This window comes from Nomascus leucogenys, chromosome 4 (assembly GCF_006542625.1).
Source record: "Nomascus leucogenys isolate Asia chromosome 4, Asia_NLE_v1, whole genome shotgun sequence".
Classification (NCBI taxonomy): domain Eukaryota; kingdom Metazoa; phylum Chordata; class Mammalia; order Primates; family Hylobatidae; genus Nomascus; species Nomascus leucogenys.
In genome coordinates this window covers 97,827,785-98,403,583 of record NC_044384.1, presented here as the reverse complement: position 1 = coordinate 98,403,583, position 575,799 = coordinate 97,827,785, and the positions used below count along the sequence as shown (strand labels likewise).

At 43.9% G+C, this 575,799-nt stretch overlaps 5 protein-coding genes, 1 non-coding gene and 1 pseudogene across 21 annotated transcripts; 2 read left to right on the top strand and 5 right to left on the bottom strand.

Annotated features, from left to right (window-relative positions):
• Nucleotides 1-31,487: 31,487 nt before the first annotated feature.
• Nucleotides 31,488-31,611, bottom strand: LOC115834966. The gene has a single exon (XR_004029948.1). It is a non-coding gene; the product is annotated as a small nucleolar RNA SNORA26 (small nucleolar RNA).
• Nucleotides 31,612-126,472: 94,861 nt separating this feature from the next.
• On the bottom strand, nucleotides 126,473-126,857 carry LOC100591698 (annotated as a pseudogene).
• An 18,689-nt stretch (nucleotides 126,858-145,546) lies between these two features.
• Nucleotides 145,547-467,966, top strand: CACNA1D (calcium voltage-gated channel subunit alpha1 D). Of its 10 annotated transcripts, none has more exons than XM_030811596.1 (49): nucleotides 145,547-146,175; nucleotides 148,089-148,398; nucleotides 152,484-152,589; nucleotides 306,285-306,424; nucleotides 315,316-315,458; nucleotides 320,838-320,990; nucleotides 321,516-321,712; nucleotides 328,902-329,005; nucleotides 357,881-358,050; nucleotides 372,767-372,854; nucleotides 373,144-373,203; nucleotides 374,217-374,243; nucleotides 376,767-376,927; nucleotides 377,887-378,112; nucleotides 378,245-378,452; nucleotides 381,349-381,469; nucleotides 384,915-385,029; nucleotides 385,549-385,618; nucleotides 386,486-386,552; nucleotides 387,285-387,432; nucleotides 389,836-389,965; nucleotides 394,720-394,779; nucleotides 397,449-397,555; nucleotides 399,043-399,130; nucleotides 399,903-400,010; nucleotides 400,102-400,154; nucleotides 401,573-401,719; nucleotides 403,550-403,751; nucleotides 406,031-406,189; nucleotides 407,844-407,954; nucleotides 416,273-416,356; nucleotides 424,267-424,311; nucleotides 424,718-424,846; nucleotides 427,118-427,183; nucleotides 429,218-429,309; nucleotides 430,522-430,681; nucleotides 431,239-431,366; nucleotides 431,499-431,595; nucleotides 434,649-434,751; nucleotides 436,189-436,290; nucleotides 441,427-441,557; nucleotides 454,826-454,942; nucleotides 455,636-456,003; nucleotides 456,727-456,753; nucleotides 458,010-458,159; nucleotides 459,580-459,743; nucleotides 463,324-463,445; nucleotides 464,662-464,982; nucleotides 465,787-467,966. In XM_030811596.1, the coding sequence occupies exons 1-49, from the start codon at nucleotides 146,109-146,111 to the stop codon at nucleotides 466,078-466,080; spliced, it is 6,546 nt and encodes a 2,181-aa protein (XP_030667456.1). In that variant the 5' UTR covers nucleotides 145,547-146,108; the 3' UTR covers nucleotides 466,081-467,966. The 10 variants fall into 10 exon arrangements, with proteins under 10 accessions (XP_030667456.1, XP_030667459.1, XP_030667457.1 ...); XM_030811597.1 differs by lacking the exons at nucleotides 328,902-329,005; nucleotides 416,273-416,356 and adding exons at nucleotides 328,213-328,316; nucleotides 416,826-416,909 and having other exon boundaries at nucleotides 145,599-146,175; nucleotides 465,787-466,182; XM_030811599.1 differs by lacking the exons at nucleotides 328,902-329,005; nucleotides 373,144-373,203 and adding an exon at nucleotides 328,213-328,316.
• CHDH (choline dehydrogenase) lies at nucleotides 467,741-501,396 on the bottom strand. Of its 2 annotated transcripts, none has more exons than XM_030811607.1 (9): nucleotides 501,009-501,396; nucleotides 495,857-495,927; nucleotides 477,912-478,673; nucleotides 477,112-477,263; nucleotides 476,294-476,423; nucleotides 475,120-475,254; nucleotides 474,178-474,320; nucleotides 473,592-473,694; nucleotides 467,741-472,854 (listed from the first exon to the last, which is right to left on the bottom strand). In XM_030811607.1, the coding sequence occupies exons 3-9, from the start codon at nucleotides 478,612-478,614 to the stop codon at nucleotides 472,436-472,438; spliced, it is 1,785 nt and encodes a 594-aa protein (XP_030667467.1). In that variant the 5' UTR covers nucleotides 478,615-478,673; nucleotides 495,857-495,927; nucleotides 501,009-501,396; the 3' UTR covers nucleotides 467,741-472,435. The 2 variants fall into 2 exon arrangements, with proteins under 2 accessions (XP_030667467.1, XP_030667468.1); XM_030811608.1 differs by lacking the exon at nucleotides 501,009-501,396 and adding an exon at nucleotides 500,748-500,793 and having other exon boundaries at nucleotides 471,028-472,854.
• Nucleotides 501,397-501,481: 85 nt separating this feature from the next.
• On the top strand, nucleotides 501,482-520,787 carry IL17RB (interleukin 17 receptor B). Of its 2 annotated transcripts, XM_003257199.4 has the most exons (11): nucleotides 501,482-501,574; nucleotides 503,613-503,637; nucleotides 504,682-504,822; nucleotides 507,006-507,133; nucleotides 507,878-508,004; nucleotides 510,301-510,348; nucleotides 511,851-511,993; nucleotides 512,621-512,695; nucleotides 513,716-513,815; nucleotides 515,129-515,227; nucleotides 519,736-520,787. In XM_003257199.4, exons 1-11 carry the CDS (start codon nucleotides 501,515-501,517, stop codon nucleotides 520,293-520,295), a joined length of 1,506 nt encoding a protein of 501 aa, XP_003257247.2. In that variant the 5' UTR covers nucleotides 501,482-501,514; the 3' UTR covers nucleotides 520,296-520,787. The 2 variants fall into 2 exon arrangements, with proteins under 2 accessions (XP_003257247.2, XP_012354094.2); XM_012498640.2 differs by lacking the exon at nucleotides 510,301-510,348.
• Nucleotides 519,918-537,188, bottom strand: ACTR8 (actin related protein 8). Of its 4 annotated transcripts, none has more exons than XM_030811591.1 (14): nucleotides 536,960-537,188; nucleotides 534,919-535,089; nucleotides 533,340-533,450; nucleotides 532,631-532,735; nucleotides 532,201-532,374; nucleotides 531,609-531,702; nucleotides 530,939-531,071; nucleotides 529,217-529,370; nucleotides 528,046-528,141; nucleotides 527,399-527,539; nucleotides 526,249-526,513; nucleotides 524,999-525,162; nucleotides 523,672-523,860; nucleotides 519,918-520,006 (listed from the first exon to the last, which is right to left on the bottom strand). In XM_030811591.1, the coding sequence occupies exons 1-13, from the start codon at nucleotides 537,080-537,082 to the stop codon at nucleotides 523,717-523,719; spliced, it is 1,875 nt and encodes a 624-aa protein (XP_030667451.1). In that variant the 5' UTR covers nucleotides 537,083-537,188; the 3' UTR covers nucleotides 519,918-520,006; nucleotides 523,672-523,716. The 4 variants fall into 4 exon arrangements, with proteins under 4 accessions (XP_030667451.1, XP_030667454.1, XP_030667453.1 ...); XM_030811594.1 differs by having other exon boundaries at nucleotides 534,919-535,052; nucleotides 536,960-537,133; XM_030811593.1 differs by lacking the exon at nucleotides 536,960-537,188 and adding an exon at nucleotides 536,697-536,747.
• A 2,748-nt stretch (nucleotides 537,189-539,936) lies between these two features.
• SELENOK (selenoprotein K) lies at nucleotides 539,937-546,924 on the bottom strand. Of its 2 annotated transcripts, XM_003257200.4 has the most exons (5): nucleotides 546,679-546,924; nucleotides 543,323-543,413; nucleotides 541,790-541,873; nucleotides 540,778-540,864; nucleotides 539,937-540,516 (listed from the first exon to the last, which is right to left on the bottom strand). In XM_003257200.4, the coding sequence occupies exons 1-4, from the start codon at nucleotides 546,695-546,697 to the stop codon at nucleotides 540,783-540,785; spliced, it is 276 nt and encodes a 91-aa protein (XP_003257248.1). In that variant the 5' UTR covers nucleotides 546,698-546,924; the 3' UTR covers nucleotides 539,937-540,516; nucleotides 540,778-540,782. The 2 variants fall into 2 exon arrangements, with proteins under 2 accessions (XP_003257248.1, XP_030667450.1); XM_030811590.1 differs by lacking the exon at nucleotides 539,937-540,516 and having other exon boundaries at nucleotides 540,774-540,864.
• Between the last annotated feature and the right edge of the window lie 28,875 nt (nucleotides 546,925-575,799).

The window sequence follows — 575,799 nt, the reverse complement described above, 5'->3', positions numbered from 1 at the left end:
AGATTTTCTTTTAGGGAAGGAAAATTAGCATTATAATGATATGTTCATGATCTAAAGGCACCCAGAGTTTGCCAGTTCCCGTTTGCGCTGGTTTTGTGGCGTCTTATCTTCCTCTGGCATCTGGTCAGGGATCAAGAAGCTCTGGCGCCATCTGGTTTCTTTAAGCAGCAGTGCCTATAGATAAAGGGACCAAAGAAAAACAGTAAGAAAAAGGAACTTTCCCAGTTATTTCATCAGGGCTGTCCTGGTTAACAAAAATGCTGAGATTACAGGCTTGAGCCACCGTGCCCAGCCCCCCTGTTTGTTAATGTAAAGAGAAATTTAGATTCTTTGCAGAATCATATAAGTATGTACAAATGTGGACAAAGACACAGGTATCATTCATTCACTCTTAAGTCAGTATTTATTGAACTCCTAATTGTGAGCTGGTGGCCCCTTGGGACCATCTCACTCTGTTTAAGACATTCCTGGCTCTGGGGGAAAAAAGAAAGTAGGACAGTGCAAGGAAACAGGGATGATGCTAGAGACATTTCTTTTTGAAATCCAGAGGACAGAGCTGCTAACTTAACTGCCTGGGAAAGTCTAGGAGGGCTTCCTGAAGGAGATGATGTTCAAACTGGTGTTCCAGGGATGACTGGGAGTTCAGGGAAAAAAAGTAAGGCCTGTGGTTCATTTCACAGCTCAGTGGTGAGGTAGAGAAGATGTGGTCATCCTCATTTGACAGATGATTTAATTGAGACCTGTGGGGAGAAATCACTGGCTCAAAATCCCACACTAGTCACAGAGGATCCAGTATTAGAATCTAGGGACTCCTATCTTCTACCCTGGGATCCTTTCCTACACGCCCCAGATGCCTTTCTTCCTTCCAGTGGCTGGAGGTAAGAGCCTTATTCCTCTCTACTTACCTTCAATCTGTTTTAAAAATCCACACCCTAATTTTTAAAAATCTGCACTTTAATGTTTAAAAAACATACATTCATCTGGTACAAAATTCAAAAGGCACACCTGAAACTGAATTTAGTTTTTTTTTCTTACATAGATTTCCTAAAATAATCAAAGACATTTCATTTTAATTTACTATTTTTGATTGAGCAGGGCCAGGCTAGTAAAGAACACCAAGTTATTTTAGGGAGTTTTCATATTTGGAATAGAAAATCACTCTGGGCCGGGCGCGGAGGCTCATGCCTGTAGTCCCAGAACTTTGGGAGGCCGAGGTGGGCGGATCACGAGGTCAGGAGATCGAGACCATCCTGGCTAACACAGTGAAACTCCGTCTCTACTAAAAATACAAAAAATTAGGCAGGCATGGTGGCGGGCGCTTCTAGTCCCAGCTACTAGGAAGGCTGAGGCAGGAGAATGGCGTGAACTCAGGGGGCGAAGCTTGCAGCAAGCCAAGATCGTGCCACTGCACTCCAGCCTGGGCGACAGAGTGAGACTCTATCTCAAAACAAACAAACAAACAAAAAAAGAAAATCACTCTGAAATACATATTTGCGTGCCTCTAAACATGCTCTGATGCCCCATATAGCTCTTAGGACATATTAAAGATAATGTGAATATTTTGGACTTGAAATTCATCTTCATTTATCCTGAGGCCTAATTTTGCCTTATATTTGTGAGTCAAACCTTAAGACCTTTCTTGTGTCTTCAGACAATAGACTCTGAGAGGGCAGAGATGGCATCTTAGTCTTATTAGGTCCCCAGTACCGAGCTAGCCCAGCTCCTGGCATAGAGTAGACTGTCAATAAATATTGGTGATTGAATGTCCTCTTGAAACCCAACTACTTCAAGGCCACACAAAAGACTACTAGGAAGGAGGGGAGGAAGCTGAGTGACAGAGGTGGGAAGGAAGCTCTATTCTACACACAATAACCTATAGTCACTTTGTAATCGCCCGATGTGTTCTTCCTGCCTGCTGCACAGACAAAACCAATTTACTGAGACCAGGGTATTACAGTAGAGAAAGAGTTGCTTTTTTTTTGAGATGGAGTCTCGCTCTGTTGCCCAGGCTGGAGTGCAGTGGCATGATCTCGGCTCACTGTAACCTCTGTCTCCCGGGTTCAGGCAATTCTTTTGCCTCAGCCTCCCAGGTAGCTGGGACTAATGTGCCACCACACCCAACTAATTTTTGTATTTTTAGTTGAGACAGGGTTTCACCATATTGGCCAGGCTGGTCTCAAACTCCTAACCTTGTGATCCGCCCTCCTGGGCCTCCCAAAGTGCTGGGATTACAGGCGTGAGCCACCACGTCCGGCTGAGAAAGAATTTTATAAATGCAGAGCTAGCCAAATGGAAGGATTAATTATTCAAATTAGTCTTCCTGAGAACTCAGAGGTTAGGGTTTTTATGGATAATTTGGTGGGTAGTGGGCTAGGGAATGCGTGCTACTGATTGGTTGGTGATGAAATCATAGGGGTGTGGAAAACTGTCCTCTTGCACTGAGTCTGCCTCTGAGTGGGGGCCATAGGACTAGTTGAGTCATGAGTCAGGGGTCCAGGTGGGGTCACTCAGTTGCCAGAATGCAAAGTCTGAAAAAATATCTCAAAAGACCAATCTTAGGGTCTATGATAGTGATGTTATTTATAGGAGCAATGGAGGAAGTTACAAATCTTGTGACCTCTGGCCACATGACTCCTGAGCAGTAAGGGATTATAGAAACTATGCCTGCATCTTAGAATTCAGGCCCCTCCCCTAAATCCTAATCTCATGGCCTTTCGTTAGTTTTACAAAGGCGGTTTCAGTCCCTGAGCAAGGAGGGGGTTGGTTTTAGGGAGAGATTATCATCATGTCTGCTTCCAAGTTAAACTATAAACTAAATTCCTCTCATTGTTAGCTCGGTCTGTGTCCAGAAATGAGCAAGAACAGCCAGCCTGTGAGGCCAGAAGGAAGATGGGGTTAGCCATGCTAGACTTTTCAAAGTGTCAGAAATTTGCAATGGTGGTTTCAACTTTTTTTTTTTTTTTTTGAGACGGAGTCTTGCTGTGTCGCCCAGGCTGGAGTGTAGTGGCATGATCTCCGCTCACTGCAAGCTCCGCCTCCCGGGTTCACGCCATTCTCCTGCCTCATCCTCCTGAGTAGCTGGGACTACAGGCGCCCGCCACCACGCCTGGCTAATTTTTTGTATTTTTAGAAGAGACAGGGTTTCACCGTGTTAGCCAGGATGGTCTCAATCTCCTGACCTCGTGATCCGCCCACCTCGGCCTCCCAGAATGTTAGGATTACAGGCATGAGCCACCGCGCCCGGCCGGTTTCAACTTTTGAGGTGTGTTCCATGTATGTCAACTTGTGTGTGTGTGTGTGTGTGTGTGTGTGTGTGTGAAATTGTGTCTCACTGTATTTCCCAGGCTGGCCTCAAACTTCTGGGCTCAAGCATTTCTCCCGCCTCAGCCTCCCGAGTAGCTGGGGGTACAGGTGCATACCACCATGCCTGGCCTATTTTTTTTTTTTTTTTTGAGATGGAGTTTTGCTCTTGTTGCCCAGGCTGGAGTGCAATGGCATGATCTCAGTTCACAGCAACCTCTGCCTCCCAGGTTCAAGTGATTCTCCTGCCTCAGCCTCCCGAGTAGCTGGGATTACAGGCATGCACCACCATGCCTGGCTAATTTTGTATTTTTAGTGGAGACAGGGTTTCTCTATGTTGGTCAGGCTGGTCTCGAACTCCTGACCTCAGGTGATCTGCCTGCCTTGGCCTCCCAAAGTGCTGGGATTACAGGCGTGAGCCACCATGTCTGACCTGGCCTATTTTTTAAAAAATTAAAAATAATTTAAAAAAATGAAAACCTAAAACCCAATCAGTCCAATCCCTCCCCTCCCCCAGTTGGAGTGGCTTTGTAGTAAAAAATCAAACTTGCCACTTTACGTCGTGCGACCTAAGGGAAAGGACACTGGAATTCAAGTCGGGAAATCAGTCCTTTAGTTCCTAACCTACCAGCTGTGTAACTTTTTCCATTAGTCGCAGGCTTTCCATTTCTTCAGTGTAAAATCCAAAGCCTTTAGTGGGTCCAGGGGATACTGTTTGGTCTGCCCTCCTGCTGTCTTTCCATTTCTGTTTTCTATGAATTTTCCTCTTAATTATTTCACACTAGCCCACTGGCCACCTTGCTGTTCTGTATATTACAAAAGAAAAAAATTACAACAAATTTAGTTTAAAGATCAAATTGGCTTTCATTTGTCTTTCTTGAATTGGGTATATAAAATAGAATGAGTATTCCAATGAGCTGATCAGAGGAAGTTGGCTTTACAGGCAGAGAAGGGCTGAAGAAAGCTGAAACAGGAAACAAAAAGCAGATTGGTCACTTCAAAGTTACTTTCCTTATAGGGTTAGAACAGAGAAACTTCCTTATGCCAGCTCAGGTAAACTAGGGCCCTTCTGATTGGTTGCTGTGAATCTCCTGTTTTTGGAAAACGGGCCTTTTTCAGAGTTCAGTTGGATTATGTCACTTAGCACAAGTGACTCCATTATGGTTTTGTCTGGTCTGCTGGGGCCGAGTGCAGGAGGCTAGTCCAAAGTAATGGCCTCCCATACACTTTGCTTAACAATGCCAAAGCAGTCTTGTGTCAGGTCCTTTGTACTTGCTGTTCCCCTTTTCTGAAACATTCTTCTTTCTGTTAGTTCTTAGATAGCCTCATGACTCATTCCCTTCACTTTCTTCATAGCACTTATCTGCAAGTTGTAGTTATTTATGTGTGGTCTGTCTCATTCATTTGATGAAGATAGGAATCATGTCTGTCTCTTTGACCATCACATTCCCAGTACCTGGCAGAGGCAAGGCCTAACATACGTATCTCTTGAATTAATTGGAATGTTAGGATGCTCTCTCTTCATCTATTGCATAAATCTTACAGAAGGGATGGTGGCTTCAACTCCACCTCTAACAAAGCATTTGTTTTTCATGAGTGCTAATTAAATAATAATGCCTGATTTACTTGTATTAATATATTCTCATTCTGAGGCTTTATGTTTCCTGAAGCAAACATACTGTTTTTAGTGTAGCCCAGAACAATCTTCAGCACCTTTTCAATCTTACAAGTTTTTCCACTTCCATTCTTTTCTTCTCTCCCCGCATTTCCCCTCTTCCCTGCCCTCCTTTACCTCTCCCCCTCCCCACTCTTTCCCTTTCCTCTCTCTCTCCCTCTCTCTTATTTATTTATTTATTTATTTTTTTTGGGACGGAGTCTTGCTCTATCACCCAGGCTGGAGTGCAGTGGCCCGATCTCGGCTCACTGCAACCTCTGCCTCCCCAGTTCACGCCATTCTCCTGCCTCATCCTCCCGAGTAGCTGGGACTACAGGCGCCTGCCACCACGCCTGGGTAATTTTTTGTATTTTTGGTAGAGACGGAGTTTCACTGTGTTAGCCAGGATGGTCTCGATTGCCTGACCTCATGATCTTCCCGCCTCAGCTTCCCAAAGTGTTGGGATTACAGGCATGAGCCACTGCGCCCGGCCTCTCTGTCTGATTTTTAAAATTTATTCTGGAAGTATCCGTTTATTCCTGTTTGCCTTTTTGGGCCAGGAAACCAAAGCTAACTAATTTTCTCAGGGTCATATAATGATTCATCTGCTGAGTTAAGATTAGCATCTTCTAGCCTTGGCTTCCAGGTAGATCACGTATCTTGCTACCACGCTGCCTGGCAGGCTCTTAAATTACACTGGCTACACGTGAGTGAAACTTGTTATCCTTGTGCTGCTGTTTCACCACTGATATTAATTTTTCATGATTGATCCAAAAGATTGTGGACTTACTATAAAATTAATTCCAGGTCCTTACCAGATATTTGGGACAGTAATGCTTTCTTTCGGTTTCTCAGAAAGGACTCAGAACTTTGTATTTTAAAATGATACTTTATAAAAGTATTTTTAAAGGTGCTTGATGTTCTCTAGAATTACACTTCTGAAATGTGAACTAGTTTAGTCTGTCAGTTCTGGAGCAGAAATGCTTTCAATCAGAAAGGAAGAAATAGCTGTTCCATTTGGAGTAATGCACCTAGAATATAAGAAGGTAGGACTAGACAGCCTTTAGATCATCCCTTTATTACCAGGCAAGACTGTATGTAACATAGTGTTCTTATGATGTTCTTAGGTAGAAAGTATTATGTTTTTTTTTTTTTGGTGTATATTTTAATGTATGCCTCTTTTTTTTTTATTATACTTTAGGTTTTAGGGTACATGTGCACAATGTGCAGGTTTGTTACATATGTATCCATGTGCCATGTTGATTTCCTGCACCCATTAACTCGTCATTTAGCATTAGGTATATCTCCTAATGCTGTCCCTCCCCCCTCCCGCCACCCCACAACAGTCCCTGGAATGTGATGTTCCCCTTCCTGTGTCCATGAGTTCTCATTGTTCAATTCCCACCTATGAGTGAGAACATGCGGTGTTTGGTTTTTTGTCCTTGCGATAGTTTACTGAGTTTTTTTACTGTTACTTAACCCAATGTAATGTTTCAAATAGCAATAGCACAGCAGTGGCATAAACAATAGCAATATAGTCAATGGATACACTGCTTATCCATGGAGCTCAAAGTACTTCCTAGGTGTACCTATTCACAAGCTCTCAAAATAGATATTGGATGTACATAAATTGTTGCCCATTTGCAGATGAAGGAGTTCAGAGGTAGGAGGAGATTAGCTGACTTGACTGTGGCAGAGCTCTTTTGGGTTCACCAACAATCCTTTGATCCTTTCCCATTGCATTGGGCACACAGCTAGGCTTCATTTCCCAAGCTCCTTTGCATTAGGCATGGCTCTATGACCCAATTCTGGTCAGCAGAATATTAGTGGAAAAGCTGTGTGTCATCTCCAGGCCCAGGCTTGAAGGAGCATGTTGCCCCTCCACACTTTCTTATCCCCTTTCTGTTGACTGGGTGCGGCAATGGTGAGACCGTAAGGAATGGCAGAGCCAGGATTGGAAAGAGCTTGGACCTTGAATCACCATACTGAGGAGTGTTACCTGATGACCAGACTATCCTTCTCAGACTGTTATGTGAATGAGAAGCATAGCCTGTTGACTTTAAGAGATGATGAACTTTGGGGTCTCTTTGTTACCTCAGTGAAGCCTATCTCACTTAATTACACCGCTCCAGATAGTTTAGAAAGTCAGCAATAAAACTTCAGCCTTCAGAAATAGAATTAAAATTAAGCACATGATTTACCAGAACACACTGCTTAGTGCTTTGACAATAAGTCAAAATTTTAAAAGAACTCCAGGCATAGCTCTGCATTTACAGTCAGTTAGAGGCACAAATTTGCAGAGTCACAAAGTGGCTAAAGACCAAAAATGTTTTTGTCTATACCATTAGGCAATTGATTTTGCAATTGCATCATGAAGTAATCTGCTAAGCCCAAATGGGAGGTTGTCATTTAAAATGCACTTTTCTTTTATTTTTTTATTTTATTTTATTTTATTTTTTTTTTTTTTTGAGACGGAGTCTCGCTCTGTCACCCAGGCTGGAGTGCAGTGGCGCAATCTCGGCTCACTGCAAGCTCCGCCTCCCGGGTTCACGCCATTCTCCTGCCTCAGCCTCTCCGAGTAGCTGGGACTACAGGCGCCCGCCACTACGCCCGGCTAATTTTTTTGTATTTTTAGTAGAGACGGGGTTTCACCGTGGTCTCGATCTTCTGACCTCGTGATCCGCCCGCCTCGGCCTCCCAAAGTGCTGGGATTACAAGCGTGAGCCACCGCGCCCAGCCTTAAAATGCACTTTTCCATGAGAGTTCCACAAATATGCTCAGAGTTCCTTTAATCCTGCCTTTCTTTTCCCCTCAGGCATACGAAAATACAAGTATTTCTTAAACCAACAAAATAAGAAGAGTTTGATTAAAGGCATCTGTCCACTTTTTCAATTCTGAACACTGCAAGCTTCTTTGTTGTTTCTGCAGAAGTACCAACAGAACCTATAGACTCTTTCTGTTCCTGGATGCTTTCTGTATCTTCCCAGTTTCAGTTCTAGGGTGCCTCTAATCTTATACTACCATTATTCATCCACAAATATTTATTTATCTGGCAAAATTAACGTAGTAATAATAATAATAGTTCTTTTTAGAGATGGGGGTCTTGCTATGTTGCCCAGGCTGGAGTGCAGTGGCGATTCACAGGTGTGATCAGAGAGCACTGCAGCCTCCAACTCCTGGGCTCAAGTGATCCTCCTGCCTCAGACTCCCAAGTAGGTAGAAATACAGGTGTGTGCCAGCATGCCTGGTTCATAATGATTTTTACATATGCATTTAATTCATTTAATAAGTTGTTTTTCTTTTTTTTTTTTGAGATGGAGTCTCACTCTGTTGCTGAGGCTGGAGTGCAGTGGCACCGTGTTGGCTCACTGTAACCTCCATCTCCTGGGTTCAAGCAATTCTCCTGCCTCAGCCTCCTGAGTAGGTGGGATTACAGGCACCCACCATCATGCCTGGCTAGTTTTTATATTTTTAGTAGAGACAGGGTTTCACCATGTTGGCCAGGCTGGTCTTGAACTCCTGACCTCAGGTGATCCACCTACCTTGGCCTCCCAAAGTGCTGGGATTACAGGCGTGACCACCGCGCCCAGTCTTATTTAATAAGTTTTAGTTCCCTTGGATCTGAAATTTGATTGTTCGATGACCAGGGCATACTGATAAGCTGTTGAACTCCTATGGATCAAATTTGCACAGAAACACCCAGAGGAATGAATTATTTATCTTCATTGTATCCTCCCACTTTGAGGTAAAACCACAGTGTTACATAGTTAAAGGGTTCAGTTGCTTCCTATTTTTTCAATTGCATGCTATCTTAATTTAGGTCTCCAACATGTGGTCTACTTGGGGCAAAACCGATACAGGATTCATTGGGAGTCTTTCTTATGTAAACCACTCATTATATGATTTGTGGAATAATGAACACAGTCCAGATATTGGACTACATTTATGTTATTTTTGGTAAACTTAAATTCATTTATCCTGAGGGCTCAAGTGTTGAAAACATTGGGTCTTTTCCCACTCCATTGCACTTATAGAAATTAATGTTACACAAGATATATTGAAAATCACTCCGAATTACTGAAATGCTATAATTTAATGAAGATTAACTGTCACAATATGAAAAACCATTCACTCATCTGTATGTTGCCTGCAGCCTTGAATTTAAGGAATATTACCTGTAGCGGGCCTTGAAGGAGATCTTAATGTTCATTATCTAAAGAGAAGGGCATAAATTATGCTTTGCTATTAAATAAGCATCAAGATAATAGAATAACCAATTTTTCTTGCATAATAAAATTGTTGCCACTACTGTGATAAAAGAGGTTGAACTGGGTGAGGAGTGGTCCTTTTCACATTGCTCAAGAACACTAGAAGAATTAAAAATTTATGAATTACCTCCTAGAAACAATGATCTGGGACAGAAATGTAATAAAACACCCACTCTCCTGTGTCCTCCTAAGCTGCTCCATGCTGCTTCATTTTGTGACTGTATTAGTGTGGCAACTTTCTGAAGCTCTAGAAACTGTCTTTTGGCAAAGATGAAGATTTACAAACCAAAAGATGTCTTATTGAAAATCCAGAGGCAGTTGGTGTAGAAAGGTAATGTTGAAATGTGACCCAAATAGAATCTCAGTATGTATGTTCTGTATATTTGTAATTTTATTTTCTTTGGATCACTGATAAGTAGAAGCAAAAAAAAAAAAAAGTGAAATAAGAAGATATGGCATCAAAATCTCATACAATTAAATGTCTTCCTGGGTAAAATTGCATGAGAAATACGATATGGTTATTTTTGTTTGAAATCTTCTAGTAGCATAAGCTGCCAACATTACTTCTTAAAAAAGCTACCTCTAGTTTTGAAAAGTCGTTTGTTAATGTTCCTTTGACCTCTCAGATACTTCTTTGTTTTTTTTTTGTTGTTTTTTTTTTTGTTTTTTTGAGACGGAGTTTCACTCTGGTTGCCCAGGCTGGAGTGCAATGGTGCGATCTCGGCTCACCGCAACCTCCGCCTCCCAGGTTCAAGCAATTCTCCTGCCTTAGCCTCCCGAGTAGCTGGGATTACAGGCATGCATCACCACGCCCGGCTAATTTTGTATTTTTAGTAGAGACAGGGTTTCTCCATTTTGAGGTTGGTCTCGAACTCCTGACCTTAGGTGATCCGCCCACCTTGGCCTCCCAAAGTGCTGGGATTATAGGCGTGAGCAACCACGCCCGGCTGTTTTTGTTCTCTTAAGAGCATGTTAAAGCACATGTATTTGTGTAATATTTAATATTGGAAAACAGTCTAAATGAGACTGGTGATAGATGTAACTTAGTTTTAAGGGATGTTGGGAGGAAATTGGGGCTTTTAAATTGTAAATGGCTACAAATTGTCTGTTTCTTAGGTATTGGTGACTTAAATGGATGTTTTCATATAGAAAAGTTTTTGTTTTCTTATCTAGTGACCCCTTTCCTATTATTGTTTTCCACGGATGGCCTTTCATTCTTCAATAATGAAACACAGGAGAACATACACAATTTCAAACTTTCCATTGGTCTGTTTTTGAGCTAGATTGATGTCTAGTTTAGTAAAGGTAATGCAAGTACGATTGCTCAGGTGAGACATTACCACGTCGGCATTTTCTGCTTTCTAAAAATTCCTGCATTTAAAGTAATTTACTGAAAACTAAGCTTGGGAGGAAAAAATGCCCAACCACAGTTTATACTAATAGAATATATGTGAATAGAATTTCTAACTTTTTAGTCAGTGAATCCCTGAGTATTGACATACATCATCTATAGAAAGCAGCCAACAGATCTGTTGAAAGACACATGAAGGAAACAGTGCCTTGTAGCTTGTAATTGTTAGAAATATGTCAGCTGCATCAAACTGACAGGTAATCTTAATTTTTTTTTTTTGGAGACGGAGTCTTGCTCCGCCTCCCAGGCTGGAGTGCAGTGGTGCAATCTCAGCTTACTGCAACCTCCACCTCCCGGATTCAAGCTATTCTCTTGCCTTAGCCTCCAGAGTAGCTGGGACTACAGGTGTTCACTACCACGCCCAGCTAATTTTTGTATTTTTAGTAGAGACGGGGTTTCACCATGTTGGCCAGGATGGTCTTGATCTCTTGACCTCGTGATCCACCCTCCTCGGCCTCCCAAAGTGCTGGGATTACAGGGGTGAGCCACTGCGCCCGGCCAAACTGATGGGTAATCTTAATGCCATATTTTGTTGTGCTTTCTCAGAACGAGCAAGGAGTCTTTTCTTCCCCTCAAATAAGTCAACAGATTTTTAATTAATTCATTAATTTATTTATTTTTATGCAATCCTCTTCCAGGTAAGCAACTGATTTTGAAAGTTACAATAGCATAGATCTTTTCTGATGTGGGTCAAATGATCTTTTTAAAAGGTATCCATAAAGGGTATCACTGACCATAAAAAAAGAGCAGTCTTTGGATTTTGTCCTTTCAAACCAGAGACTGGTCATGCAAAATAGGTTTCAGAGGCAAAGCCAATGAGTTTACATTATTAAGTCTGGTGGAGGGTCAACATGTTAACGTTGTGAAAAAAAGAGGACTGACCTTTTCTAAAAATATGAGTCAGGCCCTGTCTTAGTCCATCTGAGTTGCTATAACAAAATACCTTAGACTATTATAAAGAACATAAATGAATAGTTCACAGTTCTGGGGGCTGGCACCAGGATCATGGTGACAGTAGAGTCAGTGTCTGGTGAGGGCTCTCTGCTTTACAGATAGCACCTTCTTGCCGCATCCTCACGTAACAGAAAGGCAAACAGGCTCCCCCAAGTCTCTTTTATTTTACTTATTCATTTATTTTTTCTGAGATGGAGTTTCTCTCTTGTCACTCAGGCTGGAACACAATGGCGCTATTTCAGCTCACTGCAACCTCTGCCTCCCGGGTTCAAGCAATTCTCCTGCCTCAGCCTCCTGAGTAGATGGAATTACAGGCACCCACCACAACACCCAGCTAATTTTTATATTTTTAGTAGAGATGGGGTTTCACTGTGTTGGCCAGGCTGGTCTCAAACTCCTGACCTCAGGTGATCCACCAGCCTCGGCCTCCCAAAGTGTTGGGATTACAGGCATGAGCCACCGTGCCTGGCCCAAGTATCTTTAAGAAGGGCATTAATCCCATTCATCAAGGTGGAACCCTCATGACCTAATCACCTTCCAGATGTCCACCCTTCCAACGTCACTGCACTGGGGATTAAGTTTCAACATATGAATTTGGTGGGGACACAACTCTGCAGGCCATAGCAGGCCCACATCCATTAGACTTACTCACTTTGTAGGACTGAGCGAGCAAAGCGAACTGCTGACTGTGTGACCTCAAGATGTGGCCATGGTGACTGCTTCTTCATCACTTCTGCTTTGCGGTCACCTGTCCTCTAAGATGCAGATAAGGAGAAAATGAAATGTTAAAAGCTAAGGGAGAAAACACAGACTTGGCTTTCCTATCAATTTCTACTTAATTTATTTATTTATTTTTAAAGCCAGGGTCTCGCTCTGTCACTTAGGCTGGAGTGCAGTGGTGTGATCATGGTTCACCGCAGCCTCAACCTCCTGGGCTCCAGTGATCCTCTCACCCCAGCCTCCCAAGTAGCTGGGACCACAGGCATGCACCACCATGCCTGGCTTATTTTTTAACTTTTTTTGTGGAATCGGGGTCTCACTCTGTTGCCCAGGCTGGTCTCAAACTCCTGGCCTCAAGTGATCCTCCCGCCTTGGCCTCCCAAAGTGATTATAGGCATGAGACACCACTGCCCTGACTGAATCAGTTTTATTTAAAGCCATCACCATCAGATGTATGTATGGTGCACTAAAATACTTTTTTTTTTTTGAGACCGGGTCTCGCTCTGTTGCCCAGGCTGGAGTGCAGTGGCGCGATCTCAGCTCACTGCAGCCTCCGCCTTCCTGGTTCAAGCAATTCTCCCACCTCGGCTGGGATTACAGGGGCACGCACCATGCCCAGCTAATTTTTACATTTTTAGTAGAGTCGGGGTTTCACCATGTTGGCCAGGCTGGTCTCAAACTCCCAACCTCAGGTGATCCATCTGCTTTGGCCTCCCAAAGTGCTGGGATTACAGGTATGAGCCACCGTCCCTGGCCAATATTTTTAACTTAAAACCAAAAACATAGTCAATATACTTTTGAGTACTCAGTAGTGTTTCTTCCAATAAACATTTATGCATTTCAATTTTTGATCACATCTATGGTAGATTTATTAGAAATTATTTTGATTCTTTGGAAAAGTATTTATAGAAGTATGGAAAATAATAAAGAGGCCAAAGTTTACATGATTAACACATTAGGTAGTTCAATTTTGAATAGACAAAACAATCTTGGGCCTACAGTTCCAGGATAATAATACTGATAAACTATATCAGAGCTCTGCCACGATGAACAAAGCACCATGCTTTTGGTACTTTGATCTTCGATATATTCCCTGCCATATTAACCCATTATGTAGAATGTCCATATATATTATCTCCTTTATCTCAATCCGGGACAGGGCAAGGACGATTACCCTTGTTTTATTTAGGGAAAAATGGGCAGTTCGATACACGAAATGACAGCCTGTGTGCATAGAGGTGGAGCCAGCATTTGCCATCACAGCATTCATCCCACAAGCTTGTTCTTCCTCACGACTCATCTGGGATCTTAACCCTTTGGCTTCCAAGAAATCACTTAGCAAAACCCATAAACAAATGCTAATGGACTCATGGTGGTCTAGAGGGCCATTCCCAGGTATTATGTATTTTACCTGATCTATCCTACTAGTGGCTTTTATAGTGGATGTTTCACCAAAGCATGAAAGATAGTTTTTTGCTAGCAAGATAATAAAACTGAGCTGTGAAGCAAGAAAGGAGAAATCCAAACTCTTAATTTTGTGACTGGAGCTGGCCTTGCTTTGGAGCTAGCCACAGGTTTCCTTGTCTCCTGCCTCCTCAGTGCTGAGTAACTCAGTGCATTCACTCCCACAGAACTGGACTTTGGAAGGTCTGTTTTTGGCTTTGCCTCCTCTGCAGATGGGGTGCAACCAAGTCAAGATGCTTCTTCTGGAATGGAGTTAATTCTGGATATCTTAGGAACATATCTGGATTCCAATCTGTGGAATGTCCATGATTTTTCTTTTTTTTTCTTCCTCTTACCGTTTATCTTCTCATTAAAATTTCCATGGTGGCATATGCCTGTAATCCCAGCAGTTGGGGATGCTAATGTGGGAGGATTGCTTGGGACTAGGAGTTCCAGGCTGCAGTGAGCCATGATTGTGCCACTGCACTCCAGCCCAGGCAACAGAGCGAGACCCTATCTCAAACAACAAACAAACAAAAAGTTTTCATCAGGTGATTAGGAGTTGGAAAGAGAAGTTAGAAGAGGGGGTAACTAGCAATATAAAGCAGTATATGGTCCTGATATCTAGGGCTGGGTGTCCGGATGAAGAGTGCTCAGAGAAGCTATTATAGAAAAGGCAGTAACGCAAGTGAGCCTTGGTGAATGGATAGGGTTAGGATAGCCTGAGAGGACAGGAGAAGATGCCACATCCAATTGTTTTTCTTTCATTTTTTTTTTCTTTTTAAGACAGAGTCTCACTCTGTTGGCCAGGCTGGAGTGCAGTGGCATGACCTTGGCTCACTGCAACCTCCGTCCCCCTGGCTCAAGCAATTCTCCTGCCTCAGTCTCCCGAGTAGCTGGGATTATGGGCGTGTGCCACCATGCCTGGCTAATTTTTGCAGTTTTAGTAGAGATGGGGTTTCACCATGTTGGCCAGGCTGGTCTCGAACTCCTGACCTCAGGTGATCTGCCCGCCTCGGCCTCCCAAAGTGCTGGGATTACAGGCGTGAGCCACCACACCTGGCTTCTTTCTTTTTTTTAAGAGACAGGGTCTCACTCTGTCACCCAAGCTTGTGTGTTCAGTGGTGTGATCATGGCTCACTGTAACTTCCAACTGTTGGTCTCAAGTGATCCTCCTGTCTCAGCTTCCCAAGTAGCTGGAACTACAGGCACACATCACAACACCTGGCTGATTTTTGATTTTTTCTTCTAGAGATGGGGTCTTGCCATGTTGCCCAGGCTGGGCTTGAACTCCTGGGCTCAAGTGATCCTCTCACCTCAGCCTTCTGATTTGCTGGGATTACAGGTGTGAACCACTGCACCTGGCCAATTCTTTTTGTTGTTTTTGTTTCAGAGAAAATCATATGAATTCTCTTTTTGGTTACACTCTTTTGGACTATGTCTTGGGCAGAACTTTTTCTTTTTTCCTATTTGCTATGATATGTTTGATATGTTAAAGCAGTGTCTCACTGAAAGCTTTAAGACACCTAGCATCTGAGCATTCTAAATGAGAAAGTCAAATAATCTTGGCTTTCCCATCTGATGGCTGGCCCCTTGGAAGAAGTCATTTAACTTGTCCGGATCTGTTTTCTCATCCGAAAAAATAGGGTTGATATTACCTTCTTCCCAGGCTTACAGAAATTGAGAAATTTGACCACGTTGTGAGAAACGTGGGCCTTCCACTTAGTAAAGAGCTCAGTCAAGAACAAGATTCTCTTCCCGCTTCACAGGCCATAAATGATAGATTCGTTTTACAAGTACGGGACAGCCAGCACGACTCCTGGCAGCATGCATTAAGAATGTGGTAACTCCGCTGAAATGCTTGGCTCTGGAATTTGAGTCAGACTTCCTGGAAACTCAAGCCTGACCTTTCACTGGTGGCTGCTCGGAGACCCCTCATCCTTGTCTGGGAAATGGATAGTGGCACCACAGTTCACATTTCCCAGTACATTGCCATCCACAACCCTCTAGATCCCTTAAACACATGCTAGTTGTCAAGAGAAGTAAAGGACAATAGAATTTAGGACTGAAAAGTGCTGAGTCCAGGCATCTATGTTAACAAGTGAGGACATTTGTTAGCCAAGGACAAATGCATATTGTTAGGCAATCATAAGTTTTCCACTGAGCTGGTCCAGCACAGAGCTATAGCAATTTTTCTTATGTATATTTTCCTGAATGACTTTCAAAAGGCCTACAGCAGTGCAATCAGACGAAGGAGACTCACTAGTTAAGCCCACTGTCTACCAGGAGAAAGAGGGAGAGATGGCTTTCTATAATTAAGGCCACTATGACGGGGAGAACCCGGATCTGATTTTGGAGCTTGTGCTAAGCCTAGAAAGCAAAGAAAAGCCCTCTAGCAAGCAAAATAACATCTCTTTAAAAGCTAAATGTAATTTCAGAGTGCATCAGGTACACACCTATAAGTCCTGTGTCCCTGTGCTCCAGGGTTTCTGTTGAAAGAATAACAAAAACAAGTGACAAGTAATTCTAGTCAGAGAAACAGAACTAAGGCAAAAAAAGAAAAGAAAACAAACAAACAAACAAACAACAACAACAAAAACCAAGCAAACCCCCAAAACAAAACCTCCCAAACAAAGAAACCCTCCCCTTGGCCGGGCGTGGTGGCTCACAGCTATAATTCCAGCACTTTGAGAGGCCCAGGCGGACGGATCACGAGGTCAAGAAATCGAGACCATCCTGGCCAACATGGTGAAACTGTCTGTACTAAAAATACAAAAATTAGCCGGGCGTGTGGCTCGCGCCTGTAATCCTAGCTACTCGGGAGGCTGAGGCGGGAGAATCGCTTGAACTCGGGAGTCGGAGTTTGCAGTGAACTGAGATCGCACCACTGCACTCCAGCCTGGCGACAGAGCACGACTCCGTCTCAAAAAACAAAAAACAAAGGAAAAAAACCCCTCCCTTAAACTTCCTAACATCTCCTCCTAACACTGGAAGGCGGGAACTTCTGTGAATTTGCTTCAGCTGCATAACTAGGCTCTTAATGCGCAGCAGGGTCGCCATCTTGCCAGTCTGCAAAAGCCTCAGTTCTCTGCTTCTTGCTCTAACATTCAGTGACTCAGCAGAGACGGGGGCTCATGCTGAAGAAGGTGTTTATTCTCTGAGTGATGAGGTTAGCGTTGGTGTTGGGTAGAGGGAAGAGAAGGTCTTAGAGGTGAGAAAATGATGTTACAGTTACTATCTTCTGTCCCTCTTTTCTTCGCCTTTCATTAAATAGTGCAGAAAAAGAGTCAGCTTTTGGAAGTGTTTGAAAATAGCCTTAATTTAATGTTTTAGGCAGCTGACTAAACTCTTGTTCAGAGCGGACTTTGGACCAGAAAATGGAATCATCACCTGGGGAAAAGGGAAATTAAAGGCTGTTTTAATTATGTGAAGAAAAACATCGATACAGTACTTTGCTGTTACTTAATGATAATGCTATTTGCAGACTCCCTTTCAATGAGGAAATCAGCCTTCTTAGGAAGGAAGAGGCTTTTTTTTTTTGAGACGGAGTCTCACTCTTGAAGCCCAGGCTGGACTGCAGTGGTGCCATCTCGGCTCACTGCAACCTCCGCCTCCTGAGTTCAAGTGATCCTCCCGCCTCAGCCTCCCAAGTAGCTGGGATTACAGATGCCCACCACCACGCCTGGCTAATTTTTGTATTTTTAGTCGAGATGGGATTTTGCCATGTTGGCCAGGTGGGTCTTGAACTCCTGGCCTCAAGTGATCTGCCTGCGTTGACCTCCCAAAGTGCTGGGATTATAGGTGTGAGCCACTGTATCTGGCCAGAAGATGATTCTTAAGGCACCTCAGGAAAGGATACCCTAATTAGAATGGAAGATTTGAAAGATGGTAGAATAAAGGATTTTCTATAGGGAGTGTTTTTTGCCCACCCCAAAGCCACAGGGTAAATTTTATCTGCTCCTAAGGTTGATTATTTTTCTGAAAGAAGTGATTAGTTGATGAGATGAATCCTGTATCCCCTCCACCACTCTCCACCGTATCCAAGTCTGGACTTCCCTTTGGTTTGGTTTTGTTTTCAGTGTAAGATGAGTGTCAAGTATCATTGTATGATATAAGTCAAATCTTAATTTAAATGTCTTTTTGTGGATCAGCCTTGTCAATGGAAAAGTTAATTCTTTAAAAAAAACTGAAAGAAAATATTTCAGGGTTTTCAGATTGTCTGTGCTAATTGAACTTATACTGATATACCCACAAATAGCCAACTTAGCTGAGATTTGGCATATATGTTAAAAGTAAGAATGAATTAAAAGCATGTTGTGACACTGCTGGTAATGTAGATACACTTGGTATAGCAAAATTGGGGGACTAAATCATTATTGCAATGCTTTTTAACCTGGGGCCTGTGGATGGTCCTTAGAAGTTCTAATGAATGCCTTGGTATTAAAGGCAAGATTTTAGGTGTCTGTGCTTTTGTCACAGGAGAGGATTGGTAGCTTTCATCAGATTCTCAACAAAAGGGTCCGTGTCTCACCAAAAAGTTAAGAACCACAGACATTTGAATATACTCTGTACATTGGACTTAAAAAAAATTGATGAAAAGTAACTTACCCTGGCATCCATATCTTCTCTTTCCACTCTGAAAAGCTTAGAATATTAGATATTATAAGATATACAACTTAACTTTCTGTTTAGAATTTTAAATCCCAATGCCATGGCTATAAAAATTATTTCATGAATAAAGAAAGTCTATAAAAACGAGACACAGTGGGGCCCGGCGCCGTGGCTCACGCCTGTAATCCCAACACTTTGGGATGCCAATGCAGGCCGACCACTTGAGGTCAGGGGTTTGAGACCAGCCTGGCCAGCATGGTGAAACCCTGTCTCTACTAAAAATACAAAAATTAACTGGGAATGGTGGCATGCGCCTGTAGTCCCAGCTACTCGGGAGGCTGAGGCAGGAGAATTGCTTGAACCCAGGAGGGAGAGGTTGCAATGAGCTGGGATCATGCCACTGCACTCCAGCCTGGGCGACAGAGCGAGACTCCATCTAAAAAAAAAAAAAAAAAGAGACGTATTGCTTTTGACTATGAGATGGTCTTAATAATGCAGATGAAAATTTTCCTCAGATCTGGTGGACTATGTGGAGGAAGAGGGTGTGTTGGATGGCCCCAGTAGTGCTGTGGGTGAAAAAATGTCACCTGGACGCCACTGGGGGGCGCTGTGGTACAGGGAGTGACAGGAACCCGGTGTCTACTATTGCCTCAGCTTCCGACTCCCGGGAGTCCTTGGACAGGTCACTTAATGGTCACTCTGGGTCAATTTTGTTGTCTGCAAAATAAAGAATTCTTTTCTCAATGTGTTTTGATGAGACTAAGATATGATAAATGGCAAAGCGCTTTTTTGTTTTGTTTTGTTTTTTGAGACGGAGTTTTGCTCTGTCGCCCAGGCTGGAGTGCAGTGGCGTGATCTTGGCTCACCACAACCTCTGCCTCCCGGGTTCAAGCGATTCTCTTGCCTCAGCCTCCCGAGTAGCTGGGATTACAGGTGCGCACCACCACACCTGGCTAATTTTTGTATTTTTAGTAGAGACGGGGTTTCACCATGTTGGTCAGGCTGGTTTCAAACTCCTGACCTCAGATAATCTGCCTGCCTCGGCCTCCCAAAGTGCTGGGATTACAGGCATGAGCCACCTGCACGGCCTGGCAAAGCACTTTTTAAAACGTGCACCGTGACCATTAAAATAAATATGTAGATAAAAATTGCCGAGATATATTAAGACTAAGGTGCAGAGTAGTAATTTATAGCATGATGGGTTTTGTGTATGAATTTTTACTCAAACATATAGGTGATATATGCAATTTTTTTCTAGAAAAATAAAGAGCTGTGGTTATCTTTACGGAATAGACTAGGACAGGGGAGGGAGGCTTTACTCTTCATTTTATTATTTTTATTAAAAATATTAACGGGGCCAGTGCTGTGGTTCCTGCCTGTAGTCCCCAGCCACTTGGGAGGCTGAGGTGGGAGGAGCTCAGGAGTTTGAGGCTGCAGTGAGCTGTGATGGTGACACTGCACTCCAGCCTGGGCAACACAGTAAGATCCTGTCTTAAAAATATATATATAAGCCAGGCACAGTGGCTCACACCTGTAATCTCAGCACTTTGGGAGGCTGAGGAGGGCAGATCTCCTGAGTCCAGGAGTTGGAGACCAGCCTGGCCAACATGGTGAAACCCTGTCTCTACAAAAAATACAAAAATTAGCCAAGTGTGGTGGTGTGAGCCTGTAATTCCAGCTACTCAGGAGGCTGAGACACGAGAATCACTTGAGCCCGGGAGGTGGAGGTTGCAGTGAGCCAAGATTGTCACTGCACTCCAGCCTGGGCGACAGAGTGAGACCCTACCACAAACACACACAAAAAATTAAAAAAAACATATATATGAAGTATATAAAAATATATACTATATAAAAATATAACTATAAAAATGTACTTATATATAATATATATTTTATGTAATATATAATATACATTGAAATATATTATATATTTATATATTTTTATATATTAATGTATATCTGTACAGCAGGATTATATTTTGTTTTCTCTGTTATTTCCTCTTGAAAAACTAAAAATAATTTTAAAAATTGAAAGACTTGGGAAGAGGGTGCTGTGTAGTTGTTAGGTGGGACTGTTATTAATGAAGAATAATCATAGCTGATTTAAGGCCTGATCATAGGAGAGCGTTTACAGGAAGATACTGCCCAAGGATGAGGACGCATCCCAGATTCATTCTCTGGGTCCCTTAAATAGAACAAACCCAGTGACAGTTTTCCTCTCCTAAGAAATCTGTGTCCCTGGCATGCTGTCCTGTGAGACCATGCTGCTGGATTTATTTGCAGCTAACTGCTTCATGCCAGCACCGCTGGAGAGCATTGCCCCAGCAACTGTTCCCTCTCCCATTTTTCTCCTCTTTCCACTGGATCATTCTCTCCTCTCATGTAGGCCTTCCCTAATTCTTGCCTTTCTCGTAGAAGTCTTTGCTTTTGCCTCTGTAAGTTGGGGTAATAATGATGTCTAGGGAGCCTGGTGTACAGTAAGTGACTCTAAAAATAAAAGCACTTATTACTGTTGTGCAGTTGAAGTTAAAGGAGAGGTTTCTGGGTTCAGCTCCACAGTAGTACCCTCGAAGGGGCGACTGAGGCCTCTGATTCTTGGTAGGACAGGCACTGCTGGTGAGCTTGGGTGCCTAGCTCCTGCAAACACAGGTTTCCGCAGAAGCCTCATTTTCAGAAAACCCTCTGTTGACCCTACCTTCTTTGTCTTTTTGCTTTCTTTCATTCACTGGGTTCTCTAAAGAGGATTCTGTACTGTACTGTCTCTCTCCAGGTCCTCTCCCCCCATTCTCTCTTTCAGCTTTGTTTTTTTGAGACAGAGTCTTGCTCTGTCACCCAGGCTGGAGTGATTGGCATGATCTCGGCTCACTGCAACCTCCACCTCCTGGGTTCAAGTGATTCTCCTGCCTCAGCCTCCCGAGTAGCTGGGATTGCAGGTGTGTGCCACCACACCCAGTTAATTTTTTTGTATTTTTAGTAGAGACAGGGTATTGCCACATTGGCCAGTCTGGTCTTGAACTCCTGGCCTCAAGTGATCCACCCACCTCAGCTTCCCAAGTTCTGGGATTGCAGGCGAGGGCCCCTGCACCTGGCCCTTCCTGCTATCTTAATGCCCCAGGGCTGGGGCATCTCTGCTCTTCTTCACACTCATTCTCCAGGGGCCTTCTTCCAGTCTCAGGGGCGTAAACCTCATACACATATATGGCATCAACTCCTAAATTTGGACCTTTCCTCTGATTCCAGAGCTATCTATTCATCTCCTCTTGGATGTCTAATATGCAATACAAAATCAACACGACCAGAACGACTCCCGAATCACCACATCTTCCTGTCCTTCAACTTGCTCATCCCATAGCCTTCCCTCTAGTTGCTCAGACCAAGCATTTTGTAGTCATGCTTTACTTCTCTGTTTTTCTCACCCCCTATATTGCATATATCAGCAAATCCTCTTGGCCCTCCCTTCAAAATATATCCAGAATCTGACCCCTTCTCATGATCACAGCTACCCCCTTGTCTAAGCCCTTTAGCTCTTGTCTGGGTAATTGCAATAAACTCCTAATTGGTGTCCATGCTACCATCCCATAACAGAGTATTCTGAGCAGCTCAAGAGATCACTTTATTTTTATTTTTTGATTTGTAGTCATTCCATTTAACTTTAATTTAATTTTTATTTTGTTTTAGATATGAGGTCTCACTTGTTGTCCAGATGGGGCTGGAACTCCTGGCCTCAAGTGATCTTCTTGTCTTGGCCTCCCAAAGTGCTGGGATTAGAGGCGTGAGCCACCATGCCCGGCCCATATGCAGGTTTCCTACAAGCGTGTATTGTGCTGAGGTTTGGGCTTCTACTGATCCTGTCACCCACACAGTCAACATAGTACCCAAAAGGAAGTTTTTTAGCCCTTGCCCCCTGTCTCCCTCCCTCCCTCCTTTTGAAGTCCCCGGTGTCTACTGTTCTTGTCTTTATGTCTGCATGTACCCAGGGCTTAGCTCCCACTTATATGTGAGAACCTGTAATATTTTGTTTTGTGTTTCTGGGTTGGTTTGCATAGAAAAATGGTCTCCAGCTGCATCCACATTGCTGGAAAGGACATACTTTTGTTCTTTTTAATGGCTGCATAGTATTCTATAGAGTATATGCACCACATTTTCTTTATCCAATCCACTGTTGATGGGCACCTGGGTTGATTCCATTTTTTTGCTATTGTGAATAGCACGGCAATGAACATACAAGTGCATGTCTTTTATTTTTAGTAGAGACGGGGTTTCACCGTGTTAGCCAGGATGGTCTCGATCTCCTGACCTCGTGATCGGCCCGCCTCGGCCTCCCAAAGTGCTGGGATTACAGGCTTGAGCCACCGTGCCTGGCCTAAGTGCATGTCTTTTAAAAAATATTCCCTAAAACTAAGCAGAACATGTGTCTTTTTGGTAGAACAATCTATTTTCCTTTGGATATATACCCAGTAATGGGATTGCAAGGTCAAGTGGTAGTTCTGTTGTTAGTTCTTTGAAAAATCTCCAAACTACTTTCCACAGGGGCTAAATTAATTTACATTCCCACTAACCATGTGTGAGCACTCCCTTCAAAGAGATCATTTTGAAACATAAGTCAGATCATGTCTCTCTTCTGCTTGAAATCCTTCAATGGATCCCCATGTTGTTGAGAATAAAAGCCCAAGTCCTAAAGCCCTACATGATGTACCCTCTTCTCGCTCTGTCACACTCACTTCCTCTGCTCTCTGCCTTGATGTCTCTGATTTGGCCACGCTGGCCTCCTTGCTATTCCTTATAGATGACACATGTGTTCTCAGCCCAAGGCCATTGCACTTACTGTTCTTTCTGCCTAGAATGCTCTTCCTCCAGGTCTCAGCTTCTTGTCTTCGAGTTTTGTGTTTATATGCCACCTAATCCATGAAGCTTGCTCTGACAACCCCATTTACAATAGCAATGAACACTCAACTTCTTCCCCCCACATTCCCTATGCCACTTTCTCTGTTTTACCTTTTCCTAAAGTGCTTACCATCTGACACATACATACATAAGTAGATGCATGCACATATGCATACATGTATGCACACGTGTATATACACATGTATGTACAGCTACTTGCTTGTCTGTTGTCTGTCTTCCTCATGAGTGTGTCAGCTTCATGAATATGGGAGCTTTATTTTGTTCTGTGCTGTATTCCTGGTGCCTAGAATAGTGGCACGTTATAGGCTGTCAAAACATATTCACTGAATGAGTGAATGAGTGAATTAACTGTCTAAATACTTCTTTCCCCCCAAGGCAAGTGGCACGAGCAGAAATTTTAAAGCATTATTTTGTTTGCCTTCTGCTTGATGTGAGCTGGCCAGCTGGTTACCCTGTGAAAAGGGAGGAGCCTTCTGATTCCTTTCCAAAACTTAGGCTGGTCAGGGACCACACAGTTCCTCCAAGTTATGGGCTCACAGGGATTCTCATGGGACATTTAGTCGGCACATCTTCCCCTTTGATCTCCCACAGCATACTTGGGGAGTCAACATTTATGCCTATCTGTGAGCCTGGCCCACAGCCCGCCTTCCCTTCAGATGTATCAATGTTTGGCTTTTGGGTAGAGATGCCAAACAAGGAAAAGAAGATTGTTATTTGGGCTAGGAATTACTTCCAAAAGCCAAATGTGAGAGAAGTGCTACCGCAAAGGTTAGCACACACAAATAGCCTGAAAACTGGCTGGAACAATTCTGCTTGCTACAAATAGAGATGAAAAGACATTTCTAAATGTAGTCCCAAACAATCAGACTGCCAGAATTGGAAGGGCATTCCTTTCCCTCCCTCCTTTTTTCCCTCCCTTCCTTCCTTTCTTCCTCTCTCAAAGAGGGCACCAAGGGCCAATGAAACGAGACAAATCTCAGGGTCATAGAGTTAGTGGCAGAGTCAGAGCCAAAACTCAGGTTTCCTAATTCTTACTCTTTACAATATACTATTGTGGTGCCTTCCCAGTAAGCAGGGGAATAGTAAGAAAAAATTTCAGTTAAATATACTGGAGAAGTTAATTGCTTAGTTCTCAAAAAGCTCAGTGCTAGTGAACAACTAGCCAGAGTGTCACCCAAGAGATGGAAAAATGGACATTTCCAGCTGGGCGCGGTGGCTCATATCTGTAATCCCAGCACTTTGGGAGGCTGAGGTGGGCGGATCGCTTGAGCTCAGGAGCTCGAGACCAGCTTGGGCAACATGGTGAAACCCTGTCTCTGCAAAAAATACAAAAATTATCTACAAAAATTACAAAAATTAGCCGGGCGTGGTGGCATATGCCTATAGTCCCAGCTACTTGGGAGGCTGAGTTGGAAGGATGGCTTGAGCCTGGGAGGCGGATGTTACAGTGAGCTGAGATGGCACCACTCCACTCCAGCCTGGGTGACAGAGCCAGACCCTGTCTCAAAAAAAAAAAAAAAAGTTTTTAATGGTATAACAATATATCTATATTTATATATATCTTTGTAATAGATAAATATATAGAATACACATAAAATTTGGAATACTCATTCTCAGTCAGGATACACAGATTCTCCAAAGAAGCTACTTAGACATGGTGCCTAGAAGTCCTGGAAGTCAAATTCATGATTTGACTCCAATGACTACATTCTGCACCATCATGTGATAGAACATAAGACTAAAATACATTTTTTGTATTTTCTTTATTTTTTTGTGACCTTTCTAACCAGGGATCTTTGGCATGATAGTCATCTTAAATAAATCAAAACATGATTTAATAAAAATGCCATTTTACAAAACTATAAAACTCTTAGCAGGAAACATAGGTGTAAATCTTCATGACGTTGGAGTAGGCAACAGTTCCTTAAACATGACACCAAAGACATAAGCAACAAAAGAAAAAACAGGTCAATTAAACTTTATCAAAATAAAAAACTTCTGTGCATAAAAGGGCTATCAAGAAGGCAAGAAGCCTGGGCATGGTGGCTCATCCCTGTAATCCCAGCACTTTGGGATCCTGAGGTGAGAGGATCACATGAAGCCAGGAGTTTGAAACCAATGTGGGTAATTTAGTGAAACCTCATCTCTGCAAAACATTTTTTTAAGTTTAAAAATTAGCCAGGCATGGTAGTGTGTCTGTAGTCCCAGCTACTCAGGAGGCTGAGGTGGGAGGATCACTTGAGCCCGGGAGGTTGAGGCTGCAGTGAGTCGTGATCACACCACCTCTGCACTGCAGCCTGGGGACCCTGTCTCAAAAAAAAAAAAGAGACAACTCACAGAATGGGAGAAAACATTTGTAAATAAAATATTTGTAAATCTTATCTCTGATTAGGATCTAGTATACAAAATATATTTAAACAACTCACAAAAGAATAAAAAGACAACTGTATTTAAAAATGGGCAAAGAATCTGAACAGACATTTCTCCAAAGCAGATATACAAATGGCCAATAAGAACATAAAAGGGTGCTCAACATCATTAGTCATTAGGGAAATAAATCAAAACCACAGTGAGATACCACTTCACACCCACTGGGATGGCTATGATTAAAAAAAAAAAGAAACACCAGAAAATAAGTGTTAGCAAGGATGTTGAGAAATTAGAACACTCATAACATCGCTGGTGGGAAGGGAAAATCCTCAGCCACTTTAGGAAACAGTCTGGCACTTCCTTATAAGGTTAAACAGTTACCTTATAACCCAGAAATTCCATTCCTAAGTATATACCCAAGACAACCGAAAACATACATTCACACAAGAACTTGTGCATGAATGCTCATAACAGCATTACTCATAACAGCATTACTCATGAATGCTCATAACAGCATTACTCACAATAGTCAAAAGAAGGAAACAACCCAAATGGCCACCAGCTGATGAATGGAGAAACAAAATGTGGCACACAGTGGAATATTATTTAGCCATAAAAAGAAACGAAGTACGGATGCATGCTAGAACGTGAATGAACCTTGAAAACATTATGCTAATCTAGAGAAGCCAGACAGAAAGGGCCACATACTGTATGATTAAATTTATAGGAAATATCCAGAATAGGCAAATCCAGAGAGACAAAGTAGATTAGTGATTGCCGGGGGATGGGTGGAGGGAGGAATTGGGAGCGCCTGCTAACAGGAATAGGGTTTATTCTTGGTGTGATAGAAATGTTCTGGAGTTAGACAGTGGTGATGGTTGTATGACTCCATGAATTTGCCACTGAATTATACATTTCAAAATGGTTAAAATGGTGAAAATTTTTTCTCAATAAAAATGGTATTCTACGAGCTTTAAGTGGTACATATATTTGAATCATCTAATTTAAATTAAGTTTCTGTGTTCTGTTTTGTTTTTAAAGAGATGGGGTCTTGCTCCATTGCCCAGGCTGCAGTGCAGTGGCACAATTATAGCTCACTGCAGCCTCGAACTCCTGGACTTAAGCAATCTTCCTGCCTCAGCCTCCCAAGTAGCTCAGACTACAAGCATGTGCCACAACAACTGACTAATTCTGAAAAATTTTTTGTAGTGATAGGGTCTCACTATGTTCCCTAGGCTTATTTCAAAATCCTGGGCTCAAGCTATCCTCCTGCCTCGGCCTCCCAAAGTATTGAGATTACAGGTGCAAGCCACCGCACACAGCGTTCTGTGTTCTTTATTGCAAGCAAGCTTTGTTTCTTTTTTATATTCTGTCAGGGTTTGATTTTGAGGCAACTCCAGGTTGGGGTTTGGGCATATGCTTGTTGAATTTTATGTGGTTGTTATACCTTACCTCCTGCCCAGCTAGTTTATAGTCTCACTTTCAGAATATAGTAAGGAAATCTGGCCATCACTAAAATCATGTCTACCTAATGGCAAAACATTTGCTGAATTTCATTTAAAAAATCGAGCTGCAAAAACTAGACTCTAAGAAGTCAAGATTGTGGTTGCTGTTGGTGGGGGGATGCAGATAATAATAATTTGTAAAGAAACATGAGGGAAGTTTCTGCAGTGCTAGGGATATTCTATTTTTGGATCTGGATGCTGGTTACAGGGGTGTGTTTGATTTGTGAAAATTCATCTTCTGGTACAGTTACACAATGTGCACTGTTCTGCATGTTTGTTATACTTCAATACCAAGTTCATAATTCAATTCAACCTCCAGATAGGTATGTATGATATCAACAAATTGATGTAATTAACTGGGTACCAGAGTTCACTGATTTGGCCTGCTGCCTTAGAGATGACACCCAGCCATGGCCATGGATTCCAAAAGGTTTTGTTTCCATGGACAAATGCATAGGTCAGAGCTCTGCATCAGGGCCTTGTCATCCTCACCATCTCCTAACAATGGATTTCAACAGCAAGGCCATGGCTCAGCTGTGCCTCCTATGTATTGGGGCTGCTGGAATGTAAACGCCCTGGAGGAGGCGATGCTCTGAGTCAGGAGTAGCACTACCAGGCAGGTGTGCCCCACTCCCTGCTCTGCCACTGGTGCCAGACCCCCAGAAGCTACCATGGAGCTTGCCCTTTCCACCTGGACCCAGAGATGCCATGGTGGTCACCCATGACAAACTGATCCAACTGGCATTCTAGTGGGCTCAGGCCCACAATACTAGATCTAAAATATTCCATGCTAAATGTATTTCAGCATTAAGGTATTCTTGAATTTTAGAAAGGTGATACATTGCATTTAGTATATGTTATACCATACTGCCAACATGGTCTGGGGTAGCTTTCTGTAATCAGACAGTGATGAATTTTTCCACTAAATAGAATAAAGACTACAAATAGTTTCATTTCAATTCAGTCCAATGTGTGCTACCAAATGAGTTTGTGTCAAACTTCAAAAAGTTTTTTAGGCTGGGCGCAGTAGGTCATGCCTTAATCCCAGCACTTTGGGAGGTGGAGGTGGGCGGATTGCTTGAGTCCAGGAGTTCAAGACCAGTCTGGGCAACATGGTGAAACCCCATCTCTACAAAAAAATACAAAAAAAATTAGCTGGATGTGATGGCATGTAGTCCTAGCTATTCGGGAGGCTGAGATGGGAGGATCACCTGAGCCCAGGAGGTCAAGTCTGCAGTGAACTGTGTGATTGTACCACTGCACTCCAGCCTGAGTGACAGGGCGAAACTTTGTCTCAAAAAAAAGTTTTTTGGTATTCAGAGTTTGGGGATTTTGGAATTGCTCATGAGAGAGAACATAAGTCTGTCTCAGTCAATTTCACCACTAAATAAATGAGTTTCAGTTCTTTCTTGACAGAGGTTCATGGGCAGAGGTGCTGAGTGGCGCCTCTGGGGAAAGGTTTACTATGGGGAGGAATCTCACAATTAGCTCAGGTTCCGGCTGTGCCTCTAGGTCGGTTAATGTAGGTGGATGAGTGGCAAGATGATAACCTTGAAGGGACAGAGATGCCTGGGTTGCACAATCCTTTTTTGGATTCTACTCTCCTCTGTAGCACCTGCTAAGCTGTCAATGCTTGTTAACATTTCATTGATTTCTGTAGCACATTAGGGCCTTCCTGGAGTGTTCAACCATAGCCAAGTTTATAATGTAAAATTTCTGGAGACTAATATTTATCTAAATTAAGTTAATTATAGGGATGATAAAGCTCACTTAGACATGTGTTTTGAAGAGATTAGAGTTGAATTTCCTAAACAAGAAACAAGGGAAACCTTTCCTAGAAAATTGATTTGCCATCCTTCGTGCTGATCATTTATGGGACATAAGTTCACTGTGGGAATGGCTTCTAAATGCCTCTGTTCAGAACCCTCTATTGGAGTGAGAGGGGAATAGAGACAAATTTCAGTTCACACTGGGAAAATGTTCCCCTGCAGTCCCAAACGTAAATCTTGGTGTAAACTCTTTAAAAGGAGCAGTAAAGTAGGTGATGGTAAGAGCTCATATATGTGTGTCTAGGGATGAAAGATGGTAGCCAAAGGGTGGGAGTAGTTTGTAAGCTGATTCCAGTTGTAGTTGATAATTACATTTTACTGTGTTGTCATTTTTTGTTTTTGTTTTTGAGACAGAGTCTTGCTCTGTCGCCGAAGCTGGAGTGCAGTGGTGCGATCTCGGCTCACTGCAACCTCTGCCTCCCGGGTGCAAGCTATTCTCTTGCTTCAGCCTGCCGAGTAGCTGGGAGTACAGGCACCCACTACCACGCCTGGCTAGTTTTTGTATTTTTAGTAGGGACGGAGTTTCACCATGTTGGCCAGGCTGGTCTTGAATTCCTGACCTCAAGTGATCCGCCCGCCTCAGCCTCCCAAAGTGCTGGGATTACATGCATGAGCCACCACGCCCAGCCTGTGTTGTCATTTTTATGGGTTGTAACAGCCTCAGAAATCTTCCTGCCTTCCCCTTGTCACTACCACCATCTTCTTCCTATCATTAAATTTCATTTTGACTCATTTAATAGATGTTTACTGCATGATTTTCATCGTGCTGAAGGCGCCACAAAAATGGTAGGTGTTAGAGCAATGAAACTATTAAGACCTGGTCTTTGCTCTTTGTATCAGTCCGTTCTTGCACCACTATAAGGAAGTACCTGAGACTGGGTAATTTGTAAAGAAAAGAGGTTTAATTGGCTCATGGTTCTGCAGGCTGTATAGGAAGCATGATGCTGGCATCTGCTTGGTTTTTGGAGAGATCTCAGGAAACTTACAATCATGGCAGAAGGCAAAGGGGAAGTCAACATTTCACATGGCTAGAACAGGAGAAAGAGAAAGAAAGAAGAGGAGGTGCTGCACACTTTTAAATGACCAGATCTCATGAGAACTCACTATCACGAGAACAACACCAAGAGGAAAATCCACCTGATCCAATCACCTCCAGCATTGGGAATTACAATTGACATGAGATTTGGGCAGGGACACCCATCCAAACCATTTCCTCTCTAAAGTTTATAGTCTGGTGAGGTAGACAAATAAATTCAGTAGTTATGTATGTACAGTGAGATAAGTTTCTAAATCTTGGGATAGAAGTATCCATAAAGTATTATGGGAGCACAGAGGGGATATCCAAATCAGCCCGAGTTAGAGGTAGGGAGAGCTTCTAATGAAAAATAATGCTTCCTCTTTTTTTTTTTTTTTTTTGAGATGGAGTCTTGCTCTGTTGCCCAGACTGGAGTGCAGTGGTGCGATCTTGGCTCACTGCAACTTCTGCTTCCTGGGTTCAAGCACTTCTGCTGCCTCAACCTCCCGAGTGGCTGGGATTATAGGCACCTGCCACTATGCCCATCTAATTTTTGTATTTTTACTAGACATGGGGTTTTGCCATGTTGGCCAGGCTGGTCTTGAACTCCTGACCTCAGATGATCCACCTCCTTGGCCTCTGAAATTGCTGGGATTACAGGTGTGAGTCATTGCACCCAGCAAAAATGATGCTTTTGAATTGACTTTTGAATCTTGTTGCCTAACATTTTAAAAATTTAAATAAAATGCACAGATTGTGATATAGCTCAATGAATTTTGACAAATGTATACATCCATATTGACACCACCTCAATGGAGATATAAATCATAATCATTTTCATCAATACAGAAAGTTCCTTTGTACTTCTTTCCAGCCAGTATCGCACCCCCAGCCACCTCCTCAGAGGCCACCAGATGAACTGCCTTTGCCCCAGGCATTTACAATTGGAAGGAGTGGTGGAAGGGCAGGTCCATGGAGGGAGCAGTGTACAAAGGCATGGATGTGTGAGGGATTGTGGCACATGCGAGAGACCTCCAGCCCTCTGATCTCATCTTGTTGGGCTGAGGGCAAGTCGTCTTTGTTAAATGAATGTTTGACAGAGATGAGGCTAAGTGCCAGGTCACCAAGGGATGGGACATCAAGCAACTTGACTTTCATCCTGTAAGACAAAGGGGGCTGTGGAAGGGTTTCAGGCAGGGTAGTGGTCTTCATGGTATACTAAGACATTGATTTAATTAATTAATTAATTATTTTAGAGACAGGGTCTTGCTCTGTCACCCAATCTGGAGTGCAGTGGTGCAATCGTAGCTCACTGAAGTCTTTAACTCCTAAGGCTCAAGTGATTCTCCCACCTCCCAAGTAGCTTGGACTACAGGTGTGCACCATCATGCTCAGCTTAAATGACCTTTTAAGCAGAGAAAACTTAAATGTCTCACTTGTTCTATGAACTATATAAAATTATCAGAAAGGTGCTTAAATCGTGATAAATTTTTTTCTGGTTGAGCTGTGACTCCAGACAGGATCTACAGAGGAGTTTTACAATCTCGTCTCTAGGTTTTATGGAGAATTACTTTAGCTTTCTGTGTTAGTCTCTTAAAGAACTATGAACTTGCATTTTAAAGTTCAAATGGTTAAAACATTTTGAGGGAAAAGTTCTATTTTATTGGTAGGAAATTGTTAAATTCATTCTTCTGTAAAAGGTAGTAATCAGTCCTTTTATGTGAGGAGGGACAAATATTTAATTAAAAAATACTGCTTGACATCAAACAATTGATCAAATATTTCAATGAAGACAGAGTTTTATGCTCAGTGATAGTGTTGGATGGCGTCTGCATTTAAAATGCTCTTTCATATTAATTCAATATGTCATTGATCTCTGTCTTTGATTTACACAAAGGGGTCAGAGATGATTCTTTTCTGTAGGGAGAATCTCAAAAGCAGAAGCTGAACTGACACTACAGAAGAAATGAAATAAGACTCATTAGGACTTTTTGAGAGAGTGTTGTTTGGTGCAGTGTCTTCTGACTGAATTGATAGTTCATTTGCTTTTGAGATATAAAAGGAAAAAACAGTTACCTGAAAGAAACTCCCAGTCTCTGCAGCAAGGTGGCCTACCTTTGGAAGTTTGTAGTCTAATGTTGACTGGTTGGTTTTGGGAATTGCTTCTGCTACCTTTCACCAAAGGAAACATTAGAATGCAAATTTGTTTTTAAAATTACATTGTTTTTCATACTTTGAAAAGTGAACTTGGATGAGTAACACTGGGTCTCAGTATTTTTATGCAAAAATTAAGGGAGTATAGACAATGAAAGCAACCCAGAAAGACATATTGAAAAAGAACAGTTAAATACAGTGACATACTATCTGAAAAGAACTAAAAGATGTTAAGAAAGTGGTAAAAGACATGAAAGAGCATTATTCATCAGAATTAGAAAATCTTACAAATACGGTGACAGAATTCAAGAAATAACTAGAAATGAAAAGAAAAAAAATCATTTTAAAAATCACAATCAAACCAGAAGAAACGCTAGAGCAAATAGACACAAGAGAAGGCAAAAAGAAATATAAGTTCAAATAAATGAAGGAACAAAAAACATTGAAGAAAAGTGACAAATATAGATCAGAAAGATCTGAAATATGGATAGTTAGAGTCCTTGAAGTGAAAGAAGACCAAAGAAAGGGAACAGAATGAGTACTACAACTGAAAGTCAAGAAAACTTGTCTGGCTGGGGCAATGGCTCACACCTGTAATCCCAGCACTTTTGGAGGCTGAGGCATGAGACGAGTGCATCATTTGAGCCCAGGAGTTTGAGACTAGCTTGGGCAACACAGTGAGACCCTGTCTCTACAAAAAATTTAAAAATTAAAAAAAAAATTACCTGGGCGTGGTGGTGTGTGCCTGTAGCCCCAGCTACTCAGGAGGCTGAGGTGGAAGGATGGCTTGAGCCTGGGAGGTCGAGGCTGCAGTGAGTGGAGATTGCACCACTGCACTCCAGCCTGAGCAACAGAGCCAGACCCTGTCTCAAAAAGAAGAAAAAAAAAGAAAGAAAAAGAAAAAAACACTTTCCTGAAATATTTCCGGAAGTATTTTGAAATACAGATTGAAAAAGCACACCATGTACCTAAACGTATTGACCCAGGGCTATTCTAGAAAATATTCTAGGACATGTTCCAGAAAAATTATTGGACTTTAAAGGAAAATAAACTTTTCTCTTCTTTAGCAATATATTTGGCTTTCAAAAACTGTCTATAAGCATTTAGACACAAATAGCATGTGACTTATGAAGAAAAGAAAATTAGATTATCATCAGACTTTTTGACAGAATAGCTTTGTGCCAAAATAAAATGGGGTAACATACTTAAGATACCCAAGGATATCAAGTGTGAGGGAAAGACCTTCTGTCCAGTGAGATTGACACAAACTGTGATCAACATGCAAGAACTCAGGAACTCTTGTTCTCATGGGCTTTTATTAAAGCATCTACTCGAGATCAAGGCCACCAAAACAAATAGAGAAACATTGACACAAGAACTGGTGGTGAGCATGAAATACATGGATGCTTATAGAACTAAGACTAAATGAGAGTTAAAAGAGGAAATTATTATATGTAAAGATTTTACAGCCTGTCCAGATAGATCTACCATGACCATTAAAAAGGGGGAGAGAATGAAGTTAGCCTGAGAAAAATATTTTTAAACTGTTTAGTCAAAATATATGGTGGTAGTATTGTTATTGTTGTTCTGAAATTGCCTTATGATCCTTATAGGTTAGCACAAATGATGGGATATTCCAATCCTGTCATCCTCTGGGTCCTTGAGAACCAGGATTCTTGGTATGAAAGTGCCTAGTAACAATGGGCAAGCAGCCATAGTGCCTAGATTATGGTCCTGAAATACCATGTTCTGCTAAAGCAAACCTGGGCTGCTTGGAGAAATGGCTAATTCCAAATCTGGAATAGGAAATGTAGGAGATGAACTGGAATATCTTGACCTACCACACAGTAGAGAAGTTATCAAAGACTACTAGAGTCGTGGGCAGAAGATTCTTAAAATTTTTTTGAAGAGAGAGGGTCTCCCTATGTTGCCCAGGCTGATCTCAAACTCTTGGGCTCAAGTGATGTTCCCACCTTGGCCTCCCAAAGTGTTGGGACTACAGGTGTGAGCTCTGCATCTGGCCTTTCAGGGGCCATTTTGAAGAGCCTCCCACAGGTTAAAAAGGAAACAATTTCTGCCTTAATGAGGATAATGTTTAAATATTTTTAAATCCATGAGTTCATAATAATCTTTATTTTATTTTATTATTATTTTTCTTTTTATTTATTTATTTTTTTGAGATGGAGTTTTGCTCTTGTTTCCCCAGCTGGAGTGCAATGGCACGACCTTGGGTCGTTGCAACCTCTGCTTCCCGGGTTCAAGCGATTCTCCTGCCTCAGCCTCCCGAGTAGCTGGGATTACAGGCATGAGCCACCACACCTGGCTAATTTTATATTTTTAGTAGAGAAGGAGTTTCACCATGTTGGCCAGGCTGGTCTTGAACTCCTGACCTCAGGTGATCTGCCCACCTTGGCCTCCTAAAGTGCTGGGATTACAGGCATGAGCCAGCGTGCCTGGCCTATGTTTTGTTTTTCTATTGCCCAGGCTGGAGTGCAACCTCTGCCTCCCAGGTCCAAGCAATTCTCCTGCCTCAACCACCCAAGTAGCTGGGATTACAGGCGTGTGCCACCATGCTCAGCTAATTTTTGTATTATTAATACAAAATTGTATTAATTTTGTATTATTAGTAGAGACTAAGTTTCACCATGTTGGCCAGGCTGGCCTCGAACTCCTAGCCTCAAGTGATCTGCCCATCTTGTCCTCCCAAAGTGTTGGGATTACAGGCGTGAGCCACCTTGTCCGGCCCATAATAATCTTTAAAAAGAAAATGAATTGGATCATTCCAAGATGGCCAAATAGGAACAGCTCCAGTCTGCAGCTCCCAGTGTGATCCACACAGAAGTCGTATGATTTCTGCATTTCCAACTGAGGTACCTGGTTCATCTCACCGGGACTGGTTGCACAGTGGGTGCAGCCCACAGAGGGTGAGCTGAAACAGGGTGGGATGTCACCTCACCCAGGAAGAGCAAGGGGTCAGGGGATTTCCTTTTCTTAGGCAAGGGAAGCTGTGACAGACCTGGAAAATCAGGACACTCTCGCCTTAATACGGCACTTTTCCAATGGTCTTAGGAAATGGCACACCAGGAGATTATATCCCTCACCTGGCTCGGCAGGTCCCACGCCCACAGACCCTTGCTCACTGCTAGTTCAGCAGTCCGAGATTGAACTGCCAGGCGGAAGCCTGGGCTGGGGGAGGGGCATCTGCCATTGCTGAGGCTTGAGTAGGTAAACAAAGCCGCCTGGAAGCTCGAACTGGGTGGAGCCCACCGCAGCTCAAGGAGGCCTGCCTGCCTCTGTAGACTCCACCTCTTGGGGCAGGGCATAGCTGAACAAAAGGCAGCAGAAACTTCTGCAGACTTAAACCTCCCTGTCTGACAGCTCTGAAGAGAGCAGTGATTCTCCCAGCATGGAGTTTGAGCTCTGAGAATGGACAGACTGCCTCCTCAAGTGGGTCCCTGACCCCTGTGTAGCCTAACTGGGAGACACCTGCCAGTAGGGACTGACTGACACCTCATACAGCCAGGTGCCCCTCTGAGACAAAGCTTCCAGAGGAAGGATCAGGCAGCAATATTTGCTGTTCTGCAGCCTCCGCTGGTGATACCCAGGCAAACAGGGCCTGGAGTGGACTCCAGCAAACTCCAACAGACCTGCAGCTGAGGGTCCTGACTATTAGATGGGAAACTAACAAACAGAAAGGAATAGCATCAACATCAACAAAAAGGACATCCACACCAAAACCCCATCTGTAGTTCACTATCATCAAAGACCAAAGGTAGATAAAACCACAAAGATGGGGAGAAATCAGAGAAGAAAAGCTGAAAATTCTAAAAACCAGAGCACCTCCTCTCCTCCAAAGGGTTGCAGCTCCTCACCAGCAATGGAACAAAGCTGGATGGACTATGACTTTGACGAGTTGACAGAAGTAGGCTTCAGAAGGTCAGTAATTACAAACTTCTCCGATCTAAAGGAGGATGTTCGAACCCATCATAAGGAAGCTAAAAACCTTGAAAAAAGATTAGATGAATGGCTAACTAGAATAAACAGTGCAGAGAGACCTTAAATGACCTGATGGAGCTGAAAACCATGGCACAAGAACTATGTGACACATGCACAAGCTTCAGTAGCTAATTCAATCAAGTGGAAGAAAGAATATCAGTGATTGAAGATCAAATGAATAAAATGAAGCAAGAAGAGAAGTTTAGAGAAAAAAAGAGTAAAAAGAAATGAACAAAGCCTCCAAGAAATATGGGATTATGTGAAACGACCAAATCTACATCTGATTGGTGTACCTGAAAGTGACAGGGAGAATGGAGCCAAGTTGGAAAACACTCTTCAGGATACTATCCAGGAGAACTTCCCCAACCTAGCAAGGCAGGCCAACATTCAAATTCAGGAAATACAGAGAACACCACAAAGATACTCCTCGAGAAGAGTAACCCCAAGACACATAATTGTCAGATTCACCAAGGTTGAAATGAAGGAAAAAATTCTAAGGGCAGCCAGAGAGAAAGGTCAGGTTACCCACAAAGGGAAGCCCATCAGACTAACAGCTGATCTCTTGGCAGAAATGCTACAAGCCAGAAGACAGTGGGGGCCAATATTCAACATTCTTAAAAGAACTTTCAACCCAGAATTTCATATCCAGCCAAAGTAAGCTTCATAAGTGAAGGAGAAATAAAATCCTTTACAGACAAGCAAATGCTGAGAGATTTTGTCACCACCAGGCCTGCCTTACAAGAGCTCCTGAAGGAAGCACTAAACATGGAAAGGAATAACCAGTAGCAGCCACTGCAAAAACATGCCAAATTGTAAAGACCATCGATGCTAGGAAGAAACTGCATCAACTAACGAGCAAAATAACCAGCTAACATCATAATGACAGGATCAAATTCACACATAACAGTATTAACCTTAAATGTAAGTGGGCTAAATGCACCAATTAAAAGATACAGACTGGCAAACTGGATAAAGAGTCAAGACCCATCAGTGTGCTGTATTCAGGAGACCCATCTCATGTGCAGAGACACACATAGGTTCAAAATAAAGGGATGGAGGAAGATCTACCAAGCAAATGGAAAGCAAAACAAAAAAAAGCAGGGGTTGCAATCCTCGTCTCTGATAAAACAGACTTTAAACCAACAAAGATCAAAAGAGATAAAGAAGGCCATTACATAATGGTAAAGGGATCAATTCAACAAGAAGAGCTAACTCTCCTAAATATATATGCACCCAATACAGGAGCACCCAGATTCATAAGGCAAGTCCTTAGAGACCTACAAAGAGACTTAGACTCTCACACAGTAATAATGGGAGACTTTAACACTCCACTGTCAATATTAGACAGATCAATGAAACAGAAGGTTAACAAGGATATCCAGAACTCGAGCTCAGCTCTGCACCAAGCAGACCTAATAGACATCTACAGAACTCTCCACCACAAATCAAGAGAATATACATTCTTCTCAGCACCACATCACACTTATTCCAAAATTGACCACATAGTTGGAAGTAAAGCACTCCTCAGCAAATGTAAGAGAATAGAAATCACAACAAACTATCTCTCAGACCACAGTGCAATCAAATTAGAACTCAGGATTAAGAAACTCACTCAAAACCTCACAACTACATGGAAACTGAACAACTTGATCCTGAATGACTACTGGGTAAAGAACGAAATGAAGGCAGAGATAAAGATGTTCTTAGAAACCAATGAGAACAAAGACACAACATATCAGAATCTCTGGGACACATTTAAAGCAGTGTGTAGAGGGAAATTTATAGCACTAAATGCCCACAAGAGAAAGCAGGAAAGATCTAAAATTGACACCCTAACATCACAATTAAAAGAACTAGAGAAGCAAGAGCAAATGAATTTGAAAGCTAGTAGAAGGCAAGAAATAACTAAGATCAGAGCAGTACTGAAAGAGATAGAGACACAAAAAACCCTTCAAAAAATCAATTAATCCAGAAGTTGGTTTTTTGAAAAGATCAACAAAACAGATAGACCACTAGCAAAACTAATAAAGAAGAAAAGAGAGAAAAATCAAATAGGTGCAATGAAAAATGATAAAGGGGATATCACCACCAATCCCACAGAAATACAAATTACCATCAGAGAATGCTATTAACACCTCTATGCAAATAAACTAGAAACTCTAGAAGAAATGGATAAATTCCTGGACACATACACCCTCCTAAGACTAAACCAGGTAGAAACTGAATCCCTGAATAGACCAATAACAGACTCTGAAATTGAGGCAATAATTAATAGCATACCAACCACAAAAAGTCCAGGATCAGACGGATTCACAGCCGAATTCTGCCAGAGGTACAAAAAGGAGCTAGTACCATTCCTTCTGAAACTATTCCAATCAACAGAAAAAGAGAGAATCCTCTCTAACTCATTTTATGAGGCCAGCATCATCCTGATATCAAAGCCTGGCAGAGACATAACAAAAAAAGAGAATTTTAGACCAATATCCCTGATGAGCATCGATGCAAAAATCCTCAATAAAATACTGGCATGCCTAATCCAGCAGCACTTCAGAAAGCTTAGCCACCATGATCAAGTTGGCTTCATCCCTGGGATGCAAGGCTGGTTCAACAGACGCAAATCAGTAAACATAATCCTCACATAAACAGAACCAAAGACAAAAACCACAAGATTAGCTCAATAGTTGCAGAAAAGGCCTTTGACAAAATTCAACAGCCCTTCATGCTAAAAACTCTCAATAAACTAGGTATTGATGGGACGTATCTCAAACTAATAAGAGCTATTTATGACAAACTCACAGCCAATATCATACTGAATGGGCAAAAACTGGAAGCATTCCCTTTGAAAATCAGCACAAGACAGGGATGCCCTCTCTCACCACTCCTATTCAACATAGTGTTGGAAGTTCTGGTCAGGGCAGTCAGGCAGGAGAAAGAAATAAACGGTATTCAATTAGGAAAAGAGGAAGTCAAATTGTCCCTGTTTGCAGATGACATGATTATATATTTAGAAAACCCCATCGTCTCAACCCAAAATCTCCTTAAGCTGATAAGCAACTTCAGCAAAATCTCAGGATACAAAATCAATGTGCAAAAATCACAAGCATTACTATACCCCAATAACAGACAAACAGAGAGCCAAATCATGAGTGAACTCCCATTCACAATTGCTTCAAAGAGAATAAAACATCTAGGAATCCAACTTACAAGAGATGTGAAGGACCTCTTCAAGGAGAACTACAAACCACTGCTCAACAAAATAAGAGGACACAACAAATGGAAGAACATTTCATGCTCATGTATAGGAAGAATAAATATCGTGAAAATGGCCATACTGCCCAAGGTAATTTATAGATTCAATGCAATCCCCATCAAGCTACCAATGACTTTCTTCACAGAATTGGAAAAAACTACTTTAAAATTCATATGAAACCAAAAAAGAGCCCGCATTGCCAAGACAATCCTAAGCCAAAAGAACAAAGCTGGAGGCATCAGCTACCTGACTTCAAACTATACTACAAGGCTACAGTAACCAAAGCAGCATGGTACTGGTACCAAAACAGAGATATAGACAAATGGAACAGAACAGAGGCCTCAGAAATAACACCACACATCTACAACCATCTGATTTTTGAAAAACCTGACAAAAACAAGAAATGGGGAAAGGATTCCTATTTAATAAATGGTGCTGGGAAAACTGGCTAGCTATATGTAGAAAGCTGAAACTGTATCCCTTCCTTACATCTTATATGAAAATTAATTCAAGATGGATTAAAGACTTAAATATTAGACCTAAAACCATAAAAACCCTAGAAGAAAACCCAGGCAACACCATTCAGGACATAGGCATGGGCAAGGACTTCATGACTAAAACACCAAAAGCAATGTCAACAAAAGCCAAAATAGACAAATGGGATCTAACTAAACTAACGAGCTTCTGCACGGCAAAAGAAACTACCATCAGAGTGAACAGGCAACCTACAGAATGGGAGAAAATTTTTGCAATCTACCCATCGGAAAGGGCTAATATCCAGAATCAACAAAGAAACAAATTTACAAGAAAAAATCAAACAACCCCGTCAAAAAGTGGGCAAAGGATATGAACAGACACTTCTCAAAAGAAGACATTTATGCAGGCAACAGACACATGAAAAAATGCTCATCATCACTGGTAATCAGAGAAATGCAAATCAAAACCACAATGAGATACTATCTCACACCAGTTAGAATGGTGATCATTAAAAAGTCAGGAAACAACAGGTGCTGGAGAAGATGTGGAGAAATATGAATGCTTTTACACTATTGATGGAAGTGTAAACTAGTTCAACCACTGTGGAAGACAGTGTGGCAATTCCTCAAGGATCTAGAACTAGAAATACCATTTGACCCAGCCATCCCATTACTAGGTATATGCCCAAAGGATTATAAATCATGCTACTATAAAGACACATGCACACGTATGTTTATTGTGGCACTATTCACAATAGCAAAGACTTGGAACCAACCCAAATATCCATCGATGATAGACTGGATGAAGAAAATGTGGCACATATACACCATGGAATACTATGCAGCCATGAAAAGGATGAGTTCATGTCTTTTGTAGGGACATGGGTGAAGCTGGAAACCATCATTCTGAGCAAACTATCACAAGGACAGAAAACCAAACACCACATGTTCTCACTCATAGGTGGGAATTGAACAATGAGAACACTTGGACACAGGGTGGGGAACATCACACACCAGGGCCTGTTGTGGGGTGGGTGGGATTGGGGAGATAGCATTAGGAGAAATCCCTAATGTAGATGATGAGTTAATGGGTGCAGCACACCAACATGGCACATGTGTACATATGTAACAAACCTGCATGTTGTGCATATGTACTGTAGAACTTTTAAGTATAATAATAAAAAAAAGTGAAAATAAAGATCAAATAAGAAAGTGAATTGATTGCATTCTGAAGATGACAGATAAATGATTCATTATTGTGGAAATGGTGTAAATAAAAACAACCAACCAATGATTTACCTTGCCTTTTTTCTTTCTTTTTTTTTTTTTATACTTTAAGTTCTAGGGTACATGTGCACAATGTGCAGGTTTGTTACATATCTATACATGTGCCATGTTGGTGTGCTGCACCCATTAACTCGTCATTTACATTAGGGATTTCTCCTAATGCTATCCCTCCTCCCTTCCCCCACCCCACGACAGGCCCTGGTGTGTGATGTTCCCCACCCTGTGTCCAAGTGTTCTCATTGTTCAATTCCCACCTGTGAATGAGAACATGTGGTGTTTGATTTTCTGTCCTTGCGATAGATTGCTCAGAATGATGGTTTCTAGCTTCACCCATGTCCCTACAAAGGACATGAACTCATCCTTTTTATGGCTGCATAGTATTCCATGGTGTATATATGCCACATTTTCTTCATCCAGTCTATCATTGATGGACATTTGGATTGGTTCCAAGTCTTTGCTATTGTGAATAGTGCCACAATAAACATACGTGTGCATGTGTCTTTATAGTAGCATGATTTATAATCCTTTGGGTATATACTCAGTAATGGGATGGCTGGGTCAGATGGTATTTCTAGTTCTAGATCCTTGAGGAATCGCCACACTGTCTTCCACAATGGTTGAACTAGTTTACATTCCCACCAACAGTGTAAAAGTGTTCCTATTTCTCCACATCTTCTCCAGCACCTGTTGTTTCCTGACTTTTTAATGATCACCATTCTAACTGGTGTAAGATGGTACCTCATTGTGGTTTTGTTTTGCATTTCTCAGATGGCCAGTGATGATGAGCATTTTTTCATGTGTCTTTTGGCTGCATAGATGTCTTCTTTTGAGAAGTATCTGTTCATGTCCTTCACCCACTTTTTGATGGGGTTGTTTGATTTTTTCTTGTAAATTTGTTTAACTTCTTTGTAGATTCTGGATATTAGCCCTTTGTCAGATGGGTAGATTGTAAAAATTTTCTCCGATTCTGTAGGTTGCCTGTTCACTCTGATGGTAGTTTCTTTTGCCATGCAGAAGCTCTTTAGTTTAATTAGATCCCAAACCATAAAAACCCTAGAAGAAAACCTAGGCAATACCATTCAGGACAAAGGCATGGGCAAGGACTTCATGTCTAAAACACCAAAAACAATGGCAACAAAAGCCAAATTACCTTGCCTTTTCTTTATGAACTGTACAACTGGGTAATCAAATAGTAGATGAGGGGAAGCATCTCTTTGTAAAATTATTCCAGATAAAAATAAAAACTGTAGGATAGAATTAGAATGACACCACCCTAACTATCCCAAATGGATCAGTGAACCTAGGCATTGAGGTGACATAAAAAAAAAGTAAGTGAAAAGCTGGTATGATGTACCTCCTGATGAAAGAACACACTACCACTTAATTTTGCCAAAGGAATTGAATCTAAGGCTCATCAATCCTTTGGATTTAGCTGCCAATTTTCAGGAAATACAGAGGATAGAGGAACATGCTGAACTGTGCCATGCGTATGCAGTCATTGAAGCCCAGACTGCAGGAAACTCTGTATATAATACAGCCTCCATCCTTCAATACATATGTTGTAAGGGAAAGAAAGAGACTGACGGGGATATACCGAGTTAAAAAAAGGGAGCAAATGAAATGCACACTTCGGTGATAAAACAATAAAGTAGCTTAAGAAAAGTGATTAATGTGCTTTTGGAGGGCTGGGAAAGGCTGTGGTTAGTATGGGGTACATAGCAGAGTTTCTTGGGTTGCTGGCTAAACTCTATTTCTTGACCTGGGTAGTGATTATAGAAATGTTTACCAACATTTTATCATTAATATATTACTATATTTGCTTTTCTGCATATCTCATATGTAGCCATCTATCCATCCCTCCATCCATCTATTAATCCATCTTATTTTTGGATGCATTTAAAAGTAAATGACAGATATTTGTATACCTCCCCCTCAGTACTTCTGTACTCTAATACCATTAACTAGAGTTCAATATTGAGTTTTTCTTTTCTCTTTTCTTTTCTTTTCTTTTCCTTTCTTTCTTTTGACAGGGTTTTCTTTCGCCCAGGCTGAAGTGCAGTGGAGCTGTCATGGCTCACTGCAGCATCTACCTCCTGGGCTCAAGTGATCCACCCACCTCAGCCTCCCAAGTAGCTAGGACCACAGGTGTGCACCACCACAGCTGGGCAATTTTTGTATATTTTGTAGAGATGTGGTTTTGCTATGTTGCCCAGGCTAGTCTCAAACTCCTGAGCTCAAGCGATCCTCCTGCCTTGGCCTCCCAAAGTGCTAGGATTACAGGTGTGAGCCACCCTGTCTGGCCTGTTGTTTTCTTTTGATGTAAAACTTACATAAAATGAAATAAACATATTTGAAATGTATACTCACTGAGTTTTGACAATGCATACACCCATGTAACTCAAACTCCTATCAAGATATACATTACCATCGATCGCCCCCAAAATTTCCTCTTTTTTTTTTTGAGACAGAGTCTTGCTCTGTTGCCAGGCTGGAGTATAGTGGCGTGATCTTTGTTCACTGCAACCTCCGCCTCCTGGGTTCAAACTATTCTCCTGCCTTAGCCTTCTGAGTAAGCTGGGACTACAGGCGTGCGCCACCATGCCCAGCTAATTTTTGTATTTTTAGTAGAAATGGGGTTTCACCATGTTGGCTAGGATAGTCTTGATCTCTTGACCTCGTGATCTACCTGCCTTGGCCTCCCAAAGTGCTGGGATTACAGGTGTGAGCCACCGTGCCTGGCCTTCCCTCATTTTTTTAAGTCTCTAAAATCTGAATGTATTTTTCCTCAAATTCAAACATGAAATCAATTGTCTTTCGAGTAAAATTTTAAAAATGGCATGTTTTACTTCTCTTGCTCCTCTTTCTTTCTTTCTCTCTCTCTCTCTTTCTCTCTCTGCCTCTCTCTCTTACTCTCTTTCTTTCTTGACGGGGTCTAGCTCTGTTGCCCAGGGTGGAGTGCAATATGTCCTGATCACAGCTCACTGCATCCTCGAACTCTGGGGCTCAAGCAATCGTTCCACTTTAGCCTCCCAAGCAGCTAGGACTACAGGCATGTGCCACAATACCAGCTAATTTTTTATATTTTTTGTAGAGATGAGGTCTCACTATGTTTCCCAGGCTGGTCTCACACTCCTGGCCTCAAGTGATCCTCCTGCTTTGGCCTCCCAAAGTGCTGGGATTACAGGTGTAAGCCACCACACCTGAGCCCTGGCATTCTCAATTTTGTAGATACACTCCAGGAATCTCACTTTGGATTATTATTAGTAATAGTACCAAGAGGCAGTGTAGAATGGTGGTTAAGATTCTGGCGGCAGACTGCCCAGGTTTGAATCTCGGCTCCTTCCCTTATCAACGGGGTGACCTTGGTAATTGACTTCTCTGCCTCAGTTTTGTCCTTTGAAGGATGGAGTTAACAATAATACCTTCATCAAAAGGTGGTTGTGAGGATTAAGTGAGGACATATATGTAAAGCACTTAGAGTAGTGCTTGGCATTTAGTGAACAATATAGAAGTGCTCAATTTTTTTTATCATTTTTCAATTACCATTTTACATTGCATATTATTTCTTTCAAAACTATTTTGACATTTGCCTTCAGATATAGAATTGTATTAGCAAAAATTAAATTAACAGTAACTATTTAGACTTAGATTTGCGTGTCGATTGGAAGCATCCCGTGACTTAACTATGGATCATCCATGTAATCTGGAACCATAGTTCTAGCATCCTCCAGAACCCATCTGTTTGGTATAGGTCCCATGTGGTCGCCAGGAAGCCATGTCCCTTCTCTCTTCAGTTTCCTCTTCTATGAAATATAAGGGATACCACAGACTCATACAGGAGATTCCTTAGACTCCTCATAGGAACTACTTGGTTATAAATGAGATTATTCACATGAGAACCTGTAGAAGTCTCAAGGAAATCAATTCTCTGCAAATGCCTGTGATTGTTGCTATTTATTATTCTCCTGGTGAGTCAGTCCTTTTCATCACCCAGGCATACTAACTTTAGCAGATGGGGTCAGCCTGCAGAAGATCAATTACTGGTCTCCTTATTTCTTTTTCTTTGTCATCTTCCCCAAGGATCAGCCCCCCAATCTCAACCACCACCTCCCAGTCATATCTTTTGTATAACATGGTCAGCAGTCATTATGACAGCTCCAGGCCATCCAGGACTTCTTAGGGGTTGGATATACACTTTTTCTGTGAGACAGCAGGAAGACTTCTGCCATTTCTTTGAAATAGCCTTGCAGCTTTGGAATTTAGGGCAGTCATTTGGAATTCTGTTTGATTTTTACCTTGTGTATCTTTACTCCTATGTGGTCAGACCTCTGGGATTTACTGACAGAAGGTACAGCAAATACTTTATTTCATCAAGATGAATTTTTTAATATGTTAAGCTAACTTGTTTCTGTTTTCTGTCTTTCAAGGCTTTCCATAATGTCTCCTTTCTTTCAGACAAGAGAACCTACCTTTAAAGTTAAAAAACACATAAAATCTGTCATATCTATTGTCTTATTAATGAGTAAGACTGAATTTTAAGTTTTATTTTACATTTTATATGTCCTCTACATCTATGATAAAACCCTGTCAAAATCATGTGAAAATTTCAAAGATTTACTCGACTCTTCTATATATGGTTACATTAAAATTTTAAGCTGGGCGTGTTGCCCAGGCTGGTCTTGGACTCCTGGGCTCAAGCGATCTTCCTGTTTGGGCCTCCCAAAGTGCTGGGATTACAGGTGTGAGCCACCACACTTGGCCCTATAAGTTCTTTACATAATTGAGAGGTGATATCTTGATTTGATAATACTAATTTATTAACATTGATTTGTGCTGCTGGTTCTGAAACAAGATGGAATAGACTTACTTTTCACTACTTTTCCCCTCTAAATACAACAAAACCCCTTGGAAATATTGGAACAGACAGTGATAAAAGGTCTCTGAAAGCTAGAAAGATGATAGAGTAGTAGGAAACCCCAGGATATGAGGAATGACAACGTGCTGAGTTTTCTGGGTTTTCTTTTTGTCTCGCATATGCCCCTGGCCTGGATGCCAGAGAGGCCTATAGTCTGGAACTACCCACAGGCATAGACATAGAACCTAAGGAAAGCCTGCTCTCTCTGGCCAAAGAACCAGGAGAGGGGAAGCCCAACAGAGACCTAGTGAGGAACTAAAACCCCTGTTTCACACCACAGGCCAGTAGACAGTACAATCTGTTGGCAACGGTGGTGGCAGCAAAATCCCAAGCTATCCAAGACACTGCTCCACAACCAGGGCATTGGCAGGCAGTCCGATATGTCCACATTGGCAGAGACGGTGAATCCTTGTGTCCCCCTGCTCTCTACCCACTGGTATAAGGAGACCCAAGCCTAGTGGCTTTTCCTACAACCCCTACTCCCAGAAAATCACCACGCACTAGCAGGTGGCTAAAAGAAGCACCTTCAGCCCCTGCAGATGGCTTCAGCAGGAATAAGCAGGAATCCTCTCGGCACCAGAAGAACAAAACAGACCAGAATAACATTGCAAGGGCTCTCAAAACTCGACTGTCATTGGAACAAAAAAGCCCACAAAGTAGGCCAGAACTTGTAGGCTAAATCTAAGCAGAGTGGCAGTCTACTAAAATATAATATTTAAATATAATCGAGAGTCTTCTAGCATAATAATCAAAATGTCCAGTGATAAAAACAAATCATTAATTCTACCAGGAGCCAGGAAAACCACAGTTTGAATGAGGAAAGACAATTAACTGATGCCGATGACAAGATGAATCAGATGTTGGAATTATTTGACAAGGATTTTAAAGTAGCCATCATAAAAATGCTTCAACAATCAATTTCAAATTCTCTTGAAACAAGTGCAAAATAGAAAATATCAGTAAAGAAATAAAAGTTATAAAAAGAGACAAATGGAAATTATGAAATTGAAAATCCAATAATTGAAATAAAAAACTTACTGGATAAACTCAGTAGTGGAGTGCAGATAACTGAGGACAGAATCAGTAAATCTGAAGATGGATCAATAGAATCTACTCTGTCTGAGCAACAGAAAGAAAATAGACTGAAAAAAAATGGGCCGGGTGCATTGGCTCACACCTGTAATCCCAGCACTTTGGGAGGCTGAAATGGGAAGATCACCCGAAGTCAGGAGTTCGAGACCAGCCTGGTCAACATGGTGAAACCCCATCTCTACTAAAGTACAAAAATTAGCCGAGTGTGGTGGTGGGCACCTGTAATCCTAGCTACTTGGGAGGCTGAGGCAGGAGAATTGCTTGAACCTGGGAGGCGGAGGTTGTAGTGAGCTGAGATGGCACCACTGCTCTCTAGACTGGGCGACAGAGCAAGACTCCATCTCCAAACAAACAAACAAACAAACAAACAAAACCCCAGAGCCTTAGAGATCTGTGGGACAATAACAAAAGAATGAATGTGTATCACCAGAGTTCCATAAGGAGAGGAGAAAGAGAATAGTGCTGAAAGAGTATTTGGGAGGAATAATGGCTACGAACGTCCCAAATTTGATGAGTAAACCCCAAATAAGATAAGCACAGAGAAACCTGCACCAAGACACATAATTAAACTTCTAAAAACTAAATAAAAAACACATTAAAAACAGCCAAAAAGTAATGACATATTTCCAATGGAGAACACGGATTTATTTATTTAATTTTTTTGTTTTACTTTAAGTTCCAGGATACGTGTGCAGAATGTGTAGGTTTGTTAATAGGTATACATGTGCCATGGTGGTTTGCCGCAGCTATCAACCTGTCATCTAGGTTTTAAGCCCCACATGCATTGGGTATTTGTCCTAATGCTCTCCCTCTCCTTGCTCCCCAGCCCCCCACAGGCCTTGGTGTGTGTGAGAACACTGATTTAAATGACAGCAGTTTTCTCACCTGAAACCATGGGGGTTATGAGGAAGTGGCACAACAGTTTTCAAGTGCTGAAAGGAAAGAATCATTAACCCCAAATTCCATATTTGAAGAGATTATCCTTCAGGAATAAAGACATTCTCAAACAAGGGAAAACTAAGAGAATTTGTTGCTAGCGGACCTACCCTTAAAGAGTGGCTATAGGAAGCTCTACAATAAAAGTAACAAACCTGCATGTTGTGCACATGTACCCTAGAACTTATAATAAAAAAAATAAATAAATTGAGAGCATTTAAGTTTCAAAAAAATAATAACAGAAGGCTGGGACATCAGAAAGGATAGAAGAACAACGAAATGAGTAAAAATAGATGTAAACATAATAGAGCAAGTTTAACACCATATGATATGGCACTCAGTGTATGTAGAGGAAATAATTTATATTTTAAAACAGTGAGGGGAAGGAGACCTAAATGAAAGTAAGTTTTCTATATTTCACTTGACTCGAAAATGTCAACACCAGAAAGAAGACTGTGATAAATGACACACTCACCAATAAGAAGGTTTACAAAGCAATGTACTAAAAACATTATAAATAAATAAAAATGAAACTCTAAAAATTGTTCATGTGGTCCACAAGAAGCAAGAGTAAAGAAACAGAGTAACAGGAAACAGAGGAAGCCAGGCACAGTGGCTCATGCCTGTACTTTCAGAGGCCAAGGCAGGAGGACCACTTGAGCCCAGAAGTTTGAGACCAGCCTGGGCAAGATAGTGAGACCCTGTCTCTACAAATAATTTGAAAGTTAGCTGGGCACAGTGGCACACGCCTATAATCCCAGCTACTCAGGAGGCTGAGGTGGGAGGAGGGAGGATTGCTTGAGTCCAGGAGGTCAAGACTGCAGTGAGCTATGATTGCACCATTGAGCTCCAACCTGGATGACAGAATGAAACCCTGTCTCAAAAAAAAAGAAAGAAAGAAAGAAAAGAAAGAGAAAGAAAGAAAGAAAGAAAACAGAAGGAACAAACAGAAAACAAATAATAAAATGACAGACTTAAGCCTCAAAATATCAATAATTATTTTAAATGTAAGTGGTCCAAGTACAACAATTAAAAGGCAGAGATTGACAGAGTGTAGTGTATAAATGATCTAACTGTATTCTGTGTACAAGAAACTAACTTCAAACATAACATAGGTTGAAAGCAGGTTGAAAGTAAAAGGATTAAAAAAGATGTATCATGCAAGGATTAACAACAACTACAACAAAAAGCAAGAATGGCTGTATCAGTATTTGATAACGTAACCTTCAGAGCAAAGAAAGTTACTATGGACAAAGAGGGACATCACATAATGATAAAAGCCTCTATCCCCAACTATACATAGCAATTCTAAATGTGCATGAAACAAACAACATAGCTTCAAAACACATAAAGTAAAACTTGATAGATTTGGTGCTGGGCCAAATGGGCCAAATGCAAGAAAGTGAAATTGAACCCTTACTTAATACCATGTACTAAAAATAACTTGAAATGACCTAAATTTAACATCAAAAACCTAAATTTCAGAAATAAACTATATAACTCTTAGAAGAAAACAGAGGGATAAATCTTCATGACCTTAGATTTGGCAACAGTTTCTTAAATATGACATCAAAAGCACAGGTGACAAAAGAAAAAAGATAACTTGGACTTTACTAAATTTAAAAACTTTTATCCTTCAAAGGACAAAGGACAAGCTGGGCATGGTGGTGTGCACTTGTAATCCCAACTAGTCAGGAGGCTGAGACAGGAGGATTGCTTGAACCCAGGACTTAAAGTCCAACCTGAGAAATATAGTGCCCATATCTAAAACAAACAAAGAAACAAACAAAAAAACTAAAAAATGACAAAGGATGAAGGATACCATCAAGAGAGTGAAAACATGACCCACAAAATGGAATAAAATGTTTGCAAATTATATCTCTGATTGATAAGGGGTTAATATTCAGAATATATATAAGGAACTCCTACAACACATTAAAAAGCTCAGTTAACAATAGGCAAAGTACTTGAATAGACATTTCTCCAAAGAAGTTATACAAATGCCCAATAAACTTATGAAAACATGCTCAACATCATAGTCATTTGGGAAATGCAAATCAAAACCTAATGAGGGAAAATATTATGGCAATTTCTCAATAAATTAAACATAGAATTACCAAATGATCTAGCAATTCCACCTCTGGGTATATATCCAAAATAATTAAGACTAGGGACTTGAATAGATATTTTTACACTAATGTTCACAGCATTATTCATAATAGCCAAAAGGTAGAAAACCTGTTACTAGTAATGGATGAATGGATAAATAAAATCTGTTACATACATACCATAGAATATCACTGAGCCTTAAAAAGGAGGGAAATGCTGACATATGCTACAACATGGATGAACCTTGGAGATACACTAAGTGAAATAAGCCATTCACAAAAGCATAAATATGTGATTCCACTTTTTTTTTTTTTTGAGCCAGGGTCTCACTCTGTCATCCAGGCTGGAGTGCAGTGGCACAATCATGGCTCACTGCAGCTTTGACCTCCCGGGCTCAAGTGATTTTCCCACCTCAGCCTCCTGAGTAGCTGGGACTACAGGTGTGTGCCGCCATACACACCTCTAAAAGTAGAGATGGTTTCTCACCTTGTTGCCCAGGCTGATCTTGAACTCCTGAGCTCAAGTGATCTGCCCACCTTGGCCTCCCAAAGTGCTGGGATTACAGGCGTGAGTCACTGTGCCCTTAATTCCACTTATATGAGTCCCTAAAGTAGTCAAATTCCTAGAGACAGACAGTGGAGCAGTGGTTAGAACACAGAGAAGGGAGTATGGGCTGTTATTGCTTAATGGTTACAGAGTTTCAGTTTGAGATGATGAAAGATTTTGGAAATAGATAGTGGTGATGATTATACAACATTGTGACTGCAATTGATGCCACTAAGTGATGTACTTAACATGATAAATGGTAAATTTTATGTTATATATATTTTACCACAATGAAAACAATATATTTGAAATGTGCAGCCCCTATAGGCCACTGGCAGGGACTGGTAAGGGGGAAGAAACAGATAATCGACTAGAGTCCTCTACTGGTCTGTAGTAGAGGAAGTGTGCACCAGGCAGGTCTCTTGAGCAGCCTGTGTTTGTGGTACCTTAGCAATTAAGACAAGGCATGTAAAGGAGAGCTACTTTCTCAACTGTCAGATTCGAGGATCTTTAAGTAGAACTTCAATTCTCAGCCATGAAATCTGAACCTTATGTAACAGGTGAATGAGGAGAAATTTGCATCACTTATTTTCCCTCTCGTGTTTTTCAAATACAAATTATATTGTCAGCTGTGGAGTGACAAAGTAGATGTGCTGATCTAGAGAAGAGAGAAAGAGCTCAGTGTTTCCCCAGAGCTACTGGAAATCCTCATGTGATGTTATATCAGAATCCCTTGTGCTCTTGCCTTTGTTAAGTCTAAGTCCTTTAGCCATCTGCCATCTCAGGAAAGTGAAATGCTCAGGCTTGACTTCACCATGGGGTCAGAGTGTCACATCCTAAGCAACTGGTAACATCAGAGAAGTGGCCCAATGCATGAGGTGCATTCCTTCACTAAGACCCAGGTTTCCAAGGTCCCTTAAGTCTCACAAAGAAGGCTGTTTTGATGAACTTTTCGCTGAGTTATCCCTGAAATTTGGCTGTTGAAAGATTAATTTGACCTTCATCTAATTAAAAAAAAACACAGAAAGAGAACATTAATATTACTCATGAGACATTAAATACATCGTTTTCAAGAACAAGGTACTTTTTTTTTCTTTTTTTGAGATCGAGTCTCACTCTGACACCCAGGCTGGAGTGCAGTGGTGCAATCTTGGCTCACTGCAACCTCTGCTTCCCGGGCTCAAGCGATTCTCCTGCCTCAGCCTCCCAAGTAGCTGAGATTACAGGTGCGTGCCGCCATGCTCGGCTAATTTTTGTATTTTTAGTAGAGACGGGGTTTCACCATATTGGCCACGCTCGTCTCTAACTCTTGACCTCAAGTGATCCACTCGCCTCGGCCTCTCAAAGTGTTGGGATTACAGGCATGAGCCACCATGCCCTGCCCAAGATACTTTATATAAACATTTGCTGTACATTTTGCATATGTTTATGTTGAGCTATTAAATATCTCAAGTTCTTAGATATTACTTATGGTTTAATATATCTGGGTGTTTTGCACTCCCATGCAATTTGTATTAAAGGATGCACCGAACACTATATTGCTGGCTGGAGATCATTCGTTCATTCGTTAAGCATTTAATCAGTCAGTATGTGCAAGGTACTCTGTTATACCTTGCATCCCGATCTAAAAGCACTCTCCCCGTCATCCCTACTGCCATCAACATGCGAGGGACAGGGACTAACCTGGGAGCCTTGCACAAAAGCTGCACAAAAGCTGCTCTAGCAAAGCCTAGGGTTGCTTTGCTGATTCCCAGGAATTTAGAGAACAAGGTGACAAGGTGTTGGTGTTTGGTGTCATCTCCTTTAAAAAAATCATATCAATAAAGAGTTTTATTAATTTTCCATGTCACCAATCATTTTTCTCCCAAATATCCCTTGAAAGCAGATGGACTTTATCTCTCTCTACAGAATGGAACCTCAAGTATAGATATGCATTGGTCTGCTCAGGATCATCCAGCGAGTTACTGACAGATTTGGGGATGCCAAGCGCCAGTAAAGAAAGGAATTTCCTCTCCTTTTATGACACCTTCCTTCACCTTCCCAGTCAGTCCTGATCTCTCCTATCACCTCTGTTTTACAGAACTCACTCTCCAGGCTCTCATGGCACGTAGTTTTGTACCTTGTCATTACCACTGCTAGATTGCAGGCTCTTTGAGTCTCTCTAGCAGAGGATAGTACATGATGGCCGTCCATGGCAATACTTTTGTATCTTTCCATCTTTTGTCTCTTTCTGTCTTCTCTTCTGCTTCCACAGTGTATCTGTGCCTTTCTATGTATCATCTCCTAAGGGAGAGCGATTTTCTCAAAACGGATTTTGCCTATATTGTATTTATGATTGGGACCAGCCTGAGGTTGTTGTGGTAATGAGGGTCTTCTTGGGATAAAGTTTTCTGTTTGTGTTTTCCAATTTAAAGGAGCAATTCTCTTTTCAGGGACTTGAAATACCTAAGGGAAAGACAGAAATAAGGTCTAGCTAGGAAACATGGTTTTCTTTTCTTTTAAAATAATTATTGGCCGGATGGGGTGGCTCATACCTGTAATCCTAACACTTTGGGAGGCCAAGGCAGGAGGATGGCTTGAGCCCAGGAATTTGGGACCAGCCTGGGCAACATAGTGACAACCCACCTCTACCAAAAAAAAAAAATAATAATTAGTTGGGCATTGTGGCATGTGCCTGTAGTCCCAGCTACTCAGGAGCTGAAGTGAGAGGATTGCTTGAGCCCAGGAGTTCGAGGCTGCAGTGAGCCATGTTCAAACTATTGCACTCCAGTCTGAGTGACAGAGCAAGACCCTATCTCAAATTTAAAAACAGAGAAACATAAATAAAACAATTATTATAAAATATTTGATACATACATATATTATTAACCCATATAACACATATATTTATGTGTAAATATATAAACATATGTAAGTTATAAAAGTTAATAATAAAATGAATACCAGAGAAGCAAAATCCAACTTAAAAATAAAACATCACCAATACTGTTGAAGCTACCTTTACATTTCTCCTTAATTTCATCTCTCTGCTTTCTCTCCACCCGCTCCACTGAGACACTATCGTGAATTTTGTATTTGTCATTTTCTTACTTTTTAAATAGATTTTTTTTCTTTTTTTCTTTTTTCTCACACCTCTCAGGGATAAATTTTCTTTATAGATTTAATACATAGGTATTGATCACAAAACAATGTATTATTTAGTTTTGCATTTTTGAATTTCAGATAAATATAATGCAATGTATTTTTGGTATTTTGCTTTTTTAAACTTAGCATTATATTAGAGTCAAATGTTATTTTATGTATAGTTATAGTCCATTTGTTCTCACTGCTATGCAGTACTCTATTATGTGAATATTCCACAGTATTTTTTTTTTTTTTTTTGACATGGAGTTTTACTCTTGTTGCCCAGGCTGGAGTGCAATGGCATGATCTTGGCTCACTGCAACCTCTGCCTTCCGGGTTCAGGTGATTCTCCTGCCTCAGCCTCCCAAGTAGCTGGGATTACAAGCATGTGCCACCATGTCCGGCTAATTTTGTATTTTTAGTAGAGACAGGGTTTCTCCATGTCGGTCAGGCTGGTCTTGAACTCTCGACCTCAGGTAATCCGCCTGCCTCAGAAGTGCTGGATTACAGGCGCGAGCCACCATGCCTGGCCATTCCACAGTATTTTTAATCATTCTCCTGTTGCTGGAAACTTTGGCTGTTTCTGCTTTTTTTTTTTTTTTTTTTTTTTGAGACAGGGTCTCATTGTGTCACTCAGGCTGGAGTGCAGTAACGTGATCTTGGTTCACTGCAGCCTCGACCTCCTGGGCTCAGGTGATCCTCTCATCTTAGCCTTCCCGGTAGCTGGGACTACAGGGATGTGCCACCGTGCCTGGCTACTTTTTAGAATTTTTTATAGAGACAGAGTCTCACTATGTTGCCCAGGCTGGTCTCGAACTCGTGGACTCAGGCAATCCTCCTGCCTTGGCCTCCCACAGTGCTGGGATTATAGGTGTGAGCCACCACACCTGGCTGGTTGTTTCTGGCTTTTTTTTTTTTTTTTTTTTTCTGTTACTAACAATGCTGCTAGAAGATTCTTTCTGAGTCTCCTAGTCCAGACATGTGAGGGTTTCTGTAAGGTATTTGGCAGTTCTTGGTTTGGTTTACTCTCAGATCCATTTCTCGCCCTTCTGCTGCTCTGCTTTGTATACAGAAGGCGGACCCCCAAAGGCTGTGTGTTTCAGGGTTTTGTGTCAGCTGGGTTGGTGTGTGGGAGGCACCCGAGAGGGAGATTGGAGAGCACAAAGAAGAAAGAAGCCAGGTATTTGTCCCCGTCTCTCTGTCTTGAACGGTCTTTCCGTGAGTAGCAGTGGCTGAGTGTCTTCCTGGCTCTAGGACACGTCCTAGGACACGTCCACTGTGGTTCTAGCTTCTGCCAGGTGATTATTGTCCATGCATTTCTATAACATTGCTTCCTTTGTCTTGCTAGTCTAGGGGTCATCAAACTTTTTTTGTAATGGAGCAGAGAGTAAAATATTTTCGTCTTTATAGGTCATACAGTCTCTATCGCACTCAACTCTGTGAGTGGGTCTGTCTGTGTTCTAATAAAACTTTATTTCCAAAAACTAACAGTGAGCTGGATTTGGGTTGCAGGCTATTGTTGGCTGCCTCCTGCCTAGCCTAAGAGTTGTAGTAGCTGCCTGCTGTTGCTAAATTTTCCATTGCTTCATTAACCTGTTTGGTTTTTCAGGTGTTTCATCACATCACAGTTTCCTTCATTCATTACCCTATGTCACAAATTCTTAGGCGTTTGCAGATTTTCTGGTAGGACTCTGGCTGATTCAAGGTTATACTAAGGATTAGAATTGCTGGGTTGTAAGTTATGTACATTTTCAGCCCTAACAAGATGTCAGATTATTTTCTAAAATTCATTGTACCAATTTCCAGTTCTTCCAGATATATGAAAGAGCTCTCTTTGATTCCTATCTTTGCTAACACTTGGTGTTATCAGACCTCTTAATTTTGGCTAACCTGGTGGGTTAAAAATGGCATATTAAACCATTGGCATATTATCATGGTATTAAATTTCATTTACTGGCCAGGCGTGGTGGCTCATGCCTGTAATCTCAGCACTTTGGGAGGCCGAGGCAAGAGGATTTCTTGAGACCAGCCTAGGCAACATCATAAGTGAGACCCCATCTCTACAGAAAATTAAAAAATTTGCTGGGCATAGTGGCATGTGCCTGTGGTCTCAGTTACTCCTAGGAGGCTGAGCAGGGGTGCTCACTTGAGCTGGGGAGATCAAGGCTGCGCTGAACCATGTTCTTATCACTGCTCTACAGCCTGAGCAACACGGTCAGACCCTGTCTCAAAAAAAAAAAATCATTCACCCACTTGCTATATTTATTCACTGTTCATGTTTCTTTTTCTGTGAAATCTCTGTTCCCAGGGATAAAACTCAAAATATTTTTAAAACATGTTAAACAATATGGCAGGTTTTTCACACTCAGTATTTCAAAGTTGTGCTACTGGATGAGTATCAACCTCATCTATTCCATTCTTTGTTCATTTGGTTGTCTTATTTCTCCCCTTTCAGTGATAATTCTTTCTGTTATTTATTTTAATGGTTGTTCCAGGACTAACACTATAAATTCTTAGCCTATCAAAATATTTATACTGAATATTGTACCACTTCACACTTCAGGTGTCCCACCTGATACTTTCCACATCTGATAACCTTAAAATGGCACAATTCCATTAACGTGCCACCCCATTCTTTGTGCTATTATTGTCATATCTTTTATTTCTATGTACATGATAAATGCCACCTTACAATATTATTTTTTTCTTTAAGCAGTCAGTTGTCATTGAAAGGAATTAGAAGATGAAAAAGTTTTTAAAATTTACCCTCTTATTTACCAATTCTGGCACTCTTCATTTTTTTTCTGTAGTTCCAGATTTCCATCTGGTATTATTTTTCTTTATCCTGAAGAATATCCTTCAGCATTTCTTGTAAAGCAGGTCTACTGGTGCCAAATTCTCTTGGCTTTTGTTTATCTGAAAAAGTCTTCATTCATCCCTGTTTTGGAAGGATACTTTTGTTAGATACGGAATTATGGGGTGTCAGCTTGTTTTTCTCTTTCAGCACTCTAAATATATCATTCCAATGTCTTATAGCCCTCATTATTAGTAATGAGAAGTCAGCTGTTATTCATATCATTGTTTCCTGTATGTAATGTGGCTCTTTCTCTCTTTTTTCTTTTTCTTTTTTTTATTTTATTTTATTATTATACTTTAGGTTTTAGGGTACATGTGCACAATGTGCAGGTTTGTTACATATGTATCCATGTGCCATGTTGGTTTGCTGCACCCATTAACTCATCATTTTCTCTCTCTTTTTTCACTGTAGGCTTTCAAGATTTTTCTCTTTATCTTTAGGTAAAGATGTACCAGTGGTGTGCCCAAGTGTGTGTGGTTTTTTTTTTTTAATTTAGCCTATCTTTATTTATCTGTAAGTCAAGTTTTACATTTAAATTTGGAAAACTTTTGGCCATTCCTTCCTCGTACAACTATCTGTTCCACTTTCATCCTCCCTCTGGGACTCCTTTTAATGTATGTGAGACTGGTAATTTTTATAAATTCCTGAGGCCCAGTTCGCTTTCTCCTTCCTTCCTTCCTTCCTTCCTTCCTTCCTTCCTTCCTTCCTTCCTTCCTTCCTTCCTTCTTCTCTCTTTCTTTTTTTTGAGATGCAGTCTCATTTTGTTGCTCAGGAGGTCTCAAACGTTTCTTGAATTTTGTTCTTTCTCTTTTTAAGATTGGATACTTTTTATTGCCCTGTCTTCAAGTTTGCTAACCCTTTCTTCTGTCAAGCCCATACAGTAAATTTTTCATGTCAGTTATTGTTCTTTTCAATTCTACAATTTCCACTTGGATGTTTAAAAAATTTTTGGGGGGATGCTGAGCATGGTGGCTTATGCTTGTAATTCCAGCACTTTGGGAGGCTGAGGCAGGAGGATCACTTGAGGCTACGAGTTTGGGACCAGCCTGCAAAACATAGCAAGACAAATGTCTACAAAAAAATGAAAGAATTAGCCAGGCATGATGACATTAGCATGTAGTCCCAGCTATTAGGGAGGCTGAGGTGGGAGGATTGCTTGAGCCTAGGAGTTTGAGGTTGCAGTGGGCTGTGATCATACCACTACCTCCAGCCCGGGTGACAGAGTGAGACCCTGTCTCAAAAAATAAAAAATAAAATAAAACAAATCTTCTTTTTCACTGCTGATCATCCCTATCTTTTTGCTTATTAATGCCATATGCTTCTTTAAGTCCTGACCATACTTATAGCTGCTTAAAGTTGTTTGCTAAATCATATATAAGTGTGTCATATCAAGGTCACATTTTTCTGTTTTTTGTTTTTTCTCTCGTATAATAGTCTTAAATTGCATGCTGGAAATCGGTGCTGATATTTAATACATTGTAGAGACCTTGAGTTTTATTTTCTTCCTCCAAAGGATGGTGATTTTTGTTCTAGCAGGCAGTTCAATTACTGGCTGATCACTTTGAATTTGTGTAGAATTACTTTTAGGCTTTGTTAGGCTAGATTTGGGGAAGGCCCATATTTGTGGCAAGCCCCTCCCAACAACCCCTGTAAATTGGCAGGACTCAAAACTCCAAAACTCTCTCTCCCCTGCAGATCTTGTCAAGGCTGTTGAGCCGTCTTTTTCTTATTATTGTTTATATATCCTGGATACAAATTCTTTGTTACTTAGATGCGTTGAAAATACTTTCAGTTTATGACTTGCCTTTTCACTTCTTTATGATATCTTGATGAACAGAGGTTATTTATTTTAATGTAGTAAAAGTTTTCAGGCTTTTTAATTTTTTTGAGACAGGATCTTTGTAACCCAGGCTGGAGTGCAGTGGTGCAATCATGGCTCACTGCAGCCTTGACCTTCTGGGCTCAAGCGATCCTCCCACCTCAGCCTCCCAAGTAACTGGGTCTACAGATATGCCCCACTGTGCCTAGCTAATTTAAAATTTTTTTTATAGAGCTGGGGGCCTCACTATGTTGCCCAGGCTGATCTTGAACTTCTGGGATCAAAGAATTCTCCTGCCTTGGCGTCCCAAAGCTTTGGGACTACTGGCATGTGCCACTGCGTTCAGCCTTTTTTCTTTCTTTTTTTAATGTTAGTGTTTTTTCCATCTTTTTCAGGAAACTTTTCTGTACTCTCAAGTCATAAAGATAATCTCTTCTAAATATTTAAGTGTGCCTTTCCCAGTTAAATTTTTAGTCCATCTGGAATTGATTTTTATACATGGTTTGGGGTAGAAATCCAGTTTAATTTTTTCCATATAGGTAACCAGTTGTCTCAGTGCCATTTCTAGTCCATCTTTCCCCTGTGTGGTATATATATATGTTATTTTTGAGATACCTTACATTTCTTTTTCTTTTTCTTCTCTTCTCTTTTCTTTTTTCTTTTCTTTTCTTTCCTCTCTTTCTTTTCTTTTCTGGCCGGGTCTGGCTCTGTTACCCGGGCTGAAGTGCGGTGGCATGATCATTGCTCCCTTCAGCCTCGACTTCCTGGGCTCAAGCAATCCTCCCACCTCAGCCTCCCGAGTATCTGGGATTACAGGCACCCACCACCACACCTGGCTAATTTTTGTATTTTTTCTAGGGATAGGGTTTCATCATGTTGCCCAGGCTGGTCTCAAACTCCTGGACTCAAGTGATCTGCCTGTCTTGGCCTCCCAAAGTGCCGGGATTACAGACATGAGCCACCACACCAGGCAGAGATACCTTATATTTCTATATATGCATGCTACTGCTTCAGATTGTCTTTATTCTCTTCCACTGGTCACTTTGTCCATCTGTGTGTCAATAAACATTACCTTAATTACTACAACTTTCTAAGTCTTGGTATCTGGTGAGCAAGTCTCCTCAACTTATTATTATTCTGTTTCAGGAGTATCTTGGCTATCCTTTGGCCTTTGCTCTTCCATATATATTTTATTCTATTTTATTAATTTATTTTTTGAGATGGAATCTTGCTCAGTCGCCCAGGCTGGAGAGCAGCGGTGCCATCTCGGCTCACTGCAACCTCCGCCTCCCAGGTTCCAGTGATCCTTCTGCCTCAGCCTCCCGAGTAGCTGGGATTACAGGTGCATGCCACCACACCCGGCTAATTTTTGTATTTTTAGTAGAGATGGGGTTTCACCATGTTGGCCAGGTTGGCCTCGAACTGCTGACCTCAAGTGATCTGCCCGCCTCGGCCCCCTAAAGTGCTGGGATTACAGGTGTGAGCCACTGTGCCTGGGCCCTTCCATGTATATTTTAGAATCTTGTCAAGTTCCTGTTTATTGGGAACCTATCATGTATCCAGCGAAAGAAGAGAAGTTTTAGAATACAACATGGTCGGCCGGGCACGGTGGCTCACGCTTGTAATCCCAGCACTTTGGGAGGCCGAGGCGGGCAGATCACGAGGTCAGGAGATCGAGACCACGGTGAAACCCCGTCTCTACTAAAAATACAAAAAAATTAGCCGGGCGTGGTGGCGGGCGCCTGTAGTCCCAGCTACTCGGAGAGGCTGAGGCAGGAGAATGGCGTGAACCCGGGAGGCAGAGCTTGCAGTGAGCCGAGATTGCGCCACTGCACTCCAGCCTGGGCGACAGAGCGAGACTCCGTCTCAAAAAAAAAAAAAAAAAAAAAAAAAAGAATATAACATGGTCTTTGTTTATAATGCGCCTATATTCAAATTGCAGAGAAGACTAATATATATGAAACAGTGAATAGAATAAGATGTTTTGTAAAGTGCAGAAATGTGTGGAATATGTTAGACAGGTGGGAGAAACCCACAGGGAAGCTGGAGAAAGAGGACTTTAAGGGATAAAGGGATTAGAGAAATCTCAAAGAGGGTGGGAAGCCTTGAAAGGTGAGATGAAGAGGGGAAGGAGAGGTATGCTCAGAGGTGATTAAAATAAAACTTACCTGAGTATGAATGCATCCCAGTTTACAAAGTACTTTCACATATATTATCTCACTTGGTCCTCAAAGAATATGACTGGGTAAGACAGGTAGTAGTCTCACTTTAGGGGAAGTATAGGTAAAGTGGTTTGCCTGAGAATCCAGTTTGTAAATGTTAGGCTGAGACTTCAAAGCAGATCTACTTCTGGTTCAGAATTCTTTACATTGCATCCCCTTTTCTCTCCATGTATGGGAATAGGTGCTGAAGGAAGCTAGGAGTCCTGGAACTGAGGTGTGTGTGATGCATGTGCCTTCTTCCTTAGGCAGAGCATGCCAGGAATTAGGAGAGGCCCCCTGACCAGAGACACTGAGTAATGCTTTTAGCATCCAGGCCCATTCAGCTAGGGGCCCTGAAGAGGAGATCATCGGGAGCAAATAAAATAAGAGCGGCAGATAACAATCACATGGCCTCGAAAAGATCTTGCACACTTCTTAGGAAATTAAATTTAATATAGAATCAGTTATGTTAATATGTGGCTCTGTTGTAACGGGCTTGTTGTTTTTCCTTAAAAAATAATATCACGAATCGTGTATTTCTATCAGGCAAAATTTGGGATTACTATCATTTGCTGGGAACTTGTATTTGGCACAACATTGGTTTGGGCACAGAGCTGGTCTTCCAATGCAAAATAGTGGGAGCTGGTAACATTTAAATGCATTTCAAGCAAGTTCCCTTTTCTTCATCTATCCCCAATCCATTAAGCGCTGAGTTCCATCTGGTATCCAGTGCCCCACTGATGATTCTTCCTCATTTCTAAGTAACACCACCATCCAAGATTGAATGTCAACCGATCATGCCACGGGAAACTGATGTATGTTAAGTTATTCTGATATCTTTCAGGAGTATCTTCATTCAAAAGCCCTGGTTCGGTGGTTCATGCCTGTAATCTCAGCACTTTGGGAGGCTGAGGCTGGCGGATCACCTGAGGTCAGGAGTTTGAGACCAGCCTGGCCAACATGGTGAAACTCCGTCTCTATTAAAAATAAAAAAAGATTATCTGGGCGTGGTGGCGCGTGCCTGTAGTCCCAGCTACTCAGGAGGCTGAGGCAGGAGAATTGCTTGAACCTGGGAGGCGGAGATTGTAGTGAGCTGAGATTGTGCCACTGCACTCCAGCCTGGGCAACACAGTGAGACTCCATCTCAAAAAAAAAAAAAAAAGAGGAAAGTTAGTGGGATGAACCACAGTCTTTGCTGCTGCAGCTGCACCTGGTTCTGGGGTTTTAAGTGACACTCATCGTCTTCCCCTACTCTTCCCCATCCAGACTCCCCTCACCTTCAGCCAACATCTTTGCCAGGGGGATGACCTAGCCATGCCCACAATCTCTGAGGAGTCTGAGCTTCTGTCAACCATGCCCTTCTCAGGCTATGGCTGCTGCACCTCTGCATTCACCACCAAAATAGAACAAGACAACACCAAGAGGTGCCTAAGTGAATTTCCTGGGTGTCCAAAGTTCCCCACCCCACCACCCCCTCTGCCAGCAACTGTAGCTTACAGTTCAGTGGGACTCTCACTGCATCCCCTAGAGTGAGCATTCCCCTTTGGGAATCAGGACCTCTAACTGACAGAGCGCAGAATTATGGGGATGAGAAGTACAAATTCTCCTAGTGGGTCAGTGGAAGTGATGGTAAGTGGGGTCATTTTTGTCTAAATGAATTGTTACCTATGTTAGGTGGAAGGTAGCCAATGTGACTTGCCACCAAGTACTGCCACCACATTTGCACCAAGTGGCCAGTGGGTCTACTTAAGGGATAAAGCTATATTCTGCACTCAGAGTTGGTCTTTGTCACCGGCAGTGGCAGTAGCTAGATCAGCCTCAGTAAATGGGACCCTATGTTGTTGTTTCCAGGCGTAACCAACATTGTTGTCATTACGGTACTCTGTTTGTATGTACCCATGTGCCAGCACTGGGGTGACTGGTGTCAACTGGCTGTCAACTGAACTATACCCTGAGACTTAGTTCCTCTTCCTGGTGGATGCTCTGTGGTGGGCATGAACATGCAACACAACTGTCTATATACTTTGTGTCCACTCCAATAAGTTATAGACTCAGATTTCTTGTCCCTGATATACCATTATTTCTCCTTCTTGTTCCCTGACAATCTGGCCAAGCCATTTTACACTGCCATGAATTGGTGTATATTCTAACCTCAGGTCATTTCTCTTTCCATATCACTATTTCAAATCCACCTCTGAGTCAGGTGGAAATAGAGTCCCTTTCTGATATGCATTCATATCTTAAATTGACCCATCCAAAAACCAAGCTTGGCCCATTCGTCAGTTCACCATAACATACTTCCCCTGTCCCCCATATGAAACCATAGAGCACAGGGACAGGTACTGGTGCAATGGTGTCGTATGATATGGGGGTCTGTGATACCTGCTCATGCAGCTTGCTTGTAACCTCTGGTCCTGCTTGTGCTCGTTCTTGGATGTACCACTTCCATCTTTCAGCAGATTGCTGCTGGGCCTGCCAACCTTATAATTTGGTGGGCCTTATAGGACCCAGTTCATGATGGGTTGTTCTAGATGCATGGTGTCCCATTATTGGGCACTCCATTTCCACCACACCAGGTGCTGATTTTTGATAGGTGTATGCTTCTCTGCTGCAGATCGTATGGCCTTGTTTCAGAACTCTAGGGTTTTGTTGTTGTTGTTGTTGGTTTTTGGGACACGGTCTTGCTCTCTCACCCAGGCTGGAGTGCTGTGGCTCAATTATGGCTCACGGCAGCCTCGACCTCCCACTTCAGCCTCCCAAATAGCTGGGACTACAGGAGTGCACCACCTTATCTGGCTAATTTTTGTATTTTTTGTAGAGACAGAGTTTTGCCATGTTGCCCAAGCTGGTCTGGAACTTCTGGGCTTCAGTGAACTGCCCGCCTCAACCTCTCAAAGTTTTGGGATTACAGGTGTGAACCACCATGCCTGGCAAACTTTAGGGTTTTCTAGTGTAATTTTCCCACTGGGGCTTTCAAGAAAATCCTCATGTCTTTTCTCAACATTGATACCGCTAATACCCTGGGGCCTGCTGTGATGTATGGACTAAGTGGGAGGGTCACTTCCATTGCCACCTGGACTCACTGCAGAGTCCTTTCCTGCTCTGAATCCCACTCAAAGCAGGCAGCTTTTCATGTAACTCAGTACATGGGTTAGAGTAGTGTTTCCTGGTGTGAAATATGCTGCCTTTAGAATCTGAAGAGGCCTATCAGGCACTGTGTTTCCTTCTTTTTAGTGGGATGCAATAATTTGTCCTTAACTTTGGAGGGGATTTCCTGGCATGCACCAGATCACTGATTTTATTGATGTGGAAGACCCCAACTGTTTGCAGGGTTTATCTCCCATTCTCTGGAAAGTATACTTGCCTTAACAAGTCCCTTAATGTGCTAGCTACTTTCTGTCCATCTAGATGGCATAATCATCATCTATATAGAAAATCAGTATGATATTCTATGGGATTTTCAGCCAGACCAGATCTCTCCAAAGGGTAGGAGAGTTACTATAGCTCTGGGACAAGACTATAAATGTATACTGTTGTTTCTTCTAAGTGAATGTAAACTGTACCTGATAATCTTTTCTGAAAGAGATAGAACACAATTATCAGATCATACCACATACCTGAGACCATCCAGATCTTTTCTACCAAAGATAGCATGTCTGACACAGCAGCTGCAACTGTGGTTACTACTTGGTTAAATTTGCAGTAGTCTACTTTCATTGCCCAAAATTTGTCTCATTTTCTCCAGGCGCCAGACTGATGAATTAAATGAAGACATGATGGAAACCACTATCTCTGCATCCTTTCAATCAGGATGCACTAATTTTTCCATTTCCCCTGAATGCAATATTGCTTTGCGTTTCCTATCTTGGCTTGCTTGTAAGCCAAGGAGTAGGGGGCAGTTTCACAGGTTTTCACTTGGCCTTTCCACTATGAAAGCTTTTACCCTATAGGCCAAGGTACCAGTGTGGTGGTTCTACCAAATACTAAGTATGTCCTTCCAGTTACACATTAGAAAATCAGAGAGATGACTACTGTATGGATTGCAGACCTACTTGACATTTCTGTGACCAGGACTTGGGCCAGGACTCCAGTTTTTACCTAAACTCCATATGATCCACTGGGGGGACTTCGTGCTTATTTAGGACTCTGGAAATTAACGTCGACTTGGACCCTGTGTCCACTAGGGTCCTTTTATTCAGTCCCCTTTCCTTAGTGTATGGTTACCCAAATAAATAACGGTAGGCCCATTTGTGGAGGAAACATAGGGAAACACTACCATGTACACCTACCACAGCGTTACAGGATCCTTCCATTTGGGAGTCTGGCATCTCCTTTAGGCAATTATTTGGGTCTAAAACCTGGCCCAGGTTCAGAAGGTGCTGCATTATCTTCAAGCAAGAGGGCAATACTAGCCCCCAGTTGGCAGGAGTGGGCCACTCCTACACAATCACAAGGTTCAGGGAAATATAGTCAACATTTTCGAGTGGGTCAAACCAAATGTCTCACAGCTAAGCTAACAAGAGGGCTTTGGCTTTAAACCCTGTGTCAATGAGTCATTGGATAAAGGCTGCCCTGGAAAGAGGCCATGACCTTGACATTTTCTTAGGGACAATGGCCCTCAGCCTCCTCAGTATCCATCCTTGATTTATTTTGGTTTTACAATTTGAGTAATATCCTTGTTGGCATCCCACTTATTTTGTTTCTAGAGATCCTGTATTCTTTTTTTTTCTTCTTCTTCTTCCTCTTCTTTTTCCTCTTCCTCTTCCTCTTCTTCTTCTTCTTCTTTCTTCTTTCTTCTTTTTTTTTCCTGAAACAGGGTCTCACTCCATTGCCCAGGCAAGAGTGCAGTGGCACAATCTTAGCTCACTGTAATCTTGAATTCCTGGGCTCAAATGATCCTCCCAAAGTGCTGGACTGTGTTCTATTAATCATCTCCATAACTCTGTGTCTCAGCCCCCCTGGCTGCCCCTCCAACCTTGCCTCTCACTGTGATAATGACATCCATCTGCCATCTGACAGTTAAGCATTACCATAGGGTGCAGGATGGAGGGTCCTGTCATCCTCATCCTAGTTGCTATCAATGAGTCCATTCCTATAATGGCATCTCTACCATCAGCCCTGGCCCGTAGAAGACAGCCACCGTTAAACCTCTTCATAAAGCTGGTGTATGTTATTACTTTGGTAAGTGGTGTATCCTCTGATGGGTTTTCCGACCTTTTATAGTATCCACCTAGCACCCTACCTCCCATCCTTTTAATCCTTTCCTCCATCATTTGCCAGGAACACTTCTTGTATTTCTACTTCACGGAGCATGGCCCACTGCCTTTGCTGTGTTTCTAGGAGCCATCCTAGTAACATGTTCACACCGCCTCCTGGGATTCTTGCCAGATTATATTATGGATCCCAGGAGAGCATTCCCAAAGCTATAAACTCTTCGTTATTCAACCTTATGTTTGCCCTCCTTGCTCCAGCACCCTGAGAATACAGTCCCATGTGTCCCCTCCTGACTCCTGCTGCTACGTGCTGGCCAGGCCCTGGGGTGTAGTCTCCATCCTCCCTGGCAGGCTGCAAGTCAGGTCCTACTTTTCTCACTTCCCTACCAGGTTGCGTGGACTTAAGGAGCATTTAGTCTTTATTATTTGCTATTGCATCGCTTGATTGTGTTGTGCCTTAAACCTCATTGTTGGCCTAGTGACCAGGAGGAAGATGAGGGCGAGCCATGGGGGCACATATAATTTTCCTGGGAAGAAGCTTTTGCATCATCTTTGAGCAAGAGGGGAGTGCCAGCCCCTAATCAGCAGGAGTGGCCTGCTTCTTCATGATTAAAAGGTTCAGGGAAGTATAGAGATTCAACATTTTCAAGTGGATCAACCCAGATGTCTTCATCCCATGGGTAATGGTCCCATTCTTTCCCAAGCAGGGCCCTGTCCTTGGCATAGCAAACCTACCTTGGTTGACAAACTCAGCTGCTCTGAAGTCCTCAGCCTAACCTTTGGCTTTTTCTGTCCTCTCATCACAGGTGATCAGAGCCTCTTCAAATGCTATGAAAGGGGCCATCTGGCTTTCACATTTAGCTTTTAATTGATGATTAATCACTATCAGCTTTCCATTATCTTTTTCCACAGTGTTGATTGTGTGTTAGCAATAGCTATCCATTTTCATTGTTTTTATTGTTACTATTTTGCCTGTACTTCTCCAATGCATGATATGTCATGCCAGCCAATGCCTTCCTTTCCATCAGCATACCATCCCAATGGTAACCTTCCCAATGGTACCATCCCAATGTGTCCCACCACAGGTAAAAGTTTAAACTATTGCCCTGCTACCTTGGGCCACCTACCACCAGTGATGGGATCCTCATTGCCAGCTGGGTGATCCCCTTTCAAAATTCTAACCTAGTGTCTGCTTTTTAGACTACTGGAATTATCTAAGAGTCAGTTGAAGATCAGCATGCAGGAGATTTATTAGGAATTGCTCTTGGGATCAAAAACTGTGGAAGAGAAGGGAAGAAATTGAGCTGTAATGCAGTCTCAATGGAGGCCTCAGCTGACCCTATGGGGAGTTCAGAATCTGGGATAAGGTGACCCTTGGTGCTTGTCCCTAATGGGGGTAAGAGGACTTAGCCTTTAAACCCCCATGGCAATGAGTCATTGGATTCAGGCTGCCCTGGTAAAGGATCATGACTTTGGCAATGTGGTTGTCTTTCCAGGATGATTCCTGTAAAGGCTGACAGCTAAGGGCCTTCTGTTGGCAGTACTGCTAGTAGCTGGGAGTGACTCTTCCATTCCTGAAGGGAGGTCAGGGTGGGGCATCACAGCATCCAATACAATCATTAGTCATGATTTTTAAACCAATACAATCACTCGTCATGATTTTTAAAAATCTTGAATGTGACATCTCCTGATCTCATCCACCTTGGTCGATGAAATAGATGTGATTGTCTTGGTAGTCAAGAGTACTAGTTAACCAAAAGACTATATGCTCTTTAAGTTTAGGCAAGCTAGTAAGGAAGTGAGAAAAGCAAGACCTGAACTTTGATCTGGAGCAAATCACTTTACCTTTGAAACTTTTTCCCTCTCTGTACAATGAAATGGCAATCCCTGCCCTGCTTGCCTTCTGTTGTTTTGGATGGCTTCATTAGCCATTAGACAACATATTTGAAAGTAATCTCTGATTTTATTTTTTATTTATTTTTAATATTTTTTTTCAACTAGGGGCATACCAAAATATCTCTGATTTTAAATCTTCAGCCAACCTAATACTGTTTCTGGTGGACAGTAGATGCCTATTAACAAGTCATAGGTGGTGGGAGGATCCCTGCACCTAAAAATTTCATTTCACTGGAAATTTTCTCAGAGTGCTAAACACTTGAGGGATTCACCATATTAAGTTGCTATCACTCATTCACATATATGGAGATGCCTCTAGATGTGAACAGAGCAGTCCCAGGAAGGAGATATGTGAGAGTGTTAAAAATATGCCGCCCAGCCGTGGCTTTCCCATCAATGCTTGCTTCATTGGGTAGTTTAGCAAGAACGAGAGGGTGTTGCTCACTGGTTTGCTCTGATGGGAAGCTTGGCATTCTCCTGCAGCAACAAGGGGGCCTGTCTATTTTTCTAGTTAGGTCCCAAATCACCAATGTGTCATTCAAGTCCACTGAATCCCACAAAACCAGCAGTCCCTCAGTGGTCTCCAAATCCCAGCACTCCTGACCGTGTGTGTAAGGAACTGTGCAGGTTTTGGCACTTCTCATGTCTATTCAGTAGAAATTGAGCAGATAAAGAGAATTGATAAGACACAGTTTCAAAATTTACCTCATTCATCATTTTTAGTGTTTTAGATGATAGTGAGTACATTCCACTTAATCACTCCTCAACTCCTGGCAGGAGGTAATAAAGACACCTATTTGGGGCAGAGTGGGTAATGATAAAAATTCTATGCACCCAAAAGCACCTTGTTCATAGAACTATTCTCCACTTACAGAGCCCAACTAAAATGCAGCCTCTGCTATATCAAGTTCACCAAGAAACAGACTTCTAGATAGGATAAAACATGAAGGGATTTCTTGGGGGAGGGAGCTGGAGAAGGCAAAGACCATGATGCAGGTCCGACATCTGTGCAGGGAGGAAGGGAAGGAAGCAGGATTGGGTAAGAAGAGTCTTGGACTACAGCACGGCTCCAAAAAGAGGTTCAGCCAGGTCAGTGGGAAGTCCTCAAGCCAGTTTCACATTGGAGGAGTCCTGTGTCTTGCTGGAATGAGCCTACCTTAATACCCTGCTATGCCTAATCATTGGCTGGACTATCAGTCAATTGCATGCCCCACAGGAGGAGATCTGAGCTGTCCATTTTCATGGCCACCACTGTCCACTGTTCATCCCTTGCACTTCTCTACACAGGTTCAGGGAACAGCTTGTGCATAATTCCCATCAGCCTCTCTTCCTGAGGGAAACTTAGAAGAGGTTAGTGGGATGAATGACAGGACTCATTGTTGCAGTTAGGTCAGAGTCACAACTGGTATTCATCCTCTCCGTCCTCCACTATCCATTCTAAATTTCCTTCATCTTCAGCCACCACCTTGGCAGGTTGTGCTAACTTACTGGTATTTTGACCCAAACCTTCATCTCCAGGGATCTGAGCCCTTGGCAATCATCCCCTTCCCCAGGTGTTGTTGCTATACACATCTGTTTACAGTTACAATGAAGCAAGGAAGTCCCAGGAGGCACTACCACATATCTCCCTCCAGGCCCCTGAGTAGATGGCCAGGCCATTGGCTGCAGCTCAGGAATCTTCTTTTTTTTTGAGACAGAATCTTGCTGTGTCGCCCAGGCTGGAGTGCAGTGGCGCGATCTCGGCTCACTGCAAGCTCCGCCTCCCGGGTTCACACCATTCTCCTGCCTCAGCCTCCCGAGTAGCTGGGACCACAGGCGCCTGCCACCACGCCTGGCTAATTTTTTTGTATTTTTAGTAGAGACGGGGTTTCACCGTGTTAGCCAGGATGGTCTCGATCTCCTGACCTCGTGATCCGCCCATCTTGGCCTCCCAAAGGGCTGGGATTACAGGCGTGAGCCACCGCGCCCGGCCAGGAATCTTTAAAGAGTCTCACTTCATGCCACATCTCCATCTGTGCAAAGTGGATGACCAAGTGTGATCCCCATAACTCTACCCATTGGGAAAATATTCCCTCTCCTCTGTCTTTCAAGGCCAATTCTGAATGTGGCTGTAATGCAGCCACTGTCCGCTTGTGTAATTCAGCTGGTATCCACATACAGCTTGTGCCCAACATTTAAAAAACTGATATATAATTCACATACCACACAGGTTTGTAGGCCAAACTTGGCCCTTTTCCTGCTCCTATAGTTGGTTGTGTAGCACCCCCCATATGGCCACAGGTGTAAGCTGGGAGAGAGGTACTGTTGCAGCTGTGGTCGGTGATGTGGAGGCTGATGTGGAGGTGATGTGGAGCTACCTGCTCATGCTGGCTCAATTGCAGATGTACCATTTCCATCTTATAATGATCTACTGCTGGGCCTGTCCCACTTTATAACTTGGCAGAGTCAACAGAATCCATCTCTGAATGAATAGTTGCAGATGTATGGTCACTTGATTACTTGAGGGTCAAGCATTCTGTCTATCAGGACCCAGTTAACATACCAGGAACTGTTTTTCTAAAGGCATAAAATTCTCCATTGCAGATGGCATGGCCTTGCTCCAGAATCCCAGGGGCCTGCATTGAGATTCTCACACTGGGGCTTGCCATAGTCTCCACAGTACATCTTTTTTTCCACCACTAATATTCCCTAAGCCTTAGGATCTGCTGGATTTTATGGCCCAAGTGGCACGACAGGTCCACTGGACCTGCTGGGTAGCCTTTTCCTGCTCTGGGTTCCGTTCAAAGTTGCTGGCCTTCCATGTCACCTGGTATGGGCAGGAGGAGTATCCCTAGGTGTGGAATGTGTTGCCTCTAGAACCCAAAGAGGTCTATCAGGAACTGTGTTTCCTTCTTTGTGGTAGGGAATGCAAGATACAGCAATTTGTTTTTTGCTTTGGAAGGGATATTCTGGCATGTCCCTGACCATTGGACCTTTAAAAGCTTCACTGAAGTGGCAGGTTTCTGAAGTTTCATAAGGATTATCTTCCACCTCTGCAGCACATGTATTTTACCATGGCTCCAGCTTATTAGCCACCTTTTGTGTAAATGACTGTTGTTGTTGCTGTCATGTGAATGCAGAATGGAAAAGAATGCATTAGCCAAATCATTGGCCACATATCCTATACATGAGGCCTTATTAATCTGCTGCAGTATTCATTCTGTGTCCAGCATAGCAGCTACAGTTGGGACTGCTACTTGATGGAGCTTGTGGTTCCATCCAGTTTCTGCAAGGGACAGATTGGTGAAATGAGTGGAAATATGATAGGTCTCGGCATCCTTTAGATCTTTAATGATGGCACTCATCTCCACCCCCCACCTCCAAGTGATATCAGGTTGTTGTTGTTGGGTATTTTTTTCACCATTGATCAGAAGGGCAGTAATATCATTTTTGATTTACTATCTCGGCTTGTAGGGGCTCAGTTTCAGAGTTCCTACATGGCTATCGACACTATGATAGCTCTTACTCCACAAGCCAAGGACCCAATGTGGGGATTATGTCATTTACCAAGGACATCCATTCCAGTTATACATGCAGTGGGGAAATGACCACTAGGTGGGCCCATGGACCGAGGCTCCCTGTGAACTGGACCATAACCAGGACTCAATTTATGGCCTCCACATAAGGTAATAATGGAAGACCTGTGATGAGGCTTTGGGTTTCCAGGTATCTGTGTTAGCTCAGATTCTGTGTCCAATCATTCTCAAAAAGTCTGGAAATTTCTCTATTTTTTTCTATATAATCACATGAGTAAATGGTTCTAGATCCTTGGAAGAAGAACTGGGAGAATCATTATAGTATAACTTGCTGTGTTGTTAAAGGACTTGGCCACCTCACCTCCTTTAGGCAGTGGGTTCCAGATCTAAAAGTTGCCTTGGGCTGGGAACAGAGTGAGGGAAAGAGAAAGCAAGCTTTTTTTTTTTTTTTTTTTTTTTTTTATGATCACCCTCAAGCTCCATTCTTCCATTTTGCGTGTGTGTGTGTGTGTGTGTGTGTGTGTGTGTGTGTGTGTTGCTTGCAGATGTTAAGTAGCACCCTTGATGGCTGCCCATCTATTTTGCCCCAGGAACATTATATGCTCTATTCACCATCTCTAAACTCTGTGTGTTAAGTCCCTTTCCCTGCCACAAGCCTCTATGTCTTTGGGCCCCATAGTATACATGAATATTAAGGAGCCCAGCTCTGATTGCCTTTCCAATCATGAGCTCTGGCCTGCAGAGAAGAACCATCACTAAACTTCTTGGTGGTGCCAGATGGATGGGGAGTCCTCAAGCTAAAATTTCCTGTTGGAGGACTCTGTGTCTTGCTAGAATAAACCTGCATTAGTACCCTTGCTGTGGCCAGCCATTGGTTGAGAGCAGCCCGTGGAAGCCTGGTACAAATGTGTGGCAAATCCAGAGGAGTAGCAGCTGGGGCCATCAGTCAGTGATTCTCCTGCAGTAGGGGGCCTGAGCAGTGTGTTTTATTTATTTATTTATTTATGTATTTATTTATTTTTCTCTTTTTTATTTTTTTTTATTTTTTATTATTATACTTTAGGTTTTAGGGTACATGTGCACAATGTGCAGGTTTGTTACATATGTATCCATGTGCCATGTTGTTTTGCTGCACCCATTAACTCGTCATTTAGCATTAGGTATATCTCCTAATGCTGTCCCTCCCCCCTCCCCCCACCCCACAACAGTCCCCGGAGTGTGATGTTCCCCTTCCTGTGTCCATGAGTTCTCATTGTTCAGTTCCCACCTATGAGTGAGAACAGGTGGTGTTTGTTTTTTTGTCCTTGCGATAGTTTATTGAGAATGATGTTTTCCAGTTTCATCCATGTCCCTACAAAGGACATGAACTCATCATTTTTTATGGCTGCATAGTATTCCATGGTGTATATGTGCCACATTTTCTTAATCCAGTCTATCATTGTTGGCCACTTGGGTTGGTTCCAACTCTGCTATTGTGAATAGTGCTGCAATAAACATATGTGTGCATGTGTCTTTATAGCAGCATGATTTATAGTCCTTTGGGTATATACCCAGTAATGGGATGGCTGGGTCAAATGGTATTTCTAGTTCTAGATCCCTGAGGAATCGCCACACTGACTTCCACAATGGTTGAACTAGTTTACAGTCCCACCAACAGTGTAAAAGTGTTCCTATTTCTCCACATCCTCTCCAGCACCTGTTGTTTCCTGACTTGTTAATGATGGCCATTCTAACTGGTGTGAGATGGTATCTCACTGTGGTTTTGATTTGCATCTCTCTGATGGCCAGTGATGATGAGCATTTTTTCATGTGTTTTTTGGCTGCATAACTGTCTTCTTTTGAGAAGTGTCTGTTCATGTCCTTTGCCCACTTTTTGATGGGGTTGTTTGTTTTTTTCTTGTAAATTTGTTTGAGTTCATTTTAGATTCTGGATATTAGCCCTTTGTCAGATGAGTAGGTTGTGAAAATTTTCTCCCATTCTGTAGGTTGCCTGTTCACTCACTCTGATGGTAGTTTCTTTTGCTGTGCAGAAGCTCTTTAGTTTAATGAGATCCCATTTGTCAATTTTGGCTTTTGTTGCCATTGCTTTTGGTGTTTTACACATGAAGTCCTTGCCCACGCCTATGTCCTGAATGGTATTGCCTAGGTTTTCTTGTAAGATTTTAATGGTTTTAGGTCTAACATTTAAATCTTTAATCCATCTTGAATTAATTTTTGTATAAGGTGTAAGGAAGGGATCCAGTTTCAGCTTTCTACATATGGCTAGCCAGTTTTCCCAGCACCATTTATTAAATAGGGAATCCTTTCCCCATTTCTTGTTTTTGTCAGGTTTGTCAAAGATCAGATAGTTGTAGATATGCGGCATCATTTCTGAGGGCTCTGTTCTGTTCCATTGATCTATATCTCTGTTTTGGTACCAGTACCATGCTGTTTTGGTTACTGTAGCCTTGTAGTATAGTTTGAAGTCAGGTAGCGTGATGCCTCCAGCTTTGTTCTTTTGGCTTAGGATTGACTTGGCAATGTGGGCTCTTTTTTGGTTCCATATGAACTTTAAAGTAGTTTTTTCCAATTCTGTGAAGAAAGTCATTGGTAGCTTGATGGGGATGGCATTGAATCTATAAATTACCTTGGGCAGTATGGCCATTTTCATGATATTGATTCTTCCAACCCATGAGCATGGAATGTTCTTCCATTTGTTTGTGTCCTCTTTTATTTCATTGAGCAGTGGTTTGTAGTTCTCCTTGAAGAGGTCCTTCACATCCCTTGTAAGTTGGATTCCTAGGTATTTTATTCTCTTTGAAGCAATTGTGAATGGGAGTTCACTCATGATTTGGCTCTCTGTTTTTCTGTGATTGGTGTACAAGAATGCTTGTGATTTTTGTACATTGATTTTGTATCCTGAGACTTTGCTGAAGTTGCTAATCAGCTTAAGGAGATTTTGGGCTGAGGAGATGGGGTTTTCTAGATATACAATCATGTCATCTGTAAACAGGGACAATTTGACTTCCTCTTTTCCTAATTGAATACCCTTTATTTCCTTCTCCTGCCTCATTGCCCTGGCCAGAACTTCCAGCACTATGTTGAATAGGAGTGGTGAGAGAGGGCATCCCTGTCTTGTGCCAGTTTTCAAAGGGAATGCTTCCAGTTTTTGCCCATTCAGTATGATATTGGCTGTGGGTTTGTCATAGATAGCTCTTATTATTTTGAGATACGGCCCATCAATATCTAATTTATTGAGAGTTTTTAGCATGAAGGGTTGTTGAATTTTGTCAAAGGCCTTTTCTTCATCTATTGAGATAATCATGTGGTTTTTGTCTTTGGTTCTGTTTATATGCTGGATTACATTTATTGATTTGCATATGTTAAACCAGCCTTGCATCCCAGGGATGAAGCCCACTTGATCATGGTGTATAAGCTTTTTGATGTGTTGCTGGATTCGGTTTGCCAGGATTTTATTGAGGATTTTTGCATCAATGTTCATCAAGGATATTGGTCTGAAATTCTCTTTTTTGGTTATGTCTCTGCCAGGCTTTGGTATCAGGACAATGCTGGCTTCATAAAATGTGTTAGGGGGGACTCCCCCTTTTTCTATCGATTGGAATAGTTTCAGAAGGAATGGTACCAGTTCCTCCTTGTACCTCTGGTAGAATTTGGCTGTGAATCCATCAGGTCCTGGATTCTTTTTGGTTGGTAAGCTATTGATTATTGCCACAATTTCAGAACCTGTTATTGGTCTATTCAGAGATTCAACTTCTTCCTGGTTTAGTCTTGGGAGGGTGTATTTGTCAAGGAATTTATCCATTTCTTCTAGATTTTCTGGTTTATTTGCATAGAGGTGTTTATAGTATTCTCTGATGGTAGATTGTATTTCTGTGGGATCGGTGGTGATATCCCCTTTTTCATTTTTTATTGCATCTATTTGATTCTTCTCTCTTTTCTTCTTTATTAATCTTGCTAGCGGTCTATCAATTTTGTTGATCTTTTCAAAAAACCAGCTCCTGGATTCATTGATTTTCTGAAGGGTTTTTTGTGTCTCTATTTCCTTCAGTTCTGCTCTGATTTTAGTTATTTCTAGCCTTCTGCTAGCTTTTGAATGTGTTTGCTCTTGCTTTTCTAGTTCTTTTAATTGTGATGTTAGGGTGTCAATTTTGGATCTTTCCTGCTTTCTCTTGTGGGCATTTAGTGCTATAAATTTCCCTCTACACACTGCTTTGATTGTGTCCCAGAGATTCTGGTATGTTGTGTCTTTGTTCTTGTTGGTTTCAAAGAACATCTTTATTTCTGCCTTCATTTTGTTATGTACCCAGTAGTCATTCAGGAGCAGGTTGTTCAGTTTCCATGTAGTTGAGCGGTTTTGAGTGAGTTCCTTAATCCTGAGTTGTAGTTTGATTGCACTGTGGTCTGAGAGACAGTTTGTTATAATTTCTGTTCTTTTACATTTGCTGAGGAGTGCTTTACTTCCAACTATGTGGTCAATTTTGGAATAGGTGTGATGTGGTGCTGAAAAAAATGTATATTCTGTTGATTTGGGGTGCAGAGTTCTGTAGATGTCTATTAGGTCCACTTTGTGCAGAGCTGAGTTCAATTCCTGGATATACTTGTTAACTTTCTGTCTCATTGATCTGTCTAATGTTGACAGTGATGTGTTAAAATCTCCCATTATTATTGTGTGGGAGTTTAAGTCCCTTTGTAGGTCACTCAGGACTTGCTTTATGAATCTGGGTGCTCCTGTGTTGGGTGCATATATATTTAGGATAGTTAGCTCTTCTTGTTGAATTGATCCCTTTACCATTATGTAATGGCCTTCTTTGTCTCTTTTGATCTTTGTTGGTTTAAAGTCTATTTTATCAGAGACTAGGATTGCAACCCCTGCCTTTTTTTGTTTTCCATTTGCTTGATAGATCTTCCTCCATCCCTTTATTTTGAGTCTATGTGTGTCTCTGCATGTGAGATGGGTTTCCTGAATACAGCACACTGATGGGTCTTGACTCCTTATCCAGTTTGCCAGTCTGTGTCTTTTAATTGGAGCATTTAGCCCATTTACATTTAAAGTTAATATTGTTATGTGTGAATGTGATCCTGTCATTATGATGTTAGTTGGTTATTTTGCTCGTTAGTTGATGCAGTTTCTTCTTAGCCTCAATGGTCTTTACAATTTGGCATGTTTTTGCAGTGACTAGTACCAGTTGTTCCTTTCCATGTTTAGTGCTTCCTTCAGGAGCTCTTTTAGGGCAGGCCTGGTGGTGACAAAATCACTCAGCATTTGCTTGTCTGTAAAGTATTTTATTTCTCCTTCACTTATGAAGCTTAGTTTGGCTGGATATGAAATTCTGGGTTGAAAATTCTTTTCTTTAAGAATGTTGAATATTGGTCCCCACTCTCTTCTGGCTTGTAGAGTTTCTGCCGAGAGATCAGCTGTTAGTCTGATGGGCTTCCCTTTGTGGGTTACCCGACCTTTCTCTCTGGCTGCCCTTAACATTTTTTCCTTCATTTCAACTTTGGTGAATCTGACAATTATGTGTCTTGGAGTTGCTCTTCTCGAGGAGTATCTTTGTGGTGTTCTCTGTATTTCCTGAATCTGAATGTTGGCCTGCCTTGCTAGATTGGGGAAGTTCTCCTGGATAATATCTTGCAGAGTGTTTTCCAACTTGGTTCCATTCTCCCCGTCATTTTCAGGTACACCAATCAGACATAGGTTTGGTCTTTTCACATAGTCCCAAATTTCTTGGAGGCTTTGTTCATTTCTTTTTATTCTTTTTTCTCTAAACTTCCCTTCTCGCTTCATTTCATTCATTTCATCTTCCATCACTGATACCCTTTCTTCCAGTTGATCGCATCAGCTACCGAGGCTTCTGCAATCTTTGCGTAGCTCTCAAAACTTGGCTTTCAGCTCCATCAGCTCCTTTAAGCCCTTCTCTTCATTGGTTATTCTAGTTATCCATTTGTCTAATTTTTTTCAAAGTTTTTAACTTCTTTGCTATTGTTTTGAATTTCCTCCCGTAGCTCGGAGTAGTTTGATCGTCTGAAGTCTTCTTCTCTCAACTCGTCAAAGTCATTCTCTGTCCAGCTTTGTTCCGTTGCTGGTGAAGAACTGCATTCCTTTGGAGGAGGAGAGGTCCTCTGCTTTTTAGAATTTCCAGTTTTTCTGCTCTGTTTTTTCCCCATCTTTGTGGTTATATCTACTTTTGGTCTGTGATGATGGTGATGTACAGATGGGTTTTTTGTGTGGATGTCCTTTCTGTTTGTTAGTTTTCCTTCTACCAGACAGGACCTTCAGCTGCAGGTCTGTTGGAGTTTGCTAGAGGTCCATTCCAGACCCTGTTTGGCTGGGTGTCAGCAGCAGTGGCTGCAGAACAGTGGATTTTCGTGAGACCACAAATTCAGCTGTCTGATAGTTCCTCTGGAAGTTTTGTCTCAGAGGAGTACCTGGCCAAGTGAGATGTCAGTCTGTCCCTACTGGGGGGTGCCTCCCAGTTAGGCTGCTCGGGGATGAGGGACCCACTTTAGGAGGCAGTCTGACCGTTCTCAGATCTCCAGCTGCGTGCTGGGAGAACCACTACTCTCCTCAAAGCTGTCAGTCAGACAGGGACGTTTAAGTCTGTAAAGGTTCCTGCTGAATTTTTGTTTGTCTGTGCCCTGCCCCCAGAGGTGGAGCCTACAGAGGCAGGCAGGCCGCCTTTAGCTGTGGTGGGCTCTACCCAGTTCGAGCTTCCTGGCTGCTTTGTTTACCTAAGCAAGCCTGGGCAATGGCGGGCGCCCCTCCCCCAGCCTCGCTGCCACCTTGCAGTTTGATCTCAGACTGCTGTGCTAGCAATCAGCGAGACTGGCATAGGACCCTCCGAGCCAGGTGCGGGACACAATCTCCTAGTGTGCCGTTTTCCAAGCCCGTTGGAAACGTGCAGTATTAGGGTGGGACTGACCCGATTTTCCAGGTGCCGTCTGTTACCCCTTTCTTTGACTAGGAAAGGGAACTCCCTGACCCCTTGCGCTTCCCAAGTGAGGCAATGCCTCACCCTGCTTCGGCTCGTGCACAGTGCGCTTCACTGACTGTCCTGCACCCACTGTTTGGCACTCCCTAGTGAGATGAAACCGGTACCTCAAACAGAAATGCAGAAATCACCCATCTTCTGTGTCGCTCAGGCTGGGAGCTGTAGACCGGAGCTGTTCCTATTCGGCCATCTTGGCTCCACCCCCGAGCAGTGTGTTTTCATGGCTGCTACACATCCTCTCTCAGGTAAGAGTCCAGGAGTGGAGAAGGCCTCTAGCTCACAATGTGGTAACAGGAAGGAATGATTGTACCAAAGACAGGTAGGCATAGTTTCTGGGGTTTCTTTCCCTAAATTATCTTTGGAAACTTTGCTTTCACTTGTTTTTCTATGTGCCCAACATTAAAAAAATTGAGATATAATTCACAAACCATAAAATTTTCATATTTTAAGTGTACGACTCAGTGGTTTTTTAGTATAGTCACAAAGTTGTACAAACATCACCACTATCTAATTTCAGAACATTTTTATATCCGCAAAAGAAATCTTGTACCCATTAGCGGTGACCCTCTGTTCCTCCACCTGCATTTCTGGTGACCAGTAATCAACTTTCAGTCTCTATGGATTTGCCCATTATGGACATTTTATGTAAATGGAATCATACTATATATGGCTTTTTATGTCCGACTTCTTTCTTTTTTCTTTTTTTTGAGACAGAGTCTCTCTCTGTCACCTAGGCTGGAGTACAGTGGCAAGATCTCAGCTCACTGCAACCTCTGCCTCCTGGGTTCAAGCAATTTTCCTGCCTCTGCCTCCCGAGTAGCTGGGATTACAGGTGCCCACCACCACATCTGGCTAATTTTTGTATTTTTAGTAGAGATGGGGTTTCACCATGTTGGCCAGGCTGGTCTTGCACTTCTGACCTCAAGTGATCCGCCCACCTCTGCCTCCCAAAGTGTTGGGATTACAGGCTGAGCCACTGCACGTGACTGGCTTCTCTCATTGAGCATAATGTTTTCAAGGTTCATCCATGGTAGCATGTATCAGTACTTCATTCATTTTGGGGTTGAATAATATTCCATTGTGTGAATATACCATATTTGGTTTATCCGTTCATCAGTTGATGGACATTTGGGCTGTTTCCACTTCTTGGCTATTATAAATAATGCTTCTCTGAACATTTGTGTATAAGTTTTTCATATGTTTATGTATGTTTTCACTTCTCTTGGGTATAAGATTAGACTACTGGGTCATATGGTCACTGTATGTTTAATTGTTTGCGGAACTGCTAAACTGTTTGCCAAAGCATGTACCCAACATTCTTTTTTACTTATTAATTTTTTAGAGATGAGGTCTTACTATATTGTCCAGGCTGATCTCAAACTTCTGGGCTCAAGTAATCCTCCCATGTTGGCCCAACATTTTTTATAGGCATTTTGGGAGACACAAAAGTGAAACTAATCCCTCATCCCAAAGAGCATACAAGTTAGAGTAGATGGAAGATGAAATTAACATGTATACATTTAAAATATAAGCATAGTACAGCTAATAATGAAGGGCTAATCTGTGTATCTCCAAATTAAAAGTACATCTACACTCATATACTCTGAGAGCTAGAAGGGGAGAGAAGAGGAGGGAATGACAAATGTGCAGTAGTTAGGGTGTGCCCCTCAAAACTTCCATTTCCACGATCTTCTTCAACAAGACCAGGATGGGACTACTCAGGACAAGGGAAGAGCAACTGCTTGAGACTCTGGAAAGCCTGCCCAGTGGCAGGGAGGGGATGGTCTCTGACTGCTTTGTTTTACATGATATTTTTAGATAAAAATCTGATACAGTAGACTAACCATCTGTAGAACCTATGGTTTAGATGTTTCTTCCAAAAGTGAACATAAACTTGAGTAGAGCTACTTCTATTCTCTGAACTGGTGTCCTTGTGATAGATGGTACGAATTTGCTGACTAATTTGTTGAAGTTACAGTTAAAATATGTGACCAGGAGCAGAGAGAAAGCAATGAATCTATAGAGGAAATGGACACTGAACTGTGCATTCTAGGCTATAGGAAGAATATCTTGTATTATCTTCTATTTTATGCCAAAATGACATTATTGCATTAGTATTCTGCCTCTCTTCTTCCTTCAGTGGGCTTCTTAATGGATGGAGTCAAATAGTTTTCATTTTCTATCCATTTATCTTTCAGTGACCATATAAATGATAGGATGGACATTATTCCCACTGACTTATTCTGAAATACTTCTTAAATAAAACTAGCATCACCTTTGGTCCATGTCATTTTGATATTTGCAGGTGACTTGCTACTCTGGAAATTCCATAACTTCTCCTCTTAGTATCCAGACCTCATTGCCCTTCAGTCATCACTGATAACCGTGGAAGACTGCTCACCATACACTCTCACCTGACAATGCTCACCCAATCTGTCCTTCACAAGGAGATTTGTTCTGGGCTCTACACACCGTCTTTTCTGAGCTTCCTCACCTTCTTGCAAGGCTGACATTAATTCTGAATTTTAAGCAAGAAAATATGGGGAGTGAGGGAGAAGAAGCCTTTTCTGTTTGTGCACTAAAAAGCATGTTCTGTTTCCCTCTTTGAAGGAGGGAAACAGAAACAGTCCACTTGATAAAGGACTGGTTCCCTCCACTTGTTAAAATTCTCATCTTTTAGCATAGAAAAAAACCAAATTGCATGGTAAAGCTGTCTTTATTTTCTCCGTGACTAAACACTGCATTTCTCAGCACTTAACAAGTCATTGTTCTGAAAAATTGGTTTCAAATCAGACCCTGCTTCCTAATGAGGCAGTGATTTAGTTGGTAATACATTTTTTTTTTTCTGGACTCTAAACAGTAGCAGGCAGGAAAAAGGGAACAAAAGACGGATGGGAAATAAAATTGCGCCATTGCCCATTTCCAGTGGGGTCTGTCTGTGAGTAATAAAGCATTGATCGAAGAGCTGGGTCTTTGATTGGAATTCTATTAATCAGCAAGTACTAATTAAACAGCTACTGCATTACCAGCTTTGGGCATTTGTTGGTTGAGGACCCAAGGAAAAGGAGGGTTGCTGCAATCTAATTTGGGAGGCAAGATTTTAATCTTTTTTTTTTTTTGAGACAGAGTCTCACTCTGTCGCCCAGGCTGGAGTACAGTGGTGCAATCTCAGCTCACTGCAACCCCGCCTCCTGGGTTCACGCCATTCTCCTGCCTCAGCCTCCCGAGTAGCTGGGACTACAGGCACCCACCACCACGCCCGGCCAATTTTTTTGTATTTTTAGTAGTGACGGGGTTTCACCGTGTTAGCTAGGATGGTCTCGATCTCCTGACCTTGTGATCCGCCCACCTCGGCCTCCCAAAGTGCTGGGATTACAGGCATGAGCCACCATGCCCGGCCAAGATTTTAATCTTGCTATTTCTGGGCTTCCTGTCTCTATCACATCAAGTCTGAATCCTTCCTTTTTCTTGGAGGATCTTCCAAAAGCTGTGATTCACCTGCTCTTACTTTACTTGCCATTTTATTCCCCAAAAGGAACTCTTCTTAAATCTGTCTGGTCTCATGTGCCATTTTCATTGGCTTCATTCACTGCTTTCCCATCTCCCTTATTCCAAACCCAAAACTTCCACCTTTCAGAGTCTAATTCAAGTTCCATTTTTTTTGAAGTTTCTCAATTGCTGTAGCATTTGCTGATCATTTTACTTGATTTCTTCAACTTTAGAGCACAAATCTATGTTAAATAATTTGGTTCTTGCTTATAAATTATTCTGTATTTTTCACTAACTCCAAGTGTTCCATGAAATTTTCCTTCAGAGTTGAGAAATACATTGTTTCTCCCAGAGTACTTTTTAAGCATCCTTCCATCAAATCAACAATATTTATTAAGTGCTTATTTTGCACCAGCACAGTTCCAAGGCACTGGAGAGATACAACAAGATGAGACAAAGCTCCTGCCCACATGGAATTAAACTCTAGAGAGAGAGGCAGACAATAAACAGACCAAACAAATAGATGATCTAATACCAGAGAGTGGTAAGTGATGAGCACAGTCTTGAATACATGTACGTTCTTATTTTAAGAAATCACTGTTTGGAGAATCAGTGCAGACTAATTAGAGAATAATATAATTAAAAACCTCGTGCAAATTATTTGTGCACATTACAGTGGAACTATGGTATCATCTTGGGTGTTTAACTTTGCGATGCTTCAGTTTCTTCATTTCTAAATTGTCTATCATGTTACTGTCCATCAAACCATCAACCCAGCTACTGGGAAGCTGCACCACATCATGGCTATAGGCAGTGCTGCTGCTTGAAGAGAATCCTCACGCTCACGTTCCCTAATGCATAAGTACAGAATCACATCAAAAACAATATTACCCCCTCCCACACTCCAGTGATCACACTTAGTTACTTGCATAATTCTCCGGTCTTCCAATTGTTCGAAACCAAGCCTCTAATAATTATTCTCAGTTTTGATTCATATTGAGTTAAAGGGACTTTAGAATCACCTAATCCACGACCTCACATTACATGTGGAGAAATCAAGGCTAAAAATATAGAGGCCAATAAGTTACTATAATCGTATTTGGGCATGACATACCCGATCGTAGCTCACTGCAGCCTAGACCTCCCAGGCTGCAGGTCGAGGCTGCAGTGACCTATAGTTGGGAATGTCATGCCTGAATACAATATAGTAACTTGTTGGCAAAATCAGGACTAAATCCTAGACTGCTGATGCTCCCTTCCACCCCCAGCTATAATTTCATTATTTTGTTCCATCTAATCTGGAATGGCTTTCTTTGACCCTTACAGCTGCCAAGGCTGGCGTTAGAGCTTATTGTATTCTCTGCTGTGGGACTATTTCCCCAGCAAATACTAAGCTCTGAAAGCCCACCTGCTTATGGCCCTGTCCCTGCTGTATACTCTACTGCCTGGCACATGGGTGCACCCAGTAAATGTTGGTTGAATGATGGCATTATTAGTGAATAATTTAAGTGCATCTTACTTTTGCAAGAAATCCATTTCTAAAGAGTGATGTGTGAAATGAATGTTAGTAAATAGAATATGACTTTCTTCTTTTTTTTTCCCATTCAGAAAAGATGACTATCTTTATTTTGGATTTGCCTTTGATTGGCAGTATTTCCTTGCATTTTATGCTTTATGTTTCTTCCCCCAGTTCAGGGACTTTGTAAAGCAGTTCATAGTGTGTAAACTGACACTCGAGTATACTAAAGGAACAACTATTTAAACTCACTGTGATTAACTTTTAGTATGTTGAAGAATGGTTTATTCTGTCTGTTTCCTCAACCTATTACAGATCTACTTACCACTCCTGGATTTCACATGTTGATTTTTCTCATTCCATGTTGGAATGTTAAGAACCGAAACCAAGTTTGGAGTGGTCCTAGAGTGAGGAGGAAGCATAAGCAACATCATAGAACAGTCAGTGTTGTAAAAGACTAGCAAGTGAGGCTGGGCATGGTGGCTCGTGCCTGCAATCCCAGCACTTTGGGAGGCCAAGATGGGTGGGTGGCTTGAGCCCAGCAGTTTGAGATCAGTCTGAGCAACATGGTGAAACCCCATCTCTACCAAAAATGCAAAATAGATTAGCCAGGCATGGTGGTGTGCGCCTGTAGTTCCAACTACTCAGGAGGCTGAGGCTGGAGGATAGCTTGAGGCTGGGAGGTCAAGGCTGCAGTGAGCCATGATCACATGACTGCACTCCAGCCTGGGCAACAGAGTGAGACCCTGACTCAAAAGAGAGAGAGAGAGAAAAAAAAGACTAGCAAGTGAGAAAAGACTAGGGGGTAGACTGAGAGACTGAGCCGTGTTGTACAGTCTTGAGTGTCAGGATGAGGAAACTGTATTTAACTTGGTACGTCTTTGAAGATTTGATTCATTCAGACCTCTTAGCTATAATCCAGCCAGATCCCTTACCCAATACATTGAAAATTTCCCCTTTGAAGGGTTTTTAGCAGAGCCTTTCACGTTCTTCTTGATCTGCCCTTGACTTGTCATTCTGGCCTCATTCCTTATATATCCACCAACCGAAATGATGAGCTACTTGCAGTTTACTGAGCACTCCTTGTTCTATTGCCTCTGGATCTTCACCTCCCCTCATAGCTCTGTATTGATGGTGAACTCTAACTCATTTGTATTTGTAAACATTGTCATCCTGCATTTATTCATTCATTTAGCAAACCATTTGAATGCTTACTATGTGCAGGGTGTGGTGTACATGACTTAAGGAAATTTAGTAATAAACAAAATCTTCCCAAGTAAAAATTTGACTTTGGCTTAAATAAACGTGTACATAAGTATTACTTCTTCTTCTTCTTTTTTTTTTGAGTTGGAGTTTTGCTCTGTTGCCCAGGCTGGAGTGCAGTGGCATGATTTCAGCTCACTGCAACTTCTGCCTCTTAGGTTTAAGAAATTCTCCTGCCTCAACTTCCCTAGTAGCTGGGACCACAGGCACTGCTACCACACCCAGCTAATTTTTGTATTTTTAGTAGAGATGGGTTTCACCATATTGGTCAGGCTGGTCTCGAACTCCTGATCTCAAGTGATCCACTTGCCTCAGCCTCCCAAAGAACTGGGATTATAGGTGTGAGCCACTGCACCCAGCCTCTTTTTAAAATTTTATTTCAATGGCTTTTGGGGAACAGGTGGTTTTTGGTTACATAGATAAGTTCTTTAGCAGTTATTTCTGAGATTTTGATGCACCCATCAGTATTACTTCTTATTAAAATAAAAAATGAATGTACACTTGGAACGAAGAGGGAGTTTTTGGTATACTGGGTAAGGGATTTGGCTAGATGACATCTAAGGAGTCTGCATAATCTGAGTCACAATTCTATAACACATTTCATAAATGAAACATTGAACTCTAACTTACTCTTGAGGGTTCACCTATCGTTTCTTCCAGGAGACTTTCCTGTCCCCCACCAACTGAGTTGGACACTGGTCCTGCCCACTCCTTCCCCATGGCGACCCTGTCATACCACCTATCACTCTGAGTTCTGATTGCTTGCTGAATTGTCTGTATCCATCTCCAGATAGTAAGATCTTTGGGAAGGGACTCTGACATGTTCACCACTGTATTCCCATTGCCTGGCACACAATGGCATGAGTATTTGATGCATGAATAAAGGAAATAATGAGCAAATAAATGCATGGGTGGAATGAAGTAATTGGTGCTACTCTTTAGGAATGTAACTGGAAAGAGAGAGAGAGTAGGTGGTGGTTCTGATAGTAATCCAGGTAAAATAGGAAGGGGCTTAAACCAGGTAGCAGAAAGAGTACAAACAGGGCCCAGACAAAATATGAGGAAATTTAGTGACTGATTGAATATACAGAGTGAGGAATGAGGAATGGTCTAAACATGGAGGTTTTGAGTTTATAAGAATGGTGGCAAGGTGCATGGAAACAGGGAAGTCAGAACGAGATGGTTTGGGGTGGTTAGTGGTAGGGGGAAATGAGTTTGGCTTTAGACATGTTTTTTTAGGATACTACAGGATACCAGAGTCATGCATGTTTAATATCATCTACTTAAGATAATTTTATGGTTCATTTTCCTGATTCATGAAAATGTATCAGAATTGAGTTATTCATGTTTGAAGGGCAGATCTGGCCTCTTTTTTATCCTCACTGTTAATCCTTGGATTGTTTGAAAGATCCCACCTTCTTTCCTTAATGTGGATATCTGGCTTGCTTGGGAAAGTCAGCTGTTTTTTTGCACTTCAATCCAGGCAAGATCTTGTATGCCCAGGAAATTAATATTTTGAGCCTGAACTAAGGTAGTTAGAATTGAGCTCATTTCTGTGAGATTCCTCTCGAATGCCATGGCAAGGGAAAGTAATCTAGGACAGTCCCTATAAATTGTGATACTACCTTCTCTGCTTGCATCGTGGGTCACACATGCACTGAGACTCTGCAAAGGTGGAATGCTTTGGTCATGGCAAAGCCACTGCCAGGTCAGATGGCAAAAGAAATGTCCTCTCATAAGGTTACTCTCAGGGTTAACATAAGAAAAGAGTGATGCAGAGGAAGTTTGTCTTTGGCATTTTTGTTTGTTGCTGCTCTTCTCATCCTTTTTTACTAGACCCTCCCCACTTTACACTCTTCCCAGTGTCTGATCTAGGCAGGAATCTTCCCTTGACATCCTGGGCCATTTTAAAAGAATAAGATAATGCCATTCAAACTTAGGTGTTAGGCTGGGCACAGTGGCTCACACCTATAATCCTAGCACTTTGGGAGGCCGAGGTGGGCAGATTGCTTGAGTTCAGGAGTTTGAGACCAGCCTGGCCAACATGGTGAAACCGCGCCTCTACTAAACATAGAAAAATTAGCTGGGTGTGGTGGTGCATGTCTGTAATCCCAGCTACTCAGGGGACTAAGGCAGGAGAATCACTTGAACCCGGGAGGTGGAGGTTGCAGTGAACTGATATTGCGCCACTGAGCTCCAACCTGGGTGACAGAGCAAGACTGTCTCAAGAAAAACAAAAACAAAAACAAAAAACAACTTAGGTATTAATGTTGAACCGTAATTTATTTTACTTAGTTATCTGTGGTAGACCTAAATTTTTTTTTTTTCTTAGGGACAGGGTCTCACCCTGTCACCCAGGCTGGAGTGTGGTGGCATGATCATAGCTCACTGGAGCCTTGAACTCCTGGGATCAAACTATCCTCCTGCCTCAGCCTCCCAAGTAGTTGGGATTACAGGCACAAGCCACTGTGGGCAGTGGTATTCCTATTTTAATAAGGATAAGTTTCTTTGTAATAGCTGAGGATGCTGGAAAATTTGTTGGCCCCATGGTATGGCTTCTGAAGGCAAAGGGAGAGGCCCGGGGGTCTGCTCCTTGCACTGTTATTGACAGACTTTGTACTTGGACAAACTGAATGAACAGAGCCTCAGTTTCTTTGTCTATGAAACAGGCAGTTAAACTTAATCAGTGGTTTTCAGCTATTTATTTATTTATTTGAAACTCCCTTGTTACTATCCTGAAATGAAATTCAGAGATGATATGTTACTTATATACATAATTAAAAAATCAATATAGTATCTTAACTGTAACATAAAAAAGAAATAAATGGATTTTATATAAAACAGTATGTATTCCAGTATGTAAATGCTCAGGCCCACCTACACCAAAGATATACTAAAATAGTTAGATGCTTGCAGCTGTATGTGGAATCACCATGACTGTGATAGCAGCTACAAATGCCACACCCATGAGTATGTAATATTGGCCTTTGTTTATTATTTTTATTGGCCATCAAATACAACTATAGTAGCATTGCTGTTAGTGATGTGATTTTCCAAAATGGTGAACAATTCTTGGTAAGGTTCCAAACAGAATAAAGTATAATCTTCCCTTCTTTGTTGCTCTCCTAAAAAAAAAAAAAAATCAGTGTATATTTAAACTGCAAAAAACCCCCCCAAGAAACAAACAAACAAAAACAAATCACATGCTTATATGTTCTAGGCTCGGGTAATTGCAAATATGTTTATCACCCATGTGATTGACAGACTGGCATTTGGAAAGTCAAAGTGGAAGTGAGATCGTTCAATGTGGGTGGGACTCTTCTCCACATTGCAGTGTCCAGCATCCCTCATCACCTCCACTAAATGCTAGGAGATTCTCTCCAAATTATTGGGAGTGCAACAAAAACTCCCACCACAATTTATAAAATGTGCCATGGGAGGGAGGCACTACTATTTCCCTCGAGAATTATGGAATTAAATGATATTCTAAGTCTGTAGAGGCACTGCCAAGGGCAGATCCAGTTATCGTGGGCTCCAAAGCTTATTCAATTTGGGAGCCCTCTCTTTAAACAAAGAATCAAAATTATAAATACAATATTAGGTATGAACATGAGCATTTATCTATAATGGGAATAGAAATTGCAACAAAATACACAATCTTAAAAAACTGATGAATACCATAAACATCACAAACACCTAGTACAGGGGTGTCCAATCTTTTGGCTTCCCTGGGCCACACTGGAAGAACAAGAATTGTCTTGGGTCACACATAAAATACACTAACACTACTGATAGCTGATGAGCTAAAAAAAAAAAAAAAAAATCTCATAACGTTTTAAGAAAGTCTGCCAATTTATATTGGGCCGTATTCAAACCTGTCCTGGGCCACATGCAGCCCGTGGGCCACAATTGGACAAGCTTGACCTAGTATTTTAAAAAAATCAGTTGACTTGGGAGGCCGAGGTGGGCAGATCACGAGGTCAGGAGATCGAGACCATCCTGGCTAACACGGTGAAACCCTATCTCTACTAAAAATACAAAAAATTAGCTGGGTGTGGTGGTGGGCATCTGTAGTCCCAGCTACTAGGGAGGCTGAGGCAGGAGAATGGCGTGAACCTGGGAGGCGGAGTTTGCAGTGAGCCGAGATAGTGCCTCTGCACTCCAGCCTGGGCGACAGAGCGAGTCTCCATCTCAAAAAAAAAAAAAAAAAAATAAGTTGACTTGGGCCAGGCATGGTGGCTCACATCTATAGTCTCAGCACTTTGGGAGGCTGAGGCAGGAGAATTGCTTGAGCCCAGGAGTTAGAGACCAGCCTAGGCAACATAGTGAGACCCCGTGTCTACAAAAAATAAAAATATTAACCAGGCATGGTGGTATGCGTCCGTTGTCCCAGCTACTTGAGAGGCTAAGGCGGGAGGATTGCTTGAGCCTGGGAGGTTGAGGCTGCAGTGAGCTGTAATCGCACCACTGCATTCCAGCCTGGGTGACAGAGTGAGACCCTGTCTCAGAAAAAATAAATAAATAGAATAAAAATAAAAATTAAAAAAATAAAGAAGTGAAAACAAAAACTTAACTCTATACAAAAGTGACTGTGAGCTATATAAATATTTCCCACTAAAGCAAAACTAAATGTATCTACAATTTGACCTCCTCTTATCCAGATTCCAAAAATAACTTCTATTCTAATGGTACTCAACCCTAGATGTGTGATGGAAGGGAAGTCAGAGTGGACAGACAAAATTCTTAACAATTTTGGTTGAAAACACTTTATGTTTGCAAATTACCTGTTTTAATGTGTGTGTGTGTGAGTGTGTGTGTATGTGTGTCTGTGTGTTGGAATTGTGAGTATAAGTGTATTTCTATATGAATACACTGTGGAGAGGAGAGACCCTTCCAGGGCTTTGAAAGGGGCCTGTGCAAGCTTAAGTTCCAGTAGCTTCATGGTGAATTGGACACTGTCTAACACTATAATTTTATGAATTAATCCCTAATGTTGAGGATGAGAGGAGTTGGGGTGGGAGCCTTCCCTAAACCTCTAACATTATATAACACATAGCACTTCCTCTGTTTCTAATAAGGCAGGATTTTCTCCTCTAATTATATGTCCTGTTGCATTTTTTCTTCTTGTGATGCCAAATTCTGGGTGATAAACCACTTAAAAAATTGTAAACAAGTTTTTACTACTGGCAAAATAATAAATTCACATATTTTAGAGATTCAAGTAAGGCTGATAAAAATCAGCAGTTCCATAGCCTCTCCCAATCCCACAGTCAACCACCTTCATCCAACTTTTTAAGATTATTTCAGGTTTTAAAAATATTTTAAAAATTATTTATATACTATCGTCTCTCAGGTCATTCTTTTAGACATTATTGCCTCTATTATAACCTATGCAAAATTTAGCTTTCAGCTTTATTGTTTTCTTTCCTGGAGCCATCCCTTCGGAGCCTCCTACCGCTCCCTTCAGATCTGGACCCATCATTCTCCAGGACGCTCATATGGTTGTTTTCCTAGGGCTTCCCTTTGCCAGCACTCTGAGATATTGAGAAAGTCCTTTCATCTCTGTCCTGTGTAGTATTTCTGATTCCTGGCTCTCATATCCTTCTTTTTTCTTGGTTTACTCCTCTATTTTGATGAAATATATCTTACAGTAGCTTTCTGAAAAAGAATATATAGGAGGCAAGTCTTTAGAAACTGCAAATTAAAAAAAAATCCTATATATTTTTCACTCTTAGGTCAAAAGTAATTTCCCATCACATCAGAATTCCGAAGGCATTGTTCCAATGTTTTCCATCTTCAGTCTTGTTGATAAGTCAAATACAATTTGACTTCCACTTCTTTGTAGGTAACCTGTTTCTTCTCTTTGGAAGTTTTCAGCATTTTTTTTTTTTTTGAGACAGAGTCACACTCTGTCACCCAAGCTGGAGTGCAGTGGCGTGATCTGCTCACTGCAACCTCTACCTCCCCTGTTCAAACAATTCTCATGCCTCAGCCTCTGAGCAGCTGAGATTACAGGTGTGTACCACCATGCCCACCTAATTTTTAAAATTTTTTAGTAGAGACAGGGTTTTGCCATATTGCTCAGTCTGGTCTTGAACTCCTGGCCTCAAGCGATCTGCCAGTCTTGGCCTCCCAAAATGCTGGGAATATAGGCGTGAGCCACTGCACCTGGCCTGGATGTTTTTAGGATCTTTCATTTAACCCTGGTATTCTGAAAATTTATAATAATTTGCCCAGTGCGTGTTGTTTTTTAGTCACTGGGTTGGACACTTGGTGGGTGGACTTTTTTAGTCTGGAGGATCATGTCCTTTGGATCTGGGAAATTTTCATCCATTTCTTTAAGTTTAAAAAATAATATTCTCCCTACTGTTTGCTTTGTTTTTGTGTTCTGGAACTATTATTTAGAAGTTGGATTTCCTGGAATGTTTCTTTTTTTTTTTTTTTTTTGAGACGGAGTCTCGCTCTGTCTCCCAGGCTGGAGTGCAGTGGCGCAATCTCGGCTCACTGCAAGCTCTGCCTCCCGGGTTCACGCCATTCTCCTGCCTCAGCCTCTCCGAGTAGCTGGGACTACAGGCGCCCGCCACCACGCCCGGCTAATTTTTTTGTATTTTCAGTAGAGACGGGGTTTCACCGTGGTCTCCATCTCCTGACCTCGTGATCTGCCCGCCTCGGCCTCCCAAAGTGCTGGGATTACAAGCGTGAGCCACCGCGCCCGGCCTCCTGGAATGTTTCTAATTCCTGTTTCTTTTTATTATTATTGTCAATTTTTTGGTCTTTTTTTGTTCTACTTCTTCTACCTTTTAGGAAGTTTTCATGGATTTAAAATTTTTATGTATTTTTAATTTTGAAGAACTTTTTTTCTTCTTAGATTATTACTCTAAAACTTTTATAAAGTATCCTGCTACTATTTCAAGGATGGAATATCTTTATTATTTCTCTGAGTCCTTTTTTTTTTTTGAGATGGAGTCTTACTCTGTGGCCCAGGCTGGAATGCAGTGGTGGGATCTCGGCTCACTGCAACCTCCTGGGTTCAAGCAATTCTCCTGCCTCAGCCCCCTGAGTAGCTGGGACCACAGGTGTGCACCACCACGCTCAGCTAATTTTTGTATTTTTAGTAGAGATGGGGTTTCACCATGTTGGCTAAGCTGGTCTCGAACTTCTGGTCTCGGGTGATCTGCCCACCACAGCCTCCCAGAGTGCTGGGATTACAGGCATGAGCCACTGCGCCCAGCCATTTCTCTGAGTTCTTTATTATTATTGTTATTATTATACTTTAGGTTCTAGGGTACATGTGCACAACGTGCAGGTTTGTTACATATGTATACATGTGCCATGTTGGTGTGCTGCACCCATTAACTCGTAATTTACATTAGGTATATCTCCTAATGCTATCCCTCCCCCCTCTCCCCACCCCACGACAGAACCCGGTGAGTGATGTTCCCTGCCCTGTGTCCAAGTGTTCTCATTGTTCATTCCCACCTATGAGTGAGAACATGTGGTGTTTGGTTTTTTGTCCTTGGAATAGTTTGCTCAGAATGATGGTTTCCAGCTTCACCCATGTCCCTGCAAAGGACATGAACTCATCCTTTTTTATGGCTATATAGTATTCCATGGTGTATATGTGCCACATTTTCTTAATCCAGTCTGTCATTGTTGGATATTTGGGTTGGTTCCAAGTCTTTGCTATTGTGAATAGTGCCGCAATAAATATACATGTGCATGTGTCTTTATAGATGCATGATTTATAATCCTTTGGGTATATACCCAGTAATGGGATGGCTGGGTCAAATGGTATTTCTAGTTCTAGATCCTTGAGGAATCGCCACACTGTCTTCCACAATGGTTGAACTAATTTACACTCCCATCAACAGTGTAAAAGTGTTCCTATTACTCCACATCTTCTCCAGCACCTGTTGTTTCCTGACTTTTTAATGATCGCCATTCTAACTGGTGTGAGATGGTATCTCATTGTGGTTTTGATTTGCATTTCTCTGATGGCCAGTGATGATGGGCATTTTTTCATGTGTCTTTTGGCTGCATAGATGTCTTCTTTTGAGAAGTGTCTGTTCATATCCTTTGCTCACTTTTTGATGGAGTTGTTTGATTTTTTCTTATAAATTTGTTTAAGTTCATTGTAGATTCTGGATATTAGCCCTTTGTCAGATGGGTAGATTGTAAAAATTTTCTTCGATTCTGTAGGTTGCCTCTTCACTCTGATGGTAGTTTCTTTTGCTGTGCAGAAGCTCTTTAGTTTAATTAGATCCCATTTGTCAATTTTGGCTTTTGTTGCCATTGCTTTTGGTGTTTTAGTCATGAAGTCCTTGCCCATGCCTATGTCCTGAATGGTATTGCCTAGGTTTTTCTTCTAGGGTTTTTATGGTTTTTAGGTCTAACATTTAAGTCTTTAATCCATCTTGAATTAATTTTTGTATAAGGTGTAAGGAAAGGATCCAGTTTCAGCTTTCTACATATGGCTAGCCAGTTTTCCCAGCACCATTTATTAAATAGGGAATCCTTTCCCCATTTCTTGTTTCTGTCAGGTTTGTCAAAGATCAGATGGTTGTAGATGTGTGGTATTATTTCTGAGGGCTCTGTTCTATTCTCTTGGTCTATATCTCTGTTTTGGTACCAGTACCATGCTGTTTTGGTTACTGTAGCCTTGTAGTATAGTCTGAAGTCAGGTAGCGTGATGCCTCCAGCTTTGTTCTTTTGGCTTAGGATTGTCTTGGCAATGTGGGCTCTTTTTTGGTTCCATATGAACTTTAAAGTAGTTTTTTCCAATTCTGTGAAGAAAGTCATTGGTAGCTTGATGGGGATGGCATTGAATCTATAAATTACCTTGGGCAGTATGGCCATTTTCATGATATTGATTCTTCCTATCCAAGAGCATGGAATGTTCTTCCATTTGTTTGTGTCCTCTTTTATTGTGTTGAGCAGTGGTTGGTAGTTCTCCTTGAAGACGTCCTTCACCTCCCTTGTAATTTGGATTCCTAGGTATTTTATTCTCTTTGAAGCAATTGTGAGTGGGAGTTCACTCATGATTTGGCTCTCTGTCTGTCTGTTATTGGCGTATAGGAATGCTTGTGATTTTTGCACATTGATTTTGTGTCCTGAGACTTTGCTGAAATTGCTTATCAGCTTAAGGAGATTTTGGGCTGAGAGTATGGGGTTTTCTAAATATACAATCATGTCATCTGTAAACAGGGACAATTTGGCTTCCTCTTTTCCTAATTGAATACATTTTATTTCTTTCTCCTGCCTGATTGCCCTGACCAGAACTTCCAATACTATGTTGAATAGGAGTGGTGAGAGAGGGCATCCCTGTCTTGTTCCAGTTTTCTAAGGGAATGCTTCCAGTTTTTGTCCATTCAATATGATATTGACTGTGGGTTTGTCATAAATAGCTCTTATTATTTTGAGATACGTCCCATCAATACCTAGTTTATTGAGAGTTTTTAGCATGAAGCGTTGTTGAATTTTGTCTAAAGCCTTTTCTGCATCTATTGAGATAATCATGTGGTTTTTGTCTTTGGTTCTGTTTATATCATGGATTACATTTATTGATTTGCATATGTTGAACCAGCCTTGCATCCTGGGGATGAAGCCAATTTGATCATGGTGGATAAGTTTTTTGATGTGCTGCTGGATTCGGTTTGCCAGCATTTTATTGAGGATTTTTGCATCGATGTTCATCAAGGATATTGGTCTAAAATTCTCTTTTTTTGTTGTGTCTCTGCCAGGCTTTGGTATCAGGATGATGCTGGCCTCACAAAATGAGCTAGGGAGGATTCACTCTTTTTCTTTTGATTGGAATAGTTTCAGAAGGAATGGTACCAGCTGCTTTTTGTACCTCTGGTAGAATTCGGCTGTGAATCTGTCTGGTCCTGGACTTTTTTTGGTTCGTAGGCCATTAATTATTGCCTCAATTTCAAAGCCCGTTATTGGTCTATTCAGGGATTCAACTTCTTCCTGGTTTAGTCTTGGGAGGGTGTATGTGTCCAGGAATTTATCCACATCTTCTAGATATTCTAGTTTATTTGTGTAGAGGTGTTTATACTATTCTCTGATGGTAGTTTGTATTTCTGTGGAATCGGTGGTGATATCCCCTTTATCATTTTTTATTGCGTCTATTGGATTCTTCTCTCTTTTCTTCTTTATTAGTCTTGCTAACGGTCTATCAATTTTGTTGATCTTTTCAAAAAACCAACTCCTGGATTCATTGATTTTTTGAAGGGTTTTTGTGTCTCTATCTCCTTCAATTCTGCTCTAATCTTAGTTATTTCTTGTCTTCTGCTAGCTTTTGAATGTGTTTGCTCTCACTTCTCTAGTACTTTAAATTGTGATGTTAGGGTGTCAATTGTAGATCTTTCCTGCTTTCTCTTGTGGGCATTTAGTGCTATAAATTTCCCTCTATACAGTGCTTTAAATGTGTCCCAGAGATTCTGATATGTTGTGTCTTTGTTCTCATTGGTTTCAAAGAACATCTTTATATCTGCCTTCATTTTGGTATGTACCCAGTAGTCATTCAGGAGCAGGTTGTTCAGTTTCCATGTAGTTGAGCGGTTTTGAGTGAGTTTCTTAATCCTGAGTTGTAGTTTGATTGCACTGTGGTCTGAGAGACTGTTATAATTTCTGTTCTTTTACATTTGCTGAGGAGTGCTTTACTTCCAACTATGTGGTCAATTTTGGAATAAGTGTGATGTGGTGCTGAGAAGAATGTATATTCTGTTGATTTGGGGTGGAGAGTTCTGTAGATGTCTATTAGGTCTGCTTGTTGCAGAGATGAGTTCAATTCCTGGATATCCTTGTTAACTTTCTGTCTCGTTGATCTGTCTAATGTTGACAGTGGAGTGTTAAAGTCTCCCATTATTATTGTGTGGGAGTCTAAGCCTCTTTGTAGGTCTCTAAGGACTTGCCTTATGAATCTGGGTGCTCCTGTATTGGGTGCATATATATTTGGGATAGTTAGCTCTTTTTGTTGAATTGATCCATTTACCATTATGTAATGGCCTTCTTTGTCTCTTTTGATCTTTGTTGTTTTAAAGGCTGTTTTATCAGAGACTAGGATTGCAACTCCTGCTTTTTTTTTTGTTTTCCATTTGCTTGGTAGATCTTCCTCCATCCGTTTATTTTGAGCCTATGTGTGTCTCTGCATGTGAGATGGGTTTCCTGAATACAGCACACTGGTATGTCTTGACTCTTTATCTAATTTGCCAGTCTGTGTGTTTTAATTGGTCCATTTAGCCCATTTATATTTAAGGTTAATATTGTTATGTGTGAATTTGATCCTGTCATTATGATGTTAGTTGGTTATTTTGCTTGCTAGTTGATGCAGTTTCTTCCTAGCCTCGATGGTCATGGTCTTTACAATTTGGCATATTTTTGCAGTGGCTGGTACAGGTTGTTCATTTCCATGTTTAGTGCTTCCTTCAGGAGCTCTTGTAAGGCAGGCCTGGTGGTGACAAAATCTCTCAGCATTTGCTTGTCTGTAAAGGATTTTATTTCTCCTTCACTTATGAAGCTTAGTTTGGCTGGATATGAAATTCTGGGTTGAAAATTCTTTTCTTTAAGAATGTTGAATGTCAGCCCCCACTCTCTTCTGGCTTGTAGAGTTTCTGCCAAGAGATCCGCTGTTAGTCTGATGGGCTTCCCTTTGTGGGTAACCCGACCCTCCTCTCTGGCTGCCCTTAATGTTTTTTCCTTCATTTCAACTTTGGTGAATCTGATAATTATGTGTCTTGGAGTTGCTCTTCTCAAGGAGTATCTTTGTGGCGCTCTCTGTATTTCCTGAATTTGAATGTTTACCTGCCTTGCTAGGTTGGGGAAGTTCTCCTGGATAATATCCTGCAGAGTGTTTTCCAACTTGATTCCATTCTCCCCGTCACTTTCAGGCACACTAATTAGACTTAGATTTGGTCTTTTCACATAGTCCCATATTTCTTGGAGGCTTTGTTCATTTCTTTTTACTCTTTTTTCTCTAAACTTCTCTTCTCGCTTCATTTCATTCATTTGATCTTCAATCACTGATACCCTTTCTTCCACTTGATTGAATCGGCTACTGAAGCTTGTGCATGTGTCACGTAGTTCTCGTGCCATGGTTTTCAGCTCCATGAGGTCATTTAAGGTCTTCTCTGTGCTGTTTATTCTAGTTATCCATCGTCTAATCTTTTTTCAAGGTTTTTAGCTCTTTGCGATGGGTTTGAACATCCTCCTTTAGCTTGGAGAAGTCTGTTATTGCCGATTGTCTGAAGCCTTCTTCTCTCAATTCGTCAAAGTCATTCTCCATCCAGCTTTTTTCTGTTGCTGGAGAGGAGCTCGTTCCTTTGGAGGAGAAGAGGCACTCTGATTTTTAGAATTTTCAGCTTTTCTGCTCTGGTTTCTCCACATCTTTGTGGTTTTATCTACCTTTGGTCTTTGATGTTGGTGACGTACAGATGGGGTTTTGGTGTGGATGTCCTTTCTGTTTGTTGGTTTTCCTTCTAACAGTCAGGACCCTCAGCTGCAGGTCTGCTGGAGTTTGCTGGAGGTCCACTCCAGACCCTGTTTGCCTGGGTATCACCAGCAGAGGCTGCAGAACAGCAGACATTGCAGAACGGCAAATGTTGCTGCCTGATCCTTCCTCTGGAAGCTTCGTCTCAGAGGGGCACCCGGCTGTATGAGGTGTCTGTAAGCCCTTATTGGGAGGTGTCTCCCAGTTAGCCTGCCTTGGGGTCAGGGTCCCACTTGACGAGGCAGTCTGTCCGTTCTCAGATCTCAAACTCCATGCTGGGAGAACCACTACTCTCTTCAAAGCTGTCAACAGGGACGTTTAAGTCTGCAGAAGTTTCTGCTGCCTTTTGTTCAGCTATGCCCTGCCCCCAGAGGTGGAGTCTACAGAGGCAGGCAGGCCTCCTTGAGCTGCAGTGGGCTCCACCCAGTTCGAGCTTCCTGGCTGCTTTGTTTACCTACTCAAGCCTCTGCAATGGTGGACGCCCTTCCCCCAGCCTCACTGCCGCCTTGCAGTTCGATCTCAGACTGCTGTGCTAGCAGTGAGCAAGGCTCCCTGGGGGTGGGACCCTCTGAGCCAGGCGCGGGATATAATCTCCTGCTGTGCCGTTTGCTAAGACCATCGGAAAAGCGCAGTATTAGGGGGTGGGAGTGTCCCGATTTTCCAGATACCATCTGTCTCGGCTTCCCTTGGCTAGGAAAGGGAATTCCCCGACCTCTTGCACTTCCTGGGTGTGGCGATGCCTCACCCTGCTTCAGCTCACACTCCATGGACTGCACCCACTGTCCAACAAGCCCCAGTGCTAGCCAACAAGCCCCAGTGAGATGAACCCGGTACCTCAGTTGGAAATGCAGAAATCACCTGTCTTCTGTGTCACTCAGCTGGGAGCTGTAGACTGGAGCTGTTCCTATTCAGCCATCTTTCTCAAAAGCTCCATTTCTCTGAGTTCTGAATGACTTTTCTTCTGCTCCTTGGGTTGTATCTGTTTTCTCTCAAGTGTTTGTTTTGTTTTGTTTTGTTTCATTTATTTTATCCCAGTATATTAGAAATATTTCTAATATTTCTCAAATGTCTCACATTTCTAATATTTGTCAAATGTCTGGTGGTCTTAGGTTGTCTATTCATATTTAAGGATAAAGTCTAAAGAGCTGTTTGTGTATCTAAAATATATCTAGAATCCTTCCACTTCTCACCACCTTCATCTGTACTACCTTGGTCACAACCACCATCAACTCTTGCCTAGATATTGCAATAGTCTCCTAATTGATCTTCCTACTTCCATACCTATGCCTTACAGACTATTCTCAATAGAAGCTAAAATATAAGTCATATTACATCACTTCTGTTTTTTTTTTTTTTTTTTTTTGAGACAAAGTCTCGTTCTGTGGCCCAGGCTGGAGTGCAGTGGCGTGATCTCGGCTCACTGCAACCTCTGCCTCCCAGGTTCAAGTGATTCTTCTGCCTTAGCCTCCCAACTAGCTGGGATTCCAGGCGCAGGCCAGCACATCCAGCTAATTTTTGTATTTTAGTGGAGACGGGGTTTCGCCACATTGGCTAAGCTGGTCTTGTACTCCTGACTTCAGGTGATCTGCCTGCCTTGGCCTGCCAAAGTGCTGGGATTACAGGCATGAGCCACCACGCTTGGCCCATAAATATATTTTAAATGAATGAATGTGTATGTGCAGGACTTGTTGTCTGATAGGCTTAACAACAAGACAATTGGATTGGTGGATGGTTGGCTTTTTTTGTTGGAGATCCCCAAATATCAGCATCTATAGGTCTTTGCCCATCTGCCATTCAGTTTCTCCAAGAAAGAAACTTACAGAATATGCCCCAATCTATTCATCCACATTACATCCATATTACATCCTATTCATGCAATCTTCCACTTGAGGTGTCTAAGAAGCCAGCTGCCATCATCTTATAGCTATGCAGTGGAAAGGACTGAGGTTCTCATATTCAGTCTGCAGATTTTCCCTTTATCTCCCAGTTTTCAGTTCTTTTCCTCAACAACTCTCTAGTCCCTAGGCCTATTGTCCTCTGATTTGGTCTTTTCTGATTCAATTTCTGTCTCCTGTGAGAAGGGGAGTCAGTTGAATATGCCAGGGGTTCGGATCCTGGGGGACTTACCTGCTGCCACTGGCATCCATCTGGTACTTACATTTCCTGGTTTGATTCGTCTAGATTTTTTTTTTTTTTTTTTGTTTTGGAGAGACAGGGTTTTGCTCTGTTGTCCAGGCTGGAGTGCAGTGGTGTGATCATAGCTCACCACGGCCTCAGATTCCTGGGCTTTATCTATCCTCCTGCCTCAATCTCTCAAGTATCTGGGATTACAGGCATGTCCCACCATGCCTGGCTGATTCTTCTAGAATTCTTGAGGATGAATTAGCATTTCTTTCACTGTTATCTTCTTTTGTATGTGCTCGGGTTTAACCTTTCTCTGTTCTGTTAAGTCATTTATCCTTTCTCTATCCATTTTCTGACTTTATATGGAGTTTCTCTTTGTTCTCTTCCTCATCTTGGAGAGAGTTTTGAGAGGAAAAGAATGCCATGTTGATACTGAAAATCCAAAAGAAAAAAAATTCATCCAGATGTGTAACCTCTCTTTGGGGATAAGCTTAAAGTGTAACAATATTGATGACAAATGGAAAGTCTTATTAGAGGAAGCTTAATTCTGTACTAACGGTGAACATTAGGAAAAGGCTTCCAGACAACTCAAGTGTTAAATAGGATTGGAGGAGGATGAGGTGAGAGGTACCATCTACAGTCAATGATTCCGATAGTTCATACCTTTTGGCCCTGTAATTGCCACTCTATGACTATGTCTTAAGGAACAACCAGAAACTTGGGCTAATAAATGTGCAATTGTGTTCATTGTTACTAGACATATGGTCTAAATTAGCGAAGCCATGGCAAAATAAAATATGATATACCCATTGATATATTAATATAGACATTAAAATATATTTTTAAAGGTATTTTTTAAAAGTTAAAAAAGGTACTTTTTGACTGTTTAATGACACGAGAAAGTGTTCACAATCTATTAAATATATTAAATGAGAAAACAAGATAAGTACATATTACTTTTATTGTAAGAAAGCTTTTTAAAGGCACAACTAAATTAGGGTGCCATTTAATTTATTTTAAACCATTTAAAAAGATTCCTAAAAGGTACACAAAGTGAGTGTTATATAAACCAGAAGTACCAAATCATACCAAATTATGGTTTATAAATTAGTTTAAAAGAAAGTATTGGTTTCCTTTCTGAGGTACCCTTTTCTCCTATGGGTAGGCATGAAAGGGAATAAAGCGGTCATACTCCTTCTCAAGGAAACCAATTACCTTTCCTTCAGACTGTTTGGTAAACTTATAAGCCTTCGCTTTCCAGCTTCCCAAAATAATCTTTGAATGTACTTTAAAAGAACAGCTTTTCCCAATAGTCTGCCAAGCTTTTAAAAAAAGAACTACTCTTGACCAAGTTTGGAAAAGTGCGTAAGTGTTCACTCCACATAAAACCAGTGTGTTCATTTCGTTGAAAAATGCTCAGTATGTAAGACATTTTAGAGCATGCACATGGCCTGTGCTCTAATATTAGTTATTAATACTGAAAGCATTTTATTTAGGGAAAAATGATTTCCTTAGTGAAGATGTCAGTTTTTGTACCTAAACCCTTCACTACATAAAATGGATGTTGGGAAACATCATGGCTGAGGAGATTAGCATCATCGTGAACCTTTGTGCTTAGCCTGCATTCATTTACTCGATTCACAGGGACAGAAACTGTATAGCTTCTAGGAGGGTACATCTAGCCTTTGGGCAAAGCAAGAGTTAGGATGACGAGCAAAAGTTAAATGAGGGTGTGTGTCCTTATCTGTTTTCCTTTCTCTTATTCTTTGTGTTCTTTCTTTCCTCCCTGCCCCACCCCCAATTTCCATTAGAAATGGAGAGGATAAGTATTTATATTTGCTGTTCTACACTCACAAACACTCACAAACTGATACCGACTATACAATTATGCATTTCTACCCTTCCTTTCTCATATGCATTTACTGAGCATTTTATTCTGTAAGGCATTATGTGAGACATGTGGCCTTAAGGAATTTATGATCGAGCTAATGATTCAAGGTAGTTCAGTCTATACCATGTATGGTATAGGTAGACAGGAAGGAAATCATTGTGGGCAGATGTCATAAGGAATAGCTTTTGTTCTAGGTGTTTAGCTTTCTGGAATGGGGGCTTTTTCTCTTGTGATAGTTTGAATTTCATTATTAGAGCTAGGCATTTTTATATATACCCTGAAGCTATGTATATTGGACGTAGGCTTAGGAAATAGCCTTCTCTGCCCAAGAAAGCTTGGAGTTAATGGCTGCAAATTTAAAGAGGTGAACTTTCCCTGGGTTTCTACAGAATTGGAGGATTTGTTTGGTAGAAATGTTAGACACAGATACCTGAACTAAAAATAAAGAAGCTGGACTAGTTAAAAATAGGCTAATATTCTCAGTTTTTATATATTTCAAAAACTTTAGGTGTTTTTGTTGAGAAAATTTTACTGAGCAGAGTCAAATTTCTGAATCAGTCACTTTATTTTATTTTATATTTATTTATTTTTTGAGACAGGGTCTCGCTATGTCACCCAGGCTAGAGTTCAGTGGTTCAATTATGGCTCACTGCAGCCTTGACCTCCTAGGTTCAGGTGATCCTCCCACCTCAGCCTCATGAATAGCTGGGACTACAGGCGTGCACCACCACACCTGGCTAATTTTCTGTAGAAACGGGGTTTTGTTATGTTGCCAGGCTGGTCTCAAACTCCTGGACTCAAGCGATCCACAAGTGTTGGCCTCTCAAAGTGTTGGGATTATAGGCATGAGCCGCTGTGCCCAGCCTGATTCAGTCACTTTAGAGCAAGCTTGTCCAACCCATGGCCTATGGGCTGCATGCAGCCTAGGACAGCTTTGAATGTGGCCCAACACAAATTTATAAACTTTCTTACAACATTATGAGGTTTTTTGTGATTTTTATTTTAGCTCATCACCTGTCATTCGTGTTAGTGTATTTTATGTGTGGCTCAAGACAATTCTTCTTCTTCCAAAGTGGCCCTGAGAAGCCAAAAGATTGGACAGCTCTGCTTTAGAGCTTCCATATTTTAGACCTTTTAATTCTATGACTTGCTTTGGTGGATCTGATGTCTCCTTAATAGTCTTAGATCCATGTGGCAGAAGTTGTAGTGTTTTCTGTTTGTTGAAGAGAGAGGTCTGGGATGACAGTAGCATTTCTGTAGTTCCATTATTAAATCTTATTCACTAGTCTTTAAATATAAAACAAATCATCCTAGCACCCTACTGCAACACTCAGAGTTGTGGTGATGAATTCAATATTGATGAATTAGTCTGTCTGGGACCTTCACAAGGGGATTTAATCATTGAAAGACACTTTACTCAACACTAAGCCCATAAAGAGTTTAATATTAATACATAGTGATTCCTCAACTCATGAATCTTTTGGGAGCAATGCTGTTATATATTTTATTCTATTAACTTATTTTTACAGAGACAGGGTCTCGCTCTGTCACCCAGGCTGGAGTGCAGTGGCACAATCATAGCTCACTGCAACCTTGAACTTCTGGCCTCAAGTGATCCTCTCACCTCAGCCTCCCCAAGTGCTGGGATTACAGGTGTGAGCTACCACACCCATCCCTGTTATATATTGTAACATTTTTCATATGTATCATGTAAAGCAGTGATCTTTTTGAACAATTTGTACAGCTACACAGGACCAATAAGCTATAGCTAAAAGCAAAGAGGGCCTACGTACCCCACTCTACAAGGGAAAAGAAAGGATATCTGGACACGTTTCAGAATCCAGCTTAATCCCATGAAGCTTTGTCTGTCTACTGGACTGCTCATTGCCTTCCCTTGGCTTTCAGATCTTACAGCCTCTGCACACAACTATTCACTCCATTCACACCAACAACTGCTACAGCTATGTTTTGGTAACTGCTTCATGCCAGGCTCTGTACTAGATACTAGGTGAGCGAAGCAGGCAGTGGTTTCTGCCCTCCTGGATGTTACAAAGCCATGGGAGAGGAGATAAACAGGTAACAATAAACAGTGCATTGAGTATTCTTGATTCATTTGGATATAAACTTGCAACAGCTTTTATTTTTTCCCAGTGACTGCTTTCAACCTTGTTCACCCAATTTCTCATCTCTTAGTGAATGTTTGGCAGATCTATTAATATAACTTTCCAGTCAATTTGAGTGATTAAAATACAGTCCAGACAAGCTTAAAATTCACCCTGACGTCTGATTCAAAGTGAACCCCTTCCTCACTACGTGCTGAACTTCTGTTCACCTAATCTGCAGAGAGATCCTCAAGGATTCCGGTCATTCTTTTTTTCCCGGGAAAACATATAAGATAAAAGTTTGTGGGATGAGATGCGTCTCAGCTGCAGTTAGCCTCAAGGCTACAAGTGGTACTCAGCATCCTTTCTTTATACTCCCTCTAAATTCCTGTCACTCTTGGCTAGTACATCTACTGGCTTAGGTGCTAACCTTATGTGGTGAGGACTGAACCCCTGGTCATTCCTGAGATATCCAAGATCCAAGTCTACTGTACGTGTCCTTGTATCATCAAATCGGGCAGGGGAATACCAAGAGAAGTGCCAGTAGGTCACCCGGGTGCCATACACATTCTTCCCTGTCTCTTGTGTAGTGCAGCCCTATCTTCTGCTGATGAACAAGACCAATGACCTCTGCCAGTATGGTAGTGCCTCTCTTTGCCTTCTTGGCTTTTGGAACAAGGAGCTCAAAGTAACTTACTTAAAGTTTAATGGGACTCATGTATCCTCTGATAGAACTGCTATTCCTGTGAGAAATAGGATCTCAAGACATGCAGAGTCTGAAGTTTCAGGGAAAAGAAGCACAGATTCCCCTGGTGGGTCACTGGAGGTGACAGTAAAGTGAAGGCACTCCTTTTTTTTTTACTCCTTGGTTCCCAGGCCTATGCATTCTACCTACTGGGGGCACAATACAACATAATGGTTATTGATTTAGGTGTAAACCATGTGTATATCCTGTGAGTATCATCTCTAAGGTGACATCTAAGCTGCACCTGCAGCAGGCTATTCTATCACTCTATCAATGTAGCATCTTCTGGAGAGGTGCAGAATATGAAATGACCAGTGGATCTCATGGCCATGTGCCACCCTGCTTTGCCTCCTTTGCTGTAAATGGGTCCCTTTCTCTAGTACAGTTTTGTGCAGGATCCTGTGCTAGTGGGCTGAATGCTTCATGGATAACATCTTGGATAATGGTGCTGGCAAAGGCCTTGTAGGCATGAAAGACAAAGGTAAACTGTCAAATCCCAACAGGTGAATTGCTGCTCCTTTCAGGCAGAAGGGGTCCAATGTAATCAACTTAGTGTTTGGTCTCCTCAAGAATGATGCTCTGTTGGGCCCTCGGATTTGTTCTCTGTTGCTGGCAGGTTAGCTCTTTGCCAGTGGCAGTAGAAAGATCAGCCTCAGTGAATGAAAGCCCATGCCGTTGGACCCATGCGTATCCTCCAGCCCTGAACCGTGGCTACTCCATTCATGAGCCTATTGTGCTAGCACTAGGGTAGCCAGTGGCAGAGGCTGGCTGATGTCAACTGGCCACATCATGGTGTCTACTTGGTTTTTAAATACCTTTTCTGTGGTGGATGCTATCTGGTGAACATTACTATGTGATAGAAAAATCTTCACATCTTGTTTTTTTTTTTGTTTGATGGAGTCTCGCTCTGTTGCCCAAGCTGGAGTGCAGTGGTGTGATCTCAGCTCACTGCAACCTCCACCTCCCAGGTTCAAGCAATTCTCCTGCCTCAGCCTCCTGAGTAGCAGGGATTGCAGGTGCCGGCCACCACACCTGGCTAGTTTTTGTATTTTTAGTAGAGATGGGGTTTCACCCTGTTGCCCAGGCTTATCTTGAACTCCTGACCTCAGGTGATCTGCCTGCCTCAGCCTCCCAAAGTGCTGGGATTACAGGCGTGAGCCATTGCGCCCGGCCCACATCTTGTGTTTCTTCCCATAGATCCATCCGTAGGCCTCTTCCCCAAACCTCCTTGTCCTTGATCATCCAAACTTTTTCCTTCCATGCCCCTGGTCAACCAGTCAAGCCATTCACTTGTGCCCATGAGTCTACGTATAGTCTTACTTTAGGCCGCTTCTTCCACATAAAGTGGAGGACCAAGTGCAAAACACATAGCTGCTGCTGTTCAGTGTCACCCCAGAGTGCAGCAGCAGTACATTATTGGCGTGTACCTGCATATCAAGTCACTCTATCCATGAACCATGTTCTGCCTTTTTTCCTCTTCTGTCAGCTATTCAGAGTTCTACCCAGCTGGCCAGATGCGTGAATTGAGGGAGAAGTGTCTGTGACACCATGGAGGATGTGGAAGTCTGCTTCATGCAGCTTCTTTGTGCCCTCTGTCCCTACTCATGCTCTGTCCTAGATGTACTACTTCAGTCTCATGATGGAGCTGTTGGGCTCATCCTATTTTATGACTTGCTGGGTCTGAGAGAACCCAGTTCATGATGCACAACTTTGGCCACATGGTCACTTGATGCCTTGTGATCAGACATTCCATCTCTCTCACAACCCAGTAGCACACTGGAAGATGTTTTTTTAAAATGAAATAATTATCTGCTGCAGATATCATGGTCTTTTTCTGGAACCCTTGGGGTTTATGTTGTCATTCTCTTGCAGAAGTTTAACATAAACTCCCCATAGCATTTTCCCCCCAACAAATATACCTTGAGAATCATACATTCTGCTAGGTCAGATATTACAAGTTACAGAGTTGAATACATCATTGCTCGGACTTGGTATAGAGCCCTTTCCTACTCAGGACCCACTAAAAACTTGCATCTTTTAATGCCACTTAACAAATGAGCTTGAACAGTATTCTCAGATATAGAATATTCTGCATCCAGAGCTCAAAGATTTCCACTAGCTCTTATGCTTCCTTCTCTAAATGGAACTATCAAGTAGGCAGTTGACATACATCGTTAGAGTCAGAAGGGAGGTCTGGACTATAGATGTAAATTTATGAGTTGCCAGTAGATTAATGATCTTTAAAGCAATAGGGCAGTATATTAGTTTGGATTATATTTGATTGCATATTTCAGAAAACCAAAAATAGCAGTGGTTTAAACAAGATATAATTTTTTTCCCTCTCTACTGTAAGAGTCTGGGTGGATCGTCCAGTGCTAATATGGTAGCTTCTCAATCATCAGGAAATCAGGCTTCTTCCACCATGTTGTCTGGGCACATAACCGTCCTCATTATACAGTTCCACTTCATGGTTCTGGAGGGCCACTCCAACTCAATCTCTGGCTCCTCCATCATATCTTCAACATATCTGCTTTCCATGCAACAGAATGGAGAAAAGAAAAGAAGACCATGTCCCCACCTTTATTTAAAGGCAATTCCCAGGAGTTTCAGACACCACTTCCATTTATTTCTTGCTGTCAGAGCTTAATCACCTGGCCACATCTAACTGAAAACAAGGCTGGGAAATGCACAATTTTTTTTTCCAGATAACGATGCAACCAGCTGCAAATGGGAAGTTCTCTTATTGTAGGAGGAGACAGAATAGATAATTGGGAGTCACCTAGCAGTTTTCAGCTACAGATAGATTGAGAGCACCTAGAAAGTATAACTGAGGAAGAAAAAAGATCCAGGACTGAGTCTTGAGACAAACCAAGATTCAGAGATCAGGTAGAAGAGGAGGAAAATAAATGAGGTTTAAATGGAACAGGCAAAAGGTAAACCAGCTGAGAATGTTATCTTGAAGTCAAGAAAGAAGAGCATTTTGATCACCTGCATCAATTGCTGCTTGGATGTTGACTGAGATGAGGACAGGAAAGTGTCACGGGGCTTACCTCTGTGCAAGCCTTTGAGCAGGCTCGGTGTTGGGAAAAGAATTACCTTGGAGTGGGATGATGGGTAAATGGGAGAAAGTGAAAACAGGATGTGTAGACCAGTTTTTGTAGGTTAGTCTGTGAAAGGGGGCAGAGAAATAGGATGGTATTAAATTGGAATGTGGTTTCAAGGAAAATTTTTTTTTTTTGCTTGATGGCGTTTGTTTGTTTGTTTGGTTTTAGAATGTCAGTACTACAGTTTTTTAAAAATGCTGCTGGAATAACCCACTAACAAAGGAGAGCCTAGTGATGGATAATGGGGGATAACCAATGGAACTTATGTGATGGGTCAAGTAGAAAAGATACTTCCTCCACTCTAACTGTAAAAATTAGGAAAATATGGGTTCAGCAGTGGAGAAGCTAGTGGATTTGGTCGTGGAGTGGTGAAAGAACTCTCATCAGATGGCCTTTGGTTTCTCAGCTTAGAAGGCAGGAAGGGTGAGAGTGAGAAAGAGGGACAGGAGATGGTGTGGGGGCAGGAGATGGTATGAAATATTCCTCTTATAGAGTGTAAGGTCAGTATTAATACAGAAATGTAATAGGATTTCCACAGTATTGAGAGCCTATTTAAGGACTGAGATCGTGAATTTAAATTGAAACCAGTCTGCATGTTTGTGGAGTTTCTTAGTAACCTTCAGTTACTCGGGAAGACCTGATGAAGGAAGATGCCTAAATATATCTAAACAGGGTTGACGTTTTATCAGGGGAATACAAGCATGGAAAGAAGGAGGGGCAAGAATTGTGAGTCTTTGCAAAGAGGTAGTTATAAAAATGGAACATGGACTCCAAAGAGAATAAGGGGGGAAGGAGATAGAGATTTTGATAGATGTGAGGAAGTGCATTGTAGTTCCAAAGTGATATTGAAGAATTGCTGTAATTGGGATTCTTGAGCCACAGAGCAAACAAATAGGAGGCTGGGAGGCTGGAGCTGGAGTTTGAAACTGAAAAAAAAAAAAAAAAAAAAAAAAAAGAAGTGGTGTCTGTTTCTCTGTGTGTGTGTGAGATAAGGTCCATGGTGTCATCATGAGGGTTGGTAGGTTGCTGCAATAGAGTGGGGGAAAGAGATACTTGAAATTAGAAGGAGAGTTCAGTCCAGTCTTCTGTATTGTTTGTGGTTTGTTTCATGAAGGTGTGTGTCCTCCCAACAAGACTCAAAGCTCTTACAGTATTTGGCATCTGATACAGTGCTGAGCTGGTAGTGGAGATTCAATATATACATGAGAGGAAGAGCCTTATCATGTTACATATGGAAAGAAAAATATGAAGTTCCAGACTGAAGAGCTAGAGCCATGTATACCTTTATACCTGTGAGCAGATATAATGTTATAAGGAGGCCAGAAAGTCAGTAATGGAGAATAGATTTGCATTTTTCTTTTTGAGATAGAGTCTCACTCTGTTGCCCAGGGTGGAGTGCAGCAGTGTGATCTCAGCTCACTGCAAACCCCTCCTCCCAGGTTCAAGGAATTCTCATGCCTCTGCCTTCCAAGTAGCTGGGTTTATAGGTGCATGGCACCATGCCTGGCTAATTGTTGTATTTTTAGTAGCGATGAGGTTTCACCTGGCCTCAAACTCCTAACCTCAAGTGATTCACTCACCTTGGCCTATATTTGCCTATTTTTGATGTTTGCATTTAGCAGGGTGACTGGGGAACAGTGGGAATGACCAGAACACAGGATCATTTCTGAGATTTTGTTGCGTATTATTTCCAAACTTACTTCATTTCTTGTATATCATTGTCTGGTTCATTATTTTTAATGACGGGGGGGTGCTGTATAGATACCTCTTTTTCCCTTATGTTATGAAGTTGTGTTACTTTTTTCTCTTCTTCCGAAGTGGAGATGGCTTTGGTTTTAGGGACATTGAGAAGCTTTTTTAGCTGGGATATGTTTCTTTTGAGGGAATCAAACTTTCCTTAGAGTGACTGGCTAATGCTGAAAATTCCTTTCACTAATTTAGTGTATTTCTTCCATTAAAGAAAAACCTTAAAATGCAAACTCCTGGCGGGAAGATAAGATAAAGCGTTACATATGTGCTAGGTTGCAAATCACTAAGACTGGAGTCTTTTTGGAGAGAAAAGTATACTGAGGATGGGGGCCAGAATACGGTGATGGGTGGAGTGGAGAGAAATTGCTCTACGGTGATGGAAAAAGGAAGCTTTTTGCCCAGTGCTGGCTCCACCACCAGGGAGCCTCTGGGTTGCAGGGTTTCATGGTGAATATCACTTGTGAGAGCCAAAGTCATGGCAGCGCTTCAGACTTCGAGAGGAAATACAGGACTGCACTCACGTTCCTGGTCCTTTAGGAACTCATCTGGCTTATCAAATTTATATTTCCTCAAATGCATGAGAATCCTATCTCTACCTAGTTTTCCTCTCTATGTGTTCCAATTCATTCTTCCAACTGTTTCATATGGCCCATGTATGTAGAAATGAGGTTTTAAAAATTTTTTTTATTATACTTTAAGTTCTAGGGTACATGTGCATAATATGCAGGTTTGTTACATATGTATGCATGTGCCATGTTGGTGTGCTGCACCCATTAACTCATCATTTACATTAGGTATATCTCCTAATGCTATATCTCCCCCCTCCCCCCACCTCACAACAGGCCCCAGTGTGTGATGTTCCCCTTCCTGTGTCCAAGTGTTCTAATTGTTCAATTCCCACCTATGAGTGAGAACATGCGGCGTTTGGTTTTCTGTCCTTGGGATAGTTTGCTCAGAATGGTGGTTTCCAGCTTCATCCATGTCCCTACAAAAGACATGAACTCATCATTTTTTATGGCTGCATAGTATTCCATGGTGTATATGTGCCACATTTTCTTAATCCAGTCTATCATTGATGGACATTTGGGTTGGTTCCAAGTCTTTGCTATTGTGAATAGTGCCGCAACAAACATACGTGTGCATGTGTCTTTATGGCAGCATGATTTATAATCCTTTGGGTATATACCCAGTAATGGGATGGCTGGGTCAAATGGTATTTCTACTTCTAGATCCCTGAGGAATCACCACACTGTCTTTTTTATTTTATTTTATTATTATACTTTAGGTTTTAGGGTACATGTGCACAATGTGCAGGTTTGTTACATATGTATCCATGTGCCATGTTGGTGTGCTGCACCCATTAACTCATCATTTACATTAGGTATATCTCCTAATGCTATATCTCCCCCCTCCCCCCACCCCACAACAGGCCCCAGTGTGTGATGTTCCCCTTCCTGTGTCCAAGTGTTCTCACTGTTCAATTCCCACCTATGAGTGAGAACATGTGGTGTTTGGTTTTTTGTCCTTGCGACAGTTTACTGAGAATGATGTTTTCCTGTTTCATCCATGTCCCTACAAAGGACATGAACTCATCATTTTTTATGGCTGCATAGTATTCCATGGTGTATATGTGCCACATTTTCTTAATCCAGTCTATCATTGATGGACATTTGGGTTGGTTCCAAGTCTTTGCTATTGTGAATAGTGCCGCAACAAACATACGTGTGCATGTGTCTTTATGGCAGCATGATTTATAATCCTTTGGGTATATACCCAGTAATGGGATGGCTGGGTCAAATGGTATTTCTAGTTCTAGATCCCTGAGGAATCACCACACTGACTTCCACAATGGTTGAACTAGTTTACAGTCCCACCAACAGTGTAAAAGTGTTCCTATTTCTCCACATCGTCTTCAGCACCTGTTGTTTCCTGACTTTTTAATGATCGTCATTCTAACTGATGTGAGGTGGTATCTCATTGTGGTTTTGATTTGCATTTCTCTGATTACCAGTGATGATGAGCATTTTTTCACGTGTCTGTTGGCTGCATAAATGTCTTCTTTTGAGAAGTGTCTGTTCATATCCTTTGCCCACTTTTTGATGGGGTTGTTTGTTTTTTCTTGTAAATTTGTTTGAGTTCTTTGTAGATTCTGGTTATCAGCCCTTTGTCAGATGAGTAGATTGCAAAAATTTTCTCCCATTCTGTAGGTTGCCTGTTCACTCTGATGGTAATTTCTTTTGCTGTGCAGCAGCTTTTTAGTTTAATTAGATCCCATTTGTCAATTTTGGCTTTTGTTGCCATTGCTTTTGGTGTTTTAGTCATGAAGTCCTTGCCCATGCCTATGTCCTGAATGATATTGCCTAGGTTTTCCTTCTAGGGTTTTTATGGTTTTAGATCTAACATTTAAGTCTTTAATCCATCTTGAATTAATTTTTGTATAAGGTGTAAGGAAGGGATCCAGTTTCAGCTTTCTACATATGGCTAGCCAGTTTTCCTAGCACCATTTGTTAAATAGGGAATCCTTTCTCCATAGAAATGAGGTTTCACAGTCATCAAATTAAAATAGGACCTGTCCCAATGCTTTAAAAAGCTGAATTCTGAGTTTAAGACAAGTAAAATATTTTTAGAAAAAAACTTTTTTCAAACAAAAGTCGATCAAGATTCCAAAGACCTGAATTTTATTTCTAGTTCTATCACCCAGTAGCTGTATGGCCTTGCATGAGGTGTTCTACTTTTGGGGGGCTTCGGTTTCCTCATCAAAGAGGAGGAAGACTACATGCAATTAAATGCAATGCAATTAATGCATGAGAAAATGCTGGGTAAACTCTGAATAGCCATATGACTCTTTGATGCTATTACTAATGTGGTTTGAATCTTGGTAAATATAATACTGCAACTGCTTTGGGAATTTGGTTAAGCTTTTTCAGCTTTTGTTTGTTTGGATTTTGCATCTGTTTTGGGCTGTTGAGGGTAATATTAGAATCATTTCTGGTGATCCTATCCTCTTGAAAGCTAATCCCCAGGCTTCAAAGTTATTGCGGAGTCAACTCTGCTTGACTTTTCTCTCCTAGAAGTAGTGTTGATGTTTCTGGCTTTTTATTTCTTCTCTCCCTTGAGGCCTGCTAAGTTAAAGAACTTACTTAATTCCCTCTCTCCAGCTGGGAGTGAACTTGAGTTCTGTTTTTCCTCCAGGATCTGTGAGGAACCTCTTGCTCATTCCTAGATATTCTATCGCTTATGTTATCAGAGTTGAGCATACTACTTGGCTTCCACTTTCTGCAGTTTTCTTTTTTCCCCCCTCTGTTAGTGTATTGATTGAGTGACTGTTTTTTGAGACAGGGTCTCACTCTGTCACCCAGACTGGAGTGCAGTGGCATGATCATGGCTCACCTTTCTGGGTTGGAGCTATCCTCCCACCTCAGCCTCCTAAGTAGCTGGGACTAGAGTTGTGAACTCCCACACCCAGCTAATTTTTGTATTTTTTGTAGAGATGGGGTTTCACTAGGTTGCCAGGCTGGTTTCAAACTCCTGGCCTCAAGCAATCTTCCCACCTTGGCCTCCCAAAGTGCTGGGATTACAGGCGTGTGTCACGGTGCCTGGCCTGTTAGTCTATTTTCTAGTCATTGCTGCTTCCATCAAGAACCCTGTTTGCTTTTCATTGGAGCCAATGAATAGTGGACACTGTGGTTCTTCCAAAGTGTGCTAGTTATATCCTAACTCCTCTACTTCAGTTCACACACTGTTGATGAAGTGAAAATTTAGGAGTTACCTTTCCCCCTTTCTTTCCATCTCTAACCCTATGACTCTGGCTTGACCACAGGGTCTGAGAGCACGCATAAAATTATACCAATTTATGTTTTGGATGGATTGAGTTTTTCTACCAACCCTGGAGGCACAAGGTACATGTTTTTATCCCAATTTGCCATTTACCTGCCATGGCTCTTAGGGGATTCACTTAACCTATCTGAGACTCCCGATTCCTTATCTGTACAATGAGTAAATGATTTATTGCCTACTACACAGTTATGAGGATGAAATGTGATCTGTAAAGGGCTGTATACATGTAAATGATCTTTCTTGTTATTGTGGCTGGTCTTCCAGGAATGTATCATTAATATTGCCAGTGATGGGGCTGTGGGACTGACTGGCCCACTGGAACACAGGAAAGGGTATGTGGGAATATTGGAGAGTGGGCAGAGTCACAGAGTGGAGCTGAGATACCCGAGGTTCCAAAGAATATGACTGTGTTAATAAGTAAGATGTGGACACTAAGTCCTATCGTTAGTCCCAAGATAAAGGCCTCTGTCCTCCTCGGCGGTGCCTTCTTTGGTCTTTCTTGTATTTAGAGCTCACTATCAGTTTTTCAATGCCTATTGTTCTGGCTATCCACACCACTTACCTGATTAAAGCAGGATAATCTTTGCAATTTTTCTTTTGAATTTCTGTATTCTTTTTCCCCTACAAGATTACAAGTGTCTCAAGGTCTAGGACCTTGTATATGAATGTCTCTTATCTCATGGTGATAGCACATCACAGTGATTTATACCAGGTAGGCACAAGAAATGTGTGGTGTTTATGAAAAGCTTTGTAGGCCATGTTTTTCTCTGTTGAAGGTTGGGAAAAAAAGTTTTCTGTATGTGTTCTGTTATTCTTAAAAAAAAATTTTTTAGCAAAATCATAAATGAACATCCATTAAAAAGTTAAGTAATGGGCTGGGCGCGGTGGCTCACGCCTGTAATCCCAGCACTTTGGGAGGCCGAGGCGGGCAGATCACGAGGTCAGGAGATCAAGACCATCCTGGCTAACATGGTGAAAGCCTGTCTCTACTAAAAAAAAATACAAAAAAATTAGCTGGGCGTGGTGGTGGGTGCCTGTAGTCCCAGCTACTCAGGAGGCTGAGGCAGGAGAATGACGTGAACCCAGGAGGTGGAGCTTGCAGTGAGCCGAGATTGCACCACTGCACTTCAGCCTGGGCGACTGAGCAAAACTCCGTCTCAAAAAAACAAACAAACAAGCAAAAAAAAAAAAAAAACAAAAAAACCCCAAAAAGTTAAGTAATGGTCAGAGGCTGATAAAAACAGTAGTCTCTGCCAACCCCACATTCCCCAGAAGTAATCACTTTTTTTTTTTTTTAGCAATGGGGGGGGGTCTCACTATGTTGCTGAGGCTGGTCTTGAACTCATGGTCACAAGTGATTCTCCAGCCTCGGCCTCCCAAAGTGCTGAGATTACAGGTGTGAGCCACTGTGCCTGGCCAAGTAACCACTCTTAACTGTTACTTGTTCTCTCTCTTCTTTGCACTGTCTTATATGTATGTATATATAATTATGTCCTGGTTCACTGATTTTACACATTATCTACTTACTTTAAAGACCGGCAGATAAAAAATTGTAACTATCTTTCACTCCCCTCTCCTCTTCCTACAGTCCCAATATAATTATATCCCAATATAGTGATATAGTCCCAATATAGTTATATGGTTATTATATATATATTTACATATATAACTATATATAGTTATATAGTTATATTTGGTTAACTCTCTTGTCAGTGTTCCAGTTATTTATTGCTGCTGAACAAATCATTACAAAACGTGTGTCTTAAAACACCTACCATCTTTTTATTCTTTCTCACATTCACTATGGGCAGGCACTGAGAAAGGCTCAACTGGGTGGTGGTGTCATGTACTTGCAGTCAGGCAATGGATGGAGTTGGCCAGGCCATCTCTCCATGTCTCTTCATGTAATCTCAGGGCTTTTCCATGTGCTGTCTCCCTGTGGGCTAGATTGGGCTTCCTCATAACAGGGAGGCCTCATAACATGTGAGTGTTCCAGTGAGCAAGGCAGAAGCAGAATTGCCTCTGAAGATACTGCCTCAGAAGTCACATAGCATCTCCTCTCCCATACTCCACTACCTACCAAAGACTTGCTCAGATTCAAGGAGAGGGGACATAGATCTTGCCATTTGATGAGAGGAGTGTCAAAGAACTTGGGGCCATTTCTTTAAACTGCAACAATTGATGTTTACATTATGACCAAAGAAATATGGTCTACTCCTGAGCCAAGTAGTGTACTACAGATGCATTATCTTTCTTGTATAACTTTCTGTTTTTCCTGGAGACATGTGTCTTAGTTTGCCATTTGCTTTGTTGCCTTAAAATCTCTGGCTGTGTTTTTTTTTCACATCCACCAAATAGCTCTGTAGTTTTCCACATGGTCAAACCTGCCAGATAATCTGTCAGTAACACTTATTTCTTTCCCTGCAGATGTTCCTGCTGGATTCTGCTGCTCTCCTCTGATCTAGAATAGCTGCTTTCTAGGTCGGCTGCATAGCCATTGTCCTAGGAGTTCTCTTCACTATCATTATGAGAATCTCCTTCATCTCTTCTTGGGTTGAATCCTTGATTCCTGGATCTTATGTCTTCTTTTTTGGCTTACTCATGTTTTGGTGAAACATGCCTCCGTTAACATCTTTCTTGAGAAAGGATGCACGGGAGGTAAGCTTTTAGAGACTGTGCATACCCTAAGACATCTTTTTTCTACCCTTTTACTTTTGTCTGTGTGCAGAATTCTAGGTTGCAAGCATTCTCTCTGAATTTTGAAGGTGCTGCTCCTTTGCATTCTGCCTTCCAATATACTGATGACAAGTCAAATGTCATTTGATTCTTGATCCTTTCTATGTAAACTGCTTTTTTTCCCCTGGAAGTTTTTAGTATTTTCTCCTTACCCTTGATGTTCATGCCTTGGATCTGAATCTTTTTTTCTTTTGAAATTTTATTATCACCATTAAAAAAATTATTTCCATAGGTTAATGGGGAACAAGTGGTGTTTGATTACATGAGTATGTTCTTTAGTGGTGATTTGTGAGATTTTGGTGCACCCATCACCCAAGCAGTATACACTGCACCCAATTTGTAGTCTTTTATCCCTCACCACCTTCCCATCCCTTCCTGTCAAGTCCCCAGAGTCCATTGTGTCATTCTTATGCCTTTGCATCCTCATAAGCTTAGCTCTCACTTACGAGTGAGAACATATGATGTTTGGTTTTCCATTCCTGAGTTACTTCTAATAGTCTCCAGTCTCATCCAGGTTGCTGCAAATGCCATTAATTCATTCCTTTTTATGTCTGAGTAGTATTCCATCATATATATATATATATATATATATATATATATATATACAAAAATTTCTTTACCCACTCATTGACTGATGGGCATTTGGGTTGGTTCCACATTTTTCCAACAGCAAGTTGTGCTGCTATAAATATTTATTTTTCATTCATTGTTCTGGAAATTAATAGTTCACATAAAAGACATCTTTATGTGAATTAGAAAAAGTCATTCTCTTCTAGGGCCAAGTTACAAAAGGAATTTTCTTGGGGAGATCAATTAGAGAAGGGTATTCCCTCTGGGTAGGCCAGTTAGGAGTATGTTTCCCTTCCTCTTGGCTAGTGCTGCAAGGTACAGGGCATGGTAAGCAGAGCCTGGGTGCATTTCAGCCTCCACTTCTCCTCTGTTGGCTAGGGACCTTTGTGTCAGGCACACCCTGCATGACTGCACTACACATTGACCTTGCAGTTAGGCACTTGGCCAGTGGGCATTCCAATCTGGAGACTCACTCTATTCCATACCTGGGAATTTTCCTGTATTATTTCTTCAGTAATTCTCTTCTTACTGTTTCCTGTCATCTCTTTTGAGAATCCTATTTCTCAGATGTTGGATCTACTGACTGAGTTTCTTGTCTTTCCCCTCTTGTTGTTCATCTCCTGGTTCTTTTATTCTAGTTTCTGGGAAATTTTTCAAGTTCAATTCTCATACCAAAATTTTTTCAACCAAAATTTTAATTTCACCTATACTATTTTTTATTTTGATGAGTGATCATTCTATGATGATTCTTTTTTATTTTTACTATGTCCTCCCACTCATGTTTCATTAGTGCAATATCTCATTATCTTTCTCTGATTCTTAATGAGATTTCCTTTTCCAGCAGGGTGTCTGTTTCATTTCTTCTATCTTGTTCCTCTAGAATGCTTTCTTCAAATATCTGTTTATACCTAAGGATGAAGCACTGGGAAACTAATGGGAAACTCAGTTGTTGTGTGTGGCTTGTTAATGATGGGCTTCTCAGTAGAAAAACAGGATGACCCTTTTCACTGGAGAACCTGAAATATCAGTATCTGTGGGTCTTTACTCGGGTAACTCAGCTTCTTCAAAAAGTAATGCTTCAGACTCCAGCCTTAAGGGTACAAATATGCCTGCTTGCTGTTACTCTGAAACTGCTTAGGGAGTCTCACTTTCAGCACACAGACTTTCCCTTAGTTTCTCAGTTTTTACTTTCATGCCTTGTCAATTCCATTCTTGAACTAAGTCCTCTAATTGTGGTATTGTTGCCATTTCTTCAGAGACTACACCTTTTGACTCCTCCATGGGTAGCAGTGGGAGCCGTTGATTGTGCTGGGTGGGATGGGGATGGGAAGGTGGGAGGTGCCTCTGGTCTTTATATAGACTTTCAAACAAGTCTCAATCTCAGTCCTGTACCCTCACCACAGCTTCCTTTCTTTTTTCCTCTTCTTTGTCCTTCTCCTGCTCTTTTTCTTCTTTCCTTTTTTAAAGATAAAATGTGTACATATAAAGATGTATAAATATGAAGCATAAAATCCAGTGAGTTTTGGGAAATGAGTTATACCCAGGTAATTCACACTCCCAGCAAGATATAGAACATTTCCATCACCCCAGAAAGTTTCCTCACATTCCTTCTCATCCCCTCAGGAATCCTCTATTATGTGTTTTTTCACCATAACTTAGTTGTTTGTCAACATATTCATATAAATGAAATCATACCAATGTACTGTTTTGTGTCTTATGGCTCAACATGGTGTCTGTGAGGCTCATCTATGTCATTGTGTGCATCAGGTTTGCTCCTTTTTAACTGCTTCCCCTGCCACTCATGAAAGAGTCAAAGGGTGTAGTCTCTGAAGAAGTGGGAACCATCCCCCAATCAGAGGACTGTAGTTCAAGAATGGAAACGATGAGGCATGAAGGTAAAAACTGAGAAATGAAGGAGAAGTCTGTGTACTGAAAGTGAGAATTTTCATTGATGAGTAATATTTATTCCATTGTGTGAGTATACCCCAGTTTTTTTCTTTTTTTGAGACAGGGTCTTACTCTGATGCCCAGGCTGGAGTACAGTGCCACAATCACGGCTCATTGCAGCCTCGACCTGCCGGGCTTAAGTGATCCTCCTGTCTCAGCCTCTTGAGTAGCTGGGACTATGGGTGGGTGTGCATCACCACGCCTGGCTAATTTATTTTTTTAGTAGAGAAGGTGAGGTGTTTCACCATGTTGCTCAGGCTGGTCTCCAAGTCCTGATTTCAAGCAATCCACCCACCTTGGCCTCCCAAAATGCTGGGATTACAGGCGTTAGCCACTGCACCCAGCCACAATTTGTTTATTCATTCTCCTATTGATGGACATTTGGGTTATTTCTTGTTTCAGGCTATGATGAATAAAGCCACTATCAATATTCATCTATAGGGCTTTTTTTGGAAATACATTTTCATTTCTCTTGAGTAAATATGTAGAAGTAGAATTGCTGGGTTAAAGAGTAGGTACATGGATATCTTCATAAGAAACTGCCAAAGCTTTTCCAAAGTGATCGTACCATTTTACATTCCTGCCAGTATTTTATGGAAGTTCTGGTAATCTACATCCTTGCCAACATTTGATGTTGACAGTCTTAAATTTAACCATTCTAGTGGGTGTGGTGTGTCTTTATGCTTTTAATCTGCATTTCCATAATAACTTCTCTTCCATTGCTGGTTTGCTGAGAGTTGTGATTATGAATGTGTATTGAATTTTGTCAAATTCCTTTTCTACATCATGTTTTTCTCATTTAGTCTGTTAAAAAATACTGAATTACATTGACTTTTTGAGTTACACTCATTTTGCATTCTGGGGTATACATTCTTGGTCATGATATATTATCCATTTATATATTGCTGTATTCCATTTTCTAATTTTGTATTAATGATTTTTTTTGTGGCCAGGTGCAAGGGCTTGGCTCACACCTATAATCCCAGAGTTTTGAGAGGCTGAAGTGAAAGGATCACTTGAGCCCAGGAGTTCAAGGCCAAGCTGGGCAACACAGCAAGATCCTATCTCCATAAAAAATTAGCTGGGGCCAGGCACAGTGGCTCACACCTGTAATCTCAGCACTTTGGGAGGCCGAGGTGGGAGGATCACAAGGTCAGGAGATCGAGACTATCCTGGCTAACATGGTGAAACCCTGTCTTTACTAAAAATACAAAAATTAGCCGGACATGGTGGTGGGCACCTGTAGTCTCAGCTACTTGGGAGGCTGAGGCAGGAGAATGGCGTGAACCCGGGAGGCGGAGCTTGCAGTGAGCCGAGATCGCGCCACTGCACTCCAGCCTGGGCGACAGAGTGAGACTCCGTCTCAAAAAAAAAAAAAAAAAATTAGCTGGGCATGGTGGTGTGTGCCTGTTGTCCCAGCTACTTGGGAGACTGAAGTAGGAGGATCCCTTGGGCCCAAGAGATCAAGGCTGCAGTGAGCTATGTTTGGATCACTGCACTCCAACCCGGGTGAGAGCGCAAGACCCTCACTCTTAAAAAAAAAAACAGAGTAAGAATTTTTGTGGCTATATTCATGAGGAATACAGGTATACAATTTTCTTTTCTTGTCATGCTTTTGCCAGTTCTTAGTATAAGCATTTTGTTGACCTTATAATTAGTTGGGAAGTAGTTCCTCCTGTTTTTTTGAAGGGGTTTGTATAAAACTGGCATCAATTCCTTCTTGGATGTTTGATAGAATTCACCAATGAAGAACAACCTGGTCTTGGGTTTTCTTTTGTGTGGAGGTTTTTATAATGCATTCTTTTTTAAATTATGCTTTAAGTTCTAGGGTACATGTGCACAGTGTGCAGGTTTGATACATAGGTATACATGTGCCATGTTGGTTTACTGCACCCATCAACTCATCATTTACATTAGGTATTTCTCCTAATGCTATCCTTCCCCCCTCCTCCCACCCCACGACAGGCCCTGATGTGTGATGTTCTCCACCCTGTGTCCAAGTGTTCTCATTATTCAATTCCCACCTATGAGTGAGAACATGCAGTGTTTGGTTTTCTGTCCTTGCGATAGTTTGCTCAGAATGATGGTTTCCAGCTTCATCCATGTCCCTACAAAGGACATGAACTCATTCTTTTTTATGGCTGCATAGTATCCCATGGTGTATATGTGCCACATTTTCTTCATCCAGTCTATCATTGATGGACATTTGGGTTGGTTCCAAGTCTTTGCTATTGTGAATAGTGCCACAATAAACATACGTGTGCATGTGTTTTTATAGAAGCATGATTTATAATCCTTTGGGTATATTCCCAGTAATGGGATAGCTGGGTCAAATGGTATTTCTAGTTCTAGATCCTTGAGGAATCGCCACACTGTCTTCCACAATGGTTGAAATAATTTACACTCCCATCAACAGTGTAAAAGTGTTCCTACTTCTCCACACCCTCTCCAGCACCTGTTGTTTCCTGACTTTTTAATGATCGTCATTGTAACTGGTGTGAGATAGTATCTCATTGTGGTTTTGATTTGCATTTCTCTGATGGCCAGTGATGATGAGCATTTTTTCATGTGTCTGTTGGCTGCATAGATGTCTTCTTTTGAGAAGTGTCTGTTCATATCCTTGGCCCACTTTTTGATGGGGTTGTTGGTTTTTTTCTTGTAAAATTGTTTGAGTTCATTGTAGATTCTGGATATTAGACCTTTGTCAGATGGGTAGATTGCAAAATTTTCCTCCCATTCTGTAGGTTACCTGTTCACTCTGATGGTAGTTTCTTTTGCCACGCAGAAGCTCTTTAGTTTACTTAGATCCCATTTGTCAATTTTGGCTTTTGTTGCCATTGCTTTTGGTGTTTTAGTCATGAAGTCCTTGCCCATGCCTGGGTCCTGAATGGTATTGCCTAGGTTTTCTTCTAGGGTTTTTATGGTTTTAGGTCTAACATTTAAGTCTTTAATCCATTTGAATTAATTTTTGCATAAGGTATAAGGAAGGGATCCAGTTTCAGCTTTCTACATATGGCTAGCCAGTTTTCCCAGCACCATTTATTAAATAGGGAATCCTTTCCCCATTTCTTGTTTTGTCAGGTTTGTCAAAGATCAGATGGTTGTAGATGTGTGGTGTTATTCTGAGGCCTCTGTTCTGTTCCATTTTTCTATATATCTGTTTTGGTACCAGTACCATGCTATTTTGACTACTGTAGCCTTGTAGTATAGTTTGAAGTCAGGTAGCGTGATGCCTCCAGCTTTGTTCTTTTGGATTAGGATTGTCTTGGCAATGCGGGCTCTTTTTTGGTTTCATATGAATTTTAAACTAGTTTTTTCCAATTCTGTGAAGAAAGTCATTGGTAGCTTGATGGGGATGGCATTGAATCTATAAATTACCTCGGGCAGTATGGCCATTTTCACGATATTGATTCTCCCTATCCATGAGCATGGAATATTCTTCTATTTGTTTGTGTCATCTTTTATTTCCTTAGCAGTGGTTGGTGGTTCTCCTTGAAGAGGTCCTTCACATCCCTTGTAAGTTGGATTTCTAGGTGTTTTATTCTCTTCGTAGCAATTGTGAATGGGAATTCACTCATGATTTGGCTCTCTGTTTGTCTATTAATAGTGTATAGGAATGCTTGTGATTTTTGCACATTGATTTTGTATCCTGAGACTTTGCTGAAGTTGCTTATCAGCTTAAGGAGATTTTGGGCTGAGACTATGGGGTTTTCTAAATATACAATCTTGTCATCTGCAAATAGTGACAATTTGACTTCCTCTTTTCCTATTTGAATACCCTTTATTTCTTTCTCTTGCCTGATTGCCATGGCCAGAACTTCCAACACTATGTTGAATAGGAGTGGTGAGAGAGGGCGTCCTTGTCTTGTGCCAATTTTCAAAGGGAATGCTTCCAGTTTTTGCCCATTCAGTATGATATTGGCTGTGGGTTTGTCATAAATAGCTCTTACTATTTTGAGATACGTTCCATCAGTATCTAGTTTATTGAGAGTTTTTAGCCTGAAGGGCTGTTGAATTTTGTCGAAGGCCTTTTCTGCATCTATTGAGATAATCATGTGGATTTTGTCTTTGGTTCTGTTTATGTGATGGATTACATTTATTGATTTGCGTATGTTGAACTAGCCTTGCATCCCAGGGATGAAGCAGACTTGATTATGGTGGATAAGCTTTTTGATGTGCTGCTGGATTCGGCTTGCCAGTATTTTATTGAGGATTTTTGCATCGATGTTCATCAGGGATATTGGTCTAAAATTCTCTTTTTTTGTTGTGTCTCTGCCAGGCTTTGGTATCAGGATGATGTTGGCCTCATAAAATGAGTTAGGGAGGATTCCCTCTTTTTCTATTGATTGGAATAGTTTCAGCTGGTAGAATTTGGCTGTGAATCTGTCTGGTCCTGGACTTTTTTTGTTTGGTAGGCTATTAATTATTGCCTTAATTTCAGAGCCTGTTATTGGTCTATTCAGAGATTCCACTTCTTCCTGGTTTAGTCTTGGGAGGGTGTAGGTGTCCAGGAGTTTATCCATTTCTTCTAGAGTTTCTAGTTTATTTGCACAGAGATGTTTATAGTATTCTCTGATGGTAGTTTGTATTTCTTTGGGCTCGGTGGTGATGTCCCCTTTTTCATTTTTTGTTGCCTCTGTTTGATTCTTCTCTCTTTTCTTCTTTATTAGTCTTGCTAGTGGTCTATCAATTTTGTTGATCTTTTCAAAAAACCAGGTCCTAGATTCATTGATTTTTTGAAGGGTTTTTTGTGTCTCTATCTCTTTCAGTTCTGCTCTGATCTTAGTTATTTCTTGTCTTCTGCTAGCTTTTGAATTTGTTTGCTCTTGCTTCTCTAGTTCTTTTAATTGTGATGTTAGGGTGTTGATTTTAGATCTTTCCTGCTTTGTCTTGTGGGCATTTAGTGCTATAAATTTCCCTCTATACACTGCTTTAAATGTGTCCCAGAGATTCTGGTATGTCGTGTCTTTGTTCTCATTGGTTTCAAAGAACATCTTTATTTCTGCCTTCATTTCATTATTTACCCAGTAGTCATTCAGGAGCAAGTTGTTCAGTTTCCACGTAGATGTGCATTTTTGAGTGAGTTTCTTAATCCTGAGTTCTAATTTGATTGCACTGTGGCCTGAGAGAGAGTTTGTTGTGATTTCTGTTCTTTTACATTTGCTGAGGAGTGCTTTACTTCCAATTATGCGGTCAATTTTAGAATAAGTGTGATGTGGTGCTGAGAAGAAAGTATATTCTGTTGATTTGGGGTGAAGAGTTCTGTAGATGTCTATTAGGTCTGCTTGGTGCAGAGCTGAGTTCAGGTCTTGGATATCCTTGTTAACCTTCTGTCTCATTGATCTAATATTGACAGTGGGGTGTTAACGTCTCCTGTTATTATTGTGTGGGAGTCTAAGTCTTTTTGTAGGTCTCTGAGGACTTGCTTTATGAATCTGGGTGCTCCTGTATTGGGTGCATATATATTTAGGATAGTTAGCTCTTCTCGTTGAATTGATCCATTTACCATTATGTAATGGCCTTCTTTGTCTCTTTTCATTTTTGTTGGTTTAAACTCTGTTTTACCAGAGACTAGGATTGCAACCCCTGCTTTTTTTTTTGCTTTCCATTTGCTTGGTTGTTCTTCCTCCAGCCCTTTATTTTGAGCCTATGTGCATCTTTGCATGTGAGATGGGTCTCCTGAATACGGCACACTGATGGGTCTTGACTCTTTATCCAATTTGCCAGTCTGTGTCTTTTAATTGGTGCATTTAGCCCACTTACACTTAAGGTTAATATTATTATGTGTGAATTTGATCCTGTCATTATGATGTTTGCTGGTTATTTTGCCCGTTAATTGATGATGTTTCTTTATAGCATTGATGGTCTTTACAATTTGGCCTGTTTTTGCAGTGGCTGGTATTGGTTGTTTCTTTCCATGTTTAGTGCTTCCTTCAGGACCTCTCGTATGGCAGGCCTGGTGGTGACAATATCTCTCAGCATTTGCTTGTCTGTAAAGGATTTTATTTCTCCTTCTCTTATGAACCTTAGTTTGGCTGGATATGAAATTCTGGGTTGGAAATTCTTTTCTTTAAGAATGTTGAATATTGGCCCCCACTCTCTTCTGGCTGTAGGGTTTCTGCGGAGAGATCTGCTGTTAGTCTGATGGGCTTCCCTTTGTGGGTAACTCGACCTTTCTCTCTGGCTGCACTTAACACTTTTTCCTTCATTTCAACCTTGGTGAATCTGACAATTATGTGTCTTGGGGTTGTTCTTCTCAAAGAATATCTTAGTGGTGTTCTCTGTATTTCCTGAATTTGAATGTTTACCTGCCTTACTATGTTGGAGAAGTTCTCCTGGGTAATATCCTGAATGTTTTCCAACTTGGATTCATTCTCCCTATCACTTTCAGGTACACCAATCAAACATAGACTTGGTCTTTTCACATAGTCCCATATTTCTTGGAGGCTTTGTTCGTTTCTTTTTACTCTTTTTTCTCTAAACATCTCTTCTCACTTCATTTCATTCATTTGATCTTCAATCACTGATACCCTTTCTTCCACTTGATCGAATCGGCTATTGAAGCTTGTGCATGTGTCACGAAGTTCTTGTGCCATGGTTTTCAGCTCCATCAGGTCATTTAAGGTCTTCTCTACACTCTTTTTCTAGTTAGCCATTTGTCTAATTGTTTTTCAACGTTTTTAGCTCCCTTGTGATGGGTTCAAACCTCCTCCTTCAGCTTGGAGAAGTTTGTTACTACTGACCTTCTGAAGCCTACTTCTGTCAACTTGTCAAAGTAATTCTTTATCCAGCTTTGTTCCATTGCTGGCGAGGAGCTGCGATCCTTTGGAGGAGAAGAGGCACTCTGATTTTTAGAATTTTCAGCTTTTCTGCTCTGGTTTCTCCCCATCTTTGTGGTTTTATCTACCTTTGGTCTTTGAGGTTGGTGACCTACAAATGGAGTTTTGGTGTAGATGTCCTTTTTGTTGATGTTGATGCTATTCCTTTCTGTTTGTTAGTTTTCCTTCTTACAGTCAGGTCCCTCAGCTGCAGGTCTGTTGGAGTTTGCTGGAGTTCCACTCCAGACCCTGCGTGCCTGGGTATCACCAGTGGAGGCTGCAGAACAGCAAATATTGCAGAACAGCAAATATTGCTCCCTGATCCTTCCTCTGGAAGCTTCATCCCAGAGGGACAGCCACCTATATGAGGTGTCTGTTGGCCCCTACTGGGAGGTGTCTCCCAGTTAGGCTACACAGGGGTCAGGGACCCACTTGAGGAGGCAGTCTGTCTGTTCTCAGAGCTGAAACACTGTGCTAGTGAGAGAGGACCACTGCTCTCTTCAGAGCTGTCAGACAGGGATATTTAAGTCTGCAGAAGTTGTCTGCTGCGTTTTGTTCAGCTATGCCCTGCCCACAGAGGTGGAGTCTAGAGCCAGTAGGCCTGATTGAGCTGTGGTGGGCTCCGCCCAGTTCAAGCTTCCTGACCACTTTGTTTACCTACTGGCCTCAGCAATGGCAGACACCCCTCTCCCAGCCAGGCTGCTGCCTCACAGTTTGATCTCAGACTGCTGGGCTAGCAGTGAGCAAGGCTCCATGGGCGGGAGCCACTGAGCCAGGCAAGTGAGAGAATCACCTTGTCAGCCGGTTCCTAAGATCTTGGGAAAACTCCACAGTATTTGGGTGGGAGTGTCCCGTTTTTCCCAGTAGTCTGTTACAGCTTCTCTTGGCTAGGAAAGGGAAATCCCCTGACCCCTTGTGCTTCCCAGGTGAGGCAATGCCTGCCCTGCTTCAGCTTGTCCTCCATGGGCTGCACCCATTGTCCAACCAGTCCCAATGAGACGAGCCAGGTACCTCAGTTGGAAATGTAGAAATCACCCGTCTTCTGTGTCGATCACGCTGGGAGCCACAGACTGGAGCTGTTCTTATTCGGCCATCTTGAAAAGCCTCATAATACATTCATTTTTTAAAAACACTCAGGGTATTAAAAATTTTGATTTGATTTTAGGTCAGTTTTAGTAAGTTTGTTCTTTTAGAAATTTGTTTCCTTTAATCTAAGGTGTTAATTTTTTGCCATAATACACTTCATACTATTTCAGCGTTAGCCTTTTAATATTTGTAGGATCTATCCTTTCTTTCATTTGTAGTAGTAACAGCTTTTGTTTTCCTTTCTTCTTGATCATCCTAACCAGGAGTTTACTGATTCCATTAAATTTTTTAAAAACCAACGTTTGGATTTGTTATTTTTGTATACTCTTTGTTTTCTAGTTTCTTGATTTCTGCTTTATATTTATGATTTCTGTCTGTTCACATATTTTGGGTTTAATTTGCTCTTCTTTTTTTAACTTCTTAAAATAGAAAATTAAATAATTGATTTTAAATCTTTCTTCTTTCCTAATATAAGCAATAGACACTAAAAATTTCCCTGTAGGCACTGCATTGCTGCATCCCATAAAATTTGATATAATATGTTTTTATTTCATTCAGTTCAAAAATGTTTTCTAATTTCCCTGTGATTTCTTTTTTTTATTTAATAAAGTTTTGTTTTTCCAAATGTACAGTCAGTTGGACCTGTTCATGCATCTTCACCAGCAGCTGTGGCATCTCCACTTTTGGTATTTCTGGTGTAAATGACTTGAGCTCTGTGTTTTGAAACCAGTTTGATAAGTCCTTTACCAAGGAGCTCCTGAAGGGCTGCCCTGGCCAGGGAGCCTCGAATCTCCAGTCTCTGAGAGACCACAGCTGGGGTTATAAACCTATAGCTGGAAACTTCCTTACAGAGTTTGGCATACAAAGCTTCCTTACAGTAGCATTGTCAAACAAGACTTGGTTATTGAGCTTGTCCCAAACTTTGCCTTTGGACCACTTCTTTTTGGCTTTGCCGCTGGATTTGTTCACTGGTTTTTGTCTTTTTTGGCTAACTTCCCGGGGTCTTTCCTCTTGTTGTCCTTGGATGGCATTGTGAAGCTTGCAGAGCAGCGGCAATCGCTGCAGCCTTGCTGAGATGTCAGACAAAAAGCGATTTCTTTGATGCATAGGTTATTTGAAAATGTGTTGTTTAATTTTCAAATATTTGGGGGGCTGTAATAGGTATCTTTTTGTTATTGATTTCCAATTTAATTTCAGTGTGGTTAGAAAACAATGTATATTCTGCGGTTGCTGAGTTTAGTGTTCTATTTTATTTATTTATTTGTTCTAGTTTTTTAGAGACAGTGTTGCTCTGTCACTCAGGCTGGAGTGCAGTGGTGTGCTCAGCCTCCCAAATAGATGGGACTACAGGCATGTTCCACCATGCCCAGCTAATTTTTTAATAGAGATGGGGTCTTGCTATGTTGCCTATGCTGGTCTCCAGCTCCTGGCCTTAAGTGATCCTCCTACCTTGGCCTCTCAAAACTCTGGGATTATAGGCGTGAGCCACCACATCTGGCCTAGTGTTCTATAAACGTCAGTTAGGTTAAGGTGATTGATAGCATTGTTGAGATATTCTACATCATTTTTGATTTTTAATAGTCTTGTTGTTTTGTCAGTTACTGAGAGAGGGGTGTTAACATCTCTAACTATGATTGTGGATTTGTTTATTTCTCCCTTTAGCTCTTTCAGTTTTTGCTTTATGCATTTTGAAGCTCTGTTATTAAACACACATTTATAATTGCTATGCCTTTGGATGAAATGACCCTTTTGTCATTACGAAATATTGTTCTTTATTTTTGGTAATCTTTCTTATCCTGAAGTCTATTTTGACTGGTATTAATCTAGCCATTCCATATTTCCTATGATTAGGACTTGCATGATATTTCTTTTACAATTTTTAAGTTTTAAACCTATATGTGTCTTTGTATTTAATGTATCTCTTGTAGATAACATATAGTTGGATCATAACTTTTATCTAGTCTAAACAATCTATTTCTTTTTATTATAGCATTTAGTCAATCTACATTTAAGATAATTATTGATATGGTTGGATTTAGTTCTCTCACTTATTTGTTTTCTATTCTTCTCATATGACTTGTTTCTTGGTTCCACTTTTCTTGCCTTTTTTGGGAATTAATATGGTTTAGTATTTCATTTTAATTCTTCTTAGCTATAACTCTTTGCATATTTTTAGTGGTTACTTTTTGGATTAAAATAATTTTTAAAAATACTTTAAGTTCTAGGGTACATGTGCAGAATGTGCAGGTTTGTTACATAGGTATACACATGCCATGTTGGTTTGCTGCACCCATCAACCTGTCATCTACATTAGGTATTTCTCCTAATGCTATCCCTCCCTGAGCCCCCCACTCCCTGGCAGGCCCTGGTATGTGATCCCCTTCCCCCTGTGTCCATGTGTTCTCATTGTTCAACTCCCACTTATGAGTGAGAACATGCAGTGTTTGGTTTTCTGTTCCTGTGTTAGTTTGCTGAGAATGATGGTTTACAGCTTCATCCATGTCCCTGCAAAGGACATGAACTCATCCTTTTTTATGGCTGCATAGTGTTCTATGGTGTATATGTGCCACATTTTCTTTTTCCAGTCTATCATCGATGGGCATTTGGGTAGGTTCCAAGTCTTTGCTATTGTGAAGAGTGCTGCAATAAACATATGTGTGCATGTGTCTTTACAGTAGAATGATTTATAATCCTTTGGGTATATACCCAGTAATGGGATGGCTGGGTCAAATGGTATTTCTGGTTCTAGATCCTTGAGGAATTGCCACACTGTGTTCCACAATGGTTGAACTAATTTACACTCCCACCAACAGTGTAAAAGCATTCGTATTTCTCCACATCCTCTCCAGCATCTGTTGTTTCCTGACTTTTTAATGATCGCCATTCTAACTGGTGTGAGATGGTATCTCATTGTGGTTTTGACTTGCATTTCTCTAATGACCAGTGATGATGAGCTTTTTTTCATATGTTTGTTGGCTGCATAAATGTCTTCTTTTGAGAAGTGTCTGTTCATATCCTTTGCCCACTTTTTAATGGGGTTGTTTGCTTTTTTCTTTTAAATTTGTTTAAGTTCCTTATAGATTCTGGATGTTAGCCCTTTGTCAGATGGGTAGATTGCAAAAATTTTCTCCCATTTTGTAGGTTACCTGTTCACTCTGATGACAGTTTCTTTTGCTGTGCAGAAGCTCTTGAGTTTGATTAGATCCCATTTGTCAATTTTGACTTTTGTTGCCATTGCTTTTGGTGTTTTAGTCATGAAGTCTTTGCCCATGCCTATGTCCTGAATGGTATTGTCTAGGTTTTCTTCTAGGGTTTTTATGGTTTTAGGTCTTATGTTTAAGTCTTTAATCCATCTTGAGTTAATTTTTTTATAAGGTGTAAGGAAGGGGTCCAGTGTCAGCTTTCTGCATACGGCTAGCCAGTTTTCCCAGCACCATTTATTAAATAGGGAATCCTTTTTATTGCCCTCTATATTGCTTGGGGAAATGCCCTCTATATTTTCTTAGTGATGTGTAGATTCTACTGAAAGGAAAATGAAAACTTGTTCACAGGCAATGTTGAAAGGATAACTTTCAACTTTTTAAATGGTTGAAAATTTAAACTACTCTCCGTAGTTTCCGGAAAACATCCTCAAGCCTTTACAAATGAGGGTGAGGGCTGTGGCAGCCTTAAAGTTCAAGAGAAGGAAAATACGTTAATTTTCAAGGTTTTCTCCTATCTTAGATCTTTCTGAGGAAAATAATGTGAGGCCACGTGTGGTGGCTTATACCTGTAATCCCAATACTTTGGGAGGCCAAAGCAGGAGGATCACTTGAGGCCAGGAGTCCAAGACCAGCCTGGGCAACATAAGGAGACCCTGTCTCTACAAAAAAAAAAAAAAAAAAAAAAAAAAAGCTGGGAGTGGTAGTGTGTGGCTGGAGTCCTAGCTACATGGGAGACTGAGGTGGGAGGATTACTTGAGCCTGGGAGTTTGAGGTTGCAGTGAGCTATGATTGTGCCACTGCACTCCAGCCTGGGCAACAGAGTGAGACCCTGTCTCAAAAAAAAAAAAAGAAAAGAAAAGAAAAAAGAAAAATAATGTGAAAGAATCACTTCACATATCTAGTGGCAGATCTAGACTGCCAGAGCCTTGTTCATCTTAACAATGAATCAGGTGATCTGGGTTCATGGCCACACTGCATGCCGTCTGCTCAGAGCAGCACCCATGGGTTCTCTTCCTTAGCCAGTAGCTTTCTCAGCTTTCTCATGGACCTAGGAACTCCCCAGCGCCTAGAGGCAGTGGAGCACATAGATAGCCTTGTGTTCTCCGGAAATGTCTGTGTTTCTGTGTAGTCTCTGCCAGTCCAATCCCAGCATGGAGGGTGGATGTGGGAACCTCTGTTTTTTAATTAGCCTTTAGGGCATAGTCTGCTTTCCACACACTTGTCACAACAAAGGGATCTTTTTTCTTCAGGGAATAGCATTAAGAAGCAGGAATTGGAGTAGTATATTTGTCCTGTTTGAAATAGCTTTTATCTGCTGTTGCATCAGTGATCTTTGACAGCTGATCTGCAGTTCTGGCTTAACCATTTACTAGTTGCATAACCTTGGCAAACTCACATCCCAGCGTAATGAATCTAGTTTACTCCTTTATAAACTGGAAGTGTTAATATTTTCCCTGACCTACCTCAGAGGCTTAAAGGGTTGCATGGAGATGAAAATGCATTATAAAAATATAAAAATAAATTATTACTATGAAGGCTTAGAGAAGTTTGTCTTAAGAAGAAGGGTAATTTTAAAAAAGAAGTCTTTGTTGCCTGCTGAGTGAGCACAGGTCTTGGGGTAGAAACGGCATATAGGACAATCTGGCACTGAGTCTGCTGAAGGCTGTCCTGCCACTGCTACATCTTCCCCTTCTCTCCTAACCTCACTGCCCCAGGGGTGGAGACAGTCATGACACTGGGCAGGCCAGCCTTCCTCTGTGCTGCTGGCCACCTATGCGGCACAGTCTTGTCAGAGAGCTGACAATCAGCTCCCTGCTGCTTTCTCATCTTTTAAAGTCCAATTAAACATCTCTGGCCACAGCATGATAATTGTCTGGGCTCCACACAGTGGAACGTGACCTGAGGTGGCATTAGGAAACCAGAAAAGAAAGAAAAGCCCTTTTATCTTGGAAAGATCATGTCCCCAGTTCCTTAAAGTGTAGAATCATTGTTCACACTGAGCAGTTGCCCAGCTCAATTCCAAACGTCAGGATACCAAAGGGCATGCAGGAGATTTAACCATGTCCACATGGACTCATGTGCCCAAGAAGCAATCTGGTGGCTTAAGAATTAGCAATGGCATAAGGTATGTGTGAGAAACAGTGAGTCTGAGTGGAAAGTTCCAGCAGGGAGGGATGCTAGAAGGCTAGGCTAAAGCCAGATTGCAGAGGACTTTGATGCCAGGGGTAAAAAGGTGAACTTCGCTTCAGCAGGATAATCAGGAGTCTTATATGGGATTGTAGGGCCTGGTGTCTGGTGGAAGGCAAGAAGATTCTGCTACGGACAGGGTGTCCTACCTTGTAGATTGCCCTCTTATAACATCTTGCCATTAAATGTTTCCTGAGGTTTATCCAGCCCAACTAATCACAGTGCATCAGCACATTGTCTACTTGATGCAGTGGTGGCTCCCCTTAAACATTTAGGAAGTTGCTACATCTGGAAGGATAAAAAACTCGGAAATATGGCCTGGCACGGTAGCTCATGCCTGTAATCCTAGCACTTTGGGAGGCTGAGGTGGGCGGATTGCCTGAGCTCAGGAGTTTGAGACCAGCCTAGGCAACATGGAGAAACCCTGTCTCTACTAAAAATACAAAAAATTAGCTGGGTGTGGTGGTGTGCACCTGTAATCCCAGCTACTCGGGAGGCTGAGGCATGAGAATTGCTTGACCTCAGAGGCAGAGGTTGCAGTGAGCTGAATTCATGCCACTGCACTCTAGCCTGGGTGACAGAGTGAGACTCTGTCTCGAAACAAAACAAAACAAAAACTCAGAAATATGGACTTTGGTCCTGAACCTGCTATTGATTAATTGGGTATCTGAGGAAGCTCTTTCTCTTGTCAGGGCTTCAGCTTCTACCAGAAAAATCTGGGGAGAGAGGGATGGTGAGACCAAGTGATCTCTTTAGTTTCTCTTCACTTGAATGTTCTTAGGAATAGCTTCAGTTGCTGACATGTCTGCAATTTGTTTATTACAAGTTGCCTCCCATGTCCCTAAGATCATTCTGCTGGACCAAGTTTCTGAGGAGCTTTTTATTTTATTTTATTTTTTAGAAAGCGAAAATGACTTGCTAGCAGTTACAAGATGTGCCCAGTTTCCATATCTCTTTCGGTCCAGTTTTCTTTCTGCTGTCAGCTGCAGAGCTTAGTACATGATGGGAGGATCACTGTACTTTCTATAGCGCTGGGAGATTAGAGGAAAAGGGGATTAATAAACCATGGAGTGGTTGGGGAAGACTAAATGGTAGATAAAGGCTTGGGCCCTTTGGGTCCTGATGGAGGGGTGAGGATGCAGAGAGTTCTCACCAGGCAGAGAGAAGGGAGTCAGACATTCCAAGTAAACCAGGATGGAGAGGAAGAGTTCTGTGTCTGGATGTGTCAGGAGCTGGCCTGGTGAGAGAAGGAAGCACCAGGAAATGAGGCCAGGGCCTTAAAACCAGGCAGAATGGGAGGTTAGACTTGATGCTGTAGGACCCTGATACCCAAAATGTGGCCTGGGAACTAGAACATCAACATCACCTGGGAGCATGTTAGAAATGCAGAATCTCAGCCGGGTGCGGTGGTTCACGCCTGTAATCCCAGCACTTTGGGAGGCCGAGGCAGTTATATCACTTGAGGTCAGGAGTTCAAGGCCAGACTGGCCAACATGATGAAACCCCATCTCTACTAAAAGTACAAAAATTAGCCAGGTGTGGTGGCACACACCTGTAATCCCAGATGCTCGGGAGGCTGAGGCAGGAGAATCGCTTGAATCTGGGAGGCAAAGGTTGCAGTGAGCCGAGATCGCACCACTGCACTCCAGCCTGAGGGACGGAGCAAGACCCTGTCTCAAAAATAAAAAATAAAAACAAACAAAAAAGAAATGCTGGGCCGGGTGCGGTGGCTCACGCCTGTAATCCCTGCACGTTGGGAGGCCGAGGTGAGTGGATCACGAGGTCAGGAGATCGAGACCATCCTGGCTAACACAGTGAAACCCTGTCTCCACTAAAAAAAAATACAAAAATTAGCTGGGCGTGGTGGCAGGCACCTGTAGTCCCAGCTACTCAGGAGGCTGAGGCAGGAGAATGGCGTGAACCCCGGAGGCAGAGCTTGCAGTGAGCCGAGATCGTGCCACTGCACTCAGCCTGGGCGACAGAGCGAGACTCCGTCTAAAAAAAAAAGAAATGCTGAATCTCAGACCCAGCTCAGCCCTGCTGAATCCACATCTACATTTTAACAAGATCCAAAGGTGACTTCATACCCCTTCAAGTCTGAAAAGTGCTGTAGTTCAGGACATTTGTTCTCAGTGGTACTGACCACTGGGCCCCACCCCAGGCCCCCTGAATCAGAATTTTCTAGGGATAGGGCTTGGGCACTGGAAGTTTTAAGAAGCTCTAACCTGTAGCCAGGGCTGAGAACTGCTGTTCTCATGGTTATAAAGCAAGAATGACAATGTCGGTTCCAAGAAGAACATTTAATAAAGATCAGATAGGCAGCAGTATGAAGAGTGTACTCAGGAAACAGAAATTAATAGCAACGAACCAAATGTGCAAAGTGAAGAAGACAGCTCCATCATGTTGAGTCCTGAGAGTTGAGAAAATGGCTGTACTAGAAGCTGCTATGGGGAGCTGGTTTGTAGAGGATAATGAGAAGTGAATTTGGTTTTAGACATTTCAACTTAAATTTGATGGTAGCAACATCTGCCAGGAATTAGTTGATGTGGCACTGAGCTTTGGTTAAAGGGCAGGACTGGAAGTTTGAATTTGTAATTTATTATCACCGAGGTGGAAGCTGGAGTCATATAAATGGTACAAGACAACCAGATAACAGAATAAAGGCTTTTGTTGTGTATAAATTAGAATTGTAGGCTTGGTAGGAATTTTAGAGAACTTTAGGCTAAATGTCTATGCATGAACCAAGTGTACTGGCCTTAGTGATAGAGCAAGGGATGTCTTTTCAGCTTGGCCATAGCAATCCTCTGCTTAAAGTCTGTGAAGGACCATGGCCTGGGCCACCTTCAGAGCCCTGTGGGGCTCATTACCAGAAGGGCCTGGCCTATGTGAAGTTCCCCTGCCAACTCTGTGACTCATCCACACACTTCCACAGTGATATTTTCAAAGTACAATTATGTGTAGCAGAATGTCTTTTCCATGGCTGACAATGTTGCCCATCTGTGAAGTCATTAAGCTCTTGTGCTCTAAAAGCAGGGAGGAGGTAAACAGTGGCAGCAAATTGGGAACCTGCTTGAATGATGGGAGCCTGGGATTCACACTCTATGCTGGGGCTCTGGATCCCTGATAACCTTCTCTTTAAGGGAGTATGGGAGTTGAGCATTAATGCATGGTTCATCCCTGCAGTTGGGTGCAAACCAGATTGAAAGTACACACTGGGGCCAGGTGCGGTGGCTCATGCCTGTAATCCCAGCACTTTGAGAGGACAAGGCGGGAGGATCGCTTGAGACCAGGAGTTCAAGACCGGTCTGTGAAACATAGTGAGACCCTGTCTCTACAAAAATAAAAATTAAAAAGTTAGCTAAGTGTGGTGGCATGCTCCTGTTGTCCCAGCTACTCAGGAGGCTGAAGCAGGAGGATTGCTTGAGCCCAGGAGGTTGAGGCTGAAGTGAGCCATGATCATGCCTTTGCACAACAGCCGAGGTGACAGAGTGAGACACTGTCTCTAAAAAAAAATAAAATTAAAAATGAAAATGCACACAGATGAAAGAAGTAGGCTTGGAATTGGAAAACCAGGATTCAAATCTTAGTTCTGCCATGTATTGGCAGTAGCCAAGCCCAGGTTTCCTCCTTAGTAAATGAAGGATTTTATCTTTTTCATAGGGCTGTAGTGAGCAAATGAATATTGTATGTGAGAGTGCTTTGCAAACTATAAGGTACAATATAAATATAATACTTTTTAAAGAAAGGGATGTATAGACAGGTGAAGAAGAAGAGAACCAAATAGAATTGGAAGATCTGTTGATCGATTTCCATGTTAATTTTGTGGTGGGGGTATGGTTAGGAGGGTGGGGCTTGGGGGTGAGGGTTTTTATCTTTCCTAGTATACCAAAAGGCAGAAATCTGCCCATTTACTTCTATCTCTGTTAAGGTCTACTCATTCTTCCTCCTTCAGCCTCCACAGTCAATTCTTAAAGTTTTTATGCACCTATATTGTACACCTGGTTATGTGTGCACACCTGGCCCTTGGCAAAATTATGGAGAAAGCAAAGTTGCCTATAGTGACCCTAGATATCCCCTTTGGAGTAGTCTTCTCAAAGCAGGTGTAGACATTCCACTTCCTGAGAACAAGGTGCTCCTATCCTCTTTCTTCCATCTCTTACCTGAGAAGTAAAGGGCTTGTTATGATATTCCAGGGATATTTGCATTTCAGATGGAGGACTGGAGCTTTAAGCTATGATGTTGGAATTTCTGGCATCAGCGAACTGGGTGGGAAAGTGTATAATTTGGTCTTTCTGGTATCCTTGAAACCATAATACACAGTCTTCCATCAGGTCATTGTGCTAGCTTTGAGGTGGAATATTTTCCAGCCCTCAAAGCTGTCAGAAATTGTATTATTTACAGGATAAGTCCTATGAGATTCTGTGAAACAGATCCAGTTGCATTACTTTGCAGGGATTTTATGAGAATCAAGAAAAGAACAGAAGAGAATAAGCTATTGTGCTTTTCACGTAAGTACTATTGAAACACAAGGGCATTAACATTCCTTATGCTGCCAGAATCTATTCAGAATCACAGAAAGCTACAACCAGAAGAAATCTTACAAAAAGCAATTCATCTGTACGGTGCAATGTCTTCAAACTTTAGAATGAATCAGAATCACTTGGAGGGTTTGCTGAGACACAGATTACTGGGCCTCACCCCTACAGTTTCTGATTTAGTAGGCCTGAGGTGAGTTGGAGAATCTGGATTTCTATCAAGTTCTCAGATGATGCAGCTGCTGCTGTCGGGGCAACTACACTGAAAACCATGGGTCTCGTGGTTTATTATGGATTTGGAGATAGAGTCTTGCTCTGTTTCCCAGGCTAGAGTGTGGTGGCATGATCATAACTCACTGCAGCCTTGACCTCCTGGGCTCAAGCAATCCTCTCACCTCAGCTTCCTGAGTAGCTGGGACTAGAGGCATGCACCACCATGCCTCCACACCTTGCTCTCTCTCTCTAGAGAGAGACAGGTGTCTCTCATAGAGACAGAGTCTCACTATGTTGCTTAGGCTTGTTTTGAACTCCTAGCCTCAAGTGATCCTCCCACCTTGGCCTCCCCAAATACTAGGATTGCACGAGTGAGCCACCACACCTGGCCATTATTCTAGTTCTAAATTGTACCACTGCAGAGTTCTAGGATGTCAACTAAGTGTGGCCAGGAAGAGAACCTTGATCTTCTGCCTCTTCTTGTTAAATCTTCCTCAGGATGATGACCTTGCCTTTAGCTGTCTCTGGTGAGCTATAATAATTGGGGCACCTTGGAGATTCATGAAGAAGTATTTGGAGGAGGAAGTAAAGGGACTAGAGGGAAGAAACTTCCAAGAAGAAAGGCCTATGGGTGATGAAAGGAACCCAGTTAGGCCCAAGGAGCTGGGAAAGGAAGCCAAGAAGAGGCCTGCTGAAGGGAAGGGAGGCAAGCTATGGGTAGAAAGTTCAGAATCCTGAAAGACCTTTTTATACCACTTAGATATTTAGCTTCCTGGGACAAGATGTCCAATCTTCTATCTTTTGGCTATTCTGTCACATCATTAAAAGTCTAGTCTGTTTGTGATGTAGTGTGTTTGCAAAAACTCTCCCATACACCCTGGCATTCTTTGTTAATTGCCATTAAAGTCGTGTCAGGTTTTGAAAAATTATGGTGCTCTTGACACTGTTCCCTTTCAGCCTCACTTGTTCCTTGTATTTATCACAACGGAACACTAACAAATATTTATTCAGTTTTATAGACATGTTGACAATAAAGTCTACCATGTGTGTCTCCCTGCCATGGTGATTATTTTGCTCAATACGTGATTGACTGAGATTCTTCAGTGTATTATAAACACACATTAAAAATAGCAACATAAAAAAGATAAAACCGAAAAACGGAAAGTTCCATATTTCTGGATGCAATACCGTGGCAACCTGGTTATTAGGACATGAAACAGATAATTCTTAGTGAATTATCTAAGTTTGTATAATGATTCTTCTTCACATAAGTAGTTTTGGATCCCATAACCTTCCTCTTCAAAAGTTTCTCGAATTAGAACCTTTTAAAAAGTATTTTTTTCCCCTGTGTGTTTGTTCCAATAACCTAGGAAATATAAAGTTTGGCTATTTTATCAAATTTTCAAACCCACAGACCAATTCCAATTTTTAGCATCCATTTTAAACCGTAAGCATGAAGCTGCGAGAGATCACTGCATTTTCATATTGCATTTTTGTCAAACAGAAAGAAAACTAACTAAAGTGGCTAAGTCCTCTCTACTGTGTTAATCAAAGGGGATAGAGGGGTGGTGCTTATTTCAAAGGGTCTTATTAGAAAACTGAGATTACAAAAGGTCAATATTTTTTAATGATTTCCTATTTAATGATCCCCCAAAGTCCTGGTTTAAAAGTTTAACAAGCTTATGTCAGTATTAAGGATTTGTGACTTAGTGTTTTTTTTTTTTTTTTAAGTAGTAAGAAAGGTAAACAGGTCCACATACATGGTAGGTGCCAAGTCTGAGAGACACTGGTGCCATTTAAACTTCAGTTTTGTTTTGTGAATTAAATATTTAAACAACTGCTCTGAAGAAACAAAAAGGTAACTGTGGTGTTTGAACTATAAAATTTCTGACGTTTATTGACTTTCTGGATCTCCCTAACAACTTCCTGTCCTCATAAATTTGCTCCTGTGGTTGATTGGATGCAGATCTGTGTGATTTTTTCATTGCAGTGTGTGACTATACCAGTTTTATTTCCGGTAGCTAGCTTATGCTTTTAACCTGGAGATGGCTGTGTAGTGGTGTTGACTGAAACCAGTGTTGTGTGGGGTGTGTATGTGCCTATAATTACATTCAGCATGAGCCATGGGGCTGCATTTATGTGCGTGTGTGTAAATACCTATTTCACTATGATCTCTGTCCTGCTTTGGGGTTGTCAGCATTGATTACTGAATCTTAAATACTGAATAACAGAAATTAAAATTAAGCAAAATTCAAAGACTATTAAAAAAAAAAACCACTGTTTCAGTTGCTTTGGGACTGTATTTGAATGACAGAATGCACTTAACAAAAAGGAGAGCCATTACAGTGGATTGCATTAGGTTGGTGCAAAAGTAATTGCACCAACCTAATGTTTTAACTGAGGTGGTGAGTTAAGTTCTAAAGTCAGGACATAAAGGTAAAAACTAAGACCAATCAAAGGAAGGACAGACTCCTGCCAGCACCACTTAAGTGGCTCCCTCCATCCCTCTGTAACTGAGTATATTTAAATTCACATGAGTTTTATCATTTAACTTGATGGTATGTGTCAGAAGCTCTGAAATAGTATTTTAAATGTTTGCAATGCATAAACAAGATGGGTGCTATTATCCCTGTTTTAAAGGTGAGGAAACTGAGGCCCTAAGAGGGTGAGTGACATCTCCCAAACAACATAGCTAGTAGCTGGCAGAGCCAGGATTTGAGCCCAGTTCTATGTGGCTCCAAAGTCTAGGCTTTCCAGTACACCATCCTAGCATGTGAAGAACTCTTACAGATCATGTTTTATAACCAGTTTATTTCACAGATGGGAAACTTCAGACTTATTCCCTCCTTCCAGTCAGCATGGAATATGGGGTGTTGACTGCATATTCTAGACTCTGCCAGGATTTCCCAACTCTGGAAGTGGAGAGTACTTGGTGCATCAGAGAGTGATGGATAAGATTTAAGAATTGGGTCAAAGGGGATGGGAATGAACCAGTTAAAGTAATTGGAATTACTTTGTCATATGTGAAATGTAAATCCTGTTCTTCGAGTGAACAGTCACTTGATGAAGGATAAAGACCAGCTGGACTCCATGCAATGAGGCCGAAGCAAGAAGAAAGGACTTTAAATTTTGCTGGGTGAGGCCTAAGTCGGTTGTAATGGAGAAGTCCTGATGGTGGTGGGGTATGGCGGTGGATGGGGAGAGTAGCGAGTTAGCACCATGGGGTAGGGGACCTCACTAGACAGTAAGCTGCCCTCTGCTGGCTTCCTGTTTTCCCTGCCCAATCTCGGAGTAGTGCTGCCCCTCACAGTAACTAAAGAAATTCATCAACAAATCTTGTATTGATTAAGACAAAAAGTGACATCTTCTTAATGGATCCATCACACCTTTCTGTGCTCTACAAATCTTTTCACCCTCTGATCTACCTTGCCCACTACGGTTAGAGCTATTTTCATGAAGTACGACTGATACCATTTCTCTGCTCAAAAATGACCCAAAGCAGCCTGAGCAGCTGTTTTCAAAGTGTGGTCTATGGACCCCCAGAGGTAAGGTGGCCAATTGTGGCAAATAAAAATACAGAAAGCCCAAGGAAATTTGAGTTTCAAATAAAAAGCTGTTTTTTTTTTTTTTTTTTTTTTTTTTTTTAGTGTAAGTATGCCCCATGCAATATTTGGGCATCCTGTATTTTATCTGGTAACCCTACCTGGGGGGCCAAAAGGCCCTTTCTTTGAGGTCAAGACTATTTTCATGGTAACATTAAGACTTATTTGTCTTCCCTAATGTGTTGACATTGCACTGATGGTACAAAATCAACAGTGTTTAAAACTGCTGGTGTCTTAGCATGAATCAGGGCAGTGACACCAAAGTGTACTGCGAGGCTGAGGCAGGAGAATCATTTGACAAAGCGAGACCCCATCTCTACAAAAAAATTTTCAAAAAGGTTGCAGTAAGCTGTGACTGTGCCACTACACTCCAGCCTGGGTGACAGTGAGAACCTGTCCCTGAAAAACAAAAACAGAAACAAAAAGCTCTTTATAATTGTTAGGAGTCTAAAGAGGTCCTGAGATTTAAAAAAAAAAAAATCAGGGCCGGGCACGGTGGCTCACGCTTGTAATCCCAGCACTTTGGGAGGCCGAGGCGGGTGGATCACGAGATCAGGAGATCGAGACCACAGTGAAACCCCATCTCTACTAAAAATACAAAAAATTAGCCGGGTGTGGTGGTGGGCGCCTGTAATCCCAGCTACTCGGAGAGGCTGAGGCAGGAGAATGGCGTGAACCCGGGAGGCAGAACTTGCAGTGAGCCGAGATTGCGCCACTGCACTCCAGCCTGGGCGACAGAACAAGACTCCGTCTCAAAAAAAAAAAAAAAAAAAAAAAAATCAGAACTGCTGGGGCAGGGTAACACCTAGACTGCTGAGCCAGACACTAGGGACCTGACACTACCCACTCTGTGCTGCCTTTGCAACCTTCCTTATCACCAGTATCTCTTAAGTCCCCCTAGGTCCCAGCCTAACCATCTACTTATTAACTTCTGCATGTACTCTGGACTTCTCAGCCTGACTTTGTGCATGCCATTCCTCTACTTGGAACACATGTCCCCACCTGCTTAATCTGCCTGTTCTGGTGTTTAGTGGGTCAGGGCTATCCCCTCTTAGCACTGGGGCCTGTGGATGGAGGAACTCATTCAAACCCAACTTCACAGTTTGTTTAAGGATATGTTCTGCATATAGCCTTCAGGATCTGTTTATCTTCCTTAGTTAGAATTCCTGGTGTGCAAAGGACCCAATTTTCCCTCTGTTTTATATTTTTACTATCTAAGGGCCAAGTGTGCTACCATAAACTATGGGATTTTTGTAAATATCAGCTGACAATTTCTGGTGATCTATGTGGGCTTTTATGATCCTGTGCAGACTAATCAGAGTATTTAGTGCCCGCTGTGAGCGTAACACTTAGCAGCAGGGGGAGGGGGTTAAGGAGGCGATCCTTGCTTAAGGACCCACACTGTGGTTGGAGAGACGGGATTTATAGCCAAGAAGCAATCACACAAGACACAAGAATGTATGTCATCAAAGGGAAAGCCAGGTGCTGCAGGCCTTTAGGGAAGGGGAGGTGGGGGTGGGGGCACACGAGTGTCTATAGCAGCAGTAGCAATCAGACAAGGCTTCTGGAGGAGGCAGAGACATGATCGAGGCTTTTTCAGTGGAGAGGGGTTAGTGAGAGGTCAGCAAGGTAGGGATTCCGGGTCAGCGAATAAACAGGAGCCAAAGCAGAGAGTCAGAAATGAGCACAGCATGTTCACAGTCTAATGAGACTGCTGACCACAGTTGAAAGTGAATGGTGCGAGATGATAAGGTTGAACGCTAGTCAGAGGAGTTTAGGTTGAATGTGGAAGGAAGGAGGAAGAAAACATTTTTGGTTAGGGAAGTGACATGGTGTGTTTTGAACAAGATGGATTATTTGTGGGAGGAAAAATGGAGAATGGGCATCTTGTGCATGACCTGGGGTGTGAGATGGTGAGGTTCTGGATTGGGCCATCAGCAAGGTTTTTTGAAATGCAGTGCACGCAGGTAATCCTGTCTGGCATGCCAGCTCAGTGCCTTTAAGTGGGAGTGCTTTATAAATAAGGTCATGGAGATTAAGACCCCATAATAGCGTGTTAGCAACATAATTGGGTTGTAGCACATGTAGCTGATTTAGAGCTGAAATCTTTTGTTTTAGCCTTTCCTCATGTCTTGTTGGCTCAGCCACTAAGTAATTGTGTGTGGTTTTGGGCAAGCTACTTAACTCCTCAGTGTCTTGGTTTTGTTGTCTGTAAAATGAGTTTTTTTTTTTTTTTTTTTTTTAAGAGTTTTGCTCCGTTGCCCAAGCTGGATGCAGTGGCGCGATCTCTGCTCACTGCAATCTCCACCTCCCAGGTTCAAGCGATTCTCCTGCCTCAGCCACCCACATAGCTGGGACTTAAGGCGCATGCCACCGCCCCTGGCTAATTTTTGTAATTTTAGTAGAGATGGGGTTTCACCATGTTGGCCAGGCTGGTCTCAAACTCATGGACTCAAGCCCCCATTGGCCTCCCAAAGTGCTGGGATTATAGGCATGAGCCACTGAGCCTGGCCAAAATGAGGGTTTTATAGTACATTGTAGGCTTGTTATGAGAATTAAATGAGTTAGTACATATAAAGTGCCTACCCTAGAACCTGGCACACAGGAAGCCTTTAAAAAATCTTATTACTTATTTATTCAGTAGTTTGCATTATCATGGGAATATAAATATTTAAATTACCCAATGGGCCAATGCATCTAGAGCTGTGCTGAATCAAGGCCCTCAAAAAAAAAAAAAAAAAAAATGCTTGCTGGAGACATCGCCAAGATGGGACTCATTCAGAAACTGTGATGGAATGTCAAAAACTCCAATTCAAGGCTGAGCAGTGGCTCATGCCCGTAATCCCAGCACGCTGGGAGGCTGAGGCAGAACTGCTTGAAGCCAGGGCTTGCAGGTTACAGTGAACTATGATCACACCACTGCACTCCAATCTGGGCAACATAGTGAGACCCTGTTTCTAAAAATAATTATTTTTTAAAAAACCCCAAACCCTCTTGCAATACCATAAACTTGTTAAGATCTAACACACAAAACCTGGAGACCGAAACCACAATTTAATCATGTCACTTTTAAGCTAAAACACCTTCACTGGCTCTCACTGCCAAGGAATTGAATCTGGTCTTCTTAGCCAGCCAGCCTTCCTCCACAGATTTGGGTTGGCCTTTCCAGCCTCCTCCTCCTCTAGCACAGGTAGTCTTTGCCTCAACCACACTGTGCTCCTGCTCATTTTTAAACACACCCACCTTGCACTTCAGTCTCCCCTGTGCCTTTGCTCTTACCCCCAAAGCTCATTCCTCATACATCATTTATGCCCTGTAAAAGTAGTCACCTGTTTTTAATAGACTTTATTTTTTTAAGAGCAGTTTTAGGTTTATAGAAAAATTTTGCAGCAAGGACAGAATTCCCATATATTCTCTCCCCCAACAGTTTCTCCTATTAACATCTTGCAATGGTGAGCTACACTATATACACAGTTATAACACTAGTACACCCCAGTGTTATAATTGATGAACCAATATTGTGGTATTACTATTAACAAAAGTCTATAGTTTGCATTAGGGTTTATGCTTTGTGGTGTACAGTCCAACGGGTTTTTGACAAATGCGTAATGTCCTACGTCCATCATGGCAGTATCATAAAAAATAGCTTCACTGCCCTAAAATTCCCTGTATGCCACCTATTCATCCCTCTTTCTCCCGGTCAGTTCTTAATCAGTTCAAATGTCCTCTCTTCTGTGAAAACATCTCAGTTCCCTCAGTTACAGTTAATCTGTCTGATGCTTGTATAGCGCTTTTCCATACTTGTTATAGCTGTTATGTTTGCATGGTATGAAAGAAGTATACACGGCCGGGCGCGCGGTGGCTCACGGCTGTAATCCCAGCACTTTGGGAGGCTGAGGCAGGTGTATCACCTGAGGTCAGGAGTCTGAGACCAGCCTGCCCAACATGGTGAAACCCCGCCTCTACTAAAAATACAAAAATTAGCTGAGGGTGGTGGCGCGTGCCTGTAGTCCCACCTACTCAGGAGGCTGAGGCAGGAGAATCTCTCTTAAACTCAAGAGGCAGAGGTTACAGTGAGCGGAAATTGCATCACTGCATTCCAGCCTGGACAACAGAGTGAGCAAGACTCTGTCTCAAAAAAAAAAAAAAAAAAAAATATACAAACTTTTCTTCTGTCATTAGGTTGTCCTTGAGGAAGGAACTGTGCCACAGATTTGTCCTGACATCTAGACCAGACCCTTATTCTTAACTGGTGCCTTATGAATGCTGGCTGCACTGAACTGAACCATGAGCAAATATGGTTCGGCTCAGTTATCCACTAGATACAGTATTTTTCCCTCTAGACAGGAGCTGCTGTTTGCAAATCTCCCCCACCCTAAATCCGAGCCAGCGAAGGTATCATAAAACAAACTTGCTCAGGGAATTTTGCAGAAAAGGCCTCAAGAGGCAAGGCTTTAGACCAGGAGTTCTGAAAGTGACATGTGTACTTGTGAATTTCATACATGCTCCTTGGATGGGCTAGTTTCTTTGGAGGGAACCGTCTTCTATCCCTTCAGATTTTGGATCAGAAGCAGCCATAGGAGAGGTGGCCCAGGCCAGCTTTATATTGTTACTAGACCATAGGGCGATTTCTCGCCTCTCCAGTCTCCAAAAACGAAGCACAAAAAAGGACAAGAGCCTGGTTGTTTTCATCCTCACGGACCAGACACCCCCTCAGGAAGGCCTCTGGAGAGTCTTCTGTCTGGTCCCGGTCTCTCTGCCCAGGTGCCCCCCAACGATTGAGGATGACTAGTGTGTTCTCTTTGGGTAAGGAGCACCTTCCCGGAAACACTTATTTTTCTTAATTCACGCTGAGCTTTTACTTTATTTTTGCTTTAAAGTCACTGTTCTGAAACGTTCTAAAACCCCGTAGGAACATGCAGATCGGAACAAAAGCAAATAAATCGAATCCTGTGAAGTAACAAAGCAGACGCCCTTCTCCTAACAGCCAGCACAAAGCTAAATGAAAAATATCAGTCATCCACTAGATAAAGTATTTTCCCCTCTAGACAGGAGCTGCCGTTTGCAAACCTCCCCCACCCTAAATCCGAACCAGCGAAGGTATCAAAAAATAAACTACTCCCTTCAGCTCCCAGACTGGAGGCAACAGTTTCAGCAGCACCGTCTATTTCCTTGAGCAACACGAGCGGTTTGAAAGACCTTGGCTTTGACTTCCCTGTACCTGCCTCCAAACACACGTGGGGGCGGGGTGGGGGGAGATGTTGCCCCCCATCCCCGTTGCCTTCCGCGACGCCAGGCCAGGCGCAGGGCAGGGGAGAAGATGGGGGGCGCCCTGGATTCGCGGTTCCAGCTGCAGGCAGTTACCTGGGGTAGTGAGTGCTCTCTACAGAGCCGGGCTACCCCATCCCCCCGATTCCAGAAAGGGCCCGAGAAACGCAGGGCGCGCCTGCCCTGCTCCGGAGCAGCCAGGGAGCCCGGCCGAGCCTTGACTAGGGTGCGCTCGGAGACCGCAGCCGCTACCGCCCGCTAGCACCTGTGCTCCCTGGGGGCGGGGCCTCCTCCAGGTGTGCGCAGAGGGAGGCCGGCGCAGAGTCGGGGCCGCAGCGGGAGCCCGAGCTGTCCCCTAGCCCAGAAATGCGCGGGGAGGAGCAGTTCATCCGCACCCCAGCGCCGCGGGAGCCACTGGCGCCGCCTGCCTCCTCCGGGTCCCGGGGGGAGAGCGCACCGTGCGGCGCGGAGGGGGTTAACCGGGCAGCCCGCGGATGGAGCGCGCTTAACCCTTTGGAGCCCGCAGGTCAGCCGGGCCAGGCCGGGGTGGCGGCACCCCAAGTCCCACGCGGCGGCCACCCCGAGCGCGCAGGCGGTGCCGGGCAGAACCCCGCGCCGGGCTGCAGACCCGCCGGGGCGCGGCGCGGGCCGTGGGCGGCTCGGGGCGGGCGGAGGGCGGGGGACGGCGGCGGGCGCGCAGCGTCGCCAGGGCGAAGCCGGCGTGCGGCGCGGCGCGGCGCGGCGGGAGCGGAGCGAGCGGGCGGGCGAGCGAGCGCCTCCGTCCCCGGATGTGAGCTCCGGCTGCCCGCGGTCCCGAGCCAGCGGCGGCGCGGGCGGCGGCGGCGGGCACCGGGCACCGCGGCGGGCGGGCGGACGGGCGGGCATGGGGGGCGCGCCGAGCGGCCCTGGCGGCCGGGCCGGCATCACCGCGGCGTCTCTCCGCTAGAGGAGGGGACAAGCCAGTTCTCCTTTGCAGCAAAAAATTACATGTATATATTATTAAGATAATATATACATTGGATTTTATTTTTTTAAAAAGTTTATTTTGCTCCATTTTTGGAAAAGAGAGAGCTTGGGCGGCGAGCGGTTTTTTTTAAATCAATTATCCTTGTTTTCTGTTATTTGTCCCCGTCCCTCCCCACCCCCTGCTGAAGCGAGAATAAGGGCAGGGACCGCGGCTCCTACCTATTGGTGATCCCCTTCCCCATTCCGCCCCCGCCCCAACGCCCAGCACAGTGCCCTGCACACAGTAGTCGCTCAATAAATGTTCGTGGATGATGATGATGATGATGATGAAAAAAATGCAGCATCAACGGCAGCAGCAAGCGGACCACGCGAACGGTGAGCAGCCAGAGCCCGGGCACCCGCTGCCAAATCCAATCCTGTCATGGTCCTCCAGCCCCCTCCCCCTTCCCCGCGGCGCTGGGTGGGTTGAGGGGGTTGGAGAGGGTGCTGCCAGCTCGGTGTCGTCTACACAGAGAGGGGACATGCGTGACAGCCACTCCGCGCTCCCCTCCAGGCCCTGAATGTCAGAGTTAATTCTGCATTTGTGGGGTGGGGGCGGCCGTGGAGTGTGTGGAGCGCTGTGCAGCCGGAGGGGCGGCGAGTCGGGGTGATTTGGGTTCAGTGTCCTCGGGCTCAACTTTCCTTCAACGCCCCCGAGCGATGTCAGGGGGCCGCAAGTCTTCAGCCAGAGCCCCCTTGCCAGCCTCTTCTCGCCTTCCACTCCTCCCCCGCCCCCTCGTTGACTAGGAAGAAGGTCCCTGGTGGCATCCGGAAAATTCTAGGATTGCCGGGTTTCGCCTTCCGTGCCGGTGGATGAAGCACACCCTTCCCCTCGCGGGGGAGGCCCGGCCTCGGTATCGGGGAAAGGGGCTGTGGTGGAGCGTGCGTTCCCGCTCCCGTCGCCGGCTGTGCACACGTCGGTAACCTAGCAATGCCCGGGGAGCCGCTGCCGCTGTGGGGCTCCCCTCCCCAGCTCTGGCCCGGGCACCACGTGCAGCTTCCACGCCGGCCGGGGCTGGGTCGAGGGAGGATGGAGCAGCTCCTGGCCAGCCCTCTCCTTTGGAGACCGCCAGTGCCCCCCAACCCCTGTCGGCTGGAAGCCTTTCCGGGTGAGCGCTCCCCTAGGGAGAAGCTTGACATGACTCGTCCCCCGCTGCGATTGCCCGCCGCTCGCCCGCCTTGCCCCCTTCTCAGGCTTTCAGACCCGTGCTTGCTTTGACTCTTTACTTAGCAATAATTGGCTTTGCAAACGCCCATCTCTCTACCTTTCTGTCACCTCTCTCACTTCTGCTTCAGTGAGGAGACTGTGGCGGAAGGCGGCAGGTGCCTGGGAGATCTGCCTGGGAGATGGCCTGACCCAAAGCTGGCGGGGGCTTCGCATAGGGAGCCCCCTTGGGTTTCTGCCTTGTGTGCACCTGGATATCAACCTACACGGAGATAATTCCCTCTTAGGCCTGGAGGCCCCTGGCATAATCCAGTCAGTCTATCCTAGGTGTAGGGGTGCAGGCTGACTGCCTTGTCTGTCTCTCTGGATGCTGGCTTGGCTGATGCTGCTGCAATTTAAAATGCAAAAAAGCCCTAAAGATGTTTTCTGTTTTCGGAAGCCTGTGGAGGAAATGAGTCCCAAGCATCATGAATTTTCATTTGCAGGAAGTGTCAGTGCATAATCTAGATATTTGTTATGGGGTTTTTGGTATTGCCTGGGTGCCTATGGAAGATTTTTTTTCCGTACTGAAAAAAAATGCATTTGTGGCTGTGGAAAGATGTTGGAGTAACACTCTGAAAATGATTAAGACTATTGAATTATTGGTACTGCTTTTTTTTTCCCCTTGGTGATGGTGGTAGTTATGTTAGAGAAAAGCTGTTGTATGTATCTGTTAACTCATTAGAGATAGATGGGTTTTACAAATCAGAGATGTGGAGTAAATATGGGAATGACCTCAGTTTTGTCAGAAGAAATGCACTAAAAGACCCTTTGTGAAGACATGATGTGAAGGAGTACTAACCCCACTGGGTGTGATGCAGCAGTGATCCCGTGTGATTGACACTGAGACCAGAGCTCGTGGACTTTTCTTGACTCTCTAGCTGACTAAAGCCCAGCTTGTGAAAAATAGGACATGAGATTCAAAATGGAAACATAGGAATGAATGATTCCCCCGTTATTGATGGGAGACAACCTTTGATTTTTTTCTCCTACACATTGGATCCTCATTTAAAAAAAAAATCTTTGTTTTTCTCCTTCTCCCCAGAGGCAAACTATGCAAGAGGCACCAGACTCCCTCTTTCTGGTGAAGGACCAACTTCTCAGCCGAATAGCTCCAAGCAAACTGTCCTGTCTTGGCAAGCTGCAATCGATGCTGCTAGACAGGCCAAGGCTGCCCAAACTATGAGCACCTCTGCACCCCCACCTGTAGGATCTCTCTCCCAAAGAAAACGTCAGCAATACGCCAAGAGCAAAAAACAGGGTAACTCGTCCAACAGCCGACCTGCCCGCGCCCTTTTCTGTTTATCACTCAATAATCCCATCCGAAGAGCCTGCATTAGTATAGTGGAATGGAAGTATCCTTTTTTTGGGGGAAGTCTTTCTCATTTTCTCTTTTACCATCTGTTTTTTAAAAGGATTTGCTTTCTGAAGTGACACAAAGCTCTAGCAGTCTGGAATGCGAGTAACAGAAGTTGTATATAAGGGGTTTCATTGTATATACCTTCCTGTCTCCTCGGGTTGCAGAGGGGTGGCTGTACGGGTATATTTAGCCCACTGTCTGGTTGTGTGTATAGTAGTAGTAGTTGGGGGAGGGAGTGACAGCCTGAAACTTCACAGGGGTAGATAATTAAAATGTGAAACCAACCTTTGGTCATTGGACATTAGATGGTTAGTTTTAAATTCAGTGTTGTTTTTGGGCAATAGCATGCATTGAACCTATTGCAAACAAGGTATAGAAAAAAAAGACTGTATGAGACTCTGTTTGAAGGGAATACATTTTTGACCTTTAGTAGAGTCTTCTCATTCTGATGTTTGAAATTTGCTTCTGCAACTACAATTAATGCTAAGGTTGCTTCTAGTCTGACATTTGGTGATTCTAATTATTCAGGTAGCTACAGATATGAGCACATGCTTCCTAGGGAGAGATTACTTTTGATTTTTTTTTTTCTGATCAATGCTATAACTTCCTGGAATTTCCTTTTGACAAGTTCCAAAGAAGCATTTGGAACGTGAGCATGAGGGAGCCAGTGAAGGGAGAGGTTCGTGTGTGCCTCTTCCTCCTGAGCCCTTATGAGTTATAGAACAGCCCTTTCAGTAGAGGAATTTGCAGTTGCTGCCTTTATAAAAACTTCTGTCTATGTCCTTGGACTGGAGTTACATTTCTGGGTGTCTCCTTTGTATTTTTAAAATTGAACTCCAAATGCCCCAGAATGGCTGTCATGTCCCAGATCTTGGAAAACGATTGTGCTTCAGCCTGCTTAACCCCTTCCCTAAATCTGGAGGCCAACCTCCAGTTACTGCCACTCTTCAGAGAAGATTGACTGAGGCCTTCTTTCTGAGCAAATGGCTTTTTAATTAGGCAGATGATTCATTGGTCTGGGTAAAATAAAGCATTTCCTTTCCCCAGAAGTGTGTTTGGAACTGTCAGGGGCCTTAGAACAGTTCCTAACTATAGGAGGGGGTATGAATATAGGAATTCCCTCCACTAGGCCCAGAAGGATGGAGGGGCCACACCAAAAAGGGAGGATGTTGGCAGCCAGCTAGAAAGTGGAGCTGAAATCCCCTTATGATTTGAGGATCCAGCTCGGCAGCTATTTGCATGCCCTCTGTCTTTAGTTGGCTATTTTCTTTGCTAATGGACAGGAGTTAAAATGAGGTAACTGTCTAGAAAGATTTTGGAGAGAGCAGCCAAATGCTAGGGTAGGATTTGAGGGGTTCTCGTGTGCTTTTTCATTTTGCAACAGATGTCCCTTCTCTAGAGTGAGTTATGGTGTCTCTCACATAGCTGGGGTTGTGTGTGTGCATTTTCTTTTGAAGTTCTCTAGTCTGAGAATGAGGAGGGAGCTGGGTAAGCCAGCCTGTGGCCCAGTGGCATTGCTAGAGTCATGACAATGGCTGTACCTTGCCAGGAAGACCTCGGACTGGCTTGACATGACTCTGAGTAAGCAGAGACCTCTTTGTAGGGTCACTACTTTTGTGTGGAGTAGGTGGGAGGCCTGATGCTGTCTCTCTTTGTGTGCAGTAATGTGTACATAGCAATTTTTGCATACAGAGTGAATTCCTGGATCATGCTGCTGTCTCCCTTTCCCAGTTGCCAGACACATGTGTACAGGAATTAGGGGATGTGGCTGCCAATTCAGGGAGAAGCCTGTTTACAAACGGGACAGTTTGTAAAATAGATAGATCCTTAAGCAATATATGTGGTTTTTTTTTTTTTTTTTTTTTTTAATGACAGTTTCCTTCTAATTCAGGGAGCAGGCTATACAAATCCTTTCCACCCGGGGCAGCTCTATCAAGGCCCCATCCACAGTGGGAGAGCAAGGGTCAAGGGTCATTTGTTTTTACAGACAGGCATGACAGAGTGTCCTGCCCCCTGGAGGAGTGAGGGATGTTCTCCTTATCAGAAGGAATTGTTAGGATCAGACCCATCTATTTCTCTATTGCTCTGTTGTGCTTCACTTGTGAAAATCTTATGGCAGTGAGATGATATCCACTTGTACCTGGAGACTAAAACTGGACCAACATAAAGAAAAAAAATACAACTTATATTTAGTCTTCCTGAACAGTGTTAGTATTTCTCAGATGTGCTGGTTTATCATTTAGGTATTGGGAAATTGAAAAGGAAGAATCGAAGAAAGAGGGAGAGAAGAAACTATTGTGTTTCTATAGAGAACAACATTGGGGCCCTTGACTTTAGATTTCAGTGGGGACCTGCACAACGGAAAAATGGAAAGGGAATTCTGAAGTCTTAAGGTGGGCTGTCTGAAAGTTGGATCCCTGGGTGAAAAAGATTTTATAATATTAGATGAGTTGAGAGAACCAATGTGAATTAAAGCTGACTGGCTTAAAAAAAAAAACCCATCAAAATTAGTAAAGGAATAATGTTATTCATTGCCTTTTTTCGTTGAGTTATGAAAGCTCTTCGAAGATGAAGGTTTTATGAAACTCAAGATCTCTCCAGAGGCCGGGCACGGTGGCTCACGCCTGTAATTCCAGCACTTTGGGAGGCTGAGGTGAGCAGATTGCGAGTCCAGAAGTGAGCAGATTGCTTGAGTCCAGGAGTTCAAGACCAGTCTGGGCAACATGGCAAAACCCCTGTCTCTACTTAAAAAAAAAATTAGCTGGCGTGGTGGCACATGACTGCAGTTCCAGCTACTTGGGAGGCTGAGGTGGGAGGATGGCTTGAGCCTGGGAGGCGGAGGTTGCAGCACGTTGAGATTGCGCCAGTGCACTCCAGCCTTGGTGACAGTGAGACCCCATCTCAAAAAAAAAAAAAAAAAAGATATCTCTAGAGAAGTAAAGAGTATTTGTTTCCTGTGGCATTTTTGGATTTCCCAGAAGTATGTCAGGATGAATGGAGAATAGTCTGTTCGTATGCTCCAGTTTTAAGTACCTTGAAGTGTTTAGTTAAACCGTGGCCTTGCCTCTTGTGGGTGAGTGTATAGGCGAAGCACTGTGGTAAAATCAAGCCCAGGAATTGCAGATGAGGCTGGTGCTCACAAAACCTTATATTTGGAAAGGCTGAAAACCCAAAGAAGAAAAACAATCATTTTGGCAGATGTCACATTTTGTATTGCCAGTTTTGACAATGTCTCTTAATAACACCAGAATGTTTAGGTAAGTATCTCTTGAAGGCTAATCTCAAAGTGATTCTTCCAGACAGACCACCGAGATTGAGAAATGTTAAAGCCTACTTTGAACATATCTGATGCTGATTTCTTATGGCTTTTTAATTTGATTTGTTTACAAATTGAGCGCAGTAACAGCATATTATAAACTGAGCTCCAGTCCAGCTCTAATCTGAAACACTTATAGCCATCGATTCCTCCAGCAGAGAAAGCAGAGGCGGGAGCTGAAGCCTGGCTCGCTGCTGATCACATCTGAGGTATTGGAATATGCCATGAGAAAGTCACAGGTAGAATGAGAAGGTCCTGGTGGCTTGGCCTGGCCCAGTCCAGACAGGCGATTTAGGCCGACCCTGCCAAGAATAGCCCCTGAGAAAATGGCTCTAACACATGGAGGCAAGGATCTGCGGAAGACATTTATCCCGTGATGATTTCTCTGTGTCTACCACAGCTGGGAACTTAGGCTCTTGTCGCTTTTAAACCTGTAAGAAGCAGAAACCTGGTTCACACAGTGCCCTAATTGGATGTACTTTTAGGTTTTAATATACAGTGTGCAGCTGAAGAATGAGTGTGACATGATCCTTGCAACAGAAGAAAAGGACACGGAGAGGTCATTTGGTAGGAGGCTCCACTGTGAGATGACCACCGATGATTACTTCTGCTGAAAACCTAGAAGTCACAGCAGTCAGCCCCAATAGGATTTGTGTATGTCATTTTCCTTTTAAAGGTGCTTCGAAAGTGATGTGATCGGGAGTGTGATGAGGGACATGGTTCATGTTTCCATAACACATATATACCTTAACACATTTTTTCAGACCATTTGACGTATTTATATTATTGGCTATTTTTGCCAATTGTGTGGCCTTAGCTATTTACATCCCATTCCCTGAAGATGATTCTAATTCAACAAATCATAACTTGGTAAGTGTCCTTAGAGTTCCTGCTGGTCCTGGTATATGGTTATCATTTGCTTCTATACTTAAACTGGCAGCTGGCCTTCTGGGTGGTTGAAGTTTACAGCCATGCATGTCGTGTTTCTTGGAGCTTTGCAACAGTGGTTTTTTGTTTGTTTGTTTGTTTTAACCTGTATTCTCAAATTTATACTGAATGAAAGTATTTCAAGTCATGAATCTTTTATAAATAGATATGGAATTTTTATGGAAGAGATTTGGAGCAGATTTTAAAATAACTGTTATCTCCACATAAGTTTTTGCTACCATTCTTTTCCTGATAATATTAGCTTTTTTCTTTTCTTTTCTTTTCTTTTTAAATCTAGTGTTCTTGGGAGTGGTGGGTACTTTGGTCAGTTGTTCTGGTAAGTAGAGAATTATCGTAGACTTTGTAGATGAACTATTTTTAGAGAAGTAGAATGTAACAAAACTAATAAATCTACATAGAGCATAATTTGGAGAATAATACATGATATTATTGAATACATGGTATAATATTAAAGTTTCTACTCCACGTCCTATGAAATGCTCCAAGAGAAAATGATTGTATGGTTAAATAAATCAGGATGCTTCCATATACTTTGCTGCCTTCTTAAAGATTTATAGTGCACATTAGCTTAGTAAAAGCTTTGGGAAGTTCTGCAGTTAAAAAACAGGTTTCCTTTTGTTTAATTCAGCTAGTCCCTAAAAGTAATCAGTCATGAATTCTTTAAACATTTTTTTTTTTTTTTTTTTGGCAAAAGACTTTAACATCATGGAACCAGTGGTCGATGGAACTTCCTTTGGGAAAGGTTGATATAGTTTTAAATAAAAAGCACTAAAGAGTACTAGACTGGGACTAGGATCTTGTCCCACTCACCTGTCAACTAGCTGTATTTGGGGTCATTTCTCATACCTTTCTGCATTGCTGTGCAGCCACCTGGCAATTAGGAGGATTGGGTAACAAGATTGCTAGAATCGTTTTTACCTCTGACATTGTGCAATCTTTCTTTGATGATTCAGAAGCCATTTCAGGATTTTTCTGGTGCTGCAGCATCCTTCTTGCAAGGATTGGTTCTTTGCAATCAGAAGCCATGCAGAATGGGAGATGAAGGGGAGCCCATTCTGGATAACAGGAAACTCTATTGTTTTTCTTCTCTTCTCTTAGCTGGTTCCATTTGTTTTTGGCTTCTCATGTTGAAGCTCTATTTTAGCAGGGCTGGATGTTCCTAACTGAACGAGCGTTGTAAAGGCAAACACACTAGGCTCTCCCTTGTGTGGGAGAGCTCTGCTGGCTTCTGAAGATAGTGAAATTATGCTCTTGTGAATAAGCCTTAACGATTTATGTACAGGATTTCATGTTACATTTAAAATGTTGTGGCACATTTCAGATGTAATGTGATGTCTATTTGTATGTGGGCTTTAGTAGTTTGATATCTAGAGAATTTTCTAAAAATTTTGGGAATTGATGCTGAAAATACAACTATAAATGGGAGTTGGATAACCACACAAACACTGGTAGTATATATTTGAACAATGCCAGAGATCACTTGTGTAACTTTGGATATTTTATGTAGCTTTTGATTTCTTTGTAGACATGTGACATTAGATGATTGTTTTAAAGAAAAAGCAGAAGTTGGGGAAAGCCTCCCATCAATGGAGATAGATCATCGGTAGTCTAGGCCACAGATGGTGTCAGCCTTGTTACCAAATTTAACGACGTGGATGGTGACCCAGATTGTTGCTTTTCGTAGCTCAAGAGAACATGATTAAACAAACTTAGAAAATAAATACCTTTCAGAAAGGCAGATTAATTCAGATCAATGGAATAATTAATGTAGCTGCATGTGTAAGCCAATTAATATTCTGAATTTTTCCCAGGGAAATTCAGGGCACTGATATAAGCACTGTCAGACCATTTGGATTTCTAAGCTAAGAAGTCAGGAAATAAAATACAGGAAATGGATTAATCTTTCCCTTTTGCACCCCCATCTCCAGTGAATCCTTTCTTGACAATTCTTAAGCTTTGGACTTTTTTTTTTTTTTTTTTTTTGGGAGATTTGGCAGTGTGTTAATTTGGCGGGCCTTTCTAAAAGCCAACGTATATTCCTTTGACCTCTTCACAGAGTATTCTGAAACTCATGGCATTCAACTTTGTGTCTTGCTTTCACTTGGATGGTCACATGGCCAGATGAATTTATACTCTGCTTGGCTCTTTAAATACTTCCTTTCCCACTGTGGGAAGGGAAGATCTTTGTGGATTTCCTTCTGACTCTAAGCAAGGTCCCATGCCATGTTGGTCCTCCCGTGAGGGAGCTGTTTTTTTTTTTTTTTTTTTTTAAATACATTTGACCCAATTTGTACCAGAGTGATTGCTCTATTTTTGGGATTGGTTTAGAGGCAGCTGAACGAAGCTGATTTTTCATCTGTAGTAAATACCTTTCATTTAATGTGAATGGTAAAATCAAAGGGCAGACGCTGAAATGAGTTGCAAGGCTGCATGTATCTGGAAGCTGCTGGTTTTCTTTGCCTGATAGCTCCACGGGAAAGATGCATGTTGAGCGTTAGAGTGAGATTCAGGGCCAGCTTTATGTGTGATGTTTCTGCCTGTTACCAGTTACCTAGTAAAATTAAGACTTTTTTTGGCTAAGAAATGTGGCCATCCCCATTGATCCAATGTGTCTTTGTTCTGGATAGTATGTAACTCAGCTAGTTTTGGGATTTGGAGACTACCTTGCGGGGCAGAAGTTTTCACAGGGATAGTTTTTGTTCTTTATTTTTTTAAAAATATAAACACTCTCAAGTTTCTATGCAGCTTTCATTTATGGACTTGCAGGGACTAGTGGAGGCTGGAGTCATGGAAACGGTGCAACTCAGTTCCCACAGTAATAGCCCTCCTAGTCCAGTCAATAGCAGTATTTCCTCAGTTCCACTTACTGAAAGCAAATACCATTGATTTTATTATTATTTTTTTTAGCGCAGAGGAGGGGAATGCCTCTGTATCAAGTGTCAGAGTGGGGATGATTACAATATCATACTTCACTGTGATGAAAAATGCTTTATTTCATATCATTCAGTTTCTTATAAGCAAACCGACATGGTTGAACAGTTTTGAGTCTGTGTAATCTGCTCCTGGTTCTCTGCCTCCCGATGCTACCTCTTACTTCTCTGGAGTGTGGAACTGCTTGAAATTAAAAGTGTCCAGAATGGAGATCTTCATCTGCCAAGTCAGACCTTCCTTGATCTCTACTGATGGCTGCACTCACCTCTAAGCCATCTCTAAACCAGCACTAAGCACCTGGAGGTGAAGGCCCATGGCCCATGTCTCTCTATCCCCTTATCTAGCAAAGTGCCTGATGTACCAGGTGCGTTTTATTTGTTTTTTATTTGTTTTATTTTTATTTTTATTTTTATTTTTTTGAGGCTCTGTCGCCCAGGCTGGAGTGCAGTGGTGCAATCTTGGCTCACTGCAAGCTCTGCCTCTGGGGTTCATGCCTTTCTTCTGCATCAGCCTCCTGAGTAGCTGGGACTACAGGCGTGCGCCAACACGCCTGGCTAATTTTTTAGTAGAGATGGGGTTTCACAATGTTAGCCAGGATGGTCTTGATCTCTTGACCTCATGATCTGCCCGCCTTGGCCTCCCAAAGTGCTGGGATTACAGGCGTGAGCCACCGCTCCCGGCCACCAGGTGCTTTTTAAACCAAACCAAAAGTTTCACTGTCTGTGACCCTTTTCCTGCCTGTCTTCTCATCTTGTTGTTGAGGTTGGGTTTTGAGCCTGTTGACATTTTGCCTCTAAAGTCCTGCAAATTCCACTGTCAAGTGACTTTCGCTAGAGAAGTGATCCTGAGGCCTCAGTGGCTACCCATTGCCCAAGGGGGAAAGGCCGGAGTGTGGCCAGGTCCAGCTTGGTCTGGTCCAGCTTTGTTGGGTTTTGTCTCCACTCCTTTTCTTTACAGCCCCATCCATTTGTCCACAAAAGTTCCTAAACATGCCTCCTTCCCCTACTTGTCCACCCCCTGGCTTCTCCATTTGAAATATCTCTTCTTTCATACTGCCCCTTCTTTTGTTTTTTTGAGACAGGGGTTGCCCAGGCTGGAGTGCAGTGGCGTGATCTTGGCTCACTGCAAACTCTGCCTCCGGGGCTCAAACAATCCTCCTATCTCAACTGCCTGAGTAGCTGGGACTATGGGCACATGCCACCGCACCTGACTGATTTTTGTATTTTTTGTAGAGATTGGGTTTCACCATGTTGCCCAGGCTGATACCAAACTCCTGGACTCCAGTGATTCACCCACCTTGGCCTCCCAAAGTGCTAGGATTACAGGTGTGAGCCACCGCACCTGGCCTCTACCACCCCTTCTTTACTGTCACTCTCCTTATAGCTGCTCAAGAATAATCTCAGATTATGGTTCTTCCATGAGGCCTTTCCTGACACTGGTCCAAACAATCTGAACCTTTTTTGTGGCATTTTGCACATAAAATACCCTGTATTTTTTGTTATTTATATGCACATCTTTTTTTTTTTGAGACGGAGTCTTACTCTGTTGCCCAGGCTGGAGTTCAGTGGTGCAATCTCGGCTCACTGCAAGCTCTGCCTCCTGGGTTCACGCCATTTTCCTGCCTCAGCCTCCTGAGTAGCTGGGACTACAGGCGCCTGCCACCATGCCCGGCTAATTTTTTTGTATTTTTAGTAGAGACGAGGTTTCACCGTGTTAGCCAGGATGGTCTCGATCTCCTGACCTTGTGATCCGCCCGCCTCTGCCTCCCAAAGTGCTGGAATTACAGGCTTGAGCCACCAAGCCTGGCCTATATGCACATCTTTATCCTCTCGAGCATCTTCAGAATACAGTTAACAGTGAAGCATTCTGAATCCCCAACCATGCCTGATGCAGTGGTAGGGGTATACAGTAGATGTTCAGTAAATAAGTATTGCTGGTGTGCACCAAACGAATGGCTTTCCCAGGAGAAGCACCACCATCATTCCTTCCTCTGAGCCATGTTTCAGATTTTCTTGGGTGGCAGGTCCCTCTGGATTTCTTGCAGTTCCTTAGCTGGGAATGAGTGGGAAGGTGTACATGTTATTCCTGAAAAGCTTAGGGTCTGCGGCCCTTCTTGTGCACCTCTGGTTAAAAGAGCCCACCCACAGTGTTGGCTTTCATAGCAGAGCAGTCTAGGAAATTTTGTGCTCTGGTTCCAGGGCTCAGAGTAGCAAGAGTGGTGGGACCTGTCTGAGAAGCAGTGCTGGGCTGTGGATGCTTGCCTGTGGGACCAGATCCCTTACAGTGGCCAGGAATGCTGTGGGACAGTCTACTTTGATTGCTTTCTTTCCTCCATGGCTGAGATCTGAGTGTAGTGTTAACTGGGCTTAAAAATCAAGTCCATTGTATCTGCATGGTCACATAGTTCGGCATCTCATGGCTTTTGCACCTAGTGGTGTGAACCATAATATCTGAAACACAATTTCATAACCTGGCTCCTTGGGCTTAGCCTATACGGTGGAGGTTAGGTCTGTGTATCATCAAGACTACGTCTTTGCTTGGTTGTCGTTCCGTTGGAATTGAACTTTCTCATTTCTGTAGGCCTAGGTTCTGTCTATTCTTCTCAGACAGCTCATATGCTGCTTCTTCCCTTCAGCCTTCTCTGATCCTTGTCCACTCCCCGACTGCCTACATCTGAGTACTTGCTTTCCCTCTGGACGCCCCTGTGCCCAGTCCAACTCTCCTGTACAGACACCAGCCCCTTTCCCCCAGTTTATAACTGTTATGGGAAGTGGCATGGAGTGTGATGGTCTGCTCATGGGCTGTGGGGTCTGACAGCCTGACTCTTTGGCTGATTAGCTGTGTGACTTTGGATGGAACTAGAATATGAGTTCCTAGAGGCTGAGACTGCAGTCTGATTTGGGTGTATAGCCTTGTGAACTTAATCCTGTGCCTGGCACACAGGAAGCACATCAGGAAATGCGCGTCAAATGAATGAATAAATAAATGAATGACCATACAAGGGCTCCATGGTATATTCTTGTAGATCATTAGTTAATTATCAACAATTGGCTAATGATTAATGTTTGCCTGAGAGGCTGACTTTTTGTCCATTGGTAATGACATCCCAGGAAACACCTGGCAGAGTTCGTCTTCAATTTCAGGATTATATCTTTCTTTCTTGGCAAATTTAACTATTAAAGAGAGAAGAAAGACAAGTACTTGACACTTTTTGAATCTGTAAGTTATAAACCTGTCTTCTGTGTTCAATGTTGTATATTAGCCACATTGCAGATGATTCTATTTGGATGGATGTGTGACTGTCACCTTTCACATAAAAATTGATTGAGCCAGTCATAGTGGTGTGTGCCTGCAGTCCCAGCTATGTGGGAGGCTGAGGCAAGAGTCTTGGTTGAGCCCAGGAGTTTGAGACTGTAGGGGACTATGATCGAGCCACTGCACTCTAGCCTGGGTGACAGAGCAAGACTCTCTCTCAAAAAAAAAAAAAAAAAAATATGGTAGAAGGAGAGAGAGCCTCAAAATGACCAGAGTAGATGGACTCGTGTAGTAAAACTTTACCCAAAGCTGGTTTCCTAATGATGCAATGTGAAACAGTCTATGTGCTATACAAATAATTATATCTCTTTTGTTAAGCCTTACGTCATTTTGACAAAGGCATTACTTGATTGAGTATTGACGGCTTTTCCAAAATAAAATCCAGCTCTTAATTGAGATTTGTGGCTGGGCATGGTAGCTCATGCTTGTAATCCCAGCACTTTGGGAGGCTTAGCAGGGAGGATTGCTGGAGGCCAGGAGTTCAAAACCAGAATGGGCAACATAGTGAGATTCCATGTCTCCCCCTCAAAAAAAAAAATTAGCTGGGTGTGGTGGCGTGCACCTGTGGTCCCAGCTACTCAGGAGGCTAAGGTGGGGGGATTGCTTGTTCCTGGGAGGTCAAGACTGTAGTGAGCTGTGATTATGTTACTGTACTCTAGCCCAGGTGACAGAATGAGACCTTGTCTCAAAAATAAAGGAAAAAAAAGAAGAATTTAGGTTTTTTACTATTAAAACTCCTTAAGAGGAATTCCAGTGGGGGTCCTTGCTCATTTGGTTTGTTTTTTTACAATGTGAATATCATTATTTTATAGTCATACCTTATACAATGAACCTCCCCATCTAGACCCTTCACTAGTGAGACTACCTTAGGGTGAGGATATTTGGGTATATTAGAGTATTAGCCAGAACTCTTTGGGTTACAGATTGTGGGAATACAACTCACTCAAATTGGCTTAGCTGAAAAAAAGTGCATATGTATGTACAATTTATAAACTCAGTTAACCAAAGAGTCCACTGGGTAGAAATGGCATCAGACACAGCTGGAAAGGGAGCTGAAAAGATGTCACCAGCATTCTCTCCCTGCCCTGCACCCTCGGGTTTCTGAGCCAGAGTCTGACTGACCTCTAGTAGGTCAGCCTCACATGTTGCCTATGTGTATATCTTCCTCAGCTCATTTTGAGGAGGGCATGTGGGGACATGCATTTCTTTATTTTTTTCAAATTTTATTTTATTTTAAATTCCGGGATACATGTGCAGGATGTGCAGGTTTGTTACATAGGTAAATGCATGCCACGGTGGTTTGCTGCACCTGTCAACCCATCACCTAGGTATTAAGCCCTGCATGCATTAGCTATTTATCCTGGTGCTCTCCCTCCCACATTTCTTCTTTTTGTTTTTAGCATTTATTTTAGGTTTGGGGGTACATGTGAAGGTTTATTACATAGGTAAACACATGTTGCACAGGTTTGTTGTACATATTATTTCATCACCCAGGTATTAAGCCTAGTACCCAACAGTTATCTTTTCTGTTCCTCTCTCTCCTTCCACCACCCCCCAACTCAAGTAGACCCAGTGTCTGTTGTTTCCCTCTGTGTGTTCGTAACTTCTTATCATTTAGCTCCTGCTTGTAAGTGAGAGCAATGCATTTCTTTCTTAATCTCAGCTTAAGTTCGGTATTTTAACAATGATTGCATCAGAAACAGAGACCTCTGTAGCAGATTGGTATTTGTTTACTTTTTAACTGTCTGACAGATGTCAAAAGTACCCGATGCACGGGGACAGCGTGCCCAGCAGTAGAGACACTTGGGTCTTAAATACCAGTGGCGGTGGGGACACGCCCCAACAGACCCCAACAGCTTCTCACCAAAGAAAGTTCCTAAAGGAATGGAAAAGGTTCTAGAATTCTGGAGGTGGGGTGTACAGGGAGGGACCATGTGAACTGTTACTGTTGAGTGGACAGATGTGCAGAAGGGAGGGGTGTCGGCGGGTATCCCTGCCCCAGCAAGGGTAGAGGGCCGGTTAGCAGTTGATCCAGGAGTAGATGTTAGCATCCCCACCATGCAGCTACAGGATGTGGTCCCCAAGTCCTGTCTGCTCATGTCATGGAAATAAAGAGAGTGGTGGAGGGGGGTTTCCTTTTTTAATTCAAGTGAGATTGGTATTCTCCCAGCTGGGGTTCCTGTGGGCTGTAAGGGTGTTTGGCTGGGCAGGCAAAGCCAGAAATGTGTGGTATGGAGGAAGAAACAGAATAGCTGAAGATGGGATAAAGGAGGAACTGCCTGAACTGATCAGTCAGCTCCACAGCCCCGTGTGTGTGTGTGTGTGTGTGTGAGAGAGTGAGAGAGAGCTCATGCTCATGAGTGTGTGAGTTAGGGGAAAGGTGGAGGTGGGCATTGTTGACACAGACCTTGCAGGACGAAGCTTTCCTCTGGTGGCTTTAATTAAGCAGGGCCCCGGACACTGCCCGGGCTGGAGAAAATGACTTTCTTCTCCAGAACTTCAAAGCAATTATTTTTGCTAATTTTTTCCTTCCTCCCTGTTAGGTGAGTGGTAGTTTTAGAAATCACAGGACATCTGTTGAAATTATTGAATGAGTGAACGCGAGGTGAGGCTGGAGGGAATCAGGGGCTGACCCAAGGGAGGGCGGGGAGGCAGGTGCAGACTGCTCAGGGAGTGTGGTGGGAGCCCGGTCTTGGCTGGCCCTGTAGGAGCCCAGCCAGGGAAGGCAGGAAGAGGTGGCCTAGGTTAGCTTTGCCTGGGGATTCAAAGGGGCCAGGCGAGAGGCTCATGCTCTTTCTCCTTCCCTTTCCCTGCCATGCTCCTCTTCTGAGGGCTAACTCTGAATCCTTTTCCTGTGTCCGTCGGGGATTCCTGCATAACATAGACTCACAGATACTTTTTTAGAGCTATAAAGGGACGTATTTATAAGAAAGGAAATTGAGGCACCTTTATTCAACAAATATTGATTGAGACCTCCTGTGCAGAGCACAGCAGCCCTGTGTTTCTGCCTTCTAGCCCGCTGCTGTGGCTCCCCATGCCCTGTTGTGAAGGAAAACCTACAGTGTGGGGTCGGAGAACAGCTAGATTTGTTTTCATATTTTGCATTCTTACTACAAATCATCACTCAAAATTGACACAAGTAATACATGAATACATTGTTTCAAATAATTAAAACAATACAGATAAAGTAACCAACCCCTTTACCTACCCAACTCCTTCTAATTACAATGATCACTTCTGTGTATCCCTTCCGAATTGTTTTTCACAGCGTGTGTGTACATATGTATATATCACCTGTGCATTTTGAAACATAAATACAGTTTGAGTATTTTAAATTTCATGCAAGTGGGAACATGCATTCTATGGCTTCCTTTTTTCCACTCAATAGACCTTACAGATCTTTCCATATCTGTATGCAGAAATCTAACAACTTCATAGTTGGTGTAAAATATTCCATGTATGAATGTACCACAGTTTATTTGTTTTCTTTGTGATGAACATTTAGGGTAATTCCAAAAGTTTTACTGTTTCAAATCATGCTGCATTGAATATCCTTTTGTATGCTTCTTTGTGCATGCAAGAAAACGTTTGTCTGGGATGACAACTCAGAAGTAAACTCTCTGGGTTGGAGGGTATGTGCATTTTTAATATCCATGTTTATTGCCACATCGTTCTTCACTAAGCCTGTACTCTTTTACCTCACACCACATCTCACTGCCTCAGCAGTCATTTCACTCTGCAGAGTGACCTTGTGTTCTGTATCTTAGGCTGTACAAAAGGAAGTCTTGGGGGTTGGGTCTGGCCTCTCTCTGGGATGTTAGTAGCATCTGGAGCATCTGGTTAGGGTAGAAAGTCCACAAACCTGAGCCCTAGATTTTTGGAATCTATTTTGCACCAGTGACCAGATAAAAGGCACTAAAACTTATTCTTCTCTCCCTTGCTTTCAGTGCCAGGTGCTTAGATACTGTTGTTTCTTTTGAGTGAAATATTCATTCCAGGTAGCTAATAGGTAAATAAGTTCCTAATACAAAAACTGAGTCTTATTTTGGAACGTTTGCTTGCTACGGTCTGGTTTCATGACAAATACTGCCTTTATGTCCCTGTTAGTTGGAGAAGATGATATCCAATCTGGTATGTCTCTGGTGTCCCGTGTTCTTATTATCTGTTTTATTTTCACACATAGTAAAATCTCGCTATTATTATGGTGTTTAGGGTTTGTGCCCTTCTTGTTTCCAAAATCTCTGAGGTGGTTTAGAAAATGGAATTTGATGAAAAGTGGGACAATTGGGAATGGAAGCAAAGTCTACTTGCCAAGGTGCTCGAGGGGAACTGATTGCTGACACCTGGACATGGAATTGGCCTCAAGGTTTCCCAGCAGTGGCAGCAAAAAAGAGCACATCCTGACACACAGGGTTTTTATCCTTTCGACAAAGGGAAGCAGCCACGCTCATTCACAACAGCACTAGAATTCTAGGAAGCACATCCAAGGAGGAATCTCCAGCGCAGGTTCTTGTGTAAGGTACATTGTTGGGGCACAATGAGCCATGTCTTCGCCGTGCTTTTGTTGAGGTCAGAAATGCCACGCAAGCAGATGGTCCCTGCATTCATGTTTTTCAAGGGTCAGGGCACGACATTAAACTGTGGTATAATGAAAATGAAAGCACTTCTCATTTCTATAAAAACGCTGCTTTTTGATTATATAAATTAGTATAGGATGAAAGCTGGGAAGATGAAAAAAGAGTAGTTTAACATAGCCATTATTTAATCATTCATAAAGTACTTTTTAAAGCATTTATTACGTGTAAAATATAGTCCCATTAGACACATTCCCTCTTCGTGCTAACTTGGTTTAACTCAAAATACAAAGGGATACAGGAATTTATGCAAAGAACATCCTCCCCGGTCCCCGTAAAACCATCTTTGAATATATGTGGTTTTATTATTTTACTCTAATGTAATTTAAATAAATGACCAATATTTTTAAAAATAAGAAATCCTTGAATATTCTTCAGTAAATAGATGACAACAGGATATAATGAAACACTGTTTATATATATATATATATTTTTTTTTTTTTTTATTATACTTTAGGGTTTTAGGGTACATGTGCACAATGTGCAGGTTTGTTACATATGTATCCATGTGCCATGTTGATTTCCTGCACCCATTAACTCGTCATTTAGCATTAGGTGTATCTCCTAATGCTGTCCCTCCCCCCTCCCCCCACCCCACAACAGTCCCCGGAGTGTGATGTTCCCCTTCCTGTGTCCATGAGTTCTCATTGTTCAATTCCCACCTATGAGTGAGAACATGCGGTGTTTGGTTTTTTGTCCTTGCGATAGTTTACTGAGAATGATGTTTTCCAGTTTCATCCATGTCCCTACAAAGGACACGAACTCATCATTTTGAAACACTGTTTATATTTAAATGACTGCTTTGAAACGGTGTGAAAGCAGCTTAAATGGGTAAAATGCTGCCCTTTTATGTCAGTAATTAGCCCCTTGGTCCTTTTTTCATGATAATGCAAAATTGTACTTCTCTGTGGGCTTACACAAATTCTGAATTATTGAAATATAAATTAATGGTGAATCTTTCTAAAGCTCTTTTCAGAATTTTTATCTGGTGGGAGTGAAATTAAAACATCCAGAATTCTAAATTAGAATGTGGCAAAGTGGAGACAGCCAGCTAGAATTTGGTGAAAGACAGGTGTTGAATAAATCTTTTCCTAGACATCCATGGGTTGGTACTAGTGTGGTGGGGTAGAGAAAGCTTTGGCGTGTTTTAGGTTGGCCAAATGAATCAGCTAATTGATGTTATTAAAGCCAGGTGGGACAATAGTAGGTTAGATGGCCTGGTTTTGATTGACCCTGAATGAGGAATCACAGACACGATGAGGTTGGGACTGGAGAGGACATCAGAAACCTCCATATGGGTCTGTTCATTTTGCAGACCCGCCAGCATGACCTGCCCTGGGTTACACCGTGAGAGACGAACCGCATGGGGATGTAGGGCAGAGCATCTGTCTCCCAATCTGTTTTCTTCCCACCCACCTCAGTTACAACTATGACTCCAGGTTGAAGTTGGGCATCTCCTATCTGACCAAGGGACAGGGTCTAAGAACAGCAGGGGCAGTGATGACAAAAGATTGTCTCTTTAAAGCAAGCTGGGCATTGAGTCAACTTTTCATTATCTCTTCAATTATTTTCTTTGTGTAGTATTAGGTTGGTGCAAAAGTAATCACGGTTTTTGCCATAATACATCTTCCGAAAGATAGTTTCCATCACCTCTCCCACCCCTGCTTAATTTCTTTATTGCTTTCTTCATACATACCAACCTGCAGAAATCATTTGTCCATAGATTGCCACATTTATTTTATGGAAATAGCCAGGGCACAGGCCAGCGGATGTGGTAGGGCAGGAGAGAATCAGCAGAGCTGGCTAACAAATGCAGTGGGTCTTTCCTTAGTTCTCTTGTTTTCGTGTGGTTAGCTTGCCCTGTCTTTCTGACCATAGCTGCAGGCACAGTGGTTATTGCCTTTGTTACTAGCTGACATTGGCTGACATTGCTGAGCTAGGTGGGCTTTCTATATAGGGTCCTGTGCTGAATAACAGTGTTTCAGTTCATCAGCCAAGATCAGTCGGTGGTCCCATAAGATTATAATGGAGCTAAAAAACTTCTTATTGCCTAGTGACATCGTAGCCATTGTGCCTTTGTAACATTGTAGCACAATTACTTTATTTTAAAAACAAATTTGGTAGCCAGGTGTGCCTCACACCTGTAATCCTAGCACTTTGGGAGGACGAGGTGGGCGGATTGCTTGAGCTCAGGAGTTTGAGACCAGCTGGTGAAACCTCGTCTCTACCAAAAATACAAAAAAATTAGCTGCACGTGGTGGCACACGCCTGTGATCGCAGCTACTCAGGAGGCTGAGGTGGGAGAATTGCTTGAGCCTGGGTGATGGAGATTGCAGTAAGCCGAGATTGTGCCACTTTATTCCATCCTAGGTGACTGAGATCCCATCTCAAAAGATAAAAATAAATAAATTCAATGTAGTCTGAGTGTATGGTATTTATAAAGTGTATGGTAGTGTAGAGTAATACCCTAGGCTTTCACATTCACTCATCACTACTGACTCACTCAGAGCAACTTCCAGTCCTGCAGGCTCCATTCATGGTGAGTGCCCTCTACAGGTTTACCGTATTTTGGCTTTTATACAGTATTTTTACTGTACCTTTTGTATATTTAGATACAACTGGTGTTATAATTACCTATAGTATTCAGCACGGTCACATGCTGTACAGGTTTGTGGCCTAGCAGCAATAGGCAATCCCATATAACCTAGGTATGTAGTAGGTGGTACCATCTAGGTCTGTGTAAGTACACTCCCTGTTCACACAATGATGAAATTGCCTAACAATGCACTTTTCAGGACCCTGTTATTTATCCCTGTTGTTAAGCTATGCATGACTGTAATCTCTTCTAATTCCCATTTAATCTTTACCATAAACCCACGAGGGAGATACTGTTAAAAATCCTCATTTTACAGGTGAGGAAGCAAGGCTAGAAATGGTTACATTGCTTGCGTGAGGCGGTGCTCCTGGTAATTGGCAGGGCCAGGATTCACACCCGGACTTCTGACTCAAGCGCCCACGCTCAAGTACTAGGCCATGAAAGGGAGTCCAGGCTCACAGGCTGATGATGCCTAAACACCAAGCGGAGGAGGGTGTGACCAAACGGGAGAGCCAGAGAGGAGACCGCGGGGGAGCTGACGGCAGAACCTCTTGGGGGCGCGGGGGTGGGGGTCTCTCTGGCCAGGCTTCACATTCATGCTTTTGATTAGTGATTGGAACCAAGGTCTGGGGACGGGCATAGAAACTTTCCAGGTTAGGATTCAGTCCCAGCGTTGCCTTTCACTGGCTCTGTGACTGGGTCAAGCCCTTTCTGCACCTGCTCTTCTTCTGTGGAAGAGGAAATAAAATGGCTAAAGGTGTTATCACAGGCCCTGGCTCCTAGAAAGCACTGTGCTGGGAGCCAGAGGTTTAACATGGGCTTCAGCCTCACAGCAGTCCTGTGAGGTAGGTGTCGTTAGCCTTAGCTGTAGATGCAGAAATGAGGCTTGGGAAGACTAGCCAGCTTGCTCTGGGGCACCTGGTGAAGGGCTGGCTGGCTGGAGGATTGGATAGGGATGGGTCCCTCCTGCCGTATTAGAAGAGCTTCCTGGACAGTTTGTTTGGAGTTTAATTTCCAAAGCCATTTTTTTAGGTGTTTTTACCAGACTGAGCTAGTGCATCTGTCCCACCGAATAGCCTAAGACTGTAATGGTCATAGAGGGTTTTGGGGCAGATCTGGTGAAGAAATGAACTGAAAATGAGCCTGCTGGCCATAGGAGGGCCTAGACCTGGACCATACCCCATCATCATTTAGACAATAAAGGGTGGTTAATTCCCTTGGAACACCAAGGACAGAGAGGGGGCTAGTTTAATGGTCAGGATCTGATTCTGCTGCAGCCAGAAGACTGAAGCCTGCCTCTGCATGGTGATCCGGGGTAAAAAAGTTCAAAGCTCAGCACACTACCCACAAGGCTTGGTGGTTTCTTTACGTGTGACTTTCTCAGCCGACTTGAAATCCACCAGCTGTCTCTTGTTCTCTGCTTGGCCCAGGTGGGAGCCCCTGATTGTCTCTTGAGGAGGAAATAAAGCAGGAGCTAAGGAGCACAACGATGTCAGGGGGATTCCGGCCTGATAGGCGTGCAGTTCCTAGATTTGGAGTCATGATAACAATCACTGACACCTGCATGGTCAGGGACGGCCTATATGGCACTTCATCGTAGGGTCTGATTTTTATCCTCACAGCAGCCTTGTGAACATTGCTGATATTTTACACACCAGGCAGCCAAGGTGTGGGGCCGTTGAATGACTTACCCAAGAGCAAACAGCAAGTAAGCAGCAGAATTAGGATGTGGACCTCTCCTGCCCTTTCTGCCACACTGTGTTCCTCGTGTCATGGAGTCCTCCCTGCAGGTCACTCGGGTAAGAGACCAAGGCTCACAGATGGGAGCTGGCTTGCCAGAGCTAGGGCTCCTCAGGACCCAGGTGATGGGCTTGCTTCTCTGACATGTGGTCCCTGACCTCTGTTTTCTCACCTGTAAGATGGGGAGCATAGCATTATTAATAGCCATGTTGTTGAGAGGATTAAAGGCGATTTTGCAAGGGAACCCTCTGTGAACAACAGATGCTGGCCCGTTAATTTCCTTGTGCATCTAGTCCCACTTTCTCAGGCGTTTAGGCTCTGCCCTGCTCTGGCTCCCTCTCTCTTCAGCCTTCCATCCTATCAGGAGACTGGAGACTCTGGAGGAAGACAGATCTTGGTTTGGTTCTAGATTTGATGCTGACTGACTGGGTTTGGGACTGAACAAATGATCTCACCTCCCTTGGTCTGGCTTCCTCATCTGTAAAACAGAGATAATAATTCTCATCTCACTTTTCATGTGAGATCTTTGTGAGGAGTCAATACAAATAATCTGTGAGGGAGCTCTCATTTACCAGAAGGCGTTAGTTAACTGGTCAAGCATAGTTCCAGAGAGTCTTACCTCCCAGTGAAGTTTAAGGTTTGTCAGTATCTGAGCACTGGGGGAATCTTTTCCTATACCCCCCTTGAAGTGCTGTAGGGTTTTGAGAATCAGTCACACGGCACACCTGTTAAATCCCTGTGTTCTTCCATGATTGCTGCCTTTCTTTGCCTTATGATTTTTTCCCTTATTGTGGCCTATAGTCCATGGAGGTTGGAAAGAGGAGTGTGCCCCTTCCCTTCCCTTTCCTCAGCATGGGGCTAGTTTCTACTCGTAGCTCAGGGCTCACCCACAGCATAGCGCTGTGTGGAAGCCTGGTGGGGGCACTGGGTGAGTGGTGCTGCAGCAGAAAGGCCTCCTGCTGAGATGCTGAGGTCAGCATTTTCAGCAGCAGGGAGCCCTGTGACTGAAAGCAGGAAGACCAAGTACAGTGTGAGGACTCTGGGGTTGGTGTTTGTGGCCACATTGATGGCTTAATGGAAGTGCGTTCCCCTCTGTGCAATGAACTAGTAGGGCCTGTGTCTTGGGGCCTGCACCTTTTGATTGCAGGCACCAGGCCCAGCATTTTATCTGTGTTGCCTGTCTGGACGACAAGCCATACGGTAGTTACTAGCATCCCCATTTTACAGGTGAGGCAGATGAAGCTAGGAGGCATGAACTAAATGACTCTTTGCTGAGGGAATAAACCCATAAGAGGACAAATGAGGTCTGTAGTCACTTCTTCACTGTTGCAGTGCTGTGCCCAGCACTGAGCGTGAGGGATGTCATGGAGAGAATGCTGAATTTGGAGTCAAGTGGCCTGGCTTTGAGTCCCTGCTCTGTAACTTTGCTTCTGTGTGACCCTCACTTTCTTCATTGGTCATAAAGCAGGAGGTAAAAATTTAAATGAGATCTGTGTGAAAGCGTTTTATAATCTACAAAGCTATATACACATGGGCAGCATCGTCCTTATGGCTGTCTGTTGAGAGAGGGCCTCGAGGAGAGGACTTGGCCTCATCTTGCTTTCTAATCCCTCACTGCAAGGCCCTGAATCCTAATTCCACTCCATCTCTCCATGATGCCAGTGCCACATCTGGGACCTATACAGAAGAGTCATACCCACCAGCACAACTATGGTGATTGTGCTTGGGAAGAAGTTGAAGTTGCAGAAAGGGGGTGGTAGAGAGGGATTGAAAGAGCCAACCAGGCCAGAGCTTGACAGGATCCTCCCTCCTTCCCTACCCTTCAGACAGGAGCTGCATCACCATTTTCTTCTTTCTTTCTTCCTTTTTTTTTTTTCTTTTTTTGAGACGGAGTCTCTCTCTGTCACCCAGGCTGGAGTGCAGTGGCAGTATCTTGGCTCACTGCAACCTCTGCCTCCCGGGTTCAAGCGATTCTTCTGCCTCAGCCTCCCGAGTAGCTGGGGCTACAGGCGTGAGCCACCATGCCCAGCTAATTTTTGTATTTTTAGTAGAGACGGGGTTTCACCATATTGGCCAGGCTGGTCTCGAACTCCTGACCTTGTGATCCACCCACCTCAGCCTCCCAAAGTGCTGGGATTACAGGCAAGAGCCACCGTGCCCGGCCATGCATCACGATTTTCAAAGGCCAGCTTCCTGACTGTTCAGTGAACTCCTTGAGATAGGTAGAGTTTACTGTGCCTGTGAAATGCAAACTGCAAATGATTCTTGCCTCATAATGGATAGGCCTGTAACCCAGCCAGCCCTCTAGGCAAGCAAATGTTATTTCCTAGTTTTAAGTGTGAGCTTAATATGTCAGTTAATTTCACATCTTCATCCTCTTCCTAAATCTGTCTTTGTTTTGTCTGATGAATAACTGAAGTAATGGATTTGGTCATACCACTAGCTGGGTAGCCACCTGAGGCCGGAGTTCTGATATGTGGGTCTTGCCTGCTTTCTCTGCACTGTGGCTTTGCACGTCGGGTGCCGAAGCTGGGGAGCTGGAATCAGCTGGTGTGTTCTCTGTAGAACTGAGAGGACTAGCACCCTGGGGTGGAAGCAGCCCTGCCATCTGAACCACAGACTTGCTTGTGTTTGATCTTACGCTGTTTTCTTACTATTTCTAATAAGAATGTGAACTCCTTGTGGGCAGGGACCCAGTGTCCCGTTTCTCTTAAATCCTCTACAGCTGCTGGCATGGGATGTTTGGTAAATAATAGACCATTTAATGAAGCATCACTCTGTCTGTACCAGGCACCCTGAGGTTGCTTTGATTGCTTTGCCTGTTTTCCTAATAGGTGTCCGGTGGTCTCTCTTTCCAACGCAGGAACAGAGTGCTGGAGGTAGAGACTGTGATTGCTTAACGCAGATATCAGAACTCGCACAACCCACACATAGGGCTCCCAACAAAGTAGTAGTTCTAGGGCCGCAACCTCTTCCCAAAGATGTTGCAACACTTGTCTTCAGAGCCAGTTTCTGCTTTTCATTTTCCTTTGCTTCTGGCTAAAAATGGGATCCTGTTGCCACTGACCTTACTCCTCAGTCTTTTCTTGAAGAAACTCTTGAGTATTTGTAAGAAAATCAAATCTATCTTCAAATAACCAAGTTTTCTTATCTTTGAGAATCTTGAGTGCAATGTGTCATGGGCTCTGAAGAAGGTCTTACGCTGACATTTTTTAAAACACTCTGAGGAATGGCAATATCAGAATTACGTGTCCAGCTTCCCAAGCTTACTACTTTGAAGGAACACATATTTACACAATTCTGATGTGTTTATTAAACAAACAGCTTTACCACTTCGCAGTCACGCTTCTCTGAGTCTGCAGTCTCGTCTGGCCTGACTTTCTCCTTGTGCCAAGAATTCCTTCACCTTTTCTCTTTAGCCTTTGGCCCCAGGAAAATGGGAAAGTAAGATGTTTTACTCCTGGCCAATGCCTGATTTTTAAAAGCCTTCCTCACTCCCTGGCAAGGCACATTTTCCTGTTACCTCAGAGTAAAGAGACTCCATTCTGGGGTTCTGCATAGTGATGCTACATACCTGACCCTTGCTAGGGTTTGAGGGTCCTTGGGAACTGATGCAATCGTAGAAGTCACAGCTGTCGTTCAGGTTATTTACAGAAGTAGACAGAATTACTTCACTTGCCAGCAGGGCATCTTGAGCTTGACTCAGAAGAATATGTAAGTTTCTGCTTTTTTTTTCTTGCCTGTTTCAAAAACGCATTTTTGATACCAGGAAAGTTAGACAATTTAATCTTATCTGTAGCAGAGGGAGCTTCATCCTTGCTGTGGGAAGCTATGCGAGACGACAAAGACTGTTGCAGAAAGAGGCCTCTTGCTTATAATTGAAGCGTCTTTGACCTGAGTCAGTGTTCTGCAGCCAGGATCAGATAATCAACACTGGTCACTAGCACCTGGCGTTGGAACCTGGGGGCAAAGAATAACAGAATTAATTGGTTTCCAGTAAGTAGTAGGGATCATGGCATGTTCATACTTTTTAAAAGAAGCCTTATTGAGATTGAGATATAATTCACACACCCTATACTTAACTAATTTAAATCATACAATTCAGTGTTTTTTACTGTATTCACCATTAAGCAACCATCATCAAAATCAACTTTAGAACATTTTCATCACCCAGAGAAACCCCATACCTATTAGCAATCACCCCATTTTCCATTCTATTCCCCCTCCAGCCCCAGCCCTAGGCAACTACTAATGTGCTTTCTGTCTGTGGATTTACCTATTCTGAATATTTCATATAAACAGGATCATACAATATGTGGCCTTTTTGCCTGGCTTAGCATAATGTTTTCAAGGTTGATTCATACTATGGTGTGTATCACTACTTCATTCCTTTTTATGGTAAAATAATCTTCCATTATAGGGACATACCACATTTATTTATTTCTTCATCAACTGATGAACATTTGAGTGTTTTCCCCTTTTTGGCTATTATGAATAATGTTGCTGTGATCGTTCACGTGCAAGTTTTTTGTGAACTTAAGTTTTCAGTTCTCTTGGCTATATTCCTGGGAGTGGAATTGCTAGGTCGTATGGTAACTTTCACATTTCAAGGGACTGCCAAGCTGTTTGCCAAAGCAGCTGCACCATTTTACATTACCACCAGCAACATGGGAGATTCCAATTTCTGTACGTCTTTGCTAACACTTGTTATTGTCTATCTTTTTAATTATACCCGTCATAGTGCATATGAAGTGGTATCTCGTTGTAGTTTTGATTTGCATTTCCCTGATGACTAATGATAGTGAGCATCTTTTCATGTGCTTATTAGCCGTTTGTATCAAATCATTTGCTCATTTTTAAATTGAATTTTTAAAATTATTGGTTTGTGGCAGGGCATGGTGGCTCATGCCTGTAATCCCAGCACTTTGGGAGGCCAAGGCGGGTCGGTCACCTGAGGCCAGGAGTTCGAGACCAGCCTGGCCAGCATGGTGAAACCCTGTCTCTACTAAAAATACAAAAAATAGTCAGACATGGTGGCAGGCACCTGTAGTCCCAGCTACTTGGGAGCCTGAGGCCAGAAAATCGCTTGAACCCGGGAGGCGGAGGTTGCAGTGAGCCTGGATCACGCCACTGCACTCTAGCCTGGGCAACAGAGTGAGACTCAATCTCCAAAAAAAAAAAATTATTGGTTTATAAGACTTCTTTATATATTCTGTATACCAGTTCCTTTTTGGATGTATGATTTGCAAACATTTTCTTTCTTTCTTTTTTTCTTTCTTTCTTTCTTTCTTTCTCCTTTCCTCCCTCCCTTTCTCTTCTTTTTTCTTTTCTTTTTCTTTCTTTCTTCTTTTTTTCTTTCTTTCCTTTTTTCCTCTCTCTCTTTCTCTCTTTCCCTATTTCTTTCTTTTTTTCTTCAGACTTTTGCCCTGCTGGCCATACTGGAGTACAGTGGTATGATCATAGCTCACTGCAACTTTGAACTCCTGGGCTCAAGCAATCCTCCTGCCTCAGCTTCCTGAGTAGCTAGGATTACAGGTGTATGCCACCCAACCTGTGCTAATTTTTAAAAATTTTTGTAGAGATGGGGGTCCTGCTACATTGCCCAAACTGGTCTTGAAATCCTGGCCTCAAGCGATTCCCTGCCTCAGCTTCCTAAAGCATTGGCATTCCAGGCATGAACTACTCACTGCTGGCCTCTTCAATTTCTTGATGGTATCCTTCAAGCAGAAAAGTTTTTACTTTTGATGATGTGTAATATACATTGTTAGAAGGCCATAGCTGGATTGAGTCTTCAAGGTTGCCTGTTCCAACTCCCTTGTCGGAGTGATGGGAGGCACTGTGATCAGAGAGGAGGGGCCTTGCTGAGGGTCACAGACCCACAAAACCAGGACTGGAGTATAAGTCTCTGGACTTTCACCTTGGGACATTCTCAGTTTCCACCTCACTGTTTCTGAGGGTTGAAAGGTTTGGGTATTTATGTAGGGAAAGATAATTGGTAGGCTCTGAAGCACACAGACGTCTCATTTCCCTTGAAGCACGCAGACGTCACACTCAGCTCTGCTTATAAGTGAGACCTGTGGTACCTTCCCTTAGTTCATTTGTTTTTCAATAAGGAAGAGTCATGTTAGAAATTTGGTCCTTTCTGGCCGGGCGCGGTGGCTCACGTCTGTAATCTCAGCACTTTGGGAGGCCGAGGCGGGCGGATCACGAGGTCAGGAGATCTAGACCATCCTGGCTAACATGGTGAAACCCCGTCTCTACCAAAAATACAAAAAATTAACCGGGCGAGGTGGCGGGCGCCTGTAGTCCCAGCTACTCTGGAGGCTGAGGCAGGAGAATGGCGTGAACCCTAGGGGGCGGAGCCTGCAGTGAGCCGAGATCACGCCACTGCACTCCAGCCTGTGCGACAGCGAGACTCCATCTCAAAAAAAAAAAAAAAAAAAAAGACATTTGGTCCTTTTTTCCAGAAGGTACACTATATAGCCTGGAGCCACACTGTCCAAAATGGTAGTCACTGGCCACATGTCATTATAAGAACTTAAACTAATTAAAATTAAATGAAATTTAAGATTCTCAGTGATAAAGCTATATTTTGGCTAAGTATTGTGACTTATGCCCATAATCCTAGCATTTTGAGAGGCTGAGGCAGGATTGCTTGAGGCCATGAGTTGGAGAACAGCCTGGAAAACATAGTGAGACCCCATCTCTACCAAAAAAAAAAAAAAAAAAAAAAAAAAAAGAAATTAGCCAGGCATGGTGGTGTGTGCTTGTAGTCCTAGCTAGCTACCCAGGAGGCTGAGGTGGGAGGATTGCTTTGGCCTAGGAGTTCAAAGTTGCAGTGATTTGTGATCATGCCACTGCACTCTAGCCTGAGTGACAGAGCGAGAAGCTGGGAAAAAAAAAGCCATATTTCCATTGTTCTTTATTTACATATGGCCACCGTATTAGAAGACATATGGGTTGTTTCCACGATTGCAGCACATCCTGTTGGGCAGCACTGGCTGTACCCACTGGCATTCCGTCCACTCCTGACCCAGTGGTGCCCTGGACACATAGCTGTGATCTGTCTTCTGTGGGTCCCTCATCTACCTGCTGCCCAGGCTTCTTCTTTATGTAGTTGCCTCTGGGCTTCCTAGCAAGCCCCCTACCCAGACTAGATGGTCTGTGGGCCCTGCAGGCAGAGACACTTCTGCATAGTTTTTGGATGTGGTTGCCAGTATAAAGGCTAGTGCCTTTCCTCACCTCAGCCAATAGGTGTGACTTGCAGAAATAGGGCTGAAAGATGCTTGCAAGAAGTTAGTTCTTTCTTGGAGAGGTTAGCTCCTAAAAGTGAATGCTGAATGAGTGGATGAATTGATCTACTCTTTGGACTAGGGGAAGATGTTGAAGAACTTTTTATCGAAAATTTTATTGATATGTAATAATTGTACATATGTATGGGGTACATGTGCTATTTTGATACATGCCTATAAGGTGTAATGATCATAGTGGGTAATTAGGGTATCCGCCACCTCAAACACTATTTCTTTGTGTTGGGAACATTTCAAAATCTTTGATTTTGAAATATACAATAAATTATTAACTATTAGTCACCCTACTGTGCTATCAAACACTAGAGCTTATTTCTTCGATCTAACTGTATGTTTGTACCCATTAACCAACCTCTCTTCATCCCCCTCCAGCCCCTCTTCTCAGCCTCTGGTAACTATTATTCTACTCTCTATCTCCATGAGATCAGCTTTTTTAGTTCCCACATAAGAGTGAGAACATGCGATATTTGTCTTTCTGTGCCTGGCTTATTTCACTTACCGTGATGGAAGTTGGAGTACTCTCGAGTTTAGTTCTTTTGGCTGCATTGGTTGGTGGCCTTTTGGTGGGTACTTCCTTTTAGAGGCAGTCAGTTCCAAGAATTTGCAAGATGCTGAGTGAAGTGGGGCAAGAGGCAGGAGTTGGAACACTGGGTGTTCTGAGACAGTGACATGAGGGAGATGGGTGTAGTCCTGCTGGGTGCCCTGTGTGGAGGTTCCCTTTATTTCAGGTTCCTGTAACCCTGAGGGCCATCTGAGCCATCAATCCAAGGTCAACAGGCTATGGAAAAAATCTCAAAACTGCTCTATGTAAAAGGATGTTTTACCCACATCTTAATGATGGGAGATCCCGTGGTTTGGACCAAGCTAGGATATTATAGACCAGAAATAATCTGGGGACTATCTCAGACACGAGAAAGGATTGACCTAGAATCATAGCAAATTCACGGTGGCACAACTGAGACTGGCATCCAGGGCCTCTGGCGCTTTGCCATAGGCACATTCCAAGTGCGGTGGTGTATGTCTTCATTTACACAAGGACAGGTACTTCATACACACAAGCAAGCAAAGCAACTTCTTGGAGACATTGCCCAGGCTTAGATTTTAATTTATTTAACCCACGTTAGGCACTCAGTCCTGCCTTCAGGCCCCCCTTTACCACTGTCATAATTAGAAGGTATTAAGAAACCTTTCAATTACGGCAAGATCACCAGGGTTCTCATTTCTTTTTCTTATCTCCAGCCTATCTCTAGAATCTATTTTTTGCAGGGAGGACCGTCCTTGACTTTAAAGAAAGCATTCAGAAACAAAGAGACTTGTTATTTTTGAGGTCAGCCTCCTCCACCAGACTCTGAGAGCCTTGAGGGCAAGGACAGTGTTGTCTCTTATCACTACTCAAGGACTGGTGCAGAGTGTTCATTTGGTGAATATCTGTAAAATTCTCATTTTTAGGAGAACTCCCTTTTGCTGGGCTTCTCAGGTATGAGGTCCCTTTTCCCTATGGTCCTGAAACTTTATCAATTCCAATTTAGAAGTAGTGACCTGAAGAAATGGAATAATTCTTCTGTCCATGGTGAGGGGAGGACAGGGGGAAGGTGCTCATTTTGCCTTTGAACTTGGTAAGAGCAGAGAACAGTCAGGTTTGTGCTGAGAATGTAAGGGTTACTTTTTTCCTGAATTGGGCAGTGGGTGGATGGAGCCCAACAGGACATCCTGGGAAGGATTCCCAGAGCAGGGAGAGGGCAAGCACAGAATTGTGGAAGGAATTCCGTGCCATAAACACAGAATATCTTATTTAACAGTGGACCTTTTTTGCTCTCTTCTTTAGAGGTGGAAAACAGTTCTTTCCAAAGACAAGCTTAATAATGACTGCTGTGCCAACACACAAAACTACAAGATACATTTAGGCATCAGTTTAGCACCAGAAATGCAGTTTACAAAAGATTTGCATGAAAATCTTAAAAACAGGTTGAAAATGTCCTAGGCTCAGCTAGTGTACTTTTAAGTTATTAGGAACAGGGCTCTAGGGATGAGATGATGGAGCAGGGATGTGACATAGGTCAGGGTACATGTGTACCTGGCCGTTGAAGCCTCTTTTGGGGTTCATTTTAATTAATTTATTGTTCAGCTTTTACCATGGGCCTAAGTTTCTCTGGTTGGAGCAGAGTAAGTTTTCAGGCTGAATTTCTTGGATCGTTGCCTTTGTTTTCTTTTTCACATAGCCTGTGGATGTCTGGCCTTTTCAGCCAAGGAAATAAAATTGAAATGGTTTTAAACACTCACTCACTTGAGCCGTGAATTTCAACCATGTATTAATTTGCTTACTTTTGGATTTTCAAATCTTCTGAGAAGCAATGAAATGACACAGGGGCAGGCCGCTAGGGTGCTTTGGAGGTTCTGCGTGGCCTGGAGCAGTGGGGAGAGGCTCGGGAGAATGGAACTGTGCCCTCCCACTCATGCTACCCACACAGCAGCCTCCTCCCTCGCTCCCTCCTTCATGTATGTGTGTTTGAGGTTCTGCTTAGCACTTTATTTGGGGAAAATAAGTTTTCTGAAAACGTATTTTGTAGGCAATAGAGGAGAGATTGGTGTATGTCTTATCCTTACTCCAGTTGGCAAGGACTCTGGGCCGAATATTTAGGGCTTGGCTCTTGTTCCCTCTACCTAGGTAGATTATGTAGTGAGGTCTCACTTGCCTTTAACTCATAGTTATTGCTTAGCTCTTAGGAGCAGTAGAAGTAAAAATCCTGGTATCGTAAATAAGCACAATCCTTGTAATAAGTGATTTCTGTGTATTATTGGTAGCTTGAAAAATATTAAGTGTTACCTCCATTTTTTAAATATGAAATAAGGGGCTAGATCAGGACACGAACTCATTCCTGTTGTCTTTCAGAGCTATTTTACTAAGGAGGAGACGATCCAGCGGTGAAGAGTAGGTAGCAGCATGTCAAACCTGGTAGCTTTGCAGTAGGGGAGGTGGGCAGTACAATGGGAATAAGCTAGAACTAATAATTCAGTGATCAGTATGGGGCCTTGCAGGTTTTGTTATTTTCTGCTTGGGTGTAGGTTTTGCTTTGCAAAGTCTGAAGGTGACCTATTTAATTCCCATATATTTGGAGCTCTCAGGATGTGCCAAGGATCAGCCCAATTCTCTGAACGTTAACTGAGGGAGTCAGGAGTCCTTCCTGACCTCAAGAAGCTCACAGTTCAGTTGGGGATAGATGGCCTTGAGCTTGTGTTTTAGAGCTCCTCTGGTCCCAGGTAGCGAGCTCAAACCCAGCACAGACTAGATTAAGCCAAAGAGGAATTTATTGGCTCACATCACTGGCCAGTCCAGGGATAAACTGGAGTCAGCTCAGGCGCTCAGATGATGTCACCAGGATCTGGTTTCTCTCTCTACAGCCTGGCTCCACTTCCTGTGTGTTGATTCCATTCTCAAGAATTCTCAGACACGACCTCCCTTTGTAATTGCAGGATGGCTGCCAACAGTTTCTAGGCCTACGCCTTTCCACCTTCCAGCAAAAGAGAGCGTGAGAGTCTTTGTCCCAGTCCTTCCAGATGGAGTCTTGTTTCTTCCCATTGTCTCAGACAGGGTCACGCGCACATCCGGAACCAGTTGCAAGGCCAGGGACATGTGCAGCACTGCTGACGTGGGGCCAGGTCATGTGCGTCACCCCTCGACCTGGGGAGGAGCCAACTCTACCCTAAGTTCCTGGGCTAAGAATGGAAAGAGTCAAGTATTGGTTATTGGGGAAAGGTAATGATGTAGGCTTGAACTCTGGCCTGACCCATTGTCAGGACAGCCTGAACTTGGGGCTGTATTCCCACCTGACATAGCCTTAAGTCAGAATTTATTCCAGTATGAGTACAGCATCTTGTTACCATGTGGTTTTAGCTGCACTGTGGATTTAGACAAATCTTGTCTTCCCTGAGAACATTGTCCTTCCTAGAGGTGGGGTGGAAAACTTATTTCAGGTAAGCATTCGGACCTCGACCCTAACCTTCATGGTGATTACTGTTCGAGGTTTTTCAAACACATAGTGAATAAGGACAGCTGGTGCAATGGCATGCCCTCCAATTGGCTACGTTACACAGATAAACATGTCTTAATCTTTCTGAGGTTTTGTATAGAAGAGTGGAGAATTGTACCAACTTTTGTCCCCCCAGTTGTACATCTTGACTTTGTTACCAAGCCTGGATTCCTCATCTGTAAAATAGTAATCCCCTCAGAGTTGCTATGAGAAATAAATGAAGTGATTTAAGTAAGGCATGGCACCTGGAACATAGTACATCGTGCGTAAGAAGCAGCTATTGTTATTATCTCTTAATTTGTCAAATGAGCAGGGCGTATTGCCAGATAAGCTCTTTAAAGTTTTAGTGTTCACATTCTATAAATCTAGGGAAATCTTTCCTCCACTGCCCACCCACACTTGGATTTTGAGAACTGCATCTTCATTGAGGGTAACGTGTGAGAAAGCTCTCAAACGTTATAGCCCTCGCAGAGCGTATAGTACTTCATAATTCGCTCAGTACTTTCGTGTCCATTCTCTCATTCAATCCTAGAACGATCTATGATGAAACAAAGCAGGTGTCACAATTCCTGTTTTATAGATCAGGAAACTTAGGGCTTAGAGAGATCAAATGACTTACCCAAGGGCATAGTGGCTGGAAAGTTGCAGGGCAAGGCCTATTGCCAGAATCTTCTCAGATATCCCATGTCTGTTGGAGCATTCTGCTACTCCAGTGTGGATTTGCCCTTCTGATGGATTTGACTGGAGAACTATATTGGGTAGTTCATCAAAATAAGAAGCCTTGAGTTCATATAGTGAAAAATAAGATCACCTTTTCCCTTTGTTCATTGGCTTGATTTATTAGGATTGTATTCTCAAACCTTTCCTGCTATTAAAGGAAATGACCTTAGTTTGTGTTGCATGAAATAGCATTAAGTCAAGTTTACAGCATTTCAAAGTTATGGTCAGTAGCTTTCCAATTAGAACCTGAAAAGCTTACCTAGCCAAGGTTTAAGTCGTTGATCTTGGAAAAGGTAAAGACTTCTCCGGGAGGTTGGGCTGCTGTGAATGACAGCTAGACCCTCAGTTCTTGGTCTGTGAACACGTGGCCCATTTCTTCCTATCCATGCCCCTCCATAAAGCTTTGTGCGCTGGTAGTATTTATAGTACTGGATGATAATTATGGCATTAATTATTTGAAATAAATGGAGTGTGCCCAGTAGCCAATAGACCATTGTTAGAGTATTATTCATATTTTTATAGGTCTTTTGGATAGCATTCTATTTCAAGACATTTGAAAATGTAGACCAGATTAGTCAAAAGCATTGTACATGATCTGTCCATGAGTGTAGGCTCTCATTAGAACTTCTGGAATCATTCTGAGATATACCCAGCTAGATAATACTAAGTCATACCAATTAAAAGAAAAGACTTGAGTTTGAATTATAGAATGTTGGAGAGAAATCTAGTTTTACTTTTAATATTGAAGTCAAATTTTGATTTTTCTTTTATGGTTAATATTACCTGGGTCCTAAGAAAGATTGCAAACATATTTTCTTACCTTTTTTTTTTTTTTTCGTAGAAGCTTTATATGATGTTAGCTTTTGCATTTAGGTCTGTGGTCCATTTCAAATTAATTTCTTTTCTATGGTATGAGGTTGGAGTTAAGAGGTTAATTCCACCCACCTCCCCTGTGGGTATCCAGTTGCTCCAGCAACATATGTTCAAAATGCTTTCCTGTCCTCATTGAATTGCTTTGGTACCTTTGTTGAAAATCAATGGATCACATAAATTTGGTTCTGTTTCTAGGGTCTCTGTTCTGTTCCATTGACACATTTGTCTTTATGCTATTTCTGTACTGTTATTATTACTGATGCTTTAAGTCTAAACATTGGATTATATAAGTTCTTCAATTTTTGTTCTCCACCCCTCACTACAAGATTGTATTGGCTGTTCTAGGTCCTTTGCATTTCTGTCTAAATTTTAGAATTAACTTGCCAATTTCTATAAAACAGCCTCCTGGAGTTTTGATTGAGATGACGTCGAATCTATAGGTCAATTTGGGGAGAAGGATAGCTTAAGAACATGGAGTCTTCAAATCACTGAGTATGATGTATCTCTTTCGATATTCTCTAATTTTTCTCAGCAATGTTCTTAGTGTAGAGGTCTTACATGTATTTTATTTATCCCTAATTTTTATATTATTTTTGATTTTATTGCACATAGAATTTTAAAAAGAATCTTCTAGTTGTTTATTACTAGTATATGGAAACATGCTTGATTTTTGTATCTGTTGCCTTGTACATGCCACCGTGTCACATTTACTTATTACTTCCAGTAGTTTTTGAAGATTCTTTAGAATTTTCTATGAACACAATTATTTTGTGAATAAAGACAGTTTTGTTTCTTCCATTCTAATACTTATTTATGTATATATGTATGTATGTGCAGTATAGAATAGAAATGGTAAGAGTGTAGACATTCTTGCCTTCTTCTTGAACTCAGAAAGTGTTTATTCTTTCATCATTGAGTACAGTGTTAGTTGGAGGTTCTGTATAGGTGTCCTTTATTGGTTGAGGAAGTTTCCTTCTGTTTCTATTTTCTTGAGAGTTTTTGTTATGAAAGGGTGTCGAATTTTGTCAAATGTCTTTTCTACATGTATTGAGATAATCATATGGTTTTTCTCCTTTATTTTATTGTGGTAAATTCCATTGAATTTTGCATGTTAAACCAATTTTGCATTCCCAGGACACACCTCACTTGGTCCTAATATATTATCCTTTTTATATATTGAGGGATTTGATTTTCTAGTATTTCAGCATAGGCTTTTTACATGTATGTTCTTGAGGGATATCGGGTCTGTACATTTTCTTTGTAATGTCCCTGTCTGGTTTTGGTGTCTGGGTTGTGCTGGACCCATAATGTGAGAAATAGTGTGGTACCAGTTGCTCTGTCATGACCAGCAGCAGAAGTCTAGTTTTCTTTAAGTGTGTAGAGTGATGACTGTTAGGTAAAGAGTTAGAATTATTTTAATGATCAGCCAATAGTCTCTGCTAAGTAATATGAGGTATCTATGAAATGGCATAACTGTTGTGTATGAAGCAGTGCATCAGAGAGGCTGGGAAATACTTTAAGTGGGTTGAGCAACTCATACCATTCCTTATGCTAAAATTGCACTTATATTTTATTAGCAAAATTTCTTTTATCACTGAGGGAATGAATTATCTATCTGATTGCCAGTCATAATTTATGGAGTTATCAGTTAATAAAGTTTTATTGTATGTTAATATGAGATTCATTTTTTTCCTTTCTCCCCTCTTTGGGTTGTATTTCTTCCAAATAAGAGCTTAAATTCATGGGTCAGCTAGTCCAGCATCTGTTGAGTTATCTTGCATAAATTTGGCTACTTGGCCTCAGATAAGAATTTTTTTTTAATCTGTATTGGTGGCATTGTTGGTTGCTGATACTGCTGTGGTTTGTTTTTGCGAGACTTCTGTTTAAAAGAAAGGTTATAAATTCAGTGTAACTCAGAGCAGAGGTAAAGTATAGAATGGAATTATAAGAAAACGAAGCATCAATTTCGGTGAAGTAGAAATCATTTATTAAATAAGCAGTGGGTGACAGGGAATTGGGAGTAACCATCCTGGTTCCCATAGTGATGGTGCATCCAGGAAAAATACAGGGAAAAAGGGAATCATTATGGAAGAGTTTTGGGTGTGTGTTGTCATGCTTTAGGAAACTTGCCAATTTCTACACCTCTGTCTTCAGATTGTCGTGTTTAGACACACATCCCACACAAAGTGCTCAGCAGTACTTCTTGTGCTTGTCTTTATCCCCTGGAATCTAGAGGATGGCACCTCTGGGGGAGTTATTGTCTCACATGATTTAGAAAGACCTCCACTATTTTCTTTCCAAGAGTCCAAGGAAGGTGGGTGAGTTGTGGGCCAAGCCGGGCACCTATAAGCAGGGACCTACAACACTGCTTGAAGTACCTGGTGACTTCTGATTGACAGGCTTCCCCTCCCCACTGTTGTCACCACTTCCATGGGTGGTGGGTGGCATTGCACGATGCCCATGGGGTGGTGTGCATGTTCTTCAATGCCACCTGCCCTGCCTCAGTGCTGCCTCCTGTAACAGTCTCATTTGTTTCTCTGGAGTGTCCTTATCAAAAAGGTCTTGGGGACCATTTGCCTAAAATGTTCCCCAGCATGAAATGTACCCTACACTTGCTCTGTACCCATGCACATCCTCCTTTTTTTTTTTTTTTTTTTGAGACAAGGTCTTGCTCTGTTGCCCGGGCTGGAGTGCAGTGGCACAATCACTGCTCACTGCAGCCTTGACTCCTGGGCTGAAGCAATCCTCCTACCTCAGCCTCCCGAGTAGCTGGGACTATGAGAGTCCCACCATGCCCAGCTAATTTAAATTTTTTTTTTTTTGTAGAGGTGAGGGTCTCAGTATGTTGCTTAGGCTGGTCTTGAACTCCTGGCCTCAAGCAGTCCTCTCGCCTCAGCCTCCCACTGGGATTATAGGCATGAGCCACTGTGCCCAGCCTCCTCCTCATTTTTGTAGACATATCAAGTCTGGCCTCCTTCAGGAAGCCTTCCCTAACTAACTAATCAAGCTCCCCGTGTTTCTTTCCTTTAGGATCTGTTTTTTGGATGTGTATGGTTTAATATACCTTAAGAATAATGCGTTTGGAATTGTAATTGAGAAGACAGGGTTTACGTTAGCAGATAGATAGTCTAACTCTGATTTTTAGAAAAGTGATACAGAATAGAGACTTAAAAAAAACGACATTCTCATGTAGGTTTTGGGTATTTGGAGACAGGAGTAAAAACATGTCTTTAAGCCACACAATGGGAAGTGAAGTGTTTGCAACAACCAGAACATTTAAGTTATAAAGTGTCAGAGCAGATACTTTAGGCTAAAAGAAACAAAGTTAAATGATTTGGTGGGGGCTTGATTTCTCTGGCTTGACCCCCCTGGATTATTGGCTGTTTCCTTCACTTCCAGACTGTCTGGTAAGATTTTTCTACAGAGGTACCTTCTTATTAATGAATTCTTCCCATCACACCCACTCTGTTTGAATTTCTGAATTACCTTCTCCTTTTGGTTTCTGTATCTCAACTTTCTTCTTATTGAGGCTTCTGACAGTTTCTTTGAGGGTATTGCTATCAGAGTCAGGCATGAGGACAAGATTCCAGGCTGTGTAATCTTGAGCAAATCAATCTTGCTGGTCTACTTTTTTTCTTAAAAGAACAAGGAATCTGTCTTGCAGGGTGGTTAGAATTTGAGACAATGTATGTTGCATGCCCGGCAGGTGGCAGGTAGCTAATAACAGGTGTGTGCTTGCTCTACACCAGGGGTCCCCTCGGGCTTTGGTCTTTGCATATCATAGATGCTCAGTAAGTGCTCTCCCAAAGGATTACTGACATTACAGGTAGGGTAATGTTTATAGCCAAGGGGAGGTGAGTGTCATCAGGCCCAGGTTTGTATGCCTGTGTCTACTGAATTGTCGCAAAGTTATGTTTCATCCTATCAAGTTGTATTTACAGAAGACTAGTCCTGTTATAACAAAGCTCATTGAAACAACACCCAGGAAGTAGACCACAAGAAGTCAGTGGGTATCTTACTCTGTCCTGCACGGGGATCTGGAAGTGAATAAGGGAGAGAGAAAATGTGGAGTGCAGAGGATGCTGCCTGGAGGTGAGACTTTAACTACATGATTATTCTCAGTTATGGAGCAACGGCTTTGTTCCAGGCATTGTCTCCAATAGTCACAATCACACCATAGGGCTGATGTTTTTTTCTATCCCACTGAGGTGTAAACAGAGGCCCCAAGAGGTTGCATCTGGAGGTGCGTGAGCAAAATTTGGAGAGAGGTACCAAGTGGGCACTTCACAACAGGGGAAGAGAATGAAGAGATGGATAAAGATAAGTGCGAAGCACTTTTTGGTGGTACTGGAACTTTAATCATGTCTCTTGATTTTTAAGAAAAGTGGCCTATTGACTAGAATTTGAGACTTTCGTTATATTGTTCAGTTGGCTTTTGCATGTATATTGCTTTTATGTTTTTGATGCGTTTCTTTGAAAACGCTTTAAATTAGTTGGATTTTATGTTGTTCTTAAGTTTGATGAGGTAGACACTTTTTTAGCTGGGAGGAATAGAGAGGCAGTGAATGTGTTAACAGAACACAGCAACCTCAGACTCCAGCCCCCACTCTCCTGTTATCCAGAGGTGTGACATTGAGCCTGATGCATGACGTCTTGGCAGCAGAGGTGCTGGTGCTCTGTCAGGCTCCGGGACCCCTGACTGAACATGCCTAGGGTCATGAGGAGGTTTTTGTTCCTGTAACGTTGGCCACAACTGCACAGCCAGCGGGCGAGGATGGCTGAGATACAAACTGAGAATTTTGCACTTCGACCTGTGCTCTTTGCTAGATCAAACTTCTTTTGATGTCTTAGCCATGCCCCCTCTGAGATATCTCTCTCCAAGTTATTAATATATCTGTGTTTCCCATCATGTTTCCCCTTTTGTCTTTGCTTCAAAGAAGCTCAGAGCTAAATTTATTGCTTGATTATAGTTGCTGGATTGGCCAAGGTTTAAAATTTATGTTTTTTAACTTTTTTATGTGATTCCCTCCCCATTTTCAGTTTGATAGTCTTATTGTTTATTGTATAGCACCTTAAATCCATTTGAGAAGTAGATCGGGTCCACTTTTAAAAATCGCGTATGTGGGAGGAGGGCCATTAGGCAAATGGGACAGAGATTGGGGTGACTTTGGCCGAAAAAGTTTGGGTTAGATTTTTGTATTCTCTTGTGTTATGTTATTCTCTATCAGATGGTCTTTGCAGCTCATTTTTCTGTCTTCTCCTGTGTGGTCAGAATCAGGGGAGAGTTTTGCTTTATAAAAATGATTTGTTTTCCTGATAGAACAGTACTGGTGGGTAACATTCAGTTCTGACGTTGTAGGCAGACCTGGGATTCCTGGAGGGTGCAGGGACCGCAGCACTCGCTCTTCTTTGTGACAGGCCTGAGGCAGCTTCCCTGGGGTCCCCAGCCTGCCTCCTCCATGGCTGCTATGGCCGTGGGCGCTGAGCACGTGCAGCTGCTGCCTGATGCTCCTGAACAGGGAAGGATAGATTTTGGGCATAGTTACTAGGTGTCACTGCCTCCTTTTTTCAGCCTGGCTTTTACAAGTAGTTTTAATTTACTTGACAAACACTTATTTGGCATTTCCTTCAATACGCTGGGTACTGAGATGGTTACTGCATTTTTTGGCATTTAACGGGGATAATAGCATCATCGTTAATAATTATAAATATGATCGATCCATCATATAGACAATACATTTCAGAAGAAGAATATTAAAAAGACTCATAGTAGTGGGTGTATGCAGCTGTAGTAGAGGAGCTGAAGCCACTGAATTACCCCGGGATTCAAGGTCGGGAGCAGCATTCCCATCTCTAGGTTGTGTTCTTGTGTGGGAGGGCCTCCTTGGATACCTCTTGACAGTAATTCCAGGTACTTGAGCTCACAAAGAAAGTGCCTGGGGCCCTCAGCCCTTTGGTGTGGCTCCCAGGGACGCCTGAGTTATTTCCAGAAGTGGTGTGGTGGGTAGAGTGAGGGCCGGCCTCACCTCCCCGCCCCTCTCACCCGTGTGGCTTTTCCTTTCTGTAATTCAACTGATTGCTTTTCCTTCCAAATTGCTGGCTTAAGCTTTATCTTATCTAATTGTATCTCCTCCAGCCTTGTACATCCAGAGCATCATTAGGGCCTGTGCCCATTCTGTCCGTCTCACTTCTCCTGGTCTCCCTCCACGTCCTGAGGGGATAGTGACGGAGTCTGCATAACCTCTGCATCTTCCTGCCTGGGAGGGCAGCTAGGGTGGTGCCTGCAGCCTCTGGAACCTCTCCATTCTGTGTGCCCCTCAACCTCATGGACATACTGGCGTTTCAGGACCTGGCCCTGCTTTCTCTGTCCCCATCTCTCTCTGCCCACTGGTTTCTGTGACCCACGCCCTTCCCACCCCATTCTGCCCCTTTTCCTCACTTGCTTTTCTTACCTTCTGTCACATTCACATGCTCACTATTTCTTTTTACTCCAAGCATCTGTTCCTCTAAATCATGAACTGCAGTTGGCATAATTAAATATGTAATGTGTTTATTTTAATATCAATATGTCTTTTCATACACATATTAGTAAGAGACTTGGCTGTCAGCGCCGGGCCAGATCACCATTTGCAGATGTCCACTCATGCCAGCTCCCCCGCGGGACGTTTCTTATGCACCTCATCAGTTCTCTTTCTCCTTGTCTCTCTTTCTCTCTCTGTGTCTCTTTGTTCTGTGTACATCTCTCTGTATGTCCCTGGCTTCTTCTCTAACACAAATTGCTTCAATAGGCCGGCACCTTTTCCTCTCTGTAAACCCCAGTTTGTAGGTATACACAGGCACCCAGGCAAGGGTAGAGGAACCAAAAAGTGCTTGTTCACGCTTGCTCACACAAGGACCAGTAGAGACCTAGAGCTGCATGCCACGTCTTTATTATCCTTGCTGCTAGCTCCTCTGGTACAGCAGCACTGTGACAGCTTGGAATTTGAGCCTGGGCACTCTCCCCTGAGTGCATTGGTGATGTGCAGGCAGGCAGGAGCAATCACAGCCTCCCCTTGCCTGTGGGTCCCAAGTGATCCCCCTCCCCGAATGGATGTAGGGAAGCCAGTCCATCTGTGAGGTATCTGGAGAGGAGTGACAGGAAACAGAGGATCCAGTATTAGAATAGATTACATGGTATGTGCTTGTCACTTCCGTTTAAAGGTAAACACAAATCTGTCTTTGGCTTAGAATTCTAGCCTCCTGACCTGGGGGTGAATATTGACTGGCAGAGTTTACCTCCCATGTAGAAAAGGGTTGCATGCCAGGGTTATAAATTAGAGCTCTGCATTGGATGGATCTTCTTAATGTTTTCTGTGGAGTAGAATTAGAACATGCTGTTTCTTTTGAGGTTACAAAAAGCAAACAAGGATCCCTTTCCTCCCAGACTAGTGGGAAGTAGACTAATTACTTGAAATCCTGTTTTATCAGCCATAAAACTGAGATGAAAGCTGGGGCAGTTATGAAGATCCTGATATATCCTAGACCACAAATTTCTATTCCTTTTCTGGAAGAGAAAAACTGCATTTTAGGTTTAGATAATTTGGTCAAATTTTTTAGGCTATCAGATGCAAAGATTAAGTTTCTAGAGTCTTGAATTTTAGCACAAAGATAGCATCACTTAACCTTCCCGAGTTAAAATTCCTGCCTTCTAGGTGGTGGGGAAGATCAAACGAGCTGCGGATGCCAGCATACTTAATATGTGTTCAGTAGATATTAGTGACAGATTCAGTGGATATGACTGCTGAAGGCCTGGGTGGCTCTTCTGGGCTTGTTGGTTGGTTTCGTTATAATGTATATGGCCGGACCTAAGATAACCCCTGTTCGTGCTTCTGTGGACACTGGTGCTTTCAGGGTCTTAACTATATTGTTTTCATGGAAACTTTGAAAAGACTCATGGCTCCAAAAGGGGCTGAAAAGTTTTGAATTTCCTTTTTTCTTTCTTTGCAAAAGATTTTACAGCTTAAGTCATGTAATTAATAACAGGGAAGGTTAAGAGTCAAAGATTTTTCTCTTACCCTGGTCATTTTTTAAGCTGCACTTGGCATGGGTTGAAGCAAATTTGTGTCTTCTTGACCATTTACTTTTTTTTTTTTAAACTGAGAAAATAGATTCTATCTCTAATGAAGTAATTGTAAACAGCCTGGTTAACATATGGTACTGATTTTTTCACAGAAGCATTGTTGAAATGCATGGGAACTACCAGGTTAAAAGACATAAAAATAGACTATATAGTCCAGATGGTATCTCCAAACTAGGGGATCCAAGTAGCATGAGAAACTGTCTAGAGCAGGACTGGCAAACACGGCCCCCAGGCCAACCCGGCCTTATGCCTGTTTTTGTATGGCCTGTGAACTAAGAATGGTGTTTTACATTTTTTAATGTCTGAACAAATAGCTGAAGAATAGCAGTATATTGTGACATATAAAAATGGTACAAAATTCACATTTCAGTTACCATAAGTAAAGTTTTATTGGAACACAGCCACACTCATCCATTTACATATTATCTATGGTTATTTTCCCGCTACAATGGCAGAAATGAGTAGTTGCCTAAGATATTTGCTGTCTGGTCCTTTACAGAAAAAGTTTGCCAATCCTAGGTCTAGATGGTGAGGAATTTTAGTTCTTATATGTGTTAACTGATACATGATTTCGTTTTGAAGTTCAGCTTTTAACTTTTGGTTATTTTTCTTTCTACTTTTATTTTTTACTAATAAAGACAGAAGAAAACCATGGCTGGTTAGGCTCACTGCTCAGACTATGCCTTCTAATGTTTTTGATAATAAAAGTTAAAATACATATGCTAATTTTATTTCAAACAGTATAAGAAAGCAAAATCTCTCTCCTACATTGTCCTTTATTCCAATTTCTTTACCCAGTGTTAACATTTAATTTAATAGTTAACATTCCAAAAAATGTTTTGTTTATACTAGAATATATATTCTTTTCAAAAGCTTTTCTTAAGCTTAGTTTACTAGTAAAAATACTCTTAACCTTTTACTATGAAAAAAATTCAAATATGTACAGCACAAGACAGAAAAGTATAATGAACCCTGTGTACCCATCATTCAGCTTTCATACTCCTTGTCTTATGGCCAATCTTATTTAATTTGTGGAATCCATTTCCTGTATTATTTTGAAGCAAATCTCAGGTATATCATTTTATCTTAGGTATATCAGCAAATCTCAGGTATATCATTTTATCTGTAGATATTTCAGTATGTATCTCTAAAAGATAATAACTTTTAAAAAACATAACCACAGTCTGCTAACACATGGGAAAAAAAAATAATTCCTTAGTGTATATTTGAGCACTGAGTATTACCTATAATTGTCTCCCCGCACCCACAGTTGTCTTTTAAATGTCATAGTTTATTTTACTCTCTTTGAATTAGGATACAGGTAGGTTTCACACAGGGTGACTTGGTTGTTGTCCTTTAAGTCTATTTTAATCTGTCTGTTCCCTCTGTACACAGTCTTTTATCCTCCTTGCTACTTATTTTTTAAAGAAATGAGGTTATTTGTTAGAGGTTTTATATCCCCATAGTATTGTTTAATATGTTCCTCTGTCCTCCGAATTTCCTGTGAATTTGGTAGTTGGACCTGCAGGCTCGTAACATTCAAATTTTGTTTTATTTTATTACTCTTTTTTAGCTAGACTACTTCACTGGTGACATTCAGTCCTTCCAAGAGGTGGCACTTAGTATCTGATTGTCTTTTTTTGTGATGTTAGTACTCACTGGTGTTTAATGTGTATATCAAGTCATTCCTTATGTGGATACTCTTAGTTCTATGATTTCTGTGCCATTTATTGGCTTAAATGTTTGATTTTTCTCCATATTTCCCAGTTTTTGAAGTTTTTTTTTTTTGACAGAGTCTTGTTCTATCTCCCAGGCTGGAGTGCAGTGGGGTGATCTTGGCTCGCTGCAACCTCTGCCTCCACGGTTCAAGTGTTTCTCTTGCCTTAGCCTACTGAGTACCTGGCACTACAGGAGCACGCCACCATGTCTGGCTAATTTTTGTGTTTTTAATAGAGACGGGGTTTCACCGTGTTGCCGAGGCTGGTCTCGGTGATCCGTCCCCCTTGGCCTCCCAAAGTGCTGGGATTACAGGCGTGAGCCACAGCACCTGGCCTGTTTTTGAAGTTTTGACTTAACTTATTAGTACCCTTGAACAGTGACTGGTTTGTTTTTTGTTTTTTTGTAATTTTTAAGAGTATGATGTATTTTAGCATATTTACTGTGTTCCGCTGAAGTTACTGACGCTCAGATCATCCCCCTTGTGGTAGTGTGAAGCTTCTCACATTGGTCCCCGTGTCTGTTTGGCATGACCTAGTAGTCTCTGATAGCTTTCTCTCTTTCTGGTACAACAAGATGTTTTGGATTCATCTTACACATTTCTTGCCCTGGATCTGGAATCAGCCGTTTTCTTCAAGGAGTCAGTCCTGCTGCTTTTTAGTGGGAGATAGTATTTCAGAACTAAATTTTGGGTTCAGAGGTACATATCCATAAACAAACAGCTTTTTATAGTAAAAACACATACAGAAAATGCGTACAGTACAACACCAATGTAGCCTGGATCAAAAAAGAACACAGCAGAGCCCCGCAGGGGATCCCTTTCTGAACACAGTCTTCTCCCACTTCCCTCAGTCACTACTCAGTGTTTATGGTAATGACTTTCTCGATTTTCTTTCCTGTATTATCATTTAAGACAAAATACGTCCCTAAGCAGTATCACTTGGTTTTGTCTGTTTTGAATTTTATTTAAATGGATCATGCTTCCTGAATTCTTTTTTTTTTTTTTTTTCGTTCGAGACAGAGTCCTGCTCTGTCACCCAGGCTGGAGTGCAGTGGCATTATTTCAGCTCACTGCAACCTCTGCCTCCCAGGTTCAAGCAGTTCTTCTGCCTCAGCCTCCCTAGTAGCTGGGATTACAGGTGCCCAACACCATGCCTGACTAATTTTTGTATTTTTAGTAGAGACAGGGTTTCACCATGTTAGCCAGGCTGGCCTTGAACTCCTGACCTCGTGATCTGCCCGCCTCTGCCTCCCAAAGTGCTGGGATTACTGGCATGAGCCACCGTGCCCAGCCTCCTGCATTCTTCTATATCTTGCTTCTTTCATTCAACATGAGATTCATTTGTTTTCATTTTCTTTGCAATATGATACGCCATTGGATGAGCAGACCACAATCTATCCATTCTGCTATTGATGTACAGTCAAGTTGTTTCTAGTTTTGTGCTGTTAAAGAATTGCTGCTGACCTTGTATCTGTCTCTGGTTGCACATGTGCATATGTTTTTGGAGGGTATATACATAGAAGTAGAATTCCTGGGTTAGATGCTATGCATGTCTTCTTTCCAATGTGTCATGCCAGCTGATATGCTCACCAACAGCGTGTGAGCATTCCTGTTGCTTCACATTCTTGCCCACACCTGGAATTGTCAGACTTTAACATTTCTGTTAGTTTGTTGATCGAAAGTGATATCTGACTGTGACTTTGGTTTGGTGTTTCTCTGATTGCCAGTGAGGTTAAACACTTCTCCATATGTTTGAGTATTGGACTTTTCTCCTTTATGACATTTCTGTTCAAGTTGTTTCAATAAGTCTTTGGTTCATTTTCCCATTGAGTTATCTTTTATTGATTCATAGGCATTTTTTTATGTATTGGGTACAGGTTCTGATTGGTTGGGTGTGTTGTGAATTTCTTCTTGCACTCTGTGGCTTACCTTCACTTTCTTTATGGTGTGTTTTGATTAACACAAATTCTTTTTTTAAACACAAATGCTATTTGTTTGTTTATTTATTTTTGAGATGGAGTCTTACTCTGTCACCCAGGCTAGAGTGCAGTGGCATGATCGATTCTCCTGCCTCAGCCTCCCAAGTAGCTGGGATTACAGACATGTGCCACCATGCCCGGCTAATTTTTTTTGTATTTTTTTTTTTTTTACGGTAGAGACAGGGTTTCACCATGTTGGCCAGGCTGGTCTCGAACTCCTGACCTCAAGCGATCTGCCCGCCTTGGCCTCCCAAAGTGCTGGGATTATAGGCGTGAGCCACCACGCCTGGCCACAAGTACTTTTTAAAGTTTTATTGTAGGACGTCTTCCTCTACTTTGTTGGGATATGTGGTATATAGTAAAGATTTCAAATATAGTAATTATTATTATATACTATTTAGTATTATATGCAACTTATATATGAACTTTTTAAAAAAGTCTTATATCTTTGCCTTTCTATTTAAATTTCCTTTAAAAAAATTGACACCAAAGAAATAATAGTGTCACATTGTTTGCACCTTACTTTTTCACATACAATTTTATTCTGGAGCTCTTTCTACTTTATCCATATGCCAGTCTGCTTCATTCTTTGTCATGGTGGAATGATATATGTATATATTTTTTTGAGATGGAGTTTTGCTCTTGTCACCCATGCTGGAGTGCAATGGCATGATCTCGGCTCACTGCTACCTCCGCCTCCTGGGTTCAAGCGATTCTCTGGCCTCAGCCTCCCAAGTATCTGGGATTACAGGTGCACACCACCATGCCTGGCTAATTTTTGTATTTTTAGTAGAGACAGGGTTTCACCATGTTGGCCCGGCTGGTCTCAAATTCCTGACGTTAGCTGATCCATTTGCCTCGGCCTCCCAAAGTGCTGGGATTGCAGGCCTGAGCCACTGTGCGCGGCCGGCGTGGTATTTCATTGACAGAATTAAGGTTGTTTTTCTTGTCCTGTTAAAATTGTGCTGCAAAAACTCTTGTACATAATCTTGACATAATTTTGCGAGTACATCTATAAAGCAAATTCTAAACATGGGAACTTCTGGGTCAAACAATTTGATTGTTTTAAATATTAATAGGCATTAATATTTACTCCCAGTTAATTCATGTAAAATAGCAGTTCATACAGCCTAAATTAGGATGTCTAATTGGCCATATTCAGAGAAATTATCTGGATATGAAGTAATTTTTTTTTTAGGTCTAACCTGTATTAATGACAATATGATTACAGTATTTTCAAAAGATTGACACTTAGCCATTCTTCATGTTTCAAAGGAATAAATGCTAATTTAGCCAAATAATAGTTCGGAGCAAATTTTGTGGGAGAGCCTGCGCTTGTGTGGAGCAAATCCCCTGTCGTGTTGTGAAATGGGCGCGGAGAAGCCTGTTCTAGTGACTGTCGATGCTCTTTGTGACAGCTAACGTGAGGGCTCTCGGGCTTCTGAGTCATCCTCCTCCCCAAATGGGGGACTCTGACCAGTCTTTTGAATCTCTGATTTTGTTAAAATGGAAATGCTTTTTCTCTCTCATTCAGTAATTCTTTGAGTATATCTGTTTTTCTTCAGATATTTCCTGAGCGCCTGTGTTCTGGGGAATAGTGAACACCGTGAGGAAGGTGGAGTGTTGACTATGCCATCCGCTGTTTGTCTTCAAGCAGATTACTGTCGCGTAGGGGAGTTGTGATGTAGTGTATTTGTATAATGGTCTTTTACCATAAGTGGGTATTACTCCCTCCAGGACATCATTTAAGTCAAGGCAGCTGAGACAATCACAAAAGACCACGTATTTTATGATTCCATTAATATGAATGTTCCAAATAGGGAACTCTATAGAGGCAGAAAGTAGGATCAGTGATTGTTTCAGGCAGGAGAGAGTGGGGTGATAGGGAGGTGATAGCTAAAAGATACGGGGTTTTTTGAGGTGGTCAAAATGTTCTAATATTGACCATGGTGCTGGTTGCATGTATCTGTGAATATATTAAAAGCCATTAAATTGTGTACTTAAATGAATTGCATGGTATGTGAATTATGTTTCAATGAAGCTATTAAAAAACATTAAAAACAAGCAAAAAATACAGGTTTTTTTTCTCAGTTGTCTCAGTGAAGTTCTCCCTGTAGGTTTCATATTTACTTTAACTGAATGGATGGTAAAGAGTTGTCTGGTCTGGGCTAGATGCAGTGGCTCATGCCTGTAATCCCAGCACTTTGACAGGCCAAGGAAGGCGGATTGCTTGAGCCCAGGAGTTTGTGACCAGCCTGGGCAACATATGGAGACTTTGTCTCTACAAAAATAAAATAATTAGCAGAGCATGGTGGTGGTGTGGCTGTAGCCCCAGCTACTCAAGAGGCTGAGGTGGGAGGATCACTTGAGCCCAGGAGTTTAAGGCTGCAGTGAGCTATGACTGTGCCACTGCATTCCAGTCTGGGCAACAGAGCAAGACCCTGTTGCTTAAAATAAATAAATAAATAAACAAATATTCAAGAATTCTCAGGTCTGGATGTAGGGTTAGATGCCAGTTAGATATAAGTGAAATAGCCGGTTTACTTACCAATAGACAGGAAAGTAGTCTTTTGTGATTCCCTTCTCCACTAAATATGAATCAGTGCTACTCAGGGGCTCTTTAAAGAAGGAGTTGGCCAGGTGTGGTGACTCATGCCTGTAATCCCAGCACTTTGGGAGGTTGAAGCGGGTGGGTCACCTGAGGTCAGGAGTTCGAGACCAGCCTGACCAACATGGAGAAACCCTGTCTCTAAAAATACAAAATTAGCTGGGCGTGATGGCGCATGCCTGTAATCCCAGCTACTCGGGAGGCTGAGGCAGGAGAATCGCTTGAACCCGGGAGGCGGAGGTTGTGGTGAGCCGAGATTGCGCCATTGCACTCCAGCCTAGGCAACAAGAGCAAAACTCCATCTCAAATAAATAAATAAATAAATAAAGAAGTCAATCGGTACCATAAGAAAGGACAAAAAACAAAACAAACCCAAAGCAAAACCAAAAACTCCCCACAAACCAGCCTCCCCTAACCCTTTTAACTCAAAGCTTTGTAATGTCTCTGAATTTATAATTAAGATTTTAAAGAGCACTATTTCTCATGCCCCATCCCCCAACCCATTTCGGGAGTAAACCTTTTCTGTCGGGGTGAGGAGAAAGTGGGTAAAGGACTTTAGCATTTACAGTTGAGTTAGTATTTGTTGTTCTCCAAATGTGCAGGATTCAGGGCCCTCTCTTTGGTAGGTGTATGGGAATCAATTGGTATTTATTGGGTTCATAATGCCTGCCTGTTCTTGTGTAAGACACTCTGGCAGCACCCAGGAATACATCAACCAGCTGAGACAAACATGAAGAATAATTATTGTCCTAATAATAGCTAACATTTATTGATTGCTTACTATGTGCTAAGCCTCTAAATTTTAAAGTTGTTGTAAAAGCAGGAACGAAGCCTGTGACAGGTACCATTGTCTTGTTTAGCTCTCACAATCACAGTGGTAGAGGCACTCTCATTATTTTACAGGTGAGGAAACTGAGATTCAGAGGGCTTAGATACCTCGTCCAGGGTCACATGGCTGGTAAATGGTAGATTCATACCCAGATCAGCCTAACAGATCTGAACTTTTTCCCGTTGGGGGAAAGGGGCAATGGAATTTTTAACATTTTCATTGCACAAATAATGTAAATTAGGCAAGAAAAGCACAAAGAAGAAAATAAGAATCATCCATATTTCTACACACAGATTTGCCCATCTTTAATGTTTCTGTGTGTTTCCTTCTAGTTTGTGTTTTTATGCCTTCTGATTTATTTTTATATCCGGTCAACCTCTGTCAGCCCGTCAGTGAAGGCCATTGCTAATTCATTAAAAGACCTTGGGACTGAGGACATACAAATCATAATCAGGCTGTTTCATGGACTGGGCGTTGTGGGTGGGGGAAGGATGCAGATCTGACAAATTCATGCCGTGGTCTAACTCAGAGAGGGTCATCTTGTCCCAAAGTGTCCCCTCAGTCTTTCTCTGCTTCCCCAATTATTAAGACTGTCTTGTGAAATAATTAAAAATATCTATAAAGGGGCAAATTTTGCAGCACATATAATTATAGAAATTATATAGTACAATATGGACAAATGCAGGGCTAACAATAATTCTTAGGGCTTTCACAGATGGGCAAGGTTGGGGGTAGGGACCGGCTGGAAGCAAAGAGAAGGCTTCCTGAGACAGAGGGGACTGGGGCTGGCTCTCACCCAGATGAAAACCTGCAAATCTGGGGGAGAAAGCTTCATGCACAATGAAAAGGTCACAAGAACCTCCAGTCCTGGGATGATGCAGGCAAGGGAAAAATCAGATGGGACTTTCCCCAGTGAGTCATGAATCATTTGCCTGGTGATTGGTGGGAGTCACCTGTGTGTTGTGCCTGTTCCCAGTGGGAGGTTAGAGCTTCATCTCTGAATTAATATCAAAAGAAGAGCTGTCTTTACAAATCAATATGCTTCTCACAAGGGGATGGCATATTTAGATGCAGAGGTTGGTGTGGCGAATGGGATGGTTTGAGGGTAGTGGGGCATCTGGGTTAAAGGCCCTGATGTTCTACACACTTGGGTTTGAATCTTAGCTGTGCTACCCTCAAGCACTGTCACCTGGCAAGTTGCTTAGTCCCTCATTCGAGGAAGTGGGGCCACTGGAGCTCCTACCTCATAGGCTTAGAGGTGGTTGGGAGGATTAAATGAGAAGAGCACATGCAGCATTTAGTACAGTGCCTGGCATAGAATAAGTGCTCCATAGGGATTAGCTAATGTTTTACAATTCTAAAGGGGAGGAAAGATGGATATTAAGGTTGGAGAACTATGGATCCTTCCCATTGTATTCACAAAGAAAACCATGCCATGAGGCTTTTTTGGCAAGTCACTTTAACTTTTGGGGCCTAGGTTTTCTTAACAGTGAGATGCTGTGTGGTTCTAAATGATCTTTCAAATTCTGCCCGTGACTATAATCCTATGATTCTGCAGTTTTAAAGAGCATCTTAATGAATACAGAATACTTGCCAGAATATTTTCTTTTTTGATCCTCCCCACAACAGTGATGGGCCGATGATGGTTCCTGCCATTTTCCCAGACCAGGCAGCAGGGCTGGCAGACATTTAATGACTCTCCCTCACAAGGAGGGAGCTCATGAGAGAGCATAAGGCCAGGTTACCTTTACACACACGTGGTGTGTAAAATGGATGTACCTCGATTGGGCTTTTGCCCTTGTTGTGAAACTGAGCTCGAAGGAGGTTCTTAGAGGAGCGGGGTGAGGATTTCAGGAGAGATGATTCCTGGGGGAGCTTCAGGCCAGGACTGTCATAGTAGAACAGTAATTTATGGGCTTCTGACAGCTTGAAAAGGTCATGGTGTTCTTCTTTACTTATAAATGAAAACAAAGTAATTTGGGGGTCAGGGAAAGACGAAAGGGCTTGTGCAGACCGACCTCAAAATCCCTGGTGGTTATCATGTAAAAATTCGATTTGTTTGATGCAATTAGCCAAACCTGGACACTTTCTTCTCCTTCTCAAAGCAATTGGGATTCAGGGCACAGGATAAAACAGAGTTGGGGCAGAGGGCAGGGAGGAGGCGCTCTGGCAACAGTGGGAAGTCCAGATTGTTTCTATTGTGCACGCTGATGTAATTCTTTTTCTGCAAGCCCTCTGTGGTTTATCACTTTCCCTTCATGCACCCTTCTTACAAAGCAATTACAGAATCACAGGAAAATAGGCAGTAGCAGTGTGAATCAGTGCCTTTTGGAATGGAGAACTGATACAAACTGGGCTTCAGTTTGCAAAGGGTTGAGGAATGTCTAAGGCTCATGGATGGGGGAAGGAGAAGTGACAAGGGATCACAGATACTGTATACTGGGCCTCTTTGGCCAGGCCCTCCAGTCCCCGAGGCCCTTCTATGCTGCTTACTGGCTGCATGAGGGCTGTGGCTGTGGCCGTGGCCGTGTCAGCTGAGCTTGTAATTTAGATGTTACCACTGCTCAACTATGAAAAGTCAGGATCAGGCAGCTCTGTGCTAGTGCTGGGAGGGAGATGTGGGCCCTGGGGGAACTGGCTGGATTTAGAGTGTGACTGATTCCGGGAACCCAACAGAGCCGCACTAGGGCCCTCCTCACCTCAGTGGGTCTGAATTTGGGGTGGGGGTTCCCCAAACCAAACTGTTAGACTTTTCTGTATTGACACTGAGTCTATAGTCATTAGTGATCAGGGTTCTGATTAATCTATGTCCTTATTTTAGAGTAGCTTTTGGCTTAGGGTTCTGGTGACCAACTGGTCACAACCATAATTTAGCTTCTGAAAGGCCATAAGAGTCAGAATTTGTCTAACAGGGATCTCCACAGAGATCCTGCTGCGTTTATAATTGCACATTTCCTCTGCGTTTACTTTTGCCCCTTGTCTCCTACTCCAAGCCACCGCCATGTCCTTGAGTGTTGAAAGTTTTGGGTTGCCAGGCTCAACTTACCAGCATGGTTCCATTGCTGTGATTATTACTAACTGCATTGCATCATACACAGAGCAAGTGGTTGGAAAACAGACCTGCGTCCTAGCAGTGGGCAAGAGACTCGACTCTCCTGAATCTCAGTGTTTTTACTTTTACGATGGGAGTTGTAAAATATCCAGCCCAGTATAACATTGGCTGGATGTAAAACAGCCTAGTATACAGCATGGGCTTTGTAAAGCGAGGTACTGTTGGCAAGTTGTTTGTAGTAAATTGTATTATTACATACTGTACTTATATAGTACTGAACATTGGCCCAAAGAGTTTTTATTTTGTTACTCCTTTTTGATCTCATCAACCATGCCATGCAAAAAAAGTGGATTGTCCCCTTCTTCTCATTTTGGAAATGAGGGAAATGGAGGCTCATGTATGTTGAGTGACTTGTCCAGGATTAGTTGCTGAATAAATGTCAAAATCAGCAGTACAACTAGGCGTCTGGAGTCTTAGTCCAGTGCACCTGTCATTGTGTGCTGGGTGCAAGGCATTAAGGCTCACTGGTTGTGGTCCTAAGTGCTCCCCTGCCTTTGCCTGCTTGCCCCCCATTTGTTTGTTCATTGGCTATTACGAGAGCAGCTGTAAGCCAGGCCCTGTGTTAGGAATGCTGCTAACGAGGGCAACAGGGCTCTTGCTCTCTTGGAGCCTATTGTCTAGTAGGGGAGACAGACTTAAAAAAAATATTACGGCATCAGTTGATTCTCTTTATTTTCTGCATCCTGTGAATGCACAAGAGCCCAGAGTGGAGAGAGACTCGGTCCCCTCATCTTGGGCTTTGTCTTACTTTCTCTTTCCTTCTAGAAAGTTGTGAGTCGGTTCTTTAGATGGGTGCTTCAGGGTTCTGCCTTCCTGTGTTTGAGGCTTTGTGTACTTGGTAGTTGGAGATGGTGGAGGTTGCATTTGTGTGGGCTGAAGAGAATTAAGGAAGAAAAGAGGCAGGGAAGTTTCTCCAAGGAGGCACATTTTGAACCCGCTGTTAACGATAATGGCAGTGGCCCTTTGGAGGCAGTTGCCTCTCTCGCTGACTGTCATGACCCAACCATGGAGCACTGGCAATTTTCACTGAGACTGCACCTTCTGTTTGTGATGTTTTACTTCAGTTTTACGTTATCTGAGTAGAACTGGAAACGACAAGGCTATGAAGTCCTGCCTATGCCCCTCTAACATCGCTTCCCCACCAGAAGTTTTCCCCTGAGGATGTATTAAATGCCGACTACTTCCTTGGATTTGCTGGATACCCTTTCCAGCGTGAGCAACAGGGACAGCTCCAGAAGTGTGGCATGTCAGGCCAGGGAGGATTATCCCAGATTTTACAGCTGGGTAGGTGGAAGGCAGGTCTGGTTCGTCCCCACTTCCATCAAGGAGTAGAGGTGATTTGCAAATTTCTCTGTGGTTTGGCTTACTTCTTTCTCTCAGTCCTTTGATTCTTTCCACCTGTGTCTTTCCTTTTTCTTTCTCTTTGCACCTTTCTCCCCTGAAAGATCACTTGGCAGAATGGTTAGAAAGTACTACCTTTGTGGCTTAGTTGATGGTGCACAAAATAACTGAAGAAGAAAACATACCTTGGCTTTGCAGATTGTACCCTCCAGGAGAGCTGAATTTTCCAGAGTGCTGAAGCTGAATTTTATCCATTGGAAGCAACAAAGGTTTTTTTTTAAAAAAATTATTTTTAAAGAGTCCATTTTGGAAGGAAATTCTCTGAAAATACATTACACATTTAACTACGTTCAGAAGCAGCCAGCTGAGAACTTAACCTGACATTCTCTTCATCATGCAGGGTCACTGTTAGGAACATCAAAGATTCTGCTGTGCTCAAGTGGTGGTGCCTTCAGGTTGCTTGCCTCTGCTAGTGGTGGCTCCAGAGTCTTAGACTTCTCTGATTCTTCTTTCTTGTCCTGTCCCATCTGGACCCCCCAAACCCTGACCCCTCAGACTGTTAGGTATTATTTCTGCTTGTATTATCTCTCCCTTTCTGATTTGTGTGTTAAGAAACAAGAGAGCAATTTATTTAGAAATATAAGAACAGCGTCTGCCATGTAGTGGTTCTTATTGTAGATACTGCAATAGTTTGCATAAACTTTCCCATTTAATGTCCACACAGATCTGTGAGGTGAGTAGCGTTGTGATCCTTATTTTACAGAGGCAGACGCTGAGTGGTAGAGAAGATGACCACATATTCTCCTTGCCTGGAATACAGGAAATGAATTCAACATTCATTCATTGGGGACTTCTATTGTACTTGTTAGATATCATTAGTTAAAAATAATTGGCCAGGCGTGGTGGCGCACACTTGTAATCCCAGCACTTTGGGAGGCCGAGGCGGGTGGATCACGAGGTCAGGAGATCGAGACCATGGTGAAACCCCGTCTCTACTAAAAATACAAAAAATTAGCCGGGCGTGGTGGCGGGTGCCTGTAGTCCCAGCTACTTGGGAGGCTGAGGCAGGAGAATGGCGTGAACCCGGGAGGCGGAGCTTGCAGTGAGCCGAGATTGCGCCACTGCACTCCAGCCTGGGGGACAGAGCGAGACTCCGTCTCAAAAAAAAAAAAAAAAAAAAAATTGATGTTGGGGGTGTTGAGCAGTAACCGAAGAGTTAGAAAAATAGAATATTCTCATAGTCTGGTTATGTACAGGGCTTCACAAATCTTTGTGTTGTTTTACAGCACTTAGCGGGCCTTAAGAATGAGAGAAACAGTCTGCAAATTAAATCAGAATGCAGATGCCATCTTCTCACTGCTGCTATGGGGTTTAGCTCTACGGATCAGAGGATGGCTGAGTATAGTAGGCATTTTCTTTTTGTCACGTACTGATGTCACAATACTTTGTGTTCTTTTATGTGGTCTAATTGCCTCAAACTTGAATGTGCTTTCATTTAAATCCATTTACATTGCTTTTGTCAAATGGGAATGATTTCCATATGAATTTGAATTTACATACTCATAAGCCCTTGAAACCGTGTGGATATAGTGAACCCAACTCTTGGTAGACTTGGGCTCTAGTTTTGCCTCAGCCACTGACTTGTTGACTTGCCGTAGGGCCTTGAACAGAAATGATTACTTTTCTGGACTTAACACTCCTCAGCTGTAAAATGAGGTAGGACATCTGATGTGATTTCTAGTTGGGGACATTCTAGAAGATTCCATATTGTATCTCAAATGACTGTTCAGAGACACAGTCTTTAGGTGCTCACTCTGGAGAGGACTGTGATAAGCATAAAGCATAATAATGTAAACCCTAACTTACAAGATTCTTTAAAAGTTGACTCTTAAGGGTATTATACTTGCTCTTATTTTAAATATTTAAAAATAATTAAAATTTTTTTCCTTCATATTCACCATTGGCTTTTCAAGCATGCACAGAAGTGGTGTGTTCTCTTATACTGCCTGTTCACCTTGGCCCTTTAGCTTTGAGTAGATTAGAGAGTATAAGGCAAAGGTCTTTTTCCCTTCAAATATTCAAAGGATCATATGTTCTCTTGAGGAGTTCTGCAAATCCATATAGGACAAAAGGAGAATAAGGATTTAAAGTGAAAGATTTCAGTCGGCTGCTGAGCTGCTGGGAGGAAGAGATGGTGTGTGGTGCTGACCTGTCCCTGATTGCACCCCATAGAAAGTGAATTGGCTCTCCCCACGTTGGCTCCCATGGAAGGGACTGATGGGAGAGAGAGTGAGGAGAGCTGGGGATGCCCCTCCAGAATGCTGACCAGGGCACGTGGGAGCAGTGGTGCTGGCTGGCCTTCAAGATCCCTTTCTGCACATGTGGGGTGAACCAGGGAGATACAGCACCTGGATCAGGCAGTGCAGAGGAGCAGTGCGGTTCTCCTCTGTGCTGTGAAATTACCCTGGAACCACCGAGCAGGGTTGAACAGCACCGATCCCTCCCGTCAACCCAGGTCTAGGTCCCGCTCCCTCAGCACCATCTCGCAGACTCTAGCACCCCTGGAGGCTCTGTGAACCTCTCACCCTGCATTCCTTGACTCTTCATGAACTGTCGGCCTTCCTGTGTAAGTGGGTCAGGCAACCATGTGACCTGCTCACTGCCAGTTTCTTCTTTGAGTAGATGTTTATTTCATGGATCATTTTGAAGATTCTCCGTGGGTGTACAACATGGTTTTAGAATGTTGGGTAATTTCTCATGTGTTCTTTGAGATGGATGGCTTCTCAGTCGTCTTTGCAGTCAGTCACTGTAGACTTGAGTTTCTCTCTTGCTGTCTTCATTTTATTGCTCCATATCTGAGGAAAACCACGTGAAAAATCCCTAGACCCATAGGAGCCCTGAGAAGTGGTGGCAGGGAATGCTTGGGGGACAAAACAGATTTTAGAGTTATGGGTATTTTAATTAAAAAAAGAGAGACCCAGAATTGTTTTTTACTTAAATGAGCAATTATAACCTTAACTTGGGGATGGAAATATGTTGTGAAATTTGTTTAGTCAGCTCCCTCTGAAATAAATAAAATTACAGTGATGATATCATTCTTGTTTAAAATGTTTGAAAAGGTATCAAGACAAAGTGATTAAGGTCTAACTGTTTGCCAAATTTTCTTTAAAGCTCCATTTTTGGGGAATTTCTATGCCAAAAAACATCTTAAACTGATGAACATATAGTTCTCTGCACTTGTATTGGCTGGTTTTTAATTAGATGACTGTTTTCATAGTGGAAGAAATACATTTAGGTTGGGCCTAAGCCCCAGGGTGCCAGATTTCAATCCCAGAAAAAAATGTTCTCTCTGTTTAGTGCTAATGTGCACTTAAATAGCACAGGTGTGAGTGCTTTTCCCTGGCCAAGGTCACACGTGACTTTCCAGAGGGCTGATTGGTTATGGGGTTGGCAGGTTTAAGGTCAGGTTCCCCGGCTTGCCCTCCACCCAGAGGAGCCAGGACTCTCAGGCTCCCTGTAAGGGAGGAAGTTACCCAGATCGTGAGCCTGTTTTGTCTGGGTCAGACTGACTTGAGCCACAGGGAGTGGGTACAGAAGCCTGGGTTGCTGCCGGGTATGACCCGACCTTCGTCTTGTACCCACTGTCTCCTTCCTTTTGTGAGTCACCAGCTCACACATCTACGTGCTTGTAAATGAACTATGAGGTATCGAGTATGTGCTACCTACCGTGGTGGGTGCTGGGAAGGATGAACCATGCATTTTCCTAAACCCACACTTAGAGGCTTACAAAGATAAAATCTCATGGCTCTTTGCCATCCCCTTCTCAAGAACCTTCACTGGCTCTCTTTTTAGTTAGGAAAGAAGGTCCAAAGCAAAAGAAAGGAAACACAGGGTGTGAAGGCTGGACTCCTACCTAACACACCTGTCCATTCCAGACAAACTGGCCGTGCCTCCTCCTCGATCTCCCGCTTGTGTGTGTGGCTGTCATTCCTGTGCAGCAGCTGATGGGGAGGTCTTTCACTTGGCTCCATGGTGAATGGGGGAATTCTCCCAGGCACTCTTCCTGCCTCATCTGTGACTGCTTGTCTTCCCCTGGGGCTATAGTTTGAGTACTAGGTGGTATTTTCAGTCTTGTCTTTGCCCTGAGGATGCAGAAGTACTCTATGGCTATCCCATTCCTGACCTGTGCCCAGGCACCCTCTTCCCTCTGGGGGTGGATCCCACTTGTACGGGCAACTCAGTGCAGTGCCCTGGAAAATGGCAGACCTGGGGTATCTCTGGTCTCTGCCACTGTCCCCCCCAATGTGTGTGGAGGGGCTCTATGCTTGAGGCATTATTTTACTGGGGCTTACCTCCTTGGTGTTTTCTCCAACTTGGAGCTTTGGTGAGAATGCTCAGGGCTTGGTTGACACCTCTTCATTGTCCCAGAGGTGTAAGGGCTGGGTCGGAAGCTATGCCACCGGAAGCCATGCTGCCCTTTCCACCAGATACTTCTGTTTCTCTTCTCGACATAGACCATTTCCCTTTCTTTCTTTTTCTTTTTTTGAGATAGAGTCTCGCTCTATTGCCCAGGCTGGAGTGCAATTGCACAATCTCAGCTCATTGCACCCTCCGCCTTCTGGGTTCAAGCAATTCTCCTGCCTCAACCTCCCAAGTAGCTGGGATTAAAGATGTGCACCACCATGCCTGGATAATCTTTGTAATTTTAGTAGAGACAGGGTTTTACCATGATGGCCAGGCTGGTCTCAAACTCCTGACCTCAAGTGATCTGCCTGCCTTGGCCTCCCAAAGTGCTAGGGTTACAGGACATCTCCCTTTCTTGTTTGATTTCTCCTGGTGTCTTCTTTCTTTCTCTTTGGACTTTCTTTCCTATCTCATATTTATTTTGCTTGGCATTGTAGTAGAAAGATAACATGTTACCACTTTACCCTCCAGTCTGAACTTGGAACTGCTGCCATACACTAAAAGGATTTACTATTCTTAAGGAATTCCTTCCATCCTAAACTACAAACTTTTTCAGGTCAGGAACTACATTTTATTTTGTGTGTTCCCACTGTACCTTCACCTGCTGAGTGCTTAATAAACCCAGGACAGAATTGAAGCCAGGCTGAGCCTGTATAGGAGAGCAGTTGCTTTCAAGTTATGTTAAAAACTCCTGGGCAGGAGCATTCAAAAATTACTCGTAGATACAAATCCAGTTACCTGCAGGTGCATGAAAGCAGGGAACTAGAGCCACTATCAGGCAGTGACTTCATCTTAGGAAACAAAAGGTTAAAGTAATGCTGTTTTACTTATGTTTAACCAATTGTAGTTGACACACTTATTCAGAATGGCCTTACTACCAATTAGTGGAGCATGTTAGTGAAGTTTGTAATAAAGTCCTAATTTCCGTGATTAATGAAGCTTTACTTGTGTTCAACACAATCCCTGCTCTCAGTTATGAAGTTATACAAAAATGTGTTTATGCTGTTGCTGCCGCTGCCCGTCTGTCTGCCTCCCTGCCTGCCTGCAACAGTCTTTAAGAGCACTGTTGCTCTCCTCCTGTTTCTTGCGCATTTCAAGCACAAATCCCTACCATTCATCAAAGGCATGTGCTGATGGTGGCAGGGGAAATGTCACAGCACTGCTGCCGCCACTGCCAGGTATCTTTTTAAAATATAATGTGTGTGTATGCATATGTGTGTGTGTATGACTTCCACCATTTCTACGAGGAACGTTTTTTGATTAGAAAAAGAAATAGTTGTTACATTTACAATTTGTAATGAGAACCATTTTCTTCCCAATGCAGTTGTAACAGTGTAATGATAAATAGGGTCTTTATCCAACTCTATGACAAGTCACATGTACACATGCCAGACGTAGGCTCCAGATTCTGTAATATTTAGCCCTATACAGTGAACAGATTTGATTCCCTGGCAGTCAGTCTTTGCATTGGGAGAGAGTAAAAATTAGGACTGTTGAGTTCAAAGGTTCTTCTAAGGCCTAAGCCTTTGCAGTAGGAGCTCTTCATAATAGGTATGTTACCTAGAGACTTGTGTTAAAGTGGAAAATCATGGGCCGGGCACGGTGGCTCACACCTGTAATCTCAGCACTTTGGGAGTCCAGGGCGGGTGGATCATGAGGTCAGGAGATCAAGACCATCCTAGCTAACACAGTGAAACCCTGTCTCTACTAAAAATACAAAAAATTAGCCGGGCATGTTGGCGGGTGCCTGTAGTCCCAGCTACTCGGGAGGCTGAGGCAGGAGAATGGCGTGAACGCGGGAGGCAGAGCTTGCAGCGAGCCGAGATCGCACCACTGCACTCCAGCCTGGGTGACAGATCAAGACTCCGTCTCAAAAAAAAAAAGGTGGAAAATTATCATACAAATCATATTTGTGTCAATATGTCCTAAACTGTAAGTGTGCCTATATGTGTGTTTTAAAACCAGAATGTGTAGTATTGTACCACAGAAAAAAGATGTTACAAAAATAGAAATTGTGTCAGTAATTTGCTTTTACGATAACTGCACTTACTGCTATGAACAATCACATGCAATTCCTACAAGTCATGCTGTGTCTAGCCTCACAGCCCCCTCACTCTCCAGGCCTTTCTGCCAAACTCAACTTGTCTGTGAGCACGCCCTGATGAGTTCAAGGGGCTCCTTTTTTCGTGCCACCACCTTTGAGCCCACAACAGGATGGCTGTTGAATTGAATGTGCACTTAGATTTCCTTACCGTTTCCTAGGTCTTTTTCATATATATTCCGCTTCCCTCTTCGGTTACTTTTTAGTCCCCCTCAAGGGTAGGGATTAGATTCTTCTTTGTTCCCTCTCCCACAGCACAGTGTATGTGGCTTTTGCTGCATGAGGTTAAAGCACATTGGTGGCTTACATTTTATCCATTTGTAACCACTCAGGGACCAGCACGTGGCCTTGTACCCAGTAAACAATCAATATTTTGTTGATTAATGATGCCTAAAGCTGGTTAAGTTCTTGGACTAAACATTCTTGTGAGCTCGATGACTATTTGCATTCTAGTCATAAATAGGAAAAGGTTCTGTGGGCAGTTAGGGAGATAGTAAATACCCCCGACTCTCATACATTGACTTAATCAGAAACAACAACTTCCCCTTTTCAAATTTGCATTGTGAATGATAATATCATTTTCAAATATGTAGGATTATGACATTTTAAAGAGAATATAATGAAATAGAATAAAGGTGAAAACTTGTAATTATATTAGAGCAAAACCGTGTTTCCCGTAGCTTATATCCCACTATTTCTATGCAGTGTATCTGGCGTGGTCCCATGAGGATGCCATAACCAAATGATTGAACTAGAAACTGAGAAAGACTTATCAAACATTTGGCGTCACGGGCTTGTGAGATGAATCAATGCTGGAATTTCCAGCTATGTTTTTTATGGACCTGTGTCTTACAAAGCTGTGGAAAATATTGAGCATTTGAACAAGGCTCTCAGTGACAGTCATATAACAAGATGTAGGATAGGGCTTTGCCCATGGAGTTCAGTGTGAAGGTGGCTGTGGTTGGTGGACTTTTGCCCTTTCCCCTATTGCTCTCTGGCTGCTCTTTCTGGTGGGTGTGTGTGGTTTTTTTTTTTTTTCTCTGAGGTACTTCCCAGGTAACAGAAATAAGTTGACAAAAGGCACGTATAAAAGAGAGATCTAGGACTTTCTAAACCTGAGGTTCACAGCCCTTTCATTTAATGCTATATTGGTGCATGTCGTTTTTCTCTTCAAATCATTCTCAATCATGGTCCATTTCTCACCACCTCCTCCTCCCAACTTGTTATCAGTTGCACCTGACCTTTTGGGAAGGAAGAATCTTTAAACCCTGTTTGCATCTCAGCGGACAGGAATGCCTGCCTACTTCTCCTCTAGGGCTCCTTTCTCTGCCTTTAGGAATTCTTTTTTATCCTTGATACATACTGCTCAGATTATTTATTTATTTATTTATTAAAAAAATTAACATACAGTAAAAATCGGGGTGTGTGTGTGTGTGTATATAGTTCTGTGAGCTTTAACATATAAATTGTTGTATCTCTTACCACAATTAAGATACAGAACAGTTTTGTCCCCCGCAAAACTTATCCTGCCTCTTGTAGTCCTATTCTTCCTTTACCCCAGCCCTTGGCAACCACTGATCTGTTCTCTATTGCTATAGTTTTGTCATTTCCAGAATGTCATGTGAATGGAATCACTCAGCATAATGCCTTTGATATTCGTCCATGTTTAGGAGTGTGGAGAAATCATTCTTTTTTATTGCTGAGTAGTATTACATGTATGGATATAGTACAGTTTATCCATTTACCTGTTGAAGGAAATTTGGGTTATTTCCAGTTTCTGGTGATTATAAAAAGGTGCTAGAAACGTACAGGTTTTTGTATGAATATAGATGTTTACTAGCGTAAATACCTAGGAGTAGAATTGTATATTTAACATTATAAGAAGCTAACTGCTTTCTAAAATGGCTGTACTATTTTGTATTCCCACCAGAAGTGTATGAGAACTATAGTTGCTTCACATTCTTGCCAACACTTAATCGTGTCAGTATTTTTTATTTTAGCTTTTGTAATAGGTGCATAGTGGTATCTCATTTTGGTTTTAATTGTTATTTCCTAATGGATAATAATGTTATATTATTTCATGCCCTTATTTGCTACCTGTTTATTATTATTTTGGTAACTTGGTGAAGTGACTATTTCTGTCTTTTGGGTTTCTTTTTACTGTTCAATTTGAAAAGTGCCCCATATATCCTGGATCCAGGTCTTTTATCAGATGTGTGATTTGCAAATATTTTCTCTCAGTCTGTAGCTTGTCTTCCTATTATCTGTCTCGCTCTTTTTTTAAAAATTTTTTTTGAGATGGAGTCTCGCTCTATCGCCAGGCTGGAGTGCAGTGACGTGATCGTGGCTCACGGCAACTTCTGCCTCCTGGGTTCAAGTGATTCTCCTGCCTCAGCCTCCCAAGTAGCTGGGGCTACAGGTGTGTACCACCATGCCTGGCTAATTTTTATATTTTTAGTAGAGATGGGGTTTTACCATGTTGGCCAAGCTGGTCTTGAACTCTTGACCTTAAGTCATCAGCTCACCTCGGCCTCCCAAAGTGCTGGGATTACAGGCATGAGCCACCATGCCCAGCCATCTTTCTATTCTCTAAGTGTGTTTTGCAGAGCAAAAGTTTTAAATTTTGATGACATCCAGTTGCTCAGTTTTTCCTTTTATGAGTTATACTTTTGATGTTGTAGCTAAGAAATCTTCGCCCAACTACAGATCATAAAGATTTTCTCCAGTTTTTTTCCTAGAAGTTTTATAGTTTTACATTAAGATCTGTGGTCTACGGCCGGGCATGGTGGCTCACGCCTGTAATCCCAGCACTTGGGAGGCCAAGTAGGGCGGATCACCTGAGGTTGGGAGTTTAAGACCAGCCTGACTAACATGGAGAAACCCCATCTCTACAAAAAATACAAAATTAGCCGGGTATGGTGGCGCATGCTTGTAATTCCAGCTACTTGGGAGGCTGGGGCAGGAGAATTGCTTGAACTTGGGAGGCAGAGGTTGCAGTGAGCCGAGATTGCGCCATTGCACTCCAGCCTGGGTGACAAGAGCAAAACTCTGTCTCAAAAAAACAAACAAAAAAACAAAAACAAACAAACAAAAAAAGATCTGTGGTCTACTTAGATTTAATTTTTGTAGAAAAAGTATGAAGTTTAGGTTGAAGTGGGTTTTTTTTTGCATATGAATGTTCAGTATTTCAACTCTATTTGTTGAAAAGCCTATCCTTTCTCAACTGAATTATCTGTACATTTGTCAAAAATCACTTGGCCATACTTCACTCTATTTCCAGACTCTATTCTGTTGGTCTTTGTGTCTATCCCTTCACCAGCACTATACTGTTTTGATTACTACAGCTTTATTGTAAGTCATAAAGTGGGGTGACTTGAATTCTCCAGTTTCTTATTTCTCAAATTTTTGTCGTTCATTTTAATTCCTTTGTCTTTTCACATAAATTTCAGATTCAGCTTGCTGACTTCTACCAAAAAAGCCTGCTGTGATTTTGATTGCACTGAATCTATACATCAATTTGGGGAGAATTGATATTTCAATCATATTGTTTTCTAATTCCTGAACATGATATCCTTCTCTATTTATTAAGGTCAGCTTCTGTTGAGTTGATCATGTGCTTTTGACCTTTATTCTATTAATATGTTGTATTACACTGATTTTTGTTTGAACACAATCTCACATTCCTCGTATAAATCCCACTTAGTCATGGTCAAAATGTTTATATGTTTATATGCTGCATTCAGTTTGCTAGCATTTTGTTGATGATTTTTATGTCTATATTTATAAAAGATGTTGGTATGTAGTTTTCTTTGTGATATCTTTGTGTGGTTTTTGGTATCAGGTAATACCGGCCTTATAGTATTCCCTCCTCTCCTGGTTTTTGTAGAAGTGTTTGTGAAGGTTTGATGTGAATTCTTTTTTGAACATTTGGTAGAATTCACCAATTAAGCCATATGGGTTTGCCCTTTTCTTCATGGGAAGTTTTTTGATTACTAATTCAATCTCTTCAGTTATTATAGGCCTGTTCCAATTTTCCATTTCTTCTTGAGTCAGTTTCAGTACTAGTTATTTATTTATTTTTCCTGAGAACTTGTCCATTTCATGTAGGCTATCTAATTTGTTGACTGCATTTCTTTTAGAATGAACTCTGTTAGTTTTCATCCCTCTGAGATTGTTCTTTCACCTGCATTTCAAAAGGATGTTTCTTGCTAGGTTAAAGGATTGTAGATTGACAGCTCTTTTCTTTCAGCACCTTATCAGAATTGTTCCTCTTCTTTCTGACCTCCATGGTTTCTTCTGAGAAATCTGTAATAATTCAAGTCATTCTTCTCTATGCTGTATGTTGTTTTCCTCTGGCTATTTTGAAGATTTTTTCATTGTCTTTAGTTTTTAGCAATTTGATTATGATCTTCCTAGATATAGATTTCTTTAAGATAATCCTGCTGGCAGTCTGCTGAGCTTCTTGCAGTGGTAAGTTTAGGTCTTTTGCTAAATATAGGAAGTTTTCAGCCAGTATTTCTTCAAGTATTTTTCCTACACAACACCGTTTCTTCTCTTCTTCTGGAACTCTAGTTCCAGTATTTTAGTATTTTCTTTTTAGTATTTTCTTACAGGTCCCTGAGCCTCTGTTTATTTTTGTAATCTTTTTTCTCTTCATGTTTTACATTAGATAATCTCTATTAATCTAAATTCACGTTCACTCACTATTCCTGCTATTACCTCCAGTCTGCAATTGAAGCTATCCAGTGACATTTTAAGTTTTATTGTATTTTTTATTTTCAAAATTTTTGTTTTTACTATCATTCCATTTATTTTAAGAGTATTCAGCCTTACTTCTTGGAGCATGGTAAAAATAGGTACTTTAAATTATTTGTTTAGTAATTCTGATATCTATGCTATCTTGGGGGTTGGTGTCTTTTGATTGTCTTTTTCCTTGCAAATTGAGAGTTTTCCAGTTTTTCATATATTGAGTAATTTTGGAGTATGTTCTAGACATCTTGAATATTTTTATTCTGAGTCTTATTTATTATGGAGACTGTTTATTTCCTTTCTTAAGGAGATAATCGACCTGGTTGCAAATTCTGACCTGACTTCTCTGGGCTATGTTTCTGACTTCAGTTTTCAAAGCCTTTATAGTGTCATTTTAGTCTGTTTCTTTTGTGTGCAAACTATTGTCCAGTCTGGGGCCTGGGCAATGATATCCTAAAGTGAAAATCTGAAGGCCACTGGCATGCTTTTTAGGGTCAGATCCACAATGAACAGCTTAAATGTGAGTCCAAATGTTAACATACCACTTTGTGATATAACTCTCTTGAGCTTCCTTGATTCCCTGATGTCCTCTTTTTGCTGCCCTCCAGCTGGAAAGCCAGGAATTTAGTTCCCCTGTGCTCCCACATTACTTTATGTGACTGTGTCCTAGGCCAAGCGCTTGAAGGCCAGAGAGAAAAAGAAGCAATGGAAATTAGCCCCTTGTTCTGGGACTACAACTCTTGTGAGAATCATTCTTCTTTCTCAGAGTTTTAGGTACCTGCTCCGCCTGTGCTGCTGCTCCTTGATATTGAGGGATTGTCTGGGAGCTGGGGTGGGAGAGATCGGAAAAAAACAAAAGCAATACAGAGAATTTCTCTGAACATTAGGAGTTCCTTTTTTTTTTTTCTTTTTTTTCTTTTTTGGCCAGAAAATGAGAGTTCTCTTCAGGTTATTTCTATCCATAACCAGCTAGCACGTTTGGATGGTGAGCTGCCTTTGAATCCAGACTGGGTGATACTGGAGGGGGAAAACAGTGGAAAATTCTCCACTGGTTTGGTGATACTCTGAGTTCTAGTCTCATTTCTCAATCTATTTGTTGTTATTTACTTTTCAGAGTCCTCTGATTCTTCATGTTTTCTGTCTAGCTTATATATTTGCATCTGGTAGGAAAGATAGGGTGGGAGTTCTTACTCCATCTTGCCTAGAACTGGAGCCTCCATATTAGTCTGTTTATTTATTAATCAGATCCTTAATAGAGTGGGATTTACCAAGCCTGGTTTCGTGAGATCCTAGGATGTATTCATAATATGTATCGTGGAATTCTCAAATAATGCTTATGATAAAATAAGCTTAAATTTTCCTTGCTTTAAAGCAGAGGTTGGCAAATGTTTTCTGCATAGGACCAAACAGTAAATATTTTAGTCCTGTGGTCATATACTCTCTGTCATAACTTCTTAACTCTGCTGTCGTAGTGTAAAAGCAACCACAAACAATACATAACTAGTAAAGATAGCTGTGGTCCAATTAAACTATTGATTGACACTGAAATTTGAATTTCTTATACTTTTCATGTGTCATGAATTATTATTATTTTTATTTCTTACAACCATTTAGTAGGTAGTGGGCCAGATTTCGCCCATGGGCCAAAATTTACTGACCACTAATTTATGTCATGGATGGCTCTATGGTCCTGATCAACAACTCCTCTTGATTGATATTTTCTGTCTGTTCTGGAGAAACAAAGGTAGGAAAGCAAGAGAAGTTCTAGAAATCCTATGGAATGCTTATGAATACAACCTGTAAACCAAAGTAGCTTCTCAGTCTTCTTTTGAACTCCTTAGTTAGGGCACAGAGAGAGCTCATAGATGTTTTATCTTAATTCATCTCCATATTACTTTGTAAGGTAAATGCTTTCATCCTCTTTTTATGGATGAAAAAACTGAGGCACAGAGAGGACTGCTAGCATGTCTCAAGTCACGACTAAACTGGGATTTGTATCCAGGCCTGTCCAGCACCAAAGCTGTTGCTCTTCATGCTCTAGGATGCCACAAATCTCCTTTTTTTCTGTTTTGTCTTGTCTCTGTACAAAAAAGCCATGTCAGTAATGGTATAGGTCATTGAAAGCCTTATACTTTAAGACTGCTGTGCTCTGGTCTGGACTTGTTTATGAATTATTGCATAACTCTGGGCAAACCTCTTCATTTCTCAATGTCTTAGTCTCCATGCCTATAAAATAGGGGATTGGATCCCTATTTTACGTTTATTTCTCTGTCATGGTAGCTGTGAGAGTTTTGTCAGTGAGCATCCTAATCACAGACAGGGACTTTGGAAAGAGATGGTGCACCTTGTCATTGGAGGGCTGTGGGGAGTTGTAGAGAACAAGCTTCATCCTGGGACCATGTGTGATGGCTGTTGACATAGAGCTCTGTAGCTGTCAAGGAAAATAGAGTAAACACACTACTTCCTTTTGATCTTCAGTTTTTCACAGTATGCTCCTAGATCATACTTCTCTTGATTTAGTGATAGCCTCATAAATTAGTGCCATTTTCTTTGAACCCCTATTGGTATAAGTCAGTGATAAATGCTTGAGAAACTGGGCCTTGATGAAGTACTGGTGTACCTCGTTTGGAATTTGTTCTGAAAACAGTAAAGCATTTCTTAAAGGCTTTGTTATAATATGAAAATGTTCACTGCTTTTTTTGTTCATTCTGTAATTTTTTTATCCCTTTTACATTGCATATCTTGATTACATAGTTGATTTGATATTCTCTGAAATGTGATGGAAAAGAAAATGTAAACACAAAATTAAAAAGCAGAGGAATGAAGACACATTTTGTGTGCTGCTTCGTGCCAGCTAGTTTTGTACATATCCTTGTACAAAGTAGTGGTCTCATTTTACCACAGTGAGTAAGCTCCTGGTCTCTACCTTTAAGGAACTTAGAGTTTGATAGGCTTAGTGGTTCTCAACTGGCATTACCCTCTCTTGAGAGTATTTAGAAATCTGTGGAGCAGCTGCAATTGTCACAAATATTGAGGGATGCTGTTAGAATTTAGTGTTTGGGATTTTATCACAATGAAGAATTATCCCATCAAAAATGTTTATAGATCTCCTTTTGGGAAACACTGTGCTGAGTAAAATAGTAGTAATGATAATAAAAACACTTGCATATTGAGCATTGCCATTGTGTTCAGAGAACTCTACAGATACAGTCCATATTCTCTGATATGAAGCTCTAAATTCAGAAATCTCTAAAATTGAAGTGGGTTTTTAATTAATCCATTTGGTAAAACGTGACCTGAATTGATGTGAGAACTTTTGTTTTTTTAAAGCTGAGAGCTGTATTTTTTATAGCTGTATTGAAGTATACTTTACATACCAAAAAATTCACCTGTTTTAAGTGTACAATTCAGTGATTTTTAGTAAATTTAAAAAGCTATATGTAACTATTACCACAATCCAGTTTTATAACATTTTCATAAACCCCTCCCCCCCAAATTCTCTTGAACCTGTGTGAGAGGATTTTCAGATGTTTCACTGAAGAAATATGGAAGTGTTTGATTATGGAGTGCTGCTCCAGATCCTTCCTGAATGCTAGGTATTCATTCAGTTTCTGAGATCTGAAAAATTTTGAATTCCAAATACACCCGGCTGCAGAAGTTTCTTGTAAGAGATTGTGGACTGTATGAACACATCCCATCCCCATAATAACTCTGGAAAGTAGATGCTATTATTGTTCCTTGTTTTGCAGTTGAGGAAACTGAAGCATAGCCTTTATACAAGGCTGAATGGAATGTCACAAGAAAATCCAGTGGGGATCCAGAAGAGAAAATCTGTGACCACTGGGCCTGTAACAGAATTTGCCTATGTTTAAAGATGGAGGAGCCGGGCGCGGTGGCTCACGCTTGTAATCCCAGCACTTTGGGAGGCCGAGGCGGGCGGATCACGAGGTCAGGAGATCGAGACCATCCTGGCTAACACAGTGAAACCCCGTCTCTACTAAAAATACAAAAAATTAGCCGGGCGTGGTGGCGGGCGCCTGTAGTCCCAGCTACTCAGAGAGGCTGAGGCAGGAGAATGGCGTGAACCCAGGAGGCGGAGCTTGCAGTGAGCCGAGATTGCGCCACTGCACTCCAGCCTGGGCGACAGAGCAAGACTCCATCTTAAAAAAAAAAAAAAAAAAAAAAAAGATGGAGGAAATAATCTTTTTTTGTTTTGTTTTGTTTTTTTAGTTGATACTAAAGGATATGCATAAAGTATTTAAAGTTTAACTCAAGATCCAGTGGACATGTGTGGATCCTCACTACCTATTCTATAACTCACCAACCTTTCACTCCTTTGGGTGTCCATCCTTATCCTCTATCCCCTTCCCACAGGGATGACCACTGTCTAAAATTTGTGCTTATCAGGTCAGGCATGGTGGCTCACACCTGTAGTGCCAGCACTTTGGGAGGCCAAGGTGGATGGATCACCTGAGGTCAGGAGTTCAAGATCAGCCTGGCTGACATGATGAAACCCCATCTCTACTAAAAATACAGAAAGTAACCAGGCGTGGTGGTGGGCGCCTGTAGTCCCAGCTACTTGGGAGGCTGAGGCAGAGAATCACTTGAACCCGGGAGGCAGAGGTTGCAGTGAGCTGAGATTGCACCACTGCACACCAGCCTGGGCGATAGAGTGAGACTCCATCTCAAAAAAAAAAAAAAAAAAAGTGCTTATCTTTCTTTGATTCTCTCTTTTTTATTATTATTATACTTTAGGTTTTAGGGTACATGTGCACAATGTGCAGGTTTGTTACATATGTATCCATGTGCCATGTTGTTTTGCTGCACCCATTAACTTGTCATTTAGCATTAGTTGTATCTCCTAATGCTGTCCCTCCCCACTCCCCCAACCCCACAACAGTCCCCGGAGTGTGATGTTCCCCTTCCTGTGTCCATGAGTTCTCATTTTTCAATTCCCACCTATGAGTGAGAACATGCGGTGTTTGGTTTTTTTTGTCCTTGCGATAGTTTACTGAGAATGATGTTTTCCAGTTTCATCCATGTCCCTACAAAGGACATGAACTCGCCATTTTTTATGGCTGCATAGTATTCCATGGTGTATATGTGCCACATTTTCTTAATCCAGTCTATCGTTGTTGGACATTGGGGTTGGTTCCAAGTCTTTGCTATTGTGAATAGTGCTGCAATAAACATACATGTGCATGTGTCTTTATAGCAGCATGATTTATAGATTCTCTTTAATTTTACCACATATGTTTTAATTCCTCAGCACTTTAATTTTGCATGTTTTTGAAGTTTATATAAATGGAATTATACTGAGTATATTCTTCTGTAACTTAGTTTTCCCTCAATAATACTTCTAGATTTATCTGTAATTCATTTGTTTTCATTGTTCTTTTGTAGAATATACCATGATCTATCTATACTTTGACTGTTGGTGGACATTTGTGATGTTTTCTTTTTTTCTAAAAAAAGATAATTCAAATGATGCTGTCTTGAGTAGTCCTCCTGAATTTTTCTTGATACATATGTGCTAAGGATTATGTAGGCATGAAATTTCAGGGTCCTACTGTGGGTACATCTTCAGCTTTATTGGATGATGCCTAGTTGTTTTCCAAGGGGTTATATAAATTTATACTCCCTCCAATAATTTATAGATGCTAAAATTTTTCCAATCTAATGGTTCTAAAATGATGTATCATTCTGATTTGAATATGTATTTCTCTGATGACTAATGAGATTGAGCATCTTTTAATATAGCCATTTAGTTTTCCCTTTTTGTGAAGTGTCTGTTGAGTCTTATGTCCATTTTTCTACTGGTTTGTCTTTTTTTTTTTTGAGACAGTCTTGCTCTGTTGCCCAGGCTGGAGTGCAATGGCATAATCTCAGCTCATTTCAACCTCTGCCTCCTGGGTTCAAATGATTCTCCTGCCTCAGCCTCCTGAGCAGCTGGGATTACAGGTAGTTGCCACCATACCTGGCTAATTTTTGTATTTTTAGTAGATACAGGGTTTCCCCATGTTGGCCAGGCTGGTCTCGAACTCCTGACCTCAAGTGATCTGCCCACCTCGGCCTCCCAAAGTGCTGGGATTTGCTGGGTTGTCTTTTGAATACTCATTTATTAAACTTCTTTATGTGCTCTGGATACTGATCCTTTGTTGATTATACATGATAGAAATGTTTTTTCCTTGTTTGTGGCTTGTCCTTTTGATCTTTTTGTGGTGTCTTTGGATAAACAGAAGTTCTTAATTTTGATGTAGCTAATTTATCATTTTCCATTAGGAATTTTTTTCTTTAGTTTTTAAATTAGCATTTATGGAGTACTTTGTATAAGCTAGACACCTTTCTAAGCATCTTATAAATAGTAATTAACCCTTATAACATTAGAGGCAAGTACTGTTGCTATTTCCATTTTATAGGTGAGGAAACTGAGGCACAGAAGGTTAAGTGACTTTTTCAAGGTCACTCAGGTAGTAAATGGTAGAGCCAGGACTTGAACCAAAGCTGTTTAAGGAATTTTTGTTTAAGAAAACCTTTTCTACCATGATAAGACATGCAGATATTCTTATATGTCCTCTGAAACTTTTTTTTTTTTTTGCCTTTAGCATGTAGGTCTTCAGTTGCTCTCTAATAGATTTTTGTGTGTGGTGTGAGGTAGGGGCCCAGTTTAATTTTTTTCCATGTGGATTATCAGTGTTTCAGCACAGATTAAAGTCTAACCCTTTCCCCACCTCTATAATACATGCCTTATAACAAATCAAATTTCCTTATATGCCCATATCTATTTCTGGGTTCATTGTTTTAGTGGTGAATTTGTCTCTGTGTCAGCACTGTACTGTATTAATTAGTATGCCTTTATAATAATTCTTGATATCAGTAAGTCAAGTCCTTCCATCTTGTTCCACTTCATCAGCAGATTCTTGGAAAGTTTCCTACTCTTTAAAAGCAAGATTGCAGGAGAATTTTTGACTGTAACACACACACACACGCGCACACACACACACGCATATACACATTGGGGCTTTGGAAGATGATTTGTCATTGCTATTGTATTGACTTGTTTCCTGAAAATTTAGCTGATATAATTTCATTTGAGTGGCTTGAGCTCTATTTATCTGCATGGCCAAATCTCGAACACACATGATGTAGTGGCTTGTAGAAGCTTTTGACTCTTGCTAAATGGAGAGGAGGGAGAAAAGAAAAGAAAATCAGTCTGATAGATTACTAGTGTCTTCTGTTTAAATTCAGTTGCACTGATAATTCCAGAAAATATACTGAGGAACTTCAAAAGGTATGTGGAACTTTGTGTAGTATGATTTATGCTAATCATAGTATGTATGTATGATTGCATAAGGTGAAAAACAAGATAATGCATCTTCTATGATTAAGTTGCCTTATTTATCAAGTAAGAGGTAACTGTACCCTGTTGGTCTTAAAGAGCTGATATGTGGTTTGGTACTTAATGCTGTCTATTGGAGGAATTGAACTAGAATACCCAGAGTCTCCATTGGGGATACTTCTGCTCCCCAAATGTGATATCAGAGTAATATCAAGTAGAATGTGGAGTACACCCACCTGTTGAGGCACAAACTGCTCTCTCCCATGAGAAGAGCAGTTTCTCTGTAGAAAGTATTACTTATACTGTAAATAGCAGTCAAATTTCAAGTAACACCAGTTCTCTACATCTTAGCCTTTTCCAATCTGGGTGGCCAAAGTGAAGAATGATTAGGTACTGAAAATTTATAAATGCTGTGTCTGAGAATTTCTAGACAATGGGAAGACACCTCCCTAAGGAAACCTGTCTGAAGTCTTCCCAGCTTTCAGAGCATAGCAGGTTCTTACCATAGCCTGGAGAATATGTGATCTGCCAGTGCCTGCTCCCCCTTCACCTCTTACTGACATCCCCCTTCTCTCTGCACAAGTGACTGCCTTGCTGTTCTTCAGAATGCCAGGCACCCTTTCACCCCAAGCATTTGCTCTCTTCTTCCTTCTGCCTGTATGTGCTTCCCTGGATGGGTGTTTAGTTTACTCCTAATCACCTGGGTCTCTGCTCGAATGTCATCTTCTCAGAGAGGTCCTCCCTGACCACCATCTCCCATAATAGCACCCACATTCATCTCTGCCAGCCCTCCCTGAGTTCCTACGTGGCACCTGACATATTCATTGTCTGCCCTCCCTCGCTTCCCCCCACCGCCCACACGCTAGGAAGTCACTTCCTAGAGGACCAGGGACTTTGTCTTTTTAACTGCTGTTTCTTCCACACATATGCCACAGCTTTGGCACATGGGAGCCACTTGAGAGCTGTTTGCTGAGTGAAGGAAGCTGTTGGCTTGAAAGGAGGGCAGAGAGGGCCTCTGGAGCAGGCCTGTGCCCCACCAGCCCTCCCCGAGAGCTCCTGTGGCAGCTTGCTTGCTTCTCTGTCGGAAACTTGCACCATTTAGGCAGCTCTTCCATGAGTATTCTTCCATTACATGCTAAGCACCTTGAGACAAAGGTCTGTCTTAAGTTCTTTCCCTACTGTCACCCCTGTCCTTCAGGGCTTGGACTGAGCTTAGCATGCTATTTGCTCATGCTATTTGTCTTCAGCTATCTGTTAACAAGGCATGCGGGTAGCAGTCATCCTCCCCAAGAGGAGCAGCAGATTAGGCAGCACCATAATTCCTTAAGCAAACTGCTGGCCCAACTAGCATTTCCATTCTGAATTCCTCTATGTACTATCTTTGAGTCTTATGGAGGCGATAATCTTGGTGAGAAAAGGGACCAGCCATATTCACTGCAGGATCTCCCGTGGATGCATAGCATGGTGCCTGAGTCATGGTACCCCAACTCAGCACACACTCACTAATAATTCATCGCTAAAGTTCACTTTGGCCTATGTGAAATTTATTATTGTTGATGTCCAACGTTACACTAAAATTATAAGACTTTATTTACAATCTCCGTACAGGATCTGTAGGGAGCACACAGTTTTTCATTATGAAAGAGGCTTCGTTGCTCATCTGAGCTCCTGTGCTGTTGAACAAAAGGTGTTAGACACACACCCATTCCCTACTTGGGGTATTCACAAATGTCAGACCTCAAAGTCTCTTCTGAGTAAATTACTGCCTTTTCTTCATTTAAAGGTGCCCTTGTGACCTTAAAGAATTCAGCCACCTTTCAAAATAGAGCTGTAGTTCTACTCCCACCTCACCAGAGGGTGAGCCTCAAGTGTTTGATTACAGAGGAGCAAGAACTTACTCTCTAGGATTAATGTAATAAGAGATAAACGGCATACGACATAGCCACTCACTGAAAACCATGTATTCATAAAAAATAAGCCAAGCCCAGAGTCTGGATTTCAGAATATTTTCATTAATAAATACTTTATTGCAATGAACAGCTTAATTGCTTAATCTCTGTGTAGTTATGGACATGTCTTGTATACACTGCCTGGGCTGTATACACTGCGTACACTGCTGGCTGGATGGGCTTAGGCAGAAGCAAGGCTCAAGGCTTTTGCCAGTTTGCAAGGCAGGCTTGCATCAGTAATTCCTAGAGACTGAGGAGTTCTCGTTATAGATTTTTTTCTGACTGAAAGAAGCATGGTGTGGGCAGAGCACTAGGCTGGGGGTTAGAAGGCCTTGCCTCACGACTCTAAATAAGTCGTTTAACCTAATTGAGCCTCAGGGTCCTCCCCTAATGGAGACGGACACATCAAGGGGCTGCCTGGATCAAATGAGATCATGTGACTGTTTGTGGATAATGAAGTTCTGTGGAAAGCAGATGGGAGGGTAGCGTTGCATACTGTCTTGGTAAGACCTCAGACTTGCTTAGCTGCAGCTCTTCACCCTCTTACGGACCTGCAGCTGAGCAGCTAAGCGTGATTGGAAATGTCATTCAGCTACGATGATTGCTATTCTTTAAAATGACCACCCGAATTCAAGCAAGAACTTCATGCCACTGGCATTGATGCTACATTCAGGACCATTCTTTCTCATTTCTAGACAGTGATTTCATATATTTTCCTCTTTCCTGAAACCTCCAGCACCTTCCAGCCTCACTCTCGGCCGATGGCTTTGCTTCCCATTTCCCTGAGAAAATTCAAGCCACCAGGAGAGAACTTCTCAAAAGCACCCACTGCCACATCCACCTGCCTGCTTTTCTGTCCACAGATACTGCTGCCTCCCCTGTTAGCATGGGTGACCATGCACACCCCTTGCTAAGGCCAGCTTCTTTACTCGCACACCAGGTTGCATCCAGCCTTGCCAGTTGAAGTACATGGCAGTGCAGTTCTCCTGCCTCTCTCCTGCTGTCAGCTTTTTCTTCTAGACTGGATCTTCCCAGTCAATACACACAAACATACTCTTGTTAATGTCTCCCACTTAGGTAACCCTTTATTGATTCCTTTTCATCCATTAGCTACTACCCCATTTCTCTTTTCCTGTATGGCTAAATGCTTCAAATTGTTTTCCATATTCCTTGCTGCCTATTCCTCCTCTCATATTCCTCTTGGAACTCATCATCATCAGGCTTTTGCTCCCTCCAGCCTACCAAATCTGCTGTCATCAAGATCACAACTAGTCTTCCTGCTGTTAAATCCAGTGATCAGTTTCCGTCCCTCACTGTACTTGATTCCACATCTAGCATCCTCCCTCCTTAATGCACTTTCTTCTCATCTTCTCATGGCTCCCAGGTTACCACACTCTCCTGGTGTTCCCCCCACCTCACTGTTGCTTCCTCTCAGTATCCTTTCCTGATACTTCTTGGCCATTTGTTGTCTTGTTGGAGTGCCTGGAGGAGTCTTTAGGCCTTCTCCTCCTATTTCCATCAGCACTCGTTCCCTCAAGATCTTACCCAGTCTGGAGTTTCAAATCCATCCAGAAGCTAACATCTCATGCATCTCCAGTTGAGGCCTCCTTCCACACTGCAAGCTCTCACGTCCCTCTGCCCTTGGAGAGGCACGCCCTGTCCTACTTACCCTCCCAAGTGCTTACCACTGCTCACTGGCTTAGGTGTACATGTTGGCCAGGGGTTGTCATCTCTGTGCTCTCCACTAGAATGTGGGCTCCTCAACGGAGGACTCTGTTTACTGTTGTATCCATAGCACTTAGAGGAGTGCCTGGCACATAGTAGGTACTTATTCAATATTTTGTTAAAGGAGTGAATGTGTTAGGTCTCCATATACAGTGGAGATTCTAGTAATTCGCTGTCTCAGGCCCTGTCTCAACTCTCCCTACTAGTATTAGGGTGCCCTAGCCTTTCAGAGATGGTCTTTGTCTTGGAACTCTTACTAAATCCATTTGATAAAATATGATTGTTTCTCCAGAACTCTGTTGAATTGATATCAGGCATTCAACTATGCAGTATTAAATTTATAATTGATTTGGGGAGGCTATTTGGGATAGTAGAAAGATCTTTGACTTTGGAGCCAGATACTTCTGAGTTTAAATTCTTGCTCTGCCGCTAAATAGCTACAGAGCCTTATTTGAAACATAGCAGCCTTAGGCCTTAGTTTTCTCATTTGTAAAGTGAAAGATTTGGTTCATAGGGCTATTGGGAGAAATTACATGCTGAATATATGAAATGCATCTAGCATAATCTCTGGCATATAACAGGCGTTCTATAGTGGTAACTATGATGATTATGGTCCTTAGCTATACGGATAATCTTTAGGATTGCTTGCAATTCAAAACTTTTTGAAAAAAAAATGTAATTATTCCTTTTAAATACTGGCAGTTGGTCTTTGGTCCAGAACATAATTGTCTAATTTAACATTGTTTCTGTGGTAAAAGTTAGATTTGATTTTCATTTCAACTTACAGAGCCTTTTTCAGGAATTTATTCTGCTTCAAAGATCAAGGACTTCCTTTCAGTAAAACTTAACAGCAGTGCTTAGGAATGGAATGCCCTGGAAGGATTGTCTTCTAATTAATGAGAAAGGAGCTTATTTTGTGGGGAGGTTCTAAAATGCCTTTATATGTGCACTGAGCATAATTCTAAAGTTATACAGTAAACACTCCATGAATACTTGGTTACTTGTTTTTGCTCCAGAGATACTTAACTGAACTCCTCTATTGATTGCCCTGAGGTACAGCTATGGAAAGTAGAGGTGATGCTACTAAATACAAATTCAATGCAGGCTTACAAATATCTTAGAGGAGCTTTTCTGGCTTTGAACTGTAAACATCAACGTAGCTATATTCATGATAATTATATCTTGATTGTACCTTCTTAGGGAAAGGATTGTCAGTGGTCCTAGCTCAAAGGAAATTGAACAAAGAAGTTAAGATAGCACATGCAAACATACACATCCGTGTGTGCCCAAACATACGGACTCTCTCACACTGTTAAATAATGCATGCACAAAATATTAAGTGCAAGGTACAGTCTAACACATATCACTCTGCAGTATGTGGTAAGTGCCAAATGAACAGGATAAATTTAAGTACTGTAATTTCAAAGAACGAGTCATTAGCAAAGGCTAAAAGTGGTCAAGGAAGGCTTCCTGGAAAAAGTGAGCTTGGAGCTGGGCATTGACAGATGAGTCACACTGTGCCTCGTGATGCAGTGTGCAGGACTGGTCCAGCCAGGGTCAAGTGCATGGCTCTCAGGCCAGTCCACACCCTCCTCTGGGGGAACTGGGGCAAGTCTGCTGGCTGCCTCACTGCTTCCCTGTGAATGCAGCCCATTATTCCTAAATCATATCCTTGTCTGCCGTTGGTGATTTTGGGTGCTTCGTGGGCTTTGGGTCAAGGCAGGGGGTTCTTAAGTGGGGAGGGCAGGAAAGGGAGTTTAGGATCAAGTTTGTTGTGGGGAAGTATCTGAATGATTCATTTCCTGTGCGTGTCTGAATCTTTGGAGATGAGTTGATGAGGGCAGGCTTTGGCTGTGGATTTCTTTCTGGTGATGTGATTTGATTTGATGGATAATTATGGAAGAGAAGGAAATGGAGATTCAGGATTCAGACACAGAGAAACCTGACGCCATTCACAAACACTTTCCTCTACCCACAGAAACCCAAACACTTAGATTGTGCCTTGTGGCAGGGGCAGTAGGGTGGCTGGAGAGAGCTGTCACATGCACTCACTTGCCCAGCTCCCTGGATTGTTTACTTGACAGCCATAGCTGTCGGTAGTTGGTTATACGAATGGGGTGTGTTTGGCCAGGATCCCACAGTCTCACTTAGGCCTTTCCTAATAGTCATGACAGGTTCTCTGTGGGCAGGGAGGCTGGGATAGAGGTGGGGGAGCTGGAAAAGGATGGGCCACCTCTGTCCTGTCCATAGGGTGACAGCCACAGTTCTCCATAGGAACCAAACCTGCAGGTGTGTCAGTTAACCGTGAACCCTAAACAGGAAAATAATATTATCTTTTTTAGACCTCCGCAATTTGTGTCTCTGCATAAGACAATGAGTTTTATTGCAAAGGCCTAGTTACAAAAAAGCGTGACTTGTGTGACGATGATTGTGACTGTCCCAAGCTGTTGTGCTTTGGTAGGACAGTCCAAACCAGAACCAGGGCCAGGCTTGCTTGACAAATCCTCTCTAAAGGAACAGGTGGTAGGAAACTTCTGACCCTCAGCGACTGGGCTCAAAACATTCTCTGGAAGTGCTTTAGACATTACCCTGGTTTTACAAATGAGAAAACTACCATTCAGTCCGTGGACTGATTTGTTTGAGGTTACCAAACTCTTCTTGCTTGTCTCTTTCTCTCTTTACATGCTGTTAATTTGTTGTGGACTGCCAGATTTACGTCTCTTCCCCTGACCTGTTGCTCTTCTAGACTTGTATGTTTCAAAAGCATTTCAAGTTTGCCACGTGCAAAATGGAACCCAGCTCTTTCTCCAAGCCTGGCCACTCCCAGCCCTTCCAGTCCCAGTGGATAGTGTCAAGTCCGCCTAGGTGCTGACCCCACAAGTTGAGCCTGAGAAGGTCTTGGATTTCTTTTTATCCCTCTACCATTGAAATCATCAACTTTTTTGGCCCTCTCTGCCTCTGGTTTATTTATTTATTTATGTTTTAGAGATTATTGGGTTCCACTCTGTCACCCAGGCTGGAATGCAGTGGCATGATCTTGGCTCACTGCAGTCTCGACCTCCCAGGCTCAAGCGATTCTCCCACCTCAGCCTCCTGAGTAGCTGGGACTACAGGCATGTGCCACCATGCCCAGCTAATTTTCATATTTTTTATAGAGGCAGGGCTTCACCGTGTTGCCCAGGCTGGTCTTGAACTCATAAGCTCAAGTGATCCACCCTCGTTGGCCTCTCAAAGTGCTGGGATTACAGGCGTGAGCCATGGTGCCCAGCCTTGTGGATTTATTTTGAACCTCTCCACTTATTTCTCTTTGTCTCTGCTACCACCTCCCTGATCTACACCACCACCATCCTTTGTGCCTCCAGTCTCTTCTCCACACAGTCTCCAGAGTGGCCTTTTAAAAACAAAGCCGAGCATGTTCCCCATCTCAACGCCTGTTTATAGACCATCTTTATATGAACAGAACTCAGGCTTTGTGCCGGCGTCCACAGGCTGTGTGTGGTCCCTGTCTCTCTCCTGCAACCCTCTCCATCCTCTCTCTTGCCCATGGCACGTTGGCCATATCAGCATCATTTCAGTGTCCTTTGAATGATAAATATTTGTTGCCACAGAGCTTTCAAACATAGTTTTCCACCTGAAAACTTCTTTTTATCCATTAGTTTGTAGCTTAGATGTCGCCTCTGTTAGGCCTTCATGGATTCCTCCATCTAAAAAGTCCTCCCATATTTTTCTCTATCATTATGGCCAGCTTGTTTTCTTGACAGCATCATTTATGATTGTTTATTAATTGATCTGGTTATTCTCTGTGCCGACTGCTGGCAGGAAAGGGCTGACGTTTGTTTTGCACCCCCGTAGGAGCGTCCTTTTATTCCCAGCTGGCCTCCTATTACTGTGCCTTTCCCTCACTCCTCCACACTTGTCTCCTTGCTGTTCCTCAGCCGTGCCAGGCTTGCCCTGCCCTGGGGCCTTTGCACTTGCTCGGCCTTCTGTTAAGAACTTTTTTTTAATACTGATATCTATGTGGCTGACTCTCATTTTCTTTAGATCTTTACTCAGAGTCACCTTTTCAGTGACGCTAGCTCTGGCCCCGGTGTCTAAAACTGCACCTGCCCTTGACACTCCATACTGAACTTCTTGGCTTTATTTTTCTCCTTTGTGCTTTTCCCCGTCCACCATACGGCACATTTTACTTATGCCATTTATTGTCTGTCTCCCCAGCTAGAATGACATCTCCAGGAGGGCAAGGAGTTTCTTCTGTTCTTTCACTGTTGTATGTCCAGTATCTCGAATAGCTCTGGGCACACAGGCACTCTATACATGGTTAAATACATGAATGAATGATTTCATGAACAAAGTATGTCCAGTGACTGGCACACAGTGGGCTCTCCTTATCCTTTTTATTGTGGTGAGATACAGTGTACCATTTTAACAATTTTTAAGAGCACAGTTTAATGACATTACATTTGTATTGTTGTGTAACCATCACCACTATCTGCTCCCTACACTTTTCTGAAATGAGTCAAGGAATAAGCAAGTAATTGAGTGAGGTACTCTTGGCAAAGCTGGTGTACAGTATCGATCTCTTGACTTGGAGGCCCAGGGGGTCCTTTCCATTGCACTGTGCTCTGGAGGAGGAAGGGTGAGAAGATGAGTCTGAGCCCCATCTCAGGGTGCTCGATGCGTACAGCAAGGATGCTCAGTGTTTCCACACGTTTCAGGTAGCCTCTGTTCTAAATGACAAGGGTGCTGCCCTGTCTCCCTTTCCCTCTGCCATGCACACACCTGCTCACACAGGCACCATGTGTACACATCCCTTCCTCTGCACTGGGGGAAGCGCCTTTGCAATATTTCCAGCTCATGGGATGGTGTGAAAGGGATGTGCTCATTCTCCTTTGAACCCTTCTCACCGGATCTCCATCACGTGGGGACTCTCTGCCTCCTTTGCTGTTCTCGTCAGCACCTCGTCACATGAGTATTCCACTGATGGCAGGGAAGTGTTTATTTTTAACTCTAAAGTAAATCAGATTACATAGAACATAAAATGTTAAGTGTTGGGTCAAAACCATTGGCTATGAAATTCTCCCAGGTGGATGAAAGGTGGGGGCTTGTTTCCAGCCCTTAACTGCTTCTTCTCACAAGCTGGTTAAATTCTACGAGAAGTCCATCCTTGCGAGCACTTCGCCATCGCAGGCCCTTCCCTTGGGGAGCTGTGGCATCTCCCCTACCCCCAGCACACTCACACCCCCCAGCAGACGGGAACATTCTCATGCTCACTGTCACTCACGTGTGTGCTGTCCCACACGTGTTCTCACTCATATGCACTAATTACACACACACACCCAACCCGCAGGTTTGCTTTTGACACTCCAGGAATTACATGAGAGCAGCCAGAGAGCCCAAAGTAAGCCTTGAGATGACTTTAAGCCCTATGAAGCCCACAGGGTAAGACCCCTGCTCAGACCCACATGACAGGCCCCTGCTCATCACGTGAGCTGCCCTGGATTCCTTGATGATGTTGCAGTGGTGTCTTCTCAACAGAACCTTATTGAGGTGTTGAGACAGGAGCGCAAGCCAGGCACATCTAAGTGTTCGAGGTCTTCTTTGTTGAATTCCACGGCATTATGTGTGCCTCCAGGATGTGCCTGGCACATGGTTGGCCTCGGGTGTTTGGAGAGGACTGGGCGTAGGCCAGGCCCTAGAGGAGCTTATAGGACAGTGCTGGTGGCAGAGGTGCCCATACCTGCGTCCTGCATGATGTCGCAAGTGTGATACCCCATCTGTGCACAGGAAGCTGCGGGAGCTCGGAGGAAAAGAGAACCTTGCTCTGTGGGGTGAGAATGCAGGTCAAGGTCAGGCGAGAGTTCAGAGAGGCACTTGCCAACCTGAAGGTGTGGAGATGCTGCCGTGCATGGGCAGGAAGGGGAGTGGTGGGGCAGAGAAGTCAGGGTGTGGGGTGGGGGCGTGGTTCCGGGCAGCTTCCTATTTTGTCTTGTCAGCAGTAGGTAGGAACTGGATTGAATCGGGATTATGCTCGCTTTGATCGTTTGTTGTTTGACTTCCTGCTTTCCCACTAGAGATACAAGTACATGGCAAGAGATTTCTGAATTCCCACACCACAGGTGTGGCCATGGTGCACAGCATTGCGAGGTCCAGGGTCAGTCGTCATTTTGCTGGTAAGGAAGGCATAAACCAACAGCCCAGTAGACAAATAGCAGTGTCCCTTCATGCCATTGTTACTTGGTGAGAATAAAGACACACACGAATTGGTTTAATGTGTTCGGGTAGATTTTCTACTAGTCGTGTCCATTTAAAAAAATCACCAGTCAGTTCTCTTTATCGGAAAAGGTGCTAGACACCTGTAGTTGAGCATGTGATGAGATCTGGTGTTTTGTTAATTGCAGTATTTGATGATACTGGCAAAAGTCACTAAGAGAATCCTCAAAACATCTTGTTAGAAATGGGAAGAATATTCCTTAACTGGCAAATTTTTTTTTTTCTGTTCTTAAAATTAAGCTTATAAATGGCTGGAAAAATTAGTTATTTTTTCCAGGCTTTAGTTGGGAAGAGATTTTTGTGTCTGGTGGGAACATTCCCTCTCTCCGTTGACGCTTGAGGAAGCTACAAGACGCTGATGGTGTTGGTGGCAGCTTTGCCTTATCGGCTCTCCTGGATGTCTTGGCCTCAGATAAGACACTTAACCCACAGCAGGAGCATGCTGCTGCTTTTCAACTGGGAAACGTTACCATCTGTTTCCATCACAGTGGCCCATGACGAAGTTGAAAGATGCCTCTCTGACATTTGTTATATTACAAAAATGCCAAGAATCTCCTAAAGTTTGACTCACAGGTCAGTTTGCTTTCTTAAAACAAAATGGCAACCAATGAAAGTTTTCTGGTGAGTGTTATCCTCCGAAATTTTAAGTGGATTTAAATAAAGTTCAGTCCATGGATGAGAGGATTCTCAGTGAAATCTTCAGTGTGCAGAATTACTAAAGGCCATTGAGCAGAGTCATTGCTTTCTGTAATGTTTTCCCATAAGAACACAAGAATCTCCATCCTCCATCAGACTAATGGTTTTTCCAGTCCAGCATTTTGCCACCGAGAATGGAATTAAGGGAGTTGCTGTGGGAAGAACCCATAACCCTTCCAGCCATCACCTCAAAAACATAGGAGTGTGCTTTAAATATGTGTAACTCCCCTTAATAAGCTATTATGGAGCCATTATTCATACGATTCTCGAATTTGTCTAAATTGCGTTTGCAGCAGTTTTTATTTTGGGCCGTTACCATCTGGTGGAACGTGGCGGGCAGTCTGAACAGCAGCCAGTCAGGATTTACCCCATCACCACCAAAGGATCTCAGTCCTTTTTCTATTCAATTTCCATGCTGATTCATTTGATTCACTAAGTAGAATTGATAAATGCCTACATTGTTCACCTATGTGTTGATTTTTGGCTTTTTGTAAGGGCATTGCTTTAAATCATGTCACCAGTCAGTTCTTATTCTTCCTCTTAGTATGTAAGAAGTGCAGCTTCTTATATATTGGTTCCAAAGGCATAACTCACCATATTTTCTCTTTCATTTTCTACAGGGGCAATTGGAGCTATAGAGCCTCTGGTTGGTAACACCCATCATAGAATAGTGAGGTGTGGGCCTCAGAGAGGCTGAGGTTATCCCTGGCCCCATTGTTTACTGGCCATGTGGTCTGAAGTGCTTTGCTGCATCTCCCTGGGCTCAGCTTCCTCATCTGTGAGGTGGGGGTAATAGGTAGCTTCTCATAGAATTGGACTCACTTAGACTCCCTCAGTTGCAAGTGACAGCCCAGTTTCAGTGGACTTCTGTGAAAGGTGCAGCTGACCTCAGGTGGTGCTCGATTCCAGGGGGTGCTGGGGAGGAGCTGTCTCTTTCTTCATCTCTCAGCAGGGGTTGTCTCTGTTTGGCTTTCTCCTAGGATGTGGTGGCGAAATAGCCACTGGCAGCCCTGGATTTATATCTTACCAGTGTGGCAACCCAGCCAAAAGAGACAGCACTTTTCTAGTAGAAAAATTAGAGAAATCCCATGGAGGTATCTGAGTGCTTGGCATGGGGCACAGTCTGTTCTTTTCTGTTGCGGCCAAGGGAGGAGAGTTTTCTGGCCCTGCAGTGGCCAGAAGATGGAGTCACCTTTACCCAAACCACATGGGGAAAGGATTCCCCACAGAGACGGAGGTTCTCACCAGGGGAAGTGGAGGGAGGCATTTACAACAGTGTGAGATTACAACAGTGGCCGCCCTGGAGATGTGAGGGCTGTGAGGCAATGCAGGCAGAGCTCCTCGGGCAGAATTCTGTCATGGAGAATTCCCAGTAGATGGAATCCAGCCTCTTTTTTCCCTTGCCTTTAGTGCTTAAGGAATGCAGCTTCTTTAGATTGCTTCTAAAGGCACTTCTTTCAAACATTAAGTTGATTCTACCTTTAATACTTTTATAAACTTTTAATTCTATGTCCTCTCAACCTGGGTATGTTTTGGAAAGATTTATTTTAAGAGGGGGGTTGGTATGGCAGGGGGAAATTTCGCTTAATCTGCTTTTTGTCATTCAGTCAAAAATTACGTGTGGAGCCTCTGCTGCATACAGAACACCCCAAAGCCTGTGGGGGATGGAAAGGAACCATGAGAAGTCCCTTTCCTGGGGTGTTTGCGGCCCAGTTGGAATGTGTGGTGGGTCAAGTGTGTAGACTCTGTGATATAAGATGGAATATGGGCAAATGCTGTTAAGGAGGTGGGAAACTGGAGGGATCTCAGAGTGGAGCAGAGCCCCATCCAGCTGGGACAATACAGGAGGACTAGATGGAGGGGGTGGTATCTGAGCCAGGCCTGAAGGAGGGATGTGGTTTTATAGGCATAGCTGTTGGGGGCAGAGTGGGGTGGAAGGAGGAGTGGCCCAGCAGAGGTGAGGGAGAGGGAGCTGACAGGTTCATTCTTGATGCTCACTTTATGCCAGGCTCTGGGCATTTGGACAAGTAACAGTTCATTGCTCTATCCAAGAAGAACCCCATCAAGTCATGGGTGCCCCGCCAGAAGTCTTTAAGGGGTCAAGTGAAGGCGTGGAAGAGGCAGCCTTCAACTTTCCTGAAAGGCACAGAGATGGGATGGTGAGGATGAATCTGCGAAATGATGATGATTCCTGGGTTTCTGGAGGCTGAGATCTACAAAGAGGGTGGTGCAATGGAGCCAGGTGGTAGAAGACCTTGAACGCCAGAGTAAGGAGTTTGGCGGAGATTGTTGAGGCACTAGTTCTTCAGGGAAGGCCTCATGGGTGTGTGTCCTGTGCACTTGCCCAGGGCCCCATGCTCAGCTTAATACTATGCTATTGTCCTCTTGAAATTCTTAATACTTTTAAAACAAGGGGCCCTGCATTTTGATTTTGTGCTGGCCCTGCAAATCAAAGCATGCCTGGGGGATGATGTACTTTAGAACAGAGCTGTGCTTTAGAGAAGAGACCGGGCCATAGTTGGGAAGCTGTTTGTATCCTTTTGAGGAAGGGGGAGTAAAAGGCCCAGATGAGGATAGGTATGCTGGGAATGGAGGGAATTCCTCTGACAGCCTGTGGCCAGGCCCGAGCAACAGGCAGAGGAGGAGCCACCATCAGCTCTTGACTGGGGGACATTCTTGGAGCTGTCCTCTAAGTCAGGCCTGCAGGTGACTTCCAGGGATAGCGTTGGTGTTCCAAACGGCAATTGAGAAGACTGTCTTAATATTTTTACTCTCATCAGTAAGCTAAAGCTGACATTGGCAGGCTCATTCAACGAATGTGAAATAACCAGAAAAGACATTCCAAGGCGTTCTGGAATCAAACAGATGGACGGAGCAAACATGTTAAAAACAGTAAATCACAACTTGAACTTCAGCTAATCATAATCACATTTCTCTTTCCTTATTTAATTTTGAAACATCTTCCTAAAGTAGTTTTTTATTTTGGTTGCTTTTACTCAAGAGACCTTGTTATTATAGGGCACCCCAGTTAAAGATGCCTTATATATGACATCTGAACCAAAAAACCTTATCATTTAGGACGTGATATTCTTTCTGAGGTTTGAAAAGTGGCTATTTTGTCTCTTACAAAGATTTGTAAGGAATTTACTGAGGGAATTGTTGAGGCACTAGTGAACAATTCTTGTTCACATAGAAATGAACAAAACTGCATTTACCCAGTGATTTTCAAAAACATGCTCCCAGTAAATCAAGGTTGCTCTGAACTGAACTTAGGGTCTCAACCAGCTGCAGACCAGTTATATCTTAGCAAGCAGGGCTTTGAGTGGTGCAGTGGGCAGAGTGTGTGGCTCTGACCTATCAGGTGTGATCCCCTCCTACTGTGCACTGTTTCCTGTCTGGCTCAGACACAGGCAAAGCACTTTTGCTGAAAGGACAGAAAGACTCAAGGTGAAGGCAGTGCCGTGCAGGCCCCAGATGCTGTGCTGGGTGTCTTGGAACTGAGGAAGCTGCTGATGGCCAGTGGGGCCAGGGCGGGGCTTGTGAAAAGATTCAAGGCTTCATTCCAGTCACATGGACAGACTGGTACTGCTTTTCACATTTTTATCAAAAAGGGCTGCAGGCAGGTACAAAGACCACTGCAGCCTTTCCTGTCCTCATGGCATTGCCCTACAACTGGCCACCTAAAATGACCTTCTCTGCTCCTGCATCCTTTTAGGAATGGGTAACTTGGTACCATTCAGATGGCCATGCTAAAAAAATGAGGGTGCTTCCTTTTGAGAGAGTTGTAGAGGAATACATGATGTCCTATATGGGAGGCCCATAAGGTTAGTGAGGTAAAAAAGAATCAAGAGTTTTTCTTGCTCTGCTCATTCACCCATAGTGATGGAGAGATTTGATTTCATCTGGACGCTCCTGTTCCACTGACAGTGAGTACTGCTCAGCCAGTGCTCGGCACTAGGAAGTTAGGTGTGTCTTTTACAGTGTTTAGCACAGCGAATAGAGAAAGTGCCTGGCAGATGCTTGGCCGTCTCCTTTGCATCTCCCATAGTACCAAGTATCTTGCCTTGTGCACAGTAGGTGCTTGTCTGTGGGGCAAATAGATACATTTGCAGTTGAAGTAATCCTGTTTATCTGCCTGAAGTAAGAGACATTCACCATCTGTAGAGTGGAAATTGTGACTTCCTCTAGATGCAGGGACAGTTTTGTGATAAAGCATCCTCATAACCTCGCTTGGCCCTTTTTAGCACAAAGACCTGTGAAGGCAGAGACCATGACCTATTTTGCTCAGCATTTATTTCCCAGTGCAAATACTCAGTATTTGTTGAATGAATAAACAAATGGGATACGCCTGTCTTTCTTAAATTGCAGAAGTTCATTGCTTAAAGTAGCCATTTATGTCTTCGTCAAAGCTTCTTCAGTTCTCAAAATCTTCTCATATATGTCTGTGCATACACACTCTCACTCAACACAGTGGTTGGCATACAATGGCCATTTGGTATTTGTTTTGCAAATGAAGTTAGTAAGTGGCAGTAGGTAAAGAAAAGGGCACTGACTGGGAGGTAGAAGATCTGGACCCAAGTCCAGGTTTGGCCACCTAAGCAATCTGGAGACCTTGTTAGGGGGCTAGGTATCCTGTCTTGGCCAGTCAGAATCTTGCTGTCTAAATGGGGCTAATCACTGCTCTGCATATCTTGAGGGTGGTTTATCCAGCTCACAAGAAAGAATTGATGTGCAACGCTTGTCAAAGTTAAGCCTTGTACATGTGTGAGGACTTTGTTCTTGTCACCAATACATGCTCGGATCCCCGTGTTGGATGTGTGGCTAATGCGTGTGCACCTTCTCCCTAGTCCACCCTGAGAGCTGAGGGTATCATTTTACCTAAATAAAGAAATACATTGTTAATGTAGAAAATTTAGAATTCACAGAAAATTGTAAATAACAACAATTACCTGCAGACTGTAGCCCAGAGATAACCACCGTTAATCTTGTGGGATGTTTCTTTTTGTACCTCTCCTAGGCAGGTACATTCACATCACACACACACAAAGACATGGTATTACTTCAGTCACCTAATCATTATTTTGGTATCAAATTTACCCAAGTAGATAACCCATTCCAGGAAAAGAAAGAGACTTAACTTTGTTGTTCTGTTACTTTCTCAGGTCGCTATGAGACCAAGCAGGTATTTGTTAAATACTTAATGGCTTTCTAGAACATCAGGGCTGACAAGATTCTGAGTTATAATCTAATGTTCTCAGCTGAAGTGCAGGAGAATGAAGGCCTATGGAGAGAAGCAGGCCCAGGGTCCTAGGGCTGGATGTAGCTGAGCTAGAACTCAGAAATGTGCTGTTGTCTTGCCCACGTCTACTCCCTACTAATAAGTTAAGAGGCACATGCAAGAAGGCCCATCTGGTTGGTGCTTCTAGCAGAGAAGCTGATTCTTGCTTCATTTTGACCACATCTCTAGGTTTGTGGTTACTGCTCGGAATCAGGATAGCATCTGGGTGTCTCGAAACTGCTGTCTCCAGTGGAGCCTTTGGACTGATCTCACAAAGTTATGCTAATTTCTACATCAGCCTACATCTGGGGTCCTTCTCCTGGTTATCATTGTTTGTACTGTACGCACAGATCCTGCACCCTTACTTAATAATACAGCCTTGGTGGAAGTATATTCTCCTGTGTTTTTGTTGGAATATACCAACCCTGTATTGCCCTGCCCTGCCTTTCGAGCATCATGGAAAGAAGTCCTCCTTTCTATAGGTGGTTCTTCCCTCATGCTCTCACCCTCCCTTTCTGTGGTGTCTTACTGAGCCAGTCATTCATTCTCCAGCAAACATTTCATGTTTACAGTCCTCAACTAGGCTATACTGTGGAAGATTCAGCAGATGTGCAAGCCCAGCCTTTCGGGATCTGAGTCGAGAGAGAGAGGGAACATTATATAGAGAAATTATAGCTCAGTTTATAAAGTGGCCAGTGACCCAGGAGAGTGCCAGAGCACAGGCTGTGGATCCTGGGTGGTAGGAGGCCTTTGTCATGGTTATTGGGGGTATAGGGAGCTGGGCAGGCAGGGATTTGAAAAGAGGGGCATTAGAGCTTGACTTGGAAAGGAGGATTGGGATGTGAACATTTGGAGATTGCAGGAGAAAGCATTCCTGGCAGAGGAACAAATAGTAGATGAGAAGGGTCACAGGTGGATCCCTAGGTGGGGGTAGCCAAGGACTCTCAGGATCTGGGAGCTCAATAGCAGCAAGTTGAGTTCTGCCCTTCTGCAAGCCATGATCTGGGAAAACATCACCTCCCAAGCCCCCCACTGCCTTTCCTGGTCCAGTGCTATTGGTGCAAGTAGCCTGGCAAGTTGACACCAGTTTTCCTTTGGGACAAGGGACTTGGTGAGGAGGTCTGTGGACTCCTAAGAGCCTTCCAGTGGATTCCAGGTGATTTGGGAACTTCCTAAAATTGCACAGATGATTTTGTGTACATGTGCACCTTTCCCCCACAACTTTCAGAGATCTCTATTACCCTTGAAAGTGTAGGAGGAAGAGGGTCGGCATGTAGATTAATTTTAAAACCATATTTTAAAAACTCTCAAATCACATGAAGTTTGTAGTGGAAAGCTCCCTTCAGTTTGAAAGCCTTCACCATTCTCAGGCACAGCTCACTGATCTCCTTAGTCTGTGCACCCCTGATGGGCAAGATTATGTCTCATCCCTGCCCAGAACTTGGCCTCAGAATCTTATTTGTGATGTTTGTTCAGGGAATAAAATAGCTTTGATGTGGATATAAATTTGCATGTGTGCTGACTTGCAATAGAGTGGATTTTTTTTTTTTTTTAATTGCTACCTCTAGGATCCTAAGGCTGACTTTATGTGGAGGAGACATTTCCAATGTCAGTCTTCCTGCCTGGTCCCTACCTGACCCTCCTTATTAAGCACAGGGACAAGCCTTGGCATGTCCTGCCAGCAAGCTGAGGGCTGGGGCTGTCTGGCCTGTACTTGCCAAATGTAGTCTGAGCTGTCTTCTCACTAAAGGACTCTTCAGCCCCATGACCCCCAAGTATAGAGCCAGACCCAAATGTGCCTCTTCACATGTTGCAAGGTGAGCATGCTTGGGAACCTCGTCCAGCCCCTCCTTGACCTGAGGGGTCTGCAGCAGCAGCCCATGCTCATCTTAGGCAGTATAAGGACTCCTGTGGCTGCAGAACCACCAAGTGGGACTCTCTTCAGGGGCTGCTTCTTGGTGAATCTGCACCCTATTTATAATCAAAAGCTCTGCCAGATGGACGTGAGGTAGCCAGCAGAGGGTAGGAACACTGGCAGCTGCCTTGGCATTTTGTTAAGTAGGTATACAAGTTGCTGGCCCATCAGAGAGCTGTAAGGTGCTGGAATGACAGAGCCATTTGTTTTCCCATGTGACATAGTCTGTTTTATAATGTGGTGGGTGAGATCAAGGGAGAAGAGTGGGCCCCTTCATAGTTTTTCAAAGTCCTTTTTTCCTTTTTTAGAAAAATTCAAAGAGGACATTGACTTTCCACAGTCACGGGCATCAGCCTGTCTTGGAGAGACAGGAGCTGTGGCATGTAGTATTTTAAGGTGATGAGCCAAGTCAGGCAAGTCCTTATACAGGTGGGGTCTGGACATCCTGAGTGATCATTCTCATCCACCACTCCTCTATCTGGGCCATTCTCATTCATTCAGTAACTCATGGATTGTCTATCTATCTGGGCCATTCTCATTCATTCAGTAGCTCATGGATTGTCTAATATGTGCTGAGGAGAGAGGGAATAGATAGATGCACATGGATCCTACCCTCAGCAAGCTTTCTGAACAGGAGGCAATGGACACAAACAGCTGTAATTAGCACAAGGTAGCATGAAGCATCGTAAGAAACTTGGAGATGTGTGCTGGCATGGGGCTGGGGTCAGAGGTGGTTGGATTGATGTTCCTGATTCCTCCCTTCTGGGATGCTTATGTTTTATTTATTTTATCTAAAACCTGCAGAACCTTTACCACTTGTTCCTACCTTTAACATCTTATTGCATTTATAGCCTCTCTGTTCATCTGTCTGTCCATCCACCCCTCCATCCATTCACCATCTAACATTTACCATCCTAAGACAGGATGCAGAAGGAAGGAAGACTCAGCGCCTGCTCTCAGGGAGCTCACCTTTGATTGCTTCCTTATGGTCCCATTTGTGTTGGGGGTTTTGTTTCCCAGCTTAACTGTAAGTTCCTTGAAGGTCAAAGACTCTGTCTTCTTCAGTGTTCTTGGAAGTTGAAAAATCTGTTTGGTCAGTGGATTGCTGCAGCTGTCGTCTTGGGTGTATGTGCTTAACAAAAGGCTTAAGAGTGTGTGTCTGCAGGGCACACCTGCTTTGCTGTTTGCTGTGCTGCACAGATGACTCTATTAGAGTCTTTTGGTTCTGGTTTGGAAATCCAGAGTGGTGGGAGGGTGGGAAGGGAGGTGGGGAAAAAAACAATGTCTCAATAGAGTAAGTTCCCAGAAGTATATCTGCACTTGAGGCTTTCCTGAAGAATGAAAAGCTTAATTCATGCCTTTTCTTTATGCTTCTGGTTCTTTTTGTCTTTTTTTTTTTTTTTTTTTTTTAAAGAGAAGGATGTGTCAGTTTGAGTTGCCTAATTCATTTTTAATGTGGGTCAGAGCTGCCATATTCACATGCCTTTGTCTCATCACACCTAGGCTTCTGTTGAAATGCCTGCTTCACAAATGAAGTTTAATTAATAGAAATAGGGAAGTGAACACAGGGCTGATGAATCTGGGGAGACATGACTTGGTGCCTGCCCAGAGAGGTCCCTGGGTCAGATCCCTCCTGAGCCTGTTGTCAGAGGCAGATTCTTACTTAGGGAGCCAGGATGCTGGCAGTCAGGCTGGGGCATTCATCAACAATGCATAGCATAGATTTGCTCCTTAGCAGATGTGGCTGGCCTATTTACAGTCAGAAGAATTGTCATTGTTTTAGAAAACTTTTTTTGACCAAAAAATAAAATAACCACCAACAAAAAACCGAGACTCTTGGGTTGAGGCCAGGTTTGAATCTTAAAGCAGGTTGACCTATTTTCATTACAGCATTATCAAAACTTTGTGATTCTACCTCCCTAACGTGCTTTTCCTGGTGTCACATGAATTGAACACCTGATTCAAGTAGGAAAGAGAGAGTGAAGACCTTGTCCTTGTCTGGGGCAGCCCTGTTTCCCGCTGTCCTGGGGTCTGAACCTCTTTGAGTAATGCCTCCCAGAGCTCACCTGCTAATGACTGTGCTCTGCCTGGGGAGGGGCTATTGGGAGGGGCTGGTCCACACAGACAGGGCTGTACCTTTCACGAAGTGCTTTCACATCCCCTGTTTGACCTTGACAACTTCCCAGTAAGGGAGACAGTGCCTGCAGTGTTATCCTTGGTCCACAGGGGAGGAAACTGAAGCTCACACAGGCAGGCAGGGGGAAGGCCTGGGAGAGAACTTTCAACACCGGCATACCATGGGGATTTGTCAGAGCACCTGCCTGGAGTCCCTGCCTCTGGGAACCTTGACTTCTTTCCAGATCTTTTGTTCTCTTATTTGATTTAAGTAGATCCAAATATGGTTCAGGAACAAAGCAAGCCCCAAACTGTGTATAGGATGTGTGGGTAATGGGCCAGAAAGCTCACTCCTCTGGAAAATGTTGGAAAGTGACCTCTCCTGAGCATCCCAGTGACATGGCTGGATGCCCTGTTGAGATATGAGGGAAAGGGCTGGGGGACAACCCCATGGCAAGGGCACTAGCCGAAGGAATTCATGCAGAGGAGAGGAGAGGGATTTTCCACTGACGTTTCCTTGCCTCTATTCTGTGTGTGTGTGTGTGTGTGTGTGTGTGTGTGTGTTGTGTGTGTGTGTTCCCTTGGAAGATGAGAGCTTCTGGTCTCAAGGGGCCACGCCCTGTTTCTCAGCAGCCTCCTCATCTACTCTCTTGGTTTTCCTCATTCTCTTCAAGGTAACAAGTCCTCACCTATTTTTTTTTTTTTTTTTTTTGTGGCGCCCTACAGTGTCTCCAGTGATAAGAGCAGGTATCATAAAAAAATCAAAGCCAAATTAATCTACTTTGGTTTTTTAAAGTCACCATGGTCCACAAAAAATATTTACAGGGACTGGAGATTATCTGCTAGTATTCTAAAACTAACAGTAACAACGATTCTTTACATTTTTATAGAGAGCTTCAAACATTTTAGACTATCTTTACTTCTGTTTTCCTGTTATTCCTAGTACCTCTCCAGATTAGACAGGATGATATTAAATATTTCCATCTTACAGATGAGCAAATTCAGACTTAGAGAAGATAAGGTACTAGCGCCATGGAAAACAACTGCACCGAACCTAGGTCCTTTATTTCTGAACAAGACAGGCATCGTGTTGAACTTCATGAAGAAGATAATCTAATAATTGGAAAGACATCAAATACACAGACAAATAAGAGACCCTAGGGGGTAATGTGGGAGAAACCTAACCTGGTCTGAGGGTAAAGGCAGTGTGTAGGTGAGACATGGATGCTGAGTTAGCCTTTGCCAGGTGAAGAGGGTCAGGAAGATTTTCCAGGGTGTGATGTGTTCCTGGGACTGTGGGGCCCCATCTCAGTGGGCCTTGCAAGCCAGGATGAGTGCTTTGGTTTGTTTTGAAAGCTGTGAGAATCCACTAAAGGGTTTTAAGCAGACGACTGAGTGAGTTTTAGAAAGACTGCTGTGGCTATTAGGCAGAAACACGTGGGGAGGGGCAAGAACAAAACTGGAGAGCCAGAGCAGGCAGCTGTTAGAGTTATTCAGGGAAATGTTCGTGCTGTAGACTCTGGGGTGACTGAAGTGGGAAGATTCGAGAACTATTGGGGTGTAGAATGGAGAGCAGCTAGGGATTATTTGGTTGTGGTAGAGGACAACAAGTACTAGAGACCCAGGATTTTGGCCTGGAAGTGATGGGGCCATTTTCTGAGTTAGGTAACCTTTTACATTACAGGGTCTTCTCTGGGACCTGTGGGGGCCCGTTTTGGGCAGGAGGGCAGGAGCATGGACTCAGTTTGGGACATGCTGAGTTTGAAATGCCTTTAAAGTATCTTATGTGGAGACTTCGGGCAGGAATGGGGACAGGTGGTTTTGGAGCTCCAAAGAAAGAAGTGGGCTGGAGGTGCAAATTCCAGATTCATTGCCACAAAGTGAATGATTGGAATAGTGGACAGGAATTAGGCCACCAAATTCTGTGATTCTTTCATCTTTCCCATGCTTCTTGAGGGGATTTATAAACTCAAGCTCAAAATAGGAACCTGAGCTTTAAGAGAGATATAGCCACATTTGGAGTTGGTTTAACAAAGGCTGTTCTGCGGGTCCCAGAGAAGACCCTGTAATGTAAAAGGAGAATCTGGTAGGTAATTGGAACCAACAAATATACTTCATGTTATATCCCAGTGATGCTGATCTCAGAACTCTCGATTGGTTGTTGGTTGAATGCTGGTTCCTGGTCTCTGTAGAGTTGCTTCCTTATGGCTGCATATTCCATCAAGTTGTTCTGCCCAAATTTACTCAATTAGATCTTGGTGGTGCATTTCACAATAAGAAATAATTCTGAAATACACTCATAATGGTTTCAAATTTTGGATGAATTCTTTGGATTAAGACCTAGGAGTATTTCCTTGGTTGTAGAGAACACACATTTTTTTTTTTTTTTAATTTTTTTTTTGAGGAGTCGTCTCACTCTTCCACCCAGGCTGGAGTGCAGTGGCGCGATCTCGGCTCACTGCAGGCTCCGCCCCCCGGGGTTCACGCCATTCTCCTGCCTCAGCCTCCCGCGTAGCTGGGACTACAGGCGCCCGCCACCTCGCCCGGCTAATTTTTTGTATTTTTAGTAGAGACAGGGTTTCACCGTGTTAGCCAGGATGGTCTCGATCTCCTGACCTCGTGATCCGCCCGCCTTGGCCTCCCAAAGTGCTGGGATTACAGGCGTGAGCCACCGCGCCCGGCCCCGAGAACACACATTTTTATGACTCCTTGTTGTGAAGGCAACAGATTGTGTAAAAGAACTCTGTAGTTCTTGGGGCAAGAGCTATGTGGTATTTCTCCCTGAAGCCATCAGAGGGCTGCCCTCCTTGGATTTCGAGGGACCCGCTCTGTGAGGCACACTGGAGTCTCAGGGGCAAGCTCTTGTTCACTGACTCATTCACCAGTGTTCGCTGAGCGTGTCTCATGCCTTCTTTCTTGCTTGCCCCTGGAACATGCACAGGACTCAGATCCAGCCCTGCTTGTGGCCTGGGGCTGGGAGATCTCATGCAGGTAATTGCAGCTGAGGATGAGCTCTGCTTTGTGTGAGTTCTGGATGAAGTCTGGGGGAGTTTGGAGACAGGAGATGATCCTTCTGCCTGGGGGAGTAGAGAAATGCTTCCTAGAAGTTACGGAAGGAAATTGGATTTGTGGAGGTGACTGACAGCTCTGCGCCCCTTATGTCAGTGTCTCTACCTGTGACAGACACACGGGTCAGCAGGCGACCCTTGTTTTCCCTGAGAGCAGCAAAGGCCCTGGTGAGGATGTGTCCAGCACTGCAGGCCTGGCTAGCTGCTTTCTTTTTTACCTTTCAGTTTTCAAGGTATGAATTTTTAACCAGATACTTTCTAACCTTAAAGTGATTTGGTACTCCCAAGGAATCATTCTGAAAATTAGGAAATTTATTTGTGATTCATTGAGTAGAACTATCAATAACTATAACAGATTCTGACCTCCTTTGTGGAAAAAGAAAAAAGTAACTATCTTCTCAAGTCGAAGAATGAGAGAAAGGGTCTTGATTACGATTTTGTCCTGTTCACCTTTTTAGAGACCACCTTTAATTTCTTGGCCACTCCGCGCTCGTCTTCATTTTGCACAGCATCACTGTTGTAACTCCTAAAACTTATGCATCATGGCAGATGTGTGATTCTTTCATTCTTTAGATTTGTATTTTTCTCTTATACAGAAATTAGTGTCTTTTCTTCCAATGTATTTAAACCTTTAATGAATATTTTATCAAATGAACTTCATGTCTTGTATTTCATTATTAATGTTGTTTATGAGACCCTATCCTCATTAGCGTAACTTACAAACTAAGAGGAAGAATGATATTTTAGGACAATGGTTGGTGAGAGAATAGGGCGCATCCTTCTACACATGTCAAAAATGGGCCTTTAGCAAGCCTGCAGGAAAAGCTGGGATGCTGAGTATGTGTCTCACCTGGGGTGACAGATCGGGTGTGCATGTTCTGTGAGCTCTCAGTGGTCCTGAGTGTGTGGCTGTCCCTGCAGCATTTGGACGAACTCCCGCCAAGAGGAAGCCTGGGCATGGGGGTGCCGTGAGGCAGGACTGAGTGTATGAGTCAAGGTCGGCCTTGTCCTAGCTGGATGACATAAGCCAAGCCCCTTGCCGACTCCTCAGGGTCATTTTGATCTTCCTGCCACCCAGATGTCCCCTGGTTCACTGATGACCCTGGTAACTAATGTGTCATTTTCCTCCATGTGCTTTTCTTTTAGAGACAAGGTCTCCTTCTGTTGCCCAGGCTGGAGTGCAGTGGTGCAGTCATGGCTTACTGCAGCCTTGAACTCCTGACCTCGAGTGATCCTCCCTTCTCAACCTCCCAAAGTACTGGGATTACAGGCATATGCCATTGTGTCTGGCCTTGTTTTGACAAAACCATATGGATGTCCCATCTAACACTCCAGCCTCTCATTTCAAGGGCCCTTTTCCTCTTTAGCCATCCACTTCCACCTGCATACCCTGGGCCTCATGGTTTGGGTGGCTGTTTCAGCTCCTGAACCTCTAACTTAGCGTGTTCCTCACCAGCCTTGCCCTTCTCTCTGGGCTGCCTGCTCAGCATCACCCAGGGCCTGTTTTCCCTGCAGACCTGGGCTCTCCTCCTTGGCCAACTTAGATGCCAGACCTTTCACCTCACCTCCTCAGATCCCTTTGGTCCTTTTCATCACCTCTGTGCAGGACATCCCAGCCCTGGATGGATCCAGCTGGTGGTCCTGGCCCTGCCTGGCTGTCCAGCCTCAGCTCATGCCACTGCCCCTGCATCCACCACTGTTCGGCTTCATGAGCTGCCTTCTGTTGTTCTAAGGAGTCAACTCCTTCCCACCTCGGAGCTTCTAGACCGTGTCCTCCCCCCAGATGGCTCCTCCCTCACTTCATCTATTACTTTAAGCTCCACATCATCATTCGTTTCCTAGGGGAGCCTCCTCTGACTGCCTGGTTGAGGTCAGGCTTGTCGTCCAGCCTGTACTTAGGATTGTCACTTATTGTTTGTGTGCTTATCTGTTCAACACCTGGCCCAGGTTGTATAGGACAGACCTAGTTTCAGACCTTCTGTTCCTTCATGCCCATGAAATGTCCCAGAAATCCTATTGCCTTGGCATCCAAATGACATCGCCCAGACTGTCTCCTATAGTCAGAAACAGCTCAGAAAGCTTTTATCAGCGTGAGTGTCCTAGTTTTTGGTTCACAAAACAACTGTGGTCATCACAGTTCTAATTCCTGTTGGTCGGAGAGTCAGTACAGAGTATTAGCTTTGGGCCAAATTCCTTGAGTTAAATCCTTGCCACTTATAACGAGGTGCGCCTGGGCAGCCGGGCACCCTGTTGTTTCCTCATGTAGAAGGTGATCATGGTGCCCACATCCTGGCATTGCCAAGAGGATTGAGTGAGTGGGCACAGGTGCTTCTCTACACTGAGAGGCACTGAGCACTTGGTGAGCATCCGGGAAACATCGGCTGCTGTTAGTGTGGGCTGAGCTGTATCTGCTGTGGGCTACAGAAGGCCCTACTGCCTGTGCTGCATTTTTCTCTTATATATGGGCTTTCAGTAAACATGTTTGGATTGAAATACACATTTGAGAAGGCACTGGACTCAGACCTTTGAGCCTGTGATTCCAAACCCTTTCCTCTTGTGCAGTTGCAGCTTACTTCCCACATCACTCAGTCCTGCCTCTCAGCAACACTACACTGTGACCTCCCTTCATCATCACTGTTGGCTCTTTCAGATAAACAAGGGCCCCATGTATTTTTCTCTTATTCTCTCTGTCTGGAATACTCTAATTCTTTCCTTGAATCCAATGTTCTGTTCACCTCCTCCTTTATATTTTTTATTTTATTTATTTATTTAATTTTGAGACAGAGTCTCACTCTGTTGCCCAGGCTGGAGTGCAGTGGCATGACCTTGGCTCACTGTGACCTCCGCCTTCTGGGTTCAAGCGATTCTCCTGCCTCAGCCTCCCGAGTAGCTGGGACTACAGGCATGCGCCACCACGCCCGGCTAATTTTTTGTATTTTTAGTAGAGACGGAGTTTTGCCATGTTGCCCAGGCTGGTCTTGAACTCCTGAGCTCAGGCAATTCACCCACCTCGGCCTCCTAAAGTGCTGGGATTACAGGGGTGAGCCACCATACCCAGCCCACCTCCTCCTTTAATACCAGCTTCACAAATATCCTTCAGGATATATCTCCGGACTCTGAGCCTGTGTATTGCTCTCTGTCCATTCAATGCTATGTTGATTCGCCCTAGTAATTGGCAATTATAATTCTAAGATTATAAACTACAGTATCAAAGGTAAGAGCAATGTTTCCTCTCCCAGAAACCATACAAAGCATAGAAGAACTCAGTATTTCCTAGGCCTTTGGGAAAAGCTTGTTGACTAAAAGAAATAACCAGTTGACCTGGTTTTGGTGTCCGTTTTTTTTTTTTTACGTGGATATGAGGTGTACCCTGGGATCCTTGTTAAATCTCATGTTCTCAGCTTGTTTTGTCACCAATGTTGGGCAAAACTGGGTGACAGGCTCTCCACCTTCTCTGCCCCTTTCTTTTCTTTCCCTGCCCCTTTCTTTTCTTTCCCTGCTTTTCCACCTGATTCTTCTGTACGCTAGGGTGTTATTTCTCTCGTTCCTTTGGCAGTTCAATGAGAGTTACTGAGCACCTGCCTACAGTGTGACAGGTGCTCATCTGAGCGCGAGGAGCAGCAGTGAACCAAATGGGCAGGGCTCCTCCTGTTCTGGTGGAGCTACATTCTGGTGGCAAGAGAGGTGATAAACGAATATGTCCACGACATTGGTGGTGCTTCCATTCTAGCAGGGAAGACCTATGTTGATTGGCCAGGAAAGACATCTTTAATGAGGTGCCGTGTGGGCAGGGATCTGAAAGAAGTGAAGGGAGTAAGCTGTGAGGATAGCCAGGGCAGAGGGGATGGGCACCCAGCGTGGCTGAGAGTGTGTTGGTGGGGGGCAAGGAGATGTTTTTAATTGGAATGGAGTCGGGGTGAAAGGATGGGAGGAGCTGGAGGCATCAGAACATAGAAGGCCTTCTAGGAACCCCCCAAAAGGGCCTTGGATGTTACTCTGAATTAGATGGAGAGCTGTTTGAGGGTTTTTGGGAGCAGGGGACATAATCTGATTTGTGTAATGTCACCTTAGGTCTCTCATGAGCTTGAGGAAATTAACTCATTCATAGGAGGAGGGAAGTAACTTCTGTTTTAAGGAGGGACACTTGCCTAATTCCTCCTTGAGTGAGGCCTAATCTGTCAAAGAGTCATGGTTAGACTCTGTTCTGAACTGTAGCATCCCAGCATCCCAGGGCCTGACACTAGTTCTTTTTTTTTTTTTTTTTTTTTTTTTTTACAGAGTTTCGCTCTTGTTGCCCAGGCTGGAGTGCAATGGCACAACCTCGGCTCACTGCAACCTCTGCCTCCTGGGTTCAAGCGATTCTCCTGCCTCAGCCTCCCGAATAGCTGGGATTACAGGTGCCTGCCACCACGCCCAGCTAATGTTTTGTATTTTCAGTAGAGACGGGGTTTTGTCATGTTGGCCAGGTTTGTCTTTAACTCCTGACCTCAGGTGATCTGTCCGCCTCGACCTCCCAAAGTGCTGGGATTACAGGTGTGAACCACTGCGCCTGACCAACCCTAGTTCTTTTAGTCTCTTGCTTTTGCTCAGCCTGTAAGTAGGAGTAGTAAGTTTCAAAAGTTACAATAATTAACATATTCACACCATTTTCATGGTCTGGGAGAGCTAAAACAGGTGCAGGATAAATGAAGGAACTGAACCAGGTAGGACCAAAATCAGTAATTTGAACCAAACTTAGCTACTGTTTTGAAACTGTCATTCCTACCTATGGATAGATAAGGGCAAGAGATTATAAAATCTGATGGCCATGAATCTAATTTTATGAGACAATGTAATGATAAAAGGAATGAGGCAGGCTGATAAATACAGATCTGTATGTCTTCCAGTTTTAGCCAGCTTGTCTTGTTTCTGAGTTTCTTGAGTTTCTTCCCTGGGAATTGTTTTAGGCCCAAAGGGTAAGCAAAAGGAATATGGTGTAAGCAGAATTAAATAACTCCCCCCAGCACCTCCTACTTCCTCTCCTCAGATCTGTGAGTGGTAAATACTTTGGAAGAAATACACCCCAAGCCTGGTGTGTTCACTCTGCTCCCAAAGGTGCTTGGGCAGTTGGTGGTGATGGGAGTGTTGGTTGATTGTAGCTCTGTATATGAGGGTGTCTGAGGATTGTAAAATTATCAGGAAATCCCTCTTGGTGTTGAAGTCATGAGCAGGTGCAGGAGAGGTGAGAGGAAAGGGCAGTGGGTATTCTTCCCCCTCGAAGGGTGGGAAGAGCAGTGCTCCAAGGCCACCCAAGGAGCTGGGATTTTTTCCTTCTAAGCTGGTTTTCCCTTTCTCCCCACTCCCAACTAGCAGGTGGGCAGAAGGAAGTGCTTTATCTGCCTGCCACAGGGCTGGGAAATGTGGCCTGCCTCAGTGCTTGGGTCACCAGCAGAGATGGCTGCAGTCCCAGCCAGCTCTGCAGGAGCTTCAGTCAGAAACGCTGCTGTTAGGATGCATTCTTTAGGGAGCCGCAGCTTTTCTTAGAAGGTGGAAAAAGAGAAAGAAGTGAGTAAGGTGAAGTCTTAGAAGAAGGAAGAACAGAAACCAAATTCAGTGACAGCCCACCAGGCCTGGCAAAAGGAGTCTGTGAGGTAGGGAGTGTGCACGTGTGTCTGTGTGTGTAAGGGCTAATGGAATGGGAGATGCCCTTGAACAGAAAGGCTTTCACCTATAAGTGTGAAGTCTGGTTCGTCTTAGTGACAAAAGTTAGAAAACCACTTTCAGACAATAATTGTATTATTTTACAGCATTCGAAGCAACCTGAGTTGGTCTCAAAGGTGGCTCCCTCAGGCCTTACCTGAGGATGGGGACAGAGTTGCTCAAATGCTTTGGGATTACTGACACTAGAGTCAGGATAAGCTCGATCCCGGGTTCCTCAGGCCATGCTTTTCCACTAGCCAATTCAGTCCCTTCAGCAAGTGTTTGTTGAGCACTTACTAGATAGCAGGTACTGTTCTTGGCACTAGAGATATTTGGTGAAAAGGTCGGCTTGGAGCTTCCATTCTACTCAGGAGACAAATGAGCAAATACAGGAGGTGATTTAGAGAGCACCTGCCTCCTGAAGGAAAGAAAGGGAGGTGATGCAACAGCACCTGGTAAGCGTGGTCAGGGAAGGCCATGTGGGGCTTTGGGACAGAATTTTCCAGGCAGAAGGAAGATACAGAAGTTTCAAGGCAGAAAGAAACATCATTATGGAGTAATGGCAGGCGGCTGATCCCACTCTCTGCATGCAGAAAAGAGCAGCAGCCTTCTTGAAGCCTTCTTACCTTTCTCACGTTAGTACAATTCCACACCCTTGTGTGTATGTGGCAGCCACTGTCATAGGCATCAGGGATCCTGCTTTTCTTCCCCTTGGCCAAGATGTGAAGATTTGTGATCAGAGCATCAGAAATAAAGTCCCTTGAGACTTGTAGGTTGAGGAAAAAATGACAGGAGTCACCTAGATATGAAAATCAGATCTTGAATTCCTCTATTGATCAGGCATCAGGCATGGTGGGAGTTCATTCCGTTTCAGCTTTAATGTCCTGTTATTTTGCTATTGATTTCTTTCCTCAGGTTTCAATTGGTATTTTTTCCATGTTGTCTATACATTGGTCATCTATTTTAGTGATGCTAATTGTTTAGCTATTAAAATGGTGCATTAGTCCCACACAACTCCTATAAACAGCTGTGTGGTAAGGAGTGTAATCTTTGTATCTGTAGTCCCCCTTACAGGTTTTTGACAGCCAGCTCAGACAGCTTGTTTTCACAGTGCCCTGTTTCCCACTGGAGAATGCAAGGATGCAGTCACGGGAGGACCAGGTGGACAGCATTTGGAGGATTTGGGTGGATCTAAGAATATTTTCATTTGGAAGAACAGGATGGACACCAGAGGCCAAACCAAGGAGTAGAGGAAAAGATGGCACCTTTCCCCCATCCCATCCCTGGAACTTTCACCCACAGTATAGGGTTGCCTTGAAGCTCTGGATCACCATGGAGCTTTCAATGAGTAGGAGGCGCCATCCATTTGTCCTCTGTCTCCAGCTGGCCCCAGGAACTATTCAACATCTGGGATTGCTTCCTGCGGTGCCCCCTGACCCAAGTCACCAGAGCCTACTGACTCTAGACCCACTGTTGTCCCAGGCCCCTGCCTGACTCTTTTACCCACTCCAGGGTGACCCTGGTTTCTAGTGACACCTGCCTGACCTAACTCAGTTTGTCTAGAATGCAGTTGAAGTTGCAGCAAGGGAGATGAGGAAGGGTAAGAATTGGTGAAAAAAATTACAAAGGTTTTTCATGGTTCCTACCCTCGATGAGTTTACAGTCTAGTCTTCATGAAGACATGTGCTCATTTGATGATAAGGCATTTTGTGACATGTGCCTGGAGGTGATTCAGACAGATGGGCTGGGCAGGAGGGAATGCTGGGGTGTGTATAGCAAAATGTGTTATTAAATTATGGCATCTGTTGTCAACAACCAGTTTAGACCTTCTTGATCTCCTGGGATTTCTTTTCAGTTACAGAATTCTGTCATCATTAAAGAAACAAGGCTTACCCACTTACTGCTGTAAATACCAAAAAGAGATGGCGAATAAGGTTGGGACCCATGGGGCTTTGAGAACCTAGTAGCATGTGCGCTGTATCACAGTTCTCTTCTGGCTGATGCTGGAGAGGGCCATGCAATGCTGGGGAAGGACAGCTGTACTAGGGAGTCTGGATTTGAATTCTGGACATCCCTAGGCTCACTGTGTGACCTTCATCCCCCCTCCCCCCACTCCCTGTACCCTTTGAGTGCCCCTGCCTTCTTACTCTGCATGTGTGTGCATGTGTGTGCATGTGTGTGCATGTGTGTGCATGTGCATGTGTCCCCATGAGTGTGAGGAAGGATAACTCCAGTGTTGGGGGAGATTCTGCCAGGAGATAGGTGCCCTGAGTAGTGGTCTTCTCTTTGGCACTTACCAACTGTGTCATTCTGGAAAATGGCCCCCCCCCCAAAAGATTTCCACATCCTAATCTCTTGAACCTGTGCGTATGTTACCTTACATGGCAAAAGAGATGTTGCAGATGTGATTAATTTCAGAATCTTGAGATGGAAAGATTACTCTGGATTATTTAGATGGGCCCACCCAATCCTTACAAGAGGGAGGCAAGAGTTAGCCAGAGAAGGAGCTGCAGTGATGGAAGTGCAGAAGTCAAGAGTGATGTAACTACGAGCCAAGGAATGTGGGCAGCCTTAGAAGCTGGAAAAGGCAAGGAAACAGGTTCAGCCCTAGAGCCTCCAGAGGAGCACAGGCCTGCTGACATCTTAATTTTAGTTCAGCAAGACCCATTTCTGCCATCTGACCTTCAGAACTGTAAGATACTAAGTTTGCGTTGTTTTAAGCTACTAAATTATGGTAACTTATTATAGAAGCAATAGGAAACATACATCAATTATTCCTCTGGATTTTAGTTGCTTCAGCTCTAAAATGGGGACACAAAATGTCTTCTGCCTGAAGGCTGAGAACTGGACCATGTGACTTTCGGCATTCCTTCAAGTTCTAGATTTCATGAGAGGGAAAATCGACCTGAAAATGCATTAAATGTTTAAAAAGATAGGGAAGAAAGAAATGTACAATTATTTAATGTCTGTGTATGCCATTTAATTCTTACAACCACCTGAGAGAGATTTTATAATTATTATTTTCTTTTAGTCATTCAAGTATTTGAGTGCCTATATGTGCCAGATGGTGTTCTAGGTGTTAGAAATACAGCAGTGAACAAGACCAATAAAAATCTCCTGTCTTTTTGAAGCTTATCTTTAGGGAGACAGATGAGAAACCATAAGCATAATTGCTAAGTGAATCATCAGCTAGGTTGGCAATTGATAGAATTGGATGCCAACAATCATCAGCTAGGTTGGCAATTGATAGAATTGGATAGGGGTGGAAGAAAATTAGAGCAGGTTGATGGGAGCATGTTACTGACTAGGATTGCAGGAGCTCAGAGGGTGAACAATTTGCTCAAGACCACGGCACCAGGAAGTAGTGGAGTGGGGATGAAACTCAAATCTGTTGTAATCCAGAGGCCAGGTCTGATCCTTTTCTCAGGCTAGTAGAAGGCTCTGCCTGACTTTGCCTATTTGGATTCCCCCACTTTACTGAGGGAGAGGAGTCCCCACTGCCAGCTGTTGTTAGGACAGTTGCTGTCATCCTGGGTTTCATATTTTTAGCTCCTTTCCCATCTCTCTAATAAGTAAATGCCAGAGAGCGAGGGCTAGGCTGACGGTGGGAATGAGACGAGGAACACAGACGGCGCAGGTCGCTTCATGAGTTCTGGAGGCTTGTACAGGAGACACATGGGCCGGCCACTGTTTCCTGTCTCTCTGAGGGAGCTGTAACTCCAGCCTTTCATCTCACAACTCAAGTTGCTTTTGCTGCAGCTGAGGCCTGAATGTGCGTTTGTAACTCTTGGGAAAAGGGTGTTCAGTTATCAACAATTACTATTAGGTTGGTGCAAAAATAACTGCAGATTTTGCCACTAAAAGTAACTGTAAAAACTGCAATTACTTTTGCACCCACCTGATATTTTTATGTTGCATGGCCTTTTCCTGGCGGTTTGATGTTTATCATTTCCTGTCATTGAGGAATGTGTTTTTCTAGGACAGTCTGAAGGCTTTCAGGATCTTTAGAGGGAAGCTCTAAAATGTGCTTCTCTCTCCATTAGGTTGGCTCCTCAGTCAGATTCTGATTTGAAAATGAAGGGTGCTTGGCAGTAAGAATAGTAGAAGTAAATTTTCAATATTATACATTAACAAGTCATAACTAATAACTTTTATGGATTCTTCCCATCTCAGATTTCAGAGAATATTTTTGAGTTGTGTTCTGTTGATTAGGGCTTAAAGAAATGCTTTGTCCTGGCTGGGCATGGTGGCTCAGGCTTGTAATCCCAGCACTTTAGGAGGCCCAGGAGGGCAGATCACTTGAGGCCAGGAGCTTGAGACCAGCCTAGCCAACATGGCACAACCCCGTCTATACTGAAAAAAAAAAAAAAAAAAAAAAAACCCAAAATTAGTTTGGGCATGGTGGCTCATGCCTGAAATCCCAGCTACTCAGGAGGCTGAGGCAGGAGAATCACTTGAACCCGGGAGGCAGAGGTCGTAGTGAACTGAGATTGCGCCACTGCACTCCAACCTGGGCAACAGAGTGAGACTCCCATCTCTAAAAAAGAAAGAAAGAAAGAAAGAAAGAAAGAAAGAAAGAAAGAAAGAAAGAAAGAAAGAAAGGAAAGAAAGAAAGAAAACCAAAGCAAAGCCTTGTCCTATTGTGCTTGGTTTGAAACTGCCATTCCCTTTAGTTTCTGTTTACTGCTACTTCTACACAAGGTCAAGAGAAAGCCTGGCTTCAGAAGAATTACATAGTCAACCCCTGGGGCTAGCTAGCTGCAGAAGAACTTGAACTTTTGGTTAATTAATGGAGGCTGGGCCATAGCTGGCAGAGCGGGATGTGCCTATGCCTGGGTGTTGAGAGACTGGGTCTTGACATGGCGCTGCAACTGTCCATGTCATCTTGGAGGACCTTTCTGAGTTGGGACAGCTGAGAAACTTCATGCCATTTGACAGTTTTCTTGAGGTCATGAGCAAATTAACCAATCAAGGAAGTAAATAAGTAAGTTTTGGGGAACAAATTTACATGTTATTTGTGTGCCTTTGTTTTTATTACCGTAGGTGTGTTCCTGATGAAAAGGGTGTGAATAAATGGAATTTAAAATAGTTTTCCAATGAATGGAATCTTTCACTTTTTAATATATCAGGGTCTTCTGAAGTGACAGCTTTGCCTGAATTTCATTTTTTACATTAGCTTAAAAATATTTTAAAGTAAAACATGTTCATTTCAAAACATATAGGAAACAGATAAAGGCAATATGTTTTTTATAAAATGGAATCATATCGTATCATTGGACTTTTGGCTGTTTTCCTCTTTGAACCACTATAAACCATGTTGCATTGAACATCTTGGGGTAGCAAAATCACAGTGCAGATTCCTGATTATTTCTTTAGAATAAACTCTTAGCCTTGAAATTGCTGCACTGAAGCGTATACAGGATTTTTTTGATATGAGTCGCAAAGTGATTTGCTTTGCTTTTGCTTTTTGAAAGTGATAAAAGCTTAGACATCTTGATATTAAAAATCAGAAGGGTTAAGAGCCTAGACTTTAAAGTCAGCCATACCTGAATTTGAGTCCTGGCTCCATCGTAACCAGCTGTGAGACCCTGACAATTTACTTCCCATCTCTAAGCCTCAGTGTCCTCATTTATAAAATGGGTATAATATCCTTAAACTCACTGTGAGCATTAATTGTATGACATGATATAAGTAAAACACCATACTGTACCTGAATTCTCTATATGAGAATTCTTACTAATTTGTACCCGAACCTCTCCTTATTCACTAGAAGAGTGTGAAAACTTAGTCTCCTCTGTTCCACCCACGGCTTTCTAGCAGTCACTGTAGGCCCAAGAAAACCCACCACCATCTTGGTGCACTGTAACCAGGGTTGAGGTGTCTGTCCTAATTTCGAAAGCCTGCCTTCAGACATTTATATGTTCAGACAAACTAATCAGGCTGAAATTTCTCATGCTTATTTGCAGCTAGATGAAGCAATCCATTTAGTTGCTTTGGAATTACCCAAGCATGGAAGAAATTGGTTTCTCAGCCTTGAGAAATTCTGCAGATACTGAAGTACAGATGGCACCAGGGCCAGCTTGGTAAAACCAGAAACAAGGGGCCAGAGTTTGGACCTTTGTCAGGGCCTCTGTCCTTGGGAACTGGTGGTTCCACCTGGGCCCCAACATAAGCCTCAGCTTTTCATTTGGCCAGCATGTATCATGAAGTTACTTCTTATCTCACCCTTTGGGGGACTCTCAGCTGCTCAGAGCTTTTCTGTTTTCTCTTTTCAGCTTCCTCCTCAATTGATACGGATGAAGTATTTGCTGAATCTGTTTCTCTTTCCTGAATCAGAGGCCCAGAGGCATTCATATAGTTGCTTTCTGGTAAAACCTTGCTGATCTGGTATTTGGGCTATCATTAGGCTGTAGTGCAAAAAGACTTGAGGTGAATTTTGGGACTCCAGATTTCAGAGTGTATAATAAATATCTCTTGTAGTTAATATTCACAACCCATGAGATAGGAACAGGCAGGGAAACTGAGGTACCAAAAGTAATGTGCCCAAAGATGTGCAGCTAGTAAATGGCAGAACTGGGATTTGAATTCTTGCTGAGTATGGTTCCATTTAAACTATTACTCAATACCACCTTTAAATCTGCTTATTATAATGTATTTCATACCTTTCTGTGCCGTGGGATTGATCATTCATTCATTAGTTACACAATTATTGCATGGAAGGATACAAAGAGAAAAAGATATGACAATGTGGTCCCTGTTCTTAGGGAATTTTCATAAGGTATTAACAGGAGAAGCAACAAGATAACTATAGATCATAATATAAAAATACCTCCCCCTTTGATAGATAGCTCTAACCCACCTGTTCGCTGAAGGACTTGGTTCTGAAGGATTGAAACAGATAATCCTCCGTGATTCCCGTACATGTCCTCTGTGCCCGCCTCCCACTCCAGCGGTGAGTCCATTGTGTTTTTCCTTTATTGGCAACCCTAACGTGTTGGGGCGCCGTCTCTAACTCTACAGTACATTGTAAGTTTGGTGTTAGGAGAGAAATGATCTCAGGCCCACACAGCACACTCTTTTTCTGTTTCCTGCCTTTTAAGGTCATGCCCTTTTGTCATGAATATAAGAATGCCTGTGGCCCCTTCGGAGACCGGTGCCACTTTCAGGCTGTGTGCATGCTCACTGCCCCTCCATCCTCCTTGAGAACCATCGATGTGCACAGAGGGTTGAACTGCTTCTCTGTACATCCCATCAGCATGGCTTACACAAGCTTTGCTTCCTGTCATATGTACTAAGGTTTTCAATGTTAAAATATGAAATTATATTCTCATACTAAATAGCCTCCTTTAATCCACACCCCCCTCTGAGAACCAATCCACTTTACCAAGATCTACCCTTCTTGGAGCTGTGCTCCCTGGTTAAGAACCACTGGTTTAGTAGCAAGGGAGAAGGCAGGAGATAATTTAAAACAGACTCTGGGATTCTAAAAGTCCTGGGATTTTATAATTCCTGGGATTCTAAAATTAGCTGGGAAGATTTTGAGTAGCGGGAAAGAGCCTGCCAACTTTAGCTATCCTGGAGAATACCATTCTGTTTTAGCTTGATCACTGATTTTTCTGACCCCATGTAGAAAACGTATATAAATCGTGGTGGTGGTAGCAGCAGTAGTAATAACAACAATAATGATAATAATCATGGCAGTAGCTCCCCTTTTTTATTATTACTTTTTTGAGACGGAGTCTCACTCTGTCACCCAGGCTAGAGTGCAGAGGCACGATCTCAGCTTGTCTTGGCTCACTGCAACCTCCACCTCCTGGGTCCAAGCTATTCCCCTGCCTCAGCTTCCAGAGTAGCTGGGATTACAGGTGCCTGCTACCATGTCCGGCTAGTTTTTGTATTTTTAGTAGGGATGGGGTTTCACCAGGTTGGCCAGGCTGGTCTTGAACTCCTGACCTCAGGTAATCGGCCCGCCTCAGCCTCCCAAAGTGCTGGGATTACAGGCATGAGCCCTGGCGCCCAGCCAGTAGCTACCTTTTAGCATGTGCAAAGCATTGTGGGAGGTGCTTTTAATACTCATTTAATCCTTACAATGACCTCCTGCTGCAGGTATTTCACCCCCATTTTAGATATGAGGAGACTGACTCATACAGGTAAGCTTTTTCAGTGTCTCACAACTAGGTAGTAGAGATGCTGGGGTTTTACCTATGTTATCTGAGGCCAGAGATTGGTCCTTTTAATCCTACACCCTGCTGGAGCTTTTAAAGCACGTCTATAAGGTCATGCGTGCTAACATCCGCTACCTCTACTGGATCACAAAACTTTTACTCACCTGTCTTGTCTTGTCTTTGTTGTCTTTAAGCCCTTTCTGGAATGAGAGTTGGGTATAAGTGAATACATACACTCTCATTCACTAGGATGCAATCTCTTTTTTTTTTTTTTTGAGACGGAATCTCGCTCTGTCGTCCAGGCTGGAGTGCAGTGGCGCTATCTCGGCTCACTGCAAGTTCTGCCACCTGGGTTCACGCCATTCTCCCGCCTCAGTCTCCCAGTAGCTGGGACTACAGGCGCCCGCCACCATGCCTGGCTAATTTTTTTTTGTATTTTTAGTAGAGACGGGATTTCACCATGTTAGCCAGGATGGTCTCGATCTCCTGACCTCGTGATCCACCTGCCTTGGCCTCCCAAAGTGCTGGGATTACAGCTGTGAGCCACCGTGCCCGGCCAGATGCAATCTCTTTTTATGATCAGAGCTGATGACGTCTATCTTTGTAGTAGCATTTAATACTTAACTGTTTATGTTTAGTGGACCATGCATTGAACCTGGTGCAGGAGCTAGGAGACTAAGCACTAGTCTTGACTGTTGTTAAGTGCTCTTGTGACTTTGGGAAGCTTCCTTCCCATCCATCACGAATTGGTCATGGTTCCCCTCCCTTCCCATCCCTTCCCTCCTTCCTTTCCTTTCCCCCCTCTTAAGCCTCATAGCCTTTACTGGTTGATCAGAGTTGGTATGGAAGATAGAACCTGTTTGCTGTTTCTTGTCTTGATGGTTCTTACATCCCCTTCCACTTCTAGAACTCTTATCTGATGTAGCTGGTACAGCTCTTAAAAATTTTTTATGTTTTAATTGATACATAATAGATGTGCATATTTTCAGACTTGTGATAATTTAATACATTCATATAATTTGTAAAGATCAAATCAGTGTAACTGGAATATTCATTACCTTAAATAGTTGTCTCTTCATGCTAGAAACATTTGGATTATTCTTTTAGCTATTTTGAAATGTACAATAGATTAGTGTTAGAGTCACCTTATTGATCTGTCAACACTAGGTCTTATTTCTTCAATCTATTTGTACCCATTAATAAGTCTTTCCTCATTCTCCCCTCTCCTCACCCTTCCTGGTCTCTGATAACTACCATTCTACTCTCTATCTTCATGAGAGCCACTTTTTTAGCTCCTACATGTAAGTGAGAATGTGATATTTGTCATTCTGTGCTTGGCTTATTTCAGTTAACATAATGACCCTGGTTCCATCCAAGTGGCTGCAAGTGACAGGGTTTCATTTTTTTATGGTAGCATAATATTCCATTGTGTATATATGCCACACTTTCATTATCTCTTCATCCATTGATGGACACTTAACTTGATTCTGTATTTTGGCTCTTGTGAATAATGCTGCAGTAAACATGGGAATTTAGATATCTCTTTGATACATTGATTTCCTTTCTTTTGGCTGTATACTCAGTTGTGGAATTGCTGGATCATATGATAGTTCTATTTTTAGTTTTTTGGGGAACCCCCGTACAGTTTTCCATAGTGCTGTATTAATTTATATGCCCACTAACAGTGTGTGAGGGTTCCCCTTTCTCCACCTCCTTACCAGCATCTGTTATTCCCTGTATTTTTGATAAAAGTCATTTTAACTGGGGTGAGGTGGTATCTCATGGTTTTGATTTGCATTTTTCTGATGTAGTGATGCTGAGCATTTCTTCATATAAGCTGTTGGCTGTTTGTCTTCTTTTGAGAAACATCTATACAGATCTTTTGCCCGTTTTTTAAATTGGGCTTTTTTTTTTCCCTGTTGAGTTGTCTGAGCTCCTTATATATTCTGGTTATTAATCCCTTGTCAGATGGATACTTTGCAAATGTTTTCTCGCATTCTGTGCATTAGCTCTTCACTTTGTTGACTGTTTCCTTTGCTGTGCAGTGGTGCAGCTTTGCTGAGCTATTTCTCTCCAGCAGACGAAGTTGTCCCTCTTGGAGAGTGAAATGCAGTTGCGTCACAGGATGTTGTCATATGCTGGGCATGTGGCACAGGTGAGGTCCCTAGAGCCATGAAGGCCAGGAGGGCTGGTTGGGAAGCATAGACCTGCATAGCATGAAACTGTGCTCTTCATTTTGGTTTTGCATCTGGGGCTTTCTGAGAGACCTGAGCTGACACATGGAACAGATACGCTTCTCCCTTGAGAAATTGTTCCAAATATTTTGATGAACTTCAGCCAGTCACTGAAACTCTTTAGAGTGGGAATAATGCTCACGCTTGCCTTGAACAGCAGTGGCGCAGAGTGATTGAAAGCCTGAGCTTTGAAGCCAGACTGCTGGGGTTTGAATCGCACCTCGGATATTAACTGCTTTACCTTGGGCAAGTTTTGTAACCTCTTCGTGCCTCGGATTTCTCATCTGTAAAATGAGACATAATAAGAAATGTACCCCTTGGGGTTGTTGTGAGAATGAAATGACTTTCTACCTTTAAAGCACATAAAACAGTTCCTGGGACCCAGTATATATAGATGGTATTACACTGTGAAATCATTTGATTCTCTAAATCAAATGAGAATGCTTTGTAAATTGCAAAATACCACTCAGTACTGTTAGCGACAGAGGGAGAAAAAATGGAATATTGTGTTGGAAGCTATAGTTTATAATCCCACTTCATGTGGCAGCAATAAAATTGGCAAGTTATTGATGGGGAGCCCACAAACATGACAGGCTCCCCAGAACAATGATGCCTCAACTGTGTGCATGAATACCCCTGGGGAACTTCAAAATCCATGTCCTGTGGTTGATTTCCAGATTCACTGAACTAGAATTTTGCAGGGATAGGGGGTACTCAGAAGGGTTTTGTTTATTTTTTACAGAAAGATTTCCAGGTAATCCTAATGCAGCTGATGTATGGACTGGTGTTTGGTAACTTCTGACCTGGATGCTCTAACAGTTGGTTATATTTAATGGGATGCAGGAAGATTTAGTAGAGGGCCTGACAGCAGGTATCTACATTTACATAAATTTTCATTAGGTAATGTGGATGGAGCAACACAGGCAGATTTGTCTGGAGGAAATTCTAGACATCTAAAGACACCTAAAACCTGGGGCTGAGAGTATGGCTCTATTTCTTATTGAGGTCAGCTTTCATTGGCTGACTGATTCCCTTACCATGAAGCACAGTGTTGATGGGTACTCTTAATTGTGTGAAAAGTGGGAAGTGGGAATAATTGCAAAGGGAGTTGGAAGTAGGCAGTTTTGAATCCTGGCTTGCCTGCTGCATACTGGATGGAAGCTGCAGATGGAGGAGACAGTGCAGAAGACTCACTGAGCAGGCATTTGGATGACTGGCCAGCAGATGGGGAGTGGAGCTCAGTAGATAGCCGTTCTGCACTCTTCAGGAGAGAAGAACAACCTGGGGCTATGTGTTCAATAAAGAGAGGGGGCTGGCACATTGTTGAGGAGGAGAAGGAGGATTTCAAATGGAGGGCTTTTTGAAGAAGGCATTAACACCTCCCCACCCACCCCTGCCCTGCACTTCTCCCTGTAGCTCAGAAATCTTTTAATAGCCATGGGACCAACTTCTAGCAGCTAGCTTGGTTTTGCTGGTCCTTGCTCTAAGATGGGGATAAATATCCCTGCTTTACAGACCTGCTGTGGAGTTGGATGAAATGGTGGATATGAAAGTGCCTTAACTGTAAAGTGCTGTGCATACTTACAGAAGCATTGGCTACCATGTGGAGATGGCATGCCCCTTGGTATTAGTAGGAGGGGACAGACTCTGACCCTCTACCAGGGGTAAAGCCCCAAATCTAAAGATCTAGAAACATTAGCACCTTCATTTCAAGGTCTGATATGTAAGAGGATGGCCATTCCTAAGATTTATTGCGGGCAGAGTAGCGTGCTCACCCCTGATGGTGACAGTATCCGTAGTGGGTTCTCACTGTGGGCTGTTGCATTTAGGCCACTGGTTATGCCTGCTTCCCAGAGCTCACATTTAACTCCATTCCTTTCTCCTCTACTCAAGAAGGTGCACTTATGTGTGTATGAAACAGGGACATTATTAAAAAGGTAACTGAATCTACCTAATTAAAAACATAAGAAATTCAATAGGTTATTCAGATTTCCATACTGTACTGTTAGAAATAAATGACATTCACACACCGCATAGCAGTTGTCACGGTGAGAACTGCGACTATGGGTAGGGAGATCCTCCAGACATCAGCAATTCCCATGCACTGTGAGACCACCGCGGAGGGCCCCTTTGTGTGTCTGGCACTGTGGGAAGTTCTCGGGGGGACAAATGAGGTATCATTTTCTGGCCCCTCAAAGTAGTTTCATCTTTCCAGGAATGTGTAATTATGTGCCAAATGAGTGGAAGGCTCCTAGGTTCTGTAGTTGTTCAGAGAAAGGAGGGACTGAAACTAATTGAAGTGATCGAATGAGCAGCACACTGAAAGCTAGCTGTCAAATCTGTAATTATAACTTCTGTGCAGTGCGTTTGACATTTTACAGCATTTCTATAAGGATAATGAATTCCGATGCCTTCAGAAGCCAGATAGGTAACGAAAATCAGGGAAGCAGTTAGGAAGACTACACTTGGATGGTTAGTATTGTGGCGACCCAGAACGCATGTAGCCCACCTTAAGACATGGCCATCCAAAATTTAAAACAGAAGCATAGCACAGCACTTCTGATTTTCAAAGAACTTTTACGAATGTCCTGTTTCATGTTCACAGCATCCTATGATGCAGGTCTGTTCTTCCCTTCCAGAGATAAGAACACTTACCAAGATCAGTAAAGGTGCAGATAGCATGTGGCCTGGAGACCGCAATGCCAGTGCTCAGAGCTGTGAGATGCTTTCCCTAGAGGCCTTGGGTCCCAGGACCAAGCCCTTGGGGAAAGAAGGTATCATGCTTTCCTGAAGTGTCTGTCCTCTCCCCAGAGCTGCCCTAGTTATTCTCTGAGCACAGCTCTGGGGAGATGGGCCTCTGGGCCTGTTTGTTTCTACTGTTACCCAGTGACTTAAATGGGCCCAGGAGGCAAAGACTAGGAAACACCAAGAAGGCTGGTGTGGGAATCAGAGAAAACCATCAACTGTGTCAACAGACTGGACCCAATAACAAGAACAAAGTGCTGAAATCAGCTTTGCAGTCACATTTAGTTGGCTGACCTGTGATTTCTCAACTGTCTCTTTTTTATCTTTTAACCATCCATGTCATTTTTCACTGAAAGAAAAAGAGAAATGCAGAGATCCAGATGGAGTCCCTTGAACCCTTGAACCAAAGTGCAGAAACCCCTGCACTGTGGCTGGATGCCCCTGAAGGAGGGAGGCCGTGTCAGTTACGATTAATGTGAGCAGCTTCTCTGGTTCCAGAGATGTGACCTCTGGTTACAGCAAATGTGACAGCATGAATTACCTTCAATTATGGTGAACTACATTTAACTACATGATTGCCTCCACACCTTGGTGGGAACTGGCTGCTTTGATAGCCTTGACCGTGGAAGAAAAAGACAGCAGAAAAGACTTGGAAATGACAGGCACCTAGAATCTGAGTCTAGGGTACAGTGGCAGGCCAAGGGCTGTGAGCTTTCTGTATTACCAGTAAATGTGATATGTGGTTTGGGCTTTGATTCCCACCAGTGCTTGAGAAAGGGATAGTTTATTGAGCTAAAATTTACTTAAAACATATGCCTTTAAGTATATATTTTACAGATGGATGTTTTGATAAGTATATACACTCTGTAACTACCAACCCACTCAAGATGCAGAACACTTCTATCACCATAAGGGTCCCTTGTGCCCTATCTAGTCAGTCCTTGCCCCCAATTCCTGACCCAGGCAAACACCGATCTGCTTTTTACTACTATAGATTAGATTCATCTTTTTACTATTATAAATTATATTCAAGTTTCATAAGTGAAATGATATAGAATGTAATCTTCTGTGTGCATCACAAGCTTGTCCTTTTTATGGCTGTATAGTAGTCCATTGTATGGATATACCACAATTTGTTTATCCCTGTACCTGCTGTTGGACATTAGAGTCTAAACATTGGAAACATTGTTTTGGCTATGAAAAATAACCAGGTTTTGGCTATTACAAATAAAGTGGCTATGAACATTTTATACAGGTGTTTGTGTACACACATATATGCTTTTGTTACCCTTGGGAAAAATAGCAAAGACTGCAGTTGCTGGGCCATATTGTATGTAGGTGCGGTTTTGGCCCTCATGATCTTTGATGCTCCCTGGTGATACACCTGTGAACGTATTATGTTACAGGGCAAAAGGGACTGACTGTGCAGATGGAATTAAGCTTGCTGATCAACCAACTTTAAGATAGGAAAATTATCCTGGAAGTGGGCAAGCCCAGGGTTATCACATGGACCCTTAAAATCAGGAAGGGAGGGCTTAAGCCAGTCAGAGAGACATGGTAGAAGGAGAGGTCAGACTCAGAGCGAGAAGAACTCAACCTGCTGACTTTGAAGACAGGGAAAGGAGGCCATGATTGCTGATCTCTTCTAGAAGGTGAGAAGGACCCCCAGCTGTGACAGTAAGAGTGGGGCCTCAGTCCTATGTAACTAAATTCTGCCAGCAACCCGAATTAGTCTGAAAGTGGATTCTCCCCTAGAGAATAAGAGTCCAGGCTTATAGTTTTAGCTTTTGCATGTAGCTCTATGATTCATTTCGAGATAATTTTACATAAGGTATATGTGAAGTAAGAGTTGAAGTTCACTCCTTAACCTGAATATCCAGTTGTTCTAGCATCATTTGTTGAAAAACTATGCTTGTTGAATAACTTTGGCTCCTTTGTGAAATAAATTATATATGTGTGTTTATTTCCGAACTTTCTATTCTTTCCTATGGGTCTGTATGTCTCTTCGTACACCAATACCACTATGTCTTGATTAATGTAGCTTTATGGTATATCTGGAAATCAGGTAGTATAAGTTCTCCAGTTTTATATTAGGTTCTTTGTATTTCCATATAAATTTAATAATTGGCTTGTCAATTTCTATAAAAATAGCCCTGTTTAGATTTTGATTGGGATTGCACTGAATCTATATCTCAATGTAGGGAGAATTGACATTTTAATATTGAATCTTCTGTCCATGAACATGTATATTTCTTATAATTTATTTAGATCTGATTGAATTTTTTTCAATAATGTTTTGTGGTTTTCAGTTTCAAATATTTTGCATAATTTTCTAAATGCATCCCTATATCATTTGTTTCTGATGTTATTGTAAATGGTATTTATTTCAATTTTCATTTGTTTATTGCTAGGATATAGAATTAAAAGCAGCTTTTGTATATTGACTCTGTATCCTATAACCTTGTAAACTCATTTCTTAGTTACTTTTTCAGTAAATTCATTAGGATTTTAGACATATAGATCATGTCATTTGTGAACAAAGATAGTTTTCCTTCTGCCATTATTATCGGTAAGCCTTTAATTTCTTTTTCTTGCCTTATTACATTATTTGAAACCTCTATTACGATGTGGAATAGGAGTAGTGACAACAGAATCCTTGCCTTGTTTGTGATCTTAGGGGAAAGCACTCATTGTTTCACCATTAAGTATGATGCTAGCTGTGGGTTTGTTGCAGTTGTCCTTTATTAGGTTGAAGAAGTTTCTATTTCTATTTCTCAGGAGCTTTTACCATGAGTAGTTTTTGAATTTTATAACACTCTTTTAATGCATCTATTAGAATGGTCATATGGTTTTATTTTTTATTCCACTAATATAGTGAATAGCATTAACTGATTTTTAAATGCTAAAACCACCTGGCTTTCTTAGGATAAACGTCACTTGATTGTGGTGATGGTGCCTTATCCTTTTTATATATTATTGAATTTAATTAATTAATTAATTAATTATTAATTTGCTAATATTTTGTAAGGATTTTTATGTCTGTGTACATGAGGGATATTGGTTTATAGTTTTCTTTCTTTAAATGTCTGGTATTGTTGGCTTCATAAAATAAGCTGAAAAGTGTGCCTTCTTCCTCTGCTTTCTAAGAGACTTTGTGTAGGATTAGTATTATTGCTTAAATGTTTGACAGAATTTACCAGTGAAATGGAGTCTGGAGTTTTCTTTGTGGAAAGATTTCAAGTTAAGAATTCAAGTTATTAGGCCAGGCGCTGTGGCTCACGCCTGTAATCCCAGCACTTTGGGAGGCCGAGGCAGGCAGATCATGAGGTCAGGAGATCAAGACCGTCCTGGCTAACATGGTGAAACCCCATCTGTACTAAAAATAGAAAAAATTAGCTGGGCATGGTGGTGGGCACCTGTAGTCCCAGCTACTCGGGAGACTGAGGCAGGAGAATGGCGTGAACACGGGAGGCAGAGCTTGCAGTGAGCCGAGATCGCGCCACTGCACTCCAGCCTGGACGACAGAGTGAGACTCCATCTCAAAAAAAAAAAAAAAAAAAAAAAGAATTCAAGTTATTAAATAGATATAATAGATATAGGACTACTCAGATTTTCTGTTTCTCCTCATCTGAGCTTTGGTAGCTTGTATCTTGGAAGGAATTTTCCAATTTCATCTAAGGCATCAAATTTATTGGCATAAAATTATTCATAATATTTCCTGATTATATTTTCAAAGTCTATAGGTTTTGTAGTAATTGTCTTTCTTTTATTTCTGATACCAGTAATTCATTTCCTCCTTTTCTGCTGATCAATCTAGCTGGAGATTTCTAAGAGTCGTTGATGTTGAAAAAACCACCTTTTGCTTCCCTTGATTTTTCTCTATTGTTTGCCTATTTTCAATTTCATTTACTTTTGCGCTTTCCCTTGTTTTTTCCTTCTTTCTACTATTTTGGATTTAATTTGGTCATCTTTTCTGTGGTAGAAGTTTGCACAATTGATTCTAGATCTTTTCTAATATTGGAATATTGGCTATACATTTCCCTCGAAGCACTGAGTTACCTATGTTCAGGTTTTTTGATATGTTGCGTATTATTTCACTCAAATGTTGAAAATATTTTCTGATTTATCTTCTTTGACCCTTGGATTATTTAGAAATTTGTAAATTTCTACATATTTGGGTTTTGACCAACATCAAAAGGTCAGTCGTTGACCTTTAATTCTGTTATGACCTGGGAATGTTCTTTGTATTCTTTTAAACATTTTCAATGTATTAATGCTTGTTTTGTGGCCCAGCATATTGTCTATCTTGGTAGGTATTCCATATTAACTGGAAAATCATGTTTATTGGGCTGTTAATGAGTGGAATGTTTTCTAAATGCCAGGTTCTATAAATTTAACGAGGCTGATTGATATGCTATTCTTATCTTTTGTATACATACTGATTTTCTTTCTACTTGTTTTATCAGTTATGAGAGAGGAATGTTGAAGATCTCAACTATACTTGTGGATTGATTTATCTTTTCAGTTGTGTCAGTTTTTGCCTCATATATTTTGAAGCTTTGCTCCTGGATGAATTCACATTTAGGGTTGTTATGTCTCCTTGATGAACTGATGACTTTATCATTATGAAATGTTCCTCTTTCTCCCTGTTGATGTTCTTTGTTCTGAAATTTATTTTGTCCAATATTAAGATGCACCTATCTTGGAAAGACCAGTTTTAGTTGGGCTTTATTATTCACTATGACAACTCTGTCTTCCAATTGAAGTGTTTGTGTCATTTATGTTTGGGTTTTAAGTCTACCATCTTGGTACTTATTTTCTATTTTTTCCATCTATTCATTGTTCCTTTTCCCCCTTTTCTGCCTTCTTTTAGTATAATTATTCTTTAACATTCCATTTTATTTCTACTCTTGCCACATAAGCTATGTCTATTTTATGTGTCTTCTCTGTATACGTAAGTCTTTTATATTTATCACATATTTACCACTTATAGGGCTCTTCATTTCTTTGCATAGATTCAGATTTCCATTTGGTGTCATTTTCCTTCCATTTGAGGACTTTGCTTTAACTTTTCTGTAGTGTATTTCTGTTGTCAGTGAATCCTCTCAGCTTTTGTTTGTTGAATAAACTTCACTTTACTCTCATTTGGGAAGATATTTTCACTGGATATAGAATTTTGGATTGACAGTTTTTCTTGCAGCACTTTAAAGATGCCATTCTGTTGTCTTCTGGCTTGCAAAATTTCAGACAAGAACTTTCTTTTGGCCAGGAACTGTGGCTCATGCCTGCAATCTCAGCACTTTAGGAGGCTGAGGTAGGAGGATTGCTTGAGGCTAGGAGCTCAAGACCAGCCTAGCATAGGCAACGTAGCAAGACCCCATCTCAACAAAAAGTTTAAAACATTGGCTGTGGATGGTGGCATATGCCTGTAATACCAGATGCTCTGGAGGCTGAGGCAGGAGGATTGCTTAAGTTCAGGAGTTGGAGGCTGCAGTTGGGTCATGATTGCACCGCTGCACTCCAGCCTGGGCAACAGAGATTGAGACCTTGTCTCAAAACAAAACAAAACTTTTCTTTGAATCTCTGTACGTAATGTACACGTAAGGTTTGTTTTCTTCATTTGATTTCAAGTTTTTTTCTTGATATCAGTTTTTGGGTACTTGATTTTAATGAGAGGTTTTCTTTGTTTATTCACCTCTGGATTTATTGAGCTTCTTGGTTATGTGGGTTATAGTCTTTACATTTATTAATTTTTCAATCATTACTTTTTGCTCCTACCCCTCTGCCCAGAATTTCAATTACATGTATTAACCCAGTTGATCTTGTTCATAAGTCATTGAGTTTCTGTTCATCATTTTAAAAACCAATCTTTAATTAATTTTGGATAATGTAAATGTAGCCATGTTCATTAATCTTTTCTTCTGTAGTGTCTCGTTCAAGGATAAGCAAATTTTTTTCTATAAAAGATCAGATAGTAAATATTTTATGCTTTGTAGACCAGATGGTCTATTACAATCACACAACTCTCCTAATGTATCACAAACACATGCATAGACAATACACTAAAAAATGAGTGTGCCCATAAAACTTTATTTATGAAAACAAGCTATGGTCTGGGATTAGGTCTGTTGGCCATAGTTTGCTGAACTCTGGTCTAGTCCATTGTTAATTCCATCAAGTGTGAATTTTTAATTTTAAACATCTTCATTTCTAGAAATTTCATTTGATTTTTAAAAATATTTGATATTTCCTCTTTCATTATGCATGTTTTAAAAAAATACTTGAATAAAATTATGATAGCTGATTGAAAATCCTTGATTGCTAATTCTATTATCTCCTCATTTCTAAGTCTGTTTCTGTTTAGTAATTTTACAAAAACTGGTTATGGGTCCTATTTTCCTTTTTCATGGCAATTCTAGTAATTTTTGATCGAATGCTGGGTATTGTAAAAATTATATTGTGGAGCATCTGAATTTTCTTCCTTTAAAGAGTGTGTAACTTGTTATGGTTGACAGTCAAGTTACTTGTTGCTCATAGTGATCCTTTCAAAGACTGTCTTTAAGCGTTGTTAGGGTGGGTTTAGGATCGCCTTTTAGGGTCTCTGCCTAAACCCCAGGGGATCAGCAACATCTTTTGACTCTGATAGTTGGAAAATCAAATGAATCCTAGCCCTATGTGAACGCTGGGATCTGTTCAGCTCACAGTTTCACGGTTGCTTTCTGCTTAGCCTCATGGAGTTTTGTCCTCACATCTATGACTTAGTGTTCAGCAAAGACTGGAGGGTTTCCCTCTTCAGATTTCTGGATTCTTTGCCTTGCAGTGTCTAGCCACCTCAGACTCCCTACATTCTAGTCTGTTTCCTCAGCTCAGTGAGACCTTTGTGTTCTGCTTGGCGCCCCCACTCTCTGCTTCATGTTTCAGAATGAACCTCCAGGCAGAAAGCTGGGGCAGTCGTGAAGCTCAGTGGTTTGAGAGAAGGGAGCCCATCTCTCAGGCATTACAGTCTTCACTGTCTGTCGTTGAATATTAGAAATATTTGTTTTATATTTTTCCCCAGTTTTCAAGTTGTTTAAGGCAGGAGGATAAATTTGGTCCATTTTATTTCATCATTGCCAGAAGTAGAAGGCAGTCGTCACCTTTTTAAAGGTGGTCACTTATAAACAGGCCGAGAAATGCAGTTCTGTAGGATTAAAAGGGAAATTTCAGTTTGAGTTTTTAAAAGTGAGACAGTTAATAGGTTATGTAGGTAAGAGGGCACTTTGCTTCTGTGCAAACACCACAGAGTGTGCTGCTGAGTTGCTCTGATTAATCCTAAATGAGTGAATTTAAGCTTGTAAATTAAATTGTCTACAATGTATTTATCAAGTGTCAGGACAGAGCTATTATGGTTTTTCTAGGCTTTGCATTGGGTTTTGAAAATTAAGTTTCATTTGCCCTTTTGACCACAAAGAAAATGGCCCTGTTCAAGACCTCCTCATTCACAATGCCTCAATTTGTTATCCCTCCCTCTGCCCTCTTCTTCCTGTACTTCCAACTTCTCAGTAATGATAGTTGCTCTTGTGATCTAGTAGAGTGGAAAGAGTGTAGTATCTGAATAAGAAACCAGACGTTGTAATTCTGGAGCCACATCTGACTCTGTGACTTGGGATGAGACACTCCAGCCCTCAGCATCTGCGTCATGTTCCTTATTTATATAATTGGCACGGCCATCTATGTGTGTGTGTGTGTGTGTGTGTGTTTGTGGATTCAAATATTTAAAAAAGGATGTGAGAACTCTTTGGAAACCATAATACATGCTATGAGTGTAAGGTGTTTTTGAGGTCACTGTGAATTTCCTCATTGAGACTCAACCCAACAATGGAAATGTCTTCTTGTCCCACTAAATGCTCCTGCAAAAATACCCAGCTTCTGCTTGGATTGAGAACTGTCACTTTCTGACACTTCTTCCTTACATTGTATTGATACAAGGTTTCGGGCAGTTTCTACTTTTTGTGATAGCTATGTTGTTGAATCTCACATTTGCTCTATCAATCTGTGTCTGTAACCAGGAGACAGAAATCACATAGTAATTTGAATAACTAAAGTTCAATATAAGAAATTATTAACCATAGTAGAATTGGAGTAATGAAGGATTGGCTAGTAAGAAGTAGAACTCTAAAGAAGATAGGAATAGATAATAAGATACAGCTAGGTGTGCTGGCGCATACCTGTAGTGCCAGCTACTAGGAGGCCAAGGTGAGAGGGTCACTTGAGCCTAGGAGTTCAAGACCAGCCTAGGCAACATAGTGAAGCCCCCAACTCAAAAAAAAAAAAAAAAAAAAAGAGACAAGACACTACCCCTAGGGTTGAGATAGAGCACTTGAGGAAGACATCATCCCAGGGCTGAGGTCCAGATCTTGTTGCACAGAGCTTGACTGTGGTTCACTGAATGGCATAGAAATTGTTTTCATGTCATGAGGAGGATGGGGAAGTCTCTCTGGTCCTGTGCTGGTAGAACTTGCTGGAAACCTCTCCTCTGGAATTTGCCAGAAATCCGCCCTCTAGGGTGCCAAGGAAAGATGTGGGAGCTGTCTCACTGGGGGCGCTCCATTTAGAAACTCCCCGGGGTGTAGGAGGTGGGGATGCTGGAGAAAGCACTGGCCAGTGGGTGCTGCTGTCCACAGGCACTGTAGGAGCTGGCCCTGGAGAAGGCAGGTACACTGCGGGAGTGTGCTGAGTGAGCACAGTACAATCAGGAACAAAACGCTTTCTTCCTGTTAAAGCTTCACACTTTGCCAGTTGACGAAGGAAGAATATTTATATAAGGCCCACATTCGTTTCATAGAACAAGCAAACAGGGTGTACTCGGAATGGAGAGGTAATCAGCGTATAACTGGTACACCTCATGGCTACTCAGCTTCCATACGTCCCTTTTGTGTGAACTCCTGTGTGTCTCTACCTAGCAAGATGCAGCTAACTTTGTTACAAGTGAAGAAGTTATCACCATTCCCCAAAATGAGGAGATGCACAGTGCCAAGAGTCACCATACTCCTTTCTGGCTATCTTAATTACTCCTCAAATTCATCACACTCCTGTGGAATAGTCTGTTATCTACACACTAAATTGTACCTCAGTAAGTTAACTATGTTAATTTCCCACAACTTGTGTAGAAGATCAAAATGGGAAGGAGAGAGAAGAAAATGACTAACACATTTAAATAAGATGCAAAGATAACAGGCAAATAGAGAATATGCAAAGTTGCTACAGCCTTCATTTCTTTAATTGGTCACCAGACCATCATTGACATCCATGGCTTCATTTTTTCCACTATCTGTTTTATGCGTCCCCTGCTCTCAGCCCCATCACGTGCTGTTCAGGCTTCTTCACCTGGTAGAGGGACCCAAACCTTCCTTCCTCAGGGGTTCAAATCTTCAGTTCTCCTGCTTGGTTTTGGTTGCTGTAATTTTCTATTAACCTTTACTATAGGCCATGGAAATAATAAGAGATGCCCCAGAGAATCACCCGGGTTCCAGACCTGGCCTCTTTGCCTAGATTGGGTAGAAGCACCCCAGTTGCCCTGTGCTAATCATAAGCAATCACAACAGACAGTAGATTAACCCACCCTTTCCTGCCTGTTGGTTTGGTGGCATAATGGGACCAAAGTGTCCAGGTGCTCATCCCGTGTTTAAATTCAGTGGAACCACTGCTTTATAGCCTGGTGGAAGAATCCCCATTTCCTCCCTTGGGGACCAAGATCTCCAAACCAGTGGGCTTAAAGTTGCTGAGACAGGAATGAAATATTCTGTGCATTGTTTATTAGTGAGAGGAGCCACCCTCACTTTCACCCTTTGAATTCTGGACCCACATATTGTAGCTGTGAGAGAGGCTGCACCATACATGGGTTTCTGGTCCAAAGCATGTGCTGCATTCTATGAAACAGAATTCTACTCTTCAGGTTATTTTGTTCCAACTGGCGCTGTAACTTGGGTCTTTTGGAAGGCTTTCTACTTTTCAGCTAGGGCAGCCACTTCTGAGTGACAAGGAAATGTCAAACTCCTCCTTGGCATTTCTTTTTTGACACTGTATTGATAGCAGGTTTCCTGCAGTTTCTGTATTTTTGTTACAGCTGGCCTATCAGTTCTCATACTTACCTGCTTTCCAGTATGACTTGATGTGTGACATTAGGTAAATCCTTTCCTCTCTGTGGACCTTTGAGTATCCACTGGAAGAGTGGGAGGTTTAGACTTGAAGATCTTTGGGAAACTTTCCCCTTCTAATGCATTCTTGCTCTGGTGACCCTGCAGGGTGAGGGTGAGCTCAGTTGGGATGGTGCAGGTGAAGTGAATTGTGAATGCTAAGGGCTGTGCACGTAGCAGGGTTGAGGTATGATGCGTTCTCACTATCAGTGGTCGTGATCAGCATTCGACTTTGAACCTACCTGGAGCTGAAGAAAGGGTACTTACTGGCCCCCCGGTTCATATCATGTCTCTTTTTCAGGAGCCCTAGGGGCAGTGCTCATTCTGTGGAGGTGGGGAAGGGACAACATTGTGGATAAAAGGCTAGAAAAGGAATGAGGAAGAGGTTGACATTCCCAGTCTGTGTCTTCCTGTCCCCTGTTTCTCTGCTCTCCCTCACAGAGGCACACACGATGCACACATGCACATTCTCTCTCTCTGCCATCCAAACAGATGCAGCTGCTCTGGAGTCACCCAGACTTAATAAGGAGACAACTCTTCTGCTTTCTTCCATCTTCCTCCTACCCGGCCCCTGACCTAATGCTGTGCTTGCCTGTTACAGCAGGCCTAGGAGGAAATGCACTATGCCTTCCCTGTTTTTGTTTTGTGTGTGTTTTGAGATGCAGACCTAAAAATATTCTGCTGTATAATCGGTTATCCAATCAGCCATGTGAATAATCACTGTGCCAGAGCCTATAGGAAATGAGGCAGGAGCCTGAAACTCAGAAGCATGCCAGCTTTGCCTTGCCTTTTCTTTCTTTTTTTTTTTTTTTTAATGTGCTCCCTTGGGATCTGGGTTTGAGGGTTGAGATAGGAGGATATGCTGGGTGGGTTTCCATGGAGGCAGGTGCAGGACACTGATGGTATGTCTCCCTGGTGGGTTGAGGGGAAAGAACGGTTGGTGTCACAGTAGGAGTTTTGCATGTAGTTGGGGCAGTTTGACTTATGCCCCTTGAACCTCTATTCCCTCCTCTGGGTCTTGCTTCCAGATGATGCCTCCCTTCCCCAGCACACCTGCCTGGAATGTTCTCTCTCCTCCTCTCTGCTTTTCCAAGTCCTGCCGATCCCCTGAGGTCTTGCCCTCTATGTTGTCAGAAGGACCAACTATGCATAGCGGCTGTTGCCTCACAATACTCACTGTCGATAGCAGAAGCATCCAGCTCCCATACCTCTGTGTAGGGCTTGTGTTTCCAGAGTCACTGTGTGCTCTCCTCTCCACTGTCTCCCCCAATTCTCTCCAAAGCCCTCCGATGTCAGTGGGTGGGTTGGCGGTAGTGAGGGGAGGCAGGAAGAGGTAGGTAGTTTAGTGTTTAGGCTGAGAGCACAGGTCTTGGAGTGACAGATTTGCTACTTCCATGTAACCTCTGTTAAATTCTTTACCTTCTAAGCCTCAGTTTCCTCATCTGTGAAGCACTGAAAGTAGTATTTTCAGTTTCATAAACCCTAGGGTTTAGGGGTGTTATGACAATTAAGTGACGCATTGCCTGTAAAGTACTTAGCATAATGACTGGCTCCTAGGCAATGCTCAACAAACATGAGGTATGACGTTGTAATTATCACCATCCCACTTTACAGCTGAGGAAAAGGAAGTGTGGGGAGCATGGGCGACTTAGTTCAGTTGTACAGTAATTGACTACCCAGCAAGGACTATGGGTGGTCAACTAACAGGATTATTCAGGGCTGGCTGTAAGCCCAACCCAGTAAGAGATGCTGTACTGGAACAGTGACTCAGGCACTCAGCTAGGGACGCAGCTGGGGAGATAGATTTTTACATGTGAGCCTCAAATGTACTGGGGGAGATGGAATGGAGGCATGTGTGCAGTGGAAAGAGCCCTGGACTTGGAGACCAAACGGAAGCACTGTAAGGAGAGTCACTTATCTGTCATTTCCACCCTTTTGTTCCCAGCACCCAGGCCAAGCCCAGGTATGTTTTAGGTGCTCCGTCAGTCTCTGCTGAAGGAATGAAGAGAAGCCCCGAGCCACAGCTCTGGCTGGGCCTCCGACCTGGGGAACTTTGAACAGCTCTTTGCATCCACCAAGTCACAGGGACCTCCTCAATACAGGGAGGGGTTGGACCTGTAGGGACCCGCCAGCTCTTGTGGTCCCACTTGGTAGACTTGACAGCTCCTAGCAGCTGCACAGTACCCAGTATGTGTCTTTACCTCAGCTGTGCTTTTGGAGAAGCAGGTGGAGAGGTGAGGGCATGAAGGGCTGGGCTGATGGGCAGCAAGGTCACCCAGGTGCTGGCGGTGCTGCAGACAGCATGTAGCTGTCCTCAGATGGCCCAGGCCTGGCCGGGCTCTGCAGGAACACTTCAGCTCATGGGCAGCCTGGATTTGTGCTGATGCGGAGACTTCCCTGGCAGCCACAGTTGCTGCTGTTGCTGCTGCCTGGTCAGAGTTGAGAGCTCTGACAACAGCCACCACAGCTGGTGGTCTGTCCACTGCTCAGAAACCTCACACAAGAAAACTTCTGAGACTGCCTCTGAGGCCCTTTAGATCCTGAGAGCCGCACACTCACACTGCAGCCTCGCCAAATACAGCCAGAACCCACCCGCTTCTGGTTTCTCATGGGGGCCATTTATTGCACCTGCCCCTCCTCCAGGCGCAGCACTGCACTTTGGGCTCCACCCTGTCCTGCTTAGATGTCATCCTCCTTAAGGAATCTGCTTGTTGGTCAGATTGACTGTTTTCCTTCAAGAGCGCACTAGAGTGTACTTGCTTCTGTCTGGCGCTTTATCATCTGTAAGGCAGGGCACTACAGTAGTTGACGGGCTGGCTTTGCTGTTGCACAGACTGAGACTGAAATTCTGGCCCTGCTGCTCCCTAGCTGGGTGACCTTGGGCAAGTCACTTCACCTCTTTGACCTCAATATCATTATTGGTGAAATGGGGTTAATAACTCTTACGTCTTAGGGTTTTGTGGGATGATACACTTGTACCCCTTTGCAGGCGGCCCCCACCCAGCAGCTCCCACCGCCAACATCTCTCTTGTGTTCAAGTCTGTTTCACGAGCCAGCGTTAACCTCCCTCCATGCAGAAACAATGCTGTAAAGTGTTAGCATAACAGTAGGTCCATTGGGCAGAAACCACACCAATAAAACGGGCACACCACACAGTGGCTCTGATTTCCACACCCTTCCCAACCCCGCACTCCCGAGTCTTGCCCAGGGCTTTCCATGGACTGAGCCTCAGTAGAGAGAGGTTGAATTAGATTTTGAATTTTCTCATGCCTTCTTTCTCCTGGCCCTCAGAAAATTAAAATCCAGCATTGGAATTAGTCATGGAAAATTCCCCATTTTCTTTCCTTTCATTCCTCTGAAGATCATAGGTTCAGGTTATTTCTTTGAATTAATTGGCTAAGCCTCTGTGAAACATGGGTAATTTACCTGGCACTGTGAGGTGCTGGAAATTATAACCAATGCTCCTAAATGGATGTGCAGCTACCAAGCACCTTCATGGTGCTGATGGGTTTGTCCTCACAGTGCTGGGAGACGGCTGAGCGGGTGCTGTGGCTATTACCATCCTTACTTTAGAGGACTGGGAGTCAAGCCCTCATCTTGTGGCTCTAAGGTGAATGTCCTTTCCCTAACCTGTCTGACCTTCTCCTTCCTCGGCATTTGGACCCTGGGTAGGAGGGGCAGTAGAAGATCCCTCAGCAGAATTTAACTGGCCACCAGTCCAGAGTGGAAGGCTGCTTCTTGTTTAAAATTTTAATCCCTTTTTCTATTAAGTGTGAAGAATACTGGGCAAGTGTAAAAGAAGGGAAGACATGGTCTCTTCCAACCAGAAATGTATGTTGCAGTGCCTGGGACACATGCATCTTTATTGAACAAATAGTTATTGAATGTCTGCTTGGTGCCCGGCCCTGTGCTAAGCATTGGTAATATTGTGGCAAAAGAGAAAAGATACCTCTTAGGCTTCTGGCCATGGGCACAGACAGTTAACAAGGATAATCAAGTTACAGATTGTTACAAGTGCTATGAAGAAAATTTATGAAAAATTAAATAGCAATGTAAGTAGGACACAATAAAATAATACACTAAATATCATGTGTCAGCTCTGGCTGCCTCCCTCTCTTTAAAGCAAAGAAGTCCAGGCTCTCAGGGGTGTGGCAGAGCCAGGACAGGTGTCTGGTGAGAGGCCTTTCCATGGGCAGTGTGTATGGAGGGGCCTGGAGGTGTGGGAGTGGCCTTTTTAGAAGGGTGTTCAGATTAATTTCTACCATTAGAACCCAGTTCTTGTCCATCTCTCTTTTTTCTTCTTTTTTTTTTTTTTTTTTTTTTTGAGACAGGGTCTTACTCTGTCCAGGCTGGAGTGCAGTGGTGTGATCATAGCTCATTGCAGCCTTGAATTCCTGGGCTCAAGTAATCCTCCTGCCTCAGCCTGCCCAGTAGCTAGGACTACAGGCACACCAACACACCTGGCTATATATTTTTTCTTTTTTTGTAGAGATAGGGTCTCACTGTGTTGCCCAGACTGGTCTCAAACTCTTGGGCTCAAGGGATCTTCCCTTCTCGGCTTCCCAAAGTGCTGGGATTACAGGCATGAGCCACCATGCCCCACCTGGTCCCTCTGTTAAAGCAAAACTCACGGAAGAAAGCCCAAAGGAACAAAATTTGTGCTTTCATGATGTGGGAACATCTCTTCCAATTGGGAACTCTCTAAAGCGTTTGCAATCATAGATTTGTGTAAGAACTTGATTTGCACCCTGCATTTTGGGATGTATTTATTACATAAGCAGATATACCTGGATTTGCATAACAGAAAGGACTATTTTGGGGTGACTTATGACAGATCTGCTACGTGAAAGCCTCCAGGAGCTTTTAGCATCAGCTGAGACCTGGGGGGAACAGAGAGGAGGGAGTGTGCAGGCACTGAGGCCAGAGGAAGAAGGGATGTGCCTGTCCTCAGTGGCTAGCCATGACACTGCCAGAGGAGCACTGAGAAGGGAGCAAGGAGAGCACTTCCTAAGTGGCAAGAATACCCAGCTGCAAACAAAACCTCAGACACTAGCCTGAAACTCTGTGTCCTTTTGTGCAGCCCCTTCCCTACCCCATTGAGTAGCAGCTTGGAGAATAGCTTTTTATTACAGGTGACACCTATGAATGCAAATGAGGGAAAGAACCAACTAAGCCAGAGCTGTGAATTCCCAGAAATCAATATGGATGAGACTGGGGATGCAGCTCCCTCAGCCTCTCTCTCCATGGCCCCTATTTGAGGCTGAATCTAGGAGGCCTTGTGTTTTGATACAGTATCTCACTCTTTTTCTGAGACACTTTTCAAAATTTCTGTCCCAGCACGAAGCCTGGGCGAGCTCCACAGAGCCAACCTGTGTGTCCAGAGCCAGCCCTGCCTGTTTTTCCAGCTTTTCCTTATGCCGATAGATGAGGGCTGGGGACAGTGGCGGCGAGAGAGTCAAGTGTGTGTTTCTCAAAAGTTGCCTTGGGAGAGGACTGAGGTGAAAGGAATCAAGGCAATAAGTGTAACATAGGCTTAAACATACTTGCATGAAGAAAACAAAGGACTTAGGTATAAACAAAGGTTTCTAAGACAGGGCACAAAAAGCAATCATCATAAAAGTCTGATACAGTAACTTCATCAAAATAAAAAACTTGTGTTCATCAAAAGATGCTGTTAAGAAAAAGTAAGTAAGCCACTAATTGGGAGAAAATATTTGCAAAACATCTATCTGATGAAACATTTGTATGTAGGACAAATAAAGCATCCATGCAACACAATAATAAACAAGCGAACAATTTTTTTAAATGGGCAGAAAATTTAACAGATATTTTTAGTAGAAGATATAATGGCCAAGAGGCTCATAAAAAGATGTTCAACATTATTGTTATCAGAAAAATGCAAGTTAAAACCATAAGACATGCTACTACACACCTACCAAAGTGACTGAAGTGAAAAAGCTAATAAAACTAGTGTTGGTGAGGATATAGAACAACTGGAGACTCTTAACACATCATCGGAGGGGCTGTACAATGGTCCAGACACTTTGGGTGAACTTGTTTTTTTTCTTTTTTTGAGACAGAGTCTCACTCTGTCACCCAGGCTGGAGTGCAGTGACACGATAATCTCAGCTCACTACAACCTCCATCTCCTGGGTTCAAGTGAATCTCCTGCCTCAGCCTCTGCACTAGCTGGGATTACAGGCATAAGCCACCATGCCTAACTAATTTATGTATTTTTAGTAGAGACGGGGTTTCACCATGTTGGCCAGGCTGATCTTGAACTCCTGACCTCAAGTGATATGCCCGTTAGGCAGTTTCTTATAAGGCCTGTGACCCAGCAATTTTATTCGTAGGTATTTGCCCAAGGGAAATAAAAACATGTCCACAAAAAGATTTATACACAAATTATTATAGCAACTTTATTCATAATAAGAAAAATAATGCGGCCATTAAAAAGAACAAGATCATGCCCTTTGCAGGGACATGGATGGAGCTAGAGGCCATTATCCTTAGCAAACTAACACAAGAACAGAAAACCAAATACTGCATGTTCTCACTTATAAGTGGGAACTAAATGATAACACATGGACATAGAGGGCAACGACACACACTGGATCCTTTTGGAGGTTGGAGGGTAGGGGGCAGGAGAGGATCAGGAAAAACAACCAGTGTGTACTAGGCTTGATACCTAGGTGATGAAATAATCTGTACAAGTTTACCTGTGTAACAAATCTGCACTCATACCCCTGAACTTAAAAAAAGGTAGAAACAGCATAGATGTCCATTGGGAGAATGGATAAACAAATTATGATATATTCATACAATGGAGTGCTACTCAGCAAGAAAAAGGCATGAACTGTGATAGAGGTAACATAATTACGTTCATTGAAAGAAGCCTTTTTTTTTTTTTTTTTTTTTTTAAGACAGAGTCTCGCTCTGTCGCCCAGGCTGGAGTGCAATGGCGCCGTCTCGGCTCACTGCAAGCTCCGCCTCCCGGGTTCACGCCATTCTCCTGCCTCAGCCTCTGGAGTAGCTGGGACTACAGGCCCCCGCCACCATGCCTGGCTAATTTTTTGTATTTTTAGTAGAGACGGGGTTTCACCGTGTTAACCAGGATGGTCTCGATCTGACCTCGTGATCCGCTGGTCTCGGCCTCCCAAAGTGCCCCCGCTCCCGGCCGAAAGAAGCCTTTCTTAAAAGAGAAAGCGCAGTGTATCAAAACTCACTAAATGCCACATCTAAGATTTATGCATTTCTCAATGTGTATATTTTACTTTAAAATACTCATAACCAAATATTAAACCCTAGATGGTGATATACATGTGTCAGGGTTTAGGGGGTTGAGTGTACAGAGGTCTGCACCTTCTTTTGAAATGTATCTAAAAATAAGATAGATTGATGGATTGAGGGATGACAAGGTATGTGATAAAGCTAGGAAAATCCTGGTTGTACAATTTAGGTAGCGGAATTGTGGGTATTCACTGTAAAATTCTCGTAGCTTCTCTGTGTATTTGAAGATGTTTGTAATACATGTTGGAATAAACATGCTCAAGTGGAGGATGCAAGTTGCAGTAGCATGAAGGGAAGCTAATTATGATTTATCACCCTTTGTTACACAGTGCTATTTTGTTTATTTGCTTCAAAATTCCATTAAAACCCACCACAGGAGCCTTTGCAATGTAGCTGATTTATCAAATTCAGAAGAGTACTTTTAGCGTCTCTGACTCATTTGTATCACCTGGATACCTTTGAGTTAATCTTCCAGCCACAGCTCTGATTCTCCCCCTTTGACTGTGATCATCCTGAAGGTGTTTCCCTCAATGCTGAGTGCTTTAGAATTGCTTTCACTCTCTGTTAATTTGGAGAACAAAGAATCAATAAGTAGAAGGAGATTAGGAAATTAGTGATTGGGGACGGTGCAGAGTTCACTAAATAATTTAAAGTATACAAAGTTCTGGCTTTTCAACAGACATTTTAATAAAAGATGAACAAGGTCATCTTCTTCCCTCTGATGAAAGTTACCCACCTGCAGTGCCATGGTGGGTGCTGTGTACAAGAGCTGAAATGGTGGTTCATGCTAACTTTCAGAGCTTTGGACAAAAATGCCAGATACATCCTTCTAGATAGCAATATCAGGCGAGACTTTGAGTGGGGAGGGGAAGTTATAAACCACTGTAGAGAATCATAGAGTGAACCGAGGACAGAGATTGGATCAACACTCATTCCTTTTCTGTTTTCTTGGAATGAAGTCAGAGCAACATTGTTCTCATTTTTGTTTGCTGTGAACCTAATTTTTGAACTGATCTATGTAGTAATAAGCACAGGAAAGGAAAAGTGGAAGAAAGGAGATTCAGCACATTAGCTAGTGAGGTCTTGTGTGACAACGAAGACAACACAAGCCTGAACCCTCCTGGCTAGTGAGGTTGGCTCTGCCTGCCTTTGCCCATCCCACCCCCTTCTGCCGTGCTGAGCCTTTCCCAGGCAGGCAGTGTTTTAGAGGGGCCTTTACTTCCCCTCTCCCTGCCAGCCCCAGCCTAGCTGTAATCACCCATCTGGGAGGCGTGTTTTCCTGGCATTTACCTCCCATTATATGGCACTTCACTTGGGAAGTACTCCAACAGAGGCACTCTGCTGTATCCCAAGAAGCCCTCAATGTCATTACCGTAATTCTGATTATATGACGCACCCCCAAATTCTTGAGCTGTGGCTGTGACAGAATCAGTAATTTGAAATAGAATTTCTGTGATGGTCAGTGAGTTCCCCCAAGTATTAGGCCTGGGAGTGGACTTGTCCAGGTGGTATCCATGGGATTGTATAGGGGCAAACAGCGATGGATACCCTATTGATATACTGAGAAATGCTAAGGAATCCAAAGCATTCCAGTGACAGTGAACATTGCATTGATAGAATAGGGATGTAAGAAAGCTGATTAATTGCCACATTTGATAAAGGATTGGAGAGGGGATGAAGGGGGAAGAACGTGTATGTGTGTGTGCGTGCTCACTGAGGAGTATCATGATAGTTTGTGTGTTTCTTCCATTGTTTTCAGCCCTGGATAAAGAGGGCCCACCTGTCTCCAAATCCCTGGTAGCAGGCAGAGCTCCATATAGTAGACTATATTGGGTAGAGGGCATCTATGAGGCAAAGACCACATCTCACTCACAGCCATGTCTTGACGTCCTGACATTGAGAGTGTGCCCTGGAAAGAGCACCGAAGGTTAGTGAGGGCAGCTGGGTCTGAGCACTGGTGCTGATGCTGGTGGGATGGACTACAGAGTCTGTCCCTGCTACCTTTGGAAGAGCTACCCAATTAAAAATGAGTTGGTGGAGGTATTCCCACTGTGTCTCCCACACCTTCTCTCGAGGGTTCTTATGTGTTGTGTTCTGACTTCCCAGCAGCCTGCATCATGCCTCTTATCTCCAGCACTTCCCTCACCGTGTTCTTGCTCTACTGAGTACTCTCAGCTGTGTGGTTGCTTTAGGACCCTAGTGGTGCTGTTCCTTCCCCTAGGAAGGTGTGCTCTTCTGGGATTTGGGAGCATTCATGACATCATTCTCTGTACCACCCTACAAGCATCCCTTTCCCTATCAGGTTTGTAATATAGTCAACGTTTAGGGAGGGGGACATGTGTTCATTTATTGGTTTATTAACTATTAACTGCCCTTGTTGTGCTGGGAATAGACAAGGAATTTGCTGAAACTATAATCCATAACCACCCAGATTTCTATTTGACCTTCATATTCATTTACAGATAGGACTTAATTTTCTTAATCAGTTACCAGTTGTTGGGTGACTGGTTCTCTGTTAATGTGTGGTTGGGTGAGTGGGCCAGTTGGGTATACAGAGGTTCAGGGTATTCAATGCAGAAAGGACTTGAAGATCTGTGGAGGTCATGTGGTCCAACTTTCTGCCTTCAGAGGAGAAGTGTGTGTGGGGTGCACATCTGAGAAAATTTACAGACTAGGCTGGGGTGGGGATAAAGGAGAGTCTTATCTGTAGGTCTGCTGCTTTGGGTTTCTTTAGATTAGCTTAGAAGCTGGAAACTGGCCAACGAAATGCACAGAATTGCTGGAATTCTGGAGAAGAGTTTGCACCTTACTCTGTACTTTCTAATTAAAAGTGGGACCCCTCAGAGGTGATTCCAATTCTGGACTCCCACTGGCGTAGTGTGGCAGGTTGAGTTTGCTGCCCCGGGCACATCCCCTCATGGTCAGAGGGATGAAGAGGAGGGGGTGGATGTCAGGTTCCACAAAAGCCTGCTCTAAAGTCATTTCCTGGTCATGCTGATCTGGAAATAGCTGAGAACTGTGATTGAGACCCAAGTTTTGCCCCCAAAGCTAGCTTTATATGTGGTTGTAGCAGTCAGGACCTACCAGATGGAGGGGACCTGTGGGATAGGGATAACAGGTGCCATGTGCATTGGCACACAGGAGGGCAAGAGGGGAGAGAGGGAAAGGCTGCGAGTGGAAATGGAGAGAGAAAGGAGGCTCTTAGGAAAAGCCCTGGAGGAGGGAAGACTTCTAACCTGAGCCGAGGCCCTGAGCCAGTTCCTCTGATTTTCTTTTTAAAGTCAAACATGGATAAAGTCACACTCAGTGTCACTGTGCAGGGAAAGGCGGAGACAAGTGACTGTGGTTTCAGTTTCAGCTTTAGCCACCATCTTGGCTTATGATGTTAGATCAGTTCTTGCCTCTCTCTGAGCCTCAATTTACCTATCTATATTTTATTAGTTGAGGAATCCTGAATTGTAACATGAAATGGTTGTATGTTTCCAATCTCTGCTTTTACCTGTGCCTTGTTGGATCTCCCTCTCCCCTTCCTGGATGACCTCTTGGGCAGACTTCCATTTTTAGTTAACAAAACGTCAGTGTTTTCATCTGATATAAGACTCCTTCTTGCTCCTGCCCTGCCACTGTAGTAAGGGGGCATGGGCTGCTTTCCCTACCTCTCAGCTCTAACTCCTCCATTGGTGAGAAGGAGGTGGAGGGATAGGAGCAAGTACCTTTTTGCTTAACTGGGCACAAGAGATGTTTTTTTCCTGGTTGGTTTTTGTAGTTTCTCTAGCTGAAACTGGCCAGGCGGCAGCACCCTTGGTCTGATAGGCATCTAGGTGCAGATTCCTGCTGAAGTTCTGTGGAGGCCTCCCCACCTCACAGGTCCCAGTAGGGACTTGTGGCTCTGGCTCAGCCACTCTGATCCCTGCTGCACAGCCTCTGGTTGCTAGAGTAACCTTGCCTGGTGGCCAGTTCCCTTGGGTGAGATCCCAGAGAGAGCTCAAGCCTAGCTACCCTGTGGGGCCCACTTGACTCGTAGGAAGCTCATGGGTCTCTGCCAGGTCAAAGGGTAGCATGGTGACTGTCCTAGCACAGGCGAGTGGAGCAGCGGTTCAGGACTGTAGCCAAAGCTGAGAGTTCCCTGGGGTCTGAGGTGCTAGTTTATCCATCTTGCAAACGTGATTGTCTTTATGATTCTCTTGAGTCCCCGTTTCTTAGATCTAGGAAGGGGACCTCTATCTAGCTTTTATCCTCTTCCACAAGGCTGCCAACATGCTGATGCTGTGTTCCCTCTCAAGCCTCACTAGCCTGTGGCTGTGGATGGGTGGGGGGTGGGGGGCGGTGGAAAAGGGGTGGTTGATTATAAAGGGCTGGCTTAGTGAGCCCTGGGCTGGGGAGATGTCTAGTTCCATTTGTTGGTTTCTTAGAAAATGAGGTATTCAGGCCGGGTGTGGTGACTCACGTCTGTAATCCCTGCACTTTGGGAGGTTGAGGTGGGCAGATCACCTGAGGTCAGGAGTTCAAGACCAGCCTGGCCAACATGGTGAAAACCCATCTCTACTAAAAATACAAAAATTAACCCAGCGTGGTGGCAGGCACCTGCAATCCCAGCTACTCAGGAGGCAGAGGCTGAGGTAGGAGAATTGCTTGAACCCAGGAGGCGGAGGTTGTAGTGGCCCTGAGATCACACTGTTGCATCCCAGCCTGGGTGACAGAGCAAGACTCCATCTCAAAAAAAAAAAAAAAAAAAAAAAAGAAAGAAAATGAGGTATTCAGTTCTTGTTTTCAGCAGGGAGCCCTGTCTTCTCTAATACCTGGGTAACAGGAAGCACTCACCCAACTCTCCTTTATGTACAGAATGAAGAATTTTATCATAACCCACACTACTATACTTTAGATACACACATAAGTACAGGTGTCAGATGCAGACCCTGTGCCTTTTATTTGGGCTGTCTTTCTGTGCTTTTGCTGTTCTCTCTGTGGTTATTTGTCAAAGTATGAGGGTAACTTCTTGTGGAAGGACAGATGTTAAGTATTCTTTAAGGCCATTGTAAGCTCCCCATCTTCCAAACCTTAGAGAGTCAACACACACTGTTCTGGGTCTGCTGTGTGCTTACATCAGTGCTGACAGACCAAATTATAGTACTCCCTAACCCAATTCTAAAGGATGAATGCCGTGGCACTTAAAGTATTTTGCAGAAACTATTATTTTAACTCATTTTTACAGTGGCTATGGGTTTTTTATAGTCTCGTAGGAACTTTGATTAAATACAGAGTAAAAACTGAAAGCTGCTATGGGAATAATGAGGGTTCAGGTCCTTCAAGGTCTTAAAAAAAAAAATCTCTAAGTAGCAGTTTCTTTTGTGCCTGCAACTCTGAATTGCAGTGTGTCCCTCCAGACAAAGCTGAGCACCATATGTGACTGTGCATGTTTGTGTTTTCAAAAGCCTCAGCGGTCACTGCCATTTCAGTGCCTGCAAGTCTTCACAGGAAGCAGTGGGAAAAGACTGTCAGAACCTGTTTGTAAAAATGTTTGTGTTTGCAAAGATTTTTGCTAGTATTCCACGCATATCTTAGCTATTAAGCAAAACTATTATACCATTCATCTTAGAAGAAGGAACAAGGCTAGGTAATCACTGGCATTCTCTTTTCTTTTTCTGGCAGAGAACTGAAAGCCAAGAGCATTCTATCTCATGAGTACTACAGATCTAGGGCAGGGGTGAGCAAACCTTTTCTGTAAAGAATTGAATAGTAAATATTCTAGGCTTTGCGGGCCGTGCGGTTTCTGTCACGGCTACTCAGGTCTGCTGCCACAGTGCAAAAGCAGCCTTAGACAAGAAAACAAATGAGCGTGGTTGTGTGGCAGTAAAGCTTTATTTACGAAAACCTGGTCGGTGGACCAGAGGCCATAATTTACCAACCCCTGATCTAGTGAAAAGTACAAGTTTCGAGTTGTCACCGATGGTTGAATTTAGCCCAAGACGGTAGCTTTGCTTGTCTGGTGACCTTCATGCCAACCCACATCTTCTCTGGCTGACGCTAACCAGGACAGAAGCCTAGGCTGGTCTTCCATTTTCTCTTAAAAAAGTGATCAGTTTATGGGAATGTATGCACTTTACCTCACCCACAGCAGATGTTCAGGAACTGAGTATCCAACATAGGATAAAATACAGAATGAAAGCATTCTTGACCATTGAAATGAGGTTGTGGCGAAGGGGAGGAGTTAGCAGTCTGTCACTGGGGAGACTTTCTGGGGAGATCTAACCAGTCGTGTGTTTCTGCCAGCAGCAGCATCCCCTCCTCATTCCTCGTGTGGCATACATCACAGGTCTTCCTGGCACAGATGCTTTCTTTGCTCACACACATTCCCTCCCTTCTTTCCTTTTTCTCCCCCCAGCACACAATGCTGCTGCCGCCACACCATTTCACCCCACGCTGGCCTACAAGGAAGACAGAGGTTGGTGACATAGCATGCAACTTCAGAAAGTTCACCACTTCCAGCCCTGATGTATAAATGGTAGCACTTGGTACTTTGCCAGTGCGTTCAAAAGTCATCATAAGGACAATGTGATATTTATTTAAATACATATTGCATTGCTGACTGACAGTGTATTTGCACTCATTATCCATTTCTAGAGACAAGTTCATGGCAAGCATGGTAAAAAGCTGGACCTCAGGAGGCAACTGAGGACAAAGTAAGCCCTGATGACTCTCACTGGCCTCCTGCTGCACCTGTCCTTATAGTTGACCTGTTAGGTTGGTTACTTTAAAAAGCCAGTTACAGGGAGGCTCTTTTAAAAGTCATAACACCTGTGAAAGATTATTTTAACGTGGAATATATGACTGGACAATTATTTGCCAGTCTGATGAAGTAGGGCCACAGGTTTTGTTTTCATTATTCTGTATCTACTGATCAGCATAGCCACTTTCTTGCTTGCACAGGCTACACCTATAATGTCCACAACTTCCAGTTGCCTCTTATTTAACAATAGAACAAGAACACAAAGATACAGAGGAAAGCTGAGAGCAATTCTAAATGTCTGTGGTTTCTTCTTTATCTTTTGTTGTTGCACATCCATATCTGATTCAACAATAAAACATGTAGCATTGCTTATCTAGTACTTCCAGTGGGTTCAGCCTGGTGTTTTGGAAGCAACAACTCTTTCTTTTGCACTCGTATCTCATTATTTGAGACAGTACTTAATTAATTTAGGTAGTTACTAATCCAACTGACTTGGGAACCAACCACCAACTCCTGATAAGCAAACAGCCCAACTCTTGGGGAACAAAAACGTGTAAGCTCTCCAGAAATTAACAAGTCATGAGAGTTCAGTATAGCTTGGGCATTAGTCATTACCTTTTAGCCAGAGGGAACAAAGAATGCCAGTTCAAATGACAAGTTGGTTAAAAGGAAATCTGAGAGCTTCTAGAGTGTTGGAAAAGAGGTCAAGACCTGAGCTTCTACCCTCACGTAGAACCCTCAATGGCTCAAACAGGCATACCTTGGAGATATGGTTGGTTTGGTTCCAGACTACCACAATAAAGCAAATATTTGCAATAAAGTGAGTCACACAAATGTTTTTGTTTCCCAGTGCATATGAAAGTTATGTCTATACTATACTGTAGTCTGTTACGTGTCCAATAGCATTATGTCTAAAAAATGTGCATACCTTAATTAAAAATATTACTAAAAATGCTAATGATCATCTGAGCCTTCAGCAGGTCATAATCTTTTTGGTGGTGAGGGGCTTTGCCTTGATGTTGATGACTGCTGACCGATCACAGTAGTGGCTGCCAAAGAAGGCTGGGGTGGCAGTGGCAATTTCTTAAAACAACAAGGAAGTTTGCCACATGATAGATTCTTCCTTTCATGAAAGATTTCTCTGTAGCATGGGATGCTCTTTGACCGCATTTTACCCGTAGTAGAACTTCTCTCAAAATCGGAGTCAATCCTCTCAAACCCTGCCACTGCTTTATCAACTATGTTTATGTAATATTCTAAACCCTCTGTTTCATTTCAACAGTGTTCACCAGGAGTAGATTCCATATCAGGAAACCACTTTCTTTGCTCATCCATAAGAAGCAACCCCTCATTTATTCAAGTTTTATCTTGAGATTGTAGCAATTCAGTTCTACCTTCAATCTTCCCTTCTAATACTTATTCTTTGCTATTTCCACCGTATCTACAGTTCCTTCCTCTATTGAAGTCTTGAACCCCTCAAAGTCATCCATGAGGGTTGGAATCAACTTCTTTCAAACTCCTGTTAATGTTGAAATGTTGACTTTCTTTAATGAATCACAAATGTTCTTAATGACAACTAGAATGGTGAATTCCTCCCAGAGGCTTTCAATTTACTTTGCCCAGATCTGTAAGAGGAATTGCTATCTGTGGGAGCTGGAGCCTTATGAAATGTATTTCTTAAATCATAAGGCTTTTCGGAGTCAAAATTACTCTTTGATTCATGGGCTGCAGAATGGATATTGTATTAGCAGGCATGAAAACATTCATCTCCTTGTGCATCTCCATCAGATCAGGTGCCTTGTTAGTGAGCAGTAATATTTTGAAAGGAGCTTTTTTTCTGAGCAGTAGGTCTCAACAGTGGGCTTGAAATATTCAGTCAGCTGTGCTATAAACAGATGTGCTGTCACTGAGGCTTTGTTGTCCATTTATAGAGCATAGAGTAGATTGAGCATCATTCTTAAGGGCCCTGGGATTTTCAGAATGATAAAGGAGCATGGGCTTCAACTTAGTCACCAGCTGCATTAGCCCCTAACAAGAGAGTCAGCCTGTCCTTTGAAGCTTTGAAGCCAGGCATTCCCCTCTCTAGCTAGAAAAATCCTCGATGGCATCTCCTTCCAATAGAAGGCTGTTGGGTCTACATGAAAATCTGTTTAGTGTCACCACCTTCATCAGTGATCTTAGATCATCTGGAGAACTTGCTGCAGCATCCTCATCAACACTTGCTGCTTCACCTCATACTTTTGTGTTATGGAGATGGCTGCTTTTCTTAAAACTTATGAACTAAGCCCTGCTAGCTTCCAACTTTCTCTGCAGCTTCTTCAGCCTTTATAGAATTTAAGAGAGTCAAGGCCTTGCTCTGGATTAGACTTTGGCACAAGGGAATGGGCTGGTTTGATCTTCCGTCCAGACCCTTAAAACATTTTCTGTATCAGCAATAAGGGTGTTTCACTTTCTTATCATCATGTGTTCATTGGAGTAACACTTCTAATTTCCTTCAAGAACTTTTGCTTTGCATTCACAACTTGGCTAATGGTTTGGTACGAAAGGCCTGGCTTTCAGCCTATCTCTGCTTTGAACATGCCTCCCTCACTAAGCTTAATCATTTCTAGCTGGTGATTTAAAGTGAGACATATGAGTCTTCCTTTCACTTGAATACTGAGAGGCTGTTGTAGGGTTATTAATTGGTCTAATTTCAATGCTATTGTGTCTCAGGGAATATGGAAGCCCAAGGACAGAGAGAGAGAGATGGGGAACAGCTGGTTGGTGGATCAATCAGAACACACATATTTATCAATTTTGTTCACAGTCTTCTATGGGCGCAGTTTTTGGTGTCTCCAAACAATTACAATAGTAACGTCGAGGATAAGTGATCATAGATTACCATACCAGATAGGATAAAAATGAAACAGTTTGAAATACCACAAGAATTACCAAAATGTGACACAGAGACACAAAGTGAGCACTTAACTGCTGGAAAAATGGCACCAATAGACCTGCTTGATGCAGCATTGCCACGGACATTGAATTTACAAAAAAATGCATTGTCTGTGAAGCTCAACAAAGTGTGAAGTACAATAAAATGAGATATTCCTGTATAATAATAACTATCGTGTGTGTACTATGTGCTGACCATTGCACATTATCTCATGTACTCCTTTTAACCATGCTTTCACTGATTAGAAAACCAGGGCAAGGGCTGGGTGTGGTGGCTCACGCCTGTGATCCCAACACTTTGGGAGGCTAAGGTGGGCAGATTGCTTTGAGCTCAGGAGTTCAAGACCAGCCTAGGCAATGTGGCGTAACCCCATCTCTTAAAAAAAAAATTAGCCTGTGTGGTGGCATGTACTTATGGTCCCAGCTGCTCGGGAGGTGGAGGTTGCAGTGAGCTCAGATTGCACCATTACACTCCACCCTGGGGAACAGAGACTCTGTCTTAAAAAAAAAAAAAAACAAAACAAAAAGACTGAGTTAGAGAAGAGCAAAGTGCTTGCCCAAGGTTATGTAGCTAGACCAAGTGGGGATTTTGAACTCAAACTACTTGACTGCATATTTACTGTGCTCTCCAGCTTAGGGCAAACTGGTAGCCAGGAAGTCATCCAGCTCGATTTCAGCTTGCCTCCTGATTTCCTGGGTGTCTGGTTTTTAAAAAGTTAATAGTGGCTGGGCGCGGTGGCTCACGCTTGTAATCCCAGCACTTTGGGAGGCTGAGGCGGGCGGATCACGAGGTCAGGAGATCGAGACCACGGTGAAACCCCGTCTCTACTAAAAATACAAAAAAATTAGCTGGGCGTGGTGGCGGGCGCCTGTAGTCCCAGCTACTCGGAGAGGCTGAGGCAGGAGAATGGCGTGAACCCGGCAGGCGGAGCTTGCAGTGAGCCGAGATTGCGCCACTGCACTCCAGCCTGGGCGACAGAGCAAGACTCTGTCTCAAAAAAAAAAAAAAAAAAAAAAAAAAGTTAATAGCAAACCATTATAGTGTTGGCTCCACAGAGGTGCTTTTCAGAACCCACCTATTTGCCCTTTACTGGTAATCAGGGGTAATCCTGTCCCATATCTGTACCCTGATATGTCTGGGTTGTAAAAAGTGTAAGACTGGATGGTACAGTTAAGCTATTTGTTCTGCATTTGGGTTTTTTAAGTTTGGCATTTGAGCAGAATCACAAGTTGTAGAAAGTAGTAATTTCCAGACATTTGAGATCTGATTCACCAACATTACTGTAATGAAAGTAAAACCTATATTTGTTTGCTCCATTTTGTCTCACTAGGATGTTTTATAAATAATAAACCTAGACATTTGGAAAATAGCGTCTATTCAGCTGGTTAAGCTTTCGTGGCCCTTCATGTTCAGATGTCTCAAGGTGATACGAGTGTGCCTCAATTTATAGGGAGTGACTACGGATGGTGAACTGTATTGACATACAAAGGCAGCTTTAAAATACAGACTACAGAAATCAAGTGGCTTGACAATTCCCTTAGAAGATATGTTTATGAAGTATAGAGCTCAAATGTAATGATTTCAGTTGGTTACAGTGTTAATGAATTTTGAATTGAGGCAATTGTGATCAAGCTTGTTGCCTTTTCTAACATGAATTATTATTAAAATGATGATCATTCTCAATAGTTATGAAAGCATTAAAAAAGCGTCTACCTATGCCTGAATTAATGGGACAGATGTGGTTTTCAGCTTTCAGCTGGCCAACAGGACTTCCATGGTTGTGATTTCAAGGTGCTTGTTTATATATATGATTTTGCTGGTATTTTCTGAGTCTTCAATACTATTTCTTGTAATAGGGTATGAATGGGTGTGTGTGTGCTTGCTAGTATGTCTTCTTGGTCCTTAGCATTGTAGGAATGTAGTGAAGCTGAGTAGGATGTCTCAACTTCCTAGAATCCTCCAGCCTTTGGTTTTTAAGAGGTACCCCTGTGCCAGAGCTCCTGGAGACCCTTCTGTGTAACATTCACAACACAACCACCACATTCACAATACAACCACCACAGTGATAGCAGGCGCTGAGTGCAAACCATGTGCCAGGCATTTCCCACCATCAGTATCAATCCTCAATTCCAGAAAGTTGGTGCTGTTGTGACCATTGAGAGGATGAGGAGACCATTGCTTGGAGACTTTCAGTGCCTTGCCTAGGGCCACACAGATGGAAAAGAGCAGAACCAGGAATTGGACTGCTCTTACCATCCTCATGGCTGCCTGGAGGGCAGGTAGTCTTGGGCTTCCTTGAAAGATTTTTGTTTTGGGAGGGCTCTTCACTGTCTCAAGAAAGCTGAGGGAAGAATTCATCTCATTTAGTGGATGAGGATACAAAAACATACATTAAAAATTACAGCCTCGGGCTCTGTAGACCTTGTTCAGGCGCCAGAGGGCTTTTCTCCTATATTGACCACCTTTGCCACAAAGAAGCTAGAGGAGGAACCCTCCCCCGATTTCACCTTGTGAGTTACAGGTGTCTGACAGCCCTGTTCTTAGCTAAGAAGTGTATGTGCACCTGACTGCAAACAGCCGCCATGCCTGCTGGAGGACACACGTGATGCAGTTTCTGGGGACCCTCCTGGGCCTACAGACTGCAGTCTCGGGCAGGTACCCATGGCCCAAGACTTCACATTGCTCGTGCTGCCCTGCCCTGCTTCTCTTCTGTCTGACCTGATGCCCCAGGCTTAGGGTGGGGAGGGGACGCTGGTGGGTGGGTTGTCATTTTCCTGTCCCAGTCAGGTATTTTGTATTGTTTCTCAATGAGCCATTTCCCATCTGGATTTGGGGGGGATCAGGGAAGATGGGTGGGTTGTGAGTTAGGTACAGCTTGCTGGGCATCTTCTCTTTTTTCTCTGTCCAGCTCCCAGGTGTTTGAGGCTTTTTCCTGCCTCCAGGTGCTCCAAATGCAGGGGCTGCCCTTTCTTTATCTGGGTTTCAGCCTCTCCAGCTCCTGGAAGACAGTGCTGTTGGATCTCTGGAGTGCCTCTTGGTTTGGCCACTCTGGGATTTGTGAGTCATAGTCTTCAGTCTGGTGCTTTTTCCCACTCCTTCTACTGCCTTCTGCTATTCATGCCCCATTGCAAGAACAGGCATTCTTCCTTCCCATATAAACTTGCAACCTGGTTCCATCCATTCTCCTCTCTTCTTCTCCAGATAGTCCTAGAGATTGCTGCCTCCAAAAATAGCCCCATTTTATTCCTTAGGACAGGCAGGAAACTCGCTGCCCGACCCTGCCTGAGTCTCCATTTCCTTACCTGGAGAGACTGTTCTTGCTCTAGAAACCAACCACCAGAAATTCACCTCCATCCACATCACTTCCTGGGGTAGTTCTTTTTGACCATTGGGTTTGCTTCTTGGGTGTCTGACTCCGCATACAGTTAGAGGCTCTTTAAATACCCTTTAACTTAAGGGTTTTTGTGGATGTGTATGTGGTAGAGGGAGAGAGTGTATACGAGTGAGCATGAGAGCAAGAGTTACCATTTATCACAACTGGTGTCCGGGGTGGCTAAAGATTATCGACTTCTAGAGTTGTGTTTTTCAACTTTTTTTTTAATCTTAGTGAGCAGTAATAAATACATTGTCACTCCCAAGCACACATAAATGTCATCTGAAACATGTTTGAAAAATATATATGGTTTATTTGTTTTTTTGAGATGGAGTCTTGCTCTGTCACCCAGGATGGAGCGCAGTGGTGCAATCTTGGCTCACTGCAACCTCCGCCTCCTGGGTTCAAACAATTCTCCTGCCTCAGCCTCCTGAGTAGCTGGGACTACAGGCGTGCGCCACCACGCCCGGCTAATTTTTTGTGTTTTTAGTAGAGATGGGGTTTCACCATGTTGGCCAAGCTGGTCTCAAACTCCTGACCTCAAGCAGTCTGCCTGCCTTGGCCCCCGCAAAGTGCTGGGATTACAGGCATGAGCCACTGCACCTGGCTGAAAACTATATACTCTTACATTCTGATATTTCCTGTGCAATGTGATATTTTCCATACAATTTCATTTCATTTTTTGAAAATTGCTGGATACAAAGCACTGAATTAATTTCATATGTATTTTATTTAAACAATCATCTCTCCTCCATTACAGTATACATTTCATGAAGACAGGAATTCCATGTTATTCTACTTCCTATAATTGATGCTTAATACCTATTGTCAACTGATTCTTTTCTCTGTGCAAATCCTCTGGAGAAATATTTTGTTCTGTGCCGAGAAACAGTTTCATTCAACAGTTAAGGTGACTTGTGTCACTGATCTGATTTCCTTCTTTTACATTAACTATCAAAAATCTCAGACTTATTAATAAAGACATGTCTTCATAGGATACATCTTTATAATGGTCTTATTTTTATTTTATTTTCCTTGCTCTTTTTTTTTTCATTTTACCTTATTCTTCTGTCCTAAATATTTAAAGTTTCAGCTGATTTTAAAGTAAAAGATGCTCAATGGGAAAAGCTCACGCAAATCAGCACTACCTAAAAGTAGAGTTGGAAAGTCCCAAGGATCTTTTTCTCTGACGCAAGCCTCTTTGCTTCTGGGTGCTTGTCCTGCAGACTGGCTTATGAAGAGGTCACCGTCTTTTCAGATTCCAGGGGCCCGTAATGTTCATACCACTGCAGTATTCGTATTACACACTGTAATAATCTGGAATAATAAGATTGTAGGCACTCTTTCTTGCCCTCACATGCGGATCTGCCTTCTCCTTTTAAACAGCCATATAACGTTCCCTTTCTCACCTACTTTGAATTTTTATATTCTTGCTGCTGTAAGGTTTTTTTTGGAGCAAGGAAAGCAATAAAAAAAAATAAAATTTACTTTCAAAAGAAGAGTAGAGATAATTAACTAGCCCTTGCCACCTAACTAAATATAATCCGCTAGTAACTCCTCTTGGAGACACCAGGTTCCTTGGGAGTGGAATTGCCTGTGGAAAGACCTGTGTGGATTCTGAGCTTGGGAAATGGTGACAGAGCCCTCTCTCTAGACTCTGGGAGATGTCAAATGATGGATGAGAGTGACTTGGACTGGCAAGACCAGGTCAGTGCAAGTGACATTGGTTTCTTAGATGCTCCTCAGCTCAGTGGGGGTATCCCGAGACTCAGTTCTGCATGCTGACTTGTTCATTCGTTTCCATTGCAGGGCTGCAGTTGGGTTGTGCCTGGGTTGTGCCTGGTTTTTTGGCCTCCCAATGTCTCTTAATTAACTTAATATTACTTGGTAATACTAAAGCAATGATGAATTATGTGCATGGAGTCATTAATCTTCTGTGTAAATATCTCAAACACTGTGTCTTAATTATAGACTCCACACTTAAAATATCTTAAAGCTTCTATTCATATATTTACTTAGGAAGACACGGTCTGTATTTCTATGGTGTTGGCACACTCAGTGGGAAAATGGTGTCCATACATCGGAGACGTTCATAAGAAAGAGTAGTTTCTGTGATGAGATGAATGCTGCCTGTTCTCCACTGACCCACAGACATTCTTAGCCTTAGCAATGAAGGGAGTTGGAGTAAGATAGGGCCTGGGGATCCGGGCCCTCTTTCACCTTCTGACTGTTCTGTCTGTAGCAAACTATAGAGAGTTTTTCTGGACAGTCCAGGAAGGTATAAGAGCAGGTTTAGAATGGGGCAGCTGTCTCCCTCATAGCAGAGCCAGCCCTAAGCCAGGGTAGGGCCTCCTCTGGGAAGAATTGTGCACCTCCTTCAGGGTCATCAGTGAGTTAGGTACATTGTGAGTATACTAACTTAGTATTTAGCAGTTACTCTGCACCAGGCACCATGCTGTTCCTGGGTGGTGGCTGGTGGCTGGGGCAGTGCAGTGAGTGTTACATAGACTAGACACAGCAGTAATAGCCAATGTTCCATGAGAACTTGCCATGGGGTTTGCCACACATAGACACTGGCTCTTGTTCACATAGGCTGCCTCATTTGCACTTACCAACAAACCTGGATAGCTTCTGGTGTCTGTATTCTCATTTTACAATGAAGAAGCTGCAGTGAGGAGGGGTAAGTCACTTGCCCAAGTCTGCATAGCTAATAAGTGGCAGAACCAGAACCTGAGCCCACTGTCCAAGGTGAAGGTGCTTCCTAGCATGGTGGTCACCTCTAGGTAGGAGCTCAGCTGCACCACCCACTGGGACAGATACACTCCCAACAGCTGTGATTGGGTAGGGTGGCTCCACCTCCCAGATGGGTCCTCAGTTTGCTGAGTGTTGGCTGGATGACTTGACTAACTTTCTCAGCAGTCCTTTGAGCAGCTGAGGTCATACTTAGATGTGACTTACGTGAGACAACAGAGGAGCCCAGGTGAGAGCTGGCAGGCATGGGACCAGGGTGGAGTTGTAGTTTACCCCACCAGGTGGGTGGAGCCAGTTCTCTTCAAACCAGAGGGCACAATTGCTGTTTTTATTGTTCATGTTGACTGTAGCAAAAATAACTCAGTGCCTATGAACCTCATCTGTGAAATGTAAATAACCCCTTCTCTGCCTATTTTTTTTTTTTTTGAGACAGAGTCTTAATCTGTTGCATAGGCTAGAGTTCAAGACCAGCCTGACCAACATGGTGAAACCCTGTCTCTACTAAAAATACAAAAATTTTCCACCTATCTTACTCTGTAGCTTGGGAAATCACCGAGATAAGAGGTTGGAAAGTGACAACTGTGTCCAGTCATGCAAGTAGTGTGTTTATAGGAATGTGACTGAGCAACAGGGAAATGAGATTTCTCTCTGTCTCTCTCTTTTTTTTTTTGGAGATGGAGTCTCGCTCTGTCAACCAGGCTAGAGTGCAGTGGTGCAATCTTGGCTCACTGCAACTTCCGCCTCCTGGGTTCAAGTGATTCTCCTGCATCAGCCTCCTGAGTAGATGGGACTTCAGGTGCATGCCACCACGCCCAGCTAATTTTTTGTATTTTTAGTAGAGACAGGGTTTCACCATGTTAGCCAGGATGGCCTCCATCTCCTGACCTCATGATCCACCCACCTTGGCCTCCCAAAGTGCTGGGATTACAGGTGTGAGCCACCGCGCCCAGCCGAGATTTCATTTTTAACTCAGACGTCAATCAATTTAGCCATATACAGATTTGAAAAGCTTTTCTTTGTCTCTGTTAATGGAGAAAAGGAATGACTGCTTTCTTGTCAAAATGAAAGTGTTCAGTTTTAAACTTAACCAGTTCCTGCCATTTTGAAATGTTCACTCATTTCTTACTTTTTTTTTTAATTTTTATTTTTTGACAGAGTCTCGCTCTGTCGCCCAGGCTGGAGTGCAGTGGTGTAATCTTGGCTCACTGCAACCTCTGCCTCCCGGGTTCAAACAATTCTCATGCCTCAGCCTCCCGAGTAGCTGGGATTACAGACTCGTGCCACCATGCTCAGCTAATTTTTGTATTTTTAGTAGAGACGGGTTTCACCGTGTTTGGCCAGGCTGGTCTCGAACTCATGACCTCAGGTGATCCGCCTGCTTTGGCCTCCCAAAGTGCTGGGTTTACAGCCGTGAGCCACTGTGCCCAGCCATCATTTCTTACTTTTTGGCAAAGGAGGTAGACAAATTGGAGGGTTGACCTGAACTCCATAGATTCCCAGGGAGACGTGTATGACTTTGATCAGCCCGTGTAGGGCACATTCCCATTGCCATCCAATTTTACCTGAGCCATTGGGATGGGATGCAAAGGCCTGACATGGTTTAGAAATAAAGCATAACTCTGCAGTGCCAACTAGGATGGAGTAAATGGGATTCTGGCCCGGGTGTGACAACTAAGACAAGATTGCTGGCCCAGGTGCTGAGAAATGTAGCCTGAGATTATGGTTCTGTTTCTCCTTTTGTGTAGAGATGGGATCTTGGAATCTAGTGAGGCAAAGTACCCAGTTCTCTGCTTTGATACTGTGAGGGGATTCTGCAGAGGTAGATGGAATATGGTTTTTGTCCTCAAGGCACTGACAAGCTGCAAATGATACGAGACAGTGTATCAATAGGTTCACCTTCCCAACCCTTCTCTGCTCTTGTACTTGGTTGTTGCTCAATTGTTTGTTGATATGATTTACCGTCATGATTACATGTCAAAACATGTGATATAATTTTTAGCTCTGGATGGCAAACAGTTTCAACTTGGATGCCACCTCCACCCAGTGGGAGATGCCTGACTGGCGCAACATGTGACACTGCCTCAGGGTGCCAGGAGAAAGAGTGCCGTCTGATGACCAGTGGGAATATCTGCTATGGTTGGGGGATCAGGGGTAGAAGCAGCAGGCATGTGGTGGTCATTGGTTCATCCTAAGTACATTAGGCTTTCAAAAGGGGAAAAATGATGCTCAGAAGAAATGAAACTCCTTAGTCTTCCCTTAAAAGGTGAAGCGGGATTTGGACAAACAGGAGTGCTTTCAGTCTTGGAAAAGAGCAGACGTGAAGACCATACCTTCCAGTGAGTATGCAGATATGTGGGAGGCTGTGGGAGCTGAGGGACTGGAGGCATGTGGAGGAGGAAGGAGTATCAGGAGGGGCAGGGGCACTGTCCTCGCTGGACCCATGACAGACATCAGTTGGTTGTTGGTAGGTTGAATGTAGACAGATTGCAGAGGTCCTCGGGATGCCAGATGGAGGAATTTAGATGTGATGCAGTCCCATGCTTCTCAAGAAGCCTTCCCAAATGCTCTGGACACGATTAGCTGCTCCATCCTCTCCGCCCCAAAGGAGACTCCCAGTACTCTGCTTGAGCTTGGATTCTCGTCTGCTGTCCTGAAATGTTTATATATTATCTGCCATCCTCCTTGAGGATATGAACAGTGTTGTAGCCATCCTTGAATCCCCAGTGCTCAGGATCATGCCTGGTATGGAGCACATACCCAGTGAGTGGTGTTGAATTGAGCTGAAATAGGGTCCCTGAACTGCCAGGCGAGATGGGGTGGAAGTGGGCAGTGCCTTAGAAGTGAAGCTGGGTGCGGAAGTGGGAGGCTGCCAAGCATAGAATGTACCCTCTGCCAAGGGAGCTCAGAGTCCATGTCCCTGGGATGCACGGGATGGGAAGGAAGGCAAGTCTGAAGCGTCAGGTTTACAAGAGTGTGCACAGCACAGGAAACCAGTTGAAATTGAAGATGGCAACAGAGAATGGACAAGATTGAAGGAGGGAATTTGGAAAGCTGAGCCTAGATGAATTCCCAGAGGCAGACTTATAGGGCTCGGCGGTCCTGTGTATAGGGAACCACCACTGAACCTGTGGGTCAGAGGGAGTCCTCAAAGATGTTGTCTCTTGAGAAATGAGGAGCTACTGAAGGTTCTCTCTCTCTTAGATACCTCAACATTTTAGAGACATGGAGTGATCCTACAGCCCATTGTATTAATATTTAGATGGGACTCCTTCATTTGCAGGTGACAAAAACTGAACCCAAACTGGCTTAATTTGGTGGCTTTTATAACTGAAAAGCCCAAATGGAGAGGGGAGGGGAGGGAAGGGAATTTTTTACTTCAGGCTCAACTTGATCCAGGGATGCATACAGTGGCCTCAGGGCTAGGTGCCTGCTTCTGAGTTTCGCTGGCTGGCTGGCTGGCACACTTTCTCCTCATTTTTTGGCTTGGCTTCCCTTGGTGGGTGTTAGCTCTTCATCTCTATGTCCCCCTGGCAACTCTAGGCTTGTGGCCTCTCAGGGCTGAATCCAGCCAATGAAAGAACTTCTTACCTAGTTACCACAGGGAAAGCTCCCAGACTTGCTCTCTTCGGACCTGGTTGGTGTGGGTTGGAGCACATGCCTATCCCCGAACCAATAACCTTGGCTGCATGCCAACTCTTATTGCCCGTGGGATGAGAGTAGGAATGGAGCAGTTCCTGGGGGAAGGTCAGGGTGCTGTTACCCTTGGAGTTTTGCTGGGTGGCAAGGCCATCGGTACTGCCCCATCCAGGCTAACTATTGTAGTCTTGGCAGCAAAGCAGAAGCTGCCTTTGCTCTGCTGGTGAGGAGGAGAGCTCCCTGCCAGCCTCTGTCACCCCAGGCATGCTGCTGCCCTCTTCCCACAGACCACGTGTCCTTGAAGCTGGGCTCCATAGAGTGGTCCACCACGTCACCCTGCTGGCCACCTCCATTTGTCATCCCTGGGCACATTCTAGACAGCATCTTGGGCAGGGGCCTTGCCCCATCTGGGTGATTGTGGGGTCACTGAACTGTCATGGGATCTCAGGAGAAACCTCTTCAGAGAGTCTGCATCCACAGGGAGAAGTGTATTCACACTTCCCACAGGCTGGGGAGCTGTCTCGCCTGTCCTTAGTCAGGGCGAGCATTCCATTGTGAGGTGCTTTATAGTTTGCACAGCTCTATCCAACTTGTTACTTAATCTGGCTTTTACCATAACACTGGTGGGCAAGGCAAAGCAAGAATGATTGTCCCTGTTTTATGGATGAAAGAACTGGGAATCAGGAGGGGTAAATGTCTCAAACAGGGCAACACAGCTGTGGAGACTAGCATTAGACTTGGGGGACACAAATGTCACATAAAATTTGTACTTTTAAACCGAAGGTGAAGAAAGATGAAGGCAAACTGACTACTGTAGCCAGTTTCTTCATGTAAATGTGGTGTTAAATTACCCATTGGAGTTCCTCTAAGTGCATACTTCATTAATACCTGCAGGGGAAAAAATGACCTCTATTTACAGCCAAGCATCTCTGAGCCGACGCCTGCCTGCCCACCAGCCTCCTGTGGTTTACCCACCAAAATTTTACTAGAGGTTGAATTGGCTTGTAGAAGCTGTGTGATAGCGCTGTGGCTCCCCTGGCTCACCTCCTGAAACGTGTAGGGTCGTGAGTGGGAGGGTGTCTCAGCAAGCCCAGCCTGAACGTGCACGATGGCCTCAAGCGACCCAGCCACTTGAAAAAGCAGCCACTGCTCTCGGTTCAGCTCTTCCCTGGGGTCTCTGCGCCCTCACAGAACCTCCCTGTGAAGCCTGTGCTTGGAGACTTTGCTCACCAGGTCGTAGACAATTGTTGTTTTCCAACTGGAAGAGATCATCTGATTTAGTCTGTTCATTTCACACATGAGAAACGGAGACCAAAGCCCATACCGTGGCACCTGGGGCCCTTTGTGTCTGCCCTCCACTGTGTCCCTGCAGCCTGTCCCTTCCCTTCCCACCTGTCCTCATACCTTGTGCTCCAACCACGTGGACTGCTCTTCGCCCTGAACAGCTTGCCTTCGTGTGGGCTCCTCTTCTGGTTGGAACACCCTGCCCGGGGCAGGGAGGGCCATGATGAGGGAGCAGGTGGCTGTGCTGAGCCTTTCCCTGACATGCACTCATGGATGTTTTCCTGGAACAGAGCAAAACCAGGGGGCCCTGGTATCATAGAACTTCTTAGTGAGAAGGGACGTTTAATAATAGTTGGTCAAAACCTCTCATTTTGCCCATTTATTTATTCATTTATAAATGGTGAATATCTATTTTCGTGGCAGGCCTTAGGAATGCAATGATGCATGAAATAGAAATGATCTCTGGCTTTAAAGGAATGATAATTTATTAGGGGAGACAAATATTAAAGAGGCAATTTTTAAAAATTGACAAATAGCTACATAATTAGGGCGTACAACATGATGTTTTGATATACGCATACACTGTGGAATGGCTAAATTAAACTAATTAATGTATCTATTACCTCATATGCTTATTTTTTTGTGGCGAGAAAACTTAAAATATAGTTTTAGCAATTTTCAAGTATGCAATACATTGTTGTAACTATAGCCACTATGTTGTACAATAGATCTCTTGAACTTACTCTTTCTAACTTTTGTATACTTTGAAATTTTTTATATGTTGATCAACATCTCCCCAGTCTCCCTGACCCCCACCTCTGGTAATCATCATTCTTCTCTCTGCTTCTGTGAGTTCAATGTTTTTAGACTCCTCATATAAGTGAGATCATGCAGTATTTGCCTTTCTGTGCCTGGCTTATTTAGCTTAGCATAGCGTCCTGTAGGTTCACCCATGTTATTGCAAACGACAGCATTTCCTTCTTTTTAAAGGCTAAATAGTATTTCATTGTGTATCTATCCCACATTTTCTTTACCCATTCATCCATTGATGAACATGGAGGTTAATTCCATGTCTTAGCTATTGTGAATAATGTTATGACGAACATGGGCGTGGCAGACATTTCTTTGACATACTGATTTCATTTCCTTTGTATATACATTCCCAGAAGTGGGATCACTGCATTATATGGTAGTTCCACTCTTAGTTTTTTGAGGACCCTCTATAACTGTTTTCCGTAGTGGCAGTCCTAATTTACGCTCCTATCAACAGTGTACAAAGCTTCCCTCTTCTCCATATCTTTGCTAACACGTATCACTTGTCTTTTTCACAATAGCCATTCTAATGAATGTGAGGTGATGGCTCATTGTGGTTTTAATTTATATTTCCTTGACGATTAGTGATGTTGAGCACTTTTTCACGTATCTTTTGGCTATTTGTATGTCTTCTTTTGAGAAATGTCCATTCAGGTCCTTTGCCCATTTTAAAATCAGGTTGTTTTCTTGCTATTGAGTTGTTTGAGTTCCTTATCTATTTTTGATATTAACCCTTTATCAGATGAATGGTTTAAAAATATTTTCTCCCATTTCATAGGTTGTCTCTTTATTCTGATGGTTTTCCCTTTGTTGTGTGTAAGCGTTTTAGTTTGATGCAGTCCCATGTGTTTATTTTTGCTTATGTTGCCTGTGCTTACAGACTCATATCTCAAAAATCTTTGCCCTGACTAATGTCAAGAAGCTTTTACTCTGTGTTTTTCTGTAGTACTTTCAGTGTTTTAGGTCTTAATGTTTAAGTCTTTGATCCATTTTGAGCTGATTTTTGTATACGGGGTGAGATAAGGGTCTGATTTCATTCCTCTGCATGTGGATGTCCAGTTTTACCATACCCGTTATTGAAGAGACTGTCCTTTCCCCACTCTGTATTCTTGGCACCTCTGTCAAAGATCAGTTGACCATAAATGCCTGGATTTATTTCTTGGCTTTCTGTTAAAGAGGTAATTTTTTAAAATTTAAATTTCTATTGTGAATTAGGGCTGTGAAAAAGTATAATGGGCTTTGACAGCATGTAACAGCAGGCTCTAATTTTGTCTGGGAGGTCAGTAAAGGTTTTGCTGAGGAAATGTCATTTAAGCTGAGCCTTGAAGGGCAAGCAGAGCCTAGTCTGATGAGAAAGAAGGATGGGGAGACTGTTTTAGAAAGAAGGGAACAGGATGTGGACTGGTTCCACCGTGGCCCAGGGCCACAGCATGAATCAGTGGCTGAGTTGGGACTAGCAGAAATCAGATCTATGGCTCCAGGCCCTGTGTTCCTTGCATTCAACCCCGCTGGGTGCGTTTTTGGCCCTGTATCACAGAGCTCTATGCTCATTCATCTAAAGAGGGAAGTTCGTGTCCATGGGGCAGGCACTCTCGGTGGATAAAGCAGGGAGGGCAAAGACATGGAGGTGGGAAGGCGGCTGGCATGTGTGGGAGGGAGCAGGTTGTCCCATGACTTGGAGTGAAGCGCTGTGACAGAGGAGAGGTGGGAAAGTTGGAAGAGGAATCTAGGCAAGGATGATAGGATGAGTCCTTAACCAAGAAGCTGCAGGTTGGGATAGCAGGGGAGGCCAGGTGAGATGTTGAGATCAGCTGTTGTCCTAGCAGTTTGACTCTTTATTTCAGGCTTGTTCTAAAAAGGGTTTATGGTAACTTAGATACATACATACGTATCCTGTTTTTTTGTTTTTGGTTTTTAAATACATATGCTAGGATCATAAAACCTCATGCTGTAATAGCCTCTACATGTCTAGATCTATAGCTTTATTCCTTCCATTTTTTTTCTTCTCTGCTTTCTAGTAGCACCTATGAGTACCTTACATATGTCTGATGCTACAGTTAAAGACACAAAGAGAGGGCCCCTTTCAGTAGAGAATCCAGGACTGCAGGGCACAGAAGGAATGGAAGGTGTCAGTGGGAGAGGGGGACTTCTGGCAGAGTATAAGCCAGAAAGCCTTCCCAAAGCCTTGGGCCACATGGGTGGAAGAGCAAAACAGAGAAGTGACCCTTACCTAGCTGCATCAAGCCTCTGTTCACCTTTCGACAGCAGCTTGGGAGCTCTGTGAGGACAGGGTTCTGGCTTTGCTGAGGAGGATGCAGGTGCTCGGGGATAGATGGTAGACAGATGGACAAGCATTCATGCCACAGCACTAATAAGAGGATTCTTAAAATAGGAAAGGAAAGTACCAAGTCTAATGAAGGATTTTGGCATCTCCCACCTCCTGCTAGTTGACAGTTTCTGTTTCTCAAGATTCTGTATAGCATTAACTGGTTTGGAGATTATTAACTAGTTTAGAGACTACTGATTTAGAGCCTCTCCTGTTGGTGAAATTTCACTGTTTAAAGAAGACACATCAGGTTTTAGAGTTAGATTTCAGCCTTTGTTTCTCTAGTGGCTTGAGTTCTCATGGGCGGGGTGGGGGGAGGGAGTGGGGGGACATCCGTCCATCTGTAGGGTAGTTTCTGGACGTTGTTTTCTAAAGGAAGGTTTGACTGGCCCTGCCCACTCAGGATCTCCTGCCAGGGAGAAGAAATCCCTGCTGGTGGGTGACTGAGTGCCATAGGTGTGACTCTGCCTGGCACACGGAGGGGAATGAGATGCAAGAATCATTTACTCTTTCCCTTTACCTGGGGAAGGGCTGTTAAGGTACAGCTCCTGCTGTACCAGGGACACCTCATTTCATGTCTGGTTCTAGAGGGTTCCTGCTGGCCCCTTCTTCCGCCATCCCAGTCTTTCATCCTTGACAGTGCTTCTTCCTCTGTGCTTCCATCAATCTTGGCCACAGACCTCAGTGTCCTCTCTGTGTCACCTCTCACCCAGATGCTTTGGCTGGGCCCACAGTCCCACCTTGCCTGGTTAGGAACCTGACTTTCTTGTTGGCTTCCTTTTCAAATTGTTAATTCAACATTCTTTTCTCAAATGAACAATCCTTTTGTAAAGCAAATAATTATCCCACTTCTCCTGAACGACGTTTTGCAAGATTTAAAAATAGTACTTCATTTGTTGAATGTGGAGGTATACCTGTTTCATAGGATTCCTTTTTAGTGGCAGGATTGAGGACCAGGACGACACTGGCTTCTAGACAAACTGGTCTGCCTGCTCTCCAGGCTGCGATTGTTCAGTTGGCATCATGGTAGAATCTCTGTAATAAAGAATTGCATTAAAGGAAGTTTGTCTTTCTTATAAAGAATCCCATCAAATAATTCACTAAGGATTTTGGAAAGAGAAACCAAATTCTTTAAAAAGCAGGGAGAGGGCAAAGGAGAAGGAAAAAGAATGTTGAACAGTTCATTTATACTAATGGCCCTTGTGTTATTGTGGCAAAATTTCTTCTAAATAAAAGTCAGAGAGGAAAAACAAGCTTTGTTTGGGAGGTGTACTGTCTGTTCTCTGCCTTGTTTTTCTGCTCTGAAGTATAGTGTGCTGTCTTGACGTAGGTATGTAACTGCTATGAATATTGATGGCAGCAAAAGCTTTTTTTTTCCTCTCTGGCCTAGTAAATAAAGCAGCAAGGATAAAAAGGGATGAATTGTAAAATCAGTGTGCTGTTTTTAGCTTCTCTGGTTCCCTTAGAACTCTTAAGTCTCAAACATATTGACAATCTGCCTTTGGTGGTCAGGGTCTGATGTGAGCACAGTGGGTTGGCATTTTCAGGGATTTTTGCCTCTGGTTAAAGTAACAGAGTTCCTTTTTCTTTGAGCTTTCAGAGTTAATGTTATGGTTTCATTGAGGCCTTCCTGTATCTTTCCCTCTATCCAGTGGCAACGCTGGTCCCTGCTCCTCAGAATACCACAGTGGCATGAGTGTGTGATCGTTCCTCCAACAGCCACGCCTTGCATGCCTCCCAAGCGAGCACTCCTCTGGGGGATATGGCAGGGAACAGGGCAACGGGGAATCTGGACAGTAGGCAAGGAAGGGCATCCTTGTAGCTCTGAGTGTGGCATCTCATGTAGCTGTATGAAGGGTGTGGGGGAAGAAGGCATGGGCGCATGGAATGAGCCTGGCTGAGAACAGGACTGGTCTGAAGGTCTAGAAGGGGCATGAGTATAGAGGTTGGAGATGAGCTAGGCTTTCTACATTAAATTATAAACACACTGATGCTGGCTAACTCTCAAAAAACACACACACACACACACACAATTTGTTCACTAGACTGTTGTAATGGTGTTCTGAGGAGCAAAGGGAGCTTTGGAGGGCAAGTGTTTAGAAATGACAGGAACCACAACAGCCCTGTCCTTGGAAGGAAGCCCTGTTATATGATCAGTGAAGAGTGGAGAATGGGGGCAAAGGCTGGGATGCATGGCCATGACTGCATGGTGGTCAAGAGGGAGGATACCTGTGGCATGACAAAGGGATGTTCTGCCTGGCACGGCCGGTGACAGAGGGGCAGCCATTCTGGCAGCAGACAGCCAGAGCCCAGGGGCAGCACAGGCAAGGCTCCCATTTAAATGCACAAGGGTGTTGGGGATACTGCAAGCAAACATTTAATAGGTGACGGTTCCTCAAAGGGTCAGGCTTATGGGAATCATCCTAAAATTTGTGTTTTTAAAAATGTTTCTGAATAAAAAGTGTTCTCTTCAGAAACATAAAATTTATTTTAAAATACACATTTGCCTATTGCATAAAAATAAGTCTAAAATAGTGATAACATATAACACAGCAAAGTGCTTTTTTTCCCCCTGGAATCTATTGTGAAAAGGAGGGGATGGCCTGATCGGAGGACTGAGGATATAGAATTGCTCTCGTCAGTTACTACTTTTGTGACTCTTGAGAAATTCTCTGTGTGTACATTCAAAACTTCCCCCTCCACACACCTCCCCCCCACACCAACAGACTAAATCACAGGTACCATAGTGGGGACATTTTTCTGGCTCCTGGTACAGTGCCTGTCATTTAGAAGTGGTGTTCACATAAGTGTTTCCTGAGCCTATTTTATTTTGACATCTTGCACTAGGCATTTTAATGAGTGAATTTCATGACCTCCATTTCTCTAAGGTATTGGTAACTTTTCGGGTCCCACTCATATTAGTATAGGACTTTACAGTTCATGTTGAAAAGTTACAGTTGCCGATGATACTTGGTTATTTAAATAGCTTCATGCCGCGAGAATGCCTCTTGTAAAGTTAATTACACACATCTCTGTTGGTCCATGTTTCTATTGAAACTGAAGCCGTGTAAAGAAAACATTTATAAAAGAAGAAAAAGTCAAAGTTTTCAGACTTGCTGATTGATATGTTTTCCATAGTTCATGGAGCTGCATGGTTGGAACTGGAAAGGTTCTAAGAGTCATTTAGCCCATGGGCAGCACCTGTGAGGTCTGTGGCAGTCAGATGGGCATGGCTGCTGGGACAGGTACTAGAGGAAAGGTCAGAGGCTCTGCCTAGGTTTCCTAGGAAAGTGCATGGTGACCTGTCACAAGTTCAGCCGGGAGAGGCGGCATGCCAATAAGCAGGCAGGGTGTTTGCCATCCTGAATTCACTTCCCTTATTGTATGGATGCAGAAACTTATATCCAGAGGAGGGGAAGGACTTGCCCAAGGTTACCTTGCTACTCAGTGACAAAGCTGACTGTGACTTCGAACTCAGACATAAACCCAAGAGGAAGAGAGGGTCAAAACAGATGCATCATCATTTCTTCCGGAGGATGAATTTCTTCTGTTCAAAGACACCATTGGAATCTTTCTTGTACCCTTGTGCTTTTCTGGGCCTGATTTGGCAACCTCAGGAGGAAAGCATGCTGTGTTTTGCAAATGTGTGCAAATAACAAACATGCCTGTTATGTCCTAGGCAGACTCATCACACATGCATTGGGGCAGTTGGCAAAATGCAGTCCTGCAGCCTGGAACGAAAAGTGTTGCACACATAGTTGCTTATGAGAAATTGAGTGTTAGAATGTAAATGCTTTCCTGGCCCAGGGAGAGTGTAATTGTTCCATTTCTCATGATGAAACTTTGCTTGGAGGAAAATGCTTATATGTCTCAGATGTTGATTCTAATCTCTGTTCCTTTTTCTGTCTCCTCTTCCTCCCCTGCCCCTACTTTTTTGGTATGTTTCTTTGTTTTTCTTCACAGGAAAAAGTAGAATATGCCTTCCTGATTATTTTTACAGTCGAGACATTTTTGAAGATTATAGCGTATGGATTATTGCTACATCCTAATGCTTATGTTAGGAATGGATGGAATTTACTGGATTTTGTTATAGTAATAGTAGGGTAAGTCTCTTTTACTTTGGGGAAATGTTGGTTTGGAAAATTGGAGGTGGAGGTTGGGGGGGTGGTAACAGAACAGTCTTTTTAGGGAATGTGGTTGCTCTTTTATGCCAGCTGTTGCACCAGAACCTCTCAGGAGTTCTTTTAAGGGCTGGTGATACTGCTGTCAGTCCCTGGGCAGAGACTAGTTTGAAATTCTCTCATTGTTACTCCCGTTTTTAGTAACATGTTATAGAAGGGAGTCTAAGCTCCTAATATGAGAGGCTTTACCTAACAGGGTCTTGGATCTCCAGAAACAGACCAACCCTGTCGGTGATTAGAGTCAAATGAGTAGAGCTTCTAATACTTAGTGCCAATGTTAAGTTAAAAAAAGTAAAAAGTAATAAAACCTTCATAGCAGTAAGGTACTCTGCTATTTAACATCCCTTGAGCAAAGCTATTAATTTTTTTTTCTTTCTTTCTTTCTTTCTTTCTTTCTTTCTTTCTTTCTTTCTTTCTCTCTTTCTCTCTTTCTCTCTTTCTCTCTCTCTTTCTCTCTTTCTCTCTCTCTCTCTCTTTCTTTCTTTCTTTCTTTCTTTCTTTTTGCTGACTTCTGGGAGAAACTCTGGCATACTACTGTTCCATTTTAAATAACGAAACAAGTGTCTGGATAATGTCAAGTATCTGGCATAAAATGAAATAAGCTAGAAAATGCAGAGAAGCAGGTGTTCCACCAAAATCCTGTTGCAGGAAGAAGACATCAGTAGTTTTAGTTAAAGGAGAATGTTAAAATAAAAAATAGTGGCCTGTGTTATTTTAGTCCTTCCACACCTGGAAATGTTGCCAGGAAGAGAAAAATGAATCCATGTTACAGGAATGCTGCGTCTTTGGACCAAATACCCATGTAGGAAGATAAGATATATCCTTTTTCCCAGTCTTAGTTATGCTAGCTATAAAGTGAGTTGCTCCTAAAATTATGTTTTTGTAAAGAGAGGTTTTTAAATAGCCTCTCTGTTTTCATCTTCATGACTTCAGTGAACTGCCTTTTGCAGTTGAGCAAGGTGATTTTTCTTGTGGATTATCCTTTCATCATGAATCTTTTGCCTTTTCATTGGAGACTAATTCTGCTGGGTATTGGGAGAGTGGAATTGGTTGTGGGCCTTCCTAGGTCCTTTTCAGCCTACGAAGTTAATATGAGATCCTAATTGCCCAATGGGACAATTAGACTTGTGGGAAACAAGTTAGCTTTTCAAAACCCCCCCACAATACATTGGCATTTAAGGCATCATTGCAAAAGAAGTGCACCAAAATGAATAGGTAGCAGATATGTGCCATACCTTCCTGTATTTGGTGGACTCTGTCAAGGAATGGCAAGCGGGAGCCTTGCAGGTGTGTTGATTCTGGGATGAACTGGCTGTGCCTCTTCTGCCACTGGACTTTTTGTTCAGCTAGGAATGGAGATGCTTAGCCCCATTTCTTTCGTCACCATGCTATGATCACCTCAGATTTCTGCCTGGAAATATTTTTCACACTACAGCACAGCACAAGGACAGGGAACCAAGTGGAGCATGGTGGTCTTATTGAGTTAAGGAGACAGAGACAAGAGTTTGGGGAGGCAGAATAGGGGAAGGGAGGGAGCTATTTAGAGAAAGAGCTTCATAAATATGCCTTAGAGTACACTTCAGTTTTGGCTGAGAGCTAAGCTACACCTACGCGGAGTTGCGAGTCCATGAGGCCAGGAAAGACCACTACTAGGGAAAAGAGAAAGACCAGGGAGCTGTAAAATGAATAATAACCAGGGCTCACAAAGGACTTGGAAGGCATTCAAATTCTGACTAATTAGGGTGGAAAGACCTCATTGAACACCCTGGACTGTCAGTAGAGACCCCACAGGGCCATTAGTAGTAGTGCTAAACTGGCTCTAGAGCAGGGGCTGGCAAACTGTGGCCAATGGGCCAAGTCTTAGCCCATCTAGCCTGCCACCTATTTTTATAAATAAAGTTTTATTGTAACATGGCCACATTCATTTGTTTACATAGTTCAGTTTGAGTAGTTTACGTCCACAAAACCTAAAATATTTAAATATTTACTATCTGGCCGTTTACAGAAAAAGTTTGCCAATCGCTGCTCTAGAGTACAGAGACTACCTGAAATCCTTGCTTACAATGTTTGAAAAGAAGTCTGAAAAGAAGCAAACTAGGCTGGGCATGGTGGCTCATGCCTATAATCCCAGCAGTTTGGGAGGCTGAGGTGGGTGGATCACCTGAGGTCGGGAGTTCAAGACCAGCATGGCCAACATGGCGAAACCCCCTCTCTACTAAAAATGCAAATATTATCTGGGTGTGGTGGTACATGCCTGTAATGCTGGCTACATGGGAGGCTGAGGCAAGAGAATCGCTTGAACCTGGGAGGCAGAGGTTGCAGTGAGCCGAAATCGTGCCACTGCACTCCAACCTGGGTGACAGAGTGAGACTCCATTTCAAAAAAAAAAAAGCAAACTGATATGCTAACTGAACTGCCTGCCAGAACATAACTCAACATTCTTTAAAGGAGGACAACAAAATCCAGACACTGAACATATGAAGAAATGTGACCCATAACCAGGAGAAAACTCCATCAGTAGAAACAGATCCTGAAATGACAGAGAAGGACTTCACAAAGCTTTAAAAACTACTATTATAAGTTTATGGACTTAAAGGGATACCTGATTATAGTAAGGAAAGATGGGACAATATAAAAAAAAAACAAATGGAACTTTAAGAGATGAAAAATATATCCAAAATGAAAAATTCTCTGGATTGGCTTAACCTCAGCTTAGACACTATAGAAGGAAAAAATATCAGGGAATTTGAACGTATTCTAATAACATGAAGAATAATGATTGAGGAGAAAATGAATACCGCCTCTGTGGCCTGTGGGGGAATAACAAGTGGTCTAACGTATGTATATTTGGAGTCTCAGAAGGCGAGGAGAGAAAGAGGAGACAGAAAAAAAATATTTGAAGAAACAGCTCCAGATTTTCCAAATGTGATGAAAAATTAAACTGACAAGAAGCTCAGCAAAGCCTGAGCAAAATAAACATGAGAAAAGCCACATCAAGGCACATCACAATTGTAATCAAATTGTTACAAACCAAAGATAAGGGGAAAACCTTAAAACAGAGAAAAGAAAATTTCAGACTATTTGTCAACAACTATGCAAGCCAGAAGACAATAGAGAGACATCTTTAAAGTACTAGGGGAAAATGTCAACCTAGGATTCTCACTCAGTAAAATATCTTTCAGAGTTAAAGTCAAAATAAAAACTTTTTCAGACATTCTAGAGTTTCAGAATTCATGACTAACAGACCTGTACCTCAATCAGTGTTAAAGACAGTTCCTCAGGGCTGAAGGAAAATGACACAAGATAGAAAAGTGGATCTACACAGAAAGAAATGAAGAGTGCCAGAAAGTGGATCTACACAAAAAGAATGAAGAGTGCCAGAAAGCATAAATACGTGGGTACATATGCAGATATTTTTCCCCTCATTTAAAAATTTCTTTAAAGGTAATTATTTAAAGCAAAAATAATAACAATGTATTGTGGTGTCTATAGCTTCTATAGAAATAAAGTACATGACAATGGTAGCATGAAGAATAGGAACAGGGAAATAGCCATATGGTCTTGTCATGTACTTATACAGTAGTTGGAATGATTAAATATTATCTGAAGATAGACTGTGATACCTTCAAGATGTATGTTGTAAACCCCTAGAGTATGGATTGGCAAGCTACATCTAGTTTGAGCCTTTTTTTCCCCACCATTGACAAAGTATTTTATTTACTGCCTGCTTTGGCAAATAAAGTTTCATTGTAATTCAGCCACATTCAGTCATGTCTATGGCTATTTGGTGTTATAATGGCAAAGTTGGGTAGTTGTGACAAACCCTATGGCCTGCAGATTCTAAAATATTTACTATTTGGCACTTTATAGAAAATGTTTACTGACACTTGCCTTAGAGAAGCCACTAAAAAAGAAAATCCCAGGTATATCTAATAAGCCTATTGTAGAGATTAAATGGAATTTTAAAAAACCGTAAATCCAAAACAGGCAGGGAAGAAGAAAAAAGGAACAAAGGACAGGACAAATAGAAAACAAATGGCAAGTTGCTAGATTTAAACCTAGGTAAATCCTTATTAAAATCATTATCACAAAGAAAGGATAATGGCCTTTCTTTGTGTCCACGTGCTCTCATCATTTAGCTCCTACTTATAAGTGAGAACATGTGGTATTTGGTTTTTTCTTCCTGCGTTAGTTTGCTAAGGATAATGGCCTCCAGCTCCATCCATGTGCCCACAAAAGAAAAGATCTTGTCCTTTTTTATGACTGCATAGTATTCCTTGGTGTATGTGTGTCACATTTTCTTTATCCAATCTGTGTTGATGGGCATGTAGGTTGATTCCATGTCTTTGCTATTGTGAATAGTGCCACAGTGAACATTCACATGCATGTGTCTTTATGGTAGAATGGTTTATTTTTCTCTAGGTGTGTAGCCAGTAATGGGATTTCTGGGTCAAATGGTAGTTCTGTTGTTAGCTCTTTGAGGAATTGATACACTGCTTTCCACAATAGATGAACTAATTTACACACCCGCCAACAGTGTATAAGCATTCCCTTTTCTCTGCAGTCTCGCTAGCATCTGTTATTTCTTGACTTTTTAAGAGTAGCCATTTTAACTGGTGTGAAATGGTATCTCATGGTTTTGATTTGCACTTCTCTAACGATCAGTAATATGAACTTTTTAAAATGTGGTTCTTGAGCACGTGCATGTCTTTTGAATAGTATCTCTTCATGTCCTTTGCTGACCTTTTAATGGGATTTTTCTTTTTTTCTTGGGAAGTTGTTTGAGTTTCTTATAGATGTTGGATATTAGACCTTTGTCAGATGCATAATTTGCCAATATTTTTTCTCATTCCGTAGGTTGTCTCTTTACCCTGTTTCTTTTGTTGTGCAGAAGCTCTTAAGTTTAATTAGGCCCATATGTCAGGTTTTGCTTTTGTTGTGATTGCTTTTGGCATATTCATCATGAAATCCTTGCTCATTCCTATGTCTAGAATGGTATTGCCTAGGTTGTCTTCCAGGGTTTTTTATAGTTTTGGGTTTTACATTTAAGTCTTTAATCCATCTTGAGTTGATTTTTGTATATAGTATAAGAAAGGGGTCCAGTTTCAGTCTTGTGCATATGGCTTGCCAGTTATCCCAGCATGGTTTATTGAATAGGGAGTACTTTTCCCATTGCTTGTTTTTGTCACCTTTGTCGAAGATCAGATGGTCGTAGGTGTGTGGCCTTATTTCTGGGCTCTCTACTATGTTCTGTTGGTCTATGTGTCTGTTTTTGTATGAGCACCATGCTGTTTTGGTTACTGTAGCTCTGTAGTATAATTTGAAGTCAGGTAGTGTGACACTTCCAGCTTTGTCGTTTTGCTTAGGATTGCCTTGGCCATCCAGGCTCCTTTTTTGTTCCATATAAATTTTAAAATTGTTTTTTTCTAGTTATGTGAAGAATGTCATTGGTGGTTTGATAGGAATAGCATTGAATCTGTAAATTGCTTTGGGCAGTATGGCTAATTAATTGATATTGAGTCTTCCTATTTGTGAGCATGGTATGTTTTTCCATTTGTTTGTGTCATCTCTGATTTTTTTGAGCAGTGTAAAACCATGAAATTTATAGTAGAAAATATTGGATAAAACCTCTGTGACCTCAATGTAGCCAGAGATTTCTCAGGACACAAAAAGCTCCAGCCATGAAAGAGTAATTGAAAATGTTGACTTTATCAAAATTTAAAACTTTTCTTCAAAAGACAGTGTGAAGACAATGAAAAAGCAAGGCACACATTGGGAAAAATATTCATAATACATACACTTGTATTCAGTATATATAAAGGACTCTTACAACCCAATAGTAAGAAGACAACCCAATAAACAAATAGGTAAAAGATTTGAATAGATCTTCACAAAAGAAGATATGTGAATCAACAAACATCTGAAAAGATGCTCAACATTGTTAGTAATTAGAGAAATGCAAATTAAAACTACAGTGACAGTACTGCATACCCACTAGTATTACTAAATGTAAAAAGACTGAAAATACTAGGTCTTAACCAAAATATGGAACAACTGGAACTCTCATACACCAGTTGTAGAAATGGAAAATGGTATAATCACTTTGGAAAAAATGCGCCCATTCCTTACAGTGTTAAACATAGACTTACCATATGACCATATTACCAGTTCTACTCTTAGGTATTTATCCAAGAAAAATGAAAACACATGTCCACAAAAAACCTTTATTCATAGTAGAGAAAACTGGAAACAACCCATATATCCCTCAACGGGTGAATGGATAAACTCATTGTGATGTATTTATATAATGGGATATTACAGAACAACAAAAAGAAATGAACTGCTGATAAAACAACGTGGATGAGTGTCAAAAACATTATGGTGAGCAAAATAAGATGAGCCAGGAGAACATACTATGTGAGTCCATTTATATGGGTTCTAGAAAAAGAAAACAAAAAAACTCTAGCAATGAACAGCCAATCACTAGATACTCAAGGCTGAGCTTCAAGGGAAGCTCTGTACAAGGCTGTGCAAAAGGGGCACAAGAGAATCATTTGAAATGTTGAAATCTTCCCTATCTTGATCATGATGTTTGTTGCTTAGGCTTATGCATTTTTCAAAACCCATCGTACACTTTAAATGAGTGTGTTTTATTATAGATAAACTGCAATATGAAGTGATTTAAAATGCAAAAAAAAAAATATAGGAAACTGAAGTAGAACTGGACTCTAAGAAAAACTTCAGAAAATCAGATTATTTTTTATCTAAAATATGCACGAAATTGGAGTCAAAGAACGGAAGAAAGGTTTTAAAAAAGAAAAAGAAGAATTATGATGTCTTCATTTGAATCAAATTCCTACTCACTAAAGTTTCCAACTGCAGTCTGTATCTCAATCCAATGGATTTTTCCATTCCAAGTCAACAGTGACCTATTGCTTTTGTCAAGATTCCCAATAACCAAGACATTAAGGAAGTAATTGATATTTCTAAAATGTTAACTGTTAATGTGACCACAGGAGGACTCAGTGTGTCTGCCAGAGCTGAAGTTATTCCTTTAGAGAAAAGTTTGATCTAAGCCAACTTTTATCCCATGCCTCTAAATTTTCAATAAAGATATATTTCAAGCATTCAGGCTCTATTACTTAAGCTTTTTTTGAAGAACGTGACTCCTCATTCTGGTGTTTCTGACTTCAGTCAGTTTAGACAGCTCCTTGTCTTTTTTCTCCCACCTTAGGGTAAACTTTTAATAACAATCTAGAGTCGGTTACTCCTTTCTCATCCTGTCCTTATCTCTTCAGGCCCATGGCACTTTTTTTTTGAGAGGCGTGGTGGTGAGGAACAGTATCACGGAATATTAGAGTGGAAAGGTCATTCTCTGAGTCGTTAAATCTAGTTTTGGCATTTTGTAGAGAGGAGAACTGAGGCCCAGAGAAGGAGAGGGAGTTTCCTAATATCTCATAACTCTTAGGAGTGGAAACCAGCCCCGGCCCCTTGCAGCCCTGCACTGTCTGGGAACACAGCCTGCTTCTCTCTCTGACTTGGCCTCTTTGGTGACAAGAGAGAGACATTTTTCATGTGTTTTCAAGGACATTGCTGAAGAACAAGGAATAAAGGGACCGTGACGTATATGTTGCAAAACACGGATACTTGAAAGCAGTCTTCAGTCGCTACCTGCATAAATTACTTTGCTAACCCTTTGGGATGAAAATTCCTGTGGCTTACACATTTCAGAAGAGTTTGAGTTTTCTTTCTTTTTCTTTGTTTTTCTGAAGCTATGAATTTGTTTTGGAGGAGAGACTTTTCACTTTAGCCTTGCTGCAGGGATTTACAGTAATTTTTTAAAAACTATGCTGAAGAGAGAGAAGCCTGTCATAAATTTGATCTATTTCTTCAGTCATAACAAGGGAGAGCTCACCATCTGAAGCTTTGTAGAGACCGGGCTTGTTTTCCCTCCTGGCTGGGTTTGTTGCTAATTGCTGTACTGTTATTAAAATAAAGGGCTTATCTATAAATGCCTCAGAACTACACAACTATACCCAATCAGGGCTGTAATCAGACAATCCTATGTCTTATGGACTTGGTGTCTTGGCTATCCAGATGCATCCCAGTGGGGGCAGTTTCTGCTTTGTCTGCTCATTAAACTTTGGACACCTTTTCTTTGTTGCTGGGCCAGTCATTCCCACAATCTGATTGGCCAGAGTTGATGCTGTTTGAAATGGGCACATTTTATACTTACTCTGAAAAACGAGCAATAATTCCAAAGAATATTTATTTAAAAGAGCAAAAGTCACTGTTAAATGAGCAGATTGTCTGAAAATAGATTTATCCGAACCTTCTGAAACTAGGAAAAAATTTATTGTGGCTGCCAGGTACAATATTATTCACATTTCAAAAGAGAGAATGATGATATTAATACCTTACCTTAGGTAACTGCCTTTAGCCTTTGCACAGCTCCTTAGTATCTGTGATTTACATCCTCCAAATATCCCTATGAAGGTGAAGGTTGGGGTGTGTGTGTTAGTGACTACGCTGACTGTGGGTTCCCAGGGAGTCCCCTCTTCTTTGGGAACAGACTTGCTCTCTGCTGCTCCATTGCGATAAAAACAGATGAGGTTAATCCCTGTCCCAATCATTTTGGAGATGGGGTCATTTGTATTCCAATTCCACAGCCCAGTTCTTGTCTTTGTCTTCCTTTTATTTAAGCGGCAGCCATACAGAATTAGCACTTGTTCAAAAATAAATACGATTATCATCCTGTTTTGCTCCCCTGGGGTGACAGACTCTAACATTTCTTTCTCTTTCTCTTCTTTCAGATTGTTTAGTGTAATTTTGGAACAATTAACCAAAGAAACAGAAGGCGGGAACCACTCTAGCGGCAAATCTGGAGGCTTTGATGTCAAAGCCCTCCGTGCCTTTCGAGTGTTGCGACCACTTCGACTAGTGTCAGGAGTGCCCAGTAAGCACTTATTGTTTCCTAGAGTCAGGAGTATGCTGGTTTTTTCTTCTGGGTGGGTCTCAGAATCATTGGTGCTTCGAGGTGAGTTGCTCTGTGCCGGCCAGGGGTCAGCGGACGACCATGGCCTCCTTCACAGTTGACAGGATACTTTGGCCTGCACTGTCACGTTGGATCCCCGTGACAGCCCCGAGAGGGGGACAGGTGGCAGTTATTGTCACTCTGATTTTGTGGACAAGAGAATCTTCTTTTGCAGAAAGACAAGGCGTTAGGGTGAGACCTTGTGTTCAGGCCTTTAATTCCGGTCTATTTTTCGTCTACTGGCAACATGCTGCCATCCACGCCTCCACTCCCAGGCCTGCCCCTCTGAAAGTGGTGGGTTTGTGGATGAGGGTGTTGGAGGACTCAGCTGCCTGCCTTTTTTTTTTTCTCCAAGTGGGGAGCACCAGAGGGATTGACTCCTGGAAACTCTGATTAGATCCTCTACTATCAGGAACTGTGCTACCCAGCTCTGGGGGAAGGGATGAATGCTTCACCTGTCTTACCTGGATACAGGGCACAGGAGTACCTGCCTTGAAGGCTGTTGTGAGAACTGAATGAGATAATGGAGGGAGAGCCCCTAACAGGATGTCTGGAGCACAGAGGCTCTCAGTGAGTGAGAGAGAGAGTTTTAGCCATTAGGCCCTACCATACCACTCAGTGCCAGGCCCCAGTGTGCTTCTGGCTCCAGGACCCCAGGCCAGGTTAGATCATACCTGAGTTGGAATAGATGCCCTGTCTGTGCCCTGGCCAACAGCTGCAGCCTCTTACCCTTCCATAAGGTGTTTGGGCTCTGCCTCTAATAGGACTCCTGTGTTGGGGACTTCCATGGGTAGAAGTCCTAACACCTTTCTGAGGGCTGGTGCCCCTGCATAAGAATATGGGATTGCAGGGTGTACCTGTTTTTCACAACTCATAAAGCCATCAGAAGAACGCAGATCACATTTTTTGCCTCTCCAGAAGTTCTTCATGAAATTTTTATTAAATTCGTTGGCACTTAGAATGCACCAAAAATCCTCTGGAAAAAAAAAAAAAACACATTTCCAAATTTAACATTTTAAAATGTAGGAAGTGGTGTTTTATGTGTACTTGTTTTTCCAGATGGTTCATTTATTTTCATTGAAAAAGATCAGCACAAGTCAAAACCACAGAACTGTGTGGAATCAATTGAGAAAAACAGAAATACCTTGGAAATGACTGGCTCTGTTAAGTGTAACACGATTAAATGAGAAGTTCAGTGAGCAAACATGTTCTTCCAGATTTAGTTGTTATAGCTTAATCTAATTTCAAAGTAACCACGACAGCTTTTTCCCCCAAAGAGCAAATAACAGGACAGCCTGTCTATGGTATGTGTTGCGTGCAGACTTTGGGGGCTGTGGCTGTGTGCGTGTGTGTATGTGAGCTTCTGGCCAGTGAAAAATCCAAGAACTCACATAGCATTGTGTCTGCTTCCTTGGCTAATGAGGTTCTGACTAAACTAGTGCAGTGCTCCTAGATATTGAGAATTATTTTTAAACTGTATTTCTTCCTTTCCCCAATAGACATCACTGTTTGAAATTTGATAGGGAGATTTGTATGTAACTCTCCCCCAGGTTAGCAGGGAAAAATGTGAGTCTGAGTCTTGTATGAGGACTTTTGAGCTTATGTTTTTAACCACCTAGGTAGGGAACATCCCAGTCTCTCATCAAACTCAAACAGGCTTTTGAAGGAAGGGATCAGAGGTTGTCGGATGTGCTGTTTCTAGTGCTGGTTTCTAGCAGCCGTGGCCTGCAGATTTCTTGTCTAGTACCCGAAGTTGTTAAAAATGTCCAGGAATGTTTGACTGTTTACACTTATCTTGGAATTGTTTAGTCCTTGCTAAAGAGAATCCAGACTGTTCTGTAAGACGTAATTTTGTGTGCATGTGTGTATGGAAATATATATTCATTCAGTGAAAGGTAAATTTATTTCACAAGGTGGTGAATCAGGCATTTTTGAGTTCTTAAGCACCCACATTAAGAGGCTGAGGGAGAATGGGCAGGAACCCAGAACCTACCCTGGAGACCAGGCCTCCTGACCCCTGTGTTGACGTCCCCCATTCTCTCCACGGCCCCTCGACCTCAGCACTACTGTGCTGCTCACTGTTTAACTTCTTACCTTCTCTTTCCCTGTCCTTCCATGTTGGACAGGGAAACATTTATCAAAGTTCAAGACCATCAAAGTGGAAAATAATCCTAAATATCCTCTGGTCTGCCTGCATCTTTTAGACAAGGAAACTGAGGCCCGTTGCAGGTAATGCCTTATGGAAGTTCTCACAGCTAGTGAGTAGCCAGACAGAACCAGACCCACGATCTCCACATTCCTGACCTGGTGTTCTTCCCACTTCTGCCTCCTTGACTAGAGTCCCATGAGATCCACTGAGAACTACTGTGCATGTTGAGTATGTACAAAGGAGCTGAATGCAATAAAGTATACGTGTTCACAGTCAGATACAACTTTATCATCTCATAAATGTGACCAATCTGAAATACAGTAGTTACTCTAAATGTAAAAAATATTCACAAAGCTTACTGCCATGGAATGTAGAAGAGCTAACTGCTGGGAGTTGGTTTTGCATGGCCCATTGGTGTCTCAAGAAAACCAAAACAACAGTAGAAACCTGGCCATGGGGATTGGAACAGGTGTCGTCTTTTCCTTTCCATGTGTTCCTTGTAGGAGGTAAAAATATTGAAAATCATCCTAATTGATCATTTTTGAAAAAACCATGTGGACATTCACATATCCAAAGGTGTAGCACCCAGAGTTTTAGTTGTAATAGAGGTTGTGGCAAGGCAGGGGCGTGCTGAGTCTGAAATCCTCTTACTGTTCTTCCCTCACCATCCTCTCCCCTGCCTCCTCCTGTGCTGCTTATCATGGTAAATGTTTGTCATTATTGCTCAGTCTTCTCTTTGCTTGCTCTATTCTGGTTTCCGACGTAAGCATCTCAGCTTCTTGCATTCTTTCTTTCCTGAAGATGTATTGGGAAAGTGAGATGATAGCAGAAGAGGGAAAGTTTGGAGGTGGAGAAGCAACAGGGAAGGACAGGGAAGAGAAGGTAAGAAGGAAAAGAGTGAGCAGCACAGTCATGCCGAGGTTGTGGGGCCACGGAGAGGATGGGGAACACCAACGCAAGGTCAGGAGGCCTGGTCTCCAGGGCAGGTTCTGGGTTCCTGCCCATTCTCCCTCATCTCTTGTTTCCTCACACCCAATCCTAATCCTGAGTGCTGCCCCCATCCTTCTTTTCATGACCTCTTTTTCTGTCCCTTGGCGGGTAGCCTTACCCACACTCTGGCACTGAGTATGACTCCATGGGTAGCTTCTATTAGGTTGGTGTGAAAGTAATTGCGGTTTTTGCCATTGAAAGTAATGAGTCTGAGTCTGAGGATTTCAGACTCAGCAAGACCCTGTCTTCCTAAGACCTCCATGGCAGCAAAAGTTTTAAATGTAGGAAATAATTGTTTCTCTCTCTCTCTCTCTCTCTCTTTTTTGTTTGGAGACAAAGTCTTGCTCTGTCACCCAGACTGGAGTTGCAACCTCCGCCTCCGAGTTTCAAGCGATTCTCCCACCTTACTCTCCCGAGTAGCTGGGACTACAGTCGCACACCACCACACCCAACTATTTTTGTATTTTTGGTAGAGTTGGGGTTTCATCATGTTGGCCATGCTGGTCTCGAACTCCTGACCTCAAGTGATCCACCCGCCTCGGCCTCCCAAAGTGCTGGGATTACAGACGTGAGCCACCTCACAAGGCCAGAAATAATCATTTCTCATGTGCCTGTCTCTCAAGACCACATTTCAGCTTCAGAACATGTCTGCCTTAATGTTACATAATACCAATATCAAACTTAACAAGGCTCAAGTCAGTCTCAACCCTCCCCCTTCCCCTCCCACCTCCCTCATTCCTGGAGAACCTCCCTTTGAAATGCTTAGTTTTGTTGGGGGCACTGGGATTTTGCCTCAAGACCCTGGCTCAAATAACTGATGTGCTCCGTAGGTACCTTCCTCTCATTCTGACTCAGTTGCTGAGTTCTGGTCTCATCCTGATCTTCACCCTCACCTACCCCAGCACTCTTGAACTACCCCTCTGTGTGTCTGGTCTGCTGCTGTGTACTGTTGGTCTTTCTAAAGCAGCTGCCTTTTGCCAGTGGTCTAAAGTCTGGCTCCATAACCCAGATTCAACACTCACAACCCTGGCTGCAATCTACTTCTCTTTCCTGATTTTCTTTTCCACTATGTAACCACCAATCAAGACTCACCACCCTCAAGCCCACACTGCTACTCTCCTCTGTGCTTTTGGTACTCTGTTCTTCCCTGAAGTCACCTCTCTCCCATGCCTACCTGGCCTTTGGGCCGTGCCCAGAGGGAAGCTGCCTCAGGGCCCTTTCTTCACCCTATTCATCCCTACTTGTCACCTGCATGGACCTTGGGGGACTGAACAAAGGATGATGAACGTGGGAATAAAGACAAAGACAAAAGAGTATATTTGGAAGAAGGGGTCAGGGGGCTCCTTGCTTCTAGTGAACAAAAGCCCTGAGCTTCAGAGCCTTTCACATTTTACTGGGTAAAGGAGATAGGGAGAGCGGGGAGTGGTTGTCGGTCAGCAGCTTGATTTACAGCAGGCTTGCAAGACTGCATTCTTCTAAGAACAGGCTCTAGATGTCCCAGTAGATAACCTCAATGAGCACGGTGCCAGGGAGTGATTGCCCTCAGCAAACCTGGCTGTAGGTGCAGTTGTGAGTTTGCCCACATCCTGCATTCATGATAAACAGTTTGCTGTTTGATCATATAGCCTCCAGTGGAATGCTGAGTTGGTCACAATCCCTTTGGCCTTTTCAACGCCCAACACCTATTAATTTTAACTATTGGGATATCCATATAGCATCTATGTGCTACCCCAGGGTAGAGTTGTTTGTGTTTAATTCTGTGTCTCCTAGAATATAATTTTTTGAGGGAAAACATTTCACATAAACCATCTTCATATTGCTCCAAAGCACCAAACCTTATGATTTCCACACGGTAGATGTTTAAGAAATTTTGTCAGATGGATGAAGAAATGCATAAATGAATGATGAACTTTGACATTGGGCAGTCCCCTCCCTAGGCCTTAGTTTTTCCCTCTGTCTAGTGAGGGAGTTGGACTAGATGATCTTTAAGGTTCCTTTTCAGTCTATCTCACATCCAGGCTTAATATTAATGAAAAGCTTTGAAATACCTCTTTGATTTTTATTACTATGTGTTCTAAATAAAGGAGGCATGATTAGGAATTATATATGTGATTCATTGGCGTGTCTTCCTGGCTCACAAACTTATTTTTTTTCTTTCCTAGGTTTACAAGTTGTCTTGAACTCCATTATAAAAGCCATGGTTCCCCTCCTTCACATAGCCCTTTTGGTATTATTTGTAATCATAATCTATGCTATTATAGGACTGGAACTTTTTATTGGAAAAATGCACAAAACGTGTTTTTTTGCTGACTCAGGTGAGTAATGAGAATTGTAGCTAACTTAACTTTAAAAATTTTTGGTTTTCCCCAAAGCAACTTTCATGGTTTGGGGAAAATCTAAAACAAAATAGGAAAAAAATGCCCAATATACCAGCACATTTACTGAGCCAGTTCTTAGTATGAGCTATGTTCAGAATAGATGAGAATTCAGTCTCCCTTTCCACCTCGATTTCCTATGTAATGTGTCCTGGCAAACAAGATAAGAGACCTCCAGAGTAAAAACATGAGGCAAACCAACAGCATTGTGCTATCTAAGTCTAAGGAGGGTGCTGTAAGCGCAGGTGCAGAGGAAAAGAGCCATGGATTCTGACAAGAGGAAATGACAGATTCCACTAAGGAGGGAGCATTTGACGGGAAACCTGAAGGACGAGCAGGATCCTGAGGCATCGCAGATGGGGTGGTAGGGTGTCCCAGGCTCTGGCAAGGGTTCTCACCTTCCCCTGGCTTGGATTTCCTGATGTTTCTGTTCTGAGTGGTGCAGCCTGTTTGCTCTGTTTGCAGATATCGTAGCTGAAGAGGACCCAGCTCCATGTGCGTTCTCAGGGAATGGACGCCAGTGTACTGCCAATGGCACGGAATGTAGGAGTGGCTGGGTTGGCCCAAACGGAGGCATCACCAACTTTGATAACTTTGCCTTTGCCATGCTCACTGTGTTTCAGTGCATCACCATGGAGGGCTGGACAGACGTGCTCTACTGGGTAAGTACCCTGGGGAGAGAGTTTATGGAGTGTTCTTTCCTTGGATAAGTGGATGTTGTGAGCTAGAGCCACTGGAGAGGTGGCTGGAAAAGAAACCCTGAAGTCAGTTATTCGGGAAGGGAAGCAGATGCTGTCTTTACCAGCGGGCTTCATCATCCTGCTCCTTGAGGGCCTTAGTTTCAGTTACAGGAAGCTGCTGCATGATGTTGGCTTCTGGCTTTAGTCTTCTACTCCCCAGTGCTGCCTGAAGACCTGGTGCCAAGGGTGGCCAGTAGTCCCCTTTGGAGGAACTCCAGGAAGCCAGGGCTATCCTGATTCAACTCTTAAGAGAGCCAAAGGGTCACTTTCCAGGTAAGAAGGCTCCTGGATTGCCACAGGCTAAAGTTAATTGTTTATACATGAAGGCAGTTTGCTCTACTAGATCCTAAAGGGAAGAAAGGGACTGTAAATCGGATCCCTTTCATGCTTTTCCATAACTCAGTATAACCTTAAACCCTGTGTGAGTTCCTCCCATGATAATATTTCCCATTCTTATCTTTAGTGTTACTATAAATCATCCCAGCACAAAACCTTAGCTGTCTTCCTTTCTATTTGAAGCTACAGACCTCTGGCAGAAAGGGTAGGAATGGCACGTAGACTTCCAGGGCTGGTGGACCCATCCAGCCTGCCATGAAAACAGTTGGACACTCTTTCAAGGCAAGGGTCTGATTCCTCTTGTTCCTGATAGAGCCAGAAAGATTTGCTATATAAAAATAAGTGCTATAGTATTTTAACAGCCATTTCCCAGGGCTGAGTTTGTTAGAATGCAAATAAAGCTCACAGAAGTTTAGAAATTGTTTTTTATGGTATAAGAGTTGCTGGTAAAGACAGCTAAGATGTAGATTTTGAGCTGAAATCCAAGTCCAAAGGGGAGTAACCAGGATTCTAATCATGAGTTGTTAAAAGGAAATGAGTAATAAAGTACTTCTGAAATCAGCAGCTTTTGGACAGAAGGCCTGTAAATTGAGAAGTAGCTTCTGGTAGTTTCTAAATTTTAGATACTTTTCAGGATTTCCTATTACTCCATAACTTCAAAGAATGTAACCTATAATGGTTATAAATAGGTTTTTGCTTCCCTTCACCAGCTCACAGGATTGTAGATGCCCCTATATATTTAATATTTAATATTTAATATGAGGCAAAGAAGGTATATTTTTATCTTTAGTCCCCAAAGTCAGTCTAGTTTGACCAGGTTTAAGCATCACCAACATGTTATATCTTGTTTTTCCTACTTCCCTTTCTTTTTCTGATTGTCATAGGAGTGTGAGAGAGTGTGTGTGTGTGTGTGTCTGTGTGTGTGTGTGTGTGTATGCACGTCTGTTATTTATATTCATAAAACAACGTCTTCTCATGAAGAGGAAGGAGGAGGGAGATGATATTGGCTGAGCCAAGGGCACGGCTTCTGTATGCAGGAGGGCCCTCAGGTTAGGTGAAGCATTCATTTTCACTATTATTTCCTAAATTGCAACTTCTAGTCAGATTAGTTGAGATCTCAATTCCAGTCTTCCCTTGAAATTTTTCATAAATAGAAAAAGCATCATCAAAATAGCCCAACTCTGATACTTCCCCTCCCCAAACAGTACATAAAACAACATTTTGACTTTTTTAAAAATCAAAATCTGTGACTCCTCTCAGCTTTGTTTTTCTCTCTATTGACATGGTGAATTGTCAGCTGCAGATCCAGCATGCCTTGACTAATGAACAATTTTATACTTTATGTTATATTCCTGCACATCGATTCTCAGAATTTTCCTGTTGCCAAGCAAGTGTAAAACCTGGGAGTAGATGATTAAAGGAGAGGGAACTTCAGGCTCCTAGAAACGAAAGTTTCCACTTACTTTCCTGAGAAGGTTTAAATATCATCTAGGATGATATAATTATTATTTTTATTATTAATATGACAATCACGTGGTTAATACTCTGACAGTATAATTGCATTCTCCATAAATTACACAGCATCTTTATTCTGGTGGAGGATCTCAAGCCATTCATAAACTTTATTCCAGTCTGTTTCCCTTTATAGAAGATCTAGGATCTTGAAGATGGAGACAGTGGAGTAGAGACCATGGAACATTCCCTGGGTTCTACAGCAAATGGTTGTGGTCCTTGATCTAGAACAGGGGTCTATAAACCTTTTCATAAGGGGCCAAATAGAAAATGTATTTGGCCTTGCAGGCTACATGGTCACCTCAGCAACTGTTCAGCCCTTCCACTATAGCTAGGAAGCAGCCATGGGCAATACATAAGCAAATGGATGTGGCTTTATTCTAATCAGACTTCATTTATGGACCCTGAAATTTGAATTTTCTATGACTTTTCTGGGTCATGAAATATTTTGCTTTTGATTTTTTCCCCCACCAACCATTTCAAATTATAAAAATCATTTTTAGCTTGAGGCCATATAAAAGCAGACAGCAAGCTGGATTTGGCCTGCGGGTTATGCTGTGGGACCCCCCTGGCCTAGACTAGAACCCAGCACTCTTTCCTTGGCATTCTTCCACCTGTCAACAGTTTATGAATCCTTCCAGAACACCAGGGGGCAGCTAAGTAATGTTTGCCCAACTGTTCTCTAAGATCTTACTCTCTGAAACACATCAGGATTGTTTTTAATTACCTGTTGATTGCATTTATTAGCTCATCATAGAGATAGGCAGGGGCCAAGGAACCAAGCCTTCCTAATATTTCATGGGCCACAGTCAGCTGGAAGCCACACCGCTGTGATACACAGCAGAACATCCCTGCCCAGCACGGTGCCTGGCACCGAGCAGGCACTCAGTAAACACAAGTGATGGTCATCATCCTTTAAGTGTACCAGGCATATTGCCTCATTAGTGTAGATGTGCCGTGTTTGAATATCTATTTTTATCCACAACTAGGGCATAAAGGGAACATCTTGGGAGATAAAAAGAGATTAGATTTTAAATGTTGACTATAAGCACATTTCTGAATCCTTTAGGCATTTACATATGGTAGACAAAGTCTTTGCAGGGCATTGTTTTGCATCTAGTCAAGTTTATATTCGGTCAGCATTCTCAAGCTCATTTATACCTTGCTTCTCACTAGTGTCTGGAAAATGTCTGGCCGGGTCTTCAGAAGGGAAGTACAGGTGGGTGCCTATGTAGAAAGGCACACACTTAGAACAGGACTATTTGGATGTGTGGGAAGTGGGATCATTAACTTCTGGTGGAAAGAAACCTATGGTAGAGTTCTTTGATAAAGTGAGTTCCATAAATATAATTGAGCTGTTGTTTGACTCACATGTGAGTGTTTGTTGCTCACAGAGGCAGTAGGGTGTAGGGCAGGGAAAGAGTGTTTATTTAGGCTGGTTGTGTGACCTTGAGTAGTTCATGGAACCTCTCTGGGCTTCTCAAGATGCAGAATTAAACTTACATGATTTAATTTTTCTCTTCAACTTAGAGGAATTTTTTTTCCTTCAATTCAAAGAAATTGTTTTTAAATGTAGGAAATAAAAAGTATTGGTTTCAGGAGACAGCTATCCAGATAAATAATTTCTGGTGTCTTGTCTTAGCACCAAGCTCTTTTCTCAATGCACACTCCTACGGAGGTGCTGGCTGTCAGACCTTCACGGGAAGTACTCATGGTCAAGCTGACAATCTCCTTCATTCAGGGCACCTAGGAAATTTCTCTGTAACCAGCCGAGGGCTTGCCTTTTTCTTATTGCATGCTCTGGGGAGTTAAAACAACTATACCAAGTTTCCGGAAATGTTTTCAGCAGCTACTAAAACAGCCTTGCATTGGTCTATAACTTGAGACATGAATATGCATTTCAACCTTTTATTTTTATTTTTTAAATTTTTTTGAGACGGAGTTTTGCTCTGTCACCCAGGCTGGAGTGCAATGGCATGATCTCGGCTCACTGCAACCTCTGCCTCCGGGGTTCAAGTGATTATCATGCCTCAGCCTCCCAAGTAGCTGGGATTACAGGTCCTTGCTACCACGTCCAGCTAATTTTTGTATTTTTAGTAGAGACGGGTTTCACCATGTTGGCCAGGCTGGTCTCGAACTCCCAACCTCAGGGTGATCCGCCTGCCTTGGCCTCCCAAAGTGTTGGAATTGCAGGCGTGAGCCGCTGCACCCGGCCCATTTCAGCCTTCTAAAACAAGGAAAACTGAAGCTAAAAAGAAAATTATTTCCTGAGCACCAGATGGCACCCCTTGATGACTTTGATATAAGTTTTTAAAAAATTAATCTAAATTGAAATCCTTCAGTGGAAGCCAGTTTCTTCATTGTTGATAAAGACCATATAGGCAAAATCCCAAACAGTCTTTATTTTCATGTGGATATTTTTGGGAACAGCTTGCATGTTCTGATTTTTCTTTTGTATATAGTAAGATCCAAGAAGTGCTTGGCTCTGAAAAGGGACTTGGACTGAGAAGGGTTCAATGGGAGCAAGACCGGCTCTTAGAGCTGAAGCTTGTCTCTCTTGCCCCACCTTCTGATTTAGAGATTTGGAATCTCCAGTGGACTGTATTCAACTCCAGCCTTTCCCTCCAGGCCTCAACTGTCATTCCAAGTGTTACTTCTGATTTGAGCAAATGTGAATCTGATGAACACCTACTCCCAAGAAATTAAAAGGGTTTTAAATTTTTTAAAGGAAAATTTTCCATCCCAAGTGGAGAAGACAGCTGTTACTAGAGCCATTCTCTGGAACACCAGACTGAGGCCTGTAGGAGGGTTGGTGAAGCAGATGGCTCAGCAGATGACGGTTACTAGGGTCATGGAAGAGTGAGGTTTCCTGATGGGAGCCCTGGACCTGTCTGCCCTCCCGTCACCTTAATGGGCACCTTCTCCCCTGCTGCATGCACCTCTGTTCCAACACAGAGGGAAACAAGCCCAGATGGGGCTCTGTCTCAGGTGCTGACCCAGGCCAGGCACAGGCCACCACACCAGGCAGCCAGTTCCTTCTTCATATATGGGTTTTTCAGTAAGTTTAGTGGTATAGTTGCGTTGGATGAATTACCCTTTGCCTTCCTGCTGAAATTAGTTTATCCAACTTAATTAGATCAACAATTGCAGCCACGGCCCAGGCTCATTCATTACTCTAATTGCCAATGTAAGATGTGCAGACTGATATGAGTTCTATTAAGCACATCAATTTTCATGTGACCAAACAGGTGTTTCATAAGGGATTTAATGCCCTCTCCCTAGACTTCAGCAACAGATGTTAGGTAATTTTTTTTAAATGTTCGCTTTCCCTATTTGGCTTCTCGAGGCAAACATTGTGAAATGCAAGAGCCTTGTTCTGTAAAGTTAAAACCTGGAGCCAGATCATATGCAGGAAAGCACATGGTTAACACCCTAAGGGCTTGCACCTGCAAGGCAAGAGCGATGGCTGTATCCAGACTGTTTGCAATTCTCTTTGGCTGAAAATTCTGGGTACTCTGGCAGGGTCATACCTTGGGCCATCCATTCTGTCCCCTGACTGGTCCTTAACACCTCCTTCCTGGGAAAGGTGTTTTGCTGAATTTAACTCTGACCTGTGCTGCTGGAAAGTTCCATCCAGCTGTGATCCTTAAAGCACCTGTTTGCTCTAGCTTCCTTTGGCCAGGTCTGCCAGGGAGACTGTGTCTGAATGTGCAGCATGAGCTTGTCCGGGAATAGGGGAATGGGGTTCCTCAGGCCACACCCTTTGACCTCTAAACCCAGTCAGCTCACAGCTGGAGCCAGTCTCCCAGGGGGTCATCTAGATCAAAGCTAAGTGTGGAGAATAAGGGCTGCTTCTCCTTTCTGTGGGTGCAGCTAAGAAAAAACCCATTCCCCAAAGAGCCTGTGACTATGTGTCAGCTAGTTGACCTTGAAAAAATTTCTTTTTCACATTCATTTTGCTGCATTCATTTTGTTTGCACTCACAGGTTGCAGATAATCCAGGTCTAAGGTGGGTTTGGTTTCCTTGGGTAGGTTGGTTTCCAGTAGAAGATTATTTTAGGAGTTTTTAAAAAGAGTTTATAGAGTCAAATGGTACAAGTTTGTCTCTATAATTAAGACTTTTCCACCATCACAAACTTTAAGCACAAAGTCTAAAATCTTGGGCAGCATAGAAAATAGGTTCTAGCTAAGCACTAGTTTTGTCCTCTACTAAGACCTTCTGAAAATCACTTATGAAGACAGTTTCCTATAAGAAAAAGCCATATCCCAACTGATTTTCCTTCCTGGGGCCAAAATCTGCTATTATTCTGCCTGAAAGCCTTGATGACTCTGTGTGTGTGTGTGTGTGTGTGTGTGTGTGTGTGTGTGTGTGTGTGTGTGTGTGTGTGTGTATGGAGAATATGTGATGAATGTGTGTTGGCTGCTGTTGTCTCTGATTTGGCGACTGTTGTTTCTGATTTAAATCTAAGTAAATGTTTAATTAAATGTATAGAATGCTGTCTCTAATGTGACCCTCTCTCCTTATTAAATTCTCTTATTAACCCACTCCTATGAGACCATCTTATTTCTTGCAGATGAATGATGCTATGGGATTTGAATTGCCCTGGGTGTATTTTGTCAGTCTCGTCATCTTTGGGTCATTTTTCGTACTAAATCTTGTACTTGGTGTATTGAGCGGGTAAGCTACACCTCTTTCATCTTGAAAGCAGAGTCCTGAGGACAGTTGCCAAGACCACACAGGCTTTGCTGGATGAGGGCCGCCAAGAGGGGTTGCCAGACATTTTATGTGTCCTCTGAGATGCTTTCTTTTCTGCTGAGGCTTCCCAAATCAAGCTGTTTCCTGGAACCTCACCAGGCTTCATGAAGGAGAACTATAGAGCAATTATTGACCAGAAATTAATCAGCATTTTTGCTTGAGATTTAAACAATTTCCATTGCTTGCCCTTTTTTGTCTGTTCTAAAGTGAGATACATTTATAATTGCTTTATTTGTCTGGATCCAAATATAATGCAGATTAATTGTCATAAAACGTTAGCAAAATAAGCTGGATTGGGTGGGCTTTTGGTAGGCCCCATTTGTAGATTTCAGCCGCTGAGCTTGTCCTTATTTGCAGAAAAAAAAAAAAAAAAGGAAGGACCTAGGCCCAGTCCCTGTCCTAGGAGCACTAACCTTCAGCAAAGCACTGAGAGGTCTGGCAGCTGCAACTGGGGCTCTGCTCTTTAGTAAATGGATAACTGATAACTGATCTCCTTACATTTTACAGGTAAATGATGCGATAGGATGGGAATGGCCATGGGTGTATTTTGTTAGTCTGATCATCCTTGGCTCATTTTTCGTCCTTAACCTGGTTCTTGGTGTCCTTAGTGGGTAAGCAGTTGGATCCGTGTTGCACCTTCTCCTGCTGCCACGTGTGAGGCAACTCTGCGTGTCTCCTAGCTGCTCCCTGACAGCTTCTCTGCATGTGTTTGGACTCTGATGTCCTCTCAGTGTGTTGCTTTTGGATTGAACTGTGATTCTTTCTGCCCGTATCTGTCTGTGAGATTCCGTGTTTCCGATGCTTGCCAAACACTGTTAATTTAATGAAAACGTTCCCCCGAAGCCAGTTGTGTTAGTATGTGAATGTGTAGAGGTGGATTACAAGTGAGTTAAAGGAATTCCAGCCTTGGTCTTCCCCAGGAAAGAGGCTTTTGTCCCTTGTCGTTTTGTGTCTATTAGTACATAACCCCTTGTCGTTTTGTGTCTATTAGTACATAGCCTGGCCCCTTTAGGTCACCACAGTGCATTATAAATACTTCCAGGGGAGTTTTAGATTTTACTGTGAAGGAGAAATAAGCCTCAAGCACATAAATACTGGACAGTTTCAAAATCTTCCTCAGATTGGGATTCTTTATTAGCTTGGTGTTCTAGTGCTGTCATTGTGAGAACTGTCCCTGTGATTCAGTTTTAACCGAAACTTATAGAATCCTTCTCTTAATGCAGAGTGATGATCGACTTTTGTGCACACATTCCCATGGCCTTACAGAGAGCGCGTCATTCAGTCATGATTTTTGAAGTTTACTTGTTTATCACTTCCTCTCTATGGATTGACTCTCCATAAAGAGGGTGCAGCAGATGCTGGCCTGGAAAGGGAACTCCTTATGTTGCAGGCTCTGCCTTGCCCGTAGCTGGAGATGCCATCCCAGAACGCTTGTGGGCAGCCCTGCATCCACACCACCTCTCAGACACCCCCAGAAGGTGGGGTGCTACAGAGAAGGGAGCTGGGGGCTGTCTGGCTCTCTCACAATCAGCTCCTTCATACAGCCATTGCCGGGTTGTGGGGGGCAGGCAGGATACCAGGAGGCCCAAGAGGGGCCTACGTGTCCCAGAGGAGCCTCTGTCACTGCGCTGCACCCAGGCACCCTGAGGAAGTAGTGTTGATGGATTTGATTCCAGGCGAGTTTATCTCCTCCTCACTCACTTTATCTTGCTCTTTCCGAGGCTGTATCTCGGGGAAGTGATGTCTTCATGTATGCTGAGTTAGTGAAAAGGCTTTAATCGCATTTTTGGAAACACTGCCTTTTCCAGAGCAGAAAGCAGAGTGCATTTATCCATCTCGGCTTCCTTTCTGCATCTTCCCCTAAACCTGCCCTGGATTGAATGTAGTCAGTTCCACACCAGGGTCGCATACTGTCACAGGAAGTCCCTATGTAGAGATGGCCCAGGGGCCAGTGCCCCACAGAGAGAGGGGTGGGGGCTGAGCCTGGGATGGGGCCACATAACCCTCCCCTGCCTGAGTGGCTCCTCAAGCCTCTGGCCCTTCCACCTCAAAGTGAGAAGTGTCTTTCTCCTAGTAAACCTCAGTGGCCTTAGGCTAGGGTTGGACATGTGAGGGTGGTATCTATTCCTGGAGAAATAACATTGCGTTTGATTTTGCCACAGGAGCTTCCTATACAAGGTTAACAGCAATCCTGTTGTGAATTCCTTGGCGCCTCATGTCTCCTAAACCCAGCTAAACTGACGGAGGCCATGGAAACCACGAATTTTAACAGTGCCGGTGACATGCCTTATCTTTTAGCTTTCCCAGGCAGGAGCCGTTGCCCCAGCAGACATGATGAAGCAGAGGCAGGAGCCAGATCGTGAGGTGCTTAAAAAAAGAAAAGAGAAAAAGATGGGCGGGGGGGGCTTCCCACTATCACAAAGGGGGGTTAAACCTGCAACTCCGTGGGAGGTACCCAAAGCTGGAGGATAAAAAAGGTACACCCCTTCATGGAACAACCAGTTTACTGAAATATATTTTGGGGGGAAATAATTTTTTTAAAACATATTTTTTCATCAAAACAAAACTTAGATCCCTGATAGAGGAGACTGGAAATGACACATGAAATTATAAAAGAAAACCCAAGACTTCCCAGCGATTTTTAACTGTCAGTGCGGGCTGTGCTCAGACCCCTAGGAACTGCACATAACCTCCTCTCTACTCCCCCAGAAGGCCTCTGGTAGGGCTGGTTTGGGTAAAGACAGAACCATGTCTGCAAAGCACAGCCTCTCAGCTTTGTTCCTGATTTGGCCAGTTATTTCCTGAGATCCTGTAGAGTGCCCGGCTCTGGTCCAGAGGCCAGGGGTGCCAAGATGTCTCAGACACAGACGGCGGTCTTATGCTTAGGCATTCATTATCTCATGGGGTAGCCCATTTTGAAGCAGTGCAGAAGGGCACATATTCAGTAGAGGTGCAGACCCAGAGGCTGTGTGAGCTGCCCTAGAGAGATGAGGAGGCATCTCCCCCGGAGACTGACAATGGACTGGCATGCCTCCATTTCCGCCCCTCCACCCCCCCACCCCCACAACCACCGCCTTCCCTCTCTGCCTGCTACTTCCCTTTTACTTTCCCATTGATATTTTTGTTGTTGTTTAAGCAAATGATTTTTTTTTTTTAAATTTTAGCCTCAAGAGTCTTCATAATTTTTTAAGGGGACACTAGAGGTACTACAAAACCAGAAGGATATAAATGTTGAGAGGAAGACGATTTGTGTTGCATAGACCCTGAGGGACTGTCAGACCAACACAAATGTAATCCCCTAAGCACTGAATTAAAACGCCCTCATTTTAGAAAGGCTGGTCGAGACCATGTGATTGCCTTCTCATGAGGAAATGTTAGATGGTGCTGTGTGTCTTCAAGTCTGTCAGCCATTTGGAAATACCTGTATCTGTTTCTGCTCCTTGGCTCCTTCATGTGTGTGGCCATGCCATCCTATTGTATTCTTGAACAGACTTTAATCTGCACATTGGATTTGGTGTTTATTTGTAAAGTGTTGTAACACTGATGCTTTGGGAAAATCTTTAGTTTTATAACAGAGTCTTTTTTCCCCTCAAGGTAAGTATGAAGTTTATGAACTGTAAACCCTATGCAGCCATGCATGAATATAGATGAATACTTCCATCTCTGATCACAGTGCTCTGTGGGAGGGGCTGAGAATGTCTATGATTAATGTTGCAATTTAACCTTAAGTTGTCATTGAGGATATGCTCCCATTATGACCAAGAATTGGAAAGAATGTCTTCTTTAAGTCTGCAGTTCAGACATATTACACGTGGCCTTCTAGAAGCTTGGCAATTTTTCACTTTTCAAATTGTTAATTGAACTCCCTTTTGAGGTTTTCATCTTTAGAATCATGCTAGATTCCCAGGGGGAGCATGGGGGTCATGGGCGGTAGGCTGGTTGGCTCTGCCTCCTTCTCCATTTCAGGGCCCACCTGCTACCAGCCATCCCTATGGTGGTGGTGTCTGAGCTTGCAAGATGGGGAACGCCCTAGGCTCCCAGGATGTGGCTCCAACCCCCAGGAAGGGGTCTGGAAGACTTGGGTTCTGTCCTGCCGGAGTCCCGCGTGCACTCTGGGACTTCACTGAGTTACCCTGAGCCTCAGTCTCTTTGTCCTTCAGGATATCAGCGATATCCTGTCTTGCTGTCTCCCACACAGGGTGGTTTTCAGTCAGCTAATGACTGTAGAAGTGCTTCTAAAAATACATAAAGGGTTTTTCTAATTTAACATATCCTTATCTTAAATCCATGGATATCCCCCACTCCCCTCACTGGGTTAGGTGGGAACGGTGCGGGGTACTCTTTGGAAATTCTGGAGTGTAGCATTTTCTGGATTTCCCAGCAGGTGGCCACGCTTTACACACACATCAACGTTGTACTCAGTGTCACCCAAGAGGTGGCTCTGGAGAACGTGGAAGCACTGTGTCAGCTGCAAAGTATTATGCAGGTCTAAATCATTGTTATTAAAGTTATGTATTTGACAATGGTTTTTTGCACAAATTGAGGGGAATGGCATTTCTATTATATAGTGGTTAAGCATACCAGCTTTAGAATCAGACAACCAAGTCTTGAATGTTTGTTCCACCTTTTCCAGTTGTGAGATTTGGGGCAAGTTACTTACCTCTTTAAGCCTTACTTTCCTCATCTGTGAGATGGAGCTCATCACAGTACCAGCTTCCTGAAGTTCAGTGAGGACTCAGTGAGCTGAAGAATGTAGAGGGCTTGGCCCATTGAAATTATGATAGTTCAGGAAGGGTGCATCTCTTCCTGGATTTGATGCAAGAAAAGAATCAATTCAGTCCTTTCAAACTAATTAATAATAGCTGGCCTGGATAGGTCTGTGTTAGTGAAAAGCCCAAGTTATATTTTTTAAATGTTTTATTTTATATATATAATGACATAAGCCACTGCTGACTAAAGGATATTACTACATAAACCCCCTCCTGGGCTTGCTTTAAAGAATAGATTAAAATCATTTATAATTCACTTATGAATTCAAACCTTTGGTTTTGGCAACATCTTATGAAAAATATTTGAAATACTTTGTTAAGTAGATCTTGTATGTTGTTAGGCAATAAATGTTATTAAACCCACTCTTATGACATCAAATTGAATGTAAACCCAGCCCAGGTCTGTAAATTCAAAATCATACAAATTAATTTGTATTCTTGGTGTTCTAGTAAGTTCCAGATCCTACCAGATCACAGGTATCATTTTAAATAAATCCAATTTTGTATTACTATAGGCCTATTTATCTTTAGAAGTTTAAGGGAACATGGATGAAGCGAAGCATTATGGAAAACTGAAGGTGATTTTCAAACTAGTTTATCTTTTTTCATCTCGCCTCCTATATCCCATTCTGGCTAATTGGATACCAGGGGCCTAGACAAAGACTCAGGCATGGCTACTTTTAGGAAGCTTTGGTTTCCTAAAGCAAAGATTCTTGGGATGGAGAGTGTGAAGAGGGAAGGTGGTACCGGTGCCGGTATACTGTGGACTGACTATACCAGAATTGTACATAGTGGAATCAGGTTTGGTCCATTTAAATTCATACTAGTAATAGCCAGACAGTCTCTGATTTCTTCTACTTGAATGGTGACTCAAGAGGCAAAACACACCAATAGATAGTAGTTGTATCACTTGTGAATATTTTCTAAGTGGAGACATCCTCTGGGAATAGGCATTCTTATTTTTCATGACTGAGATTAGATTTTTCTCTCATTTGGCCAGGCACAGTGGCTCACGCCTATAGTCCCAGCACTTTGGGAGGCCGAGGCAGCTGGACCACCTGAGATCAGGAGTTTGAGAGCAGCCTGACTAAGGTGGTGAAACTCTGTCTCTACTAAAAATACAAAAATTAGCCAGGCATGGTGGCACATGCCTGTAATCCCAGCTACTTGGGAGGCTGAGGCAGGAGAATCACTTGAACCAGGGAGGCGGAGGTTGCAGTGAGCCGAGACTGCACCATTGCATTCTAGCCTGGGTGACAAGAGCAAAACTCCACTCAAAAAAAAAAAAAAAAAAAGAAAAAAAAGATTTTTCTTTCATTCCACACTTTACCAGCATCTACTGACAGAAAATGGACAATTGAGTTTCCTCCAATGTATATACCTCTGATATGTCTGCTTTGTAAAAGAGTAGTGTAATTGCTTACAAAATTGAAAAGGTTGTTATTGGGGTCCTGGGGTAGCCAGGATATCGGTATGATTTGTCACCATATTCAGAATAAAACTGTACTGCAATAGTGAGTTAATTCCATATCTTGGCCAACAGAGAATTTTTGGCCAGCGGCTACTAAGGCACACAGAAGTCCAGTCTAAAAGGGACAGAGGAGGACTCTTTGTAGATAGTTCTTATGATTAAAAAATAACTTCCTATGTGTTGTAGTGATGATTAAGCTGACAGAATGCTAAAGACGCCGTTAATGATTACTTGTAGCAAAGTACTTCCCCACATTTAGCCAGATTTGTCTTTGGTTTGAAGAGGCTAATACATGAAAGATTTGTTCCCAGTTGGATGTCCCTTTTTCTGAACCATGAAGTAATATTGTGAATGGAGTTGAATGCTGAGGTTAGGGTGCCGGAAAGATTCAGGGTCCTTCAGTACCCTCACGTGGCTTGGCTTTGGTAGAACAAGAAACTAAGCTCCGATTTGGCTTTAAATGAGAGTGCTAAATTTCCTTTTTCTAATAACGAACCTAGCTAAACATTTATATATACTTTTGAACACTGAACTTTCTTGTTGCAGAGTTAACAGCTGTCGGGGGTAGATGACAGCTGGATCCTGGTGCTGTTGGTACCATGGTACCTGAAGTGCACAGGCTGGTAGCCACACCTGACATTAACAAGTGAGTGGTAACCTCTCTGCCGCTGGCTTGCAGCTACTGTTTCCATAGAAATGGCTGTCGGGATCAGTGGAAACGAGGTAAGTGAAAGTTTTCGCTGATCCTTGTTTCCATCAAGCTGACGTCTGTTTCCCTGGCAACAGCAGTGGACAGCAGCCAGGCACTAGCAACAGATTCAGTAGAGCTCTCACTTGTCAGCTGTGGCTATCATCTGTTCCTGACCAAGTTTTTTTTTTTTTTTTTTTTTTATAATGTACAGAAAGACCTCTGAGGACCTAGGAGACACCTCTGGCCACATGTGCCCTCCTGGACCCTCGTTTTGCAGATGGAGAGCTGTGTGCTGAGTTGACTTCTCCGTCCGCAGTTCCCCCTCCACCTGTGCTCTGGGTTGTTGATGTGCAGGTTAGAAGAGGGAGGTTGTTGAGGGTATTAGTGTTGCAGGGGAGGCTGTTGAATCTGTTGATCCCAAATCCTAGGGGAAGAGAATTCATTACAGTGCTTTCATGCACAGACCCGGCTCTTTATAAAGCTGTTGCTACCTTAATAGTTGAAATTAAAGCCATAATTTTCCTGTGTTCCCTATTCAGTTGGAGGCATTAACAATTGCCATTACTTTTACAATGAAAAGGATATTTAGGAGTTTAATAATTTGGCTTGTGAGAAACAAATTGATGATTGTCTCTAAGATGCTACTGTCAACATTATGCTTTTTTTCTCTTTTGTGTAATATTCTTTTACAGGACGGTAAAATTGCTTTTACAGAGATCAAATATTGGTATTGCAGGGCAGCTTGGTATACAAAGGCCAGTAGATCTATAGTGTAGGGAACTCTTCCTTGTTAAAGTTCAACAGCTCCTTTTCTGGATTTCATTTTAATATTTCAACAGATGTATGCACCCAAGCCCTAGCCCTAAGTATCCTCCGCCCATATAAGACAGCATTCACAGTGCCACAGAGCAAAGGAGAGCCATTGTTACTGCCCTGGTGTGTGAGATGAGAGGCATGGAATGAGGTGTTGGTTTTAAGCCCTTACTGATACCATTTATTAAAGAGATTTTCTCTGGAAAAAACAAAGCAGCGTTGATATTCAGAGCTGTATTTTTGAGACTCAAATGAACATAAAGATCCACAGTCTTATGAGAATTTAGATCGGCCGCTAGAAGAGCATTGGAGAACCATGGAGTTTTGTCTTTGGAGGGCTTTCTGGATGACATTGTTCCATAGCTCTCTGGAAATAGGGCAACTGTGCTTGGCCTGGAGGCAGTTGAATTTGATGTAACAGACGAATAAGGAGCAGAAAATCCTGCTGGATCCTTTTTTCTCCCTCTCTCTTAATTCCTAAGAATGACTTATTCATTTAATGAATTTTTTTCAGTTCCTACACAGTGGTAGATGTATGCCAAGTGCCCTGCTAGGCACTGGGGTTACAGTGGTGGAATGTAGGCACCGGGTAGGCACCAGGATTACAGTGATGGGATGTAGGCACCAGGGTTACGGTGGTGGGATGTAGGAACCAGGTAGGCACTGGGGTTGTGGTGGAGTGTAGGCACCGGGTGGGCACTGGGGTTACAGTGGTGGAGTGTAGGCACCGGGGTTATGGTGGTGGGAATGTAGGCACCGGGGTTATGGTGGTGGGAAGTAGGCACTGGGGTTATGGTGGTGGGATGTAGGCACTGGGTAGGCACTGGGGTTACAGGGGTAGAGTGTAGGCACCAGGGTTATGGTGGTGGGATATAAGCATTGGAATTGTGGTGGTGGGATGTAGACACTGTGTAGGCACCGGGTTTATGGTGGTGGGATGTAGGCACCGTGTAGGCACTGCAGTTACAGTGGTGGAATGAAATGGTTTCTTTCTTCATGAAGCTTATATCTAATGATAGAGGCCAAAATGACAATTACAAACTCGTATAAATGCTTCGAAAGAAAGGTTCATGTGCTGTGAGAGAGTTTAACAGGCACAACTGCTGTCAGTTTAGTGGGTAGGAACATCCTGGAAGTGGAGAATGAGTAGTCACCATATCCAGGCAAGGTGGGACAAGAAGCTGGGGCAAGGATATTCTAATCAAGGGAAAACCCACGGAAAGGAGGTACAGTAGGAAGGAGCAGAGGACGCTGGAGGAACTGAACGAAGCTAGGGTGACAGGAACTAGGGGAGCTGGAGATGAAGGCAGATGAAAGGAGAGAGACTGGCCGGCAGAGTCTAGGTCACATAGGACCTTTAGACTGTGTCACAGGTTTTGGTTATTAGCTGAAGGGTAAGAGAATGCATGGATGAATTTTAAGCAGGGAGTGATATTCAAATTTACATTTTCTAAAAATTATGCTGTGTTCTCATATCTTCAACTTACCTTAAAATGCTTCAAAAAGATAAGATGAATTAATAGATGGATAGGGGGATGCAGAGATAGGCGATAAAGAAAATGTAGCAGCTGGGTGCTGTGGCTTGCACCTGTAATCCGAGCAATTCAGGAGGGTGAGGTGGAAGGGTTGCTTGAGGCCAGGAGTTTGAAGCCAGCCTGGGCAACATAGCGAGACTTTGTCTCTGGGGAAAAAAAAACAAAAGTCTTTTTAGTTAGCTGGGCAATGTGATGTGTGCCTATAGTCCCAGCTACTCAGGAGGCTGAGACAGGAGGATCGCTTGAGCCTAGGAGTTTGAGGTTGCAGTGAGCTATGATCATGCTTCTGCACTCCAGCCTGGGGAACAGAGTTGAGACCCTGTCTTAAAAATAAAAAAAAAAAAAGGAGAAGAAAAGGTAGCAGGTGTTAATTATGGAATCTAGGTGAGGTAGGCATATGGGTGTTCATTGTATAATTGTTTCTACTTTTATGGATGTTTGAAATTCTTCTTAATAAAATGTTGGGAAAATCTGCATATGAAGATCACTGTGGCTGCAGTAATATGAATAGATTGGATGGATACATAAATGGATGTAGAGAGACCAATTTAAGGCTCATATAATCTGCTTCCAGCCACAACATACTAGTGCTACCAGACTGGACCCTTCACCATAAACAACTACAAAAGACTGGGCAAAAAATAGGAAGCAACTATTTTCAGAAAATGGAAATAGGATGTGCAGGATTGCAATCCCTATGAGAAGGGAAACACATGAGATAAACTCCACAATTGTCCTGGCTTTCTGCCTGGAGACAGTTTCAGAATTATGGCAGAAAGGCAGAGCCCAGCAGAGAACGATGGTCTATTTGCTGAGGGGCCAAAGAACAGTGTTCAGGGCTGCTAAGATGGCTGGGATTTTCAGGGCAGAGTACGGGTGAGAAGTATGCAGAGAAGGGGCTCCAGTAATCAGAGTGGAGGTTCTTTGAAATCTGACCATATACTAAGCTGCTTCTGTGCCAGGTGATACTTATTGAGGCCAGGCAGAGAACAGCTAGTAGAATGCTGTAAGCGGTTGGAAATCTCTCCATGCTGGGAGGTATATGGTTCTGCTCAGCTGTAGTGGAAGGACCTAATTGAATACATTGGGTACCAAGACTTCAGAAAAGCCAGGCTTTAGGGTTGGAGCTACTTTAGCCCTTGAGTAAGCCCACTCTAGACCTGACTTAAAAAGCATAGAAACAAGCTTCAAAAGGATGAGGGAAATGGCCAATAAATTAAACACCTGTCAAAAAGACAAAAATCAACACTCGTTAAAGGAAGAGACCAAAACTCAGATATTCCCAAGATGTTTTTCCTCATAACCCAAAACTATAAGACATGAAAAGAAGCAGGAGAATATTCATGATCAAGGAGGGAAAAGTCGATAGACACAAAAGATGACAGATGTTGCAATTAATAATCAAAGACTTTGAAGTCACTACTATGAGCCTATTTAAGGAATTGAAGGAAAAGATGGACATAATAAAGGAAGAGGTAAATCTCAGTAGGTAAATAGAAACAGTACAATATCTGAAAAAAGTAGATTGGACATTGCAGAAAAAGTCGGTGAGGGCTTAGTGATCTCTAAAACAACAATAAGCAATCTGGTGTATATGAAATTGGAGTCACAGGAGAAGAAAGAGATTGAGGAAGAAAAATTTTAAGATAAATAAAGCTGGACATGTTGCAAGTATTGAAAACTAAGTTAACAGATCCAAGAGGCCCAACAAACCTCAAGCAGTAGAAACACAAAGGGAACCACTGCTAAGCACATCAAATTTAGGTTGCTGAAGGTAAATATACAGAAAATTTTAAAAGCAAGCAAATGAGAAAAGGCACATTACATACTAGGAGAAAATAATAAGAATATACATTTACTTGTTTGCAGATATAGTGCAAGTCATAGGGCAATTGGTGACGTCTTCAAAGAGGTAAAAGGAAAAACGATTCTGTATGAAGCAAAAATACCCTTCACAAAAGAAGGAAGTAGAAAAACTTTAGGTAAACAAAATCCAAGAATTGGTCACCAACAAATTTGCACTCTAAGAAATGTTAAAGGAGGTTCTTCAGGCTAGAAGAAAATAATACCAGATAGAAACGTTAAATATTCACTTTAAAAATGAGGAGCATGGCTGGGCATGGTGGCTTACACCTTTAATCCCAGCACTTTGGGAGGCTGAGGCAGGCGGATCACCTGAGGTTAGAAGTTCGAGACTAGCCTGACCAACATGGAGAAACCCCGTCTCTACTAAAAATACAAAAAAATTAGCTGAGAGTGGTGGCGCATGCCTGTGGTCCCAGCTATTCCGGAGGCTGAGGCAGGAGAATCGCTTGAACCCGGGAGGTGGAGGTTATGGTGAGCTGAGGTCGTGCCACTGCACTCCAGCCTAGGCAACAGGAGCGAAACTCTGTCAAAAAAAAAAAAAAAAAAAAAAAAAAAAAAAAAAAAGCATCAAAATGGCAAACAAAGATAAAGATTTTTTCTCATTTCTAAATTTTCTAAAAGATAATTTAAAGTAATAACAAGGTATTATGGGAACTGTAACAGGTCAAAGTAAATTATAGGATAACCATACACAGAAGATAGAAGGAAGTTAAATGGAGCTTCACTGTGATAAAGTTATTACATTTTGAAATAATATGAATTCATGGTAGACTATGAGAACTTAAGGATGCAAATGATAATCTCCAGAGTAATGACTTAAGAGGGGTACTAAAAAGCTAAAAGAAGAGATAAAATGGAATATTAAATAGTACTAAATTATCCAAAATAAGTCAGAAAAGGAAGAAAAAGGAACAAAGAACATACAGTACCAACAACGAGATGGTAGATAAACCCAGTCATATCAATAATTGCATTGGATGAAAATGTACACAACCTTTTAGTTAGAAGATAGAAATTGTCAGACTAAATAAAAATGTAAGATGCTATAAAGACATGGATTAAAAATAAAAAATGGATGAACTGTACTAATCCACACAAGTTGGACTTTAGTATAAGGAACATTTCCAGAAATAGGGACATTTCAGAGATAGACATTTTATGCTCATAAAAAGGTCAATTCATTGAGAAGACACAATGAGCCTAAATGTGTTGGCACCTAAATGCAGCTTAAAAGTGCATGAAACAAAAGTTGTTAAAATTAAGTGGAGAAATTGATAAATCTAGAAACATAGATGAAAATTTTTATCATTCCTTCTCAATAATTGCTAGGTTAAAAACAGCAAGTATAGATAATATCTAGATTATATTTAGATTGGTTAATAACTTCAGCCAACTTGACCTAATTGATATTTATAAAATACTGTGTTCAATGATTGTGGAATACACATTGTTTTCAGAGCACGTGGAACATTCACCGACATAGACCATATCTTGGCCATTAAAGTCTCATTACATCTCGAACGATTGAAATTTTATGAAGTATCTTTGTTCTAATGGCAGTAGATTTAAAACAGAAGCCAATAACAAGCTGTTTATAAACCTTCCCAAATGTTTGGAAATTAAATAACCTATAACTCAAAAAATAATAAAAAATTAGAAAATACTTTGAAACTGATAAAATCCAACTGGGAAATTGTATGATCCATCTAATGCAATGCTTGGAGGGACATAGCTATATCAGTAAGGAAGAAAGGTTTAAACTCAGTAATCTACATTTCCATCTACTAATCTAGAAAAAGAAGACCAAATAAGTCCAAGGTAAGTAGAAAAAAGAATAACAGAAGTAAATAAAATAGAAAACACAAATTATAAAGTTATTTGGAAAGCGTAATAAAAATTGATAAATCTCTAACAAAACTAATCAAAAAAGGAAAAAGAGGAAATTACCAGTTTTATAAATGAAAGAGGAGATACCACAGATATTACAGACATTAAAATAATAAGAGAATAAACTTGGTAACTTAGGAGAAACAGGCAAATTCCTTGAAATACACAGCCTACCAAGAAATAAATTGGGAGAGTCCTATATTTGCCTTTTTAAATGGAATTCAGAATCGCAAACCTTCTCTCAAAGAAAATTAGAAGCCTAGATGAGGTCAAAAGTGAATTATGTCAGCCAATTTAGAAAAAAATTATACCATCCCTAGAAGTTCTTTCAGGTAGTAAAGTTGGAGGGAGCATTTCCCAACTCATGAGGCCAAAATCTCACTACCAAAACTTTACAAAGACATAATAAGCACAGTATCCTTCATTAATTTGGACACAAAAATTCTCAAATATTAGCAAATAGAATATAGCAGGATGAAAGGAATAATATCTCATGGCCAAGTGGGATTTATGCCAGAAATAACAAGTTGATTCACCATTGGAAAATCAAATAATTTACCATATTAATAGAATGAAAGAGGAAATCATACGATCACCTCAGTAAATGCAGACATTACTAACAATATTCTATAACCATTTCTAATAACTCTCAGCAAACTAAGAATATGCAAAAACTTCCTCAGCCTGAAAAAAAAAACTATAGCTGACAGCATACTTACTTGTGAAAGACTGAATGTTTTCTTCTTAAGATTAGGAACAAAGTAACCATTTTTCTCTCTTCTTTTATTCAATGTTTTATTGAAAGTCTGAAGGTAAGACAGAGATAAAAGGCAGAAAGATTGGAAAGAAAGAAAAAACTATTTCTATTTACAGACATAATAGTCTACATAGAAAGTCCCAATAATTGAACCAAAAGCCTGCTAGAATTAATAAGTGAGTATAGCAGGGTGACAGGATACAAAGTCAGTATACAAAATTCCGTTTTATTCCTCTATACAAGCTGCAGGTGTTGAAAATGAAATTTAAAAAAATTACCATAAAAATTATTTACAATAGCATTCCTAATAGGAATGAATATAAGAAAAGATATGGAAGACCTCTACACTGAAAACTACAAAACACTGATTAGTAAAATTACAGTGATCTAAATAAATGAAGATATACCATGCTCATGGATTGAAAGATTCAATATTAAGATATCCATTTTTCTCTATGCATTGAATGTTGTCCCATTTATAAATCTCAAAAGCCCTTCTTTTAGAAACTGACAAGCTTATTCTAAAACTAATATATAATTGCAAATGACCTCTAATGAAAACAATCGTAAAAAATAAGGAGGGCTTATGCTGCTGATTTCAAGATTTACTGTAAAGCTGTAATAAATACAATGTTTGATATAAAGATAGATGACTAGAACAACTGAATGGAATAACAAATTCAGAAATTCCTTTGTGTGTTCAACTGCTTTTTGATAAAGGTGCTAGATAATTCAGTGGAGAAAGGATACTCTTTTTAGTTAAAAAAAAAAAAAAAAAGAAACTGGAGAAACTGGGTATCTGCAAAAAAGTGTGATGCTCAGGTCATACCAGACACAAACATTAAACTTGAAATCGATCATAGATCTAATTAAAAAGCTAAACATATAAATATTTTCTAAATAGATTTCTGCTCTTCAAAGACTAGAAATTTAAAGGGAAACCACACTGGGAGAAAATACAACACTTACATCTGTGTATCTAGAATATGTGAAGAACTCTTAACAACTAGATAATAGATGAACAACTCAAAAATTGGCAAAACATACTTTACAAAAGAATGTATATGAGTAGCCAGTAAGTACACGTTAAAGATGTTCTATGTCATAAACCATCAGGGAAGTGCAAGTTAAGAAACTGCTACATACATAGTACAATAGCTAAAATCAAAAAGACTATTTCCAAGTGTCATCAAGAGTACAGAGCAACTGATATGCTCATACATTGTTTATAGAAATGTAAAATGATACAACTACTTTGGGAAAGTTTGTCAGTATCTCATAAAGTTAAACATATACTCACCATATGGCCAAGCAATTCCATTTCTAGTATTTGCCCAAGAGAAATGAAAATCTATGTCAACAAAATGACTGGTACATGAGCACTCATAAAGCCTTATTCATAGTACCCCTGTGGGGCTGTTGGAAACGTCAATCTCCACAGACTTGGACTTGGGTGGAGGTCCACCCAGCGGGGATGAGGCAGTGCTCTGGCTGCGAGCTGTGCCACCCTTACCTGTGAGGTCTCCGCTGGCTGAGGGATTACTGGTTTCTCTGTTGTAGTGGGGGGAGCACAAAGGCAGGGGTCAGAAGTGCTGGCCTGTGTGCTGGCTCTGTACTTATAGAGGCATGACTTCTTTGGTCAATATACTTCACTTTTCCAAATCAAGGCTTTTTCTTCCTAAAATTGGAGTGCCCCACCTCTCACTTCTCCCATAGAGCCATCCTAATAACCAAGGAGAGAAATGGACGGGAAGGGCCTGGATAAATGGGAAGACCTTTCCAAGTATGTGGGAGCTCCACACTGGCCTGGTTGTGTCCTCCTTCTTGCAGGTCGTTTCTGTGAGCTGGAAAAGTCATCTCTTTTGCAGTCTGGATGTTTACCTGCACTTCTCTCCAGGGCCCCACATCCTTCCAAGACCTGGAGCGGCGCTTGGCGCATTAGCCTGATTAATCTAAGTCTGATTGTCGTGAGTTTGGTTTTGGGTTCAGGGATAAAACATTAATCCACACTGAACCCATCATTCCCTTGAATTTCTGCTTTAAAATAAACCTTGGTTTAAGTTGCCTGCTGGCAGTTTTGGGCCTTGGAGTCCTGGAGACCCTTGCTGTATCTGAAGGATTTTAAGTCAGTGGGTGAGAGCACACCGCCTGCTAAGAGGTGTACTGTCCCCAGAGGCCCACCTATCCTTGAATCATGAACTATTACTTACAAACAGGCCCACAGACACATGCCAAGAATTCCAGGGCCCAGTGTGGATTCCAGCAGCTGCACTCTGTCCCCCTTTGGCTATCAGTCAAGGATGTTTTAGCGTCACATCTGTACCTATCAGTATGCCTTAGGAGCACAGCAGAGGGTTGGCAAGTCAGAGGGCCTCACCCAAGGAAGCTGGGCTCCACTTGGGCATTGAAGGATGGACAGGATTCGTTAGGATGGTAAAGAAAGGAAGCAAGTTGTCAGGAGAGTGGGACCTGGTGCCTCCTGCCTGCTGGAACCAGTGAGTGCAATGGTGAGGCTGCCAGGGTGCTCTGTGCTGGCTGGTGAGCAGTGGGCAGAGCGGATGTACAGTTGGGAATACCCACTGAGAGAGGCAGGGTTTCTTTTTTTTTTTTTTCTTTAAGCTGTGGGAGCTGTCAGAGTGTTTGAAATAAGGTGACGGTTGACAGCTGTGCCTGGAAGGTAAAGCTGGCACCTCCCAGAGTGCAGTGGAGTTAGGAGAGCCTGGGGGCTGGGGGCTGCAGGGATGGGGTCTGCACAGAGGTGCAGAGGTGGAGATGGAAGTGAAAGTATAGATGTGGGAGTGTGTTGTGGCTCATGCCTCTCAGATAAGAAGAGGTATCTGGGTTTTGATTGTCAAGTCTGGGGATGTGGATTGTATGAGAGAATTTTTCTTTTTTCTTTTCTTTTTAAAAATATTTTTTACAGAGACAGGTCTTGCCCTGTCACCCAGGCTGCAGTGCAATGGTGCGATTGTAGCTCATTGCAGCCTCAAATTTCTGGGCTCAAGCAATCCTCCCACTTCACCCTCCCAAGTAGCTGGGACTACAGGCATATGCCACCATGCCCAGCTAATTTTAAAAATATTTTTTGTAGAAACAGGATCTCTCTATGTTGCCTGGCCGGTCTCGGGTTCTGGCCTCAAGCTATCCTACTGACTTGGCTTCTCAAAGCCCTGGGATTACAGGTATGAGCCACTACACCCGGCCAGATTTTTTTTTTAATTGCTTATAATCCTGTGCTTTATTCAGTTTATTTTAATCTTCTCCACTACTTTGATGAGGTAAGTGTTCTTTGCCTCAGTTTACAGATGAGGAAATCAAGACTCAGGGAGGTTTATCAATTTTCTAAAAATTTACACAGCTAGTAAGTAGTTAAACTAGGAATTACATCTAGATCTGTCTGTCTCCAGAGCCCAAGCTGCTTTTCTCATCAGTTGGAAGCTGGTTCTAAGTCTGGTGAGAGGAAACCCGCTGTGGGACCCTGTCTTCCCAGCCCCGGTCTGTGCTCGTACTTCCTCAGCTGCTCTATTCTCGAAGCTCTATGCTTTGTCGTTTTTGTTTTTTCTTTTCTCTTCCTGAAATTGATTACCCAAGGCTGAGTGGAACAATGGGATACAGAGGCTTCAGAGAAATTGGTTTAGTTTTCCTCTTGAATCTGCTTGTGGACAAGTCTCATTCGAGCTCAGGTGGTCCTTTCGGGTCCTGTTGCTGGAGGATGGATCTCTCAGTCCCTGAGCCCAGTCCTGGGATGTGGTGCTCTGCCCCTTGTTCTCCGTCAGCCAAGTCTGGGTGCTCTGGGAAGGTACTTCCCACCCACTGCGCCTTTCAGTGGGTGCTCCCCCTGCGGGGGGATCTCCTCTATCCCTCTCCCCTCTAGATGCAGCTCACAGGGTGGTTTGCGTGGCCTGCGAGTGGGATTTGGGCTGAATTTCCTACAGTGACTGCTTTGGGGATATGCCAGTAGGGGGTTCAATTTCAGCCCCTTCCTTGGGTCCACATTGCTCCTCCACAGTGGGAACCCCTAGCAGCTCTGAACAGCAGATCCAGCCTCGAGCTCATTCTGGCAGTGTAACCAGGCCCTTCACACAGCAAACTGTAGTGACATGTCAGTAGCACATGCCCCACGGTTGCTGGTACCTTCAAACGTGTTCATTTTAGGTGGTTCTGCTACCCTCCCAAGCCAGACTTCATGTGCACATCTTCCTTATTTTTTCTTGAAAAACTGGAATCTGACAAGTCTAGCAGAGTGTGTTTATGAAGTGACTTCTTAAGTAGCAGTATTTGAAACCTGTCATGAAGATATGTGGTGATATTGGTTTGGCTCATGTGATTAAGTGATCTGTTTCATTCAGAGAGAGTGATGGCAGACAAGAGAGCCCATGGTTTTGAAGAACACCTCTTTTTTTTTTTTTTTGGAGATGGTGTCTTGCTCTTGGAGTGCAATGGTGTGATCTCAGCTCACTGCAATCTCCGCCTCCTGGGTTCAAGAGATTCTCCTGCCTCAGCCTCCCAAGTAGCTGGGATTACAGGTGCACACCACTATGCCTGGCTAATTTTTGTATTTTTAGTAGAAATGGGGTTTCCCTGTATTGGCCAGGTTCGTGTTGAGCTCCTGACCTCAGGTGATCTGCCCGTCTCAGCCTCTCAATTGAAGAATACCTCTTAAAACATGTTTAAGTTTTAAAAAGATTGAAACAAAGTCTGTAACTTTTAGCATGCAACCTTCATGGATTCTCATCATTGGGAAAAATCTTCTACTAGAAGCATTGGCATGTCTTTGGTAGCCATGGAAACTAACCCTTCAAAGAGAGAGAAGCTCTTCTGTCCTCAAGGAGATACAGTGAAAGGAAGGCATATTTCATACTCAGATGCCTGAAATACTTTATTTCTCTGTGTGTGTGTGTGCGTATATATATGCATGTGTGTGTGTATATATATGTGTATATATATATTTTAAGGCTTATACAAGACTCCTGCTTGTTTTTGTTTATCAGTGGCACGATGGGTGTAGTTTTAGGTGATTGAAGTTACATATGCACTGTGGTCAAATACACCCAGTACAAAGCCCAAACTTGCATGGCTTTGATCCTCATTAATGTAAAGCCCATGTTTGTGAAAGCAATTATTTAGATGATTTTTATCAAGCAACTACTAATGGCTGGGGTTTGTGATAAGGAACCAGTATACAAAGATAAGACAAACACAGCCCCTCCTTCACAGAACCTACAGTCTGGTAAGTTAAAGAAAATAGTGAAAAACCAATTGCAGGACTGTGAAGTAAATTCTGCAAAAGCAGGGTTCTAATCTGGGGGACTCTAAGGTAGAGAAAAGTCTTTATGTCCTGAGCCAGCCGAGTGGGATGGTATCTGGAAGAGCAGGAGGGGTTATGCAGGCAACAGCATGCACAGTGGCCTGGTGTTGAAAGAGCTCCATGCCTTGGAGGAACTGAGTGAACTTTAGGATGGCTAGAGTACAGAGTTCAAGGGGGAAGAGGTCAGAAAGGAGGCAGGAGAGATCTGACCTGACCAGATAGATGGTGCATTCCTTCACTCCATCCCTACCACACTCTCCTGCTCAGGGTAAGTGCCACATGTAAACAGTTAGGTTTGGTCTGTGCAGGGTGGCCCAGCTGCTAATTCTTGTGTTCTGTTCATGGTGGGTAAGTCAACCTAGGCATTAAAAGCTAGGAAACACCGACTCTGAAAGTGATTCATCTTCCCAAAAGATGAAAACTGTTTTAAACATCATCACAGTCTTTTATGTCAATGAAAGCATCAAGAACACTGGCTGGGCACAGTGGCTCACGCCTGTATTCCCAGCACTTTAGGAGGCCGAGGTGGGTGGATCCCTTGAGGCCAGAAGTTTGAGACTGCCCTGGCCAACGTAGAGACACCCTGTCTACTAAAAATACAAAAAAATTAGCTGGACATGGTGGTGCACACCTGTAATTCCAGCTGCTTGGGAGGCTGAGGCGCAAGAATCGCTTGAACCCAGGAGGTGAAGGGCATGCCACTGCACTCCAACCTGGGCAGCAGAGCCCAGGACCCTGTCTCAAAACTAAAAGTAAAAATAGAAATGTGATTGTCAAATGTTTTTCTTCAACATATGTTACTGTGTAAACAAGGGACCCCCATTTTCTCGTCCTTTTTGCCCACCAGCAGTTCCCATGCATTTCTTGGCAGCTGTGTTTCGTGACTGCTGCTGGAGAATGCTGTCCCAGGCCAGCTGCCTTCCCCCTGCAGACATTACCTGCAAAGGAGCAGGTCTTATTTATGGGGTGCTGCATTCCTAATCCCTCCCCACCCCACTTTGCCTATTGGTCTCATGCAGAGAGAACATCCTTTGGCTATCACCAGCTTTTCATGGTTGAGGGAAAAATGGAACAAATACAATGCTTTTGATGAACTATGAGCTGAGCCAGTACCAAGGATTAAAAATTTTTTAAATTGTGAAACATCACACATTGCTGTTAATTTTTCTTTCTTTCTTTCTTTTTTTTTTTTTACAAAATTCCTAGTTTCCTTGAACAGAAACTGAACCTTTGTGCTTTCCAAGAAATTATATTTAAACAAAAAAGTTCTTTGAATTGAACTATGTTTGCATTCTGTTTCATTTCCTTTATGTCTGTGTAGAAGAAATAATTTAGGTCTAAATAAGGCTAGACTCCCCTGATAAAAATCAGTGGGTTACTTCTTCAACTTCCGCCTTCTCTTTGCCTTTGTAAGTGTTGCCTTTGTTGTTTTCTGAATTTCTGAGCCTTCTGTTTTACTAAAAATCTGAGTGCCTAGTGATTTTCTTGGCAGTTTTCAATGGAGGTTGTGTTGTTTTTTGCTTTGTTTCGAGGGTCTTTTGTTTTGTTTTTTTGCATGTGTGTGTAAATATCAAAGTGTTTTGTTTGTTTAAATTTTATGTGGGTCTAATTAAAACAGATAGCGTTGAAACCCAAACAAAAACATCCTGTTTCTAAATCAAGATGACTTCCAGTGGCCCATTTATTTTATGGGACGTTTAAGAAATAAAAGTTTCCACAGCAAACTGCGTGTCCTCTTGAATCTGTGGCAGTCCCATTCCACCTGCACCTCCATTTGTATGTGATAGCTGTCTGCAGCCTGGGCGTGCTGTCTCCAGTAGTGTTGGCTGAGCCAGGGGTCCTGGAGATCAGGTTGTCAGGGCCTGTAAATCCTGGGGCATGTGAGTGTCTGGTGGCCTCTCTGCAGAGCATGGGGCATGTGCCCAGCCCGTGGGGGCTCCACCGGGGCTCCTGAGATGGAGGCTGGCTGGGTCTGGGGCGAGGGGTTCTCTCCCTGGAGTGGTGCTTACTGAGTGGGAGTGAGGGACAGCAGGTGGAGAGATGAGCGGAAAGGGGGCTGTCGCCTTTCTCTATTTTTGAGTTAGGACTCTTGGGGAAAATCAGAGTGTAGTAGTGAGCAGAGCTGTGCTTTCTGCCCTGTCCTCACTCCCTGGTCCTGACTCATGACCTCCCCATGAGCCACAGCCCCACGGAAGGGACATGGGGTTTGGAGCCTGGTTAGTAACCCTGTTGTCCTGTTGACTGGGCATATGATGTGGGCCAGCAACAATGCCTCGTTGAGCCTCCATGTTGGCCTTTGTGAAATGGATGTGAAAATCCTCCTCCTGCCTCTTCCACTGAGGTTGTGAGCAGCCCGGTGGGCAGTGAATGTAAAGACATTTGGAGGACTCTAGGAACACTCTAAATTAATGAGGGGCTTTTTTTCTGTTATTATTAGAGAAGGGGACATGGCAGAGACTCAGGCTGTTTTGCCGAAACCCAGGTCACTTTCCCCAGCTGTGCAGGCTCGTATTCTGCTGAAGCTGCTGTTGGTTATTGCTGGGACCCTGGGCGATGCGGTCACAGGTGAAGGACTGCGTACAGTGGGGTGGGCTCAGGCTGTGCTTGTTTCAGAGACGACTTTGGCTTGTTGTGCTGTGTTTGTCTATTCCATCTAAAGGTCTTTTGGGGGCTGGATGAGTATGGGGTGCATACCACTGTTCTGTCGTCAGAGCCCCCTGCAGCCATTTCTCATGAACTCACTCAGCCCTTATGCTTCTTGGGTGTCAGTGCCACCAAAGTACTTGGCTGCCAGGTCCAAGAGGGTGCCAGGCTGTTGCCCAGGGAAAGAAATGGACAACAAAAAAGGGACTAAGTCACAGCAGTCAGGTCCCCATGGAGGAGGTGCTGGGGAGGCTGGAGTCGCAGCAGCAGCTGAAACGTCTTTAGAACGTGCTGTGATCTGGTGTCGCTGCCGAGTCATTAGACCATCTCTACTGAGGATCCCTGTCTGGGGAAGTTGCTGCATCCCAGGGCAACGGTGCTGAAATCAGTTGTCTTATTTCAAAACTTGTGCCTGTGCCCTGAGACCCTCAGCAGGCATGCTTCTTCCTTCATATGGCAGCCCTTCAGATACCGGGGACCAGCCTCTCTTCTCCATCCCTCCTCCTGCCCCGCCCAGCCCATCCTTCTTCCCTGAACAGGTGGACAAGAAATGTTCATGTGGCAGATGGGGTGTCACGGGGCCCTGACAAGGAAGGTCCACATGAGGGGAGATGATGACACTGGTGTGCTAGACCCAGGGGACTGGTGTGGAAAGGGCAGAGGTGACAGTGACCATAGCATGGTGGTGGTTGGGGGTCAGTGACAGGCCTCATAGATGTTTTTCCAAATAGTTGTGTAAGAAAGTTGGGGCTTCATGAGAAGTGTGTTTTTGACCACATTTGTATTGATGTTAAATCCAGCCCATCACCCAGTGCTTACTGAATGTCTCTGGTCTTCCTCAGCACCATTTTCTTCTTATTTTCATTTTCTGTTCACACATGACACCTGTCAAAGCTGATAGGCGTCCTATCAAATTTCTGTCTGTTCCTCCTTATCTACAGAGAAGCAATCCAGGTTCCTTACTTTTGTATTTAAGCCCCTTTCTGGACTGACAGGAAGCCTGTTTTTGTCTGTTTGATTGTTTTTGAGACAAGGTCTCTCTCTGTCACCCAGGCTGCAGTGCAGTGGTACAATCACAGCTCACTGCAGCCTCAACCTCCCAGGCTCAGGTGATCCTCCTGCCTCAGCCTCCTGAGTAGCTGAGACCGCAGGTGCATGCCATTGCACTTGGCTAACTTAAAAAAAATTATTTTGTAGAGATGGGGGGTCTCACTCTGTTGCCCAGGCTGGTCTTGAACTCCTGGCCTCAAGCAATCCTCCCACCATCACCTCCCAAAATGTTGGTATTTCAGTCATGAGCCTCTGTGTCTGGCCTTGTAGCCTGGTTTTGATCCTCATCCTCCTGGTGTCTACCCACTCCCTCTGCTCCTGCTTTTCCTTTCAGGCATCCTGTTGAGGTGCTTAGGGTAGATTCAGCAGCTGCATGGCCTTGTGTGCCCAAGTGCTGGGAGCCTCAGTGTCTATACAAGAGGGTGATAGCACCCCCTGCCTCACCACAGTCACTCACCAGTGGGGATGGGGTAAGGTGCTGCTCTGGGCTCTGGTTAGGATGCAATGCTAAGGGGGCCACATGGGGTAGGGGACACATGTATTCATGTTTTGGTGCTCAATGAGTAGAATTTTCTGGTGAATTAGAGGCAGGCAGAATGCATTTGGATGAGGTAAGCCAGAGAATGTGTCACCAAAGGCATGAGACTTGAGCTTGGTCTTGAAAGGTGCACTGGATTCAAAGATGGGAGAAGGCTGCTCAGGTGGATGGAATTCTGTAGACAAAAGCTTACAGGGTTGTGGAATTGAGAAGAGTGTGGCCAGAGTATAAGGTGTGCATTTATAGGATGGGTGAATAAGGCTGGCATAGCACTTGGGAGAAGGCTGGAAGGCCTTGAGTGGCAGGCAGAAGCATCTGACCTTGATCCTTGAGGGAGGCAACAAGGAGCTGTGAGGCATTCTGAGTAGGATGGCACCAGGGGGAAGTCTGGGTCTGCAGTAGTCACGTGGAGCAGAGAGGGAAGCAAGCTCTGATGAAATGCTCTGGCCACAGCTCCTGTGGCTGCCCAGCGAATGGGTGTGTGCAGACTGGCCTGCATAAGACACTTTGCAGCTGTCCTGTTAGGCTGTTAGGGAGATTCCTTACTGAGTAATTGCTTCTCAACCAGGAGATAAAAGGGAATATCTTAATGACCTAGAGATAGAAGATCTACCACATGAGGCCTGAACACAATAAGGGAAAATGGTGAGCTGGCGGTGGAGGCTGCTCCAGATGATATGTCTAGGTTTGGGCACACTCATTTCATGCTTCTGGGCAATCCCAGCAATCATGGGCTTTCTGTCCTATAGGGACATATTCTTGCCTCCTGAAAGAGGAGCAGTAGGGCTTGTTTTGTTAGATACAATTTTTTCGTACATAGCCTTCCTGCATGCCTATGTGAAGTGGCACCAAGGGGAAGTAGAGACATGGGAAGAAATACATGAGAAATGGACAACATTGTCCATTCCTGCCTGAAAGGAGCTTACAGTCTAGCTGGTAAGCTGAAATGAATATGTAACAACATGAATTTGAATTTGGTTAGTAGTAGAGTTATATCTTCTAAGCATTCAAACTTTTTTCTATTTGGAAATAATTTCAAATATATAGAACAACCCCAAGAATAGAAATAGCACAGTGAATAATCCATGTACCCCTTACCCCAATTCACCTAATATTCAATTTTACCTCATTTAGTTTTTCATTTGTTATCTATCCATAAGGGATGTGGACTGATTTTTAAAAATATGTTATAATTTATTACTGTCCTTAGTTATTTCAGTGCTCAAATTTCCTAAGATTTGGCTGGTAGGAGCTACTTCTCTAGCTCCTGTATCCTTATGATGTATCTCCATAATGTGTTTTGGTTTGTTTTTGTTTTTGAGCACTTCCTTATTTTCTTCATCTTGTACCTACCCTACCCTTGCCCTGGAATCACCCACTTCTCCAAAGTTCCCTGGTTCCTTTTAATGGGGAATGTTATTAGAGACCAAGATATGGGTACCAGGTGTGCTTGTACCTGCCAGGGCATCTTTGCTTCTAAATCCTTTCAACAGACGGACCTAGGAAAATATGTATTTCTATACACATATTCATACACATACTTACATTGATACATACACATACTCAGATATCAGCCTCTTAAAAATCAGACATTGGAAATCAGACTTTAAACACCTTTTAGATATCATCAGTTCATACCTATACCTTCAATTCCAGTCCATGCCCGGAGGGTTCTTCTCTGTTCCATGTTTCTGTGTCCCTCCTTCCACAGCAAGAACTCTGGCTCCCAGCAACATTAGCACATGTACTCACTCGCTAATTCCTGTAATATGTCAAAGATAGTTTCAGAATGGTCTCATCCACATCACTACAAAAACCAAAGCTACTGAAAAGAGTTCAGCATTTGTTTGTAGTTCATCCCTCACTCCAATCCTACCCAAGACTGAGAGCATGTCGTCAAATGTTCATGAGCTATTTGAATTAGTTTTTTCTCCTTCAGTCTGGTTCTGGTTCAGTCTGGTTATGGTATTCATTTGAATTACAGATTTGTTTGTTTCAATTCACTTTCAGTTTAGGGGTATTTTCCCTTCATCTCATCCTTACTGACTTAATTTTAAAAAAATTAAGGTGAAGAACATTAACATGGTTCCCAAAGTCAGAACTACAGAAAAAGATATACTTGAGAGTGTCACTCCAACCTTGATTCCTTCGGCCTAATTCATTCCCATCCCTTGTTTTCTGCTCTTTCTTTTAGATACATCTGAGAGAAATACGTGCATTTTATTTCCCAGGTTTTGTGTGCAAAGGGTAGCAGGGTAGCACAGTATATTTGCCTTTTTTTTTTTTTCCGTCCAGGCACTAATTTATCTTTTGATCAGACACACCATAACCAAAATTCTAGTTTGGAACAAGAAGCCTCCTAGCATATAACAGTTGTTGGATTTTCAGTCGCTTACAAAAGTCTGTTGGTTTCTACCAATAGCTTTATTAAATAAGCTTTGTAAAACAATCTCTTAGTAATAGGATTCTTAGAATATGATGAATTCTTATGCAAAGTGGAGTAACTTTTTTTCCATCATTGCAAAGTTTGATAGAAGGTGCCTCGGACTTGAGGTGTGATTTTCAGGATCAGAGGGTCAGTTGTGATAGGAATGGGTTATTCTCAACTGAGCAGATAGTGTACAGGATTGGCAGTGGGTTTGCCAGCTCATTGCAGTCACTCTGAGCCTTGGGACCCATGTGTCCTTCTATGCGTCTCCGAATCCTGAGGGGTTTGTGGCAGCTTAGAGCCCATTCACAGCTAGTGCTAATTTTTCTCCCTTTGATAATTTGAGAAAGCTCTTCCATTTGCCTTTTAAATTTCTCTCTTATGTCTGGATTCAACAACTATTATACATTTGAACTTCACGTTGATCTCACTCTTTGTGTTTTCAAAGCCTTACTGAATGTCTTGCTTAATTCCTGTGAAACAGCAGAACGGGTATTGTTGTGTCTATTTGGAAGTGAGGAAACTGAAGCTCAGAACACAACAGTGACAGAGCTAGGACTAGAAGCCAAGTCTTCAGACAAAGAGCCCAGAGTGGTGTAGGAGGGCCAAGGCTTTATCTGGGTTTATCACAGGGCCTCTACCTCCCTGCCCCCTTCCTCCATCCTGCCCTGTGGCCAACAGATTTCTACTGCATAAACCTCACCTCTGTCCACATCAATAAATAATACCTTCCTGCTAAGTATTCAGCCATTCAGAACTGTCTAAAAACAGTTCAGAGGGTCTGTATCAGCAGCTTTGTTGTATGAGCTTTTGTGGTAGTGACCATCATTGTGAGTGGGCCATAAACCAGGACTTGGCAGGGTGTTTCACTCTTAGGAATTTTAGTCAGAGTAGAGTTTTACTTATGCCTGCTTAACTGTGTCCCAGCAGTGGAAAATATACAACAGTGATGCAGCTTGTTAGAAACAGGATTTTTGTATTTGTAATGTTAAAAAGGCATAAAATATTACAAAAGAAAATTATGAAGATAGTAAAAGGGTTACCCTGAGAAGCTTAAGGACATTCATTTTATAATGTATGTAATTATACATTATAAAATGTGTATAATTATATAATTATAAAATGTATATAATTATATAATTATAAAATATAATTTTATAATTATAAAATATAAACTATAATTTTATAATTATAAAATATAAACTATAATTTTATAATCATAATACATTATAAAATGTATATAATGTATGTAATTATACATTATAAAATGAATGTCCTTAAGCTTCTCAGGGTAACTCTTTTACTATCTTCATAATTTTTTCCCAAGAACCCATATATGATATGGACCCAAAGTAAGAATACCTTGTTTGTATGTAACCATCTGAATTTAGTATGCTAAGTTCGGAATCAAAACATGCAAACAGATTTGTACTAGGATACTTTTTTGGTGAATAATAAAACTGAAGGTCCACTTTTCTTTGAGGTGTATTTAAGAGAACAGATGATATAATTCATTTTCCTACAGACACATGACATTCCAAGCCCTCTTATTGTTGCTCAGAGATGTGATTCTGGGTTGAGTGTGACTTTTTCAGAGTTCAGAGAGTCATTTGGTGAATTTACCTAGAACTGAGTTACGTATTTCCCATGTGTCAGGAATCCCCGGAGGCCTAGAAACCCCAAAGCGTTCTCAGGGTGTGGTACGTGTGAACGGTGAGACAGACACTGGAGTCCTTACTTCTTTGAGACAACAGGTGTTCTTTGGGCTGGGAGGTCAGAGCACGTGTCTGGGCTCAGATCGGCTCCTGCTCACTCTCTAGATCCGCAAAGCCTGGCCTCCTTCCTTATTCACAGGGAGTGGAGTGGAGACTGACAGCCCTAACAGGACCAAGGATAGGTTCCAGAGAGTCTGAAAAGTGGGGTGATTTAGGAGCAATGAGAGGGATCCTTTCTTTTTTTTTTTTGAGATGGAGTCTTGCTCTGTTGCCCAGGCTGGAGTGCAATGGCGCAATCTCAGCTCACCGCAACCTCTGTCTGAGTGGGACTCTTTCTAATTGTGGGCAGAGGGTGGCACTTGGTGAGGATTCCAGTTTCTTATCTGAAGTATTAGTGTCACTGGGTGTGCAAGCATCTGTTCAGCCCGACAGCCTAGAGTTAAGAGAGGAGTGTGAATATGGGGTTAGTTTTGTTGTTGTTGTTGTTGTTATTGTTTTTGTTTTGTTTTGTTTTGTTTTTTGTTTTTTGTTTTTTTTTTGGAGACGGCGTCTCACTCTGTTGCCCAGGCTGGAATGCAGTGGCACGAACTTGGCTCACTACAACCTCTGCCTCCCAGGTTCAAGCAATTCTCCTGCCTCAGCCTCCTGAGTAGCTGGGACTACAGGCATGCACCACCATGCCCAGCTAATTTTTTTTATTTTAGTAGAGATGGGGTTTCACCATGTTGGCCAGGCTGGTCTCAAACTCCTGACCTCATGATCTGCCCACCTCGGCTTCCCAAAGTGTTGGGATTACAGGCATGAGCCACCGCGCCTGGCTGGGGTTAGCTTTATGGAAGCAGGTCACTTCCCCATTCGTCGGTTGGGTTGGGTTGGGTTATTGAGGTAGGACCCTGAAAGAGACATGCTGGCTTTGACTCGGAATGAAGGCAAGAAGGCAGACAGAAGTAATCTGTGTCAGAATCTCAAGGTCTGTGTGCAGAAACTGCATTGCTGTAACCTCACCTGCTTCCTTAGCAGCTTTTTACTAAGTCTCTAACTCACATATCTTGGCTCCTATAACAACTCACGGTTGGAGATGCAGATGGTTCCTCGTATATAAAAATTGGGTAATCGTCCACCTGACTCTCAGGCTTGCCTGAGTGTGTGGGGTTTTGTATATATGCATAGATAGAGGCTTGCACACATGGTGGAAAGTAGCATAAACACCCCACAGTTGGGAACATTTACCTGTCTGCCAGATCCTTTCCAGGGCAGGTGTTCCTATAAATGGGCAGCAAATCATATGCCTCTTCCCCTCCTGCAGGGAAGACTTTTGGGGAAGACCATGACAAGTAGCAGGGGTTAAGAAAAACAATAATGCTTCATCAATGCTGGAGTTCCCATCTGAGAGGGAGAACTGGGTTGTGGAGGGGGTGGGGACTGCCCTGACTCCATGCACTGCTCTGGCCCGAACCTGCAGGTGATGGGTAGAGGAGCCTGGTGTGGGCACCAGCAAGGACTGCTGCCCACTCATAGCTCTTGGTTTGGACAAGAGGGGTAGCACACAATATTAATGCAAAGTTTGTCCAAAAGCATTGAAGAAGCTCTAAACTTGGTACTATTTCACCACGGCTTGGCCCATTTGGGTCCCTCCTCTTTGAGGAGGCTCTGGGGAAAGTGGGGCATCTCTGAGTTCAGACCCCTTGTTGGGGGGTGTCAGAGGCCTGCAATGACAGCACATGGTGTTTTGGGCCTAGGCCCCTTGAGATCGCTGTCATCTAAGGAGAGTTCATTTTTTCTAAGAAATGATGCATGTGTGTTGGTGTGGGCTCTGCGACTCTGACCCCCATGGTCTTGCTTTGGAAGACACTGTCTTCTGTCCTGTCCAAGTGTGTGGCTCCATTGCTGTGCTCATGTGACTGTACTCAGTGCTGTGTGTCCTGCCACAAGACTCTTGTGCAGCAGGGCAGTGGCTCAGGATGCAGGTCCCCAAGGACATCCTGATATGTGCTTGTCCTCTTTGCCTCCTTCAGAGAATTCTCAAAGGAAAGAGAGAAGGCAAAAGCGCGGGGAGATTTCCAGAAGCTCCGGGAGAAGCAGCAGCTGGAGGAGGATCTAAAGGGCTACTTGGATTGGATCACCCAAGCTGAGGACATCGATCCCGAGAACGAGGAAGAAGGAGGAGAGGAAGGCAAACGAAATAGTATGTAGCACCTTTCCTGCCCCTGGCTAGACAGACCCAGTGTGCGGTTCAGACGCCTGGCAGCAGGCCTTCCTCGACTCTGACCCAGGCTGGGAGTGGGACAGCCTCCTCCCAGCCATCTGGTCCCTTCTGCCTGCACACAGCACGGAGGGAGCAGGCGCATTGGTGCTGACTCTGGATTTCTGCCTGAGGTTTGGGGTTTAGAGTTGTATTTCGTAAGGTGGCTTTATAGCCAAGGAGGGTCAAACGGACCCACTGTTGGCCTGGGAAATTCAGCAAGTGCATTTCTGTGTGGGCACAGGGGTGATGAGACACATATTCTTGTACCACAGGAGAGAAGAAGCTGTGGTTTCCCTCACCTCAAAGTGAACAGTGTTATTGGACAAGAATTTGAAGTGCAGGGTTCCTCTTGACTCTTACTCTTAGGCCACCTGATGTAGCTCCTACATGTGCTATTCATATGAAGCCATGTGCTTAGCCCATCAGGGGCTGGGAGGAAACCAGCTCACCATTCTAGGCAGGTGTTAAGGGGCATGTGAGTCAGTGACAGCTGCTTTGCTGTCACCCACTGACACCCCACACTGTGACACTAAGCACCCTAGAGCACTTTCTGCAGGAGGCAAGGCCTGAGAACTCAGTCAATCACTGACATTAATTGCCATTGTCAACCATGGTGTCTCTTTCACTGCATACTTTTCCCACAGATGCACTTTTATTCTTTCTGGGGCCCTTTGTGCCTTGGGTCAGAGTGGAAACTGGAATCCAGCAGTGCATTTGACTGAGATGTCTGTGACTTGCTTCAAATCTGGAAGAGTTGGATAGGAAGGACCAAGAACATACTTCAAGGGCACATGTCCACTGAGAGGCCTGGGGACCCGAGGCCGGCCCTACGTTGTAGAAGACGGCCGAGCAAATCCCTGCTTGAGCAGAGCGCCTCGGATGTTTTACTCTCAACAAGGCCTGTTGCCGGGTACAGTGGAAACCCTGAGCTGGAGAGGATGTGGAGTGCTGCCTCCTAGGGAGAGACAAGCCTGCTCACCCTAAATGCAGCCCTGGGGAGCAGAGCTGCAGGGCACACATAGAGGGCAGGCACGTGCTGTGGGAGCCGAGGAGGGATCGAGGACAGGGCTGGGGGGAGTATTTGGCCTGGGCCCTGAAGGATGAATGGATTGCAGGTGTGACCATTCAGTGTCAGAAGAAGCACTCTGACCCAGGGGACTAGCGTGAGGGAGGTGCGGAGGTGGGCAAAGGCCAGGTTTCAGGGAGGAAACAGTGGGCCCTTCAGCTGGACCACAGAGGGTATGAAGGTCGGGGTGAGCTGCCATAGGAAGGGTGGGTGAGGTGCAATTGTGCCTCATCTGGAAGTTGTGGAGTGTGTAAGCAGGGGCTGAGAGACCCCCGGTGGAGGGGCTTCTTGACTGAGAGGGCCCTTACCTTTCTTCAAGGCTGGGCTCTGTGCCTCCATGGGGAGGGAGTGTGTTCCGTGATCTCAGATGCCCCGGCTGGTGCAAACCGGTGTGCTGAGTGGCAGTGGGCAGGGTCAGGCCTCTCTTCTGTCCCTCCCTGCATCTTGCCAGGCTCAGGAAGGGGCTGGGACTTCAGCACCTGAGGATCAGAAGACTAAGGGAGGGTTTCTAGAGCTAACTGTTTGCTGAATGCAAGTTCAGAGTTTATAAATAGACATTCATTTGAGTCTCAGACTCAGCGATGTGCCTATGAAGTGATCAGATGTAAGAGTGTCTGCCTGTCCTCTGCACAGCTCTCCCCTTGGCAGTCAAGCCAATCTGAACCCCATGGCCTTCATGGAGCTTCTGCACCTGCAGTATTGCTGGCAACAGGCCATGTAGGTGCAGCTTGGAGATGCCTGCACAGCTCTTTTCCCCTTCACTTGGAAACTGTAACTTGGATGCTGACCTGCCTCATCTCTCCTAAACCCAACATGTTATTTGTAAACGAGAGGAGGTATGGCCCCTTTTTTCTCGGCAGAGTATCTTTCTTTGCTAGTTTAGCTGTGTCCCCCGGGGAGCTGAGTGAGGCCTTCTTACAGGCCAGTGGCCTTTCCTCTGTTTATTTCTCCTCCTCTAGAAGTAGACAAGGATTCGTGTTCTAATGTTGCTAACATCAGTCATGGTAGAGTTGTTTATAGGGCCTATGATTTGAGGATTAAGGGTTTTCATTGGATTTAACATGATATCTTGAGGGTTAACCATTTTATCTCAGCCCAGCATTTCCTATGACCTATCACTGTAAAAACCTGATGATGACAGAAATCAGTGACTCTGCCTTTCAGAGAACTTGCCATGAGGGGAAGATGGAGAAGGAGTGGCTTAGTGTGAGAAGCTGATCCCATTGTTAAGGCCCAGCACTCTGCTGTGTGAGCCCGGGAGGGTGCGGTGATTCTGGCTGGTGGGAGTGGGCGGGCTGGGCAATGTGAGGAAGGCTCCGTGGGAGGAGCAGCCCTGGGCGGCAGAGGGTGGGGGTGGGGGCTTTTTCAAGCTGGGAAATGGCACAAACAAGGTGTGCGAAGTGACAAATATTCATGGCCCTTAAATGCATTGCTCAGTAATATAATCTAGGAAAGAAAACCCGTTTAAAAGCCTTGTAGATCTTCAGAATTCACTCTCACTGGGGCTCCCAAGCCCATAAAGCTGCACTGTGTCTTGGGAACATCAGCAGTATTGTTTCTGCTATGCACCGTGATGTGTAACTCAAAATGATTAACTAGCTTAACATTTGATCCAGAATAGCAAATATTTCTGTGGTGCACCCTTGTTCTTTATGGAGCTTATTTTGCCAGGTGCTGGGGTTTCCTGTGGAGTGAGGCTCACAGTGCTTCCCGAGTCATCAGACTTCCAGAGCCTTGATGATGAGGGTTTTAAATAAAGACAGAAATCTTGGCTGTGGAGGCCATGATGGGATTTAACTGACTTGAGAGCACCACGTCTCCTCCTCCTCTGAGGAGAGAACCTCTCTGATCACAGACCTCAGCAGCCCAGACCCTCTGGAGGAGACAGCACTGTTGAGGTTTCCCTGGGGCCTCCTGTGGCTGCCAGCTATTTTCTTCCTGTCACAGCCAGAAAACCACACAAGGAGAGGGTTTCAGTGAGGCCCACACGGTCCTCCTTACCAAATAAACAGTCCTGGATTCACCACATGCACATGCCAGGTCTGGGGCCGTCTCTGTGCATCTGATTAGCAGGCAGTAGAATGTGGGTGTTGCCAGTGTTACGGTGTTTGCATCCTCCCTGGGGGGGGTGAGATTACCCCATGTGCTTTCCACTCCAACCCTGCTCCTCTGTTACCTCTTGAGAGGACGATGGTGCAGGGCCCGGGCTCCTGACTTTGTCCATAGTGGCTAAGGATGCTAATTCAACTGATAGCCCTTTTCAGCTGGGTCCTGGATGTGAGTTGAGCAGTTTCCTCCAGGACATTGAGGATTGAAGTGACAGTGTGAGAAGAAATGCTTCTTGATAGCTGAGCCTCAGCCTAGATGAGCAGAGGTGGGTGTAGGAAGTCATTAATAACAGCAGATGTCTGTGAGCTCACAGGAGGCAAAGGCTTGGGCTGGAGGGCATCTTGATGCCCCTTCTCCAGATGTGGCTGAGGTGGAGTTTTGTGACTTGGAATTTGGACTTTAGTGTTAGGCGAATTACTCAACCTCTCTGGACCCCACTTTCCTTGTCTGCAAGAAGGGGATAAAGATATATCTCCCCATGGGGCTGTTGTGACAATTGAATGTTCTGTGACTGGTAGGAGTAGTCATAGTTGTAGTATGTGCTGCTGCTGTTTTCATCAGACACCAGTAAAAGTTGACCTCAACAGAATTTTAGGGGTATAAATTTAGGGGGTACAAATAGCGTTCTGTGACATGGATATATTACATAGCGGTGAAGTCTGGGCTTTTAGTGTCACCATCACCCGAATAGCATACATTGTACCCAGTAAGTAATTTCTCATCCCTCACCCCTCTTCCACCCTCCCACCCTTCTGTGTCTCCAACGCCTATTATTCCATCCACACCCTATGTCCCTGTGTACACATTATTTAGCTTCTGCTTATCAGTGAGAATATGCAGTATTTGACTTTCCTAAACATAATATTTTTGAAGGTTCTACTAGACCTCTAACCAGCCTCAGGGTGGGGCCTCCCTCTCAGGACCATTGCCCTGTACTTTTCTGTTCAGAAACTGTAAGGTTCTGAAGTATTGATGGAAAACAAATCTGTTAACTAGGTCACTTTCGAGATAGGGCAGCACAGCTTTCAGGCTCTTGAAGTCCATTTCTAGTTTGGCGGTGCTTGCTGTCAGAGAACAGATGTCAAATCAAGTACTTGGAGATGCGCTCACATTATCTTTTCTCTCTGATCTGCTAAATGTCACTGCCTGCATCTGCGATGCCCAACACTGGCTGTACGTTATAATCACCTGGGGAGCTTGGACGCTTCTTGATGCCATACTCCACCCTCTAAGACTCTTGATTAATCTTGGGGTGGGAGCCAGGGGTGGCTCTTTTTCATTAAAGTTCCCTGGGGGTTCTAATGTGAAGCTAGGGTTCAGAACTCCTGAGTCCAGGATGCTATCAGTGGCTGAATATCACACTGTTCCAGGCATTCACTTGAAAGAAGAGGAGAGGCAATCAGGCCTCTAACTGAGCTGTCTGGTGACTGGTGACAGGTAGCTCCAGCTTTGTGCATTCATAGAATATTTAAAATATCAATTTCATAAATTTGCTATTAGAAAGCTGGTGTTACACAATTAACTGAATGGACAAAATTCCCTTTGAAGTAAGTTCCTGAGCATTTGGTAAATTTTCAAGGATAATTTATTTAACTTTTTGCTGAGCTTCAAGTTTCTTAAGAAACCCTGCCAAATCGCAAAGTGATTTTTTTAGACATATGCAGCTGCTTCTGAGTTAACAATGGAGTTTTGCTAGGACCATTAAAATCTGGAAGCCTAAAATTCTATTTTAAACTCTTCTCATTGTCAGTGATTAGTCTTAAAAAAAAAAAGCATTAAAAATGAAATCATTTTAAAGGGAGCTCATTCTAAAATTCTGGCCAGAAAAGCAGGCAGTTTTATTGTAGTAACTATTAATGATTAATAATTCCTTTAAGTAAAGATATTTGATGCCCAAAGAAAGGGAGGGGCATACCTGAAACTTCGTCTCTGACCACAAGGGCAGCCTCTCTGTGTTCTGCTTTTTCAGTGGTCCTGGAGGCTATGGGCACTGCCCCTGCCTGCCCGGGGACTCTACCACCCTGGGGCTTGGTGGAGCAGGTTGCCCTAGCTGCCACCCTTTCGCATGTGCTACCTAGTTGCCTCTTACTGCAATGTTTGCTTTGGGGGTGGACAGAAAACCAGGATGGCATAGCTGGTTGCAAGCATAAGGCATAGCAATTTGCTGGTCCTGTTTTGAAAGACTGTGTTTTGAAATTTTGATTTATAAAACTGCTTTTGTCACCACCAAACTACCTCAAGGCGCAAGTTCAAAATGGAAAATACTCAATTAAAAGCTGTAAAGCAAACAGCAGCAGTTAGAGTGGCGTACGGTAAATATGCGTCCAGGTCAAGAGCCCTCACTGGAGAGGCAGCTGGAAGTGCTTTCACTGGCAAGTGGGAGGGCTGACTCAGGGGCTGGCCCTAGGGTCAGTGGCTGGACACTGTCTCCATTGGGGTGGCACTGGGAGTAGTTGTCTGGACAGGCGGACTCTCTCCACAGGGGTGATAGAAAGCAGCGGTAATTTCTAAAAGTGCCTGCACGTCTGCCATCATCTTCAGCCTCCTAAGAGCTGATGGGAGCTGGACTCAGGGCCTATTGCCCCACTGTGGAGACAAGGAGTGGGTACTCCAGCCAAGTTTGCAGTCTCAAATCAGGGTTGTTTTATTTGTTTTTAATACATTTCAATTATGGAAGTAATACTTGCCTACATAAAAAAATTCATGTAATTTCAAAGTATATAAAGTAAGAAAAAAAATTCTCTCTTCCTTCTTCTTAAAGAGAGGCAGACTTAGAAGTTTGGGGCCTCTACTTCCACACCTCACTGCACATGACACAGACAGCATGCATATAGCTTCCACCCTAAGATGCCCAACACAGGTATTTTTCACTGAACCATGTACCACAGATATTTCCCATGTTTTTAAAGCAAAATGTTGGCTCTTTTCAATAAATTGCCATTATCAAAACTGCTGCAGTGGACTATACACTCTACAGCACGTGGACCTCTACTTTATAGAGGTCTCTCCACCACGAGAGCATCAGCTCCATGGGCGCAGCAGGAATAGGGTCTGTTTCTGCCCTCTGCTGTGTGGCTGCACCCAGCACAGTGTTTGTCCCACACATGAGCATGCCATTGCTTCCTTCTTGAATGAAAGAACGTAGAGTAATAATAACTAGCATTTGTCAGGTGCTTTCTGTGTGTGAGACACTGTTGCAAGGGCTGTGGGTGAATACGTTCATTCTTCACACAACTCTGTGAGACAGGAACTTGACAAATGGGGAAAGTAAAGCACAAAGCAATTCAGTAGCTTCCCAAGGCCATGTGACTTAACGTGGCAAAGCTGAGATTTGAACCCAAGCTCTGCCACAGTCTGCACGCTAACCATCATTAACCCCTGCAAACACATGCCCCTGTGTCTGTGTGCTCGTGTTCATGGTTTTGTGGGAGAGGATACAAGAAAAGGGTCTGCTGTGTCAGAAAGGATGCACATTTTAGGAACGTGAGTATTCTGCCTACCCATAGTGTGTGCAGGTGTCTGTGCTGCCCACGCCCTTGCTTACTCCAGCATTCCTGCTGCTGTCTCACACTGCCTCGTACGACCCTCCCCTAGAGCACGGGGTCGTACTCTAAAGACTAGCTGGCTTAGAGTGATCATGGAATCACAGGGCTGCAAGGGGTTAGAGATCCCAGAGTCATTTCTCTTGTGACCTGGTGGTCGTGGGAGAGTCATAGTGATGACAGTAGTGGTGGTTGATTGTGCCTCGCCAAAGCTGGGCACATTGCTTTTATTACCGTCTCTACTGTTCACCTCTTACAACAACCTTACGCAGCACAGGTCCAATTATTATTGACATCTTACAAGTGTGGAGGGAACTAAGGCTTCGCAGTATCAGGTAACCTGTCCACAGTTTTCCGACACGGAAATGGCAGGGCTGGGGTTAGACCTGGCGTGTCAGAGTCCAGAGCCCACCTTTTGAACTCCCACCTGTCCCGTCCCATATGGTAGTGCTGTTTGGAATCGCATAGCCAGTCTGTACAGGGCTCCTGACTCCCCCTAAAGTGCCTTTTCCTTAATACCCTTCTTAGACGGGAAGCCAAACCCTGGAAACCTTTATCTAGCATGGGTTAGCTGGTTGTTGATTTAGAACAGGTTCTTAAAGACAGGTGTTTGTGTAATAGCTGTGGAAAGGGCACTTCCTCTCCACTGTTCTGATGCTGAGCTGGATTCCTAGCAGGAGGAGGACTGGGGCAGGAGGGCGTCCATTGCATGAGGCCGCCTGGCTGGCGGGGCTGGCCATGTGGGGCCCTGGTTTGGCTGCTGTTGCTGCCCTCTGCTGCTTCGTAATGAAATTGCCTGTGTTCAACCTGAAGGGGTCACAGTGGCCGACTTGCTTAAAGAGGATAAGAAGAAAAAGAAGTTTTGCTGCTTTCGCCAACGCAGGGCTAAAGATCATGGTAAATTACTGAGACTGAACTTTCTCGTTCCGCAACATCTCTGATACCTTTTCCTTGCACGTAGGCATTGTGTGAAATGCATGTGCCGTGTGGTGTGTTCAGAAGATGCCTATATTATAATTGCTTGATTTCTTTCTTCTTGTCTTTTTCCAAAATAATGTGCCCTTACCAAGATAGCATTGCAGTTTTCTTTTTGTTTGAACTGTACCTTATAAAGAAGCAGCTGAACCAACTCAAAAAATGTACTTGATTCAGCATGAATATTCTTAGACTGGAAGATAGACTTTTAAAATACTTTTCCCCAAATGATTTTTTTAAATTTAAACTGTTTAGAAATTCCAATAATGTTATTTGATTGATTTTTTTTTTCTCCTGGCTACATGTTTCAAATTGCTTCTCCATCTCTTAGTCTCTGGCTACTTTGCCCAGTACTATGCCAAAGCTAGTAGTGGCAGCTTTAAGAATGAAATTAGCTGGGTGCAGTGGCTCACACCTGTAATTCCAGCACTTTAGGAAGCCGAGGCAGGAGGATCACTTGAAGCCAGGAGTTTGAGACTAGCCTGGGCAACAAAGTGAGACCCTGTGTCTACCAAAAATTGTAAACAAACAAACAAAAAACTCAGGTGTGGTGGTGCATGCCTATAGTCCCCAGCTACTTGGGAGGCTAAGGCAAGAGGGTTGCATAAGCCCAGGAGTTCGAGGCTGCAGTCAGCGATATTGCGCCATTACACTCCAGCCTGGGTAACAGAGTGAGATCTCTGTCTCTTAAAAAACAAAAATAGACTTCAGGGATGCAAAGATTTGGAGGCACTTGCCTTTGAAAGTGAGAATGGGCTCCTGTGGGAAAGTTCATTTCCAGCTATGTCCTAAAATAATGCTAAACATACCCTTCCTCAGAATCCCTGGAGTAGCTGTCAGACCCATCCCCAGGCAGACAGTTAGGTGAGCAGCTGGCTCCCTGCCTTGCTCTGCCCAAGTCATGGCAGTGGTTCGACAGCAGCACAGAGCTTTGCCTGTGCACACCAGCACAGTCAACCTAGTTCTGCCACCAGGATCGGCCCTGGTCACCTGACTCTGGTGAAAGTCTGTTTAAGAAGATTCAGACCGCAGGGACGTGAAGCCAACCACTAAGGGAACAGAGGGGACACGCTGTACTCTTTTCTTTGAAGTGGCCTCTGCCCCCGTGGGAATGCTGAGCTGAGAGGTTATGGGACGCAGATGGGAACAACCCGTGGATATCTGAAGAGGGTTATATTAGAGTCTAGGTCTCATCAGAAGGCCTAAAAGTGAAAAGGAATTAAGAGATTATCAGATATAAGCCCTTGTCATTCAGCACGTTGTGGCCCCCGGAGGAGGGAGAAGAGGAGGTGGAACTTGCCTGAGGTGGGACAGTGAGTTAGGGGCAGAGTTGGGGCTGCCTTTTTTATCTGTAGCATTCACAGAAGGTTTATGAAAGGAGGCTGGGCTTGATGCAGCACCTGAAGGTGTCTGCAAGAAGAATGGCCTTCAGTTAAGCAGGAAATAGTGTCATGGACATAAGAAAAAACGTCTTTAAAGACTGACATAGGGATATAGCTCTGGAGAGGTTACCAAAAGGAAAGGAGATAAATGATTTCTGTCCCCAGAAAAGAAAACACCCCTCCTTGGTTCTGCCTTCCTGAATGCAGGCTTGGGCCTTGTGATTCTCTAAGGATTCTTGTGGCTTCTCCATTGTCTTTCTGAGATCTGCAGGGAGAGGAAGCAGGCTGACACATTTAAGGAACTTTATTTTGAGTGGGAATGGCTTTTTATTGACTGAAATACCTGGGGACTCAGGAAGGACCCCGACCCTGCTGGCACCAGGTGGGGCAGGAGCCCTCATATGGATGCTGGGCTGCTCCTGTCCCTGGACACGCAGAGATAGTTATTGTCTGGGCATAATTCTTGCCTGAGACATAGAAACCTTGGTCTGGCCTTGACCTACATTCTCCAAGAAGAGCCTGGCTTCTTTACAGCAGCAAGAGGCTGTTACTCTGTGGTGGCCTAATGTGTCTCTACTAGCATGTGCATGTGCCTTTAGGGGGTGTGTGGGCTTCTTCTGGATTTGGCTGGCCTGTACATCGTGGTACTGCTTATGTTTGTCATGAAAATAAGATGAAAACACGAGATCTAGGTGTCAGATGCCCTGTCCCCTAGGAAGGCAGCCACAACTCGGCCACTGCTCAGTTGTCCAGCCTCACCCCCTACCCTTACCTTTGAAAAGAATGAGAAGCTTTAGGCTGCTTGGAGGTGGAAGGAAATGCTAAAATAAATTCCTGAGTGTGCAAAAAAGCCTGTCCTGTGGAGAACAGAGGAGTGAGGCTCTGAGGCCAAACACATCTGTGAATGAGGCTGCTAATGGGACAGATTCTAGAAGGAGGCCGGAGGGCTCTGGGCTCAGTTTGATGTGTGGCAAGCCTTCCCTTCGGGGTGCCTTGACTGGAGGACTGAGGCTCTCCTGTGACGCCCTGAGGCCTCTGGGGAGCTACTGCTTCCTGTGCTGCACCCCATTCTCTGGGACATTCCATATGCAGAGCACTCGGACTCAGTTCTCCTGTGCAGGCTGCTGGCTGGACCCCTGGCTCCCCTCCTGAGGGTGGTGGGCAGGGGCTCACTTCTTGTGCCCTCCCCTCCTTGCAGAGCTGGGGGAATGCAAGGGAAACCCCCTGGTTCCTGGTAGTAAAACCAGCCAGCATGTGGGCGTTTCTGCCTTCCTGCAGTTATAGCAGGTCAGAGGTAAATGGATCTTAGAGATGATACTGTCCTACAGCTCATCTTACAGATCCAGTATCCAAGTAGGAAAGCATAAGCTTTCCTAATGCTTGGTTTTTCCCAGACTCACTGAAAGTAGTTTTTAAATTTATATAAAAAATAAACTTCTCTAACAAAGCTCTAACATTCCAGTTTCCTGAAATGTGTCAGGGAAGAGGCTTCACAGCTTGTTCATGTGCAGATGGCCCCTGGTGCTTATTTCTACAGTAGGGGACTGGCACTTGTTGGCAATGTGGGGAGGTCTGAGGGGTCTGCCTGCACCCCTAATAAGGCCTAGCCACTTGTCAGCAATTAACACTGAGTCCCTGCTGAAGGGGACAAGGCCATCACCTAAATGGGGCAGTCACAATGCTATGGAAGCCAGTTAGGAGAAGCCCATGTATTCCAGTAGTTTGCCCATGGCTTTACCTTCATGAGTTTGTATGACTCTTTCTGTTTGGATTTTTATAAAAGCCCAGTCGTCACCATTGCAGCTTGATTTTTGTGCTGTCCTCAGTCACTGAGCTGATATCCTGTAAGTGATCTGGTTATATGCCAGATTTTGAGTGGTTAATAAAGGTCATCAGAATAGTAAACAAGCACTGGTAGATAATAGACTCGTTTGGCTTTTTGGAACTTGTTCATTTGTGGAATTTTAAGTACATAACACCAAAATGTATACCAGTGAAACCACAGTACATACTTGAAAAGAATGGTGAGTGGAAGTTAGGAGAGATTTCTCAGTCTCAGCTGTGTGTCCCAAGGCATTTTGACCAGTTTTGTCCTCTGAGAAATCAAGAGTTTACTCATGTATTCTCAGAAGCCCCTTCTGGTTCTAACAGTCTGTGATTCTTCTCTTTATTTTTTAAAAACATAGATAAGATCCTATTGGGGCTAAAGGAAGGGAAAGTCATATCAATTTATTAACATTAAAAAAGAATGCCTAATGCAAGTGAAGGGTAAAATGTTTTATTTTTAATACATGAGGTCTTTGTTATACCCACTGAGCCTGATCTTTTCAAATATTTTTGGAAAAGGGTAAGTGTGATATTTCTTTTGGAAATATTTTGGAAAAGGATCCTGTGATAGGGAGTAAGTGGCTGGAGAAGATAGGCTGCCAGGGCCCTGGTCAGAGTGCATTTCCTCTGCCCAGATTTAGGGGCTAGATCAAGGTCTGTTTCCAGGACCAAATGAGCTCTCCAATTTCTAGCATAGGCACCGTCCTCTTTCTTTTCCATCTGCCTCTGTTCCTCCTCAGCCCTGGCAACATCTTTTTGGGATATATTTATTTCTTATGTGCCTATGGCTCTTTAGGTATCAAACAACTATGACAGGAGAAGTTGCTGTGCCTACAGTAGGCAAAGTTAGACAGTAACTCAGCTAAAGACACAGCAAATACAAACCAAGAATGATGGCCAAAGCTGATTCAGAGATATGGAAGATGGCTCACACTAGATGCGTCTGTGCGATGATGAAAGTGGCCAGGGCAAAGTGACACTGGATTGGTCGCTTTGCTTCCAGGGAGCTCCAGGAGAGCTTTTCTGAGATGATGGAGTTAACATGTGTGGGCCTCACTGATCATCCAGCCATGGGGACCCAGCACTCCGCATGCCTCATCTCATTCTTACCCTTTTACAGATGAGGAAATGGAGATGTACAGAAGTCAGGTCACAAACGCGGGGTTAAACTTAGATCTGGCCAACCTGTGCACCTGCTCTCAGCCACCATCCCAACCCAGCTGAAGGACAGAATCAGCTCAGAGAGCAGGAGGACCCTGCCTATCTTCCCCTCTTTGTTGCTGTTTGGGGAGTTCGGTTTTACTTCTTGTCTTTCCCCACAGTTAGTCTAGGGAGCAACTAGGACATTTCATACACTAATAGTTGGCAGGGGGCCAGAAATGCTAACTGATGACCCCGTTCCCATAGAAAATATGTAATTTATCTGTTTCAATCAGATTGTTTTTAAAATGAAGCTTTAGAATTGAAATGCTGCAACTGTACCGATATCAGCATGAGACACGACTCCAGAGATTAAAAAGCCACAAAGACTTAGTCTGTTCAGAAGTTTGCTCTTTTGAAAATAATGACTAATGTTCCGACATGATTAATATTAGAACTATGAGATAGCAAACTGTTAAAGATGGAAATGATCCTCAAGATTGTGGAGTTCACACCACCATTTTAGAGACAGGAAAGTGAAGGCTGGAGAGAGGTGGCCCATTGCCCAGGAGACTCAGAAAACAGGACCAGGCCTTTGGGTTCCCCGCATCGTACTGCCCTCAACTCCTGGTCCCCTCAGTCACTGCAGTAACCACCAAGGAAAACGCTGCACAGAGTTAACTCATGATCAGATGTGAAAAGGATCTCCCACTGTGATTTTCTGTGTTGGATTTAACAATCTCCTCGCCTTTCTGCTGAATCAGAGTGAGGAACAGTCGAGGAGAATTGCATGAATAGCTTCTTGTGTGTCTGTGTGTGTTAATGGAGTTTTTTTTTTTTTTAAGGTTTTTCCATGATTAGATTCGTTGTTTTGTTTGTTTTTGTCCAGTTTTTTTGTTTGTTTTTGCATGAAATAATGAAAAAGTAAATCAAGGTTTGTAATTGGTTTCTTCTGGCTTAGGAAAGAAGAAAATTATTCTATGAGAGTACCAGCGATGTAACATGAGTGTATAATTTTACTCACTTGGTCTTAACTTTTGACACTCTTGCCTCAGTGTTCCTGGGCATGGTGTGGAGGCTCCCATGCAGGCAGGCTCAGTTTCTCGGGCACTCACAAGCGGAACAGATCAGGCATCTTCTTTGGTATCCTCAAAAGACTTCTCAGACCACTGGGTTCCTTGAGCCAGGTTCCACCTCTATCCCTGCTGTTACCTTTATGAAGTCTAGTATGAGCAAGGCGAGCAGAACACAGCCCCCTATGCAGAGCTGCCTGATCCGGCTCCTTTCCCCCTGAGCCTGGGCTGGGCCTCAGAATCTTCACCATAGCGCTTCCAGCCCACTACCAGTATTTGCAGATGAAACTTGAGGCATCCTTGCTAAGGGGAGCCACATGGGCCGAGCCCATAGGCCAAGCTTTCCTGAAGACACCGTAAGGTCTGTAAAAATAGTTACTACAGTTCAAAGCCATGCCTCACGAAAAATGAAGTACACGTGGATTCTCTTCGGTGACTTCCTCTGTTACCTCTGCCCCCCCACCCCCCCGGCAGAATTAATCATTCTTTACTCTGGAACCTCCTGCACAGACCCCTGAGGTAGCTCTCTTCACAGTTGATGGAAGTGAGCTGGGGGCTGCCTGTCCCTCACCCCTATTCCAGGTGGGTGCAGTGCTGTGTGCCCTCTTTTTGCCCCTGCCCTCCTCCACTGCCTGGGCTCCAGCATGTGTTTGTGATGTTTATGGGGTTGAATCCAGTGGATGAGAAAAGATGCTCATGCGCCAGATGGTGGCCCTGGGTGGACCCTGGACCTCCACACGCTAGTGGGTATGTTTCCACATTTCCTCCACTTCCGCTCGGGATCCTGCCATGGAGAAGTGGGACGGGCCCAGAGACCCTAGTCACAATGGGACCAGAGTCAACCTTGCCCTCTGCTCACTGGTTGATAATGATCTTCTTCTCCCACCTGTAACACTATAGTTCCTTGGTGCTCTAGTTGTTCTTACCCAGCTTACTGGGTAAGAACTTTCTGCGTATTGGCTTCGCAAGCTCAGCAGAACTTCAGCATCAGGTAAAATAGCAAAAAAAATAGAATTCTTAACTCTAAAAAATATTGTGCATGGTACCTTCATGCACTGCCTTCCCCATTCACAATAGCTCTTCTCCCTCAGTATATTTAAGATGATTGACTCATGAAATGTTAGGGTTATTCACAGATGTTCTATATGCACCTTTTGAGGCAAGCGAAGATGTACCTGTAAAGTACATTTTGGTGGCTTCTCAGTGTGATCCCAGAGATGAGGAGGATAAAGTGGTGCTATACCCAGCCACAGGATTCACTTTGATCCTTTAGCTTCCTTTCTTGGAAATGTCTAGGTGGATAGAATGTCCTCCTCGAGGGGGACTCCGTGCTTTCCCTACAGGCCACGGGTGCAGAGGCTCGCCTGCGGTGGAGATGCCTGGCTCCCTGGCACTCCCTTAGCCCAGCTGAGCCCCTGAGGGCCCTTGTCACCCTCCTCCTAGGTTCCGGAGGTCTGCCTGGTGGCAGAGGCTCCCACCTGGCCTGCTCCCAGGCGTGCAGCGTGCCCGGCATGCTCTCTGAAGCCCGTCTTCTCCCCACAGCTAGCATGCCCACCAGCGAGACTGAGTCTGTGAACACAGAGAACGTCAGCGGCGAAGGCGAGAACCGAGGCTGCTGTGGAAGTCTCTGGTGAGTGTGGGGAGCACTTGCCCTCCTTCCCCTCCTGTTGTCTCAGAGAAGCAGGTGGTGAGGAAGACGGACCAGGCTGCAGCAGAGCCCCGGACCATCGCCTTGGATGTGGCGGGTGGGAAGGCTCCTCGTACCCCACGTCACGCTTCCTCCTGTGCCAGGGCTATCCCTCCTGCACACCCCTCCCCCCCCCACCCCACCCCCGACCCGGCATTTCACATGCCTCTTCCTGTAAGTAGAGCCCATGAAGAATGTGGTGGTTAACCCGGCCACCTGCTGTGTCCATTAGGTGCTGGTGGAGACGGAGAGGCGCGGCCAAGGCGGGGCCCTCTGGGTGTCGGCGGTGGGGGTAAAGGCCTGATTCTCCTTCCAGCCTGGGTTTGGCATTTGTGCTTTTGAAGAAGAGCTTCTGTGGCAGAGTTGCTGACTAGAATGTGCTACGTATTTAAGTTTTCCTTTGCTCATGGGACCTTCCTAACCTCAAGCCTGGCGGTTGGATGACGAGGCCCTGCCTTCTTGGTGCCTGGCACTTTTTCCCTGGAGCCCTGCACCAGCCTTTCCTCATGATGGAAGGCACCATTGCATTAACACTCACTGGCTTTTTTCTAGATGATTTGGGCTGTGGCAGCTGGTCGGGGGGCTGGGGGGACCAGCAGTGCAGAATGTGCTGGGCACTGCCTGCTGTCGGGGAGCCCTGTGCGGTATGGTTTTGTTTGCTTCTTGCTGGTATCCTTCAGGTCTTATCTCTGTAAAGTGCAGGTGTCATTTTTAAGAGAACTCAATCTTACTCTTGGCAGAGTTTCATAAAAATGATGTGTTATGGGCAGAATATGCAACCATTTGTGAAGTGATTTTGCCTCCATTCTCTTGCGCTGCCCTCTTTGAGACATCATGAAGCAGACAGAGAATGGGTTTGTCATCCCCATTTTACAGATGAGAACGCTGAGGCCCAAAGACCTGCTGCTTTCCCATACTCACCCAGTGGGAGAATGGCAGCGCTGGGACTCCTAGTGCAGTGCTCCCTCTGCGGTAGTAGCAGCAAATGCTGCTGTCAAGATGAGTGGCAGGAGAGACTCTGCTGCCTTCATTTTGGCCCCTGCATCACTGCCTGCTGCCAGGGCCTGCAGGGAATCTGGCCAAGTCTTCCCTGACCTGGGCCTCAAGGGTGCTCGGTCTGCTCCTCTGGCCCTGGCAGCATCCTGATTTCTGCTCTGGCCTTGCCCCCGCTGGCCTGCTGTGGTAACCAGGGGTGCTAAGTCCAGGCTGTATGCATGGCTTTTATGATATCTCAGCTGAAATGATGGGGAGTGTGTGCTCAAGCCCTCGGAACCAGAATCTTAACACTTTTTGTCTTTCTTTCAGTCAAGCCATCTCAAAATCCAAACTCAGGTCAGTATCTTCTTTCTGTTTCTTCGTTAGCCTGTGTGTTGCCTTTGTATGTTCTCACTTCTGAATTTTACGTAGAATTGCTCTGGACTTGAGTTTTCCTCTGTGGGTTATAACATTGATACCAAATTGCAGTCAGAATCCTATGAGCCTGCCTTAGGGAGCAGTGTAATAGCTGCCAAAGACCTCCCTCAAAACAAACCAGTAAGACCCAGTAACGAGTTTTGCCTCCCCATTAATCCCCCTTATTCTCTGAGTCATTTTCCTAAGAGAGCTGCTGCTTGTCACTTTTCTTCTCGAAAGCTTTCCATAGAAAGGGAATTCAAGAAGTCTCCCAAGGTACTAGCATTTCTTGATGTGCATGCAGGTTACGTGTTCAGTTGGTAAAACTCATTGAACCATATACCTATGATTAGTGTAGTTTTTCATCTGAGTGTTACTTTTCAACAAAAACATTTTCCTACTATATATAAACACTAACTTAAAATAGACAAAGACCTAAATATAAAATATAAAATCATGAACATTCCAGAAAGAAAACATAGGAGAAAGTCTTTGTGACCCTGAGTTAGGCAAAGGTTTCTTAAGATACAACACCCAATATACTTTCTGTAACAGAAAACAGATAAATTGGTCTTTGTCAGAATTAAACTTCTGTTCTTCAAAAGAAAAGAAAAAGGTAAGCTTCAGACTTGGGGAAGAATATTTGCAAAGCATATTTGATAAAGGACTGGTATCCCATATATATAAAGATTAATACATAAAGAAGAGTGTCAATAATAGAAAAACCCAATAAAAAATGAGCAAAATTTTTAATAGGCATTTCATCAGAGAAGAGATGTGGATGGCAGATAAGCACGTGAAATGACCATCAGTTGTTACAAAAATGCGCATTAAAATCAGTTAGATACCACTACACACCCATTAGAGTGAATCAGATTTAAATATCTGACAATGCCAGGTTCTGACAAGGATGCTGATTGGTGGGAACTTTTATACAATGTTGGTGGACATGTCAAATGACACAGCCGTTAAAAAAATGGTTTGGTAGTTCCTCATAAAGTTTAAACATATATTTACCGTGTTTATATTTGGCCCAGCCATCCCGCTTCTAAGGTGTTTGTATAAGAGAAATGAAGATATATGCCTACATACAAAGTTGTAACATGAATGTTTGTACCAGTTTTATTCATACTTACCCCAAGCTGGAAATAACCCAAAGGTCCATCAAATGTGAGTGGGTAGACACACTGTGGTTCACCAGTATGATGGAGTACTAGTTTGTGTCTGCTGAGTTATGCATCCCAGGAGAAACCCAGCTGTGAGCGGGACAGTCTTTAGTGTCCTTAGTAGAGTTTTTCCACGGTGGCCATCATGTTAGAAGCTGCTCTTTCCATTGGAACCTGCACAGCAAGAGTAATAATAAAATACAACTTGCTTGATCCAGGTTTTGGTAAAGAGTTGGCACAACTCTTTCTCTGCTCACTTCCTGGGTTACAGATTTTCTTTTTGCTTAGCAACACAGCTGAGTCAGCCAGGGCTGCAGCTTGGGTAGCCTGGAGATTCCTCTTGACTCAGGCCCCCAGAGGAAGTACCCCACTGTCGTTAGTGAGGCAGCACAGCCTGCAGAGGACTGACTTTACCAATTGGCTGACCTTTTCATGGGATCTGGGTCGCTGAGCTGCAGCTCACGGCACACTTTACCAAACCATCCCCTTGCGGCAGGGAAGGTTTTCTAGAAGGAGACAGGCTAAGGGAGAGAATATTTTCTCTAATCACAAACAGGAACTGAAGGTAGGTGGAGGACATGCTACTTGTCTGTTTGGCTGAGCTCATTTTATTTTTATGAAAACACGATTCAATATTGGCTCTTCTCCTAAAGGTATATTTTGAGCATCACTAGTTAGAAAGGGCACCTGATGACTCAGTATGAAGATTCATGTCCTACTCAGCTTTGACAACTCTGCCAGGCTCTGGAGGAACCTCAGAGATTTAAGAAAGGATTGAAAAGATTCCCTTTAAAAAAAAAAAAACTAGCTTTGTAGCACTTTGCTGCCTGGTAAATTCTGTATGGTGATTGAGATGCTGCAAGAGATGTGTATAATAAGCGAAGTGGCCCTCTGCACTGATTGCATGAGCAGATCCACGTCCCATATGGTGAATATAGGAACTGCATATGTGTGCAAGTGTAGTTTTGCATCTGCACATGAAACTATGAATATCTAGATTTTCTAACCCACTTAAGGGCAGCATATGACAGATTCTGGAGTTATCTATAAGCCATAAGGAAGGACTGATAGCATGATCAAGTCAAGATTATACTTTTAAAAGTTGCATTTTAAGACCAACATGATTTTTATTATGAAGTCTGTTAATTTCTGTGCCATTTGTGCTCATCTTTCCTTCCTGCACTCCCACCCCAATCTGGACCTCCAGAGTGAAAGCCAAATTATCTCTCAATCATATTTATTGGATACTCAGATGCTGTATCTGTCATCTACGTAGTAATGTTTGCTTGTCTTTTAGCCGCCGCTGGCGTCGCTGGAACCGATTCAATCGCAGAAGATGTAGGGCCGCTGTGAAGTCTGTCACGTTTTACTGGCTGGTTATCGTCCTGGTGTTTCTGAACACCTTAACCATTTCCTCTGAGCACTACGATCAGCCAGATTGGTTGACACAGATTCAAGGTACAAGCAGAGGCCATTCCTTTTTTGTTCTGAACTAGAGATTTCTGTGGCTGTCCAACTGCCATTTGTTCTTATCTGATCGCTGCATGATGAAGTATCGGAACATTTCGAGTGAGGACAAACTTGGTAGAACCATCCAGACACAGCAACTACCAGAGCGAGGGTGCTGTCTGTGCTGCGTGGTGAAGCACCTTGGAGCCGCTTAATGCAGAGCATCTAATTGTCCTAACCCTGAGCCAACCTAGGACCAAGGATTCTTGGAGCTGGAAGGGACCTCATAATCCCTGCTCCCTGCCCTCATCGGGGAAGCTTCATTTTTCCCTATAGTACTTCTGGCAAATGGTTTTGGTTCCCCTGCTTTGAATGCCCCAGCACTGGGGTGTGGGACACTTATCCCTAGAGACAGTCCATTCTGGGTTTGACAGTTTCGAGCCTTTGAAAAGTCCTTCCTTTCATCCAGTGAAACCTGTTTCCTTCTACCTCTCCAGCCTGCTTGGTGATATTTTCAGCTGTTAGAAATGACATTGATAGGTGACTGCTTCTGATATCGTCGTGCCATAAACGAGTTCAGACAGGTCTTTTCTGTGTGATTGAATGAAAAAATATGCATAACCTGATGGTGTCAATGCAGAATCGTAGGCTTTTAGGGCTGGAAGGCATCAGAGATTATGTGATGAGCTGCCCCTTCCCATTTTGTCGTCAGTGACACTGAGACCTGGAGAAATCAAGTAACTTCTCCAGAGTCACACACCTAGCTAGTAGCAGAAGCAGGACCACAGCCTGGTGGACAGACTGTCCACGCGCAGGCCACGTTTCTGTCCTGGGTGAGGTAGTGAAGAGAGAGACAAGGTATTGGCGTATTTCCTGTGGGGCCTGATAGGGAGGGAGGTGTGAGGGGCAGGAGCAGTCTGAGTGTCTTGCAGGAGACCCTGAGGATGGGTGCCCCTTTGTCTTTCCAGATATTGCCAACAAAGTCCTCTTGGCTCTGTTCACCTGCGAGATGCTGGTAAAAATGTACAGCTTGGGCCTCCAAGCATATTTCGTCTCTCTTTTCAACCGGTTTGATTGCTTCGTGGTGTGTGGTGGAATCACTGAGACGATCTTGGTGGAACTGGAAATCATGTCTCCCCTGGGGATCTCTGTGTTTCGGTGTGTGCGCCTCTTAAGAATCTTCAAAGTGACCAGGTAAGGAAATGTGGGTCCCACTGCAAATGTTTTATGTACATGAGGCGGCGACCAGTCACGTCCCCGGGCAGGTGATGTTCTGCTCTGTCCCGCATGGGTGTTCTGAGCTGACACCCTCATCTTGACTTATAGGCACTGGACTTCCCTGAGCAACTTAGTGGCATCCTTGTTAAACTCCATGAAGTCCATCGCTTCGCTGTTGCTTCTGCTTTTTCTCTTCATTATCATCTTTTCCTTGCTTGGGATGCAGCTGTTTGGCGGCAAGTTTAATTTTGATGAAACGCAAACCAAGCGGAGCACCTTTGACAATTTCCCTCAAGCACTTCTCACAGTGTTCCAGGTGAGTCCTCCCTCCATTCCCCGAAAAGCACTTCGTGAGCAGCAGCTAAAACTCCTCTGCCTTCTTGTCTGCTTACACTCAGGAAGACAAAAGGACTCCATTTTTGTTCATCTCTGCCCTAATCATAGCCTGGTAAATTTTGTACCATTTAAGTTATTTGTTCTGCATCATCCTCCAGCTATCTATCTTATGTGATGTAATTTTTTTAAAGACTTCTAGCTACATTACATAATAATAAACCAAAAGAACTATTTTTCACACTCAAGCTCTTCCTAGAAAACTTTTTCATTGATTTTGTGAGGTTTCTTTGAAATAGACTCTAAAATCCTTTTTTTCTTTGGTACTTTTAGATAGCAGGTCAGTTTATAATCCTAGTTATAATAGATTTACACAAGAAGTGAATTCTCATGCCTCCATGCTTTGGTGTATAGTTGGAGGAATCAGAGTGGTAGGAACTGTGACAGCCATTGGCCCCTTCTGTCCTCCTCCTGGGACGCAGGACACACAGATTCTGAGGGTGCCTGTCCTGTGGGGCCTCTGCAGGCAGTAGCTGAGAAGGGAGCGGTGGTTGCAGAGAGGCATCGATGGCTCTGCTGCTCAGAGTAGCAGCACATGCTCTCCTGACTCTAAGCTGAGGTGCTCAAAACCCTCCTCCTTGGACAGGGTCTGATGGATAAGTTTAAAAGACCCACCTGTCCTCATTGCTTTTCCTGTGTGATGTGAGCTGCAGAGCCCTGCCAGAGAGGAAAGGCAGCAGACAGCTGGGTCCCATGGTGGCCTTTTCCATGCCCAGCTCTCTGCTGTGGATGAGTCACTTACCCATTTCTGAAGAAATCCAGAGACCAAAGGGAATGATCTGGACAATTCTTTCCCACTTGGTCATTTTGAGGTATATATAATCTGCTGTAAACCATAGTTTTTTTGTTTGAATTATACTTAAATTTTGGCTGCTAATCAGTCATTCTTTTTTTAAAAAAATTTTCTTTCAGAGAAACTGGTGTCTTTTTTTTTTTGGTAATGCATGCATATGGCACAAAATTCTAATGTTACAAATGAATAATAATTATCCCAGCCAGCCACGAATTTCCTCTTCTAGGAAGCAACTACCGTTAAACAGTTTCTTGTGAATTCTTAGATCTGCATTTTCTGATAGCTACAACTCAGTTAAGCTACCTATAGGTGACTTTCCACAGACGGGAGCTCACTCTACGTGCTGTTTTGCATCTCGCTTTTATCACTTCGAGTGTCCTCAAGAGCCTTCCTGCTTGGTCCATAAAAGGCTGCCCCTCCTTTGAAACGCTGCATCCATGCGGTGGTAGATGTGCCATTGTTCATGTGACCAGACCCTTGCTGACAAGCATTGAGTTCTGTCTGGTCTTTGCCCACATAAACAGGGCTCCAGTAGGTGACCCTGAACATGCGTCAGAGGGCACATGTGTTGGCTGTAGATCTGTGGGATAAACTCCCAGAGATGGAATTGCTGCTTTAGAGAGCGTGTCCATTTTAAATGTTGACACCCTTGCCCAAGTGCTCTCCTTATGGTTGTATTAGCTCATTCTCTTCACACTGCCCGTTGCCTCACTGCCTCTCCCCTCAGTGGAGAGCGTGCTTTGGGATGCCCATCAGATAAGTGAAAATGGCGTTTCATTGTACTTTTAACAGATACTCCTCTTATCAGGAGTGAGGTTGAACGTCTTTTCATATGACTCAGAGCCATCAGTAGTGCCTTTTCTGTGAATTACTTTATCTTTTCAAATCATTTGCCCATTTTTGTTTGGTTGTGATCCATAACAGTTTAAATTTTAAAAATATCTAGTCCAGATTGAAGATAAAGGAGCTCTGTCGTCGGAAGATAGCATTTTTTTCATTACTGTTCTTATTCATCTGATTCTATTTCATCATGGATTGAATTACCAAGTATGATCAGTAGAGAAGATTAAATTTAAATTTCAGGTCATTGGTGATATCTACTCTTGAGGTAGTTTTGTAAATTTACATGAGACATTTAGAATTTCCTGCTTCTGTAATTTCATAGGTATAATTATCCATTTCCACAGTTGATGGACTATGTGGAATGCTATGCAGCAGTTAAAAGAATGAGATGCACCTTCTGACACAGAGGGTCTCCAGAGTATGTTGTTGAAAGGAAAAACAAGCCAGTTGCAGAAAACTTTGCATAGCATGATATCCTTTATGTCTGAAAACTCAGAGAAGACAGCTAGTGCTTGTTTTCTTTGTATGTAAACGGGTTTAAATCTGTAGCTGAAGGTTCCAGAGAGACACAGAAAGAGCATGCTTTCTGGGGAAGGGACTAAAACTGGGCTGGGGTGTAATCAAAAAGCACATAAATCTTTGCTGGGTGCGGTGGCTCACGCCTGTAATCCCAGCACTTCGGGAGGCCGAGGTGGGCGGAACACTTGAGGTCAGGAGTTCGAGACCAGCTGGCCAACATGGTGTAACACTATCTCTACTAAAAATATAAAAATTAGCCGAGTGTGGTGGTGGTCACCTGTAATCCCAGCTACTTGAAAGGCTGAGGCAGGAGAGTCACTTGAACCGGGGAGGTGGAGGTTGCAGTGAGCCTAGATCAAGCCACTGCACTCCAGCCTGGCGATAGAGTGAGACTCCATCTCAAAATAAAAAAACCAAAACAAACAAACAAACAAACACATAAGCCTTAATAATAAGGCAATTTTTTTCACTCAAAGAATTATCTATTTGTGTAGTTAAAAAACAATGTTTTAGAAATTCCATGGGATAACAGATGGATTTGTTCAGTGCAAACCGGACTGTGAAAGGCAGCTTAAACCAGATCTAGGCAGCCATCGAGGGGCTCTAGGAGAGCGACTGCGATTTGTGAATCCACCTGCTGGCTGATACCAGTTTGGCTTCTCAGATCCTGACAGGCGAAGACTGGAACGCTGTGATGTACGATGGCATCATGGCTTACGGGGGCCCGTCCTCTTCAGGAATGATCGTCTGCATCTACTTCATCATCCTCTTCATTTGTGGTAACTGTATCCTTCAAGCCGACCAGGCTTTGTTGTTGCCGTCGTTATCTGGTTTTGTTTTTCTTCCTCTGGATTTCTCTGTGGTAATGGTGGTGGTAGTAGTTGTGGCAGGGAGGTGAATGCCTTTACCTTATTAGCTCAATATCTGCTTTTCTTCCGTGCTGCTGGGGGGCAGCATCCTGTAAGCAGAATTCCAGAGAGGCTTTGAGGGATGCACTCTGGCTAAGAGAAGCAAGCCCAGGGAAGGAGCTTGAGACAGCACACATACTGGTCCCAGAGGTCCCTCAGTTTGGCATCATGTCTCCTGTACAGGTCCCGAGGGATGGCTGAGCGCAAGGCCAGGTGGTTCTTGATGTTATCATTATTGGGAGCTTAGGCGTCCATCTGTGACTTCCTAAGACCCTTCGTGACTGATGGAAGCCATCTTTGTGGACTGATCTGTGCCCCCCTGGGCTAATTTCACTTTGCTGATCTGTCCATCTTTGGGGATCAAGTGTCCATTGGCTAGCTGCTAAATCATGCTGTGTAACTTCTCTCTGCCTTACTTTACCCCTTTTCCCTGTCAAGAGAAAATCTCTAATCCTAGACTTCTGGAATTGGCCCTTGGATCTGTATTTACCTCATGCAGACCCTTCCTGATCCTGTAGCCTTTGGTTCTCGATGTTTTATCTCCAGGTCCTCCATGCCTAGCACCAGACCTGGTACACAGAGGCCTTTAATGAATGTTTGATGCATGAACAACGTACACACACCTGATACTATATCTGGGCCTTCACCCTTCCGTTTTAAAAGGTCCTAATCTGGATTCTTCTCCTAAGGTGGCCCAGATCTCTGTAGGTGTTTTCTCCTTTATCTTGTCTGGCTCACTGATAAATTTTCTTCAGTGTGGTAACCTCAGTGCAAACCTGCCCCCTTTTCTACAGGGACAATGCTTCGTGCTATAAGGTATTTTATGAAAACCCCATCTCAACACATATACATCCTTCTAGTCCCTTGACTCGGCTCTAAGGCCCCCTCCACCAGAGCCACCCCTGCCCTGTCTCCCACCCAGAGAAGGTTCTTCTACCTCTGAGGTCCCCCTCAGATTTTATCCACGTCTCTTACCGCCTGTAGGTTCTTCTGTCTACTGGATTTTTATTTATTTATTATTATTTTTTTTTTTAGAAGGAGTCTCACTGTGTCACGCAGGCTGGAGTGCAGTGGTGCAATCTCGGCTCACTGCAACCTCCGCCTCCTGGGTTCAAGTGATTCTCCTGCCTCAGCCTCCTGAGTAGCCGGGATTACATGTGTGCACCACCATGCCCAGCTAATTTTTGTATTTTTAGTAGAAATGGGGTTTCTCCATGTTAACCAGGCCAGTCTAAAACTCCTGACCTCAGGTGATCCACCCACCTTGGCCTCCCAAAGTGCCGGGATTACAGGTGTGAGCCACCACACTTGGCCTGTCTACTGGAATTTTGAGGGGGCATTCCTCCATCTCCCTAACTAGATGGATAAGCTTCTTGAGTCAGGAATCTTTTTTGTGTTCATATCTCTCAATAGAGTACGGGATCTTGCACATAGTTGGCCCTTGGTAAATGAATGGTCATTATTTTCTTTTTCTGCTGTCCTCATGGTTGACTCTTTAGGCCACAGCGACATCCTGGACTTAAATCTGCGGAGAAGTATTCCCTGGTGCTTGTCTGTGGTTGCATGTTGTTTTCTTTGTAGCATGTGTCACTGTATCAGAGGTGCTTAGGGAGCTGCTTATGCTCTGTCTTCCCCAACTAGAGTAGATATTCCAGTGTGTGGTGTTTCTTCCTGTGCCCTCAGCACCCACAACAGTGCCTGGCACATTGGAGGTGCTTGGTAGATCTTTTTGGATGAATTCCAGAGCGTGCCACTCTTGAGGAGGGTCTGAGTAATGCCTCTCAATGCAGATGATGGATTTTTCTCTGGGAAGTTGTTACAAGCTTGTAAGATCTTCCTGTGGCTCATCACTCTGGATTTGCTTTCCACTACCCAAAGGAGTTGAGTGTCATGGCAAGACTAGAGAGATTATTGTTTCTTCACTGAGATCATGGAGGGAATACTCAGTACAGCTAGTCTCATCACTAGCCCCTGTCTGAGTTACCATTACCCCAGGCCTAGCAGAGGAATGCTCATGTTACCAAGCCATCTCCAGCCCAGCACAAATTGCTTCCTGAGGCTCATTGCAGCTCCAGTTAAAAAATAGGCCAGCATGTCAAAGGCTTTTTGAGTCTTAATGTAATTCACTTATGTTTCTCTCCTCTTTAAAACCTTGAATAGATTAGTCAGGCGTGCTATTCCCTCACAGAGATCTCATCATCTGTTCCTTGTTAGGTTACGTTGGTTTACGTGTTCAGCAACCCATCCGAGACAACATTGCACAGGGCGTATGGGGCAGTGCTGTGCTGCTCCTGTCTCGGGGTCTCTGGGCTCCTGCAGTTTTGCCCGCAGATGGCCGGGCATCAGGCAGAGAGAAACATTTGTCACAGAAGGGGGCCTTCTCACTTACTGCCCTCTCATCCCTGTGCTTCTCAAAAACACGTTTCACTGCTAGTGGGTAAGAAACAGGCATCTTCTGATTTAGGAGTCTTGTTCAGAATACTTGCTAAAAACAAAAACATTCAAGAAAGCCATGTATACAACATTACAGTAAGAGTGAAAAAATACGATAATTTATTCAGTCACCTAACCTTTTATTGTGTTTTTTAACTGGAACTGCAATGAGCCTCAGGAAGCAATTTGTCCTGGGCTGGAGAGGGCAAAAATCAAGTTCAGGTACAGTGATCAAAGATTGAGCTGCAGTGAGACTATTCACAACAGTCCAGCACCAGGTGGCAGTAAGTCAGACACATTATAGTCAGTCAGTGTTTGTGGAGTGAAGGAATGAATGAGTTATCTCTATAGACTCTGAAGGTTATTTCAAAGGAGAAAGTCTCATACTGTCTTGTGCAAGGGGATCATCATTTGAGCAACTTGCAACCTTTGAAGTGGTCTATTTTGGAAAGCACTCCCCTGAATATATATGTTGTGGTTGTAGTATGTGTTTAAAAAAAAAAAAAACCCAAACTACTTTTTAATTATACCATGTTTATGTTATAGATTGTTTTATAAAATGTGTAACATAGCTATAGATATGTAGATGTTTGGACACACACACACAGAGAAAGGTTGAAATTAGTGGGTTTTCATGGGTTTTAGTGAATCTTAATTTTACTTCTGTAGACTGTCCTTTTACAGGTTTTTACTTTTTTGTTTTGTTTTGTTTTGTTTTGTTTTGTTTGAAAAGCAGGGCTCTGGCACTCTAGTTTTGCTGTGTGAGTATAACACTTGGGACAGTCACTTGCTACCAGCCTCCCAGGATGCAGAGGTGTGTGGTGTTGCCATTGTTGGCCACATGTAGTTGCATTTAGTGTGTGTTGTGCCCTTAAAAAGTTCAAATTAGATATTCTACTGAATGTCTTCTTGGCCATCGCTGTAGACAATTTGGCTGATGCTGAAAGTTTGAACACTGCTCAGAAAGAAGAAGCGGAAGAAAAGGAGAGGAAAAAGATTGCCAGGTAACCCTGTTTTCCCCTGAAGTGTTTGTCCAGGGGCTGCGTTGGGAGCCCTGCACATTTGCAGCCTGCCAGGCTCACCCCCGCATCACGGCAGCTGCAGCCCCCGAGTTGCTGCTTTGTGGATCATGGTTGACCATGCACTGCAGACCAAAATGGATGGAATCTTGGGCAGAAGCCAGGCTCTTGGCTCTCATCCCTCGGGGCTGAGAGTGGGAGTCACGTGTCCCCATGCTTAAAGAATCACTGCAGTTAATTTTGGCATCATAAAATAAATGATGCAGTCAATGCTGATTAGCTCTCAGATGAGAATTTTAATAGGATGATCTGTGTAATGAATCCATCGCATTGAGAGTACCAGGAAGCTCTGAGTTTGGGTTGTGCTAGGCTCTTGTGGTTAGTGTTGTTTCTAATTAAATTCTGTCCTTCATTGGAGCATTGTTGATTCAGAATCCTGATTAGCATTTTTATACAGAGTAACATGGTTATTTGATTTCTTGTGCTCTTTTCTCTTCTCTTTAGAAAAGAGAGCCTAGAAAATAAAAAGAACAACAAACCAGAAGTCAACCAGATAGCCAACAGTGACAACAAGGTATGTGTTCTAAGATACTTCCCCCCTTTTTGCTTCAAAATGATCCTGTTGATCTCCATACATGTACCATTTACACTGTGGAAGTGTCTGTGTATCATTCTTGTAATATTTTGGTGTGAAGAATATGGCACACCATATAGACCCTGGCTTCCCAGGGGGATTCTGGTTGAATTTAGGCAGTTAGCTGTGTTCACTGATATTTCACCAGAAAACCAATATGATAAAGATTTGACTAGTTTGACCACTTATGTTTTCTTTACTGGAATTGTGCAATCAGACCTGACCCGTGGTCAGGATCACATTAGCATCTTCTGAGCGGGTATGAAAATCAGAGATTTTTAATAGATGTCTATTTCCAGAGGTAATCCCAGGATCAGGTGGCCTCAGGGCTACACTGTCAAACTTAATCCCACTTATGACAGCCCTGGTTGTTTTGTTCTTTCTTTGTTCATCGAGTTGATAAATGCTTACCGAGTGGCTATCATGTGTCAGACACTGGGGATTCTGGAATGAAGAAGACAGGTCCCTGCCTTCATGGGGCTCACAGTCTGGCAGGAAGTCAGGAGTATAAGATGTGTTATCACATGATATGAGTGAATGTGCTGGCACAGGGCAAGGACAGAGCCCTGAATGGTGCTAGCTAACCATGACTGGGTCAGGGCTCAGCCTTCTCCTCACCTGCCGTCAGGCCTTCTGTCTGAAGCAGAATCACTATCTGGGGACATCTGCCTGTCCCTGCACACTCAAATACAGATGCACCTTTGGGGAGGAATCCATGCCCTATGCTGGACCATCAGGGTGACTTTTCCTCTCTGAAGTGCATTTAAGTCAGTCTCCCCTCCTCCCAAGACATCTTTGTCATCCTAGGTTACAATTGATGACTATAGAGAAGAGGATGAAGACAAGGACCCCTACCCGCCTTGCGATGTGCCAGGTATGGTGGCGGAGGCCGAGACGCTGGCTTTGCTGTGTGTCTTTGCTACTGCTCTGTGACCACCTGCCGAGTCTGTGGCCAGCCAGCCCAGCAGCGTGCACATGAGCTGCTGAGGCCACCAAGACCGTGGGACCAGTTAGCTCCCCTTTTTCCCATGGTCACAGCAGCATGTGTCACCCAAATTCCAGGTGATGGGGAGGGAAAGTGCAGGTGGGTCAGGGCAGTCCCAGCTTCTGCTGGGAGACTGGTCCAGGAGGCGCCCCCCCCCAACCCGTGTTAGCGCTCACCTGATGCTTTTATATTTGACTGGCACATTTATTGGCTGATATGGGTGGGACTGTGGAGTTGGGAGCCTAGAAGCTGATTGAGACTGAAAGTCCCACACAGTTTCTCAGGCTAGTCTGAGCGAGGAGGTTACGGGGGGAAACGGCCAGGTGTTGGGAGGTTGGCAGTGAGAATCTCAGCACTGCCACCTTTCATCTGTGGTCAGATCTTACCCTGGTGGGAATCTCATCATTCCCACAAACTAAACACGCTCACCGGACGGGGACACTTCTCAGCACCCCCCGACACACACTCAGTCCATATTCTGAAGGAGCAGGAGGGTTTTGATTCATGTAAGCAGGTAGATGTTGTTAAAGTTTAAGCCAAATTTGCATGTGAAATTAAGAATAATTCACACCCATATGTAGTCTTTATTTCATGCCTATAAAAAAAGTATTTCATTTAAAGTAGGGGAAGAGGAAGAGGAAGAGGAGGAGGATGAACCTGAGGTTCCTGCCGGACCCCGTCCTCGAAGGATCTCGGAGTTGAACATGAAGGAAAAAATTGCCCCCATCCCTGAAGGGAGCGCTTTCTTCATTCTTAGCAAGACCAACCCGTAAATACTCCCCTTCTAGTCTCTCACGGCTGCCTCTTGCCAGTGACCGTACAGGTTGCTTGAGAGTGGCTCGGGTGGGGGTGAGGGGAAGTGGTTCACAGCCCTTTCTGAACCTGAGTGTCCCTGGCGCCCTCACCCAAGTCCCCTCCAACCCCTCTCTCCTCCACTGTTGCTCTTGCCCTCAGCTCATCTCTTCCTAGCTGCCTCCTTCCCACAGGGGTGTGGCCAGGTCCTGGGAGGAGCTTCATTCTAGATTCTCCTCCCTGCCTTCACCCCTGCATGGGGACAGCAGTGGGGAAAGCCTTGTCCACCCCAGCATATTCCAGTTGGAGCCCACTGTTCTGGTGTTCCATGCTTTGGCCAGCCATGGAAATTTTTCCTAATGAGTGGATCTTCTGTTAGGATGCCTTGTGGGATGAGAATTTTTGTGACCAAGGTCTGCATAGCATCCTCATCCTCATAGATCCCCCACTTCATTGATCAGTTTTCCCAATTGAGTTTTATCTTCATAAAGTCATATTGCACAGTGATATTTTATAGGTTGTAAGTATTCAGTTCAGCTCTATGATAGTCTACTTAAAATAGCATTTCTCATGTTAAAATGATAAGGTGCTCACAAGGAACAGGGTAATGACTCACCAGTACTATAAGAGGAAGATGTTTATTTACTAGCTAGTTTCTAGGTTTTAAATCATCTGGGACTGAGTGGAATGCCAGGGAAAATAAATGGCTCCTGGAAAGGTTTCTAGAACTGCAGAAGTAGTTCTTGGCTGTCAGAGAACAACTGTATAATTCATTGGCCCTAGGGAGACACAGGGGGGAAGCAAGGCCTTCTGGCATCCTCAGAGATATGAAGATGTGATGGTACCTTTTACAGTTCACCATTGTTTGGGTGTCCTTTAAAAAAAAAGGTTATTAAACTGATACTGCTGACACCTACAGCCCCTTGTGTGTGTGTGTGTGTGTGTTTGTGTGTGTGTATACACACACACACATATATATGTATGTGTGTGTGTGTGTGTATATATATATATATATATATGTATATATATATATATATATATATACATATATATATATATATATATATGTTGAGGGAATGGATTTATTTTCACCCAAAGCTGCAAAGCACTCCTGCCCTCACAGTTGAGCTCTTCCCCAGACTCAACTGCTAACCACCTTCAGGTCCTCTGGGGGGTACGCCCAGCATTAAATAGGCCCAAAAGGGAGGACTTGAAGTGAGGGGTTGCCTTACATAAGGTTGACTCCAGTTTGAAAGTGGAAAAAATCTTTTCCAAGGAAAACCTATCTTTCTATAATCCTCTTATAGAATACAGAAATACAGATAGGTATATATACATATACACATGTATATACTTTAGAATTTAAACATATACATACATATTTTATATATACATATATACACACATATACTTTACAATTTGAACATATACATGTTTTATGTATACACATATGTATATACATATATGTACCTATACATATATGTACATGTACATACATAAATACATACATGTGTATATGTATATTTTAAAATTCTAAAGTCAAACATTGAGGGTATGGATAACCAGTTGCTAACAGGCGCAGGGCACATTGAGGACAGCAGCGAGGTTCTGATGGCCCAGAGAGCCATCGTTTGAGCCCAGGTGTCAGGCATGAGCCGCCCTCCTTTGCTTCACGAGACCACAGGACTTGGTGAGAACTCTTATGCTGGGCCATGAGATCCTTGCATGTTAGCAAATGATGCTGCAACCTTCACTTTCTGAGGACTGCTTGTGGGTCAACTCCAAAATTAAAAATAATAATAATAACATCTATTACAAAATCTGCAGACAGCCAGAGATGTCCTGAAGCCTCAGTTACTGCAGGCCACTATAAATAGTATGACCTTGCACCTGCAGGACAAGCCCGGGATTCATCTCATTCTGTGTGAACTGTTGAGGGCAGGCCTGGCCTCAGTTTCCTCTCTCAGTCAGGGAAGATAAACAGATGAGCTTCTTGTCATAGTGGAAAAACTTCGGTGATGTAGACCTGGATCGATTCTGCCCCGGTCCTTACTAGTGTCACTTTAGAATTCTCTTATTAAGCCTCAGTTTCCCCATCTTGAGGAAGACAACAAGCCCCACTTCCAAGGACTTGGCAGAGTGGTCTGTGTGGCACCCCCAGCACAGAGTTGACACACCACACACGGTCCACAGGTTGCTTTTGGTGGGCTTCGTGAGGCTGACAGACAGGTTGCTCAGGTGTGCCGGGCAGGGTGCGTGGGTGGCACAGCAGACAGCTGCCCTCTGCCTGGCCTCTTGCTGCAGTGGCCCCACGCTCTTAAGGACCCTGTGTGTTCCACCCTATCTGGGACTGTTTCCAAGCAGTGGCTTTTCCCTGCAGGATCCGCGTAGGCTGCCACAAGCTCATCAACCACCACATCTTCACCAACCTCATCCTCGTCTTCATCATGCTGAGCAGCGCTGCCCTGGCCGCAGAGGACCCCATCCGCAGCCACTCCTTCCGGAACACGGTGAGTCCCCAGGGTGGGGCTCGCTCTGGGATAGCCCTGGCCTCTCTCAGGCAGAGGCTGCTGTGGAGACCCTCAAGGTGACAGCTAGAGTAGGTCTTTCCTTCAGCTGGGGATGTTGTCTGTTTCCGGTTTGTAAGTGCCAGAGAGCTTGTGTTTTAGCTGGGTAAATCTGAATGAAATCATTAATTTAGACCTTCATCTTAAATACTCTGCAGGAACGGTCAGTGAATTCAGGGAGCCTGCTTCTCCTCCTCTTTGCTCCCTGCTGCCAATATTTAGGTCCTCCTTTCCCTCCCTGCTCAGGTTTACATTCACCCCTGTTTTGAGATTCATGCCTTGTGGAAGCACACGGCAGGGAGGAAGCAGAATTCAAACCAGGCACACCACATGCCCAGGCTCTCTCGTTCAGGGTTGGAGGCAAGATTCCCATGTCGTGTAGACTTAAATACACCAAGCTGCTAGGCTCCACGACTCAGGAGAAATACAAGTTAGGGAGATGATAGGATGTCTAGTTGAGGTGTTCAGTGGAGAAGAACATTAGGCCAGGTGCACTGGCTCACACCTGTGATTCCAGTGCTTTGGGAGATAGAGGGGGAGGATCACTGAAGGACAGGAGTTCAAGACTAGCCTGGGCAACGTAGTGAGACCTAATCTGTACAAAAAATAAAAAAAAATTGGCTGAGTGTGGTGTCACACACCTGCAGTCCCAGCTACTCAGGAGGCTGAGGGAGGAGGATCGCTTGGGCCCAGGAGGTCGAAGCTGCAGCAAGCCCTGTTTGCACCACTGCTCTCCAGCCTCAGTGATACGGTGAGACCTTGTCTCAAAGAAAAAAAATATATATATATATATAATGAATGTTAAAGAGTTTCTTCTCTGGGAAGATTTATTATAAAATATGTGACTATGTTATATATTTCACAAGTGTCTCCAAAGAAAGTGCTGACCTTGGCCCCAGAGAGCCAATATTAACTTTGAGTAACTTTATGAAGCAGAGTGCACCAGGCAGAGCCACTTGGACCTTTAAGCATGTTAACTTGGCTGTTTACAATATTACTTTCCATTGGTAGGATTAGGAATATACAAAGAGTTATTAATTGGCTGGGTGTGGTGGCTTATACCTATAATCCCAGCATTTTGGGAGGCCAAGACAGTAGAATCGCTTGAGCCCAGGAGTTCAAGACTAGTCTAGGCAACATAGTGAGACCCCATCTATATAAAAATTTAAAAACTAGCCACACGTAATGGCACATGCCTGTCCCAGCTACTTGGGAGGCTGAGGTGGGAGGATTGCCTGAGCACAGGAGGCTGAGCCTGAAGTCAGCTGTGTTCACACCACTGTATTCCAGCCTGGGTGACAGAGCAAGACCCTGTCTCTAAAAACAAACAAACAAAAAGAACTCTAGATTTTGGTGTGGCAGAGGTGGCTATCCAGTTAGCCCTCTGTATCCATGGGTTTGGCATCCATGTATTCAACCAACCACAGATAGAAAATGTTTGGGGGTGGCCAGGCGTGGTGGCTCACCTGTAATCCCAGCACTTTGGGAGGCCGAAGTGGGTGGATCGCTTGAGGTCAGGAGTTTGAGACCAGCCTGGCCAACATGGTGGAACCCCATCTCTACTAAAAATACCGAAAATTAGCCAGGTGTGGTGGTGCACGCCTGTAGTCCCAACTACTCGGGAGGCTGAGGTATGAGCAGTGAGCTGAGATCGCACCACTGCACTCCAGCCTGGGCAACAGAGTAAGTGAGACTCTGTCTCAAAAAGAAAAAGAAAAAATATTTTGGGGAAAAACATGTACTGAATTTGTGCAGATTTTTTTCTTGTGATTTCCTAAACAATTTACGTGGTATTTACATGACCTTGGGTATCTTGGGAAATCTAGAGATGATCTAAAGTCTACAGGAGGATGTGCATAGATTATATGCAAACACTACACCATTTTATATCAGAGACTTGAGATTTTGGGGTCTGAGAGAGTCCTGGAATCAATCCCTTGTGGATACTGACTGTACTAAGAAAACAAGTCAAGGGACCGGGAGCAGTGGCTGACGCCTGTAATCCCAGTACTTTGGGAGGCCAAGACAGGCAGATCACTTGAGGTCAGGAGTTCAAGACCCACCTGGCCAACATGGCAAAACCCCATCTCTACTAAAAATACAAAAATTAGCTGGGTGTGGTGGTGTGCACCTGTAATCCCAGCTATGCAGGAGGCTGAGGCAGGAGAATCGCTTGAACCCAGGAGGCGGAGGTTGCAGTGAGCTGAGATCATGCCATTGCATTCCAGCCTCTGCGACAAGAGCAAAAGTCTGTCTCAAAAAAACATACAAACAAAAATACCAGCAAGTTGAGGGTTTTCTGTTAGTTAGTTTTGTAACTTAGAGATGGTGCCCGCCAACTGTGTCTGTGTTGTAAGGAAACTTGCACCTAAATTGGCTCTTGCCTCAGCAGCCCTACCTTAGCTGTGCAGCTTACTTGGCACTGAGGACCATTCAAAGTCAAGACAGCTAGAGGCAGCAGCCTGTTGACTCTCAGGCCTAGATATTACCGTGCAGTTTCAGGTTATTACCAAGAAACCCGACCAGCAGAGGGAGGCTGGCGAGTGTGCAAGCATCAGGTGTCCCTGGCTTGCTGGTGGACACCTTTTTCTGAGCACCAGATTGTTAGAGATTTTAGGGTTAAGACACACCTGCAGATCTGTGCCTCCAGGACTCTGTTGGGACAACCAAGCCTCATGCTGTTGCTTCCCATTTCTGGAGGCTGGCAAGCCCTACCTACCAGATTTATGAAACACGCACTCCGATGTGAAAAGAAAAAGTGCTTTCCCCATGGTGCGTGTTAGTGTCAATATAAAGAGGAAGGCACTGGGCCTGTCTTGATTTGTCCTCACAGATTAGGGTTTTTGTTAGAGAGGGTTTAGTTGCTCTAGATGCCCCAATAGAAGAAAGACCTCCGTGTCATTTCATTCCATCATAAAAAAAGGACACAAGGGCAGTGTTTGGAAAAAAACAGCATTAGGTGACAAACTAGGCCAGGAGCTAGTCTAGGATACGCATTGACAAGGGATTAATTTACATGGGGGTTTCATGTCTTATTTTTAATTATAATTGCTTCTCCATAAGTTTATTTCCCTGCTGCCTTACCCAAAAATGTTACCGCTCTGCTTAAATAGATGTACATATGTGTATGAGTATTGCTTTTTAGATTCTGCAGTGTTTTGTATGTTTTTTAACCTTAGCCGAATTCTTAGTTTAAAAAAGAGAGCAAGAGAATGCAAGCAGAGTGAGGGAAAAAAACAGCTTAAATCTCAACTTCAGCCCTGGCGCCAGGTTGCCTTGTAGACTTGTAGGCTGCAGTGTCTTTCTGGGCTACTAGATGCTTTCCATGTTAATATTCCGACTGTGACCTAGGAAGGAGTAAGGAAAAGGTGGCTGAGGCCTGGCAGTGCACGGGAAGATACCTTCCATAGCCTGGCCAAGAAACTCCGTTACACAGGAGTGGTCCCACAGAATTCATAAGTCTGAAACGAGAAACAGTTTGGAAAATGAATACCCTCTGAAGAGAGAGACTGGGCTTGAAACAGAGGTCCTCGCGTTATTGTGACACGGTCCCCAGGTGACTCCTCTACCTACAACAGCTTACCCCCGTGACTCTCCACTGGCATACGCCAGGCCTACTCCTTGCTCTGCCGTGCCTGTGACTGGCTGCGTGGCCTATGCTCATGTCAACTCCCTGCTCCCAGCAGCCACATCTGTTAAAGGATTAGGCCTGGGTGGTCTCCACAGTCCCTTCTAGCTCTGCTCTCTTCAGTTCTTTCAAAACCATAGATCATAGTTGTCATGAAGATCGGTGGCCAAGACCAACTCGCCTTTGCAGATAAGGGTGCTATGGTCAGAAGCTCCCTGTGAGCAGCTTTCTTGGTGGTCAGACTTCTTGCTGCTGGCCCACTTGCCTCCACGGCTCCGAGGAGAAGCAGGGACCCCAGAAAGGGCTAGCAGGACTCTGTCGATGGGATAATAGATGGTATTGTCACCAGTGAGGATAGAGTTGCCTGGACTGAAAATTCGAAGACCAAGTCAGTCTGTTATTTGAGTGGGCTCAGCAAGGTTTAAAAAAAAACCTGAGTTTAGAGAGAGCAGTGTTAGATGCAGAACAATGGGCAGGAGGAAGGCAGTCTTGTAAAACCATCCCTTGCAGACTTAGCCAGCCCAACACATGAGCAGGGAAGGGTGCTGACACCCTGATTACACAGGCTGGAATGCGAGGGTTCATGTGGAAGCTACTGGCTCCGACGGATGCCACTGCCATCTTCATTTATGCTTCTCCACCAATCTGATGCTCAGACGGAAGGCAACATGCTTCATTCAGCCAGAAACGCGGTTAAAATTCCAAAATGTGTATAAGCCTCTAATTTATCTGGTGCCACAAGTCATTTGTAGATGTAGTGTTCTCTGATGAGAAAAGCTTGTTAACAAAGCACTCTTAGAAATGAGCCTCTCTGCCTGTCCAAGACACAAGACTGGGGAGCAAGTCAGGGTGAGTGGTTAAAGGAGGTCAGGATTCTCAAATGCTCTTTGGGAATGATGTAATTGACCAAAGTGGGCATTCACCCGTGGCTCTGCACTTACCTTCAGAATGGCAGGGTTTTCCTGGGAGGATGGGTCTCTGACTGGTTGGGGGGTTTCTGCCTGTAAGCATGCAGATGTCAGAGTTTGTCTGAATGCCTTTTCTCACTCCCACATGTTGTGCCTTGCAGATACTGGGTTACTTTGACTATGCCTTCACAGCCATCTTTACTGTTGAGATCCTGTTGAAGGTAATGGATTTTCCTTGATCTTCACATACTCCACAGCAGCTGGAGCAATAATAGTTGCACTTCTTTGTTTGCCTTCCAGATGCTAGGTTACGCAGACTATGTCTTCACTGGTACTTTTGCATTTGAGATCATTTTAAAGGTAACAGGTTACCCGGCAGTGTGTTTAAGGGCTGCTCCTGCGTGTGACACACAGGAAAGAAGCGTGGAGTGCTTTTGATTTTTTATGGTTTTTTTTTTTTTGTCTTTTGTGGTTGAGCTAAGTTTTTTTTTGTTTGTTTTTTAAACCGAAGATTTTTTTTTTCCTGTGACCATTCCAACTTGTCGTTGCTCTTTCTTTTTAACCTTTGAATGCATGTAGGAGCCACTCTGGCTTCATGATAGTGGTTGAGAGTTATATTTTGCTCATTTAAAAAAATACCCTCTGGAATTTGTCAACTGATAACACATATATCACTATGTGTGAACTTTTTTCCACCCTTTCTGGCATCAAAGTCAGAGGAAAAGCATTTATCCTACGAAGAGGACGTCTCTCTTTTTGTTTCTCTGACTGCATTGTGCTTTTGGGGACCTAAAATAGTAACACACTATTTTCTTGCAATAGGATTTGCAAGATGACTTGGGTCTATTTGTGTTAAGATATTTTCTGTCTGTTTTAATGGATGGGCTTACATTTACACAAAAGGAGCGCCCTTTGGCCGGGGTTACCTAAATGTACTGCCCATGCATGAGCTAATAGCTGCCATTGCTGCATGTGGTTTGTGTACTGACTGTGAAGTCTGCCCCATGGGGAGCCCATTCTTTATGTGCTTAGAGTGCTGGAGACCACAGCAGAGCTCCAAGAACCTATCCAAAACTGGCCAAGAACCACAGGGCGTGGGTCATTGTGGTTCTGGGAGAACGTGGCCCATCAGAACTGTCAGGGCAACCATCTCCTAGCAGGGAGACAAGCTGGGAAATGCAGACTTTTAACCATGGTTTTCTTTAAGCCATTGGGGAATTTGTGTGTGTGCAACTCAGGCAAAATGTATTTTGCATCGGACTATTGTGGAACTTGGGCTCTTTACAAAATCTTATATAAAATGAAACCTCAATTAATGTGGTCAGGGAATGAGGTGGTTGGTTTTTTGAGGTTGGTTTTTTTTATTTTTTTATTTTTTGCTTCCTGAAACAGCATAAAGCCAACCAACAACTGTTTACACCTTTCTTAAAAATCTAAAAATTTGAGTTCATTTTCCTGCCTTTAAGCCGATGAATTTGGTTGACAGTTCTCCTAAGTCAGAGGTGTGCAGTGGGACAGTGACCAGCTCTTGTTGATGAGGACTCTGTGGGAGGGCCTGTGGATGCAGAATGCACAGTGGTGGGGGTCGGAGGGTACCACCAGAACACTCACCGGCTTTGCTTCTGCCTCAGCTTCTTGGTTTTAGAATTTGACTTCTTTTCAAAGTGAATGGGAAGCTGTTCTACCTAGTCTGTTAGCCTGGTTAACTGAGGTTTTATTTTACTCTCCACATTTTTAAGTTGTTAAATGAATATAGTTACCCTTGGGCTTTGGGGAAAATTAGACACAGGATTATTTAAAAGGAAAAAAATGACTGTTACTTTTTAATTTCTGTAGAATTGCTTCACTGACTTAAATCTTCTGAGTCGTTCTTCATTTTGAAGGTATTTTAGAGAATGGAAAATAAGCTAAAACAAGAAGGATTCAGAAAATGGAGACTCACCAAGAAGTGTCTAATATCTGAGACGATGGTTCCTGGTGGCCTTGGGGAGATTTGGAAGGCTGTTTGGTTATTTGCTTAAGCCCTATGAAATTGCCATTTTTGTAGGTCAAAAAGGGTTGAACACTGGCGATTTCATAAGGTTCAATGTAATATTTCCCACCTCTACCTCTCTTATACTGTACTTATCTGAGCCTTCTCCAACCTTTTTGTTTTAAAATAAATAGCCGTATATATTTTGCTATTTTTACTTTGGGGAACTAAACTCTTTCTCCATCACCAATAGAAATCTCACTGAAGCACCCATAATAGCTGCTGCAGGTACATGTGGCAGGTGAGCACAGATTCGTTGAGACTGGCTCAGGTGAGACGCCACCTGGCTTCCTAGCCATGCCTGGCACGTGTCATTAGACTTGGAGGAATTGCTTAGGATGGATGCATCATTAAAGACCATTAGGAACAATAAGGGGCCTATGTGGAAAAGGGATGTAGGTCCATAGAGCCTGGGAGCCCTGAATTCAAGCCCCCACTGGGAAGGCTTAATTGAAACAAGGTAGGCTCTACCAGGGCCTCAGAGGGGCCAGAGCCAGCGCTTTGTGGGGAAGTGGGCTCTCTGGACAGCACTTACCTTTTGACGACTGTGGTCATGTGGAGCCTCTCTTAGACAGGCTCTTTGGACATGCCAACAGTGTATTCATACTTGAAACCTGTGATCACTGTAATAAAGCCTAAATTGGTTTCTTCTTTTAAAATGTATCCAAAACAAGCTGCCTCTTTTTGATTTTTGTTTGAACAAATTATCCTGTGGCTCAACCCCATTGGTTTACATTTCTGACTTCTTAATGCACACTTCTTAATGAAGTTATACTTTCCTCAAGATTTTGCGAAGAGCCCAGGTTTCTTTTCCTCTGGAGACAAAAACCGGTAAATCATCCATGATTCTTCTTCTAGATGACAACTTTTGGAGCTTTCCTCCACAAAGGGGCCTTCTGCAGGAACTACTTCAACTTGCTGGATATGCTGGTGGTTGGGGTGTCTCTGGTGTCATTTGGGATTCAGTAAGTATTCTGGGGTGTGTGCCCAGAACTGCTGGGCTGAATGGTTTATCTAAGGGATTTTAACATAATTGATAAAGGCTGGGCATCCTTTTCATGATTATATTTAGTTATATAGGTTTATTTAATTTGCTCCCATTCCAGAAAGCATTGAGACAATTCATGTTTTCTTGTGTTTTTTTTTTTTTTCTTTTTGTGCCTGCTGCTAAGTTGAGCTTATTACTATCTGTGAAATTTGCTTTCAACTGAGGTGAAAGTTTTTCCAGCTTAGATATGGAGAACTTCCTTTGATTTTCAGGAGACAGAACCTGCTAGGACTTTTTCTTTGGCCTGTAAAATGTTTCAGCTAGGAGGGAGCCAAGGCTGAAAGTCAGGGGCCCAGGTCTTTTCCATGGCATTTAGCGATTTCTGGTGGGAACAGCCATTGCTGAGTACTGCCTACCATCCCCAGGGGTGTGGGGCAGAGGCTCCAGTAAAGCATCAGGTGTGGCCTTGCTTTCTTGTTGACTTGTGAGCACTTCTGTTCAGGTGCTGAGCATAGGATCTCCCCCGTATGAGCACACATGCACACACATGCCCTCTAAGCTAAAGAGAAGTGGAAAGGACCTACCCTCCTAGGAAGACCAAAGACCTCTGCTTGGAACAGCCCTTTGTGTTATCCTCCTCGCCTCCCACTGAGGGAACCCTGTGATCATAGCTTGGAAGGCTATTTGCATTAACATCTTTGCAGCTCCTATTAACTCCCAGGCTGTTCACGTCCTCTCCAGCTGCAGCCTTGCCCACTTCCTCCTGAGCATGTGTTCTGGCCACACTCAGCCATCTGGGGTGCAGCAGAAAGCTGCGTTCTCTTGTGTCGCATCCTTGTACATGCTGCTCCCTCACACTGGAGCCCCCCTCCCTATTGTCCTCGCTAACCCCCACTCCTTCTTTGGGACTCACCTGGCTATCACCACCCCCACCCCAGAGTCCTTCCCAGGCTCCCCCTGCCCCACCCCCACAGGTTGTGCTCCCCTGGCTGAGCACACCGCATTTACCCCCGTCATGTGCCACACTAGGTTGGGATTGCTCAACTCTCCACCAGACTCTGAGCTCCTTGAAGGCCAGAGAAGCCCTGGTGCCAAAGTGCCACAGCAGACCTCCAACCTTAAACAAAAACAAACAATATATGAAGCCTAAAAGCCAGCTACTACCTAGCGTTTACAGTGAGTGGAAAGAACAAAGAGAGTTCGTGAGTTGTATCTCTGCCAAAGTTAGCTGTGCACCTGTCAGCCTCTGTGAGTGCCACGGGCTGGGCTTGGGAGGCTCTGCCTAGTGTGGGCGGGGAGGAGAAGTTGCCTCTGAGTCATGAAGAGAGATCAGCTCAGCACCACATGGATCCCACGCTAACTGTGCAGGGATACTAAAGTGAAGATCCAGTGAAAGAGTGAATCTCAAAGCGTCCTGTCCATTTATAACATGTTCTGCCTGCCATCTTTCCGCTCCTTCCCTAGATCCAGTGCCATCTCCGTTGTGAAGATTCTGAGGGTCTTAAGGGTCCTGCGGCCCCTCAGGGCCATCAACAGAGCAAAAGGACTTAAGGTTTTGATTCCTCTCCTCCCAGCTGGGCTGGCTTGGGTTGGGGTTGGCTGTAATTACTGGCTCTTCTGGGCAGAGCTGAGCTGAGGCCTGATGGATTTTTAAAGTGGGTTATAAGGACCTTTCTAACCAATTCAGCCACCTGTGCCAAGTGCTAATGGCATTTTAAAAATTATGATTTATTGTCTTTATTTTTGGTAATTGAAGATATTTTTCTTTATAATTATTGTTCATTTATTACCTTTTAGTAGTTCTTTGTGTTTATTTTAGTCTTTTAGTTTTCATGTAGACTGTGTAAAAGGCTACTGGGTTTCTATTTTCCTGAGTCATTTATGGGGTGGGGACCCTTTGGGCCCATGTGCCAGGCAGCACTGCACCTGTAGCATTTCTTCTTTTTTTTTTTTTTCTTTGAAACAGTGTCTTGCTCTGTCGCCCAGGCTAGAGTGCAGTGGTGTCATCTCGACTCACTGCAACCTCTGCCTCCCGGGTTCAAGCAATTCCCCTGCCTCAGCCTCCTGAGTAGCTAGGATTACAGGTGCATGCCACCACGCCCAGCTAATTTTTGTATTTTTAGTAGAGATGGGGTTTCACCATGTTGGCCAGGCTGGTCTCAAACTCCTGACCTCAAGCGATCTGCCCACTTCTGCCTCCCAAAGTGCTGGGATTACAGGCGTGAGCCACTGCGCCTGGCCAACACAGAAACTCTTGGCTGATGTTAGCTTACCTCAAGGCCAAAATCACAAAGGAGAGTCACGCCCCTCTGCCCTCTCCGCAGCACGTGGTCCAGTGCGTCTTCGTGGCCATCCGGACCATCGGCAACATCATGATTGTCACCACCCTCCTCCAGTTCATGTTTGCCTGTATCGGGGTCCAGTTGTTCAAGGTAGAGAGACTGCCTCCAAGCATAAAACTCAGGTGGATTTCTTTAAGGAGAAGCCTGCATTTGCTTGACTGCCTGTCTGTTTTGTACCCAGGGGAAGTTCTATCGCTGTACGGATGAAGCCAAAAGTAACCCTGAAGAATGCAGGTGAGCGTCCTGAGAGTGGAGTAGGGAACTTAGAAGAGCAAATAGCAGACTTCAAGGATTCACACATGTTGGCACGTCAGAAGTTTTGGTCATGAAATAAAACAGGCCTGTGTGCTCAGCTTGTGGGTGGATAGATGGTGTTTGTTTTTCGTTGAGGTGAAATTCACGTAACATCAACCGTTTTCAGTATACAGTTCCTTAGCATATAGTATCCATGGCATTGTTGTGCAACCAACACCTCTCTCTAGTTCCAAACTTTTTGTCATCCCCAAAGAATGGATAGATGGCTTTTGTGGTGGAGAATCTATAAATGGCGGGAGTTGGGGGAACCCTGAAATAACAATGATGAAATGCCCCAAATAGCTTCCATGACAGCCATGTGGATGATTTCCCCAAATCAGAACTTGAAACTCAACTCCCTGGTGTTCGGGAACTGGCTCCTTCTCCTGATAGACTTTTTAGACTTCGTCTCTCCTGGCTCCTGTTGCCTACATCTTGGCCATATTTCCATAGACAAGAACTGGCAGAGGAGAGACAAGGTGGGAGATATTCATGCCTCCCATTCCAGGATGTCCAGTGACCACGAAGGCAGTCATGGAAGCCATTGCCTAAAGTTTGAGACTGTGCAGAGGCCTGTGTCTCCCCAGCCTTGAGAGACGTAACTGACTGGGCTCTGGCTGACTGTGCGTGCACATTGGTTTGGGGTTTATTTTAAGCAGAAGGTGCAGTCAGAGAGCACCAGTTACAATTTGGCTGTGTCTCTGCACCTCCAGAGGCACCGTTCACACACCGTTCATGGCGTCCCTGGAGGTGAGCAGCCTGTCATTGGCGTGAGGGCACCGTTTCTTTCCTCTTGAAGCCTCTGTGTCTTCATTTGTAAAATAAAGATACTGTGCTTTATCTCTTGGGTTCCTTCCAGAAATGAAGTACTGGGAGAAATAATTTGCCAGAAATAATGGAATTCTTTTGGAAAGAAAATTGGGAATGTCATTAGTAAGAAGAGAAAGGGACTCGATAAAAACTAAAATGCAGGAAGAGTATACGTGGGTTTGTTTCCTAGAGCTTACAGAGTTCTCTATGGCCGAGCTTTGATCCTTCAGAGCGCTCTTCAAGCCCATTGTGTATGAGATGCACTCACCGTGCTGTGGTTTTTATCGGCCAACGACGTATGTCCAGTGCCTGGCTGCTCTGGAGAATACATGTTGCACTGGTAGTTATTCAATGGTTATTTGAGCCGTGAAGTAGATTAAATGGAGGGCGAGGAGAGGAGAAACGGTGCCTGTGTTATGCTCAGCTGTGTGGCGGGCGGACTGAGTGTGACCTGCCTGGAGGTGGGATCGGGGCAGTGTGTCCAACTTTATGCTGCTTCCACCTGTCATGTGTGAAGCCAGACGACCCATACCTGTTCTCCTCTCCAGGGGACTTTTCATCCTCTACAAGGATGGGGATGTTGACAGTCCTGTGGTCCGTGAGCGGATCTGGCAAAACAGTGATTTCAACTTTGATAATGTCCTCTCTGCTATGATGGCGCTCTTCACGGTCTCCACGTTTGAGGGCTGGCCTGCGTAAGTACAGGGAGCACACAGTCTTCTGGAGAGGCACCTGTGTGCCCAGGGCTGAGCCCTCCCTCCTGGAGTCAGTCCCATTTCTGTTCTCCAGTGTCACGGGCTTGCCCTGTGACTTTTTAACCTTGGGCCACTTCTCAGTCACTTCTTGACCCACAGGGCCTCTTTCTATGTAGGTGGATGATTTGTGAAGCAGGGGTGGTAGAGGTGCCTGGCAGCATCTCTGGGTGGGAGCAGGGAGGCCTGAGATGCCTCAGTCCTGTGAACTCCATTGGATGTCAGGAAGGCTGCCATCTGCTGCTCCCAAAGAGGGTCCGAATGGTATCCCAAACCATTCATTCATTCATTCATTCATTCATTCATTCCTTGTACTTCGTACTAATGTATTCCTGGTTGCGGACAGTTGCTGTTGTGCCATCTCTTTTACTGAGCACCCGCTCACTCATTTACAGACCATGCTGTGCAGAGGCTTGTGTCTCCCCCCCCCGTTAGAGATGTCTAACTGGGCTCTGGCTGACTGCGTGCTTAGATACCAGCTCCGTGCAACATGGCGTGTTAGGCACTGTGGAGGAAACAGTGTCTAAACATGCTTCCTCACTTCAAGCCCAAATTGAATCAGTGTCAAGTGGTCAAACCAGGCAGGTGGTCTGGTGTGTCCTAGATGTGCAGAACAGGGTCCTGAAGAATGGCTAAGATGTTGATGGGTAAAGTAAGAAAAGCAGGTAAGGAGAAGTTAGAATTTGAAAAGGAGAATCCTCTGTGCTTTCGTGTTGCTCTTTGCCCCTGGAGCTCCCACTCCCAGCTCCTGCCATCAGTGTGCAAACACACCTGGAGTCCTGGATACCCGGTCCCCAGGCATAGATGAGCTGCAGGAGGTGGGCAGCCTGGGCCTCGCAGGCCAGCAGAGTTCTTGGGGTGTGTGTAAGAGTCAGATATTTTCAGGAGCTCCTGTGGGATAAAGAGACAGTCAGGTGGGGCTTGTTCATTAGGGATTTAATCCCGGGAGAACAGAGGCATGGAGTAAGGCCCTTCACTGCGTGTGGGCACTGGCTATAGTGTCAGGCTTTGAACACTGTACTTGAGCAAATCATGGTGGCAGCTGAGGAGAAAGGAGCAAACTGGGGACTCAGGGCTTGGAGGAACTGGCTCAACTCCTGGCTCTGCCCTCAAGGAGTGTGACTGTGGCACTTTGATACCTCCCCGAATATTCCTATGATGGGGATGACAGTAATGTCTGCCTTCCCAGATGGATGGGAGGATTAAGGGAGAGGCTGTGAAAGTGTCTTGCGCAGCCTACGCATGGGCTGGGTGCCCCAGAAGTGTTGAATCTGCATCAGAATGGGGATCAATGGACCTCGAGGGTGTTACAGTAATCCCCCTCTTCCTGTTAAAAGTTCCACTAGGCATAGCTTTAATTTTAGTGCATATCTCTGTTTGGGGAAGCACCCTTAGTTCTTTGGAACTACTCTGGTTGGTCACTTATTGTCTTGCCAGTGTGTATAGTTTTCACTTCCTCCAGTGTCTTACATGTGATATTCTTCCTCTCTGAATATAAAGGAGTGTCTTAGGATATTTGTGAAATCTTTTGATTTTCAGGTCCTCAGAACGGTCCCTCAATGATGATATCCTAGGTGCCCCCTCCTCTTAGTGTTGGCCGTTTGGGCCTGAGGCTGATGGGAAAGACCTGGTTGTGTCTAGCGGCCTTGGGGTGGGTTCCCAGCGAGTGCTCAAGAGAGGAGTTCTGGAGAGGGAGGACCTGGGAAGGCAGCGGGCTGGGCCGTGTGGGCTGGGGGGGCTTGGCAGGTCCTCACTTGGTTTTTCTCTCTCTAGGTTGCTGTATAAAGCCATCGACTCGAATGGAGAGAACATCGGCCCAATCTACAACCACCGCGTGGAGATCTCCATCTTCTTCATCATCTACATCATCATTGTGGCTTTCTTCATGATGAACATCTTTGTGGGCTTTGTCATCGTTACATTTCAGGAGCAAGGAGAAAAAGAGTATAAGAACTGTGAGCTGGACAAAAATCAGGTTAAAGTCACACACTGTTTGGGCTTCTGTCCCTTGATCAGGAGCGGAGTGCCTTCTTTTTTGACTGATTTTTCCCATACCCAGAGAAGGGCGCCCACATACTGTCTGTCCCTGGGGCTAGTGCCCTGTTCTAAGCACACCCTCAGCCCATTTGAGTCATCACTGCTGAGCGTTAGGTTTTCAGATACATATGAGACTTTATAATTATGAAATCCATCCCCAGACCTGGTGGTATGAAATCAGAGAGTGCTTACGCCACCTGCCATGGTCATGACCCACTAGTGATGGCTCAGAATCTTAGGTGGGATGCTGTGGCCACTCACGCAGACATTCACAGTCCCTACTGGGAGATGGTCTTTAAAGCTGCTTAGGGCAGAGTTTCTTACCCTTGGTGCTATTAGCATTTCAGGCTGGATGATTCTTGGTTGTGTTTCCTGGGCCTTTTAGGCTGTTTAGCAGCATCCCTGGCTTCTAGCTGTTGGATGCCAGTGGTTCCTCTTCCCCTGGTAGCAGTAACCAAAATGTCTCCAGACATTGCCAAATGTCCTTTGGGGGGCAAAGCCGCCCTTGTTGAGAACTGCTGACCTAGGGGGGAATACCCTACACCACCCCAGGGAAGTTAGCAACTTTGAATTTGGGACTAAGATTGTACTGGCATCATTCTTGATCTGGCACTGTGTTTTAGCCAATATGGTAGAAGTAGGAGCCTTTTGCTCAGGTGACATGGTGAGGAGAGGGAGCCCTGTGCTCTGGGCTGTCTTCCTGCACCTGCACTGTGACCCTAGGTGCCCCCTGATCCCTGCTGGGGCTTGATCCCTCATCTCTAAATCGAGGGCATTAAGGAGCTGCTCTTTAGAGATTCCTTGCAGCCCTGAAAGAGTCTACAAGATCGAGATTCTGTTCTGGGAGTTTCCCCGGGTCCTCTATCAGTAGCATCTCTGTTTTGATGATGACATCGCAAGCAAGAATGATCTGGTAGCCTAGGCTTCCTCAGGGGAAGTGGCCCTGGCACGGCAAGCCAGCCATAGCTGGCTGTACCCACTGGGAAATGCGAGGACATGCCGGTTTGCTTCGCAGGAAGATTTTCCTTTGAGTTGTCAGGGTGTCCCTGTAGACTCCACCAGTGATTGTCAGGGAGAGGTCTGGCCCAGCAATTTGCTCACCCAAGGAAGAGGAGTGTCAGAGCAAGGCCAGGCCAGCCAGGCAGAGCCAGTGCTGAAAGTGTGTCAGCCTCTGAGGTCCAGCACAGGCTCGAATTGGGGGTCCCTGGAGTCAGCATGTGAGGTCAGAGCAGCGCCGGGTCCCAGACACTGGGAGCCTGTCCGAAGCCTGCATGCAGAGTCAAAGTAGGAGCGTGGGGGTAGGTCTAGGGTCTCAATGCTGAGCAGACGGCTCTCGGGGCTAGAGGTTCCCTCTGGGCCTGCTGCAGAGGGCGGACCAGCCCCACTGCCCAGAGTTAAGTGAGAAAGTGCTCCAGCTGGGTCCCAACCTGTGTTCAATCCAATTGTCACTACAGTGCTCCAGCTGGGCCCTAACCTGCGTCCAATCAATCCAGCTGTCACTACAGTGCTCCAGCTGGGCCCCAACCTGCGTTCAATCCAGCTGTCACTACTAACCACATCCTAGGGATTCTGAAATGAACACGACAAGCTCCCCAGCCCAGAAGCTCCCCGATGGACATGTAGATAGCTCCCCATAAGATGTTTATTGTTAACACACTCTGGCTCCTGAAGGGTGTCTCATGTGGGTCCATCTGGGAGCAGCCAGGAGGCTACTAGTCTCAGGGAATGAGCCAGCCCCTCTATTTCTTGTGAGATTCTGTGGTTACTTGGCCTCCTTTCCTGGAGGACAGCACAGGCAGGGGAACTATAGGTGTGATCCACCTATAGATCCCCTGTATGTGTGATAAAGAGGAAAGGCAGTGATAAGGCCTGGACCCAGTCCTCACTGCTGCTTGTGTATACACTGCAGGGCCTCAGGAAAGACAGCTAAAAGCTCTGAGCCTCAGTTCTTAGTAAGCAAAATGGAAGCCACATGGGTAGGTACCCAGCTTACCCGGAGCTTGCTGGGAGGGTCAGCGAAGGTAATGGAGGCAGGGCCCTCGGTGACTCAAGAGTGGCGCCAGCGGCAGGAAGGGGGTCACTCGTAATCATTTTCACCGTCGTCCATGGCCCCTTCCTGGGAGCTGTAGGGTGAGCTCTTTCAGAGCAGATGACCACAGGGTCCTCCTTCCCTGCAAGTGCTCAGAACTCCGTTTCTGCCCTTTTCTGCTGTTGCAGCGTCAGTGTGTTGAATACGCCTTGAAAGCACGTCCCTTGCGGAGATACATCCCCAAAAACCCCTACCAGTACAAGTTCTGGTACGTGGTGAACTCTTCGCCTTTCGAATACATGATGTTTGTCCTCATCATGCTCAACACACTCTGCTTGGCCATGCAGGTAAAAATGGAGACAGCCGTGGGGATCAGGTCCGGGCATTCCGCACAGCCCCGTGCCCCAAATGCTGAGGGTGGAATGCTGCCCCTCACAGGAGGGGTTTTTCTGATGAGTCTGGGCTATAGGTTGGCCAGAGTTCCGTTCTGGCTGACAGTTGTCACGGTAGGAGTTTAAGATGGTTCTTTGGTTGAAGAAATTATCCGTACAGCGTGATGGTAGGTAACATTTCTGTGGAGCCTGGCATTGGTGCTCAATTCTGTAAACATTTACCATGGGCCTCCTGTGGCCAGCTAGTGGTTGAAAACTACAGCTCTGGAGATACACAGCGATTTCAATCCTGATTTTACTCTGAATTTTCTGTGACTTGGGGAAAGTTGTTTAAATTCCCCGAGGCTTGATTTCTTTATCAGTAAAATGGGGAAATCTGTCGCACCTACCTTAGAGATAAAGTTTATGCTATAGATAATTCCCCTCAGACACTTTGTTTTTTATTTTTTGCCTTTTGTTTTTGAGGCAGTCTCACTCTGTAGCCCAGGCTGGAGTGCAGTAGCGCTATCTCGGCTCACTGCAACCTCCATCTCCTGAGTTCAAGTGATTCTCATGCCTCAGCATTCTGAGTAGCTGCGATTACAGGCATATGCCACCATGCCCAGCTATTTTGTATTTTTAGTAGAGACGGGGTTTCACCATGTTGGCCAGGCTGGTCCCAAACTCGTGACCTCAGGCAATCCATCGCCTCAGCCTCCCAAAGTGCTGGGATTACGGGCGTGAGCCACCGCACCCGGCCCCTTTGTACACTTTGATCTGGGCCTGTCATAGAGTAACACCCAATGTTGGAAAACAAAACATAAGTCACACTCCTGTCCTCAGGTGGCTCTCAGCATGGCAGCAGGGAATTTTCCAGTTGATGAAGTGTTGAGTTTGACCTGAGTTACAGCTACTTCTTATTCCAATGGGGGCAAGAAATGCAATTCAGTTTAATTGGCCAAGTCAGATTATAGTGTGGTATTAACAGTGAATGTTTTCAAAAGTTACATTGCCTAGTAGATACTCCATGAGGACAGGAAGCAAAGACCAAGGTCTAGAGCCAGCTTTTGCCCTGACTTTAAGAACTCCAGCACATCAAACCAGCTCTCAGTGCTGTCTGGACAGTAGGTCTAAAGATAGGGATAAATTTTCTGTCATTTTTCTTAACCTAAGAGTTCTTTTTGAATGAAAAGGACTGTGTGCTGACGTAGGAAAAAGTGTAAAATCAAGAAAACACTGCCTTTTATTCAACATAAACTTACATGGCATAAAATTTATCCCTAACCAAATTCTACCTTTATTCATAGACATTTTGGTGGTATCTGCATTGTGCTCTGGTCAAGGCCCTCAACATAAAGCCCTGCCAGAAGAAAGGGTGAATTCCCTTTATCCTGGGCAGAGGAAATGGATATGTTGTCCCCCTTCATCAATCATCCTCATCTTGTCACAGACCCCCCTGCACTTTGTGGGAGTTCACCACGTGACCTTGCAATGCCGGTGGAATTGCTGAGCGAGGGTGCTGGGCTGTGGAGGATGCCTGCAGGGGCACAGAGGGCTGGGAGCCTCCGTGTGCAAGCATGTGAGATTGTGGCCGAGGCTCTGAGAACGGTCCCTCTGTCTTCATCCATAGCACTACGAGCAGTCCAAGATGTTCAATGATGCCATGGACATTCTGAACATGGTCTTCACCGGGGTGTTCACCGTCGAGATGGTTTTGAAAGTCATCGCATTTAAGCCTAAGGTGAGTTGCAGAACCCACTTTTCAAAGGTTGTTGCTGAGTCACCCTAGAAAAGTACCCGCTTCCTGTTAGTCTTGTGTTACTGAATTATGCTAAATTGTTCTGGCCGCTAACTGGGTTACCACCTGAGAACATTAAAATCTGATTAGAGCATGTGTGTACATATGGGAAAGTGAATCTGCAAGAACAAAACCTCGTGAAAACAATTCTGAGAAACAGAAGAAGGGAGATTAGAATTGGGAATTTGTAAACTGGAGATTATTTTGAAAGCCAGTTTTCTGTTTCTAGAATAGTATGTATCATGCTGTGTCAGGGAAACCTGCCTCATTACTTGAGCACTAGAGAAAATGTTTGAACGTAACCCATCAGAAAGAATTTGGCCCTGATTATACTTTCAGATATCTAGTCTAAAGACTTTGTTTTGTTTGTTCTTGGTCTGCAGCAGCATCCTTTTTACCCTTTAAGGGAAGTGCTGATACCAGCTGCAGACCTCTCACAGCCACCACCATCTTTTGTTTGCTTAATTTAGAAAAATTTCACTTGACTTTAACACAAAATGAGACATGAAATGTGTTCAACTGTGCTCGACGACTCAGCGTATTGTACCCCTTTGGGAGGGAGTGAATTTAGTTTCCCACTTGTCAGTGGCTGCCAGATAAGGGGCAGTGTAGTTCAGTGTCAAATTGCATAGTTGGGGAACTGGACTGGATTCAAATCTCTACTCTGGCACTTACAGCTGAAACAAGTTCCTTACTTCTCTGTGCCTCGACTTCCTCACCCATAAAATGAGGATGCTAATAGTGCTGTTTCATGGGGTTGTCATGAGGAGTAAAGAGTTCCCATATACGCACTGCTTAACAGAGTGCCTGGCGTGTAGCGCCACGCTGCAGACTGTCGGCCACTGCTGCTCCTACCCGCACCACCACCCTCATCATCATCAAGCAAGGATGTTCCCTCATTCTAAAAGCCTAGACAGAGGAGCCACACCAAGCTGAAATGTGGGATATTTGGCCCTCAGTTTCTTTCTCAGTACAGCCAAAAACTCTCAGAGTTAGAGAGGACAGAGTTCAGTGACCCTGTTAGTTATCTCTGTGTAAGGTATCTGACGACACTGATTTAATTAAGTTAGACATGGATTATGAAATGGATGGTTTCACATACTCCATAGTTCCATGAAATTCTAATTCCAAACTGTTCCTTTCTTTAATTTGAATTAATCTCTATGCAATCTTTATCAGATCTTTGTGGACCAAAAAGAAAGGACATTTGTAAGTGATTAATTGGGGTGATTGCAGTGGGGTCAAATTTGGCACCTAATGCATGGCCAGATGTTATCATCTACTGTGACTTGTCCATATCTACATACATAAACATTTCCTCCTTTTCCAAATTCATCTTAATTTCCTTTGAGATTTTGGTTTGCTTCCCTCTCACCTTTACTTCTTTGAACAATATTTGTCTGGACTGATGGAAAAGGTTGCAAAGTAAGAACATCGAAGGTACTTGAGAAATGCAACATGGAACCTCTCTGTGGAACATTTCCCAGATACCTGGGCCATGTCTTCCCTTGCCAGGTGATTAAGTTCTGAAGTTTTTGAAAGCTTGCTCCAGGCTGAAGAGAAAGCACACTCACCCATGGTGTGTGTGTGTGTGTGTGTCAGTCAGTGTGTGTGCGCACACGTGCATGTGTGTTCATGTGTGTGCTTGCTCCCTTCAGCAGGCCAGTGCATTGACAGCCCAGTAGTGCACTGCCCAGTAGGCTGACAGTTGCCCAGATCTCCAAACCTGGGAGGAGAGTTCAGTGGCGTGTGAACAACTAGGCGATACCAAAGGGAAGTGAGTAGCTAAGCTATAATCAGTACTGACAGATCAGAGTTTTTAAATGGTTGATTTCTGCTGGAAATTGTACTGCTTGTAGTTTCACTCAGCAAGATATCTTCATAGCATTAGACAACCTCACATTACAATTGGGAGAACTTTTAAGACAGCAGCGGCAGCATCTCCACACTTGAAGAGCACTGTCGCCGTGTTCCCCCCGGCCAGGGGAGGTTGAGTTTATATCGTGTGCCTGGATGAGTGGGAGAGTATTGGTTCACCAAGAAGCAATGCCCTCCTTAAAATTTTTCCCGTCCTTTTTTTCTTGCTCTTCTCTTTGGTGTTCACAAGCCCAGCCCAGGCAAGTGGTCTTTCACAAAGAAGCCAGGGAGGCCTCGTCCCTCCTGGTCGGTGGGGTAGTCGGGCTGAAGAACAAGGTTGTCAAGGCTGCAGAAGGAGGAATATTCTGAGGAGATGACCACATGGGACCTCAGCCTCATCTCAGGAGAGCCTTTGTCTCATGGGAGGAGCTTTGTAACAGGGCCCCTCATGGCAGGGTTCTCCACTGAGTGAGGTACACCTTCTAGGAGGACTCATTAGTATCTCTGTTAGGGGACACAGGGTGGCAGGGTTTCAGTTGCTTCATAAAATAAGTAAAGAAAGTGAGGTAAGACAAAATTCTTACTGGTAGGCGAGAAGGCATTTCGAGAAGGAAGGGTTAAAGCAAGTTGAGAAATCTGACCTTAAGGACTTATTTTATATAAGGGAGCTTGATGGAGAAACTGGGCTTCCTGAGAGAGCATATTTAGAGGGAAATGGCCCAAGGTCATGGGAGATGAGATAACCCAGCCTCTGCTAGCCCAGAGGGAGGTGGGAGGTGGACAGAGGGAGGAAACCCCGAGCTGGGAGCCTCCATGATGGAAGAGGCCATCTCACCACAGGGGAAGAGGCATTTTGGAGCACTGGTCAGGCAAGAGTGGAAGGTGGTTAGGAGCCGAAGCGCAAAAACATGCGGGAAAAGCAAGCAGGTGATTTAGCCGATTGTGGGTTCCCAAAGGGAGAGTCCACTAGCTGGGCATTGACCTGGTGCAGCCTAGGTCCTGCTTTCAACTTGGAGTCAACTAGGCGTCTGTAGGGTTTTCAAAAGCAGGCCCTAGTTTAGGTGAGACACAAGCCCCATTCTCCAAGCCTTTCCCTCCAGCTGCTAGAATTCCCCAACAAGTTCTCTTGCTCCAAGGAGGAAGATTGACTAAGAAGGGCCTTTTTCAAAGTGCTGGCTGCAGTAGGTATGAGTGTACTTCTGTGGAGTAAGAAGAGCCTGGTCTGTCTGGGATTCCCTCTTTCTGGGATGTTACCCATCTGGCGTTTCGTCCAGGCTGCATTCTAGGCCATGTTGTTTGCTGCGGTTACTGGCCTTCTCCAGTGAGCCATACTTTGTTCCCATCTTAGTCCTTTAAGTGTTTTGATCTTGATTCTACCCTGAAATATATACTAATTTGTACTCCTAGCTACTTGGGCTGGAAAAAGTAAGGAGAAATTAGGTTTGGGGAAAGAAGAAAGTGTTTTGGTGCTGTCCTCATGCTGATGTGCAGAGCTGATGCAGAATGGGCACTGAGTCCTCATCTGCCTTTGAGGGCTCTGTTCGCTGCTCCAGAGTCCCTTGCAAGAGTAGAGCTTCTTCATGATCTTCCTAGAGTACCTTTTCACCTGCCGGAGAGAAAATTTGACACTTTTTTTCAGTTCTTCACGACCCCATCTATTCTAAGAGATTTACTTTTAATGGCAAATAATACTTGAAACCAAATATTACTGTCCTTAGAACTTTACATTGGGCTTCTTGTTGGGCTCCATCCTGTCCTTTTGACATTGAGGTTTCCCAGAGCCCTCTCCTGGTCCCCTTCTTGCCTGGTAAGATGCATACATGCCAGAGTGTCAGTGGCCACCTCTGTGGCATGCAGACCTGCACTGCCCTTCTCTCTCCTGAGCTACTATGCCTCCCTGCCTTCAAAATGATCTCCCTGCCTCTGGCCGCAGCCCTTCTACGTACTCCCTTTGTAAGCCCAAAGCTGACCAGACCACTCTTGCAGTGATATTTTGGCACTGGCCACCTATTGCTTGAGAAAGCATATACAATTTTCTTAGTCGGATATTCAAAGTCCTCCATGAAGCACTGGCCCCTGTATATTTCTCCCTCATTTCCTGCCATTCCCTCCCGCTATTTCTTCATCCCCACCCCATCCCCGAGTGTTGGCATGCTAGACCTTTCCCTGCCCATGCGCCTCTGTCTAGATGCCCTGCTTCCTCTTTGTTATCCTTGAAGGCCTGTGGGAAATGTTATCTTCTCTGAGACAGCATCCTCACCCCAGCCAGAGCCAGGCCTCTCCTCTGCTCGTGCATCTGTTGGGGGCCTACTATGCACCATCGTTACCAACACTACTCCATGTCTGCCTCTCTGTTTGTTGGTGAGCAGCTGCTTGAGGTCTCAGGCTGAGTCTTCTGCTTCTGGCTCTGTGGTACCTCACATGATGCCTGCTTCCTGGCGGTAGCTCAGTAAGATTGGTGGAATGAAGAAAGGAATAGAGGGATGATCCTGGAACTGCAGCCTCTGGGCATGAGACGATACCTGCTTTTCTATCGCAGGGTATCTGGGTAGAGCAGAGTGGAGCACATCTTCCCTTAATCCCCCGCTTACCTTTGGAAAGGCTTTTGCTAGTTAGAAAGCTGTCAGGCATAGTTTCTACCAAAAGTTGGCACTTTGGGTTATCACTTGGGTCAAATGCTACCCAAATAATCCCTGCCAGCATGGGTAAGAGATTTGGCTGCCATGGTCAATGACAAAAGGCACATTATTTATATAGGCTTCTTCTGATCTGCAGATGGGAGTGAATCCAGGCAACAAAAGGAATCTGAACTTGGGCCACTTTTCTTGTTTCCCATTTGCAACCATTCCACAAACATTGCCCCCTTACCATGTGCAACGCCTGTGCCATATCCTGGCAAGAGGGCCAGGAATAAGAAGAGATGTGCCTTCCGGGAGCCCACTGTCCAGCAGGAGACAAACACTGATGGATGATGAGAATAGGGTTCTTAGACATAGTGGTGCTTCCTGACCCTGAGGCCCACGTTAGTCTGGTTTATGATTTTAAATTTCCAGAGCCAGAAATGTTTCTGTGCAATACATACTGCGTGTGGCTGACTTGTTTGGTCTTTTCAGACAGGTAGAGCTGGACACAAAAGTAATATAGATTTGACTGCTGGTTCCACTTGAGAGGTTCTGGCCTCAGAATTCAGTTGTAGGAGAACACATCATCATAGGCCAAGAGGAGAGAGCAGGGAGAGGGGCCCTCTGTTAGGAGCCGTGTCATTTCTTGTATCTTATCTTCTGGTTACAAAGGCAATATGGTGCCTTTGGTGGGAGAAGGGTGGGGGAACTGAGTCATGCCCCTTGACAGTGATTTTATTAAACAAGAGGCTACTAAATAGGGAAACAGTACGTGGGAAGAATGGGAGGGCTGACATTTTCTCCCTCCCCTGGACTCCTGTCAGAGCCACCTGGTCAGAGCCTGTGATTTCAGCCACCTGTCTTCTGCTTCCTAGATTAAGGGTGTCAACCTTCAGTCCATCAGTCATTCCAATTTGGGCCCAGTTTTGTGAGTGTGAGGGGTTTCTGGAGAGAGACTCAATGAAATTGCCAAAAAATTCCAAGACCCCAAGGAAATGTTAAGCCCCTATTGTGTTGATTTAAACGGATTTTATCCATCACAGTGCACCAGCATTGAGAATATCTTATAGGCTGATGGAAATGGCCTGAAGGGGAGAACACTGATAACTCTGGAGAGAGGGAGAGAGGAGCTGTTCAGGAATAAAATCTCAAAGTCAGAGGCTGGCCTCCAGCACCCATGTGGTGGGTTTGGCCTCTGGGAAATGACACAAATAACGGAGAGAAGTGGCGCACGCGGTACAAATGCAAGCGGGGCTGGGGCGCGCACCACAGCAGGCGCAAAGGGCGAACGCTGGGTCTCCTCTGCCCTGTCAGTACTCTGGAGGTCTAGTTGCTACTTGTGACCAAGTGTTTGATCAAGGTGTAAATTCCTCCCTAGAGGGGAGGGGAAGGATCACTGCGCTTTCTTTAGCTTTTGAGTTACTCTTAACTCCGTGAAGAAAAGGGCAGGCTCTGCCCCTCCAAGTGTGGTCTGTGGCACTGCCACCAGTCAGAGAACTGCTTGTTATCCATTCACAACAGGAGCTGTCAGCTGTAACACTAAGCACATTGATTCAGCTGGCTTTCTTGTTAGGAGACTTCCTGGATGAAGGAAACTCTGCTGTGTTCCCTTACAACCTGAGGCTAGCTCTTGATCTCACCTCTGACTGCTACTCTAGACCTCAAAGGCAGCCCATCTCTGCTCAGTTTTGCCAGCCAAGAATCATGAATTCATGCAAAGGAAAGCTAAAAAGCATAAGCTGTGCTGTTTTTAAAATAGACCTTCCCATTAGACTTTTATACATAGATCATCAGATTTGGGGCTCACAAATTCTTTTTGTCTGCTGATAGATGGGCCATGGAGGGTTGCAGTCAGTGAGGGTAAAATGGGAGAGAGGCACTGTGATCATAGGGTGGGGAGAGAGGTGGAGAGTTGGTTAGAAACCGCGGCAGTTGGGTGGGAGAATCTTACATTATTAAGATGAAATTTAAGAAGCAAACCCTAAGTCAGTGTCGTAGCTCCCCCGTAAATGCACCTGGACTGATGGATGGTGACTAGAATAAACATCCCTACTCCAGCTGTTAGGACAGTCAGCACGTCCACATCTTCTATACTGTCGCAAAAGGCTGTGGCTCTGCAGTGGCTTCTTCAGGGTCTGTGTTTGATCACAAGTTTCTGGGACCTGACACCTCAAAGTACTTTTTGTTCTGGTTTTCTTAACGCAGCACTAAATGTACCCAGTTGTAAACATGCTGGGCCCCATTTTATATAATATGTACCTGAATTTTCATTTCCAAAAAGTGTCCAGACTCTTTGGAAAAACACAGTTGGTTTATAGACAGAGCTGTTGATCTTGACAGTCAGTCCCTTGCCCCTTTGGCTCTCTGTGCAGTATCTCCCCACCACCCTCTCCAACCGGGAGCTTCTCAGGGGTGTCGAGAGACCACAGGCACTCATTTAGCACCTGCCGTGCTGATGCCGGAAGAAGATATAAAATGTCCGGCACATACATATAGATTTTAAGTTATAATTGTGGGGATGTTGTACCCTCAAAATTGTTGCAAGACAGGAGGACCTGAACAAACAACCAGACAAAGCTGGATGACAGGCAGGGTGCAAGTTGGTGGACAAAGGAGACGTCGCACATGTCAAGCACTGACTGGGTTCAAGGCTCCGGCTAGATAATGGGGTTAGGGAAGTTGGGGGACTGAATATGCAGCACAGTCATCATCCTTCAGGGCTTTTGGTTGGTAGAGCTGCAGACAAAGACCCCACGTTCAGCGATCAGTACATAAGAGATTCAGTGTCAGCATGAGGGAGTGCAGACAGCCGGGACTGGGAAGGTTTCGTCAAGGAGCATTTATCTGACCTTGAAGAAGGGTGAAGTTGAACAGATGGAGTTGGGGTTAGGCAGTTAGGATCGCAGAGACGTCAGGAGGTGGGGAGGAACCTGGTACTATTTTTGAAGGATGGGAAGGACTCCTCTCAGCCTAGAGGGTGAAAAGTGGGAGGGAAAGAAAGCAAAAGCTGAGATGGAAGAAGAAGCCTCTTGGCTTCTGTGAAGGACAGAGGGAGCCCTGGAACATCCTCTTCATTCCATACTCTTTTCTACTATAGAACCTGCCTTGACTTCCCCACACTAAACACCACCCCCACGACCAGGAGCCAGGGTCTCTGCCACGACGCTGTGCCTCACGGTGCCTGTGTCCCTGTAAGCCATTATCTACCCGTCTATGTCCTCTACACTGAGAGTTCTTTGAAGACAGGGACTTGTCTCAGTCATCCTGCCACAAGGCATGGCCTTTGTAATACAGGCTGGACTTGCCAGGACTGGAGAACGTTGCTGGCCCATTTGAAGGAGCACAGAAATGGAAATGTGTGCAATGCCTGGGGACAGTGCTCCTTAAGTGGGGTGAATGGAGATTCTAAGGAAGGAGTCCATCAGCTCGTGAGGGTTTGGGATCTTCCCTCTCGGTACCGGGACAAGGTTGCCAAAATGCCTTCCTCTTCCCTGTAGATATTCTGCTTGGTTTGGTGCCACTCAGGACCGTGAAAGTGTGTGTGTGTGTGTATGCACGCGTGCGTGTGTGTGTGTGCGTGCACCTTCTCTCACACATAAAGGTGCACAACCACCCTGCTGTGCCCCTTTCCACCAGTGGACAGTATTGTTACCTCCCCTTTGGCTTTCCCACCCCACCTGGGTGCCATGGGTGCGGCAGGGACTCGGATTCGCCCCTATATGGTCCGTGTGGCGGGTCATTCATACATGCTCATAAACATCTGCCCTCGCCTGCTCTGTCCAGGGGTATTTTAGTGACGCCTGGAACACGTTTGACTCCCTCATCGTAATCGGCAGCATTATAGACGTGGCCCTCAGCGAAGCAGACGTGAGTATGCACCTGGCGTGGCCGCCACCTGTGTCCTCTCTCCTCTGTCTGTGCATACTCCGCTCCCTGCCCTGCAGTGGCATCACCTGGACAAGTCACAGATCCCAGTCACTTGATCTGAAACTAGGATTTCCTAATGAGAGCTGTAGGCAAGACGCATTTCAGGGTAGAGCCTTATCCCAGGGCCTTTTGTAGACACAAATCACCTTTTGGAGGACAGGCCTTTTCGCAGCATTTACCCTGGTCACTAGTAGGCAAGGTAAGATAGGATGTCTCTAATTGTTTTCATCTGCTGTGTCAGAAGTGATACCCACAGTGGCGTATCTGTAACATGTTTATTTTAGGGGGATGTTTCAAGTAGCCGTGTGGCGCGATGCTAGAATGTTCCCCTTTTATAACACTGTCCTTTTCTTCTTTTTTCCTGTGGTGCTTCCTCTCCTCTGTGGCTTCTGAATGCTTGCCCTAACAGCACTATTTCACTGATGCATGGAACACTTTTGATGCCTTAATTGTTGTTGGTAGCGTCGTTGATATTGCTATAACTGAAGTGAATGTAAGTAGCAAACTTTGTGTCCTATATCGTGGTTGTTTTCATTAAGTCTGATGTAGAAGAGACTAGAGGCCCTGCCCTTAAATCTCCACACACTTTAGAAATCGAGACGCAAATTTATTTTGAAAGACTAAGGATAATTTGTAGTTTCCTCTATCTCACCCCATCTCTATCTCCTTCCCCGGAAAAAGAGTGGGGAAGTCTATGTAGAATTGCCTTTTGGAACTAGAACAGTATTTCAAGAGATCTAATTAAAGTTATAAGGGCTGGGAGTTAATTGTGTGTCCGTGTGAATGTTGTCACTCACCAGCCGTGTGACCGTGGAAGTCATCCAGTGCTATGTGCCTCAGTCTTTCCAGCTGTACCTGGAGTTACTGATGTGCACCCTCATCCCCACGATGGTTCTGTGAGGGCACAGGCGGGAGACCCCACAGCCAGCTATGCCCTGAGCGTGTGGCGGCTGCTGCTGGTGTCCTCACCTGTACCGTGTCTGCTCTGAGTCTGGTGACACTGGTGAACGTCCCACACCCAAAGGGTGATGCCAGCCAGCGGAAGGCTGCTTGGGCCAGGGAAAAGAGGGCCGAGGGCGAACCAGGGAGAGGGTGTCAGTCTGCCTTTGTTACATCCAGTAGATTCATTTGAGGGGGAACAAGTGCAGTAGTGGCATTGTAGATGGAGTGAACCGCTCTCCCTAGAAGCACTCTGAGCACCTCTCCCCCTGCAAAATTAAGAAGTATGAGAAAGGGAGCCCCTCCTTCCGCCTGGCTCCCCTTGGGTCTGACCCATGCTAGACCAGAAGGCCTCAGGCAGGCAGAAAGGGCCCTGTCTACCTGATCTGTTCCCAGTTCATCAGCAAGTCTTAGTGGGCGTCCAGTGTGTGTGCTCAGGCTGTGCAGAGCCTTTCGAGAGAGTGGGCGGAGCACGGGGAGGGACTGTTGTGTGGTATTGGCTTTTGCTCCACAATGTCCAGCCCACCTCCTGCCCCTGATGCTCTGCCTGGTGACATCTGCAAGATTGAGGGTTATAAGGTCCATCCTGGTGCCCAGACAGCCTGCATCACACAAGGACTGTGAAATCCCTGTATGCCACCTGTCTGGGGCCATGCTGATCCTGGCGTGTGAATAGTTAAGACAGCCACCAGCCTGGCAATCCCAAGACCTGGCGTTTGAAGCCCTAGTTCCAAACTGACTTGGAGTCTAGCTCCCTCACGGGCCAAGTAGGGTGAATAACATCTGCCCCCTTGCTGCAGATATGTTATAGTGATAAAATGATCTGAATATTTGGGAAAATGCTTGCTAAAAACCCCAAAGTTTTAGGGAGATACAAGTATTGTATTATTCTAAGTGTAGGTTATCCCTGTAATAAGTAAAACGGACTGTCAGACATGACTGTGCCCATGAGGGTGTGATTTAAGCCTTGTCACGCCACACTATGACAAGGCACTCAGATGGTATTTTGCTAGACCTAGGTATACACATGTTCCAGCTCCTAAAGCCCAGACATGTAAATTCTGCTTTATGTGAAATGTTCCATGTGTCAGCTATAAAATTGCCATTCATGATATGTAAATGATGCTTGGTTGTAAAATATGCTGGTGCTAATGGGAGAACAGCAGGTCCCTAACTGGGCTGCCCTGAGCTCTCTCCCAAGTTTATGGCTAGACATCTGCCAGCTTAATCATCTCACAATGCAAAGTGCTTACAATCTACTCGGAAGTATATTTACATGAAAATTCTGGAACATACCCTTCTGTGAGTCAGAGATGGCCTATAATGGAAGCGAAAACACAATAAACTAGCAGCTCGGCCGATCTCCCTGGACTGCTCAGCACTTCAAGTGCTTTGCAGGTGGTGAGTGTAAACACTTAGCTTTCGGGCACCAGGATGTGGCCAAGGTCTGTCCACCTGGGGACACCCAGCTTTCTCACGCCTGAACTGCCTGCTGGCTGGCAGGGATGTAGCACCCATGTACTGAGGGACAGCACGTGCCCGGCTTCCTGGCTGCCTCACGTGTGCTGCAAGCTGGCCCTGCTCCTCCCACTGCCCCTGTCCCCTGTGGCCCAGCTTTGCTCATCGGTGTCTCAGTGTTGCTGTGTTCACCTTGCACCAGTCAGGAAAGGGGCAGGTCTACACTGAAGTTTCTAGTTAGCATTTGACATTGGGGTATCTGTGCAACACAGGCTTTCAGGGGGCCCCTTCTTGGCATGCAATTAAACTTTCAAAATCACATAGGCAGACACTCCCATAGTGTGCTTTCAGTCAGTGACCTTTTTCCTGGTCAGCTGTGGCCCAAGACCAGATATATTCCTCAACCGTGGCAATGCCAGTTCCCTACCCCGGGCCAGGAGAACACCACCTTCAGAAACCTCAGTGTCTCCTTGCTGGGTCTTGGAACAGAGGGGATGCTCAAGGCCACCTTCACATTTGTTCCATCTTTCAACACACATTCACTGGGCATCCATCACTCACAGGCTCTGGGCTAGGCTGTGGGGAGGCACAAAGACAAAAAAGGACTGGGTATCCTTAACCTCTGGTGTAAATACATGACAGTGGGACTGTTGGTTCTGACACTCCACTCCCCTCCACATGTAGTTCCCCTGGGGAGCTGTGCACATCACATCCTCGGTGGCCTTGTCCCCTGAGCTGAGGGGTCAGCTGTCAGCTGGGCGTGAACACCTTCGGTTCATCATTGGCTGGTTGTAGCTGCCATAAGTCATCATTGTTTGCAATGTTTAACCTGCTGTGCTCTCTTCCCCAAACTCTGTTGATCTTTCTTTTCTGTTGCCTAATTGATTTTCATGTTGGTTTTATTTTTAGAAAATTGTAGCGGCAAGTATATATAAGCATATATACGGTGAAGTCGTTAAAGCAAAGCACTTCTAAAGAATGTGTGCTTGTTTTTGGCCTCTCCACTTTTGGTTTTCACTGCGCTTCACAGGACGTGCTAAGGATTGGTTGCAATCATCTAAATTGTTCCCCATCCCATAGATTGTCGTCTCCAGCCTGGGGCCATCTTGGTCAGTCACACTTGGCTCTGTGACTTGCCAACATAGTCTTCCAGAATGAATGATCTGGCTGAGAAATGATTGAATTCAGCCTGCGTTTGTATTCTTTGCAAAAACGTTTTGGGTAGTCCTTTGCATGGTCCTGCCTGCGTGTGCACCAGCCTGCTTCATCCTACTGTCCCCCTCCCACGTCCCCACACCCCGCTCAGTTCCTGGTTTGGCAGCACTCATGGACTTACCTCCATCACATTTGGTCCTAACCTCACCAGGCTGCTAAAATGTCACACTGTGACTGGTGGGCTCCCTCTTGCTCCGTCCGTCTTTGATGCCTGTTTGTTCCTTGAATGATGAAATGACCCAGCAGCATATGGTCCCTAACCCAGGGATGGCTGTCACTGACATTTGTCTCTTCTCATTATCATTAGTGTCTGGGAGGCAAAACACTTGTTTAGAAGCCACGTCTGCCTTATTATTACTTACTTTGAAGGAGCAGGTAAAAGGTCATTAGGGAGCTCACTCTCAGAGACCCAGGAATAGTCCCTGCCTTTGAAGGTACGCTATTTGGACCAGGTGGCTGACAGTCTCACTCGTCTTCTTTTTCTGACCCCACAGTAAGGTTGTGTAGTCCCCCATTTCATATGCGAACCCTTTCCCAGGAGCCAGCTCAGCTGGGCACTGGGTTGTGGACACAGACCCAGCAACCCCAAATAAAGAAGCCCTCCTCCCAGAGGTGTTACCTGTGAGCTCAGAAATAGTCAGAGGGAAACTCCCCCAAAAGACTGGCTTCTCCGCAATGCCCCAGGTTACCTGGCCCAGCTGTTCTGGGATGCTGGTTTGCTTCCTATCTGAGTTAGAAAGCTGCATCCTCTCAGCTCTTCCAAGCACAGATAGAAATTAATACAGAAAATGAAATGGACTGATTTCATTGATTTCACTTGGGAACCTGAGGGTCTTTTTGACTTCCACAGTTGCAGGGGGCTGTGCCAGAGCCTATGTGGTAAGAGCCTGCTTGAGAGCCCTGTAGGAAGAGGCTCGAGGGAACGTCAGCAGAGCCCCAGGAATCTAAGGAGCTTTCTGGACCCTGACGTGTAGTCCGGCCTCATGAGGCTAAGGGGCTGTCTCCTGTAGGGTTCCCAGCTGAAGAATGTGACATCTTAGGGTGGGAAGGAACTGCCAAGTTTGTCTTGTCTAAGCCCTGAGGTGACACTGGAATTCCTCCTATTGAAAACTGATTGGCAGCCCCTTGCGGCCGTGTTTGGAAAGCTACCTAGTGAAGAGTCCTTACCTGGTATGGTGTCCTCTAGGGGCGTCCAGCATAGCGTAGCCCACTTGCATTCCAGCTCCACCCTTCATGTTCAAGCCTCCTCCATCCCTTGTAAGGAAGATGGGGATGGAGTCTAATCTCTCTCTCTGCATCCGTGTACTGTTCCCTCATCAACCCAAAAAGAACCCACTGTACAGCCACAGCAGCCTGAGTGGGCTTTTCTGGTGACCCCACTCTGTATGGCTGCTCGAGATCTAAAGGGCATTAGCTAGTATAGGCCACCTGTTAACTACCCGGGCCAGCTTTACCCTGGCCCAGGACTGGAGTTCTCAGCTCTGGCAGCACATTTGAATCACCAAGGAGCCTTTAAAATTCCCAACATGCAGGTCTGGCGCAGTGGCTCATGCCTGTAATCCCAGCACTTTGGGAGGCCGAGAGAGGCAGATCACCTGAGGTCAGGAGTTGGAGACCAGTCTGGCCAACATGGTGAAACCTCATCTCTACTGAAAATACAAAAAATTTGGCAGGCATGGTGGCAGGCGCCTGTTATCCCAGCTACTCAGGAGGCTGAGGCAGAAGAGTCGCTGATATCCTGTAGGCAGAGGTTGCAGTGAGCCAAGATCATGCCACTGCACTCCAGCCTGGGTGACAGAGGGAGACTCCATCTCAAAAAAAATAATAAAATAACAAAATAAAATTCCCAATGTGCAGACACCTCCCAGGTCCAGTAAGTAAGAATCCCTGGGGTGGGACCTGGGCTTCAGAGATTTTGTTAAAGATCCCCAGGTGGTTTTAGTGTGCAGGCTGGCATGAGAGCTGGCCTGCCCTTTTCATTGGGCTGACATTTGTCATTTGGGCAAAGCCATCCTCAGGGTTTTTTAAATTTGTAAGACACTTTGGCAACTTGCACTGTCCCCCCGGGGCTGCCAGTCACATCCTCCCCTGAAGCAGCCCCCCATGCCCAGTGGTGCGTGGTGGGAGGGGAGGTGTCGCAGGCGCACTGGGGGTGCATGAAGGCTGGTGTGCTGTTTCCTGTTTCCTTCCTCCCTCCCTCGCATGTTGTGCTGCCCTCTCCCTTGACAAACTCTGTCTCCTCTTCCCTTTTTTTCTTTTAAACAAGAGAATATTCATGGTTTGAAGTTCGTAGTCCATAGGTTGTCACATTTCAAAGATATCAGTTGAAGAGATGTACACTTCGAAATTCAGTTCAGTTGCTGACTTTCACGAACCCTAAGGAAGGGGGCCGTGGATGGCCTATCAGACTTGAAGCAGAATAGGGAGAGGCACGCAGGAGGGTCTTAGGCCAGACTGTGGCCAGGAGCGTCTTCCCTGACCAACAGGCCCCTTGCTGTCTTGCAGGTCTCATACATAAGTCGTGCATGTTTCAGAAGGATAACTGTAGAGCCGTCTCTCTCGTGCACACTGCCTGGTCCCCTGAACACAGGCAAGCAGAGGTGCACATTCAGGCACACTTAGCACGCACACTCACACCCCACACTTCAGCCAGACAAGCAAGAGTGGAACCTTCCTGTGCACAGCCTTAGTGAGAATGATGTGGAAAATGATGAGAACTTTAAAAAATTAGTTCCTTCATTTGTTAAGGTCTTAAGTTGAAAGACATTGTCTGTCCCTTTAAGGAGCTGATATTTCTTTTGAGATGAACTAATGGAAGAGGGAAATAGAAATAGCGATCCTGGGTTTTTGATAAACCTGTGGCAGAGTTCCCATTCTGAGCATCCCAGGAAAAGCAAGGACCCCTTTTAAACTCTGTCAGAACCTGTTCCTCTCGGGTTCATGGTCACATTACTGAATTTCAGTTGTTCTGTGATGTGCTGAAACCCCTTATTTTCTGTGAACTTTGTAGAATTTCCCTTTGGTCTCAGGAGGTAGCCCTTGTTGCTAGAGAGGCTTCAGAACTGAGCTCTTCCTTTCCCCAGATCCCCAGGGAGGAGGCCCTCGAGAAGTGCGCACATCCAGACGTGTACACATGTCCCTTAACTTTGCAGACACACTGTACAGAAAGCCTCCTTGAAGCCCCTAACCAGAAGAGCCTCATTTCTCTCTGTCGGCTCCTGGTGACACCACTGAGGGGAAAAGAGAGGCTGGCACATGCTGGCTGTGGTTCCGCTGACTGTTGCTGTGCAATGTAAAGATGCCTCCTGGTGCTGGCTGGAGTTTGCTTCCAACTCCTCTGTGTTCTCTCAGACACTTTCTGAATACTCAGGTAGTGCCAGGCACCGTGCTGGGCACGGAGTGGAGTGAGGCAAGGCCCCTGCCCTCCCTGGGGTGGGGGTTGGGGGGCAGGTAAGCACGAGTCATTACAGATTCTGCATCCTGGGGCCGAGGGACAGGAGCGCAGCCAGACCCTGGAGGAGGTGGAGCTGCTGAACCTCAGGGGAGCTGGTCCACCACTGTTTCTTCCAAAGACTCATACGGACTTGCACTCCCTCTTGTGTGAAAGCTGTCTGAGCTGTGGGGCAGGCAGCGAGGGTTTCTGTAGGGAAGCCCACCTCTCTCCTCCTCGCCCTGACTCACTCTGTTCAGCTTTTCAGCAGCCCCGCCAAAGAGGCTGTTGTCAGACATACACCACCCAGGCGTTTAGTCTCACAGGAACAGAGTGTGGTCCAGGGGGGTTTGTGGCCCTCAGGCAGGCACCACTGTTTGCCCCTCTGCTAGAGACATTCTGTTCCTCGGGGCTAGGAGGCCTGCTGCAGAGTGGTTAGTTCCTGAGACCCACAGCCCTGACTAAGCCAAGAGAACTAGCCTCCTTGCGAGAAGCAGGGGCACACTCTGCATCTGTCTCTAGGGACAGTTGAGGTCTTGTGGCACTGCCTTTACTGGATGCCTGTCAGTCTGGGCACAGCATGTCCTCAAATGTGAATTAGAAAGTGGTACTGTGTCTGTGCCCATGTCCATGGCTGCCTGCCCTCAGGTCCACCTCCAAGGAGAGCCACTGGGATTTTCTCAGGGAGGGAGCAGGTGTGGTGTCCAAAGACAGGAACCACACATTTTTTTAAAGGGGGAGATGCTCTCCGGAACCATTGACTCCTTCCTGGTTCATTAATCCATTTTCAATCTTTGATTTCTTAAAGCCAACTGAAAGTGAAAATGTCCCTGTCCCAACTGCTACACCTGGGGTAAGATCAGTGACTAGTCCCCAGGGGCTGGGCCTTTTCCTTGAGTTTATTTGACCATGTCGAGTTTTCCACTGGTTTTTCTGTATTCTCCATGATTGTCCTTCCAGAACAGTGTCTGCAGTGGTTTGCATTCATCATCAGTGTCCAGTACTCTTGACCAGCCCAGCGTTCTCCTCTAACACAGTAGAATACGTGGACATGCATGTGCTGTGTGGACGCAGTTTTCCAAGCTCTGTGTTGTTAGCATGTAACTCTTCCTTTCATATCATGCTTTTTAAGATGAAAAGGCCCTAGAATCACATCTTCAGTTCTTACCTCTGTCACCTTTGCATCTGTTGCTGTTTTTCTGAAAGTGTTGCATGTTCAACTTTCCATTGAGTTTGACCTCTCCATGATAACCCTTCAGAACTCTGAAGAGAGCAATAGAATCTCCATCACCTTTTTCCGTCTTTTCCGAGTGATGCGATTGGTGAAGCTTCTCAGCAGGGGGGAAGGCATCCGGACATTGCTGTGGACTTTTATTAAGTCCTTTCAGGTAAGAGCCATGCCAAGGACTTCTCTCTTTGTCTTTGAAGATCATATGTAAGTCAGTGATTGTCCCCATCCTAGAGGACCCAGGCTCCCCCTGTGTGGCCACTCTGTGGACCTAAGTCAATAGAAAACGTGGAATGCTGGAGAGACCCAAATCAGCATTTCTTGGGTCAATCACATGGGATTACTTGCCTAAAGGAAACAGAAAAGAAAGCAGGAAGGATCCGTAGCTGAGAGATCTGTAGCATTTCCAAGACTGAGAGAGGTGTGGGGCCTGCAGCCCTGCTGTGCCCCCGGGATGTCTGGTGGTGGTGGTGAGTGCCAGATCCTAGCAGACTGCCTGGAAGCCCAACGGCTCTCTCTGACACCTTTTCCTCATAAGGCTGCAACAGTGCTGTCTGTTGGCTGGTCTAGATACAAATCAGAAACCGCCACGTGGGCCAGCACACCATCACTGGGTTATCCTGCACCTGGAAGGCTCACAAAGTTTGGGATGTTTAGGCATACACCATGTCTCATTTGTCACCTCTGATTCTCCAGGCTGGTACAGCTCAGTCCTAGACTTTCCCAAGTAGAACCAGCTTTTCCCGTACCTGCAAGTACCCTGCCCCAGATATTCTAGCCTTCTGGACTGATTCCATTTGGAAGAGAAGGTGTGGGAAATATAGATTCTTATTAAAAGGTGGACCCATGTAGGGAATTTGTGGATATCTACAAACATTAGAAAGTGAATCCTGCATCTTCATTTTTTAAATTATTGGACTATTTTTCATTCAAAAGTTATAAATGTTTACAATAACAAATGAAGCTGTCCAAAGATATATAAAGAGAAAGTTCAAACTTGGCCCTCACCCACCCCTGGGGTAACCAGTGTTACCCTCCCAGTAAGCACTTGTCCCTAGTGGGTGGGATTTTCACAGGTAAAAGGGAGAAGGGACAGCAAGGGGGGTGGTGCAGGCACTCACAAGGGAAGTCACAGATGCTGCTGGGAAGGATGAGGTTGGAGGAAGGTAGAGTGGGGGCCTCAGGCAGGTGAGCCTTGGACTTGCTAAGGCAAAGAATCCTCGACAGCTATTATTCGTTTAAAGTACCAAAACTTGGGAACAAACTGCTATAAAAATAGATAATTCCGAGGTAATATTATCTCACTTTTTAAAGAAATTCTTAAAGATTCAATCTGCCACAGATAAGAAAGTCATGTTCCAGAGCAGCAGTTCATAAAAGCAGAGAAACTGTGCAAACAAAAATCTTAAATATTTGGCAATCTAGGAAGAAAATGCACGTAGGTATGTTGAGGAAAGCCTGAAACGAACCCTGTGGGACCCTGCTGAGTAGTCCCGCTGCAGGGAGGGCCGGGCTGGCAGGCACAGGTCAATAGCTGGCACAGATCTGATGGTGGCTGAGCACCTGTGAGCCACTGACTTTCTGACAAGTGCTCTCGGATAGTAGAGAAAGCGCGTGCTTTAAGCGTGTGTTCCCAGAATTAAGCCTAACACTCTGGGCACCCTGTGCAGGTGGACGTGTTGGTCACATGTGATGAGGTAAGACAGCAGTTGACAAACATTCAATGAAAGGACGGGGGCTCTGTCAGACACTTGTATTTGGTGTTTCTGAAGGGAGCCACACTTGGCGACCCCCCAGCTCACTCCTTTTCTTCCCTGGCCCAGCCCCCCAACTTAGCAGTTCTTTCAGAAGGTGTGCATCTTAGGAGAGGTATTTTGCATTCGACAGCCACAGCCAGAAAGTGGTTCTTCCCCTCTGACCCAGTAATTCCACTCCTAAGACTTCACCTTAAGGAAATAGTTCAGCAGAAGCAAGGTGATTTTGCATAAAGATAGTCCTTTGCAACATTACAATACCGCCCCCCAAAACATACCCACAAAAGAAAGTGGAAGTACTCTAAATGTCCAGTGTTCTGGAATGGTTTGATCAATTATAGTTTCACCCAAAAAATCCAGTAATGAATTTAATAATTATGAGAGTTATGTGTCTGTGTTGAAAATGTTTAGGATTAGGCTACAGGGTTAATGACCACGGAAAGCACATCCTGCCTGTAATATTGTGACACTGGGCGTGCATGTGGATGGTGTCTTCAGGACTAAAGTAGTTGGGCAGGGCTGGGATTTATACAGTTCTTCCTCACTGTCAATGTTCTTTCACGGTAACACGTGGAATAGAAAGGAAGCATGTGGCCACTCATGGGTCTTCTCAGTCTGTGCCCGGCCATCCCGGGGACAGCCGGCTGGTGCTGAGCCAAGTGCCTTTTCTCTCCCAGGCGCTCCCGTATGTGGCCCTCCTCATAGCCATGCTGTTCTTCATCTATGCGGTCATTGGCATGCAGGTAAGCTCCAGTCATCTCTCCCTCAAGGGCCCTTTCACTGGGTAGCCCCAAATCTGTGGCGAGATGTACCCTGGCCAAGTGAAGTAGAAGCGTTGTGACTTCTCAGCCAAATGCCTCTGCTGAAGCCATAGGAAGACAAGAAAGACAAGCTGCTTAGTAGAGAGCTCCAGGGGAGGCCCAGGCTCAGATGAATGTGGAGAGGTTAGAATGCACCAGGAAAAATTGCATGTCATGGCAGAAGAATTATGCTTTATCATAAGAAAGTGAAATTCACTTGAAACTAACATTTACAGATGCTAAGACTGAAGAGAGAAGCATGTGGCCCCTCGTGGGTCTTTTCAGTCTGTGCCAAGCCATCGCGGGGACAGAAGGCTGGTGCTGAGCCAAGTGCCTTTTGTGACCGTTGTTGTGCTTTAGTAGCTCACCTTTAAAAAGAGGCATGAAACTGGGCTCTTCTGTGACCCAAGCAGAGGGGCTGCACCCTGCTTCCCAGTTCCTCCTGGGCATGGGAAAGGGACTGGGCCTCCCTAACAGAGGAGCCCTAACATCAAGTGGGCGGTGGGATGGGTTGTGGGTGGAGGGAGGCAGCCTCTAAGAATGGAGGCAGTCGAAGAGCCCAGGTGGCTGTAGATCTCTGCTGGCAGGCTCCTTGCAGATTCTCCACGTGTGCAGGTGCTGTCTTTCAGGTAAAGGAGGGATGTAAGTGAGAAAGAAGTAAAGTGATTCTATGATTCTAGGGCAGAGAAATGGTAGTGCTTTTTTTTTTTTTTTTTTTTTTTTTTTTTAATCCTGAAAGCATAGAAGCATTTGCAGATCTCTGGGAATCTTACCAGGAGTTATGAAACAAAAGTCAGCATACTTGAGCCTCTGTGATTCAGCAGCACATGGTGCTGTGTGCCCTGGAAGGTCTTTTATCACATATGTTCTCATATAAAAAAGAGCCATCTCAGAACTGCAAGCTGCATGGCACACACCACCCAAGGTTCACCCAGCAGGCGTTTGTAAGCATCTGCAGGCTTCTCTAGAATGTCAGTCTGCTTCCTAAATCTCACAAGTAAAACTGTTTAGTACCTTCCCATTGCCCTGAAGGTAAAGCCCACTCTTCTGCCTGGGGCTCACAACCCCTGCCTGTTGGCTCCTGCCCTTGTCTCCAGCCTGGTCTTTTATCTGTCTGCTCATCATACATGTTATTTTCATTCCCTCGGTATCTGTGCTGTCACCCTGTTCCTATGCACATGTGCTCCCTCCACCCGAAACACTTCACCTTTCTTTTTTTTTTTTTTTTTTTTTTATTATACTTTAGGGTTTTAGGGTACATGTGCACAATGTGCAGGTTTGTTACATATGTATCCATGTGCCATGTTGATTTCCTGCACCCATTAACTCGTCATTTAGCATTAGGTCTATCTCCTAATGCTGTCCCTCCCCCCTCCCCCCACCCCACAACAGTCCCCGGAGTGTGATGTTCCCCTTCCTGTGTCCATGAGTTCTCATTGTTCAATTCCCACCTATGAGAGAGAACATGCGGTGTTTGGTTTTTTGTCCTTGCGATAGTTTACTGAGAATGATGTTTTCCAGTTTCATCCATGTCCCTACAAAGGACACTCTTCACCTTTCTTATCGCCTGATGTATCTTTCAGTTCTGAGTTTACGTGTCACTTCCCCCTAGAGGCCTTCCCTGACCCAGCCCCCTAGCCTTGAGTAGATGAGCCTGTCTCATGCTTCCCTGTGTGTCTGGACCACCCAGCCTCATCACTGGGGTTTGATGTTGCCTGGCTACCTTTGTGTCTCTCCCCTAGGGGAGATCCTCGAATGTGAGACCGTGCCCCTCTGGAGCACCGTGTTCCCAGTGTGTAACCTGCTGCCTGGCACATGGTTTTGCCTGGCAGATCTTTTTTGAATGCGTGAAGTGCCAGGTACCATGAGAAAACCCTAGTTGGTAAAGATCAAACCTGAGTTAGTTCTAAATTCACATGTGGATTTTTTTTGCATGACGAAATCTATTCTCTTTTTCTTGACAACTTCTCCACCTAGATGTTTGGGAAAGTTGCCATGAGAGATAACAACCAGATCAATAGGAACAATAACTTCCAGACGTTTCCCCAGGCGGTGCTGCTGCTCTTCAGGTGACTGCAACTGGCTTGGGCGGTGCTCCTGGGCAGGGGGGTCCGCTAGGTCTGGGTCCAGAGGGACAGAGGACACGGGTTATTAAAGCAGTGTGCCTTTCCCAGTTGATTGTGAAGGCATTTTGTTTTTGTTTTGTATTCTTAAACACAGACCCTAGCATTTCAAACACAGGAATTTTGCTAGATTGTTAAAACTGCTGTGGTAATCCCGATTGTGGCTGGCATAAGGTTTATTCATTTGGGAGTTAGTAGGGCTACTTAGGCCACCTGAAAAATTGTAGGATGTATGTTTATGCATGGAGGCATGCACTTAAACACGACCAGGGAGACAGAAACTTAGCAAAAACGTCAAGGCCTTTTGCACAGCCAGTGGGGAACATCCTAAGATGTATGATTTCAAATTTTATGGGATTGCTTTTAACGTCAGTTAATTAACTTTGTGAAACAAGCTGCCCTCATAGTGAGAGAACTCTGTAGAGATCATGAAGTATTTCTAATGACTCTAGTGACTGACAAGTCATTTGCAAGTTAGGTGGTTTCCAACTCTGCCTTCAACAAAATTGAACAGAGACTTAAGGTGTTAAGTATTTTGGTCATTAAAAATAACCAATAGGCCAGGTGCGGTGGCTCACGCCTGTAATCCCAGCACTTTAGGAAGCTGAGGTGGATGGATCACTTGAGCCCAGGAGTTCGAGACCAGCCCAGGCAACATGGCAAAACCCTGACTCTACTAAAAATACAAAAATTAGCCAGGTGTGGTGGCGACTGCCTGTAGTCCTAGCTACTGGGGAGGCTGAGCCCAGGAGGTCGAGGCTGCAGTGAGCCAAGATCACACCACTGCACTCCAGCCTGGGCAACAGAGCAAGACCCTGTCTCAAATAATAATAATAATAATAATAATTAATTACTGTTAATTATACAAATGTTTAAAGTAGAGAAGACACAGAAACAAGCATCCATTTATATGCAGACAATTAGTGCACTTGCATCAGATGATGGCTGTAAATCCAAGGGAATTGCAGCAGGACCTCCAGTTACTGTGATAAGTCGCATGTGAAAATCAGTAAGAATTTCACATTTTCATTAATTCAGATTGGATTTTCTTCAAATGACTTAGGTTTTGCTCTAATTATGAGTTTTTCTCCCCTAAGATCTAAGCCTCAAATTCCTTCTTTCCCCCACTAAAGCCCCTTTGTTCTTCATCTGAAAAAGGTGTGCGACAGGTGAGGCCTGGCAGGAGATCATGCTGGCCTGTCTCCCAGGGAAGCTCTGTGACCCTGAGTCAGATTACAACCCCGGAGAGGAGTATACATGTGGCAGCAACTTTGCCATTGTCTATTTCATCAGTTTTTACATGCTCTGTGCATTTCTGGTAAGTGAGCAACATAGCTCCCCCTCTCAATTTACAGATGCTTATGTAGCATTCAGTGTTCAGACCAGTGGCCTTGCCCTGTCGCATCGCCTGAGGACAGTTGATGTGGATGAGCACTCTGGACACCACTTGGCAGTTGAGGGCTTTTGTTTAACCAGGTGTGTGTCACTGCCGCCACCTTTGTAAGCAGAGATTTGGTGCTCGCTAATAGGCTTGGAGCAATTACCAATCACCTTAGCTTCTTAGGGTTCCTTTCTAAAATTTCAAAGCCAGTGCATATGGTGGTGACTTAAGAGCGTGAATTATTTGGTGATAATGAAATTATAAAACCGCAACGTGTTTCAGAAGGCCTTCCTTCCCCAGGACTTAATTAAAGCCATTCCAGAAAGCTAGAATCACACTCTTTTCTTAAACATTCTCCAAATAGAAAGTTTTTACAACTTATCTTGGAGACCTGGGTTCCCATGTTTCATGTCCATGTCATTAGAAAGCCCGTGCTCAGTTCTAACGCAATCCAGCTGCAGCTGAAGTTCTTCCCTTCCGATTTGCTTTTTCAGATCATCAATCTGTTTGTGGCTGTCATCATGGATAATTTTGACTATCTGACCCGGGACTGGTCTATTTTGGGGCCTCACCATTTAGATGAATTCAAAAGAATATGGTCAGAATATGACCCTGAGGCAAAGTAGGTTGAAAAAGATTTGATTTGGCATGTGTGGGTGGATTTTGGAATGTCAGCTGTGATTTTTGGGGAGTGGACTGAAAGTTTGGGCCAGCTGGTACTGTTCCTGGACCTTACATTGTATTTTACTTCCAGGGGAAGGATAAAACACCTTGATGTGGTCACTCTGCTTCGACGCATCCAGCCTCCCCTAGGATTTGGGAAGTTATGTCCACACAGAGTAGCATGCAAGGTGAGTGTTCTGTGTGCGTGTCCGATAGCCTCTCTTGTAGAAGCTTGCTTCATTCAACAAACACTTGTTAAGTGACACAGCCAGGCCTTCTGTCAGTTGCTAGAGATGCAGCGATGAATAATATGTGGTTCCTACCTCTGGGGAACTCTCAGATTTGTAATTCTTTGGACACCCTGTCAGGAACCATCAGAAGAGGAAGGGAATTCTGTAATTTATCATTGGGTAGATGGTAGGGAAGGCGACATTTCAGTCAGGTCCAGAAGGAACACAGGAGTTTGTCAGAGGCAGGGAGGGCTCACAAGGAGGCAGGAGAATGCCTGGGTCACCCTTTGGCTAGGACATAAGAGGAAGTCAGAAGGGCCCAGGCACAAGCTGAGCCTTCTCTGTCCTGCTGAGGTCCAGGAGAATGGGGAGGAAACATGAATTTCAGATTTCCATGTTAGGAAGTTGGTGGTTGGCAGTGAAGAAGTAGACCTGAGGCAGGGGGACCAATCAGGAGAGCCCGAACGAAGGCACTAGAAGTGGGAAGAGAGAGGAGTGGTCGCTTGGAGATCCATTTAGGATGTGGAGCGGGGAGGACTTGGTGGCCTGGGTGAGGGGAAGGGGAGTGCTAGGAGAGCACATCTCCCAGCCTCGGCAGTGGGGGACACGGTGCTGTGTGTTCCACATGTCCCCTCTGCTACAGAGTGTTGTGGCCACCACAGGAACTGGGGCCCCCTTCCTGACACACTAGGCTCTAGTCTCTCAGGGATGGATCCAGATCTCCCACTGCAACCCAGTTCTGTGTTTCCATGCCAGAGCATGCTCTCAGGAATCCTCAGTGAGACTTTTCCTTCCACAGAACTCACGATGTAGCACCTTACATTTGCTGTAGCAACAAAAAAGGATTTCCCTTTTTCAAGGAGAAATGCAAGATTTGCCTCTTGAAACTCTGCCTTCTAGAAATTCATCCAGTCTGCATAGCAACTAGTTCTTGCTCCTCATGGATCCAAGGAGATCCTGGGGTCAGGGGTTTTACCCCTCCAGGATGCTGAGCCAGCTCTAGACAGAAAACAAGGTAGCAGAACAGAGTCTAAAATATGTTTCAGACTCTCAAAGAAATCCCCTGAGCCAGACTCATGTTCCCTTCCCTGAAAATCCAGAAAGCCCTCTAGGCAAGTCCTTAGGGTCCTTGCCTCTCTTCAGGCCGGACTCTGGATATAGAAACAGAGCTTGACTTTTTCTTTTCCATACACTTCCCAGTACTGGCCTCTTTTCTGCTTTCCAGGAATAGTGTGGGATCCAGTTCACTGATGTCATCTTGTATTTAAATTTCCAGACCCTTTCACGTAAAGCTTTCAAATGTCCTTGAGGCACAGTCATCCATTTTGCTGACTCAGGAACTTGCCAGGAAAAGTGAACAAATTGTCCAGGGTTTCCTGGCTGCCTGTGCTGGTTTTGGAGAGGGGGCCAGGGGTTGGTAGGAGGACTAGGAATTTGGGTGGGATGGACTATGCAGACACAAGATTCCAATTCATCAATATGGAAGAGAAAGAAAATCTTTTCTTTTGGAGCATGCTGTTAATGAAAAATAAGAAGTTTTTAAATATTAATCGACATCACCATTAATTTAGTGCTTGCCATGTGCCTCACACAGAACTCTTTGTGTCCGTGAGTCCTTTAATCTTGCAAGTTCCCATCCATTGGGCATGTCATCTGCATTTACAGGTTGAAGTGACTGGGGCCCAGAGAGGGTGTACCTCACCCAAACCCCCTCCAACTCTCATTGCTGGTGTTAAAGGGATCAGGATATAGAAGGAGGAGTGGGGAGCATGGATCCTGCTCTGAAAAATCAAAGCCTGGGAGAAGCCACACAGACTCATGCAAAATGCCACAAGATGTACATGATGGTCTCACTAGGCAAGGTCTGAAGGACACTCCCTGAGTTGGGAATAGTAATGGATCCTGTTGGTTGAGAACCTAAGTCCCAGGCCATGTGCCTGGCCCATTGTATTTTACTTCCTTTAACCCTCCCAACAGCTTTAAAAACATGCCTGGAGCCGGGCACAGTGGCTCACACCTGCAATCCCAACATTTTGGGAGGCCAAGGCAGGAGGATCCCTTGAGGCCAGAAGTTCAAGACCAACCTGGGCAACAAAGTGAGACCTCATCTCTAAAACAAAAAACAAAACAAAAACAATGTGCCTGGAATGGAGGTCTGACCCTAAGACCTCCATTGAGATTAATGAAAAAAAGGAGAAGACTGCTTGAACAGTGAAGTTTCATGGTTTAAAAAACAAAACACATCATCTGCGTGTTAGCATTTATATTTCATGACTAAACCTTTGATCTTTGTCATCCCAGAGTCCCCTAAATGGTAGGTTGTATTAATCAGGGTTCTCCAGAGAAGCAGAGCCAAGAGGATGGATATGGAGGTGTATATGTATGTATATGTGTGTGTATGTATTTGTGTGTATATATGTGTATACACACACACACACACACACAGGTTTATCATGGGGAATTGGCTCACGTGATCATGGAGGCTGGGAAGCCCCGTGGTCTGCCATCTGCAAGCTGGAGCCCCAGGGACCTGGTGGTGGTGTCCACTCTGAGTGAAGTCCTGAGAACCAGGGGAGCCCATGGTGTAAGCCTCAGTCAAAGGGCGGGAGAAGACTGATGTCCCAGCTTAAGCAGGCCTATAGAGAGAGAATTAAATCTTCCCCTACCTTTTTGTTCTCTGTGGGCCCTCAGCAACAGGATGAGGCCCACCCACATTGGGGAGGGTACTGCTTTACTCACTCTTCTCACTCTACCAATTCACATGCTAATCTCCTCTGGAAACACCCTCACAGACACACCCAGAAATCATGCTTAACCAAATGGGCATCTCGTGGCCCAGTCAACTTGACACATAAATTAACCACCATATGCATACCCCCAAATGGCTGTTGAATGGAATTGAGGGTTGACTAGAAAAGAGATGAGTGATAAACAGAAAATAAACATCCAAAGGAATATGGTTGTGGTCACTCATTTGCATTCTACAAAGAAACCTTCCTTTCTGTTTACAGAGGTTAGTTGCCATGAACATGCCTCTCAACAGTGACGGGACAGTCATGTTTAATGCAACCCTGTTTGCTTTGGTTCGAACCGCTCTTAAGATCAAGACCGAAGGTAAGCATTCCCTGCCAGCAAGAAAAGATAGAAGGAAAGGAAAGAGACATCACATCCTGTCTTGCCTTCCTCATCTGGGCCTTTCCTTGGCCAAGGGGAGGCCCTGGGGAAGGGGCTGGCAAGTAGAATGGAGATGTCCATGCCGGGCTTGCCAGCTGGCCCCTGCCTCCTGTTTCCTCTTCCTTTATCTCCTTCCTTTATGCTTCACTTTGTCCCAGAATGTTTTGAGTTGACTCATACTACTGCTTACCACATAGCAAGGGAAACAGGCAGGGTATCGGAGCAAAGACGGTGCCATCACAAATGAACTCACTCCAGCCATCCCTAACTAGTTGTATGACCTGCAGTGAGGGATTTCACTGGTCTGAGCTGTAGTTTCTTTCCCTATAAAAAGGAAACAAATACAGCGATGTCTAGGAGGTCCTGAGGATGAAATGAGGTGATGTCTGCACAAGCTCCTTTGCAGTGCCTAGCACACAGTCAGCACTTGAGAAATATAGTGGGATCAGCGTCTTCCCAGCTGAGAGACCAAACCAGAATGGCCTTCACAGCCATGCTCAGCCCTGGTCAAATCCTGGTAAAACAGGCACTAGAGTGTAGCCATTGGGGCTGGCTCGGTGGTGACTTCAGAGGTGGAATGGAGATCAGATTGCAACAGGCTGAGGAGTGACCAGGAGGTAGGGGGAGGTGGGAGGTGGAGACCTTGAGGAGAGCTGACTCTCTGAGGCACTGGTGGAGGAGAGGGAAGAGGAGGCAGCAAGGGACTCATGCTGAGTGCAGGCAGGTGACTTCTTACAACCCTAGAGCCCAGGGAGACTTGATCCAGCAAAGCCAGCCTCTTCCAGCCTAACTAACAGGGGCCCCTTGTAACATGCTTGTCTGTACCTGGCCCCAGGCCAGCATTGTTAAGGGCTCCAGAAGGCAGAATGGTCCTCTATACTGACATGTTGAAAAGACAAGTGTCAGCTCATATAATAAAAGGCCAAGGTTATGTTGTATGGATGAGTACATATAGTAGGAATTGAGAGTCTTATTTGGGTGAAATTTCGGCTGGATCTTCAAGGAAGGAGGTATGATTTGGAACAACCTGTGAAAGAGCAGAAGGCAAAGACATTCTGGGTTGGGAACAATGGAAAGCAAGTAGTAGGTCTCAGCTGTGGGAAGGCAGGATGGAATCAGAGTGGGACAGGCCTTAAATCCCAGGGTGACCCGTGTTTGTTCCCATGGTGGAGGGACTTCCCACTGGGAAGGCATGATCGCTATTGCTGAATATAGGAAGTGTGTTTGCCCCTGACTGGGGAGAGCCTGGTGGGAGGGGAGCCCCATCAGAGGGCACCATGTTCATCCAGGTCAGGCCGGGACGAGGCTGTGCAAACAGAGGAGGAGCTGGGGAACAGAAATGAGGCTTGCTTTTCCCCTTTTGTTTTTTGAATCCAGGGAACCTGGAGCAAGCTAATGAAGAACTTCGGGCTGTGATAAAGAAAATTTGGAAGAAAACCAGCATGAAATTACTTGACCAAGTTGTCCCTCCAGCAGGTGGTCAGTGCAATCTGTTTCCTAAGTAGTCCTTGGCCAGTGCTTTGGTTTTAATGCTAGTGTCTCCAGAAAGTCCAGAGAGTGTTTGCAAAATGCTTTATGTATCAGTTAGAGCACTAAGGCCTACTGATAAAGAAAGCCCTTTGGCCACTTGGTGTGATTATTTGGGGGTAATATGAAGAACATTCCAGACAAAGGAGAGGCTTCAGTGAAAAACCAAAAACTCACATGGCTGGAGCAGGGATTTTCTTTTTGGTGGAGGAATTAATGTTTGAGGACAAGATTGTGATCTCAAAGTGAAAAGCCTATATTTTTTGTCCAAAACGAAATATTCAAAACTAGTTTCCAATTACCCTTCAGTATATTGTTGAAAATGTCCCATGAAAAATAGATGGCTTTCAGGAAATTGTATTTTTGAAATGTTCTTATCAAGACTGAATTTACTACCATAATTACCAAAAATGTCCTTTTAACTAACAGGCATGCTTATTTCCTTTTGTTATTTATCACAAAATAACTAACCTTCTTTCAATTTTTATATATATAAAAAGCATCTCTATATATATACACACACAGTATATATATATATATATATATATATATATATATATATATATATGCATACTGGCTTTGCATTTTTATTTAAGTACATGTGGACTTAGACGTTGAGGTGGTTGTTTTGACTGTTCTGTTTCCAAGTTTTAAAGGTGCAGGATCTGTTCACCCAGTGCCACCACCCCAGCATTCTAGCATCCTTGGGCCGTGGGCATGTGATGAGCCTTTGATGTGTTTCATGACCAGCCAAACTTTTATAGTGTCACTGCCCCCACAGCTTTCGAGACTGGTCTGGCCCAGGTCTGGTAGCTGACTTCAGGACCCCGGCCAGGACGGTGACCAAGGCCCCTGCCCCTGAGAAGGTGATGAGCTCTGGCTCTTGGGGTGCAGACAGAGCAGCATGCCAGCCAGCTCTGCTCCTTAGCATGAAGCGAGAAGCAGCGTGAGCTTTTGTTGCTGAAGGGGTTACCCGTAGCTGGCACGGCCACCGGCTCAAAGCTGGGGAAGGTGGCCCAGAAAGAAATGATAAAAGGAAAACAAGCCAACAACAACAAAACAAAACAAAAACCCTCCCACCTGGAGAACCCTGGCTTCCCACAGGAGAACTGATACTGCACATTTAAAACAACACTTTGGTTTTCATTCTTTTTTTAGCTGCACGTCCAAGAGCTTGCATGGCTTAGATGAAATGCTTTTGAAAAATTGTAACAATGTGCTTGAGCTTTTTCTGCAGCCTCCATTCCTTTCACCTCTCAGTCTTTCAGAATATTCTGAAGCAATTCTGTTTTAGGGTGGTGGCATGGAATCAGAGTTATCTCTTGCCAACTGTATTCCCCTACATTGTTTCTTGAAATACAGATGCATGCTTCAGAATAGTGGGCTATGTCTGTCTATGTAAACCTTCCCCCGCGAGCTGAGGACCCTGCTCCTCCCTCGCTCCACCTCACATCTCTCTTGGAACGCCACCTTCATCACAACCAGCCAAACTCCCACATTAATGCCCATCCTTGTGAAATGCCCTTGGAGGGTGTCATTTGCATTAGTGTGAAACTTCATTTCTTTTCATTTTACCAAAAGAAAAGTCTAGAATTTAGCTCGCCATCGAAGCTCCCTTCCTTTGAAAAGCCGATCAACTTTGAGCTTTATCAGACTTCTAGCAGAGGAGAAATCTTCTTCTTTCTTGGTCCAATAACTGGACCTCACCTTTTCTCTCTATTCTTAAAATGGATTGGAGTTTAGGATGACAAGTTTTAATCTATTCCACAACGGCAGCGAGAGGCAGTGTGCCGCACAAGAAGAGAGAAGTGGGGCCTTAGGAGGAGATGGAAGGCTCTGCAAGCTCCCTGCCTGTGTTGAGTGTTGTGCCCAGTGCAGGGCTTATCCGGGCTGAATCTCATGTGAGCGCTGTGGCCACGAAGGAAGTTCCGAAGGCAGTGGCCATCAGGCTTTGGTGCATAGACTCTGGAAGAGTTGCTGGACAGGGCTTGGTTCTCCACATTCATCATTTGTCTGTCTTTCCTCTTTTATCTTCCAGTAGGCCCATGTCCCCAACCTTTCCTGCATCATAGCATACTTAGAAAAGGATATTTGCATACCCCTCTGGGAACAGATGTGGAGTTCTTGAGGCTGAGGGCCTCAGCATTCCCTACACCATCACCTGGTCAAGAAGCAGGAGACGGAGTAAGGCCAGCCTCCACTCCAAGTGGCTGGGACTGGCAGATGTGGGGGGCTCAGGAAGCCCCTTTTAGCCCTGGTGATAGAGCTGAGTAGGATGCTTGTCTTAGGTGGCTTTGCTGGTGTGCTGTGAGGTGTGGCCTGGCTCCTCATGAGCCCGATGATGAGATCGGGAATGAGCTGTGGATCTGTGGATACATGTCAGGCTTGCTTCACTCCCAGTGGCCCGGGAGCCTCGGCTGCCCCCTCACCATCAGTGCTGAGCCGCCTCATCTCTGCCTCTCAGCTCAGGTTCTCACCTCTGCTCTTCAGCCTTCCCCTGCCATCTTGTGGGTCCTTCCCTTTCATTTCAGAAGCTGTCTCTCCTCCCCAGGACTCTCCTCCATCCTTGACCTGGATCCTTTGCTCCTTTGCCCTGAAGAGCACACTGAGCTGCCTCCATTGCCTTCTTTTCAGTCCGGAGCCCAGATGGCCTCCTTGTATTCATTCCTTCTCTTCCTTCCTGTTCTGTCCTGCTGTAGCTTTGACTTTTCTTGTTCTTAGGAACTCTTCCTTGGGCCTAGTCTCCTAATTAGCGCAGTGTCTCAATGGAGAAGACGAAGTGACCCTTGAGTTCTCTCCTGCAGAGCTCTGGGTGGGTCTGCCTCTACTCTGGAGGCTGAAGGGAGATCAGAGTTAGGCCTGTATTTGCTAGAAGCATCAGGGTGGAATGAGGTGTGGGTCTTCTTCAGGTAGAGCCAGGGCTTTTTCTGGGCCCCACAGAGAAGACACAGAGCCCTGGAATATAGAGGAAGGCTGTGGCATGGCAGGCCACCAGAGACTCTCCCTGGGGTCCCTGGAGGCACTAGCCAGACAACAGTGTGTCCACTTTTTGTGTGCAGCCTGGGAAAGGGATACACTTGCATGGTGTGAGAGAGAGCTCTGAAGAAGCCTGGCAGCCAGTGTGGCTGGAGACAGCCATCTCTGGAGAGGTGGTGTGAAGGATAGGACCCCAGGCTTGAGGAACACACTGTCCTGTGTTAAGGTCCCGGCTTGACTGAACTGGGCAAGTCATTTAGCCTCTCTCCATCTGTTGAGGGGGTGGTGGTGAGCAGATCCACCATGTCAGAGTTGTGAAGAGGCCATGAGACCCACATGGAATTCTTCTGACACAGGGCTTGGCACCTATAGATGTCCAATAGTAGGGGCTGGCTAGAGCTAGAGCTGATATTCCAAACACACCCTGAGCAAATGGGGAGGCTGGAGAGTACAGCAAGGGGTGAAATACCAGGACCTGAGTGGTCTCTGCTCACCTCCTGCCTTCTTGCCTATGGACCTTGCATCATTAGACAAGCTGAGACAGATTAGGAACCATGTTTTACATGCCACTCAGAGTCTTTGGCTTACCTGGGTGGTCCCTACACCACTCCAGGACTATCTTAGCTTGGGTTTAGAAGGAACAGAACACTTCTCCAGGCCAGACCACCTGAGACAGCCTTCTCACACAGTAACACTGAGTGGCTTCTGACAGGGAGGCCTGGAGAGGCAGCCCAAAGAGGCCCAGGCATCTCCAGTGGGGACCACAAGATGTTGGCAGCACCTCCTGGATGGGCACTAAGTGAAGCCCACCCCGGGTGCATTAGTGAAGGATGATGGTTCTCCATGTCCCCCAGCCCATCAAGCTTCAGGATCCATGTCAATGGATGCCACTGTCGGCATATTTTAAAATAAGGGTGACTCTGAGGGCTCATCATCATCATCAAGTGCCCAGCACTTAGGACAGCCTAAGCCAGGTGGCTGAGTGGTTTACCTGCTTCCTCCCACATAATCCTCATGGCTCCTCTGAGAGGCTTATCCCCACTTTACAGATGAGAATACAAGCTCAGAGAGGTTGAGCCCCTTGCCCCCAGATCAGCATGTAGATCTTGCAAGGGTGGCCTGGCCTAAAAGCCAGCTACTCTGTAGCCTTTGGACCAGCAGCCATTCCTCCTTCCAGCCTCTGCAAGTTGTGGTCAGTGGCCCCCAGGGCCCAACATGGCCCCACACACATGGGACGTAGTACTAAAGTGGTCACAAGCTTTACCCCCAAGAGACACAGCACACTGAAGACTTGGTAGCAAGCAGCCATGGGAGAGCTGTGGGGCACATTTACACGTCCAAAGTGGTTTACCATGAGACAGCCAGAGCCTCTATTCTGCCTCATGCATCACCTTTAAAGTCATCAGCAGAGTTCTGATTCCCCAACCATACACGTTGGAGGTTGTTTCTGAACAAAGCAAAAATAAGCCCAGCTCAACTTTGAGGTTGGTTGGAGCTGTCACTACAGTGCAGAAAATGAGCTGTTCAGAATTACAAACCAAGAAATGGTATATGGAGCTTATTGGTGGAGAATGTGGGGCGGGGAGCTCATGAAAATCTGAATTTGCAGTCACTTTTCTAAACCTTCCTCTCCTGAGCGTGTATGTCACCTTTCTAGGTCTCTATCTTGAGACATCGGGATTTGGATGGTTAATTGCCCTTGATAAGTTTATGGTAGTTATACATGCAAATCCCTATGCACAGGGGTTCAATGTGGCCCGTGAAGCCTCTTTTTGTTTTGTAATTTTTATTTTAAGTAAATAACCAAGACAGCATTTCATAGTGTTACTAATATGCTGCTCTATTAAACTCATAACAAATATATTATTTTCTGCAACCTAGAGTATCAGTTCATTTAACTGACACTAATTTTGAGCCTTAGTTGCTTTGCAAAACCTTGCTTTTTGCTGGTTTGAGACTCTTGTGTTATATGCTGAGACCTCGGTGCCTTCTGCGCCGTGCCGCCCACCCGCCCCACTCTGCCCCTGCCCCTGCCCCAGCCAGAAGCAAGTGTTTAGGCTCTTGGTCTAAATGTGCTGATTCGGGAGAGCTCTGTCTGGTCTCTCCGTTTAGATGATGAGGTAACCGTGGGGAAGTTCTATGCCACTTTCCTGATACAGGACTACTTTAGGAAATTCAAGAAACGGAAAGAACAAGGACTGGTGGGAAAGTACCCTGCGAAGAACACCACAATTGCCCTACAGGTGAATTGTTGTCTCATTTTGTTTTCTCTTTTGACTAACGATTTTACAAGCTTATTTGAAATACTAGAGAGCTGCCTATTCATGGTTGAGCAGTACCACAAGGATTTTGTTTAAACTGAGATACTACACACTCCCCCAAATGTGGACTAGCCATTTCTGGGCCACAAGGTAAGTGCTTCCCTCCCCGCTGCCTTCCCCATAGAGCCCTGCACCTGCCACTACCCATGTGGCAGGGCTGCCAGGACGGAGAGGAGCGAGCGCTGCCCTCGCACCCCAGCCCCGCCAGGCAGTGTCCTCCAAGCAGGCACCCACCTTCCCCACAGCCCTGGGCTCCAGGGTTCTGGCTGCCCAGTGAATGAACAGCTTTCCATCTGAACGCAAGTGCTTTGTTTTGTTTCTGTTTGTTTCTTACCCCACTGCTTGTTGGTTTTTGGTCCATTTCAGTAACATCCATCACCTCCTAGTATGTACTCTGTGTGTGTGTGTGTGTGTGTGTGTGTGTGTGTGTGTGTGTGTGTGTGTGTGTATGTGTGGTGTGTCTGTCTCTGTATGTTGTCTCCTGATGGCCAGGAGGCCAGCTGTGCACATGCTGTGCTCTCATGCCCCAGCCAGCCTCTGGTCCCTCTCCCTCCTCCACCTGGGCCCTGCTCCAGGCTCCTAGAGTGTGGATGTGGCTTTCAGGAACCTCTGGTACCAGCCAGGGTCCTTGCATGCGAGGAATGTAGAATCCTAGGAAAGCCCAAAGCTCTGGGATGGGAAGCAGGTATGTGGAGGGGCAAGGAAGGCACGATGAGGACCAGCAGGAAGAGGGGCTAGGAAGGCGGTCTGTGAGTGCCGTGGATGAAGGAGGCAGGGCAAAGAGGGAGAAGATGCTAAGGACAAGGAAGAGGGAACCACAGAGACTGGCAAATCATCTGAAACAACTGACCTCTGCTGCCCGGAGTGCTCGTAATCCATCATGGATAGGATAAAGAATTTTTTAAAATCTATTTACGCCACAATTTTATGCCCCTGTTCTCAGCACATGTTAAATTTGGCCTTGTAGGTATTGATAAGGTTAAACGTGGAAGAGTCCTTCACTCTTATCCAGGGAAAAATGCCCAGCGTTGTGTGTTCAAAGTGATGGTAACAGCCAAAATGAAGGCTTATCTTTGATCTTGCTGAGAGAGAGAATATGAATATGAATATGAATGACAGTGAATGAGTGAATGACAAACACGAGCTGTGTGTGTGTATCTCATGGGTTAGTAGATGGCCTTGTGTAACAGTGACCTGCTGATTCATGGTGAAACCTCTGCTCTACCCAGACAGCTACAGGGGCTGGGGAAAGAGGCATATGCGGGTTGGCAGGTGGACCATGAATCCGACTGAAGACAGTGATCTTCCTGCCTCCCATCACGTATCCTAAAGGTAGCTGAGGGAATCACAGGCTCAGTCACACAGCCCATTGGCATCTCAGGTGGTAGGATTTACAAATGAAGCTTTCTCACTTCCAACCAATCCAGTTTGTAAAAGTGACAGCCCTCCTCCTGGATTGCAGTTCACAGCTAGCCTCAGAAAGACAAAGCAAACTGCAGAGATATGTTTGCAGATTGGAAGAAGTCTCTGGTCTATCCATCCTTGAGGGCAGCGTGGCCAGATTGGGTGCCAGGAGAGGGAGTGATGAACATGCTTCTTCAGGCTTGTCCTTAAAGGAGTCCCCTGCCCAGAAGACGAGGCTGGTTAGATGGTTTAGTTCCATTTCCCAGTGCCCTCTGCTTGTAGGGAACTGCTTGTTGTTCTGGGAGCCTAATTGGGACCAGAACTTGATAACTTTTCTGGAGGGAGGAATATAGTCGGTCATCGATGGTTGATGTCCTAATTTACAGCCAACAGGTTAGCTAGGTACCATAAGAATCTTGCATTTTCTGTGAGAGGCATGGTGGCCACTTGGATGCAGGGTCATTTAGACTTTTTCTGAACCCCCAAGACTTCCCAACTAGACAATTTCAGCACTTCCTCTAGTGGCTGGAAATAGTGTTTCAATGTTTTAAGACATGCACAAACAACACACAGCTAAGTCATTACCAGGTTTCACGTGTGGGGTTTATTGAGTCTAAAGTTGAAGGGTTAAATGGCATGAATGATACAGCGGCAGGTTGTGGGTTAAAAGACTCTCTTGCTTTGTGTTGCAATAATGTTGAGGGTTTCTCCTAAATGTTTTTCATTTTATTGTTTATAGAGTTTCATTTTATTGATGAAATGCAAACATTTCCAGTTAGATGATACCAACATATTTTCGCATGGCTCCATTGGGAGCTGAAGCATCGTCTGTAATTTATGTTGAGAATGCAGCCTGGAAAATTAAGTTGTGTTCATAATCTTAACAGAGAAACTGAAAATGTACTTGATTCTGAAACATTAAACATAGACATTTTTTTTTGTCTCCTTGAAGGATAATTCTAATTGCATTTTGGCTTCCTGTGCTGTAGAAATGGCTGTGAGTGTGATTTGTTACTCCATGTTTAATTAGCATGAGTAGGCTTTCGTTTCTGCGTGATGAAATACCGGGTGACGATGTAGCTGTTAGGAAAATTTGGTGGGACGGCAGTGGGAGAGATGTACCACCAGTGTAACTAGGACAAGGACACAGCCTTGGGAAGCCCCTGAGAGTGGGAGTGGCCTGTTGAGATGGGGGACGGCTTGCCTCCTCCCACGGCAGGGTGCCCCATGGCTGGCAGACTGCGTGCTAATGGAAAGTGGAGCATGGCCGTCGCAGTGTGAGCGCAGAAGTGCGGACCTAGGCATGTGCATGCTTGTGCTGCGGAGGGTGCAGTCTGTCTGAACAGCTTCCAGGACGGGCCCAAGACCTCTGCGCCCCCACCCCCAGGGAATGTTTTTTTCAATGACACACATACGCACTGTGGTTTTGAACCCTGTGGGCTCCATCTGATCTCCCTGTGTTCAGACCAACTGCAATGCTGCCTCCCACATGAAGGGGAATGGCTTGAGCTCCTGGATCCGTGTGTGGGAAGGAGCTCGGCATCCAGTGTCTTCTGGCCTCTGTGGTCTGAATGAGTGTGCAGTTTCCATCCTTCCATCCATCTTCATCATTAAAACCAACCTTCTCTCCAGCCCCTCTACAGAGGGAACCAGAGAGAAGCTGCATCAGGCCTTTTTTAATTTCCTCTTGCGCATCTCCTACATGCCATGTTCACTTTGGGTTGACTCAGCATTCGCTCGTCATCCATTGTTGCTACATCCGAGTGACCTACAAGTTTCCACGAGGGGCAAATAAATAGAGGAACACAGCCATGCAGCCATGAAAATTCTCAGTCCTCCTCCCAGCAGACAGCAATGCATGCTGAATGTCCCATCAGACCTTCTGGATGAGGACATCTGTGCAAGTTACAGACACTCATTAGTCCAGTGTCTTGTGGATAAGAAAAAGACCCCAAAGTGGGAAAAGTTTTGTTCATTTCTCTTTCCTTTAACATTCGAGAATTTCCTTTCTGCAAAAGACACGCACTCCAGTGGAATCCGAGGACGCTATGTCCCCCACTCATCCCAGATGGGAGCCTTTCCATCTCCATCGTAGGAAAGCTTTGGAGGGATAGTCCTTTTGCCTGTTTGGAAGTTTGGTTTAAGGAGGAGACCATTATTTCTAGCTATAAAGAATTAGGTTGTTAAGTTGAATAATTGTAAAGCCTGTGCACAAGCCGCCAGTTGGCGATGCAGGTGGTTGAGGGGAGATGTGGGTGGTATATAAGAAGCAAAGGACTCTCAACCCCTGATGTGCCCCACGTGGTCTTCTTAGGGAGGCTCAGTGCATAAAGACAGAAGAAAATGGGATCCTCCACAGAGATTTAATCTGTAGAAGATCAAACACCTGTTGCCCGGTCACCTTAGTCTAAAAAGTAGTGGAGTTTTGTTTTGTTATTTTTTTTAAGCATGATTCTACCTGAAGCCATCAAAAGCCTCTTTTTAAATTTTTTTTCTTTTTTTAATCTAAGAGGAGAACAGATGCTAACAGATGAGATTTCACTGGCTGATTCGTTTGTTTCAGATGCTTGAACGGATGCTTTAGAATTTTCTGCCTGAGCTACGGCACCAAGCTGGTTAGTCGGAAGGCGTTTGTGGCTAAGGCCTTGAAAGGGAAAAGTCTCAAGTGGGCTTATTTCTACTGAAACAGCATTTCAGAAGAAATGCAGGAAAAAGCAGACCCAAGGCCCCAGGGAGACCCCTTCCAAGCAAAGCACTCCTCCGGAAGGTGGAAGCGGGGCCGTGGCTCATCTGCGGAGCCAGGGCTGCCTGTCGCGGACGTTGCTCACGGTGGTTCTTTTTCGTGAAAGGGAACGCACAAGGCTTAACAGTTTTCCCTTCCAAGCAGAGACTCAGAGAAAGGGAAAGAGTGAGAGAGAGCAAAGGAGGGGGGCAGCTGCCCCACAGAGAAATGAAATGAACACAACTTCCTGATGCTGGCCAGTAAAACAAAAAATTAAAAATAAAAATAAAAAGATTAAGCAGACCTGCCTAAGGTGGGCATCTGACTCCATTCCAAAGTCCTGCATCCCTAGTTTGCCCGAACTCCCAAAGACTGACAGGCCCCTCGGCACTGAGCTGACAGAGTTCCTTTTGTATGCCAGTCCACCATGACCTCCTGAGCATCCGGCCCTGCTCTCTGCAGTGACCCAGTCCAGAATACAGTGAGAAGTGGACAGGCCAGGAAGCTCAGATACACCCATTGAAACTAACACATACACCCGCATGCCAAAACCAATCCAGGCAACACCTCAGGTTCCATCTTAACGTGTCCACAGGAAACACCACCACACCCAAACCTCATCTAACATTGTCCGTCTTTAATTCGTGCTCAGAGCCAGTCTGGGGATGCCTCTTTGGAAGCAGTGTGGTCTAGTTTCAAGGACACTGGGAGTCAGGGAACCTGGGTTCTAGTCCCAGTTTCAGCATTCACTTGCTGCGTGACCTTGGGCAAGACACTTAACCTCTCTGTGCCTCAGTTTCCCCCATCTGTAAAATGGGGTTAATAATGTCGACCTACCTCACAGGGCTGTTGTGAGGAATAGCTAAGTGATTGTAAAGCACTTTGAACGTATAATTGCATATTAAGACTACAACAATAATAATATCATATGCCTGTTTACTACCAGAACTTTAAGAAATTCTTGTTTTCCTTTGATCTCTTTTCTGTTCTGTACCATACTTACCCATTGAGAAGGAGAATTCCCCCCTTTTAAAGATATCTAGGCAATGCACAAAGATATCAACAGAGGTAACTCTGCAGGTTGCATTTTCACATCTTAAGAATAGCAGATTTTTGCCCAAGATGTTGGTCGATAAGGGTGTCTGATCTCAAATTCTCAGCTGATTCCAAGTGGTGGTTGGAGTCTGTACATCTGATGCTGAGCCCAAGACACCCAAAGTGGCCAGCTGGGGTTTTAAGATCAACATTCAAAGTAGCCATAGTGCAGAGGTCATGCAGAAGAATCTAAAAAAATTGAAGCATCTGAAGTGTGTAGAGAAAAGAAGGGCTTAAGAGCCCCTTTCACCTGCCCTGATGTGTACAGGCTGGAAGCCGTGTGTGTGTGCGAGTGCATGTGTATGTATGTGGGGTGTGCGGAGGCAGGGGAAGAGAGAGCCAGCAAACTCTGGGGGGGCCCTATTCCTGTAGAAGTGGACACTCTTCTAAGCATCCTGGGAGGGCAGGAGTCCCAAAGGCTAGGCAGAGGGTGAGAGCAATGTCACCAGTGGGAAGTATGCTTTCTGCAGGCTTGTCCTAGGCGTGACTGACAGGGTCAGTCCCAGCCTCAGGGTCTTCTCCAGTGATGTCTTTTGTGCCTATGACATTTGCCCTTGGCTGCAGTCCTCACTGTACCAAGAGGTCTGACCTACCTGGACTTCAGTGGACCTGCTGTCCTCATTATGGAAATGGGCCTAGCTCCCGACTCTGCCCCCATGTGTATAAGTGTGCAGACTAGTTAAGATCCAGGAGCTCACAGTAGGTGTTGTGGGTTCTCACAGCACAGTCCATAGGGCCCAAGGGCAGGTTTGACTGCTTTGTGCTGCACCACATGGTGATGTGGGGGAGGGGGGGGGTAGAAAGCTGGGAACACTCCAGTGTGGCCAGGCCACTTTTCAGGATGTTGAAGCACAGCTGCACCTGGTATCAACCGCTGTTACCCTAGCACCTGAGTCTCCTTCCCCACTGCCAGCAGTCTAGCCCCTCCTGAGACTGCTCTGTGACCCAGCAGCTACAGGTCTAGTGCCTGGCATTGCAGGGAGCCTCCAGGACCCTGCTGTGATCCAAAGGCCCACTTCTGCTCTGACTGGGCAGCACCTGGGTATATTAAGTTATAAGAATTTATGAAGAATGTGATGTATCATCGCTGAAAGGGAAGCCAGTCAGCCCTGTGGGGGTCCGTCAGTCCCTCTGTCAGTCCCTCTGTCTGTCTTTGACCCACCCGATGTTGAGTTGATTCAGTGCTGAAGGATGGCACGTGCCTACCCCCTGTATGTGTCACTCTGTCTCAGAGGGCTGGTGTGACCGACCTTCTAGATCCAAGGTTCCATACACTCAGGCCTCGGCAGAAAGGCCCCAAGCGATTCAAGTGGGCAGCGTTTCCACGTGCCTTCTCCACGCTCCTCAAATAAGTAAAAACTGACAAGTGACCACTTTCTAGATGGGACTTAGGGAGTGATTTAAATGGAACAAGAGAGTCTTCTCCACTTGGGCCTGGCTGTGTTGCTGGGAAATGGCATTGGCTGAGGTTGGTAGCCAAGGCCAGCTTAGAAAAGACAGCCAGGAATCAGGAAAGCTGCTTCCAGCTTCAACTCAAAAGGGAAAGAAGGCTTCCTGAAACTTGATTTGCAGTCAAACTGCAGAGACACCGCTGTCATTTCTCTTAAAGCCTTGGCAGAGAAGTGTAGCTTTTAGTGTAGTCATAGTTGTGAGAGACGACTCAAGTTCATTATTTAGAATCTTCACAGACACACACAGCAAACTTGGCACCCCCAACACCAGCATCCATAGGCTAAACTCTTCAGCTCCTGGATAGAAGATGAGAGGCAGGCCAGTATACATTGTAGGGAAGCAAAGGTAAGATTGGCCATCAGGCTCTTCTCAAATAGCTTATACTGTCTAACAACCCAATTAAAAATTAAATTAATCCACTGGACTATTGGGTACTACATTCTGTACTCTTTCTGAAAGTGGGGAGATCTCGTTCCTTTGAGAATAATAATTATGTTCAGGAGTCTTTGAGAAGAAAGAGTTGCTGCAAAGAAGTGATGTGACGTAGTAGTAAAAGGTGGTAATTATCGTGGCTTGTTATTTAGTACCATTCACCTAGTGTCCTTTGGCAGCCCAATCGTGTCATGATTAGATGATCTGTGCGAAGGAGCTGGCTAAGACTTACTAACAGTTCCAGGGTGGGTAGAAACCCAGGTGAGTTCATTCTCCTTGACACCTCTTAGACCTAAGGGACACAGCTGTTTGAGATCTTGGAAGGGCACATAATTCTAACGCATGGGGAAGGCAACCCATTCAGAAGTCCCAAAGGCTGGCTCAGGGAAGCCATAGGAAGGCCATTTCTTCCAAGAGTGGAGAAAGGTCCACAGAAGAGTGGGAATCCTAGATGGGGTAAAAAGTCTACACTTGAGGAAAAAGTAGTAGTGCCTGTTGGAGGACAGATTGATCAGCAGTTATCAAACTTTTTGGTCTTTGGACCCTTTTATACTCTACATTATTGAAGACCCTTGTGTGTCAATATTTACTGTCTTAGAAATTAAAACTGAGCAGTTTTTAAAACAAGAATATGCAAGCACAAAGACGCCAGGGTGATGATATCATGCATCAGGCAGCCTTTGAAAACCTCACTGTGCTCTCATGAGAGGATGAGAGTGTTGAAGGCAAAGAACATCCTTATGTTATGCAAATCACAGTGACCTCATGGACCCCTGATGGTGTCTTGGGATGCCCCAAGGTCCCCAGAACATACCTGAGAACTGCTTTGGGGGAATGCTACTAGGTCCCCCTAAAGGCAGAGGGTGCTGGAGCTTTTTAATCATCTCCTTTGTTAAAGAGGCTCCTGTGCAGTGGCACTGCCCTAACTGGAGCCCTTCTCCCACTCCAGCCCCTTCCTAGTCTCAGCCCACTTCCCTGAGGCATGGAGCTGCCTGTGTCCCCATTCGTCTAGCATGGCCGATTCTTGCTGCCTGTGCTGATCTGCAGGTGTGATGGTCTGAATCAGGGCAGGATAGAAAGTGTTTTTAAAAATCAGCTCCCCTACGTGCACAACTGGGACCAAGGATGTGTGCCAAACAGGATCCGTTTCAGGGATAACTTGTGATCATTTGTCATCTCCATGCTGACTTAGGAATATAAGAGCTTTGCTAGGGTAGTCACAAGAGGGTTAGCCTTGATCAGGTGACACCCCACAGTCGTGACTATAGGTGAGTAAGTGTGTGATTCAGATTCCAATCCAGCACTCTTTCCCAGTAGGCGCAGTGACTTTGCCTGGGTGGCGGTCGAGGTGGGGAGTTTGGGAGAAGTGAGGCAGCCCAGTGTCACAGGAAGAATAGGCTTAGGGGCCAAGAGTCCTCACTGAGCCTTTGACTCATTTGGGCACATAATTTAACCACATGGGAATAACCTTGGCTCTCCCTTCCTCCCAGAATCTAGTGGAATATTTGTATGTAAGCTCACAATGACTGGTATAAAGATTCTATCAGAATAGAAGTTGTGATTTACAGCTTCTGCTAAGCCTAAACTTTACAGAATGCTCTATTATCAGGAAACTGGCAAGACTTTTTCTGATTGGGTTGTTAAAATTACAACAGAATCAGATTCTTGACTGCACCAAGAATAACAGAGAGCTCTCAGATTGTGTGCAGGCAAAGGTCATATTTTAGATAATTTCTTTAAAGTTTCCTTTATCTTTCCAAGTGACGGGAATAGTGCAACCCCTAGGGGAGCTTGTGGGGGTCATGTTACCTCTGACTTTTCAGGGAGGGTTGGAATGACTGCGGATGACTAACAGAGCACCAGGATTCCAACCCTTTATATCTGACCCGAGGACCATTCACAATGGACACAAAGGCTACCATCACATTTTCCCTGGAGGAGAGTGGTGACAAAATAAGGGGTGTGCCCATGTGTGATGTGCTGAGGAGGCGGACGGCAGCTTGCAGATGAGCAGGTTTATTCCATAAGAACTTAATCTCATTCTGTTTTCTAATGGAACTAGTCTAAAAAGGTCCCCTCTCATTGGGTATAGACTGAATCCTGCTAAAGGGTTAACCAGAACTTGTCACCAGCGAGATGACGGTATGCAGGGCCAGCCTAGGCTGAGTGCAGCCTGCCTGTGATGGGGAACAGGCTCTGCCAGGCAGGGTTCTTTGGCGGGAGTCTCAAAGCCTGGCACTTGTATCCTGAAGATGAATGGCCTGGCCCAGTCCCGACTAGAGACGTGCATCTCTTATCTCCACTGCTACAGTGTAGGTCCAGGGCGGGGCTCTGGACACTTGTGCATGCTTGCTGTGGTGCTATGAGGGCTGGCAGATGGCTGGTGTGTCTGATGGAGCTAGCTTAGGGACACAGGCAGCAAAAGCATTGCAAATGCATCTAGGCAGGAGAAACTTAACCTAAAAGTGGGCAGGAGAAAGAAAGGTAAATGGGTGTTCATATTTGATGTCAAAATATCATCATGTTATGCTATTCAGAAGTGTTTTGAGACATTTTAGTTTTTTTGGTAACTTCATCATTCAATAGAGTATCTATGAAATTCCAACTAAATGGTGTCTAAAATTTTAAGCAGCAGTCTACAGGCAAAGCGCCAACATTTCTTTTTTAAAAAATATTTATGATAACATCTAGCATTTTAAAATCAACCAGAAACTAGGCTTGATTCTGTTTAATATTTTATAAGATTGGACATCTTAAAATAAGTCAATAATGTTTATATTTTATAGCAACTCTGTGTTTCTTCAAAACCATATTTCTGCTGTGATGTTAATGGAATGACTTTATATGGCTTTAATTGTGTTGGTTTAAGTGCTAATGACCACTCTTCAAATTAAAATAGTATTTTGCTGATAGAGGTAGACACAGATATGAAATATGAAAGAATAGATAATTTTACTGATTGTAAAGTGTTTATCCCAAGAAAAAAAAATGTTCTTTTTTTTAGGGCTGTGGAAAAGTAATTTTTTCAAGAGTCTAAGATAGTTTTCTGTATTTCTGGGGATTGGAACTTGTGCCTATGGAATTTTGGGAGCAGCCTAAGCTACCTTTTAGCTTGATACGTGTGCTAGAAAAACTTCATTACCATGTTTTGTGATATGTAATAAATTCAGGGTGCTGTGCTTAAGCTTCATGTCAATTCTAGTTTGGGAACATCTGTTTCCCTCACTCCCAGTCGTGGGGGACAGCCTGACCTGGCCCTCCCCAGAACACATGTGAAAAATTAGAGTCAGTCCCTGACTCTTATAAGGTGTGTTTTTTCCTGCCTGGAACAAGCAGAATATAATCATGATTTCTGACACTCTGCTTCTGTGTCTGGGAAGAGCGATCCTTTCTCTCCTCCTCTAATGTCTCTTTAATAAATATGTTGTCATTATTTGTCTTTGGAAGTGGCAACTTGGGCCACCTTTCAACCTTCTCCATGATTTATGTTGCAAACAAATTCTCTGTCCCATGTCTGTTCATTGCACTATCTTGTCGACTAAATCCTAATCTTGTGTATCACTGAAGATGTGCTGGAGACAGTTTTTGTTTCTATTATGCAATTATGTTATATGTGTATTTCAGTGAACTGTCAACCCGTCAACAGAGGATGATGTTAAAAATTATCCAAATAAATAGTTTTCTATTTCTTTTAATCAGACCTAGTCCAATCAGTTGAATGACAGTAAATAGGATTATATGTTGTTTAAACTTGGGGGCATTCCTGGCCTTTACTGCCTTGTAATATGGATTAATGTACCAAATTTACTTGGGGGTGTTGACTTGAGTGCATTATAACCTGTGTTTATTTTGTGGAAGCAGCAGCAGGTGTCTCAAACCTGGTCTTTTTGTTTGGGAGCCTTAGATATGTAACAGACTTTTCTTCCCAGTTGATCCAAAATCAGAAGTGAAACCCTTGCTTAGCTCACCATCCCTTGATGATGTACCCTAGGAAGCTCTGAATGAATGAAATGTGGCTGTTTAGTACTGCCGGGTATGACCTTTCTTCACATTCCTGCAGCTGTGCTGTGTAAGAGCTTTTACCAGCATAGCATTACAGTTGCCTTCTTGATGTTTCCATGAGAATGGCAGGTGGGTCCACCTCAGAACCAAATGACTTCCCAGGCTCAGATGTGCTGAACTCGTGGATCCTGAGAGAGGGAAAGTGTGTGTGTGTGTGTGTGTGTGTGTGTATGCACAAGCATACACACGTGCATCCTGAGCCTGTGATCAGAGGGACAGGAGAGCAAGCAGCAGCCTCCCTGACCACCCCAAGAACTGTCTTGGTTTGACCCGGGACATGACTGTCTGTCCCCTGTAAGATCTCAGCATTCCTAGCCAGGAAGCTTAAAGCTTTCATTCCTAGCTTTTCCTTCACCTTCAGAATTCACTAAATGGAAAGATCTGCTGTTCTATCTTCACAGAATGGTTCAAACCAAACCCAACCTGGCACCATTTTTAGCAGAATTGTCTCAAAGGCTGAGTGCTTTTATGCACCAGGCTATTTTTATAAGGGCCTCTTGAGAAGTTCCTGTGTGACTTTACATTCTAAATTAACATCACCAGCACTGGCATTGGCAACTGCACGGGGACCAGTTTTGAGCATCCCCAGACCAGTGGGACCCAGCCCTGATGGATCTGGCCAGACTGCAGCCACCATCCCCTCCTCCTCCCTGAACCACTGCTGGGCATCTGTTCTACCACATGCTTGTCTCAGGGATGGTCATCATGCCTCTCTGTCCTTGCCACAGCTGCCCACATGCTAACAGGTATTGTGGAGGAAGGACAGGGAAGCGGTCTCCTCCCCTGAGGACCCACCACTTAGCCCAGTTTTCCTTTGCAAACCACCCTGAGGTTGAAGCATTTGCTGCACATCCAGTGTCTTAGCTGTTCTCCAGGCCTTTATGGCTATGGAGCTGTGGGCAGACTGCCAGTGAGTGAGGAGGGGCTGCCTGGATACAGGACCCTAGACCCAGGGCAGAGAGGACATGCCTTCTTCAGATGCAGGTCTTTGTGTGGAAAAGGATAAAGTTGCCCTACAGTCCCTATTAGTCTTTAACTCAGCATACTGTTTTCCTTCAAACTGGTGGTCAAAACATCATAATTCTCTCAGAGCTGGAGCAGTACCTTCCTCCATGCACCGTGCATACGCATCTTGGAACGCTTCCCTAATGAAGTCGTGAACAATGGAAGGGCTTCTCCTGGGCCCTGTCTCAACATAGCAGGGACCACAGTGAGGAAGGCAGCTGTGAGGGCGCCAGGGGAGATGCACAGTATCTGTGACGGGCCCGGAGGGATCTACCAGTGGTGTCTTCTGGTGGGTCTTGCACTGCCTGCAAAGGCTGATGAGCCACTTTCAATTTGTTGTGGTCTTCAAAAAGCGGACCCCCTGTTGGTGAGTTCTCAGCCTGCACACAGGCTACAGGCCAGGGTATCCTGATGACCACAGTGGCCGGGTCTGTGTGCGTGTCAGTCTGCTCCGTCGTGGTCCGAGTGTGCTGGTGGTTGCAGTGTGTTGTGTCACTCACTCGTTCCATGGCTTTTTAGCAGAACCAGTGGCCTGAGGGCTGCTTGGTCTGCTTGTGCCTCTGGCGCCTACACCTAGGCTTCTGCAGCAAGGGAGTCCACATCACTCTCACTTTAGATCGGCCGGGCTGTGCTCCTTGCCCTGCTCTGGGCTTGGAGAGATAGGGCTCTTGTAGGCGAGCCTACTGAAGACTGTCACTGAGACGGGGGCATAAGCTCTTGGCTTGGCAGACCCTAGCACTAGTAACCAGGCAGTGTTCCTTGGAAGTGGGGGTTTTGCAAAGGAGATTACTGGGTTGCAGGCCTCAGGCATCCTACCTAGGACTTTCTTGACCATCTGGATGCCTGACCATACCAACAACCCTTAGACTGCCTTCAGTGACATCAGTCAGTGCCCTGGATTGGCTTTTGGGGAAGCCTTCCTCCCCACCGCTGAATCAGGAAGGAACGAAGCCAGGACCCAGGCTGTCCCCAGGGCCCGTGTGTGGTCTAACCTGTTCTGCCATTTTCATTGATCTAGGCGGGATTAAGGACACTGCATGACATTGGGCCAGAAATCCGGCGTGCTATATCGTGTGATTTGCAAGATGACGAGCCTGAGGAAACAAAACGAGAAGAAGAAGATGATGTGTTCAAAGTAATTATTCCACGCCTAGCTACACACTGGCCATCTGGAAATAGCAGGGCAGGACTCCAGTTTGGGCAGTTAATCATCCACAGAAGAGTCTGGAGAATGCAGCCCAACCCCAGGGCCTAGAGGGGCTTTCAGACCACACCCTCCCCCTTCTACAGACCCTCCCCAGGCATCAGCACCTCTTCTAGGGCCAGGCCAGCTCTTTTCCTGAGCTTACCCACCTTCCCCTCAACTGCCTGCTTCTGAGGAGCTCAGCCACAGCCGCTGGCCATGTGGATGAGCATCCTGAGTCCTTCCGGCAGCTGCCCTTGCTACCCTCCTCCTTCCTGAGCCAGCTCTTTGATCTGCCAGCTGGCTCTCAGTCCCCCAGCCCAGAGAGCATGCCCAACCTTGGGGCCACCAGCCAGCCCAGCTGGGTATAAGTCACCCCAACTTGGAGCAACTGGAAGAGCACACTCGAGTGACAGCCGACAGCTTGCTCCCCAGCTCAGGAAATCGGTAACCTTCCTCATCTCGGGGGGACCAACTGCCACACAGTTACATTCACCCTGATCATTGAGACACTCAGATTGTTTTACAGGGATCCTACGGAACTTGCCTAGAATTTGTTTTTCATGTAGAGAAAGTTACCTAACATAGCTAGTCTGCATCAAATACTTGTTAAATTACCTGGTGTTGTCTCCCATTATTTTGCAGAGAAATGGTGCCCTGCTTGGAAACCATGTCAATCATGTTAATAGTGATAGGAGAGATTCCCTTCAGCAGACCAATACCACCCACCGTCCCCTGCATGTCCAAAGGCCTTCAATTCCACCTGCAAGTGATACTGAGAAACCGCTGTTTCCTCCAGCAGGAAATTCGGTGTGTCATAACCATCATAACCATAATTCCATAGGAAAGCAAGTTCCCACCTCAACAAATGCCAATCTCAATAATGCCAATATGTCCAAAGCTGCCCATGGAAAGCGGCCCAGCATTGGGAACCTTGAGCATGTGTCTGAAAATGGGCATCATTCTTCCCACAAGCCTGACCGGGAGCCTCAGAGAAGGTCCAGTGTGAAAAGGTAACCTTGACGATGTGTTTGGACTTGCTCATGTGGTGTCTGCCCGTGTTGCATCTAGTCCCAAGGAGCAAGGCGGGTCTGTCCTCTGTGCTCCGGGGCATGGAGGAGGTTCCCTGTAGGCGTTTGTGTCAGGATCTGTGAGTGCCCCCCAGGTCACTGCCGCCTCTGACACTCTCCACGTGATAGACCTAAAGCATAAGGGCCACGTGCCATTCTACATCCTGTATGGGGGAGGCCGAGGGGCCTTAAAACAGCAGCAGCCACAAAATCCACCTCTCAATTGTGCTCACATACTGTGCAACAGGGATTGGTGAATTGTTTCTCTAAAGGGTCAGTGAGTCAATATTTTAGGCTTTGAGGACCATACAGTCTTGCAGCTTCTCAGCTCTGCCGTTGCAGTGTGAAATATGTAAGTGAATTGGGTGTGTGGCTGTGTCCCATTAAAATTTCCCTATGGTCACTGAAATTTGAACTTCATATATTTGCATATGATGAGATATTTTTTGTCTTCAGATTTTTTTTTGTTTTTCAATCCTTTATAACAATAAAAACCATTTATAGCCCATGGGTCATAGAAGGCCAGGTGGCAGCCCCTATGTGGATGGCGAATCATAATTTGCTAACCCCTACTCTAGGAGGTAGCCTGATGTTTGCATTGTAAATTTGGTTGGAAATTAACTTTTATCTTCTCCCTCCTTCCCATGTTATGCCTTTCCTGGATAGAACCCGCTATTATGAAACTTACATTAGGTATGTGCTGCTCATTACCTGTTTTTGTGTTAAATACTGTGATGATACGTTACCAACTGGCCTCTCTGAGTGCTGAAGAATGAGCAACACTTCTTCGAGCCAGCCTATTAAAGGTTATCATAATTCATGGCTGGGGACTCAGAGGTCAGAGGTTGTTGCTTCTAAGCAAAGGCACCTTCCGATCCATATCTCTGTCGACTCTGTTGCCATCCAAGGACTGGTGTCCACACACAAGGTGCACCCCATGGGCTGGCTCCTGCAGGCCTCCCGCTGGCACTAGGAGCATCCATTGTGCATTTACAGGGGCCTCAGCCTGTGTGGCTGGCAGCTCCGGCTGCTCTCTGGGGTCAAGCTTCTTGTGGGTGCTTTGCAGCATGACCCAAACCTCCTGAAGGTCAGGAATGGGACCTTGTCATTTTCCCTGTAGCTCTCAAGATATGTGTAGTATATTCCACTCCACACGTATTGACCTGAGTTGAATTGTGGGCGGAATGCCCATTTTGTTGGGGGCCGGGGAGGATGATAGGTCTTCCCGTGTCATGTTGTCAAGTGAAGTCGGGAGCCATGTGGGCCCGAGTTGGGTGCAAGAAAGTGGAGGAGTCGGAGGAAGTACCATCCTTCCTTTGGAGAGAGGATTGACATCACCAAGTCCTATTCTGAGGACTGAGGCCAGGATGAGCCGGGTTTCAGGGAGACTTCCCACATTCCTGGGGCAGGGCAGCCTTTGGAAACATGGTGGACATGTTCTGTGACAGTTGCCCCTGTGGCACTGTATCCAGAATTCACACTCGACCTTCCTGATTTGATATAGCAGGAGGTCGGTGGCCAGGAAGCTCCTTTGTTCCAGGTTTTGAAGTCACACTGGGCTGGAGCTGGGGGACTAGAAGGAGTGGGAGGGATCAGAGCAGATGCCCTGGGAACCCAGGGTCTTTTTCCCTAGGTCCATTTTTTTGTTCTGTTCTCCAAATTGCACCTATTCCTTTGGCTCCAAGGCCTCTGGACACAATGGTTTGACACCAACATTGTGCAGGGCACTGAGAGAGACCCTATCCTGGCACGCAGCCACACCACACACACAGACACACACACGGTGCTGTTGCCAGAAGCCTGAACAGTCCAGTGCTGCCTGAAGCAGGTGCGTGCTGGGAGAAGCCAGGAGCACCCGGGCAGGGTTGCTGGCCACACGCAGAGGTGCGGCTGCAGCAGGAATTATCTGCCGCCTGCCCAGGTTCTCAGATCCTCTCTCCCAACTGCAGGTCCGACTCAGGAGATGAACAGCTCCCAACTATTTGCCGGGAAGACCCAGAGATACATGGCTATTTCAGGGACCCCCGCTGCTTGGGGGAGCAGGAGTATTTCAGTAGCGAGGAATGCTACGAGGACGACAGCTCGCCCACCTGGAGCAGGTGAGCTGCTCTGGCTCCTGTGGAGAGCAGGAGGCCGCCCTGCCCTGGTGCTCGGCCTGCTCAGGAAGCCAGGGCCACCGGCAGCTGCACTTGGGCTTCCCCTAAAAAGCAAAATGGGAGCAGAAACTCCAGGCCAGAGGGAGAGTGGAGCTGGAGAAAGAGAGCCACAGAGAGGCAGGGTGAGGGCTATTCTTTTAGACCTGTTGCCTTATTTCCACTAGGGGCCTCTGAGGCCTTTTAGTGAAGGCTTGGGAAATGGGAGCTGGGCCTGCTTCATGGCTGGGCTAATGCCTTTCCACCACCCCGTCTTTGGAGAGATCAGTTTTTGCTGAATTAACACTTGGAGCTCTGGCAGCCCCAGGGCTCTGTGTGCACGACGGCTTGGCCAGCCTGGAGCTCAGCCAGGTCCTCATGCACAGCACCTGCCTCCTGCCACTTCAGGGGGTCTCTTGGGGAGATGAAGAAACAAGGGGTCACTCAGCAGAGGGATCCATCTGGCTTCTGTCCTGCAGAAAGAATGTTTGTGATTAGAATGGGCACTCTGCTTTAGGAGGCGTAGCAGGCGGCACAGGTGGATGAAAATCGCCCTCCACCCTCTTCTCTGAACTGCACCTCACTGTGACCAGGGGCCCAGTGAAGTGGAAGTGGAATGGCAGTGAGGTGGCTTCTGGCATCTGAGCCACAGCCTGACCCTCACCCTCTGCTCCCGCAGCCCTTCGCGTGTCTTCCTCAAATGCCTGACTTCTGAAACCACTGACTCTGAGCCAGATGAACTCGTGTTCCCTTCTCTAGGGCTTTTGCTCACACTGTGGCCCCTGCTTGGATGCCCTCACTCCATCTGCTGGCCTCATCCCCCCTCTCAAGGGCCTGCTCTAGGGCCTTGCTTTTTATTTCCATGACTGGAATTGAAATCCCTCCCCCAACCCCCAGAAAAGAAAACCTCACGAACCGCGTGAGTTCCTCTCTTCCAGCACTGGCCCTTTCCAGCTTGCATTCGATTTCTGTGTGCTCGTGGCATTTTCTAAGCCCATTGAGGGTGGGGCTCATGCTTCATGCATCTTGGTGTCCCTGGTGCCCAGCACCTGGCAGAGGGAAGGTGCTCAGGAGAGGGGCTGTCACGGAGGAAATGAGTGGGTAAGAGCCTGGCTCACAGGACATCTGCGGTCCACGTTTGCCCTGGAGCTGAGGGATCAAAACTGCCAGCGCATCCCTCAGCACAGGCCTCCAGTACCCAACCTTCCTGTAATGGCCCTTGCTCTCCATCTGGAATCTTCCATGAAACTGAGGCCAGCCTTGTTCTCAGCCAGTCCTACTATGTCCAAGGGAGGAGGTGGGGAGAGGAGCATGGATGTCAGTCTGGCAGGGCTGAGTGACAGAGCTTGTTACCTAGAACCTTACTGCCCTCCTCTCTGACCTCCAGGCAAAATTATGGCTACTACAGCAGATACCCAGGCAGAAACATCGACTTTGAGAGGCCCCAAGGCTACCATCACCCCCAAGGATTCTTGGAGGACGATGACTCGCCCGTTTGCTATGATTCACGGAGATCTCCAAGGAGACGCCTACTACCTCCCACCCCAGCATGTGAGGCCAGATTTTTGTTTTGGGTGGAACCTCCCGGGGAACAGTGTGCCTCTCCCCCGACCCCCGCTCTGGGGGCTGGTGACGGATGTGTGCTGCCAGGTCAGGATCCTTAGTCCTCCAGACCAGCCCCCGGCGAGACAGTGTGTCTGCTTTCCTTTCTTTCTCATCCATATCCCACGTGATAGAGCTCTAGCCTCTTCAGTGCTATGTTTGACTCTCTTCGAGAAGAGAGAGGCTGTGGGGCCCTAAGACTGCACACACATCTGGTAAAGGGTGTTTCGCATACATAGCATTGTCTTTGAACCTGGGACTGTCCTGAGAGGTAGGCAAACCACACACACGCTTTTGCTGTTGTCAGCCCTGCTCCACTCTGTGATGGGGTGACTGAGCCCCCAAAGGGGAAGAGTGGGCTCAAGTGCAGAGCTGGCTGTGCCCCAGGCCTGTCTTGCAAAACCCCATGCCTCTGAGGGTCACCTGGGCATTCTGGTGTCCATCTGTCCTCAGGCCCCTCCAGGCCTTATCCTCCTCCCTCATCTCCCCTCCTCCTCCTCCTCCTCCCTCATCTCCCCTCCTCCTCCTCCCTCATCTCCCCTCCTCCTCCCTCATCTTCCCTCCTCCTCCTAATCCTCCCTCATCTCCCCTCCTCCTCCCTCATCTTCCCTCCTTTTCCTCCCTCATCTTCCCTCCTCCTCCTCCCTCATCTTCCCTCCTTTTCCTCCCTCATCTTCCCTCCTCCTCCTCCCTCATTTTCCCTCCTCCTCCTCCCTCATGTTCCCTCCTCCTCCCTCATTTTCCCTCCTCCTCCCCTCATGTTCCCTCCTCCTCCCTCATCTTCCCTCCTCCTCCCTCGTGTTCCCTCCTCCTCCCTCATCTTCCCTCCTCCTCCCTCATCTTCCCTCCTCCTCCCTCATCTTCTCTCATCTTCCCTCATCTTCCTCCTTCCTCATCTTCTCTCATCTTCCCTCATCTTCCTCCTCCCTCATCTTCCCTCCTCCTCCCTTATCTTTTATCATCTTCCCTCATCTTCTCCTCCCTCATCTTCTATCATCTTCCTTCATCTTCCTCCTCCCTCATCTTCCCACCTCCTCCTTTTCCCTCCCCCTCTCCTCCCTCATCTTCTGTCCTCCTCTCTCCCCCTCCCTCATCTTCCCTCCTCCCCCCTCCTCCTCCCTTGCCTTCCCTCCTCCTCCCTCATCTTCCTGTCCTCCTCCCTCATCTTCCTGTCAAGTCTGTCAGTGCCCTCTGCTCACGGGGCAAGTTTTGGACTTGTTGGTCCCCTTCACTCCGGGGCCAGGAAACCCATCCCGCCTAGAGGGGCTGGGGCTGGGGCTGGCTGCTTCCACCTGCTTTCCCTCTGTAGCGGTGGGTGGCAGGAGCTGGGGGATCTGGGTCATCCTGAGCGAGGAACTCCAGCTGGGGGAAGAGGTGCAGCCCTGGCCTCTTCCAGCTCCTGGCTGAACAGTTTCATTTTGGACATGTGGGCATTTTGCTGATGGTTAAGGACTATCCATTTTTGGAATTTCTGAGGAATGAAGCATATTTTTGAACAGGACTCTAATCAGTAACCAAAAATAGCCGTGACACATCGGCTTCTGAGTCTGCCAACTGCATATACTATAAAGAGCACCGCTGGGAGGTGCCCAGGGCCCTCTGCCTCACTCCAGCTGTCACAGCCCCACTGGGGAGTGTGACCAGACCCATTTCCATGGTTAATATTTAATTCCTCAGCCCCGAACACATGCAGCTAAATGAAGTCACCCCATTCCCATAAATACTAGATGAAGCAGATGCAGGTGAGGCCAGGTGGAGGCCCTCGCCCTTGTGAGTTCCACTGACTTCCTGGGCCCTCGGCCTTTGTCTGTTGCCTACCTGGCCAAGCCAGCGAGCACATGAATCCCACCAGCCACAGTGCCAGAGAGGAGCTGAGTGGGCAGGAGTTGCTGTGCTCGTGATTCGTAAGGTGGTTTTGCTTTGCTGCCCCGCAGCTCAGACCTTAGACAGGGAGAACATTTCACTCCTCCACCTGTGTTCTCAGCTGCAGGGGGATTCCCTCCTCCTCCAGAGAGTGTTGTGCAGAGCACATGAGACGGTGGGGATCCACGGAGCATTTTAGAAATGGAAAAGCACCACATATAGGAGAGGGACCGCTGCGCTCCTTTCCCAGCCCCCAGCCCGGCCATTCGATCTGGAAACCTATGCTCCACAGCACAGTTGGCCCCTGGGTGGTACGTGGAGGGAAGGCTTTCTGATGAGGCAGCCGTGTGTGTCCCATGTAGGCAACTGAACCAGGAGGCCCCACAGTGCGCACTGGGCACGAGAGACCAGGACTGGCTGTCTCGTTCCTCTCTGCTGGGCAGCGCCTAGCCAAGGACTCAGCCCAGTCTCTGTGTGCAGCCCCAGTGTGCCTGGGAGTCCTCTCCTAGCTAGGCCCTGGGCTTTCCAGTAGAGGAATTAGGGGCATGTGGAGTTTTGCCAGGGCTGAGAAAGGCCCTGTGATCCGAGAAAAACAGCGGTCAAGATAGGAGCCATAGAAATGCCTTGTAAACGATAGGTGTGCTCCTGACAGAGGCCCCTGCAAGGGGTAGGACGTTTCTGGGAGGAGGCTGCTGGCTGTGTCTTAGGGCCCCAGAATTCAGACTGATCTCCTGGGCCTGGTGCCCTGTGAAGCTGGGAGCTGTGGATCATCTTGTTAACCTGTGTGTGAACCTCTGTTGGAAGAGCTGTTAGCAGGACAAGCGTTTCCTTAAAGTTAGAGGTGTCCTTTGTTTGTCTTCAGTGCTAGAGAAGCTGAATCTTTCCCAACAAAAATAATTTGCTTATTACCTGGTCAAGCCGATCAGTGCAGGTAAAGTCCCTCCCTTTAAAACAGGTGTAAACGCAGGAGCCCCAGCAAGATATGTCAGCCGCTGGGGACACTTAGGGTATCTGGAAGGTGACAGTGGGAAGTGTCGTGGGGTTCTAGCAGGACTTGTGTTCTTGCACTGAAGTGCTGTGCGCTCCCCACAGTATTCGGGGCCAGGGCTTCTGACTCGGATCAGTTGCCCTATGGGCTGCCTTCGCTCCTCCTCCTGAGAACAGGCGAACATTTAAAAGTAGTAAGTTCACTTTGGGAGGCCGAGGCAGGTGGATCACGAGGTCAGGAGATCGACACCATCCTGGCTAACACGGTGAAACCCCATCTCTCTGAAAATATAAAAAATTAGACGGGCATGCTGGCAGGCGCCTGTAGTCCCAGCTACTCGGGAGGCTGAGGCAGGAGAACAGCATGAACCCGGGAGGCGGAGCTTGCAGTGAGCCGCGATTGTGCCACTGCACTCCAGCCTGGGTGACAGAGCCAGACTCCATCTCAAAAAAAAAAAAAAAAGTAGTTCGTACTTTAAAAAACATCCCTCACTGGGGCTTCTGCCTTCATCCTCTCCTCCTAAAGTTTGAAGACCTCACTACCTAATCTTTCTCTTGGACAAACCACATGCTTCTTCCTGGGCTCGTTGCTGAGCATCGGGGGCCACCCTGACTCTGAAAGACGGTGTCCTGACAGAGAACTTGCTTCACAGCTGCATGATGCCTTTTGCTTTCCCAGCCCACCGGAGATCCTCCTTCAACTTTGAGTGCCTGCGCCGGCAGAGCAGCCAGGAAGAGGTCCCATTGTCTCCCACCTTCCCCCACCGCACGGCCCTGCCTCTGCATCTGATGCAGCAACAGGTGAGCGGCCCACCTGGCCTTGCCCCCACGCCCAGGGGCACCCCACATAGGACCTCCATCAGGTCACTTCCTTCTCCTTGGCCTTAAGCACCAGGAGGGAAGGAGAGAATCTTCACCTACAGTCTGGTTAATCTTTGTAACAATCCTGTCAAATAGCTATGGCTACAAGTCCCATGCTGTCCCAGCTCACACAAGCAAGCGACTGCTGGCATTTGAATCCAAGGAGCCAGCTACCAAACCTGGCCTCTCTGCCCAGGTGCCTCCCTGCGACCCCCACCACCTCTTCCTGGCATTGAATACAGAGCCTGATGTGATCCGAGCTCAGGGAGTGGGGGCCACTTGGCTGATTCTGAACAATCGGTGCAGCCCTTCATTTTCTCTTAAGAAGTGGTTCCTTCATTAAGTTTATGGGTCCCTCTGTGGGCAGGGCCCTGTGGGTACTATGCGGGGTTAACCTCCCCTGCCTACAAAGGGAGCAGTCTGGGGAGAACGATTTGCCCACATTGAGGGTGGCTGCACAGGCAAGAGGGTGGGGCCAGAGCCCACTCACCAGGGCTTTCCCTCGAGGATAACAATATGGTGCTTTTTCTTTCTGAAAATATCACATCAGAGATGCCATTCATTTGTGCACGATGGGGTGGTGGGCGTGGACCTGTGCTGTTTACAGACTGGGTTCCCTGCCCCTTTCTGCAGAGTGTGAACCCCAAGGTGCATCTGCCATGGTGGGATTGTCAGACCGGGGCTTGTACCCAGTGCTTTAGCACATGTCAGTTGCTGGCTCTAGGATGCATTACTCCAGAGCAAAGAGAACCAGCTGTTTTCCTATAAGTGCTTGGAAGTGGTAGTTTCCCCTGAATGTACTTTGGTATTTAAACCCAGCATGAAACTGGGTGGTGTGTTCACACCCACAGCTTGTTGGGCTTCCCTGATTCTTCTTCATTCTGAAGCAATTTCATGAATTAACAACTGATAACTCCTTGGGAAAAGCCAAAGGAAATGCATTATGGATTCGGGGTAAAAGAAAGCACAGTCTGCTAGAAAACAAAGTCATCACCGCCCATTCATTCAGCGTACTTCAGTGTGCCCATGTCCTTTCCAAGTCCTTGCCTGGACTGCCCCTGGACAGCGCAGCGCCCATGCTCGGTCTGTGTGCAGGAGGTTTGAGGCCTGGACCTCTGAGAACCTCTGGTCTCCCAACGCTCCTCTCTTTCCTTAGATCATGGCAGTTGCTGGCCTAGATTCAAGTAAAGCCCAGAAGTACTCACCGAGTCACTCGACCCGGTCGTGGGCCACCCCTCCAGCAACCCCTCCCTACCGGGACTGGACACCGTGCTACACCCCACTGATCCAAGTGGAGCAGTCAGAGGCCCTGGACCAGGTGAACGGCAGCCTGCCGTCCCTGCACCGCAGCTCCTGGTACACAGACGAACCTGACATCTCCTACCGGACTTTCACACCAGCCAGCCTGACCGTCCCCAGCAGCTTCCGGAACAAAAACAGCGACAAGCAGAGGAGTGCAGACAGCTTGGTGGAGGCAGTGAGTACGGCTCTTGGCCATGGTGGGCAGGAAGCACCGGGAGCAGCAGAGGTGCAACTGTAACAGCAGGAAGGGCAGTGGTGGGAGGGTGGCCAGGCTGTGAGCCAGGCTGCCTCAATCAGATACTTTTGAGCAGCAGGAATGTACCTGAAGCATGAGTAAAAACTGCTCACCACCTCTGGGTGCAGTGGCTTACGTCTGTAATCTCAGCACTTTGGGAGGCCGAGGCGGGTGGATCACCTGAGGTCAGGAGTTCGAGACCAGCCTGGCCAACATGGTGAACCCCATCTCTACTAAAAATACAAAAATTAGCCGGGCGTGGTGGTGCATGCCTGTAATCCCAGCTACTCAGGAGGCTGCAGCAGGAGAACTGCTTGAACCTGGGAGGTGGAGGCTGCAGTGAGCCGAGATCACACCACTGCACTCCAGCCTGGGCAACAGAGGGAGACTCTATCTCAAACAAACAAACAAACAAACAAAAAAACTGGTCACCACCGTCGATTCTCATAAATGAGCTGTGCTGGCATTATGGGTGCTGTTCTGGCATATGTTTCTAGTTTATACTAAATGTCTTTCCCCAGTGGGTTTCACTCTTGTTGGGCCATGTGTAGTTTTTTAGCTCCAGGACATTTTCAAAGCCATTTACATTAGTTATTATGTATGAGGTCTAGAAAACATGATTGAGCTGCATCCCCAAAGCACACAGAGCAGTTAAGTTAGCACTGGGGTTGATTTTTCTGTTGTCCCCCTGCCCTGCAAGGCCTTATAACACCCCCATGCCATCCATCCCTCTTTTCTGTACAGGTCCTGATATCCGAAGGCTTGGGACGCTACGCGAGGGATCCAAAATTTGTGTCAGCAACAAAACACGAAATCGCTGATGCCTGTGATCTCACCATCGACGAGATGGAGAGTGCAGCCAGCACCCTGCTTAATGGGAACGTGCATCCCCGAGCCAACGGGGATGTGGGCCCCCTCTCACACCGGCAGGACTATGAGCTACAGGACTTCGGTCCTGGCTACAGCGATGAAGAGCCAGACCCTGGGAGGGATGAGGAGGACCTGGCGGATGAAATGATATGCATCACCACCTTGTAGCCCCCAGCAAGGGGCAGACTGGCTCTGGCCTCAGGTGGGGCGCAGGAGAGCCAGGGGAAAAGTGCCTCATAGTTAGGAAAGTTTAGGCACTAGTTGGGAGTAATATTCAATTAGACTTTTGTATAAGAGATGTCATGCCTCAAGAAAGCCATAAACCTGGTAGGAACCGGCCCCAAGTGGTTAAGCCTGGCAGAGCACCATGCGCTCGGCCCCAGCTGCAGGAAACAGCAGGCCCCGCCCTCTCACAGAGGATGGGTGAGGAGGCCAGACCCGCCCTGCCCCATTGTCCAGATGGGCACTGCTGTGGAGTCTGCTTCTCCCATGTACCAGGGCACCAGGCCCACCCACCTGAAGGCATGGCGGCGAGGTGCAGGGGAAAGTTAAAGGTGATGACGATCATCACGCCTGTGTCATTACCTCAGCCATTGGTCTAGCATATCAGTCACTGGGCCCAACATATCCATTTTTAAACCCTTTCCCCCAAATACACTGCGTCCTGGTTCCTGTTTAGCTGTTCTGAAATACAGTGTGTAAGTCAGAACCCAGCTACCAGCGATCATTGTGAGGGCAATGGGACCTTATAAATAAGGTTTTCTGTGATGTGACGCCAGTTTACATAAGACAGTATCACTCCGATGGTCGGTTTCTGACTGTCACGCTAAGGGCAACTGTAAACTGGAATAATAATGCACTCGCAACCAGGTAAACTTAGATACACTAGTTTGTTTAAAATTATAGATTTACTGTACATGACTTGTAATATACTATAATTTGTATTTGTAAAGAGATGGTCTATATTTTGTAATTACTGTACCGTATTTGAACTGCAGCAATATCCATGGGTCCTAATAATTGTAGTTCCCCACTGAAATCTAGAAATTATTAGTATTTTTACTCGGGCTATCCAGAAGTAGAAGAAATAGAGCCAATTCTCATTTATTCAGCGAAAATCCTCTGGGGGTAAAATTTTAAGTTTGAAAGAACTTGACACTACAGAAATTTTTCTAAAATATTTTGAGTCACTATAAACCTATCTTTCCACAAGATATACCAGATGACTATTTGCAGTCTTTTCTTTGGGCAAGAGTTCCATGATTTTGATACTGTACCTTTGGATCCACCATGGGTTGCAACGGTCTTTGGTTTTGTTTGACTTGAACCACCCTCTGGTAAGTGAATTACAGAGCAGGTCCAGCTGGCTGTTCTGCCCCTAGAGTATCCATAGTTATGGTTTTCTCTGCTGCCCACCCAGGGTGTTTTTTGCATCACTGGTGCAGAAATGCATAGGTGGATGAGGTATAGCTGCTCTTGTCCTCTGGGGACTGGTGGTGCTGCTTAAGAAATAAGGGGTGCTGGGGTGGGGGGGACGGAGGAGTAACATGGTGATCTATAGGATTGGAGTGTCGGGGTCTGTACAAATCGTATTGTTGCCTTTTACAAAAACTGCTGTACTGTGTGTTCTCTTTGAGGGCTTTTATATGCAATTGAACGAGGGCTGAAGTTTTCATTAGAATGCACTCACACTCTGACTGTACGTCCTGATGAAAACCCACTTTTGGATAATTAGAACCATCAAGGCTTCTTTTTCTGTCAACAGAATTAGGCTGACTGTCAAGTTACCTTGGCAGGGATTCCCTGCAATCAAAAAGATAGGTAGCAGTTTTGGTCCAAAATTTTTAATAGTATACAGACAACCTGTTAATGTTTTTTGTTTTGGTTTTTTTTTTTTTTTTGTAAATAACACCACTTTGTTATGAAGACCTTACAAACCTCTTCTTAAGACATTCTTACTCTGATCCAGGCAAAAACACTTCAAGGTTTGTAAATGACTCTTTCCTGACATAAATCCTTTTTTATTAAAATGCAAAATGTTCTTCAGAATAAAACTGTGTAATAATTTTTATACTTGGGAGCACTCCTTGCACAGAGCTGGCATTTGCCAGTGAGAGCCTCTGATGGGGCAGGTACTGTGCCAGGGCAGCTCTGAAATTACGGATATTCGTATCCTCCTGGTTCCTTTGGTGCCAATGGTAACCTAATACCAGCTGCAGGGAGCGCCATTTCTCCTAAAGGGCTACACCACTGTCAACATTATCTTGGACTCTGTGTCTCTCTCTGTTGGGTCTTGGTCTTACTGTGTGGCATCACATCAGGCCAAAATTGCCAGACCAGGACCCTAAGTGTCTGGTAGAGGTGATGATCTTTTCCAAAGTCAGTACTTACAAACTGGCATTCTTACAGGCTGCACCATTTCCTAATATCGATCTGTCTGCTTTAAGCCTGGTTCACCCTCTCATCGAATATTAAATTTTTCTTTGTAAGAAAAATTTGAAGTTGTAGAGCATGGTTTTTTGTTTTCCTTTGTCATAGGAAAGTTTTAAGATGAAATGTTTTTCCTTTTTGGTTCCCTCCCCATCTGAAAAATACACATTTTTGTGTCCACAGGAATAATACATTTAGTTTCTTTAATCTTATGTTTTTCATAATCTCACAAAATGTAAATGGCAGCTATGATTTCACCGTCAACTGGCAGTGAGAACCTCACTAAGAACCATCTCTGCTCAGCCTATGGACTCCGACATCCACCCAGACAGCTGGATCTCGTTTCGTCACGTGGCACTTTCCAGCTGTATCCTAAGAAGTTTCAGAATTGGGCGAAGGCCAGGTGTGGTGGGCTGTGAGGGCCATGTTACCTCTCAGCGCAGTCTCACCTGTGTGAGATGGGACCACGGGCACCACTTGCTTTACTGCTGACCCTGCTATGAAAAAAACCGGAGCAGTTTCACCTTGTGTACTTCTCAGCATCGTAAGTGTCTTTGCCAATTGCATTTCCTAAAAAAGTTTTACTGTTTTGATGGGCAGCTGGCTGGTTTATAAAAACTAGTTGGCCATAGAGCTGCCATCACGCACAGAGCCCCGACTCCCTGATTAGCCCACCCCAACTCAAAAACTGACTCCAGGCATGTTTTGTTGAAAAGCTTATTTCTCTAAAACAGTATTTCTTTTCCTCTCCTGGGGACTAGGAGGGCAGGAGAGAATGAGGAGCAAACCTGGGCCCTGGTTCCAACATCAAGGGTGACAGGGTGGTCTCAGGGATGTCCTGAGAGGACACCCTGGGCCACTAAACAGGGCCAGTAGAGATGGTATTTTATCTTTAAAAAATCTGTATTGGATCTGATGTTAAGTTGGCTTATCAGTAGAAGCATGAAACCACTTCTGAGTGGCGGGACATGGTTGGCTGGAGAAGAATGGTTTTTTTTGTTTTTTTTTTTTGAGACAGTCTCACTCTGTCACCCAGGGTGGAGTGCAGTGGTGCAATCTCGGCTCACTGCAGCCTCCGCCACCCAGGTCCAAGCGATTCTCCTGTATCAGCCTCCTGAGTAGCTGGGACTACAGGCGTGCACCACCATGCCCAGCTAATTTTTGTATTTTTAGTAGAGACGGGGTTTCACCATGTTGGCCAGGCTGGTCTCAAAGCCCTGGCCTCAAGTGATCCGCCCACCTTAGCCTCCCAAAGTGCGGGGATTACAGGCATGAGCCACCATGACTAGCCAAGAAGAATCTATTTGAATTCGTGGAGATGATGCCTACAACTTTCGCTACGAGCAGAAAGACTAGATGTTTGGGTGCCTACAACTCCTGCTTCAGGAACTCACCATCTCCAGTCAGGCTGCCAGATGCTCTTGGCTCCCACGCAGCCCACCCCTGTCCCCTATTCCATCAGGAACTGCCTCCTACTAGTGCAGCAGCTTCAACACAGGCTTCTGCAATACGTCAGGGCTCCTCAGAGCACTGGGCACATGCATAGCGCATTCTGTTGTGCTCTTTTAGCCATTTTTGCAAAGCACGTTTCTCTGTTTTTAGGTACTGCAAGCTTTTTGCCAAGGTGCCCGATTCCCTATTAGACTGAAGCTGGGGGGGTACCCTCTGTGTATCCCACTTTGTAGCAAGTGCCTTTCTCCCCCCATGCTGGCTTCCTCAGGTGACAGCCTCTCCTCCTGGGGTGAAAGACTCCCTTCATGGCAGGGGAACGCTCAGGTTCTGGACATGTGACACTTACTATCTTTTCTTTCGAACCTCATTCCTGTTTATGGCCAAATTGTGCGATTGTGTAGAACATGACTAGGTATTTGAGAGTGAGAGAAGGGCCTGGGTGCAATCGAGCAGCATCCCCAGTGGGCTCCTCTTACCATATGACGTTTTGCTTATTTTAAAATACAGCCACCAGACTGAACCCACCGTGGTCTCAGAGGCTGACACACCCATGGGACACAGAGATGGTAGAACTAAGTGACTGTCACCCTGCCATATGCATACCTGTTCCAGAGAAGAAGGGTCAGCACAGTCATGGCTGGCCCAGGACCATCCCCTGCCCCTGAATCCACACACGCTCCAGCAGGAGAGCTGCATGAGGCCCTCCAAGCCACAGGGCTGGCACCTGAACTCCTGTTTCTGCACTCTTGCAGGCAGCCCTGAGACCCAGGTGACTGATGGCCACGGACTGCTGCTGTGGGGCAGGTGGGGATCCTCCGTAGGAGAAATAAGTCTCTTGGCTGGTTTAGGATTCTTTCTTGACCCTCTCTTGGAACAAAGATTTAAAAAAATACAGGTAAGATTAAACAAGAGCTGCTTAAGATTTTTAAAAGGAGAGGTGTGATGGGTTTCTTCCTTCTGTACTCTCTAGAAGGTTTTTCTCAGAAAACTAAGCTGTGGCTGTCAGACCCCCCCCGCCCCCCACAGTCTATAAGCCATCTCAATCCTCTCAGATCCCAGCAAAGCCTGGAATCCCCCAATTTTCTCCCATCTTTATTCTGAGCCTAGTACAGCTGCAGGTTTCCACATAACAATGCTTTTCTTCCCAGCCCCTGACGGTGGATGTGGATGTCTGGAAAAATCCAAATGCATTTTATTTTCATTACCTTGTCAGAACAGTCTGGAGAAGGCATCTCAGTTCAAATGTAAGTGACTGGATCACTTTATTGAATGGTAAGAAATTTAAAGAGCAAAGAGCTGTTGTAAATGCTACTCGTATTTTTTTTCCTCCAAAACTCCAATCTTGAATTTATTTTTCTTTCACACAGGGGCATTTCTACATGAACAGGGTGCATGGCTGTGCTTAACTGCGTTTTCCATCCTAGTCTGTTCCTGTGGACGTCTAGAGAATAAGAATTAACCATCCTTGTCCACTGCTGGGACGGCTCAGGCTGCCAAGTCATTTCCCAAGCCCAATATGAGAGAGTCCTTTCTCAGGCTAGCTGCTTCAGTAGGAATCAGTGATCTGGTACATGGGGTTTGTTCTTGGTTTCTGCATTTCTTGGTAAAAGGAAAACCTTTTAAAATGCTAAGTCATAAAACCTTTGGTAGTGAAGCCAAGTGGCATTCCCTCCAGACTCCTCTCCCCTTGAATAAGGTCCAAAAAAATCTCAGGTTTTTTTTTTTTTTTTATAGACAGGGTCTCACCCTGTCACCCAGGCTGGAGTGTAGTGGTGCCATCAGGGTTCACAGGAGCCTCAACCTCCTGGGCTCAAGCCATCCCACCTCAGCCTCCCAAGTAGCTGGGACTACAGGTGTGCACCACCATGCCCAGCTAATTGTTTTCCAGAGACAAGGTCTCACTATGTTGCCCAGGCTGGTCTTGAACTCCTGAGCTCAAGTGATCTTCCCAAAGTGCCGGGATTATAGGTGTGAGCCCTGCACCTGGCCCTGGTTTAATAAGAACCAGAGCCACAACCCTCTCAGAGTGACCCAGTGGAGCTCCAGTTACCTGCCTCACTCTGAGAGTGAAATTAGGAAGCGAGAAAGGAAAAGCCAGTTTTTCTACCAGCAGGCAACTTTCCCCTCTGAACAGGGACACTGGGGACTTACTTATGTGCCAGCCCAGGATGAACTAACTACTGTGTGACTTACTGCCTCAGCTGAAGCTGGCAGCTCGAGAAGGAGGATGCCCCTTCCCTTGCGAACTCTCCGTGGGTCTGGCAGGCACCCAGCCTCTGTGCATGGCCTGGGAAGGAACCCTGGGTTAGAGAATGCCACGTGAACACAAGACAAAGGATGCGGCAGGAGTTAACCATCCTCCCCTTCTGTCCCTCCAGGAGGCAGGGAGGAACATCTCAGCCTGAATGCTGGCTTTCCCCAAATGGCCCACAGGGAAAAAAAGGCTGGGGAAAAGGAGCTGGATTCACTGCCCAGTACTTGTCTCATTTCCCAAGACTATCCAATTCTCAGCCACTGAGTAGGGTACCACCTGGGTCCTAGTGTGCTACATAGTTTCAGGAAGGAGCCTGGGAGCAAGGGCTGTGCTGGCCCTCTTGGCTCATCAGGGGGCTTCCCTGGTCATCCTCCAGCAGCAACTGTCTTAGCGCTGGGTGGCCAGCGTCCTGGGCTTGTAGACAGGGACATCTTTGTCCCAGAGTGCAGGCCGCCCCTTGATAATGTCAGCTGCCTTCTCTGCGATCATGATTGTGGGGGCGTTCAGGTTGCCGCTGACCATGCTAGGCATGATGGAGGCATCGACAACCCTGAGGTTTTCCACCCCAAGGACCCTTGTCTGCGGATCCACCACAGCAGTGGGATCAGAGGGCTGGCCCATCTTACAGGTGCATGAGGGGTGGTAGGCGCTGTCAGCTTTTGCCCGCACAAAGGCATCTATCTCTTTATCTGACTGAACGTGGCTTCCTGGCTGGAGCTCTTTCCCTCGGAACGGAGCCAGGGCTTCCTGTGCAAAAATTTCTCTGGTGAGCTTCACACACAGACGGAAATCCTCAATATCAGTTTCTGTCGAGGAAAAGAAACAGGTGAGGACCCCTCCTTTTGCCCGTGCTGGCCTCACTGGAAGATTCACGGCATGGAGAGGCTCTGTAAGCTGTCTGAGGGGGATGGTGTTTGGGGACAAAGTTCAGAGCCATGGGAGACCGAGCCAGCAGGCTGCTTGTCCCCTGCCCATAGTGGGTTAGACTGTACCGTGTAGCTCAAAGGTAGCATCCTACATTGACACAGCCCACCCAGAGGCCCAGGTTTAAATCAGGGGTCTGACTTTTCTGTAGGGCAGGGATAAGTACACACACCCTGCCCCTGCCACAGTGTGGCTGTGAGCACCCTGCAGCCATTGCTGGGCAAAACCTGCCCAGTGGGTAGTGCTTGTTTTTGCTGCATGCAAAGAGGCAGGCCCAGGAATGGAATTTGCTTTTAGAAGCTGCTCAGAGTGACAACAGGAAAAATGCTCTATCTATCTACAGACCTGGCACCTGCATAGCGCGGTCTCCCTGCACATCATGGCAGATTGTCCTGAAAGCTGCAAATCTCCCCTACTGTCTAACCCCTGCGACTTCATTTATTTCATGTGTCCCAGGACACTGCGGGGCTGCCTATGCAAGTTTACAGCCTAAAGTGACGGGGCGGGGGACGACAGTGTCTTGGAAAGTGTAGTCCAAGGGTATGATTCAGGGATAAACAGGAACCCCACGAAAGCATTCGTTTGTTCAAGCCCAGGAAGACACAGGTGGGTGAATTACCTGTTGACAAGTAGTTGGGCTGGATCACAGGGTGGTCTTGGGGATTGGCACTTCTCAGTTTGAGCCAGCCCACACTCGTGCCCCGCATGGGTCCCACGTGTACCTAGAAGAACACAGAGGAAGCAGTGACGGTCCCTCCGTAGACATCCACAGTGACCTCTGTCAACCCTGGTTTACCTGCAGGGTGGGCCTCTGCTTCCAGAATCAGTGGGGAACAGATGCATGTTAGCCTTTGCCCACATGGTACCCACCTCCACGAGTGATTACAGATCACCTCAGTGAATCACTCTTTCATCCTGGCCTCATACTCAAAGCTTTCAGAGGTGGTGATCCCACTGCCAAGTCAGCCCCTCTGTTTGTCCCATTTCTGGTGCTCGGTACCTAGCCTGCATGGAACAGTCATACCATTGGCATGCACCACACAGACTGACACGCTGGGCAGCTGGAAGGCAGGGGACAGGCCTCTGTGTCCCCCACTCTGCAGCTGTATGGCACCAGGGAGAATGCTGCCTTGGAAAATGGGAGCATCTTCCTTCCTGGTGGGAAGGAGACATCCTGGGAAGCTGAGGCTCCTCCACCTGCTCACCTGGTAAGCCTCCTGCTGGGTGGGGACCCGCCCGTGGTCAATCACTTGGGATGGCAGGAAATGGAACTGGATGTCCGGGTGGGGGACCCCAGGCTGGCTGCGGATGAACCCACCTGTTTCCAGATGGGCAGTGGCTCCCTCCCCTGAGAAACAGAAGAGGATGAGGCAGAAGAGCCAGTCAGGGCGTGGCAGGTGGGCCGGCTGCTCCTGGTTTCCCTCCTTTCTCCTGGCCACTCCTCTTCCTTTTCCTGGACTCCACTCTAGTGCCTGGACCCAAGTCCTGTCCACATCTGTTCACCCCCGACAGGGGGCTCACCCAGCACCACACCATAAAATGTCAGCTATTTGCCAAAAGCATGGCATCAGCTCTGCTCTCTACCTGGGCCAATTCTGCCACTGCCCATGCCACCTGCCTTACCGGCTCTTCCCACCACCTAGCACAGTACACAGCACATACTAGGTGTGTGAGAAATACAGACTGAGTGGATGAGTAGGATTTTAAACTACCGTTTCCTGGCCCAGGCGCAGCTAGAAATCAAATGGAAATGGTTGAAAGATGAATGCTGATTCTGCAGTCTAGCCCCAAAGTCTCCTCTCTCCACCTTTTCTCCTGGCTCCTTGGACCTCGCCTGCTGTCCAGCACAAGGCCATCCCTGCCCATCTGTAAGGAAGAGCAGCCCCTGAGCCCCGAGGAGTCTCACCTCCAGCAGGCCCTGGGCCAAGCTCCTTGGCATGGGCTATTGTTTCTGGTCCTCGCTTCAACCTGTCAGGTTGAAACTGTTCATCCCCATTTTGAAGATGGAAAAACTGAGGCTCAGGGCTAAGGTAAATGGCATAGTTCAGCATCAAACCCAGTGGCCAGAACCCTTGTTCAGCTCCTCAGGAAGGAGGTCTCAATGCTTATAGACAATCTCCTCCCAGGTTACTGATGAGTGTGCTCACCTGTGAATTTCCAGAGCCACTCCAGACCAATGCAGACCTTCCGCAGGGGCTTCTGTGCTGAATGGAGGGTGATAGGGCGGGTGCATGCCTGCTGAATGTAGATCTCCAGGTGGTCTTGCAGGTTCTGGCCAACCCCTGATATGGGAAGGAGTGGTTTAGAAAGTGGCTACCAAGGGGGCTCAGCTGCTTCTCAATATCCCCCTGGTTTTGAAAAATGCTTTCCTATTCACTTATCTTCTGGACCAGCTCCTGCTCAGTTGGTTCCCTGGTCTCGGCTTAAAGGCTGCCTCCCAGAGACACTATGCTCGCACTCCTGGCCAAGTCTGGCCTGCCTCGGATGCTGCCAAGGCCGCCTGTCCTTGTCACTCACTCCCAGGGCAGCCTCTGGGTGCTCCTTGTCAGCCCTGCTCAGCAGCCCCCTCTGTGAGGGCAGGGCCTACGCCTTCAGCAGGCACTGCTTGGTGAGCGGTCACTGGATGGTGATGGCCAGTGGGGCAGACAGCAGCCCCACCCTCACCCCAGCGTGGGGAAGGAGGAAGCAGCCCTGTCGTGCTACACAGTCCTTGCATGATTTCAGCCAAGCCTATTGGGAGACTGGGCAGGTCAACGTCATGAAGCAGCACTTCCCTGGGCCCCTCATGATGAAGCCTAAACGCACAAAGGCCCAGCCCTCCCGGAGTGGGGTTATCAAGGAGGGCAAGAGACAGAGCCTGACCCTCAAGAGCATCAGAGACAGTTTATAAAATAAAGTTTACGTCTTAACACGAAGAGCAGGCTCTGGAGCACGGAGCTGACCTCATTCATGCTCAGGGCAGCCAGCGAGTCCTGTGGATGGAAGGACGAGGCCTGGCCCCCTCTCGCCATAGAGCTGCTCTGGTGACACGCCCATGCCCGAGCCAGTGGGGCTTCACGGGCAGATACTCCCTGCTGCAGGGTGCCCTTCTCCAAGTGAAATAGGGCGGCTGGGGGAGGGAGAAGGAAAACAATGCAAGACTCGGGGCCCAGGGCTGACAGGGTCCAGTGAGGCCTGGGAAACCTTCGGGCTCACAGGGACGATGTGACAGTTCCAAGGATCACTGACTGCCACCACCTCCCCACTCCATGCTAATAAGATACATACACTAAGCCTTTGAGCAGAGACAGCCTCTGGGGAGCAGTAAAGAAGGGGGCTCACCAGGTAGGTGGCACACCACAGGGATGCCCAGTTTCTTGAGGTCATCAGCATTCCCGATGCCGGAGAGCATGAGCAGCTGTGGAGAGTTGATGGCACCTCCACTCAGAATCACCTCCTTGCTGGCATAAGCCTGGAAGAGGTCCAGCCAGGTCACTCCCTAAAAAGCCAGCTGTTCTCCTGACTCACAGACCAGCGCCCTGCTCTAGCCAGCACCATGAGAACATGGCCTTGGGATGTGGAATCCATGTGGCACACCCAGGACAGGCCCCAGAGCCAAGGAGAGGAAATTCGCTGAGTCACTACTTGAAAGCAACCAGCAGGTGCAACTACAGCTAGACAGTAGTGATGGCCTTAGAAACAGGAGGGGAGGGCTTACATGAGATAAATGAAAGCAGGCATTCAAGTGGGTGGTTTAGAGAGAGCAAGCAGTGAACCAGATCTACACGTGAAGCTGCAAAACAATCAGACTCCCTGCCAACAACACAGAAACAGAGTACAATCACATTTATGGGTTTTAAAACCTCTAGTGTAAACCTATAGCTTTCTGTGAGGTCAGTGCCTTGAAATGGTGTGGACGGTACTGGGGGACAGCTCTGAATTAGGCATGGCACACAGGGGCACTGACACCACAGGCCCTTTCTAGGTGGCAGGACTGGGGGCTTCCTCACCTCCACCAGCTACTCGCCCCTCCCCCTGCCATCACAGGGATGAGCACGTGGGGCTGGGGGGTGAGGGCGTGACTCCTGCCCACTCTGAGCTGGACCACCAGGGTCACTGCCCACCTCCTTCTGCCAGGACCCCAGCTGCAGTCCACTCACCCTGTGGCTCTGGCCATTCTTGACGTACTCCACGCCCACTGCACGGGTGCCCTCAAATAGCACCCTGCTCACAAGCGTCTCGGCCTCGGCCTTGAGGTTGGTACGGCTCAGTGCGGGGTGCAGGTAGGCACAGGCCGCGCTCCACCGTTTGCCTGCAGGATGGAGTGAGGTGGTCAGGCATGGCTCCGCTTTCCCCTGACACCTGGGCAAGAGGAAGGAGCTGGAGAAAGAGTGGATATGCCCAGCTCTGACTGCAAGTCCCGCCTTCAAAGTAAAGCTGAGACGGAAAGACCCTGCCCTACTGAGTCCACATCTGCCTGGGGTCCCCTGGATGCAGGTGGAAAAGTACCCTTCACCCTCAAACAGGAGGACACTGAGACCAGGAGCACAGCCAGAGGGGTGAGAGCCTTCGAGAGGCAGGCAGGAGCCCTGGGTCAGCCCTGGCTTGCCTCTGTCCTGCTGTGAGCAAGGCCCTTCACCACTCTGTGCCTCAGTTTCCCCATCTTCAAGTCCCTAGAGGACTTAGGCTCTCTGTCCAGAGAGCTGATTCTCTGCTATCCACACCAACAGGGGCCAGAGGGGTAGAGAACGCCCAGGGTCACCATCCTGGGTCACTCTCAGGGCTCTGGGTTGTACTCTTGGGGGGTATACTAAGCCAGATCTCTTCCCGGTCGTGCCAGCCTCAGTCTGCCCATGCCTCCTGACCATGCTGGAACCAGGAGCCCCGAGCCACGGGCCAACATGGGTGGGGGCTGGGATAGGGGGTAGTGCTTTTTAAAAAAGAGAAGGGAGACCACTACCTTCATGGATGGTCATGTCCATCCAGCCGAAGCCCTCCTGCTGGAAGCCGTTCATGTCCTCAGTGAGCGGGTAGCCGGCTTGCTGCGTGGCCTCCAGGAATGCGCGGTGCAGCGGGTGGTTGGTCTTGCCCCGGGACACCCGCAGCGGGCCATCGGCGCCCCGGTAAAGGCTGGCGCCCAGCTCGTGGCCCTGCGCCTTGCGGAAGTAGGGCAGGCAGTGCGCATAGTCCCAGCCGCGGGCGCCCTGGCGCTGCCAGCGCTCGTAGTCCTCGGCGTGCCCACGGACGTAGACCATGGCGTTGAGGGATGAGGAGCCGCCCCAGACGCGGCCGCGTGGCCAGTACAGCACGCGGCCGTCCAGGCCCCGCTGCACCTCTGTGTGGTAGCACCAGTTGTACCTGTCGTCGCACAGGTTGGCCACCAGGGCCGCGGGCATGTGGATCTTCCAGGAGAGCCGCTTGCTCCCCGCGCGCACGTCCTTGGGCCCGGCCTCCAGCAGCAGCACGCGCTCGGTGGGGTCCTCTGTGAGCCTCCCGGCCAGAACGCAGCCCGCCGAACCCGCGCCCACCACCACGTAGCTGTACTCGTCCCGGCTCTCAGAGCCCGCGCTGGCCAGGGCCCGGGTACCCAGGGGTTGCTGCTGCCCCAGGGCTCCCCGTGCCAGGGTTCCAGGCCGGCCCAGGCCTCGTAGGAGACACCACATGCTTCTATCTAGTCGAAGTCCTCTGATCCACGGAGGGGAATGAGATGACTCACTTCTCCCTAAAACAGGAAGAGGGGCTTTAAAAATCTTAACTCCGCATATCTAGGGTATGTTCACCAACGGCCTGCCGCGGCAGGGTGCAGCAGGCCCAGCCCGATGTGGCTGCTCAAAGGAACTAGGAGGAGGAAGTGAGGGACACACAGGAATTTCAGAACTTTTTTGTATGTGCCAGGATGGACAGGCACAGGGCAGGGGGTGGGCAGCAGAAAGGCCCCTCCCCCAACTGAGAGGTAAAATGCTTCCCTGTGCCCTGTGTATGAACCTGTAGACTAGGCTGGAGTCCGCCTGCTGGAAGGCAGGGGGGCGAAGGGCTTTCCAAGGGAGAAAGAAAACAGAGTACTTGTACTCATCCCTTCAAGACAGCGGGCTCAGCCCCTACCATGTGCTAGGCACTGTTCCCTGCCCCACCCAGTTCCTGTAGCAATACACAGAAAGACATCTGCGCTCAAAACGGATGGTTTAGGGCCCGGGAAAAGGACAAGACTTAAATAACTGAAGGAAGATCAGCATGAGAGGCACGAGACTGTAGAGCTCAAAGCCTTTGACCCGAGGGGCCATGGGGTGCACTAGAGGGATTTGAAGCAGGTTCAGGATCAGAGCTACACTCGTCAAAGATCGCTCTGTAGAATGCTAACGTTTTAACAGAAAAATGGCAATAGCTTTGAAAGGGCCCTTTCCTAACAATGTTCAAATCAATCCCAGCATAGTGCACAGAGGTAGAAAAAAAAACAGGATATGTCATGAAAACCTCCACTGAAAAGAACACCTGAGAACGCCCCACCCATGAGGCTCAGACCAACAAAGCCTGCCTCAAGACTGAGGCTGAAAGAAAAGGAAACCCTGATAAATCTCACCACCCCTTCCACAAGCCCTGCACCAAGTAACAGCAGCCTACCACTGGAGTGCAGAGGCTCTTTCTCCTCCTCCTCCCCACTGTTGCACAGGCATAGGAGACAGAGGTGGCGGGGCCTCCTGAGTGGTATGTCTGAGGCTGCTGGAACACTGAGAAGAACTCTTCAGAGCTCCAGGCCCCACACCACTCCCCACCAGACTGACAACACTCCACACTAACAACCCAACAGAATGAAAGACAGGTCCTTTGCTAGGTATACTGTTTACCTCAGTCTCCACCATCCCACTACACACAAGGTCTAGCATTCAATAAAAAACTAGGATACATACCAAACAGCAAGGCAAATAAATGACTCCTTATCAAGAGATAAAGTAGTCAACAGAAACAGACCAAGGAGTAATGCACCCAGATGTTAGAACCCATCGAACAAGGACTTTAACCAAGGTGAACATTATAAAAGATATAGTTGAAAAGGTGGACAACATATTGAACAGATAGGAAATTTCAGCCAAACATTGAAAACTATAGAAAAAAACATAAATGCGAGAAAAAAATACAATGTTAGAGAAGAACAATTTTTAATTGGATATAGCACAGAAAAGAATCTGGAAATATAAAGAGGGGAAGAGAGAAAAAACAACGAACAACTCTGGGACAATATCAAACTAAATTACGGATAACTGGAGTCTGAGAGGGAAATAGTGGGGAAGGAGGGAAAGGGGGAAAGAACAGACAGAGAACAAGGGAGGAGAAATATTTGAAGAGATAATTGCTGAGACTTTCCCAAAAGTAGTGCAAGACAAAACACCATGGATTCAAGAAGCTTAGAGCATCCCAAGCAGGATTAGTACAAAGAAAAATACATCTAAGTACATCATAGTTAAGCTGCTGAAACTTCAAAATAAAGAGAAAATCATCACCATAGCCAGACAAAAAACATACGCAGAGGAATAAATATAACAATGACAGCAAAATTCTCAGAAAACATGCAATCTAGAAGATAATGGAGTGACAACTTTAAATACTGAAAGAAAAAAATACCTCTAGTCCTAGTTTACTGAAATTGAAAAATTATACCCAGGGAATACATCTTTAAAAATAAAGTAGATGATAATTTAGTGAAATGGACTAATTCCTCGAAAGACACAAGCTGCCAAAACTCACACAAGAAGAAAGACACTCCAAATAAGCCAATATCTATTAAAGAAATTGAATCAATAATTGATAACCTTCCAAAACAGCACCAAGCTTGACTAAGCTCACTGGTGATTTCTACCAACCATTTAAAGAAGAAATTATACCAGTACTCTACAGTCTCTTCTAGAAGACAGAAACAGAGGATTACTTCCTGACTCATTCTGTGAGGCCAGCATCACCCTAATAACAAAACCAGACAAAGACATTACAATAAAAAAAAAAAAAAACTACAGACCAGTATCTTTCATGAACATACATAAAAACACTCAACAAAAATACTAGAAAATTGAATCAAAGTATATATAGAAAGAATTATACACCACAACCAAGTGGGCTTTATCTCAAGTATGCAAGACTGGTTCGACATTCAAAAATAATCAACAGGCTGAAAAAGAAAACTCACATGATCACATTAACAGATGCAGAAAAAGCATTTGACAAAATTTAACATCCATTAATGATAGAAACTCTCAGTAAACCAAGAGTAGAAGGAAACTTCCTCAACCTGGTAAAGAATATCTACAAAAACCCTACAACTAACATCATACCTGATGGTAAAAAATTCAAAGCTTTCTCACTAACCAGGAACGAGGCAAGGATGTCCCTTTGAACCACTCCTTTTTAGTACTGTACTGGAAGTCTTATCTAATGCAGTAAGACAAGAAAAGGAAAAGGTACAGATTGGGAAGGAAGAAATGAAACTGTCTTTGTTTGCTAATGACATGATTGTCCATGTAGAAAATCTAAAAGAATCAACAAAAATTCCTGGAACTAATAAGCAATTATAGCAAGGTTTCAGGATACAAGGTTAATATATAAAAAGCCAATTGCTTTCCTACATACCAGCAACAAACAAGTGGAATTTGAAATTAAAAACACAGTACCATTTAAATTAGCACCCCAGGCTGGGTGCAGTGGCCCATATAACCCCAACACTTTGGGAGGCTAAGGTCAGAGGATCATTTGAGGCCAGGAGTTTGAGACCAGCCTGGGCAACATAGCAAGACCCCATCTGGTATGGTTTGGATTTGTGTTTCCGCCCAAATCTCTTATCGAACTGTAATCACCAATGTTGGAGGAGGTGACTGGATCATAGGGCAGACTTCCCTCTTGCTGTTCTCATGATAGTGAATTATCACAAGATCTGGTTGTTTACAAGTGTGTGGCACCTCCCCTCCTCCTCTCTCTCTTCCTACTGCTCTAGCCATGTAAGACATGCCTGCTTCCCCTTCACCTTCTGCCATGATTGTAAGTTTCCTGAGGCCTCCCCCAGCCATGTTTCCTGTAAAGCCTGTGGAACCATGAGCCAATTAAACCTCTTTTCTTATAAATTACCTAGTCTCAGGTAGTTCTTTATAGCAATGAGAGAACAGACTAAATATACCATCTCTAAAAAAATAAATAACTAATAAAAAATGAAGTAACTGGGTGTGGTGGTGCATACCTGCAGTCCCAGCTTGAGGCTGCAGAGAGCTATGATTCAGCCACTGCTCTCCAGCCTGGACTACTGTACCTCAACCTAAGTGACGGCAAGACCCTATCCCTAAATAAATAAATAAGCATCACAGAGAAATACTTAGGTATAAATCTAACAAAATGTGTACAAGATCTATATGAGGAAAACTATGAAACCCTGATGAAATTTAACAACTAAATAAATGGAGAGATATTTCATGTTTGCAAATTGGAAGGCTCAATATTGTCAAGATGTCAGTTCTTCTCAACTTCATCTACAAATTCAGTGCAGTCCCAGTCAAAACTACAGCAAGTTATTTTGTAGATATTAACAGACTGGTTCAAAGTATATATGGAGAGGCAAAAGACCCAGAATGGCCAACACAATACTGAAAGTGAAGAGCAAAATTGGAGGGCTGACACTACCCAACTTCAAGATTTACTATAAAGCTACAGTAATCAAAACAGTGTCATATTGGTGAATAGATCAATGGAACAGAACAGAGAGCCCGGAAATAGACCCATATAAATGTAGCCAACTGATCTTTGACAAATCAGCAAAGGCAGCACAATACAGCAAGAAAGTCTTTTCAACAAAGGGAGCTGGAATGACTAGACATACACACACACACACACACACACACACACACACACACACACACACAGTAAATACAGACAAAGACCTTATACCCTGCACAAAAATTAACTCAAAATAGATCACAGACCTAAATGTAAAATATAAAACTATAAAACTCCTAGAAGATAACACAGGAGAAAGAACATCTAGATGACCTTGGGCTTGACGATGACTTTATATATTACAACACCAAAGGCACAGTCCATCAAAGAAATAATTGATAAGCTGGACTTCAATCAAATGTGAGTTTTCTACTTTGCTAAAGACACTATCAAGAGAATTAATAGACAAGTCACAGACTAGGAGTAAATCTTTGCAAAAGATATATCTTATAAAGGACTACTATGTAAATACACAAATAAATATATTCTTAAAACTCAATAACAGATAACCTGATTAAAGAACGGCCCAGGCCGGGAGCGGTGGCTCACGCTTGTAATCCCAGCACTTTGGGAGGCCGAGGCGGGCGGATCACGAGGTCAGGAGATCGAGACCACAGTGAAATCCCGTCTCTACTAAAAATACAAAAAAAAAATTAGCCGGGCGTAGTGGCAGGCGCCTGTAGTCCCAGCTACTCGGAGAGGCTGAGGCAGGAGAATGACGTGAACCCGGGAGGCGGAGCTTGCAGTGAGCCGAGATTGCGCCACTGCACTCCAGCCTGGGCGACAGAGCGAGACTCCGTCTCAAAAAAAAAGAACGGCCCAAAGACCTTAACAGACACCTCACTAAAGAAGATAGACAGATGGCAAAGATGCATACGGGAAGATCCTCCACATCATATGTCATCAGGAAAATGCAAATTAAAACAACAGTGAGACACTACTACACACATATTAAAATGGCCAAAATCCAGACACTGACAACATCAAATGCTAACAAGGATGTGAAGCAATAGGAACTTTTATTCATGGCTGGTGGGAATGCTAAATGGTACAGCCACTTTGGAAGACAGTTTGGTGATTTCTTGTAAAAATCAACACACTCTTACCATGTGATCCAGCAACTGTGCTCCTTGGTATTTACCCAAAGGAACCGAAAACTATGTCCAAACAAAAACCAGGAAATAAATATTTACGGCAGTTTTATTCATAACTGCCCAAAGCTGGAAGCAACCAAGATATCCTTCAGTAGGTGAATGGATAAATAAACTGTGGTACATCCTGACAATGGAATATCATTTAGTGCTAAAAAGAAATGAGCCAGGAAGCCATGAAAAAACAAGGAGGAAACTTAAATGCATATTACTAAGTGAAAGAAGCCAATCAGAAAAGGCTACAAACCGTATGAGTTCAACGATATTACATCCTGAAAAAGGCAAAACTATGGAGACAGTAAAACGATCAGTGGTTACCAGGAGTTGGGAGAGGGATAAACAGGCAGACCACAGAGGATTTTTAGGGCAGGAAACTACTCTGTTTTCTGTACAGTGGTGGATACAGGTCATTTTTGTCCAAACCTATAGAATGTGCAATACCAAGAATGAACCCTAATGTAAACTATGGGCTTTAGGTGATAATGATGTGCCAATATAGGTTTCTCATTTGTAATAAATGTACCACTTTAGTGGGAGGATGTTGTTAATGGGAGGATTATGCATGTGTAGGGGCAAAGGTTATGCGGGAAATCTCTTCACCCTCCTCTCAATTTTGCTGTGAGCCTGAAACTGCCTTTTTAGAAAGTATTTTAAAACTATAATAGAGCCTGACTCCATTTTTGATGTTTGACTACTGACAGCTTTCAAGCTCCATCCCTCCCTCTTCCCCTCTTGCCCCACACCTGGGCCAGTGAATAAAAAAGCCCTGGCCTTCCTGCCCGGAGTATCAACAGGGAGGTTCAAGTCATGCAAATCCAATTCACGTGTGGGATTCTCACCTTGACTCCACTCCCTAACTATAATAAAAACCAGGAACACTCGCCCCTTCCTTCACAGACAAGCCTGGGTGCTTGCCCTGCTCGCCCTATAAAGCTCCATTATGTGAGCAATAAACCTTATGGTAGCCACTTGGTGTGTGTGTGATGTCATTAGTCTCAACATTCAAACCAACTTTGGGTGGTGGGGGGTTGACTCCACCCTCCAAGGGCAACCACAAGACAAAACAGTACCACTTACAAGAGCACCAGGAAACATGACATACTTAGTAATAAACTTAAAATATATGCAGGACCTATATACTGAAAACTACAAAACATTGACAGAAGTTAAAGATGACCTAAATAAATACCACGAATAGGAAGACGCAATTATTATTACGATGTCAGTTTTCCCCAAATTGATTTATAGATTTGATGCAATGCCAATCTCAGGAGGCTTTTTTTTTTTTTGGTGGAAATTGAAATGCTGATTTCAAAATGTCTATGGAAATACAAAGGACATAGAAAAAGTTATAGTTCAGTTGGTCATACAAAGAAACCCCAGACAGCAGTGAAAATGAAGGAAACATGGCACCTCACATCAACATGGATGAATCCTAAAAATATATTCAGCACACAAAAAGAATATTATAGGAGGCTGTGGCCTAAATGAGATTATATATATATTATATATATATATATTATATATATATCTTCACATGTATTTGTATATATGTGAAGTTTTAGAACATGCAATTCATATATGCACCAAATATCAGGGCCCCAAAATATATGAAGCAAACTGACAGATTTGAAGGGAGAAATAAACAGTCCTACAACAATAACTGGAGACTTCAATACTCAGATTTCAATAATGGACAGAAGCCAGACAGAAGATCAGTAAGGAAACAGAGGATTTGAATAACACTATAAGCCAGTTGGAGACCTAACAGATAGATACAAAACATTCCCTACAACAAGAGAATACACACTTTTTCCAAGTGCACGTGGAATATTCTCCAGGAGAGACCATGTGGTAGGCAACAAAACAAGTCTTAATACATCTTAAAAGACTGAAATCAGGGAGAAGAAGAGCAGGATGGCAACTCTCTATTTGCTCCATCAATCGTCCCCCTCGGCCCCCACCCCTACAGGAAAACCAAGTTTGACAACTATCTGCACAAAGGAAGCAATTTCATAGCAACCAAAAATCAGACACCAGCTTGGCCACAGTGGAGGAGAGCACCAAGAGGGCTCTTGGGTTCCCTGATTCCAGGCCTTGGCTCTTAAGTGGCCTTTCCGGACCAACCCTGAGCCAGAGGGGAGCCCACTGCCCTGAAGGGTGAGTCTCAGGCCTGGCAGCATTCACCACAAGCTGACTGAAGAGCCCTTGGGCCTTAAGTGAATGCTGGTGGCATCCTGGCAGTCCTCCCTGTGGACCTGTGGTGGTTGCCATGGTGTGAGGCTCCTCTGCCTGTGGAAAGGAAAGGGAGAAGTGGGAAGGACTGTGTCACATGGTGTGAGTGCCAGCTCAGCTGCAGTAGAAGAGAACACGAGGTAGCCTTCTAATGTTTTTGACTCCAGTACCTGGCTCCCGGAAAGCATCTCTATCTGCCCGGGGCCTGGGGAAACTTGCCGCCCCAAAGGGAAGGCCACAAGCCTGGCTGGCTTCACCAATGGCTAACTGTAGAGCCCTGGGGCCTTGCGTGAATACAGGCAGTAGCCACGTAGTGGTTACAGCAGGCCTTGGGCAAGACCCAGTCCTGTGCTGACTTCAGGTCTGACCCAGCACAGTCCCCGTGGTGGTGGCCACAGGGGTGCTTGTGTCACCCTACCTGTAGATAAGTTATATTTCATCAAAATTAAACACTTTACTGCATCAAAGGACACTCTCAAGAATGAAATGACAATCCATAGCAGAAAATATTTGCAAACCATATATCTGATAAGAGGTTAATATCTAGACTGTGTTTAAAACTACAACTCAACAACAAACAACTCAAATAGAAAATGGCCAAAGGACTTGAATAGACATTTCTCTAAGAAAGAAACACAAATGGCCAATAAACACATGAAAAGATGCTCAACATCACTAATCATTATGAAACTATAAATCAAAATCACAGTGAATTACCACTTCACACCCATCAGGATGGCTATAATAAAGGTTGCAGTGAGCCGAGATGGCACCACTGCACTCCAGCCTGGCAACAGAGCCAGACTCCATCTCAAAAAAAAAAAAAAAAAAGAAAGAAAAAGTAACAAGTGTTAATGAGGATATGGAGAAATGGGAAACTTTGCACATTGCTGGTAGGAATGTAAAATGTTGCAAATTCTGTAGAAGACAGGTTAGCAGTTCCCCAAAAAGCTAAACACAGACCATGTGATTCAGTAATTCCACTCCTAGGTATATACTCCAAAAACCTGAAAGCAGAAACTTGAACAGATATTCTTACACCAATGTTTACAGCATCATTATTCACAACAGCAAAAAGGTGTCAACAACTCAAATGTCTATCAACAGGTGAGTAGGGCCGGGCGCGGTGGCTCATGCCTGTAATCTCAGCACTTTGGGAGGTCAAGGTGGGCGGATCATGAGGTCAGGAGATTGAGACCATCCTAGATAACATGGTGAAACCCCGTCTCTACTAAAAAATACAAAAAAATTAGCCAGGCATGGTGGCGGGTGCCTATAATCCCAGCTACTCAGGAGGCTGAGGCAGGAAAATGGTGTGAACCCAGGAGGCGGAGCTTGCAGTGAGCCGAGATCGTGCCACTGCACTCCAGCCTGGGTGACAGAGCAAGACTCCATCTCAAAAAAAATAATAATAAAACAAAAAAAAGCAGGTGAGTAGATAAAATGTGGTATATACATATAATGGTATATTATTCAGCCTTAGAAAGGAATGAAATTCTGGCACATGCTACAACTTGGCCAGACCCTGAAAGCATTACGCTAAGTGAAATAAGCCAGACACCAAAGGACAAATATTGTATGATTCTATGGAATAGGCAAATCCATAGAAACAGAAAATAGATTAGAGGTTACTAGGGGATGAGGGGAAGGGAAACAAGGAGTTATTGTTTGGGGGAACAGAGCTTCTGTTTGAGGTGATGCAAAAAAAATTGGAAACGGATAGTGGTGATGGGTGTACAACATTGTGAATATACTTAATGCCACTGAATTACGCTTAAAATAGTGAAATCACCAACAAAATCCTACATGCAATTGAATTCTGGATCTTGTTAAGTATATCAAACCTACGAAGAGGAAAGGTATAAAGAAACTTGAGGATAGTAGTAACCTCTGAGCAGGGAGGCATTCCTGGGAGTTTTCATTTGCACCAATCACATTTTATTTCTTGATCTAGATGACAGGCACATGTGTGTTTGTTGTTGTGTAGTTTTACTGAAGGTCTGCAGTAAATGACAATAATTAAAATTGACAAGATCAAGAGGCAACACAGGAGCTTCGCCAGGGGGCAGCAAGCCTACCCTGCAGGAGTGAAGACAGACGCCTTCTTCCTGAGGTGGCGGCAGGTCATTTCCTCTTCTGGGTCCCAATCATTTGAAAACCCCACCCCGTATCACAACTCTGCTCCAACACCTCCCCTTGACACTCCCACCCTCCCCACATGAGGGAGGGGCCTGCTACCCAAAGGGACCTCCTTGAGGACAGGGACTCCTAAGCTGCTAGCATAGTGCCCTCTCAGGCCCGCAGGCTGGGTGGGTGGGCAGACTGACTGGTGTGAGGCAGGAGTTCCAGGGAAGCAGCCCCTTCCACTTCCCTGGGCTGCCTGGGCAGGGAAGGAGCTGCCTGGCATTGGCAGGATGGAAGGTGGGCAGGAATGGCAGCAGGGAAAGACAGGATAGCATGCGTGTTCATTTCCGTGTGTTGGGGTCGGAGTCCTCCCTGCCATGGGTAGGGTCTGAAGTTGGTGAGGTAGCATCCAAGGCTTCCCTTTCGACTCTGGGTGCCTGCACGCCCAGCCCACTCTGTTTCCTGAAACCAACCATGTCCAGGCCCAGTCTAGTGCCTGGACCAGAAGAGGAAGATGTGGCTTTGCCCACTGCCATGCACGAGGAAGAAGAGACTTTCGCCTGCTCTACCTTCCAGTCAAGAGGAAAAGACTCATGTGACATGAGTCCTCCAGTGGCATTGGGCAGCCCCACCAAGCCACACCTTCCATCTAGCCGGCTGGCCTTGGTGCTGGACACCTGGTCCCTGTAGCGCCACTGTGTGGGAAGCAAGGCTTTGGTCAACTCGAAACCCCCACCCCCAATGCCAGTGATGGCCACAGTGGGTGGATCAAGAAGAGAGAGGAGTAACAAACATGGGGGCCACCACGTCCTACTGGTTATGGCTGATGGCTTTCATTGCCATAGCCCTTTGTAGCATCAGCTAACAATTCTCATTTCAAATTCTCAAATCAGTAGTCAAAAATTGGCCAGGCACAGTGGCTCAGGCCTGTAATCCCAGCACTTTGGGAGGCCAAGGTGGGTGGATCGCTTGAGGTCACAAGTTCAAAACCAGCCTGGCCAACATGGTGAACCCTGTCTCTACTAAAAATACAAAAAAATTAGCCGGGCATGGTGGTAGGCACCTGTAATCCCAGCTACTCTGGAGGCTGAGGCAGAAGAATCTCTTGAACCCAGGAGGCAGAGGTTGCAGTGAGCCCAGATTGTACCACTGCACTCCAGCCTGGGGGGACAGAGCGAGATTCTTTCAAAAAAAAAAGGAGCCAAAGACTGCTATTGACAAGTTTGCTAAATTTTGTGGTCAGAAAACGGATTGCTTTATACAACAAGACAGATTTCCACGTAATTTTGAGGATGTGGCCAAGTGCACAACATATTTTATAACTTTGGTGGAGTGAAGTTGCAAAAGGATCATGCCCAGAAGAAAATGCTTACGCACCATTCCAGGAGTACCCACACTTGCAACACGTCTGCCTGCAGAGTCGCACAGCTAGGGTACTGAGGAAGCTTCCTGAAAGGGCCCTCCGCGCAGGCCTCCCAGCAGCACTTTCTTCCTCACCACATCTTGGTGTGCACACATTTTCTTTCTAGCTCTTGGCCAGTGAAGTGTACTGTGCCCTGTAAGATCAGATCCTTTGGCCATTACGGTCCTAGCTTTCACTGGTCACCCAAGAGGAGAAGAGAGAACTCTGCAGAGAGGCCGGGCCACACCAGCCTAGTCCTGCATGCAAAATGATGCCTAAAACTTGCTCAGCCTTTGAGGAGCTCAGGCTGGACAAGGCCACTGATAAATAATGATTCCACTCTGGGGACAACCTGGGAGCATATCAACATTTCCAGAAAAACAGATGCAATTTAAAGGTATAGCCCTTTGTCTCAGCAATCCTCCTTATAGGAATTTAATCAAGAGAGAGATCTGCACAACCATAGAAAACAAGCACAAGGGGCCTGTCCCTGTGTTGTTTACAGTGGCAAAGAATTATAAACAACCTAACACTCCCCTAATAGGGGACTGCCCATTAAAAAGTGAGTCCATCCACATGAAAGGACCCTGTTAACACATTTAAAAAGTGGCCACCATAGCCCATTGTGGACAAGGCTCAGGTAGTCCTAGCACAAAGCTCAGCTACTCATGAGCTTCAAAGCCCAGAAAGTTACTTGACAGCCCTGAGCCTTGGCCCCCTGAAGTCAGCACTGCCCCAGGCTTGCACTTGACCTTCACACCTGTCACTGTGCCCACGGGCCAGGCTGATGATGACAGTCTTTTGGGGAAACTGCAAAACATGTGGTAAGGGCCATGGCCACCTGTGCCCATCTGGGGGTCATTCGCCAAAGGAGGATTCAGGGCAGGTCACCTGCTTTTTTCCATCTGGCCTTCTAGCACTGGCTTTGACCTGCAATCTGTGAGACCTCGAACAAGATTCCCTACATGCTAGGCTGGGCTTTGTGTGGGTAAGAACACACTGCTCTGTGGCTGCCTTTGTCTGATCATACAGCTCCATTAAACCATGGGACCAAACTGAGTTATATTAACAGGAGCAGCTACCCCTGCTGAGTACATCACATGGGTTATCACATTTAAGGCCCCAAAGGTGCTGGGTGGGGTGGAAGGTCTTCATCATCACTCCGTCACCATCAGCCCCATGTCACGGAGAGGGAAATGAGCCTGAAGAGGTCGAGCCCCTGCCCCATGTCAAGCCAAAGGCTGGTACCCCCTCCACCACAGACCCAACCAACAAAGCCACATCACAGGAGCCAAAAGGTGATAGTCAGCACGCAAAAGGGTGCAAGACACCAAGTTCCCATGCCAGGGGCCCCAAGCCAAGAAGGCTTGGCTGCTTTTCTACAGCCCAGCAGAGCCTCCCAGGAGCACAACCGTCTGAATACCCAGCCCTGTGGTGGGCTGAGGGGAGTGCAGTGCAGTGGCCCAGGGTGGGAAGGATCCCAGTTTGAGAATAAGACCTGGCTGGGCCCAGAGGTGGTGGTGGTCCAGGGAGTAACCCTGGGCAGCTGCTCCTCCCACATGCCACCCCCAACCCAGGCCTCCACCTCCCTAAGACAGTGGGACAAGCTTCCTCATGGCCCCCCAGGCCCTCTTGTCCTAAGCCCAACCAGACCAGGCCCCTACCTCTGTAGCCATCATCCCACTGTGAGCATCACTCCCTGGCATCCAGGTGCATGGTCCACCTTCCCTTCCTCCCCAGGGCCTTTGCACATGCTGTTCTCTCCTCCAGGTACAGGTCCTAACCTCCTTTCACCTATTCACTCCTCACCTTCCCTCAGGCATGGATTGCCCTCCTCACCACTGACCACATCCATCCTGGGACTTCTCTGTGCCACTTACTGGGACCTCAACAGGCTAATAGTGAGATGAGCTGTGGAAAGCCCACATCCCTGGCTGAGGGCTCCACGCCCTTGCCTCCCGCCGTGTGCTGAGCCTGGCCTGAGGCTGGTGCTGCGTCATGCTGGCCAAAGGGACACATGCAGGGGATAAGGCTGCATGTGGCCTACAGCAAACCCAACCTGGGCAGTCTGAGATGTGGATGCTGAGCTCATACACCTGTGCCAGGACCAACAGAAGGCAGCCCTGGGAATGTTCTGGATCCAGACCTGGTGATGGTTACCCAGGCGTACACACAGATCAAAACCAACACGATGGACACTTCGTATGTCTGTTGCACCTCAATTAAAATGTTTAAAACAATTTTTTGAAAGCATTTTTCTGGGCTGAGGCAGGATTGCTTGATGCAATTGAGGAGTTGAAGACCAGCCTGGACAACATAGCAAGACCCAGAAATTTTTTCTAAAAAAACTGTTTTTTAATTAGCCAGGCAGGGTGGTATGTACCTATAGTCCTAGCTACTCAGGAGCCTGAGGCAGGAGAATCACTTGAGCCCAGGAGTTCAAGGCTGCAGTGAGCTAGCACTGTTGCACTGCATTCCAGCATGGGCAACAGAGCAAGACCCTGTCTCTAAAAGAAAAAAAAAAAGGGCATTTTCTTCAGTGTCAAGTTTCTCTTCTCTTCCCAGGAATCTCATCTCCCACACATTGATACATAATTAACAACTGAATTGGAAACTGCTACCTGGGAGATGATTCTGGACAGTGTGGATGAGGCCATACCACTTGGCCCCTTGTGCCCTGGCTGCTCGGGCATAGCCCACGTGTCCTCTGGATCCTCCTGGTGAAGAGGGGCAGATGGGACTGGGCTGAGGCTACAGGCTGCCAAAAAAACCCGAGGTGGAGCCCTGAAGTCTGACATCGCATCAGAGCTCTGCCAGGCTTCACCGTGTGACCCAGGGCAGGGGTTTCCTGTTGGTAAGGCATGGGCGCTGGCCTCTGCGGGCACCTCCGATGCCTGTGGCGCCTCTGAAGTGAGTCTGCCCTCCTGCCTCCCCTCTGCTGCCCCACAGTGGGTGCTTCCTCAGCCTGGGAACCTTGTGCTCCACATTCCAGGCCTCTGCCCTCTGCACACACCCCTCCACTCTCTAGCTGCTTCCCCACTTTCTAAAACCTTCATGGTGGTCTACACCAAAAGCAGAGTGTATGTAAGGTGGGAGGCCGGGCGCGTTGGCTCACACCTGTAATCCCAGCACTTTGGGAGGCTGAGGTGGGCAGATCACCTAAGGTCAGGAGTTCAAGACCAGCCTGGCCAACATGGCAAAACCTCATCTCTACTAAAAATACAAAAATTAGCCGGGCGTGGTGGCACACACCTTACAGTCCCAGCTACTCGAGGCTTAGGCAAAAGAATCGCTTGAACCTGGGAGGCAGAGGTTGCCATGAGCCAAGATCATATCACTGCACTCCAACCTGGGCGACAGAGTGAGACTCTGCCTCAAAAAAAAAAAAAAAGAATGTAAGATTGGAAACCTGGAGTTCTAACACCCAGGCAAGGGTGGGGGGCCCAGGCCGCTCAACCTCCAGGGACGGCTCCTCAGGGTCGCCTACTGTTTGTTTTCCCTTGCAGGCGTGTCTGTGGATCCAGTCTGTGCAGGTGCTGTGGGCGCCCAGCCATGGGTAGGAGGCAGGGTACAACAGAGGTCGCTGCTGGGGAGACCCGAATCCCTTAGGGGCCCCTCCCAGAGTCAAGCACCTGATAGACTAGGGGATGGGAGGTACAGTGCCTCAGGCTGGCCCCTGAAGAAGACTGGCCACTCCGCTCCAGATGTGAACTCTCTGCACTCCGGGCTGCACTGTGCCTGGGTGAGTGGGACCTGCAGCACAGAGGGCCTTGGGTGAAAGTGGGGAGGTGGGTATGGGTAACCCGGAGCACAGCCAGAGGCAGACCAAGGGCATAGAAGGCACTGGTGTCCCAGCTCTTATGCAGTAACATAGCAGCGAGAGAAAGACAACTGCTGTTCCCTCTCCAGGGAGGTTGAAGGCTCTCCTCATGGGCAGGCTTCAGAGGCCACGGGTTACCAAGCTCCCACCTGGCGGAGCCCATCCATGGAGCTGCTCTTCCTACCATGTGCATTCGCTTAGAGTGGGGGAGAGCTGGAAGCTCCCAGAGCCAGGTACGCCGCAGGTACTCAATAAATGCTTATCATGTGACTGGTATATAAAAATGCACTATCCAGGGAGGAAAAGCAGACACAGAAGCGGAGGCCTGGGGGTAGTAGCTTCTCTCATAAGGATGAGGCTGGCGCTGCAGAATCCGCCCACTTTTGTCCACCCCTTGGACACCACCTGGATCAGCCCCCATCATCTCCACTGGGACCCTCCTCACAACGTCCTAGCAGTGTCCCTGCTACTAGTGCTGCCTCCTCAGGCTACCCCAGAACCAGCTCTCCACAGAGCAGCCAGGGTGATGTCAGAACAAGGGGGAGCCCGGACCAGCAGAAGGAGAAAAAGATATGAGCGAGGGTCAGCTGGGGACTCACCAAGGTGACTTCACACACAGGAGGCAATTAAAAGACCGACTTCTCTACATAGTCCAGGCAGGGGTCTGAACGGCAGAATGCAATACCACCTACAAAACATCCTTGCCCAAAAGTTCAAACCTGAATCTGATCACACGTCTAGATCAATCCACCGACTCACAGGAAACGCAAAGGTCAGAGCAACTTGCAAAGGTCCACCACCAGCAGAATCCAGGTGCAGGGAAACCCCACACAGTTCTTCCACAATAAATCCAAGTATAGAACGGATAAATGAGAGAGAGATGAGAGAGAGGAAGGGAAGCCTACAGGCTGTGAGAGGAGCAAGATCCAACCATGAGAATGTGCTGCTCTTCACTGGACCCTGGTCATTTGAACACTGAGTGCGTATGTGAGGATGTCAAGAAATCATTATTTGTCAGACATGACTATGATTCTGTGGTTATGTTGTTTAAACTCACCCTTTCAGGAACCTTTGTACATTGTTTGTGGGAATGCAAATTAGTACAGCCACTATGGAAAACAATATGGAGATGCCTCAAAACACTAAAAATAGAAATATCATATAATCCAACAATCCCACTACTGGGCTGGGTATATAGAAGAAAGCAAGTCAATATATCAAAGAGATATCTGCACACCCATGTTTATTGCAGCACTATCCCCAATAGCCAAGACATGGAATCAACCTAAGTACCCATTAATGGACAAATAGATTTTTAAAAATGTGATCCATATACACAATGGAGTACTATTCAACCATCAAAAAGAATGAGCTCCTGTCATTTGCAGTAACACGGATGGAACTGGAGGTCGTTACGTTAAGCGAAATAAGCCAAGCACAGAAAGTCAAAAATCACATTCTCACTCATGGGGGGAGCTAAAAAAGTGGGTCTCAGGAAGATAGGGAGTAGATGGGTAGTTATCAGAGTTCAGGAAGGGAAGGGAGGATGGGGGGTTAAAGATAGACGGTTAGATAGAAGAAATATCTAATATACAGTTAGATAGAAGAAATGAGATCTAGCGTTTGACAGGTCAGTATGGTGACTGTAGTTAACAATCTGTTATACATTTCAAAATAACTAGAAGAGAATAATTCAACTGTTTCTAACTATTTCTAAAGATAAATATTTAAGGCTGGGTGTGGTGGCTCACACCGGTAATCTCAGCACCTTGGGTGGCAGAGGTGGAGGTGGGAGGATTGCTTGAGGCCAGGAGTTCAAGACCAGCTTGGGCAACACTGTGAAACCCCACGTCTACAAAAAATTTTTTTATTAGCTGGACATGGTGGCACACACCTGTAGTCCCAGCTCCTTAGAAGGCTAAGGTGGGAGGATTGCTTGAGCCCAGGAGTTCAAGGTTACATGAGCTATGATCTTGCCACTATACTCCAGCCTGGATGACAGAGAAAGACCTTGTCTCAAAAAAAAAAGAAAAAAGTTATCTAGGATTTGGCTTACAGTCACCCCAGGGATTAGGGGGACATACAAAACAGGACCCCCACGAGGTGATGCTAACAAAGTTATGTGATGAGAACACAAAATTCCCATTTCCATCATCTCTTCTGGCTAATTTTATACAGGTTTCAAATCTTCCATGATAAAAGGGATTTTTGTAGTTGTTGTTTGTTTGAAATCTCAGATCCCACTAAAGGAGTGAGGGAAAGCAGAAAGGTGGGAGCATCTCTGTGGCACAGGGCCTGGCCGACGGCGAGGGATTTCCAACGATTCCCCAGAAGTTTGGGGTGTTCTGCAAATGCTCATTGCCAGCTTTCTTTTTCAAGTAAACTTTTAACCCGTTTTTTTGAAATCTCAGTTAAAAAATACCCACCTCACATCCAGAAGTGACAGGATACGGTGCACTCTGTGACCGGGGCTGGCCTACGCGCTCTTTGTGATTGTCTGAGAGAGATAAGTACAGAATCAAAAGTCAGAGGGTAGAAACTTTTACAGTTTTATCATTTGACACAGCAACCTATGTCTGTTGAGTCTAATAAGCAGATAATGGGCTTATCTTTTTATATATCTTCAATTTTATTATAACAATTTTCATCATATTTTAAAAATTGGCCCATGAAAGATTAAAATTTTAAAAACAATCATCTAGTCTTTCCCCATGGACAGCTTGAGAAGCACTGTTATGGACCAGACATGGATCCCCTGGAGACCCCAAATCCATCAGCTTAGGAGGTTGGCGAAGAGGTGCCAGGACAAATCTTCCCTTCCCACCGCCTGCTGTGCCGACTCCAGTACTTCCTATAAACACATCACAGGCGCTGCAAAGCCTGTTTGATTTTCTGCGCTCATTGGCACACTTCCACACCAGTACAAGCAGAGCCACTTCCAGCAGACACCTCTGTCACCCAGGCTGGAGTGCAGTGGCAGGTTCACAGCTCACTGCAAGGTCCAGGTTGTGTGCTGGGTGCCCCTGCTGGTCAAAGCACCTTGGCCAGCCAAGGTTAGCCAGCCAATTTTCACACACATGCCCACTGCTGTTTCCTCTTCAAACTTCTGGGTGGGTTTAACTGCAGAGGGTCCTAAGATTGCAAGGTGAGTGTTTGAAAAACTGACTGCTTCTTTGTATCAACTGGAAATCACTCTATCACTAAAGTACTGAAATTAATCAGGAGCCGGGGCTAGTGTAAGACATCAACCTGCACCCATGGCCCTAGGTTTCTAGTGTGCTCCTGAAAATGGTATCACTGTTCTAACTATGATACACACACACACACACACATCACAAATATAAAGTTATAAAATAAACTCACAGGCTGGGCGCGGTGGCTCACGCCTGTAATCCCAGCACTTTGGGAGGCCAAGGCAGGAGGATTGCTTGAGGCCAGAAGTTCAATATCAGCCTCAGTAACATAGCAAGACCCCATTTCTAAACAATAACAAAAGAAAGAAAAAATTAGCCAGGCATGGTGGTGTGCACCTGTAGTCCCAGCTACTTGGGAGGGTTGCTTGTGCCCAGTGAGCTGATTGCACCACTGCACTCCAGCCTTGGCAACAGAACAACACTCTGTCTCAAAAAAAAAAAAAAAAAGGAAAGAAAAGAAAAGCGCAAAGCTAAAACCAAACCACATGGTGATTTTATCAAGTTCACAGCATGGCCTGAGTTTCATCCTCCCTCTTCTTACATAGCCTCACTCATCTTGTCTCTTCCTCCATAAAGTGTGGAATGTGATGCTACATCTACGACCCATAATATTATTAATAACAAATAAATTCAAGTATCACGGATCAAAAAATATACCACCGATCCTGTTGCATGTGCCCAACATAGGGCCCAACGTAGGGTGACAGGGTGGTCCTCCTTGCAGCCCTATGAGGCTAACTTCATCACCCCTGTTTACAGATGGAGCTTTGAGAGAACGACAACAGTACCTGTCTCTTCTGCGTTCGAGGCTTTCTTTGAGACCCCAGTGTGATAACAGCAATGTGAAAATCAATGCAAGTACCCAGGAGACAAGGCACAGGGACCACAGCCATGAACAGAACATATGTATGTGATTTCAAGGGGTTTTTCCTAGGAACCAGGAGGAGTGGGATTAACGCTGAGTTAACACCTGGCCTGAGTCTGTGGGCTTTCCTGGGCCAGCCCCTCCTACTAGAGCAGAGAAAATGTGTTTTGTAGCCCTGCTGGGTACAGTGGGGTGCAAGCCCTCAGTGTGGCTTCAGGGTCTTTCCCTCAAAGCAGGCATTAAAATTAAGCTTAACCAGCTGGAGCAGAACATGGGGTTGAGGGAGCACCGAGGCCAGGAGTGCTCCCAACAGTTCCTCTCCCAGCTCAGGCTCACCACCAGGGGCCCTGGGAGACAGCCAGTATGGGCCAGAAACGGCTCACTCTTCACGAGACAATGAATCCACTGTTGACCAGCCAGGGCCTTGATTAATATTTGCAAAAGAACGAAGTGGAAAATTCCACCTGTGTGGGTGGAGGCTGGACCCGCAGGACATGTCAACAACCCTGATGGCCTTGTTCTCCCAGGGATGGATCAGGCAAAGAATCAAAGGTCTGAATAACAATGACAGAATCTGGGGATTACCGTGATTCTTGGGTCCTAGGGAATTTCCCTTTTTTTTTTTTTTTTTTTTTTTTTTGGTTCTGCCTCTCCTGCTCCTAAATTTACACAGCACTCTTAAATCCTTCAACTTGCTTTCCTATCTGCTGTTTTGCTGTTTCTTCTGCGTTTCCTAACAGCCCTGCTGGGGAGGCAGAACTAATGTCAGCCCCAAGTTACAGATGGAGAAACTGAGATTCCAAAAGACCAATAGCCTCACTCGAGGCCAACAGATGGTGAATGAGTCGCAGAACCAGGTGGTCTGGAAACCAGGCATCTCACTACGCTGTGGCTGCACAAAGCCTGTCCCTAGGGTCTGGGTCAGGGCCATGGGTACTTGACCCAGTCAGTGATCTTCCAGGCTCTGGCAGAGGCCCTGACCTTTGCTCTGCCTGTGAAGAAAGAGGAGGAAGTTCAAACCAGCTCCCCTGGGTGGGCAGGCTCAGGCACTGGCCTTGGAGGAAGGTAGGTGTTAATTTATTCATCCATTCAAGCATTTAATGAGCACCTACAAAGCCCCCCGGACAGGAAGGCACACTGTCTGGTAGCTCTTTCAGAAACCCAGACCTAGCAGAATTTATGACTGAAGGGAGAAGGTCAGAAAATGTCCGAAGGTCGCTTCTCTCATAGACTCAAATCACTTCATCGCCCCTATCACCACCCCATTTTACAGAAAAGGAAACTGCTCTGAGAAGAGCAGTGACTTGCCAGGGCCTCTAGTTCAAAAAGCCACAAAGTTATCAGGCTTAGGCAGCCAAATAAATTGTGTCCCTTCCAGCAGGCCACCCGGGACCTCTCATGCAGGGCCACTTGAGGCATGGCCTTCTGAGCCAGGGGGGAAAACCCCCCGAGGGGAAAGGCAGACACACCCTGTTTGCCCACCTCAACCTCCAGTTGTGGCTGCAGGGCCCTTCACACCCTCTCCTCCACTCCACAGCCCCAACTATGGAACTGAACCAGGTATCACCCCATCCCTAAGCCCCAGGGGGCCAGGGCAGTGTCATTCTGAACCCAGAACAGCAGGAAAGCCACTTGGCCTGGGTCTTGGGTCTCTGCCTGGCAGCCCCCGCCTGAGTACTCCTCCTTCTTACAGCTCAGCCACCTCCAGACCACCCTCACCTGACACTTCCTCCCCTGGAGAAAGAAACTCAGCCCTTCTCTTTTTACAAAACCCCCTCCCCTTTCCTCTTGCCAAGGCTACCTGTGACTGCCACCAACCAGCCTCAGTGCCCTTGGTCTCTCTGCCCCATCTGACCCCATGAGCTCCTCCCTCACTACTGGGCTTTCCTGCTGCAGCCCCTCTTAGACCTCCCCACCTCCTCGGGCAAGCTCTCCTCCCCAGGGCTCTATCCTCCTCTCCTCTCCTCTCCACTGCCCCCTGAGAAAGTGACTCGTGAACTCTGTCTCCAGGCCTAACCTCTGCACCCCTGGTTGCCTCAAAGCCCGTGTACCGAACACCACCAAGCTCACCACAGCAGGGCCTGCCCTGGCACACAGCTGAAAAGCCAGCACAGCCCAGAGCCTGGCCCACAGCACAGAATCAGATACTCACGGAATGAACGCATGTTAGTGAATGGCTGCCTGCTCGCTCGTCTCAGAGGGACTAGCCCTCTATTTGCCCTGCACAGCCACCCAGGTGGCCTTTCTAAAACCAAAAATTGATGACCATTTAAGCCTGTACCATTGTTCCTCAGCACCATGGGACAAAGTTCACAATCTTGAGCTTGCAGACGAGGCTGTTTTCATCTGGACTTCCGCAGTAGGGCGGGCACTTGTGTCCTTGAAAATACTTCTCACTGCACTCATCCTCACTCTAGGAGTACCCATCAGCCAGCACCCATGTGTGGTTCACCTTTGCACCCAGCAGGTATTTGCTGAACAGGAAGATGACTATTAGAGCTGAACATGTTCTCAGGGGCCACAGGGCCCAAAGCAACTCAGAGAGGTGGAATGAGGGGCTCAGGGTGGCCCAGTCCCAGGCAGGGGTGCGGCCACAACCTCAACTGAGTTCCTTGGTCAGGAACCAGAGCAATTCTCTGAAAATGCTACCTGCAACTCCACACATATGCATGCCAGAGCCCAAACCCCTGGCTGATCCCCAGTCCAAGCGAGCCTTAACCAAGCTGGCAGGTGGGCCAGGCCTGGCACACAAGTAGGGCCTCAGCTAAAACAGCTGCTTGACAATACAGCCTCTCACCAGCTGACAACACATCCCTAAGTTCCATACCCCTCTCTAGGTCTCCGCCTTCTCATCTGTAGAATGGAGCTAATTCTGCCTACAAGTTTAAATGGCCCTGAGTTGGTCACCACAATCCTGTCGCTTGCAAACCGAGGGGGCTGAAGCAGCAGTTCCAGCCTCTGTGACTCCACTGTTAGCCCAGCTGATCTTTGTGAACTTTCCCCCAAACCACTGTGTCTCAAAGGATGGTCCCTGGGCCACCCACCCACGAATTACGGGGACGTGGGCGGAGGCTCGTTAAATGCAGATCCCCGGCCTGACCCGGACCTGCCGTCTGGATCTCATTTTAGGCGGCGCTCAGAGATCCCGGGCCAGGGAAACTTGAGAACCGCAGCTCCAAATCGCCAGTGCTGACGGCTTCCGCTTTGGGAGCCCCAGGTGCTGCTGTCCGAACTCACTTGGTGGAAACAGACATTTACCAGAAAGCCTGGGGTCGGGCAGCGGGCACTCCTACCGCTCTAACACCTCGTAGCTGAAAGAACTCGCTCCCTCAAAGGAGTCAGTGCGTTTCGGCAGTCCGCGTTCCACCCGTTTCGCTTCGCGGGGCGGGGCGATTGTGTAAAGCGGGCCCGGGTCTCGGCCTCCAGCCCGGCCCCAAACCTCCGACCCCCAAGCCTCTCCGGGCTTCCGGCCGGGCGACGCTGCTGCGGGGTGGTCGGGGCGCGTCCGCGGCTACTCACCCGGGGCGACTCGGCCGAGGGCCCGACAGTTGGGGTCGGAGCGGGAGGAGCGGGTGGCCGCGGCCCGGCCCCTGCCCCGCGGCACTTTAACCGGCGGCGCCGGCGCCCCGCGCGCTCTCCGTGTCCGGAAAGGGGACGCGGCAGTTCCGACCCGGTCGGCCCCGGAGCCGCGAGGCTAGCTGGGCTCCGGCGGGGGCGCGCGAAGCCCGAGGGCGGGTGCAGCGCGGACACCTGGCTCACTGCACGCACGTGTGCGCGGGGGCCGGCGCGCGCCGCGGCTGCCCGTGCTCCGCCCGCGCTCGGACACGGCCCATCCCTCCGAGCCCCAGCAGGCGAGGGCGCTGCGACCCGCCCTAGCCTGGGAAGGGGCCAGCGGGCCCGCCCTCTGTCCGGGTGGCGGGAATGGGTCCGCGCTGCGAGAGGCGGAGCCGAGAAGGGGCGGACCCGCGGCGCCGGCATAAGAGCGCAGCGTGCGGGTGGCCTGGATCCCGTGCAGTGGCCCGGCGATGTCGCTCGTGCTGCTGAGCCTGGTCGCGCTGTGCAGGAGCGCCGTACCCCGAGAGCCGGTAAGCCCCCGCCAGCACCCCTTTCCCCATCTCCCGGCCCTCGAGCCCAGATCCTGACGTCGTCTGACCCGCCAGTCCAGGCTGCCCCGAAGGCGTGCGCGGACCGCCGGCTCGAGGGGCATGCCTGCACCCTCGGGGCAGCCCCGGACATCGGCGTCAGGTTGCTTGAGTCAGGGGCGTGGGAATCAGACAGACCCGGTCTCAGACGCCACTCTGTACTGTTGGTTCTGTCATTTATGCTCACCAAGTTCCAAGTCCCAAACGGTAAAACGAAGGGCAGTACCGAACCCAGCAGGGTCTCTTAAGGAATAACGACATGGCCTGCAATTAGCGGCGAAGGGCCTGGCACGTAGTCAGCACTCGTTATTGTTACTTGGGGTCTGCTCACCTGTTGGGGCACAAGAACTGTTTTTCCATTAGCACCCCCTCCCTTTTTGGCCATATTGATTGCCATGTTCACTCGTGAAGGCAGTTTCCTTTCTTCCCCAGTGCCCTGAATGATCGAGGGAATCTTCCGGGTCACTGAAGAGAAAATAGTTCATGCCCCAAATAACCTTTGAAATGATACCCCTGCCCTCTTAGAATAGCATATAGCATCAAGCTCCGTAGTCACCTGCTGGTGGACAAACCCCATTCACTGTTTCCTGATGTCTTCAGCTCCTATCCTTCCCCTCTGTGTCAGTTCAGAAGCCCTCTTGGCTCTTTGCGCTGAAGGGAAGAATTCATCACTTTTACTGTAGTTGCTACAAGGCCAACAATTTGAGCTTGGTAGAATTTAGGGTTGTTGCTTGGCTGGTCTCACCGGCCCTTTGATAAGAACTCAGCTCCTGGTATGATGGCTTATTTGTTAAAAATAATAATAATAATAAAGTCTGGCCGGGCGCGGTGGCTCACGCCTGTAATCCCAGCACTTTGGGAGGCTGAGGCGGCTGGATTGCCTGAGGTCAGGGGTTGGGGAACAGCCTGGCTAACATGGTGAAACCCCGTCTCTACTAAAAATACAAAAAGTAGCCGGGCATAGTGGCAGGCGCCTGTAATCCCAGCTACTCAGGAGGCTGAGGCAGGAGAATCACTTGAACTTGGGAGCCAGAGGTTGCAGTGAGCCGAGATCTGCGCCACTGCACTCCAGCCTGGGTGACAAAGTGAGACTCTGTCTCAGAAAAAGAAAAAAAAAAAAAATCTGATGATATCCCTTAGAGTTCATTTTTTAAAAGACAAATAAATGATTGACAATTTTGCCCAAACTCAAATCACTCAAACCATCAAAAGTCTTAGGAGGTCTTAGAAGGTGTTTGGAAATGTGGATGCTCAGCAGGATACTCCAGAGCTGCTGGACGTATCACACTGAGTCTTGTCATTTGAGCTTGCTGCTTCCCCAAGCCTCAGTATTTTAGGTTCAGTATTTTATTCCAGAACCAAAGCACAAATTATTTTTTCTTATGAAAAAACACAAGCAGCTAACTTCAAACGATTTAGTACCAGCCTTTCTTGAACACTAATAATTGCTTATGGTTTCCTAAATTGCTCAGTGAGTCCTTTTGTGTTAGAAGGGGAATATTTTAAAGAACCTGAGGAAAGTACCATGGCCTGTATTCAGAGCTTTCTTTTGTTCATCTCCTTAGCATAGCTACTCCTTAACCTGGGGTAGCCCAGTAAATACTCCAGGCTGTCCTAAAAACCTAGAGTTAAACATTAGAGTGTGAAGGGGCCTCACATCGCTCCCAAGTCATCCCCTGCTTGCAGCAGGGAAGGCTGACATCCAGAGACGGATGGAGACCCACCTCTGGTCTTCAAGTGAGGTTATGCACTGGCTTGAGATCAGATATACGGATGGCTAATCCATGGTCCTTCATAAGCCTAACAGTGGGGCAGCTTAGTTCCTCCCTAAGCTGTGAAGCAGAACCAGTTCATCTTTTCTTTGAAAGTTTGTCACTTGTATATGCATTTAAGGGGAAAATGGTGTTCTGCCTAGTTTGGCAAAGGAAAGCTTGTGGTTTGCTGGCTTCAACATGACGCTTGGTTTTTTTCTCTCCCACAGACCGTTCAATGTGGCTCTGAAACTGGTAGGTGCATTAGAGAATGGGTATTTGGGGCTTTACATTGAAAGCACAGTTGGACTTTTAGGAGGCCTAATATAGGCAATAGGTCATCGAAGACCAGACACAGGGTGAACCATTGCTTTATTGGCTGATGCAGATGAAGTCTCTGTCTGCTCAAAGCAGAACTCTGGGGCTCTGTGGGAATGAAGCCGTGTTTCAGACAGGCTGGCCTCTTGGCCAGTCAGGATGGGACTTGCCATACAAGGTGGAAAGTGATGCCTGCCACTCTGCAGAGGGAGATCAAGGCCGTGGAAGGAAGGTCACTTAGAGGTGGGACCAAGAAGCAAATGTTTCATAGGAGAGCGGGTGTTTGAGGTGGTGGCATTTGAAGAATGGGTAGGCTTCTGCCAAAAAATGTGGGTAGGAAGAGTAAGCTGGAGGAGAGATGGCACCAGCAAAGGTTAGGAGGTGGGAAAGTGGGGGTTGTGTGGGCCAGCTGGCTAGAATCCAGGACCGAAGCCTTAAGAAGGCAGGCCTGGCTCTAATAAACATGTCAAATACACTAAATGTATACATGTGTACATACACAGGCACCTGGAGTGGTCCCAAGTGCTCCGTAGGTGAAAGCCAGGAGGTTGAGAGTACTTCTCGATTGCGCCACTGCACTCCAGCCTGGGCAACAGAGCAAGACTCCGTCTCAAAAAAAAAAAAAAAAAGAGTACTTCTCTTAGATCAACATTATCTCGGCTATAAATCAGCCAGCACTAAGAAACATTTGGCCTTTGCAGGAAGAACTGAGGAATTGGGTCAGGCGTAGTGGCTTATACCTATAATCCAAGCACTTTGGGAGGCTGAGGCGGGAGGATCATTTGAGTCCAGGAGTTTGAGATTATCTTAGGCAACACACTGAGACCCCATCTCTACAAAAAACAATTTTTTTTAATTAAAAAAAAAAGAAGTGAGGAATTGTGAATGGGGGAAGGTTTGGGGTGAGTCACTGAGAGGAGATGGCATGGCATCAGACTGGGCTGGGAAGGACAGTGTCATGGAAGTCTTGCTTTTTCCCAGGGCCATCTCCAGAGTGGATGCTACAACATGATCTAACCCCTGGAGACTTGAGGGACCTCCGAGTAGAACCTGTTAAAATTAGTGTTGCAACAGGGGACTATTCAATTTTGATGAATGTAAGCTGGGTACTCCGGGCAGATGGTAAGTTTGCATCCATCAGAGATAACGCCCGAAGTGTCTACTAAATCAGAAATGTGCAGACTATATGAACCATTAATTCACCTCCTAGGCATAACCAACAGAAATACATGCATACATGCACCAAAAGCCACATACTAGGATGATCATAGTAACACTACTCATAGCAGGCAACATTAGAAAGCACTCAAATGCCCAACAGTAGAAAGGAATCACCAAATAAATTCCGTTACAGCAACAAGAATGAATGATCTGTAACTACATACAACAATATGGATGAATGTCACAAACATCGGAAGGCAGATTCAAAAGAGTTTGTACATTTATATCTGTGTGCATGCCTGCAGGCATACATGCCATATGATCCAATTTACAGAAAGTGCCAAGCAGACAAAACCAATCTAGTGTTTAGAAGTCAGGATAGTGGCCAGGAGCGGCGGCTCACGCCTGTAATCCCAGCACTTTGGGAGGCCGAGGTGGGTGGATCACTTGAGATCAGGAGTTTGAGACCAGCCTGGCCAATATGGCAAAACCCCGTCTCTACTAAAAATACAAAAATTAGCCAGGTGTGGTGTTGCACACCTGTAATCCCAGCTACTCGGGAGGCTGAGGCACGAGAATCGCTTGAACCCAGGAGGTGGACCTTGCAGTGAGCTGAGATCGCACCACTGCACTCCAGTAGCCTGGGCAACAGAGTGAAACTCCGTCTCAAAAAAAAAAAGACTAGGCGTGGTGGCTCACGCCTGTAATCCTAGCACTTTGGGAGGTCAAGGCAGGTAGATTACTTGAGGTCAGGAGTTCAAGACCAGCCTGGCCAACACAGTGAAACTCCATCTCTACTAAAAATACAAAAAATTAGCCAGGCATGGTGGCACATGCCTGTAATCCCAGCTACTTGGGAGGCTGAGGCAGGAGAATAACTTGAACCCAGGAGGTGGAGGTTGCAGTGAGTTGAGACTATGCCATTGCACTCCTGCCTGGGTGACAGAGAGACTCTGTCTCAAAAAAAAAAGTCAGGGTAGTGGTTCCTGCTGGGGTAGGAATAACTGAAAGGAAGTATGAGGGGCACGCCTGAGGGAGTTTCTTAACCTGCATACTGGTTGCATGAGTGTCCCGATGCATCAAGTGGTACACTTACGATCTGTGTACTTTTCTGTGTATGTACTTCATGGAAGAAGATAAGGTAAGGCCAGAGATGATTTCCCCCACCCCACTCCAGTTTAGGGAAAGCACTGGCTTAGATAGATTACTTTTCCACTTCAGATGACATCATGAAGCTTTTGGCATTTCCCCAAGATTATGCTGCAAGGCACCATATGAGTTCTTTCAGTGAGCTGCTCCTGGGATCCTAATGCCCATCCTTTTGGTTTCCTTCTGCTAAATTCAGATCGGAAAGTCTACCTAGTCAAGAGTCAAGAATCCATGAGTGCCAGGCACAGAGAGAGGAGTCACCTACAGTCTCCACCCAGGAGGATTCAGAGGGGTAGGGGAGGCAGACACAGGCACAATGTCAGGGGAATCCCAGAAGGGAGCTGTGCTTCATCTGAGTGGGATAGGGCAAGAGGAGCTGGAAAGGGTCCCTGGTGAGGTTGCTTTAGGTGAGATGCGGCCATAAGGGTTTGGGCCCTTATCTGGCACAGAGTCAGCTCTTTGTCGGCTGTGGTTATAGGCTGTGGTGCATGAGTGAGTTGGGCTTTAAAAGAGTGAAACTTGAAGAGGTAGATAATGGGAGGAAAGGACCTTCAGGGAGAAGAACCAGCATGGATAAAGGTGCAATCGGAACAGGTGTGATTTGGTGATGACAGTCTTGGAGGGTCTTTGTGGGTCTCCCTGAGGCCAGCCTCTTCCTCTTAAAAGAGACCCAGAATAGTGCAGAGCTATAGCCACCTTTGCAGGCATCCTGTGAAATTCAAGCTGACCTATGAGGAGGAGGGAGCTTGGGCTTTGGAATCTGAATTCGTATCTGCTGCTTGCTGATGAGTTTTCTAAGTTTAAGCAGAGCTCCCTGAAACTTCCTAAGCCTCACGAACCCCATCTGTAAACTGGAGACAGTGGTGCCTACCTTTCAGTACTATTGTGAATATGAACTGAGACAAAAAGTAAAGCATGTTAGTAAAGAATCTAGCATCAAGTCAGCCACACAGCAAGGGCTAAATAAACCAATGCCCTCTTGCCTATCTCGGCAGCCAGCATCCGCTTGTTGAAGGCCACCAAGATTTGTGTGACGGGCAAAAGCAACTTCCGGTCCTACAGCTGTGTGAGGTGCAATTACACAGAGGCCTTCCAGACTCAGACCAGACCCTCTGGTGGTAAAGTAAGCACTTTTTTGTTTTTTGTTTTGTTTTTTGAGATAGGGTCTTGTTCTGTCACCCAGGCTGGAGTGCAGTGGTGTGAGCATGGCTCACTGTGACCTCAATCTTCTGGGCCCAAGCGATCGTTCTACTTCAGCCTCCCAAACAGCTGGGACTACAGGCATGAGCCACCAGACCTGGCTAATTTTTGTAGTTTTTGTAGAGAGAGGTTTCACTGTGTTGCTGGTCTTGAATTCCAGTGCTCAAGCGATCTGCCTGCCTCAGCCTCCCAAAGTGCTGGGATTACAGGTATGAGCCACTGCATCCGGGCATAGACATTTTTATGTATTTGGCTAATTGTTGCTGAAAGCTATGCCCTTTGTTTGGGGAGCATGGATGATGTGCTGCTCACACGGGCTGCTAAATAGCTATGACTCAGAGCTTAGAGCAAGATCCCTTGGTTCAAATCCCATTTTCAGCTACTTCTCTGTTTTGTGCCTTTCGTAAGTCAGCATCTGTGGGTCTCAGTTTTTCCCTACCAGCCAAGGGAAGAGAACTGGACTTAAATTATATCCTGGCTTTAAAACTTTACATTTCTCTGATTCTGTAAATTGTGTAATGCCCGTTCTCTAAGTAGACATTGGTTGGAGACCTAAGTTTTCACAGAGTAAGTAATGAAATACAAACTAAAAGGGCAGCACACTAAGGTATACTGCTTCTGTATTGCAGTGTTTTGGGAATTGAGAGTTCCTTGCTTTGCCTTTCAGTGGACATTTTCCTACATCGGCTTCCCTGTAGAGCTGAACACAGTCTATTTCATTGGGGCCCATAATATTCCTAATGCAAATATGAATGAAGATGGCCCTTCCATGTCTGTGAATTTCACCTCACCAGGTAAACTTCCTCACTTGTTTATTATTCTTTGTCTTGCTGGGATGCCTGCTTTGGGATATGTACAGTGAGAGCCCAGGGAACCCTGGATAAGGCTTTTGGCCTTGCTAAATCTCAGTTCCCTTGTGTAAAGCATGGACACAGTAGTAACCATACTTTACCCACAGAGCAGAGAGAATAAAGTCAGGTAAAATGTAGGAAAAAGCCTGTTCCTGTGTGCCAGGCACTGTGCTGAATACTTGACATGCATCATCTCACTTAAGCATCTCAGCAACCCCAAGGTTGGGATAGCTGCATTTTACAGATGAAGAAACTAAGAGGTTAAGTCACTTTCCCTGGGTGACTTATACACACAGTAAAAGTGAAGCTGACATTCACACTTTGGTCCTTCTAGAGCAATGCACCTGAGCCACTCTTTATATTACTGATGCAAAATGTTTGTTCGTTCCAGTCTCAGCTTTCTAGAGTGGGCTGCCTATGGCTGGGCCTCTGAGAATCTACAGACTCCATTTGGCTTGTCCCCAAGCTGTCCATGAGAGGCAGGGTGGTCCTGAGTTGGATGCTGGGCCCTTGCCCCAGCTTTGTGACACAGGACCAGTTCTCTGGTACAACAGCTGCAATGTCACACACAGGGCTGTGATGAGGATGAGACAGGATGGTGTGTGTGAAGGGTCCATCTGAGCCGAGTCACCCATACCCCCATCCTGTCATCTGTCACAGGCAAGGCATCAAAGCCAAACAGTAATTTCCAATTCACTGCTGGTCTTGGAGATTATGGTCCAGGGTGTTTTTGGTGCTGCACCATTTACTACACGTGGTTTCCAACTTTCTTGATGACAGCAAACCTCATTTTGTTTTCAAATAAGCTTTTTTATTTTGGAATTCTTTTATTATTTATTTATTTATTTTTTTTTTTAGACGGGGTTTCACTCTTGTTGCCCTGGCTCGAGTGCAGTGGCACCATCTCAGCTCACTGCAACCTCCGCCTCTTGGATTTAAGTGATTCTCCTGCCTCAGCCTCCCAAGAAGCTGGGATTACAGGCATGAGCCACCACACCCAGCTAATTTTTGTATTTTTAGTAGAGATGGGGTTTCACCATGATGGCTAGGCTAGTCTCAAACTCCTAACCTCAGGTGATCTGCCCACCTTGGCCTCCCAAAGTGCTGGGATTACAGGAGTAAGCCACTGCGCCCAGCCTTATTTTGAAATAATTTTAGATTTACAGAAAAGTTGCAAAGATAATACAAAGAGTTTGCATATACCTCTCACCCAGCTTCTCCTATTAACGTCCTGTATTACCATGATACATTTGTCAAAACTAAGAAACCAACATTAGTACATGTCTGTTAACTAAACTCCAGACTTTATTTGGACTTCACCTGCTTTTTCATGAATGTCCTCTTTCTGTTCCAGTTGCATTTAGTCCCTGTGTGTCTCTCTTCTGGTCTGTAACAGTTTCTTAGTCTTTGTTTTTCAGAACCTTGACAGTCTTGAGTTCTGACCAGGCATCCTGTAGAATGTCCCCCAGTTTGGGTTTGTCTGATGTTTGTCTCATGATTAGACGGCGAATTCATAACACAGAGGTGCCGGGTCCTTATCTCATCCCGTCAGGGGTCCATGGCACCCACATGACACCAGGATGGGGGTCACCATCAACACTAGATTAACATGGGGACTGCCAGACTTCTCCATGTAAATCTACTGTTTTTCCCAACTCTCGTTTTTGGAAACAAGTCACTAATTCTACCCCACCCTGGGGTGAGGGTAGGGGAGTGTTAGGCTTCACGTCCTTGAAGGGGCAGCATCTACAGATATTACCAAATGTCCTTTTCGAATGATGGATGGTTTTTGAGTCTTCTCTTAGGGATCAAAGATACTGTTTTGATAAAGGCTGTATTTAAATTAGACTCTGGTTATCACGTCATGGGCAGATGTTCTCTGTTTAACAGTAAAATGTTAGAGCCCCATAAAAAATTAGCCGGGCGTGGTGGCGGGCACCTGTAGTCCCAGCTACTCAGGAGGCTGAGGCAGGAGAATGGCATGAACCCGGGTGGCGGAGCTTGCAGTGAGCTGAGATCGCGCCACTGCACTCCAGCCTGGGCGACAGAGCAAGACTCCGGCTCAAAAAAAAAAAAAAAAAAAAATTTAGAGCCCCCATTTGAATTTGCCATCTTACATCTGGAATGTTTTGGCAATTTGTTGCAGGTGTGGTATGCGTATGTGTGTGTGCACTTGGCAAAGGGGGTGGGGCAGAGATACCTTTTTCTAAAATGTAAAAACTTTCATTCAAATTTCCAGGCTGCCTAGACCACATAATGAAATATAAAAAAAAGTGTGTCAAGGCCGGTAAGTAAATACAGCATTTGCTTTTATTATTTGAAGAAACTTGTAACTTGAGACAGCATAGCTCTCTTCATCTTTGCACAGAAGAAACTGAGCCCTAGGGGAGAGTCGCGTATCCAAGGCACCCCCGACAGTGGTGGCAGAAGCACCTATGGCTCCTGATCTCCAGCCAGCACTTTGCCCACTGAGTGCAGCAGCCTGTCCAGAAAGGGGTAGACCCTCAGTACATTTATATAGTGGAGGAACAGTCACAAAGAACCACCCCCACCCACTTGGTTAACATTTTAGCCCAAATGGCTCAGCAGTGCCAATCAAAGGCTCTTTCTGATTGATGGGAGTCCTACGAGCCCTTCCACCTGCTCAGACCCTACTAGCACCGCCCACCTGTGGCCATGGGGACCCTAAGAACCTTCTGTTTGGATTAGCAAACATTCAAGGTGGGAGTGTGAGTTCCCTAAAGGACTGGCCCACAATTACGCTCTCAACTTGTGTCCTCAAACAGGATCACTTTTCACAGGCTAGTGAATTTTACCCCTTGAATTTCGTAGTAATCCCCTTTAGGATTATCAGTCCCTAGTGCCCAATTTCCAAGGGTTTGTGTAAATTTCTGAGTAATATAGTGTTGGAATGCTAATGAGGCTAGTGGTATTTGGATCAGTCCAGAACTTTTAGGCACCCTTCACCGCACAAGGCATCCCTGGTACTCTGTCAGACAGCTGTCCATGCTGTCCTTGCTAGAAGGTGGATTTGGATGCTGAGCTTCCCACCGAGGGTACACAGAACACTGCAGGTGTGAGGTCAGAGGGCCTTGAAGTCAGTCCTGGACCTGAACTCCTAAAGACAGTTCTGAGCCAGGGCCTGAAATGGTCTCCTCAGTGGAGAAGATAATTTCTGCTATTATACATTGTGTTCCTGGAAATCAACCCAGTCCTTATTTGCAAGTCACATGAATGAAACGACTGACTTTTTCTGCCAGAGCAGACCTATCAGGGTATATCCTCTAAGCTATGAGCCATTTCCTTCTTACTTTGCATCTAGTGAAGCTGGCAGAATGGTCTGATGGATGAACCTCCTGGAACACACAAAATATTCTAGTGGTTGTAGTCCTGATCGTGAATTCACTTCCTCTATAATCTTAGACATGTTTTCCAACCCGTGGCTCCTTCTCCCCATCCTGGGAAGGAGAAAATACTGACCCTATCCCTTAACTCAAAAGAGAGGTTGAAAACAGCAGTGAGTAGCAGAACCAATCCGTGCCTCCCACCACACTCAGCCCAGGGAAGCTGTTTTTAGCAAAGCAGCGATGTGCGGATCCCCAAACTGTCTTGGGCAGCAAGTACTTTGAGACTCTGGAAACAATGATAAAAAGTTCACTATGTAGCAGCGTCCCTATCTCTTGGACATTGTTCCTGAGAACTTGGATTTGTTTCCATAAAGCCCTGTGGGGAACTTAAATGAGGGAAGAGTTAGCAAGTTCATCTACATGGTTCTCTCTCAACTCATAGGAAGCCTGTGGGATCCGAACATCACTGCTTGTAAGAAGAATGAAGAGACGGTAGAAGTGAACTTCACAACCACTCCCCTGGGAAACAGATACATGGTTCTTATCCAACACAGCTCCATCATCGGGTTTTCTCAGGTGTTTGAGGTACTTTTTCTCTTCATCCCCTTCACCTCGCCCTCCAGCTTTCCTTAGTGCGTTGAAGGAAAATGGGGACAGTGTTGTCCAAACGTGCTGGGCTACTTTGATGAACTCAACAGATAAAAACAAGTCCCCGTGGGCATCCTGAGAGATGTCACTGTGAACCTCAAACCACAGAAAGAAGGAAGTCTCCGAAGCAGGAAATGAGCCCTTCTTTACACACGGTCTAGTGAAAGGAGTCCTTTTGGGAAGCAAAGCTGCTTTGCTGGAAGCCTGGAATCTACCCACTCCTGTGCCTCATAATTTTTGGGTGGCGGAGGTTGACACAGGGTTTCACTCTGTCGCCCAGGCTGGAATGCAGTGGCACAATCACAGCTTACTGCAGCCTCCACCTCCCGGGCTCAAGTGATCCTCCCACCTCAGCCTCCCCAGGTAGCTGGGACTACAGGCACGTGCCACCATGCTGAGCTAATTTTTTCATTTTTAGTAGAGACGGTTTCGCCATGTTGCCCAGGCTGGTCTCAAACTCCTGGGCTCAAGCCAACTGCCTGCCTCGGCCTCCCAAAGTGTTGGGAATACAGGGGTGAGCCAGTGCGCCTGGCACCTCATAATTCTTGATTCTGTCTCTCTTAGCCACACCAGAAGAAACAAAAGCGAGCTTCAGTGGTGATTCCAGTGACTGGGGAAAGTGAAGGTGCTATGGTGCAGGTAAAGTTCAGTGAGCTGCTCTGGGGAGGGGAGGGACATAGAAGACTGTTCCATCATTCATCGCTTTTAAGGATGAGTTCTCTCTTGTTAAATGCACTTCTGCCAGCAGACACGTTAAGTGGCGTTCATGGGGGCTCTTTCGCTGCAGCCCCCACAGTGCTGAGGTCAGGAGGCCGACGTGGCAGTTGTGGTCCCTTTTGCTTTGTTTGCTGCTGACCTTCCAAAGCACTTTTTGTTTTCATTTTCTGTCACAGACACTCAGGGATAGCAGTACCATTTTACTTCCACAAGCTTTTAACTGCAAGATGAAGCTGCAAAGGGTTTGAAATGGGAAGGTTTGAGTTCCAGGCAGCGTATGAACTCTGGAGAGGGGCTGCCAGTCCTCTCTGGGCCGCAGCAGACCCAGCTGGAACACAGGAAGTTGGAGCAGTAGGTGCTCCTTCATCTCTCAGTAGGTCTCTTTCAACTCTAGTTTTTGAGGTGGGGACACAGGAGGTCCATTGGGACACAGCTACTCTCCGAAGAGTAAGGAGCTTCCATGCTTCATTCCCTGGAATAAAAAGTGCTCAAACACACCAGATGGGGCAGGCACCAGCCAGGATATGATGGCTACTACCCTTTTCTGGAGAACCACAGACTTCCCTTACTACAGGGACTTGCATGTCCTAAAGCACTGGCTGAAGGAAGCCAAGAGGATCACTGCTGCTCCTTTTTTCTAGAGGAAATGTTTGTCTACGTGGTAAGATATGACCTAGCCCTTTTAGATAAGCGAACTGGTATGTCAGTGACGTGTACAAAGTTTAGGTTCAGACCCCGGGAGTCGGGCATGTGGGTCTTGGGTCACTGGTTTTGACTTTAGGGCTTTGTTATAGATGTGTGACCAAGGGGAAAATGTGCATGACAACACTAGAGGTAGGGGTGAAGCCAGAAAGAAGGGAAGTTTTGGCGGAAGCAGGAGTCATGGTGAGATTTTGCTCTGATGCATGGTGTGAACTTTCTGAGCCTCTTGTTTTTCCTCAGCTGACTCCGTATTTTCCTACTTGTGGCAGCGACTGCATCCGACATAAAGGAACGGTTGTGCTCTGCCCACAAACAGGCATCCCTTTCGCTTTGGATAACAGTAAGTGCCCGGTCACTTCAACCAGATGATCCAAGTGGCTCAGGACACACAGTCACTGCCCCCCGCTCAGTATGTGGAAGGGTTGTGTGTATGTGGGCAGTGCAAGGGGTCGCTGCCTGTGTACACTGAACTGGGGCGCAGAGAAAGCCAACAGTGCTGTCCCAGAGAACCTAGAATCTGAGTAAGAACAGGCTTTATTTGTAAAACCACTCATGACTCTTTATAAAGCAGGATACACAGAAGGGAAAAAAATACACAGTGCAAAATGGATGTTCTGAGTGCCACAAGGATCTGCTGAAAAAAGCCAAAGGTGTAAGACGACTGGGTATATATGAGAATGAATATTTCACGTATTCTGATTCTCTTACCAGTCTCAGTGGCCCAGGATGAGCTTTTGGTGTGGTCACACGGCCAACATTTGGATAACAAATGAGGAATAATGGTATCGCCTCACTGGTGCCTGAGAACAGCATGTTCCAGAAGATGTCTCTGGAGTTAGAGATGTGTTCGCTTTTTCATTACAGATGGAGAAATACAATGTTTACACAACAGTCCAGGGGTGGGGTCAAAAGTTGGAAGGTGTCATTAGACGCAGCCAAATGAAGTGAAGACAACCCAGGTGCCTGGCAGTCCTGACTTGTGCATGGGTGAAGGCTTACAGATTCCTGGGCACTCTGTGCCTGAGCTTACCTGATGTGCTTGTGAGGCAGGTGGCACTATCCTCCATGTATGTCAGTCTAACAAGACGGCCGGTAAAAATGTCATCTATATGTGCTATGTATGTAAGTAGTTGTACCCAGAATAACATTAATTCCTTAAAGAACCAAAAAAACTGGACAGAAACCCTAGTTCCTACTGTGAAAATGCCGGTGCAAATCAGGAGAAAGAAGCCAGAGATTTTAAGGACTGTTCTTAACTTCCTGGGTCCCATATCCCTTTTGAGAATCTAATGCAACACCTGCACACTCTAGGGAAAAAGGTATGATTTGGCAGACTCTCTAAAGAGCTTCTGACTGATGGTTTTAAAGGGATCTAAATCTCTACAAAGTGGCTGGGCGCAGTGACACATGCCTGTAATCCCAGCTACTCAAGAGGCTGAGGCAGCACTGCTTGAACCTGGGAGGCGGAGGCTGCAGTGAACCGAGATTGCGCCACTGCACTCCAGCCTAGGTGACAGAGCGAGATTCTGTCTCAAAACTAAAAAATAATAAAAAATAAATAAACCTCTATAAAGTATACAAAGTCTTAGTTTTTAAATTAAGAGATAAGTGTGGATTTGTTTTCCAAAGGTGAATAAGCTTTGTTTTCTCCAGACAAAAGCAAGCCAGGAGGCTGGCTGCCTCTCCTCCTGCCGTCTCTGCTGGTGGCCACATGGATGCTGGTGGCAGGGATCTATCTAATGTGGAGGCACGGTAAGGGTTATAATTCTTTAAAGACATCCTAGTAAGGAAATAACATTTTGAATTTTTTTTTAAAGAAGATTCCTCTGGAGGCAATCACATGTTGGCGTTTCCCAGAGTTAGATGGCATTTATGTAATACCTTCAAGTGCTCCTATAGAGACTGATATGAGCATGACTGGATTACACATGCCAGGTGAAAGCAGGGTCAGGACTTCCAGATCTTCTGACTGTCCCATTTTTATTTTTGCCATTGAGCCATCTACCAGTACTGAAATGGGCAAAAGATGGCTGATAACAAATTACACTTTACCTGTGATGGTTACTCTATGCTAGTTTCTGTTTTTTAAAAACAGTTCTTATGAGGTGTAAGAAAAGTTTTCGCTTGGATTTGTACACAGTTGACCCTTGAACAACACAGGTTTGGACTGCGCAGAGCCACTTACACCTGGATTTTTTCAATACATATATTGGAAAATTTTTTGGAGATTTGTATCACTTTGAAAAAACTTAGATGAAACTCAGATGAACTTTTCAATTAAAATATTTAAAAAATGAAGAAAAAGGTATGTCATAAATGCAGAAAATGTTTACAGATACTAGTCTACTTTATCATTTGCTACCATACCAATAGTTAACTATTTTAACTATTAAAAGTTAAAAATTTATCAAAACTTAAACACACACATACCAACTGTACATGGCACCATTCACAGTTGAGAGAAACGTGAGCATAAAGATGTGGTATTAAATCATAACTGCATACAATTAACTGCAGTGCGTACTGTCCTGCTGTTAATAATTTCTTAGCCACCTCCTGTTGCTACTGTGGTGAGCTCAAGGGTTGCAAGTAAGTATCCACTTAAAACACCCTGTGATGCTAACCATCTCCAAACGAGCAGTTCCTCTCTCCAGTAAATTACTTATCACAGTAAAAAGTATCTCCAGTGGTTCTCTTGTATTTTTCGTGTTTAGCGCAATATCGTAAACCTTTAATAACACCTTAGGACCCATACGAAGTGCTACTAGTAATGCTGGCAGTGCTCCCAAGAAGCAGTGTCATGAAAAAAAGAAAAAAAAAAAGCCAAATTGCTTGATATGTACCATAAATTGAGGGTCTGCAGCTGTGATTGTTCACCATTTCAAGATAAATGAATCCAGCATAAGGACCATAGTCAAAAAAGAAAAAAATTCATGAAGCCATCACCACAGCTACACCAGCAGGCATGAAAACCTTGCACATTTTGCAGAATACCTTTTAATCTTGTATTGAAAATGTAGCTTTTATGTGGGTGCAGGATTGCTGTAAGAAAGGCATATCTGTAGACTCCAATATGATTTGAGAAAAAGCAAAGTCATTATATGACAACTTAAAGCAAAAGGAAGGTGAAGCATCTAAAGCTGGGGAATTTAATGCCAGTAAAGGGTGGTTTGATAATTTTTAAAAGTGGTTTGGCTTAAAAACTGTCAAGATAACAGGAGAAGCAGCTTCTGCTGACCAAGAGGCAGCAGGTGAGTTCCCAGATGCCATTAAGAAAATCACTAAGGAGAAAGGATACCTGCCTGAACAGGTTTTCGGTGCAGATGAAAGTGTCCTCTTCTGGGAAGAAAAATGCTACAAAGGACATTGATTAGTAAGGAAGAGAAGCATGCATCAGCATTTAAGGCAGGAAGGAACAGGCTAACTGGACTGCTTTGTGCAAATGCAGTTGGGTTTATGATCAGGACTGGCCTTATCTATAAAGCTGCTAACCCCCTGGCCTTGAAGGGAAAAGATAAACACCAGCTGCCAATCCTTTGGTTGTACAATAAGAAGGCCTGGACATAGAGAAAACTTTTTTCTGGATTGGTTCCATTGATGCTTTGTCCCTGAAGTCAGAAGTACCTTCCCAGGAAGGGACTGCCTTTTAAAGTTCTTTTGATATTGGACAATGCCCCCAGCCACCCAGAGCCCCATGAGTTCAACACTAAAGTCCTCAGAGTGGTCTCCTTGCCTCCAAACACATCATAATTTGGCCTCTAGACTGGGAGGCCATAAGGACCTTCAAGGCTCATTACACACAGTACTTTATGGAAAGGACTTTCAACACTATGGATGAGAACCCCAACAGAGAGAACAACATGGAAGTCTGGAAGAATTACATCACTGAAGATGCCATCATTGTGACAGAACAAGCCATGAAAGCCATCAAGCCTGAAACAATAAATTCCTGCAGGAGAAAACTGTCCAGATGACGTGCATGACTTCGCAGGATTTACAACACAGCCAATCAAGGAACGAGATTGTATATGTGGCAAAAAAGGTGGAGGGTGAAGGGTTTCAAGATATGGATCTTGGAGAAATTCAAGAGCTAACAGATAACCACACTAGAGGAACAAAGAAGACAACCTGCTGGAGACAAGTGCTTCCCCATCAGTGTGAGGTGATGATGAAGACGACACAGAAGAAGCAGCGCCAGAAAACAAATTGACATTAAACAATCTGGCAGGTTTCTGATTAGTCAAGGCTGCTTTTCACTTCTTTTATAACACAGACCCTTCTATGATACAAGCATTAAACCTAAAGCAAGCGGTGGAGGAAGGATTGGTACCATATACAAATATTTTTAGAAAAATGAAAAAGCAAAAAAGCCAGAAATTATGATGTATTTCTGTAAAGTTACACTGAGGTGCCCACCTCTCCTGCCTCCTCTTCCACCTCTTCTGCCTCTGCCACCCCTAAGTCAGCAAGACTAACCCCTTCCTCCTCTTCCTCATCAGCCTACTCAACAAGAAGATGACAAGGATAAAGACCTTTCTGATGGTCCACTTCCATTTAATGGATTAGTAAATATCTTTTCTCCTCCTTATGATTTTCTTACTTACATTTTTTTCTCTAGCTTACTTTATTATAATACAGCACATAATACACATAACATGCAAAATATGTGTTAATTGGCTGTTTATGTTATTGGTAAGGCTTCCAGTCAACAGTAGGCTATTAGAAGTTAAGTTGTGGGAAAATCAAAGGTTATAGGAGATTTTCAACTGCATGCAGGGCTGGTGCCCCTCCCCACTGTGTTGTTCAAGGGTCAGCTGTACTCTCTAAGGGCTTTGCTAACTTCAAAACATGGAGTATTTGAATACAGAAACCAGAGCGTTTACATACTCAGCTCGAGGCGAGCTATTAAAAAAACTCCTCTTCTCCATATGTAGAAAAGGAAATACAAATGCATCCTTTGAGTCATTTGTGATGTTGTAAGTAAAATGAGATTAACTCCATGTTCTAAGCTAAGAAAGCCACAGGGGCACTTGGACCTCAGGAATACTTACATTTAGGGATGCTGTCTGACCTGTATTCGTTACAGTAGTTTCAAACATGGTTTCTGTTTTACAGCACCGTATAGGGCAGAATTCCAGGTAAGTTCCAGGGGCTGAAAAGGGGTGCCACTTAACTTTGGGAACTATAAAGAAACTCTACCACCTGCAGGCAGAAGACAGTACAAGCAACTACCTAACTGACCCAACTCAAAATGTGAAGTGCAGAGGTCAAGTGTCCCTGTTCATATACAGCACTAAAAGTACTGAGGTAACAATCACACACCTCAAACAAAGTATTTTTTTTTTTTTTTTTGAGACAGGGTCTCACTCTGTTGCCCAGGCTGGAGTGGAATGGCATGATCTTGGCTCACTGCAACCTCCGCCTCCTGAGCTCAAGTGAACCTCCCACCTTAGCCGCCTGAGTAGCTGGGACCAGAGATGCATGCCATCAAGCCCAGCTAATATTTGTACTTTTTGTAGAGACGGGGTTTCGCCATGTTGCCCTGGCTGGTCTGGAACTCCTGGACTCAAGTGATCCACCAGCCTTGGCCTCCCATAGTGCTGGGATTACTGGTCTAAGCCACCACACCTGGCCAACAAAGTATCTTAAACCTAAAGTTTCTATGAATTTATCTGAAAAGAGAAGGCTTGGTTGAAAGGATTGTTTTAGTGAGAGGGACTTAGAAAATACTGCTTTTAAAATAAGGTTTAAAAAGTTAAGGTTTAAGGCAGGGCGCAGTGGCTCACGCCTGTAATCCCAGCACTCTGGGAGGCCCAGGCGGGCGGATCACGAGGTCAGGAGATCAAGACCATCCTGGCTAACAGAGTGAAACCCCGTCTCTACTAAAAGTACAAAAAATGAGCCGGGCGTGGTGGTGGGCACCTGTAGTCCCAGCTACTCGGGAGGCTGAGGCAGGAGAATGGCATGAACCCAGGAGGCGGAGGTTGTAGTGAGCCGAGGTCGCGCCACTGCACTCCAGCCTGGGCAACAGAGTGAGACTATGTCTCCAAAAAAAAAAAAAAGTTAAGGTTTAAGCATCAGTGTGTTTCAGGTGATATGTTCGAAAGGAACATCAGGATGTTTTTCCTTGCTGTCACTAACAAGGCCCTTGGTGCTCAGCTGACATTCTCTAGCAAGGGATCATTTGTCAGGGATTGTTTACAAAGTGAAAGCCTGCTGTTTGCTGTTCACAGATAACAAATGCTTTTCTCCCCTCACAGAAAGGATCAAGACTTCCTTTTCTACCACCACACTACTGCCCCCCATTAAGGTTCTTGTGGTTTACCCATCTGAAATATGTTTCCATCACACAATTTGTTACTTCACTGAATTTCTTCAAAACCATTGCAGAAGTGAGGTCATCCTTGAAAAGTGGCAGAAAAAGAAAATAGCAGAGATAGGTCCAGTGCAGTGGCTTGCCACTCAAAAGAAGGCAGCAGACAAAGTCGTCTTCCTTCTTTCCAATGATGTCAACAGTGTGTGCGATGGTACCTGTGGCAAGAGCGAGAGCAGTCCCAGTGAGAACTCTCAAGACCTCTTCCCCCTTGCCTTTAACCTTTTCTGCAGTGATCTAAGAAGCCAGATTCATCTGCACAAATACGTGGTGGTCTACTTTAGAGAGACTGATACCAAAGACGATTATAATGCTCTCAGTGTCTGCCCCAAGTACTACCTCATGAAGGATGCCACAGCTTTCTGTGCAGAACTTCTCCACGTCAAGCAGCAGGTGTCAGCAGGAAAAAGATCACAAGCCTGCCACGATGGCTGCTGCTCCTTGTAGCCCAACCATGAGAAGCAAGAGACCTTAAAGGCTTCCTATCCCACCAATTACAGGGAAAAAACGTGTGATGATCCTGAAGCTTACTATGCAGCCTACAAAGAGCCTTAGTAATTAAAACATTTTATACCAATAAAATTTTCAAATATTGCTAACTAATGTAGCATTAACTAAAGAACTGAAACTACATTTACAACTTCAAAGCTGTTTTATACACAGAAATCAATTACAGTTTTAACTGAAAACTATAACCATTTTGATAATGTAACAATAAAGTATCTTCAGCCAAACATCTAGTCTTCCACAGTCCATGCACTGCAGTGTACCCAGAACTGTTTAGCTAATATTCTATGTTTAATTAATGAATACTAACTCTAAGAACCCCTCACTGATTCACTCAATAGCATCTTAGGTGGAAAACCTTCTATTACATGCAAAAAATCATTGTTTTTAAGATAACAAAAGTAGGGAATAAACAAGCTGAACCCACCTTTACTGGACCAAATGATCTATTATATGTGTAATCACTTGTATGATTTGGTATTTGCATAACACCTTCCCTCTACAAACTAGATTCATATCTTGATTCTTGTACAGGTGCCTTTTAACATGAACACCAAAATACCCACAAACTTGTCTACTTTTGCCTAAAGTTACCTATTAGAGGTCACTGTCAGAGTTCTCAGTTTCTTAGTTACTATTTAACTTTTCATGTTCAGAATGAAAATAATTCTTACGTTGAAAGCCCTCTTGAAGCAACCTTTTTATAAATGAGTTATTATAATGGTTTACTTAAATAAAAAACAGGGGTGGGTGCAGTGGGTCATGCCTCCAATCCCAGCAATTTGGCAAGGCCAAGGCAAAAGGATCACTCAAGACCAGGCTGGGTCACAAAGCGAGACCTCCATCTCTACAAAAGATATAAAAAATTAGCTGAGTGTGATGGTGTGAGCCTGTGGTCCCAGCTACTAGGGAGGCTGAGATGGGAGGACCACTTGAGCCCTGGAGGTCAAGGGTGCAGTAAATGGTGATTGTGCCACTGCACTCCATCCTGGGTGAGAGCCACACCCTGTCTAAAACAAACGAAAAAACCCCCACAGAATGACAGAACATAAAAGATGCGCATTTTGTCTTCCAACTTTTTACTCTTCTAAAAGCATCTTTTTAAAATTTTTTTATTTTTTATTTTTATTTCTTTTTGAGACAGTCTCGCTCTGTTACCCAGGCTGGAGTGCAGTGGCGCAACCTCAGCTCACTACAACCTCTGCCTTCCGGGTTCACGCCATTCTCCTGCCTCAGCCTCCTGAGTAGCTGGGACCACAGGCACCCACCACCACACCTGACTAACTTTTTGTATTTTTAGTAGAGACAGGGTTTCACCCTGTTAGCCAGGATGGTCTTGATCTCCTGGCCTCGTGATCCACCCGCCTCAGCCTCCCCAAGTGCAGGGATTACAGGCGTGAGCCACCGCGCCTGGCCTAAAAGCATCTTTTTCTTAATTCAGAGGTTACATTGTATTATTAGCATAAATGTTTTTTTCTGGGAATGCTTATTTCACACAGCACAATACTGAATCTTCTCTGGAATGTGGATCAATTTCAGATGGATGACTATTAAAATGTGTATATTTGCAGATTATCCTTAAAGGGCCACCTCATGCCTTCTAATTTATGTCTTATGGATAAAAAAATCAAAATGAAGCATAAAATAAAAACTGTGTCCAGCTTTACAAGTGGACACTTAGTAATGGCTGAGGCAATATGTTTAATGTAGCAAATTTCACTTATTTGTCATGATCAGTTTTCACAGTGCTTGTAAGTGCTGGTAATAGAAGATGGACATGGTTTAGGTCAAAACTTGGACCAGAAACAAACTTCCTTTGAAACAGCTCTACCAGTTGTAAGAGCAATACGCTGTTAGGTGAAGAACTATTTAACAGAAATACATTATGTTTTTGCAAACAGGCAGCTGATCCAAAATTGTGTTGAAACACCTCAGAAACATAAATGACATCAATATTCTATAAATTAATGTTGTTAACAGATTTTAAAAATAAAACATACAATTTTCAATTGAAGGCCACACATCCCACTTGGTACTGGCAAGTTTAAATTATTTTTAATACTGGTGGACTCTTCATTTGTAACCTACTGAGCAGTTACAAGAGGGTACTCCCATTGATACAAAATGCTCAGGTACTGGCATTTCTCCACATCCCAGAGTTCTTTCTATATTCCATTCTGATTTCCATCCCTTATTTGTTCCCTGCTTTTGTCCTTCCCCGGTCTCACCCCCATCTCTAGCCATGGTTAAGTGAGATGGCGGAAGCAGGTGCCTAGGAGCAAGCAGCAGGAAGCAGCATTTTCCCACTCCTCCCAGAGCTGCTCTGGGCTCCCAGACTGTGTTCCTGCCTCTGGACAATGCCTTATCTTCCTCCTGGCCTCAGAGGGCTTCACCAGAGCCTTGACCACCAGTGGTAATAGCTGCATTATTTAGATTTTGCTTCAGGATGCTCAGAGGTTAAGGTTAACTGATCATACTGAACATCATGAACTCCAAAAGCTTTCACTTAATCCTTCAGGTAAAGGAAAACTGGGGCTTGATGACTAAGTTGGTAGTATTAATAACTACATCAGTCACCATACCTGTACAACACAAGAACTCTAAATTATACCCAAATTATTTCTATTTGGCTTTAGGAAGAAAACAAGATTTCCTTTTCAGCATTTGTTCTGTTTTGGTCAAATAAAAATTGTTTTCTTTCTTCCTCTAAGCTCACCCTATGGCATGTCAGGTAACAAAAGCCAGTCTGCCCAGCCTTCCATCTTTACCTTTGGAAATCGAGACCTGAATGGGTCCCATTCTTTTTCTGTAATCCAACAGAAAATGAAAAAACAAAAAACAACCAAAACTTTTTCCCCCTATTTGGGATTCTAAGAGGACACATGAGTCACATCATAAGTGCATTTAACTCAGACAACTTTAGATCCTAATGAAATACTAGACAAGAGAGAAAATGGCATGAGTGGACAGTTCTCCCTCGTCACACACTATCCCTCATGGTTGCATGAGGCTGCCTGCTGATGAGATTCAACAAGCCAACTTAAATGAAGGGCTTCACCACATGAGAACCTTCAATAGCAACGTTTACATCACTGGGGAGTTTATGAGACCCTGAGAGAGGGCAAGAGAGTTTACAACTGAAGAGAAAGTTCCTATTTATTCTCAAATGCCCTGACTAAACTGCTCAAAAGCAGTTTATAATTTCAAACCAATGTCATGTCCTCAACATAAAGTTCAAATTCATTTACTGTCCATGACACTTAAGCATCTAGGTCAACAAATTACAATACATATCTTCTGTAAGAGTCTTTTATACCAAGAAGCTTGTTTTTGGTCTTCGGCAGTGACATTTCCTTCCCGTTCACCACACAAACGCAGCCCGCTCTCGTAACATGCGGACGCCAAAGCGCTGCCACTCTCGCTGATAAATCCACAGTTCCTGTGTTGTATCCAAACAAGCCAACACTGCCCCTCCTTTCCATGCAATCAGCCGGGGGTCCATGTCCTAGAGAAGGGATGAAGACATTTCAGCCTAATCACGTAAGACATATACTCAATCATTTACTTGAATATGGGGCCAAGAAAAATCCCTGCTGAGTCAATACCTAGTAAGCCAGGCTTTCACCCTGTATTAAAGACAGCAGGACAGCCAGGCGCAGTGGCTCACGCCTGTAACCCCAGCACTTTGGGAGGCCGAGGTGGGCAGATCCCGAGGTCAGGAGATCAAGACCATCCTGGCTAACACGGTGAAACGCTGCCTCTACTAAAAATACAAAAAATTAGCCAGGCATGGTGGCGGGCACCTGTAGTCCCAGCTACTCAGGAGGCTGAGGCAGGAGAATGGCGTGAACCCGGGAGGCAGAGGTTGCAGTGAGCCAAGATCGCGCCACTGCACTCCAGCCTGGGTGACAGAGCGAGACTCTGCCTCAAAAAAAAAAAAAAAAAAAAAAAAGACAGTAGGACTTTATGAACTACAGGCACTTCTCTGTTTCAATAGCCAAGAAAACTTTTAAATTTTTATAACTAAAGATGCTACTATTTACTACTATTGCACAAATACCCTGTTTACCCCATACACAGGAACATATATAAATAAATGACTTACTTATTTCGAAGTTTGAGTGGAATAAACAGATCCCCACAATCCCTCCCTCAGGATTAAAAAGTAATAGGAACATTTCCAGGAATTGTGAGATTTAATAAAACACACAAAACCTATTTCTAAATTCCTGGGTTTATCTTTCTTTTCAAGATAGTTCAAACCAAAAAGATCCTTAAAGATCATCTGGTCCAGGGACCAGAAGTAGATCCTTAATATAAAAAAGAGATTAAAATGGAGCTGTTCTGGCTGGCAGGGCTTGAGAGCAGTTGGTCCTCCCCTTGCCCCACCTGGTCCTTTAACAAAGGTGGAATTCAGTCATGCTAGTTTGGCGGGCACGGCAGGGGAAAGCAGCAGAAATCCAGTACCTTAGGCCAGAGCACCTTCCACCACATCTATGGCTTGCTGAAATTAACTTTTCCACTTGCCCTAAGCCCTCAAGAACTCCTCAGACACAAGCCCATGCCTCCCAGGATTTCATCTGTCCACATACAAGGCTGGTTTCATTTGCATACAGTCCAACTTGCACAATGAAACAACCTACCTTAGGCCTTGTGATCACATCCACATTTTCGATAATTCGCCTGAAGGATGGTGGCATTTTGTTGAGAATTCTGTGCTGCAGAAATTCTTGAGCTTTATGAAACATCAAACCACCTCCCACCACTAGGATGGAGCTATACATCTTCTTTTTGGTGTCATCAGATGCTGAAAAGACAGTTGACATCCTCCATGCTTTTTTCTCCACATCCATAATTCTAGGCCAAGCTACCAACACCTCTTGCTTGCGCAAGTCCAACAGCCTTCTCAAAGATTTCCCTCCAGCCCACCCTCCACACTGCAGCCAGGGGAACCCTACAAAACACAAATGTAGGCATGCTGCCACGCCACTGCAATCCTACTTGCAGGATTAGGATCAAAATCTTTAAAGGAGGCCGAGCGTGGTGGCTCACGCCTGTAATCCCAGCACTTTGGGAGGCCAAGGTGGGAGGATCAAGAGGTCAGGAGTTCGAAACCAGCCTGGCCAACATAATGAAACCTTGTATCTACTAAAAATACAAAAATTAGCCGGGCATGGTAGCGTGCGCCTGTAGTCCCAGCTACTCGGGAGGCTGAGGCAGGAGAATCACTTCAACCCAGGAGGCAGAGGTTGTGGTGAGCCAAGATCACGCTACTGCACTCCAGCCTGGGCAATGGAGTGAGACTCTGAAAAATAAATAAATAAAATCTTTAAAGGGACCCACAAGATCCACTACGGGTGGTCTTCACCTGCTTCTCTAGCCTCATCCTCACGCCCTGCTTCCCAGCCACACTGGTCTTCACAGGCTTCTTCCTCTACCCCATCTGTGACTGCTAACTGACCCCTTTCATCCTTTACGTCTTTCTCAAGGTCCGCCTTCCTCAAGGAAGCTTTCCCTGCCTCCCACCTTCCATACCATCCCCTAGTGAGTAAAGATTCTATGTGAAATTCCTCAAATTATTACACAAACGTGAAATTACCACTGGCAGGTGCTAAAAAGTTGAGCTAAAGGGTACTGACTGCTCAGTAGTAGCCGGCCAGTGGTAATTTCACATTTGTGTAATAATCTGACTTATTTTGGCCTCTTCCACTGGGCTATAAACCCATCCTACTTCGTTAATGTATTCCCAACACCTGGCAATGCAAGCCAAGTAGGCGCTTAATCGTTTTTCAATGAATATGTTATACTGCACAAGTATATCCTAGACTGAACCAATTTATTTAACCGCTATCTTGTTTCACTGGTATCTCCCGGTCTCCCCAGATGTGCTTACAACAGCAGTCTATGCTATGAAGGATGGCTTTATCCAGGCCCAGGGCTTTCCCTTCAAAGAGCGAGATGGCAGTCTTCCTGGACATCAGTGCAGTGAGGGCCTCCTCGGAATCGTTGCCGGCCATCAGGCCATCTCCCTGTGAGGACCCCAAATCTACCTCCTGGGAATGGAGTCTTTCTGGAAGATCAGAGGACTGACCACGAAGATCCCCTTCAAATCCAATAGGTTTGGATGCAGACTTTCGGTCAGCAGTAGCTTTTGCAGACTTTAAATCAAAAGGACAATCAAGTAGGTGGTATTACTACAGCAGAACACTATTGATGTTGTCTAGCTAGATCCCTCCTCACCCTACTACTATAAAACAAAAGCCACACAGCAATACAACAACTGCCCAGCACCCATTCCCAGGTAACTTAGGAATGAAAGACGGTGCACAGATGAAGATGCTTTGACCATTCCAAAGCAGGGTAGCTGCTGGTAGGCAGGGTAGCTCTCAGAACCTTATCATCACTGGTTAGATATTAAAAGTGAAATACCAGTGCAGACAGACTTTCTTCCCAGGGCCCTGAGTTTTTAAATGGAGTATTCCAGTGGGATTCATGGGCCATGACTGTTAAGGAATTCTTACTTTCAGATCCTATGAGTCCACCTCATGCTTGCCTCTGGGGAGGAACAAAGACTAGAAAATCTAGTCTCCATCATGAGCTAGTACTGTTTCATTAGCAGACAAGACCTTCAATTTGTGCCCCTGTACCAGACATCGTATTATGGGGATCCGCTTTCAACAAAGGAATTCAGCACTTTGGCTATGCCACGCATCTTTCACAAAATTAAGCAACAGGTGAGATTTTAATGAAAATACTACTGAAAAAAATATTCAGAAGTAGATAATGTAAGTAAATGATACACACCAAAAGGAAAGTGTCATTAACTTTTAAATGTATGGACTAGCATTCAGAAAATTAATGTTTGCTGAATAGAGGAATATGTCTTCCAGATTTTAAACTCAGACTTCAGTTCATCTACAATTCTAAAAGCCGTATCAGTGTTGTTATGCTGGAAGATAGAACTGATTAAAATGGCCTATTAACTCTGGACAAATTTCTCCTTCAGGGACAAAACTCTCTCTTCTACCAGAATTGCTACAGACCTGTTCTTGTTTGCTCTGTGTGGCCAGCAGGTAATGTTCATCGTGAGGATCCTCAGGATCGCCCTGAGATCTGTGCTGCAAAGTCGTCATTTTCTGTCCAACAATTCCAAAAGTTGCGGGGTAAAACAAAGCCATTGGAGCCTGTACATGGAAGGAAAAGAGTGATCACCAAAAGATACTGCCTCCTGAAAAAAACTAATCCACTAAATTCTGTTCTTCTAAAAACAAAACTGGTAGATCAGATTCCCTAAGTTAGACTGGGCAATGTTCTCTTTTGGGAGTGGCATTATTTCTCTGGTGTACCAAAGGCCAGAAAACTCACTCGTCATCCAACTAGATGGGTGATATGACACCATATGAGAGAAATCTCAAAGCAAATATCAAGTACCTCATAATCTACTTCATAATTTCCTAGTAAGAATGATACCTCTCTTTCTAATTAACACCTCATCATATAGGGGCTAAATAGAAAGATATTCTTCAGATCCATTCTAGTCTATACCAGTGGCTTAAATGTTGGTTTAGTGGATAATCTACAATCAGTTGACATTCTGATCTCAGAATGTTTCCACTAAGTGCATATTCTCAGTTTGATTGAACCTGGATAACTTTCTTTCTACCCATGGAAACAGATACCTATAAGTTACCTGCAGTTTTTCATCTCCTAATCGAAACTGGTAAAGCAGGGCAGGAGAATCAGGATGTCGAATCTGAAACTCATGGTCCTGAAGCCCAGAGATGTCCTGATTCCAGGAAAAGATGCTGTCAGTGAATCAGTAAGAATGCATGTAAACTCTTCGAATTATGCTTCAGCCTCACCATCATCTAAATATCACCTATAAAAAGGCCAGCCTACAGCTTTGTACCACTCTCACTATAATTTAATAGAATAGGAATTAAGCTGTACTTTGTTCCCCTATTTAACATTTCTGGAATTTCCACTGTATGCATTATTTGTTTTCTCTATTATCAATATACATTAGTACAACAATGACCCAAATCAATAAGCAAATTCCCTCAGTAACTGGGAAATTTACAGTATTTTTATGTGTCTCCAATTTTTTAAAATTTAGATTACCTGAAAAAAGTAAAAACAAGTCTCAAAAAAAGGATACCAATCCATATATAGCAATGATTAAACATTGTTTGCAATATTAAGAAAGTGCTTCAAATTATAACATTTAACAAAATGTCTGTACTTACATATTTACCTACTATCTTCCTTACACCTAAAGGTTTATCTTCATCTTTTATCAGGATGAGAGAGAGAAATTTGCTAAACTCGTTTCCTAAAAAAATCAAACTGTTTTCCAGAGCCTGAGACACACCCTCACGGCTCGGACTTCAGCAAAAAACTCTTACTCCTTTAGGGCTTTCACCTGCAGGCTTTATCTTGGGTTGAAAAAGGTAGTATAATGCTGTTACTTTATTTTATTTATTTATTTATTTTGAGACAGAGTCTCACTTTGTCGCCCAGGCTGGAGTGCAGTGGTGCGATCTTGGCTCACTGCAAGCTCCACCTCCCAGGTTCACGCCATTCTCCTGCCTCAGCCTCCCGAGTAGCTGGGACTACAGGCGCCCACCACCACGCCTGGCTAATTTTTTGTATTTTTGGTAGAGACGGGGTTTCACCGTGTTAGCCAGGATGGTGTTGATCTCCTGACCTCATGATCCACCCGCCTCGGCCTCCCAAAGTGCTGGGATTACAGGCATGAGCCACCGTGCCCAGACAATGCTGTTACATTTTTAAGTATCTTTTAAATCTCTTAAATTTTTCCTAGAAACAAAAATAATCAGCAATATTGATTCTGTTCCCACCTGATCTAAATGACAAAAAGTTTCTTTAAGGTGTTGCAGAAGAAGACAATCCATTTTATTTGTTAACTGGCATTCTCTGTAAGGGAACCCAGCTCGCTGCATTAGCCAGTAAAAACATCTTGACACATCAGATCCTCCATATGCCAGACAAAGCCTGAAGTTAAGAGAAAAGGGTAGATGGTTAATCTGTTGGTTAAGAAGGTACAAAAGGTGTTTGAAGAAATCCATTAACGGCCAGGCATGGTGGTTCCTGCCTGTAATCCCAGCACTTTGGGAGGCCGAGATGAGCAGATCACTTCAGGCCAGGAGTTCAAGACCAGCTGGCCAATATGGTAAAACCCTGTCTCTACTAAAAATACAAAAATTAGCCAGGCATGGTGGTGCACACCTGTAATCCCAGCTGCTCGGGAGGCTGAGGCACAAGAATTGCTTGAACTCGGGAGGCCGAGGTTGCAGTGAGCCAAGAGGTCACACCACTGCACTCCAGCCTGGGTGACAGAGTAAGATTCTATCTAAAAAAAAAAAAAAGAAACACAAAAAACAAACAAAAATGTCCATTAAACACAGTGATATATAGCAAGTTTCAAGAAATGTATGTTGAAAGGACAGAATCAATGGATGGGAGAAAAGGAACTTCAGCAAAAACCAGTGAGGAACACCTAAAGTAGTCATGATGTTTGCAAAATGTATCTGAGAAACCCAATACTCACTGTTAAATCCAGCTCACTTCCCAGTCAGTATGTGTTTATCATATGACAGTTGTTTGGTGGTCTACACTCACTAGCATATGAGGCAGCAATGACAATATAAGACAAACTTATGGGAGAACAGCTTAGAGAAAGCTGTCTACTAACAGAAGGTTTCTACAGTTTGGGAAGACAACTGCTGTATTATTTTATTGGTAGGAAACCTGGGTCCAGCATTTTCTCCACATTTTGAGAACAAGTGGCATTGGATAGTCTAACAACAGATGAGCCAAAATAACTCAAAATGGATTTTAGAATGTACTAGAACTTGGGGCGGGAGGCAGCAGATGACCCTTTCTCATGGACGATTTAAGCCCTCTTTTAAAGACTCAAAATACCTAATGTGGAGGACGGGAAGAATGAAAGCATCCTGAGGGGCAGCAAGAAGCCATCTCTGGAACACAAAATGCTTCAGAGAGCCCATACCTGCATTACCTGAGTGTGCTTACATATGTCAGGCTTGCCTGAAGAAGGACAAGCTGCAAATCTGGTCCTGATAGTTATTTTCTTTACCTGTCTATCATAAAGTTACTCACCCACAGAACACCACTATGACAAAAAATGCAGATATTCAAAACACTAGCCAGAGAATTCAGATTGAAAAAGTCGATTTTCTCCTACATGACTTGCCTAAATAAAGCTCTGCTGTAAGGGTGTGATTAGTAGCTCTATGCCAAACCACAGCTAAAGACATGAAGCTACTGTTTACGTTTCCTCTAGGGGAAAACGCATAAAACATACCAGGACTTTCAGGGGCTGCTGATGTAAATTCATATTAAGAAGTTCCAATGGGAAGGGTAAAATGATTCGTTTTAGCCTTGCTAGAATTTGCACTTCCATAATCTTGCTGGTTTACCATGCAGACTTTTGAATTTACGGTTATCTTATAATTTTTAACCTGTGATTTCTTATTATTTAGGTTGAACAGATTATGAGGGAAAAGGGAACAGGGAATACCACCTTCCAAGTTCCTTACCGAGTATTCCGATGAGACACCCCATCCTCCACACAGCATACGCTTGTCTTCTGGTCCCCAACGTCTACAATACACGTGCTGCTTAAGCCACTTCCATAGGTGGCACACACAGACTCCTGATGGACCACGATCCCTGGGGAAAAAAAAAAAGGCAGAGTAGTCATTAGCTGTAGCGCAGTGAAGATGCCAAAACAGATAATCAACTGAAGTGGGGAGCCTAGGGACCTCTGGGCAGCGCATCTGAGGAACACTGATCCTTTCAGAATAAGCATTTAAATAAGTCAGTAGGCCGGGCACGGTGGCTCACGCCTGTAATCCCAGCACTTTAGGAGGCCAAGGTGGGAGGATCACGAGTTCAGGAGATCGAGACCATCCTGGCTAACACAGTGAAACCCCGTCTCTACTAAAAAATACAAAAAATTAGCCGGGCGTGGTGGCGGGTGCCTGTAGTCCCAGCTAATCGGGAGGCTGAGGCAGGAGAATGGCATGAACCCGGGAGGCAAAGCTTGCAGTGAGCTGAGATAGCGCCACTGCACTCCAGCCTGGGCAACAGAGAGAGACTCCGTCTCAAATAAATAAATAAATAAGTCAGTCAGTAAATAAGATTAACTCTGTCATTAAAGAAAGAAAATTCCATTTAAAATAGGTTTCACTGAGATATCAGACATACCTGAAAAACCCATCTTCATTAGTATCATATTCACTAGTTCCTTCACATGCTGCTTATTATAGATATCAGGAATTAACAAGATACATCTATAATACTAAAAAGAAGAACAAAGATAAAAGGGTTAGCACTCAAGTCTAGTCAGGTCAAATTCACACTCCTTTTTAGAGAGACTTCCCTCCAAAGGAGTAGCAGCTACGGTTACACGCTCAGATTAAAGCTCAAATCTCTGTACTATTCTTTGGGTTTTATAAAGAAAAAAAAAAATGCTCAGGTGTTTTTTTTTTCCTTGAAATTATTAAAAACTTGTAAAATCAAAAATAAGACAACTGATGTGTCAATAAGGTCCAAAGAGAAGACAAAAATGAGCAAGCTTGCTGATTTCAGTAATAGAGACATCAAAGAAACAGAGAAAGAAAAAAAGCACTAGAAGGGAATTAAGTGAAGAAAAGACATCCTCGTGCCACCAAGATCCTCACCCTGAAGGTCAAGAATGTTTCAAGAAGGACACTATATTACAAACAACTCGGTAACATGTACTTTCATTGACCAAGAATCTTAAAAACAATCCAAATAACCGAGAATTTTAGCTCACCTTTAAATCTTTCAGTGGGATTTCCAAGTATTTTTGTATCGCATGAGACCATATTACTTCAATATCTGCCAGAACAGCTGTAAGAGAGCCCCCAGGGCCTGGGTGAATATTTAACTGACCTCTTCTGATAGGCCAGTGAATATTGTAACAGTCCAGTGGATTAACATACAAGGCCTAGAAAAGGAGGAGGGAGATGAGTACTTTGTTAAAGCTTTTCTCTCAAGGTTTTCTGGATTCATATCCAAAAATCTAACTAATGTTTGCTGAATGTGAGAAATGTTGAGAGTGAAGTAGGAGTCGGTGTGACTATCTGGTACTCAAAGTAGGGTTATAGAACACTAGGAAACAACTAGGACTGGGTGGCAACGTAAGTGAATTTTAGGAGGATCAGGTTCCCCTTCTTTCATTCTATTGTGAAGAAGTTTCTTACCTCTTCTCCTACTAAATACTCAGGGTGATGAGATGTGTTTGTCCACTTATTTCCCGAACAGTGATCTAAAATTGCAGGTCGCATCTGCTTATTGTAGGAGCGTGCCTGAAAAGAAAAACCATCAGAAAATTATCTCAATTTATCCAAGGCGGGGACAACATAAGGGTCTCCTTTTCTTCTCTCTCGCATACTAGACACATTGGCAAATTTTAATCACAAATATTTGGCAAAATATTGACTGGTTGCAAAAGGATTCTATTGCCCTTTTTACAATCTTGGGGTTTTTTTCCCCCAATTTTAACACCTAGGCTGTGATTCACAGCCAGTCCAAAATTAACACTAAACGCTGCTTAAAGCTGAATTCAAATTTACATGTAATACAGACTCCTGTCCATTCCTATCATATTGGTTTATCATATGAAACTGAAGAATGTAGTAAGAACAGTTTGCCACCAAGATCCTGGAATCACACCTTCTCAGGTAAAGTATAAACTTCCATCAACTTGCCTACCACCACCTTATAAAATATGTGGCTTGTCTAAGCATTTGTAACACTGACTCAGGTATTCTGTAAGTAGTTATGAGGGGTTTTCTTCCTTTTTAAGGAACTCCCATCTTGTATTTGCACAGTGATATAGGAAGAACATGTGAATGGTATTACGATACAAATAGTGGTGATAAAAGAATAAATCTGAAGAGTTGATCGAACCTGTTCAGGGGACACAGGAATGCGTCTTGTACCATTGGACATCTTTTTAGACCATATTGCTTGATCCACCATTTTAAGGCCATTTTGTCTTTGTTCATTACTTTCTGGTTTCTGGGGGAAAAAATGAAAGATGAGCTGTACAAAGGATTTAATGAGAAGAGAAAGCAATTCAAAAACTACTAATTTAATCCAATCTTTGGAAATGCTTCTTCATCAACAAGTAGCATTTCGTTAATCTTTATCACATGTACTACTCTTAAGAATTCCCTCCAGCCTGGGCAACATGGCAAAACACCATCTCTACAAAAAATACAAGAAATTAGCTGGGTGTGGTGGCACAGGCCTGTGGTCCCAGCTACTTGGGAGACTAAGGTGGAAGGATTGCTTGAGCCCAGGAGGAGGACGGTGCAATGAGCCAAGATCGCACCACTGCCCTCCAGCGTGAAGAACGGAGCAAGACACTGTCTCAAGAAAAGAAAAAAAGAATTCCCAGGGATCTTTTATTATAAATAAGTCAAAAGCAGGCCTCACTATAAAACAACTATATGTAAAATTTTCAAGTGATTTTTCATAAAATTTCTCACAGCCCTAATCAAAGCATACCTACTTCATGTTTACAAAATATTTCAGAGACTCTTCCATATAATTATATAATTCTTATGTCTACAATTTTGACAATGACACATTCCTTCATATGTTGATCAGCAAGGATTAAACTTATTGGTTAAGCCATAAACTTATTGGTTCTCGTTATTATAGTATAAAGAAAATGCCCATAAATATCTTTACAGAAATGTTTTCTTTTGATTTTTATTCCTTAAACGTACTCCCTGAAGTAGAATTATAAGATCCAAAGATAGACAATGAAGTGCAGACTCTTATATCAGCAAGTTATATTTGAACTTACAACTGGACTTACATAGAGTCTGCTAGTTACACTAAAAAATGGAACCCTAAGGCCTACTATCAGAATTAAAGAAACTTTACATTCCCAAAACTATCCTTGACTTAAAACTTCAAAGTAAAACGTGGATTATGATGTAATATATAGATTTATCATTGATCACAAAGAATTTTCCTGATAATTACCATCTGCAATATAGGATAAAATAGATGCTTACTGCAAGAAAATTTTTTTTTGCCTTGAAATTATGGTTAATCTAAGACCATAATAAGTGCTTATTGTAACAATCTAATTTGCTAATGGATTGAAAATAAGAGTTTGACTTATTGACTTAAACTGTAAGTATCTGAAAGAGATACTTACAGTTTAAATACAGCTTAATAAGTTTAAGCCTGTTAACAAGGACCTGAATGTATCACTTTAAGTGAGTGATGATTTTGTGTCTTCCATTATAGATCACCTTCATCAACACTCAATTCACCCTGAAAGACTTACTTTTGTTGTAACTAATTCTTTACATCTAAAGTCACTAGCTCTGATGAAAAATTAGTGATATTATTATTTTAAAACATAGCAAAGCTATGAAATTGTTTCTTTAAGATTCTGGTGTACTTGTGTCTAGGCCCTCCCAGGGAAACAACCTTAGGCTTTCTCTCCAGGTCATTTTTGACTTACATTTAGTCCCTCCCTTAGGAGCCAACTGTCCTTATATAGGGGCTGCCCTTGTTGTTTGTGTCTTCGGGCAATGACGTGAGGAATGCTGGCAGGAAGAGTGTCTGTGGCTCGACCAATCCTTAAAGTTGTTGAACCTGGATGTATGACAATGATGAAGTTGCTCTGGATTTGCTGCAGATATAAAACATAGATGTGTGATCTTTGTAAATAATATGCAGGTAACAAAGTTAAACAACATACATAAGCTAAACTAAGAAGCTGACTCAAAGGATCAAAATAATTCAATAAAGAGAGTTCTTTGAGAAGTATCCAATTACTGCTCTCTACTAAACACAAACTCTTGTTTATTATGTTCCCTTGACCTGAGTTATAGTACATAGCTCAACAAATATGTTTAAATAAATGAAACAAAAATTATCCACTACAAATTAACATACAGTTATTGAGCATTTATGTGACTGAAGAAATGTTGCTATAGAATCCGGGCCCAGGCTCTGAATTCACAGATCTGTCTGCAAATTTAGGCTGCCACTTCCTTGCTCTGAATGAAGCTCCTAACTCACAGTTACTGTGAGAATTAAATGAGTTATACATGTAACTCAGAGCTGGGCCACAGGAAACATTCGAGGAATGTTGGCTCTTATTATAGTAAAGCCTTTCAACGTGATCCACTGCCTTCACAAGAGGTCAGACTCTGTGGCTTACATGACCCTCATGATATGGCCCCTGCTAAGATCTCCAGTCCCCTTCCTTAACTCCAGACATCCTAACCTACTGGCTGGGCCTCCAACACTTCACATCCTCTGTTGGCATAAGTGTCTTCCACACTATTCTTCTTCCCTGAGATTCCCTCCTCCCTCTGGTTAGCTCCTAATCATGTTCAGGACTCTAAACAGATGTCACCTCACCTCCTTTGAAGAAACCCTCCCTGACTGTCGGGGATGGAGGAGGTACTTGCTTGAGTGCCCAATACTGCCCTCTGCACAAGCCCATTCCATGCCATGCTGATACCTGTTGTCCTATCTCCAAGTGTGACCTCTCCCCTCCTAATCACCCCCCCCGCCCCAGAGTGGGAGAATCCTAGAGGGAAGGATCTGGCAAGGCCCTTACAGACCATCCAGTCAGCCTTCTCAACTAGATAGATGGAGAAACCAGGCCCATGCAACAGTAATGGCCACTCTGGGCTTACGGTGTGCCAGGCACTGTCATACTAGTGATAGCTAACTAGTAGCTGCCCTACTAGTTAGGTATTATCCTTAACCCATCAAACTGTGAGGAAGCTGGATCAGAGATGTCCTACATGAAGTTCTGAGCAGTTTATGCCTCATTTCTTCTGTGAATTGTACACTGCCTGTGCCCGTTTTCCTACGTGAATGCCGTTTTAGTTACTGATCAGTAAGGTTTTGTGCACGTGTATACGTCTAAGGTCCTTCGCCAGGCATGCTACTGCAAATAATTTTTTCTGGTTAGTTTAGTTTGGTCTAATAGTGTTGTTTTTGATACACAAGCTCTTAATATACATTTAGACAAACGTCCACCATTTCCTTGCTTTTAAGCTTGAAATGACTTCCATTATCTGAGATTTCCTTAACAAAGGAAAAAGCCTGGACCCCAAACTATCCCTTCACAAGTACAGGCTGACGCTCCCAGTGAGCCAGCCTGGTCCTAAACTCTATCTGCCACCATTTAACACTCACGGCAACTTGCGAGGCGGCTGGTATCACCGCGGTCGTTTTATGGTCGGGGAAGCTGAGGCCAGAGCCCGGGCAAGAATGCACACAACCAGCCCGTGGGGCGTGCGGGAGATCGGAGCGGTGTCCCTGCGGGGGCTCCGCCTGGCTCCTGGCGCTCCGCGCTTCCCAGCCCTCGGCGTCCCGGCGCGCCACGACCCGGAAAGGAACGACCACTTCCGCACTCCCCACCAGGGGCTGGTGCCCGCAAGGGGGACTCGAAGCCTCCCGCCGCCTCCCGCCCCCTCCCTGGCAGCGGAGGACCCAAGCAAGGGCAAAGGGTTCCAACCCAGACCCGCCCCGAGCCGCACCTCTTGCAGCGACTCCGGCACCAGCGCGGGCACGATGGGCCGCTTCACGCCGCGCTGCTCCTTCTCCTTCTCGCCGCCCTTCTCCTTCCCGTTCTCCGTGTCACCCTTCTCAGCCTGGGTCATTGTGGCCGGCGACACCCACCAACCTCTCGCCTCAGCGCCGCAGCCACGACTGCCGGGACGGAAAGGCCACCGCGCAGGCGCACGGCCGGCTGCCCACAGTCAAGATGGCCGCCGCGGAGTCGCCCCAGAGGGCTCCGGAAAGGCGGGGGCGGGGCTGCCCGGCGCAGGGGCTGGGGGCGGGGTGTGCTTGGGGATTGATTGGATGGGTGTTGCTGTGATTAATCCTGACTGTGTAGGGTGCCAGCAGCATAGTACACATAGCTTTTCGAGCGCCTAGTGGGGGTCGGCTGATAACCCGCATCTTATTTCGTCCTCACAGGCGTCTGTTGTCCTGGCTTCCCAGATACCATATGTACACTTAGTTTTTCTCATATGTCTTCATGTTCAGTCCAGCCTCTGATGTTGGGGTTAGGTCTTTTCTAGGCACACTCCTTGGGTGACTACCCAGTTTCCTGGCTTTAACAATGAATACTACTCCCAAATATATATATCCAGGCTGAACCTCTCAGAGAGATCCGGACTGATAACCAGTGCCTACTTGGTCTCTCCATCTGGATTGTCTACAAGGCACTGCAAACTTAAATATGTCCAAAGTGTAGCCCTTGATTCCCTCCCGTCTTTCACCATCTCAGTAAATGTCATTTTGATTCTTCACTTGTCGACAGCTTCTATATCCAATCCATCAGCAAATCCTGCAGTCTCTAAAACAGATCTTGAATTCATCCACTTCTCCATTCCCATGCCACTACCTAGCCCAAGCCACTATCATCTCACCTGGATGACTACAACAGCCTCTTAACTCGAATTCCTTGTCCTGTCCCCCTATGATCTGTTCTTATATAGTTGCCCACGTTGTTTTAAAATATTATGTAGTTAATACTACTATGTACCCAGCACTCCACTAAGACTTATCTCAAACATTAGATGTCACTCATGCTTTAAACTCTAATGGTTTCCCTTTGCTCAAGAACAGAATCTAAACTAACCACCACCTAAAGACCATATCTAGTTATTGCTACATTTCTAATTTCACCTCACTACACTCTCCCCATTCCTTGGCATTTCCAGCTACACTTGTTTTATCTTTCTCAGACATGCCAAGCCCTTCCCGTCATCAGGCTGTTGCACTTGCTGTTCATTTTGCCTTGGATGCTCTTCCCTCAGCTGTCTCATTCTCACGTCTGAGCTCAAATGTCACCTCAGGCCTTCCGCAGTTATTCTCTCATCATCCTATTCCCTTTGAAGCATGAGGCATTAGTCTGTAATTATCATGCCTGCTCACTTACTGTCTCCCACACTAGAATGTAAGCTCTGTGAGACTTCGCCAGTTATCTTCAGTACATGGTAGGTGCCCAATAAGCATGTGATGACTAAATACTAAATAAAGAACTCTTTGAGGTAAAAATTTAATCCCCGTTTTACAGGTGAGTGAAGTGGGATAAAATGGCATAATTCACTCAAGATCATAAGCTATTGAGTAGCAAAGACAAGAGTTAAGCATAAAGTACTCAAGAACCTGTGTTTTACACTCTATCTGAAGTGCAAAGAAGAATACCTGAATGTCAAATGCAGCCAAGACTCTGGGATAAGACCCAAGGAACAAGTCCTGCAGCAGCAGTGCTAGGAGGCAGAAGAGGACCATGGTTCACATGCTCAGGAAAAGCCATCAGTAACAACAATCAACCACCTACTGAGACTCTGCCATGGTCTCCCCGCTATAGAGTAAGGTGGAGGTTTAATAATGCCTCTGCCATTCACTGGCAATACAATCTAGGAAGCTGCCAAACTTTACTGAACCCTTGCATGTATCTGTATAATGCAAATGTCATTATACCTCACTTTGTATATATGTATACATTATACATATCCCTCACTTTGCCAGAATTTAAAATGTGTAAAAATTTACAGGCTGGGCATTGTGGCTCACACGTGTAATCCCAGCATTTAGGGAGGCCATATGGGAGATCACTTTAGCCCAAAAGGTCAAGGCTGCAGTGAGCAGCCACTGTACTCCAGCCTGGATAAGAGTGAGACCCTGTCTCAAAAATAAAAATAAAAAATAAAAATAAATAAAATCTGACACATAATTGAAGTGGCCAGCAAACTGTTATCCTTATCCTGAAACCTGCATTGTAATTGCTTCTTTATCCTGAACAGTGGTATCTTATGCCACAACATCCCATTTCCTGACAAATGGGGTTGAATAAATGCTGATAAATCAATATAAAAAGGCTTTCACCTGAACACTTGGTTTCAAAGCCTGTTAAACACCAGAAGAGGAATTATCTGTTTTTGTTTTTCCAATAAATATTTATTTGCAATAAATACTACATGACTATCTTACATGTAGTCACTATTCAAAGGACTGGGGTAAAGACAACAAAATTCCTAGTCTCAGAGCTTCCACTCTAGTGAAAGAATGTGTAAGTTATCAGTATTCAGATGGAGTTTAAAGCCAATAGGCAGTATTTTGAGCGATGCTATGGAGTGCAAATTTGTCAAGATAACATGGAAGCCCATGATTTATTTTATTTTTTTTTGAGACAGGGTCTCACTCTGTCGCCTAGGCAGGAGTGCAGTGGCATACTCACAGCAACCTCTGCCTCCCGGGTTGAAGCGATTCTCCTGCCTCTGCCTCCTGAGTAGCAGGGATTACAGGTGCACACTACCACACCTGGCTAATTTTTGTTATTTTAGGTTTTGTCATGTTGCAGGCTGGTCTCAAACTCCTGAACTTAGGCGATCTGCCCGCCTCAGCCTCCCACAGTGCTGGGATTACAGGCATGAGCCACCGCGCCAGGCTGAAGTCCATGATTTTAAAGACTATTTAGTAAATTTTCATTTTGTAGCTCAGTTTTGTTAGCTATGGCTGTATAAATACCCTAATAATTATACTTGGTAGCAAATCAGATACAATGTATTAAAGATGGATGAGATAAATATATTAAAGATAAAAATTAATTCAAGAGCACAGATATGATATGCATACTAAAATAAATAGTGTGATTTATAAATGAGAAAAAGTTAACAATGAACAGTGTTTCAGAAGTTGAAAAGGTGACACTAACAGTGCTAAATACACAGGCTTTTATTTATTTTCTTCAGATTGTTTTTTCGTGAATATAAAGATGAGGAGTCCATTCTGCAACCTAAAAATATTTACTTATTAAAACTATATTAATACTTTAATAAACTATACAAAAAAGGTAATGAGACAAACATCTGCATTTATGGAACTGCGTGTCAGTCAGGCCAGTTCCCTGCAGAGGGAATTCCCAGCATGACCTCATTCATCTGTGAGGACACAGAGCAGTCCTTGTTTAGACATACACATTCATCTACTGCTCATCATGGTCAGCCTTCCACTTCTTGATGGTTTCCTTCTGCTATGAATGCGCGTGTCCGGTTGTCTGCTTCTTAGAGCAGACATTTACCTGAAAGAAAATGTTACAATAATTAGTTACTGGTTATTAATTTGGATCTGTGTGAAAAGCCCAACATATTACATGTTATAAAACCTTTCTCAAAAGACATTTTGATAAGGCCAGTGAATTTTTCAAGGGTTAAGATAACAAATATATTTCCAAATAATGTCTGAGTAATTATAAGCTGTTGAGCAACTTCTTAAAGAAAACATTACTACAGAAGCATTTTCAAAACAAAATACTACAAAAGAATTTCAGATCTGAAGTTACCTTCCTCATCCACCAGCCATTGGAGGGGGACTAGGGCCACGCAGATGATTGATTCTACCCATTCTTCGGGGAGGGTTTCCCGGTGGCCTAATAAAATAAAAAGTTAGTATCTACTGTTTGATAGAGACAACTTTGTCTCCTTTTAAAAGCACTCAACTAGACCCTTTTCTTTTTCAGCACCCGCATGACCCTAAAACACAATTTAAAATAGAAACTACCATTTTAGGTCAGGAGGCAAAAACTAAAACACTTAAAGGGACCAGACACATAATGCACACAAGGAACTGAGTCAAGAAAGGATTGTGAACTGAACAGCACCTCCAGTAACACCCCACTGAAACCCAGCTCCAGCTGATTTTTGCCAGGTAGAAACATAAGCCTAGCCCAGTGCTACTTGATCTTGATGGCTTTTTTTTTTGAGATGGAGTCCCACTCTGTCTCCAGGCTGGAGTGCAGTGGCGCGATCTCAGCTCACTGCAACCTCCACCTCCTGCGTTCAAACAATTCTCCTGCCTCAGCCTCCTGAGTAGCTGGGACTACAGGCACACACCACCACACCCAGCTAATTTTTGTATTTTAGTAGAGACGGGGTTTCATCATGTTGGTCAGGATGGTCGCGATCTCTTGACCTCATGATCCACCTGCCTCGGCCTCCCAAAGTGCTGGGATTACAGACGTAAGCCACTGTGCCCAGCGATCTTCTAAGTTTTTAATTAGCAACTGGAAATCCAGATGTTAAAATGAAATCTTTAGATTTTAATGTTGGCCATCAGTTTTCATCCTCTAATTTAGACTTTTTCCATGGGATATTTGATGTACATTTTAGCTTCGTCAGATTAACTGATTATTATCAAATCAGAGGCAATTTGACTTTTAATTTACAGTAATGCATTAATTTTGTAAAATAGGATTTAAACTTTTAATTTCCAAAAATCTATCTACCTAAAATATCTAATTTAATAAAGGTATACAAAGAGATAAAAACAACTATTATCAATTTAAAAAGCTGTACCCTCTTCCATCATCATATCTGGAATCAGATGAGTTTCCATAGCTTCTCCTTTTTTTCACATCTTGCTGAAGCAGAGTTTTGAAACTGAAACAAGGGGCAGAAAACAACAAAGGTATCACTTTTGACAACATTCTAAAATATATTTCCATGGTTTTTAACTATCATCTCTGTGAGAGGATTACTAAACCCACTTGGCTCCTAACCCACATTTCTTGCAGCCAGCTGGACAACACCATCTAACTTAAGCATGTGTCTAAACTGAATGTGCTATGTTGTATACCAAATCTTCCCTTCCTTGTATTTCTTATTTGCTAATAACTCCCCTAAACAGAGCAGGAAACCAGAGTCATCCCTGACCTCCACTTTAAATCAGCCATCGGGTTTTTACAGTGTCTCATGTTCATTTCCCCTGCAAAAGTCTACCTAACATCTTAGGGAAGGAGGGGCCAAGGGTGGTGTGGCAAAGGCACAGGGCTTCTGGGAATCCATTGAAATGGAATTTTTAAAAATGATATGTAAAATTATATGGAAGGATTTAACTGAGTTTAAAAAGTACTTTTATAAACAACATGGAGTAGGTGAAATTTGTAAAAGAGTAAGTTTTGGATTGGGTAACTTAGGGCCTCTCTTTGCCCTGTTGTATTTTTCTATGGAACCATCTCTTCCATTTTACATTCTACACCATCTAGTTTATGCTATATATAGCCATAAAATTAAACTTTCTAAACCACAGCTAAGATCAAATTAAGCATAAAGACCACAGCCTGATACTCAAACTTCTATGCCATCCTTCATGTGGTTTCCTTTATCTGGGATAACTTCCTCTGATGTTCACCTCCCAGTCATGCCCACCCTTGCAACATGAAGATATTTACTGACAGTAAACTCAATGAAAAAAGGGTCTCCCACATCTTTGCATCCCTAGTTCCCTGATCATGAGACACTCAAATATATATTCAAATTTAGGAATAGGTAAGACTTCTTAATTATTGATGAACAATTCTAACAAACAGCATGTAAAAGACCAAAACATGCATTTAACTACTAACTGCTTACAATTATGAAGACATTTAAATTTTTGTCTCCTTTACCAATTCTAACCCTTCATTATAAAAATGTTCACTACTTTGGAATTTTTTTTAAACCAGGATATAAAACCTTTTATTTACTTGTTATATAATATGGAATGAAAGTTGCATGCACAAAAAAATAAAAAAAGAATAGTAGAGAGAAAGTGAGGCCCAGTCATTTAGCATCAGAATTGACAGACCCAGCCATAGGTTGAAGTAGTTACCACCAAGGTTAAGACGTGGTCAAGTTTACCAATCCAACTAACATATACTCATAATCATAAGCTATCTGGTGGTAGCAGCTTTATCACTAAAGTCTATTTCCCTGTGCAAAGCTATTTTTTAAATTGCAATAGAAAACTGTTTCAGGAAAGTTGAGCTTATTTAAGATACTAACATAATGCGCATGATGTACTCTTGTCAACTTAAATATCAGGGCAATTAAGAGCACTTCTGTACTTACAACAAAACCACAAACTCAGCTATTCCCCAGAAGAAATCTGTTATCAAAGATAATCTCCATGGAGACTGACTCCGGCTGTCCAACACTTGTCCTACAGGTAAGAATTAAAGAAACTTTAGTGAGTGCTACAAACCCCTAACCCAAGAGGCATCACATTTAATTAGTGAGGTAACAATGATTGGGGTTTTAACTTGCCCATTGTTCCAAATGGCCAACACCAGAAGAAATCTGTGAGCATCATTCCAAGGAAAGGTTTGGAGAAGTAATGTTCCATTATCTAGGGACATTCCTCTAGTATGTCAAAAGCCTACTGGTTTATAAACTTGGCGGGTGACTTCATTCTATTCAACTACTTTCTCTCTTTCTATAAATATATAACCAAGGCTGGGCGCGGTGGCTTATGCCTGTAATCCCAGCACTTTGGGAGACCGAGGCAGGCAGATCACGAGGTCAGGAGATTGAGACCATCCTGGCTAACACAGTGAAACCCCGTCTCTACTAAAAACTACAAAAAATTAGCTGGGCATGGTGGCACACACCTGTAGTCCCAGCTACTCAGGAGGCTGAGGCAGAAGAATTGCTTGAACCCAGGAGGCGGAGGTTGCAGTGAGCCCAGACGGCGCCACTGCACTCCAGCCTGGGCAACAGAGCAAGAAAAAAAAAAAAAACATATATATAAAACAAAAATTTATCATGGTTTAAAAATGTAACAATGGTTACCAATGGTTAACCATTTTAAAGAGTACAGTTCTGTGATATTAAGTACATTCTACATTGATGCACAACCATCACCACCATCCACCTCTAGAACTTTTTCATCTTCTCCAGCTGAAACTATACCCATTAAACCCTGATTCCCATTACCTTCTCCGCCCAGCCCCTGGCAACCACCATTCTACTTTCTGTCCCTACAAATTTGACTACTCTAGGAACCTCATAAAAGAAGAATCATACAAGTTCTGTGCTTTAGTGACCAGCTTTTCACTTGGCATGTCTTCAAAGTTCACCCATGTTGCAGCATGTGTCAAAATCTCCTTCCTGAAGGTTGAATAATATATCCTTGTATGTATATACTACATTTTGTTTACCCACTCATATCTGTTGAGGGACACTTGAGTTGCTTCCACCTTCTGACTACTGTGAATAATGCTGCTATCAGAATGGCTGTAAAAATACCTCTTTATTCAAGTACTTTGAAGAAACAAATGGGATGGGTGAATATAAAGGAATGCTCACACCACTTCCATATTCCTAAACGTGTTGAGTATTTCTTTTCATTTGCAAAGTCTCTTGCCTGTATAAAAAGATTGCTTATTCATACTCTTACAAGTCTTTGGAATCAGTTATTTTTATAAAATTCTTATAAATTAAAGAGTGTGTATGCTCTAAGTACTAAAGAGAATTTGGCTTGTTCTTCATTAAAATAACTACTGTTTTCTATAATACGATACTGTTAATTCTAATAGACTCTAGCTTTAGCTTAAGCAAAACTGGATCTATTTTTCAAACCACTTTAATAGAAGCTACAACATAAGTTGGTACACTGTATTTCAGCCTTGCAAATCAAGATGTCAGAATATTTTGGGGGAAGAATAACTGTCAACTACCTCTCCTTTCCATTATCCCAAGGGTTAACCCCACTCACCTCTACCCACTCCACGAAGGTTTACTTTTCCTCTTTTCTTGACCAGCTTAATTTCAGATATCCACGTGGATCTAAGCTCTCACTGTGCTACTGAGAGCAAGGGGCTACAAAAGTTTAGAGGGTGGATGACAGGCTTAGTTCTCTGCCTCTTACTAGCTCTGCTTCGTTGGCTGATGTGACATTTTCTTTCTCCAACAAAAAATATTCCAGGGCAAGCCATCACATAAGATTGTTGGAAAAAAAAAAGTCATCTGACAGTAAGAGAAAGATTTTGTCAAGTGCTGATAATACAGTCCTAAGAAGGTGGATCTAATTGGAACCTGTCATTTCTTCCTCTGTGATTCTATCTTGCTTTTCCACTTTCCCTTTCTTAAGGCAGAATGTCCCTTCCACCAATATCCCCAGAGAGAAGTAAGGTGTTTGAATGCAGTTGCGTTTCTCAACTCTTAAAGTACGATAAAGGGTCCTAATCGGCTACTTATGTGCACCAAATGAAATAATGCGAACACAGTAAGATACAACAAATACAAGGAATTATTCAATAGTTCATACAGAAGCTTCCAGCCTTAAGGTTATATCACAAAGGTGATAAAACAGGCTATAAAACACACACTAACGTCTGAAAGCGCCCAAAACTGAGATGAAATTTTGATGCTTTTCTGTAGTGTCCATCAATCTACTTGTTTCAAAGATTTTTAAGTGGGAGATGAGAAGGGGAGATTTTTAAAAGTCAAGAAATGCAAAAGTGCAGTCAGCCAGAAGGCTCCTCACTGACTACCTTACTCGTCTCTGGAGAAAAACAGATGACTCAAATAGAACCAAGACCTAGTTCCAGTGATCCACAACTCCTTGTTAAGACTGCACCAAAGAATTTCTCCGGAGTCAAACAGGTGGGTAGGCAGCTCTAGCACTGATCTGACACAGTCACGTCCTTCCTTTCCAGTCATCTTCCTTGTGGGGTCGCAGAATTAAGTCTCTGGGATTCTCCATTCTGGTAATAATTTACTTGCTCCTAGGGGAAGATAGTACTTCTTCCCGTGCCCCTTGAAATTCGAGCAAAAAGTTCCATGTTTGACTAGCTACCCTTTCCTGGGGAAAAAGCCTATGCAAAGCTTTCATCTAATTATCATCCTAGGTCGGCTCGGTCTTTTTACACGTTGTAGATAGGGGCAGCATAACAGATAACAAGGACGCTGACGTCAGCCTACCTGGAATCGAATCCCGACTCAGCCATTAAGTTACCTCTGTGATCCTGGGCAAGCTATTTAATCTATCTGAGCCTCAGAGTTTCCACCCGTAAAACACGATTGAATGTGACCATAAGCAAATAACTGAAACACTGTCCAGGGCACAAGCGCTACGTGTACAGCGTCGGCGTCATTGTCCTTACTAGTTTTAAGGATACCGACACCCGAGAGGAAAGACCACCCTCGCAAATCCACAATCAAGCGCTTGCTGTACGAAGGAGGGGTTGCAGGGCTCCCAATACTCAGCGTGAGGCCGGCGGGACCTCGGCCCCCGACTGCCGGCTCAGAGACCATCGGCTGACGCGCCGCAAGCCGGGGCGACTTCGGTCCAGCTCCGCCCGGCCGCGGGGCGCTAAGCCCGGGGAAGCCGCACCAGGCCCAAGACTCAGCGAGCGACGATGAAAGGAACCTGGAGTCCGATCTTACAAGTCACCGGTCGAAGCCACAGCCCGCTTTCAACTTACCGTTCGAGATGTAAACCATCTGGTCCCACTTCCCCGCTTCGGAGCCACCGGGCACCTGGCCCCTGTAGGTTTCTGTATCTCCCTCTGCTCCCCGCCCTTCGAGCGTCACAGGCCATGATTAGACAAAATGCTGACGAGGACGAAGGTGGGCAGAGCCCATTGGCTGCTGAAAGAGACACGCCCCCGATGGGCGTTTTTGCATCGTCACATCTGCGACTTCCGGTTAGGCGGAGGTGGCCGAGCGGACAACCGGATATGACGTTAAGGACTGCCCTGTAATGCCCACGGTTTCCAGTCCTCTATCCGACTTGATCGTGCACAGTTGGTTCGCTCCGCCCAGTGAGGGGAAGCTGTTTTCTCGTTGATTGATAGGCTCCGGGTCGGGGTAGGAGAGGCTGCCCAGTATGAAGTAGCTTGAAGGGCCGCTGACAGGAGGAAATGCTTCCTAATTTTCCAGACGTGTTGACATTTAAGGGTGCTGACTACACGTTAAGGAACTTTATTGTCACGCCTTTGGGAATATACTGCCAGGCTCCTCCTAGATATATTCATTTTCTTTAAAATGAGCATGTCTACCTGGGTTCCCCAGAAACTGAGTTTTTCTTAGCCTTTTGTGAGGCAACTGAAAAATAAATTTAACTGTAGGCGCTTTCTCTGCTTGTTTCTTATTGATGGCGACTGCTTATGACCACTTTGGTGACAGATGAATTAGAAGACATGTCTTGGACATTCAGTAAATGTGGACCACATACCATGGATATTTACTCTGCTCCAGCCACTGGGCTGCTTTTGTTCCTTGAACGTGGCCATTTCATTCCCTTCTCAAAGCCTCTGCACTTGGCTATTTCAGCGTGGAGACCTAATGGCTGCATCCTTTGGCTTCCCACCCCCAGTTCTCAAGCCATGTGTCATCTCTTTGGAAAGATTCCTAATCACCTTCCAGAAAATGAAAATTACATGCTGGAAATCTATTTTGAGTTTAACAACGTTGGTTAAGATTTTATGTTCTAATACTTAGAACTGACAAAGATCTAATTTTATGTTGATTTTGGAGAGAGTATTTTCCCCAGAAAAGTTCATAATAGGACAAGACAGCATCCTTCACCTCATTTGGGATTTGTGCAGCACAATCATAAAGGATCATTTCTGCAAAAATATTAGGGCAAGGCCGTTAATTTTCCCAAGGGCCTTTCTTAATCTAGACCATGCCACCATCATCTCTCACCTGCTCTACGCTAGTTTCCTTCTAAATGAAATCTCAGGTTCAGTCTTTTACCATCCTTAGGCAGTTTTACAAACTGTAGCAAGATCGATCTTAAAATGGAGATCATCTCGTTCCCTTGCCTAAAACCTTTTGGACACTAAAATTTAGTGATTTCCTATTGCTCTTAAAATCCAGTTCCTTGTCATGGCCTGCAGGCCCAAGGTGACTTGTCCTCTTGATTGCTCCTCTCACTGTACTTCCAGCCACATCTCCCCACCCAGATTATGCTCTGGCAACATTGTTGTTTTAGTTTATGAACACCCCCACCCAGATTATGCTCTGGCAACATTGTTGTTTTAGTTTATGAACACCCCGGGTTTTACTGATACCTCCAGGACTCTGCCCATGCTTGTCCCTCTACCTGGAACCCTCTTCCTCTGACTCCTTGCACATTCAGCTCATTTTATCTTTTAGCTCTCTGCTTAGTTGTCACCACTTCTGGGTGCCCTTCCCTGGCCACTCATCTCCGTGTTTATTTTCTTCATAGTAATTCACATTGTGAAACTATCTGATAATTGACTTTTGTCTCTTGTCCTCAAGAAAATATAAGACGTAAGAGGTCAGGAATCCTGTCTGCCTTATTGTCTTTTATATCTTCAAGGTCTGTCATAGTTCTTGGCAAGTAGTAGGTGCTCAGATATTTGTTGGTTGGTTGAATGAGATTTTTTTAGACAATTTTTTGACAATTCCTTAAAATCTCTCCAATTGCCAAAGGAGGAAAGAAACTAACATTGGGATCTCCTGAGTATCAGACATTGTGAGGCTATCTCTTCCTCTCCATTCCTTTATCTAGATCATTTTTGCCTGAGATTTAATGCAGCGATTTCCTAATGAGCTACCTCTAGTTTCTCCATACTCCATTTCATGCTATCTTCAGCTGTTAGTTTAATCCAATCTTGCCTCTCCCACTCACAGACCTTCAGTTTCTTCCCGCCACCTGACAAACAACATTCAGCCTCCCTGGTCTGGCATTAAGGGCTTTCCTGATACAACTTAGATTTTGCTCTCTGATTTCTACTTCCCTAGTAGACCCTTTGTTTTCCTGCCTTGTTGCCTCTGCTCATGTGTTTCCTCTTGACGGGAACTTTCTACACCTGCTAAAATCTAATCAATCCTTCAAGGCAAGGCATGTTCCTCTCAAATAACAAAGGTGAAAGGACTTTGAAAATTGAAAAAAATTATATAATTAGTTACAAGATGTGGTAGAGGACAAAGATAGCATTTCCCCTCTTTCCCTAACCTTTAGTGTCTGAAACTAAGCATTAGCCACTAGCCACATGTAGCTGTTGAATATTTGAAATGTGGCTGGTCTGAATTGAAATGTGCTGTACGAAATAACAGATCACAAAGATTTAGAATGAAATGAAGACTGTAAAGTATCTTGTTTTTAATATTGATATGTTGAAATGATGTTATGGAGATTAAAGAACATATTTTACTAAAAGTAATTTTATTTGTTAATTTTATTTATTTTTATGTGACTACTAGAAAATTTAAAATTACATACTTGGCTCACATACATGGTTTACATTACATTTCTGTTGGATACTGCTTGTCTAGAATGAAGACATTGGCCTGGCAAAGAAGAGGTATTCAATAAATACTTGTTGAGTGAATGAAGGAATTGGCAGTTTTAATAATGGATAATATGTATACAGGGTTACTGTGTGTCAGGCACTGTTCTAAACATTTTCCATTTATTCACTTAATCCTCATAACAACAACGATAATAATAGCTAACATTTATATAGCGCCTACCCTGTGCCAGGGAATGTTCTGGTTGCTTTTCATGTATTCATTCATTTAAACTTCAACCCTACTGAGTTCTGTTATTCCCATTTTACAGATGAGGAAACTGAGAGAGAGCTCAAGTGTCTTTCCCAACTTATTCACACAGTTAATAAGAAGGAGAACTGAGGTTAAGATCAAGAGCCAGGCTCTATAGTTTGTGCTCTTAACCCCTGTGCTATGCTGTGTCTCCACACATAACAGAAGTATTGAAATAGTATACAATCCACCACCGTATTCGTAGTATAGAATGAGAGGTGATTTCTGGAGACTGTTTGACTGTATCTCAGCTTTCTCAAAGTTTCAAAATAGCTGCCCAGTTTTTCTTTTCTAGATTCCCCAGCAAAATTCCCTGAACATCTCTAAGTGGATGACCTTCATATCTCTGCACTAAACCCTTGGCCAGCAGGATGGGCCATTCTGAATGACAGCTACCTCTGGAGCTGGAGCTTGACTCAATTCCACTTAAGCTAGAGGGCTTGAGAGTTGGAGAGGGGTGGTGTTTACCACAAGATAATGAAGGAACACTGGGTTACATAGAAACAATAAGATGTCCTCAATATTACTGTTAGGAAACATGAAAACAGGTGGCATTTATATTCTTTATTGACCTTTTATGTGTTTGTTCTTAGAGTTATTGCCTTTGCATTCTTTATTTCATCTGGACTCAGAATCCTTAACTCTTTAATTGCCTCATTTTTCTACCTTATACTCTTTATTGTTGCTATTCACAGTGAAAGAGGCCGGGCAAGGATCAGACTACACCGGTCGCGGTCAAGAGATCTTTATTGGAGGTATCGAGCAGAGAAGGAAGAGAAGAGAGGAGAAGAGAAGGAAGAGAAGAGAGAGAAGAGAAGAGAGAAGAGAAGAGAAGCGAAGCGAAGAAGAGAAGAGAAGAGAAGAGAAGAGAAGAGAAGAGAGAAGAGAAGAGAAGAGAAGAGAAGAGAAGAGAAGAGAAGAGAAGAGAAGAGAAGAGAGAAGAGAAGAGAGGTGCTGGTGTGCTGGGTTTTATATCCCTTGGGCCTACGTGGGGCGGGCCTAAGGGAAGGTAGGAGATGCTTCTTTCTGATTGGCCCTCCTTTGGCGGGTTCAGACAGTGCCTGGTCAAGGAGGGGAGAAGAACCCGGAACCGGCGCCATTAAGGTACCCCTGTTACCTAACACACAGCAACTTCTTTTTTTTAATTTTCAATTTTTGTAAAACTGTATAGCCAGACAACCTGCTGTGCAAATCAGCAATTTTTGAACCAGTAATCACCTCATCACTTCAGCCAAAGTGATAGTTGTACTACTCTACAAGTCACTTTCTTAAACTACCTGAACTTATTTTCTGTATCAAAATGAGAAAATGTTTATAAAAATTCACATTGCAGTCATCCTTGGAGAATTCGATTGGCTTAAAAGTTTAAAAGTTTCCTCTGTAGTCTCTAAAGTATTTCACTGAGTTAATTACATTATCAGTTTCACTAGTGAGCCTATATGATTATATATATCTATATCTATATATATATACATGGCCTATTTTTAAATGAATAAGGAATATCTAGACTCAGCCTGTGGTTCTATTACAGGATGAAAAATACTATTCCAATTATAATTTCTTACTTTTTAACTCATGATCCATTTTTGGCAATCCTGGTAACTAATGTAAACCATTATAGTGGTAGATGGAATGGAATACTGGTCCAGAATTTTAAAGTTAAACCATCAGAGATTTAGGTGTTAGTTGCCTTCTAGGGGCATTGACTGATCATTAAAAGCAAACTTTTAATATTTTTAGAATTGTATTCCATAGTACCAAAGTATGTGTTACTTTCTAAGCCCTATCTTTAGATTCCTAAATATGGAGTATACAAAGTATAACAGTATGTGCATTTTGTTATTATGTTATAGATCTCAAGATAACATTAGCCTTTAGATTTTGAAAAAATAGAGTATAGATATGTGCCATGTGACATTAAGGAATGTGTAATTTACTATTCTTATTCACTAACTGGTTTGGTGCATAGTATTGATGATTCTTGAATCTTCCTTTGTTTGAATGTGGTACCTGTACATAATATTAAAATCCAAAGATGCAAAGGGATATCCCATGAAGAGCAAGTCTCCTTTCTTCTCCTGTAACCCAGGATTCTCAATGTTGATTCCCTGGCTTAGTGATACTGTCATCAGCACTGCTTGGCAAATTGCTCTTGGCCAATAGAAGCCTTGATGACAGATTCACCTCTCTGAATTTCCATCTTCTGAATCTTGGCCAAGCAATTCCTCACTCATTTTTAGCTCTTTTAATGCCTTTAAAATGTTATTTTTTTCTCATTATTTTGTCTAGGTTTTTTTTTTTTTTTTTTTTTTAGTTTTCCTGAGGAGGAAAGTTAGTACAAATTACTTAATCTTTCACGGCAGAAGTGGAAGTTCATACATGTATTTAACCAAATCAACATGACAATTTAGGTCTTAGATTAAATGCTGTTTTGCTTTTGACTGTAAAAATTCTGTTATTTATGTACCAATTTTCCAGAACAATTGCTGTTTTCCTGGTATTGTCAACACATTATTACTTATAAACAGGAAGAATCATTACTAGTAACCCAAAATGTGTGGATGATTAAAAAACATTTATTTTGCCAATAAGCATCCCACTTTTAATCTTTCCAAAACCAAACAGATGAATAAAATGTTGATTTGGCTTGACACTTTCTGTCCTTTTAATGGAAGGTTCAATGAAAATAGTTTTATTTTATAGTCTCTTAGGGAAAAGTTCTTTCTTTATGGCCCAGTGATTACTGTTTGTGGGAAAAATTGTTAGCTAGGCTTGAGAGGATGCTATTAGGGAGGTTGCTGTGACCTCAGCTGGTGGCTAGGGAAGCTGTTGCTAATAGTTCAAGAGCACTTTATTTTTCTTACTAATTGTATAACACCAACAGCTTGGATAATATTACCCAAGGTCAAATATGGGTCTCAAAAAATCATCTTTCACAATTATCAGTAATTCACGTCTTCGCTGTGAAACTGTAACTTGTTTTTGATGGGAAGTATGAAACAGAGCCTCTGAAAATGGAAACTGGCAACTGAAGACGTGTTGCTTGATATTATTTTTTCATTCCTTTTGAATGTATTGAGCTACTCCTTAGTGGCACCCAGTCTTTTCAGATTGAGATGTTTCACAAGTATGGTGGAGACCATATGTGCAGAAAAGTGGAGATGCAAGTAGAAATGGATATACAGCCACCCTGGGTGCTGACCTGTTCCTGCACTGGACTCAGCTGGCTAGCAAGGGAGGGGAGCAGATGTAGGGGATGCCAACAGGGCTAGGACACAAGACAGAGAGCCATCGCTTAGGCTTACTGCTGCAGCAGCAGTGGCAGCATGAGCAGTTCACACCCAGATTTAGTAGGCTAACTGGGTACTTGGGAGCTCAGTGTTGGGACTGTTCCCACATGGGAAAGCCACCCAGAATATAACTCTAGTCATTTCAACAGAGTCACTGTTTTTAGAAGCGTAAAATTCCAAAGAAACCCTACTAAATTACATTTTCCATCATAAGTCTTTAAAAAAGTTCATATCCTTAACCCAGCATTTCCATTTCTAGAATTTATTCTGAAGAAACAATGAGATGTTCAAACAGATTTATGTGAAATGATATTTATCACAGTGTTATTTGGAATGAAAAAGAATGGAAGCAATGTAACTGTGCAACAATGGAGAATTGGCTAAGTGTTGGAATACAACATCATACTGTACATTAAAATAATGAGAAACCATGATATATTAAGTGAAAAACCAGATTACAAAACAATATGTTCAGTATGATATCAATGTAAAAAAGAAATGTATTTATATGGAAATATACTAATATGACATTATGGGAGCTGTAATTTTTTTCTTTCCCTTAAGCTTTTCTATAGTTCCCAAATTTTCTACAATAAACATGCATTCCTCTTATAACTATAAATAAATATCAATACTTTCTAAAAGTTGGGCTAGGCACGGTGACTCACACCTGTAATTCCAGCACTTTGGGAGGCTGAGGCAGGTGGATCACCTGAGGTCAGGAGTTCGAGACCAGCCTGGCCAAACATGATGAAACTCCATCTCTTCTAAAAATACAAAAAAATTAGCCGGGCATGGTGGCACGTGCCTATAGTCCCAGCTACTCAGGAGGCTGAGGCAGGAGGATCGCTTGAACCCAGGAGGCAGAGGTTGCAGTGAGCTGAGATCACGCCACTGCACCTCAGCCTGGGCAACAGAGTAAGACTCTGTCTCCAAAAAAAAAAAAAGTTATATTTGTTAGAAATGGGGTTTATTTCTAGTTTAATGGTTTGGATAATTCTTTTAAAAGTTTAAAAAAGTTTTTTTCTTGATATGATAGAAATGATAGAAAATTAACTACTTGGGTAGTTGTTAACTTTTGCCAATTTTATTTCATAAGATTATCATCAGCTCTGCCTAATTGTATATATATGTATATATATGCACCCCACTCAAGTGAATTAGTCAAGTCAGTGTTTTTTTCAGTTTTTTCTAAGTATGAACAGACTAGTAAGAAGCAAGGAAGCACAGTTTCAAATTCCTTGCTGATTAACTCAAAAAAGCCTTTGCTTCTGATTAAAGTGAAGCGTTATATATTCAAATTTTGTGAATGATCTATTGGTAAGGCTAGTAATTAAAAACATTCATTTTAAACACATGCTTTTTCTGAGTTCTATCATGTTATCATATTACTAATTTTCTTAAAAAAAGAGTTTTTAGGTTTTTAGCCTTTCGTTTTGGTAGTAAACTGATTGTTGATAGATACTAGAATCATCTTACCAGTATTTTGACCATACTGAAAAAATGACCTGTGAATCAAAAAAAAATCTGTGGAATTTGATATTATGGCAAAAACCCTTAAATTCTCAAAACAAACAAACCCAGATGTTGCTTTGTGAGAGTTCTGTCTGCATCTCTATAAAATAACTTAGAGGGTATAGTATAGTACACTGTGGCAACTGAGTCTTATTTTTAGGGAAAGAAATTAGAGTCCAAATCAATGATTTTTGCTCTTCAGCTGGAAGGCACTTTCTGGAAATAGGCAGGGAATCAATGCTCAAAATAAGTGATTTCCTTTAAGTACTCATACAGTAAAATACAAAACTTGAGCTGCCTTCTGTATGAGAGTGAACAAGGGCTGCAGAGACTCTGATTTTTCCTAAGCCACTACAGGGTCAAGAGGATTTGGGAGGCTGCCCACATGGTGCCCACCAAGCATGCTCTGGAATACCCTCTGTGAGCAGCTTGTTTTCTTTAACTCTCACTCCAAAATAAGTGGTATTTCAGCTTTAGGGATAAATAAACTGCTTTTGAAATCTAAACCTAGAGAAGGAAATAGCCTCCTTTGGCCATCTGAGTGATGTGAGGTGTGCTTAAGAGCTTGCCTGGTTGTTACGCGATATAGGCCCAGGGAGTGTGGCTGCAGATTCTCTGCCATTAAGAAATTTCGTTCTCCACAAGAAGGAAGGGGATTGATAAATGCACAGATGACTAATATAAGACAGAAGAAGGTCAGGTGCCATAAGGGAATCCCACACAAAATGAGGAGGAGGGAGAGCATGTGATACCTGGAGGGAATCGGAGAAGGATTCCTTAGAAATAACAGCTGAAGTGTATCTTGTAAGATAAAGTTTTTGTCTGTTTGTTTGTTTTAACCAGAGTAAGAAGCTAGAAATGAAATGAAGGATTACAATGAGACTTCATCTGTCTTTCAGAAATCCTTTCACTTGAATTTTCAAATGATCACATACCTTAAAGCTAATACGATTTATGATGGAATTAATTTGAATTGACTGATTTTTTAAAAGCATTCTATTTCCATAGCTTATATGAAAGAAAATTGTTTGTCGTTGACTTAGATTTGTTGTATACCTAATAAAGCCTAGCTGGTTCACTGTCACCCTAGAAATGTTCTAATTAGCATCAAGTCTTGCATAAGATATTTTCCTGTCACTTCTGAATGCCTTATAGATGGGTGAAATGTTACCTCGTAAATCATTTTTGTTCTTCAGATGTAAGTTATAGTTTACATTGGTTAAACTCAGGCACATTGTTTTTTATTATTGTTCATTGTTATCTCCTATTGTCAACAAGCCTTGGAAGTGCAATAAAGCAGGAGTGGCATGCTTTGGTGCCTGTGAGGGCTAGGCAGCTGGGAACTATGGCAAATAGAGATTACCTTCCTTCTCTGCAGGGGACAGAAACTTTTCAGCTCTAGCCAGCTGTCACCATGAGGGATCGGGGGCCAGTGTAGCCAGAGTTTCCAATGGTTTTAAGAGAAATGTAAAATCTGGATGATTATCTGAAATTTCTCTATTTTTAAATGTTGGTAACTAATTCATATTTTCAAAAAACATGGTGCTGGCCAAATAAAACCTGCCTATAGGATATGTACAGTGCAACAGTCACTTGTTTGCAACCTTTACTTTAAGACATACTCACTAGAAATTACTAAAATTCCTCACAGGCCCAGGCATAAAGAAAGATAACGTTACAAACAATACCACTAAGCCTTTTATTATGGAATATTTCAAACATTGAAAATAAGAAAATAAACGTAATTTAAAAGCTATTGGATCTCCCAAAACACCCTTTAAGGACTGAGATACATATGACTGATCTGAGTCACATATGGTTCCAACTTGTTTTTCAGATTATAGACTAACTTGCTTTCTTAATTTTCTTGTTCAGTACTATGACTAGAGAGAATTAAACCAAGTCAAGGACAAAAACTTCTTGCCTTCTTAATTAATGACCCTTATGATAGATTAACTTCTTCCTCTTTGTTGTCCTGCTTCGCTTAGATCAGGTGACAGAAAACCCATGACTATTACACTCGGTAAAAAGTGTTAAATGTACCCTTCCCAAAAAGAAACATTCCCTATAACCAATCAAATTGCTGTAACTATGTGCCAGCCTTGTATGAAAAATGTTGTAATTCTGCTAAAAACTCCTCTGTCTCTGCCTGTGTAACTGACACCTTAACTTCCCTACCTCAGAACACTGACTCCGTTCCTTTGGAGTTGGTGTTTTCGGGTGGGCCATCCTCACACTTTGCTCTCTCCGTAAATTAGATTCTGACCATTTTGATTCTTCTAAGTTGACAAAAGCTAGAATAGTATAATGAACCCCTTTGTACATACCAACCAGTTTAGACAATTATCAACTCATAGCTAGTCTTGTTTCATCTCACCCACTTTCCCCCATTTACTCAGATTATTTTTAAGCCAATCCTAGATGTCATATAGTTTCATCTGTAAATATTTCAGCATGCATCTCTAAAACACAAGGACTCCTTAAAAATATATAATTGCTATGCTACTTTCCCACCAACAAAAATTAATAATAATTTCTTAATGTCATTAAATATTCAATGTTCCAAAACCCCCTGCTGATTATCACAATTTTTTTCCATTTTCATTTGTCCAATAAGTATCAAAATACATTGTAGTGGTTGAAGTATCTTGATAAATCCCTTTTAATATGTGAATGACCATGTTACCGGAAAGGGGTCCTGATCCAGACCTGAAGAGAGTGTTCTTGGATCTCGTGCAAGAAAGAATTTGGAACAAGTCCACAGTGCAACATGAAAGCAAGTTTGTTAAGAAAATAAAGTGGTGAAAGAATAGCTACTCCATAGACAAAGTGGGGCATTTCTGAAAGAGGAGGAAAGCACCCACCTTGTTTAAATATAGGATATATATATATAAATGCTTGTTTATATATAGGATAACGACAACAACAACAAAATCATAGGGAGATGCGCTCTACTACAAGAGTTTGTGATAAAGGATTAATTTTCTTAATTACTATATTTTTCAAGAATCGATATTATTATCTTTAAAGCAAAATTAGGAATGCTTCTGTGCTTGAGATAACGGGATGTTAGGACCATTCCTGGGTCTGGTCTGTTTAGTAAACGTTATCAATCGGTTTCCTTAACTGTAAACATCTAGAGGCTAGGAATACCTAACTTCTGGGGAATGCAGCCCAACAAGTCTCAGTCTCATTTTTTCTAGCCCTCACTCAAGATGAAGTCACTCTGGTTCGAATGAATGCTTCTGACAACCATACATTTTAATAAAAATAAAAATTTCTAATAAAGAAGAGAAAACTAACAAACTTCTGTCCATAGGAGGAAACCCAGTGTTCTGATGATTTGGTGACTAGTGTGATATGTTTTCCAGGAACTAGGTAAGTACCAAATATCATGTAGATACTGACTCCATTACCCTACTATCTGAGTACTCTTTTTTTTTTTTTTTTGAGACGGAGTCTCGCTCTGTTGTCCAGGCTGGAATGCAGTGGTGTGATCTTGGCTCACTGTATGCTCCACCTCCCAGGTTCATGCCATTCTCCTGCCTCAGCCTCCTGAGTAGCTGGGACTACAGGCACCCGCCACCACACCCGGCTAATTTTTTTTGTGTGTGTGTTTTTTTTTTTTTTAGTAGAGTCGGGGTTTCACCATGTTAGCCAGGGTGGTCTCAATCTCGTGACCTCGTGATTCTCCCACCTTGGCCTCCCAAAGTGCTGGGATTACAGGCGTGAGCCACCGCACCCAGCCTATCTGAGTACTCTTTAAGGAGTAATATTTTTCAAGTAAAAAAATCATAAAAATAATACATTAGGAAGACATCAGCAAAAATGATGGAGTAAGAATCTCCAAAAATTATCTTCTGTATAAAAACAATGAGCAAATTTGCAAAAATGGTCTCAATCAATTTTTTTAGAACTGTGAAATTAACCAAAGGCTTGCAGCAATCGGGAGTGTTCTCGAACCAAACTGAGGGTCAGGCTGCTATTTCTTGTGGCCCAATAATGAGATGCAGATGAACTGGGGAGGAAGAGAGTTTTTATTTCTGCAACTGGTTATAGGGAGAAGGCCTGGAAATTATCACCAGACCAACCCAAAGTTACAAAGTTTTCCAGAGCTTATATACCTCCTAAGCTATATGTCTGTGTGTAAGTGTGCATTCATCTAAAGACTTAAGTGATTAACTTCTTTTAACATATAACTAAGCTGTAAGTCCTGAAGACCTTCCTCTGGGGCCTCAGTAAATTTACTTAATCTAAATGGGTCCAGGTACTGGAGTGATTACCCTTATCTTGTCTCCTGCTAAATCATAGAAGTTTGGGGATTCCTTCAGACTCCCAATAAACTTGTTTGTGGAGGCCTGGGCAGTTTCTTCAGACTCCCAATAAAACTTGTTCTTAAATGGGTCCTGTTAAGAATTCCTTTGTTATTTTGTCATGTTTTAAGGCCCAGGAAAGGCCTAGGCAAAACTCTTGATGGGCTTTTGTTACATCCCAGCCTTTGTATAAGGGCACTGGCTTTTAATATTTAACTTAACCACTCAGTACTGAAACAGTTGTTATGGAGGCCTGCATTAGTGAGACCTGGCCTACCACAAGGAGAGCATTTATTCTAAAAAGATGGCTGAATCTGGTAAAAATAGCAATCATGGTGCCATTTTCGTTTGCCCTATTCCCATTCCCCCTTCTTCATTTCTGCAGAAGCTTTGAAAACCACCAGCCCATAGTCATAAAAACCAGCAGCCTGGCAGTCAATAGAAGAGCAGAATGGGGTTGGTGAACTATTAAAGCCTCCTTCACAGAGAATTGTCATTATTTTACCTGTCTGAAGAGTCCCTGGAAGTTTCTATTTGCATGGCTTTTTTTTTTTATCTGAATCAGAAACTCAAGTGTAGAAAAATACTTATCACAGGGGCATTTGTTGAAAACAATTAAAAGCAATTGATTGACTTTGTGACTGCCTCAGGCAGTCAGTAACAGTTGGGGTAGACAATAGGCTAACCAGACAGCTTAAAAGGAAAGCTGGGCAATGAGATATCCACAGGGCCTTTGAAAAGCCCTGACATATTCTTAGGAACTAGAAGTCCACCTGCATGAATAGGGCTGTGTACATGCTGAAGAAAAACTTGATGTTACTTCTAGATGATGAGATTAAAAAAATAATAAGCAAACTGAGTAGGTCCCAAGCTCTCACATCTGGCCAGTTTTGAGACAGAACAAGCAGGAAGTGAAGGATAAGGCAGAATTGCCAATTCACCCAATTGAATGTTGAAGGCATGCCCCAACACACACCCAGATCCCTTCAGCAAAAAGTGGGAGACTTATTGGTTCCAGAGCTTTAAATCTCTGTGTAGTCATTAGCTGACTACTAAGCTAACTGAGCAGAGACATCAGCAGCTGTATACGACAAAGAATACAGCCTTTATAGCATTGGTTTTAAAAAGTCACTAAACTTGGAGAAGGAATAAGAATCTCATTTTCAGAATTGCCACGTTGTATTATTTAAAAATGTCAATTTTTCAATAAAAAGTTATGAGGTATGCAAAGAAGAATACATGGGCCATAGAGAGGAAAATAAAAATAACTCCAATAGAAACTGTTCCCAAGGAAGCCTGGACGTTGGACTCAGTAGATAAAGATTTTAAGAGTGGGCATGGTGGCTCATGCCTATAATCCCAGAAATTTGGAAGGCCAAGGCAGGAGGATAACTTGGGCCCTGGAGTTCCAGTTTGAGACCAGCCTAAGCAATATTGTGATATCTCATCTCTACAAAAAAAAAAAATTGTTTTAATTAGCTGGATGTGGTGGTATGTGCCTGTGGTCCCAGTTATTCAGGAGGCTAAGGTGGGAGGATCACTTGAGCCTGGGAGATCAAGGCTGCAGTGAGCTGTGATTGCACCACTGCACTCCAGCCTGGACAACAGATTGAGACTCTTCCTCAAAAAAAAAAAAAAAAGAAAAAAAAAGATTTAATATCAGCTATCTTAAATATGGGCAAAGAAGCAAAGCAAACAATGTCTAAAGAATGAAAGAGGCTGGACATGGTGGCTCATGCCTATAATCCTAGCACTTTGGGAGGCTGAGGCGGGTGGATCACGAGGTCAGGAGATTGAGACCATCTGGGCCAATATGGTGAAACCATGTCTCTACTAAAAATACAAAAATTAGCTGGGTGTGGTGGTGCACACCTGTAATCCCAGCTACTTGGGAGGCTGAGGCAGGAGAATCGCTTTAATTTGGGAGGTGGAGATTGCAGTGAGCCGAGATCACACCACTGTACTCCAGCCTGGCGACAGAACAAGATGCCATTTAAAAAAAAAAAAGAGAAAAAAAAAAAACAATGAAAGAAAGTATGACTGACTGACTGATGTTTTGACAAATAGAAATATCAAGAAAGAGATCAAAATTTTTTTTAAGAAGAGAGAACCAAATAGAAATTCTAGAGTTGAAAATATAGAAACTGAAATAAAAATCCACTAGAGTGGCTCAACAGCAAACTTGAGCAGGCAGATGAAAGAATCAGTGAACTTGATAGATTGAGATTATCCAATCTAAGGAACATAAAGAAAAAAGAATGAAGAAAAGTGAACAATTTTTAGAGACCTGTAGGACACCATCAGGCATACAAACATATGCATAATGGGAGTCTCAGAAAGAGAGGTGGGAAAGAGGGATAAAGAATATTTGAAGAAATAATGGCCAAAAACATTTCAAGTTTGATGAAAAATATTTGTCTATGCACCCAAGACCTAAAATAACTCCAAATAAAATAAAACCAAAGAAATCCATACCTAGATACATGATAATCAAACTGTGTTGACTCTTTAAAGCAGCAAAAGAGAAGTGACTCATCACACACAAGGAATTCTAAATAAGATTAACACATGATTTCTTACCAGAAATCATGGAGGCCAGAAGGCAGTGGGATGATATATTCAAAGTGCTGAGAGAAAAAATTGTGAATCAAGAATTCCATATCTAGAAAAACTATCCTTCAAAAATGAATGAGAAAATAAGACATTCCTGTATAAACATATCCTGAGAGAATTCATTGCTTTAAAATCTGCCCTACAAGAAATACTAAAGGGACTAATGCAGACTGAAATGAGAGGACAGTAAGCAATAATTCAAATCCACATGAAAAATTAAAAGCACTGGTGTGTTAGTTTCCGAGGGCTGCTGTAACAAATTACTACAAACTGGGTGACTTAAAACAACAGAAATTTATTCTCTCACAGTTCTAGAGGCTAGAAATTCAAAATCTGTCAGGGACACATTTTTTCCAGGGCTCCAGGGAAGAACTCATTCCTTGCCTCTTCCAGTTTCTTATGGCTTGCCCAGAATTCTTGGGCTTATAGTTACATCAATCCAATCTCTGCCTTGTCTTCACATCACCCTTTCCTCTGTGTCTGTCTTCTCCTCTGTGTGTGTATTATAAGGACACTTGTTAGATTTAGGGCCCATCTGGATGATCTCATCTCAAGATCCTTAACTTTCTTACATCTTCAAAGATCTTTTGCTTTTTCTTTTTCAAATAAGGTAAGATTTAGGTAACAGTACCTTTCAAATAAGGTAACAGTAAAGGTAACTACATAGGTAAATAAAAAAGACAGTGTAAATATATTTTTGTTTGTAACCTTTTCCTCTTAACTAATTTAAAAGATAAGTGCATTAATCAGTAATTATAAATTATTATAATAATTATTATAAAATCTGTAATGATAGGCAGACAATGTAAAAAAAAGGTGTAATTTATATGACAATAACAGCACAAGGTGGGAGAGGAAACGGAACCATACAGGAGCAAAGTTTTTGTATATTTTTGAATTAAGTTGGTATTAATTTAAACTAGACTTTTAAAAGTTAAGATGTTAATTATAATCCCCAGGGCTACTACTAAGAAAATAAGTTTTAAAATATGATAAAATAAGCAATAGGGGAATTAAAAGAAGTCAGTAATGGAGGAGTAGAAATCAAAAAGGCATAAGACATATAGAAAACAAATAGCAGAATGGTAGAAATAAGCCCTGCCTTATCAGTAATTACATTAAATGTAAATAAACACTTCAATTAAGAGGCAGAGATTGGCAGAAGACATTTTTTAAAATGATTTCTGTGTTTCCTACAAAAGACACATTTAGATTTAAGTACACAGTAAGTTGGCAGTAAAAGGATGGAAAAAGATATACCATGCAAACAGTAACCAAAAGAAAACTGGAACCACTATACCAATATCAGACACAATAAACTTTAAGACAAAAATTATCAGTAGAAAACAAAGATATTCGATAAGGATTATAAATCAATACACCAAAAAGGTATAAAAATTATAAACATATATGTACCCCAAAATAGACTTTAAAAATGTATTAAGCAAATACTAATAAAAGTGAGGAAAGAAATAGACATTTCAACACAATAATAGTTGGATAATTCAACATCCCACTTTCAATAATGGCAAGAAGACATACACAGAGATAAACAAGAGAATGAAAGACTTGAACAGCACTAAACCAACTAGACCTAACAAACCTCTCTAGAACACACCATGCCAAAACAGCAGAGCACATACCTTTTCAAGCACACATGGAACATTCTCCAGTATAGACATATGTTAGGCCATAAAGCAAGTATTAATACCTTTTAAAAGATTGGAATCATTCAAAGTATTTTTTGTAACTACAATGGAATGAAATTAGAAATCAGTAACAGACAGTTGGGGAATTCACAAATTTGTCAAAATTAAACAACACATTTCCAAATACCAATGAGTCAAAGAAGAAATCACACAGAAAATGAGAAAATAATTCAAGATCAATGAAAACAAAACATGACAAATTAAAACATATGGCATGCAGTGAAAGCAATGCTTAAAGGGAGATTTATAGCTTCAAATGCCTTAAAAAGAAGGGAAGAAGCCAGGGGCAGTGGTACATTCCTGTAGTCCCAGCTACTTGAGAGGCTGAAGCAAGAGAATCATTTGAGCCCAGGAGTGAGAGGCCATAGTGCGCTATTTTCATGCCTGTGAATAGCCACTGCACTTTAGCCTGGGCAACACAGTGAGACCCCACTTCTTAAAAAGAAGAAAAATGTCAAATCAATAACCTAATCTTCCACCTTGAGACACTAAAAGCAGCAGAGCAAACTAAATCCAAAGCAAGGAGAAAAAAGGAAGTAGCAAAGATAAGCATGGAAATAAATGAAACAGAGGACAAAAAAATAAAAATGAAGCTAAAACTAGGTTTTTTGAAAAGATTAATGCAATTCTTAAACTTTTAGTTAAATTTACCAAGAAAAAATGGATTACAAGAAAAAACTATGAACAACTTTATGCCAACAAATTAAATAACCTAGATGAAATAAACCAATCCTTACAAAGACACAAACTACTAAAACTGACTCAAGACGAAGAAAACTGGAATAAATCTATAAAAAGGAAAGAGATTGAATTAGCAGTCAAAAATCTTCTTACAATTAAAAGCTCAGAATTAGATGGCTTCACTGATCTATTCTGCCAAACATTTAAAGAATTGACACCAATTCTTTACAAACTCTTTCAAAAAAGAGAATAGGAGAAAAAACATAGCTCATTCTATGAGACCAGTATAATCCAGGTTCAAAAATCTTATTTTAACAAAATTACTAGCAAATGGAATCTGGAACATATAAAAAGGATTACACACCATAACCAGTTCAGATTTTATCCCAGGAATGCAAGTTTGATTTAACATCTAAAATTAATAAATGTGGTATAAAGGGTAAAACCACATGATCATCTGAATAATTGCAGAAAATGCTTTTGACAAAATCTAACACCTTTCATAATTAAAATAGAGCAGTCAACAAGTGAAGGGTAGATGTGAACTTCCTCAACTTGATAAAGGGCCTCTACAAACACCCACAGCTAACATCATACTTAATGGGTAGAAAACGGAACGCTTTCCCCTTAAGATTAGAAGCAAGGCAAAGATATTCATTCCCACCACTTCTATTGGCCATTGTACTGGAAGATCTATTCAGGGTAATTAGGCAAGATAAATAAATAAAAGGCATCCAGAACGGAAAGGAAGAAGTAAAACTGTCTCTATTTGCAGATGACATCTTGTATGTAGAAAATCCTAAGATCCTTCCCACAGCACCATAAACACATACTATTAGATATAGTAAATGAGTTTAGAAACGTTGCAGAATGCAAGATAAATATACAAAATTCACTATACTTTTTATACCCTAGCATTTAACCGCCCAAAATTGAAATTAAAACAATTTCATGGCCAGGCATTGTGGCTCATGCCTGTAATCCCAGCACTTTGAGAGGCCGAGGCAGGTGGATCACCTGAGGTCGGGAGTTCGAGACCAGCCTGACCAACATGGAGAAACCCCATCTCTACTAAAAATACAAAATTAGCTGGGCGTGGTGGCACATGCCTGTAGTCCCAGCTACTCGGGAGGCTGAGGCAGGAGAATTGCTTGAACCTGGGAGGCAGAAGTTGTAGTGAGCTGAGATCGCGCCACTGCACTCTAGCCTGGTGACAGAGCGAGACTCCATTTAAAAAAAAAAACAAAAAACCCAAAAAACCCAAAAAACCCAATTTCACTTACAATAGTATCAAAAATAATAAAATAGGTGCCAGGCGCAGTGGCTCATGCCTATAATCCCAGCACTTTGGGAGGCTGAGGTGGGTGGATCACATGAGCCCAGGAGTTCATGATCAGCCTGAACATGGCAAAATGGCAAAACCCCATCTCTACAAAAAAGTACAAAAATTAGCCAGGTATGGTGGTGCATGGCATGCCTGTAGTCCCAGCTACCCGGGAGGCCAAGGTGGGAGGATCATTTAAGCCCAGGAGGTCAAGGCTGCAGTGAGTCAAGATCCTTCCACTGTGTTCCAGCCTGGGTGACAGAGTGAGCCCCTATCTAATAATACTACTAATAATAATGATAATAATAATAATAATAGTTAACAAAATAAGAGTAAGACTTGTAAACTGGAAACTTTAAGACATTGTTGAAAAAAATTAAAGAAAACCTAAATAAATGGAAAGACATACAATGTTCATAAGTATCTTTAAGACTTCATATTAAGTTGGCAATACTTCTCCAGTTGATCTGCAGATTCAACACAATCCCTATTAAATCTCAGTTGGCTTTTTGGCAGAAATTGATAACCTAATCCTTAAACTTCATATGGAAATTCAAATAACCCAAAATAATCTTTGTTTTTTTGAGACAGAGTCTTGCTCTGTTACCCAGGCTGGAGTGCAAGGGTGTGACCACAGCCCACTGCAGTCTCAACATCACTGGTTTAAGTGATCTTCCCACCTTGGCCTCTCACGTAGCTGGGACTATATGTACACACCATCATGCCCAGCTAATATTTTTCTATTTTTTGGAGAGACAGGGTCTTTGTTACCCGGGCTGGTCTCGAAATCCTGGCCTCAAGTGATCCTTCCACCTTGGCCTCCCAATGTGTTGGGATTACAGGCATGAGCCACTGCACCCATTCCAACATAATCTTGAAAAACAACAAGGTTGGGGGCTCACATGTCTCAGTTTGAAAATTTATTACAAGGCAAGAGCAATCAAAATAGTGTAGTACTGGCATAAGGATAAACATATAGATCAATGAAGTCAAATTGAGAGTAAAAAATAAACTCATATATCTGTGATCAATTGATTTTGACAAGAGTGTCAAACAATCCAATGACAGAATTGTCTTTTCAATAATGGTGTTATATATTCACATGCAAAAGAATAAATTGGACCCCTAACTTATGTCATATAAAAAAATTAACTTGAATCAAAGACCTAAATGTAAGAGCTAAAACTATAAAACTCTTAGAATAAAACATAGGTGTACATCTTCATGATCAGGAATTTGGCAATGGTTTCTTTGCGGCACCTAAAGAACAAGTAAACCAAAAAGGTAAATTAGACTTCATAAAAATTAAAAACTATGAAGAAAATAAAAAGTTAACCAACAAAATGGGAGAAAATTTTTGCAAATCATATATTTGATGAGGGTCTAGCGTCCAGAATATGTAAAGAACTCAACAATAAAGACAAGTACCCCAATTTAAAATGGGCAAATGATCTAAATAGACATTTCTTCAAAGAAGATATACAAATGGCCAATAAGCACATGAAAATGCATATTATTAGTCATTAGGGAGATGCAAATCAAAACAAGAAGATACCACTTCTCATACAATGAGAAGGCTATAATAAAGAAAGACAATAAAAAGTGTTGACAAGGATGTGGAGAAATTGGAACCCTCATATGTTGCTAGCAGGAATATAAAATGATGCTTTCACTTAGGAGAACAGTTTGGCAGTTTCTCAAACAGTTTAACATAGTTACCATATGACCCAGCAATTTCACTCCTAGGTATGTACCCAAGAGAAATGAAAATATGTGTCCATACAAAAACTTTCACTTTAATGTTTATTGCAGCATTATTTACAGTATCTAAAATATAGAAACAACCCAAATGCCTACCACCTGCTGAATGGATAAGTAATGTGGCATAGGCATATAAGTGAATATTATGTGGCCATAAAAAGGAATTAAATACTGATATGTATACTATGACATGGATGAACTCAAAAACTTTATGTTAAGTAAAAGAAGCCAGACACAAAGAACCAAATATTGTATGATTACATCTACAAGAAACGTCCAGAATAAGCAAGTGCACGGTGGCAGAAAGTAGATTACTAAGTGCCAAAGGCCTGGGGGAAGAGAAAATAGGGACTGATCCAGAGTTCTTTTTTGGAGCAGTGAAAATTGATACAGGGTTTCTTTTCAGAGCAGTAAAAATGTTCTAGAATTACATTGTGGTGATGGTTGTCCTTTGTGAATGTAATAAAAACCGCTGAATTGTACACTTTAAAGTGTTACTTTTATGTTACCTGACATATCTGTTTTTTAAAAATGTAAAACATTAAAGACAGTGTTATTAAAAAAATACAAAAATCTTGTCTGCTCAGGGGAGTTTCTTCATGACCCCTTATGCAGCTTTTGAAGACTGTAAATAGGGTTTGCCTATTCATGTGACTTCAAAAGTCAGGTGTATTTAATCTAGAAATAAGTTTGTTACCGGTGGAAGGTATCTGAGTTACCTGTGTTGAATCTGCACGAGTCTGCAGCAACCTCAATTCTTGCCTCCTCAGAAGAAAGAATTTGACTGAGGGGCATAAGGCAGAAAAAGAGACCGAGGCAAGTTTCAGAGCAGGAGTGGAAGTTTATTTTCAAAGGCTTTAGAACAGGAAATAGGCCGGGCGCTGTGGCTCACACCTGTAATCCCAGCACTTTGGGAGGCTGAGGAGGGCAGATCATGAGGTCGGGAGATCGAGACCATACTGGCTAACACGGTGAAACCCTGTCTCTATTAAAAATACAAAAAATTAGCTGGGCACGGTGGTGGGCGCCTGTAGTCCCAGCTACTCGGGAGGCTGAGGCAGGAGAATGGAGTGAACCCGGCAGGCAGAGCTTGCAGTGAGCAGAGATCGCGCCACTGCACTCCAGCCTGGGCGACAGAGCGAGACTCCGTTTAAAAAAAAAAAAAAAAAAAAGAACAGGAAATAAAGGAAAAGTACACTTGGAAGACACCCAAGTAGGCACGTGAATGTTAAGTGTGGTGTTTAACTGTGATCCTAGGATTTTATAGGCTGGCCCACTTCTAGCATCTTGCACCCCTTTCCCATGATTCTTCCCTTAGGGCGGGCTGCCTGCATGTGCAGGGCCCTTTTTTTTTTTTTTTTTTTTGAGACAGTCTCGCTCTGTTGCCCAGGCTGGAGAGCAGTGGCACAATCTCGGCTCACCGCAAGCTCCGCCTCCCGTGCTCACGCCATTCTTCTCTTGCTTCAGCCTCCTGAGAAGCTGGGGCTACAGGTGCCCACCGCCACGCCTGGATAATTTTTTTTTTTTTTGGTTTTGTTTTGTTTTAGTAGAGATGGGGTTTCACGGTGTTGGCCAGGATGGTCTCAATCTCCTGACCTCGTGATCCGCCCGCCTCGGCCTCCCAAGCAGGGCCCTTCTTACCCTTGGGAGGTGAGCACGTGCAATGTGTTTAGGAAGTTGTACACATGCCAGTCTGAGACTTTCTTCCCTTTTCCGGTGACGTGCCCCTAGAAGGTCATAATCCGCCATTTTGTCTCTGACTGCACATGCCTAGGCAGTTGCTTCTCCCTGGCATGAGCATTCAATTAACATTTGAGCACAGCAGGTGTGCATCATCAGGAAATGGCCTCTCCCTGGCACTGGCTGCCAATTTATCACTTTCAGAGAGGCAATGTGATAACTGCCAAACCATCACCCAACATTCCTAGTGGGTGGGGGAGAGCCCTCTCCTGCCCTGCTCATGCCTAACTACCTGTAACAAGTTTAATTTGGGGGAAATTTTGAAGACTTGTAAGTGTGAAAGGAAAATGAATCTCAGGACCCCAAAACCACTAAGCCAAAGGGAAAAGTCAAGCTGGGAACTATGTCAGTCAAACCTGCCTCCCATTTTATTCCTAAATAAGATAGCTACAGATATTAGAAAAGCTAAATACATTTCTCATAAGTTTTCCACAAGGCAATTCCTTGTGGGCTCCAAGATCTTTACCCTAAAACAGTTCTGTTTAATTTTACCCTGGCAAGTAAATTAATAGCTTCTCTTCACAGGTATGGGACAAAGATTAGAACTAAAAGTCATCCCTCTGCTCACCTGAGACAAATGCATGTCTGATTGCCTCCTCTGCCCTATTGTTTACATGATCTTTGTTTACATGATCTTATGTAAAAATGCAAATTCAGGGAGCAACGTGAAGGCATAAGTGACTGTTCCTCTACCCCCCCCATATGTAAATTGTGTATTCAGTGAAAGGCTGATCAAAGACTCAAAAGGATGCAGCTGTTTGTCTCTTATCTACCCACACATTAAAAAAATTTCTTCGTCTTCCACAATGTCTACCCTTTCCTTCTTAAATATTGAAACCCCCAAAGTCATCTTTAGAGAGAGGCATAGACCTGCCTCCTGGGCATGCAGGTCTCTGGCAAAATAAACTAAATTGATTGAGACCTGTCTCAGATACTTTAGGTTTACATAAGTATTATTTTACTTTTCATTTTAGATTGGAAGGCAGGAGAAGTTTTCAGTTTGGTGTTGTTTATCAGTAATGATCATTAAAGGATATTGATGTAAACATTATGGGTCAGAGATGCAGGTCAGGGTGATATACAGGATTAATTTTATTGCTGTGATGCAAAAGTGTAAAATAAAGATTCTGTGATGGGGAAGTGAAAAGAAAGTAATACGTCAACTACAGAAATTTTGAAAAATGTGAAAAGTATTCTCATTGTATAACATGACAATATGTCATGGGGCAAACTTACCATTTACTACTAAGGCCATGTCTAGACAGCCACTACATAAACTTTGTTCATTTGTTTTATTGTGGTAAAATACATAAACATAAATCTTACTATCTTAACCATTTTAAAATATACAGCTCAGTGATATTAAGTATATTCATATTGTTGTACAGCCATCACCACCATTGATCTCCAGAACTCTTTTCATCTTGCAAAACTAAACTCTATACCCATTAAATAATAACTACTCATTCTCCCCTCTCCCCAACCACTACAAACCACCATTCTACTTTCTGTCTCTGTAATTTGGACTACCCTAGGTACTTCATATAAGTGGAATCATATACAATATTTGTATATTTGGGTTGCTTCCCAAGTGTCCAATGCTGTCCATTATTGTGAATAATGCTGCTATAAATGTAGAGGTGCAAAGACCTCTTCAAGATCCTGTTTTCAGTTATTTTGGGTACAGTAGTTCCCCTTGTCCATGGTTTTCTCTCCACAGTTTATATTAATTATGGTACAGCACAATAAGATATTTTGAGAGCAAGAGACCACATTCACATAACTTTAATTGTAGTATACTTGTTCTATTTTACTCTCAGTTATTGTTGTTAATCTTTTACAGTGCCTAATTTAGAAATTCAACTTTATCATAGGTACATTTGTATAGGAAAAAAACGTAGTACATACAGGGATCAGTACTCTCCACAGTTTCAGGCATCCGCTGGGGGTCTTGGAAGGTGTCCTCCATGGATAAGGGAGAATTACCGTATATACTCAGAAGCAAAATTGCTGGATCATATAGTAATTATATTTAAATTTTTTGAGAAACTGCACCATACTGTTTTCTACAGTGGCTATACCATCTTACCAACAGTGCACAGATGTTCACATTTCTCTGAATTGTTGCCAACGCTTGTTTAATTTCTGCTTTAAACATTTTTGATAATAGCCATCCTAATGGTTGTGAATTGACATCACATTTTTCCTTTGATTTGCATTTCCCTAATGATTAGTGAGGTTGAGCATCTTTTTATGCACTTATTGCCAGTCACATATCTTTGGAGAAATGTCTAATTCAAGTCCTTTGCCCATTTATGAACCTGATTGTTTTGTTGATGTTGAGCTCTAGGAATTTTCTATACATTCTGGATATAAATCTCTTATCAGATATATAACTTACAAATATTTTGTCTCATTCTGTAGAATACTTTCTCACTCGGCTGATAGTGTCTTTTAATGTACGAAAGTTTTAAATTTTCATAAAGTCCAATTTGTCTATTTTTCTTTTGTTCCCTATGCCTTTATATCATCTCCAAGAAATCATTGCCAAATCCATTTCTGTGGAGCTTTCCCCCTATATTTTCTTCTAAGAGTTTTATAGTTTTAGATCTTATGTTTAGGTCTTTGTTTCATTTTGAGTTCATTTTTGTATATGATATTAGGTAAGAGTCTAACTTCAATTTTTTCCATGTGGATATACAACAATTTTCCCAGCAACATTTGTTGAAAAGACTGCCCCTTCCCACGAAATAGTCTTGGCATCCTTGTTGAAAATCATTTGACTATATTGCAAGGGTTTATTTTGGGACTATTCTATTCTATTCTATTCTATTCTATTCTATTCTATTCTATTCTGTTCTATTCTATTGGTCTGTATTTGCTTTTATGACAGTACCACACTGTTTTGATTACTTTAGATTTGGAGTAAGTTATTTTCTCAATTTTTTTGTTATGGTAAAATACATGTAACATAAAATTTACCATCTTAACCATTTTTAAGTGCACAGTTTATGTAGTTAAGTTTTGAAAACAGAAAATATAAGTCTTCCACTTTTGTGAATCTATTTTCAAGATTGTTTTTGGCCATCTATGATCCCTTTTGATTCCATACGAATTTTAGAATTTTTTTCTATTTCTGCAAAAAAATTGGTATTTTGATAGGGATTGCATTAATCTGTAGATTCCTCTGGCTAGTATTGGCATCCTAACAATATGAAGTATTTCAATTTATGAACATAGGATGTCTTTCCATATCTTTATGTCTTCTTTAATGTCTTTCAGCAATCTTTTGTTTTCATTGTACAATTCTTTCACCTCCTCAGTTAATTCCTAAGTATTTCATTCTTTTTGATGCTATTATAAATTAAGTTGTTTTCTTAATTTCCTTTTGATATTATTCATCATTAATGTATAGAAATATAATTGATTTGTGTTGACTTTGTATCCTGCTACTTTGCTGAATTTACTTATTAGTTCTAACAGGGTTTTTTTTTTGGTGTATATCTGTGAAATCTTTAGGGGTTTCTACATATAAGATCATGTCATCTCCAAACAGATAAAATTTTACTTCTTCCTTTCCAAATTGGATGCTTTTTTCCTAGTTGCATTGGCTAAGATTTCCAGTACTGCAGTATATATTAAATAAAAGTGGCAAAAAGTGAGCATCTTGCCTTGTTCTTGATCTTAGAGGAAAAGATTTCAATCTTTCACCATTTAATATGATGTTAGCTGTGGGTTTCTTCTTTTTTTGAGACGGATTCTCACTCTGTTGCCCAGGCTGGAGTGCAGTGGCGCAATCTCGGCTCACTGCAAGCTCCACCTCCCAGGTTGATGCCGTTCTCCTGCCTCAGCCTCCCGAGTAGCTGGGACTACAGGTGCCCGCCACCATGCCTGGCTAATTTTTTTGTATTTTTAGTAGAGACGGGGTTTCACCATGTTAGCCAGGCTGGTCTCCATCTCCTGACCTTGTGATCCGCCTGCCTCAGCCTCCCAAAGTGCTGGGATTACAGGCGTAAGCCACTGCATCCAGCCAGCTGCGGGTTTTTCATACACAATTTTTATCATGTTGCGGTACTGCTATAGACTGAATGTTTGTAGTTCCCCAAAAATTCATATGTTGAAATCCTAATCGCCAATATGATGGTATTTAATTTCCACAAATTTGTCTGTTTTCCAGTTTTCCTTCCATTATTGATTTTTAACTTCATCCCATTGTGCTCAGAGAAGACACTTTGTATGGTATCTGTGTTTTAAAATCTATTAAGACTTAATTTGTGGCCAAACATAAGGTATTTTGGGAAAATGATTTTGTACTTGAGAAGAATGTATATTCTGTTGTTGTTGAATAAAGTGTTCTGTATATGTCTGTTAGACATAGTTGATTGATTATGTTGTTCATGTCTTCTATAACTTATTTTCTGTTGGTTTTATCCATTATTGAGAGTGAGGTATTGAAGTCTCCAACTATTACTGTAGAACTGTCTATTTCTCCTTTCAATTTGGTCAGTTTTTAATTTATGTATTTTGATGGTCTGTTATTTGTTGTGCAAAAGTTTATAACTCTTGTATCTTCTTTCCATATTGAGCCTTTTATTAATATATAATATCCTTCTTTATCTCTTGTAATCTTTTTTGATTTATAGTCTATGTTGTCTGATATTAGCATATTCACCACATCTACTTTCTTTAGGTTATTATTTGCATGGAATATCCTTTTTCATCAACCTAATTGTGTCTTTGGAACTAATGAGTCTCTTGTAAACAGCATATAGTTAAACCATTTTTTAATCCATTCTGTCAATCTCTGTCTTTTGACTGGAAGGTTTAATCTATTTACATTTAAAGTGATTACTGATAAGAAATAACTTACTTCTGTTATTTTGTTATTTGTTTTCCATATGCCATATAATAGGTTTTTTTTGGTCTCTCATTTCCTGCATTACTTTCTTTTGTGCTTAGTTGATTTTTTTTGTGGTGAAATGTTTAAATTCCTTTCTCATTTCCTTTTGCATATATGCTTTAGCTATTTTTTTCTTTGTGATTACCATGGAGATTACATTTAATATCCAAAAATTGAATTTACATCTGGTTAAATTTAATAACATATATAAACTCTGCTCCTTTAGTAGCTCTGTTCCCATCATTTTCAGCTGTTCATGTTACAGGATTCCATCTTTATACTTTATGTGTTGAAAACCTTCAGCTAATAATTTTTAATGCATTCATGTCTTAAATTATATAGAAAACAAAATGTACAGTTACAAACTAAAGTTACAACAATACTAGCTTTTAGACTAATAATTTTTTAAAAATGTATTTTAAAAACTCTTGTAAATTACCTGGAAAACAAAAAGTAGTGTTACACACCATTGTTACAATAATACTAGCTTTTGTAATTGCCTATTTATTTGCCTTTACTGATATCTTTTTTTTTTTCAATATGGCTTTGAGTTACTGCCTTTTCTTTTCAACCTGCAGAACACCCTTTAACATTTCTTTTCTTTTTTTCACTCCTTAGGTCAGTACCTTTAGGATTTCGTGCAGGGAAGTTCTAGTGATAACAAACTCCTTCAGTTTTGATTTGTAGGGAATGTCATAATTTCTCCCTTACTTCTGAATGACAGTTTTGCCACATGTAGGATTCTTGGTTGACAGGTTTTTGTTGTTGTTTTTTGTTTATTTTTGCTTTTAGCCCTTGACTATATCAACCCACTGCCTTCTGGCTTCCAAAGCTTCTGAAAAGAAATCTGATGTTGGCTGGGCATGATGGCTCACACCTGTAATCCCAGCACTTTGGGTAGCTGAGTAGGGCAGATCACTTGAGGTCAGGAGTTGGAGACCAGCCTGGCCAACATGGTGAAACCCTGTCTCTACTAAAAATACAAAAAAAAAAAAAAGTAGCCAGGTGTTGTGACACATGCCTGTAATCACAGCTACTTGGGAGGCTGAAGCACAAAAATTGCTTAAACCCGGGAAGCGGAAGTTGCAGTGAGCCAAGATCGCGCCACTGCACTCCAGAAAAAGAAAAAAAAAATTGATTTTAATCTTATTAGGAATACCTTGTATGTGACAAGTTGCTTCTCTCTTGCTGCTTTCAAGATTCTCTTTTTGTTCTGGCTTTGGACAGTTTGATTATAATATGTCTTGGTATGGGTCTCTTTGAGTTCATCCTATTTGGAGTTTCTTGAGCTTGGATATTTACATTCAGGTCTTTCATCAAATTTGGAAATTTTTTGGTCTGCACAACTGTTTGTGGCTAAATTAATTAGTCTCCCCTTCTTCTTTCTTTCCCTCCTTTCCTTTATTGATGGCCGATGGCCAAAAACTCCTTTGTTACCAATTTTTTTTTGCAGGTTTTTGTTTTATTTGTAGCTTATGTTTCATGGCTTAAGTGGCACTATGCCTCTTTAGTGGTGATTAAAGGAAGAAATCTATCTGTCATCTGGTCTCATTTAAATAGCCTGTAGAAAATATTTTGGCTATATTTCACCCTCAGGCTCTACAAAATAAAGATTCAATAGGCCATTGCATTCAGATGATTCATGTTGGGTTGGAGACATAAAGTGTCTTGTAGTCATTTGGAACTTGCTTGATTCCATGGGATGTAATCACTATTGAGCAGTTTCATTATTAAGGCTCTGATAGAATAAAATTCAAATTAGCACATTTATTGCACAGCTACTGTTATGTAAGGCACTATAAGCTAGCTCAAAACTGATTTTGCCGAACCTAATTATGTTTGCAAGTAGGCACCAAAGAGAAAAGAGTAAAAGGAAAATTTGGAATGTCTTATCTTGAAATGTATTATTTCACTAAAGAAAGTTTCAACAGTTTGTTGTTGTTGTTGTTGTTGTTGTTTCTGAGACAGAGTCTCACTCTGTTGCCCAGGCTGGAGTGCAGTGGCGGGATCTCGGCTCACTGCAACCTCTGCCTCCCGGGTTGAAGCAATTCTCCTGCCTCAGCCTCCTGAGTAGCTGGGATTATAGGCATCCACCACCATACCCAGCTAATTTTTGTATTTTCAACAGAGACAGAGTTTCACCATGTTGGCCAGGCTGGTCTTGAACTCCTGGGCTCATGTGAT

Bases quoted from the DNA above. Each gene is read 5' to 3' on its own strand.
- CHDH (XM_030811607.1), bottom strand. From the start codon at position 478,614: ATGTGGTGTCTCCTACGAGGCCTGGGCCGGCCTGGAACCCTGGCACGG. The intron at 476,424-477,111 runs GTGAGTGGACTG...GACCTCTTCCAG, and splicing joins AGAATGGCCAGAGCCACAGG to GCTTATGCCAGCAAGGAGGT. The intron at 474,321-475,119 runs GTGAGCACACTC...TCTGTTTCTCAG, and splicing joins GTGGCTCTGGAAATTCACAG to GGGAGGGAGCCACTGCCCAT.
- SELENOK (XM_003257200.4), bottom strand. The intron at 541,874-543,322 runs GTAAGTACAGAA...CCCTTGTTTCAG, and splicing joins GCTGAGTTTGTGGTTTTGTT to TTTCAAAACTCTGCTTCAGC. The intron at 540,865-541,789 runs GTACAGCTTTTT...TTATTTTATTAG, and splicing joins AGATATGATGATGGAAGAGG to GCCACCGGGAAACCCTCCCC.
- CACNA1D (XM_030811596.1), top strand. From the start codon at position 146,109: ATGATGATGATGATGATGATGAAAAAAATGCAGCATCAACGGCAGCAG. The intron at 400,155-401,572 runs GTGAGCGTCCTG...TCTCCTCTCCAG, and splicing joins AGTAACCCTGAAGAATGCAG to GGGACTTTTCATCCTCTACA. The intron at 424,847-427,117 runs GTAAGAGCCATG...TTTCTCTCCCAG, and splicing joins CTTTTATTAAGTCCTTTCAG to GCGCTCCCGTATGTGGCCCT.
- IL17RB (XM_003257199.4), top strand. From the start codon at position 501,515: ATGTCGCTCGTGCTGCTGAGCCTGGTCGCGCTGTGCAGGAGCGCCGTA. The intron at 504,823-507,005 runs GTAAGTTTGCAT...CTATCTCGGCAG, and splicing joins CTGGGTACTCCGGGCAGATG to CCAGCATCCGCTTGTTGAAG. The intron at 513,816-515,128 runs GTAAGTGCCCGG...TGTTTTCTCCAG, and splicing joins CCCTTTCGCTTTGGATAACA to ACAAAAGCAAGCCAGGAGGC.
- ACTR8 (XM_030811591.1), bottom strand. From the start codon at position 537,082: ATGACCCAGGCTGAGAAGGGTGACACGGAGAACGGGAAGGAGAAGGGC. The intron at 532,375-532,630 runs GTAAGAAACTTC...CTCCTTTTCTAG, and splicing joins AGTATTTAGTAGGAGAAGAG to GCCTTGTATGTTAATCCACT. The intron at 531,703-532,200 runs GTGAGCTAAAAT...TCTTCTTTTTAG, and splicing joins TCCCACTGAAAGATTTAAAG to TATTATAGATGTATCTTGTT.